Below are 524,137 nucleotides of genomic sequence, written 5' to 3'. Positions count from 1 at the left end.
CATAGGATTGCAAAATAGGCTTCAACGAGGTTTCTGCAACACGTAGCTCCGCAGCGGCGTTAGTCGATTTCTTTGCTTCGTTTTAAAGCTAGGGATGTAGAGTTAGTTTTTGCGCATGAATAACTAGTTGAAAATGCGGATAACAGTTTGATTACTCGAGTACTTAGCGATGTGTATTCGATAACAAAAGATATCCAGAATTGTGGCAGTCATTCTTCTTTAATTCTGGAATCACAACTTCAACCAACTTTTTTCATCGGGTTTCATCATATTAATCTCTCTGCAGTTGATCGACGCCTCAGACAAAATGAATTTACATTAGAATGACAGGGTCGCTGGTAACTTGGCACCAGGCCTAAAATCCTGATGTGCATCACCTGGAAAAGATCTGAGCGGACCATGATTTTGTTGCGCGTCTCGTGACCACCTGCAGGGTCGCAACAAGTTCATATCTCACTGGATGTCAAGGCGAAGCCCTGCAATATTATACTGTTCTTTATGATTTAAACCAGGGGTGTGCAACCTTTTTCGCAGGCGGGCCAAATATCAATAACTGGGTAAAACCGCGGGCCGCACCTTCACTTAACGTGGGCTTTCTATTAGTTGCATGCACGAAATAGAGTCTTTTTGTTATTGAACTCATATCGTCATCATAAAGGGTTCTTGCGGGAATAATGGGTTAAAACGCATAAATTTCTTAAAACTATAATTCAAATATATTGTCACACCCAATTCAAACAAATTCAGTGAGAAATTTGCTGCTGGATTCTTTTTCCGACTACTTTTATCCAAATTTGCTTAAATAGAAGTGCTAGCAATTCGATATAACGTCTATTTTAGTAAAAAATATGTAACCCAAAAGTGCCATGTTTGAAGCCATGACTTTTTTCAAGTGTGGATAGTTATCTTGGTTGAGATGTTTTCAGTAAAATACGCCAAGATTCATTTCCAAATACTTTGCTGTCAAATCTTATTCTAGATTAGATTTAAACAAAATTAACTGATAGGCTGGAACCAAAACTCATTTAGCTTTTGTATCTCATTTTTCTCTTAATATTGAACTTTTTCAAACTGCTTTCCAGTTGCCTAATCATCAATTGCCCGTTGTAATAAATTCATTAGCGTCTGCTCCGTATTTTCATATGTTCGCCGCTCGGCAAGTGACAGCTTTGTGAATCATGTTGTTCGCTTCGATGTTACGACGTTGTAAAGTCATAGACATAGATAATAAATTGGATTCGAATATAATCTTTGCAGCGCAAAGGGAACAGATCAAACTAAATTAAAAACTAGTTTAGCTGGTCACACACCCTTCGAAGTTGGCACTTCTCCGCGGGCCGCACGATTTCCCCTCGCGGGCCGCATTTGGCCCGCGGACCGCACTTTGCACACCCCTGGTTTAAACGAAGAAATATGCATACCCTTTTATTTGGATGGTCATATTGAGCTGGAAAAGCATGTAGAACAGAAAATGCACACGTGCCCATTTTTACTATTCCAAATCTTGCGTGTTTTGACGGATTCAAAAGCGGAAAGTGTGATTAACGGCGCCAAGACGTCGACGAGCTATTAATGCCGCACTTATCAAACAGCAATACGACGGCGGAAGAGAAATTGCGTAATAAAACAAACGCAACTTCGTCTTTTCGGCTTCGGTAAAGCGATTGAGACGGCAGAAAAACAAAGCAAGGAAATTTCTCGCGGACCGACACCGTTCCGCGGTTTGTGAAACTTGTAATGCGCAAGCAGTCCTTTATTTGTGAAATCCATTTTCAAATTTCAGACCGCACGATAGCCAATTTGCGAAGAAATAGCCTTCTGTTTTGAACTTTACTGTCATTTATATATATGATTGTCCTCTGCTCTACGTCTGAAATCGAAATCTATTCCAATAACTGATAATTTTTTGCATACGAGTGAACTTAAATTTCTTACTGTCCATGCTATCTAGCTACTCGATTTGATATTTGCAGATTTGCTTTAACAGTGCTTCGTGGCCCTATCCAAATCTGTGTAGGAGAACGTACGCTTTGTGCAGTAATATCGGAGTGAGTTGCGTAAACCATTCCCAACTTTTGTTTTTCCTTAGTTTTCACGTGTGATTCTACGAATTTCCACGGCAATACCCCTGGTTTGTTCATCATCTCCATCTGCTGCAGTCTGCTCCCTGTAAAGTTACAGCACGCTTTTCCCGCTCCCGTACCCAGTCTGTAGGGGCTAACAACACCACATTACGGCTGCAAGCAGACTAATATCGCAGCTTTTTCGGAACTAATTTTGGATAATTGCATCTCTTAACTGAAGCTTCTCGATGGAGATGTTTACAAGAAAAGTCTTATTTTTTTCTATATCAAAGCCATGCAGTATAACCTCAATTTACAACTAGAGTAATAGCGTGGCAAATGAATTGTTTGCAGTGGCCTAAAGGTAGCGCTGGTTATTTTGGGAAATAGTTAACGCTTGGCTAACCGTTGAGTATAGACTAAACCTTAATTTGACACAAAGAAATGTTATTGGCGGTAGGGCAAAACCAGGGTATAAATTTTGTTTTATTATGTGCAAGATATTTTATATACAAATGTGAACTGCGCAATGAAAGGCGTCAATTTTGGCAATTTTTATATATATATGATAAAAAATATAATAAACTGTGAATGTGAAAAGATTATTGCAACTAAAAATAGTAAACTGTCAATCCATAAGAAGAAGTGAAAAACTATTATGTGCTCTTTTTTTAAAATGAAATTGTATTTGGGTTATTGTGTCTATATAATGTGATGTTTTTATTTATAAAAAAAAAAGTAGCGCTGACTAGCAACCACGTGAAGGCTGCGGTGTTACAGGAGAGGGGGAAAAATTTTCCAACATATGTTTTTTGACAAGTGATTTTGTGGTATTTGCTGTGAGACACAAAATCGAACGTCTTTTCCGTACACTATTTTACATAATTCGAACACGATTAACTCAATGTTTTTTGGCTTACTATCAATCCTTGCTCCAGTCCAGACGAACCGCCCGAGATAGATGAATCTCACGCTTGTGCTTGGATAACCTCGACAGCGATGAAAGTCTGCGAAAAGATTATCAGTAACTACACGAACCTAAAGGAGCGAGTTCTAAGTTCACCTAACGAAGGTGAACTTATTTATAATTATTTCTAGTCTATTGAAACTATTTCAGCACTGATTTTTGAATATTGCAACTAAAATAAAACTCCTCAGAAAACAATATACACATTGATTTATTCCTAAATTTCGGAAACGGAACTGAAGGCTGATAAATACGACAAAGACGAGTCTGAATGGAAGGCGTGTCTGAACAGCTTTTTTATTCCGAAATTTCAGAAACAGAGCTGAAGGTGGCTAACTAGATCGCAAAACCACAAAGACGAAGGAAAAGCGTGTCCAAGCGGCTTTTGATTATTACGTCAAATGTTACATCTCGTTGTTTTATCCAAAGGTTCTCAAAGTGCTTCATACGAAGCCCCAGGGCCTCGTGAGAGAAACTTGGGGCTCCGCGAATTTCTCGTTTACTTTTTAGACACGTTAGTGGACATGTCGATCGTTTTGCATTATTTTTGGACACCTAGTGGAAACCTAAAAAGTCGCTTTTTTCTTGGATTACTGGACCAATTTTTTCAAAATTTCCAGTGGTTAAAGATGGATTTATTTTGTAGAAGGCTATTAATTTCATTTATTTCAAATAATTCTGTTAGCACTGTGGGATTCTTTTTTTGACACGTAATGGATTTGTTTTCATGCTGGCACTCTTCTTCTTGTTGGACACGTTAATGAACATACCGATCGTTTTGCATTATTTTTGGACACCTAGTGGAAAACTTAAAAAGTCGCTTTTTCATGGGTTACTGGACCAATTTCTTCAAAATTTGCAGTGGTTGAAGATGGATTTTTATTCTAAAAGGCTATTACTTTTATTTATTTAGAATATTTCTGTTAGCACTATGGGATTCGTTTTTTTTTTGACACGTAATGGATTCGTTTTCATGGTGGCACTCTACTTCTTGTTCTTTTGGTCACGTGCTCATCGAACGTTGTTGGTTCCCGTGTAACGTATTTTTTGCTTTGCTACGATTTGTTCACGGGGAATGGCGAACATCGCCGTACTTGGTGTTATATTACAGTAGTGACTCGGATCGCTGGTGTTACTACAGTTGTGAGTCGGACCATTTTGCAATTTCAATTCACGCTGTCATAGGACAGAAACTTCTAAAGATATGGCATTTCCGGTACACTGAACTAACTCGTAACTGTCTCGTAAAAGCGGGGCTTGGACTCACTGTTATACCTAATGTCATTCAATATTGGTGCTTTTCTTGGGATCCATAAACTGTGTGGTACTGAGTAAGACACTGTAACATAGCCATGTAGCTGATTCATTGTTCAGTTTTGTTCAGGATACCCTATTTCGGTGAATTAATGATAAAATATTTCGCTTCGTACTACGTGTCCATATTATTGAGCATAGCTCTCTTGTTAATATACTGATTGCCTGACTTGGCTAACTGTCCAAAGATGCTATAACGGCATTGATGAAATGTGACAATGGTAGCGTCAGAATGTGTCAAATAAGACATTATCTATAAGTTCCAATAGATAATGTCATATTTGAATTACCGCTTTGTTGCCACATTTCGACACTACTTTATTAGTATGTTCGTCAAGTGACAAATTTACAGCGTTAATATAATATATCTGTGAAATTTAGATTCATTTTTAGCTTGTATTAACCTTAAAGGTTAAGTATTCAAATTCTATTTAACAATGTGTTTTTTATTTTTATAAATTTATCGTGGACCTCTTTGAATGATAGTCAACATCTTCACGAGCTCTATATCACCAAAAATTTGAAAACCCCTGGTTAAGTCTAACCCGCGGACCTCATGCAGCCTACCAAAATAATTGTGCGGCCCGCGGGAATTTTGCCCCTCTGATCCCTAATCAACTCATAGTAAATCCCGTAGCATTTTTCTCGTATTTGTAAGATAAAAATCACTCTTGTGTATCGTGGAATTGTGACGTGTAATACGCCGCAATCGCGCTGGGGCTGGAGTATATTGCAAGCTCGCTCAAGGCGACAAGGAAATTTAAATCTGGAATGTCAATATAATTTGTTACAATTCAAAATTTGATTGAAAATATTCATGTGTTTATTCCGGTGGAGAAGGCTGTGAAATACATACAACTTGAATTTGGTTTCGGCGAAGAATTGAAACTTTGTGTGATGACGCCATCAACATTGAAAATCACATCTCAGTGATCTGGCATCAGTTTTGTTTTGATAGACCATCGGTACTGTAAAAGATTTGATACTATTTCGTGTCCATATATTTGAGCATTGCTATCTTGTTTCTCTTGAACTGCTTCAAGTCTCGCGTCAATCCGTACTTACTAAAGCACAATCTCACACTATAATTCTTTAAAGCAGGGATGGCTGACACGTCGATCGTCGGATTTTGAATATTCATATAAACCATATTCGTAAAAACAGCAGATACACCAGAACAACCAGTTTAATGTCAATTTCTATTAAAGATGAACGAGCAAAAATATATGCGCAATCCCATAGCGACAATTTTGCGAAGTATAGACTTTTGAAGTGGGGGAGGAGGGTAGACTTTGTTAGGATCATGTGAAACACGGGAGCACAGTCCATTTTAGAAGTATACATACATATTGAGGAGACTGGATACATAGGTGGGGTCGAACTCAGAGGAATTTATTTCATTGAATATCTGAAGCGGTTAAGCCGCCTTTCCTTTAACGATTGTAATGACTCATCGGCTGTGAACCCATCACATTTGAATAATGCCTATTATTACCTTGTTTTTCCGAAAAAAGTCGCGCATTACTGGCTGGCTGAAGGTAGTAATAATTACTGCCATAAGTCAACCAGAAGGTTAGTGAAATAACACGGGGAACTTTTGCTCAGAAAGGCCTCGGCTACTAAGACTAAGTGCAAAAGGAAAATGTATTTTTATAATTTAATTCTCCCTGTAAAAACGTGAGACATGTTCGTCAATAGGGATTTCAAAATTGCTTTGACTGCTGAAACTGTTGTGTGTGCAAATAGTTCAAATGCAAGATAACTCATTCGCTTTATTCAAAAACAATATATATATATTACATATAAAGCAAAGAACTGTCGTTTTTGTACCATAGTCTTGAACACGTATCTATCTATAATTCTGTTGATCATCCGGGTCCATCATCGATGGTGACGCTAATCCTGCACAAACTTAATACTAAAGGTTGATTGAGTATCTTGTATAATATTGAAGGTCACTGGCCAAATGGGTTAGTATATGTATATGCTTGATTTTATGATCATTTCGATACAATTTGGATGCATCTATTTCTACTATGCATCTCCATTTTCCGAGTGAAGCAGTACGCTCACGTTCTTCCCATGAGCGTTTGCAGTCAATTCACTATATTATATTTGTGCCAAATTATATTGTGCAAGTCTTTTTATCCGAGCTGTTTCCTATGCGGATCCAGTTTTATTTTATTTTTTCGAATTTGTTTCCAATCGATGTTCACTGACATCTGTGTCGCATAGATACATGAAATACATCAAAATGTTGTAATCAAGTTTGTATGAGTCAGATTATAGATGTGTTTTTCGCTGACGACAAATCAGAAAATTGGTGCATGATTTATAATCAGAGTGACATTTTACGACGCTTCGAATGGTTTGGAAATAGTAGGCAAATGAGATGGAGTTTTCGCGGAAAGAAATTGCTGATAACCTTCACCAGCTTGAAATCAGCCTGGAGTTGTACATCGTCGAATTGTCTTAGTCCGTATGTCAACTTGGGTTCTTTTTTCTCATTCGATAGATACCCAAGTAGGTTTCTCTCTCGTCTAACTCCTTTATTTATGCCTAATAATTTGAAAGTCTTTAAGAGTCTTCTAACAAGAGCATAAATTGAAATCCATGTGGGTATATTTTCTATATACAGACACCGAAATGAGATCAAAAAATATTGTAGTCTGATCCACAATCCGTACGTCCACTTTTTGACCCGAGCAGCTGGAATTGTGAATTCAAAGTGTTATATGCCACTGTAATATTTCAGCGAATAATTTTACGGCAAGTTAACTGCTTTGTAGTCAGTTTGCTTAATAATAACTTACCTGTGTCCCACGTGAATTCGCGATATTGAACCACTCGAGGTCACTTGGGATTAATGTATCTTATTTGTAAAAATTAAACTAACCATTCAAGAGAAAAAGTAGACATTAATTTAACTAAATGAAGAGGTTCAATGTTTTAATTTATATATTGATTTTTTTACCGACCTCAAGAAAGCAAACAAATGTTTTCTTTTATCGTAGGCTACGTCACGTTTTTAAATTGTTATTTAACCAATTTCTAGAAGCTAGTAGAGTGGGAAGCAGCAACAGCAATATGTTTGACGATATAGCAAAATTAAATTGAGCTCTTTTATAAATGAACAGTTAATAAAGTTGATAACGTTTATTTAACATTGATGTAAGTTTTGAGCTCTTACTCAACCGTTAGGATGGTCTCCCCTCAGTGGTTTATATTTGAAAATATTCTAGGGAGTAGCCTACAGCAAAAAGTTAACGTTAAACATAAAGATGAACATTACTTGCCAAGCTCAGAATTTTTTTCTATAGATAAACGGTTTGATTTATGCATACTTGATCGTGAGTATGTGAAATTTAAGCTCAGTTTCGTCGCAACGAACTTCAAATTATAATGGTGTCACAGTACAACATGTTCTTACCTCATTTAAAGCTCAGGCAAATTTCAGTTCTGTGTGTTGTGATTATGAAGAATTGTCGTACCAAATCAGGATCAGCAATATCCACTCGACGGTACCATATTCGGGACAACAACTTCATTAAATAGAGCGGGTGCCAGAGATGTCATCAAAGTGCATTTCAACAAAATCATTTAGGCCCACACTGCTCAAATATACTATTACAACTGAGATTCACCGGTCAGTTGTATTATGTTGCTATATTGAATGAATAAGCGGTGTGAGCAAACAAAATTAGCACTCTAACTTGTACAATGATGATATGAATACGTGTTCGATGTAAACAACTGTTTTTTTGAAGTTATTATGAGAGAAATAACAGATCTAAAAGACATTATTATGCTCCGTTGTTGCTAAGTTTCAAACATTACAGTTGTCGATAGCTATTTTCAGTGCTTATTTTCGTTCAAAGTCGATCTTTGAAGTTGTTAGTTGAAATTTGTGTAAGATAATAGTTCAAATTTTCTTGCGGGTTGCCCTTGCGCCATGTCAACTATCACATTATTGATATTTTGCTTTAAAAAATCCAACATTCTCAAAGTGCATGCATGTGATTAAACATTAATCGGATTTCTTTTTAATTAGAATAAAAACGAAAATCCTCTTCTATCTATTAGTGCGGTTTACCAAAGCTTATTTGAATAATCTAGTGATGGAATGGAATTTTTTTCTGCGGTTTTATAGTAATTGCGAACAATCCCCACTAAATTGGTGCTTCACCAAATTGCGTGTATAGGTGCATTAATTACAGCGAACTAACAGTTTGTGACTACTCTTTTATTTCACTGTGATGAATAGATCAGATCATTAATATAGAGAGGGTATCAAAAATTTCATTTTATCGCTAACATGTTCTGGCAAACTATTGATAACCATCGTACCGAGTTTGCGATCGAAAGGCCAGAATCCAGGTATGAGAACCCGGAAAAACTCCTTCATCGATTCCTTTCTTTTACTAGGTGGATTCGAGAACTCCTTATTAAATTATTGTGTTTATAATATTCTCAACATAATTTAAACCTACTTTGTTTCGCGTACTAAATTAGCACAACACTTTTCTCTTGCAACCTCAAGCGACCTTAATTTTTTATTCTTCTCAACATACTTGTATTCCTCCTACTCGGAGGTAACAGAAATTTAATTAGCGTAAAAAAACAAATTTAATACACATTCATTTTATATTGACATATGAAAATATGTTCTTGAATTCTTACCTGAAACGGGCCTTCATTGGGCCATAGTGGATTCTAACAAAAAGAAACACCTCTTCGCGTCTTGCGCATTGATTTTGTATAAAATCCCCTGTGACTGCCTGTCCAGTTATAAGAAGATGATGTGGAAGCAATGTCAGTAGTATATGATGTTGTCCAGAATTGGTAAATTACTCCACAATACTCCACAAATACTCCACAATACTCCACAAATACTCCACAAATACTCCACAATACTCCACAATGCTCTTTCTCCACATTGCTCCACATTCACATTGCTCTACATGGACAGGACATGTCTTTTTCGGTAAGGTATTAGAGTATTCGCTAAAGGGGTCAGGGGTGTTTCTCTCTCGCTCGATAAGACCTTGACATGAGAATTGGGAGAGAGAAAAATCGCGCTATTGTTTAATTTTCGCCCTTTAATTGATAAGACTTCGTCAAACTGGGGAGAGAGAAAAATCGCGTTATTGTTTTAACGGGGTGGAATCGCTTGTCGCGTTATTGTTTAAACGGTGGTGGAATCGCTTGTATAATCGATAAGACTGGAGGCGAACTGGAGAAAGAGAAAAATCGCGTTATTACTTTATGGGGGTGTAATTAACCGTATTTTCGCTCTCTTGATCGATAAGACCTCAGCGTGATGAAGTGAGTTACCGTGAATAATTAGATAATAAAACTGCGTGAGAAGATCTGCGCAATCGTTTTGTTTAAATGGAATAGTGTCTTATTATAAACGAAGAAAGAGTTTGTTGAAACTTGATCAAGGCGAGAAAAACATCATGATTGCTTGACCAGCATGATAAACTGTTTACTTTGAAATATTCTGACGCTTATGAAGAAAATATCAGCAATGTTTGTAAATGAATCTGCGCCATCGTTTTCTTTTAATGGCTTGTGCCGTAAACAACAAGACTTGCTGTGTAGCGCTGTTACACTGTTTGTTTTTATAAAGAATGTAAAAGAGAGAAAAATTATTTACAGAAAAATCTAGTTATTTTTACGATTAAACAAAATCGGAAATATATCACTCCGTGAATTTACAGGGAAATTAACTAAACAGTGGTGATACAGTAAAATGAAACGAAACCTTAAACAAAGGAATAAAAAATGAAATGCGAGTGGGATTGCTAAAATTTTGACGATGAATTTTATCCGGTTATTTGTTAACGTATGCTTTTTTACTAAATATCTCGTTAAATATGATGAAATAGATTCAGCGTGACAAGTAAAACCCTCATCTGGTGCTTATTTTATTGGAATATTGTTGCGATTATGAATGAAAAGTCGGTTAGGTTTTTAAGGTTTGCAGCTTTAATAACAAAACTAACGCAGTATCCACCATTTCGTGTAGTATCAGACCACATAATTTATTTTATACCACTGGTCGTACTATGCGGGGCGGCTTTGTAGTTTTAACATATTGAGACTGTTGTGTGAAAGGTTCCTCAGAAATGAAGGAAATGTTTTATGCTTTGGCGTGCGATTAATTTTAATGAGTGAAGTAGAAAAGTTTAAATGTTAGTTGAACTGCGGTAATTCTTGCGATGGTATCTAATTATACCTCATAAAAATTCAGCATGCGTCAATTTATTAGCGTGTGCATATTTATTAACAAATCTTCAAATGTGGTAAATATTGAATGCTCAGTAATGAACTAATAAAATTATTTTGTTAATACTTCTGACATTTGAAACATTGGTATAAATTTTATGTAAAGATAAAATGTTGATTAAGCAGTTGGAACGATTCTTTTTTTGCTTGGATTTTGTTTAGTCGACCAGAATGAAAGTTGTATTGCCCGTAACCGATTTGCTGAAAATTGACAGAGCTGTTTCTATTTTAGTATTTTATTATGATAGAATTAATTTGGCCCCGTATTACACTCGGCAGAGATGTAGCTACGTAATATGCATATGAGTGTAACCATGTTACGATACTAAAATACCGCTATGGCCATGATAAAAATTACAGAGATTTTGTTTTTATTTATGAAACATGTATACAAACAAATGGCGGTTACACACATGTATATATGTCCCGAAAGTTTATATATTCCAAACAGATTGTGAGACATGACTTTATTCAAGTATCTTACATACACGTAACAATATACATATTGGTTTTTTTAAATCATTTATTATTAAAACATAACTCAGATTATTTAACCGTGATTAATTCGATGACGAATATGATTATCATGTGACAATAATGTAGTATCGCGAAATTATTTTGCACTTAGCTTGATGTGAGTGAGAAGGATTCTGATATTTAGAGTATAGAGTTGTTTCGGTGTATGAGCTGTTCAGTTCCTAAATTTCGTTTCATATGCACGAAAGAGAAGTTACGTAGAGATTTCGCATTATCACAAACGATTAAACAAAATCGGAAATATATCAATCCGTGAATTTATAGGAAAATTAACTAAACAGTGGTGATACTGTAAAATGAAAATAAACTTTAAACAAAGGAATAAAAAATGAAATGCGAGTGGGATTGCTGAAATTTTGACGATGAATTTTATCCGGTTATTTGTTAACGTATGCTTTTTTACTAAATATCTCGTTAAATATGAAAGATATTTAATTATTGTTAAAAGATTGAAAAAGAATTTGAAATATTTTATTTTACTTGAATGTTTTGGTATAATATTAAATTGTTAGACTTTATGTTAATGTGGAAAATATATAAATACTTTTTGAAAATTCATATTGGAAATTCGAAGTGACTTGTGGTGCAGCTTTCGTATATCTGAAGAGAAATATTGTTGTCTACTGATTTGTTTTTATAAGTTTGATGAAGTTGTTTATGAGGTGTTAAGAAGCGGTATGAGGGTAAATCGTTTGCTTTGTAGCGTACAGTTGCTACACATTACATGTTGCATTGGAGTTGCGGAGTTGTTCATGGCGGACCTCTAAACTCGGTATGGGGGTATTTTATCATTTATATTTAGCATAACGGTTTGTACATAAAAAAATTACTCAATCGCGTCCAAAATGTAGAGCCACGAGATTATTTGGGACGTCGCTTATAGGAGATATGATCGTAATTTCATGTATTCGCGCCTGGACGTTGAAGTGCATTTTTGATAAATTTTGATGAAATTGCTCATGGCATCGTTTATGAACTCTATAAGGGAATTTCAGCGTTTATGTTCAAACATATTGTTGCAGTGCATTGAAGATTATTCTGTTATAATAAACTTAATTTTATAATTTCGTGAAGTTGTGTGTAGCGTTGTTTTTAAAAAGACATTGTAACGCGTTTATCATCTATCGGTAATTCAATAAAGAAAATCAAATCGGAATGAGGTTGAGATGTTTAATATTTTGGTATTATGCTCAGATTAGATTACTGATAACATTTTACCCAATTTAGGTGAATGTAAAACAACTAATTTTATACGTTTCATCTCCGCATAATAAAATTGGATTTTTCAACTTGTTGCGGTAACAAATACGGTTGCTTTCAGTAAACATCATTGAAAAGTAAAATAAAATCAGTTCATGGTAAACACTTTAAAATCGTAATTCTAAATATAGAAGATACTGTTATTTATATTGTAGTATAAGGCCTTTATCGTTGTCCGAGAACATTTCTCAACTATTTTAAAATTAAATTTAATATACATGAAAGATTGGATGATTAAAAATTTGTAACGGGTTTTGATTCATGCCGCCCAAGTGCGTAGTTCTAAATTTTGAATTTTCAATGTAGATCGATTATTTGTCATGTAGCTTTATTTTTGAGTCAATATGACATTGTATTGATATTTAATTCATAATGACTAAATGATTTCAAATAAACTTTTTGTGGTAAAAAAATGTAAAATGCTGAAAGTGCAGTCAATATCTCGGTGTAATGGAAATATTTCAAATGTTTCTGTTTTAATGTATGATTACTTACGGTTAATATTATATTTTATTAAATGTATATTCGCACGTTATTTCTGTAAAGTAAAATGATTATGAATTACTAAATGATTTCAAATAAACTTTTAATGATAAAAAAAAATGTAAAATGCTGAAAGTGTAGGTAATTTATCAGTTAATATTTCGGAGTAATGGAAATATTTCAAATGTTTCTGTTGTAGTGTATGATTATTAATATTATTTTTCATAGAATGAATGCTCGCACGTTATATCTGTAAAGTAAAATAATTATACATTGCTAAAAAGCTTTCATAATAAACTTTTTTTATGATAACAAAATGTAAAATGCTGAACATGTAGGTAATTTATCAGTTAATATCTCGGAGTAATAGAAATACTTCGAATGTTTCTGTTGTAATGTATGATTATTTACGGTTGATAATATTTTTATAGAATGAATACCAGCACGTTATTTCTGTAAAGTAAAATAAGCATACATTGCCAAAAAGCTTTTACAATAAACTTTTTTATGATAATAAAATGTTGAATATGTAGGCAATTTATCAGTCGGACCTCTTGAAGTATGCGCACCAAGATGGCGCACAACCTGAACCTGATCTCGGAGTAATAGAAATATTTCAAATGTTTCTGTTGTAATGTATGATTATTTGAGCTTAATAATACTTTTCATAGAATTAATACTCGTACGTTATTTCTACAAAGTAAAATAATTATGAATAATAATATTGAATATTAATAAATGTGTTTTAGGAATACATCTACGCCTTTACTTTTATGTCACATTATTTTTAATAATTGAGATCATGGTAATGTTTTAAAGTATGTGTGGGGTTTAAAAAGATTAAATATTTAATTATTAAATGATAAAGAGGGTACAAATCTACAACTTCAGTGAATTCGGTTTTTGTTTTAATCCGGGGTATTTGAAGTTTAACATGTTTTCAATGGAGCCGCAGTCTTATTTTTAAACTATCTGGAGTCAAAATTGCAGAGCATCGATGAAGATTATCATGTATAACTTCTGATTACGACTGCAAAATCATTACTTTTACTGAGCGTTCTTAATAGTTATGCATACACTAATATTTTTCGGCCAAAAGTTGAAATCGATTTTTTCAAAACACAGAGTCATAGTTGATATTTTTTTTCCCACAGTCGGAACCAGAATTTTATTTCGAACTGCACCCGGAGTTGATCATAAATTTTCACTGACTTTGCAGCTCTGGTTTTGAATAATATTATAATGGGTAGCTGATTTAACTAGATAATTTTTTGTTTTCTGTTCAAGTATGTTACCTGTCCGTGTTTGTTTGTTCAAGCTGCTACGCATAATAAAAATATAGAATATAAGATTCCTCCATAGCAATGTAAGATATGATGTCATTGGATCAAGAAATAATTCGATATTGTATTATCATCTCACGCATATTTGTAGGATTCACTTGTAACTGAAAATGAATGATATAGAATCACAAATGAAAAAAGTTAAAATTTGAATTTAAACTCAACATATCACGTTGTTTCACAATAACATTGGTAAATGTCACCTTATTCACATAAAGTCAGATGTATAGTGAATACGTATAAAATAATAAAGCTCTGTTTTAATTTCATTCATTTCTTTACATATAGGCTAAAAGTTTTTATAACGCAGCTTTTGAAATTGAGAATATATAAATGTAAAAAATAATCGGAAAAATTCAATAGTATATTTCTGCTTGTGAATAGTAAAATCGTTACCTATTAACGAAAACGTGTACATTATATTGTAGTATTAAAATAATTTTATTTCAAGTTGGCGAGTGTTTTCACTTGATGCTAAATTTTTAATACTTTGCAACGGTATGTCACTAGATTAAAGAAGTATGTATGTAGTTTCAACGTAAAACAATTTTATAAATGATGAATAAAAAACCCACATTTTTAACACACGTGAATCATTGAAAACGAGTGAAACAAGATTGAGAAAAATGAAAAGTTCAAGCAGCTCGGGGCATTAATTAATGTTTTAAAAGTTTCATTGTTTTAAAAAATATACACTCAGTGAAAATGAAAACGGTTATGAATTAAAAAAAAGTTTTAGTATTCCAAAGAATTAACGTGTGACTATTACGCACAGTTTAATATTATGTTTTCGAACCTAATGGATTTTTTTTTCAACTATTGAGTAAGTTGTTAACAACTATGCGCATACGGCATATTACCTTTTGAGTTTGTTTCGTTAAAATTTACATTCATATTCAGTAACAGTTATTGAAAAAAATTGGCAAGAACAAAAACGTACAATTTATAAATTAAAAATGTGTGCCGTAAATTATATATCAGCTAATCATATGTTAAGGGATTATGTGTACAAGACGAGTAGCGTGACAAACATAATATGTAAATCTGCTGCAATTTGTAAGAACAATGACTCGTGCTGTACATGTGCGTGACACTGCACGGAAAACCAGTTATTGTGGACCATGTGTGTTCCTCATAGTACAAAACCATTGTTTAAATATAATTAATAAATATAACTGTTAGAAATAAATTTTCATACTTAATCAATACCTTTCAGAACTTTATTTAGAATAATTAGCAAAAAACGCGTGATTGTAAAACTGACTTGTATTTGTTATATATCGTTCACGCTTAAAATTTAAAATATATCGTACATATAATATATGTTGAAACTGTGCTGTTTTAAAAATGTTTTGGTGTTTAAAAAAGTAATAAAGTGAACTATTAATAAAACATCATGATGATGGATTTTCCTTTCTTAAAATGAGAAAGTATGTAAGGCGAAAGACTTTAGCGCACGGTTTCATGTGTAAGTTGAATTGGGTAAAAAAGTACGGCATGAAATAAGTTTTTTTCTGCAAACTGAAATTCTCATACTTAGTTTAATAGAATGTTTCATACTAAAAAATATCCATCAAAACATTTTTATTCCACTGTCGGACCAATATGAATTGAATGTAAACATGAAATGAGATGAAACCATTAATAACGTTTCAATCAATTAGGTTCAATAGACGCAAATAAATAAATATTGCGTTAAAAATGAATTAAGAAAAATAAATAAACATAGTACAATTTACAAATTTAACGTATTTGAAAAAAAGATTATGAATTTAAAAATTTATGCAAAAACAGAAAACTAAGCGAAACTAGTGTGAAGAAAAAAAAAATATTGAATAATGCGTTAAAACATTACATTTTATGTTTACTGTAAAGTTTTTCTGAGATTCTTTGTCTCAGTTTAAAGTATATACTTCACAATTTATTGAGAGATTGAAGCGCAGTTCAGTTTTATTTACATTATGCAACAATTGTCAGTGAACTTTTAAGTCCGATTGGATGCAATAATTTTTTAAATCCTCTACTTACATTACTTTACACATGTAAGTGTCATGATATAACCGAATAAATTGATCTTCACACATTTTAATTTATAAATTGTACGTTTTTGTTCCTGCCAATTTTTTTCAATAACTGTTACTGAATATGAATGTAAATTTTAACGAAACAAACTCAAAAGGTAATATGCCGTATGCGCATAGTTGTTAACAACTTACTCAATAGTTGAAAAAAAAATCCATTAGGTTCGAAATACATAATATTAAACTGTGCGTAATAGTCACACGTTAATTCTTTGGAATACTAAAACTTTTTTTTAATTCATAACCGTTTTCATTTTCACTGAGTGTATATTTTTTAAAACAATGAAACTTTTAAAACATTAATTAATGCCCCGAGCTGCTTGAACTTTTCATTTTTCTCAATCTTGTTTCACTCGTTTTCAATGATTCACGTGTGTTAAAAATGTGGGTTTTTTATTCATCATTTATAAAATTGTTTTACGTTGAAACTACATACATACTTCTTTAATCTAGTGACATACCGTTGCAAAGTATTAAAAATTTAGCATCAAGTGAAAACACTCGCCAACTTGAAATAAAATTATTTTAATACTACAATATAATGTACACGTTTTCGTTAATAGGTAACGATTTTACTATTCACAAGCAGAAATATACTATTGAATTTTTCCGATTATTTTTTACATTTATATATTCTCAATTTCAAAAGCTGCGTTATAAAAACTTTTAGCCTATATGTAAAGAAATGAATGAAATTAAAACAGAGCTTTATTATTTTATACGTATTCACTATACATCTGACTTTATGTGAATAAGGTGACATTTACCAATGTTATCGTGAAACAACGTGATATGTTGAGTTTAAATTCAAATTTTAACTTTTTTCATTTGTGATTCTATATCATTCATTTTCAGTTACAAGTGAATCCTACAAATATGCGTGAGATGATAATACAATATCGAATTGTTTCTTGATCCAATGACATCATATCTTACATTGCTATGGAGGAATCTTATATTCTATATTTTTATTATGCGTAGCAGCTTGAACAAACAAACACGGACAGGTAACATACTTGAACAGAAAACAAAAAATTATCTAGTTAAATCAGCTACCCATTATAATATTATTCAAAACCAGAGCTGCAAAGTCAGTGAAAATTTATGATCAACTCCGGGTGCAGTTCGAAATAAAATTCTGGTTCCGACTGTGGGAAAAAAAATATCAACTATGACTCTGTTGTTTTGAAAAAATCGATTTCAACTTTTGGCCGAAAAATATTAGTGTATGCATAACTATTAAGAACGCTCAGTAAAAGTAATGATTTTGCAGTCGTAATCAGAAGTTATACATGATAATCTTCATCGATGCTCTGCAATTTTGACTCCAGATAGTTAAAAAATAAGACTGCGGCTCCATTGAAAACATGTTAAACTTCAAATACCCCGGATTAAAACAAAAACCGAATTCACTGAAGTTGTAGATTTGTACCCTCTTTATCATTTAATAATTAAATATTTAATCTTTTTAAACCCCACACATACTTTAAAACATTACCATGATCTCAATTATTAAAAATAATGTGACATAAAAGTAAAGGCGTAGATGTATTCCTAAAACACATTTATTAATATTCAATATTATTATTCATAATTATTTTACTTTGTAGAAATAACGTACGAGTATTAATTCTATGAAAAGTATTATTAAGCTCAAATAATCATACATTACAACAGAAACATTTGAAATATTTCTATTACTCCGAGATCAGGTTCAGGTTGTGCGCCATCTTGGTGCGCATACTTCAAGAGGTCCGACTGATAAATTGCCTACATATTCAACATTTTATTATCATAAAAAAGTTTATTGTAAAAGCTTTTTGGCAATGTATGCTTATTTTACTTTACAGAAATAACGTGCTGGTATTCATTCTATAAAAATATTATCAACCGTAAATAATCATACATTACAACAGAAACATTCGAAGTATTTCTATTACTCCGAGATATTAACTGATAAATTACCTACATGTTCAGCATTTTACATTTTGTTATCATAAAAAAAGTTTATTATGAAAGCTTTTTAGCAATGTATAATTATTTTACTTTACAGATATAACGTGCGAGCATTCATTCTATGAAAAATAATATTAATAATCATACACTACAACAGAAACATTTGAAATATTTCCATTACTCCGAAATATTAACTGATAAATTACCTACACTTTCAGCATTTTACATTTTTTTTTATCATTAAAAGTTTATTTGAAATCATTTAGTAATTCATGATCATTTTACTTTACAGAAATAACGTGCGAATATACATTTAATAAAATATAATATTAACCGTAAGTAATCATACATTAAAACAGAAACATTTGAAATATTTCCATTACACCGAGATATTGACTGCACTTTCAGCATTTTACATTTTTTTACCACAAAAAGTTTATTTGAAATCATTTAGTCATTTTACTAATAACGTGCGAATATACATTTGATAAAAAATAATATTAATCGTAAATAATCATACATTACAACAACCGAGTAATTAACTGATAAACATATATCAAAAATGCATTTCAATATGAAGCAACAATGACATTATGAATTAAATATCAATACAATGTCATATTGACTCAAAAATAAAGCTACATGACAAATAATCGATCTACATTGAAAATTCAAAATTTAGAACTACGCACTTGGGCGGCATGAATCAAAACCCGTTACAAATTTTTAATCATCCAATCTTTCATGTATATTAAATTTAATTTTAAAATAGTTGAGAAATGTTCTCGGACAACGATAAAGGCCTTATACTACAATATAAATAACAGTATCTTCTATATTTAGAATTACGATTTTAAAGTGTTTACCATGAACTGATTTTATTTTACTTTTCAATGATGTTTACTGAAAGCAACCGTATTTGTTACCGCAACAAGTTGAAAAATCCAATTTTATTATGCGGAGATGAAACGTATAAAATTAGTTGTTTTACATTCACCTAAATTGGGTAAAATGTTATCAGTAATCTAATCTGAGCATAATACCAAAATATTGAACATCTCAACCTCATTCCGATTTGATTTTCTTTATTGAATTACCGATAGATGATAAACGCGTTACAATGTCTTTTTAAAAACAACGCTACACACAACTTCACGAAATTATAAAATTAAGTTTATTATAACAGAATAATCTTCAATGCACTGCAACAATATGTTTGAACATAAACGCTGAAATTCCCTTATAGAGTTCATAAACGATGCCATGAGCAATTTCATCAAAATTTATCAAAAATGCACTTCAACGTCCAGGCGCGAATACATGAAATTACGATCATATCTCCTATAAGCGACGTCCCAAATAATCTCGTGGCTCTACATTTTGGACGCGATTGAGTAATTTTTTTATGTACAAACCGTTATGCTAAATATAAATGATAAAATACCCCCATACCGAGTTTAGAGGTCCGCCATGAACAACTCCGCAACTCCAATGCAACATGTAATGTGTAGCAACTGTACGCTACAAAGCAAACGATTTACCCTCATACCGCTTCTTAACACCTCATAAACAACTTCATCAAACTTATAAAAACAAATCAGTAGACAACAATATTTCTCTTCAGATATACGAAAGCTGCACCACAAGTCACTTCGAATTTCCAATATGAATTTTCAAAAAGTATTTATATATTTTCCACATTAACATAAAGTCTAACAATTTAATATTATACCAAAACATTCAAGTAAAATAAAATATTTCAAATTCTTTTTCAATCTTTTAACAATAATTAAATATCTTTCATATTTAACGAGATATTTAGTAAAAAAGCATACGTTAACAAATAACCGGATAAAATTCATCGTCAAAATTTCAGCAATCCCACTCGCATTTCATTTTTTATTCCTTTGTTTAAAGTTTATTTTCATTTTACAGTATCACCACTGTTTAGTTAATTTTCCTATAAATTCACGGATTGATATATTTCCGATTTTGTTTAATCGTTTGTGATAATGCGAAATCTCTACGTAACTTCTCTTTCGTGCATATGAAACGAAATTTAGGAACTGAACAGCTCATACACCGAAACAACTCTATACTCTAAATATCAGAATCCTTCTCACTCACATCAAGCTAAGTGCAAAATAATTTCGCGATACTACATTATTGTCACATGATAATCATATTCGTCATCGAATTAATCACGGTTAAATAATCTGAGTTATGTTTTAATAATAAATGATTTAAAAAAACCAATATGTATATTGTTACGTGTATGTAAGATACTTGAATAAAGTCATGTCTCACAATCTGTTTGGAATATATAAACTTTCGGGACATATATACATGTGTGTAACCGCCATTTGTTTGTATACATGTTTCATAAATAAAAACAAAATCTCTGTAATTTTTATCATGGCCATAGCGGTATTTTAGTATCGTAACATGGTTACACTCATATGCATATTACGTAGCTACATCTCTGCCGAGTGTAATACGGGGCCAAATTAATTCTATCATAATAAAATACTAAAATAGAAACAGCTCTGTCAATTTTCAGCAAATCGGTTACGGGCAATACAACTTTCATTCTGGTCGACTAAACAAAATCCAAGCAAAAAAAGAATCGTTCCAACTGCTTAATCAACATTTTATCTTTACATAAAATTTATACCAATGTTTCAAATGTCAGAAGTATTAACAAAATAATTTTATTAGTTCATTACTGAGCATTCAATATTTACCACATTTGAAGATTTGTTAATAAATATGCACACGCTAATAAATTGACGCATGCTGAATTTTTATGAGGTATAATTAGATACCATCGCAAGAATTACCGCAGTTCAACTAACATTTAAACTTTTCTACTTCACTCATTAAAATTAATCGCACGCCAAAGCATAAAACATTTCCTTCATTTCTGAGGAACCTTTCACACAACAGTCTCAATATGTTAAAACTACAAAGCCGCCCCGCATAGTACGACCAGTGGTATAAAATAAATTATGTGGTCTGATACTACACGAAATGGTGGATACTGCGTTAGTTTTGTTATTAAAGCTGCAAACCTTAAAAACCTAACCGACTTTTCATTCATAATCGCAACAATATTCCAATAAAATAAGCACCAGATGAGGGTTTTACTTGTCACGCTGAATCTATTTCATCATATTTAACGAGATATTTAGTAAAAAAGCATACGTTAACAAATAACCGGATAAAATTCATCGTCAAAATTTCAGCAATCCCACTCGCATTTCATTTTTTATTCCTTTGTTTAAGGTTTCGTTTCATTTTACTGTATCACCACTGTTTAGTTAATTTCCCTGTAAATTCACGGAGTGATATATTTCCGATTTTGTTTAATCGTAAAAATAACTAGATTTTTCTGTAAATAATTTTTCTCTCTTTTACATTCTTTATAAAAACAAACAGTGTAACAGCGCTACACAGCAAGTCTTGTTGTTTACGGCACAAGCCATTAAAAGAAAACGATGGCGCAGATTCATTTACAAACATTGCTGATATTTTCTTCATAAGCGTCAGAATATTTCAAAGTAAACAGTTTATCATGCTGGTCAAGCAATCATGATGTTTTTCTCGCCTTGATCAAGTTTCAACAAACTCTTTCTTCGTTTATAATAAGACACTATTCCATTTAAACAAAACGATTGCGCAGATCTTCTCACGCAGTTTTATTATCTAATTATTCACGGTAACTCACTTCATCACGCTGAGGTCTTATCGATCAAGAGAGCGAAAATACGGTTAATTACACCCCCATAAAGTAATAACGCGATTTTTCTCTTTCTCCAGTTCGCCTCCAGTCTTATCGATTATACAAGCGATTCCACCACCGTTTAACAATAACGCGACAAGCGATTCCACCCCGTTAAAACAATAACGCGATTTTTCTCTCTCCCCAGTTTGACGAAGTCTTATCAATTAAAGGGCGAAAATTAAACAATAGCGCGATTTTTCTCTCTCCCAATTCCTCGAAGTCTTATCAATTAAAAGGCGAAATTAAACAATAGCGCGATTTTTCTCTCTCCTAATTCCTCGAAGTCTTATCAATTAAAGGGCGAAAATTAAACAATAGCGCTATTTTTCTCTCTCCCAATTCTCATGTCAAGGTCTTATCGAGCGAGAGAGAAACACCCCTGACCCCTTTAGCGAATACTCTAATACCTTACCGAAAAAGACATGTCCTGTCCATGTAGAGCAATGTGAATGTGGAGCAATGTGGAGAAAGAGCATTGTGGAGTATTGTGGAGTATTTGTGGAGTATTTGTGGAGTATTGTGGAGTATTTGTGGAGTATTGTGGAGTAATTTACCAATTCTGGACAACATCATATACTACTAATGTCTTCAACAAATCAATCAATGATCGATTATTATTTATTTTCAACGTACAACCTGATATTATCCTAGCTATTTAAGCTACCTATAAAATATAATGTATCTAGGAAGCTGATTTTTTTTTCATCAATTTAAATCAAACTATCAGTCTTCAATTTTAAAGCATGTGGTATATACAGAAAAAGGTTCTACATATGTATGACCAAACGGTTAGACAGCCTCAATGCAAACAGTATGATTGATACAAGAAAGGTTTTCGATGAAAGTGCTTTGTGATTGAAGTTATTAGTCAGAATTCTTTTATTTTTGTTGTTTTCTTTCATAAGTAGTATGAATTAGTCATAGTAAACGTGACCTAAGCACAGATCGCGTCTGATCAATATTATGTTAGGTATTGCAATTTGCTTAAGACAATCAATTGCTGCGGGTTCGGTGATATAGCCTATTTCGGCGTTTGCACTTCAAACGATTTAGCTGACACAGAAGCGTACGTACCTGTTGAAATTGTGAGTGTAGAAGGATAAGGTTTGATAAGGCTTTACATTTGATTACAAAAAGTTGTTGTTGTTCAATTCGACAACTTTTCTCTGTAGGCTACATATATATGTATATATATATATATATAATTGTTTAATATACGAGTATGCTTTAGGTTGGAAGTAGACAGATATTGAAAATAAGGAGTGGAATAGAGCATACTAGATCGGAATACCCATAAAGCTACGAGCTGTTCAGGTACCGGATTGAAACTGTTGGCTTTAATTTTCTTTATCAGTTTAAATGACAGGTCAAATTATAGACATGTAGCTATATCCTCTCTTCACACGAACTGCGGGCAAGATTCTCAAAACTTGTTTCTCAACGTCCAAAACCTATTCATAAATATATATATAACTTTTTGTGTGTGTAAATGAGACATTTATATGCTACTTAATGCTAACATAGTCTATTATTTTACAAAGTCATGAACGCTCGAATGAACAAACACAATGTGTCATGATACCTGCCAGTTTATCGTAATCCTAAATTTATCGAACTATTTTCAATTTTCTGCTAAAAAGGACTGAACCATGTCGTATCTACCTACATACACTCTTTTAAGCACACTCACAAACTTTTTTTTTTAAGTTGAGGCGTTGAGTTGAGGTTTTTTACCCTTAATTTTTCGAAAGTAAAAATGTTTGTTAAAAGCAATTAGGAGATGAGCAGCGAGTTCAATTTCCCATACAACAAGAATATGTAGTTCATTAGCTGTTTGCATCGTCTATAAATAGTATCAAACAATAAATGAACCGTTGGGGTACATAAGACGCGAGATTGCGCATACAGCAAAATGGTACAAATCACGGTGAGGGCAAGTTTATATTTCCAAGATGTAACGTGAAACTTTATCCCGCGTTGGACCAGTAACATTAATCTCCAAATATGTTTATGCATTTATATGGTTGGGTAAAGGTAAATATCATATTTATTTTAGTTTGATTTCTACTAATAGGTATGCAACACAGCTTATAATCATATACAGTACTTAGGTTTGAGACTGGCGGAGTCAAGTAGGCTACGTTCATTATCCCTCGAAAATTTCCAACTTACTAAACGACGTGAATAGACATTGACACATATACTGGAAAAGGTTTAAGTAAATGGCGTATTTTCAACATTCAATTTATAAAAAAAAGATGTACTGATGTATCTGATGAACTAAGAAACGCACTCACAAAACATTATTCTTTTTATATTTAGAATTGTATGTCACGTTTTTCATAGATTCTTGTTCTTGTTTTTCCAATAATGTCGACTACGGTTTGTATAACAAGCCAGTACTACTAATTCTGACAAGTCTCTAATATGGAAATAAGATACACAGGAATTAAATAATCGAGAAATTAACCATATAAACAGTGAAGACACAAATATGGCCACCGATCCTGATGATAATATGCTATCCTGCTTTGAAGAAGAGTCGCCAGATGGCGATATTGCTGCGTCGATGACGGAGACAACTATCCTGAAATATGACCAGCAAGGTTAGTGCCGATAAACACCAAACACTTAGATCCAGGTTCTAACTGTAGTATGTATGTGCTCCGAATTTATCTTGACATCACTGAACAGAAATTTACACTATTTAGTTAATAAATAAGATCATGCCTAAAATAAATCAATATTACTAAAAAGAAGAAATGGTGAAGCAATAATATGTGAACAATTTTGAATATGCGACAAGTTTTGTTGTTCATCCTAATGTTAACATTCACTTTGTTAGGGGAGTATAGTTGTAGGTTCGACTTTATACTTTTGTGAGTGAATTAATTCAATTTCTCTCGTGAATACCGGGAAGATTTATATTTTCTTAGTTGGCGAAATGATAGCTTTTGCACAAAAATCAATGTTAACAAATATGAATACATAGCGGACTAATGCGAATTGACAACTGAACTGTGTTTCTGTTTAAATGCAAATCTCGGGGAAACGACCAAATGATTGATTATGCACGTGGGGTACCATGACAAGGGATGGCTTTTGCACAGTACATTTCCTTATATGAGCGCCTAGCAATCTACACGAATGTGAGAGATGCTTTTCTACACCATGAGAGCGAGGCCAAGCGCGTGATCGCGTTGGACAGATTCTCTTTGCCTAGCTATTGGTGTTCATGGTCGGCTGCCGTCGCGACGCCGTCTTTACCAGTCGAGTGTGTTCAGTAAATTAGCGCCAGCATATAAAATTCTCTAACGTGATTGCTGTCAAAGACAAATTGTCAGGAGGATCAGTTTTCTATTGGAGTATAAACAAATATTCAGCACCTGAAGGTCAAGTTGGGGCTGTGCTGTAGACATCGGTACGGATTTTTCTAACTTAGTGCGGCAGTAGATCGCAGAAATTTACAATACTTTAGAAAATATGGAGATGGTATATCATGAATATCAGTGGTAAAGTAACACCAAGTAGACGTACGATCTCCAAAATTATCAATATTCTAAACAGTTTATTCAGAGCAATGTCAAGACGAATCCTCATAATGTATTTACTTAGCTCGTATGATAGTTTGCACCCATACCCTCTTTGCACGAAATTAAAATTTTTATGGTGAAACGAAATCTTTGATCCATTCATTTATTGCTTATTTTTGTGTATTATTGCTTATCAGAGTTTAACGTCATCACTTAAAACACAGATGTGGGGCAGGTATTGGTTTTACATTTGGCATCCCATAATCCCGACTTTCCGCCGTAAACGGCTCACAACCTAACAAATACACAGCAGATGTGTCACTTATTCACAAACATCGTTAAGGGCAGGAATAATAAGTTTATCGATAGAAAGATATTATAATGAGTGTATAGTGACTTCTCCTACCCTATCCTACGGGAATCATTTACTATAAGTTTAAAGCATTAAATATCGATTTAGCCAATCTTTGGCGAAAAAAAAGAATTACTGTACGCTAAAATTAAAGAACGGATAGCGTCACACGTGACTTGAATTTTACGTTACTTACGGAAACGCAAAACGCTTTTATGCGTGTAGAACTAATTTCAGTTTAACCGGGCAGTCGTACTTATAGTCGAGTTATATACCGTAAGCTGTGGAATTGGTGCTAGATGAGATTTAACATGCATATAAAGGAATCATAAATTTTTAGGGTATACTTCATTTTAATTTTTTTACGTTCTCGTTTGCCCAATGTATTATTAGAGTGATACGTAGATAATCATGATTGTTTGACATGGTATGCGCATCTGGTTTCATACATGTCCGACTTGTTTAGCATCAATCAAAAAGTTTGTGTTACTTCGCAACACAACAATTGATCCGTCATCTATGTCATGAATTTCAGATTTGAGATATTTTATTCATGAGTCGGATTTGGTTGGTGTACAACCGGCTGGTTGCTATAAATCATTCAAAACGGTCAGTCTATGAACAGGTTGATTTTAACAAAACTCACTCGGAAATATTTCGTAGTTAATTCCGATTTCGGATATTAGTCATTGCTATTAGTTTTAGGTCGAATCGACAGCCCGCATCGCTATGTGACAGGCATAGATGTATAACACTATGGATTAGCACGCAATGATTCGTAATTTTAGACAATAATTGTTGGAGATAAATGGAGTTTAGAATACACAATATGTTGGAGGCTTAGTTTCACATGAATGGTTTTCTTTTAGAGGATTTAATAATATTCGGTACCGTTATATTTAATGACGTTTGCATTCCAAATGTCTTTCAAAAAGCTTTCGTCAATGACGGCATTCGGGTTGGAATTCTATCATACTTGCCAAATTCGTGTGAAATGAAATTAATAGTCTGCCAGGCAATTTTAAGACGGTTGCCTTGACATTGAGAAACCTTACATTTTGAATTCAAAAAAAACTTTGGGTTGAATACTTTTATAGGTCATACAGGTCATAACGCTTATGATAAACTATTTATTGAAACTTTATTTTATGAATTTTTAAAAAGTATCTGAAAGTTACCTGAACAATCGATATACCCACCAATTCATCATTTTCAAAAGTTGAAAACCATCAATCGTTTCAAATGCACCTCAAAATGTATTATTCATAATTAAAACTGACGCACGGGCAAATAATTACCGGTATTTTTTAACTCACGCTTCAAAACTACAGACGGTATATACGAGTCTCGCGATCATAGTATATTTGTATTTCACAACCATGGAATTATATATACAGTATATAATATAACTAGCTGATTTGTAAAAAAAATGTCCGGAGCAGTCTGCCTAATCCAATAAATTATATTCTAATAAATAATCATACGATGAAATAATATGGTTTGGTTATGACACAGATTCTAGTTTCGAGATCTAGATTATGTTGGCATTGTGAACTAGAGATATCGAATTCAAGTCTACTCTAGGCAGTCGAGCAACGCAAAGGTTACAAAAGTACGTGGTATTCTACGCCGAACCTGAAAGCTTGCTGCCATTTCTAGCTTTAGTATCAGAACGATGTCTCGTTGCCGCTTCCATATAGCTTAAATTAGACACCAGTATGAATATGCCTGATAAAAATGGTAAATTACCAGAGGAACATACATTAAACAATGTTGAAAAGATGCATTATTCTGATTTTCTTTTATATTCAATATTTCAGTCATATTCAATATTAACTGTTGAGAAGTGTAGTTCATATTTGTATTGCTGTACGTCTATAGTGATATGGTCAAGTAATAACGAACTTTATTAGAACTTCAAAAGATAATCTGAAGATATTATATTCGAAGACATGGCGAGCGCTGTTGCAGCGTGGTTACCGTTTGCAAGGGCAGCTGCGATCGGTAAGTTCAATAACCGGAAACCTATTTTATTCATTTAGCACTCTATATCTGCATTGTGAAATGAAAAATTATTACAGAGGAATTGCAGGGTGATTGCTTTTAATTTGTTTTGAATGACTCAAGAGATTTACTTACATTCTTATAACACTTCTAGTGATAAATATTATTCCATTTGCAGTAGTATACTGTCGTTTTTTTTTAAAATATAGTCTTATTTACAAGTTTGTTTAAGTAAGAGCAACAAGCAAATGTATTTGTAACTCAAGTCGTTAGCAATGCTATGGTACGTAAATTTGCCGTTGACAATCATTTTTGAAATTATGCTATAGGCAACTAAAGTTAGTATTAGAATAGACAAGATTCCTCGCGCATTTCATTTTTTCATTCAAATTGAACAATCCACGTTCTGATGAAAGGTTACATTCGCATCAATATTCAGTTCACTGATTATTCCAATTGTTTTTGAAGTCATGGTTTCAAGCCTTATTTTGCCGTTCCATTCGCTTTTAATCGAAGTCAGGATTTGAATTTGGTAAAATTTTTAATTTCCTATGAATGTCTTTGTTTAAATTTGTACAGTTAAAACTGAGAACATCTGATAAGTTGGTTTGTACTGTGATAAAGCAGTGTATTTATTTTATGTGATCCATTTTAATTGTGTAAATGGCAGAAACACGACAAATAACGTAATTTCTGAGGCACGAGTTGGATATGAAAATGTTTGATTAATTTACCGTAAAATGTTGGTGAAAAGGGAGTTGAATTTCTACAGTGTATAAAAGATGATGGTTTTTAAAATAATGCATTATTGACATTCCGAAACCAGTATTTAAAACCATACTTTCATTTGCATCGCGGTAGTGCCAAAGTGCAGGTACTTAGCTTTCATAAATAATGTAGTATGCTGACCAAAGTCCATTACTAATTCATCGTATTTTCAGGTGAAGGTTTGCTTTGGATCTTAATGTTTGTTTGCTTTCATTGGCTATTATATATTGATAAACTTGATTTTGAATTCTATTCCGTTCTCAATCACTCACGCTGAAACACACAGTTTATGACTAAAACATGCTAAGAGGGGTCCTAATGTTATCCTAACATGGACGCCTGATCGCTTGCCGCGTTTTGAGTATGAGAATATATATGAAAAGTCGAAAGCAAAACATACGTTTATTTATACTATTTACCTTATGTTTGAAATATCTCTATCTAAACCGCGCAGTTTTCGGTATTAACAAAGATCAATTTCAATATGGCAATCCCGATTCCACATATTGGTTTCATACAGTTTACCTGTCGTCATTTTTCAGTAGGTAGTTGGCCGCCATTTTGAAAACTGATCCCCAACTTAGGATAATAAAAGCACATCAATGTGTCTTTGTTGTGAAAATGAATTCACCCATAATATTGGGTGGAAACGCACGTACATTGATATTGACGTTACCTTGAGCCAGCGCTTTGAAGCCAACCTGCGCTGATTTTAGTGTTCCCTGCGTTTTATCGCCTGTCACAATTTCTTACAAATGTTGGGCACTGTTATGCAGAGAGAACACTCTCGTTATTTTCGCGTAACATACCCAAGGGAATAGGCTTAATGTACAAGATCGAAGAGCAGAATGATTTTTGCTAATTATGATACACCAACCAGAATGAAATAAGTATATAATCATTTTTTGTATTGTTCATAGGTATAAAATATAGCGTAGGTTTTCTAATTCCTATTGTAAACTCCTTTTTGCATAAAATGACCAGATATATGAAGCGATTCGTTTGTCATCCATTCTGGACCTAATTCCTATTGTGTTGGTTGACAATTATTCGGTTCGATGAAATTAGTTTATCTTGTGCGTAAATGTGGGTTCCGAACTTTGAACCACTAATGAGGAGATGCGTTTATGTGTATACACGCAAGATTGCACGGCACGTGATGGAATTCGGCGAATGGAAGATTCACCCAATTATCGGTTTATGGTATATCGTGTTCGTAAATTGTGGTTAACTTTTACACAATCCTGTTGATTCCAACTATCCGGTAAAATGACTTAATGTCAACAGTTTTGAAACTTGACTCGGCAAAGTTGTAAAAATATTGCATTCAATGTCTCGGCTGCATAGAACCAAAAAGTTTGGCTTACAAAACCTGTCGCATAATTGGGATCCTACGTGATGAAACTCTTATCGGTGCCAAGTTTTTTCCTTGTATTAAATACGGAAAACGCACAGTAGACATGTAGGCATCTTGTAACCGCAATGACGTAAGCAGTTCCATCTATTTTTTCAATAGTCCTTCATTACATTTTATACGGATTCATGTATTTAAATCACGTCATGGTTTAGATTTAATGAGCAAGGTGGTTTGGAGGGTCTAAACGGCAACGGAACCTAGTCACGATGATATAGCTTGACTTCACAGGTTGCTGATCCGGCGCTCCAGTTTTAAACCCGACTCGTCACCCCCATTATGTATCAAACGGGTTTTTCTTCACAATCCAAACATAACATCACGTGAGGGATTGCTTGTCTAAAGCCTTGTTCCGGGCAAAGATGACATGGGAAACACGTGTGCAGTTTCAGCGCGAAACAGATTTTCAATTGCTTAATGTATCTGTTATAAAAAAAATAAAAATTTCCCATGCGTCTGGTAGATGACACGGGGGCCGGACACTCGTTTTATCGCAGACACGTATACTCATTCGTGTAAAAAAAACAATAATATTCAAGATATTTTGTACTATAAATACAAATAAATTGTAATAAAGTTATGTTTAAGCTATCTGTGATCGTTTTCATGATGTGCGTTTCCGTGCCTAGTTTTTTTTTTTTTAAGTTCATAAAAATGTCTCTACGTTTTGACCAGGAAAGTTAACAATCAGCATGAAAAACGAAAAAAAATCACGACTTTTCACGATTTTGCACCTCATTCATATCTCCAGGTTATTATACAAGCAAAAGTTATTTTCGTTACATTATATTAACTACATTAAATTTGTCAATGGAGTATATGAGTTACTATCGTTGACTATAACTTCAAAATGCTAGTGAAATTTCCGATTTGTATTAAAATATCGACGTATGCAAATGGGACGCACAAGAAGTCTGGCATACCGAAGACACGTTCATGTAGCCGTTGATAATGTAATGACAACACGTAAAATGCAATTATGTATTTTTGGAAGATCAATATCAATTTTATTATACTATACACGACGATTTTGTGAATCCTTCGCGTTTGCTATGCCCGGGAAAACGCATCGAATTTTAGATGTATTTTGCATCCGGTGGTATAATCTGCTCTAATCTCGAACCATATTTTGTAACTCATCGCATTGTATCACATTTCTGATCTTTATTAGGTATACCCACCAGTTAAAATCAAAAGTGACGTCATACTACTAGATGTGTCGTCATAATACCGGCTGAAATCTAAAAGGTCCGGTAGGGGACATGAACCGCTTGCTTCGACCTGAAACAACTCTTGTATCCCAGTGGTACTTCACCTATTCCAACGTCTACCAGAACGCAAGGAGTAGATAGATCACTGACAAATTCAAGACGTATCGAATATTCATCGATTCTATTCGCGAAATGTTTTTTCAATCTTTTTTCCCTAATTTTCAAGAGAATATCGCGTGCACTCATTATTAATGTAGCATTGAGATTTTTGCAGTGGAAGACTTGTCAACTATTACTAGATTGATTGCGTGAATCGCCTGGTGCATATCAGCAGTGTAATAAAGCATCGGTGTCCTTTTTCTGTAAATTTGAGTTCCAGTCGTTGAAGATGGCTTCGAATAATAAGTACAGATATCTGACTAATTTTGGTTTCTATCCCGCAATTTATTTAACTTGTTTTTATCAAAACGCAAATTTCAATATGGCAAATTTCAGTTCATAATATTTTACATGTATATTGATTTCACATTATAATAATAGTTTTGATTATCTTGATATGATTATTAAATTTTGGGTATTTTTTGGGTACTCATTATTTTGAATTTAATATAAATCAAATTCTTTATACACGCCTAGTTTGAATGTAAAAATTGATTTCGCACGCGAATCACCATCGTTTTCCAATTATACTAGCGATCATTAACTTTTGTGTGTTCTCCCTTTTTCTACAACGATAAACACAAACCCAATTAACATCTTTTGAATGACCTGATCCATTCATGAAATGGAGTTGTGATTGGAGTTAACTTTACAGCCGCGAGTCCGATTTGAAACCGAAATATTTTTATCTGAAGCTTTGAGGAAAGCACAGTTAAAATACATATTCTGTTCAATCAAATAGTGATAATCATTTTTACGCAGCCGTTTTTGATAGCTGCTAACTATTGACAATCAATTAAATGGTTATTTTCTCAATTCAAACTTCATCCAGGACCAGGATACTGCATTGGATTATATATCCATCCCTATTCCAACAATTGAACCCTTATTTATAGAAAATAATTTGAACTTTGAGACGCAATACGTTGAGAACTCTTTATTCCAGATCCAATTCTATTCATGCTCAATCAAACCTAATTTATTATTCCCATATCAATACGTTGTGGCGCCACAAAAGAAAAGGTAAAATGGGCTGTAGTCTCTCTTTTAGACACACAATGTCATACTGTTTTTAAATAAATGGTTTCTGATCGCTTTTATGGACATGAATGGGTTTGTTTTGACTAAAACATGATCAGACGCCGTTAATATACCCACGCCCGTTTGAAAATATTTAGATCTAAATTTCAAGGTGAACTGCCGATAAAGGCATCCGAATAACGCCGAAAGATATTTTTGTTTTGAGTTTTTAATGCCATTATTCAAGCGAAAATCCATTGGCATTTCTATAGATATATTCATGTTCAAAAATTAAGGTAAGCCCAACTTGTTCATGTTGGAAATGTATAATCTTTAAGATTCTTTCAACAGACGTATCGATCGAACAGAATAATAGTAAAGTTTGGGCGTTTTTATTTTCAACTTTAAGTAATTTTGATAGTAGTTTTATGAGATGAAATGACCGGATAAAAGCAAAGAAAATCATCTATTTTATCCAACGCAAAACACATTCTAATGTCATGTAAGAACCGGCCTTAAAAATTGAAATGAACTAGTAAGGAGTTTGTATGCCGTAGTCGTTTTGGACTCCTAAAGTGTTTGTCAGAAAGTAATTGCATGAGTAACCAAGGGAAGTCAAACGACAACTCACCAGGTTCTGCAGACAACATAGTATATAAAAGAGTTATCTATCTATCTACGCAACTTAAGTTATTAATAAAATCATTGTGCCTAACATAGACAAGGATTGGCAAATTTTTAATTGACTCAGTAGAATAGTGTTTTAGACCATTTCATGACTCGTTTCTTGGGTCTACATGTTACGTGTCTTTGAGCCAACCGCAATAAATATTAAGCCAACCGCAATAAGATATTGAAAAAAATCTTCATAAAAATAGCTTATTAGAACCAACTTACCATTTAAAAACATTTATAATTAGATAGAAAGAATTAATCAAAGTGTATAAAGTTGATCTGAACTGAACAAATTCAATAATACGAGCTTTGAGTGTCAGGCATAATACGTTCCGTGGACCAAAAAAAATTCTAAACATTCACTTGCATATTGTGATAAATCGAACAAATTGTTGTTCAAAAACATATCGTATATACATTGCACAGAAGAACGACCCTTGACCCTTTCCATGATTGTCAAGAAGAATATGCTTAAAATCGTTTAATCTGCATGTGTTGTTATGAACAATGACTCTATTATTCACATTAAACTTCTGTAATTACCGTTACGCACTTACGGTCGTAAACTATAATGTTGAAATTATACTACGTAATTATATATTACGCCGATTGATTTTTACGTTCATCGTTCATTCCAAATACGCCACGCTATCCACGCTATTTCATTCTAAACAGAAAGTAGTTGATGATTCGAGATAAAGTTTGTTTTGACTTCATTTTATAGAAACGATCAACTATTTTCCTACGGTGAAAGAGTAACAATGAACTTGTGATATAGCTAGGAGGAATAGTAATCCTGGTCGGTCTATGCAAAAATACATTAACAGATACAGTAAGGCATATTAGAATTTGTGACAGCAGACGAAACAGCTTAGTCGCAAGTCAGAATAGTTGTTTTACGTTTGCTTCTGATTCCCAATTGCGCACAGTAGCACCCTGGGTTTCGATCTTGATAAGATCGAAAACAAGGGAACACGACATATATTCGTGTGTATTTTTTGAAACTTCATTTTACTCTATAAACGGCTAAATTACAGTCAAGGAAAAGCCTTTCTAAAAATTGCAAATTATTAAATTCGTTTATCCTTTAAGTGCCTAACGTTAATGGCCGGATTATAAGTTCATTCCTCATTGCTTTCCCGAAGATCTTTCTACTTGAAATAATGCTTACTTACCGCGACGGACGGCATCGCGACAAAATATACTCGACTCCAGGGATTATCTATTATTCATGGCGACACATTACGATAATAATCTGTCCCGGACCTTTTATGTTAGACAAAATCAACTAAACTAAGTAGAATTTTATCGTAAAGCAACTTTCCACCAATCATTCGCCAATTAAAAACCAATGCATAATCTAATGTTTTAATGCGCTGGGCTTTTATTTCAGTATTCAATTTTTTTGTTTTATTTTAGGATTCAGTGGTATTAGCATTTTATGACTTATTTTCGTTTTTTTTTTATGCAACTCGCTACTAGGTCCCGAAGGATATTTCTTCTTATTTTGTAAACTTAGTAAATACTGTTGCTTAGTCCGCAAAAAAGCCATTACTTTTATGTTTTGATAAATGAAACAAAAAATTAAAATAGCTAAGTATCAAAAAGTCAACCATTCCAAATACAACAAATATCGAGTTGAATCTTTTCTGTTTCAAGCAAATAATTCAGCAACTTTTGTTGAATCTACACACGGGCCATCAATATTTGTAATAATCTGCCCAATTGTCCAGAGAAATGAGTTTCATCAATTTCACTACCGAGGAATGCGTGGACTATTTCAAATATGGCTTTACTACTAAAATGAAATGTCCATATTTTTCATTGATTGAATTTCAAAGATACTTATACACAGGACAACGTATGGTAGGCTACCAATTCCCGCAGCAAATGTTCCTACTTTTGTCTGCTACGACTGTTGAACTTTAAGTTGGAGATTCCCAATCATGACAAGTAGATAATGTACAAGTCGGCAATTTGTTTTATCCATGGGCATTACTTGACTGTTTGTACTTGTGATAATATTTTCTGAATGGAACAAAATTATCCCCTTTGTATAAATATCTAAAAATAAAACGCCTACAATAGTCGATTTAAACATGATGAATAGGTTTAAAACATTCGTGTTTTTGTGTTGTAGATTTATTCTATTTTACGCGCTTTGAAGTAAATGTACAACAACAAAACAGTCATTCATTGCCGCTGATAAACAACATTGAATGAGTTTATTAATTTAAAATGTTTGTAGACTTGAGATACATAGTAATAAATGTACCAAAATTTTGAATCCCTTCATCACAAGTGTCGCTTTTAAAATACCATCTTTTATTCCGTGGGTCTGCAATACCGAGTACAGTTGAAATACCCAAAACTTCTGTTGTCATTGAAAATTTTCAAATTTGAATTTTACCCCGACTTGAAGGTTCTAACATTTGCTTAATATTAAGCAAAGTAGCGCACTAGAAGTACCCGCTTTTCAAAATGTATAAAATATTCAGAAATGTCAGGGTTATTCAGCAATCAAAGTTACTAAGGGTACTATAAAGGGTATTTGGAATTGGAGGTCAGATTTTTCATCTTCAATCTCGCGCTTTTGCAATTGTCAAGCCAAATCCATTACCTCACCATTACAAAATGATTACTCAAGCCGGTGAGAATATTCCTGTCATTCCAAATCTAGAAAATACGGCCTCTGTAGAAATTAGGGAACATGATGTTGAATTAGATTCGATTCTGAATCGACCATACCTAACTGGGACTCGTTCTGAAGATGAACATTGTTACTAAAAATCATGAGTGACCTCAAAACTTTTTCAAACTACATCACAGGATCAGCTTATCCCACTATCGTACATAAATCAATTTCACAGAAAAAAATCGTCAATTGAAATGAATTCGTCATTGGCTCTTTTGCCATACCTCAATATATGACGCACAATGACGATCAAAAATGGTCCATGGGTGAATGATCTCCCCTTGACATCGTGTCAGTTTTGATTTCCCCGTCCGTCAATATGATACAACAAAACGTAAACCTACTGAGATTTATTAACCAAATTTCATTATATAATTTTATTGTAATCTAATCGTTACCTTAAGGCTTCATTCCAACAGAGTCATAGGTTTTGCAATGCGGGTAATACGGGAATTGCGTTGTTAGCATCTTGCCTAGATTTGACGTCACAAGGCGCATGGGATTAAGGGACAGGGGGTGTCAACATATCTTCAATTATTGACTTCCTCAAAATTAACAAGCTAACTAATTGGAACCCCGACATTCAGTCGCAAATCTAAAGGCACCTTTGGGGAATGTTATCCCCTTTTTCCTTTTAAGTGCTTTACTTTTGTTTATTCATGAGTGAAAGACGACGGTCGCAGTTAACCTATTGATAAATAAACATCGCGGTGTTGATGAACTCGTGCGTTAGGGTTCTATCAGTCAGTTAGTTGGTCGTCAGGCAAAAGATGTTCAGTCGAATTGATATTGATTGTGTTGAAATGTAGAATTCTTGTAATGAGTATCATTGAGTGCAGTTTTGCTCTTGTGTGCATCGAGGACTGTGTCTACAAAGATGAAACACACCAATGAATTTGATTCTACAGTATCACATGGTATTGTTTTATTATCGTTTAATTTTTTGCTTTACTTGGATTACTTTTAGCAACTACTTTACTGTTTCTGCTAATAAGTTTCCGGCATTAACCAGAGTGGCGTTTTCATTATCATTCAGTTTTTATCTAATTGATCTTCCGGGTGAGATCACATTTCGAAAAATATGGTGTGTAGAAAATTGATGATTAATGTACCGAGTTTTGTGATTATCACATTAGGTTTCAAAGTGATTGGTATTATATGTGCAATATATATATATTGTTTAGTATGCATTATTTATTTAATTGAATAAAGGAATCATTCATAGTTTTAGGCTTGTTGATATGTTCGAAATTTTGTAAGACATTTTACTTAAAAGTAGATAGAAACTGTATTTAATCTCAGGATAATTTTAGTTTACTGGACGTTGTACATGTTATTCCTTTCCATATATTTCATCATTATTCTACACGACGTAATGATTTTATTTGTGTGCATTGAATGTACTACTCTCCGCATTTCAATATTCTTTTAACGTATTTATCTCTTCCAATAACAGGTTGGGTCCCGGTGTCTGCTGGCGAACTTCCACCCGTTCCACACAGTAGAAGGAAAACCTCAGACGAAATCATAACGCTGAACGTTAGTGGATCAAGATTTCAAACATGGAAACAAACACTAGAAAAATATCCAGAGACAATGTTGGGTAGTTCTGAAAAAGACTTTTTTTACGACGAGGAAACAAAAGAATACTTTTTTGACAGAGACTCAGAGATATTCCGACATATTCTCCAATTTTATAGAACAGGTAGAATGCACTTTCCGCGCACGGAATGCATTTCGGCTATAGACGACGAACTTGCGTTTTTTGGTATCATACCCGAAATGATTGGGGATTGCTGTTACGAGGATTACAGAGACAGAAAACGGGAAAACCAAGAGCGTTTAGTCGATGATAAACCAGAAAATGGTGCGTTGGATGGACCCGGAGGAATACTAAACGGAGGACCCATAAAACCTCGTTTACCGCTTAGAAAGCGTATATGGGCCGCTTTTGAAAATCCTCATGCCAGTACTCCGGCACTTGTTTTTTATTACGTTACTGGGTTTTTCATAGCCGTATCGGTGTTTGCTAATATTGTGGAGACAATACCGTGCGGTAAACCTCCAGGCTCAGTAGAGGTTTTGCCATGTAGCGACCGGTATCAGCTAGTATTTTTCTGTTTGGACACTGCTTGCGTTATGATTTTCACATTTGAATATTCTTTGCGTTTATTTGCGGCACCTAACCGGTGTAAGTTCATGCGTTCAGTCATGAGTATTATAGACGTTGTAGCCATTTTGCCGTATTATATCGGCCTCATTATCACTGATAACGAAGATGTCAGTGGAGCATTTGTTACCCTAAGAGTGTTTCGAGTCTTCCGAATCTTCAAATTTTCAAGGCATTCACAGGTACGTAAAAAACGTTTCACTGAATCATATTTGTAAATCGATTGGGCTAATATTATTATTTGGTTATTAAACTTGCAAACTGTACTTTCATTTGCCATGGCGATTAATAAATAGCAGCGAAATAATTTAAGGTATAGAGAAATACTGTTCTCTTAATTAATACTGACGTACTATTGAAGCTGATATTTTGGATTATTATTCTAAAGACGGAATGAAATCAAATATCCAGCCCAGAACTGACTCGCAATTTAAATCATCTCTTTGGCTTTTTTCAAACATGATTTGAATGTAGGTACTAGTTTTTTGAAATGTCCTTACTTGAATTCAGTACGATAAAAACTTTACTCTCTCTGGTCCAAAGATGTTAAAAAAATTACTACCAAAGATCTTCAATTATTGGAATATCGCATCGATGTGAACAAATTTAGTTTATCGATACCTTTCTAGCAATCACTATTATTCAATCCACTTAAACTGTTATAGAATCAATATCATTTTTCGCTAATTATACCTTGTCACACTAATTTAAGCAGATCCAAGTAAAAGTTGTTAACCTTTAGTATCACCCGAGTGACCGTTTAACAAAAGTATACCACAAGAATAAAAAGTTCAAACATGTATTGTGGCTGAATACCGTGTTCCAAATTCGTGACATGCGCTATATTATAATATCATGCATGATATCAAGCCTAAAATCATTTTGCGTTTTTTTAGCTTGTGTTGCCAGTCTTTCTCCTAAAAATTGAGGCTTTTGAGCTAGCAATCTTTAAACTTTCATTTTTTTTTCAGGGTTTACGAATCATTGGTTATACGTTGAAAAGTTGTGCCAGTGAGTTGGGTTTTCTTCTCTTCTCTCTAACAATGGCTATCATAATTTTTGCCACGGTAATGTTCTACGCTGAGAAAGGAACCGACGATACAACATTTACTAGTATACCCATGTCTTTTTGGTATACCATCGTTACTATGACAACGTTGGGGTGAGTTGAAAATTTTGTCTTCAATTTCTAATCTGCAAATTTACAACAATACAGAGACATTTCATTACCATTTCACACCCAATGCCGCGTTGTTCAGGAATGTACATAGGTTAGGTGTTGCACAACTATATCCAATATATTATCTGTGACAGGGCACTGTGCCTAAATTATTTATAATCGTTCATTCGTTGGGCAACATGGGTCGCAAGATTTGGAATAATAAGAACTGAAGTTGTGAACGTTGGAAATACTTGGATTCATTGAAATCAAGCATTCCTTACCCCGACGAAGGTCACTACGAAATTGCGGTATTGATTCATGGAAACTCAAGAGATATACATCTATAAATCGATATAATTAGTCTTCAATAAAATTGTCGAACGCATTCATATCGAAACTCATTGGTGTTGCTACGGTAGCTACGTGATGTTGCAAATCCTTACGCTGTAGTTCTTCAGAACCGAAATTCCCAAATGACTACATTATAAAGTAATTTTAATTTGTGTACACGGTCGGAGAGAGGTCGAGTTGGCCAGGCATAAAGTATAAAATACAGACGGTTGTACCAAAGTTTCTCGCTGTTTAGTCAGCTAATAGTCAACAAAATCGGTTCCATACGCAATTTGCTATTAAGCAACAATATTGGCGCAAAAGCTCACTAATTACACAATTTTTTGCGTCCAATTATACTACTGGTTGGACATGATTCAGTAAAATACTTCGGTCTAGCTTTTACTATCTTTAGGACATATTTAAATATGAAAAGCAAATTCACCATCGTTGATGCATTTCAAATGTCGATCCTCTTGTGACTGTCGGTATAAACTTTCAAGCCCAACTCACGTTCTGTACACTGAACCTACCTGATCCCTGAAATTTAAGCCTGGAACCGGAATGTTTTTCCTGAGTTCTTTAAGTAGGTCTAAAACTCAAAAAGCACATTAATTTATAAATCATTTAAGCGAGGGCGATATAATATATAAATTGATGACCTAGAATGATGTTTTGAATAACATTATTGTTCGCTGATTACGAACTTGTGCCCAAGTCCCCCACCTGTACACCAATTCAATTCTGCCGCAACTTACGACTTTGGATTACGATAACAAATATTAGTTGAATATACGATTTATGATAATAGTGTGAGAGTCGAACAGTTGCCGTACATTCGTATGTTCTTCATGCCAGATTAAATCTCAAGACGCATCCTTTGCGGTCGTCCGTCCTACTCTTTAATTTTTATGAGGTGCTCTATAACTTGCATGTTTGACGTGAACCTTCCACCACACGGTCATAAATGATTTATAATCTTTTTTTCAATCTGTAACTTGGAGCAGGACAAGGTATTCTTTGAATACTCATGACGGCTATAGCAACTCATTGACCTCTCTCTATATATATTTGAATGCCTATTCGTCCTATTGCAATATTTCACATACATTATATTGTCGGGATGCGAACCGGCGATTGAATTATGGAATGCGATGAACCCCAGTTAAAACTCTATGTTGATTCGTTGATAATATAAATGGATGTGTATAAGCCACTAAAAATCACAGAAACCATTTAATTGAGTATCTTTCATATCAGCACGGGTGGCAGTTTGGTTACTCGGCCTTGTTTTCGGCATCTCCGAAAACATATTCTCCTTATTGAGACGTATATTATGATAAATTTTCTGCCGCTCAATTGCACACAAATTCGATGGGTGTTACTTGTGTGCTACTACTCGATTGAAAAAAAATTACACGCTGTCTGAATGAGTCAGAATTAAATAACCCCTAAGTTTTCTCATTCAACAAATCTCATTGTAAAATCAATTGTAAGAACTTCTGTCTATTGGGTAATTTGTTCTAGCGTTCAATATCATTCTCAGAGGCCCCAGTGGCATAGGCTAAAACAAAATTACAGGATCATCAACTTAATCCAGTGTGATCGAGCATCGATTTAAATTAAATGAAAACGAAATTGAAGGTTCTGAAATTACCACCAGCACGTGAATAGCTGTCACAATATAGCGTCTATAGTCCCCAGTGAGTAATGCCATTTTTCTTATTCAATTTTTTGTAATCATTATCAAAGCACTCGGCGTACTTACATACATTTCGAAGTAATTCATATCGCAGGGGTGCTCATTGTAGCCCTTATTATTTGTTTTTTATATATATTTTGTTCTTTGATTCGGCTTTCAAATTGGAAACTATTCATGTATTCAGGATTACTTTGGATTCACTGTAAAATCTCTGTTATTTCATACAATGTAGCAATACTTCAATATTAACCTGCATTTTTGATGGCTTGATTTAAATGAATAAGCGCGACTATACTTTGCGTCAACGCGCGCTTTGAAGCTAACAAAGAACAAGACGTGTTAAGCCACCACGCACCGCTCACGTCTGGCTGAATCGTTTCCAAATGAGTTCCCCTGAAAGTGTCCAACTAAATATAGGACTCCTATGAAGATACCGACTGCTGTCTCATTGAGTTAATAGAACGTGGTTGACAGATGGTTATGTCCCTATGGCAGATATTTATTATAATAATATAGATACAGCCAATGGATGAAAATTCAGCCTTTAATTTTGTATCAAAATGTGATCAAAAATTTTTTTTTCAATTCCTCCAATAAATATATATTCTTAAAATTTTAATGTTGAATCAAACATTTAAAACATTGATTTCATCAAACAAAGTTCTTGAATTGTATTGGCTGCCAGGTGTAGGGATGGAGTATATGGTCTCAATCGCAATTTGCGACTGTTGTGTATCCATAAAGACATATACACAAGTCGCGTACTTACCACAACCGTATTTACTGTTAAACTGTCTCACAATGTCATAGATAGACTATAACATTTCAGGCCAGATTGCTTCTTCAAGAAAAAAATATGAGAAGCATCTATCTTATGCTATGAAAATATTTTTACACCATCAGTAAGTTCTAATGCCGTATCAGGTTCCGGATGTTTTATATATTTAAACTGAAAATGTTTGCAATAAACTCATTGACTCTCTTTTTATTATTCAGATATGGAGACATGGTTCCAAAAACTATAGCTGGAATGATCTTCGGCAGTGTATGTTCTCTGAGTGGCGTGTTGGTAATTGCTCTTCCAGTTCCTGTTATTGTGTCAAATTTTAGCAGAATATACAGTCAAAATCAAAGGGCTGATAAGAGAAGAGCACAAAAGGTAACGATTTTGTATTAATAGTTTAGAATTCATAATGATGAATATGTCCTACGAAATGCCTCGAAGAGTGCTTAGCGTTAGACATGATGCTCGTCATCGTTCGTCGTGGCTGCGCAGATTCGAATCCTGCGGAGTATAATTCGATCAAGTCCATGCATCTGGAAGTTAACTATCCCAAATACTACACATGAACTGAACTGAATACTAGACTAGACTATGGTTCGCCCCAGATTAGCCGTCCACCCCTCCGTGAAATTAATATGCAATTTCTATTCTATCCCAGCCAACTTTAGTATTGAACCGTCTATTTGCTAATATTATTTCATTTCAGAGTTAAACAGATTTAGATTCCGAATTAGGTCGTCTAGTCAGTAAATAATCTTCTAAAAAAATTATTTTAAACATATAAAATTTTCATATCATGTTTAATATAAATATACTAATTTCTTGGAATGATTTCGTAGCGTTTAATTTTCCTCAAAAAAACGAAAAATTTTCCGAAAAATATTGGTTTGTAGTTTATATTATTGCAGAGCAGGCACCCAACCTGACTCTCGTTTCGAAAATATGAAACAACAACAAGTATTTTCTTCGAATTTTAATTCCCTTCTCCCCACGTCACGAGCTACGAAGTCGCTATAGCTTGACCTCGTATTAACATCTAATACATTGATATTAAGTGAGAAACCTCTGATCCACATACCTATTATAACAATTTAATCTCGGTAATTAAGTAAAATTCAATTACGAACATGTCGAAGACACAGTATATCTATAACCTAATAACATTACCCCCAGTCGCGCGTTGAAGCATTGATTTCTATGAGAAGGTCCGCGTAAAATAGTCTTACATTTTCAAGTATATGTGTCTTCATACATTTAATAGCTTAGAATAGATTTTAATTAGATGTTATCGTTAGACTAACAATAGAATAACCAATGTTACACGGAGCGTAATAAATTTTCAAAAATTAATATTATCTTTGATTAACACTAGAATGTTTTGTAACACTACAAAATTTTGATGCATATTTGCCCCCGTTCCATGTTAAGCTCCATGTTTGGCCAAACATGTGGTGACTAAAATATTCTTGTATCAAACATAATCTGAGATGCCTCAAATTACCAGGTTTTTCTTTTAAATTTTACCTATTCTATTACAAATGACATAATATTCTTTCATCTGCGCCATACACTAGAGAAATGACAGCTTTTCTCAATTGCTAAAAATAATTCTGATTCGAGGGTGCTGACAACTAAAAATCCTATCTACCGGTATGGATTTTATGTCCTAATGATGCCTTTGATGCACTGATGTAAAGGATTTTATGTCACTAGATGAAAACCTGTCAATTTGATATAAAATCAAATGCCATCGTCGACGTGTCATCGTTGTGATGGTCATTGGAGAGTTTCAGCTGGTGTAATTAATTTCATAATTCCCAAGCCGTTCATTTTATTTTCATTTTTTATTGTTGGACACGGAGTGAACCTATGAATCGTTTCGTTAAATTTTTATTGTTGTTTTTTGGGGGGTGATTGGGGTTGTTAAAAATCGCTTTCCTTTCGCAACTAATGGACCAATCGATTTCAAATTTTCAGTGTACTCAAAGATAATAAAGAAGTCTATTATTTTTTCCCCAAATTTTCTCTTAGTCTTTCCGACCTTACCATACTAAATTAACATGAAATTAGAACACGCGCGGAAAAATGAAAGTTATTCTGAATTATTTTTTATTCTGTCTGAAAATTTTGGCCCTAAGAGAGCACGGGTTCCACAATCCAGACGGATTTTTGTAAAATTAGTTTGATATGATACAAATATCTAGCGGCATTTGACGGTATGTGTTACTGTCTTATAGAGAAAAATAGAGTTTTGCGGCAACCAAACACAGAGATCCGATCAAAAGCATTTCAAATTTGTTTATATTAACTGTAACAAATTCATAATGTTGGGTAATTGTTCAAAAAATGGCTTAATATATATATGGACGGGACCCACTGATGAATAGAAACATGAAAACTAACATATTAAGAATGGTGAGGAATTGCCTCTGTGTGGTCTAATCCAGGAGAAATTTGCCTTTGAGTGTTTCTTTTCCGGTAAGACTTTATAAGCAGCCCTTTGGGAAACGGAACTCTATATCACAGAAACGACCGTACTAATTGTGGTTTGGCGTAGCATGGGCTTACGCAAATAATTATAGATAGAGCAATGGAGAGGACCTGAGTTTACGTTAGACCCAGGCAAGATCTGTATTTTACTACCAGCGTGCTCACGTCCGTAGCGGCCACTGTGACTTTTCACGTGCAGTTACATAATATGCCGAAGGATGTGGTGAATGCTTTCGACAGTATAAGCTCCCCTTCTACTGTCTTCAAATTTCTCGGAATATTTAACTAAAAGGAAGCTTTCAAAACGCGTGACTAAAAATGATAAATTTGCCAATAAAAACTTAAATGCATTATTCATGCTCGTCACAATCTTCTTTAAAATGTAGCGGTTTCCATTCAAGATGTCATCAATTATATAAATGACCGTGTCCGCTGATTAAGATTGATAAAGTGCGCACCACGATTTTCAATCAACTCAGTAAAGTAGTCTCTGTCTATCTATCATGAACATTCAACAACTTTTTTTATTATTTTGGAATCAGTTACCAGTAAAAATTTAAACCATAGTATTTTCAAAAAGTCCAGTCAACTTCATTTTTTCCAACCAGTAAAAAATCAATTTCAAAGAAAATAAGAAGGAAAAATATAATAATTTTACTAGAGATGTGAGGCCAAATAATATCATTAGAATATATTTATCGGTTTATCCGCAACTAAGTTGAACTTCTATAGTGACAGGTGGGAGATCCGTGGTGTTGAAATTAAACTGTCGAACTATATGCAGTACTCTCACTCACATCCTCATTTCTCTTTGTTTGTCGCCGGCCGTAAAATTTTTATTCGATTCGCTTTATTTCCGAAATTACCGTCAAGCTAACCAAATCCTCTTTGTGGTTTGTTACATCGTCGACAACAAGTTTTTAAGCTTATTCTTTTTTTGAACGTATTGACGTGTTAGGTTTGTGGTATAAAATTTGGTTTCAAACATGCACGGGACAAACTATTCGCAGATAAAAAAAAATATTCGAAATACCTCCAAAGAAACATTCCTGATTAAAATAGACAAATCCGGCGCAATTTTATTTGGATTCGAAACAACCCTTTTTAAAATTTCACTCTTAAATTTTGTGTTTTATGCTTCAATTTATATTTTAAAATCAGCATGGTAAATTGTATAATGTGCATACGCATTAATTCATGCATTTTTTTTTATTAAAAGGAGAAATAAAAAGCACTTCGCAAAATAGCATTTCGTGCTGAACAATGGAAAATATGTCAAATGTTGTGAAAAAAAAAACATGCATTTTATATTGGTGGTAACAAATTCCGATGATCTTAACGCTCGTATCGTTGCCCCCAGTCAGTTGATACAGTTATCCTTATATGTATATGTTTTGTTTTCTCAAAATAAAAAAGGTAACTCTTCATTCATGCATATATGATCAATATTTTATTTAATTCATCATTTGTTTTGAAGTTTCGTTCCTATAAAATAGGGGAATTCCACATTTCGAGTTTTTAGCAGAATGTGTATCAACATATTTGGCATATTAGCAAGAGATGTACTAAGAATTCACTGCGACGGCGATATTAAATTACTCTGCCTGAAGAAGTTGGCATCATTTACCGTTTCCAATGCAAACTACCGTAAAAATAGCCGGGAATATTGATAAAATGAGTACTGCATCGTCTGAAGTTATTTCTTATATCAAATCGATGGTGGCCGTGACATATAGTGAGATAAATCCGAAAGACTTCCGACGCCGCGTAAATTGAATTAGGATATGCGAAATTGGCTACGTTCAACCACAGATTCCCTTTCTTTCTGTCAAAATCTGATGCTTGCGGCCAACTTAAAATACGCCATATTTTATAGATGCCGCCAGTATAGGGCATGAAGCAGTTTATGATCATAGATCAAGTCAAAAGCTTGTCAAATGCAGTGCCGACAACCGGAGTTAGAGTCTGAATTTTTAAACCCGTTGTCGACTATTAATTTTGATATTGAGTGGTTCAAAGCTCTAGCATGAAAGGAGCGCTAATTTCCAAGTAGAACTATTTTCCCTCTCAATAGGTACGCTCAAAAATACAATGTAATCGAAGTAACATCATATGACTTCAATAATGTTTTGTTTTTCAAAATGGTCTTCGTTATTCCCCCATCCGATGAAACCATGGAAAATTGTAATGCAAAGCCTTCAGTGAGACGCATGTAATTCAAATATGATAAGCCGCGCCATCGCTTGTGAATAATTCAGGTACGGTTTAAAAACTGTGGGTAATGGGCTGGCGACATTTGACAACATGTTTTTATTGTTCGTCGCGACCTAAAGAAATTAAATTTTCAGGCACCTGCTTCATTATGAGAGTGTTATTTTGTGTAGGATAATAGATTGTTTGTATGTATTATATGGTGATGTACAGGTCTACTATAATTTCATAATTTGTGCGTCGCTCGCTTTTGTATAATGCGTCGGTTTGCGGACCACCACGGTCCGTAAGGGTTTCTTGAAACCAAGGCGCCCATTTCAAACTATTGAACATCTTCAAATAATAACTTTTTTGTGCATTCTGAAAACATCTACACCAGAACAAATTTGTATTGTGTCTGTTCATATGTTGTCATTCAAAAGAATTTTTTTCCTAACATTGTCTTATACAGCCCACCTAAATTAATGATTGAATCGTCGTGAAAATCCATATTTTTACGACAAATCGGAATCTCAGTCGAATAGTAAATTTTACCTATTTGAGCAACCTAAAAGCTGTAGCATTCGACATGGTGAACTAGAATACGTCATTAATCATGACGTCATCGAAATTTTAAAAATCAGAATCTCACCCAGTGAAATTCATAGGGCCTTTAAAACTGTGTATATACGTTGAAGAAGTCAAAGAACATTTGTTATTGAACGAAAAACTAATGTTTTATTAATGCGACACTGCCTAATATATTTGTTTTCAGTTTATGTGTCGACTAAATGAAAATGCCCATCAAAGCCCAGTCATTCGTTTTGTCCGCCTACCAAATACTCATTACATTTTCGGGTCTTAATTGAACTCGTGAAAATACTACGAATGTATACTCGTTTGTGCTATTTGAAAGGGCTAAATTTTTAATGGACTAGACTAGTCAAAAGCTGTTATTACTTTCATTACAGCACCGACCAACGGGAACTGCACCAAATTGATGCATTTTATTTTTATCGCTCCAATTTTTGTTGCACATTGTCGATAATGCTAAAAGAATTGTGTCGCTCCTTAAATTCCTTAAAAGTATAACAAAAGATGTTATTTGTTGTCTGCTCTTCTAAAAAATTATCGCTTGACGAGACGTCGAAGAATCGCGACTGAAATTAGGGGTCAATGTCAGACAAGCCATATTGTGTGAATACTATAGTTTGTATGGAAACATTGATGGGAACGACGCGCTTAATAGCGTTATGATGGCATTCAGGCTTATATCCTGATTCCAAATATTCAGTTCAACATAACTCAACCGGATCTTGCAAATTATAGACTCAATAATAGAATTTTCATTGGATTGTCCGCCATACAAGTTGAGGATAAAATTGAAAAGATTTGTACATTGTACCGTTTTCCAACCGTAGAATTCATTGCATACTCCAATACAATATTCATAATCTACATGAGAACAGACAAAATTAATAGTAGACATAATAGAAAATACTATTCAATATAGTCTTTGAATGAGTTGATCAAGCGATTGTTTTGTTTTGTCAAAGGCGTAATTTTGACATTTTTGATTTTAAACTTTTTGGTATTGGTATAATATCTGTATCCCTAGATTACGTTGCATTTGCATTGATAATACATAAAACATGCTGAATCCCATATCGTGACCAAAGTTTGGTGAAATTTTTGCGATGGAATATTGACCACTCTAACTGAATGAGAGGTCTTAGTTACCGATATACACTTTTGACGTTAATGGTCATTTTTTACAGTGAGCAATGTTCATTAACAAACCGCTTTTAAATATTGGGTTCATTGAATTTCATCGAACTCTTTGAAGTTCAAGTACGACGTTTCAGGAGTAAAAATCAATTTTAATTTCCAAATCACGAGAAAACTTCTTCGTGGTCTACCTATTTTCCCACTTAAAGATGGATCCCGACAGATATTCGGTCAATAATATATTACAGTCGTCGATGAATGACACAAGAATCGACTTTCATAGGGCTTGAAAGCTTATAACGAACTTTTTGTCAATTTTGTCAATCGAGAGAAATTACTTATATTCGAATAGCTGATAAACCGAGTCAGCACCGTTCCTTCGAAACGAGAATATTTCAAGCAGCCGATGATTTTAACTTCAAATTTCAAATATTTTAAAATCAGAAGCAACGGAATATTAGTTGCTATGAAAAACTGATGTAATAGGTTCATCATATTTTTGACATTCAACAAATTGCTACACCTTGCATCAGGTACGGGTCTTATGCTGATAGCTGATCTTACCAGCTGACTAGCTTTGATCAAACTGTAACGGGTCAAAATACCAATTAGGGTTAGGCTTTGTGCAATCAGGTAGAAGCTAGTCTTTCTCACTTATAAGGTTCAACGTCAAAGCACCAATTCTTAAACTACAACCAGTCGGGCTACGTCTCTTTTCCGTGCCGAATATTTAGCAGTGCGAGCAGCTTGCATTTGACTATTTGTTCTTACTTTTCAAGGGTCAATTGGTATAATTGATTTTGACATGTTATTTGATTTATTATTTATGAAAATGGCCTCAAAAACACCGTTGTCACGAGCACATGCAAATTTGTTCGCACGTCCAACTTGTACAAGTAACACATGTAATTATGAAACAGTAGATAAAAAATAATGTAAGGAAAGGATGTGTGTATAGATATACTAGGTTGCTAGTTGCTATGCTACATACGAAAAGGGCTCGATTGAACAAATTCTCACACAAATTTACTTGATTTGATTAAATATATTCAGTAACATACTTTACATCTTTCCAAATGTCGCCTGACTGTTTATTATTGTTTCAGAGGGCAAGACTAGCTCGCATAAAAGCCGGGAAAAATTTTGGAATGAGGCCGAAAATGAACGGTGATGGAAATAATGGACCACCTCCAGACGAGGTTTGTAACTAAAATTTCCCCCTCTGAAATTATATCTTTGTTATTTCACCAGAGTGATAATATGTCACCCTTTAATTAATTTAGAAGTATTTATGCTTGTCTCCCATTCGCACTGGAAATATTTGCTTTACCTATATTCAAATTTTTCTCGTTTACCCAATATTGTTTAGAGATTATTGGTAAAATTCAGTGGTTGTCATGTTTATTTATAATAGTGAAATGTGTGTCAAAGACTTCGTTACTAATCGGGTCTTTTCATAATTCCCAGCTTTCATTCATTTAGGAGAAATGCACCCAGGAGTGATTTTAAAAGTAGAAAATCGATTTTCAGTTGCATAAAAATAGAACCCAAAAACTACAAATAGAAAAGTCGTGATTTATATGGTTCTTGTTTGGACAGAGTACATTATTTTATTTTTGGGGTTACTTTTGAATAGAAAATGTTCTTATTTTTAAATATTCAGTTTCTTCTTTAGCTATTCAGGAGTCGGTCGCTATTCATTTTTATCGTTGTTCAACTTGAGGAATTTAAAGTATGTAGGCCTACGTAAAATAAGTTTGACATTCTACAAAATGAAACTTGTTTAAATATATTTCCAAATGTCTAATCCTATTTCGTTAAATGTACTCTTAAAGCTGTCAAATTATGCATTTCGACTGAATAATTTCGTGGCAAATTTCAAGAAAACTTATTTCATAAATTAATTTTTATCAATTTATTGGAAACGGTTTTTGAATGCAAATTTTTAAATTAACTTGAATTAAAACACCTGAATGGTTTTTGTTCCCTCAAAATTCCATGACGATTTTTGGAATTAAATTGACACACGGACGAAATCCACGACGATTGTATGTATTTAATATGAACCACCTTACTATGTTACGTTTGTTACAATATAGAAGCGGATGTAAGTATTTACTACTCAGCACTGACTGCAGAACTTGAACTACATAGGCAAAACGAGTGCTTGACGTCCTTATGATTGCACGGTTGTGATGAAATTTTAAATTTATGTGTTTAGGGTGGTGGAACTGAAATATCGAAGTCAGTCAATAGAAATAACAACAAGTTCGAAAATGAACACTGTCATCTGTTGGAATGTTTGGAAACAGCCACAGTAAGTGATTACTTGCTCTCGTTGTTCTTATATCGAAACTATAACAACCGAACCTAAAGCTTTGTATATTTTATTGTACCCAGTTGCTTCCCAATAACCATCTTGGGCTTTATGATAAAGTTTGCAAATGGAATATCCAAGTATGGTTATGATCTTGATTAAAGCATATACACTTGTTTACTTGAATACACACAAACATAATGCAATTGTTCAGTGGCTATGGACGTTATATTTCGCTGTTGGTGTTATATCTCTAAACGAAATGTGCACATGTAACAAACAGTCTGATTTAAAAAAGAAGAAACGACAATAAAGCCCAAATTTAGTCATTATTGTACTACATGTCTATACCTGTTTTATATGACGAATTTAAGTCTTAAGTCTTATATGACAAAGTCTTTCGCTCAGAGCCACTGCTAGGTAAGAAGCTGCTATAGTTTGACAGTACCGGAAGCTTTTCAGCTCGGCATTGCCTACCCATATATTTTATTGCATACACCTGGGTGGTTGTTATCGACTTCAACCTGAGATTTTTACCGACAATGTCATCATAGTGAATTGTACTGCTAACGCTTTATACACTGAGTCGATGTATCTACAAACATGTTACTTTGATTAGGTTAATTTCTCATTCTATGACCTCCTCTCTTTTTTATATTTTGTCTTATTATACTTCACAACGATTTCATAAAATAATGTATCAGACTATCAGTCGTACAAAGGTGTGGCCTCGGAATCTAACTCTAAGAAAATATCAGAGCGTGATTTGAAAACTGATCTTTCAGAAATATTGGTATGGGTATTTGTGAAACAAACTATCAAACTCCTATCTTTTGTAAATTCAGCGTGGAACATTGGTCGAGGAGTCAAAACACAGCCCTAAATTCGTTGCCACTGCAGCGAGCACCTCAACAGGGCCGCTGGAGGCAGGTGTTGTTAGAAGTCCGCCCGACTATCCTGCAGCGGATTACCAATCTTCATCGCCAACTCTGTCGAACAATCCTTATTGTAATCGCCATGATCATACAACGGCAATAATGCCAAACTGTTACAATTCCGAGCAAGGGCGGAGAATGTCTCGAGCATCGTCATCTGGGAGTCAATCACTGGCATCGAGAAGCGGTCATGAGTTGAACACAATGATCAGAGACACTGGCGATAATTCAACTTCTGCGCATCCTAAGTAAGTTTATGCATGTTAGTCGTTTGTATGAGTTTGATTTTCCCACCTGATAATATAATGTTGATATTGTTTAGCTAGAAACTTAAATTTTAAATCTGACTCTTTTTAGAAGATATTTCCTTATCCTTCTAGGTCGAAACATAACCGATTTCCTGAATAAAAATGTTGTGATTATGCACACCTACTCACTGTATCACTTTGTTTCTAATATAAACCATTTGCTTGTCGTTGAGTCCATTCGGTCGTCTGTCCTGTTGGTGAGGTGTTCCGCATTTTGTTCTCTATCGCCGTACATTCTTTGACCTACTTGAATATATATGTTCCGGTCTCTAATATTTGAATTACCGGGATTCACATCATTTTCTGTTAATAAATCTACGGTGTGGGTAAAATTACGTTATACTTTAAACACCAATGCAAAACAGATGTGATATATTAATTTCCTTCGAATGCCTGCCTTGTTCTGTTAAATCTATACCCTAGTCGCAATGTAGGTGCAAACGTGGGATTTCCGTAAAATAATTTTTCTTCTGATATCGCAGAAATTCTGCTGTACCGGTCATGTCGAGTGACAACATGTACCAGAGGGTATAACTCAGTACATACATATTCAATTACTGATTCCTGAGGACGTGGAGGTTGGCCATTAAAGCATGCATTGTGCCTCGCATGATACATAGCTGTTGTCATAGTGTGTGTGTATATGCGAATGAAATAAGTTATAAATATATTTTTTGCAAAAAAAGGAAACAGATAAAAATGCTATTGTGGAAAGGTGGAATAAAACTTTTCGCTGCTCCAGAAGTATGTGCACCGATATGGAGGCAACTAATTTTGTTCGCCCATTTTACATCAAGTTGTCTTAAGGGACTGAAACCTATGGACAGGGCAATCACTTGGCTAACACAGACAGTCCCCGAACTCGTAATAAAACTAAAATTATGAAAATCAGAATAAAAATATGGCCTAACCCTAACCTGGTACACATACTACGGGAGTAACATTTTTTCAATGGATACACGAACGCATAATTTAAAAAGGAACCCATATTCAAATACAACAAACAAAAAATAAATTGAAAAAAGTGATTCCATATATCGTAGGATCAATATTATTAATTCAAAATGTCCAAATATAATCAAAATAACAATTTGTTGGTCAATTCGATTCCCACTTTCCGAATTCTAAAACAAGGCTGGTGAGTTTTACAATAATTTCTTGAAACTTATTAGTAAAAGATATGAAATCGTCATAATTTTAATATTTCGATACCGATTAATAAAATAGGGGCCGATATCCAATATCGAAATATTTATAATCATTGTATAGCAGCGACCATATCATTTCTTCAAAGCTACGCTGCCATAGAACCAAATAATTCAATTGAATTTACAGAAGGAAAAAATTCACTTACATTTGTGCAAAATTTTTTTATCGATTCCATATGCACAAATTTGTATATATATATATATTGTATATTTGTACTTGGGATACGGTGAAATTTTAGTGAATTTTAAAGATTTTGTAGATAGACTAGAGCTTGTTTCGTAGTTTATGTATTCATGCTTGGTGTGACTATTGCAGTGTATATTTTGAATATGCTAGTTAGTTTGTTGCTAGATTATCTCAATGTTTTTTTTTGCTCGCAAACCAATTTAGTTCCTTGGTGGTCCAACTCCATTCGCTCAGCCGGAATGCAATTTTGAGGCCAATTTTTATTTTACCCGATATGAATTATGCATTAAAATTGATTTTTGGTGGTATGATACACTACAGTACCACGCTTTATTTGCGACCTTATTATTTCTCGCCGTGATATTATTTCCTTACTCAATTTTAAAAATAGTTTAAAGCTTTTCGCTTTATTTTTGCGACCTAAATCGTGCGGTTAGAGCTTATGACCCACAAATAAACTAAATGCCTCCGAAAATAACTTGAATGTGTGTTTTTTGTCTAATTTTGACTTGCACCTTTAAAAATCAGTCTCTCAGGACCAAGTCTATTTCTGTAATACTAGTCGACTGAAACCATTTCTCATTCGTTAAAACCCAGAGGTATACTTTTGGCTTTTAAGCGGTCAGCTTTTGAGTAGGAATTTCTGTTGTTTTTGTCACTAATTTTGCTAGCATTGCAACTTTAGCTCTGAATGTTGTGTCTACAAAATATTTCCACTTTTCAGAAGTGTTTTTCAGTTTTCGGTATTTAAAATTAAAAATAATTTAAAACACAAACGTAGTTTAATATATGTCAATGTGGACTGACACTAATTATTGAATCGGCCGCTTATAAAGATTCCAAAAGTCAAATGTATGAAATTAATATACATACAATGAATCCAAAATACTTTTAATTCTGAAAGTCCTCAATTGACATTTTAATGACGTTCTACTTCATATAATCTGAGGGCCACAGTAGCCACTCCCATTCTTCTTCTTCATCCGCGTATCTATGTTCTCGTGTTATCTTCTCGATTGATATTTCTGCAGTGCATTTTGTTACCCTTATATGCACCCCTAGTCAACTTTGCTGGACTCTTCTTCGGAGCGAATTTGAATATTTTATTACTGTCGTTATTTTGAATTTATGTATATGTTTATTTATAGTTTAATGTAAGCTCTTGCTCGGAGGCTAAATTGCTTGAAAAAAAGTCAAAAATGAAATAATATTTATTTCTCATCCATTTGGGCCTATTTTGCACCGAACTGTTCGAAAGATAAAGCCATTACAATAGTATTTGGTGTTGTTGAAAGGATTCTGAACTTTGATGCGACTGGTTATGCTATATGACCTGTAAAATATGTTTAATTTTATTCATCTGCCTATCTGAAAATTATAGATAAATATTATATCAATATTATAATTCGCAATTTCTGAATTAAAAATTTTTTTTATCTTCAAAATATCTACTTTATTTTTTTCATGAAGTAAATGCCGCACCTACAATGAGAACAGTAGGCTACTCTGTTAAATTTTATCAAATGAGTTATATAGGTTTGTAAGAGCTGGAATACTACATCAACAACATAGCCCACTCCCATTTTACGCCCTGGCCAAACTTGGTCTGACGGACGTTCGATCGATGTCTAACTTTGAAACCAACTGAGATAAAGTCTAACATTTGATATGTAAATCAAATCGCGTGCCCGTCATTTAGATTTTGAAGTGTGACGAAGTCAGTATTCAGTAATGAACTGGTAATGTGGTTACAGAATCCCATTCAATATCACTCTATATACAGATGAGGACAGTTACGGTTATATACACCTGAGAGCTGACATGAGCAAACTACGGCCCGCGAGCCAAATCCGGTGCGTTGCGTAGTTCAATTTGGCCCGCCTGACGCTGCCACAACCCAAGTAAAGCTAAATTTTGATGCTCTAGCTGAAAAATCGCTCAAGGAATTTAAGATTGCTATTTAAATTTACTTTTGGCACGAAGCCTATTGTTTTCCGCATTTACTTTTATAACACTGTAAATATTGTTCATAAAATGTAAATTTTTACGTCACACTTACATGGCCCGCCAGTCCAGGTGGCAAAATTTTTGGCCCCTGGTGCAAAAACCTTACCCACCCAAGAGTCTTATTCAGACTGTAGACGTGAAACACTTAATTGCCCATACCGTATAGATAATAGGGCATTCGCTAGATTTGCAAGATATCTCATCATTCTTCTATTTGTAATATAGATTCTTGACTTATGAATGAATATAAATGCTGATGTATTTTGCGTTGCAGTTAACTGGTTTATTTTTGTCTGTTGCCAAAGACTTAATGGCGGATGAATTATTTTTAGTAATCTTGCGGTCTGATTTAAAAATGTTGTTTGTGTCCGAATTGCGTTCTTTTCGGCGTACCATCGATTTATCCGGTTTCAAGCAATACGAGTAAAGCCCACAACTATTTTTCTCATTTCGCGCCGTCTTTATATTTAACTCGCATCGATCGTACCATCCCATCAATTCAGGCTAATGAGCCTTGTTAGCTAACCCGTTACAGACTTTTGATATTCTTTTTAACCGTGTTTAAAATAGATCAGTCCATATGCGCGAAAACCTTTTGCGCGACAAATTATTTTATATATTGTTCGCGAATAGAATTCCTAGATGTATTTTGGTTTGAATAAACGATTAGGAAATTGAAATAGAATATCAAGGTATTTTGAATCATTCGCGCAAATGGTCATCCCAAAACTCAAACTCAGTTTTATATATTCAGTGTAAATCACTTTGCTGGCATAGCAGTGCGACTAATATTTAACGTAAACGCAATTGAGTGATTCGCGCAAGTGGTCTTTTAATAATAATGACACCCAACCAATCCAGTGTAAATTTTTTTTGTCAGTATATCAATTATCTTTGCGATATTTGACGTAAACGCAACTAAGTCTTCTGCGTCCTTTACAAAGAATCTTACGTCATTTAAAGCATATCGTCTTCATCTGCGGAAAGATTTCTCGCCATACGGTAACTTAGATTGAACAACGCCAACCTTATGACCCATATTTCACACCTTTGTATATAGAATGTTAGACTACGCATACAGGAATGCAATGATGATAACCTCACGCGTTGAACTTTGAACTCAAATTAGTAAATTGCTAGTTGATCGTTCGCACATGAACGTCGCTCTATATCCCACAATTACCTCAGTACGTCTCGTCTCATTGAATCAAAAAAAAAACTGTTATTTTTTCTATATCGTCACTAATTTTTCAAAACAATCTTGCGATAGTTTGGAAAACTGGTGTAGAGGGACTTGGTGTTTACGTGTTAACATATTGGCCAGTTTAAAATTCAATTATACAGCAACTTCCAGACGTAACGTCTATTTATGCCTTATACGCCGCCTTTCTCGTTGTTTCAAAATCCATCAACGGAATATCAATAGGTGCAACACATATGTATATGTCGTGTTCTTGCATAATTTTAAGCTCACTAGTCGTTGAATCCAGCTTATAATATATATATATAAATAGTTATAGATAAATAATTGCCAAAAATAGTATAATTTTCCTAATTTTGTTGGCCAGTTACACGGAATATACATGCTGATAAAAATTCAATTTCTTTGCAGAAGAGTGGCGTCAAATACGGGATAATCCCTTTAGGAAAAAAAACTACCTAATTTAGTTCAATAATGAATTGACTGACTGCTTAATTGATTGATATTCAGGTCACTGCCATAACTATATTATATATCTAGAATTAGCTTGATGACGTCATATACACAAACCTGACGTCACAATATTTTTTTAAAACGTGACGGGATCATACCCAAATGCTTAGCATTTCAATCACATAAAAATAAATCAATGAATGAATTTATATAAATGAATTATTATATACGCTCAAGACAGGTAACTAGTAAATTTGTTGTCTTGAGGATTTAAATTGCATGCTGCATGGAACATAGTAGTGAAAGTGTTTAAACTTTTTCATAACAAAAAACTATATGACCATTGACCAGTGTCGTCGTAATATGATATTCTTACAAAGGGTAGTGATTTTGAATTCAATGATTTTTACTTCAACTAAACGTGAAGGAAAAATTATTTCGCATCTGTTTTTAGTTTTGAGATAATGCCTGAAAATATTTGAAAGCGCTTGTAATTTATGAACACCGCAAATTTTACCCCTTTCATTCCAACTTCTTTACTTACACACGTTTACTTTTAGTATGCCTTCCCGCGTATCACAAAGAAAAAGATCGTCCGAAGGCCGTCTATTTGATGAAATATCTCGACGTGCGGCCGCGATACGACGTAATGATGATTCTGTTCGGACGACAACAAAACGTCCTATGTATCGACACAGTTCGGATGCTGACAGAGGATTTGGCAGTAGAGAGGATTTTGATGAAAGCATGGCACAGTTGAACCCTTCAACTGCCATCATAACGGTAGATGAAGCAAGCCCAAATCCATCTCAACTCGAATCCGAACGTAATGTATATTCTCCTCTCCATTTGGAAGATTTTCCTCACAGCCATCCATGCGTAGAGCCATATCATCTTCACGTACCAAGCGTTCTCTCCACCGACGGTTCCGGATCTTCCTCGACTTCAACTTCCGGGGTAGTTGGGTCAACCGCGTCTTCTGAGCTTTATCCAGTTGCAGTCACGCCAACCGGGACAGAAGAACGTACTCTTTTATCACTGCCTCGTTCATCGCCCACCAATTCCCCTTCTAATTCTTTGTCAGCTTCACCCAGCTCTGTTGGCGGTTTCGGTTATCGACAGCAGTCTTGTTCGCCACAACACTTTCCCACCGATACCATTAGAAATTACAAATATGAGGATGGCATTTATGGCATAGCACCGCCAACAAAATCTATCACAATGCCATCTATACACAAATCCCGCTACGACGGAGTTATACCGGATAGTGAAAGCGCTCAGTCGAATGTATATCACACCACATTTCCCTCATATGAACTAAAGTCCCCATATGCAGGCGATAATTTCAACTCGAATCCCATTGGCAGAAGGAGAGCTTCGTCGCTGGAGCGCCGCGAAATGAATGATTTCCCGGATTTAGAGGAACCACAAGAAAATGCCATGAAAGTCACACCGTTGTAGGTAACAAAAGAACAAAACGTTTTTATCTTTATTGCGTTGTTGAAATTGGAAAAAGGGTGTCAAAAGAACGGATTCCAACCTACGTGCGGATTAGGAATCACAATTTACTGATATATGTATATCCTCAAAAATACCGCAAAAGCTGTAATGAAAAGTGGTGGGAATGGTCGCTGAAAGAACTTTGAAACGGTTGAGTACATAAGGTGCTTAGGCCTGAAAAGATAACTTCTAATACATATATATTTTTTGTAAGTTCGATATTTTTTTATTCTAAAAATATTTTGGAGTTACTTACTTTAAAGTAGTAATCACAATTTTGTACCGCTGCCCATGCGTGAGAATTATCCGGGCTGGGCTGGTCCTGCAAGCGAGAACTGTGTTTTTGACTTTGCTTGCCGAAGTCAATATAAATTAAAATTATTTAGCTTCAATTCGTTCGATTTTAGACAATTTTTTTTTTTGCATATTTTTTGTAAACCATTTTGAAATTACTCTTTCTGCTGTAATAGGAATATAAGCCGACACGTATCTGCTCCCGACTATAGCGCGTATTCATTTAGTGTGAGCGAGATAGCTTTCAAAAAGAATTTCTTCCCATTTCAGATGATATTGTGATGATTGTTGGTAACTATTCAACCAAAATATATTCAATTCTTTTTCGTTCTAACAAAGGTTGGTCAGATATTGTTAAAGACATTTACATATGCCTCGTCTACTCCATATTAACTCACTCGATTTAGAATAAACAAAATTCATTCAGTGGTCAGTTTGTAAAGGAATATCCCTTTATTTTGAAATCTTCAGATTAGGTGTAAAAATATGGTGGCTACTAATATAATTGTACGCGTTTCCTTACTTCGTTTTTCCTTCTATTACAAGATCGATTTGATTTCTAGAGTGACATGATACGTCCAACAAATAATTATTTTTGTTTCCAAAAAATAAAATAAAAATATATTACTTTTACGAGAAATCGCTTTATAATGGGTCCCATTTTGCGAAAGCTTTTATCGGGTTGCTTATATTTCGTGTAACTGTCGCTTCATGGTAGTAAAATGCATTTCGTCCCAATTGCCGCAAATGTCCCAAGCGAGTAGTATCCCGTGTAATTGCTTTCATCGGAACGAATCTCATTGATTTTGCTGCCATTATGTTTTATGCTCTAACCAACGACAAGTTTATTGAGTGCGTTAATGTCTAGATTATTGAATTTCTATACATTTATAGTCAATTTGATGAGTTGTATTATATAAATGTGTAGAATGTAAATTCGGAAACTGAAAATTTTGTTCAAAATGCATATACTTAATGTATTGCAACGCAAACTCTATAAAAGACTGTTTTGGTTAAAGATTACATACAGACAAAGACACTGTTACACATATAAGTAGTATTAAAAAATTCAATGGTTTTATATCTAAATGAAGATAGTGAAATCACTAATGCCATACTTTCGAACATATAAAACATAATTTTACAATCACCTTTACGTTTGTTTCGCTCATGTTCGTTCTGCTTGAACGTAAGAGCGAGATATATAATTAAATTTTATTTTCAATTTTGAAATTATATGATATTTTCGGTTTGCTCAACTGATTGATTTTGCTGTCAAAATTCAATGAAACCCCACATGAAATGCGCATGAATGGCTCGGAATATTCCGGAAAATCGTCAGATTTATCCACTTCACAATGCTCTGTTTCATCATTTGAGCCCATTAGTTAATTGAAATCTTCTTTAAACCGCATTCGCAATACTGTCAGTTACGAAAACGGAAATGTGATTATATAATTATTAAATTTAAAGCATGAAATGAAAATTATATTAAGCTAGAACTATTGTACCACACAAATTATTTTAAAATGGCGACTTGTGACCTCAAAACAGATATTATTCAGCTTTTTGTCAGCCCCAATTACTGCTTTCATCGCATCCATTTCCCTTCAGGTCAAACCTATTATATATGTCATTTTTAGGTAGGAATTTTGAGCCAACAAGGCTGAAATTAGTCGTTTGTTTATATGTAAATGAGCTGTCTTGTTACCTTTACACCTATTTGCACTTTCAATTGCACTATATAATACTCATATATATCCATTTCTTTCTTGTGCGTCGTGAATTCATTGTTATTGTGTTTTTACATTACGATGTAAAGTGGGAAACCTACTGTTGGCAATTTGATCACGTTTTAACCTTTTAAACGTATGCTGAACCAACGATTTTAATATACTTACTTTACCGTCTACTACTTACTTTAACATAGCACAAATCACCAAATCCGAGCACCCCTCTCCAAATAGCTTTTCGCACAAAAGATCTTCGAGCAAAAATACAGCTTCCGATTGGTCATAAATTAATTCCTAATCAAAAATAAAGTTTGTTTTTGTCATGCTTAGTATATTATGATACGTTAAAGCCCTTGAACTTTTTTGGGTTAAACAGGCTCGTTATTTGTGTACCTAAAGCTGTTGTCGGACGACCATATTGTGTCAAGCCCTGCAACTAATATAATATATATATATAATAATATTATTACTATTGATTTCACCTGACTGTATTTTTGTCTTTCCTTTTTTTATCGATGTCATTCTGATTATAATTATTCTTATTATTATCTTATTGAAATACATAACGTGCTGCAGTCGTGCTACGACCCCATTTTCGAACATAAATGCAATATTATAAATAAATTATTGATATCGAAATGGCACAAAGTTATTTTTAGAGAACAGCTTACGATGGATGAAAATGGGAGAGAATTAACTTGTCGGGAGATTTCTCAGAAAAAAAAAACAGTTTTATGTCTGCTCGAATGTGCGACAGGCAAACTACTTGGTGTGTCACCGCTTGACGGCTCTAGTCATGGCACTGAGGTGACAAACTAGTCGTTATCAGAAGTGCTTGCGCTTTTTCTCGCGAGCAGAGTCACGAATGTGTTCCGCTACGTTCACATTTGACTAATACCCCACGCGGACAGTGTAAATTCCTCAATCATTTGTCTCTAGCGTATTACGGGACCATCCGTGATATTGAGACGTCACAGCATAAGCAAACTATCATATATTCACCCTCACTTCGCGTCAGAACACCCATAAAATTATGCAAAATAGGTTGAGAGAACGACTTCACTTATTTATCTGACTTTGGAAATCCGGTCACCGCACCCCATCACCCTGGATCTAATAAAGAAGAAATTTGGCAAAACCTTGACTAAAAATACTCATTTTATAATGAAATAGGACTGTAGAAAATTCGAATCAACTAGTAATCTGAAAAAAAAACTTCAGCAAATCTGAGTATGTAGAAAGAATTGACATTTTCAAGTAAACATTGTAAGTGGGTTTTAAAGTTAGAGTGTGATGAAAGTATCAGCTACTTTCGACTTCTATCACTTTGGAAAAAACAACATAAGCGAATATGACTATTGCAACGTACTTTTTTATTTTAATATCATATGGTGCTGTACAGCAAATCTTACTTATGAACACGTTGAAGATTGGAAAGGACGCGGTGATCAGTATAACAAGAACTTTTTTAGACAACTAAAACGTTTCTCTTTTTGAGTCAAATTTACGTAAAAAACTAGACTCCCTTCCCCCCTTACAGAGCTTGAAATAGTAGAGTAAGACACTTGGATCGCCATGGTAAATATCGAAGATACTTTGTATAACAAAAAGGGTACTGAGATAGTTTCGCTTTCAGAATTTACCTACTGAGCAATTACATTGAATTCATTATACTTTTTCTTTTACCATCACAATTTCATTCACAATATTTCTTTGATCCATTGACTGCTTTTTGGGTGAATTTGAAGATTTCTTTTGACCTTTCTTTATGCTTTCTGAAGATTTGGAATCAGATTCTTTTCCCGTAGTTTGCTTTTGATTTTTAGGTATTTTAATGTCAGGAGGAGGATTTGTGTTGCGATTCACCTTCACTATCAAACGAGTGTGTGTTGGGTGTAGAATTGTTTTCATTATGGTTGTTTCGAGATTAGCAAGTCCGTCCAATGGCATTCTAGTTCGAGCTGATTTCAAGAGTTTGTGACGAATTAGATTGGTCGGATTACCGTGGTCTCTAGTATGACGAATCATTTTATATCTGGAAATGATAAAAAATTAGTATATGAAGTATGAATGCTGAGGAATACGAACTTTTAATTAAAAGGTGAAAAATTATGAGAAAAATCGAAATGAAACTCGATTAAAGTGGACTAATCTAGAGATTTTTAATTATCTTTTTCGGCGCAAGTGTGGGAGGAATGGTCAAGCTAAATATAACGTATTTATTATGTTCAAGATTTATAATTTTCTACCAACTAGTGTTACATGACAGAATTCATGCTTACGATGTTATAGCACAATGTCAAACGTTAGAGATTCTGAATAGAGCAGACCGAGCTTAGTTCGATGGCCCAGAAATTGGGGCAAATGGACGTGGTGGCCCGGTGTTTAGAGCGTTCGACTTAACTATGATGGCATCCCAGAGGACTGTGCAGGTCATTGTTCGGGGCTGGAAGCATATAAAAGATCGGGTAGGTTATGACACACTGTAATAGGCTCATATTATTTTGATCGATCTGATCCATCATGTACTCGTCTCAGAAGAGAAGGTATCAAAAAAGGATAGAAAATCATAAAATATTCTTGCGGCATATACCTTCCGAAGGGTTGCTTTGGTCTTAGTCTTCGTAATCCATTCAGCCGTATTCGGACATTCATATCATCATCTTCTCCTCCCCACCCCCAGTAGACATTGGAATATCCATTTACAACTTTATATTGCCATTCAGTAAATCCAACAGCCCCACCAACTGTTACGCCTATCTTTGGTGATGAAGTATAATTGAATTTATCGATATATGGAGAAAAATGTAAAATCATCGTTTCATCTGGAAAATGATATAAATTTAGTTATATTACACAATGGCCGTAACTTATGTTTTAGCCAGTAAAGTACACGATTTGCAAGTGAAAAAGACGGAGTCTAATTATATGTTGTCCGGAGTCGGTAGTCGAAGTCAAAATGCAACCAGTAGTCAGAATTCCATAGTCATTGAGATCGGGAGTTGGAGTCAATAATAATAAGGTTTTTAAGTGTCATCGTTAAAAGCTTTTCATTCTTGAATTGGCGGGATTCGATGTTCGAATAGCGTGTTTCTCCGATAGAGTGTGCTGTCATGATGTTTCTACAATCACATTTGACAGAGTGATTACAATGTTAGAGCGATAAACGGCATTTTACAAGCTGTGTAAATAACCGTAATAAAGTGAGATAGTTCTTGTGCTTTATATTATAAAATATAGCAAACAAAACACGGGCTACGCTTATTAGCCATTCCATTAGTCGCCAAAAATCCAAAAGGTGTTTATTCTTGTTGGATTGTAAAAAGAACATGAATTAATTTGTTTCCGGCTTGAACAATGCTGGGACATCATCACTTGCTTATTTCAAAAAATTGGTAAAAACACACTGAGCTGTGAATGGGAACCAGCAGATAAAACGGAAGGAATTTATATACACTTCGGTCTGGAATGTTCACAACTTGCGCGCGAGTTGGTAAAACATTAGAACTTACCTGTACACTTGTATAAATTACCCACTATTTCAGGAATCATATCTACGTCATGAAATACAAAGCAATCCCATTTTATCGAAGTATTTTTCACTGCCCAATTGAAGCCTGTATTCATAAGCTGGCCTTTGTTAAAAGTGCCGTTGCCTTCTTGCTCAACGACAATGATTCGGAAACGTAGCTGTTGCTCTATCAATGTACCGATTGTGTAGTGGAGAAAGTATCTGGAGAGAACAAGTGTTAAGACACTTGAATCACGTGAATAGTTATCTTTATTCTTACTACATTATTGCAGAGAAATAGAGCAGGGAAATGTAGTCTCGCGTACCACCAACTGGCAATTTTATTGTTGACAAACACTACAGATGTTTTTGCCGACAACGAAAAATGTTGGAGTATACCTAACCTGTACCTAATTGTAGTAACACGGCTCATTCTAGCTTTTTAGGACTGGGAAGTGGCAAAGATCATTTGCAGCTTTCAGGGATCATCTGACTGAATAAACATCATATTCGTGTGTGGAGTCACATACTTACAAGTTTGAAGTACAATGGTTGATCGATCGTGACGGATGTTTTTAAATAAAATATTTCAATACAACCCATAAGTGATGACTAGTTTCATTTGTCAGATACCAAACGATTCGGGCTTACCTTAATAATGAGCCATATATCGTTTTCAATATCAAATGATCAAAAGTTAGACTATTCATAGGTGTCGCTGCTCGATAACCAATACTGGTTTATCGCGTCCCCTTTCACCCTGAAATGCATTGTTTTCCTCTCTTTTCTTATCCCGTTCTGTATGTACACTGTACAGTGTGTATTTCTTATATGGTGATAAAATAAACTACTGATTACCACTCACCTGAGGTGTATTTTCCTGTCTCGAAATGGTATGATGATAACCGTCGAATGTCTTGGTTTTCTACAATAAAAAGGTCCAGGATAATATCCTCCTGGATGTAACTGGGGATAGTTTTTGCTAATTCCGTCCAGTGTGGGCGGGTCTATATCAAGTCGTATAGTTGGACCGAATATCAAATCCGCCGGTTGACGAAAACACGGTGGATTTTCTGACTCATCCGATTGTAATCCAGGAAAGGGACTCAAATGACTGGTATTTTGTGCATTGTTAGCAGGAGTATCATTTTTGATGATACAAACGTCGAAATTCGCAACTATGAATGTATGTAGTTCTGCATAGCGGTTCGGGTCCTCCAGCATCATTTCCAGCTGCGACATGATATTTCTGTCACGAAACAACCTCCATAAGCATGGTCGATCCATCTCGCTCGTCCTCGGCGTTAAAATGGACGCAAGAAAAGCGATATAAGGTGGAGGTAAGGAAGGTTCGGTATAGAGTACCTTTATCAAGAATCCTTTTGTTGGTAAAAATCCAGCAGCATAAATAATTTGGATTCCGATGTAGACTGCCGTTACGATACAAAACAACAAACATATTGATGTGTTTTTACTTGGCCCCATCCCCGTCCTGGAGTAATCCAATTTGGAAATTCTGATTAATGACTTCGACATGAACGCATTTTATTTGATTTGGCAATTTGCAGTAAAGAAATTCTGAGCCGACACTTTTACTTTCTTCGTCCTCCAATGATAATACCGAAATAATTGCAGCGTCTTGTCTTGTGAAAACACATGGCAAAATTCGTGCGATTGTTGAAAAAAATTACCATTGTTACGAAACATACCACATTGTTATCAATGATGTTATCAATGATGTCTCACGACAAGTTGGGGATCGCGGCAGTTGAGCATGGCCGTTGAATTTAGCTCTTATATGGCGACCATTAGTGAAGAAAACGCTTGTCGTCACATATGCGGGGGTTGTCGTGGTATCATGTACGAAACGATCGCCATCGCAGAGTAGTTTACGTAACTTTTTGTCGTTTAAGGCTCCAAGTTCATGAAACTGGACGAAATAGTCAAGTGCGGATCTTGGGGGGCGAGAAAAATAATAAAGAAAAAACACGAAATTGATACCCTTTGACATTCAGCAAATACGTTCCATTCGAGATATCATTGGTATTACGTTCGTCGAATCGATTTTAGATGATGAATTTCGAAAAGATGGGTAATCAGTGGCAATCTTATCTGGTGAGTAGTTCCCAGCGCGTAGCTGTGACAACGACATACTTTCAAAAATGGATGTTTGTTGTGCATGTCATCGTTTCTATTTACAAATAGATAATATCTGCAAAAAGACCTAAAAACTGATATCATTAACCTATACTGTACATGCATACGAGTATTTTCTTGGCATGGAAGCACCATTCTCAATCTATGGACCTTTCCCCGAGCAACGACTTCCTTGTTTACTTCTTGACATTGGCCAATCAGCAAGATGCAAAAAGTGACGTAACAATGCTCCTTTTTCGCATCCGCTCAGGACTTTTCTCACTCAGACAGATTTTCAAGCGTGATCGTAAACATTACCTCGTTTTCGCGTTTTTGAACTCTATTCGTTAGTTTTCAGTCATGTTTCGGAAACTTAAATATGATCTCTCTGTCTTCTTAGAAGTTTTAATTTAATTCATCAGTTTCACCTGATGCATCATGGGTTGTAGGAGTAATTAAATGGAAGTTCAGTTGTAGGCCATAATCTTATATAAAAGTTCAGTTGTAGGCCATAATCTTATATAAAAGTGTTTTGATTTTTTGTAGTCAAATCATTACTGTTATTATTATTGCTATTTATTTTTATATATTTCAGATCCACCCCACCAAACTATCTAGATCTCTCAAAGCATAACAATCAAATGGCAAAATGTTTGACTCCTGAGATCTATGCCAACCTCTGTAACAAAACTACTCGGTAATAAAAAAAATGAGTGTAGAAGCTGTTATATTTACGGTTATAGACTAGGCTAAAATTATGGTACTTTAAAAAAAAATTGTTGTATGCGATGATTCATAATTATGGTTTGAAACACATACCCCATTTTACAGGTGCCAATTCGCAAAAGCACTCTCAAAATAGCCCCGAAAATTTTGCAATGGTAAAGTCAATGACATGAAACAACATGATAGGCAACTCTGACGTCACTCCATAAGACTACAGGCAAAAGAATGTATTTCCTGATACGCTCCAATGCACATATTTCTCGCCGCCTTTCGCGTCCGTTTTCCGCTCCCTTTTGCTACTCGGCGTCTTTTTTACGTGTAGTACCTGCCTTTTTGCGCTTGTAACGAAACAATATAATCTCTATATCTAAGAAGTTTTGCTCACTTGGAAAGCTGGAATGGCAGGCAAGCTGTAAAGAGCAATTCTGGACATCATAGACGTTTTTTTATCAGAGAAGATTACAAACGCGATAGCGGAAAGATTTATGTGGAACATTTTGCAGATAATGACAAAGTTCAGAGTTAGTAATTTTAATGTTTGCGCTTAATCATTGAAATTTCATTTAAAGAGGGTGTCATACAAAACTGTGCTGTGATACAATTCCATAACACAAAGTTTGCACCTATCGAACTTGCTTTTGCAGGTGAATTTATTAGACATATTACATATTCAGTTAATCGTAGGTAACATTGCTGGTACATAATGCATCGTAGATAGGTTTGTTTAAATTTAGGAATTTAGCTCATAGCCCACCAATTATTATTATCTTTTATGCAGGAGGTTGCAGGGCTGATTTCAACTTGCAGCCTTACCGATCACCTGACGATGCTCATTTAGTTTGGCTCGAGCAAGTCTTCTTGAAATGCTTGTGTGGATGGAAACTACCTATATTTTTTGCCTTCCTCCGATTTTAGACAAATTTATTCTGAGGGATTTCGCATATAATTCTCATTGATTGTTGGATGTTTATAATTCCTATTCATTGTGAATTCTGATTATAACAAAGAGTTAAAAAATTATTTTCCTAATTTACTGGCACCTTTTTATTGTCAATACTACTTTTTACTGAGGTAATAAACAAGACAATACATTTATGTTATCTGGAAGCAAAATATGCACACTAATTAATAGTTTGGCACATTGAGATAATACATCATGACAGAAAATACAAGTTAAAGTTATGTATGGCCATCACATAGACAAAGAAAAGAACAAATGTTCATAGCTCATGAACTCTCAATTTTGCCTCCATTGCTTTGTGAAGGCCAATATATTTCGAGTGGCTGAATTGGTTTACCTTTATGATAGCAACGATTTTGTATTTAATATAGCGAGATTATTTCAATTTAATTGAAGTGATATTATTTCCCAAAGCAATGCTGGAATCGTCTAGAATAAATCAGTGGTGTCAAACTCATGGGTTTTCGAGAGCGGCATTGCATTTTGGAAATTGTAAAAAGAGCCGCAAACAGTTTTTGATAATGTATACTTAGAAGATATTTTTAAGATAGTTTTAGTTTGTGACATATATTGTGATGCAACTAAACAGTTGGATTAAGTTTTATTATTTTCTTCAATTTCAAATGCAATTACATATTAATACTTGCATTCCACTATTATTGCAACATTTGCAAGTTACTGTATTTTTATTATAAAAAATTTATTTATAAAAATAATTTTATTATAAAAAATCATGAAATTCTATGTACAACCGTCAAAATCATTTTTGAACAAGCTTTGAATAAGGAAAGAATAATACATACACTAAAAATAACTTATAAAATTAACAAAAATACTACAGTATAAACTATATTTTTTAATAATTCCATTTGTCCTGACGTTTGGCATATTTTTTGTGTCACCAGCATACTAAGGCCAGGCTGAAATGATTTTATAGTACCAACTCTAACTAACGAGGCCACATGATCATGGGTTAATCTGGATCTTTGCGAAAGTTTAATTAATTCCATTAATGCAAAAAAGTTACTTTTATCATTTAATGTATAGATCAGTAAAAAAACAAATAACAGATTTTTTCGACAAGACATTTTGCACCACATTGCGTGGCATAGGATTGCTTGAATTATTATTGATACTGATTTTCAGTTACTGAGTCGTTGTATAATTATATTAATATACAAACACATGGAAATTTTCTGTTCGAAGTTGGTCTTCGAATTTGTCATATTGACTGCTGAGCTTATAGTGTTTTTTTATTGTATTGATGGAAATATGACAAATTAAACAATGTGCTTCAGAATTTTGTAAAAAGCAGAAATGCTGCAACTCTCATTTTCTTCGAAAATGCCACATTCTTCATGTAATTTGCGTTTAATTTAATCACTCAAGTGTTTTATTCAAGTATTCTTTTGCTAGCTTGATGTGTTTCTTAATTGGGTCAAAATGTGAACAAAAAAAAATAATATTCCAAAACTACTTTCAGTAAATTGTTTTCTGTGTGAATAATCAATTTCACTTTAAAAGATTTGAAAAATCTATTACATTTAGATAATAAAAAAAACTTCCAAAATACTATTACAATTATTGTTAAGCGTTCGAGGGCCGCACTGGAAGTTCTCCGGGGCCGCGAGTTTGAGATCCCTGGTCTAGATTGAAGTTGTCCAAAAATATATGATAGTATTTTATCATGAATGATGATTATACCCCTTCCGGAATTTCTTCTATAGTACTACCAAAAGTTGATGAACCAAATATAACACAGGTGCAGTGAGTTACCCGTAATCCTCATTTTACAAATAAGACCGCTTATGCAATCTTACGCTTTGGAATTTTTAGTTATTTTCCTCAAGCCCTGCAGGATGTGGGGGCCATACACAACTCTACCGGAGGGTCAAATGTCTCTGCATGCCTCCATAGGTTGTTTTTCTATTGCAAACATTTATGGAGTACTCTAATTATATTTCACTGATATGTCGCCAGACTTCTGATATCTCCCCTTCTGCTATAGTTGTCCTGTGAATAAATAATAGGAAATTGAGATTAGACGAATAGTTGAAAGTTTTGCTTTATGTCGGCTTAATTTCTTGATTGATATACTTACTATTTCTGCTATTGCCTCTTGTGCTGCAAGAGTCTCACAATGCTTAGACAGGTTTGTCCACAACTTTCACATCTGAAGAAAGAGAGGAGATTTATTAATTTTCGTTTAAGAATAAATAAAGCAGTCTATATGATTTAGATTGGAAAAGCTAATAAATCCAATATCTCATGTTTTATGTAAAAAATATTTTACTGAATTAGGTATATAAACCAACTAATAAAAGGGTTTAGTCAGAAAATTACAAGCATTCGTGGCTCCAAATACTTGAGAGATCAGACTATACAATATAGACCGGTATGAGTGAAATGTTCGGTGAACTTGTTAACACTTTGATTCAATACGGAAATAAATGTGAATGCGCAATAGTATGTTACAATGAGCAGCAATCAACAATGAGTATATATCCTCACTGATTAAAAAAAATCGAACTGGAGGTGCATAAACTATTTGAAATCATAAGGGGTAAGTAAATATGTAATTTCGGCAAATGGGCAACTACGTACCGCACTGAATTAATAACCTCGTAGTATTTGACAAAGGCTGGCTTTCCCACATGTACTTAACAGTGCGATGCCCGGGCGTGATATACAACAATAGTGATTACCTTACCTTTTTCCGATTTCTTTTTACCTTAACTTTCCAAAATATCATTAAAATCGACAACAACTGTCAAAGCAGGCACGAATACCATTCGTGCTACGCCTTGAAAGCAGCACACATCCGCTCGTTTTCGTCTCGTCAAGTATGTGCATTGGAGCGTGCTATCGAATACGATCTTCGGACAAAAATGCCGGAGTTGCGCATCATGTTGTTTAATGTCATTGGGTAAAGTATAAGAAAAATTTTTCGGGGGTCAAAGGTCGGGGAAAGATCCATTGACTGTTGACTCCGTAAATTCTTTACCACGCTTCAGTAACGTTGCCATGGATATTCACCGCCGGGCGACCTTGTGGCCTGATCTTTGGATTGTCGCTTATGCTTGTCATTGTTGCAATTTAACTATTTCATGAATTGGAAGTTTTGAGGTAGATGTAGGCCTAGATGCTATATCAGGGGTTCCCAAGCTTTTATCAGGACGACCCCAAAGACAACTTTCAAGTGACCAGTGCGACCCCAGGTCAATATATATATTTTTCATGAAACTTTAGAGCTTCTTTTACTAGACTTTTGAGTTTGGTCTTGTGGTGGTATTAAGTAAAATAAGCTAAAATCAAACAAAGATGTCACAATAAGCACCTACATTTTCTATAGCATAGGCATAGAGCGTTGCCTATGGACCTGTTTTACAGTGAGCCAATGGTACAAACTGCTAAATTTAACATGGTTTGTCAAATCTTAGATGTTTTGTACATCCATCCTCTACTATTCCTCAGCGACCCCACCGACCCCATGACCTGTTTGCGACCCTACCTACTTAACACTCCGATCCAATTTGGGGTCGCGACCCCTGGTTTGGGAACCCCTGTGCTATATAGTCGGAAGAAATTTGTTTATACCTATATCTTCCAATGTTGATACAGAAATCATCAATTTTCTGAACAGGAAGAATTCAGGTATTACCTAGTTTGCCGCTGAATGTCAACCGAAAATATAAACAAAAAAGCGAGCAGTATTAAAGGCAGCGATTAAATTAGTTAACAATTTTAGCTACATTAATCAATTTACTTATACTAAAGAGTTTAGTTGCCAATATAAGTCAATACGTAAGCAAATTAACAAACATACAAGGGAAAAAGTAATTGTTCGTCCAGATCAGAAGCGCCAAGTCAAAATAAAAAATACAAATCTATTTTTCTAACTTTTTTGCAGCCTGGCAGCCTGGGATAAATATGAAAATTCTGTCCTAATTATTGTTATTGACTTATAGATTATAAATACAATTTTGAATTCTTCACTTGTTACTTATTACTATATTAAACGCAAATGGGTTGTGGCAACTCAAAACCTGGAGACGTTGCTCCTAGAACAACAACAACAGGAGGAGGAGGAGGAGGTAGAAATAATTTTTTCTGCATTCTATTTTCTATGAATTATAGTGATTTAATTTCAATGTTTTTTATTTTAGGTGGAAAAGGCAAGAAAGGAAAGAGTGCGCCGGTGTAAGTGTAAAATATTTTTATCTAGAAACTTTTTGCAAATTTTCTCATTGTGTGAACTGTCCTGAAACATTATTGTACTGCAAAATATATTCATTCAGAAAATTTGAAGAAAATACAAAGCAAAAATGGTAGATTAGATGGATTTTAATCGTTTCATTAGAATATGAATTGTCTAGCCTCATTATGTTATTAAGTAGTATATTGGAACTTTACAAGATTTCGGTATAAATCATCTTTGTTTCGGGGATTAGATCATGATGGGATTTAGTCGTGTCAATGTTGGGTAGGCTCAAGTAATTGAGTCATCTGAATGGGACCTCCTAAAGTATGCGCATCAAGATGGCGCACAACCTGAACTCAGATTGTGTATCAGCTCAGGGTTCAGGTTGTGTGACATCTTGGTGCAATACTTCAGGAGCACCTCTAAATGAAATGACTCATACTCGTACTCAACTAACTTCCAGTGATACTTAGATCAGTTATTTGATTTGCAACTCTGGACTTTTACCCAACTCTGGTCTTCTGTAGCATTTGAACTTTTTCCTCTAATGATCTATAACTTTACAGCATTGGCAACAACTGTTGAAATTATTCAGATACTGCAGTTTCACCTGATGCAATATGGGTTGTGGGAGTAATTAAATGGAAGTTCAGTTGTAGGCCATAATCAATATAAAAGTAGTTTGAGTAGTCATTACTGTTATTATTATTGCTATTTATTTTTGTATTTTTATATATTTCAGATCCACTCCACCAAACTATCCAGATCTCTCAAAGCATAACAATCACATGGCAAAATGTTTGACTCCTGAGATCTATGCCAACCTCTGTAACAAAACTACTCCTGGTGGATTTACTCTTGATGAGTGCATTCAAACAGGTTGGGAAATTAAAAAAGGAGTGCATATTGGTATTTTTGGATCGAAACTTACTGATATCATTTTATCGGAATTTAGAATGTACACATAGGAATTAGCGCACCACAGTTAGTTTTGTACAAATCAGTGAATATTTATCTCTGGTTTTAAAACTTTTAATTGTGGGGACTAAGTAACAACCTATTGAATAGATCACTGTTTACAGATAATTTCAGTAACTTGATATTTTAGATCTTGAGTCTTTGAGGGCTTTCGAATGCCTAATACTTTTGTCAGACTATGTTTGCACTTCAGATTACAAACTCCACATTAGATACCAGAATATCCCAGTTGGTAAATCAGATCTGCACCTTACCCAGGGTGTAATAAATTGAGTAGACTACCCCCGCCCGAATTGGAAGAATTGCTGTCCTTCCAGGCTTAGTACCCTATTTTTTATGTTAGGGGCTTATATGGAGTGAATATTTAAAAGACCTAAAAAAGTATTTTAAGAATTTTTTGTATATAACAGCAGCTGGATTTTTCTCGTTTTCTGTGTAACATACTAATGAATTTTAATAAGTCCATGTACCTGGAATGTTAAACTGATAAATTAATTATTCATTTCCACATCTGATCTGAACTAATAACCAATTGAGGGGTTATTGTGTGCCATATGATTAGGCTATCCATCTCATCCATTTTCCTCCTACTGGAATAAATTTAAAAATATTCTACATATCTAAATGATTAGAGCATTTTATATATAAAAATATTTTTTGTTTTTGTTTTTTTGTTTAGGTGTTGATAATCCTGGACATCCATTTATTATGACTGTTGGTGCAGTAGCTGGAGATGAAGAATGTTATGATGTGTTTTCTGAATTATTTGATAAAATCATCAGTGCAAGACATGGTGGATATGGTAAGATATCTGAGCATAATAAATATTTTCATCCTAATTTTCTTTTAAGTAAGTCTTTTATGCTTCATATTTTTTACTATTTATATATCGGAATGCACTGTCTTGTAGATTATTTTTTGGAGATTTTGTCAGAATGAGTTTATACACATTTGACACTATGTTTATTTGACTATTCGTCATCTACAGCTTACTCATGGTTAGAGAGAGTTAAGACTCTTTGCCCACCCAGGGTTGTAATGAATTATGCGAGCAATTTTAAAACAGAAAAATTCCAGTTCTTTTAAAAACAGTAACTTCTTATGTATCAACGGCTGCTTGTACAGAGCCATGTTTGGAGTGAAGCCATGACAATCGTGCAACAGGAAATGCCCAATGAATTGAGAAGAAACTTAATTTCGAACCATATTCGTAAAAACATTTTTTGATGTCATACAATCATTTGTTTTTTATTGTAAAATTTGTTTTCGAACAGTGAATTAATAGTGATTCAAGCATAATTTGAATAAAATTATACTGTATTTGAACAGACATTCACCAAAAACATCCTACTGATTTGGACCCCAACAAACTCGTAGGTGGAGAACTGGATCCTGATTATGTCTTGTCATCTCGAGTACGAACGGGACGTAGCATTGCAGGACTTGCTCTTCCACCCAAGTGCACCAGAGCTGAGAGAAGAGAGGTGGATAATTAATTCTTATAATATAATTTAAATTACAAATTCGACACCACACTAGATTTTCCCTCTCCAACTTAAGGCCAGTTGCAGATTCACCATGCCTATTATGGCAGACTTTTCTATTTAGTCCATATTGTAAAGTAAAGAGTAATAAAATTTTTCAATAATGCTGGGTATTTTTCTCACCAAAATTTTGACATGACAAAAAATTTCTTTCTAAATTGTATTTTTATGCAAGTTGTGAAGCATGACACAGAAAGTGAATAAAGTTTTTGTAGCTCCATTCCGAAAATCTATTTATATGAATTTTTCATTCAGTATATGGGAATACTATGTCATAGAATCTAGAATGATTCAGAATGTGTTATGGTACTTGTTTCAAATATAAATATTTTAATTATTTGAACTTAATTAGCTGAAAATAGAATGTGGATATAATAGATATTGACTACTTTTCCACTTTCCAGGTTGAAAAGATTCTATGTGATGCATTGTCTTCGCTGGATGGAGCATTGGCAGGAAAATATTATCCTCTCACTGGTATGACTGACGAAACACAAGATCAATTGATTGCCGATCATTTTCTGTTTGACAAACCAGTGTCTCCTCTTCTCACTGCCTCAAAGATGGCAAGAGATTGGCCTGATGCAAGAGGAATTTGGTATGTTGCACAAACCTAATTTTATTTATTTATATGGTACAGATGTTGAAGTGCCTGATGCACAAAACAATCTCTGTTATTCATTCTTTATGATTTTGCCCTTGTGTATTTTGCCCCTGTAAACAAAATTTCACGAACAAAGCACTGATGTATACGTGGTGTAAGACTCATCAATGAAATGTTCTTTTGTTAATGCTCGTTTGATGTGCAAAAACAAGATTTTGGGGGGTTATTTATGGTTTTAGTAGGTTTTTGCACATTTTAGTGAGCTTTTTGACGGTTTTAATGGACGGCTTTCTCCAACATCAAGTTCGCGCATCTGAACTAAAATAACTCGTTAACTATTCACGTACCAAACCTGAATTGGTACAAGAGGCTGGGATTTGACAAATTATCAAGTTAAATTATTGACTTTCCTCTCAACTAGTTTTTCCCATTTTTATATATAATCTCTTAATAAGGTCTCGTCTTGATAAATTTTACATTTCATAAAAACTATTATATGAGACATATTTCTGGACTTGCTGTGAATAAATTTTAAAACATTTTCAGGCATAACGAAGAGAAAAACTTTTTGATCTGGGTGAATGAAGAAGACCACAGTAGAGTTATATCAATGGAAAAAGGTGGAAATATGAGAAGAGTTTTTGCCAGATTTTGTGAAGGTTTGAACAAGGTAGAAAAGGCTATCAAAGGTAAAGGATTCAACTTCATGTGGAATGATCATCTTGGCTATATTTTGACTTGCCCATCCAACCTTGGCACTGGTTTGAGAGGAGGTGTGCATTTAAAGGTAATGCAAAGAATATGTGAAATAGAGTTTGGTATTATTGCCGAATGCCCTTGGGTCCTATATATGATTTGATCCGTAACATAATTACTATCAGATAAAAACGATAGACATTTTACTGCAAAGCGACATTTGAATTTTGAAAAACTTAATTTTGTGGATATAATAATGGATGAACTTAACATTGTATCATTTTATAACATTTCATTTGACAAGAATACTATTTGCTGAAAATCAAAATAATTGATACAACATTTTTTCCTTCGATTATTTCACCACATTTACAGCAAATATTCACTAAATTTCTGTTACAAAGTTTTGAACAATTTAATGTTTTATGATTTAAATATTTGCTAATTCCCCCCTCTGTTTGACCTTGACACGTTGGCAGTATTTGAACAATCATATCAGTCAGTTACTGTTGTATTAATGCAGTCATAGCTACTGTACCTTGAATCACATATTGCCTCATAGCCTACTCCTTTTTATTTAATAAATGTTCTGTTTGTTTAGCAACATGAAATTCAAAGATAAGGTATTATATCAAGCAGGTAAACTTATGGTGATGGGCAACATGCATGCTTTATGTTATTTCCTGCATCTTGCATGAACAAGTATTATGGTGATATGGTTCTGTGATGCAAGACAATTCTAGGCTGGCCAAGCATGTTCTGTTTTAAATTCTTTTGAAACTTGTTTATTTTTAAAAAGATAGTCAGTGTATGCGATGCAGGGAGAAAATTCATTTTAGATTTTAAATTAGGTGTACTCAGAAACTTTTTTATAGGCCTGTAATAGAGATTAATGCAATTTTTAATTTCAAAATTGCAATGTAATTGCAAAATTTCGTTATGGCAATAATTGTATTGCATAATATATTATTTTGTAATACTCAAATGCAGAAAATGTATGGTTGTTGTATGTGTCCAGTTTTGTCACATTTTGAATGTTCAATGTACTAGAACATTTTGAATATCTTTATAATCGTATTTGAGATGTTAAAAATTTCGCGACTGCAAATTCCTAAAATTCCAGCATTTAACAATGGAAGAAAAGTCGGTTTATCGCCATTTTGGTTAATCAAGTTAATTTTCCTATTTTCCCAACGGTGGAAGAAATTTCATTTTTCTGTCTGTGATTAAAAAAATAGTAATTTACTTTTGTACAATTTGGCATGGGAACTATCAGTATCACCTAAATTTTCAATGGCAGAGCATGCTCACAAAGTCTAAAATGGAATGTTCCTTCTTTTTTTACTCTAAAATTATGCAACTATTATTGCATGAATGAATGTTATCGTACCTTTTATTTCAGTGGTGTTGGCATGCATGTATGTATATAAACATTCGTTATTCCTCTAGATTACAGGAATATTGGGAGACATGGGCTGGGATAAAATGCTTTCCAGTTGAATTCCGGAATAGTCTTGTCTTTATGTTGGCTTTAATTTTGCACATTTCTCTGTTTTCTTCTGAATATTTTTAAATGTCTGTCTGGATAAGTAAAATTGCATGTTGAATCTTGTGAATTGCCAAGACGATTTAGATTATTATGAACCTTGTATATTATGCACCCTATCTATCAGGAAAGGTAAAAAAAACGTCAAGGATTTTTTTTTGGGGGTTAAATTAAATTATCTCCTAATTGCAATCTGTGAAGATGTTTTGTGGATGAAGACTGACTGTCTTTGTCAAATAATAAGACAATAATGTAGTGTATAATGTGTTACACTCAGTAGCTGTTGGAACAAGTGTAGATAGTTTCAGATTAAAATAGGATTTCCAACTAATATGAAATAATGTATGTAGCCCACATGACAATTTTCATAGATTTATGTATTGGAACAATATTTCACATTGACAACGAATTGTTTTTTTGAATTATTGATGTGAAGGTTGTTACCTATGTGTTTGAATTGTGCAATGTGTCAGTGTTGTGTATTCAAACTGTTGTACAGCCCGAACCACTTCATACATGTTGATAAAGTTATGTGATCTCTTCCAATGCCAACATTGGCGGCCCAATAGCTTTATATGGAGGAGGCTATTCGAAATTTAAATTTATCTATCTCTGTTTCTGAATAGAGTGAGACTCTTTTCCAAATATCGAAAAATTCACTTCAAAGTGTGCCAAATGGTGAAAAGTTGAATTGAATGTCAATATCTTATTAAATTATAATTTTAGATTCCCCATATCAGCAAACATGAGAAATTTGACTCAATTTTATCAACTTTACGTTTACAAAAACGTGGAACCGGGGGTGTTGATACAGCATCTGAAGGAGGAATCTTTGATATTTCTAATTCTGACAGGTAATGCTAATGAATTTATTTTAAATCTATTGCCCAAATTAAAAGTACAAGCGCCCAAATATAGAAATTAATCGCTTGTCACTTATCAATCACACATGTACAGCAGAATATGATTCTTCCATATAGAAATTTAATCATTGATGCACTCACGTAAACTGCTGGTCGGTTATGGTTTTCTCCACCATCTTAGTCTATGCATATAAAACTACTAAATTAAATATTCTCATATCTGACCTGAACTGGCACCTGGACTTGAGGTCATGAATCGCCCGCCATATGATAAAGCATCTTTATTATTCATTGTGATAATTAGGAAAAATTCAATCTGTTGAAGGATTTTGTTAATAATAGATCTAATTCTAATATTTTCATCTTTTTTTTTTGAGTGATTCTATGAACTGAAGGTATGTCAATTCTTCCTGATTATCTGAAAATCTTCAATACAAGACTCTATGAAAAAAGTTTAGCTTATTTGAAGCAAAAATTTTATAAATTTTTCAGGCTTGGCACATCAGAAGTTGAGCAAGTACAATGTGTTGTTGATGGAGTCAATCTACTCATCCAAATGGAAAAAAGATTGGAAGCTGGTGAGTCCTATAACAACAACTATCTTGTTGGATATATTAATATATATTTTTATTGGCGCTCTAGAAGTATGCGTATCAATATGGGGGTAACTAATTTTGTTTGCCTAATCTACATCAAGTTGTGTAAAGGCCTAAAACCTATGAACAAGAGGATATTCACTTAGCTAACGCAGACAGCCTCAAACTTGTAATAGAACCAAAATAAGGAAAATCGGAATAAAACTATGTCCAACCCTCACCTGGTACACATACTACGGGAGTACCTTTTTATTATATATTATACTTGTCATTTTTTATTTATTTTTTTTGTATTTTTCTTGAGTATGATCAGATTATCAAGGTTAGGTGAACAATCATGTTCGTGCTATTCCAAGCTTCAATCACCTTGTAATGTATATTCTTTTCCACTTGTATCTTATTTATTCTTTGAAGGTTGCTGGTACATACTATGTCTTTCAACCTGGAGATAGGAGTTGAAGTCAGATTAGTGTGAAATTTTTTTCGGCTTCATAGCTGGGATTTTCATGTTTCATTCATAAACTCACCAATCTTATTAAGCCATATGATCAAGTCATTTTATCAGTCACCCATTATCTGTCTTATCTCAGCCACTTGTTTATGTCTTCTTGATACTGAACAAAGAATTGAATTTACTAATAATATGCCATAGGTCAAGATATTGATGATCTTTTGCCCAAAAAAGAGAGAAAAATTGATGAGAACATGCCTAATCTTTCAAAACATAATAACTGGATGTCGAAATGTATCACCCCGGAGATTTACATCAAACTGAAAGATAAGCAAACTCCAAGTGGATATACACTCGATCAATGTATACAAACAGGTCAGTTTATTCTAATTTAAAAAATGTGCAAACAACAGGCATTCTTGATTTGCTTGTGATCCTGATTCTACCAGTGGCTTCTAGCTCAGGCCTTTGTTTGGGCTGAAGGTTGTGAAATTCTTTACAAAAATTTCATTTTTATATTTGCAGTTCATTCCTGCATTTTCCTAATGGGTTGACAATCTGATGTACACAATGAAATTAAAATTGGTTTTATCATAGTCTCTCCCTCCTATTTTTTTATTTCCAATTTAGAGTTCAAATGACCATATGGTCAAACTAACTAAATATTAAGATGTCCAATTTGATTGTTTTAATTTTGCATATACCGGTAGATCATAATGTGTGGTATATTATACTCTTTTAATCCAAATTCAGGTGTTGATAATCCTGGCCATCCATTCATCATGACTGTAGGATTAGTAGCAGGTGATGAAGAAACCTATTCGACATTCGCAGAGTTGTTTGATCCAGTCATCAGTGCAAGACATGGAGGGTATGTTGTACCTTGTATGGTATTTTGATACACGGTGACTCGAAGAAACAGAGCCCATGAATTTCTTGCTTACACAAAAGTTATGTTCTTTTTAGAATATGCTTCAATGGCCTGGGTATTTTTTTGGGAGTCGAATTTGTTGATCAAATGATCTTACTTCATACTTATGTTCTCATTTAGATACCAGTCCAATGCAAAACATCCAACAGATCTGAATCCAGAACACCTTAAAGGAGGAGACAATCTAGATCCAAAATATGTTTTGTCATCGAGAGTTAGAACAGGTTTGTAAGATTTGTTTCAAATCACAGCATATACTGACAAAAATGACCTTACTATGCAATTACTTCAATATATAAGGAGTTTTAGAATGCTCGATATATAACGAAATGATATTTAAGTTGACCATATAGTCGTAGAATTTCTAAACCGGGAAAGAAGAATTTTGCAGATCTCTCGATGTTATTTGTACTTTGGGGTTGTGTGTAACTTAACTGCATGTGTAACTTACCCAAGTATACCAAGAGTAATAATTAGACTTTAACATCCTTTTGTTAAAACTTATATATTACCAATAAGTAACTTTTTTAGGTCGCAGCATCAGAGGTTTCTGCCTTCCGCCATGGTCTACTAGAGGTGAGAGAAGAGCTGTTGAAAAAATTGCAACAGAGGCACTTGGAAACTTGGATGGCCCTCTCCAGGTTTGGTTCTCCTAACTATGTAGTAACTAAGTAGCAAGCAATTTTTGTATTTTGTATATTATGGATATTACATTATATCACCATTAATTTAATTAAGAGAGAAATGTCCAAATATATGGACATGTTGGTCAAATGACTAATACAGTGTTTCCCCGAAAATAAGACCTAGCCTTAATTTTAAAAATGATTTTATTATAAGCCCTCCCCTCAAAATAAAACCTACCCGATAGTGCGAAATTTTTTTTGACATACTTAATAGCAAGAAATCTCTCCTACACGTTTTGAATGACTAATAATGTATGTTTAGCAGTTATTTAAACTAAAAACGTGTTATTTATCAGTAAATGGATTTTGGTTTGCATATTTTATATATTTAAAAATCTCACAATTCTTTACTTTGTAATTTTGTAAGGGAAAATAAAAGATATCCCTCAAAATAAGCCCTAGTGTTATATTTCGAAAAATAATTGAAATAAGACCCTGTCTTATTTTCGGGGAAACAATGTATGGCTACTGCAATGTCAGCAAAATACCAGCCAAATGTTAAAGAATTGCTTTAAATATCATAATTATGAAGAAGCACCCGTGAATTATAAAAATCAGGAAAACTCGGGGTGAAATATCGGGCCCTTGTAGTACTCAACGAAAATTTGAAAAAAAAATTGATATTGAAATCAATATTGACTTCCCATGAAAACATAAATGAATTTAAATTCAATTATCTCTTTTTTTTCAGGGTCAATATTATCCTCTCACTGGAATGACTGATGAAACTCAAGAAAAATTGATTGCAGATCATCTCTTGTTCGACAAACCTGTCTCACCTCTACTTTTGGCTTCAAATATGGCAAGAGATTGGCCAGATTCAAGAGGAATATGGTAAATATTAATGTTTTTAAGCTGCAACATCATGTATGATGTCTATACCCCAGCCCCTGTTGCATTTTTTGGATATTTTATAACAACCTTATTTATTTTTACACTGTCTGGTTGTTCACTGTTCAGTTTTTACTTAAGGATAAATGACATATAGAATTTCAATTCACTATTGTCCTTTATTCACTGCAGAACATATTTTACATCTCTTAAACTACAATCACAAAATGAATTAAATGACTATCAGGTTTCGAATTGTAACTATGACACTTGTACTATTGTTGTTACCATTGTAGGATATTATATATAAGACAATTTTTGTCTTTATTGCGTTTGAAATGTATACTTCATACTAAATATCATATACCAGCTGCTATGCATCAGATTGTTTGAATAGGTACCTTTCACGATACATGTCCCCCAGTGCCTATTTTGAATTTAATTATTTCTTCCTCAATAGTCGTTATGCATAAAAACTTCCTTATTTGTTCAATCTCTAATTAATTCTTAGCCCCGAAAGTGACAAAATATTATCCTGGAAAGAAATTCCTCTTCGGTCATTACACACTGGTCTAAAATATTTAAGAAAATTAGTTTTTCAATGGCATTGTAATGTTAATTGAATATTTTCTCAGGCACAATGATGCCAAAAACTTCTTGGTGTGGATTAATGAAGAAGACCACATGAGAATTATATCTATGCAACCAGGTGGAAATATGAGAGAAGTTTTTACAAGATTCTGTGATGGACTGAAGAAGGTAAAATAGGAGAGAAATATTATTTTAGAGTGTGTTATAGGTACTATAGGTCTCTATATAGAAAATCTATGCATATATATGAAAATCCTGCAGTTTGAATAATAAAATCTTTTTTGGCGTAGTATTTGTTATGACAGCTGGACGGTGCCGATGGAATGACCACTGCATTGGCCAAAGCCCATACACGAGTTATTCAAGTTTAGATAATTACTCTAAAGTTAATGCGTGCAATTACGTCCCACTGGCCAGATGCGGCCCATGGAACTTATTTATGTTGCTAGTAACAGACTTCTCATATCCCATTATTTATGGAATTTATATTTTTATAGAGCTGGCTTTGAGCAAACTTGTATGAAATAATATTATAAATCTTCCCTTAATTTTGATCGTTCTTATTTACTTCAGGTTGAAGACTCGATCAAGAGCAAATCTCATGCTTTCATGTGGAACGAACATCATGGATTTATTCTGACATGTCCATCTAATCTAGGAACTGGACTTAGAGGAGGTTTGTTTAGTGGTTATTTACTCTAATGAAATAGTCAACTTAGAAGTAGCATTTTGAATCAATTTCAATAAATACCGGGAAATTATCCAAGTGTGTGATCCAAAAATAACTTTCAATTAATATGTTAGTAATTGGTCAATACATCAAAGCAAATAAAACATGTCAGATTTTAAAAATAGGAAGATATTGTATTCTTGAATAATATTACCTTTACAACTACAGCAATATAGTCATTATAGGTATATGGTAATAAAAAACTTTTATTTTAGAATCTTGGAATGTTTTTTTGAAAAATACAATTTCAATATCTTTCAGGAGTTCACTTGAAAATACCGCATGTGAGCACTCACAAGAGCTTCGAACTGATATTAAATAGATTGAAACTACAAAAGAGAGGAACTGGTGGTGTGGACACTGCTTCTGAAGGAGGAGTTTTTGATATTTCAAACTCTGACAGGTACATACAGTAACTTAGGAAAAATTTGTTGTGTCGTCTTGTAGCAAACTGTCGTTTCACATTTCTTGTACTGCTTGATGTTGGCTAAGTTGGTATCGAAGGTTAACGATATCTGGTTAAACCCTCAGGAACGCCACCTCACCCAAAGTGCATCAAATCGGTAGGCAAGGCCGAACTAGAAAGATTCCAGTAGCAGCTTCTTGTGTACGATTGGCTGGTTCTCTAAAACCTTGTACAGATTAGAGATGCAAAAACACCTCATAAAAAACGACTTGTTGTGTAAAACCCATAACCCATTTTGTAAAATTTAGACTCGGATCATCGGAAGTAGATCAAGTTCAATGTGTGGTGGATGGAGTCGAGCTTTTGATCAAAATGGAGAAGAAGCTGGAGGCTGGTGAAGATATAACCGACCTTATCCCTCAACTTCCTCTACCTGTTGCAAAAACTCAGGTATTGTTGCCTTTGTGCTTTTTGATTACTCAGCTAGTACAGTTTCGCTATTAACCTCTTAAATAGAACAGTATGAGAATGCCTACAAATCGCTGTTAATTCCAGTTGAACTGAATCGCATATAATATAAAGGGAGGTAGGTACTGGTGTTCCTGGTAGATGTAGAAATTTAATGAAGAAGCTTAAATCTTTGGGGGAAAGTTTCTTTGTGATGTTAAACTGGTAATCCTGTAGTATGGTAGCTAAAGATACTCAACAAGCATTCATGGATCTAAGCATAGTTTTCAATTGCCAACTTTCTAAACCATGATAAATGTTTAATAATAAATAACTGCAGTTTAATGTAAATCTTGATTTTGCTGCATATAGGTTTAATTCTATAATTTTTTGAGATTTGATTCTCATTTTTTTCATCACTCATACAATTTGTATATTTGAAAATGGATTCAGAATTTTACGCCAAATAATATTTCATCAAATGCAACATGAGCCCAGAATTTGATACTTTGAAATCTAGTAGTTCACCAAAACAAACTTTTTCATAGAACATCCACAGCAAAAAACAGCTACTAAAAGTTATTCACCAATATAGTTATTTTTATCAATAAAACTTCTAGCAAAATAAAGTAAAATATACTAGAATTTTTATTTACATCTTTTTGTTTTTTTATTCTAGCTGAAACTTACAAGTGATGCTTTCCCCGATCTATCAAAGCATAACAACTGGATGGCTAAATGCTTGACCAAAGAAATTTATGAAAAACTCAAGGACAAGAAAACACCTAAAGGTATTAAATTTCGTTTCTTTTGTATCGTACCCAACATCTTTATGCCAAGTTATATAGTAAGCAGTAAGCTTATAATTATAGTAATTGTATTTTTTTAATAAATCATGGGTAAAACATGTGTACAGGGTTGGCCAAATTGAACAATATAGGCTACTAATATTCCAAATACTATATAGGTGAATATGAAATATTGAATAAATTCTTATTTTCTCCACGTTTAACAAGGGACACATAGAAGTCAATGTATGTGTTAGAATTTGGATATGCAAGGATTTTTATTTTTTGCAGTTACAGTCTTAGATATCAATTACTCAAAATAGTAGTTTTTTCTATATGAAACAATTGTAAATAATTCCTAAAATGCAATCCATAACATCATTTGAATTTTTTTGGCCTCACTGCCTGTGAGACTAGACTAAATGAGTGATTGGTGAAAAAAAATATTCACATTTCTTTGTTTTCAAATCAGGTTGCACTCTGGATAGTTGCATTCAGACTGGAGTCGACAATCCTGGACATCCATTCATTTACACCGTTGGACTGACTGCCGGTGATGAGGAATCCTATGAAGTTTTTAAAGATCTCTTTGAGCCTATCATCTGCAGTAAGTTTCATAATAGCTGTTGTCATTGACTTGACTCAATGATTAAATAGCCTGGATAAGTGTTATAACTACACTGCTGAAGCTGATTACTGATCTACCAATACCTAATCAATTAAAAAGCCTGGGGCAATTACCGTTCTTACTAGGGGTTACATGAACTATCAGCTCAACTGTCTGGCACACGACCATCCTGATAATGATTCAAAACTGCAAACTAGGCAGGGGTAGTCAGCAATGAGACAGCTGGTGAGATTCATCTTTGCATGCAGGTTTGAATCCAGTTGTAAATTGTGTGCAAATCACATTAATTTTGGCCACACAGAATGATTTGGTTAATTGCTGGTCTGCCACAAAACGTTGTTGATCTGTAAATCCAACACCAAGCCGTAAAAAAATTTGGGTGGGCTTTTTCTTGGATTTATAAGTCAATTTTCCCCATTTCGAAAAGTAAAAAATCAATTTAATTCACAATTCATGAATTAGGAGAAAATGATAATCACACAGTTTGACTGGGTAAGGTAGGAGGGGGTTTCACCGAACCTACTCTTATTGGAGGTGAGGCTTCAGTAATGGAACCAAAGGAGTTATCAAGCGGCGACACCCATAAGTATAACATTTAGACGGCTTAGGTGTTTATCAATGCCTATTTATGAACCGCAAAATTCAAATTCTTACTGATTATGCCTGTTTTGTGTAGATCGTCACAATGGTTACCCAGCTGATGGCATTCACACCACTGATTTGGATGCAAGTAAGTTGCAAGGTGGCATGTTTGATGAAAACTTTGTTCTCTCATCTCGAGTAAGAACTGGCAGAAGTATCAGAGGACTTGCTCTTCCTCCATGGTGCACAAGACAAGAACGACGGGAAGTTGAAAAATGTGTATCGACTGCATTGGCAAGGTATGAGTAAAATGAAATGGAATCAAATTTGGTCTGTTATGCATAGTTCACTGTGTGTTTAACATCATCTTAACAAATGGAGACATTGTCTAATGCTACTGTATACGGTAGCTAAATTGAAATTTAAGGCATATGCAGATGTTTCAACTGAATGAGAGCTTGCGATTCTGTTTTCCTTATGATTGGTTTTGGTTGACTATCCCACTTTCTACCTGACCTCTTCACTGAATTATACAAACATAGTAAAATATTATGTTCAAAGTAATGGGATAGGACCTACTGGTAATTTCTGTTAGGCCTTGGTTTATTTGTTGTATTTGAAATATTCAGATTGGATGGTGAATTCAAAGGAAAATATTATCCATTAGTTGGAATGACTGAAGCTCAACAACAACAGTTGATTGATGATCATTATTTGTTTGATAAACCAGTTTCTCCACTCCTCACTGCTTCTGGTAAGGTTTGCAACCTGTTTATCATGAATCCATACATTGGTTGATCAATATAAAACCTGGTGATATAAGTGTGATATAAGATTTAAAAATATAAGAGTATCTGTTTAGTATGACAGTTATTTGAATTTATTTATCGTCTTATTCGTTTTTATCTCCGTTTAGATAACATGAAGTCCTCTCTTATCAGAAGTACTTTCGTTTATGTCCAAACAACTTATTGATAAGATACACATAATGCAACACTTTGTTACACCTTTCCTCAGATTAACATAGGCTCCCTTCCTTGATAAAAGTCACTATCGGGGTTAATGAGATGCCATTTGAAATAGGAACACCAGTTGGCCATTCTTTTATTTTCAGGTATGGCTCGTGATTGGCCAGATGCCCGTGGAATTTGGCACAATAACAAAAAGAATTTCCTCGTATGGATCAATGAAGAAGATCACACCAGATTAATTTCAATGGAAAAAGGCGGAAATATGAAATCTGTTTTTGAGCGGTGAGATAAATTTTCTAATAATATATTACTCAAGGATACAACAGAAATATATTAGATCAATATTCTCTCAATTTTATGAAGCATAAAACTGTGTTATTTGCATCTGTATCTATTCCCTATCATCTGCCTAATTTGAAGGAGTGCTTTTGTGGTTAGATCTTCATATAAGTCTTTAAGAATAGTGATGACAACGATTATATGCAAGGGTGAACTTCATAATATTATTATAATTGAAAAGTTATTTGGCATGTCATGACTATTTCATACCTCTTCCCATATGTTAGAGGCTGCTGTCCCCATATTTACACCATTGGTTCTAATGTATTGGCTGAACGGCAATAACAAGAATTTTTCAATTGTCAAGTGTTAACCATCCTGTGTCTTGTAGTTAATCATTATTCGTTATGTTCCAGGTTCTGCACTGGAATTAAGAGAATTGAAAATGAACTGAAGAAACAGAATCGAGAGTATATGTGGAATGAACATCTTGGATACGTACTGACTTGTCCATCTAATCTCGGGACTGGACTGAGGGGTGGCGTCCATGTCAAACTTCCACTCCTGTGCAAAGATGAAAGGTATTATTCATTATAAATATTATTATACAGTTCTGTTATACGTCCATTCTGTTCAACAAATTGCTCAATGTGTCTGAATCTTCATTGCAATTGTTGAATGTTGAAACTAGTGAGAGGTCACGGATCCTTGCATTTTCACCATCATCAATAGTGGAATTCCCACCCTATACCATGAAGTCATAATTCACGAGGACATTCATCATGATTTTGTAATATGAGACAGAATTGTGAATGACAATATTATTTATTATAGGTATGCATCGCTTTGGTGAACAAGTAAAAAATCTGTTGTTTAGTTTTATGCATCCCTGTCTGAAATTTTGTAAGAAGAACAAACAATATACCACATATGAAAATGTTTTTATTATTTTTCAGATTTGACAGTATCTTGGAATGCCTCAGACTGCAAAAACGTGGAACTGGAGGAGTTGATACTGCTTCCTCTGATGGTACATTCGACATCTCCAATTTGGACAGGTATTTCTTGAAATATTGATAACTTCTGTAGCTCAAATGTTTGTATTAGATAACGCATAACTATTTCATTATTAACATATAGGCTCGGATCTTCTGAATTACAACAAGTTCAATGTGTTGTGGATGGAGTCGATTTGTTGGTTCAGATGGAGAAAAAGTTGATGAATAATGAACCAATTGATGAACTGGTTCCAGTAAAAAAAGCTTAAATCAAGAAACGATAATAAATGTTGAATTGATATCTTTTTTATAAATAGTTTTTATGAAATGATGAAGCTAGTTAATATAGATGGATTGATGTTGCTTGTCATCTTCTCATTCAGAAATTGAAAATTAGAAAAAGTGTTTCAGTGTGAATAATGTGCTACATATATTCCTAAGCATACATTATCATCTGGACTGGAAGTTTTAGTTTAAACTTTGTTTGGAAATTTACTTTACTTTTTTTTTAACAGTACTTTTTTTAATATATTTGGGACACTCTCAAAAAATGACATGGTGTAGATAAGTGTACCACACATTAAAATTTGAAACATCAAATACGAATAGTAATTTTTTGTGATAAACCATTTTATGTGTGGTCATCGAGCATTCTGTCTGGTCGAATATGTGTGTCATTGTAGCCCATTTTTTATCAATAATTTTCAATTTCTGAATGATTTAGCTTTGAAATCGTGTAGATGCTTTTTTCATATTTTATTCAGATTTTCTTTTGCACTTCTTCACGGCCAAACCTTTAGTCTTTATACCATGAATGTGATGTAGACTTTTTGATATAATGTTCCCTTAGATTTTTTATACTGACTGGCCAAAGGATTTATGATGTTGCCAGAGCTTATTTTGAAACTATGATGTTTTCATTTTCGTGTTGAGTAGTTCAGTGAGTATTTAAGATATTTCTTTTAAGATCAATGTGTGATTAGCCAAACCAGTGTTTTATTTTTATTTTTCACAATCGCTCGTAGTTCCAACTTGTTTTCAAATTAAATTGAAATCCACCAAAATTAAGATCCCTAAATGATTGTTTATGGGGATTTGGTGAAGGTAAAAAGTCATAAGATACCGGAGGTTGTCAATACAGCGAGTATATAAGAAGTAAAAATACAGCAAGACTGTGTATGTGAAGATTACGAATTTTAATCGGTGGTGCACTATTTTGCAAGTTTAGGCCCATTATAACGTCATCTGATTTAGCAAGGGTAATCTAGCTTTGCGTATCTCGGCGATGAAACTCTAACTGTATTTGCCCAAAAGTGTCATCATACTACATATCAACGTAAATGCCAGTTCAGAGGGGTTCTTGAATAGAAGTTGAGTTTTTACATATTTTGATATACTAGCAACTACCGTAGCTGATTAACACTCATCAGTATTGTGGAATCTGCTGACCCAAACCCGGTATGTTTGTCGTGCCCCCAACCTGTGCCCGAATATTCGCCCGAATATTATTGATGTACCCAGAACTGCTAATATATTTTCCCCTTGGCAGTTGTTGGGAATTCCCCTTCTGTTATCTGAAATTTGCAATGTCATGTTGTTTTCTCTGTGCCCATCTGAGCATGTATGTATGTATGTTTATTCGTCTCGTAAAAGCAATATAAAAGAGTAAGTACTTATAAATACTGAAGACGGGATGTATGCACAAGACCATATTGGCCTAAAACACAGATGTGCGGCATACACCCCTTTGATTTATATAAATTATAATAGGGTAAATCAAATATGTACAATATGGTCCTTTATACAGGCAGTTGTGCGAGGAGGGTGGGTGGATGCGGTAACAGGGATATGGGTGGAGTGTACAAAACTGTTTGTACAAAGGAGTTTGTTAGACAAAACAACATCTATAAATAGAGACACAACACAACATGAAACACAATGCATATGAATATAGTAATAAAATTTTTTTTTTTTAAAAAAAAAAAAATTAAGAATTTGGATGAATGTACAATACCATTGAGTGATGATACCACATACTCTAAAACGCGGGAATGGTCAAGTTTAAAGGGTGTGTACATATATGGTATGCACCACTCAAGGGCGACAGTGTTATAAGTGGTCTATGGCTGTTCTGGCCAAAATGTGACCCTACAGGTTTTGGCGAAATATGATAAAAAAGATATGTATCAAATGACTCACTATTATAAGGTTTTTTTTGAAATTCTGGATTCAGCCAAAAACAATGAAGTTTCAAAAAAAATAAATAAAAAAAATTGATAAAAAGCATTTCCACAAAACCTATTATGGTTGCATTTCAGCCAGAAGATTAGAAAGGTATAAAGGTACAGTGGGATAGGGAATGATAAGTTATAAAGAGAAGCCATTTTACCATGTCATGGATTTTCCAATGTAAATTAAAATAATAAAATTATATGGTATCCTGGGATGAGCAGAAGAAAAAGTGTGATTCGGTGATAGGTAGCAACAATGGAAATAAATTGAACAGCATGCTACTCAGACAAAAACCATTGTCCCTACTCCCTACTATTTGAGCATTCTATCTATAACCTAAATTGCTGTGCTTTTGTTGTTGTCTAATTACGCATGATAATGAAATTAGAATGGTGTGCTAGTTATTAATTCAGTCCATTGTTCTATATTGAATCCGGGTGAAGTATCCTGTGGAGTTATTGAAATTGTCAGCTGGTCTATGGTGACTGAAGAGGAGGACAGTTTCCTGATAGTTCATTCAATCCAAATAATCAACAGCTCTCCCTTTCGGTGTTGAACTGACCTTAAAAAAAAATAATCTCCAAACAGTAACATGTTCAAAGCAGAGAAAATTGCTAATATGATGATAATATATATTGTTTAAGTTTGGAACGAAATTCTGAGTTCGATTTTGAATTTTTGATGTCATCAGGTAGGGAATTCCAAGCTTTTGGTCCACATACTGCGATTGATTCTTGTGAAATACTTTTACTGACAAATGGAATAAAAAAATTATCTTTATTTCTGCTGTTTGAATTTGGGTTTGCTTGGAACAGGCTGTTCAGGCTGGACGGAAGCTCTCCAATGTGACAAGAGAACATCATATTACATAGTTCGAATTTAGCTAAATCCACAACTCGTAGTAGCCTATGCTCTTTAAATAAGTCGTCAATTTTTTCGCGATTACCTCTATGAAAAACTCTTCTAATAAAGCGATTGCAAACACTTTGAATTTTTTTGAGAATGGACGATTGGCGATGAACATAAGCTGAGGCACAATAACGAATATGGCTTTCTATCAGAGAGTGGTATAGAGATATTAAACAAGATGTATTTAAGTAGTTGGCTATTTTCGTAATGGCACTAAGAGACGACCTTGTTTTCGATAGAACCATATTGGTGTGTTGTTTCCAAGACAATTTATCATCGATCATTACACCCAGAAAGCGAGTCTGATTAACTCTTTCTATATTTATTCCATTTAATTCCAAATTTTGTTGCAGAGTTGGACACTTTTGCTTCGGCGTGCTAAATATCATATATTTAGTTTTATCGACATTAATAGTGAGTTTGTTCGCAGACAACCAAGCTTGAATATTTTCTAAGTCGGTATTTGCCTTGGTCAAAAGTTCAGGCAAGTTTTTGCCTCGAAGATATGGCGTTGAGTCATCAGCAAAAAGTATGATATCAGAGTGAAGAAGAGAATTCGGAAAGTCGTTAATAATGATTGAAAAACATAATGGAGCCAAAATAGAACCTTGTAAAGTACCTACAGTCAAATTACAGTATGTGCTAGATGCTACATCATTGTATATAACTACTTGTTTCCTTCCTGATAAGTAGCTTTTAAACCAATTATAACTCTGACCTCTAACGCCAATATGGTGCAATTTGGCTAGTAATATGTCATGGTCAATACTATCAAATGCCTTGGAAAGGTCCAAGAACATACTGAGAGTATACTCATTCTTATCAAATCCTTCTAGAATTTTACTGACAAGCAGGGATGTTGCATGAGATGTTGAATGATTTTGACGAAAGCCAAATTGTTGTGAATAAAAGAAATTTTTTTGGTCTAGGAAATTGTTGAGTCGTTTGTACATAATTTTTTCTAGAATTTTTGAAAATGCGGGAAGTAAGCTGATCGGTCGGTAGTTTTTTACATCTTTTGCATTTCCTTTTTTGAACAATGGCATAACTTTGGATAATTTGAACTGGTCTATGTATTTACCAGATTGTAATGAGCAGTTAAAGATATGTGCGAGAGCACAAATACAATTCCAGGGCATCATTCGTATAACTTTAAAGGGAATTCCATCTATTCCACAACTGGTTTTGGGTCGAAAAGATTTCAGAATATTTTGGACTTCGAAAGCTGTTGTCGGGGCAAGAAACATGGAGGTTTTACTGGGATGCCCCATATATTGCTTAAAGTCATCCCTTCTAGTATGAGTAAACCGTTCGACCATTTTATTTCCAATTGTAGAAAAGTGCGAGTTAAAATGATCTGCTATTTCGACAGGATCCGAGGTTTCCTGGCCGTTAATAGAAAATACTTTTGTTAGATTTGGTTTAGAACGCCCAAGCAGATCGTTCATAGTACGCCAAGTTTTCTTAAGATCATTACGATGTCTACCTAGTAATGACTTGTAATAATTTTGTTTCTTAGCAGTTATCAATTTCTCATATTTTTTCTTGCATTCTGAATATTTAAATTTGGTCTGCTCTGATTTTTCAGTAAGATAGTTTTTGTATAGTTTATGCTTTTTTTTCTGCATTTTTAAGAGTTCCTTGTCAAACCATTTATTATTATTTTTAATATTTCTTTTCTTCAGAGGGAAGCAAGTTTTAAAAGATTCAGAAAAATACTCATTAAAAATTCTGAAGGCTATATCAGGATCTGTTTTGCTGAACACAGCAGAAAAGTCACTTTGTTCTAACATGAGTTTAAAATTATCTAAATTTGAGATATTATATTGCCTGAAGTATTCGTTTTCTGCCTTGCGAAGTTTTTTTCTTAATGGAATGCAAACCAGGACTGGCAGGTGGTCTGAAATAGGATCCACTATTCCACTAGCATTACGTTCCACTAGCACTATTCCACTAGCATTACGTTAATAAGCTAAACTGACTTTAACTATATAATCAGTAATTACTACAGTTAGTTACTATAATCAGTAATCTCTTGACTCTCTCGATATTATTTTGCCAAATTGTATTCCCATTTTTGTTAAAGAATAATTAGTTGATTTTATTTGACGTCATCTGCTGTTGAACTCAGCAAACACGGTGTCGCTGACACGATGACTCTGGTAGTCTTTCGCGGCCCCGCGTCAATTGCGGAAATATTGTGTGCCTTTCTATTTCAATTGATCTTTTTGTTAGCATTTTTTTTTTCTTATTACTTGTGTCGCTACAATATTTCATGCACGACGGAAATAAAATATCTGAATCTGAATCTGTGCGTGTGAAGCCACCTTGTGTCTTCAAGACTCTTCATCATCGAGGAGAAGTATAAGTATATTTTGAAAGTTTACTGAACTGTCTTGCCATTTACTAAACCAGCGTTGAATTTAAAACGAAAAGTAGAAGCGTAAAACTTAATAAGCACAGTTAACAAGTGTGCGCCTGTCTTGGCATCATTATTACCGCCCAATCTATTACAAAAAACATTGAGTCTTTTTTTTTTTAATTAGTCTATTTGTTTTGGTCTTAAAATATGCGTATTTTTCTGGTTTGGTGAATCATCAAATTTTTCTCTTTCCGTGTCACCGGATTCTATTAAACACAGCAGGATCTCTGAGCACCACCGTAATTTATGCAAATGACGTCTCTCACTACCAATTTTTGCAAGATCAAACCGATGTTAAATGCGGTACTACTAGCAGAAACAAGGTGCCCCGAACTCATCGCAAAATTTTTTTCTGCTTCACACGGTTTCCGTCTGTTTTGCGCTCTTTCGCGCTGTTTTGCGCTGTTTCCCTACTGTTTTGCGCCGTTTCCCTCTGTTTTGCGCTGTTTTGCGCTCTTTGCGGTGTTTCTGTATTCAGTAAGTAGTAAGACCGCTATAATAAGTGCTATTGAATGTGTCTCTCTTTAAACATCAACTTTTCAAAATGCCAAAGTGTATACACTACCAGCAAAAATTTAGAAAAGATTGGCTTAAGGAATGGTTTGCCCATTCAGATGATAAGAACAAGGTCTTTTGTAAGTTCTGCAGGTGGGAATTGAATTCTAGGTGATGATGTTAGCTTCTTCGACATCTAATATTACTGTATTGTGGTTACTTTTCATTAAATTCAATGACTTCATATCTAGATGTATTTTCTAGATGTTTTATTTTTCAATCTGGATGTTTCTCGAGGTCAATCTAGATGTTTTTAGTCAGGCAAAAGTGGCAGCCCTGCTTCATCCAGTTATGCTCCACAGTACCTACGGTGACGACTGTTGAAGATTAGTTTGCAACTAATATCCACATTTTTTTGTATAGACTTACTAGTGTAGTATATAAAAACTATATAAACGCTCCCCTCGGGCACTACGCATGCTGCAGAGTAGAGTGGTGCGTTATGATTTCCAGCTCGGAGGAAGAAGACGATGTAGAACCTAATGACATAAGAGAAAAACTTCTTTGGGCAGCTGAAAAGGGAAACTTGGAACTGCTACAGGATATTATTTTGCAAGAACCTACGGTGATTTCTCACAGGTATAGTACCCTACTACTTGTGATAGATTTGATTTTAATAAAACCAGCTGCTAAACTGCTGTAAGATCTAAAGACTGTCAGTGATTTCAATGTCTGAATGATCTGTTTTTACAAATGGAATCTAGTTTCAGCCCTAAAGAGGTCTTAACTGGGTAATTTAATGATATCATTTACACTGTTAGATCAATGACATTTGTCATTGGTTAGATGATGGTCTTTTACCTGGTGTATTTTCTTGCTACGGTGCTAGGGTGAAAATGGTGTATTTATCCAATTTGCTCAATCAATAACCATGTATGATGTTAGTTAACAGTATGCAATAGACAAAAAGTTTGTTTCAACTATCAACACATTGCAATACAGCAAAAGGCAAAGAGTTATCTTTAACTATTGTCACATAAGACTGCAAGATTAGTATACATGTTAATTAATTGAATAGCACAAACATTGTTTCTTGAATTAACCAAACAGAATTTTAATCTTATTCCAATTGTAGTTCTTTACTTATGTTCATATCTCTATGTAGTTGTTTAAATCTAGAGATTAATAATATTAGGTATTTATATATTGTCGTTATATGACATGTGGTTGGATTATGTAATCTGTAAAATGGCATTATTGTAGGGATGGAGATGGATACACGGCATTGCACAGAGCATCATATGAAGGACGCACAGAAGTGGTAAAGTTTCTTCTGAAGCAAGGGGCAGATCTTCATGCAAAAACTAGTGATGGTTGGACTCCTTTACATTCAGCATGCAGAGTTGGTAACTGTAAAACTTTGTGATGCTTATAACTCTAGGAAAAAATGCCAGTTACTTGCAAGTGCTTCTGAGAATAACTGTTGTTCTAGCTGTCTCAGATGACCATAGCAACATATCTTCGCTACAGTCATTTCTGGGTTGAAGAGGTAGTTTATGAGGCTGAGAAAATTGAAATTGGACATTGGTCTTCCCTTCAGATAAATATAAATTACCATTTTCTATTCTAATAATAGTACGCTTCTTCACTCTGTTCACAAAATCACTGCAGTCAACTCTTACTGCTAGCATTCAATATGCAACGCTATTCCATCTCACTAAATTGTGTTTTTATGTTAAAATTGTAGACTTTTCACATAACAAAACCAGCTCTCACTAGCTTTTTCAAAACAATGAATCACCATTTTGAAGTTAATAGTCAGATATTATCATTACAGTGGAATGAGGTTGGAGTTTGCGGCATTTTACTTCATAATGGTGCTGATGTCAATTCACAATCACATGGATTACAAACCCCACTGCACCTTGCAGCAAGTGAGCAAATGTTTTACAATCACTACAAGCTCTGGTGAAATTAAATCAAAGGCCCCTCTAATTTTAGTCAATGTTATTTACTTTCAGGTTGCAAAAATTCTAAAAGCATATTGATGCTCTTGCTGTCACAGAAAGATGTGAAACCAGATCTGAAGAATTCCATCGGAGAAACAGCTTATGAAATTGCGAGGAGAACCGACAAGTATAGCAACCTGTTTGATGCTGTCGCAACAAGTGTTACAGAATACTGTTGAATAATCACTACCACTTGGCTGCTGGAAGTCCTTCCCACCCCATATGTGCAATCAATGTTAGTTTGGCCGCGAATAAATTTATTAATATCAATAAAATCAACTGTTTTAAAAATGAATAATACAGAGGCCTTGAAGGCATATATGGTGAAAAATGCTACATGATGGAAGAAAGTTTTAAGTAAAGCTTGGCAAGATGAGTAAATCAAGTATGCAACAACAACAATCTTAATTAAGTCAGTGCTCACAAAAGAAGCTGAGAGGTCACAATGCCTCGACTTATTCAGCTGTTGTAATAATAATAGAAGTGAAAATCAAATAGTGGACCAGCAAAACAGTGTTACACTAACTATCATAGTTTGAAAATGCCATAAAATGTTAATTTTTAAAAATTTTCCCTTATTCTACAAGTGCAAAAATGAAAAAAATGTGTTAAAAATAATGCACATCGCTTCATAGAGGTACGAGTCTGATGAAAAATAACTTGTATACCAGGGGATTCTCTTTTTCATAATTTACAAGATTTCCAGATAACTCGACCCAGTATGACACAGAGTTTCATAATTGGTGTGTGTCCTACATTTCACATCACACTGTGGTTTCAGGACCTGTGGCAGACAGCATTGCTTTGTAATCATCAACATCAATCAGTTTGGCATCTTGTTCTGTTCGAAGGTCATCTCTAAGCTCCAATATGACTTTCAACTCATCATTCAATGCTGAACAAAATTTGAAATCTCGTTATAGTTTTGTGTTAATGCTAACTAACATAGTCATGGGACTTAAAATACTGCAAATTATTTATTTGTACTTCTAGCAAGCCTACAAATATTAAACACCGGAAAATAGGCCGAGTTAGATTTAAAGCTTATTCTCTACCACTTATGCAAAACTATTGACCTTTCTAAAACATACCTTCTTTCTCAGCATGCATATTATTTAATATGACTTGGAGTTGGCCATCCGTCATATTGTGGCAATCGTCACGAGATAAAGATCTTGTCTTCACTTTTAATCTTGTTGCATCATCAAGTGGAACATTAAGCTGTAATAAGAAATTAATCAATCAATAGGAAAAAGGAGAAAAATGCTGGCATGTCTTGAGATTTTTCAAGACCAAATTTTGCATACCAGTCTATCAGTGGATGCATTGCTTCCCTTTCTATTCCTCCGCCTTTCTTCTGCTGCTAGTCTTCTGGCTTCTTGGTGGGCTTGAGTGATTGCTATCCTTGCTTGCAATTCAAGTTGTTCCTGCTTAGTTTTGGGTTTTGGAATGTCATCTGTAATAAATATACCTTCATTTAAACATTCTTAAGTCCACAAAGCTATAGACTAGGCGTAATAATCTGACCCATTTTAAATGAGATTATTAGTTTTAATAATAGACATGTTGCAAATCCGGGCAACTTTAAGAATTCTTGACATATAAACCAGAGCAATTTCATACCCATGTATAATATCTTATTGGAAATTTACTTGCATTACATGACATCCCATTAATAGGAACTCCTGAAGCATGCACACCAAGATGGCGCACAACCTGAACTCAGGTTGTGTAACAGGTTATGTGACATCTTGGTGCGCATACTTCAGGAGTACCCATTAATTTAATACATAAAATTTTTACAGTTATTGGTGTTGAAGAAAGATTAGTTGATGATCAAAAACATTTTAGATTCCATTTTTTAATTGATTTAGGACAGCAGATTTTGGTAGAAAGACAGCTATGCCAGTATTTGTATGCTGATAATAGATTGGCTATTGCTCTCGCCCAGTAATATTTTTGCAATTGTTATATCTTATATTTTAAGTGACAGTACCCGCCCATATAATGCAATTAAATCATTATACCTGTGTTTATGCTTGGTCTAATATTGATAATTTCTCCATCACCAGGTAGAGATGAGGATGAATTGTGATGTCCAGCAGATGATGTAGATGAGAGAGAGACAGTGGAGGATGAGGAAGACATACGATAAGAGGGAAGATTCCTTCTTGTGCCAAAACCGGGTGATGATAGGACAGGGGAAGAAGTAGAGGATTTTCCCATTGATGATGGTGAGGTCTTAGAATCAGTACCAGCTTCCTCACTGTCGGAGGATGAGCATGAGTTATTTATGTAGCAGATTTGTAGATTTTGGTTGTTTCCAGAATAGGATCTTTCCAACCTAAAAAAATCAGACATAGTTTTTGCTTGTTAAGAATATACAGAAGTAACAATAGTATATCTGAAACTGTAATGTTCAGGGTTCAGCGATAGATTGAATTAGATTCAAGACGTCCAGAATGCTTCAAATACTTGGATAGATGTGAGATGAGTTTATATTTAATATGGCACACTTCTGGATATTACAATTGAATTTTTTTCATTTTGATCAATTCATATTCGACACATCAAATTAAAACTCATTTATTTTCATGTGAATGAAAAAACAGAAAACCAGTTATAGCAATGTTTATTTAAAATATTTTCCACTTTGCAAAATATAATGTCTATAAATATACAAAATCTATTATTAAACAAAATAAATTATAGTATTAAATTCATCTGTTAGACCCCATATGATCGTTGTACTATGCATAACAAATTGATAAATCCGATTTTATGTTTGCTGCTAGAAAGTCCGATTGCAGGGTAATTTGTTTTCAAAAGAAAAATTACCTTGGTTGATACCATGGTTTATCAGATCCAAATGGAACACTATCAATGTCTGGATCACCTTTTGATAACTTCTGCAGCATCGCTTCTCTGTCATTCTTTTGTTTCTGAAATAATGCATAATACATAAAGAACAAATAAAAAAATCAATAAGATTAAACACACAAAACTTTGGTTCAAGATAAACAACGATCATATACCAATCAATATTGAATGATTTCAAACCCACGCATTTGCATTTTAATTCAAAAATAAATGTATTTCGCAGAATTTAATCTACCTATATATTCATAACGACAGTGGCTCATTAGTCACTCGGTAATCTGAACATGTTTGACCTATGAAGATTGCAAAAATATCAATCTTACTACCACCATCGCAATTGGGCGGTGAACGACGTTGCGATATCCGTAAATCAATGCCTTGCCACAAACCTTTTTGATTGATTGAAATGTCTCGGGCGTGGTAGATAAGGGTCCGATGGCTTCGGTTTTGCACTTTTTGCAAAGAGAACATGTTCTGAAGCGGTCGAATCGTGGGCAATCATTGTGTGACTTATCTGTAATATCGTAGTCAAAACTTTCATTCTCAGGCAACCTACGATGATTGCCGTTTACGTCGAAGTATTCACATTCTGATTTTACTGGTTCGCCAGTTTTGTTGTGCCTGACATGCGCGCAACAATACCGCCTACGACGCTTTTTCTTCTGCTCGGCGATCATTCGTTTGGGATCATGTAAATGACGTAACAATTCACGCAAGGTTAAAGCTGAAGACAAAAGTTCATCTGCCTTCATGTAACTCCATATATTGGCATCTTCTATGACTATTGACGCCATATTGAACGTTTTGTCTTCGAATACTGACATTTCTTCCATGTTAATGCTACCTTGTATAAAATACTAATAATTAATCTAATCGTAAACTGCAACGAGATTATATATTAAAATTTTTAATATCTAACTCCTACATTATCATAAATGCAACAAATAAGAGGTTTAATTATATTTTACGCCTACATCCTGTACGCAAAACTATAGCTCTGGTCATCACAACAATACTCCTATCCTATAGCCTTGCGTTATCCATAACCTGAAAACGCAAAATAAGACTTCAAAACAATAATCACAAACAAACTAACTAAATCTACCCGACTTAAATCGCATCCTAAAACTAGGTCGCGTTTGGCGATCTCACCAAGGCGCGATACAGTCATCAGCCTTTCTTCACACAAATGCGTCGGAGCTTTGATACCAAAGCTATGCTATTAAGGCCGATCTTATCCCGTGGGAATTCAGAGAGTCAGATAAATTTGATTATCACAGCCTTGTCTTTGGTACGGTCATTTCTTATGACGACATTCCGTCATTCGACCAAATATGTTTTATTGATCCGTCTGACTGCCGGCTTTTTTTAAATAAGGTAAAAATAAACCAACATATTGCAAACAAAAAGTAATTTGCAGTAATTTGAGTTTCTGTTAGAAACGAATCTTGATCTTTGGCATTTTCAAATTGTATTTCAACCAACGAGACCGGCCTCAATGTGGCTAAGAAATTTACCTCATGCCAAGGATGGCATACACGTACGAACTGCCAAATTCGGACTAATACATTGCACTGTGCGTATATGCTCAAGTTTGAATTACGCTTAAATATATTATATTTTTATATATTGCGTTAACAGCTGATTTATAAGAATAATTCGCGTGACCGAAACTCTTTATTGCCCTTACTTGCAGCATTATACAAGGCGTTATTAGGTCGCGTCACATATTCTCGGCGGGAAGCCAAACACTATATTGCCAAAATTCAGATCTCAAACTAATCGATCTATTCAACTGACGCAAAACAATCCGTCCAATAAAGTCAGCAGTTTCACTGTCTAGAAATTAGGTGTCATTGTGTAATCAAAGACATATTTTACTTAGCTGGAATAGGGATATCACCATCGCGTACTCTTTGCTTGCATACTGTAAAAACTTCGCACAAGTATCACTTGCCTTTGCTCGTTAATCGTCATAATTATGGTGATTACGTCATAACCTTAGTATCAACCATTGATGAAATTAGTATTGCGTTCATAGACTACCACAATCTAACGATAACTGTACATCATCTTAAAATTATTTTGTGCTGTAACTGTAGCTACGTGTACGCAGTTTGTGGACATACGCAAACTATGGCTTTAATAGTTTATACAGAGTAGTGTCTTGATCAAAGTTCACCCAGTCTTTCATAGCAAACAAATTGCCCAATCCCATCTACTCAGGCGTAATAGTACAGAGAAAACAAACTGGCGCCGTAATAAAAAGTGACCTAGTTTTCTGCCTTGGCGTCCTAATGGAAAACCTAACGCACTTTTGAATTATTCATTGTCTTTTTTAGCTAGATTGCCCAAGCTAAAACTACGACTTGCTTCACTGGAGTGAAGTTCAAGAATGAAAAACGCACAATCGATAACCAAATTGAGCGTGTTCATTTGGCATAACTAAAGTGTACCCAGTGAAGTAAAATCTACCCAGGAACCGCAATTATGATCGAGCAATGAATACTCCCTTCTTCGTTAATTTCTTGGAACTATTCTTACTAAGCGCGGACAAAAAATGCGCCCAAGATATTGCTGATGGCACGAACACGCCTACCTTCGTTTATATTCCTCCATCTTGAAACTTACCTTTGTAACTGAGAAGTAATGTCCTGCATTTTTAAACTTCTATTGACTACTGCTTATGCATCTGACTGGTCCCGACATAAAACTTTTAGCTCGATCCCACATATGATGCATTATTTCGCGTGGGTAAAATATACCCTTTTTCTGATTAACTATTTGTTTCATTAAATTCGCGAACGCCTGTTACATCTCGTTACCGCTAAAATAGCATTTAAATGTATAAATCTCGTGGTGACTCTGTATTTATTTTTATTACGAACTCAGTAATAAAATCGAATCGTTTTTATGTTGGCTCCTCTTGAGGAAGATTTCTTCAAATCGATTACAGATCATATCGGGCCATATTTTCAAACCCACTGACATTTCCAAACATTCCCAGAATAAGTAAATTTTCCATTGAGAGATAGTGAGCGTAAACGCTTGGACGGGTTTTCACATTCCATACCGAAGTCAACTGATCGCTAACTTGTTGACTATCGCTAACGACTGTTGTTACAAACATGCTGAACTATTCGCTATACATGAGCGAAACCATTTGAAACATGCGTCAAACCGCATTTTGATTCTGATGGCATGAAAGATGTATTCCAGAGACCTAGGGTGCCGTCAGTAAAACTCACCAAGATGGGAACACTGACGCTTAAGGAAGACGATGAGAATGATGCAACTTAGCACAACAGATTACATCGATCGTGCAGGGTTCAGAAACTAGAGCAAGAAACATTGATAAGGGTCTAACATATTTATTTAACCCACTATTTTATTTGTTTAGAGCTGTAGCTACCTGATCCAAACATCACATGCATTCATTTCCTATTAGTGTCCAAACCACCGTTCGTCCGTCAGACGTAGTCTCGTCAATAATAGATTATGCCTGGCCAAATACCCGCCATAAATATCTTTTTTTCAGGAAAGTCAATATGATATAATCGTCACCAAGTCAAGTATTTCAGACTTGATTCACCAAGTCAAGTATTCCAGACTTGATTGCCCAATATATTCAGTCATTGGCCAAAAATGCACTCAATATACCTTTTTCAGTTATAGTAATTGCATTAGTCGCCCTACATCGTATCCTTGTGCTGAAGTCTGTCTTGTGTATAATATTCTACTTGTTATCACAATGACCAGTTTCTAGGAAGAAACCGTTGACCTCAGAAGAGTTATTAAAATGGAATTCACCCTAAAATTAATTATCTCAGAATTGTCAGATAGTAATGATTTATGAAAAACTTATTGATTTACTCGGAAATAAACCAATTCATGTTTAAAGTATTGATTCACTGCACAAAGATTGCATTTTTAATATTCAGGTTATGACTATTGTATAGTCTACTATTTAATTATAATTGTCCAGGCTGGTGAAATTTCCTTTTACTGCATTTAAAATTGAAAAGATGGCCAAAATATTAATAAAGCAATATTTCAAGTTTTTTCAGATATCAAAAACCTTAAATTAGTTGAGAGTATTGCTATTACCATCACGGAAAATACCAACTAGTCATTTCATTCATTGAATCCAAAAATAGCATCCAAGTTCCATAGGGATACAATTTGAATGAAATTTATTTCTAGTTATTGATCTAATGACTCTAGACATGACCCTTTATATCTTATACTTGTTTCTTTGATTTAGGCATATTTTTAAAGGGAAAATAGAAACCATATTAGTATCATCAATTGATTCATTTTATTTCAGCCAGTTTCTTCACATGCTGTTATTCATAAATTACATATTGGGAATTTCTATAGCAACCTTTCAAAAATGTTCTTAAAATACTCCACATTGGGAAAGCATGATGAATTTTTTTTTGTATCAGCCAGTTTCTCCACATACTGATTAATTACATATGGGGAATTTCAATAGTGAATTTTCTGAATTGAACACTGAAAGCATGATGAATAGTCCACTTCCTTATTTGATGATATTTCCTTCCCTAATTGTGTTCGTAGGAATCACTCAATCATTATATGTCATAAATGAATAATAAACCAAAATTGAATAACTTAGACAACTTAGGTAATTTAGGAAAACACTTCCAGGCATGATGATGTTTTTAAAAACACAAGACTGAGAATAAAAATGATATATGGCAAGATTTGTTAATAGCCTAACAAAGGATGTAATGGACCATAAAATTGGCGCATTGTGGGTCTTTGGAATACTAGTTAATGATTTTTCTTAATCTGTTCTTCTCATAGAGGTTCATATGATATATCGTTGTAAAATGTTACAATGTGTTAAATGAATCTTCAAATACCTAACCCAACCAATGTATTTACATGGTATAGGAATCATGCGACTACCTAGCTAAGTAAATACCCTGGAATCATTGTGCAATGCCCAGCAACAAACAACACACTTTAGCTTTTATGGAAAATGGACTTTGTTCTATGATTTAATTTTTGTGGCAACTGACTCTGATGAACCCTAAAGGTCGTATCGTTGCCTCCCAGTCATGTACCAAAAACATCTTTTTATTTGATTTTTATATATGTATGTATATATTGTTTTCTTGGTTTGACGAAATTCTCTCTCAGTAATCACATTTCAGTATCAAAGAAAAATGTGGAATCCAAAGTTTGCTAATATGCTATTCCTATATCAGTAACATGCTATTATGTACAGTTCGAAGAGCAAAATGGCAGCTGTTTTTAGCACCTTTGTGCAAATGTGATGATAAAGTATTAAGGTATTTTAACCCTCAGTAATGACTGACAATGAAATAGATTAACTACAAAGCTATGTGACAAGTCAGCTCTTCAAGATCAATATGCATTTTTGCAAGCCATACAGAGGGCTACATTTTGTACTTCAATAATCAGACACCTCCCTGTTGTATGTTATTAAATTTTTCATTCACACCGTGAAAATATTGTTTTTTATATTTCCAGTGGCTTGATTTTTATCCACTATTATTCTTTCGGAAGTAATATCATTGCATTTGCATGCATTTTTATTAAAATTACTCCCTACGACTAAAAATATAACATTTATAAAAATAATTACCTGCAAGTTAGTCCTTGATCTTCTTTTTGATGGAGGTGAGAATGTTCTATGTATTTCAGGGCTTTGTTGCTTCAAATTTGTTTGTTCCTCATGATGTTTTGTCAAAACTTCCAATTGCTTTTCCAGTTCAGTCCAATGCATTGAAGGAATTATATCCTCATTATTTCTATGGTCTTCTTCAGAAGTGTTTTTGTACCAGCTATTCTCTTCATTATGCAATAGAGACATTTTATCGTTTGGATTATTGTCTTTCGAAAAGGAAATTAAATTAGTCCTTTGGTCACTCGAGGTGATTTCTGATGTCTTTTTTAAAGATGGTGATGGCAAAATTTGTTCAGGTTGTAAATCTGAGTCGTCCCACACAGGCTGTTGTGATGGCGACAAATCGCCAAATGATACCAACGGATCATCTTCATGAAAGTCTGAGACAGAATGCAGACTGTTCGAGTAACTGTAATCCTGTGTGGGAGACAGTGGGTATTGTATGTCTGATAGAGTATATTCTCTTGGGATATTAGATATTAATTTCGACTCTGATGGTTGTTGTTTGTCAGTGTTTCCATATTTATCATATTCAGATGCCAGTTCTTGAAACACCCTCCTGGAATAGAGAAAATGTCAAAATATCATAAATGCTTTCATTGATATTTGTTCAATCTTACATCAATACTTGTATGTATAACTTCAATAATATACCATTAATCAAACATACATATAGTGTTACAATGAAATAGATGTTCAAATTTTCATATGTGACCTTCAATCATAGAAATCATAAGTTGGGTTCACCCTACCACCTTATTCAGGGCAAAATGAACTGGGTCGACAATGCCAACCTACAATGATTCCGAGCGTTTTAAAAATACTGCTCCTTATGTATTAGTAGCTACTTCCATGTTCTTGTCAAATACAATTTACAGAATCTTCTGGTGAGATTGCACTGATTACATCCATACAAAAGTCACAGCATATATTACCTTCTATATTCCATGTATTCCTCACTGTGGAAATCTTCTGGATTAGCATTTGCTGTGTCAAAATGTTCATATGTTGGACTATGAAAATCCATCTTGTTGTATGTATGCTTGTGTCCCAAATTCTCAAGTTCCTAGAAATGGAAACACATGACATTATAATAAAATATATTTTATCATACGTTGATTTACATCATTTTTGTTTTAGATCGAACAAGCTGGTTGGAAATGATGAATACGATATAGATTCAACAAAAAGACATTAAAGCTGTGTTGTCAATCTCACAAAACTTTCAATCTATGTCAACTTCATGCCGCCATGAAAGCAGCGGAAATGAAATCGAATAGGACATGTGAAATGGCATCAACATTATGAAAATCGTTTTCAAATGTAGGTAATTTTTAAAGATGTTTTAACGTCTTGTTTTATTCAAAATCTATTTTACATACACTATTCCTTGACCCCCATTACAGAACTTTACTACCACATGATACGTGATACAGAAATCCGATATAAATTTTCCTTTGTGCAAAGATTACACAAATTTTACACCTTTATCATAATAGCTCTCATGAATTTTAATACCCAAATAATAATTCTTTATTGCCTATGATCTCTTGCGAGTTGCGACTTTATTCTTCTAGGTCACCCCCAACCCTTGTACGAAATTTGGTCATATTTTACTCATTTTTCCAGAATGGAGTTAGAAAAATGGCTTTACTGCTTTAAAGTATCAATTTAACCCAAGCCTTCTAAGCAAATTTGGGTATTTTCATTTGGTTATGTATCTTTTTGGCTTCACAAGTTACGGGGTTATTACCTACTGGACACAAACAGACTAAGTTCACAGTTCTGCAGTTTAGAAGTCAGGGTATTACATGACTACTGTTTTTAAGTTAGTAAATTGATAAATAAGATTTTGGTTACAACAAAACGAAGACTGAAAGAGATAAATATGTAAATCCTATCCTATCCAATTCACTGACAGATACATATTTCTGTAGATATGAGGCAAAGCTCTTGATGACTGTTTTCAAACACCATTATACAGTTAAACTAAATATAAACTCAAGGACCTGAACAAAACTATGAATACGGAACTACATGGTACTAAGCTATACAATCAGACATATCAATCAGTCAATTGAATAACAACAAACAGACAAAGTAATGCAGTACTCCATAAAATATATGTGTTAATGTTAACAGTCAGACAATGTAATACAGTTATCTGAAACAATCACAAGTACCATATGCAGACTGAATTAAAATATTCGTACTAACCTGATCCAATGCAGTAAAATAAAGCAGATACCGGCACGGTACTTAAAGAAAGATCCACCATTTACTGATATAAGTTCCCAACGGAGGTTAAAAACGCTTGGAAATGGACATAATAAAAACAGATAACAAAGGGCTGCGTGGATATTTACGCCGAAAGTCAGTTCGCACGTACGTAAAATGACGTCATACGCACCCCTGTATGCGACAAAATGTAAACAAGCTTCGATTTCCGAACAGAATCTGATTTCTTACGTGGAGTGAAGCGAACAAAAGGTTTCTCAGAAACTAGATAGACGAAGATTGAAATATCCCCCGATGGGACGAAAATATTTAATAAACACGAAGTGTACCTATGGATCGTTTTGTTGTTGGGTTTTTTTTTGTTGGGAAATATCGCTTCAAGCATACCGACTGGATCCGCTTTCAGAGAAGCGTTAATTTGTTTCGGTGATGTCCCACGAAAGACTAGGCCAGTGATTATTAACTGGAGATGAGTGGAAGGTCTTCTGTGCGTCACTTGCACTGACATGGCAGTGCTGGCTGTGTAGTTTCGGAATTCAAGTACATTGTGAGTTGTGACACAGTGAATCATGAATGAAAATCTGAGATTGTAGGATCCAGGAATATTTCATATATTTGATTCTACATTTTGTTGTGCTTTTTTACCCTAGTTGTTAATAGAACATTCCAGGGTAATCAATCAATTTTATTTTAGTCTCTCTGGCATAAAAACAACAACAAACGGACAAACAAAATGCAGAGATACATGAAGACGAGCATAGCTTAGGACAAAGTTAAAAATCGTACAAGTACGCGGCCGTCCACCCGAAACTGTTAAAAGCACACAATAACATGAATACACACGCTAAAATCGGGCAATAACTTTTAAATCGATATAATATATGAAAATAGTTCGTTTCCTAAATCAGGACTTGTCGGTCGGCAAATCGCGCTTAGCATTAGGTGCAAGCATACCTCCGAAGATCATCTTAAAGTAAGCATGCCACACGTAGCAGCCTATTTATGCGAGCATACGTTTTCTATGAACCATTTGACTAGGCTAATAACACATTTGAAGGCATAGAATTCTATTTTTTTTTTTAATTTCGAATTGTTTAAATGCTTGGATGCTTTTTGGAGTAGGCCTACATCCTACATCAGTGGTTCCCAACCTCGGGTCCGCGAGAAATTTCGTTTTCTTTGTGGTTTTTAAGCCGTCTCAATCGCTTCACCGAAGATAAACGAGGTTGCATTGATTTATTACGCAATCTCTCTTCCGCCGTCATATTGCGACGTCTTTCGCGACATCTTGGCGCCGAGTAATCACACTTTTCGCTTTTACGGCTTCGATTCATCGCGAATGCTCTCCATTAATCTCGCAAGATTCAGAAACCTAAAAATCGGCACGCGTGCCTTTTCTGTTCTGCGTGCTTTTCCTGATTGATATGACCATCCATATTAAACGTTATGCATATTTCTTTGTTTAAACCAGAAAACAGTCAGGGACAGTATTATATAATATTCAAGTAAGATTGAACTTGTTGCGACCCTGCAGGTGATAACGAGACGCTGTTTTGTCTAGAAGCATATTGATTGCGCGACATTGCATTATAATACTTACCGGTCCGCCAGGGTAGAAAGGTTGGTAACCACTGCCATACATGACCGTAATATTAGCGATCGTTCGAATTTCGTTTCACGTTTTTTTTGCCAGACGTTTACTGCGCGTTTGTGAGGATGAAATTCCGATTAATATAACGGACACTTACTTAGCTGCTGTAACTTTAAAAACACCATCATGACGAGCTTTGTCATGTCAAATTTCAGATTCATAAAAGAATAATTTTTATGCTGCAAAACTGTAAATGTTTTGTTGATTTAGAACTTTACGGATTCATATTTTAAATGATAAAGGAAGAATTGTTGATTACAGTCAAAATGGATGTTGAAGAAAAAAATTTTTTTTTTTTCTTCACAACATTCGAGTGACAGATTTTCCATTGTTCAGCACGAAATGCTATTTTGCGAAGTGCTTTTTATTTCACCTTTAAAAAAAAAAATACGTCGAGTTTTATTGTCCATTAAGATTTATTTCGACTGACACTTATGTGTTCAAGTTGTACATATATATATTCGACAAGTATAAACCCGATTACCATGCCATTCAATTCGATTAAAATTTTCCCAAGGGTATATATATATATATATATATGAAATAGCATCCTCATTCTTGGACCTTGGTCTTTGAATACAGCGTGTGGAATTCCGTCCCCAAAATGTTCAGAGCTTTTACACCCCATATTTCGGGCATTTGGGATATAAACAGAGAGGACATTTTAGTATAGTTTCGAGCAGATTTGAATGAGAGCAATGAAGAAAATTTTTCCACTATTCTGTTACATGCTTGTACGTATATATTTCAGACGTCATTTACAACGTAAAATTCCATCATAATATTTGTGATACTCAATTCCGAAATTCACGCCTCTCGCGGGTATAGATGTTCGGTATTTGATTAGTACTATTGGTACAATTGCTCGCTTACAACTTTGTAAAGTATATACGTAAGTAACTATATCTAAAAAAGTCTACTTGCATATATACTAGAAGTGTCCGTCCTAATTTTTTTTTCTAGTTTTTCGCAAAATTAGAGAATACTGGTTACACAATTCCAGACAATAATTTTTCAACAACAAAATGTCTAATCTGTGACTATTTATCGCTTGTTTTTGGTGCGTAGAATGTTGGAGGCTAAGAATTTCCAAAATTACTTCATTTGATTGCGTGAGATTGAGTCATTGGTCGATTAGACGGGGAAGAAATCAGAAATGACTAATTTGCTAACTTTTTTTAAATTAATATTGAAGTTGCTGCCGTGACGAAGAATAAAATAGCGAACGTTCAACCAGATAAGAGACGTAACGAATCGAAATTACGTGAATCCAAGACACCAAAGTATACGACGTTTTTTTTTCGCAACCGATGACACGAGTTCACAATTGATGAATTTTACTATTGAAAAAGCAAGCGGCGATAAAAAGGAAGGACTTTCGTAATTTCTAAACATAAAAATAAGTAAATATGTTTACTTTACAATTCGACCGATGTGCCATACCTACCTTGCCTCACACTCTACGGCGGCCGCCATTCAAATGGCGATTGGCAACCCTATTCTTAATTTTTTTCCACAATAAAATAACAAATTCGTTACCTCGTGAGGAATATCATTCTTTATAATTTTTTCTAAAAATCCTTGATGCAGCCAAGTTTTCGAGTGTCCTTTAATCATCTTCGCTTTGTAGGATGTTCCGTGTCTGCTACTTGTTGCAACTGTATTTCCCCCGAATCACATGTGTGTATTACCTCACAATCGGTCAATTAATAACCTCTCGTGTAAGATTTGTTTACCATTCTAAGTAACGCAGGCAGAAATGTTAGTTAGATCAGCGATGTGCCGAGAATGCTACGAAGAGGAAATACGTTCTCATTCTATCCACGTACCACGTTAGGCACAGTATTCGAAATAATGTAGCCTACAGTCTTTCTTTCACAGGATGCTTGAAATCGGGTAATCGTTTCCTTTTCGTCGGAATCAGCACTTTAGTCGTAGCACATCAATGCGAAATCGGTCAGCGTTGAGTATTGTAGGCGGTCGGTATCATATGTCACGTCTTTTTTATTTGTGCAAAGCAGAACATGTCCGACATATGCAACAATATTACATATATCGCAATCCGCATTGTGACGCACAGTCCAACGTGACAAAAGCAAAGATATCAATCATTAGATATCTGAACATTGAGCGTATGTCATTTCATAATCAGATTTTAATCTGCTTCAATTGGTGTATTAGAAAGCATATAATTTTGAAAATACCCTAAATTAAAACATTTCTCAGATAGGAATATTTTGTAATTTTTACGTTTAATATAAATATATATATATATATATATATGGAACAGGAAATGTTCAATTCATGTTGTCTCTACCATTAGTCTCGATTCGATAGTATGATAATATACGTCATGAAACTTTACCGAATGTCTGATATCCGCACGGAAAAGAAATCGTGCATTGAACACTTCTTGGCTCAGTGACAACGTTGCATTGTTGTAACTCAAGCAATGGTTTCAAAAATTGAGCCGTTCAGTCTATCAAAATCTGAAGGGGCCATATACAAATCGATGTAATTTAGTACGTTTTAGCCAAAAGTCACCGCTTTCTTTTTGGACACGTGAGTGTACATAACGATCGTTTCAATATTATGTTGTTGTTCTTGTTAGTAGTATTCTTCTCTTTCGTCATAATGAAATCGCTTTTCTCTTCTAATACTGGACCAGTTGCTTTGAAATTTTCAGTGCTTAAAGATTGATTTTTTGCCAGAATGCTATTACTTTTACTTATTTCAAAAATTTTTATGTACTTCAAGAGATGAAATTAGAAAAGTGTTCCCGTTTAATTAAACAAAAAAGCAATAATCTGATTAGAAATATCGGGTACAAAATATAATAATATAAAAATATTTCATTCATATATATTATTTCCCCATCGATTAGTGCAGGGCTTCCCAAACTAGGGGCCGCAAAGAGACCACAAATTATACACAAAGGATTGTATCTAATGTACTTTTTTAGACTCCTGACTTCGAAGACTTTTAGACTTCGAAACGCTATTATTAAAACTCGGGTAAAACAAAAATCTCACGATTCTTAGTGAATACATCATCATGTCGTGTTTTCCCGAAAATAAGACAGTGTCTTCAATTTTTTTTTTTTGAAAATAACACTAGGGCTTAGTTTTGGGATGTCTTTCATTTTTCAAAATCAAAATTGCAAAGTGGAGAATAACTATACAATAATATACAAAATTTCTATTTACCTATATGTAACAAGTTTGAAATAAAATGACTGGTAAACATGGATTTTTAACCATTTAAAACAAGTATGGAGTAGGAAAGATTTCTTGCTAGTCCTAATTCAGGGGAGGACTTATATTAAAATCATTTTCGAAATTCAGGCTAGGTCGCATTTTCAGGTTAGGTCTTATTACCGGGGAAACACGTTTGAATCATCGCGCTTGCATGACGATTCCTATTCTGATCGTAAGACCCGAGCAGCGACACCCTTTATTCGCGAATGGTTTATTATTTCTCATTATTGTTAAATGGTGTGTATATGAATCAATAAATTCATTTTACCATTCTATGTCGTTTACTCTCCATTACGTAGTGTTTGCCTCTAATGTTACGTCTAATGGAGATAGAAGTACTTGCTGCAATTTCGCTTGCTGCAATTTCGCTGCATTTATCTACTTAATAGAGTTTAGCGAAAATGAGTAATTTTTTCAGCATTTCAAAGTAAAACCAGGCAAAGATGGAGGAAGAAGAGTTGACCCTTTGCCTTTATTCTTTAGGTCTACTCGTTTGCCCATAGCAAAACCAAAATGATTGCTGTAAACTTGATAATGAACTTAACAGTCAAAAAGCTAGGCCGACAGTTATCGAAAATGCCACTATCCCTCTCCAGGTAGTACGATTTAAGCCGATGGTGACGCGATATTGAACGGTCAGCTGGGCGACAACTTCACGTTCCATGGATCAGGACTTCCCAAACTTTTGAGCTCGCGTCGCGGCCCTTGTCCTCGTTAATAATGGTAAACAGTTCGAAATATGCGTTTTTGATGTTTTGTAAAATTGGTGTTCTCTTTGCGGCCCTTAAAATTCGTTTAGCGGCCCCTAGTTTGGGAAGCCCTGCCATAGATCTCCATGGCGACTATTTAAGACGTTTTTTGATTCCTTTTCCACGGAACACTTCGAAGATGCTCGCGGAACACAGTTTGGGAAACGCTGTGACGTAGACTGCAGTTTATTCATTTGCTGGACCGAGTTTAGCAAAATCAGGCAGATATAAGGAAGAGGAATTGACCTTTTGCATTTATTCTTTAGGCCTACATGTTTATAAACTTTAAAAGGCATAAAAAAATAAAATTTTTCGTGTAGGTGCGCCGTGAGTTTTTTCCCCTGATAATTTGGCGCCGCTGGCTTTTTCTAAATTTGATCATTAAGAGTGAGTAACAATGCCCGATAGGGATCATGCTTTGGTTGGCCAGACATCGCAATTCATTGAGGCCTGCATTATCAAACATTGAGCCGCGGCTATGCAGCAAGAAGCATTCGCACCCATCACAATGAATGATTGAGTAGAACCGTAGTAGTATATATTTACGGTAGAACGTTAATCTGAGTAAATGCGTGTTTTTTGTTATTGAAGAGGCCTATTAAAAGTTGAGAATTAGCTGTGTCAATAAAGGATCAAAAATGCATATTTCGAACTGTTTAGCATTATTAACGTGAACGGGGGCCGCGAAAAAATTTAATGTATGGAAAGGGGCCGCGAGCTTAAAAGTTCGGGAAGCCCTGGATTAGTGCATTAGTTGCGGGTAAAAGGGATGTTTTCTAACAACAACAAGTATAACAATTTATAAAAACCGTCCACGTGTCTATTTTTGGACACATAGTGGACATAGCGATCGTTTCAATATTATGTTGTTGTTGTTCTTGTTCTTTGACACTTATAAAAACCGTCCACGTGTCCATTTTTAGACACGTAGTGGACATAGCGATCGTTTCAATATTATGTTGTTGTTGTTCTTGTTCTTTGACACGTTTTTAAAAAGTCGCTTTTCTCTTTGATTACTGGACCAATTGCTTTGAAATTTTCAGTGGTTGAAGATAAAAATTTTCTTCAGAAGGCTATTACTTTTTTTTTCTGCAACGACGTCATTAGAATTATTGCCCTTAGGGGGCGCTACGTGTCCATATATTTGAGCATAGCTCTCTTGTTCGATAAAAGCTCAAACTACGATAATGAGGGAATATTTCATGCCTGAAAATAAAGAAGTGGCTACTTGCGCTACATTATTACTGTCTCCAAGGATATGAATTTTTTGCCGCAGAAAAAAACGGTAATCGGGCTGCAAACACTTCCATTGACAAAATAGTAGTTTCTTACGTACCAGTGATTGCTTATACAGAGTCTCCCCATTCGTCACGTTATTTCAGTAGTTATTTTTAAACGTACGTAAAATACACAGTGTACATATAGAATGAAGTGAAAATATGGCATTTCAGGGTAAGGAGATAAGCGATAAACCAGTGCTGGTTATCGAGCAGCGACACCTATGAAAAAGTGTAACAGTCAAAAGTTAAAACATATTATGGTAAAAAGGCCAAACATTACATTTACATACCAATGTATTAGTACTCATACGTTTATGTTTAATTTTGAAAACTTGCGCGTGTTCTCCCATGCTGACCACACGTTGAACTATGCGTGCTCCAAGTGTAAGTGATTATGGTCTTTTGCGTGGGTACATTATGTATTCACAATGGATGCATTCGCTGTGTCACGCTTGCGTTGCTTGTTCATTTTGATAATAAATCTGGCAACATATTTTAAGCACCCGGCATCAAAACAATAATATCATTCTGTCATTATGAATCAGCAATTTTGCGACTTTGCCGCATTGTGGTTTAGTTTTCAGCTGTTGATGTTTTCAGGTCTATAGACCCAGTATAGTATTTCTCGTCGCACCTTTTTGTACATCTTTATTTGAGGCCGATTTATTTGTTTCTTCCAGTAAAACTATTTGAAAAGGATTAACATGGACAAAAAGTAAGTCATTGTCTGAGTAGTGATGCATTGAATTTGTTTTCTCAAATACTGAAATATCTGAATATTGCAAACTCGACCTTCAATATTTCAGTGAGTTATAATCAAAAGCTAATTTCTTGAGTTAGGTAAAGTCCTGAACTGAAGTGTGTGCTATAAAAACATGAAACTTTTGTTGTGCTACTCCAGTACTCGTAACGGTATAGCCTATTTATAGACTTTTACATATATATATAGGTCTAATTGTGTTTTGCTTTACAGGGCAGATATTGCACTCATCGGGTTGGCTGTAATGGTAAGAAAGTTGAATGATATTTTTTTTTATCTTGTCAGGATATGGCTGTGGAATAGAGATGAAAATTTATAGTCGAATCCACAAAACATTTTGACTCTGAATTGATGGAAATTTAACTCCAACTCTGAACTCCCACGTAAATCAGATTATTATAATAAAAACTTAGGGTCTAGTATAGTTTAGGGGTCTAGTATAGTTTAGTACCACAAGTACTTCCAGTTGGCGTAGCATAACGAATTTTGCATAGGTTATTCCTGACCCCCACCTGCAGACCTGACTATGCCATCCAAAAATTGTGTCACAGCGACGTCATCATCACGTCATAGGGCTTGCCAAATTATAATTACGATCGTCCGAAATGGCATCTGCGCTGCCGATAACGAACCTGGCGATCTCTCTCCTATGCGATCGTTGTGACGAGAAAACGAGAGAAATAGCTTGCTCGATTTCGGGTGATCGTCTGCGCGTTTTGGTCGACCATCCGCATACTTTGGTGGGCCTTATTACGCCACTGTGACGTTCAAACGTTTTGGATGACGTCGAAAAGGTGACGTAGTCAGGTGGGGGTTAGAATATGCACAAATTGTTGAGCCAGGCCAACTAGAAGTGCATGTGGAGGTGGTACTAAACTATACCAGACCCGTTTGGGTCATGCACATGCACTTCAGTTGGCCTGGCTCAACAATTTTTGCATATGTCAATCCTAACCCCCATCTGACTGAAGTCGCTAAAAAATTACGTCATTTGAACGTCACAGTGGAGAAAACGAGAAAAATAGCTTGCTTGATTTCGGGTGATCGTCTGCGCGTTTTGGATGACCATCGCATTCTTTGGTGGGTCTTATTACGCCACTGTGACATCGAAAAGGCGTAATTTTTCGGTGACGTAGTCAGGTAGGGGTTAGAATATGCACAAATTGTTGAGCCAGGCCAACTAGAAGTGCATGTGGAGGTGGTACTAAACTATACCAGACCCAAAACTTCTCACGTAAGAACCTCCTCTAATAAACTGCTAATCTTCATAGTCAACTGCATCTTTTAAAATTTCCCGTATAAAAGTTTGACTTCGATTATCCCTATTAATAGTCTGGAATTTAGACGCTGCCTTTTGACTTTACCTCTGGGGGGTTTGAGAATGCAACTCTACACTAATAAAACATGCCCAAAATTCCCACCCAGACTTTATATCCCTGGCCATAATGAACAGATGTCTATTTTAAATGTAGTCAGATCTGCTTTGTGTTTTTATTCTTTTAACATTTTCGCTCAAATTGTAATAAAATATTGGTATTCTTGCAATGGTATATAAAATATTGTTTATCATCAGCATTTTATCAATAGATGGAAATGTAGCTGCTGTAGAAGTAGGCACAAATTGAAAATGATTTTTATCATGGCATCAAAAATATAATATAATTTTTTACAAATGATTGTTAGAGTGTCAGAACAGGAACTTTATGTGTATTAGATTTGGTAATTGATCTGCTTTGTCTGTAATATGCAGGCAAGTTTTGAATCTGAAGCAAAATATTTTTCGAGATTTGTAGATGGGAAAGAGGGTCATACTTTTGTAGTAATTTGAGATAACCGGAAATGTATAAAAATGGAAACAACACCTTTACCAACATGAAGTTAGTAACTGTCCAATGATTAACCAACCGATTCAAAACATTATTTTTTCTTTAACAGGGCCAAAACCTGATTCTTAATATGAATGACCATGGATTTGTGGTAAGAATGCTGTGAATTTAGTGCAAAATATTTTTCTGCTCTTACTGTATTTAATCTTATCATTTTTTATTAGTTCAGTATGCCTATCTCAATTTAGAATTGATATAATACCACTGACAATATCTTTTGAATTTGTGGCTCGAAATTTGTATAGATATACAACCTTGGTGTTATTTTTTACTTCTGGGTATTATCAGCTGCTTCCATTATTTGTCATTTTAAAGCAGATATAGTAAGAATATAAGCTTCATGTACTTTTTTCACGTATATTACAAATATTACAGTATCTTTTATTGAACTTTTCTTCTTTTTTAGGTTTGTGCGTTTAATCGAACAGTTGAAAAGGTTGATCATTTTCTTGCAAATGAAGCTAAAGGTACTAAAATTATCGGCGCCAAAAGTTTAGAAGACATGGTGTCAAAATTGAAGAAACCTAGAAAAGTTATGATGTTGGTGAAGGCTGGAGCTGCAGTAGATGCATTTATAGATAAATTGGTAAAAACATCAAGTCATGGATTGTTTTTCATAAACATTAATCATTTTATCATACGAGTAAATACTGCATACAAATGCTATGTGATGGAATATGAAAACATAACAATAATGTTTATGAAATTCAAGAAATTGATAAAATGCTGCTAATTTTTGTGAATATCATATGGGTAATTCAGTTGTTTTTAGTAGTAAATTTTTAGTCTTCTACTCTCTACAACCAACAGATGGAACATAGTTACCTTTGTATAATAACCTGCCGAAGCCAGGTCCTGGTCCCTCAACTGCAAGTTATTAAAAGACTTGATAAAAAAGTTACAAATGACCACTGACCTTCTATGGTTTATATTCATGACAAAAATGTCTTGTTGGCAGAAGACTTCAAGCCAACAGTCAACACTGCTTCTATGGTGGAATATATATACGTTTTTTAAAATACATTCATAAGTATACATTCACAAAGGCATGATAATTTATCATGTACAAAAATTATTGTATTCATTATCACTTTTTAGGTCCCATTGCTAGAAGCAGGTGATATAATAATCGATGGTGGAAATTCCGAATACACAGACTCCATAAGAAGAGCCAAAAGTCTAGAGGCAAAGAATTTATTATTTGTAGGATCTGGTGTCTCTGGTGGAGAAGAAGGTGCTCGCTATGGACCATCACTGATGCCAGGCGGTTCACCAAAAGCTTGGTAAATAAAACTTTTCATCCACAATGAGAATTTGTTCCACGGTTACAAATTTTCCAAATACAATTTGTGATACTGTAGTCTTTTGTTTTAAGGCTTCATATAATGAAATTTTCTGTGAATTTTATCATCTTTGCTTTGAAATGATAGTTTTAAAGCTAGAGAGATTAATTTCATTATCTGAATGTATTATCGAACACTTAGACTATTTCAATTCAAAGAACTATTTCAATTCAAAGACCCTAGTCTCAGTAACATAATTTTTTCAGATGTCTTTCGAAATGGAGTGTGGTTATCATCATGAGCTAGATAAAAATAATCTGAAAATAGTTTGGCTTTTATTTTCTTGGCATGTACATCTGAACACTCACTACAGTAATTCAATTACTCTGTAATTCAGTAAAGTCATAAATTTCTAAGAACTCTCAATGAGATTTGTGGTTTTGTAAGCATTGTATCTGACTCCCTTTTCAGATGTAGAACACCTATAAAACATTCAATTTATAAATACATATAAAGTTTAGATATTAGATACTGATTGTTGTTGGTGGCATTGTTTTGGGTGAATTGATATTTACAAATAAAAAACTTGATTTTGAAATTAAATTTCAGGCCTCACATCAAACCCATATTTCAGGGCATCGCTGCAAAGTCAGATGGTGAACCATGCTGTGATTGGGTAAGTTGTGAATAGCTGTTTATTTTTTTCCTGGTGCACAGTGTTGTTATATACAGGTTAATAGAGATACATAGTAAGACGAAATACAGCGTTGTACATAGATAATGAAACATCATATGCTCATCTGTTTCAGTATTGAGTTCATGCAGTATGCCAGTATAATGGATGATATCATGCCAAACCTGAATTCTTCTGGCCATTTCATTCATCATTAATTCTTCACTCTCTTTTTATTAATAATAGACTTTGAACAAGTTTTATGAAACACACATTTGACATTTGGTTAAGGAGGTGATTTCGTGCATATTACTCATTACACCATTTATGAATAAAATTTGCTTCATACATTTGAATGAAACATCACATTTTGTGAGCTGAGCAATGATCATTGGACCGATATATGCCTGAAAAAATGGCAGACAAGCAATCCGGAGACTGTCAAGCAGTACGAAATAAAAAAGTTCCCCTTTAATTAAACTATTTTTGGTGCAATATCAGTTCTCATAAGACTCATAGGAGGAAATTAAATAAAAGTAGGTATATAGATAGTTGAACTATTTCGAATATCGAATATATCGAATTTCGAATATTATCGAATATTTGAAATCAATTGTGCAGAAAATAATTTTTTTTATCAATAAAAACGAGAATTTTGCAAAACATTTCAGGGGTTCACTTCCAATATCCAATATTAGTTGTTAATATATTAATTTGACCCTTTGCTTTGAAAGTTGATCAAGAAAAATGCTCCGACTTCATTTAAAAACTATATAAGGATAGAATCAGAACCAAACATTTCTATCATTTTAAGGTTGGTGAAGACGGAGCAGGTCATTATGTGAAAATGGTGCACAATGGTATTGAATATGGAGATATGCAGTTAATTTGTGAAGCTTGTCATATCATGAAAGATGTTGTTGGAATGAATAATGATGAAATATCTCAGGTAAGTGTACAGAGTTGATGGATTTTTGACTTGTGATATCAAAAGTGTTTACTCAAAGTCTATGTCAAATGTTACGGATGCTACCGTTTCATAATTCATAGTTGATTCTGTTTGAAATGTTTTATTATCGGTGAAACTGTTTCTATATCTTTTATGGCAATCATTTTTATATTATGTACCAATTTTTGTCTTTATTGTCAGGTTCTCACAGAATGGAATAAAGGAGAACTAGATTCTTTTTTGATTGAAATCACTGCAGATATCATGAAATTTCGTGATACTGATGGACTTCATCTTGTTGATAAAATAAAAGATGCTGCAGGACAGAAAGGAACTGGAAAATGGACGGCTATATCTGCTTTAGATCAAGGAATGCCATTGACATTAATAGGTAAAAGAGTAGTCAATTTTTTTTGTATATTTTTTCTTAAAACTAGTTTTGGAATGGGAGTTGTATAAAAATCAAAGTTTGCACTCCTTTTATCTGATTTTACACAGTTAAGTCTAATGGTTTAACCATCACACCAAATGGAGAACCTTGACACTTTCGTATTATTGGATCGAAAACTCCTTCTCTATCATTACTCTTTCCAATTTTAGTTTAGTCGTGTGGAATTTCCCTTCAAGGAATCTTATATAAAAACGTGAAGCGCATATTATGACATTAATTCTATGAATACCGAATACAACTCGAATTAAACATAATTCAAATAATAGATTTATGAACATTGAAGTAAATAAATGAGAAATTATTCACATTTTTTCAGGAGAATCAGTTTTTGCAAGGTGTCTATCATCATTAAAAGATGAGAGAGTTACCGCATCAAAACAATTGAAGGGACCAACCCAAGGAGTTGTCAAAATTGATGACAAAAAGAAATTTATCGAAGATTTGAGACAGGTATTCATTTGCTATCGATTTTGATGTTGAATGTTGATTTGTTATTTGTAACAATTGTATGGATTTTTCGGATAATATGGGATAGGGTTTACATATTGATCCCCCATATGGCGAAGCATGACCTCTCAACCGAGTACCAGTCCAGGTGGGTATGGGATTAGTTAGCCAGTTATCTGTTTTCGGAAGCATGGATTTGATGGTGGAGGAAGCTGTAACCGACCAGTGGTTACTTGAACCACTCTACGGTGGCAAGGAGTCCAGCAATCCTCTCGCACATGATCATCCCCGCATGGGATTCGAACCTGCGAACCCACGCAGGGTAATCAGAGATGCGTATTCCTAACGTTTTGCACGATGCGCCACACCGCCGAGCCATTTCCCTTTGATAAATAACTAAAACAACAGTTCCATTACCATTAAAAGCATAAATCTGCTTTCTATTTGTGCTCGCTCCATGCCTTTTTTAAAACTAAGGAAGTGTAAATCATGGTTGGAACCTGGATAAAGATGAAACCTCAACCTCTATACTGCTTCCTTAAAATGAAAATATTAAATTTACTGTATTACCTAAAATTTAATGAAAATTTGATTTGCGATACTGGTGTGTTTTGAATAGGTTTTTTAAGATGTACTGCCTATCCCATGGTAGCTGATATTCTGCATAAATTATGGCTTCCACCTTTTTTTTTGGATTACTTTAATAGAAAACAAACCGTAGGACCCCACTATAAAATTTTATTAATAGAATTATATTTCAATTTTACTTACACAGGCATTGTATGCATCAAAAATAATATCATATGCTCAAGGGTTTATGTTAATGAGAGGAGCAGCTAAAGCATACAACTGGGATTTGAATTACGGGGGCATTGCACTCATGTGGAGAGGTGGATGTATTATTAGAAGGTAACTCAATTTTTATCATACATTTGAAAAATTCGATAGACAAAGAGAAAGCTATGTTTCTGGTCTGACATAAAAATAAAGATGTGAACCAATATGGCGGACACCGGAACGTAGTATGTGTACCTGGTTAGGGTTAGGCCATAATTTTATTCCAATTTTCCTTTTTTAGTTCTATTTCGAGTTCGGGGACTGGCCAAGTGACTGCCGTAGTATTTGTACCTGAAATTATGGCCTAACTTTAACCTGGTACACATACTGCATTTCGGTGTCCGCCATATTGGTTCTCGTACTACCGGAGCGCCGATAATTATGAGATACATCTCGGAATGTAAAAGAAAAATTATTGACTGATTTTGATGCATCTTTCTTAGTTCAATTTGTATATTCCTTGAATATCTTAATAATGTAATCGCTTGTATAAAAAGTTCACATTACATTTTCATGATGTGCAATAGATCCGTGATATTCATTACAAGTTTTTTCATTCATAAAGTGAATTTTGTTATTCCAGTGCTTTTCTGGGTGAAATCAAAAAGGCTTTTGCTAAGAATCCAAAGCTTGAAAACTTACTTCTGGATGATTTTTTCAAAGTTGCAATTCATAAATGTCAGGTTTGTGTCAACATTTCATATATATATAATAATATCTTAACTTCAAAAATTCAAAATCCTCCCGGAGGTGGGAGCCCTTAACTCATGCTTGAGAGAGGAACATGAACGAATATACTTTTATACTTATATATTTTTGTTCGAAGTGATATAAAGCTAACATGTATATATATATATATATATATATATATCTAAATCGCACTGCCTGTCACAGATTCGTGTACAGTTATTTGGGAAGGGAATTTTTAACTAAACAAAGTTTGTATTGTGAGAAAAGTGTGATTCAAAATTAGATGGAATTTGAATTAATTCCACTTCAACCATTGCTGCTATTGGATTAATCTGTTCTGTTGTATGTTTTATAATATTTGCAATTGTATCACTAGGATGGATGGAGAAGAGTGTTATCAGCTGTAGTGTTGCAGGGAATTCCAACACCTTGTCTCAGTTCCGCATTAGCATTTTATGATGGTTATCGATCAGAACGTGTTCCTGCTAATATTATTCAGGTGGGTGTTATCCAGTTTCATGCAACAGAATATATGTACACTTTTTAGGGTTAGGGTTGGGTTAGGTTCTCAATTTACACATCTTTGAATGAAGCTATATATATATAAAGCTTCTGTTTAAGTTATGGAATATATTTTTGGATTGACATATTTCCTTCAATTGCTGAAATACCAAAACAACAACTTATACTGTATTGAAGACATATGATAATGACTAATGAGTACTACAAATTCATAGTTGAGTGCGTTCTTTATTATATCATGTCAATGGCTGCATGCAAGTTGCTCATTTAATTATTTTGACCAAACCTGAATTAAACTAAACCTAGGTATAGGAAGATTATGAGGATTAAATTTCTTATCTCGTATGTATATCAAAATGTTAGTATTATTGAAATTTAGAGTGGTATCTGCCAATTTTTTCATGCATAACAGTTTATTTTGTGGTTTTCAGGCACAACGGGACTACTTCGGAGCTCATACGTACGAACTGTTATCAGAACCAGGAAAGCATGTTCACACGAACTGGACTGGACGTGGTGGACAAGTTTCATCCTCTTCATATAATGCATAATATGTGGCTCTTTTACTACCTTTTAAATCAACAGTGTAGTTTTGATGTTTTGTAATTAAAATATCAAATTAGGTAACAGCTACAACAACTCAACTTTTTGAATTCATTATCTTCAATATAGTGCCAATTAGAACATTTGTGTATTTTTAAATACCCAAATAGTGTCTGTACTGTTACTTTACCTGCATTGAATCATTGCGATAATGTTTCGTTGAGGGCTTATTTGATTACCTATTGAATGAAATTACGATGTTATGAATTTTCTTAGTCTTTTGGTACTTTTAATAATGGTTATTATATCTGTTATAAATGTTAATAAAACTGGTACCTAGAAATATTTGAGATTAATATGAATATATATAACGTGTCTTACCATGTATTGCAGTATTTTTCTTCGTCTGATTTGCATGAATCTCGGTAGTGAAATCTGCTGAATGTGGTGCCCAATTTTCAAATTATTACATTTCATATTCACATAGTTCTTCAATATTAATAATCTTTTGATTTGATGAATGAACTACGGATTTGATTGTGTACTATATGTACCATTTCTATTTCCAGTTGTATCAAGTTCCGTTTATGCTATTTTTATATTAACCCTGGTATGAAGGATAAAGATTATGAATATATCTTATGTTTATGCTTATATGCCCTTACGGCACACCTTGTATGTTCTATATTATTTGCTACCACTTTTGCTCTTTTATATGCAGATAAAAAAAATTACAATTCACATAATAATCATAATAGTAGTGTTATTAATAAATAATAGAAATACTGAATTTGTGTACTTATCATTGCGGGTGTGAATGCTGATCATGACTTTATATCTCACAGGATGAGCGGGGAATGTGTTACGAGCCGTGGGAGTAGTATAAATGTTTTACTTCATGGTGATTCCACTTTATTTTTATTGAAATTCGCGATCTTACGGCTGACAAATTTGAAACAAACATCAACAGTCGATACATTGGATTTTGCGTGCGGCTTATAGCCCTCATTTGGCGGTTTTAATGTTTTCCCTACCAGTATTAACGGATTCCTAATTTGAAATCGTTTCTTGTAATTCAGTTTTTCACGAATATATTTGTATAAGACATTCGGAAAAGGCGAAACAATTTTTGGGACTCCGCAGCAAGAATAACGCATTTCCCATTATGTCAGGGCAGAAATTGTCGCTATTTTCTTATCTGCTTGCTTTGGGACGTGAACAATATCACATAAAATCTATTTCAAATTCTTCTGCCGCTGACCGCACGTACTATGGTTATGCAATAGAAAGGTTGCATTGGAATTATCGCAAAGGTTAATCCCTAACGCAGACTAACAGGATGGAATAAAAGGACATGCGACTGCCTATGTGCGTTCATTCACGCCAGTGGCAATTTACTGCAGGCGTCTCGCGTTCGTTCACTGAGGGACAAAATGGACGTGTCAGAAGAAAAGGTCGAAGTATTGCCTGGCGATTTTGAAGCATTGCTTAAAAAAGCTATCGATGAATTAGGTATATCAGAAGAAACGTTTTCAAGTCTTTCTTCCATCAAAGCGATTAAAAATGAAGGAAAGAGTTGGAGGCAAAAGCATGGTGGAATATTGGTGGCTGGATTTGTGTTCCTTGCCCTAGTTCTGGCACCAACATTGCTTTACCAAAGTGCATCCAGTGGATCAAAATTCGCATCGCATATATTTAATGGGTGAGCTTTCTCTTTATATAATATAGAAGAATTATCAAATAGGGAATATCTGAATATTGTAATGTAATATAGTTATATAAACTGATATATGTACCATAATAATTTTGTAATTACAGAATTACCATCGCTATATAAGAGAAAATAACATAATAATCTATGAGTATAAGTTAATTTCGACTCCATGATCAGCATAACAGGCGCTAAAATGATTGATAAAAACAAAAAAAGACAACCCATTAAAAATGAAATCAGGGGGCAAACAAAACCTTAGATAAGATTGGAAACGTACAGAATATAAGATGGAAGGTTTTGCCAAGAATAAGTGGTAGTGTTCACTCACCTAAAATTATTAAATTAATTCACTCATGACCACAGGGATATTATAATTTATAAAGTAAGAAAATGCGATAAACTTTAGATATATTACATAATAATTGAAAAATAATAAATTAATGAAAATTACTTGCAACACCATATTTTTTTATAATGGTTGCCATTTCCAAATAGATCAATCTAATACAGTAATTAGACAAGTTTAGCCTGTTATCAGTGGTGTATTCTATAGCCCCCTAGGCAAATTGGCAAAACTTTAAAAAACGCAAATGCACACTTTTCTTAGTCCTATTGCATAAATATGGAATGCAGATGAGAAGTTAGTTTTCTTTTTTGAATTCCCTTAATTTATAGGCAGTATGCTTAAATTTGAGCTTTTCTATTCTCATATATTACTGATCCATTTCTTTCAGATATTTCTCAATTATGGGTAAAGAAATAAATGAAGAAATGTGTGTGCTTCCTCACACAGAGTGGTCTCAAGATCCTTTCAGACCTCCAGTTAACTGTACCGAATGCGCTAATGTATCTGGAATACATAAAGTCACTGGTTTGACACATGTAAGCAGTGAATGCTTTTGCATGACCACATTTTTTTGCTCGATGTTTATTAAAAACTTTTTCTATATGTTTCATCATACAAGAAATGGGTTTAGATATTGTTGTTTTAGTATTCTAATATGGCTAGATTATTCTTCAGGTTGTTATAAAACATTATTTTTTGATTTACTCAGTAGACTAGTAGGTAGTACTAATTTTCTCCTATTGTCATGAGTCTGTTGCCTACTTTTATTACCTACATGTTATGTTTTGTACATTTCACAGGCTGAGTTTCTGGAAAAGTATGCCTTCAGCATGCAGCCAGTATTGATAAAGGATGGCCAAGATGGCTGGACAGCAAGAAATCATTTCAGTTTTGAATTTTTCAGAGATGTTTACAAGGAAGGCTCAAAGGTTTGTTGGCACATAGCTTTGACGTGTCAACAATAATAGGAAATTGGTAATTTAGGGTCATCGCAGTATTAACGCTTGTCGAATCTATATAGAAATATCAATTTATTTACCTCCTATGCATATTAAAGATGTCTATCATAAGATTACAGTAAGAGCAACCAAAAGTTCTGCGAACTCAAGATTTTCTTTCCGAACTGAACCCCATACCTAGATCATGCCTAAATAGATCACATTCATGATATGAGTATATCTCAAAAAAGTTTAATTTTAACAGGCATTAGAAAAAGTCAAAAATGATTGCCAGTTTTTTCCATACCAAACTGAATTTGCAGATCTTGGTGAAATGTTAAATATGACCAGTGCAAGAGCTGAAGGAAAGGAAAAGCCATGGTATGTTGGATGGTAAGTAACAGCTTTTACCTTGATTTATTTTCAAGTTTCTAAGCAAGGAAATAGGGAAACTGACGGAAATGGATGAAAATTATTTGAACATTGACTGACCAATCCAAACAATACCAGAATAGCACATTAAAGTTTCATATTTCAGTTGGGATTCTAGTAACTCAGTAAATATTTTTTTACGAAGTTTGTTTAAATTATATCCAGGAGCAACTGTGATGGAAAAGCAGCCAATATTTTGAGGAAACATTACAAATTCCCATACTTCTTACCACCTGAACTTGATCATAGTAAAACAGACTGGATTTTCATGGGGTTGCCCGGCTATGGAGCAAACATACATGTAAGTTTTTTCCAACTTTTCAGACTCTTATACCTATTATTCTGGGATTATTTTGTATTATCGAAAATTTCACTTTTCAAATTGAATGAGTTTGAAATTACATCAATAAACCAAGGCATTTTACGGATAAATGAAAAAGGCATATTATCATTAATAATCTACATTTGAAATTATTTTTTCCATTCTTTGTTAAATAAAAAAATTTCTTATCAATAATATGGAAGGAAGTTGAGAACTGGTGTCCTTCCGTCAAATCAGTTCAGTTAACCTCAACCTTTCTACAATGAGTAACGCAGATATTGCTAACAATTTATTAAGGCAAAATATCAGATTTGCTCCTGGTATTTCAAAATATTGTAAAGGATATTTAAAAGGAAAATGGAACTTATTTGTCATTTTAGTGGAATTCAGTTGTATAGTTAACAATTACTCATAAAAATAACATAATAAATCCCCTTCAATTCCTTGGTTGGCAAGTAAAAATCGGTTGTTGGTTGTGACTTTCAGCTATCTAATATGTATTCACACTTGTTATTAAAGATGATCACTCCAAATTTGATAGTATATTCTAGATTGTTAGGTATTGCCTATAATGATTATAAGAAAACGCCTGAAAATTCATCATAGTCATATAAATCGTTAATAAACGTCTTACCATATTGCATATATCTATATATGTATGTATTCGCACATGCTTTTGCAATAGCCTACATGTGCAATTTTCATCTTTTGCTCACAGGCATATGGAAATAGGTTTCTATAATGTCTTCTTTAGATTTTACAATGTAGGCTATATGTAAGATGATACAACATTGACTCATTTCCTATTCCGATCCATTGTGAATGTGTGTTTTGAGAGATGCTGTTATGCTGGGATATACACAATGCGACAATATGCAAATATTTCAAATTTGTTGCGTGACATGGGATAAGAATTAGCACGTGCTATGAATAAAAGCAACATGCTTGCCATTTCTTCACAAAGATTATACCATATATCTACAATCCTATGAATATACTATATACTGATAGAGTGTAAAAATAATATAATTTTTAATATTGACAGTTAGCACCTTAACCAACTGTGAAATTTTCAGATTTTTATTATAAGGGAGCTATACCTTGGCCTTTTGCCATAGAATTCAATGGTATGGTTGAATAGTCGATTTTTGATACAAAGTCCGAGATATTTGTAAAACACTTCTATCTTGTAAAGGAAAATTTATCTTTTGGAATGCTCCATACTTAAAATTTAACATTTTCAATATTGCTTCAAAAGCTGATACATTGTTTAGTTTAGATAGTCTTATGGTAATTGATGACAATTATAAGCAGTTATCATGAAGTACCTACAGTCCTACATCCCATAATATCATGCCTAGGGCAGTTGGTGCTATTGATCTTTTAATTTTGTTTTGATATCAGATTTCAAAATATAATTTGTTATTTCAACAGATTGACGCTGTTGGTACATTATCTTGGCAAGCTCAAGTGAAAGGAGTAAAGAAATGGATATTAGAAGCACCCCCTGAATGTGCTGGAATATGTGTATCGAGTATGGAAATCATTGTAGAACCTGGAGATATTAGTAAGTGTTACAATATTTTTATTTAATTAAAATCTCATTGTTTGAATATATCAATATAGATGAAACTTGGATCAAGGATGGCCAGAGCCAAAAAATGTTATTACTTCAAGATAATACTTTTGAACACTGAGTGAGCTCGTTCAACAAAGATATACATAAATCGTTGTTTATTCATGAAAATATAATTTTAAAATACAAAAAAGTTAGTTCTGTCATCATATTCAAATGGAATTTATTTCCAGCAACACTTGCCATGCACATAATATGGCTCAAAACGACTTTTCCAAGTCACATGTAAAGCAACAATTCAATATATCAAATTCAACTAATTTTAAATGTATTCAACCTTACTTAACACTAACAAAGCTTGCACAGTGCCTTGTTAAGAGCGGAGGCACAAATAGGCATTCTGAAAAAAAATGGAACTCCCTTTCCTAATTAATTACTGCACCTCTATAAAAATATTCAAAACTAACTGAGTTGTAGGCAATATGCTCATCATCCAACTCACAATATACGAGGACTCTTATTTTGTGCCATTGAGATTGGAAGGTGGTTTTTGTCACTAAGGTATTCAAATGCATTACAGTTATTAATTTTGAGTAACAGAATCAACATAGAACCACAATATAGCATAGATTTTAATGAAATATAGATTCAAAAATCATATTTGAGACTATTATATTCTGAAGTACTCTATGATTCACTAGTTTTTCCTTTAAGCATTCTTATATTTATGTCTGTTTCATATATGTGAATAGAATGAATTGTTTTATTCATTATGTTATCATTATATTTTCAGTTGTTCTGGATACAAATAAATGGTTCCATGGAACTCTTATATTGGGGAATGAAACCAGTATTGTTATTGGATCAGAATACTACTAATCTGGTGAATGGAGATTTTGAAGATACCTTTCTGCTGTTATATCACTGATACTATTTACCGTTGATTTGTTTTTTAAATATTTCAATCATGTAGTCTACAATGAGGCTGTGGTTTCTGAGAAATATCCCCTTCGACGATTGAACAGACTGACTTTAAATTTTGACTTCCAATATATATTATATACAGTGTGACCCAAAAAAACAGTATATATATATATACCCGGTATTACTAATTATCCAAGACTTAATCTTGGAAATAGAGTAAATGAATATTTTTGAAATAAGTCAACTTTCAACTGCCTTGACTCCAATTCAAGCAAAAAATTCACAACTCACAGATTCCAACCCCATTCACATTGCATCACATATAGACACACATACGATTAAATATTGTGTATTTTCAATATCTTATTCCTTGTAATATCATCAAAACTATTAACTACCAATTAATTACCAATATATACCTTATGATAATTCAGTCAAGGTAAACTGACAACCATTGTTCTATTTCTCTAAATTCACCAGACATCCAATCCTTATTTTGTATATTCTTATACATCAATTGCAGTCATTTTTAACTTATCACTTTGCCGACAAGAGATTATTTTATTTTGTTGAAGAGTTTTATGGTGTCACATGTTTTTATTTTTAAACTTTCACAATATGTATATAAAAGTATGTTTCAGTCTTAATACTAGTAATGGTTTAAGGAATTTTTACAACAGATGACAATTAAAATTGGACCCATCAATATTTCTCAAAATATATATTTGAGCATATCATTTCAAGTAGCATCATTTGAATTGGCCATGTCACCATGCACAATCCTAATGTATTAGGTGTTAAAATACATATTGACATACATACATTATTTTCTCCAATCATGTCTAATAATGTTTTTGTTTGTATGAAATAAAAATCATTTATTCTGACTTATAACCTGATATGCAATTTATTTAAATGTGAACACAATTTGTTGCTACTTATTTGCACTCTATTTGTAAAGATGTTGATATAATCGAGTTCTTATGTCACTGTCTCTTGTCCACTATTCATACATGTTTTTCTTGTTGTTTTGTCTATGTTATGTTGATCTTGCCATTTTTATTGAAGAACTGTTCATTCATTGAGGCATACGGTGATTACCATTATTAACACTGTATGGAACCTGGTAAAAAATTATGCTGAAATATGTTGTTCTTTGAGTGACCATGTACTTCTAAAGTAAGTTGATGACCCTTCTTCGATATGGAAATATGTATGCACCATTGCTAGTCGACAATATGACCTGAAAGACCATTGTTTTATTTTTTTTGGAACGAAGTTTCTTTTTGAAAAAAAATTTATTGCTGTTTTGTCCTTTTTATGCAGTTACTTTTATCCAGAATATTTTACACAGAGTTGTTAAATCAGTTGGGGACACTCGTGCAATCAACCCTGTACATATTTTTAATATTGTGTTCATTTCACTTTGGTGATCAATTTTTTTTTTGGTGAAATAAAACCAGAGTAATTGTTAGAAGCTATTTATCATACGGGTGGAAATCCGATCGTTCTACAATGGTAGCCGCAAAGCACTAAAGGTGTTTGGTGATTTTGTTCTACTTTTACAAAGCTTCCACACATTTTTCTTTCAATTTTCTTATGGTTTGCCGGTGCCCAAATCATCATCTTGAAATATTTTCACGGCACCTAAATTCTCATCTTAGGAATGGTTCACAAAAAGATGCACAAAGAAATACCTGCCACAATAACTGGCTTGCCAAGTTTCTTTGGCGAGGCATTAGGTTTCCCGTCGCTGAATTGAGTGTTTAGAAAGTATGTGGTCGCCAGCGGAATGACTCCACTTTTCAGGTTGCGATCCGTCGCATGTTTAGTCGTTTTATGAATTTTCCAAAACACGGCACATAAATATCCATACGCTACCTACCGTTAAGTATGGCAATTACTCGTTACGAATGTTACGGTATGTCATTATCATGATTACTGATTGTGATTCGCATTTCAATGAGAATCGAAAAAGTAAATAAACACTTATAACCTCAACGTGTACCGGTATTATTTTACTCAAGAAACGGCATACAAAGAATTTTATTCACACATTCCTGGCATTTGGGGTGATTCGTGACAGTGGGCTTTAATTTGGGAATTTGTTCCCATTGGCCATTCGATCCACATATAATAGGTACCACAACATATTTTTCCCGCTCACATACGGCCATTGGTTTAGTAAAGTACGATACTCTACCAACGGTTGTGGCTGAACAGCTGTTTGGTCATGTATCTGGAAATATTTTGTCTGCCTTATGCATGGTAAATAATTACGTCACACAAAAACGGCTTTCGTTTGCGCCTTTCATTTAGGTTATGAGTACACTTGGTGTATTTTGGGTGTGATTTTCGGCTTTTCTAAAATCAACTTTTGATTGAAATATCGCCTGGTTTCTTGGATCGGTCTGCTGCATATAGTTTATTTTTTCGTTTTGGGGATTACAAGGCAATATATATAAAAAAACTATGTTTTAGGTTCGTGTAGGATGATTTTCTGCTATCCCACTCTGTCAGAACTTTGTGTAAAAAAAATGGTAAATTTTGATCAATATTACTGATAATGTATAATGACAGACCCTAAGCCAGTGGTTCTTAACCTTTGTAAGCCTGCCGAACCCCTGCGTTATTCTGCAAGCTCCCGCCGAACCCCGTTGTACTGAACAGTTGAAATTAGAAGCCAAACTGTAACGTCATAAAGCGGAAGCTAATTCTTGCAAGGTTATAGAATATGAACATTGTGATGAAACTTTAGATATCAATAACCATGTGGGAATAACCATTGTTTTGTCACAATGGCGTTGGCGGCAGAAAGAGCAGATGGTTTTTGTTGTATAAGTTATGCGGGTGAACAGGCGAAAACTGATAAAAAATAACTTTGAAAAACCGAAAGATGATAATATACCCCATACACGTTGGTAGTTCAAGCAATTTGTTCTCAAACTTTAAACTGCGCTGAAATGCGAATAAAATCGTTTGCCAATTGTTTTATTTTACAGGAATAGATACAGGATTAATTCGGCGCCATATCGAGGTTGTCCTGAATGGATCATAATCATTTCGGGTAAAGCTCTGCGATAAACTATTCCTTGTCGCAAATTTATCACCTAGTGAAATTCAAACACGCTATGATTTTGCATTCATTCATGTACAATTACTGCCTATCTTCGATTTATCCGTAAAATTGAGTTAAATTTTATTAGTACGGTAGAATATGAATAAGGGTAACCCCAATTAATTGTTCCATTCAATTGTTCAAGTCATTAGTAATTAGTCATCATGAACTATAGTTATTTTTGCATAATTAGTATGCAGGGTGATAAAAAAGTCTCATAATATGCAACTGTTTCAGAGCACCTTCGTCGAACCCCTGGAACAGCTCCACCGAACCCCAGGGGTTCGATCGAACCCAGTTTAAGAACCACTGCCCTAAGCGGATGGAAAACCCGTCGGTTAAACGCGTCAGTCGCTATGCTTTTCAACACGCCGCAAGTGGGCGATGCATCTAATTCTAAATGCACCAGGCCACGGAATACCATGAATAACTTCCTTGCTCATATAATTAAATGGTTTTTTCGACTACAAAAAAAACAATTTGATCTCCGTATTTTAACAAAACGTTTGACACTGTTTATATCTCATTCCTACCAAAGGTTTTTGACCAAAGGACTTGATTTGATTATCCAAATTCAAGCGCCGCGTTCATCAACGCGTTTAAGAGGTAATAATAAAGAAATTGCTTACATATATAGAGTTCACTATATTTCACGTTTGCGCCGGTCGAGGACACGTGCCAAATTTCATTCGTATATTTTTTCTTCTACCTATTGCGTTCATAACTCTTATTTATTTGAAGCATCTCGTTTCAAGTATAAAATGTTTACACCGCAATCCGGTAGACCGGAATAGCAAAATAGCTCTTAAATGAAAAGAGTGAAGCATATATTGAAAATCTCATCAATGATGGTATTGACCAAAGCCTATATATACCTGGTATTGACATCTTTGAAGCAAGAGGCGGCGACATTGTTAAATTGACCAGGGAGGTGGAGGCTTCAGCTGAGATTTCGAAATATTTGAATGACAGAAATTTGGGCATATCAGCGACCCAAAAAGAAATGTTGCAATGATGGTAACAAAACAAAAACCCATTCAAGCATCTCAGTTGTTGTCTAAAAGAACATTTGTGTCCTATCAAAGTCCGCTGTATAAGAAAGAGCATTTAGCTTACACACTTGAGACTTTAATTTTGACATTTGAGCATTAAGCCAAGGCAGGGAATACAGACAGATTTCAGAGGAACGTCAAGCTGTGCTGGTTGACGACATTGCCACGTCCTAAAGTTAGTCTCATCACAAGAATGGCTGATAATCTTATTAGGCAAAATTTACCATTTCGGGCAGCGCTAATGTACAAATTTGCATGTACTTTGTATTTGTAAAAGTATGTACACTATCTTTAATCTGATGAGGTAGTTCCCGCTATCATTATACCAAACATGGCTATACGATGTATAGAAGAATAAAAAATAATTTGTAATCAATAATAATAAATAATCAGCGCTAATGTACAAATTTGCATGTACTTTGTATTTGTAAAAGTATGTACACTATCTTTAATCTGATGAGGTAGTTCCCGCTATCATTATACCAAACATGGCTATACGATGTATAGAAGAATAAAAAATAATTTGTAATCAATAATAATAAATAATCAATAATTTGTTGTCAATTTTTCAGAAAGATGGATCAGGTTGGGTCTTATTTTGGGGAAACACGGTAGTTAGCCAGTTATTTGTTTTCGGAAGCATTTACTCGATGATAGAGGAAGCCGTGTCACGTGGGCTGCCATACGGCGGCGAGGAGTCCAGCAATCCCCTTGCACATAACTATCCCCTCATGGGATTCGAACATGTGAACCCACGCAGGGTAATCAGGGGTGCGGTGACAAGCATATATATTCCTAAAGCTCAGCACTATGCGCCTCACCTCCGAGCCATTATCACTATGTTGATTGTATTTCTAGAAAGTTTTTCTCATCAATTTATGAACGTGTACGATACATCGGACGAGTTGTTATTGTTCTAGTAATCTAGTCGTTGGATTGTTGTGCATTACACATTATCGAAAATGTGACTGTCTGCTACGGCGGCTACACCACTGTACTTATGTAATGTCGTTAATTTAAGTCTATCAAATTTTGTTTTCCAAACGGTATCGATAAGCGGGAAAAGAATAAACTGCAAAGTAGAATCTAGTTCTCGTATACCCATAAAATTATTCTACGCCCCCTTTTGTTCATTCACTTCCGATAAGGAACAGCATCACTTCGTGACTTGGCGGGCCACCGGAAGAGTCACCACCCAGTGGTTCATGAAAAGGTGTTTGGCCACCGCTACACTAGAGTGTGGGTTTCCGGTCCGTTAAGCTGTTAAAAAATGCGCAAAAGGTGTTTGTTTCCAACACTGGATTTGGACGGACTGTTTAAAGTCGTGGAAACATTACACAGGGGTACGTACATAGGCTACATTATGAAAGTCAAAAAATAGTTTCATGAATCTGAAATTTTCATCAAAATGCCCGAATACAGTACACACGAAGTGATCCAATTTAATTCTTCAAGGATATTTTATTATTTCATCACCAACAAATTGAAAATAAAGTCATTTACTCTGTATTAAGTCTTTCACGATGTTTGACGCTGATTGACCGCCGCCACCCATTGTGATGTCCCTGAAAACCACGAAAAGTTGCTGCAACTTTCACTTATTTCTACCATAATGCATAATCAAAACAATCTTTGGTACAGCTCGGTTCATCGCAAAGTTGCATGCAAGTTTCATCATAATCACAATCATCGTCGTCGGCGCATTCTGAGGCAAATTCGTAAAAATGAGTTTAAAAAAAGTAAAAAAAATGTTCTTCAATTATATTCATGAATTGACTAAATTGCATCGAAGTGCTTCTATGAATACTTAGTTAGATAGTTCTGAATGACGTCGAGTTTGGAATCATAGCAATTGCTGAAAATAGAATTTTTCATCGAAATATCTCAAATTAAATGAATAAATTCATATATACATACCGTCCACATATATACCAGCTGTTAACACAGACATCACTGCAGCCGAAAACAGAAGTAATAGAATTAATTTTCGCAACATATCTCTGAATTATGAAGCGCTCAGGTAGTTTATATTAGGAATTATACAAAATATGTGCCAGTTAGTACATAAAAAATAGTAAGGTCATGGATAGGTAATTAGGAAAGGGCGTCTTATCTTCCGGTAACGACTATGTTATTTATACAGCTTATTACCGAGACAATTTTAAGCAAACTCTGCAGCAAAAGTCTTTGAATTTCGGATTTGAACATCGGAATTGCTCAGAGATGACATAAAACTCAACTGTTAGTAAATGTTTTCATCCCTCTATACATTGATATATATCATATATATTAAAGTTCCAGAATGCACTGTAAACTAATAATTTCGACTCTACAGCCTCAATATGCGCTCTCTTTCCTGCCCAGAAAACAAAACGGTGCTTCTTGCTTCATATTTGGGGAATATATATTTTATTGTGCATGTTCGCGTGAATAGTTACATAAAGAAATAACTAAACAGCAGCACACATGAAAAAAAATCTCGATGTTAGCAAATGTGTTTCTTTACATGTGAGTGAGATTCACAGTGGCGGCGCGTGGTCATTTTGACAACCGGGGCAAGCTACTGCGGGACCACGTCACCCCCATCTACGGGGACAGGATGAGCGCTGTAAGTTCTCCCATCATTTTATGAGTATAAAAACCATTCCATCGGTAACAACCAATCGGCAAAAGCGACAATTTTTAACGATAAGAAAGTGTCTTTAAAACCGGTCCAAGTCAAGGGATTATTAAATATAGACATAGTTTATTTTGAAACCTCTTTCAAAAGGAAAGGCAATATTTACCCAGATAAATACAATGACATATTAACAGAAACTTCGGGAAAGCAGACAAAACCTAAAATAAGGTTTAAAACGTTACTATGAAAAAAGGAAAGGTAAGGCAAAGATAAGGACATGCGTCGCTCACTCATAGATATATATGCTGCTAGACTTCTACTGCTTGAACATATATGCAACACGCCGCGGTTTCTTGGAAGCAAAATGCTCAATAACGCGCTGATTAAAGTTATGCATCCCAGAAATAACGTCTCTGTGAATGGATAAAACAGCCAAGAAATTTAATCTATCTTGCTTCATTGTGTTTCTGAGATACGTTTTAATACGCTCCAGTGTGCTGAATGTTCGCTCTGCGTCGGCGGAAGAAATAGGCGTCGTCAAAATGATGTCCAGAAATTTTGCAGACGCCGCAAAGGTAGTTACTAGAGTGTTATCTAGAGATGTACCGATACCACTTTTGTCGCCGATACCGATACCAGCTAAAAACGCCTATACCGATACCGATACGCCGATACTACAAAAAGGCCGATATTACCGATATTCCGATACTATGTATAATTATTACTTAATTAGGTATGCTGTGTAGGGCAGACGGGCTGAAACAATGGTCTTTAAGCGTTGTTCATATTACACATTATTTCAGATTGAAATATATATCACATAATATGAAATTAATGTTTGGTATCCATATGCTGTAACTGATTAATATACATTGTACAGTAACGCTAGTAATCTCGGTGTTCAATTAGAAAACTCATAAGCCGGGATGTCCAATTTGAATTTAATGTTAATATCGCGAGCTTCAAATATCGTTATTCGTGTTTAAAAGAATATCGAATATCACCCACACATTCTAGCGCCGCCGTCCTACGTTCAAATTAATAGCATTTTACAAATATTTAATTTAGTGGCTAATCGTAATCGTCGACGCAATAAGTCAAAGCCAACATGAAAGAATATCAATCAGCAACGACAAAAAGAAGGCCCACCGATAACCGTTGAGGATGTTTTTTTACTTCACTATTTTATAATATTTTACAATTGCTATCCTATATTTTGGGACAGTCTAGGGCTAGGCGGTCAAGTCAATATATCTATAAAGAAATCATGTAGTTAAGCAGAATTAAAATTAATACCTGTGTAGTGGGATAATTGTGTCGGAATTTAGTTTATCGATGTCGACGGACTAAATGACACTTGTACTTGACGACAAACAGTCAGAATTTATACCCGTGCCAAGAGTCCATGTGCCGTTAATAAGGAAGGACCCCAATTCCGATTGCCGATACCGATACATCGGTACATCTCTAGTGTTATCTATGAGGAACCCATAGAGCGCGCAAGTTGATGTGATGTTCAAAAAAGTTTGATTGGTGTATATACATCGCAATTCATCTCCAATTTACCCACGTTTATCATGGTGTAAAATTTGGAGACAGTAGCCAACAAATGGATGAGAAATTGACGTGCAAATTTTGAAAAATTTTTGGGGTTCATCAAAGAGAACGCGGCAAGGTGTTCAGTGCGCAGACGATCGCCTATTTGATTCACCAGAATGTCACAGCATTCCTTTGCAGACAAAATCAAACGCTGCGTTGTTTGTCCGCGGCGTAAAGAAGCACTCCATGTGTCGTCGTATTTTATTGTTTCCCGGATACGAGATACAGCATCGCAGAAGTCTGAAATACACGACTGCACAGACGCTCCATCCATTAGCCTTGACTGCAATGCGCCGTATAATACATCCACGTGATAGAATATTGTGGAGAAAAAAGCGAGAAAAAACGCAAACTCACCATCTTCTAGCAGACGCTTTAGACCTGCCGCCTCCCTCACAGAGCGTTCGTCCCAAACCGGAGAGCTCTGAATGCCATTGAAACACTCAATGAGCTCAGACCTAATTTCGGACACGCCCTGCACCACGCGTGATTGGAAGTTCCAACGTGTTGGTGCACAAGCTGGGAGACGGCGGCTACATATCTGGCGAAGGAGGTCAGAGCGCTTTGGCGAAACGGACAAAAATGAAGAAAACCTCGAAACATTTGCAAAAAATATACGGACGAGAGGGGTATCAAGACACATATTTTTAATAACGAGGTTAAATTGGTGTGCATAACAATGTAAAAAATGCGCATGAGGAAAATCTTCTTTTACATAAACTTGAACACCATGTTTCGACCCACTCATGACTGCCGCGCCGTCATAAGTTTGAGCTATCAATTTTGACTTCGCGTTGTAGGGCTGTAACACTTCTTTCAGTACAGCCGATATCCCGCAAGCCGTGCGATCAACGATTGGTACAAAACTGTGAAATCTCTCGGTAGGTTTACCATGTTTCACAAACCGAAAAATCACAGCCAGTTGGGAAACGCACGTGATGTCAGTTGTCTCGTCAGACTGAATCGAAAGGAACTGGCAATTCTCGATTTCCAGAGCCAAATGTTGTAAATAAATTTTATACATTGAGTCGAGCAAATCATTTTGGATATCCTTAGATGTCCCTTTCGAAACAGTTGCGGCATCAAGATGATATCTCAATACTGTATTTAGGGAAGCGGTGTATTCCACCATATCCAAAAATACCCCTCTATTAGAAGAGCCAGCCCGTTCATCGTGCCCACGGAGGGACAGCTCGTGACAACCAATGAACTTCAAAACATCTATCAATCGACCGAGAACATGGCGGTTTTTCTCGACGTCATGGTTGTGTCGACGAATAGAAACCGCGCGTCCTTCATCCTACTGTGCTGCAGTATTAACATTTCCGAATGTTCGGTATTTTACTGCATTGTCCAGATGCTCCATAGAAGATTGATGATCCCTGTCACAACATTCACAACCATTCGTGTTTTTTATACCAAGTTTCTGCGCAGAATGTACGCCGACGCTTTCCTCCGTCATGGGATTGTTCCAGTGAACAATTTTTTGGTTGATAAGGCCCAAGACGTTGTACCTCTAATTTTTGTTCCAGCGGCAGCTGCGAAAACGGAGTGCGAAGTAGTGCATCAACCTTATTCATTATGAGGTATAAGGCTAAGAAATGCGAAGCCGGAAAGAAGTGAGGAGCTCAAAAGGAATGTGGAAAATCGAAAGCAAATGGACTAAAGGTCTCTAACTGATTCAAATAGCGAAACAAGCGACAAAAACGAAGGCGAGGAAACTATCAACTCTTCACGCAACCAACGAACGAGAAGGAATGCGTGAATATGTCAACACGTTGTTGTAAGAAACGTCGGCATTGTGTCGTCATAATTTCGGGACTAGCCCCGATGATTTAGTAAAAGAAACAGAAAACAAACGAGACAAACGCGGCGAGTGGAAGATAAAAGAGAGAATACGATATACAATGAGCAACCGGGGCAAAATCGGCGTCGCCCCGTCGACGTTCGGCGAAGGCTTTGCGAGCGAAAAATGAACCATGTCGGGAGAATATGGCTAGTGTAGACAGTCTGTGCAACCGATATTGAGGTATTTTGCGAATATTTTTTATTATACCGAAAAACAACCGGGGCATTGCCCCGGTTGGCCCTATTGACGCGCCGCCACTGAGATTCAGCATTGTTTGAATTTGAATACCACATTGAACAAAGCACAATTCTGTGTACTTTTAAGATGAATTGCAATGTAAACCTCTCATTTCCTTTGCCGAGAGAACCATACATTGACAATTGTTTTGGCAAACTACCTCGTGTCATAGACGTAGGTTTTCGCAGAACATTGGGTGCTTTCAGGAAAGAGCAAACGACATCCTTGCTAACAAAAAAATCTTCAATTAACTTCGCTCCAATATCTCTTTTTCATCGCATATTATTATTTGTAAATGAAGTACATGTCAACGCCAAAGAAAAATTGACAGAGGTTTCTCATAAAATAATTAACTGTTTGAATGTTAATTAATTATAAATAAATTGTTCAATGATGATATTTGTCTGCTACTAGATATACAGAGAAATATATTATAATTCACACTAATCAATACATTCGTCAATTTAAGCAGGATAAAATTTGTTGAACAAATAGTTCTATCTCTGAAATGAAACTTTTAATAGCGCCACTGGCACAAAACTAGTACATTTCATGGATAATCGCGAATGCAACATTTCAATGACATGTGTAACTGTTAATCACACATATTTGGGGAACTGTTTTGACTTGTCTTGCTGTTAAATGTTCAATTCTGTGCGAGTAGTTCAGCAGTTTTTACATTCTAAAAGTGTAATTGATCATATAACGACCCACTATGGACTTAAAAACTTTGAAATAAAAATACATTTTTGTTCTATTGCAGGACATCCTCATATATACCTGAAAAACAATATGTGAAATCAATCAGCCTCACTCAATCGAATACTAAAATGCTGGCCTGTCTTGGATGTAGACAAATGTGATTTTGTTCTATATGACTGGATTACTTCAGCAACAGAGGTCTATTTGATGAATTTCTACCGATTTATGTAAAACTTTGTTGTTCGAAAATATTGCATCATGATTGAAAACCTTGTGTTATGGGGTAGGCTACATAAGTGTGATTAAAAGGCGGATATGGATATTTTTGATTTGCTAGGACTTTCCGAACCCTTGTCATTCATAATAATATTTATACATATGAGTTTAGGGTAGTAAGTAATTCACTGTTTCTTGTAATTACAAAATTGTTATTACCGAACTATTTTTATGGCCCTGTCTCTATAAAATGAAGTTGAGACTTGTAAACAGAATATATTTCCCCTATCATCCTTGACCATTCTTACAGCTGCGGTACAAGTCTTCACAGGTTTTTTGAAAGATTGGAAATAAAAATAGAACAACTGGAGACTGTCGGGAAAAAGCTGAAAGTCCCCAAGCAAAAGTCAGAGCGACTGTAAACAATATTTCAAAACAACAGTGTTATAAAATCAATACAAGAAAAAAATTTAATCACCACTAGAAGTGAAGAACTTCTAGGCTGCAGTCCTGCGATTTTTAAGCGAATCCTTGATGGGCCCACCCACATAAAAATACCTTCCTAAATTGAAAGCATTTGCCCTTAATTTTAACTTTTATTCTGCTAATTCCTACCTATTTGTAAGGCATACATTCAATCTAGCTTATATCCTCTCATGTCAAATTTGGCACTTGAATTCCGAAATTTCAGCAGAGCCTGAGTTTACTTAGCTTTCATTTAATGCCTATAAGCATATTTGCTTATTTCTCTTTTTACACGTCTCTATGAATTTCAATTTTACATATTTTTAGTAGGCTATGCTTTATTCGCTTATTTCTCTTTTTACACGTCCCTATGAATTTCAATTTTGCATATTTTTAGTAGGCTATGCTTTATTTGCCTATTTCTCTCTTTACACGCGCACAACTGGCAGCATGACAAAATAGACCTTTAAACCAAAAATCAATCAAGTTCGATATCTTACGTATTACTAAATTGAATATCTATTCAATTCTGTTTTTGCTAGATTTCACTATTAAATAGGACCTTAATTTAGAATATTCCCTATTATTGAATTTAAAACATCGGTCCAATTTAGCGGTTCAAGATTCTATAATACTCTCCTGATTGATTCACTAGGACAGTACTTTAGATTTATGGATTTCAGACTTGAATCAGACTTAAAAGAATCAGACTTAAAATTGTCTACTCTAAGAAAACCCGGTGTATCTCAAATAGAACGACAGCTTGCAAACTTTTTTTAACTTTTAATTGCATTACAAATTTTACAAAAAATAAACAATGCAGAAATGAAATGAATGTGCTTTGTGCTGTGTATTGAAACTAGTAGAAAAGCTGGTTAATTGAAGAAACTGGAGACACTTCAGGAGTAGGCAACAAATGACTTGATTCACTTCACACTTTCACCTAGTTGGTAAAATGGCTTACTGGTATTTTGCTTTCACATGGATGAATGTTGTATTTCTGGTAAGTTATTCAACAGTTTCCAATTTAGGCTTATTCAAACCTAGACTGACATGGCATTAGGTATCAGGGTGGTCCAAGATTGGCAGCTCCGCGGGCCAAAAAATTACTTTTGCATTGTTCGCGGGCCACAATAGTGCCAAAAACTTTGCTCGTTTAACTTCGCTAGTTGCCTCAGCAAGCTAACACTAGTCAATTCAGTGACATTAGTGATGCAACAATATGTCAAAAGATTTTTTGGTTAATTTTATGACGAAACAACACGAAATGCGATTTTTTGATTCCTCTCCGAATGCGACGCGGGCCACAGATAAAGGAGTGGCGGGACACATGTAGCCCGCGGGCCTGGGCTTGGACCACCCTGGTATAGACCCATTAGAATCGAGCAAAACCTAGTTAGCGAAGCATCATTAGCTATTGCAGTAGCTATTCGTATTGAGATATAGTCTATTAGGTACGTATTTCAATAATCTTGCAAAGCCGTTCATTTCAGCCGACTTAATGAACAGAACGTGGTTCCATATAGTAGGTGTCATGGTATTACAACCAATATCTCTACCTATCACACATAAATTTTACTTGTATTTCACAAGCTAGACCAAATACAGCACCGTACCCACCTGGTTTCCAAAACTTGATTCTTCAACCTCTATGCATACACGTTTTGTGTTATCCTTTTCCAAGTTAATGGCTGAACCAACAACAATAGCGTGAAAATCCATTTCAACGCGCAGAACGATGAATTTCCTCAAATTATCTTACATTTTGCACCATCGTAACGGCAATTCCAACCCACTCACTGCATCCGCAAGCAGAAAGTCGCGCGTACCAAGATGGCCGCCGCGACCTTCAATTTTTTTTTTTTTTTTTTTTCGCTTTGCGGATCAGAGTTTTCCAAAGCTCGGATCAGTGTCTAATGACACGTCATATCCGAGTCATATCGGTATAACGCTTCATAAGCATGCCACTGCGTAAGCAGCAGTCATATGCTTATGGTGGCTTCAGTATTTGCCGCGCCACAGCACGGCACAAACTTCCACCCCGGGGTTCAGTATATGCTGTATGTCACAGCATAACTTTGCCCAGGGCTTTCGTCTGCGCCATGCAGAGCACAGCGCGACTTCCGCCACCACGGCTTCCGTACGTACTGCGTGACGTGCAACACGCACACAGCACGACATCAACCATGAAGCTTCCGATTCATCACATCCGCTAATTGTGAGATGGTATTACGGTTGTTAAAAACGGTCTAAATGGTTGGCATTTGGGGTCAGCAATTATGCTACCGCTCGCGGTGGGTCGAGATTTTTTTCATGGATCAAAATTATGATGATAAATATCCATTTAGGATCTCTTTCCAGTTATCTAGTATACCAAAGAATTGGAGGTTGCTGAATTTGTATTCCATAGTTGTTAAAAATTGTATGAATAGGGATATTGTCTTCGAGACTACATTGTCGTCTATGGGGGTCATATATTTATTCTGAATATCAAGTTTTATTTTTGTGCCAATCAATTGTTTTTTCATTATGACGAAGCATTTGGTAACAACTATTGCATTGGGGCCGATATAGCTATTATAGAGAATTTCCTCTTCCGTTATCTTAATTCGGACGCTTAATATACGGTTGAGTACGTTTATAATTTCGGCTATATAAGTTTTTGTTTTAAGGCAGTCCAGGAATATGTGTTTAGTGTTGTCGACAAGGCTTTTACAGAATTTGCACCTTAATATTTTCAAATTTCCATACGTATCGAATCTAAGGGACATACTCCTCATACGGTCGCCGAAGATTTATCCATCTCTCACAATGCGATAGGAACAGATCCTTTCGGCGTTTGTGTAGTATGTTCTTGATGTGTTCTTCATCAGATGGACATCTTCCCAGTTGATGTTTTCCTGTTGTTGTTCTTGATGTCTGCTTTTTAGTTTTGAATATATATCCCTGTGCCTAATTGTCTCCCATTCTCCCGACGAAAAGTTGGTTGATTGATATATGCTCAAGATATCCCGCCAGTATGCTGGAATTATTGCAGCGTGGGGCATTGAGTTTGTATAAAGATTTTGGTTAATCTGTTTAATTTTGGTCCCCAGTGAATATTGCGCTTCGAGGTGCCAGAATTGATCCAAGTTGACTTCATTAACCAGCGCCTTCATCTTCTCAACCCGGCATGCTTCTAGTTTGGCTTTTATATCTATCATGTTTATACCGCCCTCCTCTCGTGGTAGTTGGAGTTTTCTTCTGCTTATTGCCTCTATCTTGTTGGGATGCCACAAGAATTGAAAGAGAGCTCTGTTTATCTCCTTCATAGCAATTGGGGGGAGTGGTTTAACTTTGGCATGAAACATTACTATCGACATTAATAGCGAGTTTATAATGATTTGCTTACCAAACCATGTAAGATTTCGGAATTTAAGATAGTTTATAGTTCTGATTAGTTTTAGCTGTATTTCTTCCCATGTTTTATATAGAGGTTTTTGACCAAAATTCATTCCAAGTACTTTTACGTCCTTCTTAATATATCGTCTGTAGGGAGATTGAAAGATCGAATTATATGATGATTGGGTAATACACAAAATTTGGGTTTTTTCTTTGTTAATTTTTTGTCCTGAAGCTAGTTCGAAATTGTGAAGTTCGTGGAAAATTTCAGTAATGGATGGTTGGTTCGAAACAGTAAAGGTTACGTCATCTGCATATTGATCGAGTTTGTGCTCCTGTTTTGCCAGTTTTATACCGCGTATGTTTTGGTTGATTTGAACCGACCTGGCTAGCGGTTCCACGCTAAGTGCATACAGGAGCATGCTTAAAGGGCAGCCCTGTTTTATTCCGCGTCCAATCCTAATTTCCTGAGTCAATTTCCCGTTTACATCAATACAGCTTTTATTTTCTAGATACATGTTTTTAATAACGTTCAGAAACCGGTTTCCGATCCCTATTTTGTCCAAAATGCCGAAAAGAAAGTTGTGATCAACATTGTCGAAAGCCTTTAAATTGTCGATGAGTACCATCGTTGCGGGTATATTTTTGGATTTACAGAACCGAATTATTGCGTCCGTGTTATAATGGACGTCTGACATGTCCCTATGTGGTAGAGAACATTTTTGCGACGAACTAATGATGTGAGCTAGAGCTGGTTCCAGTCTTTTGACGAGTATTTTTGATATGATTTTGTAGTCCATATTGAGTGTAGTTATTGGGCGCCAATTTTTTAATTCTGTTTCTTCACCTTTTTTGTATATTAATTTAACTTTGGCCAATTTAGAGGATTTGGGGAAATGTCCGAATGTCATAATATTATTAACTAACTGCGTAAACTGTGGTTTGATCGTGTCCCAGAAAGTTATGTAGAATTCTCTACTCAAACCATCCATGCCTGGCGACTTATTATTTTTCATATATTTTAAAGCGTTATAAATTTCTTCTGAGGTTACGCGTTGTTCTATGACGGATTTCTCTAGCTCTGGTATTATACTGGAGCTCATAAGGTCGAGATAATGATCTTGATTTCTTTTTTCGGTTTCTGATCCGATTCCCCATAGCCTCGCATAGAAAGCTTCTATGGTTGCTAAAACTCCCTTTTCACTCGTGACTAAACAATCATTACGGTCTTTAACGCTTTCAATGGTGGTCTGTTTCACCCTCTTTCTGATCCGTTCGTAAAACGTTCGGGTGGGTTTTTCGCCGTCTTCCAGATTTTTCATTCTAGCCATCACCACATCTAAGCTCTTCCGTTCGTCTAGTATGACATTCAGTTCTACTTTCAAGTTTTGGATCGTAAGTGCGTTTTCTTTAATTCCTTCATTTATGAGTTTATTTAATTTTTGGCGCAGTTTGAAAGTATTGTTCTTTTTGGTTTTAGCTACGTTTTTTGAATAGGCGACCGTGACTTTCTTTATTTTTTGTTTGGTACTATCCCACCAGTCCAATATCGAAACGTTATTTTCCATATCGAGAAGGGCCAAATTATATGAATGTCTTACAACTTCGATATAGGTCTTATCCTCGTAGAGTATGGTGTTATTTCGCCAGGTTCCTTTTCCCCACCGGATTTTCTTTGCTTGCTTGAGCTTAATCTGCGGGCATAACAGGTGGTCTGATATTGTGTTTATCGTATGAGTAATGGTTGAGATAGTACTATATAAGTCAAAGGAAGAGTATATTCTATCGATTCTACGTCTCTGGGTGCCAGATTGATAGGTATAAATTTGTTTATTGGGGAATTTGTCTCTATAGGTGTCCAAGATATTGTTGATTTGTAAAAAGCGACAGAAGATTTTTTCAGGCGGTCGTAGTTTGAAATTTTTGGTATCATACACATCAATGGGTTCTAGTACCATATTAAAGTCTCCGGCTATTATTATATTTCCCGTGTCACAGTAATTGGTCAGAATATACACAAGGTTTTCATAAAATTCGTTTTTTTGGGGTCCGTTCTGCGCCGGGGCGTAGACATTAAATATTTTTATATTTTGTTCGTCTATCTGAACCTCTATACTGTCGCAGCGATGCCTAATATGTATGGTATAACTGGACGGTGTTTGGGTGTTTTCTAATTTGACCATTATAATTGTTCCTTGTCAAAAGTAGGCGTGATGCTTTTCGTCCCTATCCAGGGTGTTAAAATAAGCATTAAAACCGAGTCGGTTAGCCCAATGCGTAATCCTGGCTTTATTTAGACGGTGCGCTTCTTGGACGCAAACAACATTTGGCTTTTCGTGCTCAATGAAAGCCGTCATTTCCGCTAGATGGTGTTCGAGGCCATTGGCGTTCAAGGAAATTATATTTAACTCGGCCATATTGGAATGTTATTTAGCTGACTATCCTACGGGTTATGGTGGGTAGAGTAAAAAACGAGTTAAATCTAACAAAGAGATAATGTTATACAGAATGAGTTTACAGTTCTAGAAAAACGAGGGTTTACTCACTTTTCTTTTTTCTTTTTACCTGTCTCACCCTTTTTTGGGTTGCTGCTTGCGAGAGACGACTCAGACGAGGTTGTGTCTTCTCTATGTCTTTTGTTATAGTCTATAGTAGTATTACTCGGGTTCGATTCGTCTAGGGCCAGGACCTGGTCCAGGTTTGGCAGAGTTGTTTCCATATTTGCCGGGGCCGAGAGAATCTCTTGGGGCGATGCGGCAAAGAGTGAGGACGGTGTTGTGTCCTGCGACTCGTAGTTATGGACCATAACTTTGACAAAAGTCCTTCCTTTTGGTGGTGGATGGAAGGGGGTGCTACCAATCGTCGATGTTGTTTTTAAACGTGGTAACTGCTGGTTTTTCATCCGCGGCGGCGAGGTTCTTATAGGACTGACGTTGTCAATTTCAGAACATTCTGACCAATCATTGGATTGTTTTGACAAGTCAGTAGAGAGTTGCGTGGTTGAGATTTCATAAATGTCTACGTTTAATTTGTTTTGATTGCCTTTATCTAATTGGTCCGTTTTTTCCGCATGATTGATTTTTTCTTTGTTTCCTTCTATTTTTGTATTTTCGGGAACTTTGGATGTGTTTACAGCTTCTTTAGTTACTTCAGCAGCAGTTTGAGATTTTTGTTTGTTGGTGTCGCTCTCTGAAGTTTTCTTCTGAGCAAAAATCTCCCCTGGTTTTTCTGGATTATGTACTGGCTGCTGTCCGTTAAATGGGGGTGGGTTTCCAGCAGGGTTTGGGACAATTAGTTGTTGTGTCTGTACTCCTCTCCTCTGTTTTGGTAAGGCCCATCCATTTCCCGAGCTGATTAGGGCAGGATACTCCTTTGCCCGCAAGGTACAGTTCTTTTGAACGTGTCCAGATTTTTTACAATGCCTACAAACGGCTTCATTTTCGCATTGTGCAAAGGTGTGCCCCGTTTGTAGGCATCGACCGCACGTTGGTACGTACAGTTCTCGGGGAAGATATGTTTTACACATAATTCCGTCGATTTTAATATAGTCCGGCATGCTTTCTTTTCTGAAGTTTTCCATAAGAAAGGATGTGTAACCATTATACACTTGAGTTCCCCTGTAGTAGTTTCGAACCGCATTCCTGATTTTTCCAAAACCGATGCTGTTGATTTTAGAAGCGGCTTTGGGGTATGGCGTCTCAGGCGGAATATCTCGTATAGATATTCTGATAGGTGCTTTACTTGGAAGAGTCACATCTATCTCTATATCCCTAGATTTAATTTTGCCGCCAGTGTCTCTGAGGAATTCCTCGCGACATCTGGTATCATTGTTGTCGGTGGCAGCAAAGGTTAAAATCCAGGTCCCCTTTTTGCTTTCGAAGAGTGCCCTTATTTGATCACAATAACCACTTGTAGCCGGGTTATTGTATAATAAGTCCATTAATCCCGTGAAGTCAAAATTGTTGTTAGTTTTCAGGAATAGAGTCTGTGGTCTTGTTGTGTTTTGATTTGACTGTTGTTCTGTTGCGGCTGCTGCGGCAGAGTAATCCATAATCCAAGTAAGTGCGTAATCCAATTATAACTCCAGATAGCTGATAAGTCCAAGAAAAATTCCTTTCCTAGCTCAAGTATACAATACTTTCTGCTATACTTTCAACGCTGGTGGAGAGGCCCGTACAAAATCGCGACGGGAAGGGCCTCTCCCAATACCTTCAATTAGGCACAAAATCGCAAACGTCTAGCGCCGCCAATGCGCACTCTAGTTATATACACCTCAATGGATGCGATACACTGAAACACGTGACCCCACCAATGGACCTTTCCCCGAGCAACAACTTCCTTGTTTACTTCGTGACATTGACTAATCAGCAAGATGCAAAAAGTGACGTAACAATGCTCCCTTTTCGCATCCCCTCAGATACTTTTCTCACTCAGACAGATTTTCAAGCGTGGTCGTAAACATTACCTCATTTTCGCGTTTTTGAACTAGTTTTCTGTTGTGATTCGAAAACTTGAATATAAATCAGATAATTCAATGATCACTCTGTCTTCGAGGGAGTTATAATTTAATTGCGGTAATGAAAAATTAGTGTAGAAATAGCCCTAATAGACTAGGCAAAAATTCTGTACCGGTACTTTTAAAAAACAGATTGTTCTATGCGATGAATCATAATGATGGTTCGAACACATACCCCATTTTACAGGCGCCAACTCGCAAAAGCACTCTTAAAATAGCCCCGAAAATTTTGCAATGGTGAAGTATGGGAAGAATTTTTCTGGGGTCAAAGGTCGGGGAAAGTCCATTAAATCCTGTGGGTCATAGATATTTACCATATTATTTCTGTATTTACTAAATGTCTGAATAAATGAGGGACTTTCTATTGCACTGCATAATGGTATTCATACAGTGCTGTTGAGATAGAAAAAGACCGAGAGGTAACATTGGAATACAAGAGAGCTATGCTCAAATATATGGACACGTAGCGCCACTCAATGGCAATAATTTTGATGACTTCATAGCGAGAAAAAAAAGTAATAGCCTTCTGGAGAAAAATTTTATCTTCAACCACTGAAAATTTCAAAGCATCTGGTCCAGTATTCGAAGAGAAAAGCGACTTTTTAAAAACGTGTCAAAGAACAAGAACAAGAACAACAACAACAACATAATATTGAAACGATCGTTATGTCCACTACGTGTCCAATAAGCACTTTTTTAGTGTGAACCATCCTCATACCTATCACGACTGAAAAGCAAGATGTGAAGACAATCAGCCTCGCTCAAGTAAATACTAAAATGCAGGATTGTCTTGAATATAAACAAATGTGATTTTGTTTTATATGACTGGATTACATTAGAGAAAATGGTCTATCCAACCAATTTTTAATTTTGAGAACCACCGCGATAGAGAGATTCTTCATTATATTATTAATAAAAATATCAATGGCAGCTTTTATCTAACCTTGTTCGAAGCAAAACGCGTCATCGAGATTTTTTTCGAAGTTGAGAGTTTCACTTGACTTTCGGTAAATTTGTGCTAGATATGGTCTATGAAAAAGCATTGCATTGTGTTATAAAATGTTGCCCGTCCACGACAGTATTTTTTTACGGTTCCGCTGGAACAGAAAGGTCGATAATCATTAACCCTTTCCGTGCGGTGGGCACGTATACGTACCCACGACAAAACTCGCTAGATTGCGGCGGGTACGTTGATGTACTCCACTGTTTTATTTAGCAATCGGTCGCAAACTGTTGGTCTAGTTTTTCCGGGTTTTAGTTTATTGATAAGAAGTCTTCTTCGAGCGACGGTAAATCTCGCTTTCGTTTACCATGGGAATTTTATTTGCGGCGGAACGAGGGAGTGTTTTTGAAATTTATGCAAATTTCGGTGTTTTATGGGTGGTAATAGAAGACATATTATCCTTTCCATCTACCAAAGTATTTTGAGTTAGATAACGAAATTGCTACAGCAATATTATGCAATTGTTTGCCAACCAAGAAGCGGTAACAGTAAAGGATTTAGCGAATATTTCTATTTTTTATCACGGTTTGAAGTTTCAACACCCAAGAAAAAAAAATGCCTTTTTTCTATCCGGTTTGTGACTCAGACCACCCCTTTTAAAAAAAAAAAATATTTTAATTGCCAATTGCAAGCTCTTCAAATAAGCTTTCCAACGAGTCGTCAGTGGGCAGCAGAGGATCATTAGTTTTTCGTTAGTCGATCGATTAGTTGTGGGGGTACAAATGCATAAAATCGGCGTAGCAAATACGATTATTTAATAAAAAATAAAAATCGCATGGAAAGGGTTAACCACTGCAACAAAGTTGCCGCTTCCAAACAACCGGCGGCGGCGCTAAAGGCGCACTTTTTCTGATAACTACCGGTAATTGGTTATCGTACCGGTAACTAAAGTCAAAATTTTTGTCGTTTTTTAGGTTGAGATATTAAGTCCCTTACTGGTCTTTACTACAGGAGTGGTGACTCCACTACGGCCCATGGGCCGGGGCCACGGCTCATCTAATTGGGTCACATGGGCCGTGGCCCATCGAGCTATGGGCCGTGGCCCATCAAGCTATGGGCCGCGGCCCCGTCAGGAAAAATTCAATTATCTTACCAAAATTTTCAATTTCTACAAAATTGTCAATATTGGAACCAAAAAATAAACTCCTGTAGTATGTGTACCAGGTTAGGGTTAGGGCAAAATTTTGTTCAGATTTTTTACATTATAGTTTTATTATGAGTTTGGGGACTGTCTGTGTTAGCCAAGTGAATAGTTCCTTCACACAACTTGATGGGCCGCGGCTCATAGCCTGATGGGCCTAGGCCCAATTTGATGGGCCGTGACCCCGGCCCATGGGCCGAAGAGGAGTCACCACTTCCACTCGGTCTTCAATAGTAGGTTTCATATGCGAAAAATAAGGAGATAAATTATGCTGTAAGTTTTGAGCTCTAAGCAAGGCAACACGCGGGGTGGATATTAAACAAAGTAGCCAAATATTCAAAAAAGAGATCTGCTTAAAGTCGAAATCCAACATATGAGAGAGAGAGTGAGATTTATTGCCACAAAAACAAAATCAACACTAATATAAACAATAATAGATAATAATACAATGAAGAAAATATTTCATCAGTAATAAACAGCGATTGATTATTGTTTTGTGCGGGTCGATGTGCAGGACCGATTAAGGTCATCTAGGCTCCCGACCCTTGTGTGAATGCTGTAGTCTATATAAGGTTATCATGGCATAATATAGTAGGTAAATGCAAATGGGATTAAATAAAATATATATAAGATAATGAGTTCTGGAGTTTGGAATTAAATACTTATTTTATTCACCCCGGGTCACTGTAAGACTGTATTTATCAATAAAAGTTAGTTTATTAGTTGTAGCACTAAAATAGAGAATGTCCAATTGGGGAGAAGAAGAGAACTGGGCTTCAGCTGCTGATGCCCAAGAAAATCTGTCTGCAAAAGTGAAGGGAATAGAAATTGTTGATAAAAAAGACAATACTCAAACAGATGCGGCAGCTGCTTCACCCACAGATACAAATGCAGCAGGTGAACTACTGAACTAGTCTAAAATAGCCTATTACAGTTTCAAGCACTAGGTAATGATTGTCTGATTGTTGGTGCCTTAATTTCAAATTGTTGGAAACCTTCTTTGTCAGTCAAACTGTCAGTTCAGTATGTAGGGCCTGCTATGTCAGTATGTAAAAAAGATTTAACCCAATATTTCTCATATAATTATGGCATAATTTCTCAGTCAGTGTGTGTGACCTTGCATTGAGCACATATTTTTGTAACTTTATATGAAAAATGAGGATAAAAGGTCATAATTAGCCATTTGATTATGATGTCTCATTCTTCTTCTTCTGGGATAAATATGGCATTCAATTTTAGTTAAATCCTGGCTTTGAATTCAATATGTTATTTGATATATTCACTTGTTTTTTAATATTTATAACCAATTCTTAATAAACAGTATACAAACTATATTCAATGATTATACAAACTTAAATCGATCAAACTCTTTTCAGCTGGGGATGCAAAAAAAGAAGGTCCGGCTGGAGATAAGGAAGAAGTGGAAGAAACAGCATTATCTGCCGAACAAAATTCATTAATGAGAAAACTCATCAGAGACAAACTTGTACAATCAAGTCAGAAATTAGAAGTTCAGCAAAGAGATCCGTCATCACCATTATATTCTGTAAAATCATTTGAACAGTTAAACCTTGCTCCTGAACTGCTTGCAGGCGTCATAGAAATGGGTTTCAACAGGTAAAAAGTTTTTTAAGTTTGAGATAGACACAACTTTGTAAGTCACAGGTCCCGAAAATTAGACTTTTTTGGACAAATTTTACTCATTGTTTTTGATAATTCAGAATGTTAAAATGAGATTTAAAGAGTATCAATATATCTTGACAAACTGTCATCTTTAGAATAGAATTGAAGGTGTCAAAATGTTCATTCAAAAATTATAACCTCAAGAATTTTATTGAATCTGTCATTCAGAAATTGTTCATATATTGCTTTTTAAGATGAAACTTCAAAAGATTAAATTATTTATTATTGAATCTTTTCAGGCCATCAAAAATACAAGAAACAGCTCTCCCTCTTCTACTTGCTAATCCACCAGAGAATATGATTGCTCAATCACAATCCGGAACAGGAAAAACAGCTGCTTTTGTTCTTGCAATGCTTAGTCGTGTCACTGTTGCAAAAGGTTCTGTTAACCACAACATTATGTTTTGCCTACTTTTAATACTTAACTTTACACTGCATTTACAGTTATGCACTGGTATTGTATGCGTAACTAAATAGCTTAATTAATATTGCAAATTCTGTAATTTACACTGATTTAAACATTGTGATATTTCTGATATACTCTTATTTTTTATTATAAGCTTGAATTATATACAGCTTCTTTTTTCTGGTGTCTGCTTAACGTTACCGCTGGACCAGAAAATTCCATAAACAGAGACAATAATGTACCTTCACTGCCAGTTTCCATGAATCAATATACTCACACTGTGATCTGACATAGCTCCCCTGTGATTACTATGTTTAATGGTTCGATGTTGTGCATATTGATGTTTATTAACTGAACAGAGAAAAAAAGTAACACAATTTTTCTGCCCTGCATATTGGTTAGTGATGATGAAAAACCTTAGTAATGCTTAGTGCCAAAAAAAATTGGCATCAACTTATTTGTCAAACAATCGTATAGCCAGAAAATAGCAATAATAATTCTTTATTGAATGATATTGAAATTTACATAACATAAAGATAAAATCATAATTTGAGTCCAAATAACTGAGTCCAATAGGGTTTTGAATCTCAATTTCTGGAAGGTTTCCTGTGGTTTTAAATTGCCAATAAGTTGAAGCTTGTGTTGTCTTGCTAAGCATTAATATGTTTATCTATAGATATGGATGTTTGTCATCTATCTCTTACATAACACTGCATGTTTCAGAATACCCACAATGCTTATGCTTGTCTCCAACTTATGAACTTGCTCTCCAGACTGGGAAAGTTGTTGAAGAAATGGGGAAAAAGTTAAAAAATCTCAGTGTCACATATGCTGTCAGAAACAACAAAGGTAATTTAGTTTTTACAGGAATTTAGTACCCGCAGTATTGTATAATAAACAGGAATGCAAATCAATAGTACAGAATTTGGCGCTCTAGAAGTGTGTTTATCAATATGGAGGTAACTAATTCTGTTCGCCTACTTAATCGAGTTGTGTGAAATTACTGAAACCTGTTGGCTGCGGCCTGCGGGTATATTCACTTGGCTAACACCAGACAGTCCCTGAACTTGTAATGGAACCAAAATCGTAATTATTTACACACACTACGGTAGTAACCAGAATGTATATTCACAACTATCACATATTCAATTCATATATCTGAAGTGTCACTCCTGTACATAATCACATTGGCCTAGTAAATATAAGTAATTGTGTACGTCTTTGTATAGAGTCATATCATTAGGCAAAAGGCCCTGAAACAAACCAAAAAAATATATATCGCCAATTTTAGTGGCTCCTGCTACTAACAAGAACATTAAAAAAAAAAATGATTGCTTATATTTTTTAGTGAGACGTGGAGAGAAAATAACTGCACATATTATAATAGGAACGCCCGGAACTACTCAAGACTGGATCAAATTTGAGGTAATGTTATTTTTGTATCTGACTCTTAATAAATACGATTGTGAAATTTGAACAAAATTTTTTTTTGTTTAATGCTGAAATTGTATGCCAGTCAGAGATATCTTTATGTATGGCGAAGCAAACTATTATCTTTTATTCCATTTATCTTCTACAATCTGATCTGTATATGACCTTGGTTAAAATTTTAGTAACAAAGACAGTATTATATTTTATAAATGTTGGCTTCTGCATTGAGCTTTTATTTTTAACATTTGTAGTTTTTGTACTATTTTCTTCCATTAGATTGCTTTGGAATTTGTATTATCTGAGCACTGACATTACCCCAATAAATTCTTATTCTTATTTCAGGCTTTTGATCCCAGCAAAATTGAAGTGTTTGTTCTCGATGAAGCAGATGTGATGATTGCAACACAGGGTTTTCAAGATCAATCGATTAGAGTCCATAGGTTTGTAGTAAATTAGAATAATTATGAAATTATGAAAGAACATTATTGATAATCCAAAAAAAGACTATAAAGGGGTTTTTGATGAAGCATTCATTGATATACACGAGTACTCGACTCTTTATCATAGGAGGGGAAAATTTTAGTTTTGAGTTAGAATTAATGTAATTAGACTCGATTGCGAGTTTAATGTTTCAAGTTGAAACTAGGCGACTCTGTGTAGTGTAGTGTTTTCAGCGATGTTGAAATCTGTTATACTTATTAATATATAATATCTTCAACTAACCTTTTTCTCAGGAAATTATCAAAGAACTGCCAATTATTACTCTTCTCAGCAACTTACGAAGAAGCAGTCATGAGATTTGCCAGAAAAATTGTAACAGAACCAAACATTATACAGGTACTCCATGTTAGAGCTAAGATCTGAAGCCCGGGCCCGACCCGAATTTCGGGCCTGAAACATCAATCATTACGTTAGGGTCGGGCCTGAAACATCAATCATTACGTTAGGGTCGGGCATGAAATGTCAATCATTACGTTCGCGTCGGGCCTGAAATGTCAATCGTTACGTTCGGGTCAGGCCTTCGGCCTTCGCTATCGCTGACTTTTTTCAATTAAATATATGTCTATAAAAAATATATAATAAAATCATGTGTGGATACTAAACTAAGGAATGCATGTTATAAAAGAAATATTTTGAATAAAACAGAAAAGAAGCTGTAATGGCCCTTTTCTCGACTTTTGATCACCGAAAATATTCTTTCTATACTTTACCATTGCAAATTTTTCGAGGCTTATTTTAAGAATTTCGGGTTTGCTTCGGGCTCGGGCCTGCAAATACAGTTAATTAGTCGGGCCAGGTTGGGTTTAATACCCACGGGCCCGAGTCGGGTCGGGCTGGAATTTTTGGGCCCGATGTTACCTCTACTCCATGTGTAGAAATCACCATACCCTTTGATCAACTTATATCGGAAGTGATTTTATAAGAAATACATTTCAACTATAATATGACTATTCGAAGGTTTCAAGACAGCTGCTATTGTTAAAATTTTTAAAAGAAATTTATATGAAAATATTCAAAAAAAAAAGTTGTTATTTAAAGCTGGTATGCAATCCTAGTTTGAAGCAATATTCACCAAAGTATTCCAACAAAAGGTTTACAGGAGTTTAAAAGTCAAAAATATGTTTCTACTCATTATCTCGAAGCAGCTTTTTCAAGTTTTGCTCTTTTGGGTTATAATCCTCATATTGTAATATGTAAAATTTACACAGGTTGTCCAAGAACATAACGCTATGATTTGCATCTTTTCATTTGTAACCATATCTTTATTACATCATGTTTGTCTTTTTCAATAGTTTGCTTGTTGTAGCCATTGCTATATTTGTAAACATACACTCTTTTTATCATTCATAGCTGAGAAGAGAAGAAGAAACATTAGACAATATCAAGCAATATTTCGTCAAATGCACCAGCAAAGAAAAGAAAGCCGATGCTTTGTCTAATATTTACAGTGTACTATCTGTCGGCCAGGTACTGGTGTAATTATTTATAGAAAATTTCCTTCCTGTATTCTGAGCATAATTTACTATTTCAACATCTTCTATCCTTCTGTGATCGGATTAGTCTTTATTGACACTAATATAGGTTTTCTTCTTCAGAACACTTGCAAATTATAATGAATGGTCATATGAAGGTGCAAACTAGGGATAGGATGAGATTCTTATTTGAGTCGAATCCACACATTTTACGACTCAAATTTGAGCATTTAATGTAAAATCTATATAATGTTCAAATAATATGTAAACTGGTAGTCTATCCATCTTGGATTGCCAGATACTTTATCTCTACTTTATAAATTAGGCTAATTATGCCTGGCCAACAGTTATCCAACATTGTAGCCTTGACCCCAGCATGAACTTCACTAATACTTTTCCCAGAGTAGTTATGAGAGAATGATGTGTAATTGTTGAATTTGATTTTTAATTGTTACTCACTGAACTGATTGGCGTTTTAACTTGACCCCTCTCTTTCTGGAGTGTTCACTATTTTAATTTTCATGATTGGTTACAAATTTTTGTATGCAATGTCTTATTTTGTTGAAACTAAATTCCAATCCATTTAATATTTTTTGTCAGGCAATCATATTTTGTGCAACAAGAAAAACTGCGAAATGGCTTGCACAGACGATGTGTGAAGGAGGATTTGTTGTTGCCTTGCTAAGTGGAGAACTGGATGTTGAACAGAGAGCTTCAATTCTACGTCGATTCAAAGCTGCCAAAGAGAGAGTTCTTGTAACAACAAATGTCTGTTCGAGGGGAATTGATGTGGAACAGGTAAATTTTCTAAAATATATTGTATGCTTATTCATATATATATATATATATATATATACGCTACCTCATATACTGAAATAATCTGAACACCATCATTTTTTGTCATATTGTTTCAATACAACATTGCATAAAAATAAATAGTAAAACATTGAAAAACAGACCACAGAATTTTCTTCTTTTTTCTCAATTTATTTCCCTTTATGTTAAACAGGTCACACTGGTTGTGAACTTTGACCTTCCTATCGATATGCAAGGAAGAGCGGATTGTGAAACATATTTGCATCGTATAGGTCGCACTGGCAGGTTTGGAAAATCTGGAATTGCAATCAACTTTATCAGCCAAAACAGAGATGAAATGGTTTTGCGAGAAATCGAAAAACATTTTGGTGAGTAGTGTTGATACCAAGGTATTGATTAACCAGGTTTTCAATGTCTGAGGGTACAATAATAATGATGACATTTTCTAATACTGCTATGATGCAATTCACTAGAAACAATCATGGAAGTGGCACATGACAAGATGTTAGAGTTACGAGTCTGATTTGACTAATCCGAATAATAACTGAGCTTAGAACTTAAGTTGAATCTTCAGAGTTTGTGATTTCACAACAGATAACAAAAGCATGTTTCACAGATAAATTGAGCCACATATACGTGGTTCATGCACCGAAAAGCACATAGACATATTTTCTGGCCACATTAGGGACAGTACGCACCTAGTATGTTACGAAAGAAATCAATATTTTCCAACAAGACCCTGGTGATAGATACATTATGTTTTCAGAGAGCCTATGTGGTCGATTGAATGATTTTGACTAGATATTGTTTGTGCTGATCTTCGGAGGGATGGAAAGTACATAGCATAGGTTTCAATTAGTAGATACAGAATTTGATTGAGACCTAATATAGAATCCTTGTCCCAAAAATATGTGGATTCTAATTAAATCAAGTTCTGATCCAAATCTCGACCCATCTGTACAAAATATATGCAAAGACATATTTCAAGATAAATATTTTTGTGTCTTCCAAGTGACATTCTTTATTGCTGAAATTATGATGCTATAAGTATCATTTTGTTTATCCTGTCCTTTCTCTAAAGAGCACTGATGGGGCCAGAGAAAGGTTGTGGAGAAAATGGGTATATATTATTCCAATAATCGTCTATTTTTTATCAGGGGTTTACTAACCCTTGTAGTCAATTGTTAATGCCAATACTGTATATATGTATATAGGCATAGCATACTATGAATAAGGGTAACAGGGACTTATTACTAACGTTATGGTTGTTTTATTTCAGGAATTAAGGTTCATAACTTGGACACCAATGATTTTGATGATATGGAGAATAAGATTGGGGAAAAGTGAACAGAAATCATGCACACATTTTAGACTTTGTTTTGAAATTTCGTTTTTTGATCAGTTACTACTTGCTGAACTTTTTTATTCAATAAATAAACAATTTCTTTCTCCATTCCAAAATATTCTTCTCTGTTTTACTGCTGTAGCTGAATTCGGTGTTTTGAAATATTAGTCAGAGAATGTGAGTTTACAACAGTGTATTTATCATGAGTACTTTATCATTGAGTGTATGCTCAAATATATGGACACGTCACAAGGTGCCACTATATTTTATTCTGACACATAAAATACGAATCTCCGCAGAAATTTTTGAAAAAAGTAATAGCCTTATGGCGAAAAAATCAATCTTTAACCACTGAAAATTTCTAAAGCAATTGGTCCAGTATTCGAAGAGAAAAGCGATTTTATAATGGTGATGAACTACAACATAATATTGAAACGATCGTTATGTCGTGTCCAATACCGTGTTTTCTCGAAAATAAGACCTAGCCTGGATTTTAAAAATCATTTTAATATAAGCCCTCCTCTTAAAATCAGACCTAGTTGATACGCAAAATTGTTTTTGACCTAGTCGGTAGCAAAAATTCTCTCCTGCACGCTTTAAACGATTGATAAGCTAACTTTAGCAGTTGATTTGAATAAAAAAAACGTGTTATTTATAAGTAAATAGATAACGGCTTTCATATTTTGTATATAAATTTGAAAATCTCGTAATTCTTTACTTTGTAATTTTGTTTTTATTAAATGAAAATATAAGATATCCCCCGAAAATAAGCCCTAGTGGTACTTTGCGGAAGTAACTTGAAATAAGACCCAGTCTTATTTCCGGGGGAAACACGGTAACACGACTCAGCCCGCAGGTGCACAGCTGAAAACCACGGGTCTGGGCTGGAGTAATAATTGAATTGAATATCAATCTGAAAAATATGTCTGAGCACTAAAATTTCAATTGTTGTCTCATCTTTGGCATCTGCTGATTAACCGATGTTATCGAAATAAACATGGGTGTCGATGGTCAGGGAAACATCCGCTGAACAAAATAAGATTAGCCTTGCTGATGAAGACATGATGGAGAGAACATCACCCTCTTTGTTGCCCTCACCATGGTAAACGGGGATTTGGCGCCACATAGCGGCATAGCTGAAATTCGGCATATCAAAGGACATGCCGCGGAATTCGGCACTGATCAAAGACTTCGGTTGGGCCTGACGAGCGGATGTTTTGAGGTTTTGCGAAACTTGGTTGACTGATTCGTAGTCTCTTTTGTTCCTTTATATAGTTTTTCCCAGCTAGTAAATTATCAAATAATTTTCAAACACACCAGAATAGTTACGGTATAGGTCGTTTTAAGTCTGAAAGTACAGCAGTTCTACCAAGGTGACTCGTGACTGAAAAATGAATGGCATGGATTCATTTTCAAAAATTTGATCAGTATCAACTACAGCAGACTACGTCTAAAACTGTACCGGTACGCTTGAATATAAGTTGATTGTCGAGGGTTGGTTGCTGAATTAGAGGATGACAACGAGACCAAATCAGAGAATTCTGGGATTAGCAGTCGATTAGACGGGACTTGTGAACTTTCTGATTGCATTGCTGTAGATTTATACAGATGTACTGGTATACTCCAGAACTTATATAAATCAGTACAAACTGTATAACTTTATTTGCCTGTGACAGTAGGCTATGACCTGTTGGTTTATAGTACAGTAGTATTACAGTATTATCATATTTGTACCGGTATGTAGTCGCAACAATTAAAACTGAAAGAAGCTATTATGACTCAGAAATAATAATATAGTCCTGTAGACTAGTCTATTATGATATTATTATATGCAGATATGAGTTATCGGTTCATGTCTGTAATGAAATACAAATTTTCATGATATTGTTCAGATCATTCTAATATCATACTATTGCTTATATGTGAAATTTAGTATAAAATATCAAATGAAAATGGTTGAAAAATAATTACAAAATGCACCAAGTCAAGCAGCATGAATAACTTTGGGGTACAGTCGTTTTTACAAGGCCATAACTTCACAAAGCCATATGCAAGACCCCCTGCCATTGGAGAAGAAAATGAGGTCACATCTGTTGATGGACGTATGTCAACACATAGCAGTGTGAGTGGGAAATCCGAACTGTCGACTGCAACACCCAGGTATATTTCATAGGTTCTTTTTATTTTATCGATACATTCCAGCATTCTGAGTCCTCCAGTTGTATGTTTGTGTTTTATTTAGTCTTGTTGATAAATACAATTTAATTCTAAAAGTTCATTCTGGAAAGCAATTGACTACGTAGATTAGTATATGTATCATTCTTCGCTCATTTCTCGAAGTTTTAAACCTAACTATTCTGAAATTTGATTTTTTTTTTCAGGCGAACTGACATAGATCTCGGATTTGAACCAGAAGGAAGCGCTTCACCTCTTCCTACTTGTGATCGATGGAGATCATCACTTCACAATATGTTGGAAGATAGTGAAGGAATTCGATTATTCAAAATATTTCTTGCTGATAGCAAAAGACAAGAATTATTAAATTGTTGGTTAGCTTGTAAAGGATTCAGAGACTTTGGTACAAAAAATAATTATTCAAATAATTCTTCGGCTGCTTCATCAACAACAGGACCATTGACAGCCCAAAGAACTCAGTTTGATGCTGTAACTAGGTGAGAATTATTCTATTGGTAATAGTTTTGAAAGTATATAACAGAAATATGGAACTTGCTCGAGCACTGTAATCCACTGGCTCTCAACCTTTATCTCTTGTGGCCTATTTTCAGCGTCAAACAAAATCTCAGGCTCACAAAACCTTCGAGTATCTTAAATGTTTTTATTTGAACATTACCAATACAGTAAAAGTGTCAATAACAAAACTAATCCATGTCTATTTATCAACTTGTCAATTTGAACTACCAAATGAGGGTTCAACCTCGAGCATAAATCACCTCTTTTTTTTTCAATTTGTACTTGATGTTTTCTTGGGATCTACTGTAGGCTCAATGAAAACTTCAGGCCTATTTTGAAAATCTGGTTGAATTGAATTGTAGTTTTCTATTCTAAGCATATCTACTGGATCCCAATTTTATGTCTATGCAATTGTCCAATACTATTTCAAAATGGATTACCAGCTATTTTCTTGTACAGATTGTGCATCATTGCTAGTTTTGTATTCATGCATTTGTTGATTATATTTTCAGAGGAAAACTTGCAAAGACGATTTTCAATACTTACTTGAAGAAAGATAAATGCCATGCAGTGTCAAGTATCATAAGAGATGCGACCCGACAGTATATTTGCAAACAAATAAAGAATGCATTGCAGGTAAGTTTTTTTACAACATGAATATATAGTATAAGTAATAATTGTATGGTAATAATGAATATCTGAATTTTGACATTGATTCCCAGCTTAAATTGTTCTATCAGTATCAGATATAAACTAGACACATCACTTTTTGGTTGTCTAACTGTGCCTTTCAATAGTTTGTGTTATGATTTTTGATAGAATTGAAACCATGTTAATGAATGTCAATGAACACACTATGTATTTATGTTTAATATATAATATTAAGGTGGACCGTTATCAAAACCATGACAAAGATATATGGTTTAGGGCGGGTGTGCAACAAGCGGACCATGACCCGGCCTACTAAGCCATGTAGTTAGGCTTTTGTGAACAATCTGATTTTCCTAATTAAGCTTACAATCATAATTCGAAAATTTATGTTTAAAAGGCGCTCATATGGTAAAATACATAATGTTTTATTGCGCTTGTCAGTTGTCACTGCAATTAATCTTCTCTGGTGCTACATAGAAAAACTAAATTTTGTGTGGCCCAGGTAGATGTATGAAGTTTGTTTTATGGCCCACTGCCAAAAAATGTAGCACACCCCTGGTTTAGGGAAGAGTTTGTGTTATGTTCTTGTTATGCACAATGTTTGAAAAAACAAATGACTGGGTTTTGGTCAGTCCAATTTCCAACTCAAGAGCTGATGATTTCATTGGATGTAAACTGTACAGTACACTGCCCTGTTAGTCATTGAACTTGTAGAAAAGTTTTCTCCAACAATGCTTCTTTTTTTAGGCACAGAAAAATATGTCTTGTTCTGTTGAACTAGACGCTTCTCTGTTCGACCAAGCTCAAAACGAAATCGAATCCAATATTGAAGAAAATTCATATATTTCATTTTTGAAAAGCGAACTTTTTCAAAATTATGCTGCACAATGTGAAAACAAACCCAGTAAACAAAGCCCTCAAAATGCATCTACACTTCATCATTCCGAAAACAAGGTGAGGTCTTGATTTTGTGCAATTTTTCATGTCAAAAAGTGCTTCTCCACATATTGAACTTGCCTGTCACTGTTTCTTCATGTATCGCATTTTGATTACTTGCAATCTGATGTAACTTGAGATGATTTATATAGTTGGTTCCTTATGATACTTAAAATTAATGTGAAGCCTGATTATTTTAACCTATAGCCGACATATGTTTTTTATTTCAAAATTGTCTCCAGAGTGCACCATCGAATGCTCCTCAAGCTGCTCCAACTGAATTGACGGTACCTGAGGGCAGATATGGATATTTACCAAGACTCGATGAGAATCGAGAATGGTCTTTGCCACCTGTCCAACCAAAGTAAGAATTTTTGCTATTCATTATGATCATTAGCTATTAATCATCCTAGAGCAGCGGTTCTCAAACTATGGGTCGCGACCCACTGGTGGGTCGCAAAAGGAATCTTAGTGGGTCGTTTAAAGATGTAAAAAGCTTTGATTAATTATACTGGGTATTAGGATCGGTGGCGACTCGAATATGTAAATCCTAAAAAAAAAAAAAAAATTAAATTGAATTTAAATTCTGATCTGTGAAAGTTTCCTTTTTACGATCTTCTCAAAGGAACACAAATTTGCTACACAAAGAATGATCATGTGGCCTTTTTACGCATAGTAGTTTTGTACACTGTGCAGCACTTCTTTCCGTGTTTTCTCGAAATTTAGACAGGATTCAGATTTATTTTCTTTTGAAGAATAACACTATGTTTTTTTTGGAAGAGGTCTTTTGTGTTCATTTATCAAAAATAAAATTACATTGTAGAAAATCATGAGATTTTTTAATAAACATTATATAAAAACCGACATCCATTGTTTTTAATTTGTAATTTCCTATACAAAAATCAAGTGACAAATTATCATAATTGTGATTGTGACATCACACAATCGTGAATAGTGGTGTGATCTTCACCTTACCTCAGGTCATTGAACCTTTCCTCTCACATTTTAAATTTATTTTAAGGGAAGGGTTTAATTAAAATCATTTTTGAAATTCAAATTAGGTCTTATTTTCAGGCCAGGTCTTATTTTCGAGGAAACACGATAGTTTTGCGATGATTAGCCATTGCTGTGTTCTGTGTTATGTCATAAAAAGTTAAATGGGTCGCCATAAGCTGTGGTAATAAATAGTGGGTCGCAACTCTAAAAAGTTTGGGAACCACTGTCCTAGAGTGAACAGGATTGATCCAAATTCAATTATATTTAATGTGCATGTGCTGGTGGTTGTAGCGTTAGACTTAACCCTGTTGGCTTCGCAGGTTCAAATGCCATGCCCACCTCACCCAGGGTGTAAAAAATGGGGTAGGTAATCCGAGCTGCTTATCCTCCTAAAAACAATATCTCCTTTCACATCATTAGATATAGGTGGCTGCTGTTAGGACCTTGTTTGAAGTGAGAGGTGTGAATTAGCAATGTATAAATGAGAATATCGGTCAGAGACCGAAGACTTATCGATCGAAAGTTAGGGGATCCCCAAAACAGCGCTCCTACTCCATAGTGACACCTTGTGTCCCATCACTAATTAATTACTTGCTAATTATACGACATAATTCGCCCAAAATCAATAGGCTTCTGGTCCGAGATATGATGGTTACACATGCAAAATCTGAAGCAGATTCAATCTCGCTTTCGTGAGATATCGCATGCATCTGACAGACAGACAAATACCTATCAACATACTTACCGATTAAAATCTATAAGTAAAAAGCAGTATACCAGGGGATTTGTTTGTTATTTATTTATGCATGAAAAAGTTATGTTCTATGAGTTTATGTGCCAGTCTATAAATAAATATTTTTCAAATGAAGTTATTCTAAGAAGGATACGAAGTGATTTGGAAATGTTTTGGATTTGTGTTGAACTAGATCGAAAAAACAATAACAATATTGCAGTTTCTAACTATCAGCGCCTACTTTGGTAAATGTAAGTTTGGTTCATTATCTTGACTTCAACTATCGGTAATTTAAATTATTTTTTTATATTCAGTGATATCATATCAGAGGCAAAAGATAAAGACCAGACATTGAATTCTTCAAGGAGGAGTGGAACAGCATCACTTGCACGTGTTGTAATGGAAAGGAATAGAGCTGCTTCACAGTATGAACTATATTCAAATATGACGGACAGTCTTGACCAGGTATGTGACGGTATGTGCAATATTCACATGCCAATAAAAATGTTTTTTCTGATAAGAGTTTGGAGGAAAAATAGTAATTTTTTCTTTGTGAAGTTTGTTTTCATTAGAGGTGTATATAGACCAGGGGAGACCAACCGGAGGGCTGTGGCCCACCAAGGGCAACTGCGCTTCAGTTAGAGGGGGGGGGGCAATTTAGGGGGGGCAATTTAGTATGGTTTATGGAGAAATCTAGAATAGGCTATATGTAATTTACATTGAAATAAATACAAAGAAGACTTCAGCTAGCAGTTTTACTACCGGTTCAAGTGTTATCTAATCCCATTTCCCCACCCCTCCCCAGTTGTAAAATATTGTGTAGGCAATGCAAAACCGGCAATATTCTGTTCATTCAAAATAATAGTAACTTCTTAAATATTGATGGCTGCCTGTGCAGGACCTTTTTTGGAGCGATCATGTGTAAATATGCTTTGTATAAAAATTACGTTTATTTCAGAAAGTAAAGTTCGGGAGTCTGGTGCATATGTATATCATCATTAACCTATATCTAAGTTTTAACTTCTGTGACATTTTAGAACAATCCTGCTTATCCTTATATTGCTGCTCCTGGTGCCACGAAATACTATGTACCTCCTGCTTCTGCAAATGCTAGCGACAATGCCTCATCTGATGCTACTTCAGACTCTTTATCCATGACTGATGGAAGTGTCGATCTTGACGGAAGTTCTGCGTATTCATCAAAGAAAAGTATTTTTTTTATCTTATTTTTACATGTATGTTCAGTCGTGTGTTTATTATAATATAATAAAATTATGACTCAACAAAAAAAGCAAAATATGACAGAACAAATAGGACAAAGATTTGTCCCAGCAGAAAGACATAATGTTTTGTCTTTCTGCTGTCTTTGTCCTATTCGTTCTGTCATATTTTGCTTTTTTTGTTGAGTCATAATTTTAATATGCTATTTGCTGAGCCATGTTCTGTCCTATTTTGCTTTTTTGTTGTGTCATGATTTCGATATGCTGATTGGCTGAGCCAGTTCTGTCCTATTTTGCTTTTTTGTTGAGTCGTGATTTTGATATTTGCTGATTATGTATTTACATTTAGATAAAAAAAGAATGATGAGATTTCAACTCCGTAAAAATCCAATGATACATTATCCACCTGAGTTTGTGCCACTGAACAGAAGGTAAATAATTTAAGGCAAATTTATAATGTCTCTCACTTCAATCAAACAAAATATTGAATATATTCTATACACATGTTCAACATAGAAGCATAAAATACATAAAACATAAAATACACGTTTATTAGATGAGTTTGAATTTGAAAATGCAGGAAAGTTACTTAAACAACAGAAATTGAATGAAGGCATTTTTTGGTTAAATTGTGGCACTCCAAATAAAAATTATACAAAGGTAACCATTCTAAATTACTTCTAAAATGAAGAATTGAAGACATCGCATGTAATTCATTTGAAATTGAATAAAGTTTTTTTTATTTCATTTGGTCATCTCTGATTGTCTCACATGTCAAGTAGGAAAAATTATTGAAAAGAATTTACTTGATGTCGTATGAAATGAAATGTTTCTGTGAATTTAATTCTAGTAATAATCTTAAAGCCATCTTTATAATAACAGGTGTCATTACAAGCAAAATCAGGCTACACTTGCCACTGAAAAGCCTAAAGAATTTTTTGCACAGTTAAAAGAAAAACTGGAGAAAGTTGAGGAAGAACAGAGAAGAAGGGAAGTATTAGAAGCAGCAAATGCGGACAATGTTGAAGATATTTTAGACAGTCACATCGAACGAGTAATGAAAACTCCAATCGCTGTTAATAGCCCCCATAGGAATGAGTCCCCACCTCCCGCAGTCGCTGCCCAAATGAGACAACGCTCTGCTAACTATCAAACAATAAATTTTCCACAAGATGTACCTTTGGACAGTAAAATTCATCAACGTGGTTATCCTAAAGATGAATTTGAGGTTTTGTCACAGTCTGACAGAGTTCCAGCCATAGAACATCCTGGTATGCTACAGAAGAAGAATGATACTCTTAAGAGAAGAAAAGAGGTTGCAGTTGGAATGGCACCTAATGAAGTTCCAGATGTTTTAGAAGTTCCTGTATGTATTTTGATTTCTTATGCTTTGCGTATGTTTATCTGTATCAGTAAATTGTATAAACGTTACGAGATAGACCACACAACTAAATCATGATTGTGGGATATGTACCATTGACAAAAAGAAAGACATTTAGATAGCTCCAGCATAAATTCGAATGAATGAAAGTTATAGCTTTAATTAGTCGTACATGAATAATGCTATCCAGAAGCCACTGCACTGTATCAGGGGAAAATGTGTATTTTTAGGTGCAGTATCTAATATTTTGGGAAATGTGTTTATAACAATTGTGATTAATGTGGATCTACTACAAATTTGTTATGTCGCTTAAAAACCAAATAATTCGGCTTCTATATTTTTAATTTTCAAGCCTTCAAAAGGAATGACTTGACCTATTTTGATGAACCTCGTTTGAAATCATGGTTCCCAATCCAAATTATGAAAAAATAGTTATTTCTGGAAGATAAGCTTGAAATAAAAATATCGAATGAGCAAGACAATGTCTACTACAGCCACAGAAAATTTCTCATCGAAAATGGCATTTTAATAACAACTTCTAAACCCCATTATTTGTTCCAGGCACAACCTGTTGATAAGAACTTCATGATTTCCTTATGGGTGAAAGATTCGTCGAACGCCAACCAAATACCACCTCAAGAGTAAGATTTCTTGTATTTTATTTTTTGTTCAATTTCATAATTCATCATAGTATAAAACATCTGAGTGCTGTAATGGAAATAATGACTTGGACAATTTTTTCACCCAACTCAAATTCTATTAAAGGCTGACATAACTAGTTAATAATCAATCATAATTCTGCTTGATTTATGACTTCCTTCATTCCCCTTATGTTGTCTTAGTAGTTTGTATGACTACTCACCTGAGAAATTGGTCTTCGGGCGGATGTTGCAAATGACCCAACTTTTGGCGCTTTGGAAGTGTGTGTACCAATATGGAGGGAACTAAGTTTGTTCGCCTATTTTACATGAAGTTGTGTGAAGGGAATTAACCTATAGGCAAGGGGTATATTCACTTGGCCAACACAGACAGTCCCCGAACTCGTAATAGAACTAAAATAAGGAAAATTGGAACAAAATTATGGCCTAACCCTAACCTGGTACACACACTGCGACCTGCGGAGTACCCAACTTTTTATTAAAATTTAACTCTTTTTCGGATTTGGTAGTTCTCACTTTATTCTAACCCATTTATTTAGTAAAAATTATTTAATTCATATGAATGGTTTTTCCAAAAATTTACTTCATTTTTTATTATCTGCTTTGCCATATTTATGTCGGAAAGCTATGTAGCAATATCTGTGAAAATTTATTCGATTTTTTAATTTTCAGAACCAATTCTGTACCGCGAAGAGGCAGTGTTTCAAGGCAAAACCATGCACATCATCGTTACATAAATCGAGGAAGCAGTTTCCCGATTCACAGTCTGCAGTCTGTTGTCACAAACAGAGCAAATCAGTTTCAAATGCAGCCATTGCAGCCTATATCGCAAGATCAAATGATGCCTCCATTAGAGCAACCAGACGCCAACACGACGATCGAAGAAGTGAAACGACGTTTAATACAAGAAACAGAACAGGGCGAACCTATGCATGGACTCAGTTTGGGTAACAAAAGTGGCCTACACCAAGCTAACCAATACCCTTCGTCATTCAGTGGATCTGTAATGGGGCCTTCTTTACTTGGATCAGCTCGTAAACAGAGGGACACTGAAACGAGATACCCTAATCAAGGGATGCCGCATTATAACTATGCCCAGAGTTCATCATCATCTGGGGCTGCTACATTGCATTCCTCCCAAGCTTCTGCAGCAAAGTCTCAAAGCGGAAAAACAATATGTATTTATTCCATGCCTCACGAAGAGATGGCATATAAAATACAAATACCTCACAGTCCAGTAACATTAGAACAGTTCAAAACTTATGTAGGAAGGAAAGGAAATTATAAATATTTTTTCAAGCAATATTCTGAAGAAATGAGTGGTCCTGTATACTTTGAAGTTTCTAAAGATAACGATGTGCTTCCTTTATGGGAAAAAGCTGTTGTCGCTAAAGTACAAGAGTATGATTTGTAAACATTTTTAAGTTGGGATAAACGTTCCACTGTTTGGTAAAGTGAATACACACTGGTAATGATTGTATATTTTTGATGAATTGTAATTCAGTTGCTAAAAAAGAAGCTTTCATAGCTTGGAGAATCGTCGCAATGGTGAAACCAAGGGTGCCCATATCCACCAAAATAATTCAGTACTCTGGGATTCTGATTTCATTTTAAATTATCTGTATTGGCCAATTTTACAGCGAAGTCATCATATGGTTATTGGTTGATATTAGTTGTGTTAGTGAATCCATATGCACTGATGCAAGGACACTATGGCAAGAATGAAAATTTCCATATTGAGTGAATAATTGTGTTGTGGTGACATGAGCGGTCATTGTTGTCTATTGAAGTCTCACTTCGGCCAGACGAAATGTTACAGAATAAAATTTTGGACGTTTCATGCAAGACCTCTAAATCCCTTAATCTAACCATGACATATGTTGCCAAATTTGTGCTTGTTATTATGGTGTATCCACAAAATTAGCTTTGAATTTAATTGGAAAATATATTTTTCTTCAGAGCCTTATCCTATTAGAACTAAATTTCTTGGACATCCTTAAATGAAATGAAACACAATGTCAGTTGGTAAATTTTGATCCATTAGTTGTCAAGCTAAGTGTATGTGAATTGAAGTTATTCACCAATCTAACTCAACTCATTATTTTGTTAAAAATTATTTCAATGCATCTATTTGGAATGTGTATCTGCTTTGCTATTTTCATACACAGCCTGATGTTATGATTTGATCGTGTTGAGACAATTGTTACTGTATATATTTAAGCTGTCTTATTGGCTTTTCAGGCCATCTTTTACCATCACTTCAAGTTGCAATTGGTTCCTCGAGGCATTTCGGTGAAAGCAGATTAATTTGCTTTGATGACCAGTCGAATGATTCTGCCCAATTCATATTTTATGTTCATAAGTGGTGCAATTGTTTTCAAAGTTTTATTTATTACTATATCTTTGCTTTGGCTGTCTGTTTTCTTTGTTTCTGTACTTTTGAAAAAAAAACATTTATGCCTCACTAACTTTTTGGCTTAATGTATCCTTTACATGCTAACTGCTGTTCGTAAATAATATTCCTACAAGGTGCTAATTTTATGCTTATTTCTACATTTATTAACAAGTTACAAAATTTTTTTTCTTACGTTATTTGGGACCATATGTTGTATTTTGTGTTACTCTGTAAAAATCTGGTAATACTGATTCATTATTAAATTTGGAATTGATGAAACATATTATACCTCCCCAAAGCTTCCAGAAGCTGTTGAATTGGCCTTTGAAATATTTGATTGTGTCGAATTATCGTTTTTTTCTGTGTGCATGCTCTCAGTTAAGCATTCCATTAGCAGTCTAAAAGCAAGAATTAGCTCCATGGTGAAATAAAATTTTAACAATTTGAATATGAATAAAATCTTTATATAAAAAGATTTTTTTAATGGTAGTTTTCATAATTATTATTCAAGCGAGAGCTGTTTTATAAATATATGAAATTTTAGGTTTTCACATTTTTCCCAGTCGAATGTTTTACATTCTAGGTGATGTGGGATTGGGATGAATAATTTATGGACAATATCACATTGTCAACGAATTGATCAAACTATAAGTTCAAAGACACTTTCAAAGACCTAAATATGAAAGTAAATTGCTCATCAGTATTGTAAATTACCTTCCTTTATCAAAATAACATCAATTCCAACAAATAAAGTTTATTTTCATTGTTTTATGATTGGAATTAAAGAACTAGTCAGAATATAAAAATTACTAACAGGACTCATTGCCGGCATCTGAAAGTATTTGATTCTGATGTTTTATCTCACCAACAGACTCACCTTCGAGGTCTATTATTGCTTCCTTGTCTGGTAATGCCATTTTGTGTTATTGACTATTTTATGGAATGTGTAAACATTGCAATGTATAAAGAAATAGATACACACCTTTACCAGTGCCTCAAGTTTGTTTAAACTTAAGGACACCTTAACGACGCCATTGCCTGTTTTTTATTCTTTTTGTTGTTGTTCCTTTATTTTCACCTCAGCACTTTTTATTACAATGAATAACTTACAACTATGTCTTGCATGTTTCTGTTAGGGATTTTGAAAGTAGACAAATAAGCATTTTTATTTTTATCTTGAATGGAGTTTGCAATCGGTAATACATTTTTCCTCCCGATTTTGGTAATGTTTACCCCGAATTTGATTGATAGATATTGCAACTCCCCTACCTACGCAGCCCTGAAAAGATTGTTATTATACTTCAATAGAATGTAAAATGCGACGATGAGACTGGTTGGAAAAATTGAGATTTAACGGCGGCTCGTAGTTAAATTTAGCTCGATAGATACTTTGTTTCCATTTGTTCCATTGCAAAACCGCTCTGCAATTGTCTGATATTTTGAAGTACACCGACAGTTTTGTCGGGTGTCCAAACGTTAGAAACGCGCTTAACTGCCCATTAGCTTCGTGAGAAATGCGGATTATAACCGAAGCACATTCATTTGTCCCATGAAAAGCTAACTAACGAGTTATAAAAACCTGCATACCATATTTCCCGGCTATTAAGTGGCTTCACTGTACTCCACTATTTGGAGGGGCGTCTTATTCGACGACTATGCTCATTTTATTTTTTCTGGGGTCGGCTTATTGTTGGCACGAGTCTTTTAAAACATGATTTAAAAGCTTCATATCTAGATTGATATATTCTATAATGCGTCGCCAAGTGTCTGCCAATCAAGATTATTTAATTGACTTTGTAATGACAGCTATCATTTGTCTTATTCCTTTTAAAAACTTGGTGCCATGAAACACTCCCTGTTTATGCCTGATATGGGTACTTTAAAAAGATAACGGCTACCACGAGATATAGTGATTGATTTATGACCCTTCGGTTCTGCCGATGCAGGGAAAAACGACACCGGACTGGAAAACACAGCTGTTAACTGAGCAACCCATGGACGTACAGTGCAGTACTTATCACACCATATTCATTGGTTATTTCAACGTTACAGTTGGATTGTTCAAAAGATAAAATTACCCTTTTATTGTTAAGAATCAATGCTCTGAGTATTATTCTACTGGAAACAAACATGACCTAGTTCTAACCATATAAAATTATTGATACATAATAGTGCTTAACTGACCAACAGAGAAGCAATTTTTCCGCCTGTCTAATTGGAGGGCTGTATGGTAAACCCCTCTGTTTCAGTGCTAAAAATAGGCTTTGTTTTATTTGCCGGATAGACGTATTCGTCGGAAAATACGGTATAATGTATTTCGAAATATTTTTTGGTTGAGAATTATTACCAGCAAGGCTTTCAACGGACAGATATATATATGCTATATTGGGGACTTTCAGTTTATTATTGAAAAGCCTAAGCGAACTGACGAAGCTTTCATTCAGGAGACGTTTTGCTCGCTCTCCAAAAATCTTTATTTTATATTCACGTGTTGTGTAAAGTAGATTTCAAGTCAAACTGTGTATGACTCAAAATTATCAACGAAAAATCGATTTCCACAATAGTAGGCAGGTGGTCATAGCGTCCCGGTTCTCCGTACCGTTTTTTTTTCATTGTTTGTTTATGTAGTCTCCTACAGACACATAATATTTATTAAATCGAAGGACAGGGCGATTTTCATCTGAATAATGAAAAAACACGAGATGATCACAAGGGTGACCGTACATTTGAACCCATGTGTATATCCACGGGTTCAATCTATATGCGAGTGCTAAAACCCATGGGTTAGGGTTAGTATGGGTTCAACTATCCGAAAAACAAAAAAAAATCCATAGGTGCAATAGCATACAGGTGCAATTGTCATGGGTTCAAATGTACGTGGGTTCAAATGTAATGGAACCGATCACAAGTAATAGTTTATGTAACACCAGGGGTTTTGACTTGAGGATGTAGAAATCATAGAGGCCATCAGATTTGTACCAATTGGGCCTCTTTATTGGTTTAAGATATTGATGATTTTAAAGTTCTTCTCTCAAATTGTACTTCTGTTTTATATGGACCGTTTTGTCTTCCTCATATTTTTGGTCTTCCAGAATGTCAAATTCTCCATCTTCGAGAAATTTCATTAGCGCCGGACCGTCCTTTTTCTCTGGCCTATGGGGTAAATCGGAATACTGCGGTGCCCAATAATAAATCCAGTTCTCCAAAGCATTCCAAATGTCATCTTCCGTAATATGTTTACTTATAATACTTGTTTTTCCACTCGATAACTTATCGAAAATCTGTATGACGGGTAAAAGCAAAGGTTTGAATAATTTGAATATCTTGTATATACGGTATATTAAAAATAAGTACACAATAAAATTCCATTTTCGCCATTAACCTAAATATATATGAATAAGGGTAATGGGTAGAATTATTTAATAAGACATTTTTCACAAATCTTGTTTTTACCTATGTATGCAAATGTAATGTAAGTATAAATTGAAACAAGGCGGTAACATTTCGACGCCACCGTTGTCAAATTTTATTAATGCCGTTATTGCTCCTTTCGGCAGTTACAAAATAAGCCACGTCAGTATTTATTTTAATAAGTAAACAGCTCGCGGAGCTCTTAGGTTTCTCTCACGGAGTTCGGGGCTCCGTATAGGGTACTTTGAAAATCTTTGCTGTAAAATACCGTATTGTTTTAGCAACTATCTTTGGTTTGCAAAATTGCTTCAACTGTCGCATCAAACAACGCCTTACGCCGTAGGTTTAGATAAGTTTCATTCGCATTCGAGTTAACGTGCGTACCCTTGCTTAAAATATATTCCCTAAAAATAAATCGTCAATCACTACCTCGTCTCCAAATTCTTCGGTGCCACCAAGTAGCTTATATTTGCTGATCCACAAGTCTCTGTCTATGGAATCGTATTCGTGCAAATAATAATGAAGAGCTGCCCATACGTTTTCAAAAGATATAATAGAGTATTCAAATTTATAGCTGTTGGATGGCTCGTACATGGATACCTAAATATAGTTTGGTTACATGGTTACTATAAATCAAAAATCACTCAAAACTATTTTGTAAATAAGTAAAACTAAATAATATGAGATGAATACCTCGTCGCCAATAAGCCTCAACTCATCAATTGTTAGCGCTGTAATTTCTTTATTCGATATATATCCGTCTTTATTTTTATCCATGATTAGAAATGCCTGAAATTATTGCTAAAATAGTATTTTTACAAATCTAAATAATATTCATCGTTTATGTAGCCACGCAGTATTAGTACGTTAGGTATAGTATATGTGCGTGTAATTTGAACCCATCGGTGATATAAAAAGAAAATGCACCAAGAAGAGTTCTTGATGATATATTTCATCAATGAAAATTCTCCTACCTTATTCATATCTCCCAACATTCGTTGTCCTTCTGGTGGTGCGATTTCCCAAAACATTTTTTCAATAGATTCCAGATTACACAGTTTGCCTTTCGATTCATGATCGTTAGTTAATTTTAGAAGAGATGCCCTGAACAATAATACTTTGACAATAATGATAGAGATTTGACAGAAACAACAATGCCACTCTAAGGTCCATCCAGGGTATCAATAATTCACTGCAATGGAAGCAAACCTTGTTGCTTTAACCATTACCAACGACTTCCAAAAAATGTCAATTCCAATAATATATATACCGATATTGCTCTTCTAAATCTGATCTTCCCATCACCATCATTCCTGTTCCTTTCCAAACAAGTTGAACGTTGTATTCACTTAAAGGTCTTGCTTTTTGATAATCTGGAATTAAAAATTTATATTGTTTTATCGAATCAGCATATCATAATTTGGGGATATGGAAGTATAGTATATAAAAAATATGGCTTGATGACTTGTAAACGACGGTAATAACGAATTTTATTTATTAACACTTTTATCAGTAAATTCATGTTTTATCAGAAAATTCAACTCCAAAGAAATAGCAAATTTAGGCAAGATCGGCATTATTTACCTGGGCTTATTGAAAATTATAACAAAAGGAAAAGTCATTTTGCCTCTCAATTGCTATTTATGTTTGTGCTAATAACTATTTATGAGAAATCCATTTATACAAATGATTGTAACGATGTAAATTTATATATATGAGAAATAAAATAAATTTAGAAATTAGATTAATTGCAAATGTTGATTTAATACGCCTTTTAAAAAATAATTCACAAAATACCGATGTTGCCGGTGCAATCAGAAAAATCCAAAGACTCTCGATTATCAAATCTCGCAAAAAGCAAAGATATCGCCAAGTTGTTGGTTCCGTGGGATTCGACTTGGTGATAATAACCTGTTTGAAATGCAATGTAAGTGATTTAAGTAATTTATTTTTTAAATAATTATTACGCTAATCAAATGATTCCCTCACATAAATTTGTTTCAGAATATAACAATAAATCTAAATCTGATATAAAAATATTGAACCCATTGAAGTCGAGAGCCGTTGTCACAAGATCAAAAAACTGGGGTCAGAGATGAAGAAACCTAAAGTTAGGTTATATTCCAGTTGGTGGCAATGGCTCTGGCTTATACACCTAAGTTTTTGTCCGGAGTAGGAGCCAAAAATTATTGTTAAATAGAGATTGGATTCGGGTCTTTGGATGGCTCAAGATCAAGTGGGAATGAATCGAACCGGGCAGTTTTATTGTTCGATTACATCATTATGTCCACCAGCTAGGCAATTTAATCCCATAATTCGTAAACGCTTCGCCATACTGGGGTACATCTTGACATAGCGCAAAGTTCTTGATTTAATGTAGCATTGAGCTATATCACACCAGATGTTGTCTTACTTTTTGGCAAATAAAGACAGTCTCCCGCGTATATTGTGACGTTTGACCATTCCGTTTTTGAAATATGCGGGTGCTCGATCAAATCGACTGCTTGAGGATCAATGTCCGAAAAGCTGAAAAATATAAACTGACCACTCACTAACACTACGGTACATATAAATTCAAAATATTTGTAGAAACCTTATAATTACGCAGAATATACTGAATACCGCGTACTTACCCTCCAAGTTCGCTTTCGGGCTCGGGATGCTTATGTATATATTTTTCGTATTTGTACTCAATGAGTTTCCAGTTCTTCGTTCCGTTCACGAGACAATTCATCTGATGGAAAGCGTCCTGAAGTATGCAAAATGATAATTTAATACTATATCAAATAACATTCGTGTTTGTGTTCAAAACAGTGGTAATGGCACGAGGTAGGCTATAATTTGTTTGGTTTGTAAAATTTGCTTTGTATTTTTAATTAAAATCCGTTCACATGTTAAATCATAATGAAAACAAATAATATATTTATAGGGTATGTGACTCTAATTACGATATTAGGACTCCCGTTAAGTTGATGTGGAACAAGAAAGAATTGCCTCATGTTAACAAATGAAATACCACAATAGCCTCCTATCGTTAAGAAAACTCAATAATACATCAATAATATCGTGTATATAGTTATAGATGAAGTGGAAATGAGCGCGAAAGATTTTATTATGGAAGTAGCAAGGAAATCTTAACATTTCTAACTGCAAGAAATTACTTTTGGATGCTAGGTAGAAATCAATGTTTTACCCATTGTTTTCCTTCTCTGTATCAATAAATTACCTTATGCAGAATACTTGAAGTTCCACCACCGCTCCACCAAATATCCACTTCAATAATACGGCGACTCATCTCACCACATGCCCCCAGTGAAGGTACGACATCCACATCCTTGTACATTGGTGAGGGCAAATCCGACACAATATATGTATTATCATTGGAATCGTGGTACGTATCTACAAAGTGACGTAAAGTGTCTCTTCCTAAATATTTTTCTCCAACCGGTGGTACATGGTGCTGCAGAATAGAGTTGTTTAGGTATATGTTGATGACTCTTTTCTGTGATACGTATTCATGAAAAATGGGTCACAATTTCGTGGTTTTGAATGGGCCTTTCTACTGAAATTCCGCTACCGTAGTGGTAATAACGTACTTGTTTTTACCTTTTCATGTTTCCCTTCCAGTCTAACTTCCATTTCTCCATAATGTACGCGAATATATTCATCGGTCCATAAGTTGAATGCCCGACTACCTTTTATTGCACTCCGAAATATGGCAGCCTTGCTTCGTTTGACGTATTTTTCATAAAATTCCGCGGGACTGGGAGCATTTTCAATCTGCAAAATTTCATTTAATTAGTTTTTGATGAATTTGTCTTTTTTATATATTCGTAGGGGTGACCGTACATTTGACCCATCGTACATTTGAACCCATACATTTGCACCCGTATATCCGCGAGTTCAATCTATATGAGGGTGCTAAAATCCATGGGTTAGGGTTAGTATGGGTTCAAATATCCGTAAAAAAAAAAATTCCATAGGTGCAATAGTATAGTATGCAGGTGCAATTGTCGTGGGTTCAAATTTATCGCACAAAAAGTCAACCGCAAGATATGAAATCGAACATATTTGAAGTCTGTGCTGCACCAAGTCACCTGCTGCTATATCTACTATGCGATAGCCTAAAAAAATTTCGCCGCATTCTCATTCTCCGGTCGTCACGTTTGCCATTGTATGCCACTGCGCCGTGGTGTTATTATGCCATTTTTCCTTTCACCCAAGACTTCAGGGTCTCTATGTTTAAAGTAAATGAACTCACTGTAAACTCGTCCACATCGATTTTTGGCGGCGTATGCGATCCCAGAGGTTTCAGATGTCCTTGCAAATTCCTAATACTAAACACTGGAATAATACAGCATAAAGCAAGGTGATATACTGTAAACTGCCTGCTTTGGAAGTACATGCTTATACAAGTGACAGCTTCTTGCTTCGTGTATTTTAACTTTGATTACAATTCTGCTTGTAGACGATAGATTTACTTTGTCACTGTTATGTTTAATAAATACTTGATGACAATTACAAGCATACCTGATAAAATGATATGCACATTCTCGCTTCGTCACAAACCAGTCAATATCCAAAACGCGCTTTTTTCAAAGATGAGTCGGAAGGCCGGACGCTAGGCATACCATTTTGCATACGCAGCAGTATTTTCATACTCATCTCTCATTGTGTTACATGTATTACCTTCTCTTTTTTGTACAGTTGTCTACTGCTCTTTTAACTTTCATTGATATACAACGTGATTTCCTTCCTGTTTCTCGTCTCGTACCAATTGCCATCCAATACTTAAGAACCATGCATCGTTGTAATTTGATGCTTCCCAGGCATTTTGGTTTTACCACCTCTGCACAAACGTTTTTTTGGTAAGTATATACCGGATACTAATATATCTCCACGAAAAAATATTATTTGCATTCTTCAACTCAAAGAAAAGCCTAATTAGCATGTGAGTTTCCGTGTTACTTAAGTATTTTATTGCTTGTCATCCTTGGAATTGATTTGGGGGTTATGACTTATTTATCTGTCACAAATCGTCCAGCGAGTCACCTCCTCTTCAAACAAAATATATTCATCTCCATCGTGACTTTAACAGATTAAAAAATGGTGAAAATGGCTATACAATATGCTCAACAGATTTACAAATTGAGGGGGGCGGATATTTCCAACTTTAGGGGGTGGTAGATATTTAGCAATTGGAGATAAAACTAACGTGACTTATAAAAATGTGTTATGTTTTTGATTGGCCATCTGCACTGGTATATAGTCTCTCCATGGGTATTCAAATACATTTTAAGTTATCCTATTTAAGTTAGGATTTAAAGTAGGCTATGGTTTCACACCTCAAGATTAGGGAGAGGGGAGGAGAGAGTGAAATTTTAGGGGTATTCATTCCTGTAGTGAATGCAAATAATATTTTTTCGTTGAGATATATTAGTATCCGGTATATACTTACCAAAAAAAAACAGTGATAGCTTTCAAAATTTGAGAACAGGTTCTCTTTTGTATCGAACTCTACTCATTACAACAGGTTTTCTATTTTCAGAAAATGAGTGTATGTGTCTACGTAAGCTACAGGACATGCTTCACATAAATCTAGTACATAACTTTCGCCGCGTCAAATATATCGCCGGTTGTAAGTTGCGGGGCACCTACGGTCGTCCAATGTCTAAAACCAAAATACACGGGTTCGCTGATTATCTCGACGTTCCAGAGACCCATTAACACGAAGTAACAGTTTGTAGGAAGAATCGATCGGACCCGTTCGCATGTGACAGTTGCAGCCCTCCCCATTAAATGAAACAAGAGTCAGGCAAGATGTCTATCGTTTGCATATTTATCAATGGTGAGCATTTGTATAATCAATTATAATCAACATAATATGCATTCTTCGTAAGCAAATAAGAAATTAGAAAAAAGCTTATTTTAAATCTGGCATAACAGTGAAACATTTCTTTTTAGTTTTTATCTCTTAACTCAATAGCATAATTGTCAGAATCATTCAACTCCTCTAGCTACGAATAGGATTTAATTTTGAAAATAAGAACTCAAAGTTCCTCTTTGGGTTGTCCTTTCGTCAGTTTGGGCTTCCGGGTCTTTTTATTCATCTTTTCGTCGTCTAAATCCTGTTTTTCTGACCAACTAAATTCACCGTCTTCTAGCATTTCATGCAAATATCTTTCGTCTTCTTTCTGTGGTTTACGTGGTAAATTAGAATATTGTGGTGCCCAAAAATAGACCCATTTCTCTAGTGCGTTCCAGATATCATCTTTGGTAACATCTTTAGTCACTAAACTTAGTTTTCCGCCGGAGAGTGATGAAAATATCTGTAAATGGAATAGCAAATGTTACACAGATCCACGCCTACCACTGACAATCATTTGCTTCTCGGCAAGACACGGTACGGGGTATAGGTTAGCGAGCATTAGCTCGATTGGCAGGTGTGGTTTAATGAGGGTGTTAGGAGGAATTCAATACCGAAATGAATGATAAGAGTCATGAATATGTCTTATATGGGCAAAGTGGTGCAAAAACTTATTGTTACCTTTTTTTATTTGCATTGGAAAGTAAGTACACAACATAGCAACGCGTTGTAGTGTTTTACTAGAAAGTACGTGACTGGATAGATTAATTAGTTAGATATATATTAGTAGATAAAGCAGTTTCTATGGTGTGGGAAACTTTCCATAGCAGTATTTCTGTACCGTGCATAGCAGTTAATTGCTTAACCAAGTTATACAGACCTCGTCAGCGCATTCCTTTGTTCCTCCCATCAGCATGTACTTACGCATCCAAATATCACGTTCAAGAATTTTGTATTTTTTCAAGTAATATTTAACAGCCCACCAGACATTCTCAAATGGAATTATTGAATACTCAAAGTCGTAACTGTTGGACGGTTCGTACATTTCAACCTAAATGTTAACGGTAAAAATGATTGAAGTAGTTGTAGATCTGGTCGTGTAACGGAGGGTTTCTGTACACCGCGTTGCTTCAGGGTCGGGCTTTTTCGACGATGATGTATGATAAACATTAACGTACATGACCTGACTGGCATCCGGACAAAGAGCTGCGAGACGATATATAAATAAGCCAATGACCTCAGTTGCTTCCTTTTTCCGGGATAGATATAAAACGTTAAACGAAGTGGCATAAAAATATTCGAATACCCATCACAATTTTTAGGTATAATCCAATGCATATGTTTTGTGCCATTTGCAAAAAATATCATATTAAAATACAATTTACCTCCTCTCCAATTAATTGTAACTCAGAAAGAGTCAATTCTTTCACTTCCGTGCTCGTGACAACTCCATCGCCATTCCGGTCCATAATCTTGAATGCCTGATCGAAAATAAATCCGATTTGAAATTGTAAAGTTCCACTTATTTCCTATCGACTTATTATCACGGGTAAATCAAAGAATGTTGCTAGCAGTAAAGATGTGATGCATCATAATTTATGATAAACTAGTCACTAGCAACGACAATTTGGTTCCAAGAATATAAATATATCCCGTTAGAACAACAGGTGGAATATTCGTCAAAAACCGGGTGAATTATAAATATTAGAATATATTATATTCAAGTTTTCGTTATGTTTTCTATCTACCCACTTTCGGTAGAGAAGAAGAGATATTTCTTAATGATGAACAATACCTTTGAAATTTCTCCTTGTATCCTTTGATCCTCGCCAGGCACCATTTCCTCGAGCATTTCTTTTACTGCATCTAAATCACACTTCTTGTCTTTTGACTCGTATTCAGTCGTCATTTCCAACAATGATGATCTGAATGAGGAATTGAATTTATCCGTTATCCACGTTTACATTGCGTTACGAATATGTGTCTTATTTTACCCGGATAGTGTTCACGCTCAAAGTAACTATTTGGAAGTATATATACGAGGTGGCAACCGAGGTCAATAAAAAGTCGTCTGTTAATTGAAAGTAGACCTGGTTCGATTCCTCGTCAATCTATTGTTCATATTTGAACAGTTGCTTTGAAAGGTGGAAAACAACCTATATAAATAAACTACTTCGTAAATATCATTTTATAGTCTTTTTTTAACAAAAACATCACCACAAAAAAATTGTGAAGCAATTTCAGACAATTTAAAAGATTGAAACTAGCATAACATCGCAGAAATATTTGTCATCTTTGTAGAAACTACGTATCATACATCCATGTCATTTGATCTGATATTGTAATTACTATAGTCACATTGTGTATGACAGGAAGCCTTCAGAGGAAACAGTTTACCTCCCACGCAATTACAAAAGGTTATAATGTTCGACAGACACGTGGCATTTACTGCGTAGTGCATCGCACTATTTTCTTCAATATTTACGAAACCGTTACTGTTCTTAACATATCACGAAACAGTATTAGAGTAAATTCGGTATGAAACCAGGCGGTTTTGTAAAAGTAAAATTGAGTTACATCCTATGTCATTGACTCTGCGTTGACTAACCTAAATTGATCTTCTAAATCTGCTCTTCCCATCACCATCATTCCTGTTCCCTTCCATACAAGTTGAACGTCGTATTCATTCAGAGGTCGCGATTTTGTATAATCTGATTTAGTGAAGCAGCATCATTAGATTTTTACAATAATTCAATTTTAGCAAATATACATTCGGAAAGTGTCAAAAACCTCAGATTAAATGATTTGCTTCGATCTTACCTATGTCATCTGTGCAATCTGAGAAATCGAGTGAATCCTTTCCATCAAATCTTGCGAAAAGAAGGGAAACAGCGAGGTTATGCGTACCCTCGGATATCACTTGGTGATAATAACCTGAAATGAGGTCAACATTGTTGGTCCTATTAAAAATATTAAAACAAAAAACTTAAACATAACAGATTAAACCCCTCGTCTGTTAACCCTCTAATTTACATTGATATATATAGGATAAAGTCACCAACTCTGTGTCCAAGCTGAGCGTCTAATTTATAAGGCAAGTTGGAGTTCAATTCCATTTTTACCGCGACAATGTGACTTACTTTTTGGCAAATACAAGCAATCTCCGGCATGTATCGTAATGTTGGACCATTCAACTTTCGTAATATTGGGATGCTTCTTCAGATTTACTGACTGGGGATTAATGTCTGAGAACCTGGAAAATATTACGAAGATATAAAAATATGAATCACCCTCGCACTTATTCATCGGAACGTAAAGAGTACAGAATAAAACGGGATACCAGGTTTCAGCACAGTGCATTCATACACTTACCAAAACTATGCTATGTGGGGATTCGAAATAAATTCAAATTATGTGATTTTAAAACCAGTTTGGTGTTTCGGTAAACCTGGTATATATAATATATAAGTTGCTTATGCCATTAAAAATTGATGTTATAAACCGAAATACACACCCTCCTTGCTCGTATTCTGGTTCAGGATGTTTATGAATATCTTTCTCATATTTATATTCAATTAGTTTCCAGTGCTTTGTTCCGTTCATAAGGCAATTCATTTGATGGTATGCATCCTTTTAAAAATAAAACAGATAAGTAACGTTATCCAGGGTGGTGGTTACAGTTAAGCAAATGACACCCGAAATGTATATTGCCAATCTTGGTCGTGATCTTGCAGCCAGCGCGACCACAGCCCTAACACACATTTAAAGTTAATTGTATTTGCGTTTTCACTTTTACCTCCCTATATATATATATTTAGAACCTTTAGAAATTCGCGTCGGTGAATCTATTTGTAAGACATTCATTCTATTGTTTCAAATGCAAACTTTTACTTTATGCAGGATACTGGATGTTCCACCACCGCTCCACCAGATATTAACTTCAACGATTCTTTTTTTCATCTGTCCACATGCTCCCAATGATGGAACCACATTTACATCTTTGTACATTGCTTCGGGCAGATCAGATACAATATAAGTGTTATCTTTCGGGAGGTGGTAAGTATCGACAAAATGGCGAAGAGAGTCTCGTCCTAAATATCTCTCTCCAATAGGCGGTAAATGACGCTGTAAAACAGTTTTCAGAAGCTGAGATAAAACGAGATTTTCATATTTATTCCGGGGATAGAAAAGTCACAAAGCCACATAGTTATATGGAAAACCAACTGTCAAAACATGATTGCGAACAACGGAAATGCGTCAAGTCGCGCATCATCCTTCGCGACAGAATTTGAAATCGCCAAAAATCGTATTGTAATAGAAGTATTACTAGTGAACCAGCTTTTACAATTTTTCTATTCTATTTTCTAAATATTTCTATTCTCGTTTAGAAACATTGGGCAATTTTCACTCTTGTATTTTATATTTCGAATGAGGAACAGTAAATGCAAAAACTCAGCCTAACGATAAACTGTATTCAAGAATGAAAACAGTTATTGTTTCTCGACGAGGAGTAATGATAGCATTGGTAAATAAAAAAGAACTCTTTATTAATTATAACCTTTAATCAGGCGCTGTTTTTATTAATAATATATATGTTGCTAATGCTGTTTCTAAGATCGAAACATGTCGTATTCTCCATAGCCTTACCTTTTCGTGCTTTCCTTCTAATCTGACTTCCATATCACCAAAATTTTCCCGAACATATTCATCAGTCCATAAATTGAAAGCTCTGCTACCCGTAACTGCGCCACGGAATATGGCGGCCTTACTTATCTTCACATATTTTTCAAAAAATTCAGCGGGCCGAGGTGCATTTTGAACCTATAAAAAGCAAAATGGTGTTGCAGTCACATACGTTACAATACTTCAACGAGAATATCGGTTGGAAACCGAAGACTTATCGATCGATAGTTAGGGGATCCCCCAAAACAGAAACTGCAGTTTCGATTCATCCGCTCTTGTAACTTGCGCACTGCGCATCGCACACACACACTCGGCGGGTTTCAAAATTCTCTCGCTTTACAAAAATCTAGATCACTATATCAATAATTGATTGATAACTCGCTAATTATACGACATAATTCGCCCAAAATCAATAGGCTTCTGGTCCGAGATAAGATGAATGCGCATGCAAAATCTGGAGCAGATTCAATCTCGCTTTCGTGAGATATCGCGTGCATCTAACAGACACACACACACACAGACATACATACAAATACCTATCAATATACTTACCGATCTTAAGATCGATAAGTAATTACATCATAAAGTTGCTAAACTAGTACGAGCAAAAAATTTGAAGGGATAACATGTATGATGATTTTGAATCGATGAGTATTATTATCAGCTCATATTAGACCTAATTTGTCCTGGTTTCAATTTGGTTCATTGGTAAGGCGGCCAGATGGTGCGCATGATCAATGGCAAATTTTTGATTGTCGTTGATTTTTTGGTCTCGATTTACACTATTCTAAATATATACGAATCTAAAAGATTGGCTCTAGTAGGCTACTAGTAGTAGGTTTAATTATAATCACAAGCTTGCAACATACGTTGAATTCGTCAATTTGAACGGTTGGAGGTTTGTGCGATCCAAGTGGTTTCAAATGTCCTCGCAGTTGTCCAGTGACTGTAGTTGAACTGCAGTACGACAAAAGGCAAAATAAGCCTAATGTCATTGTGAGTGCATTTCCACACCAGCGTGCCATAATATTCTTCCACAGCTACCTTTTGGTTATTTAATTTGGTAATTATCAATTTTAGCCCATGCAATATTTCAAAAAAAATAACATTTAGTGCCTTTTAAAACTCTTTTTAATAACAAATCTTTAGATAAACATAAATGGATCTGCCTGCAAGGCAATCCGATTATACCTATACTCCTAAAAATTAAAATGATCGTTTAGTCTGTTCCTTATTCGTGGTGAACTTTCCATCTACTACGACGAGCAGTAACGCAACATGTAATAATATGCTAAATTGTATTCAACAAGTAAATATATATGACAACCCAAATCGTACACACAATTTCCTTTCTAGGCTCACTTAACTCAATACCCGCAATTCCTACGCATACATTCACTAAACACAAAATATTCCATGCTCGATACAGCATGCAGTTTTGGTCGATAAATCGCCATGCACAGGTGGCTCAAAACTTAAAATAACCCTAAGGCGCTGTCATTTTCCTATATATATTCGAATTGGTTAAAATTTCAATCTCACGCATACGGTTTGAAGCGTCTCCGTTATTATAAATAAATTAACTACCATGGTTTGTAATCAAAATTAAAGCGTGGTCGAAAAGGAAAATTATCTCCTACGTAAATCAAAACATAATCGATTCCCTTAGAAGTACGCAGAAATGACATTACAGCTGACCAGAAGCAACTCCTTTTACTCACCATTCAAACTAAACCGAATTCCATATGTCGAACAAAAATAATAATTTCTCAAAATATCATGTCAGCATGATTCAAATCATGACTATCTCTATACACACATCACTAACAAAGTAGACTGGTAACGCGATTCATGCATTAAACGATACTAAATTGTCTTCGACTCGAAACAATGAATCATATAATACCATACAATACATAGCTCCTTCCTGGAATGGACCCGTTCTCAAATTCTACATTATATATTGATATTCAGTGGCTAAGGCCAAAGAGCGATAACAATCATCAAACAGTTTAATCCTACGCCCAAACATCGGGATGAGCGCGGTCATCGGATTAAAATGGTAATTTTAATTAGATAAAAAAATATATAGTATATTACGTTTTGACAGCGCATGTCTACATGGAAAAGTGTGTAATTTCTTCGCCACGGGGTATTCCAGCCTGCGATCGGTCAATTATAAATTGATGGTATAGCCCCTGATTACTTGATATCTAACACTGGTATTTGCAAGGTGTTTTGTACATCTACTTCGCAGAAGGCTCTAAACCATGGTCGTCCAACGCGTGGCCCTCGGGCCATATGTGACCCGCGGAAGCATTTCGAGTGGCCCGCGCTGTATTTTTCGGAATTGAATGAAAAAAAATTGGAGTAAAACTATTTTTGGAGTGACGTAGTATAGAAAGATGTGATACAAACGATTTGTTTATTTTTCTGAAATGCGCTCTGCCAGCCCTTTCAAACAAGCCATAAGTGCCATTTCGAATCGAAACCAACTGGGAGGAGATATCGATAAATAAAGGTGTCCTAGCCGCTTACACACTCGATCTTTTACTACTCTATATGACGTTATCGCAAAACAATCGAAGCCATTCTCAGATTGAGAATTCGTTTTAAGAAATGTATATTATGTATTGTTCGGGTTGCCAATGTTTTACGTCCAGAAATAAAAGAGGTGTTTGCAAAAATAGCCTGTCAAGACAGACCATAACTCGCCATGTCGAAGAGCTTGAGAACTCTATAACGGAAACTTTAATTGCAAATGCGGGAATATTTTCATCGTATTCCTTGGCGCTTGACGGAAGCACTAGATATCAGTTGGCGATTTTCTTGCGGGGAGTTAATAATGATTTTGAAATTACCACAGAGCTCGTAGCCATTGTCCCTATTAAGGGTACGACTAGAGGCATTGGTCTGTTGGAAGCTGTGTTGAAAAATATCAAGCGTCTTGGCTTGTCTTTGGCGAAATTTTCGGAAATAACTACTGATGGAGCCACATCAATGGTTGGGAAACAACAGTTTATTGGTATATTAAATGTGAAAATTTGTTGTGCGGGTATTGTTTGTTTTTTCATTAACCTGTAGTCAGTGTAGAACATAATGCCATGTTTAAGTGGCCCGCGCAATTCTTAGTAAACTACATGCGGCCCTTCTGCTAAAAAGGTTGGACGACCCTGCTCTAAACAAAAGGATACTCAAACGTAGAGATCGACCGGAGTAAAACACTTGTAATTATTTCTGTTTAGCATATAACGTACTATTTGTGGCAGACAAGTTGGTTGAAGCGGCTTATTTAATTAATAATCGCTGTTAGTTTTCGACCATGTTTGACTACAAAAATTCCGTACGTGTTGTATTAGATTCTTAAAAAAAAAACATTTCACTAATTGGAATATGCTTGCCTCAAACTAGTGGGTTGGTGAGGCACCCACTACTATTTGTTTGGCGGCTGAAAAGAAACTAATAAATGAGGATCAGTACGACCCAACTACAATATTCGACTAGTTACAGGGAATCAATTCCCATGCCTCGAGTTGAACGCAGTCTTGAAATATAGTAATTATGCTAGTGTCATCACAATGGTAGACACCCATTGTAAGAAGCCTTCTGGTGAAACAGCGCATTGTCTATTGCTGTAATATAGTATTTTCATTTATATTACTGAGGCTAAAACTTTTCATACATAATACTTGTTCTACGCACAATACTGTGGATGCATATGTAGGCCCACACAACGATCAGAGGTGTGCAATAAATCACTTGTATAAGACCAATCTTGGAATATTACCAACGAATATTATACGAATAGTACACGCAAATTTGGAAGACAATACATTTTTTTCAAAGCTGTGCTGAATAGTACGTTTATTTTATCGTCCAAGGTTTTTATTCATTTACTTATAACCTGACTGTGCTCCCAAAACTCTGATCATTCACGCAATAATGTGATCTTACCTTACCTATACTATAGCTAACTAGGTAAGATAGATTCCAGCCACACACGCCCCTCCATCTTGTACTTTGTGGCAGATTCGATAACACATTATTGCAACACAATCTTCATGCCTTTCGGCCAAAGACAGGAAGCCTGTCATCCATTGATCTCGTTCAGTTGATTTATAGCGGAGATCAGATTCAACAGGAGACAGTTAAATGAAGATACAATAAATTATTGTGTTTACAAATAATTATTGTGTGTTATTTCGAATTCGGGCCCAATTCTGAACACATTAGGAAAAGAACATCATTTGTGCGGAGGTAGCCTACTGCGTCGAATCAGTCATCGGAAATTTTATTAAATTCCACTAAATATTATGACGTCACAAATGAAGCTATTTCACATGGTCTTAATATTGCTATTGATGACGGAATAAACAATACGGGCATATTGCAATTTATGCCAAATTCATTTACTTATGAGAAAATTTCATCTACAACTAGTGTTGTATGATGATGGAAGACGAATCAGAGGGAGATCAATCAGAAGCTCACGACTATTCGGAGCCAATAGAACTAGGTGAGAATACTCGCAAATCATGTGATTACCGATATCCTTTTCTGTTCAAGCTGAACTGCAAAAATTGATGAATTTCAAAAAAAAAAAAAACGCTACTCAGGTTCTCCTATCTTTGAACCTATTCCTAATAATAATAGTGTGAACGTGTATGTATGTATACGGTTGTTTGTTAAATTCAAATATAACATATTTCAGACGAGGAGCAAGGTAGTGGAGAATTTTCTGACGAGGGTTCTGAACAGGATGCTGGAGATGATATCGAGACCACAAGCAATAATAATCCCTACGGTGAAGGTACATCACTGTCAGTTGGCAGTAAAGTGACAAAAAGATCAAGCAGGCGAACACTTAATGAACGCCGAAGTAAATCTTTGCAACAACTTGTCAGTTCTTCGTCATATTCTGATGGACCAGAAGTTACATATCACCGCAATGCAAGAAAGAGACAAGCATCTTCGTCGCAACTAGATCTACATCAAAATTTATCACCTGATAATATTGAAATTGAGATACCTAATGGCTCAAAACAAAATACAAGACTCCCAGGATTGGGTAAGACTGCAATACTATCTGGGAGAATAATGAAAAAAGACGAGTCGGAAAATAAATCTGAAACACTTCCAACGTCTCGAAATGAATCCACAGCAAAAATACCCGTGCGAACTCCAGATCACCTCGACAAAGATTCAGACAAAAAGCAAACCGATCGGTTTGTATCAAAGCGACTGAGTAGATCAGCCGAGATTCTACCGCTACAAAATATGTCCCCTCGAAACCAATTTAGCAAAAACTCTAAAATGTCTGGATCAGCTGTAAAATTACCTCTTCTTCGTCGCTCAACTTCTGCAGCAAATTATCTAATGGGTGAAAAATATGCAAGAACAGCGTCGCTAATGACAACAACTCATTTACCCGGATTTATCGGAGCTGCTAAATCCAAACAATCGGAAAGCATGACACTGGGCTGTTGGAGACAGGAAAATAGTCCAGGAACGTCCGTAAAAGGAAAGGTGCGCTGAAAATTCAAGTTTTTTTTGTTCATAGCTCTAAAACGGCACATATTTCCAGCATGAACGGGCCCGTAAATTTTATTTCAGATTTATTTGTTGTTAGCCAAATTTTATTTGAAAGTAGCCTCAGAAATCGAAAAATGTCAAAAGACTGCTCATGAATTCTAAAATCATTTCAATGCAAAATTCAAACCGACTTATAACTTCGCCACAAATGGGCCCGTTTGTTACACTTGTGTATAATACTTATAATCATAACAAGAGAGCAACGCTCAAATATATGGACACGTGGACCAGAGCGAAGCAGTCCTTACCTTTGACGTTACCAGTACAGTACCCTCAAAAACCTCCGAGTTCACAGTCGCAAGAATTTTCACAGAGAGCCGTCACGCTTGGCGGATTAAAAACCGTGTTCCCATAATTAAAAAGTAATACAGCGCAAGTTTGGATGAAATATTAGATTTCATAAGATTCATACAAAATTTAGGAATAAATAAAAGTAATAGCCTTCTGGCAAAAAAATCAATCTTCAACTACTGAAAATTTCAAAGCAAGTGGTCCAGTATTCGAAGAGAAGAGCGATTTTATAATGATGAAGACGAAAATTAACAAGAACAACAACAAACTATTAAAACGATCCATAGGCCCACTCACGTGTCCAACGAAAATGTCTGTTAGCCTTACCTGACTACGTGGCAAGTGTCGACCATCACAGATGCAATTTCATGTTTTATTAAATTTCTCATTATATATATATATCATTGCTCGTCCTACTCAGGTACAGATGAGTTCCACGGGGAGTGGATCGGACCAGACGCAGGAACAAAAGGATTCGCTTACTGGGGGTGATGCGAACGAAAACAAAAGAAAAACCCGCAGGAGTTCGGAAGACTTTACTCTCATTCCTACACAATTTACGTCCTCCATCGCGGTATTTGACGATTTGTCGAAATTTAAGTCAAAGAGGAAAAACCAAAATGTAGAAGTTATCGACTCCCAAATGTCTTTGCCACCGTCCGCTAATCCGCCTCCTAATACGCAAACTACTTCGGTGACAGGACTAACGAAATTCGCTAAAGATGCTGAAAAAGAAAGATTCAGGTTTGGTTTTCTCCTCTGAAATAGCGTATGTATTGTAAAGCTATTTTACTTTAATATTACTTCGACTGACTATAGTTTTGTGGTTTCTGTTTCAGGTTGAAGTTACCAGAAGGTGTCTGTTCCGATCCTCTGCTAAGTAAACTTCGTATGGAAAGTGGCGATATTGGAATAGCCGCACGAAGACCTTCTGAGTCGCCTTTAGTGGCTATTAGAAGACATGATAGAAAACAATGCGCTAAAAAAGTAACACCGGTTAAGCTGAAGCATAGCCGAAAAAGCGAACATAAAAATGTGGGAAGAGGAATAGAGAAAAAAGAAAGCGACTATGAAATAAACAATGAAATTGAAGGTGCAGACTTTTTTTGGTGAATTGTCGTCAGATAATTATCTTATCGAATTAAATTACTTTAGTCTTCTAAATTATATTATTTTAGTACATAAATAGCGATCTTTGAGGACGAAATTATTCTTATTTTCAGCAAAATTGCGTGAGGTTCAAAGATTGAAGGAAGAAAAAGAGAAAAGGCGTCGAAAAAAACACTCTCCACCTAATCCAGATCTTGGATCTATGTTGTCAAAAAAGCCTTCTGATAATATGCTAAGGATTCGGAAACGATCGGAAGAAGTCAAGCAGTCAGCGGGTAAACCAAGTACCAGTAGAAAACCATGGCCGTTTGAAGCACATAGTGAACATCATTTAGCAGGAAGAGCAGGCGTGCTTGAGGTAAACCTTTTCCAGTAATTTTTTATTTAATCATTCAAACCGTTTGAATTTGTGATTATAGCTACGCTGGAATGGACAAGCCAATAACAGGCATAAATTTTTGTTTTTGTCAAATTTGAAATCTGAAACGTTAAATCATACCACTATTAGTAAGAGACACGTATCATCGAATTTGTATGGTTCCAGTAGCTTTTGATAGGACCTTGCGTTGAACTAATTCCAGAGATAATTCATTCAGTGATATGTTTTTTATAAAAGAACTTCAGCATTGTGCAATACTTTCGAGTACATCAACCGATATTTATTGACGTCTATATTACAAAGTGTAATATATATATAAAGTAAAGTGTGCTCCAAACGCCTTAGCTATCACATTCGAAGCATTTTCCACTAGGAATGCTTTCAGTTGAAATCTACGAATAAAGATATTGTTTGACATCGGAATATATTTTTGATGTAGATTTTCGTTTCAAGGGCATTTTAATTATGAGTTTGTTTTATTGAAAAATCGTACACTGTCTCATGAAATCAAGAATCATGTTCAGTACAAATGAGATTGTTCGATAAATATTCAGCATCTTGCTTTGGTGGATAAGCAATTGCAAATGAGTGGGAGCTTTGACAATTTACTGAAGAAACGATGGGAGAGGATGGCGCAGGACGGGGATAGAGATGACAATGGTGCATTTCTAACAACAGTCGGAAAGTTTGTTCCTCTGGATCATTCCATTGTTCTTGTCGGTCGAACACCATTGCCAGATGGCTCTTTCAAGTTAGTTATTTTAACTAATTTCCGAGATATTTTACGAATAGGATTGGACGAAATAGGATATTCAGCTAATCCATGATATTCGAATACTCAAGAATCTTAAGAATTAAAAAATATATTAATAGCAGAACGACCATAATACGAAATTTTGATCTAAACTCGCACGCAAATGGATACTAATTTTAGCTGCGAAATTCATAAAAATGACATCAAAACTCATATATAGACTTCAAAATCAAAAGACATTGGCATGAAGAACAATCCTGAAAATTAGAATGATACGCGTGCAAACAACTTGGGTTGACGTATATGTGGTTGTATGAGCCACGTGATACAAACAAGTTGCCACGGTCAATTTTAAATAATTACACCGTGTAACAAAGGGCATATATATATTTGAATACATAGTATATATGTGGTTTAAATTATCGCAATTATTGCGACTGCATATATAGAATTCAAATGAAAATTATTTAACAAATGCTACGTTGATTGCATATGTGGTATCTCTATCTCACTCTCTCTATCTGACTCGGAATAAATCACATTCCAGAAAATCTATACAAATAACAACCAAATTTAGAAATGGACTACTACATTAAGGTAGTTTTTAGGCTTACCAACTGTTATCTCATTTAGAAAGACAGTTGTTCTTGGAACACTGATGAATAAATTACCTGAAAAGGAAGAGGTTGGATCTGGTGATTCCATGGTAACCTTGAATTCATCAGCTGTCGAGTCTCCGATTGTAGTCAGAGGAAATGATTTTTTTGAAGGCGGGGGTGATACTAGTGCTGCGATTAAACCAACTTTGATACAAGGGGAAAATACACGAAATATGCAAATATTTAATAAGCATGACGATACCGAGAAATTAGGAAAGGACGAAAGGACGGGTAAGAAAAATCTAAGGAGTTTTGCGAGAAAAATGAGCAAGGGATTTACAGATAAGACAAAGACTGCTACTCGAAACGTTGTCACAAAGCAACAAGAAAGAATGCGTAGGATGTCTACAGCTGTTGGTGGAATCACCAGGAATATGAGGAAACGAGGAAAAAATATAGAAGAAGAAGACATTACACCGGTACAGGCTGAAGCACAAGACACCGGCCGGGCAACGTCTGAAGATGGCGATTCAGCATTTTACAGTTCTGAAGATGAACCGTTCGATGAAACCATTCTGCAGCAATGTGAAGGTCGGAATATATTTATAGGTAGACGAAGCCGTCCAGAACCCATTTCAGGAAAAAGAAAGGTTCGGAGAAAAGACGTACTCTGGCATATTCCCACTGAACATGATACCTGCCCAATTGCAAACTCTGATGCATTAAATCGCAAAATGCGTGAATTGAGAATCGAAATTCGCCAATCTACCGACTTAAATTTGAAGAAATGGAGAATTGGCAAAGAAGGCTGGGTTGGTGAAACGGGTAGCAAATTAAGTTTTGATGCACCAAACGAAAGAGGCGACTTCACTGTCGATAATCTTATATCAAATGAAAAAACTGGGAGAGAACAGATGAGACAAATTAAAAAGGCACTTGGAGTTTTAGCCAGAGAATCCAGGCCAGATTTAATGTCAAGGCGTTACCGTAAACTAATGAAGCAAAAACCGGCCGCAGTATATTGCAGATACCTATATGACCCACTGGTTGACGACAATCTTTATGAATACGTCCCGTCAACTAAATCGTCGTCATCTTCTATTCATCAAGCAATTAAGGGAATTGTAAATATTGGAACGAAAGTTCGCTCGGTCCTGAAGGGAAAGAAGGAACACATTTATGATGAAGTAGCTGGAGATGAATTCATTGACCCCCTTTTTATGAATGAATTAGAGACTGGTTTTCCCGGGGTAAATTGGAATGGCGATAAAAAATCGGATTCTTATTCGGACGATTTACCCAATTTCATTAAACCGAAGTTTGTAGAAGACGTACGTGAAGAAGTACCCCGCAACAATTTGAAGCCAGGAGAAAGTACCGATACGGAAACTCAAACTGAGGATTACTATGAAGAAATTGACGAATATATTGGAGCTACAGATGTTGCGCAACTGCATTCAACCGTACGCGGCGATGACCAAGAGATTGATGCTACCAGTGACGATTCAGATATGGAAGATGAGGAGGAAACTGATACAAACACTGTCAAGGAAGGCGAATACGAAGAGATAGACGAATCTATCACTGTTGCCAATGCTAGTGACCTCGAAGGTGGATTTTTTGGAGGTGTCACAGAGGAAAGCCAAGAAAACGAAACTAGCAATTCGGAGACACCGGAAAACGATGAAACTGAGGAATCTCAAAGTGAAGAAGAAGAATCACACGATGAAACATCAAGTGCTCCTATTCCATCGGCTGGAAAGACCGTAAAAATTGGTTGTAAATCTAAAAAGAAAGCGAAAGATCGTCCATATCTTCAATCGAATATACCCAAGAAAGATAAAGCGGCCAAGCAAATGATACAGATAGGCCGTCCCAGACCAACTAATATTAGACGATCATTTCCACTACCACCGAAAATACCTCCGCGGGGAACTGGAAATAAATATAAGCAAACAAAATCCAACGAATTAAACTACGGAGGAACAGCACCATCTAGGAGTATATCATCAACTTCATTAGGACTAGATAATAAGGGTAACAAACGACTTCTTCAATTCCATTTTGCAAAATATTTCCCAACATTGACGTTTCATTCTCGAAAGAAGTATCACAAAAAGTCAACTTGCACCCCATACTATGATTTACCGAAACCACGAAAATCATCATCTTTTCCTTTTTGTAGTGACGATTCATTTATACAAGAAATGAATGAGATGCGACATAGTTTGGTGCGCTATTTAAGCGATGGTAGTTGTGGGGATTATGATTACTACGGAGCAATGTACTCAAAATCTGCTCTACCTACAGAGGAAGAAAAAAATCAGTTGTTGAATAATTCGAGTTTTTTTTCTAAAAAGCATGTAATCTCTGACGAAGAAAGTCAAAATTGTTCATCTGAACATACCTCCCATAAAAACGATGTTCCTTTAATTAGCACTGGTCCAACAAGATCGGAAGATTTTGTTACCACTTCAGACAGTGTTGAGAATGAGAGTATAAGTGTTATAGAATCTGAGATAGAGCAAGATGTAGCAGAAGACTTTGGCGCAGCTGTTCAATATGACTCACCCAATTCGGAGAATAACGAAGAGAAGGCAGAGAGCGATGAAAATTCTGATTCCTTTTCAACCGATTCGGCAGATACTGTTGAGAGTAAGCATGATTTAGGCAAAGAATTGAGAATAGCATTAGATGAAAGAGAGAAGTTGAAACCAGAAAATATATATGATGATCCGCCAGAATCATCCAAGAGTTCTAGTTTGACGAATGCCTCAGGCTCAACTAAAGTATCTCCCATACCGAAAAAAATTATTGCAAGCAAAAATACAAGGGAGAAAAGCACAAAATTCAGTCCTATTACAAAAAAGAAACCTATGTCTTCAGACAGTAGTGATGAATCTCTTCAAGGCCTTGCACAATTTTTCCATCCGGACCAAATTACACGAAATGGTAAAACGCGACAAAGGGCAGATGACGATGATTCAACCTGGCCCCGATCAAAATTATTTCAGTCCTACCCTGGCGACAGGTTACGGTCGTTGTTTGGTCCCAGTCAATCTTTCTCTAACTGCGAGTCATTGGAAGAACACGACGCATTTGGTGATCCAGTGAAAAAAAGAAAACACTTTCCTATAGATAAAATGCTACGGATGGTGCCGTCTGATTATTCCACAACAAACGTATCCGATATTACAACTTGGTGGGGAGATGATGAAAAGAGACAAGGCAAATTAGGTGGTGCTGATCGATGGAGTACAAAATCTTTAATCGGTTCTGATATAAAAGTTCCTCCGTCTGACGCAGAAGCAAATATAGAAAAAAGTAGATCATCAAGGTCATTAATGACAAAAGCTTCATTGGGATTTCGTGCTGCGATGATGTATTTGCGTGGCGATGGTCTTCTTCTTAAAAAATTCACGAGAAAGGACAAGATGCCCAAACCAAAAAAATTTAAATTTAGAAGAGATGATGGTGAATCATCTGTGAAAATAATCTGCAAAGAATCAAATAGACGATTACAAAGTGGCGAAAACACAAGCGAAGCGAAACTTTGTACTCATAAAGATTGCATGTATAGACGATGTTCCGATTCTGATTCGTCAAGTCACGAAGATCTTCGAACAATATGCAGAGAATCTACATCGTGGCCTTGCAGAAGAATTGAATCGCCATTGAATGTAACATTTGACGCAGTGAAAAACATCTTAGAACGTTCGGAAAAAAACGAACCAGTTTTTGATATTGTAAGCATTCCGACTGTTTCTACAGCAGTAACGAAACTGGAAGAATGTGGAAAATGCCCTTGTAAAGAAAGCCGTTTCGAGCCATTTTTCCCTAAGTTATTTGAAGAGAATGTTTTGAAACCGCTTGCAGTAAGAGTGGTCAATTTGGCTGTTCTTGAGGGAAAAGAAAAATATGACAGACTTTATCCTATATATACAGAAAGGGATGTGGACAAGCTAACTGACAAAATGGTTTACAATGCAATTCTATATGGTGTTGCAGAGTTCACAGTGAAAGATGCATTTCAGGACGTAATTATTGATATTCAAACAGAGGACATGTTGGATGAAATGATAAAGGACGAGATTAAAGACGTAGGAAAGAAATTAATTGCAAATGCGTTTTCCGAGGCCGCAATCCAACAAGGACGAAGGAGGATAATTATTCAAGACTTTCTAGATTCAAATAACAAATGGCGAGAAAATCAAAGTGAACAAGTCCAAAAAAACAATTCAGAAATTCTGAGATACCCAGTTCTGTCGGATGATAAATTTGCACCATTCAGCCCACCGTGCCAATACCCTAAAAGACTCGATGGAGTAGTTCCACTTCACATTCCAAATGTGGAAGGAGAAACCCAGCAGATGTTTTACCAACCCAGTACATTGACCACTAAATTGAAAGCTAACAAGCTTATTAGTAAAGTAATAAATAGAAGCGTCGATAAATATCTCCATCCTCCAAGCGAATATTTCACAGCTTCCGAAACTTCTCTCGTCATCCCAGATGATGTAATTGAAGACCAAGTTGAGGAACTCGTCAACGACATAGTTTCTGCAGTCACGCTCGCGGAAGAACTTCAACTCGACTTTTCAGACGGACTCAAACTACAGAAGAAATATCCAGATTTAACAGAGGAATTTTCGATAAAGAGCTCAAGTAGTCAAATCGAAGATAAATCTGATGGTGTGGATGTTGAGCCTAAATTGTCTTCTTTTTCGAAACGTTCAAGCTGCATATCCGACATTGAATCCGTTGCAGCAGAGAGTGTACCGAAGAGTTCGTCCATTTCTGTATCCGATTCTAAATTCATAAGCGATATAGATATTGATGAAGATGTGAAATTTATAATGAACAAAATTTTGTGTTCGGTTGCATTATCTGAAGAAGTGGAAAACAGATGGAAAGAAGTCGATGATGATGACTTGAGTAACGAAAACAATCCAGAAAACATAGCGATTGAATCAGAAATAGAAGTCGAGAACTCGCAAGAGCACATGGATGCAAACGATTTAACCGAAGATCAAACAGAAGAACACAAGTCTGAATACAACTATGATTCTCAAGAAAATGTTCAGGTTTTGAGCAATGAAGCAGACCAAAATTTTGATGAAGAGAATCCAGATGTAGATAAGGATCCTGGTGGTCAGCATCCTGAATTAGACGAGAATCACGAAATTCCTGATGGGGAAATTGGGGACGAGAATTGGGATGGAGAAGAACATCCAGGTAAATTAGATTGCTGATAATGTGGTTGAGGAAAAGATTTTGTTAACAATTGTTAATAATCTCGACCATTCATTTCGATAGAAATATACCCATCTCACTTTAAGTCGCGTTGAATCAAGTTGCATGAAATTTTTATCACAACATTTTATTTTGTAGGGCCTTTCTTGGTCAAATAGCTTTTTAAATCACATCTTTATTTGGTACTTGCCTTGGATTCGACTCAGGTTACTCAATGAAATGATGAAAATTTTCTAGTAGATGACACCGTTGGATTCGACTTGGACTCGGTTCGTCAAAAATAGACTTAGGTCAAATACGCAACGACAATTGATAAACGATACAGTATTTAAATTAGGGTATTAACATAATCGATCCTTGCCTATGATCCGTTTTCTTTGACTAACTTCAGAAGAATATGCAGATGAAGATGGCGAATACGGAGCAGAACAGTATGATGTTGACGAAGAGGAGGGAGATTGGGGTGAAGAAGGGAATTTAGAAGGTTTGTAGCCAGGACTGTTCAAAATCGAATATTTTTCTCGAATCGAATATTAAAGCACAATCTTAATTCGATCTCTATTCTACATTAAAAAATTCCCCTTCGATATTGGATAACGTAAGTGCAGTTACGTCTTAAATACTGCTGATATTTTGCATAACTGTGTTTCCAGAGTCATAAAGGGAGATCCCATGCCTACATGAACTGGTAAAAAATATAGAGGTCTCCAAAATTAGGGTTTTGAAAACTATCGAGTTTTGAGAGTTGAATACTCTCAATGCCTTACTAACTTAATTCTAATGGATTCCGTTTCAATAGGGCATGCAAAGCCTGTAGGTGCTATTTTAAGCATATTATCATTAGTCCAAACTCTTTGAGTTTTTTTTTGTGTAATATTCATCAAAATGATAAACAACCATCAATATAGATCAGTGCTCTTCAACCTTTGTGTTATTGCGGAACCCCTGATATCATTTTTCGTTTTTTATGGAACCCCAAATAACAAAAATAAAACACGAAATACTCGTAACACGAAATATTTGTAATTCAAATATTTCTACTTCAACAACGAAACAGAAAGAAGGTAACAAGCGTGAAATTCAATGACTAGGTTTTTCTTGCATTTCCTTTGCAATCTTCTTGAATAGTGGCTCCACGGCGCTCAAAGCAATTCTCATACTCACGTCTACACTCTTTAAAAACTTCTTTTTTGTTTTTAATAGTTGTTAAGCAGAAAAGTCTGATTCACACAAATAGGTATTGGGAAATTGACACAGACGTTTTAATGCTTCTTTTGCAATGGCTGTATACCCTCTTTGTGAAGAAAAATCCAAAAATATTCCTTTCCATGTTTTTCGAAGGTTTTCTCCGAATTAATATCATTACGGATATCTAAGAGTCCTTCTTGCTGTTGCGCACTTAGAAATTCATCCAAAAACGGAAAAGAAGAATAATCATTTTTTGCAACTTTATTGGCCCAGCACTCAATTTTTCCTTTACGCGGAACCCCTAAGGAACCCTATAAACTCACGGAACCCCACTGCATGTGTTGCGGAACCCCTGTTGAAGAGCACTGATATAGATGAAACTGTTGCCAAAAAAATTGCATTTAAAGAGGTCACGAATTCGGAGCTAGTTTGATGACATTATTATATGATGACTGTATTGTTACTGTACAACAGCCACCAAATGCAAAAGTGCAATTATTTGTCATGGAAATAGATGAATAATACAAGTTCCATTGAAAGAGGGTACTGTCATCATAAGCCCTGAATCGATTTCAACATCGAGTTACCTGTACCACATTTCTGTGATTATTAACTCAACTGCTTCAAATCGATTCTATTTATAGAACTAGCGTTTTCTGCCGATAATTGCCTTTTTCTCCTTGTGTACTCTCTCGAAAACATCATTTCAAATGTTACTACCGATACTGAGGGTTCTGTCATCATAAGCCTCAATCTGATTTCAACTTTGAGTTACCTGTAATCATATGCCACCGGGCATTATGATATTACCACACCTATTTATTGCAAAACTATAGGGCGAGAGAAATATCGTAAAACAGTTATACGAGGGGCAAGAATTGTTCATGCACGAAGCGCCGGCGCTTGCGCGGTGAAAAACGCAGTGCAAAGGTGGTCGTGAGGCCTTTTCCGCTTTATATACTTTATTTCACCGATTCGCAAATTAGCCGGAAAATGATCCGAATAATTTACAATTCGATTTCGAGTATTCGGTTCGCTTGGGGAGCCCTATATGTATCTATAGTCTTACTCAAATAAATATATTTGCAGTTTATAACAGTTTACGTTATAATATAGATTATAACATACCAGCACTATTGTGCGGTTTTTATTTATTTCCTTTTTTGAATAGTATAGTATTTTATGTTTGCGGAACGCACGATACGGTCATCTACCATCGATTTTTTCATGTTTCAGCAGGACAAAATACAGCATTAATTTCTCATCTGTTCTCTATCCAAGAAGCTGTGTCACCTTTTTGAAAATTAACAAAGTTAAATATTCCATGCACAGCATTATATCGCTTCGAGTACAATATAATATGTAAATCGAGCAATGCTGAAATATATTGTTGCATGTTTTCTACTTCATTGTTTTATTCTACACATTTCAGGAAACGAAATTAATGAAGAGGAAGAAAAAGAAGAGGAAGGTGTTCCTCCTCCTTCTATGAGAGCAAGGAGTAAGATGAAGGTTTCAAAAATTTTGAAGAAACTTCATCGTTCTTCAGTCGCCAAAAACAGGGATCCTATTACACGAGGTCCAATACAAAGATTTTTTGTTAAACTGTTCGAAAGCAAAAAGCGCCAGAGTGCTTCAAATGATACCTGGAGGTGAATAGGCAATTGACCGTCTTAAAGAATGTGAAATGAATAATAATAATAATATGTATACTAGTTTATCCTACATATATAAAATGAATATTTTGATGCAAAAACCAAAACATACATGACAGATAACTTAAGTTTATTTTCCGTTAGATTTCTGAATGAAGAACCGGAATGCAGCGGGCTCAACGTCTTTGAAGGAACTTCTTCGTCAACAGATAGTAGCTCGTTTCTGTCATGGAACGAGTCTACACCACAGAACATTTTCATTGGTAGAGAATCGTCCAATAAACGGAGAGAAGACAAAGTGAAGAATCCCGGTAGTCAGACTCCGAAGCCTTCAACGGGCACCGGTGATATATGTTCGAATTCTAGTTGTGAACCGAGCGATACCCACCGGAAAGCCTTCGGATCGCTTCCATTATATGTGATAAATAGGTTTGGAAATATTGCAAGAAGACTCAGTCCCTCGAGAAAAAAAGCTCAAACGCACTGCCCAACTCCATCCTGTGGTAGATCAACCAATGCCGAGAAAAATTACGTTTCATTCATTCCTCCTAAGCATGTATCATCAGCTCCATCTCCTTCCAGAGCAAGACATACTCCTTTCCCATCAGCCGGAATATCAGAGAATAACTCTATACCCACCGCGGATAATTTTGCCCAAAATAATAATCCTCGGAATCAACCACCTGTGTCATCACCATCCACAAGTATTTGGGAACGAAATATTGAGGCAGCTTCATCTCGCCATTGTGATACAAAGTTAGATGGGAGCTCTTCTTCGAAAACTGACAGTACTTACGACCCAGTAGAAAGTAGCACTGTCTGTACGAGCGATACGTCCATTTCAATGAAAACATATCAAGTTCTGCAGAATGATGGACAACAGGTACAAATTGGAAGATATCGGGAAGAAAAATCAAACGTGAAAACAAGGATACCCTGCCCACTTGTCATGCCGCCAAGTTCAAATGTATTAAGCATTGGAAAGAGCAAATCTTCAACACATTCCTCTATGAAACTTGCGGATAAATCTTCAATTTTGGTCAATATTGGTAATCGCAAAGCGAAAGATAATTGTTTACCCATAGATGCCCCGAAACCTTTGCAAAATTCCACTTCAAGTACGGTTAAGATAAATACAGTATACACAACTTATGGAGAAGTCGATCGGGACGGTAGCGGGAGTGATGTTTTTCCCATGAAAAGAACTAATCCTCTGCCAAGCGATTCCAAGCTGCTGCTCATAAAAGAGAGTACGCAACAGATACAGTGTTTTCAAGAGATTCCAGACGACGCTGAACATGAAGATAATGAAAATGAGAAGCCTGCAACTAATGATAACGCCGAATATAATAGTTGCATTTCGGATAATATTAGCAATTCTGCTGATGAACTTGACGATGAAACAATATACGAGAACGTGAGAAAAATGTTTCATCCGTGGAGAAAGGACGACGACGACTTAATCAGAAAATTGAGGGCTGGAAATATTGAAGCCCCTAATGTTATTGCTGGACCGCAGCATTCATTGAACAACACAAATGAAATGCCTAGTTTGTCTCGTGGATCTGTAAAGTTATCCGAAAGTGGAACTGCTTTTCTAGATGAGATATACCAGATTGCGAACGCTTGCAAACAACAGATCTTTGAGCTGGCCGAACTGCGCAGAGATCACTTAGGTCATCTAGAAGACATTCAAAATGAAACTCCAGTCGTTGAGGAAAATATCAAAAACGACAATACTGACTATCGCGAAGATGTTCTTGACATAGTGATTCCAGAAAAGAAGAATGCCGGAGTTCAAATTGAAATATCCCAACCTATTGGGAAACCCGAATCTGCACAACCAAAGTTAGTTAACTCTAGCACCTACACAACACAGGATCTCGTGGACGACGTCAATTACCAAATATCAAAAGTAAATAAAATCATGGGTGTGTCCTGTCGAAAACCTTCAAACTCTGAAATGTCCGCTAGTAGTGACACTGCTCCTCCTGTTAATTTTGAACTAATGTCAAGAATGCGAAGTTTAGAACAGACAATAGATGACTTTGCAAAAGAACTTCAATGCCCACGAAGTATGGACCACCGTATTAATACAAACATACATAGAAACGGTGATGAAGTACAGGAAAAAGACAAAAGCAGAGATTTAACGCTAGGTGGCATCAATGATTACCAGAGAACATACCGTCAACGAGCAAAACCTAAAAACTCACCACGTGGTGCAGATCATATGCATCACAGGCGTAGCAAATATGGTAGAATATCCTCTATGAGTTCAACTCTATCTGGGGGTCGTCGATTCCTTAGGTCTCTCTATTATTCTCCTCGTGTTCCCGGTATCCGACCGAGCGCTGCTGTATCCAGTGAATACGATACGCAATTTCATCTATCTGACACTACATATTCTGCAGACGATTCCTCAAGAACAGATTGTAATTTATCAGACACTTCCGTATACGCGGGAAATATGAAGTACCGTAGACGTCGTAACCATTCAAGCGAGACGGAAGCAAGTTACTCTGATAATCACACTACGCGGGAGAGAAAAAAACTTCATTCAACAGCTTCGAGGAAATCTCCGCGATTTAAGATGCGTTCCCGCTTTCACAAGTATGCGGATATAAGAGAAATAAGTACACAAACTAAAGAAGAGTTAAATATATCAAATTCAACCGATGAATTAAAAACCAGAGGGGCTGAAAAATTGAATAATGGAGATCAGAGTGATGACGAGAAACCAACAACGTCACGAAGTTCGGCTTACGAAAGACGCCAGGCTAAGGAAAATGAGCAATGTGAAAGCGCACGTAAATTAAAATACCTACGTAAAAAGTATAAACTGAGCAGCGAATGCAGCTCTGATGAACGTTGTAAGATTTTAAGAAGGGAATTGTCAGAGAATTCTTTAGTAAAGACAGGTGAAGAAAAAACAAATTATGCTAATGATCCCAGTAGAAAGTCAAAAAGCCGCACACACGGGGAAATCAACCCATCGCTAGTACCAGAAAACAATGCTACCAATGAATCTGACAAAACAAATCAGGAATCTCACAATATTAACAATATTAATAAGGCTTTTATTCCTTCGATATCTCAAGGGCCAATATTCAAGAAGATTTTACCAACGAAACGAAGGATGCCGCCAATTGGTGGCCGTCACAGAAAAGAAATACCAGGTACGTATGCTTCGACTTTCAACTAGAATAGAAACAATACGAAAATAAGGCTTTGCTTCATCAAAACACTCTATGTTTCATTTGATCCAATCTTCATAGCTAATGAGGGTTACACGCACGGCACGATCCATCTTGCATTAACTTGGTTATTATTTATAACTGAATTCCGGTATTTATTTTTAAAATCTTAATGCAGCACGGCACGAAAGCTTCAGCAGTGAGTCCAATTCATCACAATCCAGTACGGAGCCTTGTGCCGCGCGTGCTAGTGCAAGAGGAGGAATTGTAGTAGTTCCGCGCAATCTACGCAAATCAACAGCTTGTCAGAAAAATAATTTGCCCGACGGAAGCCAGTTATCAGTCCCGGTGTTGAAAGAGTTTTTTGAGGAAAGCACAGACGAGGCAAGTTGAAATAATTATTTTTTTGAATACAATTGTCACATATATATATCGGAAGTTATTTTTCGGACTTCTTTCACATTCCACCAAGTAAATGTCGTAGAGTCTATGAGATATGACGCTACGAAAAAGTTTTCCCAGAAACAACGATTCAGTAATACGATCCACAACTCCACTTGGTGTGCAATAATTTTTTGTTTGTGTCATTTATTATGATGCTTATAATTTGACTTAAATTTCAGTTACTATTACTAGAAAATGAATATCGTCTCTACCGGCATTTCAATTGTCTTTTCAAACTATTCAATGTTGCAGAAATTAATACTATTATCTCTACAAATTTCCATGTTAAAAGTTTTTTTTCGATAGGAATTCAAAGGTAAACAAAAAATTGGGAATGTACTATCGGTGCAACAGCTCACCCCAAGAGATACAAAATTTCTCGGTGTTACAAAGAGTAGAAAGTCTAAGGAATCAGTAACATTGAAACCTAGTGCTCATCCTGAAGCAAGAAAATCATTGAGAAAGCTTTCGGAAGACAATCAAAAAGTAAGTTACCGATGTGTTTGGAGGGATTATATATATATATATAAGAGTGATAACAAGCGTCGACCCTTGCGCATGCACTAATACTAGTTTCGGGTTCCAGACCACACTACTCTTTTAGGCCGATATTTAGTTACCTTTAACGTGTGATAGTGTTGTCTGTTTCACATTTCCAAAATCACAAACATAAGGGACTATCAAAATCGAGATAGAGAGCTTGTGCAAATGGGAGATACCCTTATTAGGTCTTCAGTGTCACCTAACATTACGCCTTCCATTTCAATTAATGAACTTTGTCTGAATTTTTACTCATTCACCTTTTTTTTTTAGCAAACAATGATTCTTGTCAATAGAGATGTAGCGGAGTCGCCTAAGGATTACACAGATTACGACGATGTGAAAAATTTAAATAAAAATAGACGACAAAGCCAAGGCTCGGGTAAAGATGGACTCGACGGTAGGGTAGTTCGTGGAAAGGACGGACAGACTCGCGTTGTCGTACCATCCTCCACTGTTGATTTTCTGACCGGTTTACCATCGAGCTATGCCGAAGGAAAACAAAAAACAATTCCAAAATACAAGACGAGATGCGACGATAAACCTGTTTGTTTTCCTGGGTACTTTGACGACAGCAGCTCCAATGAGTCACTTGAAATGAAATGGATGGATAGAAATATACAACAAGTTGAATTACCACGCCGACGAAGATCCCCTGTAAAAGTTCATCCGAGGTCAGGAACAGACTTTAGAAGATGGCGTCAAAGTCTAAGTGGTGGTATTCTGAAGGACAGAAGACACTCTGACAGAAAAACTCGACGAAGAGCTTCGTCTTTTGATATAGAAGCTAGGGTACGAGAGTGCAGACTGAGTTCTTCAGAAAGTGAAAAAACTGACAAATGTGCGGCGGATGGTCAGTGTTTTCCTGCACAACGTTGTAAACCTACGAAACTATGCCTTGATAACAAAAAGGCTCGTCAATGCCACCGACGGAAGACAAAAGAACATTCTGAATGGAAAAATTTTGTTAAAAATATTTTCCATCTTATATTATCAGCAGGTCCTTTACTGGAAACTACGATTCGTCTTCTGGCACTTGCGATTATTTTATTCTATGCTATTCATGAGGAAGTTTTTGTTGTTGATGGTGATTTCCCTACATGACGATTGCTGTTTTTTTCTTGTTTTCAGTACTTTTCATTTTACTCCAAATAAACTGCACTTCTTTGTTTTGTTTATATTGTCTGGGTCGAAGATAATATGAAGTTATATGTAATTTTGAAGCTAGATTTTTAGGCGATTACATGAACGATATCAGAGATAAAAAGAGAAGCATTAATAATTAAACCTAGTTGAGCCCGCCTAGGGCAAAAGTGGCGTTTAGCAGACGAGAAACGCTCCTTACATTTGCGTTGCGTATGCACAAATTTCGTGCGTACAGAACGGGTTCCGGGATTTCGTAACGCACACCGTGCTTCATAGCGAGTATAAGTTGAAAACTCGTACACTATCGTTATACAAAAATCATGATAGGTACATTAACAAACTTTTATCAAATTGTTTGTATTGCGGAAAAGAGTTCAGATTTGAGGATCGGCAAACAAAAGTTACCTAAATGGCTACAAACAAATATCAATCCACGATTCCCATCCCCGGTACAAGTTGAATATTGCACTGAGCACGCAAAGTTGTAATTTCAATAAAATATAATTCACAAAATGTATACCATAAATGGCAAAAATGTCTTCGATGTTTCTTGGGCATCTCCCCTAATTTCAGCCTGATTTCTGCTTCCACTGTGTGTCAAACCAGGCTTTATATTCAATTTGAAATTGCTTTAAAACTGAAAAATTTCAAAAACAATTTTATGCAACTGGATAAATAACGAAAACATTTCAGAACATTTACCAGTAAAGTTAGTTACCTGCCACTGCAGATTGTAATGCAGAGTTAAAATCCAATGACACAGCGTTGCTCATTGTATTCGTTCTATCGTTCATCCACATATCTCTATCATCTGGACCTCCTACAACGGCACCAGTAAGTACTTGTGGGTTGTCAGTTGGTTTTCTGAAATCTTCGTACGTGCATTTTCCAGCGGTACTGCATGAGCTACAAAATGTTTGTATTGCGTTACGAAAGTTAGATGAATAAGTATTGGATCGAAAGTGTTTGATGACTATTTCAAGTTTTTGAAGATATGTACACACCACAATGATTAATAACGCAGTAATATGATTGCCGACAGACATGTTACTTGGCCAATATAAAATTCCAATATGTTTTCATTTTAGGTGATATTTTCTCTAATCGAAATTAGCTTTACCTTACCTAGATCTGTGATGCGGTTGCTTTGGGTAGTTTATGCCATAGCCAACTACAAAACTCTTTCCGGTTTTCCCAAGAACATAATCTATCTGATCTTCACCAAATTTTCTGAAAAAAAATTGCAGCTTTGTTTCTAAGCTTTCTCGTGTCCCGTGAAAATAATATAAAGCAGAAAGTATATGGAAAATGAATGATCATTTATCGAATCAAAACGTATAAAATTATAGCAGGTATATTGGGGTATTTCTCTTGACGCCACCACAAAATTTGGTACTCCCGTAGTATGTTTACCAGGTTAATAATTTTATTCTGATTTCCCTTATTATAGTTCTATTACGAGTTCGGGGACTGTCTGTGTTAGTCAACTGAATATATCCCCTGCCCATATACTTCCGTCCCTTTAAACAACTTGATGTAAAATAGGCGAACAAAATTAGTTACCCCCATATTGTTACACATAGGCTGGAGGGTCTATGGGTATCACACAACAATATTTCTTTTCATCTATCGCGTGTCCTGTTTGATAATTCACCTTTACTTAAAATTACCTGTACTTTGTTTTTTTTTCATCAGGCACCAATTTTAATTTTGACGTCACCATACAGATGAACCCAGCATTGCATGCATATCTTATTGGGCCCCACTTTGACTTGAACAAAAGACCCTGTGGCGTATATTCAGCAGTGCCATCTAAATACGAATTCTTAAATAATGTTCCATTGGCAATCAGTACTATTTTCTTAAAAGCCATTGAATTGATTTGAACAACCTTGTTAAAATTAACCTCAAATACCTTACATCTTATTCGGGAAACAGAATGAAAACCTACAGTAATACTTTAATAACATTGCTATAGTATCATAGAAATCTTGGGATTAAATACCATGAACCGCAACACTTCACCCATGGTGTCATAAATTGAGTAGGCAATATCGAATCAAAAACTGCCATTTCCAAAAAATAGTATCTCCTTACCCTGCACTGGTTGATAATACTGTATACTATAGAGCCTTGTTTGGAGTGAATTGCTTATGGAACTACGAATGAAATTCAGAGATAGAAAATAGTTAGTTCATTTTTTGTCTGTTATTTTCGCTGTAAACTGAACTATTAATATAATAATACCCATCAAACCTGGCATAACAGAATCACAAAACGCAAGCAATGGTTTCACATATGTTCGCTTTTTCGTGTATTTTGCAAGTAATAGTTGAACACCAACTGCTTTTTGATCCCACGAAAATTCCGTTTGTTGATTGAATAAATTGTAAATGAAATATTTTGTTTTTACATTTGCAAGATAAACTTCATCGTTTGTAGCAATATACAACCACATTGCTGCCCAAACAAGCTCGTCGTTATATCTGGAAAAGTAATAATATATCGCCACTGAGTAATTTTATAGACGAGTGAAGGACTAGAAGCGGAAATTTTTAGAGAGTAAACTGCTTGCCTATAATTTAAATATATAATTTGTCGTGCGCAGCACCTTCAAAGACCGTTAGCATGACTTAGAAAATAAAGTAGTTGCAGATTCAGATATCTTATTTTTGTCATGCAAGAATATCATAGAAAGTTGCAAGTTTCCCACATTGCTATCTTTCAAGATATATCATATACATATTATACCATTAATATTCTGCTAAATAATTGATCAATTAATTGAAAGATTGAATAATCAGACGCCAATATCAATGTATCATTACTAAATTGATATTTCTTATAATTATTTTGGATGGTTGCTGAGGAGATAATATCTCATGAAACATTGACTGGTCTACTATATATTGTCAGAATGTTTCAGTCAAACTCCACCTGCATGGCAGAAGGCAGGAAGTGGTGTTTAATAGCAAGTTTATGATTGAAATCATTATATCAAAACAATGCGCATAACTGAAAGGTCTTCAGTCTGAAATAGAAAAGGGATCTTACCCAGAAGATGGATAAAAGTTTGCAGCAGCACGAATCGACATATGATAAACTCCTCTGTATTTGTCAGCAAACTGAAATAACTCCTTGGCATGTTTTATCAGGGACTGAACATATGGATCGGCTGAAATCAAAAAGTTTGTGTTATACAGAATCGGAATATGATGAAGTGAGGAGTCTTCAATCTATATGGCCACAAAAATATACCAGAGTAATTTGGCCAACTTCGGTCGACTTCAACAATGTCGCAAATTTGTTGTACTTAATTTGCGTGTAATTATTATAGAAATATTGTTTTGCTAAACCTTTATTATTATCTAATCAACCTCACTTTCATTACTCCCGCTTTCAATCCACACTGCAGCCGTTGCAGCGAGAGCGGCGGCTGTTTCCGCCGCCAGATCTGTTCCTGGACTTCTGCCAGTTATCGAATAGCACGGACGTTGTACTCCACCCATATTTTGAGGTCGGGTCCATTCTTCATTTTCGTATATAGGATCGCCTACCTGAAATAAGGAACATAAAATGAGAGCGTGTTTGAATCATCAAATCAATTATATTGATGAATACGTACGTTTGCGAGTTGGAAAAATAGAGGCATACAACGAAACAATCTTTAAGCGAATCAACATGGCTATTGGCAATGCAGGAATATATGATTAGGAAGTGATCGGATAAATGGTCGCTATCGCTAAAATCGTACATCGGAAAATACAAGTAAATGTGCAATTTTCTTAATATTAAAAAAATTCGAGTGCATGGACTCACTTGGCCATAAAATTCAAATTGTCCAGTATGTGCTTTGATGAAGTAGTCAGCGGCCCATTTTAAAGTATCTTTGAGAAATTTTGTCTGCCAACTGGCTTCGTAGGCGTCTTTTGCTTCAAGATAACTCCAGGCCAATTGCGTCATAGAAAATGCCGTAGGGAAGCCAAATTTCACGTAGTCGCCAGCTGAAATTGAATGCGTAATATTTCAACAAAATAACAATTGAACGTGTAAATTAACTTAAGGCGCCACTGCGCCTAATTCAATAAGAAAAAGATCTTAATCTAAATCTTCAATTACTAATAAAAGAATAACTAACAGTGATAATATCCTCCTGATAAATCTTTGTTGCATTCAGACCCATCCTTTGTATGAGCACTCGCTCTCCATGAAATACGACCATTGCGAGGTAAATTTCCCGATCGCTGAGCTTCAAAAAATAGATGCGAATTGTGAATGATCTAAAACATATATAAAAGTCAAATTGAAACAGTTTTGCAAGTATTTTAGAGATTAAAATTTAGACGGTGAAATCATTATTTGAAAGTGTCTCCAGGCAACCCAACATTTTGGTATGACAGGTTTTCCATTTGCTTTAAAACTTACAGTTTTATCAGGGTTGCGTATATCAATTTCAACAAAATATACCTTAGCATAGTCATAAGAATTGCGTGGAGCAAATATCGGGCGTTCTGCATCTCCGTCTTTAGAAAATCCTTCAGGAATATACGCAGGAGTTGGCGATGTTATCAGGCTTTTTGTTGTTGTTAACACCACCGGCTCAGTTCTTGATTGATCTGTAATCGGACATTAAAACATATTGTAATTAATACTATGTAACTACTATCAGAATATCATTTCTTTATTTGGGGTAGTTATGATGAATGTCACAGCCGAATAAATGAATATTTTTTGTGTTTTTGTAGAACAAAAAAATTATGATACATTTTATGAACGAACGAACAACGAATATTTCAAGAAACGTTTGATGGTGGGTTGGAACAGGCATCTGAATATGATGATTTTACAACGATTTTGTATTTGTGCCAACGCCACGTTTTCATTTCCGCCAATTCGAGTGAGTGAGGTAATGATCTTCTATATTCTATAAGATATGCTCTGCAGTCCCGAATCAATATAACTTACAAACCTCCCTCGAAGCAATTCAATTTATGGGCGTTCTCAAACTTCACTAAAGTTGTTCCCAGTTTTACTCCGCTTCTGGTGTCAACACACCAGCAATAGTGACCAGTTCTTGTTGTCAGTTTTGCCTTCCGACATTGTACTGCTTTGAATCTATCTCCATCACATTGAGGTACAAAACATCGCTTCATCGGTCTTCTTTTCTTTTTGCAAATCCTTTTTCGTTCTGCGATGGACTCAACGCAGTTGATAGCTGTAGAGAAAATAATGAATAGAAAGAAGTCAAATACATAAGTATTTAACTAATTGTTTTATTTGACTAGGAAAAAATACTTTATCATTAATTAGTCGCGTCAAAATCACTGCGATTAGAGGTCATTTCGGAGGAAAATTTATTATCTTACCCGCTAATGTCGGTTTAGGAGGAGTCGTCGATGTTTTATGAGCAAATTTCCACCAAGTCTTAGTAGTAGTTGAAAGTAATGGTGTAGTGGGTGGCTTAGAAGTGGTTATAGTTTTATCAGTGGAAATGAACCTAAAAATAACGATTAGATGAGAATTTGAAAACACAAAATTTATAATTATTGTTATTTGTTAGAATAAATTTGATTTGAAATTTGCCAACCATTATTACATCATGATTTTAAAGTTTTTATTTCTCGCACATTTGAGGTTTTAAAAATCCCATTTGGCAACAAAGTAAACAAGATATTAGAGTCGGGAGACACATCACACGTCTTTTCAAAAGATCAATTTCTACAAAATTCAAATCTAGAACAAAACAGTTTTAAGTAAGCGCAGTTCGCATTTATGAATCCTCACTTACCACCACTTTCCCCGGCCGCTAAATTGATTGTATTTCTCTTCGTCTCCACTATTTTGGAATGGATTGAATGTTGTAGTGGTAGGTACCGTAGTTGTTGTGGGTTCCCTTGTGCTAACTGGAATTGTTGAGTAGCCCATCTCACGGAAGTGCTTCGAACGTGGCTTGGTATACTTGAAAAAATACAATTAAAATTCAGTTTATGTTGATATCTATGGAATATTTTAGTTATTAATTTAGATTATCCTGAGCGTTGAAAGTAACTTTTATTCAAGTATTTGGTTGGATTAAATGACATCCGGATATTTATTAAGAAGGTAACATTGTACAACGTCAAAAAACGTAATTATTATGGCTGTTAATTTCCGTACAATTTAGTATATTCGTCAACAATTATAATGTAAACATATACCAGCACTCAATAACTATTTACCGAATTCATTTGAATATAGCTTGTAAGTTTTATGTAATATGCTTCATTTCTTTTCTGTTTCATGAAATCTAAAAACACTGTACTTTCATGCATTTAATGCGTATACATTCATACCCATGTGTAATTCACTACTTTCATTTCATGTTCGTAATCAATGGTTCGATTTGGCATGAATACTTTGTCAAGAAAAACTATATCAGGTTTAGGTCCTGAATATCCGTTGTAATCAATTCCTGGAGTGATGTTGAAGCGAAGAAGAAGGCTGTAATGACATAACAACAAAACGTTATATAAAAAGTAGAATACTCGGGGCATCTTAGCACTCGATTTCGTGCTGCTTATGTATTACACACATACCGCTGTTCATTAGTCATTCCGGGCCACAGATGTCCATTCCACTGTTTCTGTTTCAGATAAACAACACGACCGTCTGGACTGAGTTCTATGAAGGTTCCCTGCCATAACTAGAATTCAAGTGGAAAACTGAGCCACCGTACCAATATTAAACGATAAGTTCAGGTTATATTGTACGACTCGCAAATAAGACACCCAAAATATGACTACTTGCTATCTATTCAAACCTGTCTACGGACGGAAATATCTGAAACATGACAAATTTGAAGTTTTTGTATGGAAATTTAAAATTCATGATTTATTTTGTAAATTAATATAATTTTCATGATTTTTATTGTCATATATATATATGTATGATGTCGGGATGGCAAAAATTCTTTATTTCATAAACTCTATAACAGGCTACTGCTTTACCATACCGTAATGTTATATATTCTTTCTGGAAATAGAAGTGCCATCGTCCAACTTGGAATTTCTATGTGAACTGGTACTCTGAATTTTGCAATATATCCCCCGTCGAATTCAGATAGCCATGAATACTCCATCTATGATAAAAGAGGAGGACTTTCATATGTATCACGGGCAGAGAGAAGCGCATGAAGCGGCCTAATCTAATAGCGAATTACGGTCTCTCGTCCGGTTACCATTTCATGTCGTATAAGGGGATAGTTAGCCCGTGATTTGATTTAGATCCATGACATAGTAACCCACAGGTGGTTGCTTGCAGCACCCCACTACTATGAGTATTCCAAAGGTCTTCTCGCACATAATTAGCCCCGCGGGGTTTTCATTTGTGAAACCACACGGCGCAATAAGATGTACGGTGACAAGCGTACTTCAAACGTTTAGCGCGATGTGCCAACCGCTTGGATTTTACATTCTATTGGAGTTTACAATTTAATGGTTTACGGATATAAACTAAACTAACTCTTGGCTGGTTCCAGACGAAATTTATTTACAGATATGGACTACTCTAAATTTTGACGACCCAAATGGGTCCCACCCGCGCATCGATCCATTATGATGAGGTGTGACAATTTACGCAAATACCTCCATTTTTATGGGGTATTTCAATTGAATCATATAACGCAGATTTTCGGAGTTACGACAAATATGACGATATAAATGAGATTAAAGACGAGCAGGGCTGAATGTTACTGTCATCAGTACTTTTGTTAACCCGTCACTTTTTATGATATTATATTAGAAGTCAATGACGTCAATAACTCTAGCATCATAAATTTGAAATGTTACTGGCTTTGCCATTTGAAGTTTACTATAATAATTACGTTACGTAATACGGATTCATTCGAAAATATTTTTAGTCCTGCAGAACAAGTTTGGTGAGAGATACAATCAGCTTGTGTAGAGTAAGTCACGCGGACACTTTGTGTCATGTGTCATGAAGCCTGTAGGCACATGACACAAAATGTCCGCGTGACTTACCCAAAATAAATGTTTCAAAGTGAAAACAGGCTAGCAGTGGCAAGTATAAGGCATTCAAAACTGATTCGTCTTCGGACCAAAGAACGTTTTGTTAAATTTTATAGGGCTATGCGTAGTAGTGGGATTCAGCCGGTTCTATAGAACCGTCTCACAGAATTTTATGAGATCAGCGAACCGGTTGGCATTACTGTACTGAAAAAACATGACTTTTTGTAACAGAACCGGCTGAAAATATGACATTTGTGTGATGAAACCGGCTGACAAATAATTTGAATCTCACCACTGCCTAATGTTGACAAGTAACATATATAATAATGATAAGTAAGTTGATCAAACCAGTTATTGCTCAATACCTGACGACCAGTGGCATTAGAACATGAAATGAAACCTGGAATAGCGCCCGAAATGACAAACACTATTTACAAATGCGAAAAAAAAAAAAATTTCTCCGCCTAAAAATCAACAAGACTACTGTATCTTAAACGTAACTTTGAACCCGACGTTTCTCTAATGGTTATTTGGATATTGATGCCAAAAACTATAATTTATCTTGTATTTCACACATTTATATAATTGGAAAACATATTATCTTACCTTGAATGTTGGCTTTGGCATTTTCTTCTTTTTCTCACTACTGGCAACATTAAGTCTCGCGAAACTGAGTAAACAAAGTACAAAAAAGATTTCTGACAATGAAAACTTCATGGATTTTGCAAAACTTCTGACCTGTGGCTAAAAATTGAACGTGCTGCGTTCACTTGATAATTGTGACATTTATTACCATTACCGCGGCACACAGACATATTTATTATAACAATAAATGCCTCGGGCAATTAAAGCGCTCTTCATATTCTACCAGTTCAAAACACAAATATTTTAGAAGAAATTAATACCAATTAATGTAACAAACAAATATGCAATTGCAAAGATAGTTTTCTATCCAACTTTTATAAATTTAGGACACAGTTTTCTAACTAACGCAAAAATATCACATACATTTATAAAAAGTTTGCGCATTCAATTTAGTTACTTACCTGTCGATGAAAACAATTAGCAGAGAGTTTGAAAGGCTTTAATCCTATCCTGTTTTTGATATTCTGGTGGAATCTTCAAGCATTTGACAATGCTAATAAGGCTAAGAATTAAAGTCCGAAATGCCCCCTACACTGATCCCCTGTGTCCTTTTCTTTTTGATTGAATATAAATTTTGTGAAAAGTATTTTTTTATTTTAATTTCAATGATAAAGAAGTTAGTTATATTACTAAGTTTCAATAACATCTTAGCTTGGTTGCAAATTTTTGCCATGTTGTTTGAAGCGCTTGATCCGCTGTATATATATTTTTTTTCTTTATACATATATTTAAAATGTTTACATAAAGAATTATTTATTATAGTTTAAAGCCGACTGATATTATTAGTGCAACTAAGTTTCCAACTATATCTCATGTTGACTTCATTTTTCACCTTATTATTTTTACCCGTTCAGGTTATATCGTGTTTATTTTGAGTCACAATTCATTATTAGGTATAATCTGTTTACATTTATATTATTTTTTGTTCCTAAAGTTTGTAAAAATATTACTGGTCTACCTTTTTCATTAAGTCATCTTAAAATTTGAATCTTATTCATACAAGCGAAATAGGTGGGAGTTGACCTCGATGACCGCATGGTCGTATCGCTCCCTCCTGTCCATACCAAAACAATTTTATTGTTGCTACTTTTTTACTGTATTGATGACTGCAATTTTTTTGATTGACAAATTAATAAATCTCTCTCTCTCTTTCACAGAAATGTTCCTGTGGGATGCGGTTGCCCCTTCGAGTAATTACCTGCCCGGGACGGGAACGAGAATAGCCTGTCAGTTAATCTCCCAACAGTTACCGACGAACTTGGGTGGTGGTGGAAGCCGTGAATCAGCTACGTGAATTAGCCTACTTGGCTCAGGCCAGTAGGAGATCCTCGTAGGCTACTCACATTTCCACGAGATTCAAATCGAAGTGACTGGAGCGAAGTTGGAACGATGCCCCAGCTGCCAAGGCAAGATGCGCGATGTGAAGAGGGTTATATATGCGCGAATGTTGTATATTGGTCATTTGAAATATTCCCACTCTCTCCCATTCATATCTTTAGGGTCCCATTCTGTATCCCAGACCAACGACTAACATACCCCAGACCGAGGTAATAATGCATAATATGATCAAGCCCGGATGGATCTGACCTCACCGATGACCGAATATCATGCCACTATGACCACATTCTTCTCAACGATGCAACACAACCGTGGAATGTTGGACTGCTTGATCTTGGCTGATTGATCCGATTCCGATCGTATCAAGTCTTTAATTGAATGTATCAACTCATCGATCGAGCTCATTTGTAGATTGAGAAGATTAGCGCATTCGGTTTTGGCAGCTGTTGGTATGCACGTGATATGCGAACACGATAATTGAAGTGTCACGTAAAATCGCCTAGCCTGTTATATAAAGTTGGTGTTTTGCACCAATGTCTGTAGTGACCGATTGACGATGACTTCGTGCGATTATTAGATTAGGTTCTGTAGTGTTGCTTAAATCTGTAAGTTGCTGTATACAGCACTCCGATGAATTTCAGATACACAGATTTGTGTATCTACAATTCATCGGAGTGCTATATCTATATAGTTCCCTATAATCAAGTATTACTGCGCTGCCCGACTGATGATGTCGGTTGCCCTTCTGTCCCAGTATTCAGGTGTTGTATCATGTGAGGTTCTACTTTCTGACTTTCACTTTGTAGCATTATTGCAGTACCGGTATTGACAAGAAATAAAATTTCCGATTTGTCAAACACTTGGTATTAGGAATAAACAAAAATAATTGTTGATGCTTGGGTTGGATCAATATTAATTTTGAATACAATTCCTTAATACCTCGTTATTTTTATTTCATGACTTGAACTTGAATATTATTTGATTTGTTATGGGGAGTGGAAAACTGACGATATTGAGAAAACCAGGAGGATTGTTGAAAATAAACTTTACTCTTAAATCTGTTTAATGATTATGAGCAGATAGATTTGAAAATAATGAAGGCTATGTTACACTGCACGGAAATTTTAATGTTTAAATAAAAGTAAATAAATAGCTGATTACCTTGTGTGTATATATACTGAAATAGCAGTACAACGCTGTAAATTTTAATTTGTTACTTTTAGCTTTTTCAAATATTCCACTATGACATTATCATTATAAAAGTTATGTATTTTAAAAATTGATTCATTTATTATGCAAATTTTCTTCTTTTCTTAAATCTGTATATCCTAATTTGGAATATAATGATTAATGAAAATAGTAATTTTCTTTGTATCAGAATATGATAATGTGGTAATGAAAAACAAATTGTTTTTAGTTCTAGTTAGTTTTGTAGGTTTCTGTGTCGCTTGTTTCATTCATCACTTCATCATGGTTAGTATTCTATCTTTAGTTAGTTTTTACCTTACTATTCAATTATGCATGCAATAACCAATAATTATGATCATTTGACAATTTGTTCTGCACAAAAGCACTATTTATTTATGATCAGGCAATTTTTGTTCAAGTTTTTTATTGGTGTATTTCATTTATAGGCCTCATGTGCTTAACCCATTTTATGAAAAATGTAGTAGGCCTATTCTTTATCCCCCGCCATAAATTATATAATTTGTGGATGTAAGTATGTGTGGTTCTATTGCACACTCATCGCTATATACAAATCTCAGTTGATTGCACATATAATCACTGTATGTTTCTTGCACCACACCTCTTTCTTCCTCTTCATTTATTTCCTCTTTTTTTTTTCTTCTTGAGGACATCTTAATAATAATTTTACTTTTGATACATATATTGAAATAAGTTCTGGAAAAGTGTTTTCTTGCGACCTTTCGTTTTCTTATTTTAAATATCTTTATGTTTATATGTAATGACAGAATGGATGTACTGTAAACCATTTATAACGTGAATGCTATATTAAGATAACTATGGTGCTAGCCAGATTATTTTCTGGGTCATTAAGATCAAAGTCTCTGATTCTTGGCCTATCTTCTTCTTCTGGAATTCTTTTCTCTGTTTGCCACCAATCCACATTGGTGAGTTTCATTTGAAATCAGTTTTTGTATTATTAAAGTTTTGTTTCATTTGTGAAATGTTATTGTTTAATAAAACATAATAAGTATTCATGATCTATATATTGACTCAGCAGGGATAAATGTTCCATCTATGGTGTATGGAAGTTCATTGAAGCAATACCCATAATCATCTGCAATACACTGTTTATTATGTCACTAAAATCACAGTGACATGACAAAATTACAATAATTTCAGCCTCAGTTGCAATAACGTAATGATTGATAAACCATTCATGCATGTTTTAATTTATTTTTTATTTCCTTGGGTTGGTGTGAACCATGTAATTCATTGCTTGCGTTTTGGGAAATTTCACTATTTTTGGGTAACAAAATTTATAGGTAATAAGAATGCCACAAAACGTTGTTGTTTGTTACAAGCCAATCTCACCAAGCATTTGCTGTTTAACACTAATGAAATGTAGCATGACATAGACAAAACTACTATGTAAGAAATGAGCATAAACAGTTGGGACATCATTTGTGTTTTGAAAAAAACTTTTCTTTAGAGACAATTATTTTCAAAATAAGCATAAAAGTTGTTTAATAGAATTGAATTAACATTAATAGTTTTATTATCCCCTATTTTGTGATAAACAGTAAATAAAGCAAAGCTGGGGGATAAGCAGCTACCTATCAGATATAAATGACTTGTATCTGAATTTTTTTTGTACAATGATTGTCAGCAATCCCTGCTCCATTCATCATCATAATAATTATGGGTACTTTAATACATTTATAATTTTTTAGTCTGCTGAAAGCAAAAATGACAAAGATTGGAAAAATGCAAAATCGATTTATGATTTCACAATGATGGATATTGATGGGAAAGAAGTTTCATTTGAAAAATATAGGTTAGATATATAAATTTTGAAACTTAGCTGAAAGGCCCATGGATTTGTTTATTTAGTCATAGTGTAGTACTATAGTGTACCTGAAATTTGATCACGCATATGTTGCAAGCTAAATTATTCGTCGTATGTATCTGTGAAAGGGGGAAACGCCCTTTTAATTTATGTATAGTATATAATATATTTTTTGTAATGTCATGAATATTGAAATGATGAATGAACTTTCTTTCAATGTCGCATGTTTTTCAGGGATAAAGTATGCCTGGTTGTCAATGTTGCCTCTAAATGAGGCATGACAAAAGCCAACTATATTCAGTTGGAACAACTTTACGAAAAGTACTCATCTCAAGGTTTAAGCATAATGGCTTTTCCATGTAATCAATTTGCAAGTCAGGTAGGTCTTAAACAAATATTGACTTTGTTCCGTAACTCTACTGGCCACCACCCAACTGTTTGCGGATGTGTTGAGAGGCATGAGTCAGCATTGAATACAAACGCCATGACTTGCATTGTAATATTAAAAATTGTGCAAAGGAAGCTGTTTTATATGTAGTTCTTCTATTGCATTCTGGATTTATAAATTCCATCTCAATTTGAAACATGATTTCGAAAAGAACATTTTATCTGTGACTTTTTACTATTGGGTAACAGATAGAGATGAAGTAGGGCTAAGATATCTTATTAGACTTGGATATATTAGATAAAGATGTTTCTCATAATTAAAAATAAAAAAATTACTATATTCACTGAATAAAATCATGTCAATTTATATCAAATTTCAAGGAAATGAAATATAAAATTTGCGGAAAAATAATTCTTTTACAACATCAGGAATGACTATATGGCAGAGGAACTTAGAAAAACTGAAATAATTTAGTTCAATTTATACAAAATTCGATATGAATGCTTGGCTGCCTCAATCCAATTCTTCTTGTAGTAATTTTTCTGACACTCCTTGCTTGAAAATTGCAAATACATGTAATGTTTATCGAGTAAAAAAAACTGATATCTGTATATTAAATATATTGTATGCGCTGTATTGGATCATATTATGATTGTGTCATTGTACTTTAGGAACCAGGAACAAATGAAGAAATCAAACATTTTGCCCAGGATAATTACAATGCAAAATATGATCTATATGCCAAAATAAATGTCAACGGTGACGGTGCTGCTCCTTTTTTCAAGTGGCTGAAGAGCCGTAAACATGGAAAAGGAACATTGACAAAGTATGCTTAGATCAGTGTTTTAAATCAGGCCAGATTTCATTGATTTAAAAGCAGAGGGTCAATATTTTCAGTTTGTTTTTAAATGGTTGTTTATATTTACGCGGATTTGGTGTTCAATGGGACAAATAAATATGCATTCACACACAATTCCATCTCACTTTTCATGCATATCCAGTTTTTGAGTTTTTTTATACATTCTTCATCATATGAAGCAAATAGATCTTATTCAAATTTGAAATCGGCTGAGATTTCTTAGAAAGTCATAACTTTTTACTTTCAAACCTCTTTACAATGCTATATTTACAGTTCAATCAAATGGAATTTTTCAAAGTTTTTGATTGATAGACAAGGAGAAGTTGCCGATCGGTTTGCCCCAAACACTGAACCTATGGTGAGTTTAATTGTGTAATAAATTAGTTGTCAGCACTGCAACGGTAAAAGAATACAAGTCTGAATAAATTATTGTCAAATATTATAATCTCTTATTTTGATCTTATTTTTAATCGCAAGAATTTTCATGTCTCTCTAAAAACCATGGATTCGGGTTAGTATGCTGATGAATCAATAGCAAACAGTCTTTTCACTATCAGCATAAATTTTCCTATACTTTTACCACTTGCCAAGAAATTGTTTTATATAAATGGATAGTATGATAAGGTTGGGTAAAAGTAATGTGTATTCGTTTGTTGATGGTTTTCACTGTCAAGGCTGTACAATGTGTGTATTTATTCAAAGTATGTTTTATTTCAGTCTAAAGACATCACTGGGAAAATTGAGAAGCTGCTTTGAAAAGGCCTTGCTCGATCCAAGTATTAATTTGTGCCAATTTAATTGTTTGCATATCATAATCCACAACAGTGTGTTTCATATTTAGGATGCTGCCTGTATTTATTTCAGCTGATGGTGATTTCTGCTTTATTTCCCCCTCATTTCGGTAAAATCTAAGATATAGCTCTTTTTCAAATTATCACTTATAGTTTTCAGAAGACAAATAATATTTTTCGTCAACCCAGTATGATGCCACTGTTTGTTAGCTTTTGTTTTTCATTTCTACAGAAATGCTTCCTTTATAAGTTCTTTTTATCTGGTCATTTATAGCTATATGCTGCCACATTTATGACGAATTGTTTCAAAAACCAGTCATTGACAGGATGAAACAGTTTTGAGATGGCAAAAGAATGTGTCTGTAGGATTGCTGGGTTCCGAGTACTTTCCTGGCAATTCAACGATGCATTTATTAGCCTTGTGTTACATATATGCTAATTTGATCAAGATAGAAATAACTTATTCAATGATTGCTTATTTCCAATGCAAAGCATATGTAAAAAATAAACTGTGATTCACGAACAACCGATTGTAAAAAAAAATTCAGCACTTGTCTGCAGATTAGTTTTGGCAGATACCATGGAATCGGTTCCGTACCTGTGTGTTAGTCCTTGACTTTTTGGTTCAGATAAGTGATTTTGAGCCTTTCTACGCCTACAGATATGTTGTTAAACTTTCATATGAGGTTTAAAACTAATTACCCAGAAAAACTTAGGCACCACATGTTGCGGTAGTAATCTAGAATAGATCAGCGGATCCAATCTTTTCCCTTCTGTGGCGACAAATTAGCAGGGGGAGAAACTCGCGGCGCTTTACACTAACAAAAAATGCTGCTTTTAATAAAACTCAACTTCATGGTCGTTGATATGTACTCTATTTTTATGCCTCTTGAAGTTTGTAAACATGTAGGCCTAGAGAATAAGGGCAGAAAGTAAAACTCTTCTTCCCCGTCTCTGCCTAATATTTCTTGGAAATGCTAAAAAACCACTCATGCTCAATTCAGAAGATAAATAAACTGCAGCAAGTAGTGTCTATCTCTATTGTTTCCTAACAATAGAGGTAGACCCCGCGTAACAGAAAGTAAACGACATGGAAAGGTAAAATGAATTTATTGATTCATAAACATAGCATTCAAAATAGGAAACAATAAAATGTTTACAATATGTAAAATATTAAATCATATTTTAGTCATGTATAACACAATTCTGTTCATTTTCGCGGTGTATCTTCTGGGAACCGCTGAACTAGAAGATTTAACATTATGGAGCTTCGTAGCCATGACTCGTTGCAATATGGTGCATCGTACTAAGCGTCGGGGAAATGGTTGCAACCACACCCCCGATTACCATGTGCGGACTCCTCGCCGCCGTAAGGTTTTTCACGACCACGTGACCGCAGGTTGGTACAGCTTCTTCCGCCATCAAGTCCACGCATCTGGAAACACAAAAGAACATTGGCTAATAAACCTTGCTTACTTGGTCACGGACTGGTGACCGGATTATAGGCCGTGGTTCGCCATATATACTAATATAAATTTCCTCTCCCCCGGGATAAGCATTGCTTTGTTGTGGGACACGAAATGACCATATGGATGGTGAATGAGACGAAGTGGACAACCTTAACGGCATGGACGAGGATACCAGTATATTGGAAATTAAATTCCCGATCAGAAAATCGCGCTCGTACCGCGACAGGATGATGGTCAATTGCCGAAAGCAGTAGAAAGACCATCGCGTCACCCTTCAGGCATCTCCCAACATATCATGCTCACGATTATCACTGGAACTATAATCTCGTCATTGTGCATATGGGCCGAACAGTGGTATGTTATGTAGTAAAAAATGTATGCTTGTTGTTTTCTTTTTAGTTTTGTTCATTCACTAAGCAAAACGGCAGCTAATCACTTAGTTGTTAAAATTGGCTCGCATTTCGGCACACGCACCGTCATGTGTTTCGCGTTCTAACTGTTTTTGTATACTCTTCACCACATGTGCTCACCAATTTTTTTTTACAAATAAGCTTTTCCTGGGAATTTTATTTTATCGTGCTCACGTATGCTCAATAACTTTATTCTTTCCCTTCAGTAAAATTTTGTGATATTTTTGTCACTTGTGTGAGTGTGGGTCAACGGTCACGAACCTCTCTCAAGGCTTTGCCCATTTTCTTGATCTTTTCGTCGCTCTTTTACATTTTTATTTTTTTGTTTGTGTTTTGTGTTGTAAACGAAATGTCGAAATAAAATTGTATTGTATGTAGAGAGCAGCCCATTAGGAACAGCGCATTTCGAACAGCGAGATCGGGGCACATTGGGAATGGCGCATTATCAACAATGAGGGTGCACTGGCAAAGGCGCATTATTAACAATGAGGGCGCACTGTGAACAATGTACGGTCGCATTAGAAATGGAACATTATCAACAACGAGGGCGCATTAACAAAGAATGAAACAATATTCATAAATCATCCATATTACTAATGTTTATGAAATCTATAACGACTCGGACTCGATTTGAGAATATGGGCAGCAGTGATTCGACTTGATTTGGGAGGGACTCGAATTGGCTGGAACTCGGACTGGTGATGTGTCACTGCACTTTGAGATTTTCTTTTTGGCGTGATCATTCAATAAAGATTTGGGGATATATACTATATAGCAGGGCTACTCAACTATTTTTACCAAAGGTCCATTCAGAAAACTTCAAACTTACTGGGGTCCGGACATTACAGAAAATTCATTTCATTAAATAAACGAAACTTCAAATACAATATTAAATTAGATACAAGAGCAATGAATAACTCACAAATATATATGGATACAAATGTCGCACATCAGTACCAGTACAACAAACTGTATAGTTGTGTATGAAAATGGTATCAAATATCATCTAAAACTATAAAACGAGGCTTATGCTGCCAAAATAAATAAGCAGACGGTCCAAATTGAATGGTCGAAAGATCCGGATTCGGACCGGAGAATTACATGAAGAATTACAACAATCATGAAGAGTTTACAAAAAATAAAATAATTTTTTTATTAGACACAGACCGGGAGCAAAAATGGAAAATAGGGACAAGAAAATAATATCATCAAAGATTCAGTAATATAGAGCATGACGTGAAAGTATTATTTGACACCTCAATTGGTTAATATAATAACTCGCTAAAAGGACTCACCAAGAAAATGGTAACAATCACTGAATTTTGAATTTTAACAACATAAAAAGGTTATTAAATCAATTTACGAAAATGGAGCAAAAAAAACAGTAACAATCACTCAATAATGTATAGTGGCTACCACAACATTCACAGGTATTTATACATAATTGTAAAAGAAATGTTATATTAATGTATGACCCACAATTGAATATTCAGGCATCACTTATTACACAATGAATATTAACAATATAAAGAGGTTATATTCGGGATTGTTTACAAATCATTCTCTTATATGTATATTTATGTATAACCGTAAATATATACTACTACGTATAACTTAACTTATCTCACCAGTGGTGCTCTTTATATTCATTTTTATATTTTATGAAAATGATGGACTTCATCTCTGCATTGTATTTCCACAATTAAATATGCAATTACTATGCAGTACACAATGAATTTTAACAACATAAAAGGTAATTACAATGCATTAAACAGAATTACACGAATCTGTGTACTTGGACAGCAAAAACTTTTTCATATTTTCATTGAAAGTATATTTGAGTGTTTGGGTTCAAAATATACCCTAGTCTGTAAAATATATATCCAAACAGTCTGAGATAATTTCCTATGCAATTCAGCAATATCTGGCTTCCAGCTCAATTCGTCATCTATCGTAACCCATAAATACGAACTTCGGGCAATTATGTTATTGCCTAAGCCTGCTCTAAAGTTGGTGATATCATTGTTCTGCTACTTTGTTTTGGAATAATTTAGGGATAATTTATTTGTTCTTAACCAGTTGTCAACCATATAGGGCATAGGTCAGAATTCACTGCAGCTTGAAGTTTGGACGCGCACAAAGCGGATTTCTACAATGAAGTTTCATCCGTAAATAAGGTTGGAGAGAAGGAAAATGGCAGAGCGCAAATCATTAATATTAATAATATAGCACAAAAATAGCAACGGGCCTATTGTAGAACCCTGTGGGACTCCGCATTTAATGTGGCCCATTTCAGAGATATTCCCCCAATTTTGAACGTATTGATTTCAACCAATTAGGTATGATGAGATCAGACGAAATGCTTTACCTCAATTGCCGTAATGATATAGTTTCTCTAGTAGAAAACGATAATATTTTGGGTCATGTTTGGACCCTTTCTTGTGAAGTTGTACTGCTTTTGCTATTTTCAATATACCTGGATATACACTTACATGAAAGCTTTGATTGATAAGCTTGGATAAAAACAATAAATATGTGTGTCACAGATTAAAAAGGTATCTCCAATATCAAGTTGAAACAGCATAACATCACTAAAGAACTAAAAAATACAACCGACGGCCAGCGCGGCAGCCGGGAAAAGAGAGCGAAAGATACAGTTTTTCTCTCACGTGTAGTGAGTGGTCGGAGTTACAAGGGTCAGCATAACTGTTTATAAACATAAAAATATATATATACACACAGTATAGACACAGACACTTTAGTCCGCGACAAATGTCTATCTCGCGTGGATTACTGTACCCTATTAGTTGAAGATTGTGTAGGTTGGATTTGATTTTAACTAATCGCCTCTGTCAAGATTTTTATTACGTGCGAGACAGGGTCGTTGATAAATCCGCTGTTCCTAACGCGACCACACATTGTTAATAATGCGCCCTCATTGTGAATAATACGTCATTCCAATGCGATTCACAGTTCGCAATGCGCTGCTTGTTATGAGCCTTTTAGGGCTAGGCAAAAGGGCATGAATTGAAGCGAAAAGCAGAAATTCTGTCGATAAAAAATTTAAAGTGAAAGCTGCCATCTCCGATGCTAAAATCGAATCGTTAAATTTATCCTTGCTGATAACGAATAATTTTTTTCGAGTTTGAAATCTGCATTGTGAGATGCGGGAGCATACACTTTTGCATATCAAATAAATGCAACGCGTTAATGTACTTACATCAATGTACGATTCAAAATCAGTTTTGACTGATAGCTTTGAAATGGTTTTGTTTTTATGTATGTTTTTACGGGCAAATCAAAATAAACACCTACTTTTTCATTTCTTTTAACCGTTTTTAGGAAAATAAATTGTTGTTTGAATCTACGCCCAAGTATATTTCCTAATTCTGCAAAACGAAGCGAAGATACAAAAATATATAAACATATTATCTCGTATATAAGGTAATTAATTGCAAGGTGTAAATTTTATAATTTGCCATCTCATGGTATATGATCGCACAAACTGGTAAACTACACCAAAATGAAACTCATTTAACGCAACCTCAATAAATAACCTATTTTTGCTGTTCTGCCTCAGTGGCAGTATACACTATTCTATATACACTTTTGATGCACATCTTACGAATGCTTCATATATGTCAATAATTTTTCTTTAATGTATGGTTTAGCTCAGGGGTTTGCACCCATTTTCGCGGGCGGGCCAAATACCAATATCTAAGTGGAACCGCGGGCCACACCGTCATTTAACATAGGCTTTCTATTAGTGGCAGGCACAAAGTAGCTAATTTTAGAAATAAATATGTTACCGAATAGTGCCTTCTCGCTTTGTTCGCCTCGCTGTCAGGACGCTGTAAGTCATAGACATAGATAATAAATTGAACTCGGATATAAGCTTTGCAACGCAAAGGGAACCAGATTCAACTAAATTTCGAAACTAGTTTAGCTGGTCGCGCACCAATCAAAATTGTCACTTCTCCGCGGGCCGCACAATTTTCCCTTGCGGGCCGCATTTGGCCCGCGGGCCGCACTTTGTACCTCCCTGGTTTAGCTAAATGTCTGCTGAACGATGCATCACCATGCTTAAATAATCGGACAATAAAACAAAATTTAAATTTAAATGTAGCAAACAATAGGGACAATGATCACTGTTAAAGTAGCATGCTGCTTTATTTAACTTCATTCCATTATTCTCGCCCAGCACCAAATTAAACAATCTCAATCCTTTCTTTATTCTAGGATATCATATTATTCAATTATATTATTGTTTTTATTTTATTATCAGCACTAAATCGAACAATCGTAACCATTTCTTCATCACAGGATACCATATTTTATTATTATTTTAATTCAATTTGGAAATTCCATGACATGGCAAAATGATATTCTTTATAATTTATTGTTCTCTATTTCAATATACTTTTATACCTTTGAATTGTCTGGCTGAAATGCGATCGTGATAGGTTTTATGGAAATGCAACCTGAATATCCTTTTTTTGAATCCTGATCTTTTTTAGCGTTATTCAGAACTATAAAATACAAAGTACCTTGAAAAAGCGTATAACTTGACAGAACTTATTACATTGCATTTCCCCAAGCCTGGAAGGAACGCATTTTTGCTGGATTAGCCATTTATTACTTAAGACACTCACCCTTGAGTGGTACATACCATATATGCACATTCTCCTATAAACTTGACTATTTCTCCCATTTATAGTATGTGGTATCATTATTCGAGGGTGCTATGTCCAAATTTTATTCTTATGTATATATATATTATGTATTATATTTCATGTTGTATTGTCTCTATTTATTGATGTTGTCTTGTCCTACCAACTCCTTTGTACAAACAGTTGGGCATACTCCACCGTTACCCATGTTGCCTAATCCACCCTCCTCGCACAACTGTCTATATGAAGGACCATATTATACTTATTCGATTTATTGCATTTTATGCTTATCATAAGGGGTGTATGCCGCACGTTCATGTGTTTTAGGCCAGTATAATCTTGTGTATACATCCCGTCTTCAATGTTGATATTTACTAACTCCTGTGTTTTTGCTTTTACGAGACGAATAAACATACATACATACATACACGAGCGCAAACAAACAAACTATAAATATTTTTGCCGCGTAGAATTGTTATTTATTTTGATTTCTAAACAAGCGGAGATAAATGTCCAATGTGGAGATTTCACGTTTTATTTGAGGTGTTTCAGGTTTTCTTCAATGAATTGACATTGCTACTCTTCGATTAAGTTCTTATATCTGCATACCGGTACTGTTGCAGCCCGATGGTAAAATGGACACAGAAATAGAAAATCATCCCGATTTTGCAGTTGTATGGAGTTTTTTCGGTAAATTTGGAAAGCACTTGGACTTGGAAGATATTTTGCTTGCCGACATTACGAGTTGGATATCGGAACCATGGACCAGTGAGTGCTAAATTATTCAGAGTACCGGTACCGGTACCGTGATATTTTTATTAAACACTTTTTATGTAACACCGGTACCGTACTACTGTACTACGGTACCTACTCCTGTTCCCTTTGTTTTTGAGCATGTTACTGCTGTGCCGTACAGTACCTGTACCGGTACCGGTACTGTAGTAGATACCTACCGTACTTCTTAGTACAATTTAATTTAATGATTCCTACTAGTAATAGGCCTAGTACTGTAATGGTATTAATGTTGACAAGACTCTGCAATTTAGTGATTGCTAAATTGGGAAATCACACCTTTTGGTACTTTCACAAGTTGCACAAATTGTACTGTACCCTTCTGCCCTTTCTGATTACGTAATTATATAGGTTACCGTACCGGTATTTGGTAACTGGTGGTTGCTAGTTTGGTTTATGCAAAAATTTTTTTTTTTAAACTCCTGCTATATTCCCAACAGAAACTTCCAAAGTCGTTGATATGATGGTAAAATTGATGAGAAAAACTGGAATGAGAGTCGATAAACAGAGATGGCAGAAATTCATTACAAAAGCTGCATTGAAATACGACTGGGAACTCGCTGTTGAATTGCAAACTGCAGGATTTCAAACTCTTTCCATTTCAAGAAAGCTTAAAATATTAAAGGTGATCTGTTTTTTTTTATATACCATGATTGTTTTTTAAGTTGTGTGAGCGATAGCGTCATTTAAATCCAAAATGTAGATTTTGCGCTGAAGATTATTTCAGTATTTTGTTACTATAGATTCTAATTAACGATTAATTCAGTTGTAGAATTTTAAAAAATTTTTTTTAACAATATGACATTGTCATTTTTCATCTCTTATTTTGTATATTCAGATGATTTGCGAAATGCAATTCGATGACAATATGAAGTTCAAATCAGTGATAAATACTGAAGAAGCAGATGATCAAAGATTAAAGCCGGTTGGAAGGGATGAAGAAGGTCTTCTCTATTGGCATCAGGAGGTTTGTACAAATTTCAAAATTGGATATTTACTACCGAACAGTTGATTTGGCCTTTTTCGAATTCCAATATTGCAAATTATATTTTAAGCCATGCAATGACCATGTCCAAGATATAGCCTATTCACTGATTCGATCTAGTCGAGCTGGTACAATTTGATAAACTAGGTAGTTAGAAAGCGTTGAAATTGACAATATTGAAATGCAGCAGAGTTTTTCACACTGCTTCATTAGCCCTATTGAAAGACCAAAAAGTGGTTCTATGGAGATCTAAACAAACGTTGCCACTAGGTACACTCACAGTTCTTGGTGACTACATTAGTTTAATAAAAGTTAGTTGTGATTTTTTTTGATTAGTTTCAATTTTTTATTTCCTTCAATTTGAACATTTCTTTTTGTGAGGTATGTTTGACATGTTTTTTTTATTTTTAAAAATTTATTAAAAATTTATCACTAAATACTATTGTTACATTATCTCTGCTGGATAATTATTCAATGGTGTAATATTTTATTTCAGGATACTGATCTAAATATTAGATTATATATTGAAGATGAAGATGATGATGATTATACTGGGTGGAAAGTTGTCTGCAGGTTCAATGAATTTTATTTGTTCTTAATCAGTGTGTCAACTAACAAGCGATTTTTGTTGAACCCAATATGCATTTTTTACTCAAATGGAAACACTGTGGAGTTAATCCTACAATGATTGAAAAAAAAAACCTATTATTTTAAATGTTAAATACATTTATATCTAATCAATATTCAAGCCTAGTCTGACCTGGCTTAATAGTTAAAGCGTTAGACTTGACTGTTCTGGCATCGTAGATTGAACATCTTAGAACATCAAATCTCACCTCCTCACCCAAGCTACTTGTATAGGGCCTTCTTCAGAGAGAAATGTGTGATTAGTTGTCATATCATGAAAAATAACAAAAACGTAAAAAACATGTTCTTAGCTTGTCTATTGATTGCCACTTCCTATTTGAGCTACCATCATAGTCGGTGTGTAATATGGTACTGAGTGAAATATTTTGAATTGCAGTAACTAAGCCAATGCAGACCATTCTAAATGAGTAAATAGAAACATAATGTTAACTACTACTAATGTTAATATGGGACAAAAAGGAATAGCTTTTACTACCACTCACTCGCTCAACCTTATGACTTGATATGCAGATCTGGTATTTTAGTAGTATGATTTGCTGTGAGAGGTGTGAGTATCTTAGTAGTATGATTCAAAGTAAACTTCCAAAATTACCTACAATAAGATTTTAATAATAACATAATAACACCAATGATATTTAGAACAAAAGATGAAATTGGGAATTTGATCAGCAAGCTTACTGATGAACCTGCTCATAAAGTTAAAGGTGAAAACAGGTAAGTTGTCATTTCTTTAGCTTTAATTCATTGCGAGCAATTGGTTCTGAGACTCAAATGTGATGTGAATATTTTTTTTAGTTTTTTAAGGCATAGATTTTTACATTTATAGGCAATAAGTTTCACTATTTACTAGATCAGGGTATGGTAGCCCAGGACATCAACCTGAATTATCTGATCATGATTGACGAAATAGTTAGGCCAACGTGATAACCCATAACTAGTGATTTCCAACCTGTTTTTATAAATTTCTCCCTTTTCCTATTTAAAAGAAATTTCAATCCCTCTCGCTACACATAATAATTGCTGTTTATATTTGTTGTTCTGTCTTTAATGAATCCTTAGCTAGTTATAAGCGCAACCCAATTTCTAGTTTTTATACAGTTTGGATAATTTATAATGTGTGTATAAATATGTTTTACGATAATACCAAATATTAAAGAATATTGCCAATACTACACACAAATATTAAGTAAACTTTTCTCTTCCGATTCAATAAAATTCCTCCTCGTTTGGGGAACGGTGCACTAAGCAATCATGTCTGTATAGTTACTTGTATTTTACAGTAATCTAGAGTTTTTGACTGTATATGATTCGATGGTTTCAACTTTCAATATTTTACAGTGATGAAGAGGAAGATATTGTGGAGACAAAGTTTCAAATATTTTTGAAAACTCAATGTTCATCAGATGCAACAGAGGATAAAATGAAAAAGTTTTTACAAACAAATATTGAAAAAAGCATAGATGAAGATTTCTCTGCAAATATGAAACTTGAAAATGCAGAATATTCCAAGGATAATGACGAGTCGAAATCTGTAAAAGAGGGAAGTAAGTCTGATATTGAAGATGAGAATTCCTCTAATATCAAGCAGGAGAATATATCAATCAAAAGAGAAAAAGATAGTCCACATTTACTTGATTTGAAAAATGACGAATCATCTTCGCTAAAAACAGCTGACAGTTTTGAAGAATCAAAAAGTGAAACAAAGATAAAATTAGAACCAATAAATTCCCAGACTGTTGAAGATGTTAATATTAAGATTACTCCTGCTGAACCAAATACAACAGGAGATGAAAAGGCAGAATCTTGTGATACGAACATTGAGAGTAGTAAACCCCTTCAACAAGGTAACAATGAGGGCTTTGTTGCATCTCCAAATATAAACACTGAAAATACGATTAATGAAATGTCAACAGTTCCTAAATTGCTGGAACAAAATGATTCAAATGATAAATTCAAGTCATGTCCTGTAAGTGTCATTATGTCGACGGTTTCAACAGAAAATGTTTCTGTTATTCCGTCTCAGAATCAAGAAGTAAGTTCTGAAACAAGCAAGTCTTCTGTTACTATCAATGAAAAGAAAAGTAATCTTGAATCAACCACAACTGGAAAAGATATCGAAAATAAATATATCAAAAATTCAACAGTAAATGCTCCTGCTCAATCATGTGATCAACAAATAGGTTCTGAAACAAGCAAGTCTTCTGTTACTATCAGTGGAAACGTAAATAACATTGAATCTGCCACAACTGGGAAAGATATCGAAAATAAAGACATGGAAAATTCATCAGAAAATGCTCCTGCTCAGTCTTGTGATCAAGAATTAGGATCGGAAACAAGCAATTGTACTGTTACTCTCAGTAAAAAGGAAAATAATCTTGGATCTGTCACAACTGGGGAAGATATAGAAAATAAAGAAATGGAAAATTCAACAGAAAATGCTCCTTCTGATCAGTCTCGTGATCAAGAATTAGGATCTGAAATAAAGAAATCTGCGTCAACTATGAGTAAAAATGAAAACAATCTTGAATCCTGTGAAATTGATAAACAAAAGGGGTTTGATATACAAAATAAGGATGCCTCAAACTATGAAAAAATTGATTCAGTTCAATCTGTTAATACTTCCGAACCTTTAGAAGAAAAAGGTTCAGTTTCACATGATACGGACAAAATCGCAAAATCTATGGAAAATAATAGTAAAAACTCATTGCCCGTTCAATCTGATGATAGTGAGACAAAAAAAGAAAAAGAAATAATTGAAACGATAGATGCTCAGTCAATAAGTGAAGTAAAAAGTCAGAAAACTGATGAATCAGCAGTTGAAATTAAGAGCGAAATTGCTAAAATTGAAAGTAAAGGTAATGTCTCCGGCAGAGAAAATTTAATTGAAAATTCTTGCCCACCTCAAAGTGACAATGGTGTTGTGAAAGAAAATGGGCTTGAAATAAAAACAACTGAAAAAACAGTTTCTTCTATAGGTATGGACGATATTGCTTCTGTATCTCAACCTATTGCAACTGAAAAGGGAATTGAGAATACTGGTAACAAAAATGATGATATTGGTTTACCGCCTACAACAGATAGTACTGATAAAGGACTGATAAAGTCAGATGTAAAAAGTTCAAGTATCGATATCTTATCTTCTGATAAGAACGCATTGATGAAGTCTGACATTGTTGAAAATGTTGACAAGACCTCTTCACTGAAATCAAATGTTTTAGCCAGTGAGTCTGTTGATTCCATTCCACATACTGACTTAATAACAGAGAATATAAACATTTCCCATAAAAGCCCTGTGCATTCTGATGATAAAACTGAAATAAAATTTATGGAAGATATGATATCTTCAATAGAACCTGCCATGTCTAAAAATACTGATGAAGTATTATCACCACCTACTGCTAATGAAGTCATTGAAGAATCATCAATGATACAAAAACATTCATTAAACACATGCTCACTACCTGAAAAAGAAAGTCCAACTGATAAGACTGTCAATAAGACACCTGATGATATTGAGAACAGAGAAAAACCACAAACTAATATAACACTAGGGTCGCAAGATGATTCATTCGATTCTTCGAAAAGGAATACTGAAAACTCTTCAGAAACTGATAAGCAAAAATATAATCAAATGATTAAGCAGAATGCGAACTCATCAATCGAAAATGAAGTTGCATCAAACATAAAGACAATTGATTCAAATAGTGATACCAAACCTAGTGTTGATAACTTAGATAAGAAATTACCTCAAAAACAGTCTACTGAATCTGAAACAAAATCAGAAAGTCAAGATGATAACGACAAGGCTATAAGTGAACTTATTGATGACAAATCACCTGACAAGATTGCTGATTCAACAGGAAATGTTACTGTGAAAGAAGAAAATGCGGAGGTTGCAGAAAACGGTCAAATCAAGTGTTTAACAGAATGTAATCAAGACACTGGAGGTAAAACTAGATATATATTTATCCTAGATACAACAGCGTTCATTTTACTTATCATGATAATATATTTTCTATCTCACATTGACTAGAAATTGTTTTGAAATATTGTGTACCATGTCTGGCCGAATTTTAACATGACACTGCAGCACTGTACATTATCAATCAAGTTCAACATAAAAGTCCAACTTTTCATTTGAGCATGATTTCTATTGTCATCATACAATTCAGGGAAAAAATTCGAAATTCCTCGTATCGGCAATGTTCTTAACCAGTTCCTGTTATGTAGTGTTGCATTATCTGTTCCACATACGCTGCCATGATTTCATAGAACAGAGGAAGTGCCATTCTGTATTATGTTTTACATAGTGCTTCAGAATAGTGATTCCTGAAATTCTCTGTTCATGTGAGTAATAAAAAATAATTGTATGGATTCAGCTTGATGATGATGTCACAACCTTTTTGGAAAAGTTTTCAATATTTATAGTTCTAAAGTTTCCCGCTGCTTTAATGTTTAACGGAACAATGATAGAATGTCTCATTTGTCATTAGATATATTTTTGCCTTGAACCCTAATGATTGCTGTGTTTCTGTTCGTTGACTAGTCCTGGTGAGTGGTGAAGTCTGATCAAGCTTATAATATGAGTCCTCATGTGCCACCTCTGTTTTGAAGTCTCAATAAATATAAAAAAATTGATATTTTGTTAATACCTATTTTTTTACTTGTCTTGTACTTTGCAATATATCTTGAAAAAAAATCCAGATGCCCAGAATATATTCTGAATAAAATTGATCTTTTGTTAATTAACTCAATACTTGATGAAATAAGATTTCACATTGATATCTTTGTGTGTACAATCAAATAAACAGGCCTATTTTATTTAAGATAAAATTTTTAATGGTGAATCAGAAAATACGAGAGAAGAAACAAATAAAGATCAAGAAGAAAAAGAAAATAATGAAGAGAATGTGGAGGAAATAAAAGAAAAGAAATCTACAACTAGAAAGAGGGTACTACCATAATGTAGTTACTAGTTAGTGTAATTTTTGTAAAGAAAAGTTGCTCAAAGTAAGTTCGTCTTTTGTTAGGCGGGTTGTAATGTTATGACAGCTCATTTGATCACCGAAATCTTTTAGTATCAGTGTCATGATTGTTAACATAAAATATAAAGGTGTGGTGAATGGCTATTTTGTAACATTTGCGCAGTTATAAATATTTAGTGTATCCACGATTAGAGATGGTTAAAAGTGACCAATTAGTTCATCAACAAAAAAATTAATTGTCTCACATTATCCAAAATACATATAATGTGTGAATGCTATGGTAATTGCAAAGTAAGAACGAAGTAAAATTGTTTGTTCATTCCTATAAGACGACCGAATTAAATGCATTCAAAAATGCCCACATCTATTTCTAGCCACAATTCATCTCTTCACAATGGGTGTTTTTTCTAGGGACGTTTGGTGTCATTTGTTGGTATAGACACAATTGATGCTTGAATCCATATGTCAAGATAAAATAATAACTAATTAAATATATATAGTGATTCGAGAGTCTTGCTGCACGCTAACACTACTATATTTCCTAACGTTTCGTCTGGATCATACGGATCCGCCGGCACAAAAGCATAGAAGAAGGATAAGTAGTTAGTCTCGCATAAACCAAATCACTAGTATAAATATATATTTATTCAATTTGAAGGGAAGAAAAAGAAGGTCTGGTTTTGGTAGAAAAAAGCCTGCGTCTGTGAAGAAATCAACACCTAGTGACACGAAACGACAACAAAATCATAAACCAAAGAAACCAAAACTGAGTAAACTTGAACAATTAAAAAGTGAAGCTGAAAATATACTATATAAAGAAAAAGTGAGTTAATACTCTATTAGTAGTGACATATTATCATTGACACACAAAATCTAAATTAAGTGAATCATTGTTTAGTTTAGGATGATTGAGTAGCTGTATTTTCGTTGTATTTTTTGCATTTACTCTAAACTGGGCTATAGACAAAGTGTATGCTCATTAATTGAGATTAAGTACGGTATGTTTGGAATAGTCTCTTCGATCTGTCTGCCTTGCTAACCCAAGTGTTGGCATATTGGGTAAGGTATTTTTTTTAGAATTCCTCTTGAGAGCACCTGCTATTTGTGTGTTGTGAGATTGAAATAAAAACATTGAGATGTGATATAGAATGCTTGTGATGGTGTCTAGGTATTTTTATCTGCCAAGTTGTGATGCCACTGCCATTAAAACAAGGATAACTCTATGTATAGCTCAAAATGTGCCAGTGTTGCTTGCAGCTTTTCTATCAGTACAAAAGTACTAACTTCCTATTTTTCTGTGCTCAAGAGGTTATCAGTGTTTAATACTACTTTGCAGAATTCCAAACACAGTGAAGGAGGAGCCTATACTACAAGAAGTGGGAGGAGGGTTAAAAGTGCAAAGCAGGAAGAAACTGAAGCATGGCAAGTCAGTACTCATACTTTTTTGTGGTATCCTAAGCAAACTCAGAATCAAATTTTTTCAATTGTGTTGACTGTTATTATTTCCTACTTATAGTATTAAACTATTTTGTTGTTCAAAGAGGTATGGAAAAATTTAAATTCAATGTTATTTTGAAGAAATTCAATAAATGAAATTTCTATTTTATTGTTTGAAAATTCCCTAGTGAAATCATGATTTATATACAGTCTTTGAAACTAAAACTTGGCAATGGTTGTCATAGATTTGAGTGATTCATGAGCATTGTTGTTTCCCGCCAGGTGCCTTTCATATGAGTACGGATACTCGTACAGATCCTCCAGTGCAATATAATAGATGAAGGATACATAGTTGCGCCTCTTATAATCCCAAGTTATTGTATTGTCACTATTTTCTTACAAAATTGATTTCTCAGAAATCGGAATGTCCAAAATTGGGACACATTGCAAAGCTATAGAATTATTGGTCCAGTCAATATCTGATAATTTCATTTACCAAAATAACTTATTCAAGACAATAGAAGATGACAGTGCTTCAAAAAAGAAAAAAAAAGGTTCTGATGTTGACGAAGACTTTGAATATGTCGAGAAAAAGAAGTCTAGTAGTGGAAGTCATCGGACGGAAAGAGTCAAAGAAGAACCAAAAAAAGAAGTAAAAAGAGTAATAAACGACGATACCCCATGCATGAAATGTGGATTGTTTTCACACCCAGAAACGGTAAATATTAGTTTGTGGTATTTTTTGAATGTATCACTTGACTCTGTACATCAGCCATTGTTTTGAGCTATTTTCGTATTTATCAAACATGGACAATTTATTAAACAAACATTTATTAAACATTGATATTCTGCAAATCCACTAATTTTTTCCCAGTTATGAGTATTTCGAGTTGTTAGGTTTTTCTACTAAAATATTAAATATTTTATAGAATGAATAATTTTGCTCATAGGTTGTTTTAAATTTCCATAAAGTATTTTTACAATTTCAAATATAAAGTCGTGTAATTATTACATTTTGATACTTTGCTTATTCTTTTTGATATTATGATGCTTTAACTGCTGTATATCAGAATTTTTTCTACAAATTTGTGTAACACTGCAATTTTTACTGTATTTAATAGTATACACGAGTCAAAAAGGTATTTTAAGAAAGATTACCAACGTTCAAACCCAGGTCCATGAACAAGTTATGCACACTCTTACACTGTTTTTATATTGTTTCAGATATTACTATGTGATGGATGTGATAAAGGGCACCACATGGCATGCTTGACACCTCCTTTAATGATTGTGCCGTATGAGGAATGGTTTTGTCCTAAATGTAGCCAGGTATTTATCATTATTTTTTTTTAATTTTTAAAGAATAACATAAATAAATCAATTTAAGAATTAAGAAGAGCGATTTTTGTAAGTTTTGCAGAAATACGCTTTCACATGAAGACTTCCAAAAAGTTTGCTATGAAAACTAAAAAAAGAATACATGAAATGAAATTGTGTTTTGCCAATGACCTTACGTTGACTTTGAGGATCAGGTGTCAAGAGCGAATTTTGTATTATTTTTGAATATAATGGATGAAAGAGTTGAAAACAAATTTCTGAAAACAGCATAGGATATAAACTTGAAATGTATTGCTTTGATAGGTATTGATGATACATATTAGGATACATATTATACATGATAAGTATGATACATATTAATTTGAGTATGTTTACTCGAATACCCATGATCTGATGAGTCACATTCATTTATTACTTGTGGTGCACGATTATTAAAAAACTGTATGTTAACAAAGATGGTGAATATATTAATAGGATTATTCAGTGACACTTTCCCAACATTCATTTTGGTAATCCTATTTTGTTTCTTTTTCTAATTTAGGACCACACTTTACATGTGTAATATTTTCTGGTTTTCAATTCATTATTCTTTGTTTCTATTGTGCAGGAGAAATTGATCAAACGATTGAAGGAAATTTATGAAGAACTCGACAGTAAATTAAAATTACATCAAAGAAAAACAAGGCAGAATGAATATAAGAAATTATTAAATGAATACACGGGCATAAGCCAAACAAATATTCTACCAGAAAAGGTAAGTTATACAATTGTAATGAATGGTTTAAACAAGGAAGGACCCTGGACAATTCAGTCAGTAGTTTATTTTGTTCATCATATTGAAAATACACTTCATAAATACGTAAAATTGGCATTTCGGAATGAGAGAGGTGTAAAAAAGCAATACTGGTTATCGAGCAGCGACACCCATTTTTTGATAAGGCAACAGATATGAAATTGCTCAAAATGAGACCTTTGAATTGAACTGGTTTAATTATTTCTAAAATTTGGAATTTTTGTATTTATCAAATATATCTAATTTCGAATGTAATGATTGGAACAGTTAATTAATATTGGACATCACTATTGGACGAGCAGTTTAAATGGTATATATTATACAATTGTTTTGTACTTCATTACAATATTTACTTTGCATCGATCAAATGCTGGAATGTAAACTGGTCAGCCATGACCAAAACAGTTTGTGGTCAGAGTGTTAAACTATAATATGTTGGCATTGCTGGTTAATAATCCCAAGTTGAAACCCTATGTCCACCACTCAACATATAGATGGACAGATAGGCTGTGTCACTGTGTGCTCACCTGAAAAGATTGTGATGCATCAGTGGCTGCTTTTCGAAAGCCTTGTTCAGTGTGAATATGTAGCCTATATGACAGGGGTGGGCACAATTTTTTAGTATAAGAGCCGCATGCTGCAAGTCAGAACTTTGAAAGAGCTGCAAAATTTGACAGATTAAGCCCAAAGGTTTATTCTCCTGACTGGTAAATTCGTACGTTCTTCCCATTCTGACTTGACAACTCTGTTTTCATTTTTTAATTGAGGACATATCGCACAGTAACTTAGACTGACTAGCCGCAATACCGCCGACGCATCAATAAACATTGACCATTGTGACGATAGATTTGCTGACTTGACTGACTTAAATTCAAAATTCAACGCTACATCGTTTTTCATACTAAAACATGATTTATCCTAATCATTGACGAAAACTTCTTTTCGACTTTTAATATAATATAAGAGTTTGCATTAAAGTTTTCTCTTAGTTGAAATTTGGATAATAATTTATGTTAGTGAGAAGAGCCGCACAAAAAGTCTGGCGAGCCGCATGCGGTGTGCCCACCCCTGCTATATGACCTCAGAAAAATAACATTTTCCAAAGGGGTTGACTTTCTTCATTTAAATATACAGATTTATGTTACCATGCCATTTTGCAAAAGGAAAAACCTATTCCAATTTTCTAGGCGGCACCAGTTAAATCTCGACCCCCTCCAAAGAAAAGGAGACGTTCGTATTCAAGTGAATCAGAAGATTTGTATTCATCTGAGCCGAGTAGTCCTGAAGTAATAACAACACGACGTTGCCGAACAAAGGTTAGAACTGAAATACGTAGTTGCTATAAGTTTTCCATTTTTGTGCCTGTAAATACCAGTGGCTGCTTGAAAGGTGTAAGTAGGCGTAAATAGCTGTTATTGTGTTACTGGGTGTACGAATAGAGTTTTGTTCGGATCAACATTTCGTATGATACTTAAAAAAAGAAAAATTTATTATCGATAATTGTTATTTGTTTCCTATAGTTTTAATTGTTTTTCGTTATTCAGGTTTCATACGATTTTTCGACTTTTGATAAAACAATCATGGATGCAATAAAAGATGATATCGATATTAAATCAGGTAATTTTAATTTGCAAACTTATTCTGAAATCCTTTGATTGTCCTTATAATATTCAAATTCAATAGCATTCAGACAAATTGTATTTTTGAAATTTCCTGTATTTGTTAAATTTATCATTGTTATCAGATTTATTGGGATAGATATAGTGTCTTCATACTAAATGATAGATTCATACCTTGGCTCATATTTATATTAGACGAACAAGTAGAGAAGCCTATATCAGGAAAAGACATCAGAACAATAATTGCTGCAGAGAAAGGTGAAGATGTTGATGAGATTGGAGATGATGATACAACACCTGGTATGGTTTCTCTTTATTCACTTATTATTATCATAGAATCATAGATTTTTTTGTGTGTGTTAAAGGCTTCCGCCTTTGTTTATATTCCAAGCCATTTCCTCTTAAGCATGTAGGCGCTACTATACAACTAAGTTCTTTTGTGCCAATAGAGAGTAGAGACATACACTTTTAGATGGGTTGGCTGTATTACATGTACATGTGAGTAACTACTTGTCAAGCTGCATTTTCAGTTTTTGTCCTAATTTTCTGTTGAATATCCCTCAACGCAGTATTGAAACTGAATATTCAATATTCCATCATTATGTTATTGGGATTATTCCGAATTTAAAATTTCATCAACATTATTTGTCTCAAATAAAATATATTAATCCAATATTGTCATATGATATAACTAGAATAATGAATAATCTGATTGGTCAATAATGACTTTTGTAAGAACACTCAGAAAAGCAATTCCAATATTGTACAAAATTTTCAAATTTATTTGTTCACTCCAAACAGCTGTCACAATCTAGTAACTTGAAACCTGAATGTTATTGTTTGATTTGAAATTTTCCTATGTGTCTGTATGATAACCATGCTGCTTTATTAAATATTCGCAGGTCGTAGGAAGAAACGAAAACTAACAAATTTGAATACAAGTGGAAGTGAAGCAGCTGAATCTGGCAGTAATTACAGGTATATTAATTTACACTGATAATTGGATGCGAAGTGGATCATGCTAATTTGTGGTTGTTGTTCTTGTCAAATTTCCCCAGTAGGCTATTGATTGAAGTTCCCATGAAGTCTTGCTAAATTTTTCAAGTAGACTATTGATTATTGTTTCTTTAAAGTCGCACAGGTACCTGATATTTCGCCCTGAATTTTTCTGGTTTTTATAGCCCACAGGCACACCTTCATTTGACATTCGGTACAATTATTATAACATTTGGCTGGACTTTTATTGACATTGTGGCAGCCATATTAGTCATTTATCTTTGTATCCATGAATATGATGAGCATTGTTGTTTTCTATGAAATTCATTTGACTGTTGCATTGTTGATTGTTACTGTAGTGTAGAATGTTATTCTGTAGAATATTGACTACAATTTTGTGGTTACTAGATATAAATGAATTGATTTTTTACGTATTGCATGTGGAGTGGAGGCTCTTCTTAACTAGATTGGCTTAATCATATAAACGAGGTCTGGAACAAGAGTAGAAAATATATAATATATATTTATCATATTGCAGCATATCGGCATCTGAGGAGGAACCCAGTGATGAGGAATTCCAACTTTCTGGAGTTACAGACAGTGATGACAGCTTAGGTGGAAAACGGAGATCAGAGAGAAAGAAACGTCCGTATGTTAAACCTATTAAACGTTCAAAAAGACTTAGAAGAAAAAGAATACAGGAAGAATATGAAAGTGAGTATTGCATTTTTTTTCTGAATGATTTTTGGCCATTACTTCGATAAAAAATAACTGGAATAACATATATCATTATAAAGTCGATATATAACACCATGAAAGGGCCTAGAAGATGATATCAAGCAGGCACCGAAGGATGTCCAAAAAGAATATACTATTTGGATTTATTAAAAATTATTTATAATCAATGCAACAAATTCATGGTTTTATGCATAATTTGGAATATCATAATTTTAAAACTCCTGACCAAAAATAGTTTATATTCAACTTATGATAGCAATAGAAAAAACGATACAACAATGTTCATTTCTTCTTCGTACTAGAATTAAATATATGATATATATGGCAGTTTGCGAAATGTCTCTCCATTGAGCATAAATATATTCAAATCTAGAATAAATACGATATTTTACATTTGAAAATATTGCTTGACTGTTTCAGTTCCACAATTGCGATTTCATCAAATAGCCATGGTTGATTCACCAATGGGGTTAGCTATAGATAGTGTAATTCGGAGTGTGTAATTGTAATTCAGAATGAAGGCATCAAATTTACTAAATTTATTTTTGTGTCATTAGTTGCTATAAATATGTTTATTGACACTTTTATTTTTGTTATGCAGCAAGTCTTTCAGAATCCAGTGAATATGAAGAGGCTGCTCCAAAGAGGACAAAAACCAAAAAGAAGAAGAGGGTGAGCAATGAGCATTTTTTTTCACACCATATTTATTGTAATAGATTTCTGTAATTTGGCTCAAATCCTGTCTTCATTCCTAGTCATGTTAAGCCTTTGGTTGGAATTTCATGCCAGAACCGGTACTCCCGAAGTATGTGAACCAACATGGCGGACATCGGAACGTAGTATGTGTACCAGGTTAGGGTTAGGCCATAGTGTCAGGTACAAATACTACGGGAGTCACTTGGCTAATCCCCGAACTCGTAATAGAACTAAAATAAGGAAAATTGGAATAAAATTATGGCCTAACCCTAACCTGGTACACATACTACGTTCTGGTGTGCACCATCTTGGTTCACATACTTCGAGAGCACCGCAGGACTATTAAATCGACTTAAATATTTGTGCCATGTCATTTGTTAACCCTCTTTTTCCGCTGGTTACAATCGACTTTTTGTACCATTTTATAATATGTAATAACTAGTTAACCAAACGTGCCAGGAACACCCCTTATATCTCTTTGAAAAGCCTATTTTCGCGTCTTCCTACTAAAACGCGCCCAGACGACGTATCCGCAAACTGTTCGACCTTACCCGGTAAGAAGAGAGAAATTTCAAAAAATTTTGAGAGAACGTGCCACACTCTCATCGCTCCGATGAACACGAGTTACAAAGAAACAAGATTTAAGCGCTCTGCTCAAAGAGCATTACGTCACCTTTGCAGAAAAACCAGACTCAGCTTCGCAAGCGAAGCGAAACGCGAAATATTCAATGATATGTAAGAGCATGTTCACGATAGTTGTCTGGAATCTTTGTTTGTTTATTATGTGCGCGAAATTGTTTCCCGCTCGATCAAATGACTTATCTTTGAAGTAATGACAAATACTTTCGTGTATCTCTAAGCTTTGAAATACCTACACAAATAAAATTCACCTAGTAGTAGAATAAAAAATTTACAAAAAAAAAAATTTTGACGGATCAAGCACGGATCATAGTTGGAAGCCAAAAATGATTTTAGTTAGTGCGGGAATACTTCACAAAACATGAACATAAACGTAAAATAGTCCGAAAATAACTATTATTGTCATATTATGACCAAGGATGGTAGTACGAATATATATATCATTAGGAAAAAGAGAGTTAAACAATTCAAGCTGGTATGTGAATGTTTTACAATTGCAGATGTTTTAACATGATAAAGTATGGCTGGAAGTACAGTGAATTCCCTTGTGTATTCTTTATGAAATAGTGATTTGTCTAGGGAGAATTTCACATTTTCTTGTGCAGATTTCTATGCATAAAGATATTAGTTTTCCCAGTTTTTGCTGCACTCTGTTTGCATGCAGGTTTACATGCTTCTTTACTGATTTTCAGTTCAATCAATATGGAAGGGACTCAACTGAAGATGAGTATGTTCCTCCTCGACGAGTAAATAAAGTTCAAGAGTTTATTGATGACGAGGAAGAAGAGAATGAGGAGAAAAATGTGAAAAAACCAAGACGGAGTCGGACTCTACAATCATCTTCAGAGGAAGGCGACGAAAATAAAAGTATGATGATGAGAATATTACTGTGATACATTTAAATATTAAATAGATAGAAGATATTTTGACAATTGCGACATCACAGGCGCCTCCTAGATGTAATCTTACCCGTGACAAAAAGCTTTTTATCTTCCTAATATTCTAATGCAATGTGACAATTCTTCAGTTCATAATGTAAGGTTTCAATATTTGCTAGGTATAGCTTTAACCAGAAAGCCATATTTTTAGAGAATTCCAAACTCTCTAATATTGCAGAAATAGACACTGCTTATACAAGTAGTGAATATTCTACCAAGTGCACCGTTGTTGTTCCATTGTGATATCATTGTTAAGGTTGTCATCTCAGAATTGTAAAACATGCACACAAGCTTTCATAATGCATTGCATGAAATTTGAATAAGCTTTAACTTAGTCAATGTGGTGACGAATGGTGTAATAACCCTGTATTATTGCAGTATTTTGCTTCGAACCGTCCAAAGTTCTCCCTTATTACATTAAAAAAATCAATTATCATAGATTATTGTATTTTCATTCAGATAAAAACAGCGACATTAAAAATAGTGCAAAACGGAAAGATGACGGAGAGTCGTCAGATGATTGGAGTTCTCTCTCTTCGAATGCTGCTCGAACTTCAGAAGATGACAGTAATATCTCAGATGCCGAATCAACTGAAAATAAAACTGCTAATACATAATGCTCTTTGGTGGTTTCAAGTTAGAACACTGATTTCATTGTAGCAAGAATCATATGCAAATTAGTACTGGGCGATAGGACTCCTCTGGGTTTGATTTGAAGAAGTTTTTCACTCAACCAGCATATCTGATCATAAATTCAAATTTTGATGGCATCTACTATCTGATACATCCTGGAAGAATACAGCAATAAATTGCATTTTTACTCTTTTTTCAAAATATATTTGGCTTAATATACTTATTTCTTATCAGGTTTCCTAGTGCTTGAGATTGCTGTCAAAATATCTAATTACTCATCTTTATAGTTACACACACACCTGATTACGGTATGTAACATCAAGGATATGGCATTGATTGAAAACGCTATTCAATGTTGTTTCAGTGAAAACTGATTTCACCAAGTATTATGCTCGCAGAAGTTGGCAGTTGAAAATGTTATGGATAACTAAGAAAAATTCATTTTGACCGAAAATCATTCCTGTTTAGAATTTTTTTTTATCTAGCTTGCTGTACAATGTTGTCAACATAGCTGGAAAATACATTCTGGCTAAACGCAGAAGGGGATTTTTTTGTACTGTATTGTGTCAAAGTGTTTCATGTTTAAACGTCATTGTTACCAGGATTTGCACTATATAAGATTATTTTTCTATTTTTTCTTGTTTTGTACCAAATTGATCTATTGAAAGATCAAAATTGTTGAACTTTTATGTCTTCATTGTAAAGTTTTGTTGAATACATTCGCAAAAAACTGCCATCAAGTTTGATTCTTTATTCATCAATGAGTAAGCAGAAAAGCTGGTGCCATTTATATAACCAAAGTAAATTTCATGCAGTCGTCATAAATTTGCAGTAGAGTTAAGATCTGGAGAATGGAAACCAGATTTGGCTGGAAAACTTGCTGCATAGCAGAAGATAGTCTCTCTCTTGTGTTAATTGGGACAGATTAGGATACGGTGGTATCATGTTCCTGAATGGTTTGAATCTGGTCGTTCGGTGGTGGGTAGATGGTATATCACACCATGGAATTGACACAATTATGTGACTAAACATAAGTTCAAGGAACAGTATGCTCAGCTGAGAACCCTTTAACATGTTAAAATAAGCGCGACAACACTACAACGAGTAAGCTTGAGATATGCGGTGCATATAAGTTATCACAGTGGTTAATATTAGCCAAATGCTGCGAATTTACTCACCAAGCCAGAAACAGCCAGCCGCACAGACCGCCGCCGACGGTATCTAATTTAAAGAGGGCGAACAAATTCACGCAGTCGTGTTTTAAAAGCAGCAGGTCGCTGCGTTCTTGCGAAGAAGGCATTTTTTCTCTTTGTTGATCACGTGTCAAGCTCTGCCAAAACACGATTGTGCTCGTCGAGCGCGTCATAACGGAGAGAGCAGCGGTGACGAACGGAAGGTCGGGTGCATGATTTTTCATTCAAAAATTTCACCCATTACGTCACACTGACACGGGTCATTGCGCACTTGTTTACATCACGAATTGCCCAAGATGACCTAAATGCCTTTCCACAATGCAAATTGTTCTTTTTATTGTCGATAATTCCGCATCGATGGGCCAACGATGTTATCTTGGGACGAGGTTATTGGATGTCGCGAAAGGTGCCGTCGAGACTTTTATCAAGGTGAAATAGATTAATTTATTAATTCAACGAAATAGGCTAATTGCTTATCGCGAATTAATTCGCGCTCTTTTGGGTATTTGACTTTTATAAATGTATAAACGGTTGTCAGTGAATTCTGACCGACTGACTACAAACCACCGTGCGATTCATTCCCTTTTGGACGTGTACAAGGGGTTAATATGTGTCTCTTGGTGCGTTTGAATTGAGGAAATATATCAGGCTGCCCTCTACCGCCGGTTTATATCAATGTATAAATGCGGGGTTAAAGTGAACTGGATTTTACGGTAAGTTGCAAGCCCAGTTTTTTCTTATACCTAGTGTATGACGTGTGTTCTCTTAAAACAGTCGGTATGTTTGCTTTTGTGTGTAAGGGTAGTGTGCTGTTCTAACATAAGAGTTGAGAAGTGCGGTATAAGTTAACCAAGGTTACCGTGCTTAGTTAGTCTTTGTTGTCGATCGCCGAACTTTGGTACGTTTTCCGTTAATGGGTTAACGTTGGGAACATTACTTCGGAGCTCTGCGTTCTGCATCAGTAATTTCTCTCGGTTCGCAGGCATGTAGCGCGAACGCAAATATTTGTGGGATCGTGGTTCCTGTGACGCACTTGCGTGAACTTGTACAGACAGGATTACCACCAGAGTGCTAGCGTGATTGCGCTAATATATCGCCGCCTCGATGAACAATGCGTTAGTTCACTATGGTTGGGCGGGTGGTGGCTGGTGCTGTAGCTGAAAGTGGAGAGACATTGCGATCCGATGTATTTTTTGTAATAAAACAACATAACACGTAGTCTAATAATGATATTGACGTTCAACATTCCTTGTAACACACAGATGCAACATAGCAGATATATATGACAAGAATGCATAGTGGTATTTTATTTATTAAGTCCTATCGCCGACTTATGGCAACAAGCAGAACTGTCAGATGGATGAATATACTAAGCCTTCTTAGAAAGTTTCTCAGATAAATTGGATGCTTCAATCAAAAAAAGATATTACGAATGATATGTGTTTCATGATTTGTTCAGGATTAATTAACAATATTTTTCTTAGGTCGCTATGAAGATGTACATATCTTAAATATAACTATGCATAGCCGCGGATTCAACATTCATATTTTCAAATAATGGTTAAAAATAACTGGAACGAGAGGCTGTGGTTGGCCCTTTGATTAACCCGTATTATTGGGTTTCCTTCCCCCGGGATAAATATGTAAATTCTATCCTAAAATATATCATCTCCATTATAGCCCTAACTATTTCAATATGATAGAATTTTGGAATCCATGCATCATTGACTTACACCTATTTTTTTACTCGTGTTTTTAGATGAGGTCACGTGATCCTGCAAGTCGAAATGACAGGTATATGCTGGTTACATTGGATGAAATAATGTTTTCGATCAAAGTAAGTATGGTTTGAAAATCCCTAAACACAATAACACATGCCATCCTTATTTGCATAACACGAAATGTTCTTAACAGGATCTGTCCATCGAAAACAAAAACTACATATGCACATAGACTTCACTCCTACCTATATGAGTTGACACTAACATTATATGCCAGAAAAATTCCTATTCGTCTTTCTGTTATGAAACCCAATAATATATGATGACCTCAATTTTGATCCCATGTGTCCATTGGTTGTATGCGCAAAACTAATTAAATACTAAATGCATTCGGAATAGTTTATATTCAGGTTAGTAAGTTCTTCAAACTAGATTAGTTACAATATTTTCATTCAGAAATTTGTATTTCCTAGGCATTTGGCTTATTTTGATCAAACACAAAATAGTCTTCATTCAAAATTTGATACTAAAAATTCAAAATTGTGTTATATGAAGCATTCTGCCTTTTTTCTATTTCTATTTCTGTAAATTTTTTAAATATGGCGCTTTTGCGTACCAAGATGGTGGACACCGGAACGTAGTATGTGTACCAGGTTAGGGTTAGGCTGTAATTTTAGGTACAAATATTACAGGAGTCACTTGGCTAGTCCCCAAACTCATAATAGAACTGAAATAAGGAAAATTGGGATAAAATTATGGCCTAACCTGGTACACATACTACATTCCGGTGTCCGCCATCTTGGTACGCATACTTCAGTAGTACCCAAAATATAATAAGTAATATCAAGCACATATATTTATATAGAACTGCAGGCTCATCTGATGGGTTGCTAATAACAAAGTTGCTGCATAGTCTATATATAAATAGAAAACCAATACAGAAAGACCAGCAAACTGTCATATTGCTTGTAAATAGTGGCAAAAATTTCATCTTTAAATATTAAGTACCAATGGATAAATTATATGCGTAACACTCGATTAATGTCCCATAAATTAGTTATTTGACTCAAGGGCAAGCAATAAACATCCAATAAATATATTATCTCGTCGAAAAACAGTCGGTTTGTGTTCAGGGACGTAAGCAATTGTAGTATCCTCTTATAATGTCATTATAAGATCACAAGCAACATCCAGACAACATTGCTGATGCTACTTCTGAAAGTGTGGTGGCCACACCCTCACTCTACTACATATGTTTGGATTTTTCAATCACCTGACATTTCCAATTAGATTCACATTTGACCAAAGCTCATACAACACTATTTGAGACATAAGTTTTGGGTATATAAAGATTTCATTAATAAAAAATATTTTTTTTTATCTAGGCAGGGTGGAAGGAAACTCATGCTCAACTCATTGATAGACTGAAGTCATTACAAGCAGAAGGTCTGACTACTTTAGGTCAAGCATTACGAACGTCATTTGATCTTCTTAGTGTAAATCGTCTAGTGTCTGGTATTGACACATATGGACAGGTATAACTATACTTATATATTTATTCCTTTCAAAAAGTTTTGTTAAACATTCAATGGGAAAAACATAAATTTTCTGAATATTGTTGCGAACACCCTCAAAATCAGACCCCATTTATATTTAGCGAAAATGAAGCATTTCTTCTATTTTTTTTGTTTATAACAGTTGGTGAAATGATGCTATATAAGCTTTCATCTATTTGGCTTTAACCGAGCATTTTATCTATGTTTGTGTGTTACACTAATATATCTTGTTATATCAAATGGATTAGCAAAGAGGAAGTGAATAAGCTTTACTGGAAACCTGTTCGATTTGAATAATGATAGTCAGATTTCCTATTATCAGGAATTTTTTTCATTAAAATCAGGTCATCAATACATACCTTGTTTCATTTCCAGGGAAGAAGTCCATTTTTCTTAGAGCCAGCTATGATAATAGCTATTACAGATGGTGGAAAATTGAGCAATAAAAATGGAGTACAAACAGAGGTAATATTTATTAGTGGTATATATGAATAGAAAACCTAATATTGTATAGCATTGGTTCGCCATGGAACAATCTTATTTTTTTTTCAGTTCCAACAAAAATGATGTGGCATGAAATTTTTTTCAAATTTATGGTTGAGCAATAGATTGACAAGGTTTTGAACCTAAGACATCTATACTGTAATTAAAACATAAATGGTACTTTATATCGACCACATATGTTGTGATTTCATTTATAATCATTAAATCCCGGACTAGTCTTATTGGGACATTCTGATAAGAATTACAATTTCTCGCGCTTATCTGACCCATGAGTAAATAGTTAAGCAATCTTATTATATGTACTAATCAACTTTCACAGGATTGAAATCTGCAAACCTAATCAGGGTGATCGAAGCTGTGATAATGCAATGGCAATCAAGTTTATTAATTTTATTATGTGTCAACCATTTACCAAATCCACAATCAATTTCTAAATCTGGGGTCGGCAACCTTTTGTTGCTCGCGGGCCAAAATGAAGGTTGCAAGGCATTTGCGATATTTTTAGGAAGTTGACAACCGGACGAATGATACTTTTTATAATAAAAATCGAGCAGTAATACATCTCTCGAATAGAATATAGATTTATTTCCTCATTGCATTGCATCTTAAAAATTCCATTTAAATATTTTTGGCGCCATCGAACCTTTTCACTTAGCATCAACTTTTCTGAGTTTTATTGCCATTTGTAATTAAATTATAAGCTCATACGAGTAATTGTTGAATATATATGTGTTGGGTTATAATATAATTTAGTCTACACGTGTCTCACAATAAATTCTGTTACGCAAAGAATATAATCATCAAAACAGCTGTTTTGTTACTATAATTCATCGATGCGTCCCGGACCGGATTACATTACTCGGGCCGTAGGTTGCCGACCCTTGCTCTAAATCATTAGAATATACGCTTTTTAATTAATTGATTACTTTCCAGCTTCATCTCCCTATGAATGATCCTCTACCTGGTAGTGAACTTACTAAAGAACCATTTCGATGGGATCAACGTTTGTTTTCATTGGTTTTACGCCTTCCTGCAACTACCACTCAAGAACCTGAACAACTCGGAAGTGTTCCCAGTGATCGTTCACCTATCAGTCTTATGTGTGAGGTAAAGTAAAACAGGAAGGCAAAATAGTAATGATGGACTTAGATGTTATGTATGTAAATGCCATATGTACAGTAATAGCTCAAAAAGTTTAGAACGGGTTCTTGTTGGAATTGAACTCACTAACAACAGGTTCTCTCATTTCAGAAAGCCATGCTGAACCTATAACTATTTCAAAACGTAACATAAGATTGCCTGATATGAATAATTCAAATATCATATTTACTAATACTTATGACTATGTGAGGTGAGAGCTACAATAACCCGACACACTTTACATAAATCCAATACATAACTCCCAAAACATCAAATATAACACTATAGTCATCTAACATCTAAAACAAAAATGAACAAGAATGAGTTTTTTGAACATCACGACATTGAACGAGAAGGTTGGCATGGGTTCATCAAACCCCATGAATATATATTTACCCCACCCCTGCATATATATATATATACAATGTGATTATATAATTTTCATATAGTGTTCTATATCTTAGGAATATAGTATTATGGTAATACTGGGATAATAGGTTATGATAATAATATACGTATATAAATGTTTTTAAAACTATAAAATAGCTATCGATAAATTGGGTTTACAGGTTTTCTCTGTTTTTATTTATGTTTGTATATCCTAACGCACTCAGCGGAAAGATGCGAGGAGCAATAATAAAGGCGCTCAAATGGAAATGTTCAAGAGCCTTGTTTCACACTAAAACAAATTGGTTCTTGTTATATTTTTTCTGGCCAGGGCCATTTCTGTTCTTGCCTGGAACACAGAAAACATTTAGATAAATGAAACTTGAAATTAACCACGTTTAAAGAAGTTTGTCTTGTAAAATTAAAATTTGAAATCATAAGAGAGAAATATGAAGTAAAACATTTAAAATTAGTTGAAGTCATCCACGAGATGGATTATGGTGTATGCAACTGTTCAATCCTTTATCTATCAGAGGGTTTTGATTGAAATTAGCACAAAATATGAAGAAATTTGAATTTGATTTTTGATCGTAGATATCATCCATAAACAAATGGTTTCAACCTTGATACATTCCTTCCTGTGCCTATTTTAAAACTCTCAATTCCTCCCTCAATATTTATTAATAATCTGTTATGTTGTTCGATATTCCATGAATCTTTAGCAATGGCTTTCGTGCAGATTGGTAAGATTACAGATTTCCAAAAGCATTAAAATCCTTCCCTGGCAGGAATTCTTTCTCGGTTTGGAAACGCTGCTATAAACAGTAGCATGTCAAAAAACTATTTTGTTTTTATCACAGGTGACAGGTGGACGATCATATTCGGTCACATCGCAGAAAACTCTCATGCAGTGCTTAGATTCTCTTGTACAAAAAGTGCAAGGTGGAGTAGTCGTACATTTTGAGTGCATTGATCCTGAGAAACGATTACTCAATGAGGTTCGACAACCAAATGGCCTCATACCTGGAAAGGCCAATGGTGGTACAAATAGCAGGTTTGTGTTTTTCTTATCCCTGTGTAGTTATTCTTTAAAATATTTGTGGATGCAAGCTTATCTGAATTCAATTTGCAAATTACAGCAAAAATATTACCACAATAAATCAGCACTATAGTATTGATCGAGAAAATGATCATAAATGTAATATCATACGAGTTTTACCAGCTTTCTACTAGGATTTATTTAGTCAGAAAATTCACTCAAATAAGATTATACACTTGATTCAAAACAAGCCTCCGTGCACGCAACAAAAGAGAACTGTTGGGCATGCTCTCAACTAAATTTTTTGCACCCCGATTTGTTGGACATAGTTTACCAAACTTTTCAGCACCTGGATTGGTGGTTACCAAGTACCGGTAGCTAAGGTTGGACAACCCAATTTTCGAACCTGAGAAGTAATCCCTTAAAATGAATTGGTTTAGTAAAGATTGTATTATTCATTATTTTTACAGATCAGTATCTCCGAATCCACTGTCAGATCCATCTGGTAACAACACAGGCTGGGCATCTTTACATAGAATGATTTATGTCAGACCAAGTCCCAAAAGTGGTATTCCGATTGGCCATTGGCCCCTTCCTGAAGCATTCTGGCCAGATCCGAATGCTCCATCATTGGTATGTTCATCATATGCTAATAATTTTTTGATCAAATAAATATTTCATTTTTTCTGAGTGATGTGATGTTCCTTCTGTTGGGAATTGCAAATATGAATACTTGAGGGTAATCTGGAGTTCTTGTTTTTAAGTTACTTGAAGGCTGGCTGTGGCTATTCATACATTGAGTAACACAACGTTGATAAAAGTGAATTTTGTGACATGATTTTCTTGCCTAACGTACCCTTCCAATTATGAAAAATATTACTGAAAATTCACTCATTTCCTAAAACTCAAATACCTCCAATACTTCTCCTCTGTTAGAGCTTATGCAGTAATAAACAAGTAAGAAATTTGGAATGTGTCCTAATGATCATGTATTTATTTTGTTATGAAATGGATACTGGATTAGATTTGAATAGATCTCTAATTGATTCCAAATTCTTATTGCCTCAGATACCCAGGACAGCCCATCCAATTTTACGGTTTTCATCTTGTGAGACGGAGCCTTTACTGGTTACTAATTTTCCATATGACAAATACGAATTGGAACCATCACCACTTACACAAGTTCTTCTGGAAAAAAAGAATCCAAACACTTGCTGGCAGGTAGGTTTCGACTCTGAATCAAGCAAATCAGTATCATGTTAAAAAAAATTTAAAAGAACGCTTGACACATATTATCACCTCTGCCTAAGTCACTCCCAAGCTCAGTATGTTGGAAAAATTTAATACAATGATCATCGCTTACTCATCATCTTTCAATATTGTCTATTTACACGCTGTATATAAAGTCCAGTACTGATGTGCTGAAAAGTCTTCTAAAAGAATATGGAATGGATCATTGCACATGAAAATTGGCCATATGGTGGGCATTAATAATAAATTGGCCACCCATAATCACTATGTAGCAAATATGATGCAAAAACTACCCTTAGAAAATAACTATTTTATATCGGGCATGGACAAATAGTGTTGCAGGGAGGTCTAAAAATGGCCCTACTAATACTACCCATAACTTTTTGTCAAGTTCCTCTTTGTGCTGTTTCAGATGTGCGAGCTTCCACAGAAAACAATTTTTCATCGGTGGCAAAATTTTTTATTTTTGTATTTCAGGTGTATGTAGACAACAGTGGAAAATATAGCGATAATTCTCCTCCACCCTGTGGTTATCTCAAAGCAAGTTCAAATTTATCTTGTGTCAACTTATTTGTAATGCCATATAATTATCCGGTTCTTCTCCCTTTGATAAGTAAGTATAGATTATAAATTTTTCAGATTATTTTTCATGTGAAAATTGGTAATTTTATTCCTGACCAATTAGCAGGATTGGTTAACAGCAACATTTGGGGTGGATTGAAGCAATTATCAAATTTCTAAGAAATGTAGATTGTAATGTAATGACCCTATTCACTGTGTTTCTTAGCACTGGCTTGGTGTTGTAGGGTGGTCATTGATATTCCAGTTTACTGGCCAAGATGTAGCCTATTTAATTATTTAGTGTCTGCCAATGGTGAACAGAATCATACAGTTTTAAATAATAGTTATGTAATTAACCCTGCTGTCAGATAAATAGCCTAGATCTATTTAACATATGTCTAAAATGTTGAGGTCAAATCATCGAAGGTCTAATCGGTTCGGTTTACTGAAGTGAAAAGATTCTTCCAATGTTTTATTTGAGTATGTAAAATCGACTGCAATTTTTTTTTTAAATACAGCAAATAAATTTGAGAAGGAATATAGTCATCATAAGTCCAGGGATTTCTTATGATAAATGGTTCGTTTTTTCTTCTCTGAATAATGTAGGTAAATTTGTATCAATTTTATTTTCTAGATAAGTTGATAAAAAACAAGATGAAAATGATTCCGAGCTTGAGAGTGGAACTTGAAGATTACCTAAAAATGTTACCAAGTTATTATATTGGTGTAAGTAAATTATATTCGAATTAGAAATTCTTGTGTGGTAGGTGTTTAAGGTTGTTGTATGTAATGTCAATTTCCTCCGTGTGTGGTAAAAATAACAATCATAGCAGATGTTTTTTTTTCAAGAGAAAAACGTGTAAAACTCATAAAGAGTGATTCTGAAATTTCTCGTGAAAATTAATATGATATAATAAATGGGTAGTACCAAGATGTTGTATATTCAAGTACTTGATATACACTTGTAAATAAGTTTATTTTTCATACTTTCAGCTTAAGTATGTCATTCACAGTTTTGAATATTTATCTTTAGGCTGTAAGAAAAGCAATGCGGCAACTTGGAGTTCCAAATCTTGTTCCAGATTCTCTTGAAGTTGGTCTTAGTCATTCTGTACTTTCATATTTCAAAAAATTGAAGCAACAGGCCAAGGTAAAAACTAAATTTTATTAGTTATTTCAAGCTATTCTATCAAAATGATATTATTTAACAATAAATGTTCATTTTATTACTTTATACCATTGTGTCTTGTTTACAGGCAAGTGCTGATAGAATAATGAATTCAGTGGGACACATACCTCCTTACGTCAACAAAGGAATCAGCATTTCTGGTCGATACAACACACTTTCTGTGACACAACTTCCCAATTTTAATCAAATTCTCGCTTCTGTAACTGAAAACGCATCCTTGATGCCAAAGGTAATGGTTTGCATTGATATTTTGATACCATTCAAGTCTCAGAGACAGATAAGTGATCCTTATCACGCGATGGAGTCAAAATGGAAAGACTCATTTAATCCAATAGCTTTTTTTACTCAATTATTGTACAGTAGGATCTGCATACTATCCACTGTATGTCTTCAAAATGCAAGATGTAGTTGCCGATTAAATATAGTTTTTTACAATAGAATAAGCTAGCATTAAATACAACATGCATTTGGTTATGTGATACATATACATAGAAGTCTTGTTACATGCCCCCCTGCTCTTTTACTACAGGTTGACTTGAATGAATTTCCCAATTTTCACATCGGGGTAAATTCGGGGGATGGTATGAAAGGAAGGCGGATGTATCATAATGCTTTTGATGTTCCAAGATCTCAACTTTTGAATCAAGTTCGGAAAATGAAAGTGAATTTCCACAGAGTTTTATCATCAAATCAGTTAACAAGAATAAGACTTCAAGACAAAGGTACCTTTTTAATAAAACCCCTTAGATCGGGTTTTACTAGTAGATATCATGGAATGCAGAGATTGGTTAACTACCCATCATTCATTTCATATTTTTTTTATATGATATCAAGAGTTGATTTTAAATCCTGTGAGGGGGAAATGTGAGAGAGGACAGCTGGACTCATTAGTGCCGTAGGGTGGTTAACATAGCCACTGATCGGTTGCGAATTTCTCCCCCATCATGCAGATGAAAAATACCTGGTCAACTATTCCCATTTCCCACTTGCTAACTGGTAACCAGACGAGAGACTATGGTTCAACATATGCTTAGGCCATTTGATCTATTTCCTCTAAAATTAAATAAATACCCTATCTGGTATTATACGGTTTGCTGAAACTTTTACATCTTGCTTTAGCTGAATTGCACAATCAACCAATTTCAACAATGGGAAACTACCAAGAATATTTGAAGAAATTTCCCCAACCACTTAGGGAACTTGATCCAGACACACCTAAACGACTTCACACATTTGGAAATCCATTCAAACTGGCAAAAGAAAAGGTAAATGTAACGTTTTGGCGGTTTTCTAGAAGAATTTCTAACAGGTTTGAGTAATGGTCCTTGGTATTACTAGTTTATCTTCAATGTACAGCATAAAATTAATTTAATGACCTGGGAAGTCTGGGCTGGTATAAAAGTTTTGTCATTTATAATCTGAATATTGGTAGTTAATTGGATTTTCCATCCTGTAGGGCATGATGATTGATGAAACAGAAGATTATGATGCACCATCATCTGGTAATAAATCAGGTAGATCAGGCGATGCCGGAAAAAGAAACAGGAGAAAGCGATCAGCTAGTCCAATGCGACCCGGTACACCACCTGTGTTTAAGAAGAGTCATTTATCCACACCTGGTTTCGTCAACAATCAAACCAACCCTGCTGCTGTGGTTACCAACCATCAGACTACTGATAATCATAATTCTTTACCTCATGCTTTTTTAAATGGAGAAACTCGTCCTCCCAATGGTGCTTTAGAACTGACTGAACCATCTGCAATTAAAACGACTCCTTCTGATATTGCAGCCAAGCTGCAAGCATTGAAATCTAATTTAAAGCATAATATGTCGGAAATGATAGAACTGGAGCCAAAATTGAAGCATTCAGACTTACTCAATGGTAAAGGATCTGATAATATGTCACTAAGTGATTCAATGGGTTTAACAAATGACAGTGTATGGAAAACTATGCATAGAAAACACAAACAGAAAAAACCCAAATCTAATAAAGCAACTGCAGAAATTGAAAACGCAAACTCTAGCATCAAGGATACAGTAATTAAGTTTGTCAGAAAACCAGGAAAAAGTAAGTACACATAAAATAAGAACTTCCACTGTTAATTGGACTGATTACTGTAACTGATGCTAAGCTTATCTTTTATGGGTATGGTATTTTCTATCAAGGCTATCACTGGACTTCATCATTACTGTAACTGAAGATATGCTTATGGGATTTTCTATCAAGGCTATCACTTGAGAGATTAAATGAGTTTTATGCAAATAGTTGAAATGTAACTTCCTCGAGTGAATCCCATCACTAAATCATTGATTTGATTTTAGTAATTCCGTTATGATGACATTAGTACAGCCACCTTCCTCATTTGATGGATTAAATTCACTTCTTATTGCAGTTACCATTTCATCAGCATTTGCATATTTTGAATTGTCCAACATTTTTTTTTATCTGTAGATGACATCAATATTTTCAACGAGCTTCAAAAATTAAAAGGTCCTAAGTCAAGTTGGCATCCAGTGTTGTGTTCTGTGATCAAAGAAGCACATCGTTTTAAAAAAGATAACTTAATTCAGCACTTGAAAAAATTTGAAGTAGGTAGTAAAGGTTATAATATAAGATGAGAAATAATATTATTTTTATTAATCAAGATTAAAACAAAATATACAATGCAATGTGTTAATGATGACTTTGTTATGAAATAAGGTCATGATGCTAATGACTGGCATATAATGTTATTTCACCTTGCATGTCTATATGTATAATGTATATGGTAATGTATGCCCATTGTAATGCAATCTAAATGGCGGTATATAGAGCCTGTATTCACATCAGTTTGGAAGTTGCCTCATACTAAATTTATTTTGAAAAGCAAACTAATGTGATTAATTTACTGTGTGATATCAAATTTTAATATTATTTGCCCACAACATTGCTATCTGGTGCCATTAATTTTTTCTCAAAGCTGAATATTATTGTTGCACAGGAAACATTAGAGAAACATTTGGCTTCATCACCGCAACCGCACAAAGTTGATAGATGACAGAATAAAAATTATGCTGTGGAGCACAATAAAGACAAAGGATGATGGTGATCATTTCGTGTGATATTGGCGGATGCTGAAGTGACAGAATTGCTGACTTTATGAAGTATCAGTGTTTGCTGGAAGGTTGAGGCGCTGAGAAATAAAAGTAAACACCTGTTGAATTGACCTGTTCTGTGGTGCTTTCATCTCAGTTTAAAATTCTTCTAATGTTCAGTTTCAATAAGATGAAAACATTTTATATTGTTCCAGATCATAGGTGTTGTTGCAATTCTAACTATCCTCGGATAATAATGGATTATCCTTTATCCTCTTTAGATATACAATACTGATATTTCCTGATCTTCAGTTTGATCATATTTGGTCTTTCTTATATTAACACAATTTTTTCAATTTGTCTTTGTATTCTTCTGCAGGATTTTTGTTTCTAAGTGAATTTTTTTATATGTCCAATTTAAGTTTCCACACACCAAGCTGACTGTTGTTATCATGTGATATTGCTCTGTTTTGAGCTGTTTGTTCCAAAATGTGAGAAATGCACCAGTGGTCTATTTTTGCTTGAATTCGGGTAGGTATGGAGAGTGGTCTTGAAATTGAAAGCTGATATGGTTATTTTAAAGCTGGTGCAGATAGATTTATCATTGCATGTAGAACAGTTTTCACATCAGGTCCAAAGATAAAAAAATAATTAGAAATTGTATCTGTGAAGCGATGCGAAGGGTCGGCGACCTATCCAAGAAACTATGCACTAGAAGGAATCCATACACTGATAAATTGTTTGGGCAGAATATTGCCCTTTGAGCATGGAAATGGCTAGGAGACTTTGAAATACTGGGTGATAAATCATCTGGTTCAGCATCCACATTTTCCACTCTCACAGGATAACTCCGTCTGACCAATGACAACATATATTCAGAAATCTTGATATATACAGTATATATTGGGAATATATATTCTCATTGGGCTGACTTTGATAGAAGTGAAAAGAGATTATATTGGGATAAGTTTCAACCATCGTTATTTCTTCGTTCAAATAATGATTCTTATCCTTGAGGTAATATCATACTTAACCCGTAAATTAGAGCAACAACGAGTTGATAGAGATTCATTATATTCATTTATCTGGCGGCCCCACGACTGAGGGAAATGTGTGTATGTGTCACTTCTGGCGGATTCGCCTGATGATGACTCAGCTGTTTGTCAGCATTTTCTTTCTTTCCAGTCGTTCGCCCATGTTGTTGTTGCTATGCATTTACAGAATTTTGCAATTGTCACTCTGCCACAGAATGTGTACAGCGCAGTCGATATGTTTAGTTGAGCTTGACAGACAGACAGAAGGAATGGTTCCACCAAGAGACCAAAGCTACGAGGTTAGGTAGACACATACAGGCATCTGGACACGTCTGCATGTTCAGATGTTGCAGTGTTCAGTGACTGTCTGAAAGTTGGCCCGGAAGGTCATTGTCTTAAGCTACGGTAAGTTAGGTCAGTAAGTACAATACGGTTGTAAGGTCTGAAGGTAGGTGTTATCTGGTTATAGCACAGTGCTGCAGTGATATAAGGAAATAATGAATATGGTATGGTAGGTAATGCAATGCCTGAATTCAGCAATAATTCATCTATCAGTCTATTTTGAAAATGTCTCACTTCATACTGTTATCCATGTTTGTTGGTAATTTAAACTAAACGGAGTTTCAATCAATCAATTTCATTTCGATCACTCTGAAAGAAACAAAACAACAACAAACTGACAAACAAAATGCAGAGGATGATGGGCATAACTTACAAAAAAAGTTTAAAACGTACAAGTACAGAAGTACATGCCCCTCCATCAAAAACAGTCAAAAGAACACTATAAAAGTCTATAACAGCTTCTCCTGTTCTCTGTCATGTTCGAAATGCGCTGCTCAAAGTCACCTGTCTAACAATTTTGAAAACAGTTGGTACAGTGGTAGCATGAAAGTCTAATTACTGAATTGAGGCCAGCTAAATGCTTGACCATATTAATAAACTTTATGCTGTCACCACTGTCAGACTGTAGACAATTTTTGCTTTGAACACAGCTTAAGTCTGTAAGATTTTTTTTGTTATCTCTTGACATCTTTGATAGACATATTCCTGTATTCATCTTTCATTTTCTCCAAAAATGATATCATTTTTTCCATTACAGTATCTCTTTATTACTATTGCTGTATTGTGACATAAATTTCTTCATAAGTACAAGACTCATGAGAGGCTACAAATTATTGTTTTATACAACGGTTGGTGGTATTGTGTATTACACTATGTACTGGAGCATTATGAAAGATTCCAGTCAAATAAAGATAAAGAAAAATATGAAGTATACAAATCCTGATGACAAAGGTACTCAAGAATTGAATCAAAAGTTTATGAAAGTTCTCAAAGATGCAGCAGCACTTGATGAAAATATTGTTTATCGAGATTTTAATAGAAAAAATAAATAAAAGGTTGTTTCTATTCACTAACTGAAGAAAGAAGTTATTGTTGTTTTCATCCAGGAAAAGTTTTTTTTTCCAATGGGAAGCAAAAAGTAATCCATGTTACAGACTCATGGTAGGTTAGCGGTGGCACAACAGTACCGCATATATCAGGCCAATCATCAGGAAAACAATTCAGACCAGTGGTTCTCAAACGTTCATAATCGATGGTCCCCTTCCTGAGACTTTCAATAATTGTGGCTTCTTACTCTTTTATAAAAATACATGCTTTTTCTTTAGGTTATGTGTCATATTTAATAATAAAAAAGCCAACGAAATAAAAATTCATCATCATTCAGTCATTACAGTCAAATTATGTTAAATTAATGTAGTCATGCCGCAGTCGGGGGTCCAGTTGTACAAAACTGATAGCAATCCATGGTCATTGGTTTGGTGTGTGATAAAGTGAGGTATGGAACAAAGGTAACAAATGTGTCAATAAGTTCAAATTTTGCCCATAAGGCCAAAAGCAAATGTCTAAACCTGGTTGTTGGATTTTGAGAGTGTTATGTATGACTTTTCTTTTGGAATAAGGCATCCATCCAATGTTTTTTGTCGGTCATCGTGGACTAGACTCCATTACGACTCACTTACAGTAGAAAAGAATCTGATGATTTTTGTCATACTGATAAAATATGATAAGTTTTGTCACTCCTATTATTAGTGTTCCAGATCAAAGATTCAAAATACCGGTATTGAATATAGTTCAACATCACACATCTGGGTTGTCTTTTGTCTTATAACGACTCCATGTCTGAGATGTACTTATGCTTATTGTACTAAACTTATATTTACTTGTGCTTTTGATGGTTTATTAATTAACCTAATTTGTGTTCAACATTATTATGTTTTTAGATAAATTAAGAATAATTATTCTAGACAAAATTAATTTTTGTATGATTCACTTGGGTCGGCTGTTACACAAATACCTACCACTGAAATGAGTGAAAACACAATCACTCAAGATGAGGTAAGAATTGAATAAAATTACGGTATGCTTTTACCGTACATGGTAAACAGTTTGGTTATATTTTTTTTGTAATAAAATAAAAATGTCCTATAGGATATATTTCACAACGAAAGGACTTGGGCCATGGTATAGTTGTACAAGTTGATAACTGGGAGTATTTCTTCATGTGACATGGAATATTAAGATAAGAATTATAGACCTATTGCTATAATGATTAAATCATATTTCTGGGCATCATTTACATATAATTTTAATATTGGATTTCTTTACTTGTTGAGTAAGCGATTTTCAGTTTGTTTGCATTTTTTACCGACATTTTTGATGCAGATGCGAAGACGCCGGCTTGCACGCTTAGGCGGAGATACTAGCTCCCCACAGTCAACTCCAGTAGATAAAGAAAGCAAAAAAGGTTCATAAATATTTTCTAATTTGCATATTGTTATACAACGAAATCTGACTCCCAAAAAGTGTACAGAAGTACCTTTACATTCATGCATATATCAGAGTTGTGAGCATATACATTGCAATATGGTTGTGCTAACATGTACATGCGTTTGAGCAAGATTGGAAGCATAAAAAATGGTTATTTGTGAATCATAATTTTAAAATATATTTGAAAAGTGTTTCTTTTCTTTCATTCTCTCAAAATTCCTGGTTTGTTTCTACCGCTTTCTTTCCAAACAACACACTTTTTATTTCTGCTCAGCAGTTTACCGAGATAAAAATCACTGGAATTGAGCATGATCTTTCTGTATGCATAAGTTTTTTGAAGTGTCTAATCGAGTTTATATCTATATATAACCCACCGTTTTCCTTTCATCTAATCCTTGCGAAGACTGTCTTTTTATGTCTCAAGCAAAGTAATCAATACCATACCAATACATGCTTATTGGCTGGAGCCGCTTCATTGATTTGTCACTGATCATATCTAAATTCATGCTTTATTGAACATTATTTGACAGGAAACTCTAAATCTCTAGATACTTCACCAGAATTTTCAAGTCCAAGATATAAAGTAGCGAGATCTTCAGCAACAAGTGTGAGTTTTTATTCAAGTCATTGTTGAATAAGTATCAGTATTCAACTGAAATTGAAAAACTTTGAATTTAAATTTTTTATGTTTTATGAGGTTGATATCTTGAAGTTGTATGTTAGGTTTAGGAAAGTGATTCCATATTGAAGCCATTATCACGATTTTGAGCAACAAATACGACATGCATTTGGCTTGGAAAGTAAGATGAATGGATGGATGGTTTTATTCAGAGACAATTTCCCATTGACAAATTGTTTTTATGGCGATATGACCTGGCTATCACTTTGGCTATAGATGGCTAATTTCTGCAATAAAATTTTGATATGCACTATAAATTGAATCAAGATTTCACTGAATATGGCAAACAAAAGATTTATTATTTGATATTCCAAAGCATGTATTTTGAATAAAATAAAATCTGATGTTTCTGATACTGACAATAATTTTATTTTTGCAGTCATTGGCAAGTGATAGCAGTAGCATACCACATTCTCAAGCAGAAGATGATGATATTTTGTCTCCAAATCCAAAGCGCCCTCTGGAAGTTTTAACTGGTGCTATAAGTTCTAGGTAATATATACAAATGAATTTTTTGCTAACAGTTATGCTGTCAAACTCAGACAATTATATTCAGACATTAGTCTATATAAAAGGGATCATTTTAGATAGTGTTTGACACACATAACGGAGCAAATATATTTTCACATATACGACTAGACACATTTCTGCTGTTAATTTTTTAATATGCAACTTACTTGCTATGATGGTACTAATAACGTAGGGGCCTACTATAATGTACTATGTGTACAATTGTCATGATCAGTCATCTGTGAAAATACTAGTTGCCAGAAATACAATAAAAATACAGTTACACTGCATTCCTTCACGAAGAGAAAATATGATTCTTTAATCATGTTGAGTCAAAGTTATGACAGAAAAGCCATCAAAATGTATGAAAAAGCGAATCCACTTTTTGGAGAATTCATGAAATCGCTGCCTGTTATCATCTGTGACTAGAATTAAGAAACAAAAAATAAATTTAGCGCAGGGATGTTCAAAATGAAATAAATAATCATCAATAATATTTAAATGTAGCATATCAATGGATGTGGATTCTGGTATTGCTTCATTGAATGATTATGTTGACAATATGATATCAACTCAGACTGATGATATGGTGAGTTTTCTGTTTTGTTTGGAAATCAAAAAAACTCTGCAATGTAATTTGTTTTTATCTTATATGACAGTCTTCAATCAAAACTATGTAAAAAATACATTCGGTGTCTTATGATTGGCAAAAAATATGGTTAAGAAGAATCAATATGCTTATCTGTTGAGATGCCAATCCTGGTTTCTTTTTTGGTATACTCAAATTGGTAAAAGGAATTCTATACAGGAATGTTCATTGGGGGTAGGAATAAAAGAAAAAGAACTACTTTAATGTCGGCTAAATATTTTTTGCTCCCATAATATATTATTACCATGTCCATGCATCTGAAACAAATAACTGCTTCAATAATAGACTGGTAACCGAGCTATGTTTCACCCAGAGCTGTGTCAAGAGTTTATTATGTTTTCACTGGAGTCAAGAGTCGATGTCGTATTTTCAAACTCACTGGAGTTAAGTCAAAATTCTGATTTCCTCGGAGTCGAAGTTTGATTTTCAGACTTTTGATGATGTTAAAAAGTCTGGACTTTTCAAAGAAACTCAAAGCATTAAGTTTATATCATTTTTATCAGAATTTGGAATCACGACTTGAAATTGGGTACAACCCAGTATCAGGGTCAACATTTTTTTAATCTGGAGTTGATGGCAATTTTCTCTAGACTCCTGATCCATGGTTTTACCATATTATTAATAAGCCATCTTTTCGGCTGGAAAAAATCCTATCAATGGTTTAAATTTCCTATTTTCGAAAATGTGTGTTTGTCTTGTATTGATACAGGTCCTCATCAAAGATATCCCTAAAATCCAATTGATAGCAGACATATTACAAAAAGTATCTGGAATATCTGAAGATGATATTAAAGCATTACATTTAAATCTTGAGGAAGACGAAAAAGAAGGTAAAATTAGATTTGAATCTATCCATTTTTGTGGTGCTTGTTTCCTCTTCCTCAGACACACATTTGTATAGATATAGTACTGGTTAATGTGAATCTTTTTTGGGAATGGTTAACCATTTTACACGCTAAAGTTTTTTCTAAATACTAAACTGCAATGCTATAATTTTGATATACTTAGATTATGTTCAATCAACAATATATGATATACAACTCTGCCTTGTTGTTGATTAATCTAATTGTATCTATCTGGCAGAATTCACTAGTGTGTATATAATAAAAACTGGGATTATCTGAATTTCTTGATAAATACTGATATTGTTCCTCTAATATTCATATTAGATTTAGACAACCTTAAACTTGACTTTTTGAAGTTATATTTTTCATTCAGTGCTCAAAAAGCGCTGCTTTCAACTAGTGAATTTGAATATTTTAGTTTTTGGACATATCTTGATGCATGGAATCATGTCAAATTGTGCTTCCGAAACTAAAAATACAACACTTCATACCACACCAAAAAGTCGAAAGATCAATACTGTGTCTTCAGCTACAGCTTCACCTCCAAGGTAACCTCATTACTTTTGTTTGAGTTATTATTAAATATCATTTTGCTTGTTTAATTTTGCATAGTAAACTACCAACATTGGGTTTATTTTATATTATAACTCAGAACATATCATTATTTATAATAGCTTAATTTAGTATATTCATGTCAAAATTAATTGCTGGAATAAATTGAAGTTTATGAAACTATATACCGGTATATATTTTCATCCATATATAATACTCACATGTTTTTTTTATTATTTACTCATATATGCAAGTTCATATTATGTACCTTACCCAATGTTTTAATCCAATGGCACATGTGTGATATGTATGGCTTTACTTCTCATGATTATTATGTTTTACTGCTAACTCACAATGAGGTTGCAATCAGGACTGTGGACTTAAGAATCTGACTTCCAAATTCTTACGGTTGACAATAGATTATGAGTTAGACTCCCAACAGACTGAAGAAGTTTCGACTTAGCTCCCAAATAAAAAAGTATTTTTTGCCACAAAAAGGATTCGTAGTAAAATTAATTCCTTCAAAAATTAATTTTTTGGGTTACCAGTTACCACCATTACTCAGAATTCTGGAATTTTGACTCCAGATGATTTAAAATTGGGTACTCTCGAAGTATGTGAACCAAGACCTGGTACTACGTTCCGGTGTCCGCCATCTTGGTTCACATACTTCGGGAGTACCTAAAATTGTGCTTAGGCTTTGACTTTCGATTCCATGGAGTATTGAAATATGACTCTTCACTTCAATATCAATAAAAATCACATGACTTCATTTCAAAATATCGTGTTTACATTTAGTGGTCAAGATACATTGGAAGTAGACAAATGTCAGCAAAGTATTCAATATGTTATCAATTGTTTTCAAAATGTGGAATTATGTCATTCCGGTGATGATAGAGAAGACCAGGTTAGTATTCCAAGTTCCAATTTTATATTTGTAACTATTGTTCGTCGGAAAGCATTCTGCTGGCGGCTTCCATTGCTGTCTTCAATTCAAAATGGTTAAAAGGATTTTGATGAATAAAATCTAAAGGCTATTTTTATAAAACACTCTCTTATCACCTATCTTCCTCTTAACAAGGCTCTGTATAATCAGCCACTGCTATGTGAGTAGCTAGTTTGTTTTAGAAGTACCGCATTCCTTCTAGTTCAGAATTGCTAGCTCCTAAGTGGTGAACTGGATGCTGAACCTGGGAAGTCAACAAAGCCAAATTTAGTGCTTTAATGACCAGGCCATAAAAAGGCACTAAATATATCTTATATTTGCCATTGATCGCCATCAGTCGCAACATAAAGCACAGTCGCAACATAAAGCACAAGTGAAAACACTAAACCTTTTTTTCGAAACTGTCAGAATATTGGTTTTTTGAAGCATTGATAATTCAAATCTATATTTTATTTATCTTATTCTACAGAAAGCAGGATTTGACAGAGGAACTTATTTAAATAACATACAAGAACAATGTATAGACTGTGCCATTTTGCTACTCAATGAAGAAATTTTTACTTTTAAAAGGTATAAATCAAATGTTATTGTAGTATAAAACAAAGTAATGACATTGACATATCAATTTTTTTTATATCTGAAGATATTTATGCATCAACAGTTTTGTATTATATTTGCAATACTTTTTGGGATAATGGGATTTCAATCATATACCTTATTTGCTTTTTTTCTCTCTTTTCATGCTCGGGTCAAACCTAATAAATATTCAAGGTTTATTTATTTTAGTGAGATTTGTCATTGTCGCAAGGAAATTATAACTTGTGTGAAATTTATAATATTCTTTTGATATTAAATGTTTTTTTTCATTTTTCAAACTAAAAATTATTACAAGATGAAGTATTAAGATATGAACGTCTGTAATGTGTAATGCTGTAACCATATTAATTCTTTGTTTTTCAGAAACGCTATACACCCATTATCCTCTCTTCTTTTGTCGGAACAAATGCCATATAATTTTCTCGCACAATTGGTACAAAAATTATGCATTCAAAATATTACTGATCTATCTAAGGTAATTTTTTTTAAATGTGAAATGTGAAAAATTTTATATATATTTCTACCTACTGTTATGCAGAAAGATGTCGTATTTTGAAATTTTCAATATCTTCAGTACAAATCATCCTGCCCAATTTATTATGCCCTGACTGGGGGTTAGCACTGGACTAGCACTAGTATATCTAACCTCTGATGCCAACCTCTTCAATTGCTTGCTTCTGCAAAATAAATATCTCTAAAAATAATTTAAATGAAGATTACCCTATTTTTTTTTTATTGGACTTAATAACACAACAATGAGTGTGAATTTGTTTATGCTAATTCTTTATAGCCATAGGGTATTTGATACGAGGCTAGTGTATAATGTAGTGTTGTCTGATTTGAACTTTGCAATCATTTATTAAAATCGTGAATAATCATGTTTTTAGGTAATCACTCCAGTATTAGATGACATTCGAGAAGCTGCCAAGAAAATGTCAATCACCATGAACAACTTTTTGCCAATAGAGGTTGGTTTTACATGCTTTTAAAAATATTCAAAATGATTTCGAAAGGCAAAGAATAACTAGTTTAGCTCGGTTTAAAAACAAAGAATTTAAGAAGTCACATTATCATATCGAATCAACCTATTTCCTAAAAACCAAATTACCTTGGAATGAAATGATTTTGTGCATGTTTCCAAATACAATTTTCAAAACTGCTTGTCTTAAGAAGTCTGATTTCTTTCGGATAAAACATTGCAGAATACAATTTATGAAATTGTGATATTTGAACCACTCACTTAAAACTAAATTTGGAATTAGTGCTATTTGTAAAATATTTATTACAAGCCATAAAATAAACTATAAGAAGTACATAAATGAAATTAGCTTGAAATCAGCTTTCTCTACTTAGCCATTGTAATCCTCAAAGTTTTCTTCCATCAAGTACATTATAGATATGGAATTGATTTCATTCGATAGTGAAAATTTTTCAGATTCTTCTTCAATTAACAAGCATACTTACACATGATAGAAGCAAAGAAAGACCTGTTTGTTCACTCATAACATCTCTCGATAGTTGGATACCTGAAATGTTAAGTGATGCGAAAGGTGCAGAAATTCAAATGTTGTCTTTCCTCGGACCATTTCTATCAGTATCTTCTTTTTCAGAAGAGGATGTAAGTATAGTTTTGTTTCAGTAACTTTACATAGGTTTACATCTTTGTTCTGGACAACTAGACAACTAGACTTTTGTCCGTGGGCCATATAACCAACTTCACCAGGCCGAGTTGTGGCCCGGGGCGGCCTCTTGCACGCCCCTGCTTTATAGAATAGGAGTTTTATATTTATCCTGGAGAATAAAGGTGCTTTAATAACTTTATCACTGTGCCAGATCACAAATTTTAACCTTGTTACCAGTCCAGGCATTGTGAATAGCATAGGTAGCCATCTGATCCTTCAGATGTATATACTTTCACTGTGGAAGGTTGTCATAACTGACCATTCATTGTGAGGCTGTGGAAATATGTTAATAAAGAAAACCGCATTACCGAGTTTAAAAATAAAACTTATTATTTTTATTCATGATGTGTTCATCTACTTTCAATTTTTGAAAACACAACTGAGCTGAAATAGCGTCAACTCTTTGTTATGTATGCTCAGGATAAAATGCGCAAGACATATTTTGACAATGCAAAAGTAAATATGGACAGTATTAAACTCGTCAGTGGAGCAATACATGGAAAGATGGAAGATGTCCGGGTATAAATTTTATAATTTTTTGTCATTCATTTGAAATGTAAAGTTTTGATTTATTGGTTTTATTTCAATGTTTGCTCAAATGATATAGCCTCAAGATTGATTTTATTGTCCTGGAATTTATTACTTATCGATCTTTAGATCATTAAGTATGTTGATAGGTATTTGTATGTTTGTCTGTTAGATGTTCGCGATATCTCACGAAGGCGTGGTTGATTCTGCTCCAAATTTTGCATGTGCATTCATCATATTTCGGACCAGAATGAATGAATTATGTCATATAATTAGCGAGTTTTTAATTAATTAGTGATGGGACACACAGTGTCACTATAGAGTCATGAATCGAACCGCATTTTCGATCGATAAATCTTCGGTATCCGACCGATATTCTCGTTTTTCTTGTTACCGCATGTTTTGGTGTGAAACTGTTTCACACAAGCAAATAAATATATATGATTGTTTTATTATAAATTTATCGGGCGCTCCAGAAGTATGTTTACCAATATGGAGGTAGGTAATTTTGTTTGCCTACTTTTACATCAAGTTGTGTATAGGGACGGAAGCCTATGGGCAGGGGGTATATTCAGGGATACCATTTATTGTTCACAAGCAAATCGCAAATAATGGTTGATATTGATGTTTATATGTTATTTTGAACTGGTGAACTTGAATTAAACTAAAAAATCTAACTTGACGACTCCACATGTATCAATCACTACAGTCTGGTATTAATTACATTTAAATTTATAAATCATTTTCTCACAGGAAAAAATGTTTAAAATTTTGCACAATTGTCTTCTCAATCCATCAAGTCGGAATTCAACCATTTTATTCCTTGCTACAGTTATCAATGCAAACACTAAGAAGAACCAAATACGGGTAGATAAATCATTTTGTATTGATTTACTTTATTGTTCTGAAAATTTTCACAAGATTAAAAAATATTTTTTGTTTTTGCAGACTAATGAATCTCTTGTATCACAAAATGGATTTATGTTAAATGTTTTAACAATCTTACAAAAGTTATCACTCAAAGTTAAAGTTGATAAAGTGAGTATAAGAAAGTATGGAAATATATTGATTGTTTGGCAATATTTAATAACAGTCTTAGCATGGAATATATTAGGTAACAAGACATTATTTGCGATTCTGAAGTAATATCAATATTTTCTTCAACAATAGAGCAATACATGCATCTGAAACAAATAACTGACTTACTAATCCTATACCAGGTATGGACTGGTAACAGTACGATAGGATGTGGTTCGTCACATGATCAAGCCGTCCCATCGGGACAATTATGTAAATCCTATCCTATGAAACTCAAATGACTATTTATGGAGCTTAAAATCATTGATTCGTTGTTCAACCATTGTGGCAATTCACATAAGTACAGATTGCATACTCGTACCACTGCTAGTCTATAAATTTGAGCATCGCTCTCTTGTTGTTTACAGGTTGATACACAATATTTGACACATCCAACATGCCTTATAGAAACAAGTACTGAAACAAGAATTAAAATGACTTCTGAACAGTACAAAGATATGCAAAAGCAACGTAAGTATTTTTTTTACGTCTGCAACTTATAATCGTTCTACTGTTTATAGTTCAGAGATGAGGTATGTTCTATAATTCATTTACTCCAGAATACTTTTAAACAAAATTATCTTAGATAGTCATTTGTAAAATTTAAGGCAATGCCAAAAATCAATAGATGTGTCTATTATTGAGATTGGGGATCTCAAACTTTTGGTGTTATGGATTCGTAGAGTGGTTAATGTTCCTGAGTAAATTACAATTACTCCTTTTAATGATTCGGTGTATTTGCTGCTTTGTATTTATAAAATATTTTGTTAATGCCCTTATTTGTACAATGACAAAATTAGCCAAGTCAGTATTTTAAGGGGAAAACGAATAGCTCTTGGATCCCTGAGATTTCTCTCACAGAGCCCTGCGGTTCTGTATGGAGCACTTTGAGAAGCCATGTTTTAAGACATCAGAATTTGCTTTCCAAGAAATGTTTCTTAAAGACTAGGTATAACTATAGAGAACTGATATTATTCATGAATTTTAAAGAAGGTGCTTACCTGTACAAAATCTTTTATGACTTTTTATATTATGACAAAACTATTTATATTTTTTACTTTAGATTCCAGCCTGGAAACATCTAACTCATTTCCGACAGAATGCTTCTATCTCACAATGCATGCACACCATCTCTCTGTCATGCCTGTCTTCCGAGCATTTAATAGATATAACAGAAGTCTGAGAGAACTTCACTCGTAAGTAAATCTTTACCTCGGCAAAGTAACAGTATTGTTTTTTCACCTTGGGTTAGAAATAGACTTCTGTCCATGTCTCAATGCCATACCAGATTTAATTACCCTGGAATGACGATAATTTACTTAAAATTTTCCAGATTAATAGAAAATTTACGATCAACAAAAGCCACTTGGAAAGGAACACCAGCAGAAGCAAGAAATCGTGCTATGTTGAAAGGTTTAAAACAACAATTAATAGTAAGTTATATTTCTGAATATGATAAGTATGAGAGTAAGAGAATCTTTATTATTTTGTATTGTACAGGATGACCCAAGAATAACAGAACCCATAAATTTCTTAATTACTTTTACAAAAATAGGGTAAAATAGTCCAAATGATATCCAGAATTTCCCCACCACTGCCACCACATAATGTTTTGTATTCACTATTTGGGCTCTTACACTTTCGTCTTCAATCCATTCCGAACTATCGTTATGCCATGTTTGGAAATGATTACCTGTGATGATGATGCCGTTCACTGATACCATATAACAATAATGTTTAGTGGGGCACAATATTTCTGACGGAAGTCCTACAGAGACCGTTACACTGTACAGGAGATGCAAAGAGAAAGTAAATTCAACAAAATCACAGACTCAATGCACTTGACTCAACGAAAAGAATGTGAATGTACCAAAATTGATAACAAGATATATTTATTGCATCGAGTTCGTGCAAATTCTGGGGAACACATTAACATTTGCATTGCAAAAGATGGAGATCATATTAATTGTTTTACAAATAAAAATAAATACTAAAAATAATATTAGTTTCAATTACATACCGTACTAAAAATAGGTTAGACTTTACGAGCCATATTATAATCCATTGGTACTCTTCTGAGTTTTAGGTTACTTTCCATAGTTTATTTAAAATTCCTCTTTTCAGGATCATGCTGTGAGGAATGCCTGCTATGAAATTTCTTTAAATCACGAATCAATGTTACATCAGTGCTTGATTTATTTTTCATCTGCTGCTCAGTTTTTACTGAATCTTGTAACAAGACCAGATGAGCAGGAGTAAGTAGTTTGTTATTATCATTCCAAAAACTTAATTGTCACTGGAAACATACCTCTTTTATTTGATTCACAAGTCTTGTTGCACAATGATACAATCAATGTATTGATGTAACATTCTTATTAGGACTTTTTTCGGTACTCCCAAAGTATGTGGACCAAGATGGCGTACACCGGAACGTAGTATGTGTACCAAGTTAGGGTTAGGCCATAATTTCAGGTACAACTACTACGAGAGTCACTTGACTAGTCCCCGAACTCGTAATAGAACTAAAAAAAAGGAAAATTGGAATAAAATTATGGCCTAACCCTAACCTGGTACATATACTACCCTCCGGTGTCCGCCATCTTGGTTCACATAGCCTACTCCGGGAGTATTCTTTTCTATGCCTGTCTGAAGAATTCTGATCCGAAACATTTGTATTACTGTACAGGCCCCTGAATAAAATAAATAAGAATAGAATAAAATAATAGAATACTCATCTTTATTCTTGCTACACTTACAGCATCCTTGTATTATATGGTTTCACTATCGCAAAGGCGCAGAGCAACAGAAGGTAGTTAGTGTCGCGTAACTCCACTGATAGTTAATGTAACTAGTTAGCAACCATTGTTCCAAATGTAGTTAAAGGTGTATAGTTGTTATTGTGTTGTTGATATCTGGAATAAGCCTAAAAAAATAATAGTATGGCAAGAAATTATTAAATTTATATCATCCAACACTCCATACTGTCTACTTATGAAGTTAAGTGTAAAATGAAATGAAAAACGAAGCAGATAACTATCAGTAGAGGTTACCCGAGACTAACTTCCAATCCCCTCTCAATTCTTTGCGTTAGTGGATCTGTATGCGTATAATGCAAGGATGCTGTAGCAGGAATAAACTTGATCATACTAGGCAATTCGAGAGTCCTGCTACACACTAGCACAAATGTATTTCTGTGAAGTTTCGTCTGACCAAAAGCAGTCTTTCTCAGATAAGCAGTCCATAACAATGACAAGTACAATTTGCTTCTCGTTTCAAGTTTCAGAGTTTTTCTTTTTGTTGTTGTCTAATCCTCTATTCATGTTTCCGTTATAATATTATTTATGTTGCAGACCAACATTACCTCTGCCTGCTAAAATTCCTGATGCATTTGCTGCTATGCCTGAGTTTTATGTTGAAGATATTGCACAATTTCTTTTGTTCGTTGTACAGTGAGTATTCTGATATTTTCATATTTATGTATAATATATTATACGGTATTTATTACTGTTATTTACAGTGCTTAACAGCCAGCATGTAAATGAATACTTTTAGTGTGAATTGTATCATGTTTCTTTTAATCGTTTTAAATGACTAATTTTTCTCATTCCAGACTTTCTCCCAACACCTTGGAAGATTTCGTTGTAAAAAATTTGGTGAATTTTCTCATCATTTTTGTCTGTTCGGCAAATTACTTTCACAATCCATATGTGGTTGCAAAACTTGTTGAGGTATTTTATTATTATTTTTTGTACATTTTCGCTTTTATGTTGGAAAAAAATATTACTATGGACCATGGTTTCTGAAATTTTTAGTTGCGATGACCAAATCCTAATTAAATTCAAAACTGCTTAAATGCTTACTTCTTTGAATCTGTACATGTCAGGTATCTCAAGTATACCTTAACTGGACTGTATTAGAGTGATGAACAAGAATAGCATAATTTCTGACCATAGTAAGTTTATTAAAAGCTTTCACAATGATAATACTGTATATATATTCATGCAGTAACTTATCTTCCTTCTGTTCTTCATCTTGTCCTATATCTGAAATATCTGAAAAGCTAAAATAACATTAATAAAATGACTTGTACGGGAATTATTCGGTACTCCCGATGTATGTGAACCAAGATGGCGGACACCGGAACGTAGTATGTGTACTAGGTTAGGGTTAGGCCATAATTTCAGGCACAAATACTACGGGAGTCACTTGACTAGTCTCCGAACTCGTAATAGAACTAAAATGAGGAAAATTGGAATAAAATTATGGCCTAACCCTAACCTGGTACACATGCTACGTTCTGGTGTCCACCATCTTGGTTCACATACTTCGGGAGTACCTACTATTCTAATCTTAGAAAAATGATGCTACTTTAACATGTTGAATATATTTTTAGGTTATTTTTGTTCTCAATCCTAAAATTCAACCAAAAGCTTTAGCATTTTACGAAAGAATCGAAAATCATCCTCTTGCTGTTCTAAACCTTGCACCTGCTCTTATGAAGTTTTATACAGGTATGAATAATAGAAATTTTTTTTCACTTTGGGACATTTTTATTTTTTTTTCAAATAACGCAAAAACTGATAAGCAATATACTTTTAATAATGAAGATTAGGTGCGGTCAGTTGAAAGTAAATTCCAAAAAGATAAATTTCAAGGTTTGTTGAAAAAATATCAGTGTCCAAGCTGAGAATATATGAAAAATAGATGAAAAAAAATTGATTCGAACAATGGAAAATTGAAATATTCAGATATTATTTTCCAAGAGAATTTGCTTGAAGCAAAGTCACTCAAACTCCATTGACCGCAAGACAAGGTGGCGGACACTGGAACGTAGTATGTGTACCAGCCACCAGGTTAGGGTTGGGCCATAATTTCAGGTACAAATACTACGGGAGTCACTTGGCTAGTTCCAGAACTCGTAATGGTACTAAAATAAAGGAAATTGGAATAAAATTATGGCCTAACCCTAACCTGGCACAGTACTATGTTCAGGTGTCCGTCATCTTGGTTCACATACTACGAGAGCGCCACAAAATGCACTGTCAGTGAACCAATATAGAAACACATTTGAACAACCCTAACTGAGTATAATGATGAAAATGATGCTGATATTTGAAGCAAAAACAAAAAAAATTATTTATTTTAAATATGTTAATCAACAATAATAAGGGGTTTGATTTCTAGATGTTGAAACAACTGGAAGCAGCAATGAGTTTTATGACAAATTCAGTATTCGATATCACATCTCAATTATTTTCAAAAGTTTATGGCTGTGCCCTTTGTACCAGAAGGCAATAATACAAGAAAGCAGGTGAGGTTATGGTTATGCTATGAGTAAAAGGTTTTACACAAACTAGGTTGGAGTGTTACACAAATTTTCTTCATAATTCCATCGGATTATAAACATGATTAGCTTGACTAGGTAGCAATCAATCTTGGGTAACCAACCGCATTATACACAGCATAGCTAAAGTGGAGTGTTTTTAGGTCTGTTTGAAACTGCTTCCAGAAAAAATGTTCCATCTCTTCTCTGATTTATATATTAGAATTTGCTCTTAGTCATTCCACTCAAAAATTGTAATTCAGATTTTACATTTTTTTTGTACCGGCATAAGATTTTTAAAAGGGGGGTTTTCAAAATCAGAATTCTCCCATGTAACAGTTTTTGAAACAGTCTCCGCGATTACGTGCTCGTTAAAAGATCCTAAGCATTTGACAGAATTTTTATTTTTCAATAATATATTTCGTACATTTAGATCTAATTTTTCATTATTTTTTATTAATATTTTTTTGTACAATCAAGGCCTAATATTTTTTTTTTTAGAATTTTTTTTTTTACATTTGGGCATAATTACGTTTTACTGTTTTATTCGCAAGACACATTGTCCAAAATTGATTGACAGATAGTTTTGTTGAAATCTCAAAAAAAATTTTCTTCTAGAAGTGGAAAGGAATTCGTTAGATTTGTAAACATGTTGATAAACGATACAACATTTGTATTGGATGAAAGTTTGGATTCACTGAAAAGTATCCATGAAGTACAAGAAGCTATGAGAAATACTACCGAGTGGAACAAGCAGTCAAAGGTACATTGTATATTTTCAATTTTTGGTGCAATTGTGCAGTGGCTCACACACTTTCATGGTTTGTGGACCCTTTTCTTACTAAGGTACCCTTAAGTTGATAAAGCAAGCCCATGCTTCCTCAGACTTGACCATTTTGATGATTCGATTAATACCTAGATCGGTGGTTCTCAAGCATATTAAGCCACGCCCTCTTTTTAGAATTTGTCAAGTCTCGCACCCTACCTTGAAAATAACCAGCTAACAATAAGCTACAAATAACAGATAGTAAGGCGAAAGTATGTATTATTAATAAAAAATACGTTGAAATTACATGGATGAAATGTAAGTATTTAATTGGCTTCACCCCCCCCCTCCTAAAAAATTTTCTACACCCCCCCTTGTGGGGGGCGCCCCACCGATTGAGAACCACTGACTACAGATCATTTTTTTTCAAACTTCATGTCTCTATGCATCATGTGTCACTTTTAATATGATTGTGTGTCATCAACTAGACTCATTAATAACTGCCTCACTGAATTTTTATAGGATTTAGGCCTATATACACATTGAACAATCTCTTTAGGTAGCAAGTTTCAACATATTTTGAAATGCAATATCCCAACTCGGTCACTTTTTTAGGACTTTATAAACCTATTTCGGTTATGCATAAAATTCTAATGATCAGACCCGATGGGTGATGCACAAAATTGGTGCAACAATTTCATTTGAGTATTTACCCTGCGACCGTCAAGTTATGAACTGAAGTGTTGTTTTCATTCTACCAAGCTTATATAAATTGTTACTGTGTTTTGCTGTCAAAAGCTTTTTGATTAGAATAATGAAGTTAAATATTCCACATTATGAGTTAACAAATACAAACTATCTATCTGGTTTAGACATCTAATACTTCTGTAGTATGGTTCCATTTGTACTTATTTTTAGTATTACTCAAAAATGTCATTTTATTAGGAATTGACTATTTCTAAAATTATCGGTTGCACAAAAATTGAGAGACCGGCTCTGTATACCTGAATACATTGTATACACAATTTGTCAATGATCATAGATTGTAGTTTTTATTTTTCTCAACTTTAATTAAAAATTATATATATATACCTGAGCGCTTGTTATAAAAAATCTTCTGAATATAAAAAACATCCCGAACATTTTAGTCAACATTAATATGGCTTTTGTATATTAATTTAGGAAGTGCGTGAGCGACGTGAGCAACAGCTACAACAAGATGAAAGACAATGTGAATCATATTTGACATTGGCATCGGAAACTCTCAGTATGTTTCACTCTCTTACAACATTTGTGCAAAAGCCTTTTTTGAGACCAGTGAGTAGAAATATAATAGATTATCATTACTAAATAATTTTCTCTTAACAATTTGGTTTTCTTTCAGCCTTGTGCTCGCTTCTGATCCCCAAAAGACTTGCAACCTTATTTGCTTATTTGGAATAACTGTTAACTGTTAAAAACATACCATGTCAGTATAAAGAATGTAAACAAAAGCACTACTTTCTATTAAAAGTATTTACAGAGGTCTTTCTTATTGTGATTTCTATAAATATCACATAATAATAACATCATACAAAAACTGGTGAACCTTGATGACATACATCGTTGGTATTGCGATAAGTTCTAAAACATATGCTTTAAAATTTTAAACTCCTTGGGTTGTATCCAACATTTGTGCAAAAGCCATTTTTGAGACCAGTGAGTAGAGATATAATAGATTAATCATTACTAAATAATTTTCTCCTAACAATTTGATTTTCTTTCAGCCTTGTGCTCGCTTCTGATCCCCAAAAGACTTGCAACCTTATTTGCTTATTTGGAATAACTGTTAACTGTTAAGAATGCAAACAAAAGCACTAATTTCTATTAAAAGTATTTACAGAGATCTTTCTTATTGTGATTTCTATAAATATCACATAATAATCACATCATACAAAAACTGGTGAACCTTGATGGCATACATCGTTGGTATTGCGATAAGTTCTAAAACATGAGCTTTAAAATTTTAAACTCCTTGGGTTGTATCCAATATAGTCGGTCCTCTCCCTCAAATTTACTCAAAACTGGAGAATAAAAAAATATGACGAAGAGTCGTATGGTATTTCTGAGCTCTGGTTTGGCTATCCCTCCCCTAGTTTAGAGTCTGGTATCAACTGCAGTCATTCTATTTGTTACATTTCCAATTTCATCATTTTTTTCAACTTATAATCATTTATTTTTCAATTGTGCAGGAAATTGCCGATCGACTTGCAGCTATGTTGAACTTCAACCTCACTCAAATCTGTGGTCCCAAATGCAAAAACCTCATTGTTAAAAAACCTGAAAAGTATGGTTTTTATCCAAAGAAACTACTCAGTCGAATCATCGATTTGTATTTGAACTTGAATTGCCCTCAATTCATCAAATGTCTGGCTAGAGACGAGGTATATATTTGCACTATACATTTGATTTTATGCACAGATAAGCAATTTTTGTGACATTGATTTATTGTTTCATGATACCCTTTTCTGATTTATCGCATCATTTGTCGCTCTTTGTGGCAACAATAAATTTGTTATGTAACTATTAACTTTTCTAACAGACGTCAGTGATATTTTTTGTTTTGGCGGGCGTCATCACACCCCTAACATCAGCAAGGGCGCATAAAAGTTCCCTAATAGAATATTGCGATTTTTGAGCTCGCTATATTCTGTTAATGAAACATTGGCTATTTAGTTGTAAATAACCCTTGGTTGTAAACAAGAAAATGTTGGAAAAACTAATGTATCAACTTGAAACCTTAAGACTGCAGTGTAAAAGTTGTGAAAAAACTGTATTTTATGGAAATATACCACCTAGAATTCTTGTTTCTACTTCAGAGATCATATAGCAAAGAAATATATGATGAAGCAACCAAGAAGATGGAGAAACTTTTAATCAAACCTCAGGTATTACTCATCCGGTCTTTTTTCATTTGTTTCATAAAGTATAAAATAGTGAAATCAACCTGTTTTATTCAAAATGTTTTCAGATGGAAATTCAAGCATTTGCTGAACTTGCCAGACAAGTTGAACAATGTCATATTGAACTTCAACAAGTTGAAAATGATTATGGTGAAATCCCTGATGAATTTAGAGGTAAACGGTTTCTTATTATCAAGAAGCTAAATCATTGTCATTGTTTTTCCAACTCCCAGCCATATACTAACTGTAAAACTTCTCAGAATGATTTCTATAAACTGTTATAAATGGAAAAGCTATGCCTGCACTTTCTAGGGAATTATTCCATTACCGTGTCTTCTAATTTTCCAATCTCTCGCGATATGATTAAAGATGAATTTTTTTAATGTATCTAAATGTTAGGTTAAGTGCATATTGGTTCCAGTTTATTTTAATAAATTTTCTGGTAGCTTATCACTTGTGGCACATTACTTTATTTTATGCTGTGAAATGTCATATTGTATAAAAATTCTGTATTGATGGCTCAAATCTTGGTTTTGAAATGGACGCGCTTCAATTTGTGAAAATGAAATGTAAATTTTTTGAATCGTCCATTTTTTAGATCCATTGATGGACACACTCATGCATGATCCAGTTCGACTTCCGACGAGTGGAAATATCATGGATCGGATCATAATACGTAAACATTTACTCAATTCTCATTCCGATCCATTCAATCGACAGAAATTAACTGAAGATATGCTGGAACCAGGTAAAGTTGATTGTTCTGAATCTGATTTTATTTTGATGGTTTAGAAGTGAGAGTTAGAGTTGTAACGATAAAAATGTCTAATGCCCGAGTGAAAATTTCATACCCAAGCTGAATATAGCTTGCAGATGGTTTTCATGTGCATATATTTTTAATCCCACAGTTGAGAGAGTAAAAGTTTCAATTTTGCCATCGTCTGGTTTAAGTTTTTATTGCCATTGATTTTAACTGAAATATATTTTTATCCCATAGTTGAGAGTAGAAGTTTCAATTTTGCCATCCTCTGGTCTGAGTTTTTTATTGCCTTCAATTTCAACTGAAAAATACTTCAAAAACTAGCGAAATATAAACAAAATGTGATGAAAATACATGAGGGCTAATAGGTATGACTAAAGTAGAAAACTTATACGTTTTTCCAGCTTTCATTGTGGTATAAATAAATTTAATCTCTGTTTCATCGATCTAGTTTTTTTTGTTGGCATTTTAGCCCATTTGCATGGTATAGTTTGCTGGTTCCCCTGGTCTTCTTAATTCTTATCATTTATAAATATATACCTAGTTTCTGAATTGAAACAACGAATAGATGATTGGATCAAAGAAAAACAAAAATTAAGACAGCCTGGAACAAGTTATGAAGAAAAGATGGAAAATTAAGCCCATTTATGTATTTCCTATGTTCGTTACTATATAATATCATACTTTTGAACCAGGACAACAACAACTCTGTGTATTATCCGTTTTGTATGAAATTGAACTTGAAATGAAAAGTACTTTAAGTATTCTGTATATATAATATTCTCGGTAATATGTAATGGGCATTGAATTGAACACTCCTTTTTTTGGTGTAACAATAAATATAAAGTTTTCGTCTTCGATTTGTCACTTGATTGTGTTTGGGATTTGCATATTTAACCCGAGGAAAGGGAAGACTAATAAGACGGCTTAATCATCTAGCTATTATGGCCTCTCGTCCGGTTACCAGTTCATATCGGGTATGGGATTAGTTAGGCAGTTATTTGTTTCAGGTGGATGGACTTGATACGGAGAAAGCCGTATCCGACGAGTGGTTACGTGAACCCCCTGCGGCGGCGAGGATCCAGCAATCCTCTCGCACATAATTATCCCCAATAGATTCGAACCCCCGAAGAGTGATCGGAGATGCGGTGGCTAGTGTAGTCCTGACGCTTAGCAGCATGCGCCGAGCCATTTATTTGGCACGAGTCTGGAGGTAAAACAAAACGCAAATGTTTCATTATGCTTGGTGGCATAGCGCAAAGCCTTATGAATACGACTGTCATCGTATCTTTTATAACGCCTATCCTTGTTAGCTCGCTATTGGCTGGTAAGCAATTGCAGGCCGCTCATACGTAAGTCACTTTTTCAGACAGTTTCGCTTTTTGAATAATTATATACATTACCACAGAAGGGTTAGTTAAATGGCATTACTAGTCGAATTTTCGGTATTTTTGATCGAACGCGAATGTTGCTTATGCGCATTTTGTATTCTTGTTCTTTTTGTTTAAAAAACGCTTTTCTCTTTAACTACTGGACCAGTTGCTTTGAATTTTCGGTGGTTAAATGTAGTATTTTCCGCTAAAAGGCTTTTACTTTAATTGATTTCAAAACTTTCTGTGGGCTCGCAGGGATTCGTTCCTTTCTGTGTAGTATGACGTCATCAAAATTGCGCGCCTTGTGGCGGTTCAAGGTGTCCAGGCATCTGACACATCATTGAGCTCTTGAAAAACAACGCATTTGGTATATGTTTAATCTCGGGATATTCTCATAGAGTTCAGTTCCTAACCTAACTGAGATCACACAATCGCTGAGCTCGCATACCTAGGTAGCACCTAATAATTACTGAAAGATACCGGTATATATATATATATATATACTTTAGTTTTTGTATTCTATAAACTTGCAAATTATTTTCCCAGCGATTCGAAATTCGGCCGTTACGCTACGTTCTAGGTTTCCGATTGCGTCGACATCGCTTAATTGCAAATATGAAATTGTTGTCTCCAATTCAGAATTGCCTGTACTGAATTTGATTCAGGAACGTCATAAATTCATCTTATTATATTTACTTGCCTGTTATTGTAATCATAACATTACACTTCAAAATACAATTTTTGAAGAATGCAAACGAGCCACGTCTCTCGATACCATGGAGTAAATTAATGTTACAAGTAAACACACGGTTAACACAAAATAATAGACTTCATTTTTCATATTGCGTGTTAAATATATTTATGATTTCACAAGATAAATCAACACACAAAATACTTCACCTAATAAATAAAAATCATTAAAAATAATTCAATCCGCGTTGGATCGATTCCCTGGCCCATTTTATCACCAATAGTCTATTTTTTGAATCATAAAATATGTAATGATTACTAACGGCCAAGCCCATAAATTTAGAAAGTTCCGTCGCATATCAATTGTATTTGAGAACCACAGCTGAATGTTGAAGAGGTTTGGACATTTTTTTTTCGTCGTTCCAGCTTCAAAACATTTTTTAAGTTCTTTTATTCAGCTTAAATGCATGTTTCATTTTTTTTTGTGTTAACAAATAAAAGAAATGCAAGTATCCGCCGGAGAAGGATAGTACAGGGATTGATACAGTATTTTAAAAAAATTGGGGTGCAAATTTTCAATGGCATATCCAGCATTAGCACAAACTTGAAAATGAAATCTAAACTTTGAAGTTGAAATATTTGTGAATATAATGAAACCTAATAATACACGATTCAAGATTAATGTCAAGTAGGTATTCAAATATTTTTAAAAATGACAAATTTTTCACATATATATATAATACACAAAAACGGACAGTGATATTAAGATAAGTAGTTTTGGAAATAAAAATATTAAACAAAAATAATAAAAATAACTTTTTGAACTTCAATGCGTCAACTCTCATATCGAAGGTATAGCTCACAGATTTTATTTAATCAATTTATTTGTTTACAGAGAAAAGTGAAATCAGTACATTAAAACTGGGATGAGTTTTCTGCACACAAATTTCTGTTAACATGCTAGATATATTTGTATTGCGAAGTATTCGTGGTTAGCGTGCCTAAGTACAGCAGCACGCCATTTATTTGAATATTTTTGTCAAGTGTTACAAAGTATGGCATACACTGTGATATATATTATATTATTTGATCTTGGCATAATTTGTCACCATGACGTCACTTGATTATGATGCCGTTATTCTCCATCGGCACCGTCGTAATCTTCCATTAATTGCTCTCCATCTTGTTGTTTTTTAATGACTGCTTCTGCTTTTGCGAGATGTTGATGAACTGTAACTCCGTGTAGATTTTGGTCTCGTGCTTGATATCCGACCGACTAAAAAATACGATTACGTTATATATATATAGGCCTACATCAATGAAAACAAAATAATAATACAAAAATAAGACCTCTCTTACACATATGAATGAAAATGACAAGGTAGATAAGTAACTTTATCCTTTTCAGTGCAACAACCTATAAAAACTGTTGTCACAAAATAAAATTGAACTGTTTCATACCTGATTATCAATTCCATTATATTCAAGGTCTAAGCCTCCTTCGTAGGTTTCTTGTGACGACCCTTGTGGCGTTTCAAGTCCACTGTTCCATACTCCATATCCAAAATACATGAACAAACCTGGCAACAAATAAAATCGGAATTAATGTTTATCCATACGAGTTTTTTACGGTACAAAGCTGTAGAAAATGTAACGAGAGGTACTTTCTCCCAAAACAATCTCGAATAATTTTTTCCTTTTCTATTTGTCATGCCACGAACAATCGACGGATAGTCAACTTACCTATAATGCACCAAATCACAAATCTGACCCATGTTAGTGGTGAAAGTCGAAGCATAAGATAAGTGTTGAACCAAATAGCGGTAACTGGCAAAAATGGGACCGCTGGAGTCATGTATGCCAATCTGCAAAAACATAAAGTTATTATTATTTTTCTGTTAAAATTTAAATCAAGACTATATTAACATTTTATTTGAATCAGTACTCACTTCTTAGGATTTTGAGGTTGTTGACAAATTTTGAGCAGAAGGAACGCAAATATAACCAGCATGATCATAAGTAGTATTACCGCCCACCAAGCTCCAGTTGAAATGTGATGTGCTGCAAAAGTAAAATGCGTAAGTAAACTATATCAAAAAATTATTACCACAGTTAATTATTATGAACACATTTATTAGAACTAGAATGGTTTCCTCCTGGTTTACAGTGATTTACTTGCGACTTTGATTCGGAAAAATGTTGACAAAAGAGTAAATATATATATATATGAAATTTTAGTGGACGAAATTTTGAAAGCAAAACTATTCAATAACTGTACCATTTCAATCATTCAAATGAACCGTATTATACGTAGGATCTGCTTTGTTTCAACATTAATATTTCCCCATTTTGTTTCAATTCTATAATCCATTTTCAATAATTGCCCGCACAAAGGTATTCTATGTATTCAGAAATTTGTGAAAAAATTCATAAAGAAACATAACATTTACTTACATCCAAATACTAAAAAAATATTCAGAATGACGGAGTATGCCGATAAAAGAAGGATATATCTATCCGCCAACTTATGCGTTTCTGCAGTAGGAATTTGTTCGCTTGACGGTAATCCCAAAAAGGTTCGCACAGCGTAGGTCCACGGGGCAATATAGTCTGTAAAAATTGCCCATCTGTACGATATAGCTCCCTTCACCGGTAACCAGAATTCACTGCAAATATTTTCTTTGTCGACCTCCAAAAGTTCTCTCTCCGCATCTGCTTGACTGCTGTTACCCTTTATTGCTCCGTAAGTACTTTTTTCTGATAAAAACATGGATTATATTTGTAAAGCGTTTAGTTTACTAAAACAAACCGTTATGCAGGTTTAGAATGACTAGATTTTATTTTCACAGCTACACGGGCTACCTAGTTCGTATGTGAAGTAATCAAAGAAACAACAAGCTAAATGCTGTTGTCCTCTGAAAAGACTTCGCAAAAGATATGTAATCAACCGAACTATGCGGATGGGTTGTGATATTTTTACATTATTCCGATCAAGTAATTCCAATGGATTCGGCTCTTTGCTTAAAACTTCTGCAATTTAATAGCCATTTTAAAGCATAAAAAATACAAACTTTGCTTGGTTGAGTTATTTTGTACGAGTCCTGTTGCATCAGAATCACATCCTATTGCCATTTCTTCTGTTTCCATTGTTTCACAGTCTTCTGGCCTGACTAATAAGTGAAGAAAAATAAAATATTGATGAAATCACTTCCTCGAAAACTTTTCAATTTAAACAGCTTACTATCGATCTGTACAAGCGTTTAGTGAGCTTTGTGAATTTGCTACTATTAGCATTAGTTATATATATGTGCCACGGGAGCACAGTAGCCATATGAAAGAACACAATGAGACGTGTAAAAACATTTAAAACAAACAGACAATTACATCCATTGGCATATTGAATTCAAATTCATTTGTTGTTTTGAAATTGCTGATTTTGCAATAAAACAACATCATAATATTAAAGCAGTCTTACTTTCTTCTTCTGGTTCAGACATGGACTGAGTTTCTCCTCCAACATGTCGAAAATGAACCGATCCACTTTCAACTGTGACGTCATGTTGGTATCGTAAAAGAAGAACAGATAGGGATACCAGTGTGTAGGCAAGTAGAGTGCCAATTGACATCATTTCGATAAGATCTCTGTCAAAAATAGATATTTATTTATTAATTAACTGAATAAATCTAGTTATGGTAGTGCGATGACCAAGTGGATAGTTTGTTGGTTAAAAACTACGTTGGTCAAATAACGGGGTTCAAAGATCATTGGCACATCGGGATATTAATCAACAGCCCAAGGCGTAAAAATGGATAGACCAAAAGATTATGGTCATCTTAACATTTGTTGCCCCTCACATCCCATTTAGTAAAAACAATAGCGTTTCTAAAACCATGCGAGCGATGTTGCAAATATCAACTTGGCTTTACAAGTATCCTAGTCGGGAAATAAATGTCGCATTATTTCACAAAATATTTTTCTCAAGAAGGATTGACGGTCAAGGTGAGGCCGGTGACAAGAATAATCTTTTGATGTGCATTTTTGAAACCTGCTTGATTAGGATAAACTGTTTTGTACGTCAACCCGTCATTGTGACGCGAAGGTTGGATCGATAGCTTAGCAAGATTGTGTCGGCGCTTTATCATGGAAATTACTTCGCAAATTCCAAACCAAGTTCTTGCATTATTTATGCGCATCAGCCGGTCAAAAATTGATTAGGGCTTAAGCTTGTGGTAAGCTGTAGCGCATGGATGTGATTGAACAACGCTACAAAGATGAAAATATAACGTCAGTGAATTACTTGTCCAGAGAAATTGTCTCTGTTCAATAAAAGAGTGGATTTTGATTATTTTAGAGTTTAGATAAAGCAATCTACGTTGAATATTACTGAAATAACCACATGTTAAGCAAGACTATTTGCCCCGTCGTCAGCATTTGGAAACAAAAAATTTCATGGGAATTATATGAAATCGTGGATAAATAATTTTACCAAATTTCAGCCTAACTATCATATTGATTTTAGCGACAAAAGAAGGTTTTACTCACCTCAAACTTATGGCCAAAGCTAAAATCGCGGCAATAACTCCTGCTACAACTGTCGCAACTGCTGGAGTTTCCGTGTAAGGGAAAACATGTGCTAAACATCTGTTGAGTACAAAAGTAAATCGATATTTTACAACCATGCATAATAATATTATATGCTTAGTATGTTATAATTTCAGAGTGTCATATTTATTAGGCCATAACACATTTATTGGCAAAAGTGAATCTCATTATACTGTAATACTGTAATTGTGAGTAAGAAAAGAAAATACCCATTGCCCATACAACATAATCGCAGGCAAGATAGTTTAATTTAAACTTGGAATGTATGCAACATCTAAAACCGTGTATATATATATACAGTTTTGCTAACACAATCGTTGAGTTATTACATATAAAAAAAACTGCTCGAAATGTTCAGAAAAAGCTAACACAAGCGTTCGCGTTAAACATTTATTACGTAGGCTATTACCTGAATAAAAGTCCATCGCTTGCCATGGCATATATGACTCTAGGCATAGGGAATAAGGATCCAAGCAAACTGACTGTCAAGCTTGTAACTGCACCAATAGTAATGATGTATTGTGCCTGTGAATAAAAAATGTTATATTTATTTAGCGGAATATTTGGTTCCATTGAGTAAGGTTGCCCGGATGGTGAAGCGAAATAAATTTCATTACTTTCCGTTTTTAACCTTCAGGAAAGACCGTGAATGTCATAATTATAGCTGTGCAGAAATCATATCGAAATTTGCATTTTATATTTGATTTCTCTACGACATGAGAGATGGGATAAGATCCGTAAAATCAATTTCGTTCGATACAATTTCATGGATTGAGTTCTACAATTTCAGTAATCCGTCATTTAATCTGATTGCGTTTTAGCATTAGGGGTTTTCAAATTTTTTGTCGAATAAGATTCTGGTATTAATTAACATAAGGCGTTGTGGTGAATTGAGTTCAACGACTGGTCAGTTATTGTTGCAAAGATATAAATGGATCTATCTGATCAAGGGTGTGGAAATGGAGTGGGTCTTTGCACTGATAAACGTACATTTAGCCTCTCGATAGAATATTAATTCCATATAACGAAACTGAGTAAATGAGCTTGTGTAAATGCGCTCCGCAAGTTGAAGTTTCGTTCGTACGATATAGTGATAACTGGTAGCAAGAACAACTCATATTTTCCCAAAATTGTGCCAATATGGTTTAAACCGGAGTAACATCGTTATTTCACAACATAAATTTCACCGATTACTGCGAACGCTTGACTTACTTCTGTTTAAGTCGAACAAGGCATAAAAGTTGCTATGAGCCAAAAATTTCATACTCAAACAAGCCTAATTTGTGACTCATTCAATCACTTAACTGAAGAGACAACAGAATTAATAAAGCATGCAACATTCGATAAGTATCGAGTGATCATTTAGTTTTAAGTCATAAAAATATGATATCAAATACTTAAAACTCACTTGAGGAAAGCTTGTGTGGTGGAACATCTCAAGAAGAGGAGATTCCGAGTTGATTAGATAATATGGAACAACCAATGTTAGTAATCCACTCACTGTGACGTATGCGGTCAAGCACACACACAAGGACGACAAAATTGCATAAGGAATCGACCTAATAAAAGTAAACGAAAATGATAGTCAAGTACGAAATCTTCATTCATTGTTTATTATTTTTATGTCGTTCGTCAGAAATGTCGGGCTTTTATACTAGAATAATATTAGACGAAACATTTTCTTTCAATAGGTCAGAAAATCCGTACAAATCACATTTATTTCAATACTTAGAGTGCACTCATATTTGATTTTTTTAAACATTTCAAGTTCTGCTTACTTGTGTGGTCTTTGACATTCTTCTCCGGTCGTTGCGATAATGTCGAAGCCAATATAAGCATAAAAGCACGTTGCTGCTCCACTGAGCACCTGAAAATATGAATATCAATTGTAATTCATTATACTGAGACATAATAATACTATAAGCATCCAATCAATTCAACAACCAGAACTACGTTTTTTCTAGGCCAAATGTAAAGATATTGTTACTGCTCGATAATGAGTATGTGACATTCTGTATGTGAAGCGCATATTTTAAGCTTGGTAAAAATGTGTAAACTATTGCTTACTGGTTGAACTGATTAAATCAACACATGACAGCTGTACACGGCAAGCAAGGCGATTCGATGTAATTTAATTTCAGATACAAAATTTGATCTATCCTCACCCCATTCCATCCAAATGGCAAAAAGTTTCCATCTGCCCAGTTCGAGAAATCCATGAAACATAGTCCACAAACGACGAGAAATATCCAAATAATAAGATTAACAGCATTCAATGCGTTGTTGAATAGGACCGAGTTTCGAACACCAGCTGCAACGATCACTGTCATTGCCAAAACTATTAGAAAAGCTATGATATCCGGAAACGAGTATGGATCCGGATGTCCTCCTGAAAAAACATAAAAATGTTAGTATCGATCAATACAAAACACAAGAGTAAGAAATCATTTATAAGTTTTAAATCCGAGTTAGTAGAGGGAACTTTTGTATCAAGACTAATTATAATTTATACTAATGCCTCGAACATATTGATTTTCCATTTCTGGTGATTAAAACAGTGAGAATAAAGAAAGATTTGACAGAACTATAGTTCACAGGTAGTACCATTATGCAGATTTGATGCATTTCTATGTGCTGTAAAGCCTTTCAAACTAGTATTCGACTCACCTATACTTGGAAGATTTCCCAAATGTTGGACCATCCATTTTCCTATTGTTCTATTTGACAGAGAATCCATCATACTGCTTAGCGCACTAGCTCCAGACGCTGAAAAAATTTAACTTCTAGGTTAAATTGAAAATATATTACATAGCCATTCGATAATACATTCAAACTGATTTATTGAATTTTAATAAAATTGGCGCTCCCTTAGTATGTGCAACAAGATGGCGCACAGTCTGAACCCTAACCTGGTTCACATACTATGTTCAGGTTGTGCGCCATCTTCGTGCACATACTACGGGAGCACCATAAAATTTTATTTGTGATGAGCAAGTAAAACACCAGCTCTTAACAAACAGTTATCATTGGCCTTGTTGTCGCAGAAGGCGGTTCTTCTATATCTATATAATTTATAGAAAAAACGTGACTAAAACTTGAAGCCGGAAATATTATACTATTATCCCCGTATGCGACCGAATAAGTAACTTTTAAGTGTTTTATTCATTGAAATATTCAATATAGATGCGCATGTGTCGTATTTCGAAATAGTATTAGATCAATTATCGTCATAATTATTGCTCTAGGTAAATTGCCTTTTAAATTATTCAAAAGTATAAATTTCGTCGCGATGATTTACATGCATAATTGGCAAATCTCTCAACCCATTGCAATAAAACAAGAATTATGCATTAGAGTTTACATAAACGAATCCATAAATTTAATTAGGATGAGGACATGTCGTATTCGCAAGCCGCCAGTTTCTATATTTTTATAAAAATTCTTTTGGTTCAAGTATTTCCTTGAACATTCAGCCGTGCAGAATTCCCTGATTCAAAAAGAACCTTTCCCAAACACTTTAAGTGCCGCAAGTTGTACCATATTTTCTGGTGCCTATTGAGGTTCGTATTCGTAAGAAAAATCAATTTTATGACAAAAATTAATTAGTTGACAAACTTTATTGAACGCTAATTTAAAATAGTAGTCGGAACATGACTCAAACAAAATATAGAGCAAAATATTAAAAAGCATACTGAATAAATCAATAATCGACATGTATCGATTGAAATCGATTTCGATGGTGTGTACATGAGAGTCAGTGAAAACTATTTTATTCAAGAAGCAAGCGTGATCAAGTGTCGACTAGACTTAGCTTTTGACCCTCTTGCTATCAAATATTATCGCACCTGTTCCAATCAAATATTCCAAAATCAAATTCCATCCGATGAAAAATGCTGTGAATTCTCCTACGGTGACGTAACTGTACGTATATGCTGATCCTGACGTCTTTGGTACACGCACGCCAAATTCAGCATAGCACATGCCTGAATATTTATTAGAAAATGGAGGTAATTAGTCTACGTTCAATATTGGATGGAATATATATATGTAAATAAGAAATCACAAGTGCAGAATTATAATTCATAATAATTAAATTGTATAAATTGTTGACAAAAATAAAATCCAGGAAATTTCCTATTTCTCGGAGTATTTCTGCCGATACGGCCTCAAACAAACATAATTTGTACCAAAGGTATCAAACACTATTGTACACCACAAACGTGATAGTTGGTTGAAAATATTTGAATATATATTTGTTTGTACATATATATTGAATCCTCGTTCAGTGAAGATTTTTTTTTAAATTGAAAGTTTGTATTTTAGTTTCTGTTAAATTTGCCTTAATTAAGAACAAATCTCGAAGTTGATTTTACTCGGAAAAGATATTTTTGAGAATTTGTAATCGAGAATTCGTATAATCGTGGCCGTGACGTCAAAAAATGTTGACATAACGGTTGCAAATCACTGAAAGTCTAGTTTGACACGGATTCGCAAAGGTATTTTCTCCTTGTTTTTTTACAGAATACTTATTTAAAAATTGTCGTCATCGACACATATACGCTTGAATATTTTGCTATTTGCCGGGGAAGATTCTCAAATTTTTACCTGACAGTAATGATGCCACGCCAGCAATAATAAACGAAAGTACAACTGCTGGACCAGCAAGTTCTTTAGCTACCAGTCCAGATACAACGTACATTCCGGTACCAACACAACTTCCAACACCGAGTGACGTCAAATCCAAAGTCGTCAAACATCGCGGTAATTTTGTTACTGCAATTGATTTTCTTCTGTCATCTCTCATTGCTTCTATCGGCCTCGTTCTAAATATGTGCATATATTAGCGGATAATATACTAAAACACCCCCTGATGCTGTGTAATTAGAATACACAAAATAATTGGATTTAAACCTTATGTAAATTACATCAATAATTTAGGTTCATTAGTTCTCTGCATTTGCTGATTGACATTATAACAATGAACCTTGTCACACCTGGCTTGTCGAATTTAGGTGTCTCATTCCAAAACGAAAAGGAAGTTTATTCTAATGTTGTACCGATGAATATATAACGGTTGAGATTGGAAATAACTAAATTTTCTTTGTTACCCATAGATAAACGTATTTTTCGCGTGATAAACTGCGAAAATGAGGATATAAGCTATAGAGTATATTATGGTCAATATGCTTATGTGCGCAACGAATGTAAAATATAGTTGGTCATTTATTGTAAACATTACCGTGTTAGTCTGCTTCCAAAACTCCTTGCATGTTGCTTCATTGACACCCAGCTCCATGACGTCGGATTCATATCGCTAAGATTTGGAATAGGCATGGTGGTAAAATATCGAATAATTTATTACTAAAACCTGGATGTGAAAAAAACGTACAGTTATTATTTGAGCCCGGAACATCCGTAGTTTTGTAGAACGGAGCAATGTTTGATACTAAATTGTGCCTTATGTCAAGAAAACTGAATATATATCAAGTTCGAAGCGCCATTTGCTTCCAGCTTTTTGCCCTCGTCCATGATCCTATCCTATACTCATACTGTATATATCATTTCAAAATTATCTTCATGTTCGATTTTTTATAATTGTAAACCAATTTATTTGAAATACTGAATGAGTGGTAATGCTTGTTAAACTTTCTACTCAAACTCGTACCGTTCAATAATGAAATTCGTATTAAATGAAACTTCCTAGAAGTAGCCTGAACTTTGATTGACACGCTTCATTGACAATCAGAGGAATATCCATTGCTCGCTGGTATTGTTCGTAAAACATGCTCTGGCTTTGGCACAATTACCTTGTCATTTATTATATCACAATTACGTTGATATGGCTCATTGCCATATATTTAATTTTGCGGGAAAAGTCTTAGTCGGAATGTTACAATCGCTCATTACTATGCATTTTTCTTCGACTGTCGTTGTCTACAAAGTGAAGTTATTGAGAATAAGAATAATCGACTATGAAAGGTATCGCACTCTAAAATAAGGATTTAATATATTCGACCCAACTTTAGTTGGTTAGGAAAAGAACAACAGACATATCCTAAAAAACAACGTTTATTCCTGTCTTTTTCGTCAGTTTATACATATCGAAGCTTAACTGTTCTGAATTATTCTAATTTACAAATAATATACAAACTTGTAATACAATAATATATATCTAAACAGTGTGGATAGGCATCACATTTCCTTCGGTTTACTCAATAACAACTGAATAGTTTGTGCTATCTGTGATATATATATGCAAACTATTAATACAGAAATATCTATCTCAACAGTGTGGATATGCAGAACCTTTCCCTCGGTTTTCTCAATACAACTGCACAGTTTGTGCTATCTGTGATATATGTATGTACCGACTACCCGCTGTTTCATGAAACATCTGTGACCTTGGATTGAGAGATATTGTCGATCAATATTTCACGTCTTCTGAAAGAAGGACAATAAATCGGGAACAAGATAAGTCGACCGTTCGATATTCGCAATTAATATTCAGCCAATCATGTTGCTTGGAAACAAAAGTATTCGGGGCTTATCACAGAAAAAGCAGGTCTCCCATACTTAAGCTATTCCATAAGATCCATATTTATTGACTTCGTGGAAACTGCATAATCTTTTTTATAGTCAGTTTATATCGAAAATAAAAGATATCAGATACACATTTCAGGCTCGACAACTTACAAGGCGGTGCTTTCTGGAGAAAGTGTGTTTCTGTTGGGACAGAAAAACGTCAAATTATAGAGTCCCATGGTGGCGAAGAATAATTTTAGCCGGAAAAGTCTGCGAACTCGGTTCTATTTTGTTTATTTGTTGAAAGTAGTTGCATTAGATCGAATAAATTCTTTAGCAGACTGCCAGTACTCATTGTTGGGTTGGCAGGGTCACTTAAGAGGTAGGGTGGGTTTTGGATGGGGGAGGTTTGAGGATTTTTTTCAATATAGTCAGTTGGGAATGTCAATAGGCCGTCGTCATCGAAACTTATAAATAATTATTTTTTGGTACTAAGTACCCTTTTACAACAAAGATCAAGAGCACACTCATCGCCATATTTATACTGGGTTTCTTAGAAGTTAAGCCCGGCGTAAAATTTCATCTTACCCCGTCCAATTTTTTTCCCATATGCGTATAAAATACGCCCAAGGTTATGCCAAGAAATTACAAAATAAATATTTCTATAGGTAGTCCGTGTAAAAAAAAATATAAAAATTGCAGTTGAAAAAGTGCAAACTAAATTTTAAATTTCTAGTTTCCCTAAAACTGTTCAAACTCTTTTGAAAATTGCCCTATTATGCCTTTATGGGGTAAGACGGACATAATTTTTAATATGCAAGAAAAGTGATCTGTTTAAAAAAAATTTAAGAGACATAATCCTGGGCCATCCAGGCGTTGACCGAAGTCTTATGACCGAAATCTTAGACACCATCAAGTTTATTTTGGTTGTGTCCGTCTTGCCCACAAAGTGTCTAACTTACCCCGATATTTTTTTAGCTGAAAATCGGGCGTAAATTCCGATTCGTTGCCATGGCAACAATGTGCAAATGTGGCAAGATAGCTGGAGGGTGGGTGCATAAATCAAACGTAGAATAAATGTAGCTGCGACATTATTTGAAGAGTTATTCAAAATAACTTATTAGTGGGTCCGACTTCCCCCGACCTACTATAATTGCAGCGAAATAGTGAACACAAGGTGTCCTGTCCTAATATTGTCTCAAATTTGGTAGGCTATATTATATCGGTCCTTTTCATAACGCGTTGGCTTATCACGCTTACCTTTTTCATGCTGTAGGCTATTTCCGCATCTTAGATTTGATAAATTTATAGTTCCAGGATCCATATAAAACCCATAAAAATTAACGAAGTGAATTCGCAGGAATACTACTATCTCAATTCATAACACTAAGAAATCCATATCTTGAATTTACTTCGAAACATAATAATAAAAAAGTCAGATGGTATACGGATCATTTGCACTGTTAATTTTCTATGCTACTGTTCTCCATGCATCGATTAACCACGCGGGAAATTCCGTACAGTAAACGCATGTAGCTCATGATGTCTATCATCTCCTCTAACCTATGGATAGAAAGCTAGAAAACACTGCACCTACTTCCTCATATTTACATATTATTGACAATCCTTACATATAGGGATTTCCATATAGGGAACAATTACTTAAAGCTAATCATAACCACGGAAAAATAAAAATCGTGTAGGCTCCTGATTTGAATTTCTCTTTGAATATTTCGTTTGCTCATTGAAAGCCTAGTTTAGTGGGTATTTGAATCGTATCCAGTTTGTGAGTCGTTCTAGAACAGATCGCTTTAAAATGCCGCCGCCACATTTATAAATATGTTTCTACTTTAAATTCGGCAGCATCTTTAAATTATTAATGAGAACTTTAACTCTGGTTTCGCCTATCCCGTACCTGCGTTGCGCATCAATAGTAAAAGAGTCAGTGAAATGGCGTGGCGCAGAATATTCGATTGATAAATTCATGAAATGTTTCCTAATGTGAATTGATAATGAAGCTGATGTATCAAAATTACTAGCATATTACATATATACAAATTACATAGCCCCTTTTGCCTAACTTCAAAAATAATTCGGAAAATAAACAAATTCTAGATGTTGTTATACATGAGAATGAATAAATAAAGGTCCGATAAGAAAGAAATGTTTCACAGTATATTGCTAAATCACGCAATGAGCAAATTGGCGGGACTCTACAGCTTGGATCTGCTGCTCCCTACAACTTGCTGCCCGGGCGGCTGCCACTATGGCCCTTCCCTAGGCCAGCCCTACCTGTAACTGTAATGCTAAACAGCTTTCAGCTTTGAACATCGAAGCACGAACATCGGCTGTAACTCTCAAGACTAGAATACGGATATATATTTCAGTTAGGAACTGATCTGGACTGAGGCAGCACGCTTTCAGATGGTTGCGCTGCTTATCAAACGATTCCAATGAAGAGCCAGTACAGCCGCATGCTTATCAGCCACTAAAATGATATTTATTCGGTCCAGTTCTCACCAGTCGTGTTATGATTATGACCCAAAGGATTCTTCTGTTCTCGGTATGCTTGTGGGATCTATGTAAAATGGCGTGGCTACTCATCTTCTTCCTAGATAACCAACGATAGGCTACGCAATGGTGCAGTAGAAACAATAAAAAATAGTACGAACGGTATATATACTAAAATAAATGAGATTCATCAATGAAGTTGGTGTATTGTCAATTTTAGTGTTGCTTCTTTTAACATTTTTGGACACGTAGTGGACATAACGATCGTTTCAATATTATGTTGTTGTTGTTCTTGTTCTTGTTCTTTGACACGTTTTTAAAAAGTCGCTTTTCTCTTTGATTACTGGACTAATTGCTTTGAAATTTTCAGTGGTTGAAGATGAAATTTTTCTCCAGAAGGCTATTACTTTTATTTATTTCAAATATTTCTGTTAGCTCTGTAAGATTTGTTTTTGTTTGCTATGACGTCACTAAACGTTCTGCGGATATCGGACGCCATTTTGTGTCCAACGGACCATCTTGCAATTTCAATTCACGCTGTCACAAGACAGGAGTTCTGGTACCGTAACACAGCGCGGTGACACTGAACTAACTCGTAGCTGGCAAAAGCTTGAAAATCCATACAAATATGAGAAATAAAAAGATGAAACTTGGCAGATGGGTAGAGTTGTGTTTCTTTTAACCATATTTGAAAGTTTCGCGTTTCTACATTTGAAGGAGGGGGAATAGGGGGTGTGCATTTCCGATACGTCGATAATATCTTTGTCAACCAATTTGCGGCCACCGTGTTTTCGTCTGTTTGATTGCTGTGATGTGGTGCTTTGTTTATAATTTAACGAGTTTTGTTCGAAATAACCGGGTTCTTGAAATATATGACGGTCAGAAATGCAATTAGAAGCCCAATGTTTTCACGCTGTCACAAGACCAACAATTGTCAACCAATTTGCGACCGCCGTGTTTTGTCTGTTTGATTGCGGTATGGCTGCGTATGCGATAGTCTCGACGCAGCATAAACGATGATCAAGGCTTGAAATCCGTGGTCGCACACTGGTCGTTCGGTCGCAAATACGTCTTTCGAGTGCCGTACTTTGGGGATTTGTATAGCTTCAACCCTTTGTCGTAGAAAGTTAATACGAGGTTTAGCGTGTAGAATAAATGCCGCCAATGCACCCACGGTGAAAAAATTAATGGGTTAGATATATTGGTTTTTGTTTTATAGCCGTTTGAATGAAATTGTCCGCAGACTGGCTACACCACCCTAGGCCTGGTGAGTTGTCCGTGTAGTCGAATTGTCCATCAGCCCTAAACGGCTATGACAGTCACTGTACCAAAAATTGTACCCCGATTCGGCTGGTGTTAAGTTGACGCATGTTATTTAGTAACGTTTTTATCTGAAATGTTTGACTGTGGTTCGGTACCTGATCCTATAATACGGTACATAATTGACTCATATCACGAGATATTTCAACTGATGTTTCAATTGTCACAGGACCTAAAATATCTATGACAGTCCCTGTACCGTCACGGTACCCCGATACAGGTACTGGTAAGTCACCGCCGGTATGTTAGTCGTTGGTCACCGCATATGATTTTTGGGGAATTGTTCTGCGTGTCCATATATTTGAGCATTGCTCTCTTGTTTGTTTCTTGATACCCAATAAATATAGGATTTTGCCGACTGTCATCAACAGTAAGCAGGTTCATTTTGATTTGCCATTGAAAAATAAGTACATCAATATAATTTGACTGTAAATATTTGGCTGCAAACACACAATTTACATTATATTGTCCGGAAAAAGTTTGTGAACAGTGGTCGTCATAGCAAAAATAAAAAGTAATATCCTTCTGAAGAGAATTTTTATTTTTAACCACTAAAAATTTCAAAGCAATTGGTCCAGTAATCAAAGAGAAAAGCGACTTTTTAAAAATGTGTCAAAGAACAAGAACAACAACAACATAATATTGAAACGATCGCTATGTCCACTACGTGTACAAAAAAGAATAAACAAAGTAAAATGTAAAAAAAAAAAACATTCAATGCTCTGGCGACAGAGAATCACTCTGGGATCTGGCGTACCAATTTCAGTGCAAATAGTATAGATAGGATTTACATATTTATCAAGGGGGAGAGGAAAGCCGATTTTAGGCCGATAGATTTTGCAAGTCTAAAAATATATTTTTTTTCTCATTTTTATTTTAATGGGATGGAGATATACATAAATTTGATAACAAGTGGACAGAACAAGCATTGGAAAGAAAATTTAGCAGCTCGTCAAGTAAAACAATATAAAATTAATCTTACAGCACTACATATTTACGGCACTACAAATCGTGGGTATGTCTGTTTCAAGACACTTTCGCAGTAGTAGGTATTCATTCTTCCTAATTGAATAATATTATTGACTGATATCAGTTTTATCTCTATTTATATCAAAGGAGATATATAAAGTACTGTTCTGGCCAAAAAAGAAAATGGGATGGAGATATACATAAATTTGATAACAAGTGGACAGAACAAGCATTGAAAAGAAAATTTAGCAGCACGTCAAGTAAAACAATATAAAATTAATCTTACAGCACTACATATTTACGGCACTACAAATCGTGGGTATGTCTGTTTCAAGACACTTTCGCAGTAGTAGGTATTCATTCTTTCTAATTGATTAATATTATTGACTGATATCAGTTTTATCTCTATTTATATCAAAGGAGATATATAAAGTACCGTTCTGGCCAAAAAAGAACGAATTCTTTTTTACTGGAGGCAGCTGTTGAGATACGAATTACCGCACGAGGTCAGTAGCGAGCAGGATTTATTTAGTTTTTTGTGACGTCATAATTTCAAAACAAACGAGGTTAAAAAGTAAATCGTGCTACTAATTCAGCGTTTTCTCAAACTAGCCTATGTGCCGCGAATTGCTACGTTAGTGTGGCGCAAATAGGCTATTCCTATTACACATCGGCATTCATGCAACGGGCAAGCTTGTGAGACTTGAGTGTGTATTCATTATTAGACTGATGATATTATCGTATTGCATTTGCCCAGTAAGTTAATTCTGTAATTGTATTGTTATGTCAGAACCGTATGTCTGTATGTTATAATGTGTTTTTAACTAGACGTCCACCTTCCACCATGTTGGCTTGTACGCTTGTACGGTAAAAGTAAAGCAAGTTTGGACGAGTTATGCTATCTGCTTACAAATTCTATTCAATCATCGGTCCAGAAGCCATCAAAATACTGAAATAATCTAGCTATTTCTGTATTTAAATATGTAAATCCTATTTGCATCTTCGTGGCTATGTGAACACAGATTTTTTGCTTTGACTGAAATTAAGAGCAAAAATAGAGAGCAAAGGAACCTTGTTTCTCAAAACAGGCACACACATCGCAATACAGCAATAACATTTGCAGAATAAAGTTGGTTAAAGCTATTTTTGGTTGGCCACAAACTTATTTTCAGGAGCTGACTGATAATAGATTCGTTTGTTTATTCTTTTTTTGTTAAAAGTGAAAACGCAACTACAATCGCAAAAATAAGATGATTCGCACTGCTGCAGGATTACTCATGCAGTCATGTCTGCATATGCAGAATTGCTCCAGCATTCCGGCTGGAATAATTCTTTACTGTCTGACTGTATTATTCCCTATTCTGAATTTAGGCATTACAGCATGAGAGATCAGAATCAGGAATACTAATTCTCCGTACGGTTATATCTGAATATACTAACTCTATCACCTTTCTGTCTTAAGTTAAGGTGCAAGGGGTCTTACTACTTACTGAATACAGCGCGAAACACCGCAAACAGCGCAAAAGAGCGCGAAACAGCGCAAAATAGCGCGAAACAGCGCAAAATAGCGCAAAACAGAGGAAAGCAGCGCGAAACAGAAGGAAACCAGCGCAAAACAGAGGGAAACAGCGCAAAACAGGGGCGCAGTCATTACCACCTCCTGCTACCATGGTTTCTCCTGCTCGCCATGGTTTCATGGCGCTATTTCCGGTATATTTACAAGGTTATGTACCGGATTATAGGTCATCAAATGTTATCTACCTTTTTGGTGCTCCAGAAGTATGTGCAGCAATATGTCGCACAACCTGAATCCGCTACACACACACACACACACATACTATTTTCAGGTTGTGCGCCATCTTGGTGCACATACTTCTGGAGGTCCCTTTTTATCTAACCCTAACCCTAAAGCCAACCATATCCATATGGAAAATGTTCTAAATTATGGTACCCAAAATGTGTCACCAGCAGGGGCAGACCTGCCATTACAGCATTACTGGCTACATACGTTGGTTTGTGTTTTTAATTTGCTGCCGTGGTACTCCAACTCAAAACAAGGTGCCCCAAACTCTTTGCAAAATTTTTTTCTGCTTCACACTGTTTCCCTCTGTTTTGCGCTCTTTCGCGCTGTTTTGCGCTGTTTCCTTCTGTTTTGCGCTGATTCGCGCTCTTTGCGGTGTTTCGCGCTGTATTCAGTAAGTAGTAAGACCGAGGTGCAAGTATGGACCTAATTCTGTAATTTATGGTTTTTCAATTGCCTCATCTATGTTATGTTATGTAATACCCGCTGTTTTCAACAGGTAATGTTATATATAATGTAATATTAATCATAAGCCCAAAAATGTCAAGAACTGCACATCTTGATTTGACACCATCAAGGAGAAGTAAGCGTCTTCTGCAGAATGGATACTACTTGCAGCCACCTGGAGACCCGCTTCCTCCGCAAGAAATGAGCAGTGAAGAAGAAGATGACAATGCATCAATACATTCAAATAATTCATCAGTTTATTCGGAACGGCAAGTTCACTACGCAGAAAGTACAACTCCGATTTTTACCCACAAAAGAAGGAGGCGTAAGGGTTTAGAAAGTCCAAGAATCGGTAATTTGCTTGTGCAGAAGAAATCCCAATCTCCTCGTATAAAAAAGAAATTTCGGAGGGAAGCAACACATGCAGAGAGTACATCACGTAGTACCCCCTATCTTGCAGTATCTAAGCGAGATGATGTTGCAACTACTTCTACTACTACAACGTCTAATCATATTCACGCAGCGACAAGAGAAACAAAAACAATGATCCATTCAGTACAAAGAACTCAAAGATATGCTAGTAGTGGAGAATCAGATGCTGTTGTTCAGTCATCTCGAGCGACACAACAAGAATCTATATCTGATACTGCCGTAAATAACGATATTCTAAATGAATTAATTCGCAATTCTATAATGTCGAGGAATCAATCAGAGTACAATGCGATTGGCAGTGGTGATCAGATGTCAACAGCAAGTTATATGCGAAGAAGAGAAGGAATGACTTCTACTCCGATTAACAATGCTAGGGTAAGACTTACTATAATCTAGAATCTGTACTTTTCCATTTTATGTGCAAGCCTTTTTTCATTTGTTTTTTTTGTTTCAAATTCAAATTGAGGCGCTTCAGAAGTATGTGTATCAATATGGAGGTAACTAATTTTGTTCGCCTATTTTACATCAAGTTGTGTAAAGGGACTGAAATCTATAGGTAGGGGGTATATTTACTTGTCCAACACAGACAGTCCCTGAACTCGTAATAGAACTAAAATAAGGAAAATCGGAATAAAATTATGGCCTAACCCTAACCTGGTACACATACTGCGGGAGTACCCAAATTACTGGACGACCTTGGACAATCTTGTGTTTATTCTATTTCTAGAATGTCAGTGAAAGAGGAGATGCATCGTCTAATAAAATAAATGAAAGTCATATTTCACAATATTCTTCCATTGAATCAGATGCAGAAGATGATGGTATGTATGTAAATTAATTAAATACTGGCATAAATAATGTCATTTAATGGGATTGTACTGTATATTACATCCATTTTCAGTTTGAGAAAAATATTGCATTGAGTAATAGTAACTTGAACTTTATTTACATGTCTAGCGATGATTTTAAATTGCATGTAATCTTTAATAGTCTTCATATCAGTTTATGTCATATATTATAATGCGTTTCTATATGATAGGTATACAGAGAAAGAAATATGTTTCTCCAGTTGCAATCGCTTTGGCAAAAGTTGTCAGTATCTTGGTACTTGCTACAACATGGATTAGTACTTGTGTTGGTCATATCTGCAGAACAATATACATGGTATTTGCTTTGTTTCATTTATGTGGCAATATAGTATTGAAAGATGAATAGCTTTTATGTCTGCTTCCATATCTAAGCGTAATATCCATTTAGTAATTTCCTATGTTTGGTTCTATTGGATGGGCCATATTATACTTACACTTCCAGCCATTCTTATAGTTACATATTACTATATATGCAATGATCATGATGCTATCAGCACATATGCAATCATATTTTTATAAAAATAACAGTTTGTAAATGGCAATATCGGCCATTCCCATGTAATAAAATATTGTGTCATCAAAATTGTATTGTTTGATTGTGTTTTGTGAATGTTTATATTCAGTGTCAGATAATGTTAAATCACGGTAATAGTTAGTTATATTACTACAATCTTATTGATAATATCTGTACAATGGGCGACCATTATTGAATATGGAAGCTGTGGTTTATTCCCTGGAGGCAAACAATAAAGGCACTGAATCCCACTGATACACATTAGTATTACATAGTCTCTAAATATGTTTTGATAAACAATATCTTATTTTAAAATGTGACCATTATATTCTATATTCTAATTCTAGTGTATATGAGGAAATTTATTTCCATATGAAATGAAACATTTCATTTACATTGCAAATACATTATTATTATTGGTATTTAGATAAAACGATATTTCAAAATAGTAACATTTGAAAACGGTGTTTCCTGATCAAGAATTGATAATAAACATTTTGCATATATCGTGTCTTATGCAAAATAGTTTTCCCCTGATTATTCAAAATCATGTTTAAGACAAGCAACGTTTAAAAAGTTCCAGATGAATACTATTTAAATATTTTAGACACATGCCAACTTATATTATAACGGTTTTAGACAATGTATTAATTTGGAATTGTCCATATAAATGTTAATACATTACTAATAGTAATTCTAATATAAGCATGCTTCATTAACAGTGACATATCGCTATACCTTCAATTTCAGACCTCTTTATCAATTGCTTGTTTTGATGTATGGTTACTATCTCGAAGGACCAGTCCTTTATTAGCAAACGTTATCCGTGCAATTTTAATATTGTTGCTCCTTCTCTTACTTTACCTCATTGCAACAAGAGTACTGGGTGAGGAGACATTGCTTGTACCCGTGCAGTCTGTTGCTGGATTGTTTCAAATTTTGTCACAGAAGATTAGTGCAGGTAAGGGATGTTTATAGGACTTGCCTAATCAATATTTTGGCTGCTTTTCAGAATATCACTATGAAATGACAGTGATTTTTTTTTCTTGTAACGCCATTTGACTCTTTTCCCTCTCGTGATGATTACAGCATGCTTTGCAGTTTGCGTATATCATTACAGTGTACATACAGTAGTACTCTGTATGATTTATCGAATTTGTTAACTATGTTCAACAATTATTAAACTATGAGATTATTTACTAATTTACCACTTGAAACATCCTTATCAAGTCTGAATTAAGTGTATAAACAGTGTATTATGTACATAACATTTTCTCAACAAATATTTGTGAATGTCCTGCTCTATTGAAATGGTCTCGATGTATTTTTTTATGTAGTTTACGTTCTCACTGGAAACAACGAGGGAACTATTTACCAACCACAAGCAGTCATAGACAAAGCACCAACAACACAATCAGAATCATATCCAAGATCTTATCCAGTAAGATTTTTATGATTTCCTCGCGTATGCTTCAACTTTAATACAGTAATCTACCGGATACATACTTGTTCACATTTCTACTTCTATATTCTCATTCAGGAATTGGAAGAGACACTAAGTAAGATGGAAATTCATTTTGCTGATAAATTAGTCCAAGTCAAAGATGAAGTTAAAATTATTCGTCAAGAACAAATTGATTTCAACAAGAAACAAATGGACAAGTTTGAAGCAGTAGGATTCTTGTTTCATTTTAAATGGATCTAAACTAGGAAGTGTTTTCAATAATACAATTTTTTATATTACTAATGGCGCTTCAGAAGTATGTGTACCAATATGAAGGTAACTAATTGTATTCGCCTACTTTACATCAAGTTGTGTAAAGGGACGAAAGCCTATGGGCAGGGGGTATATTCACTTGGCTAACACAGACAGTCCCCTAACTCGTATTAGAACTAAAATAATGAAAGAATAAAACAATGGCCTAACCCTAACCTGGTACTGTACACATAGCCTACTACGGAAGTGCCTTACTAATTGCTTAATATAGTTGAGGTAGACACCACCTTTTGAAAATATATTCCTTGTTACTGTCAATATTTTAATTATCCAAACTCTGTTTCTAAGAATCAATTTTCTTCTAAAATAGCAATCAAGTCATTCCCTTTTCTACAGTTGCATATGTTTTTTTTTTATTTCCGAGTCCATTTTTAAATACTTTCACAGGCACTGAGTACATTAGAAGGGAAGTTACAGAGAGAAATAAATGAACAACTAAGTCAATCTAATACTCAAATGGCTGAAAAATTAGTTTTTATAAAGGTGAGCTTTACTTCATAATATGCCATCATGTATAAGGTAGTTGTGTGCACTCTAGCATGCTAAGAACACCGTTTTGAAAATAAACAAAGCATGAAGCGTGCCTAAGCCACGGTGAATATTCTGTCTTATTCTCTAAAAACTGTATGACAAGTTTATTTATGTGTATCTTTTCAATACAAGGATTATTACAGTTTATTTTTAGGAAGATGGTTTTAGCATATATTGCCGCAGTAGAAACTGATTGGTTTATGTCACATTTTAAGGTTTTGAGAAAATCTCATTTTTGTAATAGTTGTCATAGATGCGGCTTTGAAACCCAGACCTGGTATCCTAATGACAAAAAATCAGGAAAAGTCCTAATGTGACATAAGTTACTTTGGTTTTACTGCGACCGCATTACTATGAAAAATTACTATGATTTTACTGTTATCGAACATTAACTTCCAACCATGATTAGTGATGGCTGACATAAATAAGGAGTTGCTTTTGCAAATCCTGTTTTGCAAAATAAGGAAATTCCTATTTCAATTGCAAAAAAAAATACTAAAAACTTGAATGTCACAACAACAAAATTTTTTTTTCAATCTTCAAAATTGTTTAGAATGAAGTCTCAACACTACGAATGAATCATTCCAGCACTGGAGCAAGCATGAAAGCTGAAATAGACCAGCTGCGAGGATTATTATCTGACAAGTCACAAATGTCAGCAAAATTGAGCGAATTCAACACCAGACTTGCAGCTTTTGATTCTAGACTCAATATGCTGAATAATTTGCTTGTGTAAGTGGAATATTTTATTTAAATTCCCCATTTGAAAAATTTCCTTACTTCGTTTACAGGCATTCTCATTGTAAGTAATTTGAATACAGGTCAATAAAGGTTGGAGGTAATGTAGGGATTGCCTTGTGGTTTTCAGCTAGTGTCGAATGTATGATATGTAGATAAAATACTCAATGACTTACCTGATGTTTTTTTTAACAGCATATTTACCTTTCGCTTCGAACAAGGTTCTAAATAAGTAGCAGAAGTATATAGGCTGCAATTTTATTTTGAAGGCCCAAAATCTCTCTGATTTGGCATTTCCTACTAAATTACTACACTCTGGGTGAGATGGCGTTTTAAACCCAAAATATTAACCTGTGATGCCATTATATTTAAGTCTAACGCTTTGACCGCTATGCCACTGCGCTATATATAGCAAAAATTTTGTGTTGGAAGCACATTGAAATGCTAGTTTTATGTCACAGTTCCATCACTTCATGCGTAATCAGCAATCGTTTTATAATATATTCGACTAATCGTAGATTTGATCGAGGACTGATTATATTGATGAGCGAATTTAACTCGATTGAGAATTATCAAAACTTGTCCTAAGTCCTAATTTTACTAGTGGTGAAACATGAGATATCAATTTTTTATTCTCTTGTTTACAGCAAATCAGTGAAAGACTTTGATCAGCATATTGGAAATACTACTTACATAAAAGAAATTGCTAAAATGCAATTCATTGAAAGTTTCTTGAAGTTGATCAAAACTGGAGAGGTAAAGCATTTTCCACAACATAGACCCATTTGCATTGTTGGGACAAATATACAAAAGCACAGTTCTAAGATTCTCATATCTTAAAATTAGGCATATTTTTATAGAACGTTTCATATTTTCAACGTTTTAAGCCGCGCCCTCTTTTCAGTCGTGCGCCCCCTCAAAAAATAAGTAGCTAACAGTAAGCTACAAATAACAGATAGTAAGGTAAAAGTATGTCAAAAAACACATTGAAAATATGTGGACGGAACGTAAATATCCAAAATAAAGAAATTTAAATATCCAAAAAAAGTCAGGCAAGATCCAATTTTTTACACCCTGAGGAAGGTGGTTGGCTTGCGATTTTGAATCGTTGATTTTAAACCTGTGAAGCAAACATAGTTGAATCCAACGGTTTAAACACTACAACCCTTATTTTGAGGAGTTGCTATAGTTTGTAAGGACCATAATTATTTCGTTTCGACATTGCCTTCTCAATTTATAACACTCTGGGTGAGGTGGTGGGGCATGGGAACTGGAACTGACATTTTAAACCGACGATGCCAACATATTTGAATCCAACATTTTGAATTACCTAATAACATTACCAACATTTTGAATTACCTAATAACATTACCTACCGTAAATTAATTATCTAATGACCGTAGGGTCGATGTATCATAGATGGAGAATAATTTGTGTAATGTTGCAGGCATTTGTCTTACTGTTAATTAACCATTTTTTTTCATTTTCATCAAATTCAACTCTCTAGTTTTACAACTATGTTGTCTGTTTTTAGGGATCTGCTGATGATCGAAACAGTCTGCACTTCTTGTTTATTGCATGGCTGAAGAAACAAGGCTTTGCTCAAGTTGTTGAAGTAGAACGAGATATGAAAACAATATCTTCTAATAATAACTTCACTATGGCAATGTTGGAAAAGAAATTCTCTCTTCATCTAGAGGTAATATAAGTCTGAGAATGAAATAAATAGAAGATATTTTTGTGTGATCAGTTCAGCCGTCATATTTATTCATTGGTGTTTGGTACCGAATCGACAATCTGGAAATTTATTTTGTAATCTTAGATACCATACTTTATTACCAGAAACAAAAAAGAATCGTATATGGGAATATGTTTAGAACTGGTTATATTCAATATTCAAACTTTTTGATTTCAGGAATATTTTAGAATATTTTTATTTAAAAATTTGTGTTAATAATGATTTGACAAATTAGACAAAGAATTGAAATTCATTTCACATCTGGAATTGTAAAAAAATAGCTAGTCATTCAAAACAGTGTTTATCTCAACTATTCTGTATTACTATATCGTATTTATGTAAGTTTACAATGATTCCTGCAAATTTCTGTTGAGAAACCTGGGTAATAGTTGAAAGTGCATATTTGAAAATATTATTTTAGAATGTGTTTAAAATATCAAATCATTCAATCTTAGCCATCCCTGTTTGCAATTATCAATGCATAATAATAAAATGAGCAGCTTGAGAGTTTATCGATGAGGCATTTATAATGTCTGAATATCGGAATCGAAGTGGTCAATTGTCTTGTTGGTTCCAATGATTTTTGAATATCTTTCTCTGCGTAAATTTTCTTTCTTGCTTGAAGACTTCACATCTAAATCATATCATCTTCGATGTAAATTATGACTTATATTTTTGCTTTCATGTAAAAACCTTATTTTTTAGAGAATACGTCAAAATACAAAACGTCATTCTTCTACCATTACTCTTGAGAAGATTGTTGAAAGACCTATGCAATCTACAGATGAAGCTGGAAAAATTGGATCGGAAGCACAAGTTAGGGAATGGATACAAAATGAGCTCGCAATTTACAGGTAGAATAGAAGTTATACACTGTATGTTTCAATATTAACCATGTCACAATGCCATTTGCAAACAACTTAACTCCTATACTATAACATGATTTCATAACTTTGGTTCAAATTATATATATTAACTATACTATTTTCCAACATTGCATTACCTAACCAATATCATTCTGTAAATGTGTGGATTATTGCAGAGAAGGTCATGGTAAGGGACTGCCAAATATGCCGTGCTGCAACAATCCAATTATATATCTGACTACAATTTTATTATATATCAGACTAATACTGTGCTAATATAGTCATTATAAAAATACTATGTTCATATTGTATTACAGTAGTTATAAGAGGACCATGGTAAAATGGTATTTTGAATAAACAACAATGAGAATATAACAAACTATCATCATTCCATATGAACTATAGATTATATTTTGAATTGGATTAGAGGCAATAGATGGTAATTCATCTGTGAAACAGCTTAGCTATTTACCTGTTTATTATTATAGTATTGTTCGAGAGTATGGGGGTGCTATTTATTTCAAGCAGGAATGAGGTCTTATGAGGCTCTTTTTGATCTGCTTGAATAATAATGGGTTTTGGTTTTGTGCACTTGTTAGACACTATAACGTCTATTTGTGAAATCTCAAACCTGATGTGGAATTTACAATACTGAGGCATGTAATACAAGATACAATTGAATGTTCTCAACAATAAATCATCAGACTTTATTATTTTGTTTTATAATTTTGATGTATGTTTTATTCAAGCGTTATTAGAGGATTTAACTTAACTTAACCTGCCTGCTTATATTTTAGAACTTATCATTTGTAATAAAGTCTTGAAAAAGTTCGCTACAAAATGAACTGGTCGCTTTCAGTTTTGTTTTTTATTCATTGGTTATTTAAAAAGTTTGTAAATTTTAAAATGTCACTGAAATCTGTAAGCGAAGCATGATTGTTGTGGCAAGCTATAAGTAATGGTATTATTGAGCATACATATTAAATTAATTATTTAAATCACTATTCATGTGGTGTTATGTAATTGGCCTGAAAATTGTCTCGTCTTCGATTGGTTGAAATGTACCGGTAGATAAAATACAGGCCATTTGTAACATATTGCAAAAAGAATAACTTTTGTGTAAATCGTGCTACGTTACTAAAACTTTGGGTCCAATCATACACAAACGAAAGTTGTTATATAAGTGTTAATAAATTGTCTTTATTTTCGTAGATGTAATAAAAAAAACTGATGGGTTCTGTTTTTTGGGGTCACTCTAATATATAACACTCATCATTTTAAATTTTCCTTCCAGTGCTGACCGTATAGCTCAGGCAGACCATGCTCTAGAAACAGCAGGAGGATTTATTGTCAGTACAAGGTGTTCCGAATCATATCAGCGTAAAACTGCACTTGTAAGCCTATTCGGAATTCCGATATATTACAATGTAAATACACCAAGATCTGTTATTCAAGCAAGTACACTACCTGGGGAATGCTGGTCATTCAAGGTAAAAAGTTTTTTTATATGTTTTTCCTCTATGGATTCACTCTTAATAACAAGGGTCTGGACAAGCAGCCCGATTATTATGATTGTTTAGAAAAAATATGGGATAATGTGTGATGTTACACTTTATTCATACTGTTTTCATAAGTTTGCTGTTATGAATGAATTGGCCATCTTCAATTGCAGTTGATTACATATGGAACAGATTTGATTTCGGGTGTCTTCGTAAAGGCCATTACAAAAGCTTGAAGAATTCAAATAATAACTTACCATTGTTCTTGTAAAATTTACTTTTTCATTGCAATATCCAAATTTATTCTAAATTTATTATCAAAAGTTTTTTATGTCTAAATTTCTTGGCACCTTTTAGGCTGTAGGAACTTCTCGCTGAAAAATTCCTTATAAACATTTTAATTCCCCTGTGATTGAGTAATTTAATATCTTATTTACTTACATACAGGGTTCAGAAGGATATATCGTCATATCATTAAGTGGTGCCGTACAACCGACATCTTTTACTCTTGAACACATCCCAAGAGAATTATCTCCTTATGGTAAAATCGACAGTGCACCGAAAGATTTTCATGTTCTCGGACTGAAAGATTCGTATGATTATACTGGCGTTGTGCTGGGAAAATACAGGTGAACTTCTAGATTTTTTGTTTTTGGCATTGACGATTGTTATCTAATGTAATACTGAAACCAATAATGACTATTTCATACTTTAAATTAATTATGCATACACCTTTCAGCTCTGTACTTTGGGAATCAAAATATCTTTCTTTCAAATTTCACAAAATTTGAAATCTATTTACTTACTGTAAGCAAACAATTCAGTTTGAATGCTCTTCAATATTAATGATATTCGATGCATTTATATTTTTTAAGAATTGATTATATGAAATTGCCATTTTTGTGCAATTACCACATTTTATTATGATATTATGATTTAGGGGAAAATTATATTGATGAAGAAGGTAATAGTAATTTATTAGAAAAAAATTACAAAGTTAAATTTAATTTCAATATATTTAACTTATTTTTTTATAAAAGTTTCTGTTATAAATCAGATAACCTGAAAATGTAATAATTTACAAGTCTCCTGTTTCAAAATATGGAATTTTAATTGAAAAAGGTATTTGAGCAGTTATACTGTCAATATGATAAGATTTTTGTATCTTGTGAATTCTGTGTTTACTTTAACTCCAGACTTATCTATAAAATATGAATCAAACTTTAAGACTTTTATTACATCGTTAAATTTAGTCCTTTGTCTAGCCAACAGGTCTGAGGTACATAAAGGGCATGTCAGTTAGTTAAAGTTTAACCACAAAAAAAAAAAATTTATAGTCGCTTTATATTTCAAATACTGCTTTGTGCTTTTCATTCAGCATTGTCACTATTTGTGTTTTTTCACTGAATTAGGTATGAAGAAAATGGGCCGGTCATACAACAATTCACTGTTACATCAGAGAATGCCGATTATTTCACCCATGTTGAATTACGAGTAACAAGCAATTGGGGCCATCCAGAATATACATGTATATATAGATTCAGAGTCCATGGATCTCGTCAGGGTGCTGAGGCAGCTTTACCATATTAATAAACTAATAAGTCTGGAGTATTTGAATAAATTGATTCTGTACATGTTTTGCCTTGTATTATATTTACTGTGTTTTGTTCTACGTACTCTCTATCCAACACATGAGACACTAATATTATATTTTATTCCAGTAATTTGAATTAGATACTGTAAATTTTCGTACAAGATTTTCGAGAGTCTCAATTTGGGGTATTTTACAACACTTCCCTGCTATAAATTTTCATGGTACACATTTTGATGGGTTCTGCTGTGCAGTAAAATCACAATATCATCAGTTCTCCGCAATAAATGTGAATTTATGTAAAACAATAATGGTTACTTTATGTGAATTTTAATGATCGAATTTTTATGAATAACATCAAATACTTTTGTCTTGACATGGGTACATACATATAAATATATAAGCATATAAGCAAAGAATGTCTATGAAATAATTTATATTCACCACAATAAAAAAATGAGATGCAAATGATATATTCAATGTTGGTTTACAACATAACTACTTCAGTAGTAAGCTGTTTATTTGATAGTGTAAATTTATATCCAAAGTATTTGATTTGTCACTAGCTCGAATATTTATTCGAATAGTACACAATCCTGCTGGGCAGTGAAATACCAAATTTTGTCAAATAAATTTAGCGTCCGATTCAACTCTAAAACTGCAATTTCAATTACTAAATTTTAAAATCCATATTGACACACAATGTAATAGTAATTTCATCATTATAAATGAATAACAGAGAGCAGCTTTTTGTAGTCTTTCGTTAGTATATTGTACTAATGTCAACTAAATATAGGCCTACTTAGTGGTATTTTCTTTATTGTTTTACAATTTCAAATTTATAACAGCAATGAAAACAGTCAGGGATGAGCTGAATAGAATAGAATATTGATGTTTGTACATTATTGCATAATGAGATTTTGAATATAAAATAGTATGATTTTTTTTTGCTTCAGTTGAGATTTTCATTCTAATATTTTCGCTTTTATTTCTGAGTAGTTGTGGATATTCATTCTAATACTTTTTGCTTCTATTTCTGAAGAAGTGTTTTCTGCTTATACAAGTAGTAACTATGAAGAGGTTTAATTGATCACATTGAAATAATTAACATCTGAACTTGTTTGTCCGTCCAGTGGTTATGCAAAGCATTTTTCCATTCTTAAATTACTCCTTCTAGACTTTTCGCTCATACATTAAAAATAAAGCATTTTGGTCGCAATTTGTAATCACAGCAAACAATAGCAGAGGGATGTATTTATACATCTACTTTGTTTTAATTCCTATAAGCACTGCCATGATATTTTTGAATTATATATTTGGTACATGTTCAGATTCCTCATTATTGAATGCGCATTTAAACGCAATGTCTCACAATATATCCTAATGGTCTTCATCTTCAACTATTTGATTTGAGTTCAATTCTTTATCTTAATTTGATATAATCACTTCGATAAATTCATTCCATTGCATTCATTGCCGTGGAAATCCCATGTATTTTAAAATTTATATTTCAGAAATATTTCTGTGACAGAAGTACATATGAAATTCAAGCTGTCACAGATTCTTGTTTTAATTATTTTTGATATCAATCAGTCCTTGAAATTAGTTGAATTTTAGTATAATCTATAATAACAAATGGTCATCTTTAGTATTGTACACGTTTTGCTATCTGCCTCTAATATGCGTTATACACATTTCAAATATGCCTAGATTGTTCATTGATGATTTCTGCTATAGTTTAAAACCAATATATTGCAATATCAGTTCTCTAATAATTTATCATTATATCAGTACAGACTGTTCCACTGCCAGATCCTGATTTTCTGTTTACTTCCAATTACAACCTTACTATTTTTATATTTTAGTTTGATTTTTGGTTGTTTCGGTTATTATTTCATTTGGTGTATTATCATCATTATCCTTTTTTTATTGTAGAATTAGTTTTGTAGGATTATCACATCATATTTTATAGCGTAGATGTAGAACTCATGGTATTAAAAATCGAATAGAAATCTACTAATAACATTAACATATTTAGATTGTAAGTATTGCTTTTCCATTTATGAAAAATGTTCCGAATATAAAGTGGTATTTTTCTCAAGGTTAGCTTGAAAGACTTTGTATCATTTTTCCAGATTTATGGAGGTAATTTGTCTATTATTTTTAAAATTACAACTCTGCTCGTTTTGCACTGCTCCAACAAGTGACACTCCCATATGTCAGTAACAAAATTTAATGTTCTATTGCATAGTTCTATTATTTGCACGTTTGCATGTATTATTTAGCATATAATTTTTCATATATACTGTTTTGTTGCATGATACTTTTTCTACATTTTTGAAGTTGTTTGCGTTCCTGAATTGTTAAGTTTTTTTCTATTACTTTGTATATTGAACATAAAATTATCTTGACCTGACATCTTATTGCCAAACATTCAGTGACAACATTTGGGATATTAAGTATTGTTAACAACATGATTATTATATTAAATCTTATGTGATACATGAATAACATCATAGTGCCTTGTAGATTCTTTTGAGTTTTCTCTTCGTTTATCTGGATAGAAGCTGACAAATCCCAATTCCTGAGGGAGGTAGTTATTGATCTCTTATCATTTATTTTTGAATTGTTACATTCTTGGTACGGTACTTTGGGAAATAAAAAACTGAAATATCAAATTTGTCTTTTTTTTTAACTTATAACTTAGGTAAGTTATTTTTACGACTTCCTCTACCATCGGGCAAAACAGCTGAAACAAATACCTGGCCAGCTAAGCCCATACCCAAAATGGAGCTGGATGGAAGGCCGTGGTACGCTATATAATCAAGCCATTATGTCGGCTTTCTTCTCCCACGAGATAAAAATGATTCCTCATTACTCTTCTACACGCAAGACCGCGAATTTTACAGACCGGAACTTTATAAAATTTAATATTTAACTCTTGAAAGATTTCAATGTACCAAAACATATGTTTCCGAAAGCGAATAGTTTCTAGCTGGTCCCATCGTAAACTAGCACTAGTGTTAGCCCATAGAAACCATATATAATTATATATATATAATTTTTGAATATAAATAATAAAATATTTTTTGGTGGACGTGCGCCAGTTTCAGTGTAACGCAGTATACAGTTCTAACCTTGCATTGCCCTACCGGTGTTGGAATAAACGATATTGTCGATTATGACATGTTTAACACTCAGTCTCGGATCAGTCCTTTTGGCCTCTCAGTAATTGTAGCTTATTGGACACGTTTAGTGGCCATAACGATCGTTTCAATATTATGTTGTTGGACACGTAGTGGACATAACGATCGTTTCAATATTATGTTGTTGTTGTTCTTGTTCTTTGACACGTTTTTAAAAAGTCGCTTTTCTCTTCGAATACTGGACCAATTGCTTTGAAATTTTCAGTGGTTAAAGATTAATTTTTTCGCTAGAAGGCTATTACTTTTGTTCATTCTTAAATTTTATATGAATCCTATGAGATATGATATTTCATACAAAATTTCGCGGTATTTATTTTTACTCATGGGAACACTGTTTTACACTTATTTCAAGCGGTTTCGCGATCGATTGTAGGGATGGGCCGGGATTCGGATCCGGACTCGGATTCGAGTCGAATCCAGGCATTTTTTTGACTCGGATTCGATTTCGAGTCCACGTCGTTTTTACCGAGTCCATAATCAATTCTGTTTTTACTAATTTACGCCTATGTTTGTACTTTTACCTCTTTAAATCCCACTACATACCTTAACTAGTAAAATTCAAAGTTAGCTCTGTAACAATATCCCTCGTGTGCATTATAAACACTCCTAATAAAACGACGACAGATATCCAGATAATATAACGCAAGTTAAAAACTATTGATCGCTTATGACAATGATGTTGCGCCAGTCGCCTTCAAACTATCTATTCTTTTTGGTATACATGTGGTACACAATAAAATATGTGTTAGCGCAATATTTTTGAGTTTTAGATTCGCGTAAAAATGAAACATGCCCTGAATCAACCCAATGGGGAATCTCATCAATACCTCTTTTAAATCGGGTTTACTACGTGCAATCCTTTCGCTAAAAAGGCAATGGAAAGCATGGAGAGTTTTAGAACGTTTAGGTGAACTGTTAAATTGCAAGCGGATGTACCACAATGTATTGACGACGAGTGGCATTTCTCTACCATATGCGCACGTGACATAGTAAATTCACGGCTAGAAATATCTGGAATTATGGGAAAGCATTGTAGTCAAAAGATTTTTTATTTTTCATATTAACATGTAAGAATATCTGAATAGCCGACCAGAATTGACGCAAGGTGGTGGGCTGGAAATCCAGTTCACAGCCAAGGCGCACATTGGCCCACGTTTACGTTTGTATCATGGCCGCCAAAAAGAGAAAAAGATATTATTAAAATGATTCAACAGCTATCTGCGGAACCATCAGGCAAAAAATATGAGCTACGACGTATATTTGTGAGCGCACGATGCTGTAGCATGGTCAAAAACGTGTTTTTCTGCTTTTCTATTATGACGTCACGGACTCGGCAGATTCGATTCGAGTCCTTGACCTATTACTCGGATTCGTCGAATCTCTGTAATGCCGGACTCGTCCCATCCCTAATCGATTGTCTTGCTCAGTACTACAGCTACTGTAGGTCGGTACTGGTAAGTTGCCATACAGGTACCGTAACGCAGTGAAATTGACTTATTCCTTCCGCGGTATTACTAATGCTGCAATGCAAGTTTTATAGCCTATCGTATGCGGAACGGAATATCAGACCTACAGGTTCGGTACCGGTAGCTCAGTACGTAAGTACGATACTGGTACTGGTGCCGGTACCGGTGTCTTACCACAATGAAATTACCGTAACTTATTCTTTCACGGTCCTACCAGTGCAGTAATGCAAGCGTTGTAGCACTTGTAGCCTACTATATTTGTTTATTTTGATGAGAGTCTACTGGAAACAACATAAAATTTGAAAGGGAAGAATTGTTCTGTGATCAATTATCTGTCCTAAAGTGTAAACAACATAAAATTTGCAAGGGAACAACTGTTCTGTGATCAATTACCGTATATGGCCTACAGTGTACAGGTAAGATGCTGCCTGACTGCTAACTCAGTACCGCTTGACACGTTTTTAAAAAGTCGCTTTTCTCTTCGAATACTGGACCAATTGCTTTGAAATTTTTAGTGGTTAAAGATAAAAATTTTCTCCAGAAGGCTATTACTTTTTTTTTGCTATGACGTCATCAAAATTATGTGACTCTACGTGTCCATATATTTGAGCATAGCTCTCTTGTTGTTGTTGTTCTTGTTCTTTGACACGTTTTTAAAAAGTCGCTTTTCTCTTCGAATACTGGACCAATTGCTTTGAAATTTTCAGTGGTTAAAGATTAATTTTTTCGCTAGAAGGCTATTACTTTTATTTATTCCAAAATTTTGCGTGAATTCTATGAAATTTGATATTTCGTCTAAAATTTTGCTGTATTATTTTTTATCCATGGGAACACGGATTTTAGTCAGTGTCATGACTGGCTGTACGTTTTGATTCTGCAAAATTCTTGCTACTGGAAATTCAGAACTTTTTTGAGGGTACCGGTAGCGTCAAAGGTACCGGTAAGGACTGATTCGCTCTGGTCTAACGTGTCCATATATTTGTGCGTAGCTCTCTTGTTTCCAATGCCTTGATCATCATCCGTGGGCACGACAGAACTAATATTTTTTTTGTAATTTTTGCGCCTGTTTATTTTGTATCTGTGTCTGAGTGTTGTTTTAATTCGTAAGATCTGTGTTGCAGTTGTGGTTGCGTTGCAGTGTAGTTCTCATTGTTTTGAGAAGACACTGTCACGATTTAGTATCGCGTTGATAGTATAAATCGATATGCACATAGAACCAGCTTTATGAGGCTGTCTCCCAAGGTTGGTGCGTCCTCTATTCCACTGTTGTTTAGGTCCAATAAGACAAGTGCAGTTTTAAGTATTTTGTGGCGTCTGCAGCTGCCGCAAAACCATGGCGGTATTTCCATACCATGGCCGCTACGGCCAAACCTATGGCGACTGACTTTTTAGCTGCCACAAACCAATGACGAGCTGTCGTTACCGCGGCAGCAAATTGAAAACCAATGACAGGTAAAATTTTGCTGCCGTAACCACGGCAGGTGGGCCGAAATACAGGGCTGTCCCTTATGGTGACAAATATTGGGTAAGTTGGAACGTTTTTCTTATGGATACAGTTTTGATGGATTTGGGGTTAGGGTTTAAGTAGATATAATCCGCAATTCCGCATGATCAATTAAAATCTGGTACATTAATTTGTGAATATACCGATACTGAAAAGCGCTATGAAACCATGGCAAGAGCTGCGTGGTTCGTTAGTGGCAGGAGCTGCCATGAAGTGGTAAGAACTGCGCCTCCAATAAGACGCCGTTAAAATCAAAATAGTTTTATTGTATATAAAATGTATTTATTGTAAAATCTTCTAAAAAACGACGAGATATATTCAGTTAATATAATACAAGATAAACCCGCAACGGCCGATGATTTGTGCCAGTCGTAGCTCTATTGTCACTTCTAAATGCCTGTCAGGTAAATTTTCGTGAACGATAGGGATAAAATCTGAGGCAAGGTAGAGGATGTGGCGATGTATCAGCTATAGCGCGTACCCTCCATCAATATGCTGGCGGTCCCCGTTATATGTAGTATGTCTCTAGTATCAACGACGAACTTTTGAAAGTATTGTGAATAATTTATCGTACATTTGTGTGGAAGTGGTTATTCAATACCAGTAGACAGTTGAATATCTGGAATATTTACTCCTGTCGATGAACTGTGATCTATTTAGACTTCTAGTTATTTGTTTCGATAATCTGGTCCCCGGCCTTTACATCTGCTACTGGTTAGGCTGTCAGAAATTATACTAAGCAAGTTGCAACCATTATCAAGATAGACGAGGTTGGTGCAAACTTTACTGGACGCCCGAATGGTAGAAAATTATTAACGCCCTATTTTAGTTTTTGTTTGCAGCAAAGTATTTATTTATTTTGGGGCACATCTTCGTGTTTATTAAAATTTATATCAGCATTGATAATCCCAACAAAGAAACTTATGAGTAGTCTAACATTACGTCTTGTTTGTGTCAACATTTTGTTGGCAACGTATTGTTTGTGATTTGATTTTTTTATGATGTAGTCGTAATGTATCTTCTTTTAATTGTTGTGTAACAAGATAACTTCAGCTGATAAGCAGGAATCTCTCATTGGATAGAAGAATAGTGATGGGGACTACGTCGATGTTGACGGAACGACCATTTTCCGAATTTTTATACAAGGAATGGCTTGTAACAGAAACAATAACATACATTGATTGCGTTGCGCTGCTATATGTAAAAATATCATTCTGTATTTATGTTGTGAGGCGAGGCGCCTACTTGAAGCAGTATCAAAGTAAGCGAGAAAGAATACATGCAGTTCTGAATCTGCTCACGATTGTTGCTTGTTTCTCATGTTTTCTGAAAGCAATCTTTGGATTGGATACAATTTGGGGAAGGAGCAGTCGCCTTAGTTGCGTTTACCTGAAACCAACAAAATTAGCGTTGGCATTTATAGCCTATATTTCTATTCTTGGAGTTTACTGGTTCAGGGTATGGAGTTTCTACGTATCTCCATCTACAAGGCATCTTACCACATCGGTATCAAGGATGGTAATCAAGTTATTCGCACCCGTAACTGCAGTTATGACAGTTGGGAATTTGGTTTTCTTTTTATCCACTAGTCAACCCGTACCTGTTCCTCCAAATGGGTGTCTATTCCTCTATCGTAATGTCTGGGAGGTTTCTAAATATTATATATTCGCCATCTCCACATCTTTAGCTCATCTTTTACTACTGGCACTGTTACTTCACCCGTTGATTAGATACAAAAGAAATCGCCCAGGCGGAACGAACTCCACAAATGAACAAGGCATAATGAAACTAATGGTCAGAGTGACTGTGTCATCGGCGTTAACAACGATAATTTGCATGCTGTCTATTTTAGCAGGTGAATTACCTCCTAGACCAGTTGATGAACTTTCCTCATTTATGTTTGACGTTGGTTTAGGAGCCTCGGTGTTTTGTCTGATATGCTCCTTTGTCGACTGGAGAAAACGGTTGTTTCCGTATATGTCTGTATCAGAAGTAAATAAGGACCCACCTGAAATGGTGTGAGAGCATATTTCAACTCACCCTTGGTTTAAGAACTTTTATTCTGTCACAAGCTAAAGGTTATATGCAAATACGGGAGACCTTGTGCGACCGGCTATGCCCCCTGTACTAAATTGCTGTTAAGATATGTACGTAGGACGTTGAAGTGAGATTCATGTGAATGTTTGAATAAATCCTATTTCTGAATATACCAGTGACGTAATATAAACTAATCGAATATTAATCTTAATTATGTGCAATATTTTATTTTACCACACTAAAGTGATGTCACTTTTTTGGTGAACAATGGCGATTATAAATTTTTATAATACAATAAACAACGTATCATTTAACGCCTACATCTTGTCACGTTTTGATCATTGCTTTACCGATAATAATATTATAAAATATTGCTGAATCTTTTATGATTAACACAAGAATAACAAAATTTTATACACGTCAAAAAAATTATGAAATGTATAGTAACTATGCGGAGTCATAACTAGAATTTTAAGTGCACAGTCGGATATGCAGAAATGTATGAAACACCGATCATCTGCTTCATATAAATTTACCTCTATCATTATCATCAAATTGCTTTCTAATTAATATTATTTTTTTTACTATTATCCCATTCTGAATATACATTAGTTCTGGTAACGTCTCATGTTTTCAAGCATGGCAGTATTGGGTGGCACGAGAGGTGTGATGTGTGATTCCCCATCAAGAGAGGTGTTACTCGACCATTGGGTTGCCATAGTTCTCGTTTTTTCGCTAATCTGATGTTGGTTGGAATCAGAAGATCGCCCCATGTAGAATCCCGTGATTGGTGGCTGTAGAGTATTAGAAGGATATGAATCGGGCAGACGGTTCACATAATATGATTTTGCCGCCTTTAGTGGTCTTTGATCGGAATCGAATGATCTTTCTGACCTTCCTTCGTCCGTCACTGTGTCTATTTCTATCTTGCCGGCATCAGAACCAGCCATGATGGCATTGTGAGCGGCCATAAGGGATCGCTTCATTGCTTTGATCCTTCCCAATTTCCTATAAACCATACCTTCGTGGTGGCCTGTAGGCTGGTGAAAATCGCCTAGATCACTGGCGTTTGAATGAATTGCCAATTGCTCCTCGCCAGTTTTTAAGGATCTCAGTATTTCCTCCCGATCGTTTGAAAAATGTCGATTCTTTAAAGAAAGTAAAACTCGAGACTGTCCGCCAAGTCTAGTAGTTTTTTGAAAATGAACGTAATTAGTACTAGGTGGGGCAGGTCCGACGGTCCCATCTTTGCGAAAGATCATATCTGGCCTCGGGTTTTCAGACATTTCAAAGTTTGAGATTCTCACAGACGGCGCGTCGTATCGTGGAACAGCGCGAGGATGTATCGCAACAATGTTATCCTGTACGATTCTGTCAACTTGGACGTTGTTTGTAGACTTTTTTGGCTTTTTCAAGTTTTCAGCGTTGTAGCTTTGGAAAGTTATCTTTGTAATTGGGGCTGGCATGAGATGTCCACTGTCACTAAAAAATCAAAACATTGATCGGATTAAAAAAACGATGAGAAGAGTTGAAATATTAACAAAAATCGTGAAAATCTCGAACAACTTGATCATATAAAAACACTATATAAAATGTATTACTGTATTCTCAATCGCTATGGAAAAAACAATTGTTAACGAATTCGATACCTCTGTTTACGCTCTTTTGTGGTTTCTGAAATTTCAGGTTTATTCGATTGAGTATTTTCAGACAAATTTTCTTCCAACATTTTGGATTTTTCATCATTCTTTGGTGCGTTTTTGTTTTTCTTTTTGTGTTTCTTTTTTACCGTGTGGGATAGTTTGAGTAACGGCATATTTTTCATATTTTCATTCGAAACAGTAGAGTCATCTTGTTTTGCTTCTTGTTTTGGAGAAGATTCTAATTCTGGTGATGGTACGGGAAGGGGATTAGTGACCGTTATTCTAATTGGCGGTAAAGGAGGCGCCTCTCGGGTTCGAATAGTTTTTTGTTTCTGAAACAATGATTGTTGTGACGTAATTTCTCCAATAAACTTGCGATCAGATGCACTCAGACGTTTTCCAATCTTCCTGAGAAGTTCTGCGTTTCTTCTCGAGACATGCTGTTTTGCTTCTTCGAAGTTGTCCGTGGATGCATATAATGATGAAGATAATTTTGTTCCTGTTTACAAAAATAAGATAAATATTGTGCTCGTTTTGATAGGTTAAATTCATCTATAGTTCAATTTTTCTACCTTTCAAAGCAGCCATATTTTTCTGTTCCATTCTGTGTTTAATTACAGACGAAGTGTTATCAATATTGTAAATACGTTTTGAATCTTGTGGAGCATATTGAATTTTATGTGGTGCAATGAGCACAATTCGACTGAAAAAAAAAAAATAAAAATAAATTAGACATCTTTGAAAAACGCTTCCTACGTGAATACTAGCCAACGTTTACCCATAAGGGGGTTCATCTGCAAAATCTCCTTTATCTACGCTTACTAAATCTTGGTAAGAATCTTCGGTGTGTCGATAACTCCTGAAATAAAGCAACGAGGCATTAAGGTTAATCAGTTGTATATTTTGGCCAAAACAAGAAAGCTAATTATTTCCACGTAATACCAAATCGATTTGCCTTTCTGTGTTCAGTAAATTGCTACTCACCGAATGGTTAAAGAGTCGTCATATTTTTTGTTTTTCGGTATTCCTGATGCTATACCAAAATATCGACTGGGAAGCCTATGCATTGGTCCCTTTCGGTCGAGTATAACATCAACGTATTTCTGTAAATTCATACGAAATAAAGAAAACGATGAACTTTGTTTTAATTTTGTATCCCATGATCTAGTCTAGAATTTATTTTACCTGGCTCGGAACACCTTTGTGCGTGTGCATTTCAGTGTATCTTGGCTTGAAAATAGGAAGTTGTATAGAGTCCCCATGATCTTGATTACTATCCGGTCGCGCCCACCTGTGAAACAATGTGATAAATAATGCGTCCATTGGCGGACCGATGAGGCCATTACCGAAGTGATAAAATTAAGATACTTCTCGTTTAGAACGCCATCTCGATAAAGATCCTGTGCTTGGAATCGGAATGGGTCTGTGTGGAGATGTTCCTCTGGGCGTCTTCGTCTACGAGGAATATATCTTTGAGGTACTATATCTAAAATTAAAGCGTGTAAAAATATTCAAATTTATTTGTGTTGTTGAACTCCAAATACTTGTTGGTCTAAATATGTTTGAGGATTTAGTTACCTCTGGTAATGAAAGACTTTACATCTCCTCTGAGTCGTTGTGATATCCGCTGTTGTAATCTGAGTCGATTCTATGAGTTAAATTGGATTTATCGTATTATCGGAACAGTTTCGTATACGACGGACGGAGTATTAACAGACGCAGTTATGTGTACTGTTTCATACCAGGAATGCGTAACGCATTATCATTTTCAATGGTAAACCACGAAAAGTATCTAAATGATAACGCTAAAAACAGCAGACTGTTAGAATAATATACACAAAGGTTTGTATAGTAAAAACTGGAAGCTTAAACTAAATGCTTTTATACATGTAACCTACGTGTGATACTTTTGTAAAAATCTGGATGAACATCATGAAAATTGAATTTCGTTATATTTTCGAATTTTCATTTGAACAAGCATAACAAATGAGCTCTGTACTGGCTTCTAACCATACGACATGGTCCATTCAGAGCAATATATGATTCAACAGGATGGCTTACGTTATAATTGCTACGGAATCTTTCTTTAAAAACATGGCGAGTGTAGAGTATGTGACCGCTTATTGACATCATGCCAAAACACCAAGTCGTACAAGGAGATTTTAAAATGTATGAGACTTACCTCTTGAAGCAAACTTGTCATGTTGTTGGGTTACGATAAAGAATATTCCTCCTACTGAACTAATCGGAGAGTAAACATATGAAATGCACTGGCGTTAATATAATTTCATATACATTAAGTGTCCTACTATTTATACCAAAGACATCACAATTACAGCATACAGATCAATTACAGACGTTTTAATGTTCTCTACTGGCGAATTACTCATTGTTTGTTGCGCGAGGGAGGGAAATACAATACACGAAACACGTTTCACACAATGAATCGTGTTTTGTGATGCGCTGATCAGTTTGAGTTGACGGATTATGTATTACAGTGGGCAAACCATTATGAAATGATTATACGCGAATATGAAATCGGATACCAGACAAACAAAAATAACTTTCGGCCGATTATAAGATTTTACACAAAAAAGAAAGAAATAATTTTCAGTCAACGATTGTTTTTTCATTGGCCTTGCTTGCATATCAATTCACATTTATTGGAGATTAGTCTCAGGAATGAGTGTAAATAAAATCTCAATTTGTTCGAACTCCTTTATATTCTTTCGTAATATCATTGAAAAGTAACAGTCAATATCTCGATAAATTTCATACAAGCGTTTATGCTATTGAACGGTCTTGTTGAGTAGTATATATATATATATATATATATGTTGTTAGGAATACAATGTGCTTGTATTTCCTGTTATTTCACTTTATTTATTTATTACACAGATTATTTTGCGCATCTTTCTCACAATCGCTAAAATTACAACTAAATGCATATTAAATTTTAATAATGCGATTTTACAACTAAATTCATAAATTTAAATTTATAAATATATATATGTACTACATTTTAAAAGATCGACCCGCGGGCTGCATTTGCCCCGCCAAAGTTTGTGGGCACTCTTCAGTGGTCCTTTATGGATTTTCCATAAATTCAATGGTTTATATATTGTTTTCTTTAATTTTTTTTAAGTATTTAATTCAAAATTTTCATTATGCTGTTCAAATTAACATATCGTTCTTCATCACACTAGAGTAAAATTAAATCACAGGTATGGTATGTGGGACAGTTGTCGACGGTTCAACATACCGGCATATAGCTAGCTATGTAGCACAGTTGCTTTCTTCCTATTTGCTCTTATATTTTTCAATGTAATTTAAATCCACTGGTTTAGCCAATAGTTGTATTGTCAATAATTCAAATAAGCATATGCGTGGTTTCGCCGTCTACGTTCGTAGTGGGCTCAAAGAATCTCGTTATTTTTGATAGCCAGCGCTCTTGGACATAACCAATCTCCGGCGTTCCTCAGGGCTCGATTCTTGCACCTACATCAGTAATTCCAGATAATCTCATTTGTAAGTAACTCAGTCAAGCTGACAATACAATTATCTATTCTTGTCTTGATATAAAGTCTGAACAAAATCTTGTCAATAGTTATCTTAATCCTGATACATCTCCAATTTCAATGTCTGAGGAAATTCAAAAGGGATCATTCAATTTTGGTCTGCTAGTGCTCACCATCTCCAAGGATTCGACGTCAGTGGCTCAAATTGCATTAATGAAAGTTGAATTCTGCACTTTTGTCCGTCTAACAGTCAGTGTGCCTATCAAACAAAAAATTTATGCGTAAGTTTTTTTTTTCAATAACCTATGTCATGAGCATTTTATTACTTTTTAGCTGTTTGTCCCATGGTATAGACATGTGTCAATCGGTATTTACTCACTAGCAATTCGACACCAAAATTTGTTGAAGCGTCAGTAGATCTTGGCATTTCAGCGTTTGCCAGTACCTTCGCTTAAAAGTCAATCTTCATAATCTATGAGTGATTGCGCGTAACCTTGCACCGACCAAATTTCCGCAGGAAAAAATTCATGGACAGTTGCATCATATGAAATATGAGTTACGAATTTTGAAATCGCATTACAATAAGGCTTAAAGATATAAACACAAAAATTGTAGTGTAATAGGTCGAAAAAAGGACACATTACCAGACTTCAGCTTGCTACCCGGATAGGATTTCCATTTTATTCGCCAGCTCCGATTGCTTACACATATTTGGAGTCACTTGCATTAGATGAATTGTGAGTTGATGCTTATCGTATTACAGTAGCCTAAGGCTTATAAATTCAGCCTATTTTTCAGATGAAATCACCAAATTCAGGTAGGCCACGTCCAATAGTAATCAAGTTTTATAAGGCGAGAAGCAGGTCTACTCACCAGTCTTTAATTTGCTACCTTCTGTGCAAGTCTTTGAAAGATCGGGGATAAGATTTCACCTTTATTCCAAAAAGAAAAGAACCGCTAATATGATTGTCTGATACATCATGTTCAAACTTGCAATGTCAAAGCTCTGGAACACACAGTATGTGAATCTGTATGGCTGTCTGTATTCTTATATTTGTATACATGTCTACTTACAAATAACCATACCGTAACTGGTGCATTTTTCCCCTGGGCACATCTGTGACCAGACAACAACTCAAAATGATATTACATTCATTTTGTTGTTGCTATCTAGTACTTACTGAAAGAGGTTAAAATATAGGAAAAAAGAAGTCTGGCAATCCTGCTGTAATAAGGAAGTTGCTCTGGTATAGGCTAAAAATTCTTCCGAGCTTTTTGAGCATTGGTCAGCTCTTCTTCTGCTCTCGACGATTGACTCGTTTAGCTAATAAGCGATAGTAGCATTCATGGATTAGACCTTCGCAACAACGCACTTATAATTCCAGATGGCAGTTCTTGTTCTTTCAGGAATTATATATATGTTGATGGACACCAGAATCTTTTCGAGTCTTTCTTTTTTACCGCTGCTTTGAGATACTGTTACTTTAAAATGCTATGTCTTATCTATACTTAAGGCGTCATTGCTTGATCCTGACTGTTTGATGTTTTTATTCGGTCTATTTTCAGGACCTTAAATATCAAACATATAAGCGAGTACAGGAAACATTATAGGCCACGAAGTCACAGCAGTGCTCCGTTTGCTTGTTGAGGTACCCAATTTTTAGTATAGCCTATTACTTTCTGAGACTCCTGGGATCGTGTCGTCGTTGCTACTCATTGATCACTTAATATATTAAATTTAAAAATGAGGCAACTGCTGGAAAAGAAACTACATCTAGGATTTAAAATGTCACGGGTCTCATTCTGAAATATTGATGATTGCGTAGAAACAGAGAATTACCCACATATATGTTGAACTAGAGTCTAGTGGTTTCCAAACTTTCTAACATCGTTACCCCGAAATCCAATTCCCCAAAGCTCAATTACCCCTTTTCGTGAAAATAAAAATTCCAGTATGAATACAAAAAAAAAAAAAATTAATAGCAACGGTAACATAAGGAATTAAACGAAGAAACATTGTATTGATTTAATCTCAGTGAGAAGGGTGACACTGTTTCTGCGAAATCAAACGATCAAATCTAGGCAGAGTGGATCATCGTCAATCATAAGCTTATTTCGACATTTTGTTTTAGTGGATATCATTGCAGAGAATCCGACTTCACAGCGGTAGGTTGAAGGACATTCAATCAAAAATCTTAATGTCTTCTTGGAGAGGATGAGATATTCATGTTGGAGGCTAGTCCAAAATTTTCCAATGTCTGTCCTCGCAAAGTCAATTTTGAGACCAAAATCTTTACGCAATCTGAAAAATTCTACTTTCGCACCAATATGGTTATCCCTAATGGTGCTTTCTTTGCACGAAAATGGCTTGCATATCCACAAGTCCTGGTGTAGCTTTGGCTCTACAATTCCAGGAAAGTACCGATCGATAGCAGTGACTATTGCAATCAAGTGATTGACAATCTCATGTGTAAAGTTGCCCTTTTGTACCGTTCTCTCATACAGCTGAATTTTGCTTTTAAAAGCTGCTACTTCATTGCAACTTGCGAGACGTGTGCAACCACTTAAGTCCTCCTTGGAGGCTCAAGTTTAGGGAATTTACTTCAGCAAAAAAATCTGCTAAGTAAGCCACCTTCAACATAAAATCATTGTTTTCAATTTGATCGCACATATCTGTTGCTTTTGTTCTATTTTCCCGTTCAAGTTTCATAGTTACTTCTTCTCGCAGCTGGATCAATCGATTCAAAACTTTCCCGCCATCATCTCACTTCTGTATGTAACAAAAGAACTCTGAAATCAGCACAAACTTCTTCACACAGCGCTGCAAATATCCTTGACGTTGTTGCGTTTGCACAAATGTAATTTACAATCTTTACAGTATCTAGCAGTGGCGGCGCGTCAATAGGGCCAACCGGGGCAATGCCCCGGTTGTTTTTTCGGTATAATAAAAAATATTCGAAAAATACCTCAATATCGGTTGCACAGACTGTCTACACTAGCCATATTCTCCCGACATGGTTCATTTTTCGCTCGCAAAGCCTTCGCCGAACGTCGACGGGGCGACGCCGATTTTGTCCCGGTTGCTCATTGTATATCGTATTCTCTCTTTTATTTTCCACTCGCCGCGTTTGTCTCGTTTGTTTTCTGTTTCTTTTACTAAATCATCGGGGCCGATCGGGGCTAGCCTCGAAATTATGACGACACAATGTCGACGTTTCTTACAACAACGTGTTGACATATTCACGCATTCCTTCTCGTTCGTTGGTTGCTTGAAGAGTTGATAGTTTCCTCGCCTTCGTTTTTGTCGCTTGTTTCGCTATTTGAATCAGTTAGAGACCTTTAGTCCATTTGCTTTCGATTTTCCACATTCCTTTTGAGCTCCTCACTTCTTTCCGGCTTCGCATTTCTTAGCCTTAGACCTCATAATGAATACGGTTGATGCACTACTTCGCACTCCGTTTTCGCAGCTGCCGCTGGAAAAAAAATTAGAGGTACAACGTCTTGGGCCTTATCAACCAAAAAATTGTTCACTGGAACAATCCCATGACGGAGGAAAGCGTCGGCGTACATTCTGCGCAGAAACTTGGTATAAAAAACACGAATGGTTGTGTTACAGCGAGGACAAAAATGCACTTTTTTGTTTTTATTGCCTACTTTTTGCTACTGCCCGTGACTCACGTTGGTGTAAATTTGGTTTTAGAGATCTTAAACATCTTTCCGAGCGTGCCAGGGATCATCAATCTTCTATGGAGCATCTGGTCAATGCCGAAATACCGAACATTCGGAAATGTTAATATTGCAGCACAGTTGGATGAAGGACGCGCGGTTTCTATTCGTCGGCACAACCAAAACGTCGAGAAAAACCGCCATGTTCTCGGTCGATTGATAGATGTTTTGAAGTTCATTGGTTGTCACGAGCTGTCCCTCCGTGGGCACGATGAACGGGCTGGCTCTTCTAATAGAGGGGTATTTTTGGATATGGTGGAATACACCGCATCCCTAGATACAGTATTGAGAGATCATCTTGATGCCGCAACTGTTTCGAAAGGGACATCTAAGGATATCCAAAATGATTTGCTCGACTCAATGTATAAAATTTATTTACAACATTTGGCTCTGGAAATTGAGAATTGCCAGTTCCTTTCGATTCAGTCTGACGAGACAACTGACATCACGTGCGTTTCCCAACTGGCTGTGATTTTTCGGTTTGTCAAAGATGGTAAACCTACCGAGAGATTTCACAGCTTTGTACCAATCGTTGATCGCACGGCTTGCGGGATATCGGCTGTACTGAAAGAAGTGTTACAGCCTTACAACGCGAAGTCAAAATTGATAGCTCAAACTTATGACGGCGCGGCAGTCATGAGTGGGTCGAAACATGGTGTTCAAGTTTATATAAAAGAAGATTTTCCTCATGCGCATTTTTTACATTGTTATGCACACCAATTTAACCTCGTTATTAAAAATATGTGTCTTGATACCCCTCTCGTCCGTATATTTTTTGCAAATGTTTCGAGGTTTTCTTCATTTTTTCCCGTTTCGCCGAAGCGCTCTGACCTCCTTCGCCAGATATGTAGCCGCCGTCTCCCAGCTTGTGCACCAACACGTTGGAACTTCCAATCACGCGTGGTGCAGGGCGTGTCCGAAATTAGGTCTGAGCTCATTGAGTGTTTCAATGGCATTCAGAGCTCTCCGGTTTGGGACGAACGCTCTGTAAGGGAGGCGACAGGTCTAAAGCGTCTGCTAGAAGATGGTGAGTTTTCATTTTTTCTCGCTTTTTTCTCCACAATATTCTATCACGTGGATGTATTATACGGCGCATTGCAGTCAAGGCTAACGGATGGAGCGTCTGTGCAGTCGTGTATTTCAGACTTCTGCGATGCTGTATCTCGTATCCGGGAAACAATAAAATACGACGACACATGGAGTGCTTCTTTACGCTGCGGGCAAACAACGCAGCGTTTGATTTTGTCTGCAAAGGAATGCTGTGACATTCTGATGAATCAAATAGGCGATTGTCTGCGCACTGAACACCTTGCCGCGTTCTCTTTGATGAATCCCAACAATTTTTCAAAATTTGCACGTCAATTTCCCATCCATTTGTTGGCTACTGTCTCCAAATTTTACCCCATGATAAACGTGGGTAAATTGGAAAATGAATTGCGATGTATATACACCAATCAAACTTTTTTGAACATCACATCAACTTGCGCGCTCTATGGGTTCCTCATAGATAACACTCTAGTAACTACCTTTGCGGCGTCTGCAAAATTTCTGGACATCATTTTGACGACGCCTATTTCTTCCGCCGACGCAGAGCGAACATTCAGCACGCTGAAGCGTATTAAAACGTATCTCAGAAACACAATGAAGCAAGATAGATTAAATTCCTTGGCTGTTTTATCCATTCACAGAACCGTTATTTCTGGGATGCATGACTTTAATCAGCGCGTTATTGAGCATTTTGCTTCCAAGAAACCGCGGCGTGTTGCATATACGTTCAAGCAGTAGAAGTCTAGCAGCATATATATCTATGAGTGAGCGACGCATGTCCTTATCTTTGCATTACCTTTCCTTTCTTCATAGTAACGTTTTAAACCTTATTTTAGGTTTTGTCTGCTTTCCCGAAGTTTCTGTTAATATGTCATTGTATTTATCTGGGTAAATATTGCCTTTCCTTTTGAAAGAGGTTTCAAAATAAACTATGTCTATATTTATTAATCCCTTGACTTGGACCGGTTTTAAAGACACTTTCTTATCGTTAAAAATTCTCGCTTTTGCCGATTGGTTGTTACCGATGGAATGGTTTTTTTACTCATAAAATGATGGGAGAACTTACAGCGCTCATCCTGTCCCCGTAGATGGGGGTGACTTGGTCCCGCAGTAGCTTGCCCCGGTTGTCAAAATGTGCCGCCACTACTATTTAGTAATACTTCTCGAAGTCCCGGAGGTAGAGTTTTCATTGCTAAAGCAAAGCGATGGATCAAACAATGAGTAAACAAAATATGAGGAGCTATATTGTGAACTAGTGTTTTAAAACCGGACTTGTGACCAATCATAGATGAATCACCGTCTGTACAGATGCCAACAAACTGTTCCCAATCAAGTGCATGTTTTTCCAAAAACAATTTTGAAGACATCTTCTCCTTTAAATGTCGTTGGGAGAGGTTCCGAAAATAAATATTGCTCCTTGATGTCGTTTTCGGAAATGTACCGAGTGTAAACCCGTAATTGAGCACATGTAGAAACATCCATGCCTGGGAGATTCGGAAGGCGATGCGGTACGACGCCTCTAATACTGCATTATTTTGGCGTGCCCACATTCCACAGGAATCAAGACTACGAAGTTTTAAATTCTCAGATTTTCTCTTGAAATAATCAACCGTTTTTCCTGCTAAGCCGCCATGACACGACTCAAAGTTTTTCCTGAGTTTGCTCGGTTTCATACTTTCCTGGGTGAATACTTCACAGAAAACGACGCTTTGTGGTTTTTCTGCGGAATTTTCGATAATACTTGTAAAGCCGAATTCTATAAAAGACTCTTTGTAAGTTTTTCTCGGAGACATCTCAACAGATTGCACAAGATTAAACACTGCAGCCCTAATAATAACGAAGACTGTTGACATTCTGGTACTGCAACTGCTTTTTACATCAGATTCAGAGTCATATTAAATTAGCTGCACACGAAAAAATGAAGGATCATAAAAGTTGATTAATCTCGTATCATAAATTTAACCAAGAATCAAAAAATGTGATCAGTGCATTTGTAGGTGCAAAAACTTTGAAGCAGAAGTTTTCACAGCAGTTTTAACACAAGATTCTAAACTAAGGGAAATCGCCACCTCTCCTGACTTTGAACCAGAAGTAAACAAATCATAGTAAGCTATATATATTAACCTTCTAACTTGATATACCATCACAGCGTTATTACAAAAAGCAAATCAAAAGGTTAAAATAATACTGTATTTGGAAATATATATACATATGCAATAGAAGCAAAGTTATTATAGCTGGCAATGGTAGGTACAAAGCAGTTTATTTCCCAAACTCAGGAACTGTCATCCACAACATCATCGTTGTGTGATTTTTGCTGTAGGCGGAGTGCTTCCTTGCTTGCACCAGCTTTACCTGCAAGGATACTTTGTTGGATATTAACCAACATTCTCATTTCATCTTCTCTTGAATTCAACTCCAAGTTGTCTTGAATAAGTTTTCTGTTGTCACTCATCAATGTGCCGTTTCCTGAACGTAACCTTTCGTTTTCATCTCGTAGTGATGCATTGTTGTCACGAAGTTTCAAGTTTTCACATCGAACTTCCTGATTCTCATCTCTCAACGACTGATTTTCGCTTCTCACCTAAATGATTAAAAATAAAAGCTGTAGCATTCACGATGACTCTGCATTTTTAGGTTTCATTACGTTTCTTTGTTGGAAAGATGTGAATGAAAATTAGTCGGTGAACAATTTCACTAACATTACCTTTACATTTTCTCCTCGGACGTCGTCGCACTCATCTCGAAGTTTTTGATTTTCTACTCGAACTTTCTGATTCTCAGATCTCAAAGCACCATTTTCATTTCTTAGATCTTGATTTTCTTGTCTCACTTTCTTGTTTTCCTCTCGAAGCTTTCCGTTCTCCAATCGCAGGCGATCATTTTCATCTCGGCTCTGATCATTTTCTGTCTTCAACTTTTGAGAATCCAGTCTGTAGAATTGGATAGAGTTTTAACAATGTTATTGAAGGTTCTCAACATCTGTTCCCTAGTTTACACCTTGGCAAATTCAAAAGTAACGATTACCCCTTGAACTGCCTGGATCAGAGTTTCATATTTATTCCTCTTGGTTACCTACCCCTCCACAAATATAAAGTTTTTTGCAGCAGATTTTACCCCAATACAGGCCCCCGAACTGAAAACCGTTAGACTATGGGGACGCGAGATTAGATCTGAAACGCATACGTAGACAATGGCTGCGAAAGACAGCAACGTAAAAGTAACATGACCCTCACTTCAATTCATCTTTGTCGGTACGCATGAGTTCATTTTCCTCGCGGAGATTTTGGTTCGATATGGCAAGTTTAGCGTTCTCATCTTTCACTTTCTTCATTTCACGTTCATATTCAAGTACTGTAGACAGTGTGTCTTCTTTTTCGCGCTGAATATCTTGAAGGCGTCGATACATCTGTAAGGAAAATAAACGATACCTGCAATTGGAGGAACAATTTGAATTTTGTCAAATAAAATAGCTATTTTAAAAGTGTAAAAAGTAAGTACGGATAATTTTTCTTCCTCTCCATCCAAATATCGCCTGATGAAGTCAATCGCAACTTCTTTTGCAATGCGTCGTGCTCTCTGTCAAGTAAATGAAAAACAAATAATAGAACAGCTTGCGCTTGCAAAATATATAATAACGGGTTTCAACTAATTAGCATCATTGTTTGAGAACTGATATTGCCCAGATCTCACAAATTAAATGTACATAGTTTGATTTTACTGCCGTGGTAATAATAAAATTACCGGTGGACTGTGGATTCCAGAATCCATTTCCTCCTTGATTACTCTTCGGTTCCATTCCATTTTGGCGGCGATACTTTGTTGCAGGTGCCTTACTTTTTCGGCAGAGTCGAGAAACAGTCTGACGTCATCGTCAGATCTGAAATTAAACTTGAGTTCTCATTCATCTGATTTGTGTTATTGTACCTAACAGAAACCAGATAAGGTCGCCTTTTTGTAATTTTGTAAAACTTGATAAAAATACCAACAAATTACTTGGCTTCGAGACGGACTGCCCGATGCTAAATTCCCGGTTCTATCGCGCCGCTAGTTGGCGACGAAGTCAAGCTATTCTTGCAAAGAAACAATACCAAAAAATGATTTATTATTATTAGTTATTATGAGCCCCCGAATAACATAGTAATAACTTGTATAATAATTTGTGCTCGGTTTTTTAATATATCGGTGTGAACTACAACGTATTATTCCGATCTTTTTTTCATTTCTGTTAACTTTATGAGTTCAACAGAGCACAAAACGCGAACAAAGTATGCAATCAATCGGGGTAAATTAGCATTACATAATAAAAAGTGGAATTTTATGTTATAGGCAAGAGAGTTGAAGAATGTTAAGTAAAAATGATATTGGATTTGCTTGTCTTGGAGTTTATTTTTATGATTATTATTAAACAAAAACGTAAAATTAAATTCAAATATTTACTCTAATTTGACAGATTGATCAACAAAACAAAGAAATGATAAGAACAAAAAAAATTGTCCAAAATGTAATATCGAATTTTAAGATTCATTCGGTATTTTAAGCAAAAAAGCTGAAGCTAAAATATATATTTTCACCTGTACTGTATACGGAGGACCCCGACGACATCAGCAAGTGCACTTTCCCAACTTTGGTGTATTGGACTTGACAATGCGTATGTTGTGAGAGCGGCTGATCTTGGACTTAGACTCATGCTGTTGAGTATAGTTGGCTAATGACAACAGTAACTGTATAAATGATCTATCCACTGTGTGGGTCATGGGAAAAAGAAAACAAAAATTTGTGTTAAGAGAGGGGATTTTCAAATCTTTATGGATTTTAAAATACGTGGTCGCGATTTGGTCTTACAACAGTCATGCGCAAGATGATAATCACACAAAGGGCAATATTTCATGAGTATTTTCAGCAGACGTACTGTTTTTCTTCATACTGATGTCATCACAATATCCGGGTTTATTTTAAGATACAATGCGCTATTTTTGACATACTTTAAATGTGATAAGCTAAGCATTCACAACGCTGTCATTCAACTACGAAGATTAATAGCAATGTGATCCCAAATAAAATGCTCATGACCTTGATAAACTCGTGGACGGTTCATTCAAATGTCCATTAATACAACAATAGAATATACAACAATAATTTTGACAATAACTCACGTTGAAAACCTGAAATATCTATATTAAAATGAAAGCACAAAAATTTAGGGGCACGGCAGTATATTTAAAGTAGGAATAGTTACGTAATTGAATCTTATTTTAAAGAGAAATTCTCATCTATTATGTATAACCGAAAACGAAAAACTTTTCTAACATAGTTGCGACTAACCAGAGGAATGCTGAACTAAAGAAAATTCATAGAATTATTCAAGCCTATTCTTTACGACAGAACAAATTCATCAATTAACACATTTAACGCATTTTTTAGAAACGCCAATAAAAAAATTTGTCAACCAGTGCTGCAGGTAACTTGGTGAACGTAAAGCAAACTATGCTATCTATCTGACATTGCAATATCAATTTGGTCAGCCGGTTTGCTCCAAGTGTATCAGAGCAATAACATGCAACGAGTAAGGACAAACGTCGGTTAATTGAGCGTATTGAAAAATTTAATCCGGGAACAAATGTCTAAGATGACATTTGACATTAAAACATATAAAAGAAACCATTGGCTACCGCGTGCTTTTCTTTATTTCTAAGTCTACAATTTTCCCAACCCCAGTAATTCTTTTGTTCTGTGATCATCGGCTCCATTGTTTCTTGGTAAATCAGCCTTATTAGAAATCATCGCATTGTTAACGAAGATCTCGCATGGCCAAAAAGCGCATTGGTTGAGCGTATTACTGAAACTATGGATCGTGGTCGATTAGGGATAATCTAGGGAATTGTATGATTAAATCACAGGTAAGGAATTTAAATGCTAGCAGGTACAAGATAAACTTTCGTTTACGAGTTACACATCGGTAGGCTATTGTTGGCCGTGTTTTGAGACGCTTCTCATAACAAACTGAAACAAATGGCGAAACATATTTCAAGATATGTTACCAGAAGAGTTCTACATTCTAAATCTGAAACTTGGTTGAAAGATCGACGGTAAAACATCTTTGCCCTTCTGTACCCAGGGCAGTTGTAGAGAGTTTTGTGTTTCGATATCTCACGAACGTAAAATTTAGTTTTTGTTAAATATTGTTGACTTATGGTCAACTTAAATCTATGAAATGACTAAGCTCTTTTGATTGATTTGCATATCGTAACACCGATATATTATATACAGCCTAGTAAAAAATAAGTATTCCATAGCCGAGAAACACTCCCTCTATATTGCTTTATACAAAAGCATCACTAATAGTAAATACTCCTTTTCCTACAAACTTCCTTCGCAAAAATATAAAACTGTAATGAACTTGGATAATTATTTGCTTTCGGAAAAATAAATTCAATCTCTGAAATTACAGTGTGTGTACTTTTTTCATTTCAGTAAAGCTATGCGGAAAAATTATTTTAATGTGCTATATCAAGAATATCTTGTTTATACTATCAAGTTTTGATAAAATTGAATAAATTGACAGCACGCAGATGAAATCGTAGAAAAACCTGTAATAAATTTTCAAAATGTCAAATAGGCACGAAGATATCACTCTTTCTTTTATCCTTCTAGATATTTTGTGCCGAAAGCACTGCACTCAAAAATGATCTTAAAATTTGGCACAAATAACAGAAAAAAAATGGTTTGTGTGAAGTTTTCAAGTCAGAATCAATGAACTTCAATATTTTTCGTGTATGCTCAAATCTGATAAAAATTTGAACAATCTAGGATATACATTCCTTTACAATAAAATTTTATTTAGGGTCACAGTTTAGCCTTTGTGTCGTGTGTAACAAGAAATACAGTGCGTTGTTTGAATGATAAACACAGAGTCGTACTATTGAAGGTCACACAAAGACAATGGTAGGACTTTTAAATTATGTGATATGTTTACACCACGCCTGATCGCAGACGATATTTCATCATTCAAATTGCTTATGTACAAAGTTGTGGAATTGAACTTTTTAATGCAGCAAGGATGTTTGCTCGTTTATCATTCTAACCCTTCAAATGATGACAACAGATTGTAATATCAGAATTGAACGCACAGGTGGTGATCAAGACCTAAACTTAAAAATAACTGTCAATTTTATAACTTCTAATTTTTGTGATAATTTTGATGCATTCCGTACAAACAAATAAATGCGTAATTTCACCTCTGTGTGATTCAGGTGGTATTCAATAGGCTTCCTCATTTCAGAAAAATTTGAGTCTCTTTCTACCAGAGGGTTTATTCAGCACCCCTATATTGCTATATGTATCACCGATTTATATTTCCTTTACAATACAAATCATGGATGACCTTAGCCTATTAGTATACGTATACGTGACTGACTATTTGATAGGCAAAATCAGCTGATTCGTATTGACCTGAAGGAGGCAATTAATATATGTAGGGATGGTATTGTGCGATCTTGAGCGAGCGCTAAACAAGTACCTCAAATAGACCTATCTATCACTTCCGAATGCCGTATATTCGGACACAAAAAAGACGCATTCGATCGGTAGGTGAAGTGGAGATATATGCTGGAGTATTGCTTCATACAATATAGTGTTAGCTTTGGAATTTGCCTGAAAGAAGTTATAAATTAAATTACATAAAATTAGAAGTAATTCAAAAATTCATCAAGCATTATCTTGTCACAAGTCAATTATGAGCAAAATATGGTGTGTATCGAGAGGTGCTGTAGCATGATTCAAGTGGGAATCTAAAATACATTTAAATGGATATACCGATATCAAACATTTCATTTTGGAAAATGTGACTTGAATTCAGTTACTTTCAAATGCAATAAATTTTCAGGAACACATCATCATATTCATCTGGTCCCATTTTTGGGATCAATGACCGTTTTTACGTGCAATTGGCGGCCAAACGAGTTTGATCATTGGAGATTCTCAATGAGCATTCGAGGGTCCGCATGTGCGACCTAATTAGCACTGTACTGGGCACTTGAGCGGTGATCAGAAGGGTTTTGTCCTGTTAATTGGCTTTGGCAGGTTTTTGAAGGGTGGACGAGCAAGCGATAATTGGGGAAATTGAATGGCAACACTTGTGTCCTTTTGTCGAAGTGTAGGAATGTGGTTGGTTTTTGAGTCGATTTGTCAGAAATCATTGCCTGTTGTTTTCCGCGCAACGAGAGGAACATTGTCGTGAGTTTATTTGAAGTTTTCAAAAATAGTCACAATGAGATGACCTTTGACCTAATTCAAAATACAAAATCGACCTAATTGCCCCTTAATTATCATCAAAACAAGCTTATCTATTGTCTATCTTAATACACTTTCTTGTTGTAATCAATTAATTTTTTCAATCCACTGTTGTCATATTAGTTATGAACGGAATAATAATTAATTTGTAATAAACCTGTATTAGGTATAATTTCGAAATTACATTTGTTACATTTTCAATGGCGTATTCAAATATTATAACATAAACATGAGTCATGGTTTTTCATTGTCATAATAAATTATCAAAATTACTTAAATTGTATATAGGTACAACAGTACAAAAGCATAGAAGAAGAATATGTAGTTTGTCCAGCAGAAAGCCAATCAATAGCACATGGTGTTTTGTTAACCAACAGTGATTTATAGGTTTGCCAATATTTGATAAAACTGTGTACAGGTACAACAAACCATCCAAAATCTACTAACACAATGTATTCACTTCAGATATTATAATGCGAGGGTTGTGGATTATATACTTTTCAGCATATGACTTCTATTGATAAAGATATACACAATAAAATATTACGAAATTTTAGACAATCATACAGTTCCCCAGTACTTCAGGACTGATGATTTCCACACGAGCTCTTAACAAAATGGGCGATTCATCTTGTGACTGTGTCTTTTCCCACCCATCCCAATAAAGTAACTACTTATTGTTTAGTCGTCAAGTAGGTAAAACTTCAAACAATTTCTAAGAACATTGGGTCAATTCGCCACTTGTGATTCTCCAGTCCTCGGCGCGTAAAGTTTATTTGGGCAGCTTTCTGTTCAATAACGAAGCAAGATTAGAGATGTTACAACAAGGTCTTCGACAACCGATTCATTTATGTATTTTCGTCACAAGTAACAATATCAGGAAAAGGATGATGTAGTGATATTAACCCTTTCGTCCCGACTGACATTTGTTAGCCCGTTATATATATAAGACTCTATAACTATACCTATATATATATACTATATAACAATATATTATATAATCTTATCTATATTTGTATACATTGTACACAATCTACTGGACTTACTTTCGCAGAGTTGAGAGTTCCTCGGTATATTCTCTTTAAAACGCTTACTAGAATAAAGGTTGCTGTTCGATGATAAATTTGTCCTATTACATACAACCAAGTTGTATATATATTAACGGTTAATGCATGCTGTCAGAGTAGCGACAAAAGAGTCCAAATCCTATCTGCTTGACATATTCGTACAACCCCCGCTGGCTCATGTTATTTGCCTTAATAGACAGCAACGTGTTAGAACAATTTTATGACAAACAAAAGTTTTCATTCATATCAGAATTAAGGAAATGTTTGGGAATTTACTGGTCATACGAGTACCAGATATCCACTTAACTAATCCTGAGTGTTTATCTTATACCAAGATTGTCCCACTGGTAACAATTAATCAAACATGTTATTCAAGACTGTTCTAAGCTTAAGTGGAAATTGAAAAAGAAAAAACCTCAACGACAAGCGATCTTAAGAACAATATTTGAATGATCTTGTTTGTATGCTCAATGAATGATGACTGAAGAATTCCGTTTTTTGTTGTTCATTTTAAAATGTTTGCACTAGACTTTTCACTCCTGGCCCGAATTGCCTATCTACATTGTATAGTACGTATTTGGCAAAATAAAGCGATTGAATTAGAATTGGTGCCAAAGAGTGACCCGTAGTGTAGCTAGAGTTGGATTAATCGTTCGACGTATAACCTAATAAAAGCAACAATCAACATACTCACCGATCTTAACATCGATAAGTAATAATAGAATACACGTATGATTAAGACCTTGTCATAACAATCCGGGAAAATTTACAGCAAATGACCAAAGTTACAAAGCAGTAGTCAAATACATCATGCACCGAATTAAAATTCAATTCAGGCATTTCACGAGAATCCATGGTAAAAAGAAAGTATTATCATCGCTAGAAACGAATCGGCAACTGGTCGACGGTTGGCTAAATAACAGATCCATATATCCATTAATCCATATCCATTTTTTATACATCTAATGCTAACCTCAAACTTTTCGCTCATTTCCCTTAAATCTCAAATGTTTAAAAACGATAAAATTACACATTCCCATTATTCACATGCACTAAAATTTCTCACATTTTCTGAAGGAATTTTCGAAAATGTGCGCATTCACTCCAGCACAAAATGTTTATTAGATTAGAACATGACAAAAAATCCTGAGACTACTATGTTTTCTGTCAGGTATGCAGCCTGCAAATAATAAGTATATATATTTTTGTGGCTATTCTAATGAAAAATTTGGTTTCATATTAATTGCTTAAGAACTTGTTAGAAAAAGAAGATAGGGGAAGGTAAGAAAGGAAAAGCAGTCCAAAAAAAACAATTGGCAACACATACCACTTTTTGACCTTGATCTGTTAATCATTTCCGATTTATTTGGATGTTACATATCCGGCAGTTCTGATTTTGTCGATAGTAAACGGTAAAAATAACATCCATTTTTCCTGCCTGTTTGTTTATTGTTGCAATCTAGCTTTTTATTATTTTACTAGCTTCATTTTTGTCGGTATAACTTAGGAGTATCCAATTATCGTTGGGGAAAAACAGCTTTCCGTCTCTATTTATATGCGGAACATTTGCAAAACTATTTTTATTGCAAGTTGGCTGAATTTTCAGCACAAATTTGTATGTTTTCTACTTCGAAATTATACTCTATCACTGACTCCATCTTGCGGCAGTTCAAAAGACGATTTATAACTTCGTAATGTATTTGTCATATTTAATAGGATTTAATAACAAAGTATTGATGTTTATCGGAAGGGTTTGCCAAAATCCTGTTCTATATGCTATCTCATACATCGATTTTAAGTCGTTTGTCGGACGATATTACGAACATTAAAACAACAATTTGAACAATGTGTAGGATTGACATCAGTACAAGTAGTCGTTTCATCTATTCATCGCAAAGTGGTTTTTTGATCTCCTCGTTTTCAATATAAAAAAGAAGTATTTGTCAATAAGTCATATCATCTTGTATGTAGGATTTCCCTTATTATATTTCCCTTAGATTGAACAGTTTTCAATCAAGGTAGCGATTTTAAGTTATATATACATGTCTATTATTTATTGGTGACTTCATATAATGTTGAAATAGTTTGTAAATGTTAAACATAGTAACTATATATAAGTTATGGCCCGACGGGGTCTGGCATATACCAAGATATGTAAATAAAAATCTATAAACAAATACATTGACGAAGTAATTGATAAACTACGTAGAAGAGATGGTTTTTACTGGGCATGGCGGCATATATGAACTCTGTGTAGGCATTTTATGAAATATTGCTTTCGTAGGAAATTTTATCCATTTATTTTATTCATTTACTTAATTTTAAAATGGCCGTCTCTGAGGCAGCAAGGCTTATTTTCTCTGCGATTACACTACCCATGTAAACCTAAATCTCCGTGCAAGTCGGGCCCATCGTTAGGCCACCTCTTGCGCTTTGCTCCGAGTACTATGACGTCACACAAACACTGCACGTACTGGTCTCCACCATTTCCTCTCTCGTTACTCTGGGAAGTACTTTACGCGCGTACTCTTCTAGCGCGATGACTAGAACTATGATATAGCGTCGCACAAACGATATGCTTCCCGCGGCGTCTGGGGCCTGTTTGGCAGATTATTGAGTGAACCGGCCCCGCATATCACGCGCAGAATTCACAATGTAACGAGGTTAGCAATGAAATAGTTTGAAATATCGCATGCACAGAATATACTAGAACAATTGAATGTTAGGTATACTAGTAAATACTGGAGCTCCAAAACGATGATTTTGGTGTTTAAAATTGATTTATGGGAGAAGAAACAGAAATTACTTGAAATTCAGGTTGTGAGCAATTTTTATGATACTAGGTTGTACACGCCAAGCGTGTGTGGTAATTCTTTGTTAGATAACTCACTGATATACGCTATGTCTGTTATGTTGGCTTAATGTATTAATGATTCGATTGTATATATTTTGTCTCGCTAGAACAAGGTATTGGTGAAGCATGAGTCATAACGGATCAGAGCGGTGTGAAAAAAATGAACACCAAAAATGTTTATATGATTAGATAAAATATAAGTTTGCTATAGAGCATGGAATTTAAACATCACCTAAAACAAAATTAAAAGTATTACGTCTCATTTGGCGTCGCGAAATGGCGTTGCGACGAGCACAAACAGCTTTAGTTAAGTAATTTGACTTCGCCATAATGCATCCCACGTTTCACCATTTAACCAACATGCTTTGAAACTTGAATCTACACGAAATAAAATGCAAATAGTGTCAACATATATACAACATATCTGTTCAGAACCGTTTTTTTCGTCACCGTAAAATGTTTTTAATATTTTATTTATACGATATATAGTATAGGTTATTTTGGCAGAATATTTGTGAATTCAACCATATAACCGGCAAGATGATGCAGTTTGAAAACCCAATTGGGCCTCCGCAAAATATGCAACAGACTTCTGGAAATCCAGAATCACAAGTCGGGTTCAACCAGTTCCAACAACAGCACACACCGTTCTATATTGACAACATTTTGGGTCCATCTCCACCAGCAAATAATTCAAACGGCAGCTCAAGCATCCTGAGTCGAAGTACGGAAGAAGACACAAACGTTGCTGTTCAAAATAACAATTTGGACCATAATACAAATGCCAATGCCATAACACCTGGTCCACAATCTATAAGTCCTTCCATATCTTTATCGGCGCCAATGACATATCATGTAGAGGACGGAACAAGTCAACCCGGTTTAATGAACAATATCAGACCAGTGACTTCAGCAATTACATATTCAACGCCACCAAGGTCGATGAACCATCAAAACTCTCCTGGACTTGTAGTTCCAACTCCAATACAAGCTGTACCCGGACATCCTCCGCCAATGTTGGGGTACCCACAAGCAAATCCAAATTATGGCCGGCCAGGTGCAATGTACGAACCTCAAAGAATTCCAGGTGATTTTAATTCTCCACATATACCGTATCACCCAGCAGGATCATATGGCCCAGGTCCCGGAATCTACCCATACCCGCATCATGACTACGCAACGCAGGCTTGGTTGTTGGAGAGACATGCATATACAAAATGTAAGTCATTTTTTTCAAAATGCATGTTAATTCATAATGCAATAAATACTTGCCGATGAAGAAATTCAAATATCTTTAAAATCTTCATGTTTTTTCTGTTAATATGTTTCGCACGTTGATGGAAAACTCCTTGGTGCTAAATTGATGCGCCAGTAACCACAGGGAAAGATTTTGACATGCGGCGAAATCCAAAACAAGAATAGTTTTCATATTCAAAAGCATTTATTTAGAATTGAATACTGATTTTCTTCACACTTTTGAAGATGCTGGAATGCATTATATTCGAAACTTGTATATTTATTATTATTCGGTACTCGCGAGCGTTCAAAACCGCAAACTCTTCAATGTCGCCATTTTGGAATGTTGGGATTAAATCGAATCTAAACTTATCGTATATTACTTCACCTTTTTGTCGTCGATATAGCTCATGAGAGTATATTTCTGTACCTTGTGCGTAATAAGAACAATTTTTAATCATTGCTAGTTGCTTCGTAGATTCGAAACAATTATCCGAAATAAAACTTGAATTTTGCGTTCAGTAATATATCAGTTTAAGTACTCCCATATCACGCAATGCTTTGCCGAGGAAGTTGACAACGGCAAAATAATCGCCTAACAATTTATTGAATTAAATCATGTAATTTACTGTGAATGCAATTGGCTGGCGGACGGGTAGTTTAACAAAAATGAATCGAAATTAATACAAAATTAATCGGGCATTGGCAACTAAAGCCGGACAACAAATTTCTATTCGAATTTAGTGATGTGAGACATAAAATCCGGCAAATTTCGTTTGTTGTCGGTTTTTCACGCTGGTTATATTAAGTTGTTGTAGATGTCGCAAGAAATATTTTGAAATTATTCGGTTTTAATTGTCAGTGGCCTATGCTACATATTAACAGCTCATCTAGCAGTTGAAATAAAATCGACAAAATTTTATTTTTTATGGGAAACATGAGATTTAAAAATTTTGTTCGATTTAGTCATGGCGAACTGCTAGTTAATTTTATGTTCCCTGTTATAACACTGGAACTTGCTCAATAAACTTCTTTACCTTGACAATATATAAATGATGTGTTTAAATTGAAGTGGGCATTTTGTGATTTAGGTTTAAAATTGCTACTACAATTATCCCTAAATTGCATAATTTCTGGCATCAAAACATTAAACGGTCAACTAATCATGTGGTTAATTCAATATTTGCAAAACGTATTGAAGTCAGGTGCTTGTTGAGGGCAATAGACGATTATAAATGAGGGGAAATGACTGTTAAATAGGATGCGGCTACAACACGACCTTCCATGAGTAATTTACCTAACCAACTGAATCAATGAGTAATCGTGTCATTTATTTATTGACATTTATAAATTATTTTCATCTAGCATTCATAATACATAACACTTGCGTATTAGCTGCATATCGAAACGATTCGTAAATCCTAATTGAAAAAGTCTTACAAACTTTTATTGAAAGATTACGGATGAACTTATCCAAACCGAAAAAACCTTGTAAACGCAATCTGCACAACTTTTAATAAAGGCCATTGCGCAGTATATTCGCAAGCTACCGGTAATTAGTTTTGCAGTTACCTATGTACAGTGTATATATAAATATATATATTTATGACGCAGAATAAATTATATAAGTATCGGGAAACCCACTGAAAATAATAACTAATGGAGTGGGAGTTTTTTGTGATAAATTTGATGACAATACATATTTTGATGAAATGAGTTATTCTGAGATAATTTTAATGAATTCGTCAGATTGGAGTAAAAGTTGATTGGTTACTACTCGCACCATTAATATTGTCCAGAAATAATTTCAGAATCACTTATGTCTTTATAATTTAGTTTCAATGCTTCAAAATTTAGAATCTCGCGAACCCGTCTATGTGAATATGGACAACTTTATAGCATTGATATCATATATATATATTCTGTGCAAATAGGACCGGTTTTAGGTAGAATTGTCTTTCGGCAAAATATACTACTTAGGAACGTATGTTAATGAACCTATCAGAACGACAAACGTTTTTTTTTTCATTTGACGTAACTGACTTCGAAAGGTTCATTTTTGAATTTGTTCTTGAGGGAGAAATCAGTACAAAGCTAATTCCCCTTACTTCCATAAATACGGTATTTGATCCTTTGTTGGTTTCATTTTTTATTAGATGGATATTAATCGACACACATCAAATGATTACATACAACGCGTTATTGATGCATGAATAAGAAACGTTAGCTTGCTACTCTATAACTGCTGTTGATTAGGAAGGCGTCTATTGAATTACAGGAAGGCAGGCTAAGAAGAACATCCGCGGCGTAGAGCTGCACCACAATACGCCCTCGGTTCACTGCGGCACGAAAATCGACTCCGAGCTTTGCGAGATTGCATTGGTGCTGTATATAACTGCGCCATGCGCTATTGCGTGAGCACACACAAATCTCTTCCAGGCAATATGATGCTACAGCTCGAACCTCGTTAGTCTTTGTGCGACCGCCTGATTCGAGCATTCCCAAGTCATAATTAATTACACATGCATTGACATAACGCGAAAAAATGCATTTAATTATATATTATGAGGAATGTGAATTTCGTTTACTGTATATATCGATGTTATTGAGGTTTTAAAGTATGGCGCATTCATACAGTTTTCTTCCTAGAATTCCGAGTCTCTGTTATACCGTTTAATTATTACGCAGATACAGTTACATTTTTAAGTCAAATAAACATACATTTGCCTGCACACGAAAGAAATAATTTCTTCGAGCTGTGACATATTTTTCGACAATGTGCGCTTCATTTTAAACATTCATATTACATCCTAATAACCACTACCATACAAGGAACCTAATTCATTTCTGACCCAAACATACCTATTGATAGACATATACTATCTATAGCAATTTACGTGCAATATCCATTAGCTATGGGAAGTGATTATCGTCAATTAATTGCCAAATATTACTATCACTCTATCACACAAATATTAGTCATGTTGGATAAACCGGTACGGATAAGTTGTCGATATACTTCCGTGAAATTCACAATTAATTAATGCAAATTTCAGGCGTTTTCGTGTTACATACGTTTCAGCCATTTTGTGATATAAATAAGTTTTCAGCATACATTTGAGAGTCAAAATTCTAACATCTAAAGCATGGTCGGAATTCCACGATGCATCGCATGAATTGGACATCTATCCATATCTATGACACATGTCGTAATCCCGCGTTTGAACTTCGAATTTGTTAAGCGCCGGAACAAAATGGAATTTGTCCTGCAACACCGGACCCTAGGTAAACATATCCGGCGCCATCATAGGCGACGTATTATGGAGTAATAGTTTATTGTACACACAACAATTGAATATTTATTACCGGATATTATCTTAAATCAAAGCCATACAAACGAGCGTTTGCGTATCACATTGATGGGCTGTGACTATGAGATAGAGAGTGTTCAAATGACTTGGAAATTTATTGACAAAATTCCCAACTAAATGGCATGAAAATGATTAAGTATTTTCTCCTATTGTTTGTTGAGATATCGTAAATTTGAATGAATTGCTACCATTTGCAGCATCAATTAGGTTAAGAGTATTCGGGGATGAATAAAAAACCTAGTGGTAGGTCATAATACTGCATTTTGCTAAATATATTTTTGCAAACTGACATCAACTGACATCAATTTACAGCCGTCTGAGAATTAAAAGTCGAAATAGCAGTCAAAATTTTGCTCATGAAATGACCGAATCCATGACTTCTATCGCTTGATCAAACTTCTAATTTTGGTAATTTGGAACAAAATGAACAATTATCTTATTTTAGCTAAATTTCACTAAATATAGACATTTAGTTTAGTAATTTTTGATGTGTACATAATATTCAATATGCGACTAAAATAACGAATCTAGACAATACAAACCAAACAATACTCATATTATTAATATGTTTACATGTGATATGAAACGGTTGCTCATTTTTATGATTTGTGTCGCCACAGGTATTCATGTACTATTTGTGTGCTAACTAATCACATGTTTAATCTAGCAATAAAAAGGCCATTTACGATAAAAGTCATTCTATCAGATAATATTGTCATTTCGTTGTCATAAAGCGATATATAAATACCGAAACTATCTCGTTAAATCCACCATCGTAGGAACGTCCGCCTGTATAGCGTGAAACCCCGTCTATGGCGGCAGTGGGGCGCCGAGGGTTATAGGCGGTTCAGACTTAGACGCCTTGAGTACCCAATTGTCAAACAACCTTCGGCGACCCTTTGGCTACCCTTTTCCACCTTACGGAAAAATTGTTTTATTTTGAGATAATGCAGTTGCGACATTTTTTTTTAGATATGAAAGTGAAAATAAATTGAAAAGATTAGAATAACTTTCGATGAGTTTTAAAAATATCCGCTTCGTGATATGAATTGTGAAGTCTTCCTTGTTCACAGTCAGTTTCGGATTAGCCTATCGCGGTTACCCATTGAATAGCATATTTCCTTGGCATATCATATTTATGAAAAGCATAATACCACTATACTTTGAAAATACATAAAGAATAAGTAACTGGTATTCGTGCTACAAAGCTGTCTTCCCCCTTTCGACTAAAAATCAAGTTTCAAGCCTTATATATATTGTGTAATGTGTGAGTGTGAAACCAATATTATATACATGATTTGATTCTTCGTTAATCTTCATGGGATTGAAACACTTAGATAACAAATAAGTTATTCAAACCCAACTGAAAGGAATTCAGCATTACGAATAATAGCGAGAATTCAAATTTACTTGTATAGCTTTATACAATAATTATATCTCCACAGTCACTGGCAGTTGCAGTAGTCTGATTTATCGATTTTGAAATCTGGAATTCAAAACTAAAATACACAGTCTAATGCTTTTTCATTTCCCATTGCGATTGCTTTTGTACAAGGAAATAAAATTTTTGAAACAGATATAATTTCTGTATTATCTAACATTAGTCTAGTTCGCAGTTCCACGTTTTAAACACCGAAAGAATATAAAAAGACTATTTTCCCTGCATTATTAAAAGTTTATTTAGAAAATCGACGGCAAAGTTACATCGTAACAACCATTCACCATTACGATGGAAGCCATTTTGATTTCTTGAATACGTTTTGCCCTATTTTTCTCCAGCAATATTTAATTTTACAGACTGGTTTCTTAAAACTCGAAAAAAGTCGACAAAATAATAAAAAAACAATGTGAAAATTGAGAATACTGTTGATTCTATTATAATTTTCGGTTCGGGTATGCTAAATAAAAAAACAAAGTGTCTTGACTGAGGTCGTTTCCCGATTTCAACGGCATTCTGGCGTCCAGATTATGAGAGGCGCATTTCCGTACTTCAAGCCAGATTCTAAAATTAACCCTTTCGCATAAGCAGCTTGAACATTTCTGTTGCATCATGCAAAAATAAGCACGTTTTATCAGAGGTGATAATATTTTGGATTATATTATCTAGTTTGCCATGTGTAATCTTGTGTAATAATTTACAAAATTTCAGTTGCCGTTAGATTTATTTTGGTGTTGAGAAAGGGTTAATTTTGTGAAAATGAGATTGCAAAAGTGATGTGATGGCGCTGCCAATCGCGACCCAATAGCCTTCCTGTTTTTGTGCACCGATTTACCACATACGTAATTGACGGGAATGGCGCAACCACCAGAAAAGTAAAAATGGTAGAAAGTGCACGCGATGTGAAAAGTTTTTTTTGCGTTTCGAAAATTTCAATAACGGTGCCAAATTGCACAGAAATGTATATATACATATTTGAGTTATGAGTGATGATTTTATCCAAAGATTTTTAAAAGAAGAGGGAAAAGTTGTTAACAAACAAATAGCATAACATTATGCCGCAGTCTATAAATGAAACATTCATATATCGCCATTTCAATGATGTAATTTATATATGAGAAAAAATGTCGTTATTGCTTGAAAGGCAACAAAAATAACTCGTCTTTTCAGAAAACGACGAAAATGTTAATTGCGTTTTTTCTACTTTTTTTGTTAATTTATAAAGTAAATGACATATCATTCTCTTCTATGTATTTATTAAGCAGTACTTAGTAACATATTGTATCATTCTTCAATTTAGAAAATTTGGTGCTCATATCAGCAGATCAAAATTTCATAATATAACATCGGTAATTTACCGCATATACTGGTGATCCACGCCTTGAAATTATCATATTTGAAATGTGAATATGTCGCGGTTATATGATAATATTACAAAATGTACGAAATTAAATGACAACTTTCCACAGTTTAGGTGGCCAAATCAAGTTGTTAAAACAACATTCACTTGTGAAAGTGTGTCAAAAGAATTTAAAAAGTTTGAAAAACGAATCAAAAGACGCTTTGTTGTTCCGATGTTGTTATAGTCTTGTTAATACATGTGTAACTTGTGAAATGACTGATCGAGTGTTTGGAATTTCGTAACATGGATGAGGTATCAATCGGGGGTTACCTACTGGCACATTATCAGATATGTGTATCTTGTCTCTACATATAATTACATATTGCTTTAATTTACAAACCAGTATATATCAGCAATCATTGGGTAGTTGAGCCAGCTATTCCTGTGGCAGCTATCCACTGAATACCTTATTTTCTTCCTATATAATAGACATGGGTATATTGAAAATTAGTTGTATGTTATCACACTGTACTACAACAACCCAGAAATGAGCTACCCATGATGAAATAGTTTGGTAAGGTATATTTGCCAGTAGGTTATATTTTTTGCAAAATCTACTTCGCTCAAGAAGTGAATGTGTTATTCAATTAAATTTATAATACCAATTTCACTTGTATATTTACATTGGCGAAATCACGTCAATGTATTTCGAACCTAAGTGCTTGTTTGTGATACCAAATTATGATACCTCACGGATCAACGGCAGCTTTACAACTCTCAAAACACGTTTAACCTGGAATGTAATAGCAAAGTTCCTTATAAATAAATATGTTTTAACGATTTAAAAAGTTCGCGGAATTTATACTTGCATTTATATGTAGTTCAAACTGTTTGGTTGAGCATTTCTCTATTGGCTTTTATTATTATACACACAAAAAGACTTAATGAAAACTACATTAATATAATACGTTCCATTAAAAGTTGTATTTACATAATTTTGACGTTTTCCCCAGATTCGCTTTGCACGAGGTTCTAAAGCAGTGATTTCTAATCTTTTTTGCGGGCGACCCAAATTTTTAAAAATAATAAATTTAGTAAAATCTCGCCACCCATGTAGCGCTTTTATGACTGCAAAATTAAATTACAAGTATAAAACAATAACTTTTAAATGGCATTTTTTCCCCAAAAACTACCGCAAAGTGAGACCCAAAATACAATTACTATTGAGCAACACTTCAATGCAAAATATAAATTAAACAAAAAATTTATTAAAAAAAAGAGTTTTCGTTGAAAAAACAGGCGACCAAAGATTGTTTCTCAGGCGACCCAGTTTTGGGTCGCAACCCTTAGGTTGGGAAACACTGTCCTAGAGCATATAGTTCGATAGAAATAATACGTTGAATTCGAATATACCAATTGTGTCCATATTACTGTGTAGTTTTGCAGCTCTTTCAATTTCTGTGGTGGCCCGTAACTTTACTCATATGCGAGCCTCCTTCAATTCTCACGTGTGCGTTACCTTGCTTCGAGCAAATTATCAGGATAAATAATACACTATATGGTTGATGGCGATTTTCAGTTTCTTCCAAACATACAATGTAACATTTAAAATAAAAAATTGAATAAAAATCCACGTGACACGCTGAAATCAAATATTTACTGACAGAAACTAAAGTACTCATAATAATAAAATTCAATAATTGCCCCGGTTTAACATTCAGCGTTAAAAAAATGTCATTTTCAAAGCTTATTGGATATTTTTAATTTAACCATGGCGACAATAACAAATATTGTTGACCTCCATTAAAATTGTTTGATAGGATTTTCAAGAGGCATCTGCTATCGATATTCGGGTTTTATCAAATGCATTCATTCGTAATTGTAACAGATTTTGTGGTTTGTATTGATAGATTTAATAACAATTGAACTTTTTTGAAGTCTAGTACTAGTAAATAATTTGGCGTGCGGCATATACACTTCAGTTTTACGCTTGACTTTTAGCCTGGCTTTATTACTTTTTAAGGCGATTTTCTACACATGTATTCCTATTTATTTCTTTATCGTATATTTGATTCTTTTTATGTAGTATAGGGCAAATCCGCCTACGAAAATACCACCCAGATAATTACTCTATAAAAGTTCAATTCGGTTTGCTATAGTTCGACAAATCTGGTATCGGAAAATCGCTGACATCTCTATTTCGATATAGGAATTGTCGAGTTGCTATATATGTTTAAATAATTTCAAATTTGAATATCCAAACGAATGTCTTCATACCAAATATCTCTTTGTCAAATTGAAATTGTAAAAGTATCTTTGAGTATCATATTTTATTTTTGATCAAATTAGAAATCTATATGATATTTGTTAAAATAGCATATTCAATCAGAGGTGCATTGTTGTAGATATTTAGCAGTTTCATAGGATATTTCAAACCTACAAAAAGAAATTGCTTGAGTACTGTATTGTTTTGACTATCGTGCAGAATAGGGTTCCATTACATTTGAACTCACGACAATTGCACCTGCATACTATTGCACCTATGGAAATTATTTTTGTTTTACGTATACTTGAACCCATACTGACCCTAACCCATGGGTTTCAGCACCCGCATATAGATTGCACCCGCGGATATACACATGGGTTCAAATGTACGTGGGTTCAAATGTACGGTCACCGCAGAATAGGCATACCCTATCTTTAAAATTACTTTGATTAAAATATAGTTTTTTCCTCTAATATGTTGGTGTTTTTTGTAAACAGCATTGACGGTCATATTTTATATTAGAAACTGTCAATATACTAGTAAATATACTGTTCTTCTTACTTGTAAACAAACTCAATTCAAAGTTTACACGTACAAGATGCAATGTTTGTATAGCGCATGCTTATACCGCAATAAATGATGTTGACTCCCGTTATCTCTCACCGGTCTTGTACCTGTTAAGTGTATTAGTGGATTATGTATTGACATTAGGGGTATTTAATCGCCATCAGACGTCCATTGTGTATCAAACAGACGTTAATTTATTGCAGTTCAAATAAAGAAGAGTGGCGGAATGTTAGATCATTCTGAATCGGCAATCTTATAAAAATTAGGACGACGCCGGATGGTATTTTCACTACCTTTGACGTTTTTTTTAAATCGAACAATTGAGCAATTTATGCCTTTCTAGTCGTTCTTGGATGTGAACTCAAAGTAATAGTATTCAAAATATTTATCAAGAATCTCAGAAAAAGTAAGTACCGTACAAAAGTAACCAATTTTTCAAACATTTGAGTCCGGTGTCGTACCCAATGTGTAAAACAAACACGGACCCTTGTCTGTCAATTTGCTCTCATTAGGTCATGTCTACCATGTGTAAACAGGAGACTGGCGCCAATTGTCTGATTAAGATGCTCTGCGCAAATGTTTGGTAACTTGGTAGGCTACCAATTGACAAAGGACGTAATCCCCAATCTTTGCATAACCATTTCGACACCAAAGTTTAAATTTCTATCCAACTATGTGTTCTGCAAAGAGTTGAACAAAGGATTACATTGTTTGTAATCAGTAGTTTAATATGCGGTTGAACAAATGAACATTTCTCAAATATTTTATCAGAGTAAATTGTCTCTAGTTTGTTTATTAAATGGTTAGGCATGGCTTGATTGGACATACCTAGAAATGACAGCAACATCAATTATTGTGCAATAAATTGGATTGAACAAGAAAAATTCTGATTTTGCATGAGATTACTATTTACAAAATTGAATAGTATTTAAACAAAATTTAAATTGTAATGCAACACATAGTTTTCAATTTATCACAATTAGAAGCAATTATTATGTGAAATATGGATCAATAATTTTGTTCTTTCGACTGTTTCATTCACGAAAGTTCAAATTAGCATTTCATTATAGAATATTCAAATTAATGAATAATATGAGTTAATATGCGATGCACTTTCTTGTTGTAAGGTTATATTTATAAATGTATTTTGAGAAAAGTTCTTCGGTTACCGAATGTATATATGTGAACGTTAGATGGCAGTAAAATAACATTTTAAATCACCGCCATTTTGTTCATAACATACGATTTTTAAAGGCATGGAAATACGAAAAATTTTGTACAATGAAAAATTCTTTAACTGCTCATTTACAAATAATTAAACGACACCCCACATTTGACCGCGCTTCTGTAGCAATAGGTTTCTGGCGAACTGATTTTTAAAGTAATTTGTGTATTTTTTAGTGGGAAGACCAATGATATGGGGACCTTTTATGCATCGCAATATGCATAAAAGAAAAGGAGGACAAGTCAGATTTTCGAACGAACAGACATCAGATCTCGAGAAGAAATTTGAAGAACAGAAATATTTATCACCCCCTGAACGAAAGAAGCTCGCAAAGTCTTTGCAACTAACGGAAAGACAGGTATGGTTTTGTGTGTGTGTTGAAGGGAACGGTTTACAGAAACCAGTACCATATTGCCTGCTTTAAGAATTTATATTTGAATTTACTGTTTATCGAGAAGCCATAGCATGAATTACACAAATAATCCCATTTCTAATACAGCATTTCTGTGCTTTCATTCTGAACTTTGTACAAACAAACAAACACTAGGTTAGAAGAAACTATTTTTGGAAGAATTATTATATAAAATTTTCCAATGATCAGAGTGTTATCTTCCGTTACCTCACGTACTCTGTTTCTTTTCAATTAATTTTATATGCACAGCATCGAGGTTTTAAAATTGTTCCGCGTTTTCGCAGATTACCGTCACGTTTTTTAGTACTTTTTATACTAATTTAATAGAGCCTAATATGTAAGTTTAAGATTCTATTGAATTCTCTTACATTGGCTAGAAATATTAGGCTTTTTAAAAGATGAACATTTCAAAGACTATGCAAAACAAAATTTGTAAAACTTCATGTCGCAAATGTAATTCCTAAACGAGCATAATATATTCAATCATAATTTTCAATCACCAACATATAGAACAGTTCTCGTTATACTTTTTGAAATCTCTTTGGAGTGAAGTTCAAAACATGCAAACATTTTCTATTATGGCAAGAACTGAAAATATCTATTATTAAATTTTCAAATTCTTTTGCGAATTGGCGACCTAAATTTTATGCCTTCGTCTCATATCGTTCCCAACACATTCCTTGATTGGCATTTCCGGAACGCTATCGGAGACACGCGATTCATGATGTTGATTGTTTGCAATTTTAGAGTTTTGTGACCCAATTTAGATTAAGTATTTAACATAGATGGAACAAGTGTGTAGGCGGTACCAATATGCGAACGGCCTGACTAAAGTTTCATTTATGTCGAGTAATGTTAGGATATAGTTTAGCACTTGGTGGGGCGTTTAATCGAAGCACCAAAGTCGGCTCGCATTTTAAATGAAAATAGAAAGCGATTTCTCTGTATTGTTTTACCTTTAATTTCTTATTCTCGGGAAACTACTACGGTTTCTGATTAGGCGATTTCTCCTGGCTTTATGCCCATAAGCTATATTTGCAATTCGCAAATCCGGTTGATTGACGTTGCAAAGAAAGGCCTGGAGTGTATTGGCATTTTCTCAGAAAATGTAGGCTTATATTACAATACGGGTATACGAACAATAAGACCTATGTGTTCTAGCGAGAGAATCAAAACATTCGCCATAGTTAATGGAAGTTTTTCAACCCTTTTTCTATATTTACATTGCATCGAATAATCAATTTATTGCCTGTTTTGATCAAAACTTGAGAGAGAAAAAGATCATTGCTCTGACTCGATTTTTATTATTTGATTAGATTATTTGAGCTTTGCACTGTAAAATGAAAACTTAGGATACTATTCTCAACGTAAATATTTTTTCTTGTTTGAGAATCACTCGATACAAAAATCTCGACATGACTTACAAATTTTTACTTAAAACTTTGTATGCACTCGCAAAAATTCCTCTTTTTGTTCCGTACGCAATTCTGTTGCAATGACTTCGTATAGCTCGAAAATAACCACAACTTACCACAAACATTTTAAAATGGTATACGGTCGCATATTCGACGAGCATTTCGACAGTAAATGATTGAAATGTATTTACTTTCTTAGGTGAAAACATGGTTCCAGAATCGAAGAGCAAAATGGCGAAGATTGAAACAAGATGGAGGATCTGGGAGCCAAGGAGATAAACGATCTGATGATTGCAACTCTGGTAACCAAGTTACAGATGAGGAATCGGGAGACGATTTATCATCCAGTGAACAAAACCAATCGTCTACCAAGGATCAGACAACTGGTCGTGACCGCTCACCACCCATTAAAGTCGTTGATATAAAAGACTCCTCACCTCGCGATGGTGCCACTCCGTCTTCAAATGGTGAAACGAAGCTTGCCACAAACCACTATCCACCATTTGACCAATCTCTAATGTTACAGAGAGAACCAGGCATGAACCAGCAACACCAATCATCAATAATTGGTAATCACCAAATACTGCCACGCCCACAGAATTCATATCTACCAACCGCGGATTACAATCATAACAACGGAAACCAAGCGCAAACTGGTTACTCGCAACCAAGTTCTCTCACAATGCCAAGATTTCACCACATGCAGAATGCTCAAACATCTTATTACCAATCTGCTATTGGTAGCTCTGAATACCAAAACGGCCACGTCGATTTTTCGTCACCTTCACTTCCTATTACCAACCATGCCATAGGTCATTATTCACAACAAGTATCAGTTAATCCCACAAGTGCTGCATCACATTTAATGCCAGGATTTGACCAAAACTGTACACTTCCTTAATAAGGCATATTTTGCAATATATACACTATTACCAAAGAAAACTCGGACGTGATAAAATACGCCAAGCCCAGTATAATTCGCCAGCCAGAATTTTTGGTGCTTTATATAGAAATAGATTCCTATCGATATATATGTTGAGTATATAGCGATTGTTCTGTGTTACTCGTACCTGGTCCAGAATCAATTTATTCATTGCGCCCTGACAACGTAGTTTATTTAACCTAAGTACAATCGCTATAAATCTATTTGTCAATTGTTTCTGAACATCCAAATATATTCGCCATCTTTACCTTGGAGGTTGTAAAATTTGTCTTAAAATAGAAATTTATTACCTGCATGCTTGATAACAATCCATATTTATATACAATCATACTTTCACCTTTTATCATCTCCATAAGCATTTTAGGTCGTGCTACTTCAAGATTTTCATTCAAAGATAGCGAATATGAACCAAATATGGTGTTCTTATCCACCCTTGAAATATGACATATTGTATATAAACCAGCCTTTTCATTTTTCTTCCATTTTTAGTTTTTTTTCTGTTGTTGTTTTGGCTTTGAACTACTTTTGTGCATTTTATCTACTGTATCAACCATAAATGGTGCCTTTAGCGAACTATACTTTTACGATGGATCATGTCCACACAATCTCACGAAACGTCAATATTACGCGTTAAATTAAAAAAAATGTGACTTGGATAATAGCAAAATAACACCAGGGTTTCGTTTTTGAGCCGCAGTATTGCACTAACTTTCTCTAGTGAATACAATAATTTACCAGGTTAATTGAAAAACTGGTATTCTGTCAGAAAGAACGCGTTTCGGCTTCTAATTTAAAAAAAAAATTCTACGCTCGGAAAATGTTCGTTCACGATGTCTGTGTAATATTCATCTGGTGCCTTGTTCGTTTATCAATCACTTCATTTTGCAATATTTTAATTCAACGTAATAACGTACTATTACAATTTTCTTTGAACAAGTGCTGTTTTTCGTATGAACTTAGCTGCATGTTGACTACAAAGAATAGTGTCAAATGGGAAACAACACATATAATGAATGTATGATACGAAAAAAACTGTGGTGTGAATGCGCCATTCGAAATTATCAATATAAAACATTGGTCCGTCAAGATATGCAGTCTGAGATTTCTGCATTTTCTTATCATACTCTTGTGTATGCTTTATAATGACTGATAGTAAATCAGAATTTAAGGTCCTGGTCGGAGATGAAGGCAGGCAAGAGATCACGTTTGAAATCAGCAAACTAGCTTTTTGATTTTTTTCGTTTTCTCAACACGTGCACTGTGAAATAGATATAGAGAAAAAGTCTCACCAAAAAGCAAAGATCATATATTTCGAACTTGCTCATAATGAAAGCCGTGTGCCACTGGTTCTACTGTGAATTTTCATTCATTTAAAGTTCAGTTTACTCTTTTGTCATCAAAATTGCAAAATTCCTCGGTCGTAGCAAACTTCTCAGACATATAAGCTTCTAAGAGTTTTGTTGGCATTCTAAACTGAAAGTGAATATAGTATACTAGAAGATTGGTTTATTATGAATTTGTTACCAACAAATTATTATCCAACAAAAGTCATGTCAAAGTTTTTGAAATTGTCGTCGTAGAATTCACCTTTTAAAATGTTTCTCGTCAACCCGCCCTGCTACCACAAAATGTATTCTACATTATGGCCTTAGCCCATCTATTTAACAATTTGAAAATTGTTAATAATCGTCATTCTGGAACTAATATATCCCGTTTCTGTAACTACTAAGGCCATGTCTCATTTAACGTACGTTTGGAGTTGCCCATAATCGACCGAACGTCAGTAATTTATGACGCCATTGACGTCGTTAAAGTAAATTAACGGCAAATATTCTATACCAATTCATATTTGTCGCGCCATATTCTGGTTGTTAATGTCACGATAATTCGTTAAACACTGCCTAATTATGAGCAATTCACTTTCCAATGAAGATAAATTCGCTGAAATTTTCAAGTCCGACGTAACTAATTACCTTTTGTAGGAGAAATAAATCAGTCGGATTTGAGGAATATATTGTTCATCGTAGGTGTAAAAGAATCATTGTGGGTGGATCTTTTGAGCGTAAATGTCGGATACATTGTTGAGGTGAGATGGATCATTTTGCTCCGGCACTTGCAGTTTCTTTAAACTTTCAGACATATGTTTTTTTACCGTAAGAAGAATGGTTGTTCCGTAGAGTTAGGTTAAAAATAAAGAGAACAAAAAAAAAAAAACGTTCAACATTACCGCAACTTTAAGATTTATTTATTATGGACAGAGATAATCAACCGTTATTCAACATTTTCTTACTGGATATGCTTGAGAAAAATTTTGATCTTCGAAAAAAAGTGAGTTGGCACTTTTTTGATTAAGTAAATAAGTTGAACCAATTTTAAATTATACCGAATTTAAAAACAAATGACGGTTCAGAGGAAGTTCCTTTGCTTTATTTTTATTCTGCAAATCTAATGAGATTTATCAATTTGATCCCCTCAACGATACTTGCCTTATAGATTCGGAACTGGTTTGCCTATTGGCATATGCGCATATAATTTTGGGAGGTGTAAATTTTGAGTAGAATAGTAAAATTAGATGTGAGCAGTAAAATCGTATACAATGTAATTAAAATACCAATTGATTTTAGTGGCCGTTATATAGTTACTTATTCCGGGTGATCATTGGCATTAACCGCCGGATCGGATAACAATACTGTAGAAAGTGAGTACTTTTACTTGCATTTATTAGTTATTGTAATGATGCATGATTTGCATCATTATACTAATTATATCCGAGACTAATCTTTATAATTTCTCATTGTCGTTGTGTACTGAATAGAAAGTCGCAAAGTCTATAGCTAGGTATTCTACCTTGCCTAATTAACTTCAAAATCCTAAAGAATTTGCTGCATTTTATTACAGTGTCATTGTAAATTTGTAGCAGTTCAAAAGCTAATGTAACCTCATATTTTTATTGCATCGGAGAGAGATTTTCAAAAGAGAGAATTGTTAAACAAAAGATTTTGAGAGGATCAGATCAAACAGTAACGGTAATTACATAGCAGTACACACACATAATAATTAAAGAAAGGATATATCGAAAAACATATTGCACCTCCGGCGATGCATTCCTCTCTGCGGGTCGCGTGAAATCCCTTTGTTTTCACTTCCGAATGGTGGGAAAGAACAACCGCGTGGACAAAAGCTAAGAGGGTTATACCAGCTCATCTTTGTAACCCATACATTATTGTATAAGCTCTCATGACCTTTAGCCATGGGCGATGTCCACTTGAAAGAAGAAAATATCGTCAAATGCAGTGATATTTAGATGAATTCAGGCAATTTGAAGAAGAGAGAAGAAAGAAAGAGCAGAGCTAATGTTGTAGGAGCGAGTAGAAGAGTAAATTGTAAATTGTACTTCCATTTGAAATTTAAAAAAAGGCTTCTGAAGACGGGTATATAAATCAACACATTCTTTGGTGGGAAACCTTTTTATATTTTGAAAGATATGTATAAATATATATTTTATTTTATTTGCTCAATATTATAGGTAGAATTAAGTTTTTATTTCTACTGTATCATTTTCTCGTAAATAATATATTATAATACTCGTAATTAATAATTAATGCAATGCGTGATTGATTTTCGTTGATCAGTTAGTGATTCGTGATTATTCTCGAGACATCAAAGTCGATATTGAAATAGTTTTTAGAAGCTAATTAGTTTATATAGTTAAATGGACTTTTAAAATGTCTGTCATCCTTGATTGGTGATTTATTTTTTCAGTCTTTCGTAAAGTAATCAATAGTGTTTACGGGTGAATTCTCAGTAGATGTTTTTGATATTTTTCATGAAATTAAAGTGTATTTCGAATCGAATTAAGAGTAATTGAATTTTTATAATCGTGTGCAATAACTTGTAATTTGGTAATATATTAAATATAGAAAACGTACGGTAATGATACAAATCTACATTTCAATAATGGGTTTATACTAGGTAAAATAACCCACGCGAGGCGAATAGAAATTAAGTAAAATTATAAAATGAATGTTTAAAAGCTGAGATTTAATAGTTGAATTTTGTGGTTACCTTCATTTATTTTATAATGAACAAGAATGCTAATATATGAGTGAGGTTTCCGCGGGAATCTTAATTGTTGTAAATGAATATGTTATAATCGTAATTTTGAAGGTATTTTTCCTGACATATTCGCATAATAAAACTAAGCACTTTTTGTAAGTGAATTCAGTTTGTTTTACCGGTAAAGCATAGTTATCATAAATGCATTTCATCAATTTATAGTTGTAGATTATTTGCTTCCCATATGATTGATTTTCCCATGTCAGATATTGTACAGCAACTGATAGTTCTAACATCAAATATTCGTAGCGAAATATAGACTCAACTTTGAATATCACGTTTTATGATTTTCATTTTGGTTTTCTGTGGTATATACTTAGCCATTGCATAGCGTAATTATTAAATGGTTAGTTTTTCAAGATTCACCGTAATATTCAGATTTTTGTGAGAATTGGGTCAATGCAAGGTCACGTAGGCTCACCCAATAGAGAATGAGACGCTTTTTGGAAGCGTAGTTAGAACCAGACTGACGCGAGACTCGAAACAGTTCAAGTCAATACTGCCAGGGAAACGGCTGTGGGAGTAAATTTCACATAATTGAAGTTTTGAGAAAAAGGGATGAATATTACCTATAATGAACTGATAATTTACAAAATATTATAAAATACAATTAATAAACCAATCATTCAAATTTAGAAGGCTCTCACGCATCTACATAGTGCAAGAAAAAAACCAATAGATTTAAAATTTGCATGTTATTGTTAACTAAGTGTAAACGCAGCATGTACCTATTGGATCTAAACCAATAAACGCGTGTATGTGCATTGATAATTGCTGGTTATGGTCACCTGCCAATTGAAAGCCAACTAATTTGGAAACATTTAATTAACAAGGTGGACTAAATCCGATGGATATTATTATTAGAAACAAATCATCGCCTTTTGTTTCGATAGTTTATAAAAGAAAGTCACTTTGTGTCCTGGGCGTTACTGTACACAAAAAACAGAATAAATTATTTTTATTTAGTAGCCTATATTTTATTACATATACGAGATCAGGTTTTAGATGAAATGTTGTTTTAGACTCGCTATTACTTTAAATATGACACATGATAGAACTCGTCATAATGAGGCCATAAAAAAGTGACACGTTCATATACTTTCAGTTACATCATCAAATACACTTTCAGCCATTTAGCAAATTATTAAATACATTGAAGTAATTCTATTTATTTCGCGCGCGTTAGAACCTATGGGGAGTATGATAAAAAATATATATCTATTTATATAGTGTATTTTGACATGCACCAATCGATGGAAATCAGTCAACTGTCACAATAGAAAATAACTAGGACTTTGTGCAGTTGTTCTGGTTATGACGTTACTGTTTGTTTTCGCATTCTGAGTGTTTACGATTCTTTCTTTGTCAAATTGACATTTAATTCTGATATAAAATAATTCGTAATTTCACGTCGTCATATCATTAGCAACATAAACTTTATAGCTTAATGTTGAGCTTAATAAATTTCATTTATTTTGTGTTCGTTTTCCATTATATGTTTGCTAAAATAGTTGTACTAAATACTTTTAACCTTAATCTGTGAAAGGTGAAACTATTTACTGGCATCTCTGAATCAACAAATGGATAAAGGGATTTATTTAATATGGATTATACTTGTATGTTTGACATTTTTATCACCGGTATCAACAGCTGCTTCGATAGATGATATTTGGGAATTAACAAGTAGGTATTAAATATTTTCGAGTGTTTTAATCTAAATTCGTAACATTTGCGGAGTCTTTGATTGATATTGGCCAAATATCAAGTGTAAATTTAGAATGCATTCCACCCAATTACCTAAACACACTCCACATATGTGAATTCAAATACAGAGATGAGCCCATGTGCGGTAAGGTTTAGCATATTCCAATGCATTTTTAATTCTACTAAATGTACAAAATGTTGAAAACAAAAGGCATTGTTGGATTGCAAAGTAGAACACTTTCTTTATCCATTTCCTTAAATACAAATTAGAATTCTGCTGTAATACAGATATTTTACGTGTACCTAAACACCATTTATCTATCTAAATTTATACAAGGATATAAAAAAAAATATATTTTAACATTAGCATAGTTTATTATTATTGTATTTGCAGTTCAAAATTAATACAATGCTTATATTGCCTGTTCTTCTTCATATTATAATGTTCAAAATCAATGTCATATGAACTTGGAATCCAGTAATTCTATTAAAAATAAATATTGTTAATTTATAACGTGCGACTTGATTTACTAGATGAATATGGAGGTGGTGGATTTGAAGGAGAGATTAATATTCCAATGACGAATTCAGTCAATTCATGGGAGATCACAATAGAATTTGACAAACCAGTCAGAAAATTCAAGGTAATCTATTTTCGTCTTTATTTGTAGGCGTTGAATTTCCCCTTTGCAATGAATCATGATCAAGTGATCTAATGCGCAACGAAATTGAATGGATCAAGTGAGAAGAAAATTGTTTTGTTTATTCTTGGGAGAATATTAGAACTAATTTTTGTAAAAATTGAAAATGGGTAAATAAAAAATAATAAATGAGAAAAGAATGATAAAATATTGACCTATGCGTAACAAATGATATTAGTCAAATTTAAAGAAAAGTTTAAAATGATGCATTGATAATAAATAACTACGAGTAAAGAACTTTTTTTAACGCCGTATCGTATATGTGAAATACGATTTCGGGTCAATATTTTAACGCCTTTAGAAATATGATTCTTTCAAAGAAATGGTTACTGTCAGTTTCTTACGTCTTCCGATAAATGTTGATTGTTTATATTCTACTGTAATTGTAAGTTATATATCGATGATTTGCTTATTATATTCGTATTGTTTGTTTGAAAAAAACGAATTTGACGCAGAAATGTTTACAAAGTTTCAATTTGTGCATAAAGTATTATTTTTCCCAGTTGTGGTATCAAGTTTAACAACCAATTGCCAATTTTTTTACCTAATTTTTTTTCATTCTCAGGTCTACGAAGCTGAACTAGTCAAAACATTTGAAAACGAAACCTTATACATTGTTGAAAATGCAATATGGAATGGATTTCTCGACAGAGGCGACGATTTGTATTTCAGAATTCAGGGATTCACTGACGATGTCGCCCCAAAACTAAAAGTAACATTTCAAGGGACAGTGTACAAAATTACACCACCGCCTGAAAGAGTTCCCCCTTTGTCACAGACAGAAATGAGAAAAATTATAAGTAAGTTTGTCCCATGAGTTCAAGAGGTTGACCACAACTCATATGCAACATCTGTAAATGCTTTTATTAGCCTGTAATACCCAAAAACACAACTTCTCAAAATACTAAACGTTCGACTTCTTCTTATCATTTTTCATATTATATGAGTATATTGCAATGTAAATCTCAACTTTTGCTTAAAATTTGTTATCACTGAGTTTCGACGTAGGTTGCGGGCTTGTAACTCTATTCTTAGAGTATTCAAATTTTTATTTTGTCACACTGTATCATATATGAAAATATCACAGATATATGTTTTTGTTGAAACTGATACTTACTTTTAATTTAGTTAACGTAGATTAAACTGCAAATACAATTGAACAGATACTGACGTCGATTATGAGAAGGCAATCAGATTGTCGTTGCTATTCATTGAATCACAAAGGTCGGGATTCTTATCGGATGATAATCGGATTCCATGGAAAAAAAGTTCTGGATTATATGATGGAGGATTGGAGGGAGTAAACTTAATTGGAGGATATTACATTGGTACAGTTGATTTTATTTTTCTACTCCAGTAGATATTCATTGAGAAAATTCTTTTTTCAATGTCTTATATGGATCGTGAATCTTGACATAATTAGAAAAAGTTTTACCCCACCGCTTTGAATTATATCAAAATTCGAAAAATCAAACTTTAAAATCAAAAAATTTAACTTTAAAGTGACTCATAATTGTTGAATTTGATGATATTTTGACTCAAAATTCTGTTTTTCATAAACTCTAGAAGTAAAGCAAAAATATGTGTTTAGTATTTCAGAAACGTCAATTTGTTACGCACTTGTATCATAAAATTTTGCTCGAAATATTCTAGCAAGCGTAAGAAATTTGTGTTTGGCAAATGAAATACACAGAAACCCACGCATAATTGTGCAAATTGACCATCTATCACGTGATAAGTTTAGTTTATCAAATGGAAACAAATTGCGAAGAAGATTTCAATACAAAAACTTTGAACAGACTTCGAAAATTTGAAAGTGCCATCTAACTAAACGTTGTAATTATTATATATTTGTTAGTCATTCATAAAATACTTTTGCATTAGGAAAAACGTAAACAGTTTTCATGGATATGAATAACCATTAGCTTTTTGTAATCATTTGCATTCCATATAGGTTAGAAATCGAAATTCCCCGACATAGTCATGCAAAACGTAAACAATCGGATTACTAATTGCAACGTACCCTCGCTTCCTTTTAAATATTAATTGCTTCCCTGTCGATGTATTTCATTGTGTTTGTGTATTGAAATAACACCTGTGCAGTTATTTATTGGTGTTTATATTACCATGATAATCTTAGAAATACTGAATCAATAGTTTCAATACATTATTCATCTTGACCGGAGTCAGTTGTCTGAGCTATGATCTGCGAACAAAAAAATGGCCGAAAGCTGGATTCTTGTTCAGTTTTTTTGGATAATACATGATTTACTACAATGTCTTAGTTGACTATCATGACAAAATTGATATTATTGTACCAACTTTTAGCCGATTCTTGGGATATCACATCGTCATATTTCATATGAGTTATTGTAAAAAAAAAATTTTCCAAGTTATCTTCATATACTAAATAACACTGAGATAAACCACTGGAAATTTCCTGACAGAAATTAGCAATTTTATGGGTAGAATACATAAGACAATATGCATTGGACTATACATTTCAGCTTGCAATACTGGTACAATGTTATTACAGTCTTTTATTCTCAATATGATTTACATTGTAGCTGGAGATTACGTCAAATTCAACTTTCCAATGGCTTTTGCTATTACGCAACTTGCCTGGGGAGCATTAGAATTTCGGGAAGGATACGAAAATGCTGGACAAATGGAAAACCTAATGGAAGCTGTAAAATGGGGAACAGATTATTTTATGAAATGCCATGTTTCGCCAGAAGAATATTATGGAATGGTATGGGGTTCATTATTCGTTTGCTCAGAATATTTAAAATTTGTATGTGTTTTACTTGAATTTATAAGCAGTATAGGACCTAATTATAAGCAGTAGCGCAAAAAAATATATTTTTACTCAGTTATGGCCGTATATGGGACGCCGATAATTTTATTGTTAATATTATACCAATATATTTCTTTTATACATAATATATAAGTTTTAAACCTACATGAGGTTTGCTGTATATATATTTTAGGTGGGCGATCCTGACATTGATCACAAATTATGGGAAAGTTCTCAACGGATGGATTGGGAAAGACCTGCATTTAAATTATCACCGGACGAACCAGGATCTGATCTTGCAGCTGAAACAGCAGCCGCTTTAGCTGCTGCTTCAATTTTGTTTGAAAAAGTTGGTGAGTTCGTTTAGAATTCCACGTTCTGTGAACCTTCAAATATAGGGTTGCATTGGGTATACCGATATGATGCTCAATCTATAACACGTAGATGTGGATGTTGGAAAATATATGGTTTTTGCATTGTCTCGTATATAATTATAAAAAAATTTGCCAATTTATTTAATTATATTACATATTATTCTTCCATATAACTTTTTTTTTCATAATTTTCAAACGTCTCGAACACATTTTTGAAGGTTATTACTAAGAAGCTATTGCATTCTTTCTTACGTATTTTACTTTGTTTCAGCACCGGATTATTCAGCAAAATTAATAGGACATGCTAAAGAACTATGGCAGTTTGCTGAAGTATATAGAGGAAGATACGATTTTTTAGTGATGAAAAAGGCAGAAGAATTTTATGGGTATTCTGTTAGGCATATTTGGTTAAACTCTAGTTAAAATACTGTCCCAACTATCCTGTGTAAATTAGATTGTTCCTACTTTCCGTCACACATGAATCATGTACGAAGTTCACTTCCAGCTGGTTTGTTAAAACTTTATAAGTAAAAAGGAGCAATGAGATTTTGTACAAGCAAACACCTGTACAAGCAAGCTGGAATCGTACTCCCGTGTTGTGTGTACCAGTACCAGGTTAGGGCATAATTTTGTTTCAATCTTCCTTATTCTAGTTCTATTACGAGTTCAGGACTGTCTGTATTAGCCAAGTGAATATACCCCTCCACATAGGTTTCAGTCCCTTTACACAGCTTGATGTAAAGTAGGCGAACAAAATTAGTGCCCTCCATATTGGTACACATACTTCTTGAACGTCGCCGAAATGCAACCTTGACATATCACAATCTTTGATTCTATTGAAATTTGTCAAAACTGGCCAGGTTCCGACTATTGAAGAGATTCCACAATAACACTGCAAACCACAATATCACGTTTGTGCATATTTAAGTACGTGGTTTTAATAATTAGCGTAGTGTTTATCTCAACTATTAGGTTAATATTATCATAATTTTTTGAAAATATTTCAATCACGATCAGCAAAAAAAGAACTTTCGTTATAAATATTTAAATGCAATTAAGGTCAAGCGGTTACGATGATGAATTAGTGTGGGGAGCTGTGTGGTTGTATGAGGCAACAAAAGACAATTTTTATCTCGATTTTGTGGAGTCGAACTACGGTCGTTTGTCCCTGGATACAAAAGGTGGATTATCTTATGACAACAAAATGATTGGAATACAAGTTGGTATTTTTGTTACAATATTGTGAATGTCTGGTTTTGGCCAACAGTTTATTTAAAACAAATCTCTTTTCTACTTTGCTGGAATATACATGTCTTTACATTCCAATAAAATGTCATAAAGTAACGTGCTTCGAGTCAAATATTAACCCAATTGTGCCCTTTTTCGTAGTTTATTGTATAAACATTCTAAGTGGATCTAAGTCGAAGATTAAATCAAAATTTATTTCGTAAATAGTCTCCAGCGCATTTTCTGTTTCAATAGCATAAACGTGATTGTAGATTAGAATGAAATCATTATGAAATATTACATTTATACATAAGATTGCAATAAATTATCGGTGTTCAACGTATTTGATGCTTTTTGTACAGTTGCTGATGGCTGACATAACAGACGATTATAGAACGTACATGCAACCAGTGAAACAATTTTGTGATGAGCCTGGCGGATCTGATGCCTATGTTTTGCCGAATGGATTACTTTACAAAAATTTACAGAATGAACCGGTTGCTTTATCTTGTATGTACATTCTGGCTTTTCTATTTGAATATCTTTTATTAATGAATAAAATACAATAAACTTTCGGTTTTACTATAAATATGCGGTTTGTCATTGAATAATCTCGGGCGGCCTCGATGATGAAGAAAAACAATATTTCCATATGCCCACCGTTGGATATTTTTCCTCATTTATTGCCGTCATGAATATTTCAAAAATATTTATATGATTTATAGGATGGATAAATTTCGTTACTAAATTTACTATTAAGTTGCATCGTCAAATTACAAAATGAGCACAAGCACAACTGCCTATATTGTACGCAATAAGAATATACGTTATATAAATATATATGTTTGGCGATTCAATGTAACATTGATCGTATTAAAATCGCTCATTGCATTATTTTCACAATTTCTAGCGAATGCAGCATTCGTATGCACTATTCTAGCAAGACGATACAGAGGGTCACCAGCAGGAGAAAAATATCTGAGTTTTGCTAAAGCGCAAACTCATATAATGCTTGGAACTGGCAACGGACAAAGCTTTATGATTGGATTCGGAAATAATTATCCCCACTACACACATCACAGAGACAGGTAAGTTACGCTCTGGCGATCGGGTGTAATTTTATTGAATTATCCATGTAAATCGGATTACAAAGAGTGAATATTTATTAGCATTATCACTTGCAACTATGTAATTGCGACCTCATTATCCCCGTTATGCATGTCATGTGATGCATGTCTCTACTAAAACATTATGAAATTAGTCATTTATCAACCATTCACAATAAGTGTGATCGCTAATGATCCCTTATACCGCCTTTGATGAGACTGAATTAATGCAATAGTGAAAACGGCAAAAATATAAATAAAATGTAGAAACATATTCATTCGTTGCCTATGACAGTATTCGGAAATTATAACAATCAAAGAGAATGCTACTCAATTAGATGTTTAGTATTTTCTATGTAAAAGTTCGATTCCAAAGAAAATAATTATATGTTAGATACATAGTTTACTTGTTTTAAATCACGTGAAACAAAATTGAATGATTCAAATATCGATATAATCTAGTTGAAAATTATGATTTTATTTGAAACCTTTTTTGTATTTTTTCAGTTCATGCCCGGACCCGCCTCAAAATTGTGGTTGGGATTTCTTTCACGACTCTACGATTCCAAATACAAACGAAATCAAAGGAGCATTAGTAGGAGGTACAGATCAGTTCGGGGTTTTCGATGATCACAGGTTAGTGACGATCATAGAGATATAACACAATTTTGAAATTTCCAAAATTGTATTCTGACATCTTTATTTTAAGGGAGAATATTAAACTTAATCAACCAAATCTTCTATACAATGCTGCGTTTCAATCAACACTTGCTGGATTAATTATGTTCAGTGATGGTGAGATGGAAAGTTCTGGTGCTGGGTCAGGATCTATTTGGGAAACGGGAGTATGTAGATTTTTATTAAAAAGATTATTTTTTCATTCATTCACAACCAGAAAAAATTGATCTAAAATCTACATCACATTCAAAACTTTACAGCTTTATATTAAATTATTTTATTTAAGGATCTAGATTCTACGTATTTGAGGAAGATTTTTGCAGATTCTGACATCGAATATTTCTTCGACGGTGAGTATATAAAGCTAGAGTTCATCCATATTTCTATGATGTGAAAAACATTTTCAATAAAATCTTTTGTTTCACAGCATGCATATCCAATCCGTGTCAGAATGGAGGTGAATGTATAAATACAGTAGACATGAACTTTGAGTGCATTTGCGAAGAAAATACGTATGGAACATTGTGTGAAAATAGTGAGTACTATTTATTTTTTCTACTTTCCAATTTGCTATTTTCTCTCTTTTTTACAATTTCTTCTCTTTTTTATTCTCGTTTCCTTATTTATCACACTCTTCTATTTCTGTCTGTCCTTCTCTCTATCCACTCTTTAGCTCTTATTCTTATTCATCTTCAATATCGTTTTTGTCTCCCCTGTATTTTTTTGGACACGAAATAGACCGACTGTTAGCGAGAATCATAACGTGTTTCTAATTTGATGACGTTTTACGTTGTTACGCAGACGTTGCAAACGTATCGACGCAGCATTATTGCGACAGAGTCCTGTTTCTCGATTAATCCCGGGAATTCTAAATTATCGCCACGCTGCTTCGATGAGTTGGCACCTTCTGTCCTTGTATACAGTGTAATCTATTGCGCTAGGAGTTGTTTATCGTATTTAATATTGGGTTTACTATTCGCGGTTAGGATAAACGATTCGAATTGAAGTTATTAATTGGGTTTAAAATCAACGGTTCATACTGGAGTTGTAATATAATGTAGGGATACAGGTTAGGGTTGTAATATAGTCCAAATAGAATGATAAATGCTGTTTCTTGTATTTAGTCACATAAGTTAAGTTGTATTTACTTTGGATTATAATTGTTGAATTGAGTTGCCTGGAGATCCTAAACATTCGGTATGTAAATATTGTTTTATCTTGTATGATTTATTCTGTATTTTAGTATTGTGAATACTATTTTATCCTATGTGATTTAATCTGTACATAATTGTGACATATGGTTATCTGCTAATTAATGTGAATTGTTATTGCTTGTAAAAATGGTAATGCTGTTATATTTGATTAATTGTGCCATATAAGCTATTTAGTTTTATCTATTATTTTGGCAGAAAACCGTTCCATTAACAACGTTCCTTTACGTTCCATTAACAACGTTCCTTTACGTTCCATTAACAACGTTTCGTTTCCGGTACCCGACAAGTTCTATTTTCCTGATTCATGTACGAGATTTGATTTGAAGTGTCTGTTGATTGTTATTAAAGATATTCACCGATTTCAAGTTGAATTATATTGGGGCAGCATTTGAAAGGCACAGAAGAATCTGGGGGCACTTTAACCGCTGCTTACAATACTCTGGTTTGATTTCGAAATAGAAAACTTCAGTTTTCCTAAATTCGAAAACTTTAATGTTGCGCTCGATTCTATGTAGCCTGGTTACTTCTCACGCACATTAAGAGATTGGAGACTTCAAAATTTATTTACAAGCTAAACCAACTGTTCAAAAGGGTGAATTGCAAACAGAAGAGTTGAGAAGATCCGAAAATGAGCTGCAAATACTTTATCAGCTCATTTTCGGATCTTCTCAACTCTTCTGTTTGCAATTCACCCTTTTGAACAGTTGGTTTAGCTTGTAAATAAATTTTGAATCTGATAATCCATGCCGTAGCTTTCTTCAACTTATACCATGAAGAATAATAGTTGATAAACTTGTCCAAAGGTTCATTCTCTGTCACTAGATTCACTAGAACGTTTATTGGCTTCTTCAGAATAAATTCCAATGGTAAATCTGGTAATTTAACTGGCATTTGTGGCCAGTTCTCTTCATTCTGGTAGAGAAATTCTGGTCCTTGTAACCATGATTTCTTTGCAATCAATTTCTTTGCTGTCATTCCACGGGATGCATAATCCGCTGGGTTCAATTCACTTGGAACATAATGCCATTGATGTGGCTCTGAACCTTCTTCAATTTTTGCTAATCGGTTAGCTATGAAAGTAGGAAATCTTTTCGACGAATTGTAAATTGATTGGATAGTAGCTGTACTATCACTCCAGAATATAGACTTAACATTCTTCTCAAATTTTAATTGACGTCTTAAAAACATATCCACTCGCACACAAAGCGCAGCAGCTGTAATTTCCAGCCGTGGAAGTGAACATATTGTCTTGATAGGACACAATCTTGATTTTCCAAGTAAAAATGAACAGTGTATCTGACCGTTTTCATCTGATAACCTCAAATATGAAACTGATCCATAGGCAACTTGTGATGCATCGCCAAAATGATGTAATTCTTGTGAAACAATAACCCCAAATGAATTCGGTTTAATGTATCTTGGTAATTTGACTTCTGATAATTCTGGAATTGCTTTAGTCCAGCTTTCCCATGCTATTTGTTCATTTTCTCCGATAGTTTCATCCCATCCCAATTGTTGACGACATAACTCTTGGAATATAAGTCTTGCTTGCAATATCACAGGTGATACAATACCCATGGGATCGAATACGGAACTTAAAATTGCTAGAACTCCTCTTTTCGTATCAGGTTTTGGCTTCAGCTTTGTATTGAATCCAAAGCAATCTTCTACTACGAACCACACAACTCCCAAAACTCGTTCAACACGATTTGGGTCTAAATTTACGTTCGCTTGAATTTGTGCTCTATCCTTTTCTGGAACACAAGAAATAATTTCTTCTGAATTACTCCTCCATTTGTTTAAATGAAAACCTCCACATTCAGTAAGTTCTGAGGTTTGCTTGACAATTCTCTTCCCTTCAGATATACTATCTGCTCCAAGTAGGAAGTCATCTATATATGAATTACATTTAATATTGTCACTTATATCTGATGGAAAGTCTTTTCCAAAATCTTCTGCTGTTCTCCTTAAACAGTAATTTGCACAAAATGGACTTGATGTATTTCCAAAACAATGCACTAACATCTGATGATCGACAGGAGTTTTTGTCAAATCTCCATCAGGCCAAAATAGGAATCTCAATGCATCAACATCCCTAGGCGTTACACGAGCTTGTAAGAACATAGCTTCTATATCTGCAGTTATACCATATTTGTACATTCTGAAACGTAGCAAAACAGATAACAATCCATTTGCCATATCTGGACCTTGCAGTAATTGATCATTCAGTGATGTGTTCAAATATCTTGCACCTGCATCGAATACCAGGCGTACTTTACCAGGTTTCTGTTCTGATGTAACGGGTTGATGAGGAAGATACCACGCTTTACCAATGGGTGCTTCAAATTCAGCAGCAGGAATTTTCCTTGCCCATCCTTTCTTTATAAATTCAGCCATGGTACTGCAATATTTGTCCCTTAAAACATCATTCCTCAACAAGCGTTTTCCCAAATTGTTGGTTCTTCTCATAACTGCATCACGATTATTAGGAAATTCAGGACATCCTGGTTTCCATGGTAACGGAGATTGGTAATGTCCATCCACCATCTTTATATTATCTTCCATCAGTTGTAATGCATACTTATCTTCTCTTGACAATGTTGGTGTGGGAGTCAATGATATATCTTTGAAATCCGTTTCCCACATCTCTCGAATTTGTTGTTGAAGATCTTCACTTTTCACTTCAACATGATTAACATGTACATGAAAACTTTCATTCCCAGAGGCTTTATTAAAGGCAGGCCCGACCAGTGACCAACCAAGAATACTTCTTTTTGCAACTGGTTCATTTGTAGTACCACGTCTTTCATCTTTCACCCAGAATACTTCAGGTACATTCACGCCAATCATGAGCATCACTCTTTCATCTGGTAATTTTGGAAATTCAATACCCTCGAGATATTCATGCCTTTGTAATTCAATCCTATTAGGTAATTTATTCGGTACTGTCGGAATTTCATCCACAGTGAGCACACGATGTAATGTCACACAACCTTCCCCTTTCAGTGGTTTAACAGTTAAGTCAAGAGCGAATCCATCTTGTTTCTGTGGATTCGGTGTGTTTACAGTAGTAATGGAATAATTCATTGGTTCACCATCCATCTCTAAAAGTTTCATCAATCTTTTATCACATAGACAAGAGGTGCTTCCCTCGTCTAGGAAACAGTATACTTCAATTTCTCTACCTTGAGGTGAGGATACTTTCACTGGAACTATATTCAAATATACTCCAGCTGAAGTTCTGGTATAGTTCGTTAAGGTCGATCCCGATGTAGCAGTTTGAGTAGCGGAACTTGTACTTTGCTCTTTTCGCTTAGTATCTGCAACATTTCGATGAAGCATTCTATGATGTCTGCCACCACATCCTCGCTCAGTACATGCAGGATTCTTACGACATTGCCGTGCCATATGACCAATGTATAAACAGTTTCTGCAAATATGAAATTCACGAATTGTAGCCTCGCGTTCACTTGCAGATTTTCTTTCAAACTCTGGACAATGAATAAGAAAATGATCTTTTGAACAGATAACACATCTGTATCTATTTCTCACAAATGTACCTTTTCTCTCGGTAGATTGTTCAGGTTTGCCATCACCACTTGTTGAAGTGGAATTTGCATAAATTCTCTTTTTTTGAGGGTGTTTAGCCTTTTCCCTCTCTTTATGAGCTCTCATAGCTTTGCCCATCGATGATTGTGCCGTAATTGCTGCTTTCTTGACAAACTTTAAAAGATGTTCAAATTTTAGTTCAATGTTTCTATTCTCATAATCTGCTGCCTCTTCTTCCCATTTATTATGGTACTTCAGGGGTAATCTACATGAAAGTTGAGCAATATTGTCAAAATTATTTAGATCTGAATATTGCTTCCAATGCGACAGTGTTAGGTAACATTCTTCCATTTTATGAGAAAGATCCAGAAGACTATCTCGATCATCTGGTTTCAACATTGGACCATGTATTAACTCTTCCATATAAGTTCTGGCAATCAACAATGGTCGTCCGTAAGCTTCTCTTAGAAGTCTCTTTGCTAAAGTCAATCCTTCTGTAGGAGGATATACAGAACATTGACGAATCAATTCTCTTGCTTTACCTTTGCAAAACTGTTGCAAGTAAGTCAATCTCAGATTGTCATCTGAAATCTTGTTCTCAATATTTATCTTGAAACTATTCATGAATCTTGTATATTCTTCATGAGAACCATGAAACGAAAGTAATTCTGGTTTAGGTAAATCTACCATGTCACGCATTGTAGATGTCATAGTAGCAAGAATTGAGCCAACATCTTGTGATGGCATATTAGGTACTTCTACAGGACTCACCAAATTAGCCTGTCTCGTTCCACCTTGTCTAGTTCGAAATTCTTGATTAACGGGATTCATCACTTCCGCAACCACTTCCTGGACCGGATCCAGGGATAATCTAACTTGTGGCTCTCTAGGAGGCACAATACAATTGGTTTGACCCACTTGAGGTGTGTTTACTTCAGCCCGTGCTGCCTCACATTCTACCAATTGTGCTATCGGTGGTCCAGAATCCATTTCTTGAAACTGAACCCTTTCATTGCGATTAGAGCCTATTTCCCACACTTCCGCCTCTACACATGCGGCTTGATATTCGTGTATAGCTTGTAATCGCCTTATTTCTCTCTCTGATGCTGATTTTATTTCTTGAGCTTTTCGCTTCTTTTCTTCTGCTGATCTATACTGACCATTCAGATCAGCCAATAAACATTCCAGTTCTTCTTGTGAAACTGGTTTTGCAGCCATTTCGACTTTTTTGTGACTTTCTTCACTCAATCTAGGATCAATTGAAAAGTTTGATATCTTTCAATTTGCTGCTTACAATACTCTGGTTTGATTTCGAAATAGAAAACTTCAGTTTTCCTAAATTCGAAAACTTTAATGTTGCGCTCGATTCTATGTAGCCTGGTTACTTCTCACGCACATTAAGAGATTGGAGACTTCAAAATTTATTTACAAGCTAAACCAACTGTTCAAAAGGGTGAATTGCAAACAGAAGAGTTGAGAAGATCCGAAAATGAGCTGATAAAGTATTTGCAAAATTGTGAGTTGAATAAAGTTATTGCAAAGTTACAAAATTCTGATGTACAAGGAAAAAGTGTGCTTAGAAATTTGAAAATTGCACCTTCAATGCAAAAGTTGAATCCTGTTTTAATTAAGGGAATATTGAGAGTGGGTGGAAGATTGCAAAACGCACCCATAGAATTTGATTTGAAACATCCAATAATACTGCCAAGTAACCATCATATCACACAGTTGATTGTCAGAGAATACCATAAAAGTTCACATCATTGTGGAGCAAGTCATACATGGAATTTGCTGAGACAGAAGTTCTGGATTATCAATGGAGCTGTTGTTGTAAAGCGAAATATTCGTGATTGCATTTTTTGCAAAAAGAGAAATGCTTCGATGGGTAAGCAATTTATGGCTGACCTACCTAAAGAGCGTGTGACACCAGATCAACCACCATTCACATGTGTTGGAGTTGACAACTTCGGACCGTTGTTGGTGAAGCAAGGAAGAAGTTCTGTGAAGAGATGGGGCTTGATATTAACCTGTGCAACAACTAGAGCAGTGCATTTGGAAATTGTGCATAGTATGGATGTCAATTCATTTATTAATGGATTAAGAAGATTCATTGCCAGAAGAGGCAAGATGTCAACCATTATATGTGATAATGGGAGCAATTTTACAGCTGGAAATAAAGTGTTGAAGAAAGAAATTCAAATTTGGAATTCCAGTAAAATGGGAGAATTTTGCAGTCAAAGTGATATCATATTCAAGTTCAATCCTCCCACAGCTTCACACTTTGGAGGTTTCTATGAAAGACTCATCAGATCAGCAAGAAAGATACTAACTGCTTTATTGCATGATCAATTGGTTACTGATGAAGCGTTGTCTACTATATTTTGTGAAGTTGAAAGTCAATTGAATTCAAGACCACTTACACCTATTAGTATGGATCCTTTGGATGAAGAACCACTTTCACCAAATCATTTATTGTTGCTGAAGCATAAAGCAAATTTACCACCAGGAATATTTGACAAGAAAGATTGTTATGCGAGAAGAAGATGGCGTCAAATACAATATTTGGCTGACCAATTCTGGATAAGATGGTCCAGAGAAGTACTTGTCAATCTACAAGCTCGACATAAATGGTTGAAGAAGGAAGACAATTTCAAAGTCAATGATCTTGTGCTACTGGTTGACAACACAATACCAAGAGGGAAGTGGCTGACAGGCAGAATTATGGAAGTTATACCAGACAAATTTGGAGCTGTCAGACAAGTGACTGTCAAAACTTCACATGGGTTTTTAAGAAGACCAATAGCAAAACTTTGTATGATTCAGAGAGCTGATGAGTAATTCATTGTTAGTTGTATTACTTATTGGTGATGATTCTCACTTTTTCTTTTTGAATTGTAAGATGTATTCTCTTCGTTCCTACATCTGGGGCGGGGAATGTTAGCGAGAATCATAACGTGTTTCTAATTTGATGACGTTTTACGTTGTTACGCAGACGTTGCAAACGTATCGACGCAGCATTATTGCGACAGAGTCCTGTTTCTCGATTAATCCCGGGAATTCTAAATTATCGCCACGCTGCTTCGATGAGTTGGCACCTTCTGTCCTTGTATACAGTGTAATCTATTGCGCTAGGAGTTGTTTATCGTGTTTAATATTGGGTTTACTATTCGCGGTTAGGATAAACGATTCGAATTGAAGTTATTAATTGGGTTTAAAATCAACGGTTCATACTGGAGTTGTAATATAATGTAGGGATACAGGTTAGGGTTGTAATATAGTCCAAATAGAATGATAAATGCTGTTTCTTGTATTTAGTCACATAAGTTAAGTTGTATTTACTTTGGATTATAATTGTTGAATTGAGTTGCCTGGAGATCCTAAACATTCGGTATGTAAATATTGTTTTATCTTGTATGATTTATTCTGTATTTTAGTATTGTGAATACTATTTTATCCTATGTGATTTAATCTGTACATAATTGTGACATATGGTTATCTGCTAATTAATGTGAATTGTTATTGCTTGTAAAAATGGTAATGCTGTTATATTTGATTAATTGTGCCATATAAGCTATTTAGTTTTATCTATTATTTTGGCAGAAAACCGTTCCATTAACAACGTTCCTTTACGTTCCATTAACAACGTTCCTTTACGTTCCATTAACAACGTTCCTTTACGTTCCTCATACCCGGTATCAAGATTTACGTTACGTTCCATTAACAACGTTTCGTTTCCGGTACCCGACAAGTTCTATTTTCCTGATTCATGTACGAGATTTGATTTGAAGTGTCTGTTGATTGTTATTAAAGATATTCACCGATTTCAAGTTGAATTATATTGGGGCAGCATTTGAAAGGCACAGAAGAATCTGGGGGCACTTTAACCGCTGTTTACAGACTTTAATTGCTTGAAAGCACGGACTAGTTGTAACAATTAACCGATATAGGTTTGGGGTCAGGACTGGGGTATTGGGACGCGTTTTTGAAGTCTCCAATCTCTTAATGTGCGTGAGAAGTAACCAGGCTACATAGAATCGAGCGCAACACCGACCCATGGATAGTCTTTTTAAATTAGCGTTGTCATTCTTGCTGTTCTTTCCGGGATGATTTTATCAGCAACTAATGGACCAATTTTTTTCAAATTTTCGGGGCTAAAAAATGGGAAAGCCACTAGAATACTTTATTTTATTTCAATTTCACTCATCCTATGGGTTCCTGATATTTCATCCTAAAGTTTGCTATTTCATTTTAATCTAAGTGAACTGTATTGCTTGTCTCCAGATCTTTTTAGTAAACTCGGTGCGGTCATGCCTTACTGTAAGCGCACCGATGGTCGACTTCCGTGACCGTATATTGTAACGCCATTCTGATTTTCATGATATTACCTTTGAGCATTTTTTAGAACTGAATCCGGAAATAGAGTGGGTATCAACGTGGCCCGATGGTGCACAGGTTCATATTCATCTCCCAAGTAAAATGTACGAAGGAAGAAAACAACTTCATCTTATATTTCCGTCAGATTGTCCATTGGTTTTAGTTGAAGTATGCTTTCTTATCTACTTTAAAAACACTTCGCACATACTTTATTAACTGTCGATTTAACTCTATTTACGGCTGCGCAGTCCCATTGAAATAGTATATACGAACCACGAAATAAAAAAAATGCTTTCTTCATTTGAATTATTCTATAATATGATACTTTATAGTATTCGTTTATCATGCTTTCCTATCTACTTTCGATTATATTTTTAAGTAACATATATCTGAATGAAATCTAAATTTGAGAAACATAATTCAAATTCTTGTTCAAACTTAGCTGGGCGTATATATACGCTACCACAATGCAATAAAAAATAAATTAAGGTTTCCAAATTTATCTTAACGAAAGCTCAATTTACTAGGTCTGGCACACTTGTCTCGTTCCATCAATATCTTCTTTAGCGGACAGAACAATAGTCATGCAACAATTCGGATGGCAAACAAACCAAAAATTTCTTGGTATAAAATTCGAGATCGCGAACCCGGATTTTATGCAATCGTGTTTCAAGACCTCAAATTTCAGATTCAAAATATCAGATCAAGGTAATTATATAATTCTACTTCTCTACAATATGAATCAACAAAGCAACTATTTTAAATTTGATAAAAATTTTTTACGTCGCGAAGTAATCTCTACTTAAATTTATATTTAACAGAAATTCCGAATTCGCCATTTTGTACAAAATCAATTCCAGAAGTCGACCTGTCCACTTCAAGTGAGTGGAATGTTGAAAAAAATTGTGTTTTTTTTTGTCTCTTTCAACATCTTTTTTAGAATACGTTCATTAATGATTTAATACATTCATTGATTAATGCGTAACTTAGTTGATGATAAGCTTTGGTTAACGATGTTCCTTGCCTGCAACTTTTAGTAAAGCTTTTGATGATTGGATTTGGCTCCCTAGAGTTGTTTGAAAGGACTGTAAAATTTCACAATGTATACCAATAAAGTTTAATTTATCTGAACCAAAACAAATTTTGTAATGTTTGTACATTGATTGCAATATGTACTACTTGTTAAAAATTTGTTATATGTAGCGATGTTTAAATATGTTTTAAATAAATTCAATATATCAAAATTATAATTATGTACAGCGACAACGGCAAAGCCAGTATATGAGACAATCAAGCCTCTGAAAGAAGATCGAAATATCGGTATGAGTGCATTCTAAACTTGTCGATTATTAACATACTTATGTTGCAAACATAAATTCTATCTATTCCTAGATGGCAATACAATATTTGAGGAAAAGGTGTTACCCACAATATTTGCAGAGAAACGTGTACCAGATGGAGGTGAGAAGTTTTATAAGATAAACATTGATTTGTAGAGTGTACTTCAGTTTTGAGTGTTTTGGTGACGTGCCATTTAAAATATGATTGTACATAATAGTTTGTCAAGTCTGATAGTTCAGTGTTTGAAATAATATCTTTATTCTTGAATAGGTTCATATTGTTTCCATTTTGAAATAAATGTTCAAATATGAAGATGAATTACATGAAGCAGCACATCTTGATTCCGTTAATTATACTTGCTAATCACTTTGGTCCTCAATTTTGCTTACAGTTTAATCGGAGATTACAGCCAAATTCGAGTGTGCTCTGAATGTGAAATTTTTTGAGAAATATTTTATGTTCGTGATATTTGTCATCTTATTTTTTTAAAGCCGATGATGAGATATTCACGTGGGTAAATCGTTGGACATCTGGTGGTCAAGCTCATATCAACTTAAAACATATCAAGATAGATAACCCAGGGCCTTGGATTCTCAGATTTTTGATTCCCTCGCAATGCTCATTATCTAGTGCGCAATTCTGGCATGCATGTGCTGTTCAAGAAATGAGTAATCCAAAGAAGGGATTATTCTCATTTAAACAGGTAACAGGCAAGAAACGAGTAACGATTATTTTCGCTGGTAAACGATTTTTTAATTGGCTTTTGATTTAAGTTTGTAATATACTTGAAGTTTGTAATTTACTTTCAGGTGGGATGGCAAAATGATCATAATTTTATCGGAATGACGTTACATTTTACAACGGTTATTCATACAATAGATTGTTTTGATACTTCTCAATACCATGTCGTATATGAAGGTGAGTAATAATGCAGTTTCAGGGTAATTCAGTAAAAGGTATATTCATTATATAAACCAACTGCAAAAGCCAACTGACAGTATAGTTTGGATATGAACGTTTGTTATACACAACAAAAAGAAAGAACTTTGCGATATCTAGAGCCAACAATTTAGTAAAATAAAGACAAACACGTATATATATATTACAATAAATCTGCAGTTTGAGTTTAGTGTATCTTGCATCTTTGCCCATGACTGAAATCTGTACATTGTATTGCTTTTATACCAAATTACGAGCGTTGGGTTCAATTGGTCTCTGAGGCCAACAACTTCTGGTAGATACATGAAAACGCACATGAAGCAGTGACTTACCACACTCGACAACGCAGTTAGTTACCATTTATTGGATTACCTTCTGTTTATAATGTGGTTATATTAAGGACCATGTTACCGAATGTATGAATATTCATACTTTTAAAGTTTCTGAATTATATTTTTACTTTGTTTTGTTGTTTCCCGATCTTTAGAATCTACAGTTGGAGCTAGTTTAAATCCAAGCACTTGCAAAACTAATTTTGAAAAGGAAGATATGAAAGCAGAAACAAGCAGAAATTTGCCAAGACCGAGTTTCAATGCCATTACTATCCCAAATTCCAATTATGAGATAACACCATCGCCATCGCAAGACGAAAAACCAACGCCGGTTAGTTGAAGAGTAACTTTAAATTTTGGTGTAATCATATATATATATATATATATATATACTACTTTGTTAGAAACGTTGGGTATTTGAAATATTGATAGTGCCAATAAATTAAATGAATTACTATGCCTGCGCATTGAATGTCAGCGAGTTTGTGGCGGCAAAGCCTATTGTCTACTGAACAGTTTCAAAAGAATCACCAACGAAATCTGCTGAAGTTTTCCGGTTTCGAAAATTTTTGATTTATCAGTTGTAATCTTTTAGTAGCTGCATACTTTACTGTTTATGTGTCAGTGCTATTGTTGCTGTTGTACTAGTGTACCGATGTTTTATAAATCCCAGAATCAGTATCCTGGTATCTTTCATAACATATACCTAACTATAATGTTACAAAATCAAATGACATATTTCACTCTTCATTTTACAGTCGCCTTCAAAATTACGAGGACTCTGGATACGACGTGCTCGGCCGATTCCACCACCTGATCTTGGTAAGTAAAGAATTTGGACAAGTAGAAGTTAGTTAAAAGTTTTAAACCATTAGCAGCTAATGATTAGCTGATGCTTATATAAATGTAGTGAAATTGTTTTTGAGTATAAATGGAGTCGTAGTGTTTGTACTCTATATATATTACAACTACGGACTTTCTTATGCGCGCATGCTGGTTAGTACATTGATCATATAATCGTTAATGGTGAGAAAATTTGTTCAAGCTCTTGTGGGTTCAGATATTCGGCATACGTTCGTCCAGAGCACAAAAATAGACCTAACCAACCATATCCATACGCGTCGCATTAAAACTCCATCTGTTTTATTAGCCATGGAGGCGTATTTTATCAAAAGCAGCGACGTCGTCATTATTGTGAATGTTGGGTGCAGAATTAAAATCTATTTACTATATTTTATGACAAACAAATTAAACGAGAATATCGGTCGGAGACCGAAGACATATCGATCGAAACTGCGGTTTCGAATCATGACCATATAGTGACACGGCGTCTCCCCTCACTAATTAATTAATAACTCGGTAATTATACGACATAATTCATACAAAATCAATAGGCTTCTGGTCCGAGATATAATGAATGCACGTGCGGAGCAGATTCGACCTCGCCTTCTTGAGATATCGCGTTCATCTAACAGACAAACAAACAGACAAACAGACATACTGACAGACAAATACCTATCAACATACTTACCGATCTTAAGATCGATAAGTATAAAGTGTTCGCTTGTATATAGCTAGAGTCATGTTTTTATTTATCATTCACCCTTTTCTATAAGTAAACAATATATATATATATATATATATATATATATTGGATATTGGAGTACTCAGGAAACGTGAAAATGTCTGTATCTATAATTTCTCCCATGTCCATGCCACTGAACAAAGGTATAAGACATACTTGATATATTTCATTTTTAAACAGTAAATTTACAGGCTCATAGTTGCGTAATAATCAAGGTTAGATCAGCATGGGCAGTCTATAACAAGTGCCTTGATTCAGACACAACTGCGCAGCTTTTTTGCATATTTCACATATTAATTACTTTACTTTAGCCAGTGTTAACCGACTGAGGGCAAAACCTGTGTCATCCACAACAGTTCAAATATCGTGGAGAAAACGGAAGAAGAATGTTAACAAAATGATACTGGTAACAACAGTTGAAATATTAGCAACATTTCAAAATTTGTTCAACAATTCATGAAATAGCTTGAGAGGTCAATGTAGAATAAATTGCCACCAAGTTTCGCTCGAAGCTTGACTTGGCTTGTTGCAATTGATTCAGTAAATGTCATTTATTAGGCTTTAGCAAATACTGTATTCCATTCATTATTGTCATCGGGGTCTAACGTCGGATAGCACCAATACATGATGGTAATGTAAGATTATCTGAATTTTGGTCATTTAAGGTCGAAGTAGCACCCCAAATCGAGAATGAAGAAGAACAAGTAGAAGACGTAACGAAAGATGATTCAAAGAAAAAGTCAGCTTCTGTAGTCAAACTGAAGCATGCATCATCAGCAGCCAAGAGGAAGTTTCCTGCAAAGCCGAGTAAAATTGATGTTTCAGGACAAAAACGAAAAATATATGTTCGAAATCTCCTTCCTGGAAAAACATACAATTTCACAGCTAGAGTCTGGGATGGGGAATTTTATGGACCCGGTAACACCATCACCGTTACGTTAGGTAATGTTTTGACTTTTTCTGAAAATTTATAAATAGATATATATAGAATAAAATATGCGAGTAAATATAGACAGTGGCGTGCCTAGAGGGGGGCGAAAGGACAGCCGCTACGGGCAACACGTTTTAGGGGGCAACAAAACCAAGATGTAGAGTTGGCGTCAGTACACATGTTTTTCTCGATGCGTTTTTATTAAAAGCTGACATTATTTGTTTAGTCTTGTGTGACTGAATGTGGTGATGGTGAGTCAACAGTGAATGTTTCCCCGACCATTTACCCCAGAAAAATTCTTCCTATCCTATAATATACAATTGCAACATTTTTGATGCTCATTTTCAAGGGTGGTTTTGCGATTCAACACCTTTTTATGTTTTAAACAGTCATTTCAATTCAAAATATTCTACCCGGTTATTTAAAAGCACCGGTAGAAAAGTTTAGCGTTGTCTATCACAGCTACTTTTGGGCTAATTTTTGATTACTGTAATTAAACTATTTGAGAACACAGTATAATCATTGAGTTCCATTTTCTTTGCACGTACATTTGCATCCAGGACAATTGCATCTGCATACTTTTGCACCCACGAACATTTGCACACATGAACAATTGCGCCTAGCACTCACATACAGATTTCACCCATGAACATTTGCACTCACGAACATTTGAACCTTGGGTCCACAGACATTTGAGTCCACGGACATTTGCACCTATGTACTTTTGCACCCACAGACATTTTCACCGGCGGACATTTGCACTCGCAGACGTTTGCACTCACGTACATTTGCACCCGCGTACATTTGCGCCCACGTACATTTGCACCCGCGTACATTTGCGCCCACGTAGATTTGTACCCGCGTACATTTGCACTCATGAACATTTGACCACACGGTTATTTGCATCTATGGACACTTGCGCCTGTAAACATATACCCATGTATACCAGTCTTAGAAGTAAAAGAGGTTCTATTGCCAATTGTGCCGAAATAGGGACATCCTAATGTTATATTTTGTGATGAAAACGAACTCACTACAAACCCGAACGTACATGGGTGCAAATATCAGCGAGGGCAAAAGTGCGTGGATGCAAATGTCCTGGGTTCAAATGTCTCTGGTTGCAAATGTACGTGCGTGCAAAAGTGCGTGGATGCAAATGTCCAGAGTTCAAATGTCTCTGGTTGCAAATGTACGTGGGTGCAAGTTTGGCAATCCCCTGTATATAGGTTTTATATAAATGCATAAGGAGAGTGCATAAAAGTTACTTTTGGAACTCGAAGAAAGGCATTGGTCGTAGGCTATTCTACTTTTAGACGGAGAAATACACAGATCTATCCCAAGGGTGAATGTCAATGACAAGTATGAAACTTAATGAATGTCTGACACCAAATAAAACAACTCGTCATCTGTATCTATGAGATTATCCAAAGTATATCACAGCTGTGGGTAAAGTTTTCACCACAAGCTGTCTAATTTGCACTAATTTCTTCTTCCCGCAGCCCCAGCTGATATTCAGAATATTCGAACGACAAATCCAGACAAAACATCACTGCATTTTAGATGGCAAAAGCCTCTTGGTGATCGTCAAATGTATGAAGTTACTTATTTTCCTGAGGTATGCAACACGCATAATAGTATTAATATCAATAGTATTGAATAAACTAACTTACCCTTGAGAATTTATTATTAGCCACCTGCTGGCAATGTTCGTTGAATAGTACTTACTATACATACGTTGTATAAACTCTTAATCATTTTAATGTTGTTCATTTTATTCCGGTAAAAGTCGTGCAAACATGAATATTATACTAATAATTTTGACAAACGAGATGACTCTTAATCAAGTTCTATATATTTCAATACAAATATTTTACATATATTTTAGACTTCGTCGTCGTTCCCTAAATCTCCTTTTGAACTATCCGGCGAGAGCACGGACACTCATGTTACAGGATTGGAAGAAAATACAGAATATATTTTTTCATTTGTATCTAAAAGCGGGGTCAAAGTCAGCGATGGGAAATACGTATTTGCGAAGACGGGTAAAATATTCTTCTATGAAAATTGTACGGAAGACAGACATTTTCATTCCATGTTTGCCATCTATGTCTGCCAAATGTGCGTTCTGTAGTCAGTTTGAATTAGTACTCAAGTACAGTATTTATTTCCATTGGCGAAATATGGCTTCAAATGAATATAGTCGCTACCATCATTAATCGATATAAAAATAAATTTCTAAGTTGATAATTATGCACAATATTTTTGTATCAGGCTCTCACATTTGTAAACAAAAGGCCTGCCCCCAAAGTTCTGAATGTACGCAGACCGAGGATGGCTTCGAATGTGTCTGCGACTTTGGATACAAAATGGTTGGAGGAATTTGTCAAGGTAATTTACCACGAGATTAATATATATATATGATTACTTAGTTTGGTAAGCCAACGCAAATTGTGAAATAGATATAATTTATTTTATTCGTATGTAATAAATAATTGGTGTTTCATCGATGCATGCATGTTTCTAGAAATAAATGAATGCGAAATCAGAAGCATATGCAACGAAAAAGCTGAATGTGTTAATACATTTGGATCCTATGAATGCAGATGCAAGTTTGGATATCATGGAGACGGAGTACAGTGTGTCGGTATGATGATTCTTTCGTAGTGGTTGTTTATACCTCAGCATGAGAATCGATTTAGTACTATCTGTCTTATTTTTTTATTGAATACTGCGCCACCTTTTTGATTTAGCTGTTTAATGACTTTATATGCTGCACTTCGCGAGTCTTGCGTGCATGCGTACTTTATTATCCAACGCCTCGTAGCATATTTGATCATATTTTTTTTATTTTAGTGCTAAAAAGTGATTGCAAGCTACCCCACACTTACTCAAAATTTCACTGCAATGTTTTATTTTGTTTTTCGGTGATTTGAAACAGATGTTGACGAATGTTCAATGGAAGGGATCGAAGTTTGTCCCGGTGCTGATTGTAAAAACACTGAGGGTTCATATGAATGTACATGCGAAGAAGGATATACTTACAAGGAGTCTTCGTGCCGTGGTATGATTTGCGGTCTAGCTATATACCTGAACTTTTTGTGACCTGCTTCGTCCACTATTACCCCATGCCATGAATTTTGTGATTATGTATTACGTTTTTAGCTTCACAATCCACTCATATCCAATTTATAAAAAAGATAATAATATATATAAATTAAAATAAAGAGGATTCAGTCTAGCAAATTTATAAATGAAAATTTGCGCGCAGTTATTTGCATTTTTAATGTGAAATACTTCGTTATTTTTAAATTTATACTTATGACTATTCTTTACTACATTGATCAATATTTTTTCACTCAGATGATAATGAATGCGCGGTAGGAATTTTTAAATGTCCAGAAGAATCGTCCTGTGTTAATACGAATGGATCGTACACTTGTGAATGCCCAAAAGGAATGAAATACATTGATAATATGTGTCAAGGTTTGAAGAATTATCCAATTCTAGAACAAAATAAAAGTTTTGCTTCAATGTTGACGGCCAGGCTTTACATTACTGTTTGAAATAGTTTTTTTTCTTTATTGATATATAATATTTATTAGATGAATACACTTCGATAAAAATATTTACATACTTTTGCATGAAGCGTTCTGGAGCTTCGCCCAGATGTTACACCACAAAAACAGACAGTTAGCTACTGATTAGTAGGATTCTACTGTTTTGATTTTCAGGTCATAAACTTAGTCCATCATAAAATATTTTTCGAGTTGATCAGTGGACAACACGAGGCAAAATGTTGAGTGTCAAACTATAAAGTGTCACAGCTCGATAACATGGCGATTTTTCATTGCTATATTTGCCTACAAAGAATTACTCTTTTTTTGAAATACTTATATTTATCTCTTTTTAATTGTTGCGTGTTCAAATGGAATGAATACTGACTTACTCAATGTCTTCAGATGTAAACGAATGTATAGACAAAACACACAGCTGTAAAAGGTCACAGATCTGCATAAATACACGTGGAAGCTACAAATGTCTTTGTAGAAAAGGATTAACAAAGTCAAAAAGGGGATGTAGAGGTACTGAATAATTGTTCTCTGATTGCTGGAGTAGACTAAATTTTGTAATACTTTTGCTACAATAAGTAATAAAGTTCAGCACAGTTTAAATTTTTGTTTTCAAAAATACATTACATTCAAATACGTCTCATGCGTAAAAGATACTCCTTCAAAATTCAAGAATTTTGTGTTTTGTTGTAAAAAACAGTCTCTTTTGGAGGATTCCTCAAAAACAACGGCATTCGAAAAACAAACAAACATGCTTCGTAAATATTACGATGGCAATACAAGTAATATAAATATTTGCCACTTATTTTCTCAGATTTGAATGAATGTAAGATGAATACGCACAAATGTAGTAAATATGCATCTTGTCGCAATAAACGTGGTGGTTACAAGTGTTCGTGTAAACAAGGCTACGTTGGAAATGGAGTATTATGCAAAGGTTCGTTCCATTGGAAATGGTTATATATGACAAACTTAAATTATTGAGTGGAGTACAAAAGTTCGATATCGAATAATATAAATTCTGTTTACCGAATACCAAACTGTGATCCAGTGCTGGGCTGCTGGTGATATGCAAAATAGTAAAAATGGATTCAAAAACGAGTGATAAACTACACTACATAATCGATGAACAAATTTTCAAATGACTTCATGGTGAATTTTACATTCCCACCCCCCCCGCTCCCCCATATATTTCAGATTTTAATGAATGCTTGCAACCTGACTCAAATAATTGTGACGAAAACAATGGAATTTGCTCCAACATACCTGGCACCTACGTTTGTTCCTGCCAGGTTGGATACACCGGAAATGGCTCAAAATGTTATCCAATATTTTGATGTTCATCTCGTGAGGAGCTTATGTTATCATCCATAACAACGAATTCACGCATATAGATGAATGCATATGGGGGAATCGGATCGCACATCATAGCACAGTTAAACACTGCAAAAGTATTCGTACTTTTGCTATTTTTGGAGCAGTTAATTAATCAATATTTCCTACTGTGTGGTGCGTCGTCAATTGAGGTTTGAACCAGGTTTTTTCCTATATATATCGTTCTTGCAGTAAAACACTATTAACGTGGAATGGTAATAAAAACATGTTTCAAGAAATAAGGATTTAAGATCTTCAAAAATCAATCGGTAATTCAATGGCAAAACGTCGTAATGAATGTTTTATTTTCAACTGATTATGTTATATTCTTACCCCGCGTTAATGACAGTGTTGATTTGAGGTGATTACAGTTCCGTATTCGACCGCTTGCGAACATTATATTGTTACTGGTTATTAGGTACCGTAAATACTTCAAATACAGCAAATTCACGTGATAGTTTGTCTGACCAGGCCAGCATACAGCAAAATATTTACTCTGTTTTATTTTTGATTTCACATTTTCAAAGTGGTCTTGTTTTTGTTTGTTTATTATATTATATTATCTTTTTATATCTTATTAGTGAAAAATGAAAAACTGAAAAAGAAAAATTCAATAAAATTCTTCTAATTATATCTTTTTGATGAAAGAGTAGCTATAGCACAGTTTTAATTATTTGCCGTTATCAAAGACTGTTCAATTAAAATTGACTGAAAATGTTCTTCGTAAAATTTGCTAAATAATTCATGGTGACTCAAACGGACGAAATTATAACGAATGTATAGATAACTACTGCAACACACTACTGCAAAAGGTCACAGATCTGCATAAATACTCGTGGAAGCCACGAATGCTATAAAATTGTCATTTACTAATCAAAGAAACTCAATCTTGAATGAACGGCTATGTGAAATGCAGATAATTTTATTATCGCAACTTTATAATAGAGATAAAAATGCGTAATAAACAGTCGTTAACATCAAGATTTCGGAAATTAAAATTCGAAAAATTTTGATGAATAAATCCACTCAAACGCACTTATCAATAAATTTAAAGTTTGTTATCAAGACAACATTATTTAGAGTCGAGGAGACTCGATTTTTTTTATTCAAACTGTTATCCCTTATCATTTCAGAAGAACAAACGAATTACCGACTCAACATGATATTGCAATTGTTTTCTACTAATCAAAGAAACTCGTTATTGATAAAACGGAAATGACAAATGTAGATAATTTGATTATCCCTACTAAAAAATAAAACTTATAAACGTAGTGTGTAACTCGTAAATAAATAAATTAAGATTTCCTCAAATCTACTTATCATAAATTTTAGTGATCATCATCAATTTCATATAATCCTAACTGTATATACATACACATTTGGGAATAGAACGAGAAAAATTAAATCATTGGCCGCGTGATGTCACTTATATTTCTCCATTTATATTCCTGACAGATTTCCTGAATCAAGGGATTCACTGACTGATATTGCTATTTTTACTTATCAAACAATTGTTCCTCCGTATCGAAAAAACTTTAGAAAATCTGTCATTTTGAAGGCGCAATTGACAGTTGCGAAAATCCACATAGAAAGAATCCTGATTTTAATGCTGTTCTGACATAACTTTGGAATATGTATTAGATTTACGGCATTGAGGACGGCTTATACTTTGACGACCTTCAGTGAGTCTGGAATAAATTTCATGTAGCTTTTGTGTCCAATAATTGCTCTAAGTTAGCATGCCGCTTTCATTCTTTTGTGGTTCATACAAGATAGTTTCAATAATCAATTTGGTTATATTGAGAGAATTACGACGTAATTTGGTCTTTTATTCTGCTCTTCGTCTTCAGTGCAAAATTGTAAATTACAATTAATATTACCTCATCTTTGGAAAGGGTGGTAACAGTTTTTAGAGAAAAGTTCTCTTTCACCTAAATGTCTGGTTTTCAGGAACTTGAGCATGAAGACCACTATCCCTGAGATTCCCAAGGATTTTGGGAATAGGAACGTTCTAATTAACAACATATAAAACTTTCACTCGCCTACCAATCGGAATCACGAACACATAGTATTATAGCAACTAACCCCCAAATGTACCCCATTTCATGTTGAAATCATCATGACAAAGTTAATTTTTCCCAAAATTCGAACAAAGACTTTCGTAGGAATTAAATTACACCAGTTTTAAGAACATAACAGGTTCCATCCAGTCATTATCAAATTAAAATCTATATTCTCAAGACCTTTGGCACTGATTGAAATAATTATATCTAAGTTCCCATCCGTACGATGTACATAATTACCCTTATTGAGATAATAGGAATTTCTGGTTATAACGTAAATCACGAGCTCACGTTTACAGCATTTAATTAGATTTATGATCGACGTATAAATACGACTCCGATATCTTTCGATAGGAGAGAAGACGATGTAAACCATTCTAAGCTAGTCTGGATAAATGTTATAAGATTTATATTCTGTGTGTTGTGGAAATTTACAAATAAAAACATATAGAGATTTTTAACGCATCTTCATTCACGTGGGCGTTGAAGCTGAAGAGTGAACGGGTGACTTGCAAGTCAGAGACAATCTACGAAATAGCAATATACGGTAACATCACATCCATTTATGCTATAAATGGTGACAAAGCCGACTTGAATTAACCTTCTGAAACGGACCAGATCAACGGACAACAACCAGGACAAGCAACAATTGGACGGAATCAACAGAAAAAGCTGACCAAGCAGAAGCTTCCAACAATTGCCGAGAAACCGTCTCTACAAAACGTGCAAAAATCAAATTCGACCAACTTACGAACGTCGGGGAGATTCAAATTGCCTGGAACAACGATTGAAGTAGCAAATTGTTGACAAGCCGAAATAATCAAAAACATTATGAAAAGACAATAATTTCAATTGAAAACAGTTGAACTATGGTAACGGACTCTGGAAACGTTAAAATCATGAATATGGACTGTATTGAACATCGATCGAAATGAACTCTTTTAGAACATGATATATGTTCGAGGTGAAAAACCTAATCAAAAACGAACTGTTGAAAACAATGAACTATATGGACTGTTTTACGGTAAATTACGCGCTCTATTCCGAATAATAGAGAGAGGAATTGTCGCGCGTACCTAATGGATATACAGATCAGGAGCATGTCATTCTACAATTTGTTTCATGATTTGCAGGTTTTTCTTCTCATTGAGACAGACATTTTTCATTCTTCCACTAATACTAAGGTAAAGTACTTCTTTTTCTTCTTATATATACATGGCGTTTCATTCGACTTTTAATTTTATAAATTATTTAATGGTAACAACTTTGAATATTTTAATTTCAAATACCTTTCAGAGATTTATATTATTAAATATTTGTGGTTAACATTCCTTTTCGATTAAATAGATTTCGTTATCATTAAAATGCTCTCTAAAAGTAGATTCGAGCGAGTCATACTTTTAATTATTTACAAAGCCGTCATATAGAACGGTGAAATAATAAGCTCGTTAAACAAAAATTGTATCAAAAGCGTTATTTTTTCAAAAAAGCCCTGAGATGGCATAAACGTAAAAATGCGTTTTTTCTTCCCGACATGGGACAAGCATATATTGACCAACTAGGTCTACAAAATCGTAACAATGCGATAATGCGAGCATTAAGTATTTTAACTTAGCGAAATACATTGAATTGAAAATATGTTTTAACCGACCAAACCAAAATTTTTAAAATAAAAATACGCCATCCTTCTGTAATTCTACTTTACAATCTTTACTCTTTCTATAAACTCTTCTTTATTTCAATGTCGTGTCTCATTGTAGATCATATACATGTAAATATATTTTACTAATATCCTTAATTTTAGCATTGTGTATTGTATTTTTCGATATATTTCCACTTTATTAGAGGGTGCCAAATCTTTAAACTTCCAGTTAGTAAGATGGGGAGATAATATAGCAACTAACCCCCAAATGTACCCCATTTCATGTTGAAATCATCATGACAAAGTTAATTTTTCCCAAAATTCGAACAAAGACTTTCGTAGGAATTAAATTACACCAGTTTTAAGAACATAACAGGTTCCATCCAGTCATTATCAAATTAAAATCTATATTCTCAAGACCTTTGGCACTGATTGAAATAATTATATCTAAGTTCCCATCCGTACGATGTACATAATTACCCTTATTGAGATAATAGGAATTTCTGGTTATAACGTAAATCACGAGCTCACGTTTACAGCATTTAATTAGATTTATGATCGACGTATAAATACGACTCCGATATCTTTCGATAGGAGAGAAGACGATGTAAACCATTCTAAGCTAGTCTGGATAAATGTTATAAGATTTATATTCTGTGTGTTGTGGAAATTTACAAATAAAAACATATAGAGATTTTTAACGCATCTTCATTCACGTGGGCGTTGAAGCTGAAGAGTGAACGGGTGACTTGCAAGTCAGAGACAATCTACGAAATAGCAATATACGGTAACATCACATCCATTTATGCTATAAATGGAATTAACTTTGTTTTCATATTTTTAACATGAAATGGGGTACATTTGGGGGTTAGTTGCTATAGTATATCTATTGGTTGATCATTTATTTTCCAAAATTTTTAAATAAAAGGAACTATATTGGAAGGTAAATTATAGTATTTGTAAAAGAAAACTCATGATTCGATTTCAAACAGAAATTTCGAAACATCATCATTATCTAAAAATTCAGCTGGAGATGCTGAAACATATCCCGGATCGTCATAATATACAATATTGTCATTACACAATTCATCTAACAAGTTGTCTTTCCACAAAGTCTCGGTGTGGTCGACTCTTTCCAAACTTTGTGGAGATTGTGTTTCGTTAATTGTTGCAGAATCGCCAGAGTAAAGTGTTTGGGGATCATAATCCTGCGACGCAATTGAGTTGGGAGAATTGAAATACATTTGTAAAGGCTGGTGAGTTGGAGTATTGTTTTTGTAGATATTCAGTGGGCAATGTTCTTGCGACCGAAAACAGACATCTGTATTGTCTACTGCAAAAGATGAATTATGATGAATATTGTAGCTACTTTCCAATTCTTGTTGTTGATTCCATTTGCATACTTTCTTTGTTTCTAAAACGATATGGAAATATTCATCCTCATTTGAGCACGTTCTTTTGTTTTTCCGTTTTCCATCAGCACGGAATCCTTTAGCATATGGATTGGTTTTTATTTTAAGTTGAGAAAGTTCGGAATTTTGATAAGCTGTTACAGTGATGAAAGTTGTTTGTGGAAATTCAAACGTTTGAATATTATGTTTATTGTCTGATCTTGACAGGTGAACACGAATTTGATACCGATGCATTGAATGGAGAACAATCTGAAAAAATAATGCAAATACGCTATGAAAGACGGTTCAGAATATTTACTCCATTTTTTTTATACATTGAGATATTAGTGATTAAAACCAAAATTATTTATTACGTACCGTATCATGGGATCGATTTGCAGTAGTATTTGTAAGCTTGACTTTATGAAATGATACAATTTCTTCCATCAATTTTTGTCCAGTAACTTCGGAAATTGGATGGACGTAGTGGTTTTGTATATGGGGAATTTCTCCTTTTCCACCTACAATCCATTGCCCGCTCTAATGAAATAAAGTGTTCTATTATAATATATTATATATATAAAATACTACAAATTTATTTAAGAGAATTTCTTATGAATTACAAACCTGAAACCTATATCGGTTCGAATCAATCTGGACGATGTCAAGCATCACGTTGTAAAGCGCATTTGGATCCAATCCTGAAAACTTTACTCGATAGCCTGGAAATATTCTCCTGCAAAAATTAAGATTGTTGAAATAATGCAAAACAGAAATATATTAAAAACAAATCTGAAAATAATAAGAACTGTTTTTACCTTCCTTTCTTTGTCAACACCATTTCAGTCCCAACATCAGAAAACTTTTGCCAAAGTTCTTCGTCGCACAGACGAGCATTATTGTTGGTTATTAAATTAGGTGGGTTTGTTGGTTGGAATTGCAACATATTATTATTGGGATGATTTACTGGAGCTGTGGCTTCCAATGTCGATTCAACTTGCTCTGTATAATTAGAACCATAGCTCCACGAAGTAAGATCTTGCACCCATTGATTTTGATGATTTTGTTGGAAGCGAAACATTATTTACAATGGTATTCGTTGGTCTGTGCACAAATCTGATGAGTGAAAACGAAGTTAACCTCATCCAGTTATATACCAATTACATCATGGCATTACTGGTATTTTATCACCCATGTCTGTATATTGCGTATTGTTATCTTCATTTTACAATGACTAGCATCTGGTTATCTACATCAGTCGTTTCCTTTTCATCAAGGGAGATTTTCCTTGGGTCATCTCAGCATGCTACTGCAGTACAACTACCAATTCTTTGATAAGAGTTCATCACAATTACTGTAACATGCTGAGTCGGTAAATCTTTTTGTTGTGACAAATTTTCAACGTTGTGATTACAAGGAATAATGATATTTGGAAATTCTATCAAATTTTAAGTTTATCTTTTTCCAGTTTGGGCTGAAGAGAAATTCTGATACGCTTCAAAATATATTTTAGCGGAAAACAAGATTATTCGTGCCAAGTGAAGTCAATTTTATTTTTTCCAACCAGCGAATAAGTCAGTTTTACAAAAAATACGAAAACAAAAGATAATCATACATTTCAACTGGGGAAGGAAAGCCGCGAGGGACTATATAAACTCATATGAAGAAAGCTTCAATATGTGAATGCGGTCAACGAATATTTTATCAAGACATAATCTTTTTAATGCTAACATCAGAAGTATCTGGCCTCAATAAATATATGGTCGGCTGTCTTATAAGTTGCATAAACTCCATGATGTTGATTTTTTACGCAAAATTTTGATGACCAAAATATGTTAAATTAAAGAAACTTGCGTAGGGATCTTGAATTAAAACCTCGCGTTGGCTATATGTACTGTATTAGAGTATGTACAGTAGAGTATGTACTGGCCATTTGTATCGTTTTGCTAAATCATCGTCACAGCTGTACTTCGATTTTGTTTTGCATTTCGGTATCTTGTAGTTAGTTATTGAGCCTTTGTGTCAATTGCTCTCTTGTTATGACGAAGAATATATTAAGATAAAATAATAAGATCAAAAATCATTTTTTTATTGTGATGATAACGTATAGATATGCTGAGGAATTCACAGTTTTAACATTATTTGCATCACATATATTTCTTTTTCTTATTGCCTCAAAAATCATATGCATACCGAACTTTAAAAAAAACACGATATTTCATTCACCAAACTTGTATAAAATATCTCACGTGTTAATTATATCAAATTTTAGATGAGAAAAGAAGTTCGTTATGATTGGGTGAAGCCATTTTCCGCATTTAAATTGTTATCGGTTGTCTCATATCATTTCATGAAAACAAAAGAATTACTGACTCAGCATGCTATTGCAATTGTTATTTACTAATCAAAGAAACTCTATCTTGAATGAACGGCAATGTGAAATGCAGATAATTTCATTATCGCAACTTTATAATATAGAGATAATAATGCGTAATATACAGTCATTAACATCGTGAATTCGGAAATTAATATTCGAAAAATTTAGATAAATAAATCCACTCAAACGCACTTGTCAATAAATTTAAAGCTTGTTATCAATACAGCATTATTTAGAGTCGAGGAGACTCGAGTTTTTTTTTATTCAAACTGTTATCGGTTATCCCTATCATTTCAGAAGAACAAACGAATTACCGACTCAACATGATATTGCAATTGTTTTCTACTAATCAAAGAAACTCGTTATTGAATAAACGGAAATATCAAATGTAAATAATTTGATTATCCCTACTAAAAAATAAAAATTATAATACGTAGTGTGTAACTCGTAAATAAATAAATTAGGGTTTTTTCAAATTTACTTATCATAAAGTTTAGTGATCATCACCAATTTCATAGAATCTTAACTGTGTATACATACACATTTGCGAAAGAACGAGAAAAAATAAATCATTGGCGGCGTGATGTCACGTATATTTCTCCATTCATATTCCTGGCAGATTTTCTGGATCAAAGAGTTCGCTGACTCAGTATGATACTGCTATTTTTACTTATCAAACAATTGTTCCTCCGTATCGGAAAAACTTTAAAAAATCTGTCATTTTGAAGGCGCAATTGACAGTTGCCAAAAATCCACATAAAAAGAATCCTGATTTTAATGCTGTTCTGTCATAACTTTGGAATATGTATTAGATTTACGGCATTGTGGACGGCTTATACTTTGACGACCTTCAGTGGGTTCTGGAAAAAATTTCATGTAGCTTTAGTTTCCAATAATTGCTCTAAGTTAGCATGACACTTTTATTGTTTTGTGGTTCTTCCAGGATAGATTGGCTGGTGAGTATTTGTGACACAGATTCAAGTTGCATAGATTTGTCTAAAGTTGAAAAACGTCTAGAGTGAAAATCATTTTCCTATCTTCTAGCCTGGTAAGCTTTATATCAAATTTAGGGCTTCAATAATCAATTTGGTTATATTGAGAGAATTACGACGTAATTTGGTCTTTTATTCTGCTTTCGTCCTTAGTGCAAAATTGCAAATCAAAATTAATATTACCTCATCTTTGGGAAGGGTGGTAACAGTTTTTATTAGAGAAAAGTTCTCTTTCACTTAAATGTCTGGTTTTCAGGAGCTTGAGCATGAAGACCAATATAACTGAGATTCCCAATAATTTTGACAATAGGAACGTTTTAATTGACAACATATTATAAAACTTTCACTCGCCTACCAGTCGGAATAACGAACACATCGTATATCTATCGGTTGATCATTTATTTTAAAAAAATTTCAAAAAAAAGGAACTATATTGGTAATTAAATCACAGCATGTAAAATAAAACTCATGATTCGATTCCAAACAGAAATTTCGAAACATCATCATTATCTAAAAATTCAGCTGGAGATGCTGAAACATATCCCGGATCGTCATAATATACAATATTGTCATTACACAATTCATCTAACAAGTTGTCTTTCCACAAAGTCTCGGTGTGGTCGACTCTTTCCAAACTTTGTGGAAATTGTGTTTCGTTAATTGTCAAGCATAACGTTGTAAAGCGCATTTGGATCCAATCCTGAAAACTTTACTCGATAGCCTGGAAATATTCTCCTGCAAAAAAATATATAGTTAAAATTATGCAAAACAGAAATATATTAAAAACAAATCGGAAAATAATAAGAACTGTTTTTACCTTCCTTTCTTTGTCAACACCATTTCAGTCCCAACATCAGAAAACTTTTGCCAAAGTTCTTCGTCGCACAGACGAGCTTTAATGTTGGTTATTAAATTAGGTGGGTTTGTTGCTTGGAATTGCAGCATATTATTATTGGGATGATTTCTTGAATCTGTGTCTTCCAATGTCGATTCAAGATTTTCTGGATCAAAGAATTCGCTGACTCAGTATGATATTGCTATTTTTACTTATCGAACAATTGTTCTTCCGTATCGAAAAACTTTGGCGCAAGGCGCAATTGACAGTTGCCAAAAATCCACATAAAAAGAATCCTGATTTTAATGCTGTTCTGTCATAACTTTGGAATATGTATTAGAGTTACGGCATTGTTGACGGCTTATACTTTGACGACCTTCAGTGGGGGCTGGAAAAAATTTCATGTAGCTTTTGTTTCCAATAATTGCTCTAAGTTAGCATGACGCTTTTATTGTTTTGTGGTTCATACAGGATAGATTGGCTGGTGAGTATTTGTGGCACAGATTCAAGTTGCATAGATTTGTCTAAAGGTGAAAAAACGTCTAGAGTAAAAAATCATTTACCTATCTTCTAGCCTGGAAAGCTTTATATCAAATTTAAAGCTTCAATAATCTATTCGGTTATATTAAAAAAAAATACGACATAATTTGGTCTTTCTTTCTGTCTTTCGTCTTTAGTGCAAAATTGTAAATTAAAATTAATATTACCTCATCTTTGGAAAGGTTGGTAACAGTTTTTAGAGAAAAGTTCTCTTTCACTTAAATGTCTGGTTTTCAGGAACTTGAGCATGAAGACCACTATCCCTGAGATTCCCAAGGATTTTGAGAATAGGAACGTTCTAATTAACAACATGTAAAACTTTCACTCGCCTATCAATCGGAATAACGAACACATAGTATATTTATCGGTTGATTATTTATTTTCCAAAACTTTCAAATAAAAGGAACTATATTGGAAGTTAAATTATAGTATTTGTAAAATAAAACTCATGATTCGATTTCAAACAGAAATTGTGAAACATCATCATTATCTAAAAATTCAGCTGGAGATGCTGAAACATATCCCGGATCGTCATAATATACAATATTGTCATTACACAATTCATCTAACAAATTGTCTTTCCACAGAGTCTCGGTGTGGTCGACTCTTTCCAAACTTTGCGGAGATTGTGTTTCGTTAATTGTTGCAGAATCGCCAGAGTAGAGTGTTTGATGATCATAATCCAGCGACGCAATTGAGTTGGGAGAATTGAAATACATTTGTAAAGGCTGGTGAGTTGGAGTATTGTTTTTGTAGATATTGGGTGGGCAATGTTCTTGCGACCGAAAACAGAAATCTGTATTGTCCACTGCAAAAGATGAATTATAATGAATATAGCTACGTTCCAATTCTTGTTGTTGATCCCATTTGCATACTTTCTTTGTTTCTAAAACGTTATGCAAATATTCATCCTCATTTGAGCACGTTCTTTTGTTTTTCCGTTTTCCATCAGCACGGAATCCTTTAGCATATGGATTGTTTTTTATTTTAAGTTGAGAAAGTTCGGAATTTTGATAAGCTGTTACAGTGATGAAAGTTGTTTGTGGAAATTCAAATGTTTGAATATTATGTTGATTGTCTGATCTTGAGAGGTGAACACGAATTTGATACCGATGCATTGAATGGAGAACAATCTGAGAAAAAAAATACAAATACGTTATGATAGACGGTGCAGAATATTTAATACACTTCTTTATACATTGAGATATTAGTGGATGAAACCAAAATTATTATTCACGTACCGTATCATGGGATCGATTTGCAGTAGTATTTGTAAGCTTGACTTTATGAAATGATACAATTTCTTCCATCAATTTTTGTCCAGTAACTTCGGAAATTGGATGGACGTAGTGGTTTTGTTTATGGGGAATTTCTCCTTTTCCACCCACAATCCATTGCCCGCTCTAATGAAATAAAGTGTTGTATTATAATATATTATATAAAATATAAAGTACGATGAATTTATTTAAGAGAAGTCCTCATGAATTACAAACCTGAAACCTATATCGGTTCGAATCAATCTGGACGATGTCAAGCATCACGTTGTAAAGCGCATTTGGATCCAATCCTGAAAACTTTACTCGATAGCCTGGAAATATTCTCCTGCAAAAATTAAGATTGTTAAAATAATGCAAAACAGAAATATAATAAAAACAAATCTGAAAATAATAAGAACTGTCTTTACCTTCCTTTCTTTGTCAACACCATTTCAGTCCCAACATCAGAAAACTTTTGCCAAAGTTCTTCGTCGCACAGACGAGCATTAATGTTGGTTATTAAATTAGGTGGGTTTGTTGCTTGGAATTGCAACATATTATTATTGGAATGATTCACTAAAACTGTGGCTTCCAATGTCGATTCAGGTTGCTCTGTATAATTAGAACCATAGCCCCACGAAGTAAGATCTTGCACCCATTGATTTTGATGATTTTGTTGGAAGCGAAACATTATTTGCAATGGTATTCGTTGGTCTGTACACAAATCTGATGAATGAAAACGAAGTTAACTTCATCCAGTTATATACCAATTACATCATGACATTACTGTTATTTTATCATCCATGTCTGTATATTGCGTATTGTTATCTTCATTTTACAATAACTAGCATCTGGTTATCTACATCAGTCGTTTCCTTTTCATCAAGGGAGATTTTCCTTGCCTCATCTCAGCATGCTACTGCAGTATAACTACCAATTCTTTGATAAGAGTCCACAACATGCTGAGTCGGTAAATCCTTTTGTTGTGACAAATTTTCTACGTTGTGATCACAAGGAATAATGATATTTGAAAATTCTATCAAGTTTTAAATTTATTTTTTTACAGTTTGGACATGGGAAATTCTGATACGCTTTAAAATATATTTTAGTGGAGAACAAGGTTATTTGTGCCAAGTGAAGTCAAGTTTATTTTTTCCAATCAGTAAAACAGTCAGTTTTACAAAAAATACGAAGACAAAAGATAATCGTACATTTCAACTAGGGAAGGAAGCAGTGAGGAACCAAATAAACTCATATAAAGAAAGCTTCAATATCTTAATGCGGTCAACGAATATTTTATCAAGACATAATTTTTTTAATGCTAACATCAGAAGAATGTGGCCTCAATAAAAGGTCTAAATGAATGGTCGGCTGTCTTATAAGTTGAATAAACTAGATGATGTTGATTTTTGACAAAATTCTAATGACCAAAATATGTTAAATTAAAAAAAAACTTGCGCAGGAATATTGAATGAAAACTTCGCGTTGGCTGTATGTACTGTGTTAGAGAGGCCATTTGGATCGTTTTGCTAAATCATCGTCACAGCTGTACTTCGATTTTGTTTTGCGAACTCGATACCCTGCAACATTTCGGTATCTCGTAGTTAGTTATTGAGTCTTCGTGTCCATTGCTCTCTTGTTATGACAAAGAATATATTAATTAAGATAAAATAATAAGATCAAAAATCATTTTTTATTGTGATGATAACGTATAGATATGCTGAAGAAATTACAGTTTTAGCTTCATTCACATTACATTTTTTTCTTTTTCTCATTGCCTCAAAAATCATATGCATACCAAAATTTAGAAAACACGATGTTTCATTCACCAAACTTCAATAAAATTTCTCACGTAATAATTATATATAATTTTAGATGAGAAAAGAAGTTCGTGATGGTTGGGAGAAGCCATCTTCCGCATTTAAACTGTTATCGGTTGTCTCATATCATTTCAGGAGAACAAAAGAATTACTGACTCAGCATGCTATTGTTATTTACTAATCAAAGAAACTCTATCTTGAATGAACGGCAATGTAAAATACAGATAACTTTTTTATCACAACCTTATAATAGAGATGATAATCCGTAATATACAGTCATTAACATCAAGAATTCGGAAATTGAAATTCGAAAATGTTGATAAATAAATCTACTCAAACGCACTTGTCAATAAATATAAAGCTTGTTACAAAGACAGCATTATTATGAGTCGAGAATTTTTTTTATTCAAACTGTTATCGGTTATCCCATTTCAAATGAACAAACGAATTACCGACTCAACATGATATTGCGATTGTTTTCTACTAATCAAAGAAACTCGTTATTGATTAAACAGATATGACAAATGTAGATAATTAGATTATCCCTACTAAAAAAAAATTACAATATGTAGTGTGTATCTCGTAAATAAATAAATTAAGATTTCTTCAAATATACTTAAATATACATAAATTTTAGTGATCATCATAGAAAGGATCCTGATTTTAATGCTGTTCTGTCATAACTTTGGAATATGTATTGGATTTCGGCATTGTCGACGGCTCATACTTTGACGACCTTCAGTGGATCCCGGAAAAAATTCCATGTAGATTTTGTTTTCAATAATTCCTTCAAGTAAGCATGCCGTGAAAAACGTCTAGAGTAAAAAATAATTTTCCTATCTTCTAGCTTGGTTAGCTATCAAATTTTAAAGATTTTGGTCATTAAAATTTTGTGCAAAAAAATCAACATCATGGAATTCACGCAACTTATATGACAGCCAACCCTTTATTTATCGAGGCCATAATCTTCTGATGTTAGCATTAAAAAGATTATGTCTTGATAAAATATTCGTTGACCGCATTCACATATTGAATCTTTCTTAATATGAGTTTATATGGTTTCTCGCGGCTTCCATTCCTCAGTTGAAATGTTTGATTATATTTTGTCTTCGTATTTTTTGTAAAACTGACTTTTTTACCAGTTGAAAAAAATAAACTTGACCTCACTTGGCACAAATAACCTTGTTCTCCACCAAAATATATTTCAAGGCGTATCAGAATTTCTCATGTCCAAACTGTAAAAAAACTAAACTTAGAATTTGATAGAATTTTCAAATATCATTATTTCTTGTGATCACAACGCAGAAAATTTGTCACAACAAAAAGATTTACGGACTCAGCATGTTATAGCAACTGTGATGGACTCTTATCAAAGAATTGGTAGTTGTACTGCAGTAGCATGCTGAGATGAGGCAAGGAAAATCTCCCTTGATGAAAAGGAAACGACTGATGTAAATAACCAGATGCTAGTCATGGTAAAATGAAGATAACAATACGCAATATACAGACATGGATGATAAAATAACAGTAATGTCATGATGTAATTGGTATATAACTGGATGAAGTTAACTTCGTTTTCATTCATCAGATTTGTGCACAGACCAACGATTACCATTATAAATAATGTTTCGCTTTCAACAAAATCATCAAAATCAATGGATGCAAGATCTTACTTCGTGGAGCTATGGCTCTATTTATACAGAGCAACCTGAATCGACATTGGAAGCCACAGCTTCAGTAAATCATCCCAATAATAATATGTTGCAATTCCAACCAACAAACCCACCTAATTTAATAACCAACATTAATGCTCGTCTGTGCGACGAAGAACTTTGGCAAAAGTTTTCTGATGTTGGGACTGAAATGGTGTTGACAAAGAAAGGAAGGTAAAAACAGTTCTTAGTATTTTCAGATTTGTTTTTAATATATTTCTGTTTTGCATAATTTTAACAATCTTAATTTTTGCAGGAGAATATTTCCAGGCTATCGAGTAAAGTTTTCAGGATTGGATCCAAATGCGCTTTACAACGTGATGCTTGACATTGTCCAGATTGATTCGAACCGATATAGGTTTCAGGTTTGTAATTCATAAGAAAATCTCTTAAATAAATTCATAGTATTTTATATTTTATATAATAGATTATAAAAGAACACTTTATTTCATTAGAGCGGGCGATGGATTGTCGGTGGAAAAGGAGAAATTTCCCATATACAAAACCACTACGTCCATCCAATTTCCGAAGTTACTGGACAAAAATTGATGGAAGAAATTGTATTATTTCATAAAGTCAAGCTTACAAATACTACTGCAAATCGATCCCATGATACGGTACGTAAATAATAATTTTGGTTTTATTCACTAATATCTCAATGTATAAAAAGGGCAGTAAATATTCTGAACCGTCTTTCATAACGTATTTGCATTATTTTTTCAGATTGTTCTCCATTCAATGCATCGGTATCAAATTCGTGTTCACCTCTCAAGATCAGACAATCAACAAAGTATTCAAACATTTGAATTTCCACAAACATTTTTCATCACTGTAACAGCTTATCAAAATTCCGAACTTTCTCAACTTAAAATAAAAAACAATCCATATGCTAAAGGATTCCGTGCTGATGGAAAACGGAAAAACAAAAGGACGTGCTCAAATGAGGATGAATATTTCCATAACGTTTTGGAAACAAAGAAAGTATGCAAATGGGATCAACAAAAAGAATTGGAACGTAGCTACAGTATTCATTATAATTCATTTTTTGCAGTGGACAATACAGATTTCTGTTTTCGGTCGCAAGAACATTGCCCACTCAATATCGACAAAAACAATATTCCAACTTACCAGCCTTTACAAATGTATTTCAATTCTCCCAACTCAATTGCGTCGCGGGATTATGATCATCAAACACTCTACTCTGGCGATTCTGCAACAATTAACGAAACACAATCTCCACAAAGTTTGGAAAGAGTCGACCACATCGAGACTTTGTGGAAAGACAACTTGTTAGATGAATTGTGTAATGACAATATTGTATATTATGACGATCCGGGATATGTTTTAGCATCTCCAGCTGAATTTTTAGATAATGATGATGTTTCGAAGTTTCTGTTTGGAATCGAATCATGAGTTTTATTTTACAAATACTTATAATTTAACTTCCAATATAGTTCCTTTTATTTGAAAATTTTGGAAAATAAATGATCAACCGATAGATATACTACGTGTTCGTTATTCCGATTGGTAGGCGAGTGAAAGTTTTATATGTTGTTAATTAAAACCTTCCTGTTTTCAAAATTATTGGGAATCTCAGGAATAGGGGTCTTCATGCTCAAGCTCCTGAAAACCAGACATTTAAGTGAAAGAGAACTTTTCTCTAAAAACTGTTACCACCCTTCCCTAAGACGAGGTAATATTAATTTTATTTTACAATTTTGCACTAAAGACGAAAGGCAGAAAGAAAGACCAAATTGTGTTGTATTTTTTCTTAATATAACCGAATTGATTATTGATCTCTCAATTTGAGTTAAAGCTTACCAGGCTAGAAAATAGGAAAATGATTTTTCACTCTAGACATTTTTCACCTTTAGACAAATCTATGCAACTTGAATCTGTGCCACATATACTCACCGGTCAAACTATCTTGTATGAACCACAGAGGAATAAAAGCGTCATGCTAACTTAGAGAAATTATTAATAACAAAAGCTACATGAAATTATTTCCAGGACCCACTGAAGGTCGTCAAAGTATAAGCCATCCACGATGCCGTAAATCCAATACATATTCCAAAGTTATGACAGAACAGCGTTAAAATCAGGATCCGTTTTATGTTGATTTGGCATCAATTTCGCCTTCAAAAGACAGATTTTCCAAAGTCTTTCCGATAAGGAGGAACAATTGTTTGATAAGTAAAAATAGCAATATCATACTGAGTCAGTGAATCCTTTGATTCATCAAATTTGCCAGGAATATGTATGGAGAAATATAAGTGACATCATGCGGCGAATAATTTTTTTTTTTTTTTGTTCTATTTCCAATATGTATGTATATACTGTTCAGATCTTATAAAATTTATGATAAGTAGATTTGAAGCAATCCTAATATATTTATTTACGAGTTACACACTACTTATTATAATTTTTATTTTCTAGTAGGGATAATCAAATTATCTACATTAGTCATTTCCGTTTAATCAATAACGAGTTTCTTTGATTAGTAGAAAACAATTGCAATATCATGATGAGTCGGTAATTCGTTTGTTCTCCTAAAATGATATTGGATAACCGATAAGAGTTTGAATAAAAAATAACTCGAGTTCGACTCTAAATAATACTGTCTTGATAACAAGCTTTAAATTTATTGACAAGTTCGTTTGAGTGTATTTATATATCAACATTTCTCGAATTTCAATTTCCGAATTCTTGATGTTGATGACTGTATATTACGCATTATTATCTCTATCATAAAGTTGCTATAATACAATTATCTGCATTTTTAAATGCTGTTTATTCAAGATAGAGTTTCTTTGATTAGTAAATAACAATTGCAATAGCAAGCTGAGTCAGTAATTCTTTTGTTCTCCTGAAATGATATGAGACAATCGATAACAGTTTAAATGCGGAAGATAACTTTCTTCCAATCATAACGAACTTCATTTCTCATCTAAAATTTGATATAATTAATACGTGAGAAATTTTATACATCTTTGGTGAATGACACATCGTGTTTTATAAATTTTGGTATGCATATGATTTTTGAGGCAATGAGGAAAAGAAATAAATGTGATGCGAATAATGCTAAAACTGTAATTTCCTCAGCATATCTATACGTTATCATCACAATAAAAAAATGATTTTTGATCTTATTATTTTATCTTAATATATTCTTCAGAGCAATGGACACGAAGACTCAATAACTAACTACGAGATATCGAAATGTTGCAGAGTATCGAGTTCGCAAAACAAAATCGAAGTACAGCTGTGACGATGATTTAGCAAAACGATACAAATGGCCAGTACATACTCTACTGTACATACTCTAATACAGTACATATAGCCAACGCGAAGTTTTCATTCAAGATCCCTGCTGCGCAAGTTTTTATAATTTAACATATTTTGGTCTTTAAAATTTTGTGCAAAAATATCAACATCATGGAGTTTATGCAACTTATAAAACAGCCGACCCTTTATTGCATTTTTTTTGAGGCCAGATTTTTGTGATGTTAGCCATAAAAAAATTATGTTTTGATAAAATATTCGTTGACCGTATTAAGATATTGAAGCTACTTTTATATGAGTTTATATGGTCCTTCGCGGCTTCCCTTCCTCAGTTGAAATGTTTGATTATATTTTGTCTTCGTATTTTTTGTAAAACTGACTTTTTTACCATTTGAAAAAAATAAACTTGTCTTCACTTGGCACAAATAACCTTGTTCTCCACCAAAATATATTTTAAGGCGTATCAGAATTTCTCATGTCCAAACTTTAAAAAAACTAAACTTAGAACTTGATAGAATTTTCAAATATCATTATTTCTTGTGATCACAACGCAAAAAATTTGTCACAACAAAAAGATTTACCGACTCAGCATGTTATAGCAACTGTGATGGACTCTTATCAAAGAATTGGTAGTTGTACTGCAGTAGCATGCTGAGATGAGGCAAGGAAAATCTCCCTTGATGAAAAGGAAACGACTGATGTAGATAACCAGATGCTAGTCATTGTAAAATGAAGATAACAATACGCAATATACAGACATGTATGATAAAATAACAGTAATGTCATGATGTAATTGGTATAAAACGGGATGAAGTTAACTTCGTTTTCATTCATCAGATTTGTGCACAGACCAACGATTACCATTGTAAATAATGTTTCGCTTTCAACAAAATCATCAAAATCAATGGGTGCAAGATCTTACTTCGTGGAGCTATAGTTCTATTTATACAGAGCAACCTGAATCGACATTGGAAGCCACAGCTTCAGTAAATCATCCCAATAATAATATGTTGCAATTCCAAGCAACAAACCCACCTAATTTAATAACCAACATCAATGCTCGTCTATGCGACGAAGAACTTTGGCAAAAGTTTTCTGATGTTGGGACTGAAATGGTGTTGACAAAGAAAGGAAGGTAAAAACAGTTCTTAGTATTTTCAGATTTGTTTTTAATATATTTCTGTTTTGCATAACTTTAACAATCTTAATTTTTGCAGGAGAATATTTCCAGGCTATCGAGTAAAGTTTTCAGGATTGGATCCAATTGCGCTTTACAACGTGATGCTTGACATCGTCCAGATTGATTCGAATCGATATAGGTTTCAGGTTTGTAATTCATAAGAAAATCTCCTAAATAAATTCATAGTATTTTATATTTTATATAATATATTATAAAAGAACACTTTATTTCATTAGAGCGGGCAATGGATTGTCGGTGGAAAAGGAGAAATTCCCCATATACAAAACCACTACGTCCATCCAATTTCCGAAGTTACTGGACAAAAATTGATGGAAGAAATTGTATCATTTCATAAAGTCAAGCTTACAAATACTACTGCAAATCGATCCCATGATACGGTACGTAAATAATAATTTTGGTTTTATTCACTAATATCTCAATGTATAAAAAGGGCAGTAAATATTCTGAACCGTCTTTCATAACGTATTTGCATTATTTTTTCAGATTGTTCTCCATTCAATGCATCGGTATCAAATTCGTGTTCACCTCTCAAGATCAGACAATCAACAAAGTATTCAAACATTTGAATTTCCACAAACAACTTTCATCACTGTAACAGCTTATCAAAATTCCGAACTTTCTCAACTTAAAATAAAAAACAATCCATATGCTAAAGGATTCCGTGCTGATGGAAAACGGAAAAACAAAAGGACGTGCTCAAATGAGGATGAATATTTCCATAACGTTTTGGAAACAAAGAAAGTATGCAAATGGAATCAACAACAAGAATTGGAACGTAGCTACAATATTCATTATAATTCATCTTTTGCAGTGGACAATACAGATTTCTGTTTTCGATCGCAAGAACATTGCCCACTGAATATCTACAAAAACAATACTCCAACTCACCAGCCTTTACAAATGTATTTCAATTCTCCCAACTCAATTGCGTCGCAGGATTATGATCATCAAACACTCTACTCTGGCGATTCTGCAACAATTAACGAAACACAATCTCCACAAAGTTTGGAAAGAGTCGACCACATCGAGACTTTGTGGAAAGACAACTTGTTAGATGAATTGTGTAATGACAATATTGTATATTATGACGATCCGGGATATGTTTCAGCATCTCCAGCTGAATTTTTAGATAATGATGATGTTTCGAAATTTCTGTTTGGAATCGAATCATGAGTTTTATTTTACAAATACTTATAATTTACCTTCCAATATAGTTCCTTTTATTTGAAAATTTTGGAAAATAAATGATCAACCAATAGATATATATACTATGTGTTCGTTATTCCGATTGGTAGGCGAGTGAAAGTTATATATGTTGTTAATTAGAACGTTCTTATTCTCAAAATTATTGGGAATCTCAGGGATAGTGGTCTTCATGCTCAAGCGCCTGAAAACCAGACATTTAGGTGAGAGAGAACTTTTCTCTAAAAACTGTAACCACCCTTCCCAAATATGACGTAATATTAATTTTGATTTACAATTTTGCACTAAAGGCGAAGAGCAGAAAAAACGACCAAATTACATCGTAATTTTCTCAATATAACCAAATTGATTATGGAAGCTTTAAATTTGATATAAAGCTTACCAGGCTAGAAGATAGGAAAATAATTTTTTACTCTAGACGTTTTTCACCTTTAGACAAAACTATGCAACTTGAATCTGTGCCACAAATACTGACCAGCCAAACTATCTTGTATGAACCACAAAAGAATGAAAACGTCATGCTAACTTAGAGCAATTATTGGACACAAAAGCTACATGAAATTTTTTCCAGAACCCACTGAAAGGTCGTCAAAGTATAAGCCGTCCACAATGCCGTAAATATATTACATATTCCAAAGTTATGACAGAACAGCATTGAAATCAGGATCCTTTTTATGTTGATTTTTAGCAACTGTCAATTGCGCCCTCAAATTGACAGATTTTCTGAAGTTTTTCCGATGCGGAGGGAACAATTGTTTGATAAGTAAAAATAGCAATATCATACTGAGTCAGCGAATCCTTTGATTTAAAAAAATTGTAAGAAATTTATATGGGGAAATATATGTGACATCAGGCGGCCAATGATTTATTTTTTCTCGTTCTATTTCCAATATGTTTGTATATACTGTTCAAATTAGATAAAATTGATGATGATCACTAAAATTTATGATAAGTAGATATGAAAAAATCCTAATTTATTTATTTACGAGTTACACACTACGTATTATAATTTTTATTTTTTAGTAGGGATAATCAAATTATTTACATTTGTCATTTTCGTTTAATCAATAACGAGTTTCTTTGATTAATAGAAAACAATTGCAATATCATGCTGAGTCGGTAATTCGTTTGTTCTTTTGAAATGGGATAACCGATAACAGTTTGAATGAAAAAAAAATCGAGTCTCCTCGACTCTAAGTAATGTTATCCTGGTAACAAGCTTTAAACTTATTGTATATTACTGTATATTACGGATTATTATCTTTATTATAAAGTTGCAATAATAAAATTATCTGCATTTCACATTGCCGTTTATTCAAGATAGAGTTTCTTTGATTAGTAAATAACAATTGCAATAGCATGCTGAGTCAGTAATTCTTTGGTTTTTCTTAAATGATATCAGACAACCGATAACAGTTTAAATCCGGAAGATGACTTCTCCCAATTATAACGACCTTCTTTTCTTATCTGAAATTATTATTAAAAAGATTATGTTTTGATAAAATATTCGTTGACCGCATTAAGATATTGAAGCTTCCTTTATACGAGTTTTCATTGTTCCTCGCGGCTTCCCTTCCCCAGTTGAAATGTATGATTATCTCTTGTCTTCGTATTTTTTGCAAAACTGACTTTTTCTTGGTTAGAAAAAATAAACATGACTTCACTTGGCACAAATAACCTTGTTCTCCATTAAAATATATTTTGAAGCGTATCAGAATATCTCATGTACAATCTGTAAAAAAAATAAACTTAAAACTTGATTGAATTTTCAAATATCATTATTGCTTGTGATCACAACGTAGAAAATTTGTCACAACAAAAAGATTTACCGACTCAGCATGTTATAGCAATTGTGATGGACTCTTATCAAAGAATTGGTAGTTGTACTGCAGTAGCATGCTGAGATGAGGCAAGGAAAATCTCCCTTGATGAAAAGGAAACGACTGATGCAGATAACCAGATGCTAGTCATTGTAAAATGAAGATAACAATACGCAATATACAGACATGGATGATAAAATAACAGTAATGTCATGATGTAATTGGTATATAACTAGATGAAGTTAACTTCGTTTTCATTCATCAGATTCGTGCACAGACCAACGATTACCATTGTAAATAATGTTTCGCTTTCAACAAAATCATCAAAACCAATGGGTGCAAGATCTTACTTCGTGGGGCTATGGTTCTAATTATACAGAGCAACCGGAATCGACATTGGAAGCCACAGCTCCAGTAAATCATCCCAATAATAATATGTTGCAATTCCAAGCAACAAACCCACCTAATTTAATAACCAACATTAATGCTCGTCTGTGCGACGAAGAACTTTGGCAAAAGTTTTCTGATGTTGGGACTGAAATGGTGTTGACAAAGAAAGGAAGGTAAAAACAGTTCTTATTATTTTCAGATTTGTTTTCAATATATTTCTGTTTTGCATTATTTCAACAATCTTAATTATTGCAGGAGAATATTTCCAGGCTATCGAGTAAAGTTTTCAGGATTGGATCCAAATGCGCTTTACAACGTGATGCTTGACATCGTCCAGATTGATTCGAATCGATATAGGTTTCAGGTTTGTAATTCATAAGAAATTCGCTTAAATAAATTAAAAGCATAATTTTATATAACATACTATAATACAACACTTTATTTCATTAGAGCGGGCAATGGATTGTCGGTGGAAAAGGAGAAATTTCCCATATACAAAACCACTACGTCCATCCAATTTCCGAAGTTACTGGACAAAAATTGATGGAAGAAATTGTGTCATTTCATAAAGTCAAGCTTACAAATAATACTGCAAATCGATCCCATGATACGGTACGTGAATATAAATTTTATTTTCATTCACTAATATCTCAATGTATAAAAAAGTGTATAGTAAATATTCTGCACCGTTTTTCATAACGTATTTGCATTATTTTTTCAGATTGTTCTCCACTCAATGCATCGGTATCAAATTCGTGTTCACCTCTCAAGATCAGACAATCAACATAATATTCAAACATTTGAATTTCCACAAACAACTTTCATCACTGTAACAGCTTATCAAAATTCCGAACTTTCTCAACTTAAAATAAAAAACAATCCATATGCTAAAGGATTCCGTGCTGATGGAAAACGGAAAAATAAAAGAACGTGCTCAAATGAGGATGAATATTTCCATAACGTTTTAGAAACAAAGAAAGTATGCAAATGGGATCAACAACAAGAATTGGAACGTAGCTATATTCATTATAATTCATCTTTTGCAGTGGACAATACAGATTTCTGTTTTCGGTCGCAAGAACATTGCCCACCCAATATCTACAAAAACAATACTCCAACTCACCAGCCTTTACAAATGTATTTCAATTCTCCCAACTCAATTGCGTCACAGGATTATGATCACCAAACACTCTACTCTGGCGATTCTGCAACAATTAACGAAACACAATCTCCACAAAGTTTGGAAAGAGTCGACCACATCGAGACTTTGTGGAAAGACAACTTGTTAGATGAATTGTGTAATGACAATATTGTATATTATGACGATCCGGGATATGTTTCAGCATCTCCAGCTGAATTTTTAGATAATGATGATGTTTCGAAATTTCTGTTTGGAATCGAATCATGAGTTTTATTTTACAAATACTTATAATTTACCTTCCAATATAGTTCCTTTCATTTGAAAATTTTGGAAAATAAATGATCAACCAATAGATATATATACTATGTGTTCGTTATTCCGATTGGTAGGCGAGTGAAAGTTATATATGTTGTTAATTAGAACGTTCTTATTCTCAAAATTATTGGGAATCTCAGGGATAGTGGTCTTCATGCTCAAGTTCCTGAAAACCAGACATTTAAGCAAAAGAGAACTTTGCTCTAAAAACTGTTACCACCCTTTCCACAGACAAGGTAATATTAATTTTATTTTACAATTTTGCACTAAAGTCGAAAGGCAGAAGGAAAGATCAAATTATGTCCTATTTTTCTTATTATAACCGATGAAGCTTTCTATTTAATTTTTATTTTAATTTCGTATTACCTCAATAATCATGCGCATACCAAAATTTTTATTCACCAAACTTCTAAAAAAACGCTTTCCGCAGTGTTGAATCAAATTTTAGATGTGTAATAAAGTGTATTACAAATGAAAAAATTCATATTTGGCTTTAAAGCTATTATAAGTTATGTCGTAATATTTCATTAGAACAGAAGTATGCTATTGCAATTGTTTTTCGCTAATCAAAGAAACTTTCCCTGAATTAAACGGAAATGCGAAATTGAGATAATTGGATTATTGCAACCGTAAAATACTGATAATAATACGTGATACACATTGACAATAATAATTCGAAAGTTGTAAACAAATAAATCCACTTAAAAACATTTGTAATTCGATGATCGTTTGTTATCAAGTGTTTTTATTTTGAAATTTGCTATGCACAGCTGGAAATTTTTTTGCAATTTAATATACTTGACCACGTTAAATAACCTCATTGCTCGTCGTTTGTTTATGACATTGTTGACCTTATCTCGTGTCGGGTCAAAATAGCGCCTTTTGAAATAAATGAGTATATTTGCCATCTTTAGAAATTATGAAAACGTAAAGCTCCGCTTAATATATTTTTGAATAAATATACTCGTATATACGAATATTTCGAGCAGCGTTTTCATGTACAGTGCTATTGGTGATACTCTAAATTTATTTTAAAGTCTGATTCGATTGAATCAACTTTTCAAAAGTATATGAGTGTCCTTTGAAAAGAATTGTTTATGACCGCCATTTTTTCTCATGTTTTATAAATTCCATAAAGATTACTGGAAATTGAATATTTGCCCCCGTCGTTCTTCGCACAGTCAATTGAGGTCTTGTATTTAATTGCAACTCAAATGAACATTAATAGTCTTATTTTCAGTGATTTCGTAACAATTGTGAGCCGAATTGCATAAATGTCATATAAACAAAGGTTAGGTATAGTAGAATAGTAAAGATTGCCCCATCAAAGCGAAACCTGTATGATGTATATGCAGAATAAAACAATATGATAACTAATAGTGCCACTTTCTGATCATGTGTAGCCCATTTTCCACTCCTTTGTTTTGCACCACTGAATAAATCGCGATCTTTAATACAGTACAGATATCTTTCTCTACGCCGTTCATTATCTTTTGTTTTTCATCGTTAATACTATTAATTGTCAGTTCAGTTTATTTTCATTTCAAATTATATAATTTTCGTTAAATGGTTCATAGCATCGGTCCATTTAGTTTCGTCCAATAATCATGGTTTGTTCGTTCTCTCGTCCGCAATATTGTTTTGTCGTGAACTAGAAATATTTTATTGTATTTGCATTTTTCTTATTATTGTCGTCGTTTATCAGAAACTGTGAAAAATGTAACGATTAATTTTAGCTATGGCCGCTGCAAATTAGGTTAAGAAGAATCAAAAGTACTTAACTTTGATTACTTTTCAAAAGTTGTTGTTTTGGGGTCACTTCTCTCCAATTTCATCTCGTCTCAGAAAGTGCTATCCTCTGTTAGGGGTTCCAATTTATAGTTAAAAAAGAATATTTTGAACTTTTTGTTGGTTGGTGTATTGTATTTTGGTTGGCTGTGGAGAACAAGATTTTTTCTGTTGTTACACGACGACGAATACAACGGCAGCGACTTAACCGCACCAATCCCCCAAGTCTTTGACTGACACTTTAATAAGACAGCAGTTTGTGATACATATGTCCCTTCATTAGAATTTGATAAACTCCTATAGATTCATATTGATAAAACAGCAAATGCTAAACAGTTTATATAATAAATTAGAACGAATGAAATTTTTCCAATCAGGTGTGAAATTTGGATAAATTATATTGAAACTGGCTTGTGGTTATTTACCTCAACCACCGTAAAACATGTTTTAGCAGTTTCTAATTTTAAGAAAGTTTAAATTAAATCGTTCTACTTTGCTTGCTGTTATTACTTTAAAAACGTTACCTACTGTGCTAAACAATATAGAAGTGACGAAGTCAAACTAATAAAATGTTGCATCTTATTACATTCATATTTCTTCAAATATTTTATAACATTTATCATTAAAACGACAATCTACAAATAATCGATTGTTTAAAATTCAAAATATATCATTTTGTCCTTTTTTTTAATATCCCAGATAATAGTTGATTTATTGCATGACAATATTTGTTCGTGATATTCGTTAGGTGCTTCATAGACTCGAAGTGTAAATATGTATCGTTCAGGGAAATTGTTATTGTGATCGGGGTTATTTGTTGATGGGAAAATAATCATCTTTCACCGAAACTAGTAACCCAATCGTTTTCAAAGTCTACCGTAATTATTCGAAGATGACTGACGCTGCAGGAAGGATTGTTTTTTTTTAATTTTCAGTACTTATCGGGTCGCTTCGATAGTATGTGCACAAAGATGGATGGCTCTCCGGTAATATTGCGCCAAGATGGCGCACAACCTGATCTCTAACCGGGTACACATACTATGTTCAGGTTGTGTGCCATCTTGGTGCACATACTACGGGAGCACCCTTATCGGTTGCTGAACCCGCTTGAAGTATATTACTTTTACGCGTTCGAATAATTTTACCTGTGTGCTATGAGTCTCAACTTTTCACCAACAGTTTTGATATTTCTACGATTATTTCAACATCACTTGGCAGTGCCGTCAGACTAATCATACAACTTTCGGCGATTCTGACTACTCAGCTGCAATCTTACCTGTGCCAATGCAAATTGCTTCAGCAGCATGACCTGATTTTCGATTTCCATTTGAAGCTGTCGAATGGTCTAATAACGTATTTTAGTGTAGATCACACGGGTCCACGGGTATTGAGTTTGTAAAAATACTCGCAGGCGCCACTACGGGAGACCGTCGCTATACTTTGGCAACCTGTATTTAGTTATCGTGACGTCGAAGTGACGTAATTTTTTGATGACGTCATCAGGTGGGGGTCAGGAATCATTTATCCAAAAATTGTGATACCACGCCCACTAGAAGGTATCCATGTAGGAAAGTACACGAGACCACGATCACACAGGCTATCAGTACATATGTTGGTCATTGTATACATGCAATGCAGTGAAAAAGACTTTTATTATGATAATTTTTTACGGGTATTTCAGGAGGATAAAAGCGCCACGTTATTCTTCGGTTTCAATTACATATTCATCGGATCAATTTTCTCTTTTCTTCTCTATGTTCACAAATTTTAGATTCATTCCCTTAGACTTGAATTTGATGACTTTCATTTTTTTATCCTGATATTCGTATATTTCTGAAAAATGAAAGAGTTATTGATTTTTTAAAAATTAAGGAAGGTGAATAAATAAAATGTTTTCAAAAATATTCTTTTTATTCTGACAAATTGTCATTTGAAGCAATGAGCAAATAACTACTTGAATTTCCCTCGATGTATATCTATCTGTACGTTAGTGATCCTGAACAATGAACTTCAATTAAATATTCCATCGTAATAACTTTCAACAGTACTCACAAATAGTTATTTCTCCTATAATCGGATATTAGATTTTTGTCAGGCGAAATATTTCAAAAATAAATTTGTGCAAGTTGAAAACAAGATTTTCTTATGATGCAATTAACACTTGTCAAAACCTCTCGACTTTGAAGCTATATTTTCTTAACTTTTGAATATATTTTAGATTTACAACAGTGTAATGCTTTGTGCTCTATATCTGACCTTCAGTAGATCCTAGAAGAAAGTTCGTGTTGCTTTTGTTTTCAATAATTGCTCTAAGTTTGCACGGCGCTGGTATTCTTCCCTGGCCAATGCAGGATAGTTTATCTGGTGAGTATTTATTGCATAGATCCAAGTTGCATGGCTTTGTCTAAAAGTGAAAACAGTTTAAAATAAAAAAATCAGTACCGTACCTACAGGGTAACATCAGGTTTGATAAACTAGATAATCTTACCTCATTCAAAGATTTAGTGGGTGAGGTTACATTCTTCAGAGGGATTTTCTCTCGCACTTGAATACCTGGACTGCAGGAGCTGGAGCACGAAGACCACTTTCCCCACGATTCCCATAAATTTTCTGATAAAAAGAAAAAGGCGTCAATACAATGGAAGAAGAGAATAAAACACACACATATTTATATGTAAGAAGCATTTTCATTGTGTCATATTGCAAAATTACCTGTACAGTTAAAACCATCTCCTATGAATCCAGATTTACAATCACATTTCATTATATCCTTATTTATAGTACAAGTTGCATCTGGATGGCAAAGAGATTTTTCCCTCGATATTGTATTTCCTATATGAAAAAACGCAGACGTTATTCGTGTCGGTTTATTTAACATGAAAAATTATTCATTCAACCTATTATGCGCATTCTAATTTCCCTTATTTTTATACATTATTGATCACGTGCTTATTGTTGGATTGTTACAGATTGTGAATGAATTATTAACCAACCCATGTTTACATCATCGGCTGGATACGTTCGGAACAAACGATGAAGTATTAAAATATTTCTTGTCAACGCGCCAATTAGAAAATTAAGCAAAATAAAATCGTTGGCATTAGTAAACAAATAGCATTTGCCTTCTAACATCCTTTTCTTTATTCCTACTATGAGATAGTCTGCAGCCTTCAATAAAGCTTTCACGCCTTCGACTTCATAAATTCCTATGATGTTTCCATTTTGTGTTTCACCAGTAGTAGATTGTGATATAAAAGAAGAATATTCCCCGATTCCAACAGCCGTTGGGCTTTTAATTGTCATTTGAATTGACTGGGTTCTGAAAAAAAAATGGTGACTGTTACGTTTGACTCTATAATTTAGCTGGAAAGCTGGACTATGTAATTATATTGTAAATGTCGTCCTAAAGCTGCGTTCTTCACTGCCGAGTAAACACAACTTCAAAAGTTTTTTGCACATTTTTTTTCTGGTTTTGATTTGACCCATAAAATTAGACAACGAGGTATGCTCTATGTAGGAAAAATCAGGATAAATGTTCTTCAAGTTGCCCCTCTCAAATCTGAAAAACAACTGCAAGCTAAGGGAAGAGGTGCGTTTGACAGTGTTGTGGAAACCACTCGGAAAATATCACTAGTTTGAGGGTAATGCAACAAGTGTATAGCAGTGATTTCCCCGTACCTTGTTCCTGATGAGGTTGGTGAGGTTCGAAGGTACGACCGGTCAAAAAAGAGCATGTTTTAGTACTGAGACCTTGCGTCATTGGTGAATATAACAAGTCAATGGGCGGTGTGGAACCCATGGACCGGATGTGCTAAGTGACATAATGCTTTCCAGGCGATTATAAATTTCGTTTTACTTTGACTACAAGTTTATGGCATTGAAGTTGTTTTAATGAGGGGTTAATTCAATATTTCAGACTGCGCTGCGTCCAGCACCCGACGAAAGGTTAAGGTTATCACTAAACCTGAATCACAAATTTACGAGAAGTTATAGATACACGTTTGGTATGGCAGGGGAAACATTGAGATCGAAATGTTTTGCACCTCCAATTGTAGAATTTATTTTTTTGTTCTTAGTGAAGATATGTGCAAACATAGATAGGTAAGCTAAATTTACAACTTGAATCTGAATATGGCTGTAGCTTGGATTAGTTCATTAATTATTTTTAAAATCGATACCCAGACAGGCCTAGTGGTATATAACAGAATCACGTCAAATCTCGGATACACACGGTGATAAATGATGAACGTCAATATTCCGAAACTTGGATGCCGAAATTCCGCTCAAATATCGCGGAATTGCCTATTGACGCTATGGGAACTTTCTGTCGTTTGCATTATGTTCTGATACTTTTCTAAAAAGGGACTTCGTAACGTTCACTACAATTTAGTCCTTAGCCTGTATATATTAACTGGCATTGTACACCTATAACCCACCTCATCAAGTCACATTCTAAAAGGTTAATATATGTAAACCAGTGTTTCAGCTATACGTTGACACAACGTGTATTATTGGTCAAATAACGAGATAAACTAACATTTGCTGAAAATAATCCATTGCGTAATATCGGGTATTTGTGCGGAATCTTGATGCAAGAATCCTTGGAGTCTGAAGAGCCATGGGCAATGCAGCGTTCTTTATTTTCGTAATGTTGTATTTTCCATTTGAATGTGATGTATCAACGACATATATAATATCAATATGACCGCAGTTGATAGCTGTAACATTGAAGCATCCAATAAACATCTGTTCGCAACATTGTTGAGGTTTGGTAATTTTACCACACGCATCTGTTTTATTAGTTTTCAAAAACGCGAACTTCAATTATATTAAAAAATGAACCTAACACTAACAAAATATTGTTCTCAGAACAAAATTTGGGATAAAACGGTAAGATTTTACTAAGCGAACCAAAATTTAAAGTACCAGACCTAAAGATATGATGGATGATTCATCAAGAAAACGCACAATCGCGTAAAAGTCTCATGTGATTCACACCAAATAATTTGATATTAAAAATACCACATACCTTCACATGTTCTGCCGTCGCCAACGTAGCCAGTTATACATTCGCAAGTAAAACTTCCAATGGTGTTCGTGCAGATGCTATAGGCATGGCATACATGCGATCCTGTTGCGCATTCATCAATATCGACGCCTAAATATATCACAAAATATTTTACGCACATTTTACAATAATTAAACATAAAAATAAAATTTGTGTGCATCAGTTTAAAAATGGTTTACATCCTGAAGAGAACCGTATGGTTCCTGAAGAGAACTTTCATGGTCCTGGCTACGGCAGGCCGTGAAATTTCAAACATGACCTTTCACTTACAGCGACGCTATATAGTAGCTATATATGTTTCCAATATTTTCAAATATCCTTTTCATAATATACGTAAAATGGCGTGACTGGGAACAAGTTTTTTTTTATTCAAATTCTATTTATCGAACTAAATGTTTTCTAGATTCTAGCATCTACAGAATTAGTTGAATGTCACAATCATTAAAACATATTTGATACCACACAAAAATTCTTACATTCATTCTCAAATGCAGTAAACCCAACTCCACATACACACAGTCCGTTTTGGCACTTCGAATTTGAATTACATTTTGAGATATCATCTTCTGTACAAGATTTTTGAACGCATGACGTTTTCCCTGGTTCGTAATTGACGGAACATGTACAAATCGAAGAGCCAGTCATACAGTACGAATTGGCACCACAGATTAAGGAGGCAGTCGTGACAGTGCACGTCTTGGGCATGCAGGCACCGGTACTTATGTTAGTCTCAGCCAAATTTCCACAATGACATTGTTTTGTAGAATTCATATCATTGCAGTACGAATAATTTTCCGTACAGTCTTCAGTCATTAAGCACGTATTTCTCAAACATTCCGTAGAGTTGGAACCGCCGTAATTCTTTTTGCAAATACATAAGTTATCTTCACAATATGAATTTGGGTCGAAACTCGTGCAGTTTTGATTGGTTTGACATGACCTTTGCACACATGCTGATACGGATTCTACATAATTTGCAACGCAGCTACATTTGTTGTTTACGGCGCAAACGGTATTTTTTTCTCCACATTCAATGGAAGGATTATCACTGAAACATTCTTTGCGTTCACAATCCGTTGCAGGTATGTCAGGGTGATAATTTATGTTGCAAATGCACTCAGTTGGAGTTTGATTAGAACATGTATCGGCATTAGGTTCACCACTACATGTACCTCCAGGTCCACTGCAGGTACCATCGAGGTAACAATATCCTAAAAAAAATACTGAATAGTGAACATCCCTTTTGAAAACTATTTTAATTGCCGTTCCGAGAAAAGGTCCATATGCCTAACACGCTAACATCAAACGTAAGTTCTAATGGACGATCAGTTATTTTCACCTTGGAATATTTGATAAATTCTAATGGAATGCCGATTGGTCAATACAATGGAAAGATGTCAGCGTAAATTAGTAATTACAGTTCTTTTGCGTAGAAAACGTAGAAACTTTCTCCTAAATTGAAAATAAAGACTATGTTTGTCTTACCTCCCTTTAAGATGAGTGCAATCCAAATGACTATAAAGAAATAGGCGATATGAGACCGACGCATATCTACAGTCCTTAAAATAGCAACCTTCAAATACCCTTTTATTTATTTGTTATATTAGGAATTAATAAAAACAAAATTGGAATAAATATTATTTTGCTGCTTCAAATCTGATTTTAGTCGAACATGTTAGAAAACAGCCATCCCTTGTACGATTATTAAAAATAGATCTTCTTATTAGGCAATGTTACGACATTTAGATACTCGATAAAAAAAATACTTTTGTTAATACACCTTTTTTGACAATAGCAAGGTAGTTAGTTTCAGGCAACCTCAACTGTTAACTACTAATATCAATTTTTATTTTTCCTACTGTTGGCTTGTTCCTACTGTTTTCATAACTATTTAAACTCGTGTCCAACACCAATTTAAAATGCTTCACGTGGCGTAATTTTTAAATTTTTATACTTCGTAGGGATTTATTCTAGTTATTCCTGTCAATCTGATCTGCATATAATTCTTAAGAATATATTTCACAACGAAATGAACTAATAATAATACAGATTCAACATCGCAAAAGACTCAACTACGGATGCGGATTTTTTGGAAAAAATAACAAACATTATTCTTGAATACATATATAATCCATGCGCAAATCGCATTTAAACGCGATTCGAATATGGCCATACTTTATAAGGAACGGAAATATCAACATCTGGTTATTGTTTTCAAAACCACCTACATAAAATTCTCCACCAACGTACTGTAAAAAGGTGCATGAAAGTAACTGGTGATTATGAGTAATTGAGGAAATTCATTTGTCAAGTTGGATACCAAAAACAGTAATATATTCATTGTTTAAGAAAAATAAGGATGACATTAACTAACTTTACCTACCTAACTTTATAGCTAAAGTCGTCAAGTGAACCGAAATGAATTTTATATATGCATCCAGTACGACAATAAAAACAAACACGTTGAACGAAATGGTAAATCAGGTAGGCTAAATGGTCATAATAGTCTGGAGGCGAGTTCCAAGCAAACTATCAAAGCATGAGTTCCATCGTAAGCTGAGTCACGACACCTGAGTCGCTGGTACTTTCAATACTACAAATCAATTTTCACCCCTGTGTTATTCATATCAATCGAACTGAGCAACACGTTTTTCTAAAAGAAGCCGTTCTAACCCCTTGAATTCCCTAAACTGAATATAACTATGGTGCTGGTGATTGGAGTGACGTATCCAGCTCTTTTATAAGCGACCAATAGTTTCGGACAATGTAATCCATTAAGTCGGTTCGTTTGGTTGAATATGTCTCTAAATTATTTTTGGTTGACGAGCTCCGTTGTCGTACTTTTTTAAATTTCGAATGAATATACCTGGACCTACTTACTAAATATATTCGCTACAGTAGTGAAGGTTTCCTCGCATTCAACATACGTTAGCAACGCACATTTACACGCTTTCTATAGCGTAGTTACATCAATGAGTTACCTAAACAAGACTTTCGAGTGGCAATATCAAAAATCGATTCATAGTCTTATTTTTTACGATCGATGTATAACATACACAAAGCCGCTAATCCCGCCCCCTCTTGATACGAGATAACAAAAATAGAGATCATCATCAATTTATTTACAAATCATCGAGGTTGAATTATCGTTTCTATTTCAAATACCGATTAACAAACGGAGAAATAGCCGATAGCAGAGGCTTCATTCAAAATACAAGCATTTAACCTAAACTCGACTAGACATTGAATAATTATATTTTGCTTTACCACATTTCAAATACACCGTGGCGGAGCAAACATAAGTACGCATTTTTTAGTATTCGACAGTAAAGAAATTTATAGCAAAAATTGTTCGAAAGAGTAGTTCGTGAAAATAAAATACTAACATTGGTGACTGTCTGATATCAAACAAAATAAGCATTCGTTGATGAAAAATCAGTGTAGGGCAAATAGAACAAGGTAAAAACAATGGTATAATGGTCAATAATATATACGATTCGTATTTTTAATATGTTCATAATAAAGAAATTAATACTGCAAGCAAGCTTAGTGCATTTTGAAAACCGTGATATGAGATGCCAGATTATTTAACACCGCCCAAAGACAAGAGAATTTCTGTTGTAATTCGTGGTCGCCATCCTGCTTTGCAAACTGTTGATTTCGCGGGGCATCACAAACGTAACTGTTAATTTTCAATCAAGCGAGGCAAGAACAGATAACCAAAAAATAAAACAGAGTTGGGGTCTTAGGTGTCATGTTGTTCACATCAATACATGATCCATTTCGACGACGATTTTCAGCAAACGATAATAGTCTGATGACGTCATAATATCCAAAATATTACATCTAAAGGTCATCAGATTCTGGCAAATGATGGGCGGGGGAAAGGGCATGTACGTCAGGGCTGATCGCTTCCCTCATATCAATTCCTGCTGTCTTGGCAAGATTAGCGTATCTGTGTGGAGTCCTGATGCGACGACGTTGATGTGGTGCCTCCATTGTTGGTGCTAAAAACAACGATAGTAGTATGCAATATAATATTTAAATCAAAATTTCTTTAATAACATATACCGGTATATGTAAGTGGTGGAAACTGATATCAAGTCAAAGAGTCTTACAGGGTTTCCCAACGGCTTTGTAGGTATATTTCACAAAAGCATAAATGGTATTATCTGGTTTGTTGTTATTGCAATGGTGTGCAGTATTACTTGCATTGGTTCCATTCGCAAGGTGTTTAACAATATGAATGTCCGGCCACTTATAAATGAGACTTGAAAAAAAGCGAAATCTTCCGCATAATTCCTTCTATCTTCAACTTTGAGGGTACACGCGTGGTGGACATGAATCAATCCCTGTTATTAATAGGGCTGCAAGAACCAAAGATATTTTCTTTGCGATACCACTGTGATAACCACTACTTGTCTAATAGACTTGAAAAGGTCCAGAGCTGTAACTAATCTGATTAAGAACATGATTCTGAATGTTTTGGTTGCTAGGTTATAAATAATTAGGAATGTAAGAAAACTTACAATAAACATCTAGTTTACAGTTGCAGCTAACAATCCCAGCTTTGTTGGTAGCACTGCATGTATACCATTCCGAATCTTGTCTCGTTGCCTCAGAAATTTGAAGACAAACGTAACCACTGTCATCTTGATAAATTCTAAAATTAAAAGAATAGCATTACATTTAGTAATTTGTGTTATGTAAAATTCACCACCTCATAGATTTTGACACGTACCGCGTCACCATATGTATACATATATATTGTTTCAGTAGATCTTGGCATCTCAGTGATCGCATGTAACTTTGCTTAGTGATCAGCCTACTTTATTTCTGAGTGAGATAAAGCAGGGATCTTCAAACTGGAGATCCGGACCCCCGGTGTGTCGCGAAAGGTCTCAGTGCGAGAGTCGCATAAAAGAATTTGCGACACCAACTTATGTTAAAACAGCCTAACGATCAAATTTGAAATATTTAGAACCAGTACTGAGGCCCACCATCACTGATATAGAGCCATCAAGTCCATGCATCTGAAACGAAAAACTGGCAAACTCATGTCATACCCGACATGGTCTGGTAACCGAATGCAAGGCCGTGATTCGCCACACGATTTAGCCGTCTTATCGGCTTTCATCTCCCCCGGGATAAATATGTAAATTTAAATCCCAAAAGATTCGATCTTCTGTGCGAGAATATGCAAGCAAATCGGTCTTATTAAAGGTATCGTTAATTTTATTATTTGTTTTTTAATATTTGCTATAAATATTATGAAATTTTACTTTATTTTTATTTTAGTTTCTGGGGGTCGAGAAAGAATTTGGCCGTGCCAAGTTTGTCGTGATAAAAAAAGTTTGCAGAACACTGACATTGAGTGATCTTGATTTAAGCAAATTCTAATAAAAATATATATATATATGGATGAGAACATGATGTATTACAAGTAAAATGCATATAAATCGCTGCGTGGTTCATTGACTAATATAGATTCCTGCTATTTAATCATGCCTAAAAGCCCGAAAGATTCAAACTAGGAATATATGAAAAGTAATTTGGAATATTGACTAATACAAATCTAAGTTAAAAAGATAAACAAGAACGATATAATAAAAATTCATTTCTTCAGTTAGTCGTCACCAGGGAAATGCAATACGTGGTCCTACTTACTGAGTTCTTGGGGTATTCATTACTTGTTGCGATCCACGTTTCCAGCATATAGTGGGCAATGGCTTCCCAATCACTCTTGCTTCGAGACGTACAGATCCACCTTCTGCGGCTACTTGTGGTGTTAATCTTTGTACAAATATGGGTACCGTCATCTGTTCTTGTTCTGTAAGATTTTAATCAGTCATTAGAAAAACGATTACCTCTCTCAATTCTGTGCTATGGGCAATATTTGTGAAGTCTAGGTGCTGTAGATCTGATGGCGGAACAGTCCGTTCTTCATAACTCCTGATATTTCGATATCATTCAGAAACTTTGATGTTAAATCTTTTTGAATGCTCAAGTGACAAATAAAAGAGCATCCATTCAAATTCAACGATAAAATATGGCAAGTACAATATTCCAGATATGGTAACAAGTGCAGAATTAGTATATATATATATACAAAACGGATAAAATATATAAAGGATAAAATATATAGACGCAGGAATTCGCCTTGTCACTAGTCATAGCAGAACTGTATACTTACGCTTTACTCGCAGCTGAATGTGAACAGTAGCTCTACCGGCCTTGTTAGTAGCAACTACTGAATATTGTCCTTCGTCCATTGTAGATACCGGTTGGATGAGGAGACTGTGAACATTATTTTCTCGCACTAAGATCTTATGATGTGGGTCTTGTATTACTGGATTACCATTTATCAACCAAGTCAAATCTGGTTGGGGGAGCCCAGTCACCTGAAAAAAACAAGGTTTGTGTTTTAAGTTAAAAGTATTTTGTACTTGATTCATCCAATAGGGGTACACTCACACAAGCTGACAGTTTATTGCACGACAATTTGTGACTCTCTTTAAAAAAAGGGGGAAACGGACTGAAGTGATGTAATAATGAAAGTACCGTAACACAAAATCAATACTCAAGAATGGATGAGAAAAATAAAGCTTCATGAGTCAAGACCGAATATTATAAGCCCCAAGTAAAACGACTCAAGGTGGATAAGTGGTGATTCCTGGTAAACTGCTTGAGTAAATGTACATCAGGTGACTAAACTAAGTGAATATAAAATAGGAAATTTCACCTTTATATCCAATCTTGCTAATTTTCCTTCATCGACCTCAATATTTCCTGATTTTTGAACAAATACAGGCTTGAAATATTTTTCTACTGGGCTCTCTTCGTCGTCAGCTAATGTTCCTTTTTCTTGAATCCTGAAATATCAACAGACTAATTGCAAAGAGTTCAAATGGTTGTTTGTTTGTCAACGTCCTGTTCGGAGCGAAATTTTTGATGAGCATAGCGTAACATATAGCAGGTTAAATACATTGTCCTTTCCAATAATTATTTTGAAAAAATGAAGATTGTCAACTAAACCACGAATTCAGGTTCATATCATAAAAACGGACGGGGATTATTATACATTCTGATATGCATCGTTTAACTCTGTTGTTATGGCATTCCAAAATATAAAAAAGTATACAAAGAAAAAGCACTCAATAAGTTATGATGTTAAAAAAGAGGTAACCTCATTGGGGATCGTTCAGGCAGAGGCTGAGATGCGCTTGGAGTCCTGCTTGAAAGAATGGCAAGTCTGCCTGTGCAGCTGACTCGACCCTGTATATGAAATTAAGCAATAATTTGAATTGTGGTAAACTGGATCTTAAATGCTTATCTTAAATCCTACATTGCAAAATAGAAATAAAATCTGATGGCATAATATTTGGACTGTTTTAACAACAACAAACAACAATATTAGGGATGCTAAACGACAGAATCGAATGAAACCTAGAATTATCAGTGGGTTGTTCACGTGCTTCCCTATCTAATATACATACCCTGGGGTTAAGCGCAAGGGCGGTATAGTTCCCATCATCTTCGACACAAGTACGTGGGATGTAAAGAGAGAAAACGCCATCTTCATCTTTAGATTGCAGATAATGCTGGGATCGTTTAGATATTTGTTTTCCGTCTTTGAACCAGTAAACCTAAAATTGAACAACAGAAAATTTTAGTGCTTTACACATAAACGTATCGCATATGTAACTACAGGTCTATAAAAGAAGATGCAAACATACCTTAGGCATTGGGTTTCCTGCAACTTTGCACATAAATTTCATGGGAGCGCCAACCAGTATTTTATAACTTCCAATAATATTTTTATAAGCGGGAGCTCTCTGTTAAAAAGTAATTGTTATAAATTATGAATATAATAAAATGAAACTATATTTTAGTAAAAAATACATCAAAACTCAGTACAGAGGCAGATTAAGGTCGAAATCCTCATGAGGAAATTTTTGATTCGACACCCTAGAAACCTGTAAAATCACATAACTATATTCTTCAAGATTTTAAAATGTTATTATTATTCTTTTCAATTGAACCCTTTAAAATTAAAATCACGCATAGCACGACGCAATTAAACAGCTCGGCAATAGTCTTTTATGCACATATGAATATAGAGTGTATGAAAATATTGTATGGATATATACACAAAAAATGGTCAGTGGCGTTGAGGGTATTTTGTGATACCGCCAACATTAACTCAGCATGAAAATGCAATTTTTCAATATTTTCTAAATAGTAATAGTAGTGTACAGGTTTATTGAAAAGTGAGATAGCTATTCATAACTATTAACCTAGTTTTAGGCCATCTTTTAAATTAATTAGAGAATTGAATATGCCGAAAAAGAATTTTGATGTACATACCTGTTCGTGTGGTGGTACTGATTCAAACACAGCATCTTGTGGATCTTCATTGACAGGTGGAGTTCTTTCAAGTCTATATTCGATTTCGTTGATCAATCTTTGTTCAAAATTGGAAACACGATATTCCTGAAATTAAATGGGTAGGAAACAAATTAGAATTGAAAATGTAACTGAGACATATATTAAGATTTAAAATGTCTTCGATCTTGGCAGCGAACTTTGAATTAGCAAGACATTAAACGCTCTTTAAAACTTGCGTGAGATCCACTATATTAGATGATTGCTTGTAGATAAGGCCAAAGTATTTGGTGTTGGACGTCTTTTCCCCGAAAACAACGCGTGACGGAGGCGTACACAGCTACTGGAAATGCAGCGGTAGAGTTGGAGTTTTATTTATTTTTTTGCTGGTGTCGAAGCCGGGTTCGGGCTTCCAAAATTTCTGATTTTTCAAATTCAAGGATGAGAGTAAATTTTTAACAAATCTCTAGAGGTATTCAAGTAACTAATAAATTCAAAATACAAACTAATAATGCAGCGTTTTCGTGGTCAAATTTATAACGGAGTTGGAAACAAGAATCGATATCGAATTATTTCAAACGTGGAATCCGGGGCTAAAGTTAATACTCTCAACGTATCAAAGCCAGCTTGACAATAATTCGGTCCAATTTAAAATAAGATATAAACATATCGACATAGGATATGCCGTTTGCTCAGGGATATAACAAATTCAAACCCGTCAATATACTAAATTCAATTACAATTTTAGGGAAAGAATATATTTTAGGTCCCAACCACTTTCATGGGCCACGAAAAAGCATTTGAACAAAAAACGCGAAAGGGTAGTGCAAAATGTATTCAATTTGTGCACTTTGTTTTATTCTGATCTTTTTGAAGTTTTATTAATAATAGTACGATAAGAAATAAAATGTACCTCTCAAAATGATATGAACCACGTGAATAGATTTATGGTGAATGTGACCCTGTCTGGCGAACGTACAGAGTGTGCTGGGTTGAAAAAGTGAGCACACGAGACAAGCCAAGTTAAATGAAGTTTGGGTTAAATGAGATAATTAATTGGAAAATGTTCAGTTATAGAAGATAAGCAATAACATTATGACAAGAGGTCGCATTCTATTATCGCTTATCGCCGCTGTTCTTATATGTGTTCTTGGATTCTTTATCATTAGTTCAGACTATATTGGAAGTGTGACAACATATTATGGTAAATAGAAAAGAGGCCGCAAATACCTCAACTTATTCTAGCCTAAATAAATAGAATCGAAGAAATTGGTGGTGAGCAATAACGGGACAGTGACAAGTGTGCCAACAAAAGTAAATTATTTAATCATAATGGTAATCGGAATGATATCATACTCGATCGCTTTAATCTGAATCTTTTATGAAGGTATATATGGTGGACACGGATCGTGAATTTAATTTACCTAATAACTAACGGGTTGCATTACGAGATGATAAATGATGTATATGCATGATCAAAACCATGTTCAAAAACAACTTCATTAAACCTGTGGGGCTTCGTCTCCTGTTCCAAGACGTGGCGAAAAGATATAATCACGTGGTGAGTTGTCCTTATTTTAAAGAAAAATGTAAATAAGAAAGCTCGAATGTATAATAAATCACACACACGGCTGCAGGTAACAACTATTAGTCAGTTTACACATTATCTATGAAACGGCTTGTGATGAAATTTGTTGTCCGTATTATTTTTTAAATTAGGCACTTGAGTTATGCCATTATGGCCTCTCACACACAGAAAGGAAGTACTGTATTGAATCAACCACAAAAACGATATAAAGGCTCATAATATCCGGAGTATTCAACAATGCATTAGATCCCGTCATCATTATTCGAGATGCTAGTATCTCTTTACTAATCTGTTTCCAGAGTTGCTTCAAGAGGTCGGAATCCAACAAGTGTTTGTGTTAAACTACTTATTTAGAATAAAAACGAAAAAAAAGGTCATTACGATCGCCTACCTGATCGTCGCCTTTTCGCGAAATGTCGGTACTCGAAAGTTTCTGAGACAAATCCTGAACGAGCGTGTCCTTCTCCTGCTTGAAATTATGATTGGAATCCATCAGCGCATCTTGCCTATAAAAAGTAAAATCGCTGTTATGAAATCCTATTAAAATAACATAAACAAGCATTAGAAATCGTATACATCTAAAATAGCCTGCATATATAAAGAAAAGGATCCAAGTATCCCAGGAATTTGTTCGCTGTACAACGTATAGCCTGTTCACCCAACTCATCAATCTCCATTACAATAGTTAAATTCAATTGCCAATAACTAACAATTGTGGTTGTGGTTCATGTGAAGAGTACTTATGGTATTACACTGTAAATCAGCTACATATCGTGATTTATTAGGTAATCACAGTAATAATTTCTGTTGTTAGTAGCAAAACAGTATGACTAAAATTTAACTGCATGATTGTATGAACGCAAAATGGATATAAATGGGAAAATAGCCCTTAACTGGTATGAAAAATTTTATGGACTCCATGCATCTGGAACTCTATATTCCCACTTCAAATAGGCTAGCATTTGCAGGGTGATAAACAAGATAAGTTCCAATTGAAGCCGAAAAATTCAAACCAAGACTGTTACTGGAAATAGAATTTTGATAATCCATAATATATCTATATATAGCATAAGGTTTCGCCTGTATGCAAATGATACTGAAAATATTTGAACTATTCAAAAGGTTTGCGGCCGAAAAACATAAATTTTCTTTAAAAACTTGCTCTTGGCAAGACATATATTATTGCTTGAGTGCCGTTTGGCGTGTGGATTTCGAATTGTCATTTGATTTGTGAAGTTTACTTCTATATGGCGCAAAACTGAGGAAACGGTTTTTTTCAAATCATGTATTTGTGAGTATAAACAATTGATTGACTGCATTACTGCATTAATCGGTCGGTGCTGGGTTGATTTGTTTCATTTCAAATAATAAGAATTAAAACATGCATACGGTGATAATGGTGGTGATTGAATCATGGTTGATGATTGTGAGGTGGAAGGAGTCTCTTCTACAGTGACCGGTTGTTCTACGGGTATGTCTTCTTCTTCTGCAGGCTCCGAGTTCTCTTCTGGGGGAACCGGCGTTACACAAACGCGTATGGGGGGATGATCAGGTATCTCGTATTCAACGCTTTCACTTTCACTATACAAAGAATTGATGAGGATGAAGAAATGTTAGTTAAGCATGCATTTACTGAAATTGAACCGAAAAGATGGAATGATGTAGATGAAATTAACGACTGGGACATGCAATTTTTTAATCTGCAAAACAACGAGAAGTAGAACATCGTAAAGAATCAATTGTAATCTATTTTTTGATTGGATTCATGTATCGACTGCATTCATATGATGGACATCGTAGGATTCATCATGCCACGGATTAAAAAAATTAAATAGCATTCGAAATTTCGAACTAAAATATGCCATAACAGTCCTTACCGCAGGTGTGTGGTTTCACTGTTTTGTTAGCGAAAAATATGTTTTACAATTGTCTCTACGATGCTACGAAAATAATTGAATATGTGGTTGAATTATATAGCGCTTTAGACTTTGATATATTTTGCTTGTCCAATAACAATTTTAATAAAAAATATCCTTGAAGAAACGCAGTTCTGTCTGTATTGACCTTTTTGATAGGCTTAAATTATTCTATTACGAACTTTCGATATACACTAAAATTAGGTAAGTTTTGAAAGTCCAATTTAAGAGTGCACTTAATCTTAATTCGTGTAGGATTAACACAATGATCTCAAATGAAACTGACAATTAATTTTATTTTAATCAAAATAAATGAAAGAAAGCAGCATAATCAGTAATTAAGTCGTCAGTGATTGCTGTTTTAATTTTCGTCGTTCTACACTAGATTTTGCAGTAAGATTCAATCAAAGATGTCCAAAACGAATCGAGTATTCGCGTTCGTTCAAAATTGGTTATATTCAGTATAGCAAGTCTTAATTTTGGAATGATATATTATATTTTGATTCGAGAATTTTTATGTTAAGAAACTGATTTCTGATGGCAAGCCAAGCAACAGACTAAATTCTTGCATTGTACAAATCAATTTATATTCCATATTAAAAACGATAAATTTACATTAATTTACAAATTTCATTGTTGAGAGTGACCGAATTAAAAATATTTATCATATATAAAAAATATCATTGAATGTATTCGGAAAAGTAATTATTCGACTTTGTCCATGCCTGGATTGAACACCAAAAATAGATTTGATTTATCTAAATTACCTAATGCTTCACTGATGATATCCTAATAAATAATAATCCATTTATACAATGATATGAATACAATCACGAGTGAAAAGACCGCCAATGTCATTTTCCCAGTCGCTCTGCCATGCGCAATTAACATACCGTAGCTAAAATATTTGAGACCGATAAGATTCTTGTGGTAAAAAGACTGAGAACATTTTTCCGCTGCGTTGAAAATATTTCATATAATTGCGACTGATATCACGGTTATCAGATTGGGATAAAAAAGCAAAATATTATCGCTACACCCAAGTACAGATTGGTATATTGCGTTGCGATTTTCAGAAGAATAACATAGGCAAAAATATACACTCGTGACATGTACACGACCAACGGCGACAGCACCCTAAATAGAGAATCTATACATTCCGTAAATTAGTTCAAAATCCATTTTGTAATAACAATTTGGGATGGGACAATTTTTAATGTTATAGAATCTAGCTAATTTCTAAACGGCAACAATAAATAACGCGTCATCCGCGCTGGCATGATTATAGTTAGATTCCTGAGGCATAATGTAAATGAAATGTTGTGTGAATGCACTGCGTTATGTATACTGAGTTTCAACCTTCACGTCGGGCCGATTCAATTATTTAACAAACCCTTACCACAGAAGTACCGGCGGAATGTATATTGAAGCCCTAATCATAGACAGCGTACATTCAAACTGCATATAAATATACCAAGCCTTCAATAGATTCGTCATTTGCAAGTTCCAACTAACTTCCTGAACAAGTTGTCGCATTTCTATATTTATAAACCACATCAACCCGTGGAATGATTGTAAAGGGTTAAAGCAATCATTTGCACTTACGATTGCGCAGCAGCTGCCGGAGCTCGCAGTTGTCTTTCAGTGACGACTTTCGATGCCGATGGAGCCTTGGTTGACACAGAATAGTAACCACCTCCTGTAATAAACATACACAAATTAGAAAAATCATTAAAACACAGTTACATTTTGAATGGTAATCAAAACTGAGTAATATATATATATATAATTTTATATATATATAAAATTGAAATCTCTGCGCATGTTATATATCCATAACGGGATAAATATGGGAATTAAGCATTAAGTTACCGAAGAAATGAAATTTCACTATTTTGTACTATGAACAGGCTACTCATATGTTTTGATTAAAACTTGACGGTAATATTATATATATATTATAGTCTTAACGTGATCTATAGATTTAGAGCCGTTAACCGACAGAAGGTATTGTTCCTCCATTCTATTGCAGAAAAATGGCAAATATTCCCGACAATTTAATCAAGTCCCTAGAGAAATGCGAGCGTTATAACGTTATAAGTAACTTCAACTGCCAATTGATAGCCAGTTTACTAGGATTACATACTTTTCCGGGGAGGCCTAACAAAATTATTTCTAATATTGAAATACATATTGGAATTGAAAAACGTAACAAATGCAATATTGAATAATTTATGAAATGAAACATCATTTTGTTCAAAATATCAAATAGGAATATCGTGTGTATTTCATATACTCCTGTTTAACCAGAAAACACGTTTAATTCTAACATTTTCACGCATTACGACAAGAATGAGAATCTTATAGAATTAGACTATCTCGGTGTGTGTGTGTGTGCTTTATATCATAATACATACCGAGTACGATCATTACGCATTTGGGACTTGTTTATGCATAACCAACTTTGATGGTAATAGGTTACCAAATTTCGTATTCATAGGTAAACCAGAAGATATACATATAGAAGCATTAGATAATGTGTTTCTAAACGACAAACGTTCAAACTCAGTCAACTTGAACTCGACAACAGCTAACGGGGCGTGAAAATTGGTCTAATTAAGTCAAAGGCAGGTGCTAATGGCTTTATTGTTTCATTTGTGTTAATGGACTTTATATTAGACGCAAAATGTAGGTTACACTACAGAGAAAACCAATTAGCTGTCTTAAAATGGCTGGAACTCAATTACAAATGAGATTGAGAATGTGTTGCCACTGCTGTAAAGGTCTATCTAAGTTAACCAATGACTAGGATAATAGTTGAACATAAAAACGTGACAATATTTAATATTTACAACAGTATTTTACAGTACCCCCAAGAAATTTAGAAAAATCATCACATTCACCATAATTTCAACGCAAAGTATACGAATGTGGCTATGAAAATTAAACGGAAACATAAGTTGCGCATTTCACAGTACGTGATTGCTCAACGACAACCTATATCTGACTGAAATGGTTAGATTGAGATGGGTATCAGAATACAACCCAGTCGATAATTAATGAAAAATCTAAAATATAAGATGGAATAAGAATTTTATTATTGGCTATCCAATTCAAATGATATTTTTCCTAAAATTAAGCAATCTCTTACACTTTTGGGTTACCACTAACTAGAACGAGTAATGAAAACGCAAATTTATATATTTCTACCAACTAAACTTCAGGCGCGTCTATATCTAAATATGTCTATAATTGTTAGATTGAGATGGGTATCTGAATACAACGTAGTCGATAATTAATGAAAAATCTAAAATATAGGATGGAATAATCATTTTATTATTGGCTATCCAATTCAAATGATATTTTTCCTAAAATTAAGCAATCTCTTACACTTTTGGGTTACCACTAACTAGAACGAGTAATGAAAACGCAAATTTATATATTTCTACCAACTAAACTTCAGGCGCGTCTATATCTAAATATGTCTATAATTGTTAGATTGAGATGGGTATCTGAATACAACGTAGTCGATAATTAATGAAAAATCTAAAATATAGGATGGAATAATCATTTTATTATTGGCTATCGAATTCAAATGATATTTTTCTTAAAATTAAGCAATCTCTTACACTTTTGGGCTACCACTAACTAGAACGAGTAATGAAAACGCAAATTTATATATTTCTACCAACTAAACTTCAGGCGCGTCCTTTAATAGGTGATCGATTATTGAACATCACAAATGAGGATACCTATAGAATGTTTGGAAAAATTGTGAAATTATACATTTTCTACATTAACGATAAATCAAAACAAGGACACCACAGAAAGTCACTTTAATTGAACCTTCCCTATGTTTATTTACAAAATATTGCTCTATCTACGTACCAAAACAAACAATAATAAAAATACCTTTATAAACTGATATTTCCACTGGAAAATATTATAACAATAAAATGATCTGCAATACAAGATGATACGACAACAGGCAACGAAAATATTTCCAAAGGTACTTCTAGTTTTGTCCTAACTTCTAATAAACCTGCAAGCTAAAGCTTCACTTCGTTCGGTCGCAGTTCTAGTGTTTTGACGCTCTCGTTTCGGTATCGTATTACGTCGGCTTGTTTCGAGCAAACTAGGAGAGATAGATTGCCAAAAAAGGACACGACGAGTATACTTAATGCGGCCAAACAAAAATGCTTTTCAGAAGATTTCATGCATCACAATTTCGTTCGGGATATCTTTGAGTTAAGTTAATTGGATACAATAAGCTTTGTTTTTGTTGGAATTAATAGTGAATAGATACTGCAAGTTCAAGAAGATTTTCATATATAAGGTTATGAATGTCGTAACCCAAGAACCGTGAACAATAATTTTTTTAAGTGTAAGATAAATAAAATCTAAATTGCACATACATCCGTTTTAGATTAAAGCGTTTAGGGAGTTCGAATAATTTCGCAAAATTGGATTATAGCATAAATCTTTGATATCATAAGACTATTTCGATATGAAGAAAAATTAAATTTCCAGAGAGAAAGACGATATTAAACTATATACTATATTAATAGCTTTACCATAAAATTGCAATTTTCCAATTTGATGCAAAATGCTTTTATAGATATCAACTTACTTAACTTGTTGTTATTGACCTTTGTTTATGACACAATAGTATATAACAAATAAGACACCGCCTTTGACGTTTACTTTTCTGACGTCAGCAGCATTCTCAGTCACTAGAATTCACATATTATTTACGAAAATCGAAATAAACCCAGCGTCAAAACAGATATGAGTCGTCTCGATTTACGAAGAAAGTATTGCCTCTGGCAAGATAGCGGTCAAGGTCACCAAGACTATTCTAGAACTTGCCATTTCTCCCAAGCATATGCCGACAAAATAACGAATTCATAAACCTCGACATTCGCTTAACAAAACTTCAAAAGCAACAATAGTTAACTTTACGTTAAGATCTTGACAAAAATAATCCTAAAGCTCATTGATATTGTATTGAGACACTGATGCCGCTGGGCAACTTTGGAATAGTCGCATAACGTATACTTGGAAAGTTGTATTATTTTACATATTTTGAAATACGTGTCATTGTTTCAATCAGTTTTTAAAATAGACGAGTAATTTCCTGTCCTGTACGATTGATAAAATATTACGCAGTTTTACATTGATTTTTTCAATACGTTTGCGCAAGCAAGTCTAATTTCCCGTTGTTGTAAAAATTTGCAAACACATAGACACAATTTACTCCCACTGTATACGTTATTTGACACAAAAATATGTTAAACACAAATTTAGCGTAATGAATAAAACACCCAATCGCAAATCAAAGGTTAGTAAACTTGAATACCCTTCAGTTCGGCCGTCTTTCGATTCCTCTCTCTATTAGATTTCGGAATAATGTCACCCCACTAGGTAAGCACCAATGCTGCTATTTTCGGTCCCATTATTGCGATTTTATCCGAAACTAAATTGTTCCAGAGTAGTGGAAACATAAAAATTACTTTACTTTACAGACCTGTTACTTGCAATTTGCATGCAGTACTGGATGATCCCGCAGAATTAGTCGCCACACACTCAAATTCACCACTGTCTTCTGGATAGGCAGAGCCAATTACCAGCGTGGATATTTCGCCTGTAAAAACAATGAGTAACGTTACGAGAGTAATGAAAGAACGGCTCAAGTTGATGATTCCCACAAGTAAACGGTCTGTTGAATGTGGTGCATAGACGTCGGACAATGGGTACGACATTCCCCGATGATGTCATTGGCTGATCATTGAACCGAAACTGAACAAGGATAGCGCTACTCTGTATGAAACTCCACATCAACTTAAAATTATTTTTTATAAAGAAAAACTTCATTTGAGAATATTGATATATTTCCAAAAACATTAAAATTTATACTAAACGACTGAGTGGTAACTGTACAAATAAACGGCAGATCTTTTCAGAAGAAAACCTATTATAACTTATCAATTCGTTGCTAAAAATATATTTCTGTATATGAAAATATTTTTGGGTGGAAGAAATATGGAACCACTGCGGCACTTTCCAATGCAGGAAAATTTCTGATGAATATGATGAAATAGAAGCGATTTATAAGATAAAACTGTTGGGCTGCGACATAAATGTTGTATAGATATCGTTCTCGTGTACCCCATAACGAAAAGTTTGAAGTGAATGGATACCAATACATCATCAATAGCTAGACATATGACAAAATAATTTGATTGATCATTTTTGTTTGCCTTGTTAATACGCGGCCACACTAAAGTGGAATCTTCGAGAAAGGTTTAAAAAGAATCGCGATACTATACATTAAGTTTGGCCCGAGAAAAATAAAGTAGGAGATACTTGATGTAAATGGAGCGTGAAATAAAAGACATCACAATTGTAAATTAAAATTGTCGTTTGTTTTAACGGTTGACAGAACAGTGTCGTCCATCGTCGTCAAGTGGTGTTAGTTTGTATACAACTGGAGTAGAATTGCCAAATATACGCGAGTAAATCTCTGACACAGAAAGTTGCATGGAACTAGGATACAATACAGAACGATACCAAATTATCAATTGGCACGGCTTAATCAATTTTTTCATACATAATAAAACCAGACGCATAGAATGAAAAGATATTAGGAATCTAAAACAAAATAAATACAGTGCCTTTCTTCAAAAAATTTGCAACCAAATCTATCATAAAATGTATTTTGTAGCACTTGGATGCTAGGAATTTACTTACCAAACTACTCCGTTATATTTTTATCTTTGAAATGCTCGTACAATAAATACGGGAAGTGTAAAGTCGTGGGGTCGCCATTTACTTTGGTCCCCGACAAAGTTGAAGATATTGATCACAAAACCTATTTTATTGTCAGATTTTTAGATGTATTGCGATATAAAAACGATCCATTCGAACAAATGGGGTTATATACGAACAAATCACATTTACATCACCTGGTGAGCGCAATCGGATAACAAAATTTTTAACAAACGTTAATCAAATATTATTTTGATTTCGATTCTTAAAAGTTCAATAAATGGGAGTACTTCAAACAGCGTTCGGTAAGTGTTCGGTAACACTTTACTGGCCTCTAGTGTCAATATCGTGCAGTAATCTAAATTCCTCCAAACCCAAGGGAATTTCGGCTTAACCGGGAAGGAGAAACGGCTAGAGGACAGCAAAATTAAAATACACTGTTCAGTTTCGTCCATGTTTGGCAAATCTTTTAATATGAAATCGAAGAGAATTGTGACTAATGTAAACAGCTTTGAGATAAATGATCAACAACCGGAAAATGAATCTTTCAAGGAAGCACGAAAAGTTTTGCAGTATACTTATATAAATTAAAATTGAATTACAATTGAACTGTTTCAAAAACTTGACTTCTAGATTGTTAAATCTGACAATTATTATTATTTTTTTTTTTGATGAGTCGCTCAGATTGAAAGGGACACAAATAAAAAGAAGAAGTATTCTCCGACGTCATATCGCAATGTATCGAATAACTGGAAAAACCGTACTCTTCGTACTAAATTGGTGTATGTATAGAGAATATTATGCTTGATGAAATATAAACTTACTTAACAACATTTCGCATTGCAAAATACCTACAATACACTAACAATACAAACAGCCGAAATTTGCTAACCGCAAGCGATATATAGAAAAATTAATGTTGATTTAATTGGTCTCACCTCTGTGAAGAATTCTGAAATCTGGAGAATCCTCAATTAGATCTCCTTCCCTCATCCATGTCACTTGAGCAGGTGGGTTAGCTTTCAAACGGCATTCGAGCACTGTACACTCGCCTTCTGAAACAGTGATATCCTTCAGCTCCTTGTAGAACTTGGGCGCCGAAGCACTGAAAAAAAAAATGTATTAGCATAATGTCAGAAAAAAAAAACATATTCGTCTTTTAGTCCGACTTTATTAGCACAAGAACAACCTTTTCATTGCCTAAGCTTTAAGTCCAACAAAATTTATTCATATTTTCTGAAAATCAGGCCACCGAGAACGACACTATAAATTAGGCTTGGTTATATATATTTTTGTTATTGTCTTGGGTCCAGCTAATGCGAATATCTAATATAAAACATAATAGAACGCCATACTTCAGTTGTCAATATACTACCATTCGTACCTAAAAACCAGTAGACAAGGTCAAAGACCCGACGTATTAAACCGAACCGAATAAAGTTATATTACAATTTCACACTGCAAATGTTGTATATACTAATCTTACCTCATGTTGAAGGTTAGGTCCTCAACGAACTACCAAACAGCAAAGGTATTCCACTTTATCAATTTCTAGGCGTATCCAATAACTTAGAATTAACGAAGAAATTATAATTGAAATAATATGGCTGTCAGATCTTTTGTTATAATGATAATAAAAATAATGATAAGTAATTTAGATTCGAGTCATAATAAAATGTTTCGACCATCAATATTCAAAATAATTCCAAAATTTGGTCAAGATAGATAATGAGAGTTATATTTGTTGAATTAAAGAAAACTACGACGAAAAGAATATCCATGACGCATGAAATTCCAGTTTAAAGAAAGCGAATAATTATCAGTCCGTCGCAATATATGAAAACAATTAAGAGATACGCTAAACTAAATGCGAAAAAGTTTCCTCGTGCATATAAGAAATAGCGATTTATGGCAAGGAGCAACTGAGAATAAGCAGACATAATCAATTACACAAATGATGCTATATTTTACTGATATCTTTACTTTCCTACAACACTGTTATACAATATACTCTGGAATATTCAAACATAAACGATTTTATTACAAGATTATACAGTCATATGTGAATCGCTAAATCACCAGAAATGTTTGAGAGATTCACAGATAATTGAGACGCATTCAGCAAAATCTCGCAATTTTATTCCAAAGTATATCATGCATAAAAACTAATAAAAGTCAATATCTTAGTCAAATAAACTGCTCCGCTAACTCCACACCCATTATATGTGCTTGTGCCGCAATGTAATTGCTACTGAAAATAGAACTGCGAATCGTCAAGGCGCAATGAATCTGCTCGCAGCTTACCCGCGAACAGTGCGTATCAGAAAGATATGACAGCTGCAATTTGCGTGTTACGTATTGGCTACTGTGACGCTATATCGCTCTTACATTCGAGTTACGGCAAGCCACAGCTGTTATTCTTGAAGTACGACTCTCGCGCATTCGTTAACTTCAGACGACACGACTCCGCAACATGAAGATGAGGAAATTTAACCAACTTTTCCAAGTAATTGCTGTTAATTCAAGTCCACCAATCTAAATTCAATCCGTTTTTCTACTCAGATGCATTACGCTGTGATTTTCTAATATCTCTGACTTACTTTGGAAGGTGAAGTCACTGAACTTGTTACTTCGAAATTATTACACAGCCATAGTTACAATTGAATTGCAGAGAATAGCTGATATTTCCATGCTCGAATTGGTAATTAGGATGACAAAATAGCTAAACCGGTCGAGGTGAGTTTTGTTGTGGATTTGACCGAATGCTCCCCATAGGAAGGTGTTCTCACGATCTAATTGTTAAGTAAGTCGTCAACATAGTGGATTAAATAACGATGACATCAAACGATTCGAAGGCAAAGCATAATACTGCTCAAATGTTTGTTACGCGCACGTACCGAGTCATGTTCTCGTTTGCCATTTTACACGATGGCCTTCAGATGCAGACGAAAGATTAATTAGATACCTTTCGGTCATCCGACAATTCACCACCCCAGACAGGAATTAGTTTCGCAAACAGTGCTTCACACTTCTGCTACGCTACACGAGTCCCACAAATACACCGACGCACAAACTATGTAAAATCAGACGGTTGAGGAGTTTTCTATTCCTCATTTCTATCATATAAGAATACCTCCAAAATTCTTCATAACAGAATATGAAACAACTTAAACGCTGATTTTTGTACACGTGTTTACTTTTGAATCCAAAAAACAGTAACAAAACTGACACCATTCATCCAAGGAATTTACTTCAGAAACAATGTTCAGGAAACAAGTGAAAATTCTTTATCAGAATCAAAGATAGCTAGCATTTGCCAACCATTCTCATTCAAGAGCAGAAAATAAAGTCTTTAATTTTCGAGTTTTTCTTATGTAATTGCCCACCACTTCGCAGGCGCCACTCTCGGTTAAGTGAATCACCAAAATGTTCATTTCCGATCCTTTCTCGTTGTTGTGTTGGCCGGAGGAACGCGACAAACCAGGTAAGGATTCACGAGTTTATTGCAAATGTTGCACGTTTGCTTGATGTAAACCTGAACATTTTATATAAATTTTGAATGCAATATGATAAAATGCATGATGATTGTACAACAAAATCTGAATCTACCCCTCTCATAAACATGCGTTTTAGAATTCTACAACTTCACATAAGCATACACATACACCGTGACGCTCACACAATCGCCTCCTTGTCACACACTCATTATTTTATAACTTCACTGAACACAAACATACACATTACCTTGCACGTGTGGCGCACACACCATACACTCCGACTCGACCATCCACGTAAACATCGACGACAGAAGAATTGTCCGTATTTTCTTTCCAGTCCCTGTTCGGACCTTGGTTGATTTAATACTACCACCACCGAGTCTTCGTCCCCACTCGACGCATCTTTGGACTTGAGAACTACCTGGTGAAAGACATTTTAAAATTTGAGGGAGAATTTTTTTTACGATAAGCATGAGTCCTTACGCCTGAAAAGATGTCGAAAATACGTCAAGAATGAAAGAGAAGTATCCCAGAAGCATGTTAATTGAAAGATCACAATACTGTCATACAATAGGTATAATATTGTATTATTGTTATGCTCTAATGACTTTTCATGCGTGCCCTATTTTCTTTATGTATGTTGTGGCGCATGAATACCTTGTTCACAATGCGTCTTCGTTTCGCTGTTCTAGGGGTAACACGTAAATTTGACGCTGTGCTGTGTTAAGAAGTAAATGTGAATACTTGAATATATGAGCTGATTGTTGGTGTGGATGGTTGGGAAGTAAGGTGCCTCAATAATAATAATTATAGTTGCCATCAACAAGGAGAACTATAACATGGTGTCAGAAGTGGGATTCGAACCCACGCCTCCATTCAAACAAAATTCATACTCTAATTAGCTGACCTGTCTTTCCGTTTTATCCAAAGATTTGTTATCATTATCCGCGTCGACAACGACGACACTGCTTTCTTCATCCTGAACATAACGAATAGTTACTAATAGAATGTTACTACAGGAGTATTCATGGCAACATTTTATAGTCTCAATTAGATTTACTCCTGCTTACGTACATGCGTAGTAAGCGGTTTTTCCAAATCCTCCTTATTATCTTCAGATTTTTTGTCTGAATCCAAATTTTCCTGTGTTTGATTTTCTTTTGATTGGAGTTCGTCTCTACTGGCTTTTGAAATTGTTTTCAGGGTAACTGTATTGAGAGATCACTCGAATTCATCAATATATGCAAAAATTGTATAAATTAAGCTATAGATATGATAAAGAAATGAATCAATAAATCAAAAAATAAGACTTTTTTCACATTCATTCTAGTGATATATCTTTGCACTTGATTATGTCCGCATACGATCTCATAAATATCTAATCTTTTTCCACGAACTCGTTGAATGACTAAGCCGCCCACAAGCTTGAAATGAGTTACGTTTGAATACAGTGACACATTTACTTTCATATGCAGTATTTTGTATAGAGACAAAACATAAAAGTCAGATGGATTGTTACCTTCAATTGTGGTATCTTTGGGTTGGTAAACTGGTCGATTTTGATTTGAGCGTGAAGTATTCAGATCGATGTTGGACTGTATGAAACGAAAATAAGCAATTATTTGAATTTCAGAATATATTTGCAATTTCATATTTGGCATATCTGGCCTATGTTGGATTTTTAAAATAAAATATTTTCTTATTATATTAATTTGGAAACTCTGCATTTTATTTTTACAAATTATAGTGAAATATTTTTAATCGATAAGTCATCGTGTTGATTCATCGTTTGAGGAATACAGTGAAATATTTTACCTTCAGTGGCATATGTTTTGTAAGTATCGGAATTAAAGAAGTCCTTGTGTTAGTTGGTTGACGACCTTGATGTTGTGTTGGATGTGTTTGTAGCGGTGGTGGAGGATGGCCCGAAAGATGTGGTGGCGGGGGTGGATGTGGCGGCTGCTGCAATCTTGGTTGAATCCGAACTCCGGGCGCCGTGAACGACGCTTGAAAAGTACGGCATAAGCAATTAGTTTGTAATTATTTGTAACTGTTAAATTACAAATATTTAAGTGTCACTTTCTACTGGCTGTTGTATTTTCATTTAAAACCGTGATTAAGCTGATTTTTGATTAATGTAAGATGATGCATCGACTTATCTAACGCTTTATCTTAATCGGATGTTAATTCTCAATGACAGTGCCACTAGTGACTAAATTGTAATCCTCCATAGCAAGCATGAACTCTGGCATGGAAAAAAATATAATCCTACCGCTTCTCTTCAAATCTGGCTGTCTTGTTGAAAATCTTCTATTTCCAGCCAAGTCATATCGTATATCAGGTACTTGAATTCCTGATATAAAAAAAAACAGTATTAGCAACGTTACAGAAACCAGGATATTGGTTGTCGAAGGACGTTGCTATGTTTGTTTGAAAACAAATCACATTTTAAAATCTCAAAACACACGTACTTAATTTCAAATTTATTCCCAAGTGAGAATGAATCGTGAAGTTAGTCAAATGCTAATGGGGGCTTCTCTGATTCAATGCTGATATTTTTCATAATACCTGTTAGAAAACGTCTTAAAATCAAACTATATTTCGCAAAATTTAAAAGCTTTCATAGAAAAATATTCCGTAAATAGTCTATTACGTTGTTGTATAGATCATATGTGATATATCACTCGCTAAAAGTCAAGATTTATAGATGAAAAAATAACTGTTCTCGATAATAAAAAGAAGAGTCTGCGATGAACAAATATATCACGTCAAGGTCAGTATATACCGTATTTCCCGGCGAATAAGTTGCTTTTCTAGATCCAAATTTTTGGCCTGATTTTGAAGGGGGCCGTCTTATTAGGCGAGTATGATAATTTCCATTTTTTTTTTGGTGTCGTCTCATTATGCATTAGGTAATTTGAGATTCCGATGTTGATGCGATTTTACTACCCCGACTTATTGGCAAGATTGGCAAGTCAAGATTTATAGATGAAGAAATAACTGTTCTCGATAATAAAAAGAAGAGTCTGCGATGAACAAATATATCACGTCAAGGTCAGTATATACCGTATTTCCCGGCGAATAAGTTGCTTTTCTAGATCCAAATTTTTGGCCTGATTTTGAAGGGGGCCGTCTTATTAGGCGAGTATGATAATTTTCATTTTTTTTTTGGTGTCGTCTCATTATGCATTAGGTAATTTGAGATTCCGATGTTGATGCGATTTTACTACCCCGACTTATTGGCAGGTTATATGCAAAATCCCATTTTTTCAGGCTTGAAAACGGGCCTCGTCTTAAACTTATTCGCCGGGAAATACGGTACATCATAATTTTATAGCAGTATAAATTTATGATTACATTTGAATATCCAGTGTGGTAGAATCAAATTTTCAAAAGGGAGGTATTGAAGTGAAGATGTTGAGATCTGGTCACTCTGGAGACCACCTACCCACGAGGACAATTATATCATCCAGCACAGCTGGACGTAATAAGCCAATTTGTATAAGAAAATACCAAACCATCTGCGAGCATTGATTCCTGGAATGTGGTCAGAAATTTAACACGCACAAAGAGATTTTACGTGTCCGCATTTTTTGGGGTGTTGTCTGAATTACATTTGCGTTGCGCTACCTTACCTTTTTCCGCCGTGCTGATTTGAATATGGCCCGTGCTTTTGCGACAAAGTTGCAAGTTAGGGTTGACTTGTCTTAGCAGATGAATTAGATGGGCTCTTCGAAGTGCCTCGGCCCTAAGTTCAGGAGTAAGAGACTGCCAAAGGAAATGAGGTGAGTTCCGAACAACTGGAGCGTCCAAATTCATAAATATACTGTCTTCATGGGTCATAATGGATCTCTGTTGCGGAAAGGAAGCGTTGAGAAGTTGATCTAAAACACACAAGTTACGATGCCAGTTAATGTAAAACATCATACTCAGTCTGCGGCATTTATTAAAGCGTTGAATATTTCCAAGTATAGTCAACGCTTAAAACCCTACATGTGCCTAATAGTGAATCATTTCAATTCATAAATTTAATTAGAAAGCAAATCTATGTTCATAAGAAAGCACCGTACTACAGAAATCTGATATTGACAATGCTTTATTTTGAATACTGACCTTTATACTTTGGAGTTTGTTGTGTAGACAGTCGGAAAACAGATTTAGCAGTCATTTTACAAAGATGAAAGCCTCTTTCAAAATGAAGCAAACGTATTTAGATTAGTGAACATCCTATACCTTAGGCCTTGTTCTGAAAGACAACAAAATTTGTTATTTTGGGGTAGTATCGCCAAGCATGACGACCGAGAAACAACTCGAAACCACTGTGGTATAAAACGCATGCGAATACAAAAACGGAAGTCAGGGTAACGACGATATTTCGTGGCACCAGTTCAAAACAAAGCACCGTATTCTCTATCAGCGTACACCCGCGTTGTCCCTACTAAAAGCGGCTTCCAACTATAATTACCTATCAACAGTAGTGATTGATTCGTTGATTGTCAACAAATCTCCACATAAAAAGTTATCATTGGCCCTTGTTTTGTTCAACCTAAAATTAGGATGATGATAAACTATGGCTGTGGTGCACTTCTGTCCGAACGAAAGGCTCAGTGGTGGTGTTGGCGAAATAATGATATAGTTATAGTTCTATAAAATCCAATGAAAAAATATATATTCATAGTTTAGAAGCGAAAAATATACTTGCAACAAATCGATTTCGATTTTAATTTCTCTTATTCCTTGTTACTAGATCCAATAACAGGGCAGTTTGATCAGGACAACCTGGGTTTTCTTTGTCAAAAATATCCGTCGCATCTTTAACAAGTCATTCTTAGAAAACTATCTAATTTTACATTGGGTAGCGGAATGCCCAATATGATACTTGCTTGCCACGAAGGAATGCCATTATAATCAAGGTAGCATGCGGAGAACCGCATTCTTACCACTATTTTCGGCACAAAAGGACATTTCGACGTTGAATAACTAAATCAAAAAGCTCTCAAACTTGGAAAAAGTATAATCATATATATAGTATCCAGACCTGTGTTATGAATTGTTGACCGTCGTGTCAGTTTAATTATATTTCATTTTTGTAAAACTATAAAAGTAAACCAAAATTATTTTTAAACCTTTTTTTTCAGAATTTCTAATTTTTTGGACAATTTTTTTGCGAATGTCTGACCCATTATTGATGTTTTCTATATACATTTTTGTGCTCATCAATTGAGCAAACCTATTCCGCTCATTTATGTCTCACATTCCAGCCTTTTTGATATTTTCCAGAAGGTCTAGATAAATACTTGAATACAAATGTTTGCGCGAGTTGTTTGCACGGTTACGTGGCAAACCTTTCTCTGCAGAGAATTGTAGTCACTACTCTAGATACTATTCGTTATTTTAAATCCATTAGAATGATGAGATTGATTCGTATTTGACTATAAAAAAGTTAAACCAAGGTTTTTGATAGTACCGCACAGACTATTCATCGAAATCTTTTAATGGTAAGCTGTGATTTCTGGGAAGACAGCTCAGCGACATTAGGTTGTGCGAGAATATCTTAATTGAGTTTGAAATAAATATATTTGAATAAAATTCTATTAGAATATTAATGTTTTCAATGAATTTGTCCGTAAGGAGTATATTTATTCAGGTGCATATATATATAATTTAAGACTTCTAAATTCTAATAGGTTCCGATGAAAATGATGATATGGTTTTTACTTTAACAAGTTATAAATACTATATATATTTAAATAGAGCATTTTCTGATTAGAAAAATATGTGACAAGTAATTTTTGATTAAATATATTACAGTTGGCTTAAAAACAAAATTTGTTGCAGTACAATACATTAATGTAGCTGGAATTTTCGCGAGTTAATGACTTTTTAAATTTATATCGTTTAATGAGTTTTATAGCTATAAAAATACCAAGCATGAGTCATTACATTTTGAATAATCTCACACTTCATTTTTTGATTGTTGGGTCAAGATTACTACATTTTACATAAATTACTTTGTTGTAACTTCTGTATTGAATCACGTTTTTGACTAAAGCTAAAAGCCACAGCAAGAAACTCGAGTCGACCCCGTTTCCGTCCGACTCCTAACTGACAAGAATTAAACTTTGGAAATGACAACGAATCTACAATCTATGTAAAATCTTTAAATCTGCATCTGTTGTTTTGGGTGGTTGAGGGCTTCCACCAAAAAGCCTGTTTCGAAAATGACTGTTCGTTTTTATTCATTGTATTTTGGTATTACAACAAACTGCATATTTTCAGCAAATATGTTTCCGTGTTGTTCGGTTGCTCAAACTACAAAACAGGATTTTTCAAAACCTCATCAAACGACGCCAGGTACAGGCGGCCACTGGTGTCAACTTATTTCGAAGTTATACTAGTGCGCAATTTTATTTATCTCGTTTTGTTCGTTTGTAGGAAGAATTGATAGTAAACCGAAAAACGTCGGGTTATCAGTTAATCGCTCACGAATAGTGAAAAATAGCGTTGAAAAGACGTACGAGTTTGTATCTCACTTCAAATGCCGAATAAAATATACGCCTATGCGTTGAATTTCTGAATGGTTTTAATCGGAACTATTCTCATTGGGGTGCTCCAGAAGTATGCGCACCAAGATGTCACACAACCTGAATCCTGACAGGTACACACATACTATGTTCAGGTTGTGCGCCATCTTGGTGCGCATACTTCTGCAGTTCCCTCACTGCACCACCGCAGTTGTACCAATCGGGTTGGTATATCCGGATCACCGGATCGTCTTGACATAAGTCATTTATTGCGTATATATATATATATATATATTAGAAATGGTCAGAGTATTATTAGAATGCATGAAGTGGACATGTATTTGGATAATTTTGCTGAATCCTTGTTGTTGGGGTGATTGTTTTGGAGACAATCGCTCTTCTCTGCATCTTCGATTTCATATATATATTTATTTCAAGAATCTGAAGAAGGAAGAAGTCGCTAGAATGTTATTCATTTCTTTTATGGGACCCGATATTTCACCCAAAATCTTGATGTTTCATTTTAATTAAAGGAGAGCCCTTTTCATTTCGTTTTGCTCGACCACATCCTTACTGCCTGTCCGTTGATTTTTTCGTAGAACTCGGTGCTCTCAGGCGTACCACTGGCGACCTTGGTGTCCCATATATTTGGACATTACTACCTTGTTAATCGTAAATCATATGACACAACATACCAGGTGAAATATTTCCCATTTGACGTTTGTGCAAACCAAATGGCGGCCTCGTGGCTGAATCAGAATGCTTTCGAAGCGAATGGCATATAAATAGCATATGAATTCAATCAATCAATCATCATTTTATTCGTCAGCACAAAATAAACGTATCATAAGAAAAAAACATTTCAAACACAATATGAACTTAACTTAAGTTGTGTGACAGGAGTCGCGAGGGACCTCATAAGGTCTTCAGGCAGCGACACCTTAAAAGCTCGCTGATTCAGGTTAGTGAGCACAAAAAGTTAATGAAACACCAAAACACTTCAAAAAATATTATAAGAAAAAAAGCATTTTTATTCCATATTTAACCCATGCATGTGAACAGTTAACGAGTTATTTTAGATGCATGAACTTTAATCGGTGGAGGAATAGGCCGTTACCGACCAGCAATTAAGTGAACCATGGAGTCCAGCAATCCTCTCTCTCATAATCATCCCCCGCGGCATTCGAACCCACGCCGAGCAATCAGGGGTGCGACGCTAAGCGTCATCCTAACGCTTAGCACAGAGCGCCTACCGTGATACCTTCGCTTAAAAACGAACAATAAATTCGTTATATTGATCAGGTGACGCGGCGAAGACGTGCCTGACTAATAAAACAAAAGCAAACTAAAAGCCAAGTGAGTTCGAGTACCGATTAAAATATTCGAAAGGGATAGTAGACTTCATCAGGATATATACTACGGGGCTCGGCAGATCTTCAGCTCTGTGACAATGCTCAATAACTTTTCAGATTTCCCATCTGTGTCACACAAAATGCTGTCGAATACTGTATAATACATGTCCAATTATACATCTATAAAACTAGAACCATTATATAAGGGCGCTGATAAAACTCTAAATATAGCAGAGTTTGGAGTCAGACTTCTGTCGTGTTTTTCAATGACTCTAATTTACTCGAGTCATCTGAGCGAAACAACACGACTTGCACTCATCTAACCACCAGAGAGACTTAAAAAAGTTTGGTCGAGTCTTGGAGATACAAAAAAGAAATCATGTTCAGTCGAGTCCATGCATCTGAAACAAATAAATAACAAAATAATCCCATGCCCGACATGGACTGGTGAACGGACGAGAGGCCGTGATTCGTCATATTAGATAGGTCCATTTGTTACACTTTTATCAGTAAACAATGACGGAACTCAATAATAACTGAAATGAAATAAAGAACAAGAGTTAACATTAAATCACACACTGCACAGTCTATATAAATATTCACTATATCCCCCCCGAGTCTTTTGTGCGCCGTTCCTTAGGAGTAGCGGGGTATGAAAGACTGAGTATATACAGTAAAGTGTTCATATTTCTGAGGAATTTGAGTCATTACATAGTCTTTTTGCCATTCAAGTGACGTATCAACATCTATGTCAGCGTCCGTAGGCCATGAAGGATATTCCACTCCTGCTTTTGTCGGCGGGCTGTTAGGATTTGTGACTTCAGCTTGTGTTTTGTGATCGTTGGCTTCGATCGGTTCGTCGTGTTCCCCCGATGGTGTGACGTCGTTCCCCAAAGGCTCTTTCTTCGTGTATTCTCTTGAGCAGGTGAGAGCTTATAGATGATGTCGTTGTCGATGACGCGTCGCGCTTGAGGTTCGATAACGGGTGTGTATTTACGCAGAAATTTTCTGTTACGAAGTGTCACTCTTCCGGATCCGTCGACTTTTACGGCGTATTGATCAAATGGTCTAACTTCAATTATCAGTCCCGTTTTGTTCCATTTTTTCGGTTCTGGGCCGATCTGATTTTGAATCCTCACGTGATCTCCGATGACTAGTGGAGAAAGCCTTTTCGTGTGTTCTGACCATCTTTCTGCCGATTACGAAGAGCTTCCTCTCTGCTTGCCAAAGTTTCACGCCAAGTGTTGTGCGGTTTATATCTTCCGGGAAAAATAGGGATGACGTCTTTGATTGCGCGCCGGAACACGCACATTGCTGGTGACATTTTGTTGTCCGGGTTTGGTGCGTTTCGGTATTGCAGGATGGCCCGCTGAAAAGAGTCTGTGTCCAGTTCGCCGTTAGGCCCAGTGTTGTTGCGAATAAGTCGTTTGACAGATTTTGCTCCGACTTCTGCACGGCAGTTACTGTGTGGAAATGCCACCGATGATGTACGCCCCAATCTCTCAAAAACTTCTGTGTTGCAGCAGAGGTGAATTCAGGTCCTCCGACAGAAGCCAGTTCATCTGCAATACCAAATGTCACGAATGTTCGTCGTAGGCTGCTGATAAGTCCTGTCGCACCACCCGACGTCCTCTCGACTATTGGCCAATTGGAGTAGCGATCAACGATAACTAGGTAATTGACACCTTTGCAGTGAAAAAAAATCGGCACAAATGCATTGAAACGGATAAAATGTTGTATATGGAGATGTAGGCGGAGCGCATGGCTGTGATGGAGCCATGCGATTGCATTTTCGGCACTTGTTGCGTGTTGTTAAGATCGCTGCTGTAATTCCTGGCCAGAACACGGATGTTTCTGCCCTTGAGATCATTGATGATTCTCCTTGGTGTGCGATGTGAAGGGCACGTAGAACGTCTCCGCGTAACGTGGGGGGAGAGGGGAGTCAAGATTCGGTCTTTGTAAATTATCACCCCGTCCACAGTGTAGAGGTCGTTCCTGAATCTGTAATACTCTCGTAGCGGTGTTGGGAGTTCAATTCGCTTATCTGGCATTCCCGACTCAATTATTTCGACTAATTTGTTCATGTGATCGTCGCGAGCAGTGGCCAACTTTACCTTTTCCCATGTGACAGTTTGCAGAGCAGCAATTGATGAAGCTGCTGCCTCCATGATTGAGGTCTCAAAAGTGCTCTTGTGATTCACGGTAGTGCGAACTTTCTCCATTAAGGTCAATGAAAAAATCGTAGAAAGCTGAGTGGTTTCGTTCACAATCGATGCAATGTCGTCTGTAAGATGCATCATCTCAGGTTGCCATGTGGGATGTCGAGAACAGCCGTCAGCAGCTCGGTGTTTTACGCCTAGAATGTGGTTCATGCGGAACTTGTATCTTAGGGTCTTTTCCTTGAGATTACGGAGGTGATTATTTGATATTTTGTCGAGTGACCTGTCGCCGAAAATTTTTAACAGCGGTTTGTGGTCTACGGCAATCACAAGCCCAATACGAAGTATCTAGCTTTGTCCAAGGCATCGACTACTGCAGGAGCTTCTCCCTCGATTGGGGCGTAGCGTGATTCTGCACTATGAGTGAATCGACTGCTGACTAAAGTTGTTTTCCATCCACTGGAACAGCAAAACGGCTTTGAGTTTATACAGAAGCAATGCTTCTGAAAAAGCCAATACCCGAGTCCAAACCATGAACGGATATCGGTGATGTTCTGCGGAGTTGGGAAGTTAATGATGGCGTTTAGGAATCTTGAGCAGGGTCTTACGCTGTCCATTGTTATTTCAAACCCGGCGAATTCTACGGTATCTTCGGCAAACACGAACTTTTCCGGATTAAGTGTGATGCCATGTCTCCCACAGATATCCAGCCATTTGGCGGCTTAGAAGAAGCTTTCTTCTATGCTGTCGGCCAAAGGAGGGTGTCGTCAATGCACTTTGTTTTATTTGGAACGTCAGCCCCGATTTCATCGAATCTACGCGAGTATCCGTCTCCTGAAGCAATGTAGCCTTGTGGTGCAGTGCGGTATCGGCCCCAGGGTGTGATGAAGGTAGTCAGGTGCCGGTCTTCCTCGCGTATAGGTACACTGTGATACCCGTTACACGCATCAAACACGGTCTTCTTTTTGCCGTTTGGGACTGAGCGTGCTTGATGGAATGGGGACTGCGTGTGGTGGGTCTCCCTGGTGGCGTATGCGTTCAAGGGTTGCAGATTCACTGTGCGACGTGGTTTCCCATTCTTTTTTGCACAGACTACCATTTGGTGAAACCAAGTGACTGGATCGCCAATAGGAACTGTTTCTATTACGCCAAGTCTGACATCCTGGTCGAGTCCAGCCTTCACTTTGTCCTACCAGTGCAATGGGACCGGTACAGGTGTGTGATGAGCAACTGGGTCGGCGTCTGATTTGATCATCAGTTTCATTGGCGGCCCTTCTATCATGGGCAAAGGCTGGTGTTCACACGTATTAAACGTGCTGGCTCGGTAGCGTTCAATGAAAAAGTCCTTGAGCTGTGCGAGGTTGTTTGTTGTGGCTGGAAATGGGACTTTGGTGGGCAACGTTGCAGGTAGTTGGCGCGAGGACAATCACATTGCTTTTGCGTGTGGGCGCTTGTGTGTTTCGCTTCCCTGTTGCTATTTGCGAAGGATTTGTCCAGTGAAGCAGCGCCAGACGCACAATAGATGCTTTGTTTTATGTCGCCTATTTTGGGAAAGTTGTTAGAGATCATTCCCAAGGCAGTGCAAGCTTCCCTGCTGATAAACATTTTATCGGTGCTGTCAGTAACGTATGTTATATGCCTAGTCAACAACATCGCCCTTTCCATCATTTACAGGGACCGCAGTGTCCACAAGTGTGGTCATATGCCGGACATTCCGCTTGCCTGATTTTTGGAATCTCCTCTTATCTCTTCTGTAGGAACTGTTACGCGCAGCTTCCGCACCCATCGAATCGAACAGGCGTGTAGCTGATCGTTTTCCAGATTTCTCAGTTTCCACGAATAGGAAGACTTCTTCGAGTGTCATGTCCTGATTTCTGTCGCCAAAAAGATCGAGTTTTATTTCCTGATCAGCTATGCCTCGCGAGAGCACGTCCTGTAAGATAGCATCTGTATAATTGACAGTTGCTTCGCAAGAAAGACATTAAATTTGGGAATTTGCTTATTCCGGCTTGTCCACGTAGGCGGGCGCCAAAAGATCGGACAGTCTCATCTCTGTCTTGTCGCATGTTATGCAATGCCACTCTTGCAACCATTGTGTTTTCTTCGCGGACTGCCAGTCGTTTTATGGCAGCTATAACGTTATTTTCTGATTTACCTGCCAGACTGCCGCCCGCTGCCTGCGTGATGTTTTTTCGAAGGGCTTCGTCGCAGCATTCCAGTAGCTGCATTACTCTATCGTTACCCTCTATTTTCCTTGCGTCTACATATTCCTTCCATCTCGTTTCAAAGTATGCCCATTCCTCTGATGTTTGAGCCATGGTGATTGTTGGCCTACGCACTTTTGCAACCGGCGATGAGTTGTGGGTGATGGAATGTGCTGTTATCAAGGCAGCCACGATGGCATCGCTTTGGTCTGGTGTTTGGTATGTACAGCTTTCGATGGGGCAACGGACGACGGACATGATGAATGCAAGCACTGGTACTAGTAAATAGTCACGTTAGCCAAATGTCGATAACTAGATATTAAGCAAGAGTTCCGTCATAGACAGGATGGACAGTCCATTTGTTACACTTTTATTAGTAAACAATGACGGAACTCAATAATAACTGAAATGAAATAAAGAACAAGAGTTAACATTAAATCACACACTACACAGTATACATGAATATTCACTACATATGATTAAGCCGTCTTGGCGACTCTCCTCTCCTCCGGGATAAATACGTAATTCATAGCTATGTAAAGTACTAATACTAAGCCGTTTAATGTTAAAAAAATCAAAAATGTTCTAGCTCGTTGCAGCAATAACTCGTAAGAGGACACGGTCTTCTTTTTGCCGTTTGGGACTGAGCGTGCTTGATTGCGTGTGGTGGGTCTCCCTGGTGGCGTATGCGTTTAAGGGTTGCAGATCCACTGTGCGACGTGGTTTTCCATTCTTTTTTGCACAGACTACCATTCGGTGGCACCAAGTGACTGGATCGCCAATAGGAACTGTTTTCATCACGCCAAGTCTGACATCCTGGTCGAGTCCAGCCTTCACTTCGTCCTGCCAGTGCAATGGGACCGGTACAGGGGTGTGATGAGCAACTGGGTCGGCGTCTGATTTGATCATCAGTTTCATTGGCGGCCCTTCTAGAATGGGCAAAGGCTGGTGTTCACACGTATTAAACGTGCTGGCTCGGTAGTGTTCAATGAGAAAGTCCTTAATCTGTGCGAGGTTGTTTGTTGTGGCTAGAAATGGGACTTTGGTGGGCAACGTTGGAGGTAGTTGGCGCGAGGACAATCACATTGCTTTTGAGTCTGGGCGCTTCGTTACACTTAGTAAACAATGACGGAACTCAATAATATTTGAAATGAAATAAAGAACAAGAGTTAACATTAAATCACACACTGCCCAGTCTTCATAAATATTCACTACATATGATTAAGCCGTCTTGGCGACTCTCCTCTCCTCCGGGATAAATACGTAATTCATAGCTATGTAAAGTACTATTACTAAGCCGTTTAATGCTGAAAAAATCAAAAATGTACTAGCTCGTTGCAGCAATAACTCGTAAGAGGACATGGTGATACCGATGTGAATGTTGTCTATAGATAGATACAACACACGATTAAGTCGTAGTTTGTAGGATACAACGTTGACTTAACGTGAGAACGTGTTGTCGTTTCAATGTGACTCGTATTTATACATATAGTTATACTCTCGTAACAATGATTTTGGCCGGTGTTAAAAATCAACACCCACGAGCCAGCCAGAAACACAGCCCAAAAGTTATCTCCTTTTGTTGGTACTTTCCGTGTTACTAAAAATAGAATCACGCAACGATAGCACGTGATTGTTTTCAGCCAATCATAATTCGGTTTAGAGGTGGAACCCCACGGGAAGATATAGGGAAGAGGTCTCGGTACTGCCTTGGGTAGTCGACCTGGTGTTGCTTTCAAAAATGGACTGGGTAAGCAGGTAAGGGGCTGTAGACGCAAATAGACATTGCGTTTACAGTTTTTACTCGACCTGTTTTCGCTTAAACGACGGTATTGGTACTAGACTATTTGTTCATCGTCGTTCAACTAGACTGCAAAAAATACTTCAAACTTTTAAATACTGAAATATGAATCCCGCATCAACTGTCAGACTGTGAAGTGCTAGAATTCGGATACGTAATCTTTTCTGACAGTTTTCGGACAACACTTCTGTTGTTATGATTCTTAAATATTTATTTTTGCGCTGAAGGATAAAAAGTTTTTATAATATTACTGTACGTATTATGGCATGGTACAGTGGTAGCAGGCCACAAACTCTCTGAGGTCAGAAGTTGACTAGACTGCCAGAATACTGAAATAGTCAGATAGCAGGATAGAATGTCTGTATGTAGTAGGGGTCTTCTATACTGCTATCTGACTCTACTGCTCTATTTATATTTATTAAAGATCCATGAATTCAATGTTCAGAATATGCCAACACTTTTCTGTAGTGCTGTAATGAATACCGGTATTAATAAAATTAGCTTATGTTTATCAACAGAGAAAGTTTTTTTTTGCATATTTTCTGGTTCCTTTGCTTAGAACTTGAACACACATCATTGCTCCAGTGCTCAGTGGCTCAAAATTTAGCAAAACAACTTAATGCGAGATTTTGACAATGAGTTATTTCTGTATTTGTATCATTGCAATTTAAAGAATCCCCTTTTGTGAGAATCCCCTATGTCATAATCATTAGATTGTATGAAGAGATAGGTTGGGGCAATTCATGCGGCAATGAAAAAATCAATTACAAGGTTATAGTGTGTTTTAGGTTATTGTGTGCGAGGTTATCTCTCTGTCTGTGTATTTTTTCCAAGTTATGTTGAAATTTCGTGAAATTTGGCCCGAGGGCCAAATGCTAGCTTGTGCGAAGTGAACAACACATGCCATAAGATTAATGACCAAAATTTTTGCCTGCAACTACTATAAAGCCTATGTTAAATAAATGGACTGCCAGCGATTTCACTCAGGTATTTGTATACGGTAATCTGGCCCTCCTGTATTGAAGGTTGCATACCCCTGCTGTATCTGATTGATTGTTGAGATGATAAGATTTCCTGTAAACATCAAGCAAACAATTTTAGCTAATTGTTGGAATGAGTAGTACATTTTTGATGTTCTGTAAGAAAATACAGGTATGCATAGTTAGAAGGATTCAAGAGTTTGCAACTATCTTGTTGTGATACAAAAATGAAGAATGTCTGCTTAAACAAATTATTGATTGGATCAATATTATAAAGAACATCAGATATTTTGGATGTCAAATTATTCTTATATTTATAAGCTGTCCTCTACAAACAATGACACACGTCAGATTTATCCATATTGTTCATGATGTCACTGTAGTTCCTTTTCAACTATTATTGTTTATCTCTGGGAAATTTCTGTGTGAAATTTCACAATGTAAATGTGACCAGTTCATATATTATGTTAGCGCATAGGGTTTCAGATGAGTCCATTTTTGTGTCATAATATGTAGACTTATATAATAAAGAAGATATGTTTGTTCATCAAAATTAAATAATCCTAGCTACGAAGATATAAATTTAAAAACTATTCAGAATATGTGAAATTATAGTGTTATTATTTATTTGTTCATATATATATATCTTTGCAGACTTTGGAAAAATGTATCGAATAACTATATTGTATAACATTTATTTTCGTAAGATGTACTTTTAAATTTTACAATATTTTTTAGAAAAATTTTCATAATCAAAATTTTTCATGTTGGCAATTTGACATCATTCTCATGACTCAATGTGTAGTGTTTAAGTGTAGGATCAGACTTTACAGCTGAATATGAAATGTTTGCCACTCTATATATTTATATATGTTTTTTGCCATGGACTTTCATCATATTTGTTAAATTTATAGGTACTCCTGAAGTATGCGCACCAAGATGTCGCATAACCTGAACCCTAACCTGGTACACACCTGAGTTCAGGTTGTGGGCCATCTTGGTACGCATACTTCAGGAGGTCCAATTTATATTTATATACCGTATGTATTTGTTTAAACTAATTAGGTGGCGGACAGAATGCTATAACGTCAAACTATATAAACATAGACATTCCATTCTATAGCCATATGGAGAAGTTATTATTGATCACATTTATATATATAACCTTTTTCTGGTATCACATTTTCTTTCCCCTGGTGAACCATTCTTTTATTTTTCAGAAAAAAATGAGTAAAAATATGGCAGTCACCTGAAAATATGATGTCATACTTTCTGTTCAATAAAGAGTGCTTCAGTAGTATTTCATGACTTATTTATTATTACTTTTTCTTCTTGGGACAAATATACTTGTAGACATTGTGATTACCTCAATACCATAGGAGATTATCAGGCTATTTTTATGACAGAATGAATGATAGAAGCATAGAATGGTATGACCGAAGAGATAGCGATTTTTTTAAATTGCTTTCAGCAATTTATACTAAACTCAAATTTGTTAACTTTAGAGTACATCATGAATTCGAATTAAAAAATGGGGCTTTAGAATACTAATTATTCAGATAGGGTAATGATTATATTCAAAATTCAAAAATATCTAGTAGTTTGCTCAAAAGTTTTTCAGAAACCCCCATCTTGAAGTAAAATATAAATAGATGAATTTTCAGCAATCCTAAATTTCTACCTTTATAGATCCCATATTATTTCTAACTGTTTTTCAGGCTTCCTATCTTAAAAAATTTGATGCCTCTGGCATCGTATTTTTCACAATCATGACAAACCGTCTGAAACTTTTGTATCAGTGCGTTTTGTGATTTAAAATTCTGCGTCCTAATTTTTGCCAGTTTTTGGAGAGATATTATTTCATTTTGAAGACCTGAAAAATTTTCGCCTAGTTATGTATTCTTGTTTAAATTTTTTTTATATATCTTCATAAATATTACAGCATATAGGGTACCTGATTTAAGATGATAAATAGAATGTATTATATTATAACTATTATATTAGCTAATAACTGTTTAAATATAATATATATATAGAAAATAAATATATTAAAAAACTAGTGTTTGAATTCCAAGTTTTCATTGCGGCGTAATTGTGTCAATTTTCGAAAAATTGTCAATCTGAATCTATTGCATAATTTATTTCATTTAACTTGTGTCCTGAATATGGTGACCGTACATTTGAACCCATGCGTATATCCACGGGTTCAATCTATATGCGGGTGCTATAACCCATGGGTTAGGGTTAGTATGGGTTTAACTATCCGTGAAACAAAAAAAATTCCATAGGTGCAATAGCATACAGGTGCAATTGTCATGGGTTCAAATGTACGTGGGTTCAAATGTAATGGAACCCCTGAATATATATGAATATTTATACATTTCAGTTATAAGACAATTTCTTTGAGATTTAGAATTTATTTAGATTGTTTCTGAATATGTATCTCCGTTATTATTATAATTTAAAAATGAATGCTTTTTTATTGCTTGAAGTATTACCATGAAGTATTGAAATGCACTAACAAATATCGCCGAAATAAAAACATATCAAGTGTAGAGCGTATACTTTATTAGTAGTGGGTGAAATAAACATTTTTTTAAAATATCTTGAAGTAATATTTACTGGTACATAAACTTTTCTTTATTTGATGTAAGTTCTTCAATTTGGAAAAAACATCTCTATAATTTTGAACTCAAGAGGTATATAGATATTGGATATATACCAGTTTTGAATTCATTTATTAACGTTTCCTTTGAGTATGACGCTATATGTATATGGACATTTTTAATAGAATAAGGAAGTGCTGTAATTTGTTTAGTGTTCAATCGAAACCAATGAAATGACTCTTGCTCTACTTGTATACCATATCTCACTTGGTGACAGGTCTATACATTCTCCTCATTAGATGCCTTTATTTGAATGTGGTTTGTCCTAAGGTGCAACACCTAAGTATCCACCATTTTGCAATTTGTACTATTTTACCTACCATAACTATTATCAGTAAATTATAATCCTTGATTTTTCAACAGAACAATATTATTGTAAAGTAAATATATTGGTCGTCACTACGTTAGGATAATTACAATTATTATTACAATAATCCTATAAAATATTTTGTGGAAATTATATGAAGGAAAGTTATTCTTATTAGATGTATCACTCTCCTCAACGAACACTACCTTTTCAACAAAAGTACGAAAATACAATAAATATGTATCCGGATGAGGTATGTGAATCTATAAGAGTATTTAATATCTTCTGATATTTTCAAAACCATAACAATAGTGAAGTAGTTATCAAAGATTTAAACTTGCTTAAAAATGATCCTGCGTCCGAGGATACAGATGGACCATAAGCAACATATTCATTTGACATTAATGAACAAAAATAAAAAGTTTGTTATACATAAAAAATATAACCATGTCAATATGAAGCTGTTCAAACTTGGAACAAAAACTATTTTCCCAATAGCATTTATCTAGATTTATAAAAAAAAATTGTCATTCCATGTGAGAACTTTGAAATTGTGTGTCATGCGGATTTTAGCTTCATCTCTTATACCAGTAGTTTGAATTAAAATACTATTGGTGATATCATGATAAATTTGCTCAGAAATTGCCTCACTCAGTTTACTTTACTGGTCAAATAGTAAGTTAATGATTTATCAAAGCGTTGCTTTTCTTCTTTCAGAGTCAGGAACCGTTTCTTGACATTATCGAACACCCAAAAGCGAGAGGGTTCAGATTCCGGTATTCTTGTGAGGGACCATCCCACGGTGGCATACCCGGGGCTAGTAGTGATAAAAACAAGAAAACATATCCTGCAGTTCAGGTATTTTTAATGCCATAGCTACAGTCAATAAATCCAATGTTATAAATTGTGTGGGTGTTTGTTGGTATGTATAAGGAATTTAGTTTGTAAACAAAATAGCTGAAAAATTTCACTACCTAATAAAATCATGAATATTGTCAAATATACTTGTATTTTATGATTATGATCGGAATATCTAATTTTAAAATATGTGCAAATTTGTGATATATAAGTTTTAGATTATTGTGTGTTATTTGATATAAACATTTCCATTTTAATGTCGGTGCTATTTGATGGCCCAACAGCTAAGCTTATACTATCTATTTATTTATAATTGGATTTTTCTAATTTTTTAATTGAATTCCTAACATTATCAGATAAGAAATCACTCAGGATATGCAAGAATTGTTGTTCAACTTGTTACAAATGAAGAGAACCCACGACTTCATCCTCACTCTTTGGTTGGAAAACAATGTCAGAATGGCATCTGTACAGTTCAGTGTGGACCCAAAGACATGACTGCCACGTAAGTTTCTCTCTTATTTCTCTTTCACTCATTTTTTCTTTCCAGACAGAAGAGCTTTCTCTCTTTTTTCCCTCCCTTCTCTCTTACATATTTGAAGGGGATTTTTCTAGGTGTAATAAAATGATTTCGAAACATGGCGTAATACATGACAGGCCGACAGGGTATAAATATCAGGAGTGCTGTTTTGACAAGCATTGTTCAATTTGGATATCCTAATAAAATCATAGGAATTCATTGCTTATAATTGAGCCTTGGATTCAAAATAATCATAGTCTTAGGCAAGATCATATTTGAACACACCAAGTTAAAATTTAAGACTCGAGTTATAGTTACAATGAGGCAAATGCATACAATAAAAAGAAGTATGTTCGAAGTATTCAAATCATGAATCATTTTGGCCAAAGACCAGAATTATAATAAGCATTTCACAACGTTCTACAGTACTTCGTCATGTCATTTCTCACAAATAATATAAATGCAAAAATTCAATAGGCCTAGCCTATATTTGCTATCAAGTTGTTGTAACTAAATAAGAATATAATTTGATTTATCTTTTTGCGATAAATATTTTAAAGATAAATTATGTAAATTGCCATATTTGGATATTTGTTTTCTAAATGCTGACGGAATATCTTTACCACACCTCATGCTGTGCTGATAGAATGGGGTTCAATTTGAATTGAAATGTTGTTTAATTTATACATTTCATTATAAAATCTTCTTTCTATTTCAATACTTTAAATTTAGCATTTGCTCAAACGAATATATAGATTTTTTGCCTCAATTATCGATTTTTTCGTTTAATATTCTTTTCTATTTATATAGAATCAATTATTAACAGTAAATTTTGCTTTTATGACATCCTCAATATGACCAATTAAAATTTATTTTTATATTAAAAAAATTTGCATTTTTATGATTCAGATTTCCCAATCTTGGGATACAACATGTCACGAAGAAAAATGTAGCAAAAATTCTTGAAGAACGATACTTGGCTGCCGAAATGCAGCTCTCGTCCCTCAATGAAGGATTGACCGCGGACATTCAAAATGCTATAAAGGGTACGATCTCCTTCGATTCATTTTTACCTTAAATGGCTGTTGATGACATCGAAGTTGTTCATTTATACCTCGCCTGTTATTAGAATCAGGGACATCAGAACAGCTTAATTATTTAGTTCAAATGCTCAATGCTTCATGCCAGTTGTGTCTGATTGCCGCTTGCATTTCTCATTGATTATGAGAAATCAATGTTTGAAATCAATCATGATAATATCTTAATTCGCTTCATATCTGTGTATAAAAATAACTTGAGCACTGGCATGGTGGGAATTCCCATTTCACAATGACTATGAATTTTTTAGGTCAGTGTGTGGTGGCGGTGGGGCTTAGTTTTGTTTTGGAAACTCTACATCTGCAATTTGTATTTGCTCACAAATATTATATTATTATAAATAATAACTGAATTGTTTGGTTTCCTAAAATTGTGTTTTACGATTTGAATGGAATTTGCCCATTCGATCCATTCATGAAATAGTCATGATGAATGCCAACTTTTTCTTGATAAATTGTCCCCTGCTGAAAAGAATTGTAATAAGACTGTTTCTCACATCGTATTTCAGAGTATTTTATTATTTTCTGCATTGCAGATATCTAATGAAGTTTCTGATATTACTTTTGGTATAATTTCAAATATTCTGCAATGAGTTGAAATATCTTAAATCTTATTTAGATGAAGACAAACAACGCATCAGGTCTAAAGCATCTGCAGAGGCGAAGTCCATTGACCTCTCAGTCGTGAGACTCATGTTCATTGCCTACCTGCCTGATAGCAATGGAGCTTTTACTTTGATGTTGAAACCAGTCATTTCTGATGCCATTTTTGACAGCAGTGAGTTCTTGTTCTGCGTTTTAATTATATTTGACCATGAATTTGAATTTGATTTTATTTAACATAATTTGAAACAGTTGATCCAAATTGATCATTTTTTTTTTATATTTGTATATTTGATAAATTACTGATGTCAAGTTTTGTGGATTCACAACATTAAGGTTTTCTTATGAAGTGAATCCAGTTCGCATATTTGTAATCTAACTTAATTAATTACCAATTTAGGTAGGTATAACCATATTATGATCCACTATTCTAAATTGAATCTAAAATAATATTTTTCAATAATAATATATTATAAATTGGGCCATGTTTCACAAAAAACACACAGAAGTTGATGTATATTTAATAAGAAATGCAGGAAAAATTATATACAATTCGAAAAATATAAATAAGGCTTTCTTATTCAAATAGGGAGATTTCAATTGCTTAAATGCTAATTTTTCACCCAAAATCCTAGAAATAAGAATTTTACTGACAAGCATTGTTCAGACTAAATCCTTTGCTTACCCAAGCTTAAACTTATGGACTTTTTGTTCAGAGTCACCCAATGCAGCGACATTGAAAATTTGTCGTATGGATAAAACTCATGGTGCGGCAAGTGGAATGGATGAGATTTACTTGTTATGTGACAAGGTCCAGAAAGGTCAGTTTTTCAAATACTACTTAAATGATTTATCAAAATTTACAAAAAGATGAAGATGGTACAAGTCTTGGAGAAATTACCCATGTGAATGAGGCATTTGACAGCACAGAATTTCATACCGGTAACATAAAAAATTACCATAATCTTTTGTGTTTATCTGCTCAAAGGTGGTGTTAAACAATGATTAACTTCACGGTAGTTAACTTAACAAGCAATAATAAATCTATTTGCATAGATTGGTATTTGTGCTTAGTTTCTAAATTTTTTTATATTTTAGTATGTTGATGATTTAGTATATAGTATAATTTCTCAAATAGCCTAATATATTTTTAAACTACAGATGATATTCAAGTTCGCTTCTTTGAAGAAGATGAATATGGAAATGATGATGGCTGGGATGCTTATGGTGATTTCTCGCCTACTGATGTACACAGGCAGTTTGCAATCGTATTTCGAACACCAAGATACAAAGATGTCAGCATAGACAAGCCTGTTCAAGTGCAGGTATGCTGTGTCCTTTACCCTTCGAAAATTCTCAGAAGAATTTTCTTATTTATAATTGTAAAAGTTGATATGCATGCCGGGGTTCTAACTTTTAAGAATTTGGTCTAGACGAAATTTTAAATAACCGCTATTCAAAAAAATGTAATTTGAAAATTGATGTAACCAATATCACATTCACAGTTGATGCTAGTCTATTCATATGAAGTTTTAAATTTTGTAGGAAAACACTTGAGTGATAGTTCAAAAAGCTCTTGATATTTCAGTGGATTCCTGTTACTTTTTCAATGTTATGCTCTTTTACTACTAAATGGTTACGCGTGACCTTGCTTGCTCGAAACAAATTCTTCCCCTCAAAAAATAAAAATATATACTTTTATGGTGCAGGTTCAACTTAGACGTAGATCAGACGGTGAAGTATCAGAACCACGTACTTTCACCTACATGCCTGTTCAAGATGGTTTGTTTTTTCTTATTTTCAGTGATTTTGTAACTATTGAATTCACATTTTTAATAGTTATTTTTCATTTAATATTTACTCAACAAACCAGATCCTGAACAGATACTGAGGAAGCGTAAAAAAGTCAGCGCACATTTTGAAGATCATGTTGTAGGCAATCAACCCAATGGTAACGCTGGACATGCACCTATGGGTACCTATCGCCAGTCAGGTGGTTTCGTCTTTCAGAGCAGTGGAAACAACACGGGTGGTGGAAAGCAAACTAAACGTTTTGGACCTCCTCCTAGACAAGCCAATCCACAAAAAGGACCTCTTGACCCATCATTGTTGCTGTATAAAATGCACCACATGAAACAGGAGCCAGTAAGTGTTAAAAATAACTCAAAAATTTGCTATTTATTTACCTACTGTTTTGACTTTTAACTTTCACACACCACAATTATAAAGACACATGATCACAGAGAAATAATAGATTTCACAATTTTTTCACATTGACTGATGTATTCTTTCATACAGGCCAGCCCGCCAATGATGAACGGTGGAATGATGATGAATAATGGAGTCTCCAGTCAAGAGGTATTGCAAGGCTCACACGCTATGGTGCCTTCACCACAAGGATCTGATGTAAGTGTGATATAGATGTATGGAAGCTAGGAATTGCTCTAATTCAGATAAGCAAAATTGCAAATTACCTAAATTATTTTATCTAAAATTAAAGCTTACTGCAAGGTTGAATAGGTATATCATTTGGAGATAAAAATCCCTTCCTTCTTTATTGTCCATTTCCACTGATTTTGTCTTCCTGAATAAATTCATGTTTTCAATACTCGATTTGAATATTCAAATTTTTCTTTATTTAATTTTGGTCAGATTTTTTTTTGGTAAACAATTTTTAATTTCTTTCTTATATTTTATACTTATTTGTTATTGTTTTTACCAAAATTCAATCAAAAATATTTTTAGAGATCTGCTGTCTTTGTCAGGGTAACACAAATTTTTTATATTGGTTTCGCATGTATTACCATATGTTTAAAAAAAAACTACTAATAACGTTATCTGGTGTGGTGATATGAATTTGTAAAACAAATTTTATAAACTGTAGTTTTGTTGATATTACTGATACTTATTGGGGTCTATTAATGGTGGTTCGTTTTTTGGAAGAGCTTTGTGAGTTTTGTCAGAGTACAGTATAGGGCAGGGCTACTCAACTGGCGGACCTTTCGGGTATTCGATTCGGACCCCGCTTAATCGTTCTTTTTGAATGATTAGCCCCACTTTTGAAGTTTTCTTTATAAAATCACTTTTATAGATTTAAAAATATATATGAAAAGAACTATAACGTCATAACAAACAATCTTGATTAGCTAATAATCATTAGTCGGCCGAGGAATTGCGTGTTTAAAGATGCCGAAATATAATTTTTGGAAAGTCCGGACCCAAATATTTTTAAAGTTTTGTTTGCGGACCTTCGGTAAAAATAGTTGAGTAGCCCTGGTATAGGGTTCGATATAGAATTATCATATTCTATTGTAGTTTTGATAATATCGAATTTCAATAAAACAATTGATCTTTTATGTCTTGCCAGCATAACTTGGTGGGTTCATCACTTTTGTTTCTTAGATTATGGCGTGTGAACATAAATTTTCAAATACATTAAAATAATATGTAGGCTACTTTATTTTTTAAGTAGGCTATTCCAAATTCATCACTGTTTTAGGAATGAATCAGAAATCATTTATATTAATGACTCTTTCCAGAATCTTCCAATGCAATGATATATATACCTTTACAGACTAAGAAAACTAAAAAGATGCAATCCTTGTCTTTCAAGTTATTCATAATAATTCGTGAATTTTAACATTCTTATAATGACCCGAAGCCTCAAACTTTCATTTTGTTTCAGAGTTCACAAGGAATAAATACAAACATGCGGGCAGTCAGCATTAGCAGTTCAAGTCCCCACAGTTCGAGCCATGGATCTCCTATGTCAGCTGTGAGTTCTTCTTTATGCAATTGCAAGAGCAGAGGTTTAGTAAGAATCTAAGAATTGTAATAAAGATTAAATTCTAATGTCAATGTCAAATTCATCTACAATTGATATCCATCCATGATTATTCGTTATTCGATAATTTATGGAATAGGTACCTCATATTGAGCTAATTTTCATTTTATTTTTCTAATCAGGATTTAAATGGAGTTGTTGCACCACAAATTTCAGAGTCAAATTTCATCCCTGGAACACGTGTCCCTTTTCCACAGATGTTGGCCAATAGTACCCAAGCACAACCCCAGATTTCACAACAACAGGTACATTATTTAACGCTTCGGTAGTATTTGTACCAAGATGACGCACAACCTGAACAACCCTAACCTGGTACACATACTATGTTCAGGTTGTGCGCCATCTTCGTACGAATACTTCGGGACAACCCATTATTTTTTTATTAGAAATGTCATTCATACTGTTTTGATGCCTTTTTTGTGACTTTGTGTTTTTCAATCAGAAGCTCACTAGTATGGAATATTGTTGTATCATTTTTATTAGATGGTAGAAGCTTCATAATATAAAATTTACAATAGCTTGATGGTTATTACTGGTATGCCATCATAATTATTTCAAGTTAATTTAGTTTAGTTCTCAGCTATTCTGCCTGCTTGTAATCTGGTGACGCTGTCACAGGTAAATTTTAACTCCCGCAGCCTTCCGTTGATCTGTACATGTAGAGAACACATATAGAGCAATTTGGGCAAAATTGTTTGTTCTCATTTTATTATTAAATATAACCTCCATTTTTTTCAAGTGGGTTCAGATGCAAACCGTTCCAGTACAATATCAACAAGTACAACTAGTTCAACAACAGACACTTCCATCAATGCAGTTACAAGGACAATTCATTTATGCTCAGGTGCCACCCACCACCTCCAGCGGAAATGCACTTTATTTCGACCCCGGTACAGGAGATGTACAGGCAGGAGAGTCATATGCATTAGAGGTATCTAATTTCAAGAGTTTCAATACAAAAGGACGAGTGTTGACATTCCAAAAAATTTCATTTGGAAATAATGCAAATAAATTGGTGCTTTTTAATAGGGTGATTCAATCATAGTTTGAAGCAATATTCACTAATGTACTTAATAAGTTAAACAAAAATCCAAATTATATGTTTCTCATTTTCACAGGACAGTATTTTCAATTTTCGCCCTTTTTTAGTTAAAGCCCTCAGAATGCCTTATCTTGTTTTTGGTTCACTCTGATAGGAATCTGATAGTAAGAATTGAATGAACAAATTCAATAGAACTTATCTTATGTTTAGGTTACCATATCACAATTACTACCAATGTTTATTATGCAAAAATATTTCATTAAAAAATAAAAACCCTTTTTTTGTGACAAGGGCCAGTAAAATGTGATACGTAGTGATGGACATTTTCAACTAATCATAAGATATTTAAGAGTGAATACATCAGAACTGCTGTATTTTAATTCGAGTTTTTCTAATTTTACTGAAATAATCCTTCAATCGTATTATTACATTGGGGATGGAGTGTCCAATTATATTACGAAGCATTTTAGAATTATTTTATTATTACTTTGTGTAGGAGGTTATCGGGCAGGAAGTTGTAGGCACAAATGTGGATGAAGATATCAATGATTTCATTGCTACCACCCTCAGTGGTTTTACAGGATCAGCACAGACTTTTACCAGCTCAGGTATTCCTATTTTTTTTTTCATTTGGTTTTGGAGAAATTATTTTGGCTTCAGCAACACCGTCTAAATGAGATTTTATATTCGCTCTGTCGGATTTTTGTCATCAAGTCTTGGTTGAGCAGCATCTAAATAGCCAACTAATTTAATGTTTCATATGCACAGATGATAAACATGCGACATCACATAACAAATTCATTGCAAGTTCTTTGCTGCTTGAACTAACTTATGTGTCATTTTTATCAAGACTACCGATAGTTCATTTTAAATACCGGTAACGCCAATGCTAATTCCAAAAGATATTGTTTTTATTTTAGGATAAAAATTGTGAATATGGATTATTTTACAAAACTCTTATTGATGGAAAAAAAAACTTTTCTTGCAATTAATGGCAGAAATGATTTCAGATTCTCATTACCTGAGAACAAAAAACGTCTCAAAGGCTATTATTTTATTTTTTGAGTTTTATGCTCGAAATTTCACCCATAATGTGGCTACTCTTAAATGCACATTGCACTACCAAGTAGCAGAATATCATGTCGATCAGCCATTTTCTCGACAAAACTTGTGCTTAACTAAGGGCTTAGCGTTGCCCATATTAATTGCTATGGTCATGGTTCCTCATTTTCAGTTATAGTTTGAATGACCAGATTTGTGTGGCAGTCTCATAGGCTCTACTCTACCGCACACCGTGGTTAGTCATTGAACGTTGGTTTTCTTGTATTTGAGATTGCTTTCTTGTTTTATTCAGCATCTGGTCAAATGGAAGGACCAATCATGGATATACTCATGAATTCAGAAACGCAGATTGTTACAGATGCAGTCTCAGATGTAAGTTTTATATATTTGGTAGTTTTTTAACTAATATATGAAAGTTTACTCTATTTGATTAGCAGGGAAAAATTTTATATACATTATAGCCTTAACGCTTGATAAAAGCTACAGGTAACTAAATAAAACTATAAGTATATACTTTATTCTGATAGTAGTTAGTTACAATGGTGTTATGTTTCCAGAATCTTATACTAATTATTTTGCCAAAAAACTTTTTGGTCATTCTCTTATGTAAGTGATTATATATACAGGCCAGGCCTACTTCATTTAAAACCTAATTTGGCATGCGCATAAAGGTTTTTTTGAACAAAACAACATCACACTATTAATATAGGTCTATGTGTTATTTAGTAACATATATGCCATATTCATGCCATACCAATTCGAATCAAGCAACACAGTACAGGAAGCCTATGACATGTTTTGAATTGTGGGTTTTTCCAGGTCTATAGTTTATTGATTACATATTGTATAATGTATTATCAATTTCTATCACATTACAAATTTTTGATATGCGAGACAAATATAACAGGCTTTTTAAAGTAGAACATATTATACAGCTAATGAGGGGCAAACAGTTATCTTGTAAATATTCGGAACATTCGTAAAAAAACATGAAACTTTTTGTTGACTATGGCGTACTGTGAAAAGGTTTATCAAGCTTTATTATCCTTCAGTCACTAAATGATTTGATTCTTGTGGTAAAGTATAGAAAAATTCTATCTTATCTATCTATCCCTCCCCACGGTCTCCAAATTGGTTAGGTAATGTCATACCGGAAATTTGGCGGAAAAGTTTCTTTTCTTCCAAGAATAGCATCTAACCTGTTATATAGAGGAACCTTTCCTTGTTAAGAGCAAATTGGAGAAAACAAACCATAAACAATTCAATGGTTGATTTACTATATTCACACTGCTGCTCATAAAGATAAACTTGTTGAGCATATTGTTAGCCTTTGTTTTTTTCATAATTTTCACAATTCTCATTCTCGCAGGAAACCAAGACCGATGCCATGACCAAAAATGTTGACGATGAAGGTTTCTCTGCAGGGATGCAAGATACCTCGGAAATACCCGAGGTATGAATGCACCCTTCTCACTTTATTATCTCTTACTCTCTTTATTTTGTTTTGTAAAAAATTTGTGAAGTTTTGCCCTCAGGCATTGTTGTGTCAATCAGGTAGATATTACAACTGAACAGAACAATGGATAATTAAAGATAAAAAAACATTTACCGTAAACTCGCTTCACGATTTTTGACTTGATTTTTTTTTTCTTCACATCATGCCTCTCGTCATGATGCATACTAGACAAATGGTTTTGATTTATCACATTGTATGTAAATAAATTCACAGATAAAAACTTCCTGCCTATGGCATGGAATTTTACTATCTCGTTTTCTATGTTAAATCTTTTTTTCAAAATTACTTAATCTATGTTGATTTCTTACAGATCAAGACTGAAAAAGCAGTCCAGGGTGAGTGTAGTTTTTTTACATAAATTTATCCCTTCAAGTTGTATTGTTATTCATTAAATACATCTTTTCAGTTACATCATTCATTACCTTTATTTCAATATCTTCAAAATAGTAACGGCAATCAATATAAATCAGGCAATTTCTCCTTTACCCATATTTTATTAAAGGCAGAAGCCGTAACCTTTCCTTTTAATGTAAATTGGTCTGAATATGCTTGACTAAGCAATAACAGGTTAATAAAGTATATGTTGTTCATACATAAATTAACGTTAAATATACTATGTTTTGGATCTTACCAAGGTATTTGTTTTGACCATGAATCTATTTTAGGGAATGAGGGAGTTTCCAACGCCCACAAGCTTTACGTAACATTATAGGGCCTAAGGGATTATAGAATAGGTCTATTAGAGTTAAACCACATATAAAGATATTTTTATGAAGACGTTTTGAAATTTATGACAAAACAAGCTCTATTTGTTCGTTATCTCATTACTGGGTCATAATCACATAGATTGTGTATTTTATAAATGACTTGAAACAAAATGAATTTTTTTATGAAAATAAAAAATAATACTTGAATTTAGATGTTATTGAAGCCGATAGCTGTGCTATTGAAAGACAGCTTGAAGCAGCCAATGCTCCAGTTGAAGTTGGAAAAAATAAGCCAAAAGTACAGGTATATAATAGTCTATTCGTTACACTTGATTGGCGATATACATTTTGTATAGCTGTTCCAAAAAACATGTTAGCTTTATGGCAATTGGATATCCCTGTATGAAAAAAGCTAGTAATCAAATGTCATAAATTCAACTTTGTTGCTAACTGCAATATAATAGTCTTTTCAATTTAAATTTATGGTGATAAAATCGAACACACTTTAGTTTGGAGTAATATAATTTGTAACATTGTAACATGCTGATTCTTTGGCCAGTCCATTTTAAAATGTGTTTATTTGGTTTACATGACACAAAATTTGGTGATAGTTTTCAATGTAGTCAAATTATAAGCATTTTTTTATGTCAATTTTCACCTTTGCCTATGATTGCAAAAAAAAACATTCTAGAATATAATTCAAAGTCACAATATTCCATTACAGTCACAATTCTTTATAGTGTCTGTATAATAAAACTATTTCTCAAAATTCCAATTTTTAATATATCTCGTTGTAGGTAAAGGAAAGTCAACCACAAACAATGACTCAATCAGCAGAAACGAAACAAAAAAGACCACCACCCAACATTACAGATGACATGAAATTAAAACAAGGTAGTTGATGTGCTATATATTACAAAATCATAAGTTGCAAATTCAGGGTAAATTATGCATTTTTGATCTTATTATTTTAAGACGGGGATGGCCAATACCGAATAATTAACTATTTCGAATACATTAGAAATTATTATTTTCGAATATGAAATTTCGAATACTTCGAAAATAAATTCAAGCTTATCTTATTGTATGGCGGAATCAGCATACAATAACCAATGGAATAACTGTTACCTACAAGCTGGCTACCAGAAAATAAGTCCATACATTTAACAATCATTATCAAAACTATTTGCTTGAACGTAGGTAAAAGTATAAATGATTTTTTTGTGAGTACGAAAATATGAATCAAAAATTAACTGTTAATCGGGCAGTTTACCACACATTTTAGGTCCACTAATTGCCATGGTATTTTAAAGATGTAATATAATTTGTTTTTCGTAAATATGGAAATAGTTATTAAAGGTTGAATCATAATTTGGCAGTTTACCACACCATTTATGTCCGCAGATTGCCGCGGTAATACTTTTATTTTTTCGTTAGTCGACGCATCCACGAGTTACGTTAATTAAACAAAATTAAATTAATACGGCAAGGCATTTTGAATACTGTTATTGTTCATGAACTTGAATATTTTGTCGCAACGGAAAAGCATCATAGTAAAAAGAAGATACTTTTAACTATCATTATCAAAATTATTTGCCAAAAGCGGGAAAAAATGTAAATGTTTTTTAATAATAAATTAACTCTTTTTTTCGGACTTGAGACAATTCAGTGGGTGTCGTAATTTGTAACAAAGCGCACGGCTTTAATATCTGACTAATTCTATTTATTTGAGACCCATGGCTCAATACAAATGAATGCGTAAATTAGAAGCTCTGCAAAGAAATGGCGATAGTGCCAATCTCGCATCCGAGCAAATGTGTCGCAACAATACGAGGCGCCCGCTCGCACAGAAGATAACGAACAATCAGAGTGCCGATACTATTTACCGCCATTGCATTACCTGTCAAAGCGCGGAAAATTGTTTGAAGATTGATCTTCAAAACGAAACACGTCGCTGATGGCGAAAAGTGGCTATTATTCGGAATTATTCGAAAATCAGCCAAAAAGATATTCGAATGCTTTGATATTCGAATGTTTTCGAATATTCGATTCGTTTGGTCATCCCCGTTTTAAGATCTTTCTTTTTTTTTTTTATTGAATGAATTCACCTGTTGGATATAGTATTAAAATTGCCTTTTTATTTTTCATTTTCATTCACATCTGTAATTTTCAGAGGCTGAAATTATCGATCGGCTCGATAAAACATCACTACAAAAGCTTCTGGTCAACATTACCATCAGAACTGCCAAAGCAATGCAGGCCTTTGCAGCAACAGGAGACATCCGTATAATACTCGCAACACAACGTCGTCTTACTGATATTCAGGACAGCGATGGGGACACGTAAGTTTATTGAAAGATTAGATTCAGTGGAATATTTTTTAAGGCTGTGAAACGTGTGAGTCTTTATTCTTGATCTAGATTTTGAATGAAGAAATCGCTGAAATACTGTGAAATTTGAATGTATTGCTATGGCTGAAATCCTACCAAAAAGTTACTTCGATTCAATTTGTTTTTATGGCTCTCAAAGTTATTGTAAATGTTTTTATATCATCACATTTGTGTACATATGCTTAAATTTTGAGTTTTTCTTTTTCGTCCCCAATTTCTGACCTTGCTTTGAGCTGATTAATAATAATATTTTTTATTAATATGACTTTCTCAAGATATCCTTCTAGTCTTGCAACCATTTTTCTTTTATAATATTATAAATATTCTATGAAATATCTTTTTTTGGACTATTATATTTCCTATTTAGTCAGCAATGTAACTGCAATCAAGAAAATTTAAATGTCTTTATTTTATCGCGGAATCATCATTATCCCTCCACCCTCGAGGGCATGCATCTGAAACAAATACCTGGATAACTAACCTCATACCTGACATGAACTAGTAACTGGACGAGAGGCAGTGGTTCGCCATATGATTAAGCTGTCTTATCGGCTTTCCTCTCCCCTGGATAAACATGTGAATCCTATCATAATCGGGAAACGTATATCCATAATTAACCCTGTAGTTACGTCTGACTTATGGAAATTTTCCTTTTCTTCATAGCCCCCTTCACCTGGCCGTCATCAACGGACAAGACAAGGTTCTTCTAGCATTGATACAACTGATTCAAACCATACCAAGTAGTGGCGAAATCATCAATAGAATGAATGATACTCAACTCACACCATTACATATTGCTGTACACAGCGAAAATACTAATGCTGTAAAGGTGAGGAGTAATTCTTGAATGTCTCGGGTGATGATCTGCGAAGTCTTTCTCAACTTCATTATGACAACTTCACCTGTTATTTTCCCATTGTTTCTTATTGTTAAACATGTGCGTGGACCCTAAAATTTAATTTACATCATGATTGCAGTGTAGAAATGGCAAATTTTACAGTAAAACCTGTAATTATCTGAATTTCATAAACACATTTCCGAATCCAAATAAAATCAACCTTCATTTAATCTGAGTTTTTTAGATTTTTTTATCAAGTATTATTTGTGTGATTTTTTGCTTTGATGATAACACTATGCCTATCAGGGAAACACACATCTTTAAACAATATGATGAATAGATAGTTTTGAAATTTAATTTTGAAATATTTTTGCTACACATGTATTGTAAAAACCTGCATGTAAATAATAATTCATATAAAAGTTACGCTGTAATTAAATTTCGATTATAGGTCACAAAATCGTGATTGGATTTATGGAAATAATTCAACAAAAAATAAATATTTTTTCTCTAGTAAAATTTTGCTGTGCGACTGTGTTTATTTATAACGCACTAGGGAATTATTTGAATATGAGCATCCATGTCTATAAACTGAATAATATATTGAATTGCTCCATGTCCTATTTTCAAATTTCAGTGGCTGATGGGTGCTGGTGCAGATGCCATGCTTGGTGATTCGAGAGGAAACACAGCAATCCATCTTGCCTGTAGTACAGGACAAGCCGACCTACTGGAATATATGCTGATGGAGTCTTGTGATGGCATTGAACCACACAACTATAATGGTATTATTCTTTTTTATTCTTTTTCTCCTAACCAATTTTGTCCAAGTTTGTAAAGTTAATAATAATCTCTATAAAGATCTTATAAATGGTTACTTGGTGTAGGGAGTCTGATGAACCAAATGAATATGTCTACTAGTATATTATGACCCGTGATCTCCCCAATTCAGAGGTTTGAACCTATCTTGAAGAACTGGGTGTCTTGGTACTTTAGGAGTATCTGAAAAAGAACAACATAATTAAATACAAATCTTGTGGATTCTGTCTTTTTGCTAATTTTTTTAATCGAAATATCAATATTGAACACCAATTTTTGGTCCATCTGTTTTGCAATATAGAGGAATTGAATTGATCCTTAATGTTACTCTGTATATTTTCATGTTACATGACTTTATTTTTTCAACTTTTCACTTTGAAAGGCCTTACTCCTCTTCATACACTTGCAAGCAAAGTATCTGAAAGTGCTCGGCAGTGCATCAGTCTGCTGATAAAGCACGGACACAATGTAGATGCTGGAGATATGAAGAGCGGACGTACTGCATTACATATTGCAGCTGAAGAAAACAATCTGATTGTTGCTGGTTATCTTATCTCTGAGGTAAGATAGTAATCAGTCCTGCTGATTAAATAAATTACAAATTTCACTTTAAAAAGATTTCTTATTTTGAGAATATTTAGTCCTTTTGTTGTTTGGCAGAATGAGAATAAAACAAGACTAACGGAATTTCCTCCTAATATACACCTCTTGCACAATTTGTGGTTTATTTTTGTGGAATTTGCCTGAATTTCCCCAAATGTTTGATCGCAGATAACATAATGTATATTTAGGTTGAAAATGAAACTAATTCGAGTGTTTTGATATCTTGGGGACTTTTCTCCATTTCGGGTTCCGGAATGAGAGTGTCTAGTTCACATTATTATTATTGTTGTTGGATTGTCGTCCTGGTATGCGGCATTAGGTGTACAGTATGTATGACAAAAAGTTGAATGAAAAATCTTTTTGATAATGCTTATTTTTTCAGCATTATCGTTTTAGTTCTAGGAATATTGGGTGGATTATATTCAGCCTGGTTTATTATATTTATGGACTATGCAAATGACACCAGGGTTGCAATCTAAGTTACTTTTTTAAATGATTATCCAGCAAAGTTGTAATATTCTACTGTAGCATTTTTTTTTATAAATATATTCTTTTCCAAGTTCTTGTTTGGAGTGAACAGTGCTGGGCAAAGCTGAATGGAACTCTATTCTGAGAACATTATAAAATAAAATTTGCAAATATAAAATAAAACCTAATTTGGGTTTACTTCGATTAAAATAAATTAATAATATTCTAATTAAATTAAATATATTTTAAATTATTCCTAATATCCTAGAATTCATTATTCAAATATTCTATTTATTATACATTTATAAATTGATATGCTTTCATATTCAGTGCAACGCAGACCTTGAATGTCGTACCTTCAGTGGATTGACACCACTTCACATTGCCGTTGCGAGAGATTCTCAAGAAATCGCAACTTTATTGCTCGCATGCGGGGCTGACCCACAGAGTGAATATTCAGAAGACCCCAATAGTATTCCTCTTTCGCTTTGCGTCAGTTCAAAAATGAGAGATATTCTGGAGGGAGGTTCTGCTTACGATCATTGTGACATTGGATCAGAATATTCATCACTCGTAGATAGCAGCGAAGGTAGGATATGTGTTATATCTTTGAATAAAAATCTTCTGCATGTCTCATATTATGTGATATTTAAAAAATGTAGTAAAATATGTCTTTTTGAGGTATTTAAATGTTAAATTTTTTTTTTTTTTCAATATGACCACCATGATGTCTGGGCAAAATGAAAAGAATTATACTGAATGTTGTATGAATTGTACAGAGTGTCATAAATAAATCAGCAAAATTTGAGCTGGAATATCGAGCCATACCGGTAATTATGGATCTTTGAGAAAATTTGAAAAAAATGAAAATAAAAGGGGGAGCTTTCTAGCAAGTTTCTTTCATCCTTCAGTATTGAAAATTGAAATTGATTGATCCAGATGTTCCAGAGAAAGGAGATTTTATTCAGCTTAACTGTTCGTAGGTCCACTTCATACCCAATATTGAATATACATGTATTTTAGATCTGTACTCACTTGAACCCATCATCAAAATGAAGTTATCTCGACTACTCGATCCAATCAGTGATGGCAAGGATTGGTATGCCCTTGCCAAGAGACTCGGACTTGGAGCACTCATTGGCATATTTGAGGATGAGGAAAAAAGTCCGACTGAAACTCTTCTCGAGAACTATTCTGTAAGTTACGAGAGAGAGAGTTGACATTGTTGATATTTTTTCGAGGAACAACAATACTTATTTATTTTGTTTGCACATTTGTACCTGGTACCTTGGTGGTTGTACCTTGGTATTCTGTTTTATGGTCCATAAATATTGCATGGTATTGAATCTGGTTAGTGAAAATAAAGACTTTTCCTCCCAGGTTTTAAAGTTTTAAGTTAAGGTTTTAAAGGTAAAGTTGCGCCCGCAAACAATTTAGTCCAACCAAACACGACAGCTCCATATTTTAGCTGCTTTTCTAGAGGCTTGTATGGAGTGGAAATACAAATGCCTGGTAATAAATTATGTAGAACAGTAATGTGAAAAATACTTATGGTAATAATTTCTAATATGAGTCAAAAGTATGATGATATCATAATGGAAGAAGTGTGTACGCCTATGTAATTATTGATATTATATTTAACAGTGTATCCAAGGTACAGTGACAGGACTCAGAGCCGCTTTGACACAAATTGACAGACAGGATGCCATTGATGTTCTCAACAAATCTCAGACAAATGAATCTGCAAAACTGGTACAATTTTTTCTCTTCCTGTGAAGCTTAGGACAGGGGTTCACAAGCTTTTTTTTCACATTTTTTATATATTTTCACAAATAGCTATGATGAGATATAATGAGCAATACTGGCTTCCAAATAGGGAATTTTAAATATAAAATCACAACATTCGATCATGTAATGTAAAAAAATTAACAGCCTATATTTTGTAATAGAGATTAGTGTAAATTTATTGTTTGTAAAATTTTCCCTCAGGCAGGAGGAAACATTGTTTAAATTACTCGATTTTTGGCAATTCAATGGAAATCCTATTTTCAATGTGTTTTCTGAATTACTTTTTTTATTTCAGTGCCACAAAGATGAAGTAGATTTGGAACGTGTCGACAGTGCTTTCGAATCAATGACATTGTCTGAAAGTCAGAATATTTCAATACCACAATGTTAAATTTGCTGGGTGTGACAAATAGCAAACTAATATATCAGAAATTGTACATGTGGAAAGATATGCACACCTTATCTTGTAACACTCCATAAATTGGAAAAACATTTTTGAAAAGGCTGTGTTTCAGATGATTATTACTATGTATATAATTTCTTTTATTTTTTTTTTCCTATTCCCATCTATGAGAAACTTGATGCCCTACACTTCGTAATTGTTTCAGACGTGTTTATGTCTCAAATTATGTATGAGTCACTTTTTTTTTTAATTTTTGTATTTTCAAAAGGTTATTCTAATTTTATAAAAAATACAATCTACAATCTGGCAACACACAGGGAAAAAATACCGTGCTGAAATACCTAATATTTTAAGATTTACTACTTTATTGTATTTTTACTGATAGCGTTAATCGCTGATATTAACCTTCTTATGCCAGTTATGGTCAATCCACGGTGTCCTGATATCTTCAAATGAATTTGTCACTAATTCTACATAATATATAAATACTTCCAAATTGTTTATGTATCTCGCAAAACAGCAAAATATTGAAATGATTCTGTTCATTTAAATGAAGCCTTGGTTGAAAAATGAGTTTTTTCTCACTAACAGGACATTCTTAAATATTGGTAACATTAACCTTCCAATGGATGATCTGATGTTAATCAATAAAATAGCTGATTTTCATGATACAGTCACAATTCTAATGTCTATCAGTCTTCTATGATATATCTTGTATATATTTTTACCAATGTACATTTTGATTTTTTTCTTTCAGTTTTGCTTACAATTCGATAAATATTGAATTTGCGACTCGTAGCCTATTCTTTGCCAGAACTATACATATCAGATGTCAAGAATTCCAACTCTCTCATTTAAGTGGTCAGTGATGTATTTTTCTTAGCAGTGGGAAAGGTAGTAATCAATATGTTCCATTTATGATTATCTTCATTGTTATACTTTTGTACATCATGGCTGTCATAAAATCTGGTTTTTACGATTTCTGATAACACTTTTTTTTACTTGTGAAAATTTCACAAGTCACATACTTTGTATTATTATAAGTAGTGTCATTTTTGCTCTTATATTTTTTTGATTTGCCAAGACTGTCGCAATGGTATTTGAAGGGAATTTGAACCAGTTTCAGTGAATGTATAAACTTGTTATATTAATTAATTTTTGTCCTTGATTATAAGACTTATTTTTTGAAATTGGATATCATATGTAATCCTGACCTTCTCTAGAATGAATGAGAATGAATGCCATTTATAATTGATCCATAATTTTTATTGCAGATATGTGGTTTCTCTTTGATTATTTTAATTATCAAGATTCTTATTGGTATAGTTTTACTGCATGACCGTTCTATTATGTCCCAAATATCCAATGCCAATTTATACTTTCTTAGCATTGGGGGATCTCGGATAGAATAGCAGCAAATGCAAGTTATTTGTTGAAGTAACCATGAATCCACGAAATGGATGTTGATCAACCTATTTGATTCTTATATTTTTGTCCTTGTGTTGTATTGTATATAATAAATCTTAGTACCCAAAACATTGTATGATTTTGTTTTGCAAATCTTGGTATGGTTACTTCATAGTTTGGGGCAGAAACGTTATTTTGCATACAGAAACCGTAATACCAAGTTTTTTGAACAACTATATCGCCGACTATGACATTAGATTTCAATAAATTATGTGTTTCCCAGCCTGTTTTAAAGTTAACTTTACCTAAGCAAAAGTTCTTACTTAGACCTTTTCTGCTAACAACCTATTATTTAGATCGTTGTGAAATTTATCAGATCTAACGTTGTCTTCCCAACTAATTTCACTGCAATGAAAAATTTTTGTCGTTCGAAAACCAGAGATAAGATAACTGCTAGCAAATTAAGTCACTTCACAACAGCAGTTGTAAATAAGGTATTTGTGGGACAGAAGTCAATATGTTTCATTGGGTGGCTCTGAATCACTGAGTGAAAATATCTCGGTTGGAGTTCCTCAGGGATCATTTCTGGACATATACATTGTTTTTATTCGATATTAATGATATTGTCAACGCTATCATTGCCTTAATTTGCAGCTAGACGAGTATGTGTGGATATACAAAAAATATCTTATCGACCCACTCAAAACAAACTCACTGTTATTCCTGATAAGACGCCAGTCTTGTCAATTATCTGTGTAAGAAGCCCCGAATCTTTAAGCTCATTTCCGTAAGTTACTCCGAACAGTTTCACTGGTAAGAGCATGGGTGGGCAACATACGGCCCGCGGGCCGGCCAGCGACGAGATTTTGACCGGCCCGCTAACTGTATCCAACCACACTCTGTAATGTGGTCCGACGCATCATTCCTGAAAATTGCCGATCGCTCTACTCTGACCGCACTGTCAGAGCGAGCTGGTGAAATAAACAATTGCCTTAGGGAACAAACAATGGACCTTTCCCCAACCTTTGACCCCCGAAAAGTTCTTTCTATACTTTACCATTGCAAAATTTTCGGGGCTTATTTTAAGAGTGATTTCGCGAGTTGGCGCCTGTAAAATGGGTTTGTGTTGCAAACCATCATTATGATTCATCGCATACAACAATCTGTTTTTCAAAAGTACCGATAAAGAATTTTAGCCCAGCCTATCACAGCTATTTCTACACTAATTTTTTATTACTGCAATTAAATTGAAACTCATAAGAAGACAGAGTGATCATTGAATTATCTGATATATATTTAAATTTCCGAAACAAAACTGAAATCTGACGAATGGAGTTCAAAAACGAGGTAATGTTTACGACCACGCCTGAAAATCTGTCTGGGGGAGAAAAGTGTCTGAGCGGATGTGAAAAGGTGACATTGTTACGTCACTTTTGCACCTTGCTGATTGGCCAATGTCACGAAGTTAAACAAGGAAGTTGATGCTCGGGAAAAAGTCCATTGCGTTAGCACACTTGTTAAACAACAAAGCAGAGAGCGTTGTACACATTCCCCACTGCTCTAGATTCTAAATATAAATAGATTTTACATTAGGTTTTATTAACCATGGAATACCTCAAGAAACTTCAAGTTGACAGAGTGTCGAGATTTAACAAAGATTGGATACCGAAGTATTTTTTACAAAGGTTGGCAACAAAGCAGTATGCTTACTGTGTGGTCAAAGTGTTGCGGTATTAAAAGAGTACAACATTAGTCGTCATTATGTAACGAAACGTGGAAACTATGGCAATAATTTATCAGCAGTGGAACGGCAAACTAGAGCAAGAGAACTGGACAAAAAACTTGCTAGGGAGCAGACTGTTTTTTAAACGTGATTTATAATTTTCTTTCTTGCATTAGCGGATAAATTGGTGATTAGGATATTGAATACTATTCATGTAATAATCCGGCCCGCCGAGGCCTTCCTTTTCTCACATCTGGCCCGCCGACTAAAGAAGTTGCCCACCCCTGGGTAAGAGTATAAAAAAGTGTTTATTTTTTTTCTAATCTACTCGCATCTTCAATATGGAATTGTTGCATAGGGCTCTGCAGCTGAGACTTATCTCAATGGAATCATTGCCCTGCCCAGCAGATGTCTGCGAGAAAGCACAAGTCTGATTTACAGGCATATGAACATCTTCAAAGTACAAGATGTCTATAATTTTGAAATTGTCAAAATTCTGTTTCCATTTAATTATTGTATGTTTGCTGATGCATTTGAAACGACATGCTCTAATATGGCTCGTAACTCAATAAAAGTCAATGTTCCTGGTATGTGGAACAGTATCTCTGATGACATCAGAGAATCCTCGAAAAATAAAAACATGATATGGGACTTCAGTGCACTTTAAGCAATAAAATTTTTCATTATGTTAGCAATCGAATAGTTTAAATGTTTATTCTTGCAATCTTAAATGATGTATTTTTATTCCATAATATGCAATGTTGTCTTGATATTTTATGAAATATCATACTATAAACAATCAAATAAGAAGAGCATAAACTTTTTTTCCGCGAAATTGCAAGCATATTGGTAATATTAAGCTTTCTTATACAACAGTCTATTTTATTCAGACAAAACATTATTAAACTGCAAATATAAAAGATCATGATAATTGTCAATTCAAGGTATATATGATATTAAACTTCGAAAAAGCTAGAGAACGATTTGGTATAAATCTACTTTGCTATCTAGGTCAACTGAAGTGAAAGAATTTCAGGTTTGTCCAGATGTATGGCCATACAGTCGTGTCCCAATTTCTTATCATGTGGATCCTAAACCATCGTAAATGTTCTCACATCATGTATCTCTATTAAAAATAGTCTCACCCCCGATATGTATCCTGATTATGGACGGCAACCCGCATTTGTGAAATCTAAACTAAATTACTTGTTTGTAAAAAGCATCCGGCGAATGGGATGCTGCAGGACAATACATCTGATGAATGGGATTCTTGTGGACAAAATACCAGATGAATGAGATGCTGGTGGAGAAAACATCTGATGAATAGGATTTTCGTTGACAAAATACTTGTTAAATGGGATGCTAGTGGACAAGCCAACTTAAGAATAGAATTCTTGTGGACAAAAGAATGGATTATGAATGAAAATAAAATATGGATCAATGTGCCCTTCTATTAAAGTCAAACATAAAAACTTTCCAATCTGTGATAGTGTGGCCTACTGTACGGGATCGGTGGTAACCATGTCTTTCTATACTTGGGCCTAGAAATATTCGTACTGAGCTTCTTCATCATTTGCTGTTTTAAACTTATAATCAAAACCAGAACGTTCACCATTGTTTGGTTGTGGTTATTAGGTATTGCTAGTTAACATATGGATCAAATTGAAACAAAAGCAACAGTGTTTTCAAACAACAAACTGTATATTCAGGCGCCGAGTGCAACATCTAAACTCGTCAAACTTATCTCTTGGATATGTATCGCAGAAGTAATAAATGATGGACGATTATTTGATATGCTAAGCGTGTAGATACGAAAAATCACACTGAAAATAAAACAAAATTTATCCTGTATCGGTGTCAGTCTGAAATTGGGTAACGATTTGCAGACTGCTGTTGTTAAATAATTCTTTTTACCCCAATCAAAGAGTTAGACACACCATGTTGACATCGCATAGAACCATGTAGGCAATGTCGAATCGGAAAGATTTTTGACCTCCCAAACATCAGTAGCCCCTTACATGTCGTTTGATATCAGGGACTGATCGTACAGCGCTTTGTTTGTAGCGTAATAAATAAATACAGGTAGCTTCAAAAAAATTAGATCCAACGTACTGTATTTACAATAAAAAAGTTTTACTCCTAATGTGGAATATTTCAGTAAATCGCAACTAGATCGTTCAGACGATTTTTCTCAATTTTCGTTGAACATCAACATTGTTTGCTTCCGACTTTTGAACTAATATAGATGGGCTCATAGACGCGTTCCATCTCGATTTTTCATCAAACATCAACATTATTTGCTTCCTATATTTTAAACTAACGCCCAAGGGCATTCGTTTCTGCATTCTAAAATTAAGTGAAATCAACGAACTTAACGTATTTTTAAAGGGATACGATTAGCATTATTTTCTGTAGTTTAGAATGAATTGAATGTAATGTTAATATAATATAAATGGGGTTAATAAAAATATGGGCTATTATTTAGACGAATCTAAATTTATTTTTTAGGGATAATAATTATATATATCCTACAACATCCAAGTTTAGAATATAGGATTATGATGAATGTTAATAGATTTGACGACGACTCATTTCATATTCCTATATCTGCACCAATGTAATTTGGAGGATAGCCTAATTATATCTGCGTTTGGAATAACTTTTGGAAAAGTTCTCACATCCTAATTATTAGTTTGTACAGAGAGTTGGGTTCTGTGTGCATTCTGTGTGTAAACCTTCTACATTTTAATAAGTTGTCATGTATTTTATAATGTAAGAGTTTTTGCATGTTGTAATTTCTGATAAGTTGTTTCCGAGTTAACGCAGTAACATTTATTTGTAATATTAATTTAGTATTATTTTAATTAGTTTCTGTCGTTAGCAGATTTCATGAAGTTTTCAAGTGAAAACTTGAAGTTGTATTAATTATATTTTCTCTCTTAGAATTGGCCAGCACAATTGTCTTTAGTAATGCAATTACTTTTTTAATATACAAAAGTTATTCTTTAGAAGTGTTAGAAGTTTGATTGCTATCATATTGTTTAGGCTTATATTTAGCGTGGCCTTATCGAACATGTATAAAATGTCATTTATTCTGGATGTTTCGTAAGAAAATACTCATAGGCATAGTTGGAAGGGTAAAGGATTTTCAATTGTGTCTTGTTGGGATACAGAAAAAAATAACAAATTGTTGAATAATTCATTGAGTGAATCATGCAATAGAATAGAGAATGTTTAATATCTTGAGTGTCAAATTGTTTCAGTGACTAAACTGTGAAACTTTTTATCCACATATGTATTGTTCATAAGGACACTGAGTTTGCTACATTATTGCTCATCTCTGTTAAATTTCATTAAGAATTTCCAGTACATAAAAGTCACTAGCTCCCGTAGTATGTGCACCAAGATGGCGCACAACCTGATAACCCTAACATGGTACACATACTATGCTCAGGTTGTGCACCATCTTGGTGCACATACTATGGGAGCTAGTGACTTTTTGGTGCACATACTACGGGAGAACCAAAACTTCAGATGATTACTAGTGATCAATCCGAAGCAAGCACAGAAAAAGTTAAATGTCCACAGTCAAAGACTGGTGGCACAAGTTCTTCCACTAAAGCTAAGGAGCTGGAGGCACCTGAAAAATTAGAAAAAGTTCAAATTGAAAAAAAGGTGGGAAAGTCACTTTATTAACAACAGACAGCAACGATAATAGCAACCAATAGCACAAAATCTTTGAGGAATTTAATGCTTGAATTACAAACTTTAGATGGAATACTATTCAAACCACCAACAGCCTTGAATTTGCAAAATACTGTTCCAAAGTTTCTTGGTAATGACACATAACCTTCTGTTCAGGTCTCGACAAGAGGTGGAATAACTGACATTCTTTGCTCTGCAATTGACACTTCTGTATATATATATATAAATTATGTGCTACCAATGCAACATTTTATTCTTCTATTCCAGAGTATCGTACTATTTGTATATGGATGTTCCTAGTAGAATGAAGTGATGTAAATTTTACAGTATTTAATCGAAACTTAATTAAATGACATGACTATTGTATACCATGGTGTCATACCTCGCATGGTCATAAATAAAATGTACCTCAATATTATAAAATATAAAATATTATGTTTTCACAAAATAAATAAACAATTATTCTTTTAAAATGCATCACTCTTTTCAGATAAAAGAAAATATATTAAATATGAATCCGGATGAGGTATGTGAATTTATAAGAATAATTGAAGAAAATATTTTCATAGCTTGTTATATACAGTTGGAAAGTTAGGAATGTATAGCTAGCTATAGTAACTCTTGGAATATTCCATTGGAGTTGAAGTAAGGTTGCAAACTAGCTTTTAAAAGGTTTGATTTTTACAGTTTTTATTGCCTTATGGTTAATCCGTCTCATCGACTTTCCTATCCCCGGGATAAATATGTAAATCCTATCCTATCATTCTGTTTGGTAGCTCAAACATTCATCTAAGTTGATGAACACTATAATGTGTGAAATGCAAATTTTACCTCAATTTGGCATTCAAAATATCATTGGTGATATCATGATAAACTTTCTTCATAATGAATTCAGATAGTTAGTTGTTCACTTCTCCAATTAAATAGTAGATAATAATTTATCACAACATTGCTTTTCTTTTTTAAGAGTCAAATGCCGTATCTTGACATCATTGAACACCCAAAACCGAGAGGGTTCAGATTTCGTTATTCTTGTGAGGGACCATCTCAAGGTGGCATACCCGGGGCTAGCAGTGATAGAAACAAGAAAACATATCCTGCAGTCCGGGTATTTAATTTTATTCCATAGCAACAGAAAAATAACTCAATTCTATAAATTGAAAATAATCCAATGTTAGAAATTGTGTGGAGATCAATTGGTATGTACTCAGTTTTCAAATAAAATATGTGGTAAAAAGATATCATGATCAATGTTGAGTTTTACTTCGAGTTTCATGATTAAGTTTGGATCATATTATTTTGATTAGGTGGCCTCAAAAAAGGAGATTCAATGTCATTTATATACAATAAGATGAATTGGTTGTGAGTATATTCTGGAATCTGGAATATTGTGTATTATTGGTTATTTGCAATTTTTTATTTAGGTTGAATGATCATCATTTTTCAACATTGATACACAATATTTGGGTTTCCGCAAAATGTTGTTAGAGCTTTTGATATCTTGTAAATTTCTTGTTTTTTTTATTCTAATCAAATTTTAAATTTTTGTATCGAAATTTTAACATCAGATAAGAAATCACTCAGGATATGCAAGAATCGTTGTTCAGCTTGTCACAAATGAAGAGAAACCACGACTTCACCCACATTCACTTGTGGGAAAACAATGCCAGAATGGCATCTGTACTGTTCAGTGTGGTCCCAAGGACCTGACTGCCACGTAAGTTTTCTGTTTTACTTCTCCTGCTCTTATTTTTCTTCCCAGACAGAAGAGGTTTATCTACTTTTATTTCCCATCATCTTCCATATTTGAAGGGGATTCTCTAGAGGTAATGAAATAATATATCTTCCACTGTAATGCATCCAACGTCACATGCAAAATAATTTAGGTCACAGATTAGATCCTGCTTCAAGCACATCACGTTAAAATTCAGAACTTAATTTACAGCTGTATATATAATAGGCCCTTCTATATACCAAAACAGTATACATAACATATTTAAATTAGATTTCTTCTTGGCCCTAATTATAACGAGTGAAGCACCTCCTAACTGTTCGCATTATTTCATTATATCGTTACAATGAAGCGTGAGGTATTTATAATCACCTTCCCTAGATATTCATTTATAGTTTTAGGAATAAAACTTCAGTATCATTCAAAAGAGATTTAAAGTGGTTTGTCTCCTATCGATTCAAAAAAGGTTCTGTATATGAATGGGAAAAAAAGTTATCAAATTTGTGTTTGTTTGCAATAAATTAGATATGATAAATGCTATATTTGTGACATTTCTCTTTAAGTGCCTCTTAATGGCATATCTTGACCACACCTTATTTTTAGCTATAACGGTAATACGATGGAGTTTTGATTCCAATTGGAACACTGAGTAATTTGAAATGTTTCTTCAATAGATCTTCTTTTTTTTTCAACTTTTTAAATTTGATTTTAAATTAAATTTGCTCAACAATAAATTCATACAATTTCTGTGGAAATGTTGACTTTATTAAAATATTTTTCTATTTATATTGAGTTAAAAAATTTATGATTTTATGGTATTCATGTCTCAACTGTGAAGATTACAAATAAAAAAGTTTTTTTTCAAATTGAAACATTGTTTTCTATTATTCAGATTTCCCAATCTTGGGATACAACATGTCACAAGGAAAAATGTGGCAAAAATTCTCGAAGAAAGATACTTGGCTTCAGAAATGCAGCTTTCGTCTTTCAATGAAGGATTGTCTGCGCACATCCTAAATGCTATTAAGGGTATGGTAACTGTCATCGTATTTTCCAATGCAAACATACTATTTTTTCATTATCCCATTTATTCTGTGTTTGATGCCAGTATTGTCTGATTGTCTTGTGAGGAATTTATGACTTTGTATTTTCTACAGACAGTGTGGGGTTTTTCGTTTTGCCCTGAAAATTTACATTTAAATTTTATTAATTTATATATTTGCTAAAAAATTTTATCTTATTATAAATGATAACTGGAATGCTCGATATTCTAGAATTCTACGATTTGAATTGGAATTGGCAATATTTATTCATCTGTTGAAAAATAAAACTTTAAATACTTCAAAAGTTGAAAATTATGGCGCTCCGGTAGTAGTTGTACCAAGATGACACAACACAACAACTTTTAACTTGATACACATACTATGTTCAGGTTGTGCGCCATCTTGATACAAATATCTCAGGAGCACCGAGATTATTTAGTTTAATACACTTTTAAGTTGAAGAAACTAGAAACTAGACTGTCTGACATAGTATAGTTGGGTGCATTGCATAAATGTATTGGAGTTTTTGAAGTCACTTTTGGTATTATTGTATATATTAAGAAATAATAGTGATAATAGGCCATACATTGCTGCTAAAGCATTTCCCATATCATAATTATATTTAATCTTATTTCTTATTTAGATGAAGACAAAAAACGCATAAAATCTAGAGCAGCTACAGAGGCGGAGTCCATTGATCTCTCAGTTGTGAGACTAATGTTCATTGCTTACCTGCCTGATATCAATAGAGCTTTTACTTTGATGTTGACACCGGTCATTTCTGATGCCATTTTTGACTGCAGTGAGATTTTCTGTGACTGATTTATATTTGGTTGTTTTACAACAAGGGTTGTACGAATAAATTTTTTATGAACATAATTTGAAATTCAGTTAATCAGAATTGATATTTTTCTATATTTTGATTCTTCTAAATTTATACATTGAAATAATGACCAGTTATAAGGATATGCTATTCCGAATACATTCCAAATAATTTCATTTTGAGTGTGTTCTAAACCGTGTCATGTTTAACGAAAAACATAGTAGTTTATTTATACTCAATGAATTTTAGAATGCAGGAAAAACAAGATTAATCGTTTTAAAAATGAAATTCGGGCATATAGTGAAACTTCAATTGTTCAAATGATAGTTTTTAAAATATATTATTTTGAAGTATTCATAATATCAATTTATTTATCAATTTATTACCAATAATTTTATTGACAAGCTTATTCAGACTGAATCATTTGCTTACTCAAGCTCAAACTTATGGACTTTTTGTTCAGAGTCACCAAATGCAGCGACATTGAAAATTTGTCGTATGGATAAAACATGTGGTTCGGCAAGCGGAATGGATGTGATTTACTTGTTATGTGATAAGGTCCAGAAAGGTCAGTTTTTCAAATACAACTTAAATTAATTACCAAAATTTGAAAAAGAAGGAACGAAATGTCTTATATTTAGACTTTCACACAAATGTAGTTTTGAATAATGATGTAGTCAGCACGTGTTAAAAATGTAATCTACTTATAAAAGATGTAATAATATATACAATGAATTTGAATGGTTTTCTCCAATAAGCTATGTTTAAACTACAGATGATATTCAAGTTCGCTTCTTTGAGGAAAATGAATATGGAAATGATGATAACTGGGATGCTTATGGTGATTTCTCGCCTACTGATGTACACAGGCACTTTGCGATTGTATTTCAAACACCAAGATATAAGGATGTGGGCATACACAAGCCTGTTCAGGTTCAGGTAAGTTGTGTCTTTTACCCTTTAAAATTACAGAATTTTCTTAATAATGTGGAAGTTGATACTTTATTTTATACATATAACTGTTTAAAAATTTGCCGGTTCTAAAAAATTGTATTTTTCAAATTGGAATCGGTTATAGTCAATATCAAGTTGATTACTATTTTTGTAAAAAAATCTTAACTAATAGTTTCATGAACTCTTGACATTTCAGTAGTTGCCTGTTATTTCTAAATGATAAATCTCCTTTACATTGAGTAAGTGTATTATACCTTGCTCTGAACAAATTCTCTCAACAACAATTATGAAAATAAATTATTGGTTCAGGTTGAACTTAGACGTAGATCAGATGGCAAAGTATCAGAACCACGCACATTTACCTACATGCCTGTTAAAGATGGTTTGTTTTCTTTAATATTTCAGGATTGCAATACCATTTAAAATCTTGGAACAAATTTCAAATTTTTAATAACTTTCTTTATCTAGACATCAAACTAGATCCTGAACAGATAATGAAAAAACGTAAACTCAGCACACATTCTGAAGACCATATTGTAGGCAGTCAAACATATGGTGAAGCATCAGAACCATGTACATTCACCTACATGCCTGTTGTTCAAGATGGTTTGTTTTCTTCAATATTTCAGGATTGCAATAACATTTGAAATTTTGGAACAAATTTCAAATTTTCAATAACCATCCTTTATTCTAGACATCAAACTAGATCCTGAACAGATAAAGAAAAAACGTAAACTCAGCACATATTCTGAGGACCAACGTTTTAGGGAAGGTATTTATCCTTATTCCTGAAATAATAAAATTAGTAAAAGTAGTACCGATTCATAAAAAAGGCACAAAATCTGACTCTAATAATTACCGACCTATTTCTCTCTTTTCTCAGTGTGCCAAAATTTATGAATATTTTTTGTATAATCGCCTTGCAGTCTACTTTGACAAAACAAATAGGCTGAATGAATCCCAATTTGGTTTCCGAAATGACTACTCGACCGAACTCGCAGTGACAAAATTGAAAGGAAAAATATTTGAAAACTTGTCAAAAGGCAGAGTTACCTGTGCTGTATTTTTAGACTTGGCTGAAGCTTTTGACAGTGTGAACCATGAAATTTTGCTTTGTAAAATGTCTCATTATGGAATCTGAGGTTTACCCCTCAAAATATTACACTCATATCTAAGTGAGAGACAACAGTACATTGAATTCATCGATGGCATCTCTTCGCTCGAATACATAACATGTGGTATTCCACAGGGAAGTACTCTGGGACCGCTTCTATTTCCAATATATATCAATGATTTACCAGCAGCAACTAGGTTAGACTCGACTCTTTTTGCAGAAGATACCGCGCTCATTGATTCTGCTGCATGCTGTGGAAAACTGAAGATTTCGATCAATAAAAAAATGGAGATGGTCAACTTATGGCTAAAAAGTAATAAATTATCTTCAAACCTTGCAAACACAAAATTCGTGGTTTTTGGTTCCAGGCAAATTACTTGGCAGTTCCATTTGACAATAAAAAGATAGAAAGAACAAAATGTATTAAGTATTTGGGTATAATCCCAGATGAGAACTTGTCACGGAAATATCATATTGATCACATATGTAAAAAAGTTTTACAATCACTCGGAATATTGTATAAATTACGTAGAATCCTCGGTATCGATGCATTAAAAATTGTATACTATATTTATATACTCAATCTGAAATATGGCATTATAAGTTGGAGAGGAACTAATAAAACTACGCTAAAACCACTAGTAATTCTGTATAACAAGGCAATTCGCTGCATGCTATCTGCAGAATCACAGCATGTTCCTAACTCACTCTTATACAAGCAGTGTGGAGTATTACAACTGAACGATATTTATCTTTCTGAAATTGCAAAATTTATGTATCGCTCCGAAAATCATATGCTACCCCCTATATTTCAAAATTTTTTTACAAAAATTTCAACCATCCATAGCCGTGCCACAAGAAGTGTTACAAAAAGGACTTATTTCATGCCTCGATGTTCATTTTCATTAACAAAAAAACGCTCAAAACAAAAGGCATTTGAATTCGGGGAAAATTTCCGTCTAATATTTTAATAAACTCGCTTGCAACATTCAGTAAGCGATTAAAAATTCATCTACTTAATGGCTATGGATAAATGAAAAAAAGACTGGGTTTATTCCCTTACGTATTCAAATTATATTATTATTGTATTGTTGCTATGTTCATGCTCTATAATTTTTGCCCAAACCTCAAATAACTTCAATAATAATTTCCCTCGTTTAATAACAAATTCTGCAACTAGTAGTTCCCCCCATTAGGATCCCCTGCGACTTCCGTTCCACAGTAAAATTGTGTACTTTATTATTTTTTTGTAATTTGTGCCTGTGTTATTTATTTTTTGTTGGTTGAAAAAAAACTTGATTGATTTGATCGAGAATATATTAAAGCAATGATAAAACTGATAAAACATTCTGTTGTAGGCAGTCAAACAAATGATTACGCTGAACATGCAGCTATGAGCACTTCTCGCCAGTCTGGTGAATTCATATTTCAGAGCAGTGGAAACAACACTGGTGGTGGTGGAAAGCAAACTAAACGTTTTGGACCTCCTCCTAGACAAGCCAATCCACAAAAAGGACCACTTGACCCTTCATGGTTGTTAAAACAAATGCACACCATGAAACAGGAGCCTGTAAGTGTTAACAAAACCACAAAAACTCATGCTATATCTACTACTTTTTGGATATATATACTATATTATTATTATTATTAATATTCGTATTACAACGTGAGTACAATATTACATATTTCAAATTTGGTACATATTCATATACAACGATAAAAAAATCACAAAAAAAACTAAACCAAAAAGGATATGTTTTTGTTTATCGATACATTTGACAATTTCTCAGTAAATAAATTTTATATGACATCAAAAAGAATTATGCTGAAATCAATTTAGCGTTGTAAAAACGACATGAACCTCAAATTTTCTTGCAGGCTAGCCCGCCATTGACGAGTGGTGGAATGGTGATGAATAACGAAATCTCCACCCAGGAATCATTATATGACTCACAGGCTATGGTGCCTTCCACACAAGGCCATGATGTAAGTTTGAATAGATTAGTTTTGTGTGTTATTTACCAAACAAAAATGGCTTGAATTTAGATGAGCGAAATTACAAATTACATAATTTCATCTTATCTAAAATTGAGCTAAATGCAAGACTGAATAATTAAACCATTTGAGTATTGCAACGCCATTGTCCATTTCCACTGATTTTGTCTTCCTAACGAGAATTCAGGTTTTCAATACTCAATTCGACTATTCAAAGTTTTTTTTTTCATTTAATTTCCGTCAGATTTTGATGATATCCAATTTATTACTTATATTATATACTTTTTGTTATTTGGTATTGTTTTACCCAAATAACCAATCAAAATTATTTTTCCACGTCTACTGCATTTTCGGTAATTTTTATATCGGTTTCGCATGTAAAACCATACGTTTAAAAACTATTAATAACATCATCTGGTAAAATGAATTTGTAGAACAAATCCCATTAACTGTAGTTTTTGTCAATATTACTGTTACATATTAAAATTTGATATTGGTGGTTCATTGTTTGGAAGAGCTTTGTAAGTTTTGTGTTAATACAGTGGACAATATGGTTCGATATTGAATTATTATATTCCATTGTAGTTTTGATAATATCGAATTTCAATATAACAATTAATCTTTTATGTCTTGTCAGCTTAACTTGTTGGGTACATATTTGTTTTTTAGATTAGATTGTGTGTGAACATGAAATTTTAAATTCACTAATATATAAAATATACCTACTTTATTTTTTTAAATTTATAGAATATGGAACCTCATAGTGAGCTGACTTTTATTTATTTTTTCTAATTAGGATGTAAATGAAGTTGTCGCACCACAAATTTCAGAGTCAAATTTCATCCCTGGAACACGTGTCCCTTTACCACGGACATTAACCTATAGTACCCAAGCACAGCCCCAGTTTCCACAACAACAGGTACATTATTTTATAATAAAAATGTCATTCACACGGTATGGATGCCGTATTTGTGACTTTGTGTTTTTCAATCAGAAGCTTACTAATATGGAATATTGTTGTATTACTTTAATTAGATGGTAGAAGCTTCATAATATAAAATCTACGATGACTTGATAGTTATTACCGGTATGCCATCATGATCATTTCAAGTTATCTAGTTTAGTTCTCAGCTATTCTGCCTGCGTGTAATCCAGTGGCTCGGCTCGGTCAACGGGTAATTTTAACTCCTGCAGCCTTGCGTTGTGATCTGTGCATGTAGAAACACATATATAGAGCAATTTTAGCAAAATTGTTTGTTCTCCTTTTATTATTCCAATGTGAAAATAATGCATAATATAAATAGGCTCTTTCTAATTTGGTAATATAACCATAGTTTGAAACAATATTCATTAATAGACTCCAATAAAAAGTTACAAAAGTTCAAAATTCAAAAATGTATTTTCTTTACGTTTAAGTGTTGGAAATGTTTAATTAATGAAGCTTTGAGGAACATACCTATTAATTTGATGAAATTTGGTATTCTGTTATCTAAATTTTATATTTCGCCGAATACGATTGTTTGCCACATATTGGAGTATTACCAAAATGTCTATCCGAGTTCCAATCAAATTTCTTCATGAGGTGGGGGCCATATTATCACATGGTATTAGAGAGTTTGGTTGTATTAAGATTAAACATGGAATGGAATCAAAAATGACAACAACGCAGGGAGAGATCTGACTCAATATATTTCATGAAAAAAGCACGTGATCCATAATGTATCTGCGAGTAAAGACCGTTATTTACTCATCTGTGAACCGAGATCTTGGAAAACAAGAGTTATCTATGAAGAAAAACAAAAAGTTTTTCATAACTGAGGAGTTGTTGGTTTGAGATATCAGTGTAGAGAAGCCGAGATAACTGCATATATACTGGAAATTTTGAGTCGGTAATTGGTGTCAGAACCAAGTTAATTTTATGACTGACCATCATAGGCAAATGATTAAATTTTTAAATGAAGATTTTCTGAATTCGAACCAATTTTGTTACACAAGAAGCAATGCTCTAAACGACTTTTCGAGTTTTTATGTTTGTTGTTCATTCTCAGCTTTGTTCGTTTACCAATAAACAGCAGCAGCTAGATATTATTACTGGGATTTGCAATTCAGCAAAATTATTTACAACTTAACAAGTACACTTTGCCCGTGAATTTTATTTCTCGTATTCATGTGTGCTGTTTATGAATTTGTTCCTTTCAGTTGAATTGTCGAGATGTGTTTTCCATTTGTGTGAGTGTAGGTGAATGGGGCACAAACGCTGGTTACATCATCCGCTATGAACCTTTCTCTGGGTTTTGGCCCTTCTACCAATTTTTCCGTCATCATTGTTTGCGTTCTTTATTTTTTTTTATTTCATTCATGGTCTGTGTTGTACACGAAAGATCGGACTGAAACTGTTTTGTATTCATTTCCTCAAAATTTGAGTTAAAAAGCTTTTGGTGTGTCTTCTTTACTAAAAAAATACTTTATCTTGTTCTCGGATAATAGGAATAGGATATTTACCAAATCACTATTGCTACCAATGTCTGTTAAGCAAAAAGCTTCCATTTAAAAAGAAAAAACATTTTGTTGTGACAAAGAAACAGTCGTTTAATTTGATCAACTTATTCAACTAATCTGATGCAACCGATATATATTTAGGGGCGAGTGCAACATACTAATGATAAACCGCCGAATTGTATTTATATTCATCCGTTACTTATTCTTGTTACCATACAATTTTTTTTATTGTCAGCTGAGGAACATGGTGAATTTAACGAATTTGTTTTCAGATTTTGGTGTTTAAACATAAAATTTTAAATTTACTATTATAATATATACTTTATGTACGAAATTCGAAATACACAAAGATCAAACTATTTGTAATTCTGGTTTATATTAATATATTTAGGACGTGATTTTTGCAGAACAAGTCACTGTCCTTAATAGTTGTATGTTTTGAATAAAATATTCTTATTCACGCGATACCTTCAAATCTCTGCGCCGAACAGAATTGTTTTATTTCGAATAATCTTGACTGAGTTTGTGAGTCTCGTTTGGAGTTAAAGCATGAATAGTTCTATGGAAAAATCAAATGTTGTCAAGGTAATGAAACATATGTATTTCTATTGTGCTCCCATTTATTCAGAATGTAATATTATAATCGACAGGCAATGTAAGACAGGAAATAATTTGGTTCTATAAATAATAATAGATGCTTGCAGAGATCATATGCATTCAAACTTTGTTTAAACACCCAACTTTTCGCAAAGTTTTTAATGCAAGTGTTCCGTCTTTGTGTGGAATAATTGAGTTGGTGAATTACTCCGTTTAGTTTTCTGTGAGATAGAATTTTTGAGATTTAATGATAGAAAAAAGTCTCGAGCTCAACATGCCGATTTAAATATATTCATAACAAAACAAAGCTGGAATGTCAAAACCTGGTAAGTTATACGCTTCATATATCCAAAATAAAATACATTTTGCGTTTTCAAACGATTGCATAAATGCATGTATACGTAGTTTTAATAAATGTGATTATTTTCGTGACAATGAATTATGATTGTTGCACATATCGGCGATGCATTTCTCCAGCTTTTGCATCTCAGATTCTAGCTAAGCATCTATAAATTTGAGTTTACACTAAAGCATAAGGAAAGTAGGCACTTGTAATATGCAACATTTTGAGTCCAATTAACATTAACTCTTTATGGCATGACGCGTGGCGAAACATATTAGCAAATTTTGCTTTATTTCAGAATTTGAAGACGAAGCCTCTAAAAAAAGATTGCTGATAAAAGAACTTAGAGGTTTATATCTTGCTGTTTTTCTTTGTTTTTATTCCCGTCAACAAGTGCTTTAAATCAATGAAACAGAAACACAACCGTGTAGTTCTATTTTATACGAGAATTCACTACTGCAAGAATTCATTGCGTTGTGGTGCTACAGCTCCACTGTAGAATCCTCTCAAGTTCATGAAGCAATTTTTTGGCTGTTGTAATTTCCTCGTTATGTGACTGGAATAAAAATCAGTAATACCACGATGTTTAGTTTTCGCTCCAAACAAGGCCCTATACAAGCAGATATTGATATCTAATGATAAATGATATGCATGTAACTACTATTATTTTGGTGAGATGGGAAACTTTCCGCTTCGGCATTAACTTATAACTAAATTTACTCCACATTGCTGAGCGAGGAGGGGGCATGGAACTTGAACCTGAAATGTGACATTTGCTAAGCCAACACAGCTGAGTCGCGCCCAATACTAGGAGGATGAAATATGGGTAATTCTCATATTTAAGTTGGTTGCATTACCTATATAAGCAACCTCGTCCATCTTTTTATTAATCAATGGTCGACATTGCTAACCGTAATTTTTTACTTCTTACAGAAAGGGCAAGTTCTCAGCTTCAAAATGAACAATTCGAATTAGCTTTGGAAACTTCACAGGACCTGCAAAAAATTCAGAAAGATCCATGGTATTGCTGGTTGACTTTACAAGAAATTGCCGAATTACGTATAAAATGTCATCAGAAACATCAGATCAGCGTCATTGAGAGCATCGCGAATTACTGCACAGAATTTATAATTACCCAAGACCAAATAAAACAATGAGCAGAAAAACATTACAGATATTCTAAGTGGATTCGATCATTCGTAATGTACAAATGCTTGTCGATGATGTGTGAAAAAGACGCGGCCGACATACTGAGAATGTGCATAATCAACACTCATGCAATTGTTGAAAAGCTTTCTATAGACACCGATTCAGAGCGACATAATTTACGAACATTTATCATCATCGACACTATAATACCCGTTTTGGAAGACATGTTGTGTCAATTGCGTGCTGTAGAAAACAATAACGTGCTACAATGATCAATTACAACGCCATGCCGAGGGACTAAAATTAATGTATGAATAATATGGCGACGATTTTCATAGTCATACCGTGACATCACAGCTTTTGAAAAACAAATTTTTTTCAAGACGGCTGATTATTCAATTTCACATAGTGGTAAGTAATGCTATTGAAAATGAAAAAGTTGGTAAATGGTAAGTACTTGTAAACATGTGTGAATTGAAATGAGCAAAAGCATTTGAATTATCAGTTGATCTAATTAAAAATACATTTCATTAATATTTAACCGATGCGATTAACCAACGATTTACTTGTTCACAAATCTGTGTCTCGGAAGAGAAGACTCTGGATTCAACAAAAGAATTCAGGGTCTAGCAAAATTTATTTTGGTACACTATGACTATGTCACCTGGTTATGTTGCAGATCTCCTTAATTTTCAATTTGTGACGTCACGGGAAATCTTTTGAAATGATTATCAGACTCAATCGAAACAATAAATAGATAAATAAGTGGTGACAGATCACAAGTAAACTCCTGTCACTGTTTTCGATGTTAATTTGCAAAAAAAAACGAAAGATAAGATATCGTTTTATATATATATGCCAGACGGGGTAGAGATCATACCAAGACATAATCATGCCGTGAGGCGTAAACTTTTGTGGTTCCGCTTTGGTATGCTTTTTATCTCATGACGACAATCTCACAGAATTCAGGTCCCAACCCTAACCCTGGCATTGTTGAGTTAAGGTTAGATTAATGCTGAAATCACAGAACTGCTGAGATCGCATACCAAAGTCACATCCCAAAATCTTTTTCAGAACACCGCATTAGCAATAATCCGGATGAGTCGATACCAACGAATACGGCAACTGGAGCTGCAATACCAGATCTCCTCCAAGAAAAACCAGGTACTTATGGTCTCGAACAATTCTCCGTACCGTCATTTTGTGAAGAAAATGACGAGACGTAACATTGTCAGCGATTCAAACATACCTATGTACATTCTTTTTCAGTAGAAACAGTTAATTAATTGACATTTGTTTTTTTATGCATGTCCACATAGGTCAGTGATTATCCAAACATGTACCATGTTGAATATACATATCAACTAGAATTGACAATACATTATTAATAGACATTACTCATAAGCAATTTGAACTGTGAGTTGCAAAGCAGAGTTAAGTTTGTTGCTGAAATGATGAGTAGCCTACTTTAAATGCATTTAAAACCAAGATGAGCATTTCTCTGGGCTTTAAAGAGAAAAAGTGTGCTACACGTTTCCTCTCTGCAGATGGTGCTGACATAAAATAAATACCTTTGCATCTGAGGCTTTTTCCAAGCTGCAGAAATGTACTAACTGGTTATAGAAAGAATTGAAAACGAATTCGCGGTTTTGCAACCTGGGTCAGTTTAGCCATGCGTGTCATTTATTTCTGATCCTATCAAATCACACACCATAGTACAACACACGTGCATTCTTTTTCTTGGGCTTGTACAGGGTGTTTCCTGAAAATATAGGTACATTGTGATATCCTATAGGACTGTTACAGGTAGTGAAAATGTTTCATTGAGAAAAGAATCCAGAATTCAAAAATACAGGTGCTATATAATAATATCAATTTATTCACTGTTAATTCAAACAATTTATTTCTGTTCTTATAATTGTTGATATTTTCGTGAAAGTTTTTCAACATGATCAGTGTCTTCACATATCTGACTGCGATTAAGTATTAATAATAACATATAGTTGAAGCACATTGGCTTTTTATAAGTGCACAACCATCGGGTAATCAGTACCCTGAGAGTAACGCTCGGTTTCGGAAAGGTTTGTGATTATTATTAATTTATCTGATATTACTAATCGACAAATAAACACCATATTTAGGAAACGATGAAACTCCGCCAATCGTCAAGTCTTCTTCTCCATCGAATTCACCAAAGAAAGTGGCTGAAAACGGCGGGGCTATTATTAACGTCATAAATAACTACGGAAAACGAGTGTAAATCAGGATCTAATATGGCATCCAGAAGTTAAAAACAATTCGCACTCACAGATAGTAGCAAAGTCATTTTCACCAAAATATCTAAACATTTTTATTAGTTTGAAACCCAAACTGATTTTTTTTTTTATACAAATGGACATGAGTTGTTTGGAGTGTTGGATAAGAGTATCATAGGCCAATAAATTTATAAGAGAGGGTGGTAGAAAATTTGCTTAAATTTCTGATGTTTCCATATATTTTGCATATCGCAAAAAACTTTTGCCTTTGCGATTGCCTAAAATACATAATGCATTATGATAACATTATAAAGTGGAAACTTGCTGTATACTATAAAACCAACTGACGTTTTTATATTTTTAGCACCAACACATTCGTCAACGGAAATATTAGGAATTTGACTCAAGGTATTCGATTGGTGTCGCTACGGCTATTATAATTAAAATTACTTCACCTGGAATGTAAAACATTATATAATATACAAGTTTAAAATTAATATGTTATCTTTCTAAAAATGGTGCCTTTTTTAAACTTTTAGTCACGCAGAAATTACGAAATATATATATATATATTACAATAATTAAAAATGTGTTCTGTGAAAAAATCTAGCAATAAAACTTAGTTGCGATTTTATAATTACTCTGATAGTCAGGAAAGCCGATAAAATGGCATAATAATCAAATGGCGAACGAACTTTTCATCTGGGTTCATTGCGAGATATGGGAATAGTTAACCATTCATTTGTTTCAAAGGCACGATCTTGATTATTTTGTCAAGATGAAAATATGTTACATTAGTCATGAGTTTTCTCATGATTTTCCACCGAAGATAATTCAATTTTTATTTTCAGTTGAAAACCAATCTGTGATTGAACAACCAACGAGCTCCCACCCACAAGATTTTAATATTCAAGGTTAGCAACAGAAATAATTTTAGATAAAATTTACTATTTAGTTCAATATGTAGACAATAACAATACTGATCCTAAGAATTGCATAATCTAAATATAAAGTTGAGATTCGCAAGATATTTGAATAAACATATCAGCATCGTCTTTTATGGATAATAAGGTACACTTTAAGTCCCTTTCTTCTCAAGAATTGATTGTTGGTCTAATGAATCAAGTAGGGCTTATTTTTATTGCTTGCACCAGCAGTATCGGTGTTACTTTAAACGCTGTTCGTCTTATAGTTCCCGGTGCGCCTTATGTATGAATAAAAACCCAATCTAAGCAATTTATTAACAGTGTGCCCTATAATACAGTGATCCGTAAAACACGGTGATATAATGACTGTAATCGAGTTTTGTTGGGTGGCTAAGAATAATGGAAATTCCCTGATTACATATATATACTGACATTAACATGCACATGTAACATCTATTGGGACTTTTGTTTTCATGTTGTGTATTTATTTATGTACCTTGGACTCGATCTTTATTCTTTTCCCTCCCAGTCAGTATGCCATTGGTTTATCGTTTAATAATTCGCGATGAAAGTGAAACAACACGTATTCGACCTTCAATTTGTAATATATTGCAACTTAACATATAATATTACTGCAGGCGTACTGGCCAATAACAATGTCTACTTTGATGAAAATCAACCTCTAAGAAAAGGATACAAAGTATTCAGAGGAGTACTTGACGGGGTTCATTCTGAAGAAGTAGCCGTCAAAATTGTGGAAAATATAAAAAAGCCTGCAACCGAAGCGGAGATTAGAGAAGCTAAGCTTATGGTAGATCTTAAATCGCATCCAAACGTTATTCTTCACAAAACTTCCCACTATTTTCGGTATCGAGGTTTACATTCGATGTATATCGCGATGGAGATTTGCAAGACAAACACTCTGTATGAAGAGGTTAGCTCCGTTGATGCGAAAGATGCCCTGAAACAAATCACTGAAGGACTGAAGCACATTGATGACAATGGCCTGATTCACAGAGACATTAAGCCTCAGAATATTTTAATGACACTAGATGGGAAAACATACAAGGTGGTAGATTTTGGAATCAGCAGATTATTGGGCAAGAACAAAAAAGAAATGACACAATCAACTGACCGAAGAGGTACGCCCGGGTGGGGATCTCCAGAATTTTACATTCACGAAGAAAAGATTTCAAAATTAACTGATATTTTTTCTCTCGGTTTAGTGTTTTATTATGTTTTATCAAAAGGCGATCACGCTTTTGGAAAAGAAGAACTTGACTGGTGTAGCAATATTAAGAAATACGAATGTTTGAATATTGACAATATTGAATACGAGGATCCAGATATAGCAAGAGACTTGGTGAGCAAAATGTTGAGCAAGTGGCAAACAGACCGTCCCGATACTCGCCAAATTCTTTCACATCCTTTTTTTCTGGGACGCGGACCGAAAACTGATATTTCTTCGCGATGTGAGCGACTACATCAACCCGGCAATTGTGGAAAAAAACACGAAAATTGAAAGGTCGGGAATTATAAAAAAGATTAATGCAAGAGGTGAAGCAATCTTTAGTGACAACTGGCTGAAAAAATTAGTGCTTTCAGACGAAGATAAAAAATTACTGGGTCAGCAATTCTGTGAGCGGATCATATGCGAAAAAGTTTTCAGTCATATGAAAGAACCAAAAAAGCAAAAGTCACAATTCCAAACAAAGCTTTGCGTTTACTTGCTCAGATTCATTAGAAACCGTCACGATCATTTTCACGAAGATGAAAAAGATGTTAAACGTGTATTTCGCAACAGTAAAAGCGATGGGTTGTGGAGATTTTTTTCTGTTCGATTTCCGTTGTTTTTTATGCACATATTTCATACCATGCAACAGTATTTCCAAAAGGAAAGGGACAATACTCCATCTGAGTTCAAGAAGTACTATGGATGGTAAATATCTGAATTACTCCTCATTCTAGAAATTAAATTGGCACTAGCGCTAATTTTCAGTACAGTACAACTTTTTCATACACTGTGGAGATGTATCCGATATTTGTGCTGGCTCAGAAATACCTGCCACAGAATCGTGAATGCGAATGAACAAGTCAAGTAAAAGACAACAGAAATCTGAGACAAACATAGTATATATCACAGTATTTTCAGTGTATATCCATAAAATAGGACGATTTTATACCACATTTTCTTTTACATATAAATACGTTACTGTAGTCCAATATTTTGTTGCAAAGTGTAAGTGTATATGTAGTTTTTTAAATAAAATAGTAATATTTTAAAATCATATAGCTTGCTGGTTTTCAATTGCATATTTATACGCATGTTGAATTATATCGAATATTCTAATAGGGATATAATCGTTTATCGAATCAGTATTCCGTTCACATGTTTTAGGTGTGCTATCGCAGTAATTATGAAAGCTACTGTTTTCGATAGAGTTAGAAGATGGAAATATATCTGATCTAGAAGTAACAGAAACGATTTTATGATACTAAATTTACTCTTGAATAGGAAGCAGTGTAACTGTTTGTTTAGGACGCATAAGGGAGCTTGGGTGCGAAGCGGGATATCTCGCTTACTACACGCTGGACATAAAGCGCCGTGTTTATCTCGACTTTGTTTTGCACTGTTTTTGATCGAACTCTTGCTTTTGTTGTGTTAACCTGGGAAATGTTTCTTCAGTAAAGTGCGATACATCAAAGAAAGATTATTGTAATTACGAAATGAGGTTATATTTGGGATTACATCTTTCACATTTGATAAATAGTTACAAAATTGCAAATGTTTGTTATCTGCCGTAGCTGATTAATCTGGTTAAATGAATGCCTTGAAATGATCAGGTAAAAATATATGTGTACACGGTGTGACAATAGAGCGATGCTCAAATGCATGTACAAGACTAAATGCCTTAACCACAATTACCCCAAAAATCATATCCTGAACCAAACTAAGAACAGATACTGTGTGTTACCAGTACCGGTACCCGGACTGTCCTAGCTTACCCAGGCCCGGTGCTGACGATGATGATTCATGTGTCTAGTCTCAGCGTGAATCGAAATACCAAATGATTCGAGTCGCTACGGTGGTATGAAATCTTTTACAGTATCGCTGGCTCGCTGGTCTACCGTACCTCATCAAAACATTTTCGACTTTTATAGCGGAACCGCCAAAATCTAAAATACCAACTGCCATTGCTAAATGGTTTGCTGGAATAAAATGTATGTAAATATTTGACGTCAAAACCCACAAATGAATAATATTGAAAACTTTTGAAAAAAATGTTAAAAAAATCATTTGCCCACACACTTTGATTTATGATCAGACATGTATAAAGTATGTATGTGCAACAACAATTTATGGCAACTATGCAATATGAAGAATAAGCCCGTCCACTTGAGGCGTAATAAATTTGGGAATATTTCCGATTGCATTAATTACACCTCATTAAGTTATTTCATTTATTGACGCTAAATCAATGCTGTTTGCTTCCTGACCGGTCACTACAAAAACAGAATAGTAAAATATATCCTTACAATAATGGGTCATTATAATATTTATGTTGGCTTTCATGTATTTCGGCTTTTCAAACGGTGTATAGCAGATCGAATAATAAAATATATGAATGCTTTAATGGGAACGTATACAACGTTAAAGGGCGTTGTGGCGACTATTATTGAACAATACAGATATAACCTTGAGACACAGTTTCGCGCAATGAAAAGTATATAACGCTTCAAAAATGTGCAATACTTTGGAATAAATGACAAGATTTCACCATTCTATTGGTTATTGATTATAACATTGATCTGAGAGGATTTTGTAGCTTTTGTAGCTTTTGCAGTGTAACTGTTTGTTTAGGACGCATAAGGGAGCTTGGGTGCGAAGCGGGATATCTCGCTTACTACACGCTGGACATAAAGCGCCGTGTTTATCTCGACTTTGTTTTGCACTGTTTTTGATCGAACTCTTGCTTTTGTTGTGTTAACCTGGGAAATGTTTCTTCAGTAAAGTGCGATACATCAAAGAAAGATTATTGTAATTACGAAATGAGGTTATATTTGGGATTACATCTTTCACATTTGATAAATAGTTACAAAATTGCAAATGTTTGTTATCTGCCGTAGCTGATTAATCTGGTTAAATGAATGCCTTGAAATGATCAGGTAAAAATATATGTGTACACGGTGTGACAATAGAGCGATGCTCAAATGCATGTACAAGACTAAATGCCTTAACCACAATTACCCCAAAAATCATATCCTGAACCAAACTAAGAACAGATACTGTGTGTTACCAGTACCGGTACCCGGACTGTCCTAGCTTACCCAGGCCCGGTGCTGACGATGATGATTCATGTGTCTAGTCTCAGCGTGAATCGAAATACCAAATGATTCGAGTCGCTACGGTGGTATGAAATCTTTTACAGTATCGCTGGCTCGCTGGTCTACCGTACCTCATCAAAACATTTTCGACTTTTATAGCGGAACCGCCAAAATCTAAAATACCAACTGCCATTGCTAAATGGTTTGCTGGAATAAAATGTATGTAAATATTTGACGTCAAAACCCACAAATGAATAATATTGAAAACTTTTGAAAAAAATGTTAAAAAAATCATTTGCCCACACACTTTGATTTATGATCAGACATGTATAAAGTATGTATGTGCAACAACAATTTATGGCAACTATGCAATATGAAGAATAAGCCCGTCCACTTGAGGCGTAATAAATTTGGGAATATTTCCGATTGCATTAATTACACCTCATTAAGTTATTTCATTTATTGACGCTAAATCAATGCTGTTTGCTTCCTGACCGGTCACTACAAAAACAGAATAGTAAAATATATCCTTACAATAATGGGTCATTATAATATTTATGTTGGCTTTCATGTATTTCGGCTTTTCAAACGGTGTATAGCAGATCGAATAATAAAATATATGAATGCTTTAATGGGAACGTATACAACGTTAAAGGGCGTTGTGGCGACTATTATTGAACAATACAGATATAACCTTGAGACACAGTTTCGCGCAATGAAAAGTATATAACGCTTCAAAAATGTGCAATACTTTGGAATAAATGACAAGATTTCACCATTCTATTGGTTATTGATTATAACATTGATCTGAGAGGATTTTGTAGCTTTTATCTTTTGTTATTGATAAACTTACTCTTCGGGTTGATCCTTTTTTATTCTGTGTTATAATCGGATCCCGAGTCCACATCCGAAGCTAGGCCAATCCCTAATTTGATTCCGATATCTTCGTCTTTATATTGTATTGTAAAACTTGGCACCCAAAACATTGTATGGTTTTATTTCGCAAACCTTAGTCTACTCTCAACCAACAAGAGAATATTACCAATAAATGAATCCTCACCTGGTACTGATAAGCTTAGTTTCGAATCTATTTTATATAATTCATGTTTGAGAAATGATGGAAGTCTATTCTAGTTGAATATTTTGATAAATTCAAATGAAATTCCCATCATTCGTCGAGTGTTAGACTGTTAGGGGAAAAAAGCCTGAATGGTACGTAACCAACTACCCCTCACTTTATAACTGGAAACAGGCTCATGATTACATAGTTAAGAATATGGTATGCGGCAAACTATTTAGTGCTTCATTTATTTGGCAAGAATACAATACGTCTCTTTTTAAGATATTCAGACATAGTGAATTAAACCTTCTGCTCTGTTATTGTTGTACAACGAATATTGAAATGATAGATAGCACGTAAAATAGCCGAGCACTAGCGGACTATTGCATCTGTTAACGAGAGTTCATAAATCTAGCCGTGAGATATCCATGGACTTTTCCATTCAAATTTATCGAAATGTTTAAGTAATAGACTTCCATCGTTTTTTTGAAATTGGATTGCATAAGTCGCCTTCGAAACTATGCTTATCAGATTGGCCATTTTGATGATTGATGCGTATGCGTATTCAAATTCAGATAATTTATTTTTATCATGCAGAAATCAATCCAAACACAACACAAAAGTGTATAACGGATTTTAAAAAAGATTGAAATATATATATACGTAAGTAATAACGTCAGAGAGATTTATCGCAATCGATAAGGGGCCGCGAAGGAAACAGTCTTCGAGACAGCGACACCTGTTGGCTGATTAATTCAGAGGGTAAAGACTAAAATATACTAATTTAATAATTCAAAAGTATCACAAACTGAAAATCGAACCGACAGATTTGTCGATACTGTAATAATGGCAGTCTTAAATCGTGAAACTAAAAGTGGAAATGGTATTGATAGTAGAGTTCATCAAAAGGTTGAACGCAAGAGTGTTACATTTGAGCGTAAATTGAGGGCTGAACTCTCTCAGAATATGCGGATGCAGATAAGTGCCTAAACCGTTTGAAGTACGATGTGTAAATGCGGCAAGATAATGTTTGTCATCATACGATTGATATATTTACACCATCTTGGTTGCGGTATCTCAATCATTCACCGCAACCATAATGGCTTCTGAACAGGCTACGCACACGAATACCATCGCATGCAGTCAGCTGCTGCTAACGGTTGTTGTGTCTGGTGAGACCAAAACTAATGAAACCACATTTTCATCAGGGAACTAAGTTAGTGATAACGGTATCTCCAAATTTAAACGTGGGCCAGGACTGTTACACGTCTTTGAAATTGTTCCACCTGATATTACAACTGGCCAACATTATAAATCATGCGATTGCATTGTACAAAGTTTTTAAGGTCATTGCAGTTCTAGGCGAAAACATTACTCTCTAGTTAGCATTAACAAATGAACAATATTGCGTCATAGTTTACAATATGACGTCTTAACAAGGTCACTAGTGTTAAAAGGCAATGTTCGGTGGCGAAAATGTTTTAACGTCTTGTCAACGAACAAACGCGGCATTCATTAAAAACATACTTTGCGTTTTACAAAATCCAGACCATACAAGACAAACACACTCCAGAAATTTTAATGCTTTCAAACATTTTATTACGTAGACCAGATATTAACAAGGATATCTACATCAATCACAACAAATTATTTACATAATTTACTATCGGTCTGCCGATGTGTATGTAAGAAGACATCAGACCTGCCATTCCGTTCTTCGTTCAAAGCCGGTCGTTAATATTCTAAATTATTCTCTAGCATTCCGTCAGAGAGTTTAAATTTAGGCCAAGCGACGACATGCAGTCGTAGACAACGCTGTATAATACGATAGTTTCGCCGATAGTTGACTCGCTTATTAGCGCATGGGTTGCACTACCATGTTTCGTATGGAAGGAAATTTTATATTAATTAACGATTTAATCCGAAACACAGAAAAGATAATCTCACCAAGAAGAGATCCTGATAATTGCCTTCCGACAAGCCAGGGCATATCGTCTAAAAGTGTGTATATTACGAGTTACGACTGCTTCTTCCTAAGATATAGTAAGCCAATAGGTTGTTAATTTACGTAATGAAATAGAGGATTAGTTGATGTTCAGGCAGCGAACGAACTGAGATATTACTATCTGGTCATCCATTATGTTTTACAACAATTAAATTTCGAACTGCATTTCTGTAAATTTCAAATGATTCACAGGTTTAATTTTCTCATAATAGTTCGATTTGTAATTACGGTTGTACTTACTGTTCGTATTACTTTGTGATCAATTTATGGGGCAATATATTTTTCAAATATCATTTTGTTGCTTTCAAACAAAAAGCATTTGCACCACCTACCATTTGTATATATAAATATAAGATAGTCGAAAATCAAGTAATGTGTGCTCAAGAATTGTAAACATTGTGAACTTTATGGTATGAACGAACCGGTCATAAATAACAGTATATTAAATTTCATTTCTTTTTGTGTGAAATTTGCATACGCAAAATGAAACTCATTTGCGTCAAGTGCGAGTAACTTTGCTAAATTCCTACAGTTCATAAGAGAAATCCTAGAGATAAAGCTAACAATCTATTAAGTATGTGGTATATACATAGCATGCCTGACCAACTGTGTCAAAATTGACATAGGATTCCAATTACATGAACAATCCTGGAACTTGGCCATCACAGTGCCCACATATACTTTTATATTATTCGTAAAAGTTACTGTTTTCGCGAAAGCATTCGGCAGGCCAAGTGATAATCTGAGCAGAGATTTCGACTTATATATTTACTGCACATAGATAGGCAAGCACCGTCTGAGCGTAAATCGATACTTGGGATACTCATTTCGCAAGGAGACCGATTTAGCCATTTGGCGTTACTTCTAACTTTGCAATATGGCACTCTCACTGCGTCTCAAGTTACGAAAACGAAACTTTGTACTTCGCCCTATTAGGGCTCTACTTAACGGTACTACAGAGGAACCCATACGCCTAAATTGTGTAATGTTATTGTACCAAATTTAGTTTTAACTAAAATGAAGTTGAGAAGATAATTTTGGATTTCTTTTCTGGGTTAATTAGAGCGCCTGCCATTAAAGTTGTTTTGGATTTCCCTTCTGAAAGAGGGTTATTTGCTCAGACAGAGTAGTTATAAGCCTACACACCGTAATACTTTCGTGTTTGTCACGGGCTTATCTTTGCGATCAGAACATATTCTATACTACGTATTTTATATATAACGGAGTATAGGCCATTGACAGTTAGCACCATATAGTTGAAGCGTGAATCATGCTTGAAAAATAATAATATCCGACTGACATAAACTATCAAAGCTAAGATTTTGAACGATAAGCTTCATTTGAAGACGTCGTGAATCATCGACATTTTGTTATTACGGTTAGAATTTTTCAGTTAAAATGACATCATTTTAGTGTAATGCAAGCATTTTAGCATCACTTTGATTAAACTATTTTTAGAAAGTACCCAGATTAGATGTATTTTATATATATGGACTAGGGCGTTACAAAACCACCTTGAGAATGTAGTTACATCAAAAAAATTGTCATATTTAGTTTTTACTTTTAACAGTGTAGTTTTCTATCATTATTTCACCAAAATTCCTCCCCGATTTATTATTCACAGCAATCGTATAACTTTATGACCTAATGTTTACCGAATGTGGCAAAATGGACCGCGAAATTTTATATTCAGCGCGACGAGGAAGCGCTTTATTGGGTTAAAACAGTCAGACATCTCGTGCATACTTGAAGGGATATTCGTTCGGTGGTTAGTCTGTGCTGGGAAGAATGACTAATCCCATTTTGTCATCCATGTTCTGTATGATATGCATCTGTGGAACTCTAAAGGTAAGAATTGTCAATAAAATATTTCGATTTCCATAAAAACTCACTGATAAGGTACGAAGCATTGTTTATAATATCATGGCGAGTAACTTCACCTTTGAGTGAGTTTTTTTCACTTCTATGAGTAGGTTTAAGTACAATTCCTTGCATATATATACATATAGCAATTTTAAGAAATTCTCCTTACCATTGAATGGATTGTAGAGCGCAACAGGCTAGTAATAGTTGCAGTTTGTAATGACGGGCAGGTCATGTAAATTTTTGATTTTGCTGGAATGTCTTTCACGGATGTTAGTTAATAAGGTACTCCTGTAGTATATGTACCAGGTTAGGGTTAGGCCATAATTTTATTCCGATTTTCCCTATTTAGGTTATATTACGAGTTTGGGGACTGTCTGTGTTTGTCAAATGAATATATAAGATTTTTGCAATTCAAAAAACTATAATGTATTCAAAAACGTGTCATTTCTATATGCGTAATATTTAAATTTATACATTTCCATAAGATTGATCGAAATCTCGATCGTGAGCTTGAACTAATTTGATTAAAACTGCTATAACAATGTAGCAACCTACTAGTATTTCGGCGTATTTATTCAAAGCATTAGTCCATATGTGACGACATTTAATTCAAGCGTGGGCTAAAGCTAAAGTCATTGAACTTCGTTCATGCAAGACAAAGGACACTTTCTCGCTGGGGAGTAATCGATTGAGAGAGTTGTCGCTTATTTGAAGAAAATCGATCGCCCCTTGCGGTTGTCTCGTTCATTGGCAGTAAAAGCATCGTGAGAGATCGTTAAGCGACATACGAGGCTTGTACGGTAACGATCCGCAGTCTATGCCAACGTACAAAATAACTTTGCAACATGAATAACTGTATTGTCTTGGAGGGTAAATCAACGTTAATGCAATAATCATTTTATTCGTTTATTCGTCTGACGTACCTCAAAATTCAAATTTAAAATTTTCGCTTTCTTATTTCGTCCAATTCGAAACGAGAAAAGTCCACAAGTATAAATTATTCTTGAACAAAGATCTCCTATGTGGTCTGAACAAATCTTGATCTAAGATAGCACACGTTGATTACGCCTTTGTTTCACATCGTCTTTTCGTCTTTCATTCTTGTATGTATGTATGTTTATTTGCCCCAAAAATAAGACACGGATGTGCGATATGCATCCCTAACAAGTACAACTGCAGTTTAGGACGACTGTGTAATAGTAGGACAACAGACATTAAATATAAAACTCTAGTATAATACACAAGACAAAGAGGTACGGCACAACGACGATTTGTGCGATAGTCAGTTTATGGTACGTTCATGTCCCAGGTTCGGGCGTGAAAGGGTGGGAATAGGGTATAAATCGCATTTTGATATGTTTTAACAATAAATTCTTCTTTCAAATTGAATGGCGTCCAACTCGGAATAGTATCGATTGGATAAACCTACTATCCGTGTACCTGCCGACCCGTCTTGGCGAAATGTATCAAAGTCACTAAGAACGGGTTCCTCATTTCAGAAAAATGTATGTAGGTCGCTACGTAAGCCTCACGAACATTACACGTTTTATATATATTCTAATATCAAATTTTTAAAACGTCAAATATCTCATGTGTTGCAGTCGTCATGTAAAAAACAAGAACGGGTTCGCTGATATCACGACATTGCGAGAAAGTGGTCGCGCGTACACATGTGAGATCTGAACCCCCTGAATCCCACCAGTAGATGTGGAGACATTCACCACCACAATCAATATTCTTCTCGAATATTCCATCCATGAGGAAGATGTTATTGCGTTATCCGAAGATCCCAATAACTTTCATATACTTCTAGAAATTAAAACTTCTCCAAGTTTTTTTGAATATAAAATATTTAAAATATTCAAACATTGAATCGAATTTTTTGTTATGATCTATCATAGGCTCAATCAAAGACACACTATGAACTAATTCCTTTATCTGAAACACAAAAATATGATATCGTTAAACTTCATAATATGATGAGACGAACAAGACACTCATCCAACATGCGATATATGGTAAGTTACATTTATGCTTCAACTTTGATATTGTAAAGTTCTGGTCCCCTATGCTCTCATTATATTAGGGACATTTTTGTTTATTATACCCGTAATATACAACTCTTTATATTCGTTAAGTCGAGATTGAAAATTGACCATAGTCAAGCGAGGTATTTTGTGTTTCCTCGTCTATCTTGATATTTAATTTCTAGACATGGGATGGTGAATTGGCATGGAATGCGGAAGTATACGGAAGAAGATGTCGATATCGTCGTAATAAATATAAGAAACATTCCAAATATTCTAGGTTGGTAACTTGCTATGATTGCAGTAACTCATCTTTACTATTTTCCCTTTGCGTCTTTAGAAAAAATATTTAATCTCAGAAAGTGTGAACTACTTTTTGTACCACTTTGTCACGTTTAAATCAAAGCAAAATGAAGACTTAGGCTACTAATCATGGTACATAGGAACTGGAAGAATGCAAAGGAGTTTCTATGATGGCATACGCTATTTTTGACACATATCTTAGTGAAATAGCAAAATAAGTGCTATGGGTAGTTCGAGTTGGTTAGGAGTGGGGTAGATGTATTATGGTCCGAATTGCAATTCGTATGACCTCCTCCGTAGAGGTCATATTATATCGCTGCCATATAAGCGGGCGTTGTGCGGAAGTACACATGACACTGCACTGCAGATCAAGTGCATTGTATATGTAAGAATTTGTTCTTTTAACGTGTTCAAATGTCTATAAATTTAATTGAAATGTTGATGTACATGCCAAGATATATGTATAATTTGTCATTTTTTCATTTCCAGTATTGGGGAGAACATGTTTGCATCTAAAGCATCATCATCCGTTTTCAAACCTCCCATGGCCATTCGGAAATGGTTCAGTGAAAACTCAAATTTTAATTATTATTCACGTACTTGCCTTTCAAAGAAGGTTTGCGGACATTATACCCAGGTAAACCAACTATATACCCGAGATACAACCTCCAATTAATGTGGTATGATCTGGAATTGGTATTCCCGTAGTATGTGTACCAGGTTAGGGTTAGGCAATAATTTTATTTCGATTTTCCTTATTTTAGTTATATTACGAGTTCGGGGACTGTATTTGTTGGCTAAGTGAATATACATCCTGCCCATAGGCTTCCGTCCCTTTACACAACTTGATGTAAAGTAGTCGAACAAAGTTAGTTACCTCCATCTTGGTACACATACTTCTGGAGCGCCCTGGAATTTTATATTAGTATTAGAATAAGCCCGTCATAAAATGTTAACAAACGCTATTTCAATACCGTACGTCTTTGGAATGCCGTGAGTGAAGTTGCTTTATTCCTATTTTTTTGTATGCGAGTATTCTCCAAGAAAAGGGGAAATTGCAAAAGCTGGGGTTGTCATATTTTCGCCATTAATTGAACCAATATAAGTATCATATTGTAAATAAGCCATTCAACATTACAGTACATGCGGATGAACTTTGTGTGGATTCACATTTAATTGAGATTGTGATATATTGACAATAAGGACACATGAGGCTAAAAAAGAGCGTTGTTGTATTTTGCAAGAAAATCTACTAGTAAATCACCGATTTTCCAGGAATGAATGAATGATATTACTTCAACCGAATTTCTAAAGTTTTATCTTTCATTTAAACCCATTGCATATCAGAAAATACAGATTAAATACAAATACCATGCTACAGTTGTCTGTTTTGTGTGTAATTTTTTGATCAAACGAACACCTCTTTCCAAAGAAAACATTTACGTTAGTGACCTGAAAATTATCTTTTTTTTATTCATTCTAATTCTCCAGTAGAAACCTTTACATGGTATATATATATATATAAAATACAGTGAGTTTGAGTTAATAAAATACACTTTATCAATTGATTTCTTTTTTTTAAGGTTGTGTGGGCAGAAAGCTTTAAAGTGGGATGCGCTTTAACTAAATGCACTTTTATATCAGAGCTTCAATATCGAAATAGTTTACTTTTCATCTGCTACTATGCAACAGCGTGAGTGTATCTACATTTTGATTTGTTTAGGGGAATTAATTTCATCAAAATAAAGTCTTTTATATTCATCAGGGGGAACGTCACCGGTGAAGATGGGAAATTGGTATCAGTTTACGAAGTTGGGAATGCGTGTTCAAAATGTGATAAAGATGACTATTGTAGAAAATCAATGTGTGGTAAATTCCGTTGTTATATTTCTCAGCTGAAAAAAATAATGGCAATTTATTCTATTTGCAATGAAGATCTATTTTTTATATTGTTGACACAATTTATAAAAGTTGTTAGGTCTCCCCGCAAGGTAAGGACTGTTTCATAGTTCCAAACCTAAAAAAAATTATATACATAAAATTTCACGATTAATGATTTCATAGCGATAGTAAAATGAAGAATCTACTTCAAATAAAGCTGAATATATTATGAAGTTGATGAGGTCGGGGTTTTATTTTCAAACACACAGAAGTCAAAATTTCAGGCTTCCAATGGTGTTAGTCAAAATTTGAATTTTCGACAGCAATAATGGAAGAATTTGGTTTTATCGAAGTTAGCTGCCGGAGTAAATCAAGAATTCTTTCAACTCGGAACGTGGATCCGGAATAGAAGTCGAAATTTTTGCCAATCAGCAGTTGGCAGATGTTTTTAAAATGACCTTAATGTTTGGACTGGGATGGCTCCAAGCTCTACAGCACCGTTTTTCTCAAAATTTGTCCTATTGTTGTATATGCACGACTCTCGTATAGAAATAATGAGATTCAAAACTTCATTTCATTTATATATTTCAGCGAATAGCGAAAGAGATTTCATTGAGATGCCTGTGGAGTACGCAGGTAATCTTTTATTAATTCCATGCAAAATGCTTCAGCATTTTAATATTCAGCCGAATTAGAGCCAACATTTAGACCAATCTAGAGTGGATTCGTCTATAAATGAGACTTTGAACATGTTCAGATGTAGCAACTGTTGGTAAAGCTTTTTCGACGGTTCTATTATGTGACTATTGAGCTGTAAATCGTTGTCAAACTTAAAAATATTTAGATTGAATATGAGATATTCATTTTTGAGTGCGTGTATGGTGTTATTGGTTATCGTAAATTGTTCTCGCAATTCTCCAAAACAATCCAATCTACTTGCATACAATATCAGCCAGTCACTAGCTACCAATAAATCCCTCATACACTCAATTAAAACGAAATAAATAAATAATTATAATGTGAACTGTTTAGCCAATCATTTTTATAAATACGGTATGAATAACTCACTTGAGTTCTTTTGGTCGCAATCATAATATTATTGGAAAGTTGTCAACTCTCTCTCTCTCGAAATTCTTTGCTTTCAATCCTTCAATATCTGTATAATATTTTCTTTCACAGAAAGTCGCGTCATTGGATTCATAATTGCAATTGCTATTTTATCTTCCATCGTCATTACACTCACATTATATATTATATGTCAACGACTTCGTAAACGACGTTTAATAGGAAGTGACTGCTGCAAAATAAAATCACCTACTAGGCTTCGGAAAAGGTAAGCCTCATGTACATGTTGTACAGTATTACAGTATTAGTATATATTCGTTAAGAACACTTAACTTTGGGTTTGAAGACACACTTTGGAAGTCGGACGAATACTCACTCGAAATGCACTGCAAAAATAACAAGTACATGATGTTTCCATATGTGTATATGGCTTACCCAGTATTTAAATCGAATATCTCGTCGGTTACCTCACACTGGCTTATTGTATCTGTTGTACATTGTTTCTGATATTTTTGATTTATTACTCGAATTACATTTTATTCCCTCAGCTCTCGTACTAGTAATGGAGTTGCAAGCCCCGAAAATCACCTATCTGCTGATGACAAACCAATATATGATAGCGTAGAAAATTTCATACCGCTACTACCCAAACAACAATCGGAATCTGTTTTAACTGCAAATGCAGAAGTGACTGCCAAGGTAGGTAGATACTTCTGACAAGTAGAAAGCGTGCTCATAATCTAAGCTTATTTTGCCTCCTACTCCGTTTGTCGATGAATGCATTATTGCTATGATCGAAAAATGCTGGTTATGATAATTGAGGGAATAATTGCATGTATTTTAAAGTTCCAGACAAAACTTTCAAAATCTTGCCATCGCATCGCATCTTGTCATAAACAAGCAATATTTCGCGTCCGGCTTGCACCCCGGCTTCAAGTTTTAAGTAATATGAAAGTGAAAATGAAACGATCACCAAAATTTCTATGAAACTTTTGCTGTTTAGGTTCAAGTAAGATTGACGGAAAGACCAAAATCACTGACAGTACCAGTGCGTAGGACAAGTTATCCAAAACCAAGTCACACTGCACCAAGATCTCCTCCCCCTTCCATACCTGCTCCTGTGTTGGAAAGAAAATGATTTCTGAATGCAATGAATTATCTGTTCGATAGGCTGTTATTCCTACCGAACGTTGTTGGTAGTTGTTTTGCATTGAAAGCAGAAGACGATCGATTCTCTCTTTCCACGTCACGAGTAAAACTTGTAGGAAACATATTGTTGTTGTTACACATAACCAAAAAAATTTGAAGTGGAGTTTATGACTAATGACCTGGTGGAAAAAAGATTGCCTTGTTATGTTAAAGACTGTCGTTTGGTGAACTATAGTTTCGCAAGCCCCATGAACTTGACCTCACTTACATATTTGCTCTAGGTTTAAATAAGATATTTGTTCATTTCGAATTTGAACTTGAATGTGGTTGGTAAAAAAACAGCAAGCTGCATTGTCAGCACGTACAATGAGACAAGTGGAGGTTACGTCGATAGACATATAAATAAAAAAATAATTTGTCGATATGAAGTTATGTTTGAATAACCTTAATGATTAACATTCCACGTCGATTATTGTGTCTTATTTTATAGTAAAAGTTCAGTATTAATCAGAATAATATCAAACATTAATTTGACAACATGCGGATATTGGATATTTTAAAAAACTGAGAAGAAAATGGTGTATTAAATGAGTGCATAAATTCCCATTTGAAAGTCTCAATTTTATTTTTCGGTCTTGAAATAATCACTTGACTAGGAGATTAATTACTTTTTATGATTTCATGGATTGCAAAGAATTATATCGCCGACTGCTGGAGCTGCGAACGACTAATTTCATTTTATATCGTTAATATCTGCTTGTAAATAAACCCAAGAGTTCAAATTCTAGAGTCTATGCAGCCCTATTTATTGTCATGCTTTTAACGGTTCATACTTTGTTCTGTAATGGAAAATCCCCAGCTATAGAATAATAAGTTTGTCAAAAAAGTTCCATGTTATCATGGAATCAAGTACTGCTGTTGATATTTATTATATTTGCTCAATGTCAAGTGAATTTTCATTTATCTCATACTGATTACCCAGTATTCATTGTTTGCACAACCTGTAAATAGTTATACAGTTTTAAATATTTGTGATTGGGTAATATTTCATATATTTACTTGATATTAAGTAACAGTGTGCCCCTTTCGTTTAAACCTCGTCCGTAGCATTCTATGGTACGAGGAAAGCTATTTGTAAGTGAACATTTTATCAAATATATGTTTGATTAAGGTCGATTGTGATATGATTCATTGTCAAAATATACTTTTCATTCTCGGTCTATGACATTTCAGTGGAAATTTTTGATAAGGTACTCGTTGAAAAACAGGAAATGATATCAGATATTTGAAGTTCAATACAAACATCGATCAACATCAATTTATCACAATACATATATGGCCCGCGATGGAACATATTACGTTTTATAATTACTTTTGAAATAGGATGTTACGTCACCCAAACCAATAGAAAGGGGATGCTGTATTCGTTCAACGAATGCATGTCACGATACCATATGCATTTCCCCTGATTTAACAAATATACTTCTATCAAATCAGCAACACGAGCAAAAACTGCTGCCTGATCAAATACAGGAGTGAACTTGGATTTGTCAGTCAGTGAAGTTTTAATATTAGTCAGTGCAGGCATAGGTAAGGCAAGATTCCGAGGATTGATCTCAATTTAAGTAGGATTTTGAACGAACTGAACATCTATTATTAGGCATTGCTTTCGTTCAATCGCCAACGGTGCAAATTCTGGCAAGCCTGAGGAGCGTCGGTTCTCGCATTTTAAGCCTTTTTCATCTAAGATAGATATCACACGAACCATCGTACTAACTAGTATAGAGCAAAACAAACATTTATAGATGTGAGGTTTAAATTTGATAATTTTACTTACAGAATTTGAAAATAATGCAAATGCGCTTTGATTTGATTATATAGCTAAACGAATTAAATAGATGTAAACAATATGGCCCCCGTCTACCATCCGATATTAATAATAACTACATTACTAATTTCGGACTATTCAGCAGCAGAAAGGGTGAGTATTTTATTCTTCTGGTCATTTAATTCGCAATACATAAGAAGAGCCCAACGCCAGACCTTTATGACGTAACATAGGTTCATAGCAACCAGAATCAATGGCGTGAGAAACTTTCCGGTATATTACAATAATATTGGCTAATCATCATGATGTCACAGCGAAATAACAATTAAATATTAGTCGCCGATCCGATACCTTTTTCCCCTCAGACGGATTGTAAAGCATGATGGTAAACAATAGCTCGTTTTTGTGGTTTTGCTGGGTATTTGTAAATTTGTGGTTGCGTTCACGAATTCAGGTATGAATCAAATATCTTTATGATCATTTTTCTTCCGTGTAATTTTATTTTATGTGTAGTAAGCAAAAATTAGTCTCGAAAAAATCTGTGATGCCGTATGTTAAAATTAGCTATCAGTGGGAGGTCCAATGATTTAAATGAGATGTAAACCAGTTTATAAGCGCCAATCCTCGAAAATACCCTAAAAAAAAAAATCTTAAATTTGGCAATGGTAAATATGGAATGAATTCCTATGGGGCAAAGGGCCGGGCAAACATCCAACAGTTATCTTGCGTGATTTAGGGTGGTTAACAATAACTAGCTGATATTTGTAATGCATTGAATCATTTTATACAAAGTTCTCAAAATAAAACTGCGATGCTGACGTAGTTTTAAAGAGCCGCATATACTTCATTTCTTCAACAAGGCTGTGAAAATACAGTCACTGATATGTATCCACCATAAAAGGACAAAGTTAGTAACTGAAAATAGCAAATTCTTTTAACAGCAGCGTAGAGGCACAGGACCGACAATTATTCCTTTAACCGACCATGATAAAATGGAAATCGTGCGGCATCACAATGATCTGAGACGACTGGGTGGGGCCTCCAACATGAGATTTATGGTAAGCAATAAAAACACTATAATTGTACAAAAGAAATGGACGTGTTATTTTGAATTGTTGAACTAAATTTTGAAGTTGCCATATTCCCGATAGAATAACACAGGAGAATTTTTATTATAACATCGACACTAAATTTGTTATTTCGAGTGGATATATATATATATAGATAGATGCAGAATACAGGAATTACCACTATTCGCAATCAATATACTTAAAATGTCAACACGAACTTCAATCATTGGGTTTGTCACTTAGGGTTCGGTACATTGAGGGTAATAAGACATAAATAAAGTCTTACCTGTAGCAATATCGAGAACGTAAAAGAAATGAAATCCGACTTTTCATGGTTTTAAACATTTGCCGCCCATGTATTATCAGTATCACCAATCTTCATCTATTAATTGAGGTGGTAAATTAAAAATTGGAGCAGCAACGCTTGTCATACATTTCAGGCGACGCAAAAATTCTGGGCAATTCAGTGTATTTCGTATTACTCCAGGACGATAACTTAAACGGCAAATATCCGGACATGTCCGGGTAATACCGGACCATATAAAGCCTATTTTAAACGGACATGGCTTTGATATATCGTTGTTGAATTTGCAATATAATCACCATCATCATAACTTTCTAAGTGGATTTAATCAGAATTTTACAACAAAATTGCAAATTACGAGAGGAGTTTTTCATTGCAGACCTGGGACAGCGAACTTGCGACTATTGCAGAAGAACATTCAAAGAAATGCAATTTTGATCACAATAAAAATCGTAAACATTCACGTTGGAGGTGCGGATTTAGTATATCTCTCTCCGTAAACATACGTTACCTATTTCAATCTCTTTCATTCAACTTCTTTCCCCAAAACTGTGCTAGACTTGCTGACAAAGTCAGCATGGCTAACTTTTGTAAATAGGAACTTCTGTAAAACTTATTAGACATAGATTTAACTCCCCACTTTCAAACTATGAATGTTATGGAAGCAATGACGCGGAATAAATCGCTATGAATCACCAACTCGACAAGTGCTAATTGTTTTATTAATATAACTGTGAATTTAAAAAAAAAAAAATTGATTTTATTGGTTCATAGGTGAAAATAATTCGTCCTATATGTTCGAAATTTAAATCTAATTGTTTGTAATTATTCATATGTCGTCAATGATGTCAAATTATTGTTTTGTTTGTAAATTAGTCCGGTTTCTTTGTTCAAACAGCTTCCACACCGTACCTGACGGATAATAGGTCATTGTGCATAAATGTTGATACTGCATAGTGCGATAAACTTCATTTTTATTCAGTGTCTGTTATGTGTTCATACATTAACGATATTCTCGTCCATATTATAAATAACAAAAGTTGGCAAATAATCATTTATTGAATAACTACAGTGTTGGAGAAAACATATATGCAACCAGTGGCAAAATGACGGGAAGCGATACTACAAAAGCGATACAAGCTTGGTATGATGAATTAAAATATTTTTCTCACGGCTCAAGGACGTGTCAACCCGGAATGACCTGCGGCCATTATACGCAGGTTGTTATCAGATATTTTTCTAACCTTTAACAAGTTTGGTGTCTCATATTTTGTGTCTACTGGCAATTTATTTTTAATTAATAATCTAACAAAGAGAATTTTGGCAGCCCTTGCTAACAATATTTTAAAATTGAAATATTTTTATTTTGTGTCGTGTTTGTGTTACATTCCTAAAAATATAATTCGGGGAAATAATTCTGATATTTTTCTATAGCGTAACAGTAGAAGATTCCACCACCAAATAGAATATAAAACGCTCACAATTTACGTTATCTAATTAGATAAGCATAAAATAATCCCAAATTATGTTTTACAACTGATTGAACATAAAACGAGAACTTTCAAATTTATACTTTTCAAAAGTTAGCTGCTGGGACCGAAACATCATTGTATATTCAAAGTTGTTTGCAATCACCTTCTACCAATCCATTTATTATTACCAGGTGATGTGGGCAACTACGTTCAAAGTAGGATGTGCGATATGTTCATGTGTTGATATAACTGGTATTGGACAGAGGTACAGCGGATCACTATTTGTATGCAATTATGCACCAGCGTAAGTCAGGATCCGTCGACATTTTAGTGTAGTTATATTTTATTACACAATATCGCCTACCCATCAAGACAGCGATATCAGATAAAAATTTCATAGATGGCTGATGAGGCAGATTAACAATAATATTGTACATATTGAAAAAAGTCGTGATTTTGGAAGTGCCAAAATGCCGAGTTCAGATTAACTAAATATGAAGTGTCTGAAGTTACCTTCCGAAAAACTTGTACATTACCTGGGCAGAGTAATAAGTTGTGTACAATATAGGAGCTGCTTGCTTGAATGTGATCGCCTTTTAGATGACTCGGTCTTGATATGTTCGAAAGTTCTATTTAAGAATTGAATTATACCTAGTGTTCTTTTCACAAATACAAGTGTTTATCACAGCGAATTAGAGAAATTTTCCTTCACTCTTAAATGTTTTTGATTTGGGCTGTGGCTCCTGATTTGATTTTGTTTCCTTTTCTTTCGTTTTCCCTCGATTTCGTTTTCATCGATTACATCGTATACATACTACATAGTCGATTTAATTCCCGCCAATTTGGATAAAAAAACATATCGTAGTGTTTATAAGGGAGATGGGGGAAGGGGGGCTGAGATGAAACCCACTGATCTACAAAAGCCAAAATTGGACAATAAATAAACCAGTCACAATTACCCTATATTGAGTACAATATCTTTTCAGTGGAAATATCGTTTCACTACCAGGCCGGAAGTTGCTTCCATTATTTGAAGAAGGAAAACACTGTACTAAGTGCAATGAAGACGATTACTGTCGGGATTCCTTATGTGGTAAAACTTGGTTCATTCCTGCAACAGCTATTGGCGTGACTATACGAAATAATTTTTGTATAGAAATAATAGACCACGAATAAGGCGATTAGTGATTCTGACATGTCTAAAAATATGTAGTCAGTGTATAAAAACAGTAGAGCTTCATATTGCTATAACTTGTCAACAAAAGCGTTTCAAACGCACTATTTTTGTTATATTCGTTAATTATAACGACTTTTATCAAAATGTTTACTTGCACTGACAGATGTAAATAAAATATTTAGTTTTGATAGGTTTTATTTCTTTTTATACTCACTTCATTTTTATATTCCATTCATCATCCGCTGATCGTGCATAAAATATATGGGAAAATTCAACAAAATATCAACTGTTGAATTAAACAGCAAACAGTGCCAGAGATTTCGTTTTTGAAACGAAAAATAAAGAATGCCAAAGTATGATTTAATTTTCTATATTTTATTAAATATTTAGATAGTTTGTAGCGATTGCGTATAAGATGTAATTGTAAGTGGTAACTTTATTTCTTTAACTTAGTCAATTCACTAAAAACATTACAACAGGCATAATTTTGTTGGAGTGAGTACCGGAAAAATATAAATTATACAAAAATAAATTGTCCATCTTAAATATTTCAAATTTGACCACCTCTCAGCTATATATATATTGTTATGACATGGTTCCATTGCAAATCAGAAAACTTTCGTTGAAGCGATTATTCTTGTTTGATTTTAAGGTAAAGGCAGCCAAGGCGCATTCATAGCCGTGATAATAATACTTTGCATTATTATTGTTATTCTTGTCACTTTGTTTCTATTTCGAAGAAGGATGAGATTTTCAAACAATTTTGGAATATCAACAGCAGTCAACCATATGGTTAGGTTCAGGTATAGGATCTCACGCAATTTTCCAACGTACCCATATTTTAAACGAAATTACTTACGCCCTCGTTATGATACCTGTTTGCATTAGGTTTAAAGATTTAAATGCCCGGGGAAATTTTTTAACTTTCTCTGTGTCTGCCTACTTTCATGCATGACCAAAACTACATTGAAAACAAGACATTACAAAAATCAGATACTAATGTTTTTCTGAGTATTCACCTAGCGACCATTTTACAGTAACGCGAGCACACCAGCAACAAGCGCGTACAATACTCCGAAGCATTCATTGACTGGCGTAAATTTACATGGTATTTCCAAGCTGACAGCTGCTGACATCAGTACGCCATTGGAGGTAAAATATCACAATGGATTTTTATTAATTATTCTTTCTTTGTTTATCTCTCCCTTCATCCAATAATACTTCCGTCTTATTTCAAATATATTTGTAGTTCCTAATTGAACACTGTATAACTTATATTCTAGTTATTGAAAGACGAAGAAAGGCGATGTTCAAGTGCACCAACGACTCCGAGACGCGCGTATATAAAAGGAACGGCAACGCCGCCCAAAGCATCACCACCTGTTCTTCCTCCGCCGCCCAGGCGCCTATAAAAACAGGCACTGGTCAAAAAAGTGTCCGAAGAGTAACTTGAATAATGCTTAGCCCATACACAAATAACTGATTATAAGTCCTTAGTTGCATCACCGTGGAGGATATCATAAATAGCTCGCCATCTGCTTTTTGTCACCGTATCCTATTTTGTAAACAAGAGAGCTATGCTCAAATATATGAACACGTTGCGCCACATAGTGTCAAAGTTTGTTGGCGTCATAGCACACAAAAAACGATAAATAAAAGTAATAGCCTTTTAGTGAAATATATAATCTTTACTCACTGAAAATTTCAAAGCAATTTGTCCAGTATTCGAAGAGAAAAGCGACTTTATAATGATGACGGAAAATAACAACAAGAACAACAACAAAATATTGAAACGATCGTTATGTCCACTAAACGTGTCCAATGAGAACGATGGTGTTTAATGTAATCGTGTTTAATAATAGAATAATAGATATAGATTTTGAGTTTTATTTTCAATATATCTTCTACATACTCGTATACGGCACTTTAACTAGTATGTATAAATGGTATATTCTCATTTTTTTATTTTAAATTATAAATTGTGTGGCAAGAAAAACTGCATCATTTCTGGGAATAAAAAAAAAGAGAAACTGCTGGTTGGATTCAACTGTGCTTTCAGATAGCTCGTTACAGCAACGCTTCAGCGAATGATAGTTGGTTTGGGCGTAGGTGTGGCAATTTTGTAGTTTACATAGAATAATTTATTCAAGATTATCAGGAATATCATGAATATTAACTAATGTTTAGAAAACATCACAAATATGCTCAAGCAGAAATAAATTTTAGAGGCCATTCGGATGGCAATTAGGACCACACCCAGTGGTGAGATTAAGAGGATTCGCGGAAACCCGTTTTTGTTTTTGGTTTCAGATATTATACAACCGCGGCAAGGTGAAATGTACCCCACCTAGCCTTATATTTGGCTTTTTGGTGTAATATCAGATATTAGGTATTGGATTTATGGGTACTCCCGTGGTACGAGTACCAGGTTAGGGTTGGGCCATGATTTTATTCCAATTTCCCTATTTAGTTCTTTCACGAGTTCGGGGACTAGCCAAGTGACTCCCGTAGTATTTGTACCTGAAACTATGGCCTAACCCTTACCTGGTACACATACTACGTTCCGGTATCCGCCATCTTGGTCCACATACCACGGGAGTACCGATTTATGTTAATAGTGCCATTTTCAT

The 524,137-nt window shown here is 34.5% G+C and overlaps 39 protein-coding genes across 59 annotated transcripts; 25 read left to right on the top strand and 14 right to left on the bottom strand.

Annotated features, from left to right (window-relative positions):
- The first annotated feature begins 24,417 nt into the window (after positions 1-24,417).
- LOC120328022 (potassium voltage-gated channel protein Shal-like) lies at positions 24,418-61,248 on the top strand. 3 transcript variants are annotated; one of them, XM_039394397.2, is made up of 8 exons: positions 24,418-24,685; positions 37,367-38,262; positions 39,052-39,242; positions 42,271-42,433; positions 49,573-49,665; positions 50,688-50,783; positions 51,629-51,966; positions 57,643-61,248. In XM_039394397.2, the coding sequence occupies exons 1-8, from the start codon at positions 24,574-24,576 to the stop codon at positions 58,541-58,543; spliced, it is 2,790 nt and encodes a 929-aa protein (XP_039250331.2). In that variant the 5' UTR covers positions 24,418-24,573; the 3' UTR covers positions 58,544-61,248. The 3 variants fall into 3 exon arrangements, with proteins under 3 accessions (XP_039250331.2, XP_039250332.2, XP_039250333.2); XM_039394398.2 differs by lacking the exon at positions 24,418-24,685 and adding an exon at positions 27,786-27,968; XM_039394399.2 differs by lacking the exon at positions 24,418-24,685 and adding an exon at positions 35,713-36,827.
- Positions 61,249-61,965: 717 nt separating this feature from the next.
- Positions 61,966-65,786, bottom strand: LOC120328214 (beta-1,4-N-acetylgalactosaminyltransferase bre-4-like). Its single transcript, XM_039394644.2, has 4 exons — positions 64,986-65,786; positions 64,122-64,342; positions 63,203-63,434; positions 61,966-62,644 (listed from the first exon to the last, which is right to left on the bottom strand). The coding sequence occupies exons 1-4, from the start codon at positions 65,654-65,656 to the stop codon at positions 62,278-62,280; spliced, it is 1,491 nt and encodes a 496-aa protein (XP_039250578.1). The 5' UTR covers positions 65,657-65,786; the 3' UTR covers positions 61,966-62,277.
- A 6,071-nt stretch (positions 65,787-71,857) lies between these two features.
- Positions 71,858-89,348, top strand: LOC120328745 (creatine kinase, flagellar-like). Of its 2 annotated transcripts, none has more exons than XM_078114542.1 (26): positions 71,858-72,032; positions 72,111-72,143; positions 72,887-73,023; positions 73,802-73,924; positions 74,452-74,606; positions 75,071-75,264; positions 75,817-76,057; positions 78,239-78,366; positions 78,868-78,953; positions 79,624-79,797; positions 80,176-80,293; positions 80,474-80,577; positions 80,885-80,994; positions 81,731-81,873; positions 82,506-82,629; positions 83,035-83,137; positions 83,453-83,594; positions 83,906-84,047; positions 84,724-84,835; positions 85,305-85,439; positions 86,137-86,341; positions 86,672-86,796; positions 87,157-87,295; positions 87,709-87,873; positions 88,249-88,350; positions 88,433-89,348. In XM_078114542.1, the coding sequence occupies exons 1-26, from the start codon at positions 71,968-71,970 to the stop codon at positions 88,557-88,559; spliced, it is 3,432 nt and encodes a 1,143-aa protein (XP_077970668.1). In that variant the 5' UTR covers positions 71,858-71,967; the 3' UTR covers positions 88,560-89,348. The 2 variants fall into 2 exon arrangements, with proteins under 2 accessions (XP_077970668.1, XP_039251207.2); XM_039395273.2 differs by having other exon boundaries at positions 71,858-72,037; positions 72,110-72,143.
- A 5,407-nt stretch (positions 89,349-94,755) lies between these two features.
- LOC120328909 (ankyrin repeat domain-containing protein 49-like) lies at positions 94,756-96,604 on the top strand. Its single transcript, XM_039395484.2, has 4 exons — positions 94,756-94,987; positions 95,612-95,750; positions 96,186-96,282; positions 96,370-96,604. The coding sequence occupies exons 1-4, from the start codon at positions 94,851-94,853 to the stop codon at positions 96,534-96,536; spliced, it is 540 nt and encodes a 179-aa protein (XP_039251418.2). The 5' UTR covers positions 94,756-94,850; the 3' UTR covers positions 96,537-96,604.
- LOC120328907 (uncharacterized) lies at positions 96,594-110,555 on the bottom strand. 2 transcript variants are annotated; one of them, XM_039395481.2, is made up of 8 exons: positions 110,346-110,555; positions 105,853-105,983; positions 104,876-105,476; positions 99,196-99,299; positions 98,385-98,701; positions 97,665-97,813; positions 97,449-97,578; positions 96,594-97,252 (listed from the first exon to the last, which is right to left on the bottom strand). In XM_039395481.2, exons 1-8 carry the CDS (start codon positions 110,421-110,423, stop codon positions 97,122-97,124), a joined length of 1,641 nt encoding a protein of 546 aa, XP_039251415.2. In that variant the 5' UTR covers positions 110,424-110,555; the 3' UTR covers positions 96,594-97,121. The 2 variants fall into 2 exon arrangements, with proteins under 2 accessions (XP_039251415.2, XP_039251416.2); XM_039395482.2 differs by lacking the exon at positions 110,346-110,555 and adding an exon at positions 107,135-107,564.
- Positions 110,556-114,546: 3,991 nt separating this feature from the next.
- Positions 114,547-123,923, top strand: LOC120328908 (6-phosphogluconate dehydrogenase, decarboxylating-like). The gene is made up of 13 exons (XM_039395483.2): positions 114,547-114,807; positions 115,066-115,099; positions 116,788-116,829; positions 117,145-117,324; positions 117,837-118,021; positions 118,631-118,697; positions 119,509-119,643; positions 119,845-120,034; positions 120,411-120,544; positions 121,317-121,450; positions 121,962-122,061; positions 122,445-122,567; positions 123,022-123,923. The coding sequence occupies exons 1-13, from the start codon at positions 114,797-114,799 to the stop codon at positions 123,139-123,141; spliced, it is 1,455 nt and encodes a 484-aa protein (XP_039251417.2). The 5' UTR covers positions 114,547-114,796; the 3' UTR covers positions 123,142-123,923.
- A 502-nt stretch (positions 123,924-124,425) lies between these two features.
- On the top strand, positions 124,426-130,862 carry LOC120328268 (bifunctional arginine demethylase and lysyl-hydroxylase JMJD6-like). Its single transcript, XM_039394707.2, has 7 exons — positions 124,426-124,835; positions 125,582-125,729; positions 125,994-126,122; positions 126,397-126,524; positions 126,729-126,864; positions 128,320-128,452; positions 129,255-130,862. The coding sequence occupies exons 1-7, from the start codon at positions 124,567-124,569 to the stop codon at positions 129,338-129,340; spliced, it is 1,029 nt and encodes a 342-aa protein (XP_039250641.1). The 5' UTR covers positions 124,426-124,566; the 3' UTR covers positions 129,341-130,862.
- Positions 130,863-151,953: 21,091 nt separating this feature from the next.
- Positions 151,954-159,056, top strand: LOC120328436 (ATP-dependent RNA helicase DDX19A-like). Its single transcript, XM_039394919.2, has 11 exons — positions 151,954-152,181; positions 152,661-152,901; positions 153,207-153,346; positions 154,097-154,222; positions 154,722-154,798; positions 155,147-155,244; positions 155,539-155,641; positions 156,656-156,772; positions 157,378-157,575; positions 157,787-157,961; positions 158,873-159,056. The coding sequence occupies exons 1-11, from the start codon at positions 152,028-152,030 to the stop codon at positions 158,938-158,940; spliced, it is 1,497 nt and encodes a 498-aa protein (XP_039250853.1). The 5' UTR covers positions 151,954-152,027; the 3' UTR covers positions 158,941-159,056.
- Positions 159,057-160,816: 1,760 nt separating this feature from the next.
- On the top strand, positions 160,817-171,715 carry LOC120328636 (axin-1-like). Its single transcript, XM_078114210.1, has 11 exons — positions 160,817-161,098; positions 161,320-161,610; positions 162,142-162,265; positions 163,028-163,234; positions 163,459-163,580; positions 165,260-165,410; positions 165,983-166,154; positions 166,515-166,596; positions 167,048-167,531; positions 168,108-168,187; positions 168,878-171,715. Exons 1-11 carry the CDS (start codon positions 160,932-160,934, stop codon positions 169,617-169,619), a joined length of 2,622 nt encoding a protein of 873 aa, XP_077970336.1. The 5' UTR covers positions 160,817-160,931; the 3' UTR covers positions 169,620-171,715.
- A 941-nt stretch (positions 171,716-172,656) lies between these two features.
- LOC120328635 (uncharacterized) lies at positions 172,657-178,685 on the bottom strand. Of its 2 annotated transcripts, XM_078114212.1 has the most exons (12): positions 178,542-178,685; positions 178,273-178,469; positions 177,618-177,791; positions 177,238-177,471; positions 176,645-176,760; positions 176,425-176,537; positions 175,809-175,922; positions 175,282-175,384; positions 174,986-175,115; positions 174,705-174,800; positions 174,441-174,611; positions 172,657-173,881 (listed from the first exon to the last, which is right to left on the bottom strand). In XM_078114212.1, exons 2-12 carry the CDS (start codon positions 178,414-178,416, stop codon positions 173,618-173,620), a joined length of 1,659 nt encoding a protein of 552 aa, XP_077970338.1. In that variant the 5' UTR covers positions 178,417-178,469; positions 178,542-178,685; the 3' UTR covers positions 172,657-173,617. The 2 variants fall into 2 exon arrangements, with proteins under 2 accessions (XP_077970338.1, XP_077970337.1); XM_078114211.1 differs by having other exon boundaries at positions 172,658-173,881; positions 178,273-178,684.
- A 1,142-nt stretch (positions 178,686-179,827) lies between these two features.
- LOC120328008 (uncharacterized) lies at positions 179,828-185,604 on the bottom strand. The gene is made up of 11 exons (XM_039394380.2): positions 185,430-185,604; positions 184,525-184,698; positions 183,769-184,002; positions 183,392-183,507; positions 183,018-183,130; positions 182,698-182,811; positions 182,486-182,588; positions 181,673-181,802; positions 181,263-181,358; positions 180,758-180,928; positions 179,828-180,340 (listed from the first exon to the last, which is right to left on the bottom strand). The coding sequence occupies exons 1-11, from the start codon at positions 185,583-185,585 to the stop codon at positions 180,062-180,064; spliced, it is 1,686 nt and encodes a 561-aa protein (XP_039250314.2). The 5' UTR covers positions 185,586-185,604; the 3' UTR covers positions 179,828-180,061.
- A 3,371-nt stretch (positions 185,605-188,975) lies between these two features.
- Positions 188,976-207,097, top strand: LOC120327567 (uncharacterized). 2 transcript variants are annotated; one of them, XM_078114182.1, is made up of 13 exons: positions 188,976-189,076; positions 189,272-190,086; positions 190,865-191,187; positions 191,283-191,536; positions 191,667-191,911; positions 192,487-192,683; positions 193,320-198,520; positions 198,933-199,022; positions 201,159-201,378; positions 201,526-204,560; positions 204,757-204,962; positions 205,329-205,508; positions 205,836-207,097. In XM_078114182.1, exons 1-13 carry the CDS (start codon positions 189,007-189,009, stop codon positions 206,664-206,666), a joined length of 11,667 nt encoding a protein of 3,888 aa, XP_077970308.1. In that variant the 5' UTR covers positions 188,976-189,006; the 3' UTR covers positions 206,667-207,097. The 2 variants fall into 2 exon arrangements, with proteins under 2 accessions (XP_077970308.1, XP_039249822.2); XM_039393888.2 differs by having other exon boundaries at positions 198,930-199,022.
- LOC120327569 (uncharacterized) lies at positions 207,098-215,881 on the bottom strand. Of its 2 annotated transcripts, XM_039393892.2 has the most exons (18): positions 215,761-215,881; positions 215,321-215,384; positions 213,700-213,825; positions 213,284-213,390; positions 213,041-213,188; positions 212,497-212,666; positions 212,075-212,205; positions 211,678-211,923; positions 211,176-211,324; positions 210,847-210,988; positions 210,528-210,712; positions 210,091-210,265; positions 209,763-209,883; positions 208,965-209,194; positions 208,379-208,520; positions 207,834-207,938; positions 207,427-207,614; positions 207,098-207,345 (listed from the first exon to the last, which is right to left on the bottom strand). In XM_039393892.2, exons 2-18 carry the CDS (start codon positions 215,339-215,341, stop codon positions 207,278-207,280), a joined length of 2,454 nt encoding a protein of 817 aa, XP_039249826.2. In that variant the 5' UTR covers positions 215,342-215,384; positions 215,761-215,881; the 3' UTR covers positions 207,098-207,277. The 2 variants fall into 2 exon arrangements, with proteins under 2 accessions (XP_039249826.2, XP_039249825.2); XM_039393891.2 differs by lacking the exon at positions 215,761-215,881 and having other exon boundaries at positions 215,321-215,501.
- A 2,131-nt stretch (positions 215,882-218,012) lies between these two features.
- On the top strand, positions 218,013-222,295 carry LOC120327570 (uncharacterized). Of its 2 annotated transcripts, XM_078114183.1 has the most exons (7): positions 218,034-218,170; positions 218,671-218,829; positions 219,616-219,719; positions 219,966-220,110; positions 220,791-220,945; positions 221,252-221,336; positions 221,696-222,295. In XM_078114183.1, exons 2-7 carry the CDS (start codon positions 218,722-218,724, stop codon positions 221,732-221,734), a joined length of 636 nt encoding a protein of 211 aa, XP_077970309.1. In that variant the 5' UTR covers positions 218,034-218,170; positions 218,671-218,721; the 3' UTR covers positions 221,735-222,295. The 2 variants fall into 2 exon arrangements, with proteins under 2 accessions (XP_039249828.2, XP_077970309.1); XM_039393894.2 differs by lacking the exon at positions 218,671-218,829 and having other exon boundaries at positions 218,013-218,170.
- Positions 222,296-228,802: 6,507 nt separating this feature from the next.
- LOC120328032 (uncharacterized) lies at positions 228,803-246,291 on the top strand. 2 transcript variants are annotated; one of them, XM_039394416.2, is made up of 20 exons: positions 228,806-229,086; positions 229,551-229,735; positions 229,949-230,077; positions 230,592-230,668; positions 231,383-231,457; positions 232,082-234,690; positions 235,571-235,695; positions 236,387-236,551; positions 237,065-237,154; positions 237,680-237,883; positions 238,390-238,494; positions 239,111-239,257; positions 240,484-240,612; positions 240,841-240,913; positions 241,111-241,215; positions 241,818-241,893; positions 242,450-242,625; positions 243,251-243,321; positions 244,677-244,851; positions 245,382-246,291. In XM_039394416.2, exons 1-20 carry the CDS (start codon positions 228,954-228,956, stop codon positions 245,537-245,539), a joined length of 5,007 nt encoding a protein of 1,668 aa, XP_039250350.2. In that variant the 5' UTR covers positions 228,806-228,953; the 3' UTR covers positions 245,540-246,291. The 2 variants fall into 2 exon arrangements, 1 of the variants encoding a protein (XP_039250350.2); XR_005567604.2 differs by lacking the exons at positions 241,818-241,893; positions 242,450-242,625; positions 243,251-243,321; positions 244,677-244,851; positions 245,382-246,291 and having other exon boundaries at positions 228,803-229,086; positions 240,431-240,612; positions 241,111-241,177.
- Positions 246,292-246,915: 624 nt separating this feature from the next.
- Positions 246,916-259,675, top strand: LOC120328145 (integrator complex subunit 6-B-like). 2 transcript variants are annotated; one of them, XM_039394555.2, is made up of 17 exons: positions 246,916-247,177; positions 248,508-248,585; positions 249,855-250,004; positions 250,401-250,490; positions 251,463-251,636; positions 252,917-253,110; positions 253,566-253,728; positions 254,164-254,316; positions 254,824-254,959; positions 255,542-255,633; positions 255,941-256,057; positions 256,164-256,325; positions 256,626-256,818; positions 257,216-257,361; positions 257,553-258,165; positions 258,550-258,686; positions 259,079-259,675. In XM_039394555.2, exons 1-17 carry the CDS (start codon positions 247,067-247,069, stop codon positions 259,133-259,135), a joined length of 2,766 nt encoding a protein of 921 aa, XP_039250489.2. In that variant the 5' UTR covers positions 246,916-247,066; the 3' UTR covers positions 259,136-259,675. The 2 variants fall into 2 exon arrangements, with proteins under 2 accessions (XP_039250489.2, XP_039250491.2); XM_039394557.2 differs by lacking the exon at positions 246,916-247,177 and adding an exon at positions 247,907-248,049.
- Positions 259,676-261,001: 1,326 nt separating this feature from the next.
- Positions 261,002-281,746, top strand: LOC120328255 (ubiquitin conjugation factor E4 B-like). Of its 2 annotated transcripts, none has more exons than XM_039394691.2 (30): positions 261,002-262,603; positions 262,931-263,012; positions 263,584-263,642; positions 264,094-264,206; positions 264,732-264,813; positions 265,583-265,703; positions 266,137-266,266; positions 267,069-267,177; positions 267,686-267,786; positions 268,177-268,288; positions 268,701-268,781; positions 269,249-269,431; positions 269,916-270,014; positions 270,777-270,890; positions 270,972-271,061; positions 271,469-271,571; positions 272,164-272,296; positions 272,434-272,533; positions 273,225-273,355; positions 274,451-274,549; positions 274,711-274,828; positions 275,494-275,611; positions 276,285-276,411; positions 277,042-277,186; positions 278,372-278,506; positions 279,421-279,612; positions 280,048-280,116; positions 280,200-280,305; positions 280,730-280,879; positions 281,436-281,746. In XM_039394691.2, exons 1-30 carry the CDS (start codon positions 262,574-262,576, stop codon positions 281,528-281,530), a joined length of 3,327 nt encoding a protein of 1,108 aa, XP_039250625.2. In that variant the 5' UTR covers positions 261,002-262,573; the 3' UTR covers positions 281,531-281,746. The 2 variants fall into 2 exon arrangements, with proteins under 2 accessions (XP_039250625.2, XP_039250624.2); XM_039394690.2 differs by having other exon boundaries at positions 261,045-262,603; positions 263,566-263,642.
- A 1,323-nt stretch (positions 281,747-283,069) lies between these two features.
- LOC120328575 (solute carrier family 7 member 14-like) lies at positions 283,070-292,948 on the bottom strand. Its single transcript, XM_039395104.2, has 16 exons — positions 292,797-292,948; positions 292,163-292,380; positions 291,403-291,540; positions 290,225-290,323; positions 289,723-289,946; positions 289,336-289,424; positions 288,966-289,116; positions 287,967-288,082; positions 287,498-287,596; positions 286,430-286,596; positions 286,026-286,124; positions 285,409-285,711; positions 284,904-285,015; positions 284,698-284,819; positions 284,416-284,534; positions 283,070-284,230 (listed from the first exon to the last, which is right to left on the bottom strand). Exons 1-16 carry the CDS (start codon positions 292,889-292,891, stop codon positions 284,090-284,092), a joined length of 2,292 nt encoding a protein of 763 aa, XP_039251038.2. The 5' UTR covers positions 292,892-292,948; the 3' UTR covers positions 283,070-284,089.
- An 8,231-nt stretch (positions 292,949-301,179) lies between these two features.
- LOC120328062 (uncharacterized) lies at positions 301,180-314,634 on the top strand. Its single transcript, XM_039394456.2, has 14 exons — positions 301,180-301,934; positions 302,287-302,380; positions 302,599-302,723; positions 303,693-303,903; positions 304,280-304,383; positions 304,483-304,614; positions 305,107-305,202; positions 305,804-305,982; positions 306,636-306,744; positions 307,523-307,687; positions 308,432-308,580; positions 309,887-310,082; positions 310,539-310,720; positions 311,504-314,634. Exons 1-14 carry the CDS (start codon positions 301,221-301,223, stop codon positions 311,679-311,681), a joined length of 2,634 nt encoding a protein of 877 aa, XP_039250390.2. The 5' UTR covers positions 301,180-301,220; the 3' UTR covers positions 311,682-314,634.
- Positions 314,635-316,305: 1,671 nt separating this feature from the next.
- On the top strand, positions 316,306-320,120 carry LOC144425265 (uncharacterized). The gene has a single exon (XM_078114819.1). It carries the CDS (start codon positions 318,951-318,953, stop codon positions 319,878-319,880), a length of 930 nt encoding a protein of 309 aa, XP_077970945.1. The 5' UTR covers positions 316,306-318,950; the 3' UTR covers positions 319,881-320,120.
- A 166-nt stretch (positions 320,121-320,286) lies between these two features.
- On the bottom strand, positions 320,287-323,852 carry LOC120328634 (uncharacterized). Its single transcript, XM_078114818.1, has 9 exons — positions 323,721-323,852; positions 323,117-323,186; positions 322,907-323,024; positions 322,724-322,829; positions 322,523-322,641; positions 322,317-322,397; positions 322,111-322,241; positions 321,545-322,037; positions 320,287-321,377 (listed from the first exon to the last, which is right to left on the bottom strand). Exons 1-9 carry the CDS (start codon positions 323,739-323,741, stop codon positions 320,504-320,506), a joined length of 2,013 nt encoding a protein of 670 aa, XP_077970944.1. The 5' UTR covers positions 323,742-323,852; the 3' UTR covers positions 320,287-320,503.
- Positions 323,853-332,000: 8,148 nt separating this feature from the next.
- On the bottom strand, positions 332,001-334,586 carry LOC120328733 (uncharacterized). Its single transcript, XM_039395263.2, has 6 exons — positions 334,404-334,586; positions 333,574-333,709; positions 333,331-333,408; positions 333,066-333,238; positions 332,537-332,762; positions 332,001-332,413 (listed from the first exon to the last, which is right to left on the bottom strand). Exons 1-6 carry the CDS (start codon positions 334,517-334,519, stop codon positions 332,105-332,107), a joined length of 1,038 nt encoding a protein of 345 aa, XP_039251197.2. The 5' UTR covers positions 334,520-334,586; the 3' UTR covers positions 332,001-332,104.
- Positions 334,587-342,511: 7,925 nt separating this feature from the next.
- LOC120328551 (uncharacterized) lies at positions 342,512-357,193 on the top strand. Its single transcript, XM_039395070.2, has 3 exons — positions 342,512-343,261; positions 353,664-353,845; positions 355,514-357,193. The coding sequence occupies exons 1-3, from the start codon at positions 342,583-342,585 to the stop codon at positions 356,213-356,215; spliced, it is 1,563 nt and encodes a 520-aa protein (XP_039251004.1). The 5' UTR covers positions 342,512-342,582; the 3' UTR covers positions 356,216-357,193.
- Positions 357,194-361,903: 4,710 nt separating this feature from the next.
- LOC120328324 (uncharacterized) lies at positions 361,904-389,324 on the top strand. Its single transcript, XM_039394780.2, has 34 exons — positions 361,904-362,056; positions 362,612-362,721; positions 363,344-363,578; positions 363,942-364,106; positions 365,346-365,530; positions 365,769-365,928; positions 366,221-366,335; positions 367,009-367,168; positions 367,539-367,686; positions 368,087-368,264; positions 368,790-368,918; positions 368,992-369,127; positions 369,247-369,310; positions 369,388-369,495; positions 378,126-378,265; positions 378,625-378,805; positions 378,919-378,978; positions 379,358-379,417; positions 379,490-379,558; positions 379,930-380,141; positions 380,248-380,356; positions 380,865-381,040; positions 381,468-381,531; positions 382,606-382,700; positions 382,960-383,236; positions 384,725-384,840; positions 385,111-385,267; positions 385,497-385,613; positions 385,750-385,869; positions 386,164-386,286; positions 386,586-386,708; positions 387,185-387,307; positions 387,609-387,731; positions 387,992-389,324. The coding sequence occupies exons 1-34, from the start codon at positions 361,954-361,956 to the stop codon at positions 388,129-388,131; spliced, it is 4,581 nt and encodes a 1,526-aa protein (XP_039250714.2). The 5' UTR covers positions 361,904-361,953; the 3' UTR covers positions 388,132-389,324.
- On the top strand, positions 373,376-377,491 carry LOC144425117 (uncharacterized). The gene is made up of 2 exons (XM_078114462.1): positions 373,376-377,111; positions 377,324-377,491. The coding sequence occupies exon 1, from the start codon at positions 375,326-375,328 to the stop codon at positions 376,559-376,561; it is 1,236 nt and encodes a 411-aa protein (XP_077970588.1). The 5' UTR covers positions 373,376-375,325; the 3' UTR covers positions 376,562-377,111; positions 377,324-377,491.
- A 3,445-nt stretch (positions 389,325-392,769) lies between the features above and the next one.
- Positions 392,770-394,553, bottom strand: LOC144425231 (uncharacterized). The gene is made up of 4 exons (XM_078114752.1): positions 394,083-394,553; positions 393,892-394,000; positions 393,643-393,804; positions 392,770-393,534 (listed from the first exon to the last, which is right to left on the bottom strand). The coding sequence occupies exons 1-4, from the start codon at positions 394,343-394,345 to the stop codon at positions 392,845-392,847; spliced, it is 1,224 nt and encodes a 407-aa protein (XP_077970878.1). The 5' UTR covers positions 394,346-394,553; the 3' UTR covers positions 392,770-392,844.
- A 2,493-nt stretch (positions 394,554-397,046) lies between these two features.
- Positions 397,047-397,872, bottom strand: LOC144425201 (T-box-containing protein 2-like). The gene is made up of 3 exons (XM_078114683.1): positions 397,836-397,872; positions 397,451-397,634; positions 397,047-397,368 (listed from the first exon to the last, which is right to left on the bottom strand). Exons 1-3 carry the CDS (start codon positions 397,870-397,872, stop codon positions 397,290-397,292), a joined length of 300 nt encoding a protein of 99 aa, XP_077970809.1. The 3' UTR covers positions 397,047-397,289.
- A 512-nt stretch (positions 397,873-398,384) lies between these two features.
- LOC120328442 (T-box-containing protein 2-like) lies at positions 398,385-399,954 on the bottom strand. Its single transcript, XM_039394928.2, has 4 exons — positions 399,693-399,954; positions 399,502-399,610; positions 399,250-399,411; positions 398,385-399,141 (listed from the first exon to the last, which is right to left on the bottom strand). The coding sequence occupies exons 1-4, from the start codon at positions 399,818-399,820 to the stop codon at positions 398,455-398,457; spliced, it is 1,086 nt and encodes a 361-aa protein (XP_039250862.2). The 5' UTR covers positions 399,821-399,954; the 3' UTR covers positions 398,385-398,454.
- Positions 399,955-402,590: 2,636 nt separating this feature from the next.
- On the top strand, positions 402,591-404,209 carry LOC144425200 (T-box transcription factor TBX20-like). The gene is made up of 4 exons (XM_078114682.1): positions 402,591-402,970; positions 403,053-403,161; positions 403,252-403,413; positions 403,520-404,209. Exons 1-4 carry the CDS (start codon positions 402,708-402,710, stop codon positions 404,207-404,209), a joined length of 1,224 nt encoding a protein of 407 aa, XP_077970808.1. The 5' UTR covers positions 402,591-402,707.
- A 2,729-nt stretch (positions 404,210-406,938) lies between these two features.
- On the top strand, positions 406,939-408,493 carry LOC120328418 (uncharacterized). Its single transcript, XM_039394895.2, has 4 exons — positions 406,939-407,213; positions 407,296-407,404; positions 407,495-407,656; positions 407,763-408,493. Exons 1-4 carry the CDS (start codon positions 406,951-406,953, stop codon positions 408,450-408,452), a joined length of 1,224 nt encoding a protein of 407 aa, XP_039250829.2. The 5' UTR covers positions 406,939-406,950; the 3' UTR covers positions 408,453-408,493.
- Positions 408,494-410,587: 2,094 nt separating this feature from the next.
- LOC144425268 (T-box transcription factor TBX6-like) lies at positions 410,588-412,167 on the top strand. Its single transcript, XM_078114821.1, has 4 exons — positions 410,588-410,865; positions 410,948-411,056; positions 411,143-411,304; positions 411,414-412,167. Exons 1-4 carry the CDS (start codon positions 410,603-410,605, stop codon positions 412,098-412,100), a joined length of 1,221 nt encoding a protein of 406 aa, XP_077970947.1. The 5' UTR covers positions 410,588-410,602; the 3' UTR covers positions 412,101-412,167.
- Positions 412,168-414,452: 2,285 nt separating this feature from the next.
- Positions 414,453-420,734, bottom strand: LOC120328339 (uncharacterized). Its single transcript, XM_039394799.2, has 9 exons — positions 420,490-420,734; positions 419,481-420,215; positions 418,966-419,094; positions 418,474-418,654; positions 417,059-417,255; positions 416,649-416,768; positions 416,425-416,546; positions 416,193-416,340; positions 414,453-415,769 (listed from the first exon to the last, which is right to left on the bottom strand). The coding sequence occupies exons 1-9, from the start codon at positions 420,551-420,553 to the stop codon at positions 415,669-415,671; spliced, it is 1,797 nt and encodes a 598-aa protein (XP_039250733.2). The 5' UTR covers positions 420,554-420,734; the 3' UTR covers positions 414,453-415,668.
- Positions 420,735-422,105: 1,371 nt separating this feature from the next.
- Positions 422,106-439,302, bottom strand: LOC120327712 (palladin-like). Of its 5 annotated transcripts, XM_039394054.2 has the most exons (16): positions 439,148-439,302; positions 438,600-438,766; positions 436,421-436,537; positions 432,499-432,592; positions 430,367-430,558; positions 429,369-429,483; positions 428,898-428,960; positions 427,372-427,497; positions 426,741-426,839; positions 426,501-426,650; positions 426,191-426,279; positions 425,747-425,876; positions 425,198-425,405; positions 424,672-424,834; positions 423,534-423,667; positions 422,106-423,011 (listed from the first exon to the last, which is right to left on the bottom strand). In XM_039394054.2, exons 1-16 carry the CDS (start codon positions 439,150-439,152, stop codon positions 422,851-422,853), a joined length of 2,013 nt encoding a protein of 670 aa, XP_039249988.2. In that variant the 5' UTR covers positions 439,153-439,302; the 3' UTR covers positions 422,106-422,850. The 5 variants fall into 5 exon arrangements, with proteins under 5 accessions (XP_039249988.2, XP_039249989.2, XP_039249990.1 ...); XM_039394055.2 differs by lacking the exon at positions 428,898-428,960; XM_039394056.2 differs by lacking the exon at positions 430,367-430,558.
- A 1,533-nt stretch (positions 439,303-440,835) lies between these two features.
- Positions 440,836-445,430, bottom strand: LOC120327713 (uncharacterized). Its single transcript, XM_039394059.2, has 9 exons — positions 445,272-445,430; positions 444,794-445,042; positions 443,431-443,511; positions 442,974-443,164; positions 442,678-442,753; positions 442,233-442,366; positions 442,066-442,137; positions 441,406-441,579; positions 440,836-441,196 (listed from the first exon to the last, which is right to left on the bottom strand). The coding sequence occupies exons 1-9, from the start codon at positions 445,324-445,326 to the stop codon at positions 441,092-441,094; spliced, it is 1,137 nt and encodes a 378-aa protein (XP_039249993.2). The 5' UTR covers positions 445,327-445,430; the 3' UTR covers positions 440,836-441,091.
- A 13,760-nt stretch (positions 445,431-459,190) lies between these two features.
- Positions 459,191-479,245, top strand: LOC120328904 (nuclear factor NF-kappa-B p105 subunit-like). The gene is made up of 27 exons (XM_039395471.2): positions 459,191-459,404; positions 459,869-460,009; positions 460,366-460,514; positions 461,439-461,575; positions 462,246-462,404; positions 462,946-463,050; positions 463,391-463,554; positions 463,939-464,011; positions 464,103-464,374; positions 464,528-464,635; positions 465,915-466,004; positions 466,196-466,318; positions 466,813-467,004; positions 467,612-467,723; positions 468,470-468,549; positions 469,547-469,630; positions 470,004-470,028; positions 470,613-470,704; positions 471,198-471,294; positions 472,574-472,742; positions 473,454-473,619; positions 474,266-474,413; positions 474,830-475,008; positions 475,849-476,107; positions 476,542-476,714; positions 477,163-477,270; positions 477,602-479,245. The coding sequence occupies exons 1-27, from the start codon at positions 459,330-459,332 to the stop codon at positions 477,695-477,697; spliced, it is 3,576 nt and encodes a 1,191-aa protein (XP_039251405.2). The 5' UTR covers positions 459,191-459,329; the 3' UTR covers positions 477,698-479,245.
- A 3,702-nt stretch (positions 479,246-482,947) lies between these two features.
- Positions 482,948-495,043, top strand: LOC120328905 (nuclear factor NF-kappa-B p105 subunit-like). 5 transcript variants are annotated; one of them, XM_039395478.2, is made up of 17 exons: positions 484,473-484,514; positions 484,612-484,674; positions 485,035-485,070; positions 485,512-485,652; positions 486,113-486,261; positions 487,169-487,305; positions 487,963-488,121; positions 488,606-488,710; positions 488,918-489,081; positions 489,406-489,478; positions 489,565-489,702; positions 489,791-489,868; positions 490,431-490,523; positions 491,569-491,780; positions 492,089-492,196; positions 493,002-493,124; positions 493,836-495,043. In XM_039395478.2, exons 3-17 carry the CDS (start codon positions 485,056-485,058, stop codon positions 493,884-493,886), a joined length of 1,746 nt encoding a protein of 581 aa, XP_039251412.2. In that variant the 5' UTR covers positions 484,473-484,514; positions 484,612-484,674; positions 485,035-485,055; the 3' UTR covers positions 493,887-495,043. The 5 variants fall into 5 exon arrangements, with proteins under 5 accessions (XP_039251406.2, XP_039251408.2, XP_039251409.2 ...); XM_039395472.2 differs by lacking the exon at positions 484,612-484,674 and having other exon boundaries at positions 482,948-484,514; XM_039395474.2 differs by lacking the exons at positions 484,612-484,674; positions 489,791-489,868 and having other exon boundaries at positions 482,949-484,514.
- A 1,423-nt stretch (positions 495,044-496,466) lies between these two features.
- Positions 496,467-502,160, top strand: LOC144425199 (putative myosin light chain kinase DDB_G0282429). Its single transcript, XM_078114681.1, has 7 exons — positions 496,467-496,470; positions 496,578-496,703; positions 497,868-497,957; positions 498,935-499,049; positions 499,413-499,456; positions 499,900-499,962; positions 500,613-502,160. Exons 1-7 carry the CDS (start codon positions 496,467-496,469, stop codon positions 501,494-501,496), a joined length of 1,326 nt encoding a protein of 441 aa, XP_077970807.1. The 3' UTR covers positions 501,497-502,160.
- Positions 502,161-508,993: 6,833 nt separating this feature from the next.
- On the top strand, positions 508,994-516,842 carry LOC120328066 (cysteine-rich secretory protein 2-like). The gene is made up of 10 exons (XM_039394462.2): positions 508,994-509,213; positions 511,133-511,249; positions 511,444-511,538; positions 512,051-512,198; positions 513,145-513,254; positions 513,327-513,430; positions 514,034-514,078; positions 514,622-514,775; positions 515,056-515,206; positions 515,511-516,842. The coding sequence occupies exons 1-10, from the start codon at positions 509,154-509,156 to the stop codon at positions 515,643-515,645; spliced, it is 1,119 nt and encodes a 372-aa protein (XP_039250396.2). The 5' UTR covers positions 508,994-509,153; the 3' UTR covers positions 515,646-516,842.
- Positions 516,843-517,499: 657 nt separating this feature from the next.
- On the top strand, positions 517,500-523,540 carry LOC120328153 (glioma pathogenesis-related protein 1-like). 2 transcript variants are annotated; one of them, XM_039394568.2, is made up of 10 exons: positions 517,500-517,637; positions 518,426-518,542; positions 519,238-519,329; positions 519,931-520,078; positions 520,522-520,634; positions 521,317-521,423; positions 521,810-521,860; positions 522,160-522,310; positions 522,545-522,659; positions 522,791-523,540. In XM_039394568.2, the coding sequence occupies exons 1-10, from the start codon at positions 517,566-517,568 to the stop codon at positions 522,917-522,919; spliced, it is 1,095 nt and encodes a 364-aa protein (XP_039250502.2). In that variant the 5' UTR covers positions 517,500-517,565; the 3' UTR covers positions 522,920-523,540. The 2 variants fall into 2 exon arrangements, with proteins under 2 accessions (XP_039250502.2, XP_039250504.2); XM_039394570.2 differs by lacking the exon at positions 517,500-517,637 and adding an exon at positions 517,807-517,938.
- Positions 523,541-524,137: the final 597 nt, after the last annotated feature.

This window comes from Styela clava, chromosome 7 (assembly GCF_964204865.1).
Source record: "Styela clava chromosome 7, kaStyClav1.hap1.2, whole genome shotgun sequence".
Taxonomy (NCBI): Eukaryota; Metazoa; Chordata; class Ascidiacea; order Stolidobranchia; family Styelidae; genus Styela; species Styela clava.
Note: the sequence above shows the minus strand (reverse complement) of the source record. Positions and strands in the feature narration are given on the sequence as shown.

Excerpts from the sequence above, each read along its gene's own strand:
- LOC120328745 (XM_039395273.2), top strand. The coding sequence starts at position 71,968 with ATGGGTTGTGGCAACTCAAAACCTGGAGACGTTGCTCCTAGAACAACA. Across the intron at positions 80,294-80,473 it reads ATCAGTGCAAGACATGGAGG|ATACCAGTCCAATGCAAAAC; the intron begins GTATGTTGTACC and ends GTTCTCATTTAG. Across the intron at positions 81,874-82,505 it reads CCAGATTCAAGAGGAATATG|GCACAATGATGCCAAAAACT; the intron begins GTAAATATTAAT and ends ATATTTTCTCAG.
- LOC120328442 (XM_039394928.2), bottom strand. The coding sequence starts at position 399,820 with ATGTTGCAATTCCAAGCAACAAACCCACCTAATTTAATAACCAACATT. Across the intron at positions 399,412-399,501 it reads CGAACCGATATAGGTTTCAG|AGCGGGCAATGGATTGTGGG; the intron begins GTTTGTAATTCA and ends TTATTTCATTAG. Across the intron at positions 399,142-399,249 it reads CAAATCGATCCCATGATACG|ATTGTTCTCCATTCAATGCA; the intron begins GTACGTGAATAA and ends TTTTTTTCTCAG.
- LOC120327712 (XM_039394054.2), bottom strand. Across the intron at positions 425,877-426,190 it reads CCTGAACGATCCCCAATGAG|GATTCAAGAAAAAGGAACAT; the intron begins GTTACCTCTTTT and ends TTGATATTTCAG. Across the intron at positions 423,668-424,671 it reads ATGAATACCCCAAGAACTCA|AATTTATCAAGATGACAGTG; the intron begins GTAAGTAGGACC and ends TTTTAATTTTAG.
- LOC120328032 (XM_039394416.2), top strand. The coding sequence starts at position 228,954 with ATGGACACAGAAATAGAAAATCATCCCGATTTTGCAGTTGTATGGAGT. Across the intron at positions 230,078-230,591 it reads TTCTCTATTGGCATCAGGAG|GATACTGATCTAAATATTAG; the intron begins GTTTGTACAAAT and ends ATTTTATTTCAG. Across the intron at positions 235,696-236,386 it reads AATCTACAACTAGAAAGAGG|GGAAGAAAAAGAAGGTCTGG; the intron begins GTACTACCATAA and ends TTCAATTTGAAG.
- LOC120328008 (XM_039394380.2), bottom strand. The coding sequence starts at position 185,585 with ATGGCACGCTGGTGTGGAAATGCACTCACAATGACATTAGGCTTATTT. Across the intron at positions 183,131-183,391 it reads CCAGAATACGAGCAAGGAGG|GTTCTCAGACATTAATCCCC; the intron begins GTGTGTATTTCG and ends AATATTTTCCAG. Across the intron at positions 182,812-183,017 it reads TTGCTTGTATTTGCCAAAAA|GTTATTATCACCAAGTGATA; the intron begins GTAAGTCACATT and ends ACCTCATTTCAG.
- LOC120328636 (XM_078114210.1), top strand. The coding sequence starts at position 160,932 with ATGAATAACTTTGGGGTACAGTCGTTTTTACAAGGCCATAACTTCACA. Across the intron at positions 163,581-165,259 it reads TTGCCACCTGTCCAACCAAA|TGATATCATATCAGAGGCAA; the intron begins GTAAGAATTTTT and ends TTTTATATTCAG. Across the intron at positions 165,411-165,982 it reads TGACGGACAGTCTTGACCAG|AACAATCCTGCTTATCCTTA; the intron begins GTATGTGACGGT and ends GTGACATTTTAG.
- LOC120328339 (XM_039394799.2), bottom strand. The coding sequence starts at position 420,553 with ATGCGTCGGTCTCATATCGCCTATTTCTTTATAGTCATTTGGATTGCA. Across the intron at positions 416,769-417,058 it reads AAAGAAAAGGATGTTAGAAG|GAAATACAATATCGAGGGAA; the intron begins GCAAATGCTATT and ends TTTTTCATATAG. Across the intron at positions 416,547-416,648 it reads AGATGGTTTTAACTGTACAG|AAAATTTATGGGAATCGTGG; the intron begins GTAATTTTGCAA and ends TCTTTTTATCAG.
- LOC120328324 (XM_039394780.2), top strand. The coding sequence starts at position 361,954 with ATGGATAAAGGGATTTATTTAATATGGATTATACTTGTATGTTTGACA. Across the intron at positions 366,336-367,008 it reads AAGGCAGAAGAATTTTATGG|GTCAAGCGGTTACGATGATG; the intron begins GTATTCTGTTAG and ends AATGCAATTAAG. Across the intron at positions 379,559-379,929 it reads GAAACGTGTACCAGATGGAG|CCGATGATGAGATATTCACG; the intron begins GTGAGAAGTTTT and ends ATTTTTTTAAAG.
- LOC144425265 (XM_078114819.1), top strand. The coding sequence starts at position 318,951 with ATGGGGACTACGTCGATGTTGACGGAACGACCATTTTCCGAATTTTTA.
- LOC120328634 (XM_078114818.1), bottom strand. The coding sequence starts at position 323,741 with ATGACAAGTTTGCTTCAAGAG. Across the intron at positions 323,187-323,720 it reads TGACAAGTTTGCTTCAAGAG|AATCGACTCAGATTACAACA; the intron begins GTAAGTCTCATA and ends TTTAACTCATAG. Across the intron at positions 322,242-322,316 it reads GCAGATGAACCCCCTTATGG|TCGAATTGTGCTCATTGCAC; the intron begins GTAAACGTTGGC and ends TTTTTTTTTCAG.
- LOC120328907 (XM_039395481.2), bottom strand. The coding sequence starts at position 110,423 with ATGATTAAAGGACACTCGAAAACTTGGCTGCATCAAGGATTTTTAGAA. Across the intron at positions 98,702-99,195 it reads AAACCATGGTATCAACCAAG|GTTGGAAAGATCCTATTCTG; the intron begins GTAATTTTTCTT and ends TGATTTTTTTAG. Across the intron at positions 97,253-97,448 it reads TATGCATGCTGAGAAAGAAG|CATTGAATGATGAGTTGAAA; the intron begins GTATGTTTTAGA and ends AATTTTGTTCAG.
- LOC144425231 (XM_078114752.1), bottom strand. The coding sequence starts at position 394,345 with ATGTTTCGCTTCCAACAAAATCATCAAAATCAATGGGTGCAAGATCTT. Across the intron at positions 394,001-394,082 it reads GTGTTGACAAAGAAAGGAAG|GAGAATATTTCCAGGCTATC; the intron begins GTAAAAACAGTT and ends TAATTTTTGCAG. Across the intron at positions 393,805-393,891 it reads CGAACCGATATAGGTTTCAG|AGCGGGCAATGGATTGTAGG; the intron begins GTTTGTAATTCA and ends TTATTTCATTAG.
- LOC144425201 (XM_078114683.1), bottom strand. The coding sequence starts at position 397,872 with ATGAAATTTTTTCCAGCCCCCACTGAAGGTCGTCAAA. Across the intron at positions 397,635-397,835 it reads CCCCACTGAAGGTCGTCAAA|AAAATCTTGAATCGACATTG; the intron begins GTATAAGCCGTC and ends TCTTTGATCCAG. Across the intron at positions 397,369-397,450 it reads GTGTTGACAAAGAAAGGAAG|GAGAATATTTCCAGGCTATC; the intron begins GTAAAAACAGTT and ends ATTTTTTTGCAG.
- LOC120328066 (XM_039394462.2), top strand. The coding sequence starts at position 509,154 with ATGACTAATCCCATTTTGTCATCCATGTTCTGTATGATATGCATCTGT. Across the intron at positions 511,539-512,050 it reads AAACATTCCAAATATTCTAG|TATTGGGGAGAACATGTTTG; the intron begins GTTGGTAACTTG and ends TTTCATTTCCAG. Across the intron at positions 515,207-515,510 it reads ATGCAGAAGTGACTGCCAAG|GTTCAAGTAAGATTGACGGA; the intron begins GTAGGTAGATAC and ends TTTGCTGTTTAG.
- LOC120328905 (XM_039395472.2), top strand. The coding sequence starts at position 484,374 with ATGATTACTAGTGATCAATCCGAAGCAAGCACAGAAAAAGTTAAATGT. Across the intron at positions 486,262-487,168 it reads CCCAAGGACCTGACTGCCAC|ATTTCCCAATCTTGGGATAC; the intron begins GTAAGTTTTCTG and ends TCTATTATTCAG. Across the intron at positions 487,306-487,962 it reads CATCCTAAATGCTATTAAGG|ATGAAGACAAAAAACGCATA; the intron begins GTATGGTAACTG and ends TTTCTTATTTAG.
- LOC120328214 (XM_039394644.2), bottom strand. The coding sequence starts at position 65,656 with ATGTCGAAGTCATTAATCAGAATTTCCAAATTGGATTACTCCAGGACG. Across the intron at positions 64,343-64,985 it reads GACAGGAAAATACACCTCAG|ATACTTTCTCCACTACACAA; the intron begins GTGAGTGGTAAT and ends TGTTCTCTCCAG. Across the intron at positions 62,645-63,202 it reads CCAAAGCAACCCTTCGGAAG|ATATAAAATGATTCGTCATA; the intron begins GTATATGCCGCA and ends TATCATTTCCAG.
- LOC120328908 (XM_039395483.2), top strand. Across the intron at positions 118,698-119,508 it reads GTGAACCATGCTGTGATTGG|GTTGGTGAAGACGGAGCAGG; the intron begins GTAAGTTGTGAA and ends TATCATTTTAAG. Across the intron at positions 121,451-121,961 it reads GGTGGATGTATTATTAGAAG|TGCTTTTCTGGGTGAAATCA; the intron begins GTAACTCAATTT and ends TTGTTATTCCAG.
- LOC120328255 (XM_039394690.2), top strand. The coding sequence starts at position 262,574 with ATGAGTGAAAACACAATCACTCAAGATGAG. Across the intron at positions 263,643-264,093 it reads CGAGATCTTCAGCAACAAGT|TCATTGGCAAGTGATAGCAG; the intron begins GTGAGTTTTTAT and ends TTATTTTTGCAG. Across the intron at positions 269,432-269,915 it reads CTTCTTTTTCAGAAGAGGAT|GATAAAATGCGCAAGACATA; the intron begins GTAAGTATAGTT and ends ATGTATGCTCAG.
- LOC120328575 (XM_039395104.2), bottom strand. The coding sequence starts at position 292,891 with ATGCCTATTCCAAATCTTAGCGATATGAATCCGACGTCATGGAGCTGG. Across the intron at positions 289,947-290,224 it reads GGGAAATCTTCCAAGTATAG|GAGGACATCCGGATCCATAC; the intron begins GTGAGTCGAATA and ends ATGTTTTTTCAG. Across the intron at positions 284,535-284,697 it reads TGTGATTTGGTGCATTATAG|GTTTGTTCATGTATTTTGGA; the intron begins GTAAGTTGACTA and ends ATTTGTTGCCAG.
- LOC120328062 (XM_039394456.2), top strand. The coding sequence starts at position 301,221 with ATGTCAAGAACTGCACATCTTGATTTGACACCATCAAGGAGAAGTAAG. Across the intron at positions 303,904-304,279 it reads GTCACAGAAGATTAGTGCAG|TTTACGTTCTCACTGGAAAC; the intron begins GTAAGGGATGTT and ends TTTTTTATGTAG. Across the intron at positions 305,203-305,803 it reads AAAAATTAGTTTTTATAAAG|AATGAAGTCTCAACACTACG; the intron begins GTGAGCTTTACT and ends AAAATTGTTTAG.
- LOC120328733 (XM_039395263.2), bottom strand. The coding sequence starts at position 334,519 with ATGAGTCTAAGTCCAAGATCAGCCGCTCTCACAACATACGCATTGTCA. Across the intron at positions 333,239-333,330 it reads GAGAGGAAGAAAAATTATCC|ATGTATCGACGCCTTCAAGA; the intron begins GTACTTACTTTT and ends TTTTCCTTACAG. Across the intron at positions 332,414-332,536 it reads TCCGAGGAGAAAATGTAAAG|GTGAGAAGCGAAAATCAGTC; the intron begins GTAATGTTAGTG and ends TTAATCATTTAG.
- LOC120328909 (XM_039395484.2), top strand. The coding sequence starts at position 94,851 with ATGATTTCCAGCTCGGAGGAAGAAGACGATGTAGAACCTAATGACATA. Across the intron at positions 94,988-95,611 it reads CCTACGGTGATTTCTCACAG|GGATGGAGATGGATACACGG; the intron begins GTATAGTACCCT and ends GCATTATTGTAG. Across the intron at positions 95,751-96,185 it reads CTTTACATTCAGCATGCAGA|TGGAATGAGGTTGGAGTTTG; the intron begins GTTGGTAACTGT and ends TTATCATTACAG.
- LOC120328904 (XM_039395471.2), top strand. The coding sequence starts at position 459,330 with ATGTATCACTCTCCTCAACGAACACTACCTTTTCAACAAAAGTACGAA. Across the intron at positions 463,051-463,390 it reads ATGTGACAAGGTCCAGAAAG|ATGATATTCAAGTTCGCTTC; the intron begins GTCAGTTTTTCA and ends TTTAAACTACAG. Across the intron at positions 476,715-477,162 it reads CTCTTCTCGAGAACTATTCT|TGTATCCAAGGTACAGTGAC; the intron begins GTAAGTTACGAG and ends TATATTTAACAG.
- LOC144425117 (XM_078114462.1), top strand. The coding sequence starts at position 375,326 with ATGCAAAAGTTGAATCCTGTTTTAATTAAGGGAATATTGAGAGTGGGT.
- LOC120328145 (XM_039394555.2), top strand. The coding sequence starts at position 247,067 with ATGCAAATTGTTCTTTTTATTGTCGATAATTCCGCATCGATGGGCCAA. Across the intron at positions 250,005-250,400 it reads GTATTGACACATATGGACAG|GGAAGAAGTCCATTTTTCTT; the intron begins GTATAACTATAC and ends TTTCATTTCCAG. Across the intron at positions 256,326-256,625 it reads ACGCATCCTTGATGCCAAAG|GTTGACTTGAATGAATTTCC; the intron begins GTAATGGTTTGC and ends CTTTTACTACAG.
- LOC120328268 (XM_039394707.2), top strand. The coding sequence starts at position 124,567 with ATGGACGTGTCAGAAGAAAAGGTCGAAGTATTGCCTGGCGATTTTGAA. Across the intron at positions 125,730-125,993 it reads AAGTCACTGGTTTGACACAT|GCTGAGTTTCTGGAAAAGTA; the intron begins GTAAGCAGTGAA and ends TACATTTCACAG. Across the intron at positions 128,453-129,254 it reads TGTAGAACCTGGAGATATTA|TTGTTCTGGATACAAATAAA; the intron begins GTAAGTGTTACA and ends TTATATTTTCAG.
- LOC144425200 (XM_078114682.1), top strand. The coding sequence starts at position 402,708 with ATGTTTCGCTTTCAACAAAATCATCAAAATCAATGGATGCAAGATCTT. Across the intron at positions 402,971-403,052 it reads GTGTTGACAAAGAAAGGAAG|GAGAATATTTCCAGGCTATC; the intron begins GTAAAAACAGTT and ends TAATTTTTGCAG. Across the intron at positions 403,414-403,519 it reads CAAATCGATCCCATGATACG|ATTGTTCTCCATTCAATGCA; the intron begins GTACGTAAATAA and ends TTATTTTTTCAG.
- LOC120328635 (XM_078114212.1), bottom strand. The coding sequence starts at position 178,416 with ATGTACTTCCAAAGCAGGCAGTTTACAGTATATCACCTTGCTTTATGC. Across the intron at positions 177,792-178,272 it reads TCGATGTGGACGAGTTTACA|ATTGAAAATGCTCCCAGTCC; the intron begins GTGAGTTCATTT and ends GAAATTTTGCAG. Across the intron at positions 174,612-174,704 it reads TGAGGCTTATTGGCGACGAG|GTATCCATGTACGAGCCATC; the intron begins GTATTCATCTCA and ends AACTATATTTAG.
- LOC120328418 (XM_039394895.2), top strand. The coding sequence starts at position 406,951 with ATGTTTCGCTTTCAACAAAATCATCAAAATCAATGGGTGCAAGATCTT. Across the intron at positions 407,214-407,295 it reads GTGTTGACAAAGAAAGGAAG|GAGAATATTTCCAGGCTATC; the intron begins GTAAAAACAGTT and ends TAATTTTTGCAG. Across the intron at positions 407,657-407,762 it reads CAAATCGATCCCATGATACG|ATTGTTCTCCATTCAATGCA; the intron begins GTACGTAAATAA and ends TTATTTTTTCAG.
- LOC120328436 (XM_039394919.2), top strand. The coding sequence starts at position 152,028 with ATGTCCAATTGGGGAGAAGAAGAGAACTGGGCTTCAGCTGCTGATGCC. Across the intron at positions 152,902-153,206 it reads ATAGAAATGGGTTTCAACAG|GCCATCAAAAATACAAGAAA; the intron begins GTAAAAAGTTTT and ends GAATCTTTTCAG. Across the intron at positions 157,576-157,786 it reads GGGGAATTGATGTGGAACAG|GTCACACTGGTTGTGAACTT; the intron begins GTAAATTTTCTA and ends TATGTTAAACAG.
- LOC120327713 (XM_039394059.2), bottom strand. The coding sequence starts at position 445,326 with ATGACTGCTAAATCTGTTTTCCGACTGTCTACACAACAAACTCCAAAG. Across the intron at positions 442,754-442,973 it reads CAAAACATATGCCACTGAAG|TCCAACATCGATCTGAATAC; the intron begins GTAAAATATTTC and ends CGTTTCATACAG. Across the intron at positions 441,197-441,405 it reads GTGTGCGCCACACGTGCAAG|GTTTACATCAAGCAAACGTG; the intron begins GTAATGTGTATG and ends TAAAATGTTCAG.
- LOC144425199 (XM_078114681.1), top strand. Across the intron at positions 496,704-497,867 it reads ACAAGAAATTGCCGAATTAC|AACACCGCATTAGCAATAAT; the intron begins GTATAAAATGTC and ends AATCTTTTTCAG. Across the intron at positions 499,963-500,612 it reads ACAAGATTTTAATATTCAAG|GCGTACTGGCCAATAACAAT; the intron begins GTTAGCAACAGA and ends ATATTACTGCAG.
- LOC120328551 (XM_039395070.2), top strand. The coding sequence starts at position 342,583 with ATGATGCAGTTTGAAAACCCAATTGGGCCTCCGCAAAATATGCAACAG. Across the intron at positions 343,262-353,663 it reads GAGACATGCATATACAAAAT|TGGGAAGACCAATGATATGG; the intron begins GTAAGTCATTTT and ends TGTATTTTTTAG. Across the intron at positions 353,846-355,513 it reads TGCAACTAACGGAAAGACAG|GTGAAAACATGGTTCCAGAA; the intron begins GTATGGTTTTGT and ends TTACTTTCTTAG.
- LOC120328022 (XM_039394397.2), top strand. The coding sequence starts at position 24,574 with ATGGCCACCGATCCTGATGATAATATGCTATCCTGCTTTGAAGAAGAG. Across the intron at positions 38,263-39,051 it reads AATTTTCAAGGCATTCACAG|GGTTTACGAATCATTGGTTA; the intron begins GTACGTAAAAAA and ends TTTTTTTTTCAG. Across the intron at positions 51,967-57,642 it reads TCAACTTCTGCGCATCCTAA|TATGCCTTCCCGCGTATCAC; the intron begins GTAAGTTTATGC and ends GTTTACTTTTAG.
- LOC120327567 (XM_039393888.2), top strand. The coding sequence starts at position 189,007 with ATGATGATGGAAGACGAATCAGAGGGAGATCAATCAGAAGCTCACGAC. Across the intron at positions 190,087-190,864 it reads GAACGTCCGTAAAAGGAAAG|GTACAGATGAGTTCCACGGG; the intron begins GTGCGCTGAAAA and ends CGTCCTACTCAG. Across the intron at positions 198,521-198,929 it reads GGATGGAGAAGAACATCCAG|AAGAATATGCAGATGAAGAT; the intron begins GTAAATTAGATT and ends GACTAACTTCAG.
- LOC144425268 (XM_078114821.1), top strand. The coding sequence starts at position 410,603 with ATGTTTCGCTTTCAACAAAATCATCAAAACCAATGGGTGCAAGATCTT. Across the intron at positions 410,866-410,947 it reads GTGTTGACAAAGAAAGGAAG|GAGAATATTTCCAGGCTATC; the intron begins GTAAAAACAGTT and ends TAATTATTGCAG. Across the intron at positions 411,305-411,413 it reads CAAATCGATCCCATGATACG|ATTGTTCTCCACTCAATGCA; the intron begins GTACGTGAATAT and ends TTATTTTTTCAG.
- LOC120327569 (XM_039393891.2), bottom strand. The coding sequence starts at position 215,431 with ATGAAGTTTTCATTGTCAGAAATCTTTTTTGTACTTTGTTTACTCAGT. Across the intron at positions 213,826-215,320 it reads TGCCAAAGCCAACATTCAAG|ATGGAGTATTCATGGCTATC; the intron begins GTAAGATAATAT and ends CTTTTATCATAG. Across the intron at positions 212,667-213,040 it reads AAGTAGTGAATTACACATGG|TATACCAAGCCACGTTCGAA; the intron begins GTATGAATGTAT and ends TATTTTTTCAAG.
- LOC120328153 (XM_039394570.2), top strand. The coding sequence starts at position 517,864 with ATGATGGTAAACAATAGCTCGTTTTTGTGGTTTTGCTGGGTATTTGTA. Across the intron at positions 521,861-522,159 it reads GAAAAATAAAGAATGCCAAA|GTAAAGGCAGCCAAGGCGCA; the intron begins GTATGATTTAAT and ends TTTGATTTTAAG. Across the intron at positions 522,660-522,790 it reads ACATCAGTACGCCATTGGAG|TTATTGAAAGACGAAGAAAG; the intron begins GTAAAATATCAC and ends CTTATATTCTAG.